A 520,479-nucleotide genomic window follows, 5' to 3' on the forward strand; every position below is an offset into this window, starting at 1 on the left:
CATACGCTCTAGCTGCTGTTTTGCCCTTTGTATCGCACTTATATTATATTATACTTGACAAGAACTCATTCTTATTTAATCCTTTACCCAAGTGCAAGTCAAAAAAAGTTTTCATGTGAAGTATTTTATTTTCACGACTAGTCTAATTGTATATAGCGATTGCTGACACAAAGCAATCAATGATATCAATAGGCGTCTGGGTAATAGAGTATGGGATACAACCGCCATCTTGTGGTCCCTATCGCTCATTATACACCCCCTGTCCAAAAAGAAACCGAACTTTTCGAAAATAGAAGAAACTAGTAGCCCCACCTGTTGTATCTTTTTGTTGTTGAAAGCGGCAGCCTTCATTAGTGTTGTGCCAACCGTTTATGACATTAGTTTCATTAGAAGCCGAGTTATAGCGCCAAGAGCGACAATGTTTTGACGAACGGTCGGAAAATGAGTTTCAAACAGAGAGCTGCGATTGACTTGTGTTAACCTTGGTAGACGTTTTACCGAAACGCATCAAATGCTTCAAAAAGCATACGGTGATGAATGCATATCCCGTACTCAAGTTTACGAGTGGTTTAAGCGATTTCAAAGTGGTCGTGAGACGCTTGAGAACGACGAAAAGCTGGACCATCCAAAAACTGGACTGAACGGAGTCAACATCCAAGCAGTGCGCTATTTGAAAACCTCAAATCGTCCGTGAGATTGAAGATGAATTGGAGATTCCAAATTCAGCTGTGCACAACATTTTGACCGAGAGTTTGGGTCTTCGTAAATTGAATTCGCAATTTGTTCCCCACAAGTTGACCGACGACCAAAAAATGTATCGAATTGAACACTTCAAGGACCTTATTAAAACTGCTCGTAAGGACTCACTTCCTTGAAACGTGATGTCTTGAGTACGAGCCCGAAACAAAACACCAGTGTGCTGACACTGGTGCTTTGTTTCGAGCATCCGAAAAAAGTCGCTTGGAGAAGTCAAAAGTAAAGACAATGCTGATTTGTTTCTACGATTCGAAGAGCATTATTCACAAAGAATTCGTTCCGCTTAGCCAAACGGTCAATGGCGAGTTTTATCTAGAAGTTTTGAAGTGATTGATAGCGAGAATTCGTCGCGTACGGCATGAATATCGTGACGACCGACCGTTCGTGAAAAAAGACACTGCCACTATAACTCGGCTTCTAATGAAATAAATGTCATAAACAGTTGACAAAACACTAATGAAAGGTTGCCGCTTTCGACAACAAAAAAAGATACAACAGGTGGCACCACTAGTTTCTTCTATTTCGAAAAGTTCGGTTTCTTTTTGGACAGAGGGTGTATATGACTGTGTGAAATAGTGCACGTTTTGTGGTCAAATTTTGTGAGTTGAGATTAAAACCTTGAATTGCTGGCCAAAAAAAATCTCTACTTGCTTTTGCCAGAGATCAACTAACTTGGAAACTGGTTGAAGAAAAAAAAAAAGCTTAAAAACTTCTCTAGTTGATGACTAGACTCAAACTTATGCTCTTTCTTTGGGCAGCCTACATACTATGGATGCACATGCAATTTCCATAAGGCTATTCAAATCTTCATTACAATTACAATCAACAATAAATTCATTATTTCATAAAAAAAACATTTCATATGTACTGAGTCAAGTATACTAAGGAAACAGATGACATGTAATTTAGAATACTTTACTTGTAGAGGTTTTTGTGGATATTATTTTTTAAAATTAGTGGAAATGATGTTGCTATAATTATGGCATTGCTGATCAGAAAGCAATGATTGTGCTCAGAGGTGGTATAGCATCCAGGGTAGTCCTGGATGCTATACCAGCACCACAGCAAGCCTCGAGTCCCAATCACATAATATAGGGCAAGAGACTCACTGCAATATGTTGACCTTGCAGACAAGCCCACTAGTTGATTGATCCTGTCTGATGATGCAAAGTTGGGTAGGGTAATAGTTAATCAAACTAATGTAGAGAGTTTGCATAACATACATCAATACAATTTGTATTTTGGTGTAATTTTGGTGAAAGATTAAAAGCTGTGTACCACACAGAGGGAACTGTAGACCAGAAATTGATGAAGCTAGAGATTTAGTGGTTAATGGTAGACAGAGAATTAAAGTTTATAGGACATATTGCTAAGGTAGTCAGCATCACAGGATTACTTGGTTATTTGAAGAACACACTAACAAGCAGAGATAAGAGAGTTTTCATTCCACTTTACAAAGGCCTGATAAGACCACATCTGGATTACTGTGCTCAGATTTTGTCACCTGGATTTCTTGGGGATGCAGAAGTGGTGGAGAGAATCAAGAGGTGAGTAACCAAGAGTGAATGGTCTGTGGAATGTTCCCTATGAGATTGAGGATTTGGGGGTTGCAAAATTTGGTTGATAGGTGAAAATGGGAGAGGGGAAGATATGAAACATTTAAGTTACTTAAAGGATTTTACATGATTAACACAAAGAAAATAATTCAGCACTTGGCGAGAGGGGAGGACAGAACAAGATTCATCCCTGGAAGTTGGTAACAGTGTGGTTACCAAGGGTGAGAGGACTCGATTTTTCACTTGGAGAGTGGTGAATGAATGGAATGCCTGAGTAAGTTGTGAGTGCTTTGCCTGTTAATGGTTTCAAGAAGAGGTAAGATAGATATTGTGTTAATAGTTTGGGTCTCCCACGATGAGTCTTAGGACTCATGAAGGTGCCGTGCAATAACAACAACACTCAGACTATGAAATAAACTATTTTTCAGTTAATTTCATAATCTTCTGGAAGGTCATCTTAATTTGGATGACAGCATATTTACATGTTTTTACTATTGTATATAGTAAAAACATATTTACAATATGTTTTTGATTTCCAAAGACTAATAAATGTTCATTGGCATTTCATAAACTGACCCCCCCCCCAAATGAGTTGTAAGTGCAGTAGAGAGAATTATTATACATGTAAAGTGCAGTTACAATTTTATTTCAAGCATCACAAAATAGCCAGATTTATAGATGGCTCTTTTTATTTATACAAGGACAAAATCACACATGTAATTTTTTTTTATTTTAAAAGCTAGTACACAGTCATCTAAGTAATTTTAAGCAGGGCTGGTGGACCGTAAGTGAAATAACTAAAGATTAATACTTTAGTTATTTCACTTTTAGTTATCTATATTTCTCACTTTTCTAGGCTCATTTTCTTTACTGGTAATCTGGATAATCAAGATTATTGTATATTCAGATTCCGTTTTGATTATTTATAAAGTTACAGAATTGCAGTTTAACTACAGATAACAAAATTAAACATTTAATACATGACATAAAAAGATTCTTTTTTAGATTTTAAAGGTCATATTTCAATAACTATTCATAATACTGACTTGTGTATGTTGTACTACATTGTTTATAATATTCTGAAAAAAAACAGGTACATGCAAATATATACTCACCTCAATGAACTATGTTTGCATATTTTTTAAGTGTAAATTAACTGTAACAACCAAGTGTGCATTTTCTAAAAATGTTTAACCTTCCACTACTTTACAACACTCAGCATGTTTTAGTATTTTGGAGGATATGATTTAACATATCACAGCTTTCAGGTATAGATTTTATGGGTCATTTTGCATAACATTGAAATCTCTCAATAACAAACTTTTGTGATTGCTTCAATCAAATGTTGTCATGTTCTGGGTTGCTTTTGAGTTCATCTGATTCCAAGCAGATGCCTATGGTTTTCAATTGGGCTTTAGGTCAGACAAATCGATAGGTCATGACATCCTTTTCACATGATGATGTTCTTGACATCATTTGACAGCAATGTTACTACATAAATATATATTATCATGGTGATAAAGTTACATGATGGAAGTAACCTTTAGAAGACAAAAGGAGGCATTTTTACAGGCTACACTTGTACTTTTTTTTTTTGCACTGAGAGAGCCTTTGGTAATATGGATTCAACTCATGCCTTCGTAAAAAAAGACTACTAGTGCAATCCCATATTATAATAATCACATGAAATTTAATACAACTCTGCACTATGGTCTTAGTGATTCATAAATAGATTACTAACCAAAATGCTTCAAATCAGCACATATATATATATATGTATTTATATTTTGGTGAGCCTCTGTAGTTCAGTCAGTATAGATGAAGCTCTCTGGTCAGAAAGACCTGGATTCGATTCTCATCAGCAACATGAGGAATCTTTATCTGATCTCTTTCAATGAAAGATGAGTTAGCCAGTCTCACATGGAAGTGGGGGTTTTTTTCACCTGGAAACTTGGGTCTTTCATCCCCCCCCCCCATAACAGGCAAACCGACTCTGTGAATACACGCATCTATAGACACCGGAATAGGATACACCGGAAGGCATAGGGCTAACCAACTTATCCTTGAGTACAGTTGCAAGAATACATACCTTGCCACTGTAAAAAGGTAGAAATGGGAAGGATTAAGAAAGAAAGAAAGGAATATCTTGGTCTTCTAAGGCATAAGACAACACTTCTAACTATACAGTCCACCTAGATTTTGGTCTTCTTTGGGTCGTTTTCCTCCATCCTGGCACTAATCGCCTGTACTGCTAACCTTTCCTCTCCCATTCTATTTAATTGACCATACCATCTCAGATTAGCTCTGCTCACATACTCCTGAATGCTAACAATATCAAGATCCTTCCTCATATCTTCATTTTTAATATGATTCTGCATTGATGAATCTGTTCACTCCCACAATTTTTCTCAGAATTTTCATATCTGTGTTTTCTAATCTCTGATAAGTTTTATTTTTAACCCAACTCTCAGATCCATAAGTTAAAATTGGGTTGAACACTCTCCTATACAGCTACTTTGACTAATTTCCCTATTATTCTATATAAATTTATTCAACTGACTCCCAAACTATACCAGTAGTTCTGTTGTCTTGTCTATTTCAATATCTAATTTACCATTGTCACTAAAAATTGTGCCTAAACAGTTGAAATATTTTACTTGTTTTATACATTCTACATCCAGGATGCAGCTGATATTTATGTTCCTGCTCTTTCATATTTTTTGGCTTTTTTTTTTTTATTACTGATTTTCACTTGTTACATCAGTTATTCAATTTAGGTAAGGAATTCTGAAGATGTAGGATATTTATTTAAGAGTATAAGCATGATCTGCATGAAATAAAAAGCTGAGATCAATATCTCAAATTTTGATATGAGGTTCAATGTCTGCTTTCCTTCATAATGCGATCCATACAGATGATGAATAACAGTGAGACAGTGTGCATGAACCCTTGTCTTATGCCTGATTTTACATAAACCCTTAACTTTCTGTATCTCCTTCAGTTCTTCCTGCTTATAACTCAAATATAGACAATGTATTGTTCTATATAATATCCCATTTACACCCATACAGTTGTAGTGTTTTGAACAGTTTTTCTATTGGCAACTTGGTTTTTTTTTTGAGCAATAAACCTTAAATAAAGATCCTTGTTATATTCCCATGACTTCAAATACTTGTCAAAGTGAAAGGCTGATCCTGATAACCTCTATTTAGCCTGAAACTAGGTTGTTCTTTCTGTCTGAACATGCTGAGTTCAGGACAAATGAGCTTCAGGAAAACTCAGTAGAGAAATGCCTCTGTAATTATCACATTCAGTTTTATTTCCCTTTGGCAGATGACATTATAATCTAATCACTACTCCAGTCATCCAGCATCTGACCATGCCTTCTGAATTGCACAATGCAGCCACTGTAGAACTTTTATACCTTGAGCATTTCTGGTCAAATGTTATTTACTCCAGCAGCTTTTCTACATTTCAGGTTTCTAGTGGCCTTTTCTATCTCAAATATTGATATATACTCCTGACTTCATTATTCTTTGATATTTGAAATCACTGTTTTGTCATTGCATATTTCATTTTTAAATTTTTCAAATTAATTACTCAAAACACTTGGACCACCATTAACATTGTTTTATCTTAATCTTCTTGTGAGCACACAGTATATGATAGCCACTATTAATCTTATTTAATTCTTCCAAGATTTCTTAACAAGTGTGCATGCTTTAAGGTGCATTTTTAATAGATATCTCAAACTGTACCTGAGGAGTCCTGCCTGATATAGATCTATTTTTTCCATAATATTTGCATAATACTGCATCTATTTTACATGTAGACATTCTCTTTCTATCGTAGGTACTTATTTCTCTTCTGGCTGAATGCTTAAGATGCCTCTCCATCTTGCCGCTAAGTATGATGTACTGGATTTGTGTAAGTCTTATGAATTATTTCAGAATAGTGAATGAGGTTGTATTCATTTTCAACATAGTATCTTTGATTTTACAGTGTTAATATCAGAACAATTTGCAAAAGAACAGAATGTCCAGGACAAATCAAATACACACTGAGATAATTTTCACATGAGCAAAAGAAATAGATGTATGATCTATAGTTTCTAAAATCTGTAGTGAACAAGCAAAAAATGTATACGCCTTCAGAAAAAAACAATACATACTTTGAAAAAGTATTATGTAGTTTATGGAAATTACGATATATGTGCAATTTTGCCTCTGAATACTACAAACATGTTATACAGTGATACTGAGTTGCCATTTATTACAATAAATTGCAAGTTAGTATTATGGCAACTTATTGGAATATGAGTTTTCACGTTTAACATTCACTTGAATACATATACTGTATATATGTGAGTCTAGCAATCAATTTTCACAGTGCAGTATTACAAAACTTACATATAAATACATTTTCTTAACTTCTATATTGGTATTTAAACCAAGCCTTCCAAATATGCAATCCATTACATGTGGAAGACATTTATTCACATAGTTTACATTAACTTATGTAAGCATTTATTTTGTAATTATTTTATTTAAATTAACAAATGTAAAACAGCATCATATCATATATGATTCCAATTCTGTTCTTTAGAGAATTTTATTAACGGACAAAACTTTAACCTGAAAGTGCAAATGATAATAATTCAAATGACATTTATTTAAAAACTTTACATGCAGAATTGCACACATATTTAATAAATTGCAAATTTTAGTGAAAATCATAGATGTGGCAGCTTATGGAGCATATCTGCAAGGCTGATATGCTCCATAAATATGAAAACATATGAAAGTTTATTATTTTCAAGATTTTCTCTGATTGATTGCGATCAAGAATGGTAGACATTTCCCAAGAGTAGAGTATAACTCCAACTTAAGTGATTGTTTATTAACTGATTCTCTCTCTTCTCTCTCTCCTCCTTCATATTAAATACCAAGCAAGATAAACATACTTCTAAACTGAATCATTTACCTAAAACAGCTGCAACAGAAAGATGATTAAATTTATATTTAACCCCAAATAGAACAAGAGGCTGAAAAAAAGCCCACTCTTCAATTTTCTTTAAAAAAATTGAAAAGTCACAAAAAGCAAGATTTATTGTATAACTTGGGCAGAAAAAAAAAAGTGTAATGGGAAACTTGGGAGTCTCGCATTTAAATTAGGACTGGCAGATATGTTCTTATGTTGCAGTGAAATGCAATATTATCTAATCTGATAATATCGATATAGACTATATTCAAACCCAAATAGCCATCATATGACCTTTATTTACAATATACAAAATGCTTGACATAATCAGGGAAAAATTATGGGAAACTCAACATAAAAAACAACTATATAATATATACAAACTGAGTTTCCAAATAAATATTCATTATATTACATTATGATTTGAAGTTATAAAATAAATAACATTGTGTAGGGAATCCATGTAGGATATTAAATAACTCTTGTCACATGCTAGTAGTTTTTTTTAATGAAGAGTATTTAGTATTATGTTATAAGAATTGAAACTATCACCGGAATTTACTGGCATTATAAAACTGATATAAAGCCATTGATTTCTGTGGTGGAGGACCTGGACCAACTTGACCCCTCTGAACATAGGCCTTATAGATATCTTTGTCTATTTTATTCACTGAAGGAAGACACACATGGTATGATGTGTTATAAGGAAAGGCACTTTTCCTAATTCTGAAAGCATAATAATTTATATTACTAATTACAGATATGGGTTTCTAATATGAGATAAGTTTAAAAGACTTTTCAGAAGAATACTCTTCATGGTTTTTCAACAATAATTGCTAACAGCACCATAACAGACAAAATATTTATATAATAATGCTAAACTAAATAACTATATTAAAGACATATTTAGTCATCTGATATTTCAATGAATTGAAATCAATCTCTTCAGAGTACAATACACTTGTTCGAAATATGAATAATATTTTGGATAATATTGAATAATATTCTGGTGTCAAGGCTAGCAGGTGAAAAGATGTACTGTCAGAGAGCTCCTGAAAGATTTGTGATTTTTGTTGATTTATTATGTGTTTTCTTAGATTTAATTGTGTATTTTTAGTATATTATTGTAGTTTTATTAGTGTAGTTATTGTACTAAAGTATTTTATAACATAATTTCAGAAAAATTATTAGTTTTTACTACTCTTAAAAATGGCGCCAAAAACTCATCGTAACAAGGCAGTGACTAAAGCTAAAGTTCCTACTGAGGAAAATGTTTGTCCTGAACAAAAACACTGCTGTAGTGATGATAATAATTTATCTGAGGATACGCTGACATTAGAAATAGCTCGGTTAAAAGAAATTATTAGGAAATCGACCAGGGATTGGAAAAGGTGGAAAAACGTTTGTTTAAACTTCGACAGGATAATAAAAAGGGTGAGAACAAGAACAGGGGCAGGAAAATACTGAACTTCTTAATCAAAATATTAATAACAACAAAGTAAGTCAGTTAATCATCATCATCATCAAATTCCTGCTATGTACCCTCAAGGGGTGTACAGGATATGATAGTACTACATGAAAAATTTACATTGTTATTAATTTCCTCCAAATCAGTCTGTTACTTGTCAAGACTCCAACATTATCAGATCTTATATTTCTATCGTCTAAGGCACATTGTACCGTATCAATCCACCTATAACTTGGTCTTCCTCTGGGTTGTTTTGCTGCCAACCTGGCAGAGAACACTTGTTTTGCTAATCTTTCCTCGCCCATTCTGTTTAAGTGACCATAACACCTGAGATTAGCTCTGCTAACACATTCCTGGATGCTGACAATGTCAAGTTCTTTCCTAATATCCTCGTTTTTAATATGATATTGCCATTGATGCCATCTGTTCACGCCTCTAATCTTTCTCAGGACTCTCATATCTGTGGTCTCTAGTCTTTGGTCAAGTGTTTTACTTCTGACCCAGCTCTCAGATCCATAAGTTAAAACTGGTTTAAACACTGTCTTGTATACAGCTAATTTAGTGTTCCGACTAATTTCTCTCTTATTCCATATGGATTTATTCAATTGACTTCCCACCATACCAGCTTTGCTGATTCTGTTGTCTATTTCTATATTTAATTTACCATCTTCAGTAAAAATCGTGCCTAAATAGCTGAAATGTTTTACTTGTTCCACAGGTTCTCCATTCACAACACAGTTGACATTTTCAATGATTCTGCCTATTTTCATTGTCTTTGTCTTTTTATTGCTGAGCTTCATACCATATCTATTACAACAGCTATTCAATTTAGTCAGAGAATCTTGCAGACTTGTAGCGGATTTATTTAGAAGTATAACATCATCCACATAAAGCAAAGAGCTGACATTAACATCTCCAATTTTGATATCATGTTTAATACCAGTTTCCTTCATAATGTGATCCATATAGATAATGAATAACAGAGGGGATAATGTACATCCTTGTCTCACACCAGATTTAACATTAAACCATCTTCCTGTACTTCCTTCAATTCTAACTGCTGACTTACAACTCAAATAAAGACTAAGTATTGCTTGATATAATGCCCCATTGAAACCATATAACTGCAGCGTATTGAATAGCTGCTCTCTTGGCACCTTGTCATATGCCTTTTCCAAATCGACAAAACTTAAATACAGATCTTTGTTACATTCCCATGCTTTCTTGACTATTTGTCGTAAAGTGAAAATCTGATCCTGACAGCCTCTATTTGGCCTGAATCCAGCTTGTTCTTCACCAAGCTTTTCTTCCACAATTCTTCTCAACCGTTTCTCAAGTATACTTGCATAGATCTTGCCAGGAACACTCAGTAGGGAAATACCGCAATAATTCTCACATGCAGTTTTATTTCCCTTTTTATATATGGGTACTATGAGAGCTCTACTCCAATCATCAGGAATTCGTCCCTCTGTCCAGGCCTTCTGAACTATGCAGTGGAACCACTGTAAGACTCTTATACCACCATACTTCAGCATTTCTGGTCGAATATCATCTACTCCTGCTGCCTTTCCACATTTCAAGCCTTTGATGGCTTTTTCTACTTCAAGTATGGATATGTATTCCTGACTGCATGCCTGTTGAGTGTTTTTTTACCACTGTGCTATCACTGCTTGTTTCATTTAGCAATTTTTCGAAGTAATTACCCCATACTTCAAGGATATCTTTTTCTCCCGTTTTCATGTCACCTTTATCATCTCTAACTCCTTTTACAGCACACTTTCCTCCATTCCTAAGCTTCTTCAACAACCTCCAGAATATTTTGCCACCTTCTTGATATTTATTTTCTATATTCTTGCCAAAGTCCTCCCATGACTTTTGTTTAGTTAGTTTTACACAGTGTTTAGCTTTCTTACATTTGTCTCTATATTCTCTAAGAGCACAAGCTGACTTATTTGACAGGAACCTTTGATATGCTTTCTTCTTTTCCTTCACTGCCTCTTTAACTTCCTGTGTCCACCAGGGAGTTCTGATTTTTTTATCCTTACAGACAACCTCACCACATGCCTCTCTGGCAGAATCAATCAATGTTTTCTTCAGAGTTTGCCACTGAATCTCCAAGGTTTGATTCCTGTTCTCAAACTCTTTCATTTTTTCTTCAATAATCTTTGTGTATTTATGTCTACAGTTCACATCTGAGAGCTGCTCAACTTTTATTTGCTTTAAAACTTTCTTACATGTTATTCTTTTCAATATGAAATTCAATTTTATCTTGCTCAAGACTAGATAGTGATCACTTCCAATTTCAAATCCTCTGTACACTCTGGTGTCCTGCACCAGGGAGAAAACATCACTATCAACAATAACATAGTCAATGAAACTTCTTATTCCTAGCCTCTTCTCTCCATGTGAATTTGTGCACATTTTTATGTTGGAACATGGTGTTAGTAATAACCAGTCCATGTCCTGAGCAGAAATCCAACAGATATTTGCCATTATTATTAGCTTTGCACTTTTCTCCAAATTTTCCCAAAATATTTTTGTATGTCTCACAATCATTTCCTACTCTGCTATTTAGATCCCCAACAAGGACCAACTTTTCATTTTTCCTTGTGTCAGTGGCTTTTTCTAAAGCCTCAAAAAATTCCTCCACTTCTACCGTAGTAGAACCTTCTGTGGGACCATAGGCACAAATAAGTCTCATTGTCCAGTTCCCCATTCTCATATTTGCCCACATTACTCTACTTGAGACTGACTGCCATTCAAGAAGATTAGACTCGTATTTTGTGTTGAATACTATGGCTACTCCTTCTTTTCCTTGATTGTCATTGCCTGAATATAACATTTTGTATTTATTGCTCAGAAAGATCTCACCAGTTTTGGTCTTTTTTGTTTCAGTCACCCCGATTATGTCGATCTGGTACTTATCTAATTCCTCAGCTAGCTCCATTTCTTTGCCATTCAGGCTTCTTACGTTGATAGTACCGATCTTTAACTCTGGTGATGTTGAGCTGGGGTTTTTTAAGTCAGTTAATATCTAAGAAAAAAGAGGTAATATGGTATTTTGACTCAATTTTAAAATTTGCTCTTGCCGAGGGAGTCACCACTTCTAGTTTCCCGGGAGCGAAAATTAAAAATATGACAAACGTAATTGAAAACCAAAAAAGAAATGTAAAAGAAATGGTAGTGCTGGTAAGTACTAATAATTTAAGTGGTGACAAACATAGTATGAGAGAAGACATGAAAGGTCTGCTGGAAGAAGCAAGAAAGAAACGTGAAAGAGTAAAAATTGTAGGATTACTACCTAGATATGATAGTACCGAGTTAAGAAGGAGTGCAATGACAGCAAACGATTTCATGCGCATTCTATGTAGAAGATATGTATGTGAGTTTTTAGATTTGTGGGGTGTGTTTGATAGCAGAAAAGATTTGTATAAGAATGATGGCCTGCACTTGAATTCATTTGGCATCAGAAGTCTGGAGAAATTACTTCTTGGTATGAGACTTAATGCAGAGAGTCAGGAAAACTACATCATCGAGGGAGGAATGGGAAAAATGTGTGTGAAAGTTCAGCATACAAACGGTATTCAAATGTAATAAAGATATAAATGCCTTTGAACATGGTTATGTATGTGGTGAAGGAGTGGAAAAATATGCTTTGGGTTCGGACCTTTTAAGTATGTCTGAAATATGGGGAGAAAAGGGAAAATTCTAGAACAAGACCAAATACACTGCATATCTAATTATAATAGGCTAGGTCGTAATTTATTATGTCTATACACAAATGCCAGGAGCATTAGAAACAAAGGGGTTGAGTTTGTTGCTTTATTGAATATGATGTGGCCTAAGATTGTCGGCATTAGTGAAACCTGACTATCAGATATGGTAAGTGGGATTGAGTGTAACGGATATACTATTTTTAGGAATGAGAGAAGAGATAGGAGAGGAGGAGGAGGAGTGCTACTAATAATATCAGATAACTTAAGTCCAGTTAGGGTAGAAATACAAGAAAACAATGATGGTAATAATGTCCAATGTAGCGATGAGTTTGAGTGTATTTGGTGTGAAGTGGAGGTTAACAGAATGAAATATATGGTGGGGTGTTGCTATAGACCTGACCGCTCAGTTGTAGGGGACGAAGAAATGCATCACCAATTTAGTCTTATGAGTACCAAGCGAATGATCATTATGGGTGACTTTAATTTTCCAAACATTGATTGGGTAGAAGAAAAATCTCATGATCAGAAAGAACAGGAATTTATTGAATTGTTGCGAGATAACTTTCTTAAGTAGCATGTGAAAGAAGGAACTCGAGGTCAAAGATTGTTGGATTTGCTCATAGCATCAGAAGGGATCTCTGTCAAGAATATGGCTGTTTTACCACCAAAATGGAATCTCATCCATTTTCTGAAGAATAGCTCCACCAATACAGTACATAGCCTTATATCTTTGTATCCCAAAGTGTAACACCTTGCATTTATTAATATTATAACTGCAACCTAACTAAAATTCTACCTAATTTTGCATCATTGCAAACATTTGAAGATCTCCAGTCAATCCATATGAAATATCATTAACAAATAAGTAACAGCAGGGGCATAAGAACAAAATCTTGAGGCACACCACTGGTCACCTTCCTTTTCTGAGACACTGCCCCATCATACACAACTTGCTGATATCTTTCAAGAAGCCAATCTTCAATTTAATTCCATCTTCTGCAGCTTATATACCAATCTGTCATACGGTAATTATCAAATGCCTTTTCAAAGTCCAAAAAAATCACTATATATGAAATGAAAGCAGACTGAAACAAGACCTGCCCTTTACAAACCCATGTTGATCACCATAGAAAATCCTATGCCCAATCTAATCCTGTATTCTATTTCTTATGTTCTACCACATGTTAGTTAATATAGTTAAAGTATCTACATGTGCCTTAAAATTTGTACATGTTTCTGATGGGTGTGTTATATTTCAAAGATGATCATTTGAAATCTAGCAAAATATCAACTGATTTAATAATTTTTTACTTTGTCTTACTGAAGTATTTTCAGTAATTAAATTTAAAAGTCACAATGAATAAGATAAAACATTTAAGTCTTTTTATCCATTTCAGGAAAATATGATTTATAAAACTAAGGTCAAACATTCGCAACATATGAGTACATATAGTGCACTTTTGATTATCTGGCATGGATTATTTTGTTTGCAGATAACCTGTGCATGATTCTTTATTTAATTTGCTGAGTATTTGAGTCATAAAACATATGCATGAATGTACAAGCACACAGGGAATGGGAAGTGTGAGAAAGGCATGTTTCTCAATTAGCGTTTAGTTTTAACTTTTAGTATGATGATATTTTAACTTTTAGTATGATGATAGTATGATATTTTAACTTTTAATATGATGATTTAGTATGATTAACTTTTAGTATGATGATAATTTAGTGACAATTTCTTATTATACACAAATTTTTTAGCATGCATACCTACAGGAAATCTCAAAAGCAAGCAAATATTACAGATTATATGATTAGATAATATGTACAAATATACAGTAAGAGCTACTATAGTTAGAATAATTTGTTATATTTGTAAAACAAATAAAATACAAGGTTTAGATTATCCATGTTTTTCAATTATCTGTTCATCTCCTGCCTCTTCCATTAATCTCCAGATAACTGAAAGTATGAAAAACCAACCTTCACATGATTTTTATGTTTTCAAAATGCATATATGATGCATGAATTATGCAATAAATCAGCACGTTTTAAACAGAATTTCTGTTTAAGATGTAGCAGGTTTCCTATTTGGTCTTGAAGTCTCTGTTTATACATTAAGACTAAACAGGAAATTTGTTTCTTTAATCCACCCCCCCCCACACACACGCATGCACCAGGTAAAAATGTAAATATGTTGCATATGCTACATATATGCAAAGTGAACATTTGTAAGCAGTCCTCTGAGGTAAATGACCTTGTACATATATAAAAAAGGCTGCCACAAGTGATGTTAAGCATAAATAGTTCACAAATTTAAACATTAAGAAATTGTCTATTGTGCACATCATAAGAAAGGGATAACAATTAGTCTAAAAATGGGTGTTTAAGTGCACATTTTGATATTCAAATTTCTGTACTTATATTCACTCCTGTTGAAATTTTCTGGAAGAATTACTATGTGAAACAGGAATGAAATAATATATACAGCTGATGTTTTGTCAGCTCAAGTCAGCATTATATGAAATGTGATAATTTAATTCCCAGAATGCACCTGTAAAAAAACTATGTTTGGAACTATACATTAGTGGCTACTGTTGCCTTTGAAATAGTTTCCTTGTGCATTTATACATTGGTTTAGATGGTGTTCTCATTTTTGGAAACAGGCCTGGAACTCTTTATCTGGAATACTTGAGTTCCTTTATCACATTATCCTGGATATCAGCGATGTCAGAAAATCTTCGTCCTTTTAGCAAAGTCTTCAATTTTGGAAACAGCCAGAAATCACAAGGAGCTAAGTTGGGCGAATAAGCAGGATAACCTAATTCAGTAATCGATTGTTGTGATGGATGATCCACTTGTTAGGCCACAATGCAGGTCTTTTTCTCCAAACAGAATCTCGTAATCTTTTCCGTACCTCTAAATAGCATTGTTGGTTGAGCGTTTGTCCCTGTTCAATGAATTCATAGTGGACTATCCCCTTGTGATCAAAGAAACACACCAGCATGGTCTTGAACTATGAATGTGATATGTGTGCTTTTTTCGGATGTGGCAAACTCAGGGGTTTTCCACTGCATGCTCTGGCATTTTGTTTCGGGATCGTACTGGAAGCACCAGTTTTTGTTTTGTCACCTGTAATTACTCTTGGAAACGTGCTTATTTACAGAAAGATCAGTCACAACTTGAAGCCGCTGCTGCTTCTGTTTGTCTGTCAAGATCCAAGGCACAAATTTCTCAGAAATCGTTTGCATACCCAATTCTTCAGTTAAAATTACTCTGACTGTTTCTTGATTTATTTGCAATTCATCAGCCATTAAATCACACACTTAATTATCTGTCAGACCGCACCAAATCTCAATCTCACACTCTTTCCACATTTGCATCCATCATTTTTGTTTTTGGCTGCCCATTTTTGGGGTTGTCATTCACACCTTCTTGCCCCACCTTTGAATCTCTTATGCCATTCAAAGCAATTGACTTTTTCATAACATCCACATCATATGCCACTTTCAACAGCTCCAATGTTTCAGTGGCAGTTTTGCCAATTTTCACACAAAATTTGATGTTAAAATGCTGCTCCAAATTTCGATCACACATTTTTACACCAAAGTTTACACATAGATCTCTCTATTGTTTTTGCAATAGCCAAACCTCTATTGGCTTGAGGTTTATGCACACATTAGTTAAAACATGTACAAAGACAATTACTCACATGACTCCAACCAAATCACCACACGGGTGACACCATGCAGCTGTTCCGGGAATTAAATTGTCACACCTCATATAGTGCTAACAAAAATGTAGTCAAGAAGTTTGACAACTTCTGCTAAAGAAAGAGCTAATGCAACTTAACAGGTTATGTACCATTAGACAATCAAAAAAAAACAAAATGTTAAGCAAAAGTTTCATTTTTGCTGTTGCCTCTAAAAATACCCTTCTACTCATGGTAAACAAAAAAAAAAAAAAAAACTACTATCAGAGGAAGAAGAAGAAGCAATGTATCTAGAGAAGAAAAAACAGCCTTAGAAATCCTAAGTCAAACTAATACATAGTAATAGTCAAGGCAGACAAAGGAAATATCCCTGTGATCCTGAACAAAGTGGACTACAATAATAAAATAATTATATCAGCTATGTCAGCACACAGGCCAATAATTAGCAATCCTACAGTCAATAAAAAAATCAAACCTCTAGTTTGTGAGGTAATACTACAAGTTGGCCTACTGAAAAATATCTAAAGATTTTCCCCCCCCTGCACATGCCAAGCCTATTTGAACTATTTAAAGCTACTCCAGTTCATAGACCTAAGCCATATTTGTGTTCAAGCATGTATAAGCTCACTAAAAACACGTTTTATAGGTAGGGAAATTTAACTCCGTCTCCCATTGCTTACTATACATGGACAATTAAGCTGAATTTGGGTCTCCCAAACCCAAAGTATGGCTGAGATATATAGACAGTCTTTGCCATTTATCCTCATGGCCCACAGGCTTTTTTCAAACTTACTACCATTCCTTAACAACACTCACTCTTGAATTAATAAAAGAAGGAGCTTGACTCTTCTTGGATACTTTTATTACAAGGTAATCAGACAGTTCTCTCTCTCTCTCATGTTCAGTTGACCATAAGGCCACAATATGGACAGCTATCTACATATTTTGCATCACTATCCTGCTCCTAAACTTGGAATCCCAGGCAGAGTGAATTTTATCCTTAGGACCAGCACTGCATCTAGAATAATAAGATTTGCTAACAACATTTGAATAAAACAGATACAAAAGTGTTTCAAACTCATTAAAAAGAACAAGCCCCACCCAACAAAACAGATTTTATATATATATATATATATATACACCATATTCCTAACTTGCATCCAAAGCAAATAGATTGGACCATCTTCTAAAATGACACTTCACAAACAACTAAACAAAGCTTCTATTCTTCTGAGGCAGAACAAACACTGCCCAGATCTTCTCCTCCAACTAGGTGTCTTCCTTCTATCAACATTACTCAGTATCTGACAGACAAAATAGATTACTTTAGTCTGAGAGGAAAATAAAAAGGACAAAAATACACATGGTACTGACAACCAAAGAGTGAATTATTATTATTATTACATGACACCTCCAAGGAGTCCAATGATTCATCAAGGGAGGGAACCAACTTCTACAACTTTCTGTCTCTACCATGATTATCAACCATACTGAACTACTCCTATCATCATCATCTGCACCAATGCCATCTACTGCCCACTACCACCACTACTAGTATTTTTTTTTGTGTGTTAATTGCATGTGTTCTCAAGGCTGATTTGTCTGTATGCAGGATGAAAAACCCGAATTTCCATGAAAAAGACCCTGCTACTTCCATATGAGATTGGCTCACTTACCTTCAACTGAAAACATCCATATAAAGATTCCTCTCATCACAACATTTGCCCTGGATCTCACCTGGAAATCAGAAACTGTAAGCAACTTGTAAGCAGCTCAAGTTGTACAGAACTCTAGTACAGAATTGTACAGAATTTCAAGAGAAGTGAGAAACTGATATTGTGAATCTAAATAATAAAGATAAGTAAAAACCACAGTGATATCTTTAATTAATAAACGGACAGATATTTCATACTAAAATTAATAGTACATCTTCAGTGTCTGTAACAGTAATAGGAATGGTTACAATAGGAACAAGCAAAACGTGGATCAGCTATTAAAATACAATTGTTACCATGTGCTAGGAAATAGTAGAAATAACAAATTTAATCTATTAAGATAAATGGTTTTTTACATAAGATAAAGTCTCCCAGATCTTTGAGAAAGACATACAGTGATTTCTATTTAAATTTGGTCAGTGTAAGATAGTTTCACAACTTTCTATGGAGGAGAACTGCTTTATCCCACTGGACACTATGAGTCAATACTGTGCTGCGCCAGACCAGACTTCAGAGGTTTGTTATAATCAATATAATATTGATGTTTTTTATTCTTTTTTTCGAAGAACAGCCAGTTTGTCCAAAATAAGAGACATCGCATTCGCAAGGTATTTGGTAAGCGCCAGCCAAAGATAGAGAAGACAGTTTATCCTTTGTAGAAGGTAATAAAGAAGAAATTTTGTTGATAGGAATATATGTTGGAATCAATTGATACTTTTTCAGAATTCTACCTATAGGTTCTGAGATTCCTGGAATGTACGGAATAGGAACTCTGCGGACTGTTGAAGAAACTGTAGGTGTATCAAGTATCTGTTGGATTTGATTGGAGTTGTAATCATTTGATTCCATTAACTTTTTAATGATGGAAAGTCGTTGTAAGATTATTGGGGAAGAGCAAACTTTATGTGCTCTATGAATTAGAGATTTAAAAATGACAAATTTTTGAGACATGTGGTGTGCAGACATTTTGCGAATGTATCTGCCAGTAAATGTGGGTTTTCGAAAGACGCTTGTAGATAAGGTACCAGAAGACGTTCTAGTAAGGAAGATGTCCAAAAAATTTCAAAATCTTATGCAAAAATACAACTCTTTATATAACAAGCAAAAGAAAAACCTTACCTCTGACAGTACGTCTACAAATAAATGGATTGTAAACATTTCCGATTGCCCATTATCCACCGCTGAAACCAGTGCTTTAGCAAAGGGCCTTGATTTTGCTGTTATTCCTTCACACATTCCTTATCTTGATTTCTTACATAATATAGAATGCAATCTATCAGGACTTCCTACTGAAGATGCCAACAAACTACATTTTGAAGTTGTGACTTCGTTATTCAAAAGCAAATTACCTCCATGCAATTTATCAAATGCTGAAATTAAAGGTCTAACTTCTTTAAGAAAAGATAATAATATCCATTTCTAAGGCCGATAAAGGAAAAGCTATTGTAATCATGAATAAGACTGACTATGAGCCTATTAGAAGACACCACGACCTAATAAGAGATCGTACATAATCCTACTAATTCACAAATTAAACAACTAAATAAATTACTTGATGAGGTTATAAGTTGGGATCCTAACTACATAGATAAAATATGCACCTACTTTGGAAGAACTCTATGTCTTTATGGACTCCCAAAAATCCATAAAGAAGGCTGTCCTGTATGAACTATCGTAAATTGCATTGATTCTCCAACTTATCGGATTACAAAAGTATTATCACGTTCCTTAAGTGCTCTCACTAGTTATTCCAGATCCTATATAAAAAACTCAACAGATTTTCTTGAAAAAATCAAGGATATTAAAATTACAGATTCTGAAATATTAGTCAGTTTTGACATAATTTCTCTATTCAACAATATCCCATTAACCGACACAATCAATTCTTTATATGAAGATTACCCTCCAGATATTGCAAGGATATCCAAATATGTCATCCACTCAGGTAATTTCAGTTGGAAAAACAAAATCTACAAACAAATTGAAGGTACTGCCATGGGTAGTCCTCTGTCTCCACCTTTGGCAAACTACTATTTGAAACAATTCGAAGATACTATGTTCTCATCCATTCATCCTCAACCATCTCTTTGGTACCGTTACGTCGATGATGTTTTTGCTGTTTGGCCACACACTGAAGATGAATTTTCCACTTTTCTTCAATGGATAAATAATCTTCATCCACGCATCCAATTCACTATGGAAAAAGAAAACTCTGGTACTTTACCATTTTTGGACATTTCCTTACTAGAACGTCTTCTGGTACCTTATCTACAAGTGTCTTTCGAAAACCCACATTTACTGGCATATACATTCAAAAAAGTCGGCGCACCATTATGTCTCAAAAAAATTAAATCTCTACTTCATAGAGCACATAAAGTTTGCTCTTCCCCAATAATCTTACAATCTTCCGATCAAATCCAACAGATACTTGACTCTTATGTTCCAACACCTACAGTTTCTTCAACAGTCCACAGAGTTCCTATTCTGTACATTCCAGGAATCTCAGAACCTATAGGTAGAATTCTGAAAAAGTATCAATTGATTCCAACATATATTCCTATCAACAAAATTTCTTCTTTATTACTTTCTACAAAGGATAAACTGTCTTCTCTATCTTTGGCTGGTGTTTACCAAATACCTTGTGAATGCGATGTCTCTTATTTTGGACAAACTGGCCGTTCTTTGAAAAAAAAAGAATAAAAAACATCAATATTATATTGATTATAACAAACCTCTGAAGTCTGGTCTGGTGCAGCACAGTATTGACTCTACTCATAGTGTCCAGTGGGATAAAGCAGTTCTCCTCCAGAGATGCAGATTCAAATATGAACACTTATTCAAAGAAAGTTGTGAAACTATCTTACACCAACCAAATTTATATAGAAATGACCGTATGTCTCTCTCAAAGATCTGGGAGACTTTTATCTTATGTAAAAAATCATTTATCTTAATAGATTAAATTTGTTATTTCTATTATTTCCTAGCACGCGGTAACAATTGTATTTTAATATGTGATCCACCGAACGTTTTGCTTGTTCCTATTGTAACCATTCCTATTACTGTTACAGACACTGAAGATGTACTATTAATTTTAGTACGACATATCTGTCTTTTACTAATTAAATATATCACTGTGGTTTTTACTTGTTGCTTTATTATTTAATTACTATGCCACAGGTTCCACTAAAAATCATTGTGAATCTAAAGAAATTTTGACACATCACCTAATCTTCCCATGAATGACATCACAGAAATTCACCATGAGGAGTGAGTGTTCTTTCATTTGCTAGATAATGCTAGTTTGAGATGGCAAAATGTCAGTATATAAATTTAGCATATTTAATTTAATGATTAAATTATTTATTTTCATTCCTGTTCCACTTATTATTATCTCCAAGATAACAAGTTAACAAGAATGGGTGTTATTTAGTAATTACTAAATAATGCTACTCATGCTCTTTATTACATAAAATAAACATTCTTCTTCTTTATACAGAAAAATGCAAACCAGCATACAAACTGAGCAGCAGGCATCCTGAAAAAGTACTCTTTGGGGGATGCTGCTGAGTAAATATCACTTTTTCAAACCCTTCCAAGCTCATTACTGTTTCTCTAATAATATCTGTATACAGTCATCCGTCGACTTACGTCCGTTTGAGTTACATCCTTTCAAAGATACGTCCGCGATCCCATAAGGGAATAAATAACATTTTCAGCTATACTTTCGAACAAGACGCAAGCGAGCTTAAGGTAAACCATGCACAGTGGCAACAGCGCTTTCAGCGGCAACCTCTCTCGGCAGTCGGCATGTGTCTTCAACAGTTCCTCTGTTGATTTTGTGTTTGAAAAATGGGTTATTGTGTATTAATTGTTAACTATTTTGCAATGTTTTGTGCAAACATGGCCCCTACACGCAAAATCAAAAAACCTAGTGAAGAATCACAGAAAAAAAGGAAAGCAATTGATCTTGAAACGAAGTTGCAAGTTATAAAGCAACATGAAGCTGATAAGCCCGTCAATGTGATCGCACATGACTTCAGATAGTCTTATTCTACAGTGACGACCATTTTGAAAAATAAGGATAAAATCGTAGAGGCTGTGAAAGGATCTGCTTCCCTTAAATCGACGACAAGATCCTATCGGTGATATGTAAAAACTACTTGCATCATGGATAGAGGACCCGAACCAAAAGCGAATACCCCTTATCATTATGATCATAACTGCTAAGGCACTAAGTCTCTTCAACATGTTGAAGAAGAAGAAAGCAGGACCCGATTACGACTACAAATTCAACGCTTTTTCCAGTTGGTTCATGATATTCAAGCAGCGTTTTGTGCTGCATAATGTGAAAATGTATGGGAATCTGCAAGTGCTGAGAAGGCTGCCAAGGAGTTTGTGGAAAAATTGGATAAAATTATTATGGAGGAAAATTATTTGCCACAGCAATTATTAAATATGGATGAGATGTCCTTCTTTCGGAAAAAAATGCCCAAGCGGGCATTCATCCACAAAAAAACTAAAATCTATACCTAGTTGCAAAGCTCTTAATGCCTGTATTACGATTCTGTTACAGGTAATGTGTCTGGATATAAACTGAAACCATGTGTGATATAGCACATTGAAAATCTACGAATCTTCAAAAACATTAGGAAGCATACTTCCAATTCATTATCGGAGCAATGAGAAGTCGTGGATGACTCAAAAATTGTTTGAGAATGCTTTAATCAACTGTTATGCGAGTGAAATAAAAAGCTATTGTGTGAAAGAAAATGTAGAATTGAAAATTTTATTAGTTCTAGATACTGCTTCAGGTCATCCGTCTTATACTTCTTAGAGTGGTGATCTTCACCAAGTTCAAGGTCATGTTTCTCCCTCCAAACACTACTTCATTGATCCAACCGATGGATCAGGAAGTTCTTGCAGAGTTTTAGGCTTATTATCTATGGAGAGTTTTTTCACAAATCATTTCTGTTACTGAAGGAAATGACCAGACTCTCATGCAATTCTGGAAAACATTCAATATTTATCATGCTATTAAAAATATTGCTGGCTTGGGACGAAGTGACTTCTCAATGTATGAATGGCATATGGAAAAGACATTATAAAGGTTTGTGCATGATTTTGGAAGTTTGTAATAGTGGGCCCAGCAAACAATCTGAATCTCGAAGTGAATGATGACGACATAATTAACTCATAGAAAGTTCCCCTGAGGAGTTGACCAACGAAGAATTGGTCGAACTGGAGGAACAACTGTTGCAGAAGAGGAAAAACGAGAAAAGGAAGAGGTAGTTAAATAATTTACAGTGAAGGGTCTTGCAGAGATGTTCTTTGCAGTTCTTTATCCGTGCTGCACCAAGTAATGGATTGGTACAAAATAAGAGGATGATTAGACACAATCCAGTTATGTAACTTTGATCCTTAGTGGTGTTCTCAAAATGGCTGAAGACATGGACCTGAATGTTGGGGTACATGTCTTCAGCCATTAATTTTAATAATAGAAAAGAAAGTATATGATGCATTTGCTTGCTATGAAAAAATTTATGATGAAAAGAAGAATCAGGATTAAACAAAGTACATTGGACATTTTCATCCAAAAAAAAAAAGTTACACCAGAGGAGTCACAGCCTGATTGTTCACACAGGGAAGGTAATGAAGATGTGATTGTAGAGGGAGATTTGAGTGATTATTCTCCTGTTTTATAGTGGCAGTAACACAGAGTACAGTTCTATAGTAAGGTTTAAAAATTAAAATGACAGTATAATTATTACGGTTAAGTCCCTAACCCCTATAACTCTGTTGATTTAATGTATCGACTTACGTCCTGCCGAATGGAATGGAACCTGGACGTAAGTCGAGGGATGACTGTATTTTAATCTACCAGAATAATAATGCTGGTTTTATCTATAGGAAAACCAGCATTACTGCCTTAGTCTGAGATTAACTAATGCAGTTTTGTGGACAGGTTTAGGTTCAGGTTTTAACAGTATTGAACAACACCAAAGTAATAAATAAGACACTTGGCAACTGAGTGATATTTTGTTGGATTTTAAACCAGTATGTTCAGAATACAAGTTACTTGTCTTTCTGAGGTTTATCACTTGTGAAGAGGTGTACAAAACAGCTAGTCTGCTTTGAAGACCTCTTCACTACCAGTCTTGAGTCGGCATAATGATAGTAATCGATGTAATCTCATGTTCTATGAAGCGGATGTTAACAGATTTGGCAGTCTGTTTGTAGAAGGCCAAATCAAAATCACAGGACATTTTATACTCTCCAGGAAAATACAAAGGTAAATTTCTGTCCTTTTGGTAAGTAGATGAGGGCTGCTAGTTTGAACATAGTATATGAAGGTTATATTTGTTACTTTAGCTATTTTTTGAGATGTACCCAGATAGATAAAGGAATGATAGTGCTTTGGACATGTGTATTGCATGGTGGGAGAAGATAAAGAAGGCATGTAGAATGCACAATTTTATCTATTTTATAGGAGTTGTAGCCATTGGCTAAAAATGTCATGCAAAGTGGCAAGGGCTGCATTGTTAGAACAAATAGCCCTGGCTCTATGAGTCAATGTTTGGATGATTCCATATTTATGAGACCCCAAATATCACCGATTTAATATCTTTCTATGCTTCCCCCCCCAACCCCCCACTTCCTCCAACTTATCAAGCAATTTCAAAGTCACTTGTTCCACTCACAGGCAACTCTCCCACATTTAAAAAATATCTGTTAATTTCAAATCTATAGTAAAAAATGAAATCCTTAAAAATTTAGAGATCATGATTGGTTTTAATAACACTTCGATGTATACTAAAATAACTAACAGACCGAATCTCATAGTCTCATTTCCCCAGACATATCTGAATTATCTCAATTTACAGTATATTAGGCAGGTTAATTTACATGGAAAGGGAAAATACAAATAATTTGATAGTACTGCAATGCGTTCCCCCTTCCCCTACCTTCTCTTCTTTGCTAATTACTGTATGGAACATTTAGAGATCAATGCCCTCAATACAGCAACTGAGTTTATCAGTTTGACTATTCTACAAAGATGATACATCTGCCTTTTGGCCTTATGGATAAGATACTTTTTAACCCATCTAAGCAGCTAACATCATAAAATACACTTCTCATCAGAAAAAAGTATCAAATAACTGTCTGATCTATGCACACATCTTTCAAATAGCTTGCTACCTTTTCTATTTATAGAAAGTCAATACACATACACACACTGGGAAGTACATAAATAAACACACACTATCTAGCTAAACAATATGGAATCCTCAAAACACTGACAGAGTAAGCTGCTTGTTCTAATGATATAGCTCTTCTCAGAGAACTCAACTACCTTTGAAACACTTTTTTTAACCAGTTAGAACACCTATAAAGTTGATAAAATACTATATGCTCCATTATCTCTCCCTCCCTCCCAAACACAAAAGACCAGAGTACTACTATTCAGATATGATAAGTGATGAGTTGTGTCCTCTCAAAGAGGAGGATTTGGAGGGAAATGGCACTAATGGTTTTGAGAACATATGGTGGGGGTGGGATAGGATATTTAGTAGGGTGTTGCTATAAGACAGGAAGCATAGAGGATGAAGAGCTGATATTTAGGCAGTTGAGCTTGGTGAGTGCAAAAAAAAAAAGGAAAAAAAAAGATCATTATGGAAGATTTTTACTACAGCAATATAAATTGAAAAGAGGAAACTGCATGTAGTTTTAAGGGAATTCTTGAGGGATAAATGTTTTAGGCAACATGCAGTAGAAGAAACATGAGGTTCAAAAGTTTTGGATTTGGTCATAGCATCTCAAGATGCTATATTAGGTTGGAGAGAGCAACCATGTGGTTTTAACTTGGAAGATGAAGAGACATGCAGGAGCATCAAAGAGAAAGAAACATACAGGTAACCCTCATATAACGCGGATGTTAGGTTCCATAGAAATGGCGCGTTATATAAATCACAATATGCGAGACTCGGATCATCACACAGAAAAAGTAGTTATGTTCCGAAATCTTTTTTTTTTTTAATTATATAAACAACGACATTCCCAACAAAAATATTTTTTTATTTAAATCTGATAATTTATGTAAGTTAAGAAAACATATAAACTATGAAATATGTTTTAGACAAAAAACGAGTGACCGGACCTCGTCATCACTTGAAATCTCTTGGACATAATTTCTATAATTCTCATTGCATACTTCGGCTGGTTCAGTTATCAAGAAGTCAGTAATAAGATCTTGCTTACCACTATGCTGCAATTTTTTATTACATTCATAATATGGAGCTAAACAAATATCCAACTGCCTTGTGAATTTTCCGGAGCGCTGCACTGAGGGGACATTATCCAAAAAATAATTTCCTAACTTTCTTACCAAGTCCAATCCTTCTGCTAATTTCTTTAAACTGAATTCTTTAATAGATTCATCACAATCAGAATCTTCAGCAGAACTTTCCTTGCCATTTGGTCTGACATCATCTATTAACTGTACCAATTCCTCCTCATTTAAATCTATTTCCCCATCAATTAATTCCCTAATTTCATTTTCAACCATATTGCAAACGCCCTCTAAGTGGCCATTACTATAAAAATAAATTTTTTACATAATAAAAAAGCATTACATATTGGAACTCACCAGAAAATAAAGTGCTCAGCTTGAGATTAACACACTTATGATTTTTAATACGCTTTCCTGGCAGAAAATAAAGACAATTTTCAACAATAAACACTTTATACGGTAAACAATTGATGTTAATGCATGCTAAAGGGTATTTCCCCTAATTTACACATATAGTTATAAGTAGCAAACTTATAACTACATGTAACTATATGTGTAATACGGGCAGACGCAAATTTAATGAAGATAAAATTGATTTTTAAGTCGCGCGGTGAAAAATATATGAAAAGATAAAGAGTTACAACAATTTGTTGACCATGTTATACGAGGGTTACCTGTATTTGAAGTTATAAGGCAGATGATTATAATAATCTTAGAAATCAGTTCAGGCAGTTCCATGGGTGGAGGAATTCGAAGGACAAGATATCATCAGTGCTTGGGAACTGGTGAAGAAATATTTATTAGCAGCAATGGCAAGTTGTATACTGCAAATGAAAAAAGAGAACACAATTTTGTGTGAAGTGGTTGGCAAACACTATCAAATGCAGGTGACAAAGAGATTATGAAAGAGATATAAGGAGAGGGATGAGGAGCAGATGCATGAAGAATATAAAACTCAGGCCAGGAGAGTGACTAGTATGGTAAGGAAGGTAAAACTAGAATATCAGAAGAGACTTGAGATCCAAAGAATTCTAAGAAATTCTTTTGTTATATGGTCAGTAGGAGGAGGAGGAATGATTGTGGAAGAATGACATTGTTGGATAAAAAATGGGAGTAGAATGACTGATACACAAAGGACATAGTGGAGTTGTTCAATGAACACTTTATTGGGGTATTTCATCCTGGAAGTGGGTTTTAATATTAGAGGGATGGGGGAGGTTTGAGGGTGAGAAGAGCAAGAAGAGTGTGCGTTTCAAATAGTGAGTGTTCTGGATGCCAATAAAACAACGGGACTAGATGGAATTTTACCATAGGTTTTGAATGAATGTGTTAAAGAACTGACAGCTCTATTGACCAACCTTTTCAATGAGAGTCTGACCATGGAAAAGGTGCTCAAGGAGTGGAAGGAGGGTAAAATAGTACCATTGTTAAATCTTGAATGAAGATATTTCAATAAGAACTATCTCATTCCGGATTTAACAAGTTTAAAACACAAAGGGAACATGCTTGTATCTGGATAAAAATTTGAATAATTTAAAAATCTGTAAAGTAATGTATATGCAATTACTACCTAACCTTGTATATTAGCAGTGGAAGAAATTACTATAGGTATATGAACTTACTACCTAACTTTGTATATTAGCAATGGAAGAAAGTTTTTGTAAATTATGTATAGCCAAGCAGTAATACAAGTTCAAAGTTCGCCAGCCAGACACTGGGATTAGTGAAATAGACTAAAGCAATCACGTACGCATGTAGCACGCGCGGGGTTCTCAGAAGATGCTACGGGAGAAGGCAAGGCCCGAGCACAGAGGAATTCAGTACCGTGTGGAAATGTGTGACGCAAAAAGGGTGCCGTTAGGGGTAGATATATAAGAGCTGGGACCACCCAGCAAAGCTTGCTTGCTCTCGGGTTTGACATAGGCACCCGTCATTCAAGGGTTGCCACCTGAGTTATTCACAATGACGAGCAGATGAAAGGTTCAACGTATCGGTGTACAGACGGAGAAGTAGCAGCCAGGTAGTGAGCTAAATAAGTGCAGTTTCATCAGCATGCCGAGGAAGCCTGCATAAGCTGATTGATGTGCAATACCATGTGGACCAACCTAGGCTGAACTATTCCCATCTACACCAGAGAGGAAAGACTGTTATACCAAGATCCAAGCCAGGCCCAGGAGAATCAATAGTCCGGACAAAGAGTTAATATACGGAAGACAAGAAATTAAAGATTGAGAGAAAAAGCTTGATGAAATCATGGATCTGGTAATGTACAAACCTTTAGTTATTTTTGTATAGAAAGAAGAATTGTGTGCTAGAGAACAAGGACACTCATAAATAGAACTCTAGTTAATTTATAGGCAGGACTGTAATATATATTCAAATAGATGAGTGTTTCAGATCTAGTATTGTGTTTCAGTGTATGTTGTGAATGTTAATTAAGTTTGATATGTTATAGCATATCCTTAAGCACAGATAGTTAAACTAATGCCTGAGGGAAATTGTAGATAAAGGAATTGAAAGGGCATACCACTAAAGTTTGATAGTAATGTTTCTTGTTAAGGTCTTACAGTATAGATTTCAGTTTATTACAGTTTATTAAGTCGGGGAGGTTTTGCACAGAATGGGTGAGGATAGCAGGAGAACAAGAGGTCATTCCTGGAAGCTGTATAAGGAGGGTGTGAGCAAGGGAGTGAGGAGCAGGTTTTTTGCATGGAGAGTGGTGAGTGATTGGAATGCTTTGCCCGAGAGTGTGGTGTGTGCAGAGACAGTGAATATATTTAAGGCACAGTATGATAAACTGTGTGTATAACAGTGAACCTCCCACGATGAGTCTTTGACTCCATGGAGGTTTTATAATAATAATAATAATAATAATAATAATTTCTCTAATCTCAGAATACGTTAGCTTAATAGTTAAGATCACGACTGCAAACAGGGCTAAATACAGAAGGTTTTGATATTTGGAAACAAGGTATATATGTAGAATGATTGATCAAGTGCCTGTCTGAGAGTTCACTCCTTGACTGAGAATTTTTCCAATCTAAGGGCTCTGGGTGGCGCAGCAGAACAAATAAATTTTCCCAGGAACTAAGATTAATTTAATTTAATTCATACACATGACAATCTAAGTGGCAGAAGTACACATAGACCTCTATATAAATAAAATATAATAAAGTAAAAATAAGAACGATAAAAGGGAGTATAACACCATTGCATGAAGATGGTAATAGAATGGAAGTGTCAAACTATAGACCAATTTGTATTTCATCAATAGTTGTTAAGATATCGGAGAAATTAATGAATGCTTTTGTTTTAGTAATCTGATTGCCTTTTATAATAAAGTGACAAAAGAAAGATTGACGAGGAAAAGGCATATTCTGCCATTTTTTTGGATTTTACAAAGGCATTTGACAAGGTGCCACATGATAAGCTGATATTTTACAGCACATGGGTTTAGATGTCAGGTTAGTGAACTGTATTGGCTGTGGAACATTATCAAGGAAGTAGAACTTTACAAGTGGGGTCCCACAGGGCTCTTTACTGGGATCCATATTGTTTAACCTTTATATCAATGATATTTGTCAAGGATTGCAAGGGGATATTCAGTTGTTTGCAAATGATGTAAAGCTGGGAATGGTGATTAGTAATAGTGCAGATGTGGTAGCCCTTCAATGATTTGAATAAACTGGACAGATGGGCTACTGAATGGAGGTCAATTTAATTCAGCTAAATGTAAAGTCTTGAAGTTTGGGATACATTGATGGGAGGCTGCATACTCTGTTGGAGAAACTGTACTGAAGGAAGTTGGGGTGATGACTGATAAAAAATTAAAATTCAGGGAACATATTGTAAAGGTGATGAAGGTGCTGCAATACTGAGAAGGATGCTGACCAGTAGAGATAAAAGAGTTGTCATTCCATTGTATAAAGTCCTGATCAGACCACAGAATAGGCTTGGACTATTGTGCTCAAATTTGGTCCCCAGGATTTGGAGGAAATAAATTATCCTTGGAAAGAGTACAGAGGCAGATAACAAAAATGATATCAGGTCTGTATAATGTTAGTTATAAGGATAGGGTGAGGGAATGTGGGCTGCAAACTTTGGTAAATAGAAGTAAAGGTGATATGACACTTCATATGAAAGGATAGTGGTGTACTTCAGGGATTAACATCTGGACCATTATTGTTCAATCTATATATATTAACGACATTAGGAAGGATCTAACAGGAGATATTCAATTGTTTGCTGATGATGCAAAGGTGGGCAGGGCAATCAGGGATACTGCTGATATCCAGCAGTTACAGAATGATTTGAATAGGCTGAAAATTTGAGCAAATGATAACTATTAGTTCAATGTTATCAAGTGTAAAGTCATGCACTTTGGTGTGATGAGATTTCTAATAGAATATTATATTAGCAGGGTTATGCTACAAGAAATTAATGAGAATAGGGATGTTGGTGTTATGGTAGATAGGAATTATTTGTAGCTTTTGGGTTAACAGAAGATGATATAGTTAGTGGGATAGAATGCGAAGGGTATAGTATGTTCAGGAAGGATAAAGAGAAAAGAATTGGGGGAAGAGTGTTATTGATGATAGCCAATGAACTGCAGCCAAATAGAATAGAAGTTGAACTGACAGCAAAAATAGTACATTCGAGGCTATCTGGTGTGAGATTGAGGCCAGCAGAACAAAATGTACAGTTAGGTGCTGCTATAGACCAGGGGATGGAATAGATGATGGAGATAGTATGCATCGACAAATAGACTCAATGAGTGGAGGACAGGTAATTATTATGGAGGGATTTCAACTCTGGTAACATTTATTGGAAGGAAATGGAGTTATGCAGTTACTAAGGGATAATTACCTGAGATGGCATGTAATGGAATATACTAGGGGTTCGAGAGTGCTCGATCTAGTAATTGCGTCTCTGAGAATTTATCTATAACAAACATGACCACGTTGCCACCAATTAGTGAGAATGACCATATGGTCTTGACCTGGAAGGTGACTAAATGTGTGGAATTTTCAGTTAAGACAGGGTGTATGTGGAATTACCAGGCTGGTAATTTTGATAAGCTAAGGAGAATGCCTGGATCAGTGACATGGCATGTAAAAAAGCAAAGGCTGGATGTTGATAGTGCATGGGAAATGGTAAAGGAGTGTTTGAGGGAGGTAATGGCCGAATGCATACCTAGAGTCAGGAGAGTAATCGAGTGGGAGTTAAATGGATGAATAACACCATTAAGCTAAAGCTGCAAAAAAAGAAACAATTGTGGAGGGAATTTAAGGAGAAAGATGCAGGTTGCAGCCACATGAACAGTAGAAAAGGGTAACTAGTGTGGTAAGAAAAGCAAAAGCAGATTATGAAAAGAAGTTGTCAATGCATGCTAAAGAGAATCCCAAATAGTTCTTTCATTTTGCTGCAAGTAAAAGAAAAATGTATATGGCAGAATGATTTTAAGGAATGCTGATGGTAGGAACGTAACTAAATCAATCGAAATAGTAAAAGTACTAAGTGAACACTTTGCAATATCATCCAGGCAGTGATATTGCAGGAAAGAGGGAACCAATGGCTTATACAGGAACTGAGGTGAACGAAATGGAGGTGAATAGCATATTACAGAACCTTAATGTGAATACAACTGTGGGATTATTATTATTATTATTATTGTTGTTGTTCCGGGCAACTCCAAGGAATCGACAAATTCATCGAGGGAGGCCCTAACATCATGTCAAGAACAACTATTCGACATTCACACAGTATCTATCATACCTTGCCTTGAACTCATTCACGGTCGTAGCACCCACAACAGACTCTGGAAGCTTATTCCACTCATTCACTAGTCTCCAAGTAAAAAACCTAGCTCTAACACCCTTGTCAACCACACTCTTCCCCAGCTTCCATTCATGGCCCCTAGTCCTCCCACCACCAGTCATATTTTCAAAAATATCTTCTGGATCAATCTTATACAAACCCTTCAGTAATTTGAATGTCTCAATCATATCACCCTTCCTTCGCCTATCGACCAATTTCTGCAACCCACAAATCTTCAACCTATTCTCATAAGGTTCATTCCACAGACCTGCTATCATCTTAGTCACTCGTCTCTGGATCCTCTCCACTTACTCCCCATCACGAAGAAACCCTGGTGCCCATAACTGGGCACAGTAGTCCAGATGAGGTCTTATTAAGGCTCGATAAAGAGGAACAACAACTTGTTTGTCTCTGCATGTTAAAGTATTTTTCAGAAGCCAAGTGATTTGGTGAGCTGTTTTAGTCACTTTTGCAATGTTCCCCCTAAACTTCAATTCCCTATCCACCAACACTCCCAAATCCCTGGCATCATCAATCTCCTGGAGTACGGTTCCACCAATGCGATATACTGCTGCTATTCTTTTCACCCCAAAGTGCATAACCTTACACTTTGCCACATTAAATTGACATCCATTTTTCCTAGCCCAGTCCTCCAAACTATCCAAATCATCCTGTAAAATTTTGACATCCAGTGCACTCATAATTGCTCTACCCAACTTTGCATCATCAGCAAACAAGTGAACACTTCCTCTCAAATCCTTTCCTATATCACTGATGAACAAATTGAAAAGCAGTGGTCCAAGAACCGAGCCCTGTGGCACTCCACTAGTCACAAGAGGTCTTTTAGACTCCACTCCTGAATAAACCACTCTCTGGTATCTCTCCTTCAACCACCCTTCTATCCATCTCACCAACCCTACATCTATCCCCATCTGCTCCAGTTTACTGATTAGCGTTTCATGTGGTATCCTGTCAAAGGCCTTTGGCAAGGTCCAGTAGTATCACTGTAAACCCATTACCCCTATCCAGTTCAGCCATCACTGTGTTATAAAACGTGAGCAAGTTACTGAGGCATGAGCTACCCTTCACAAAACCATGTTGTCCCCCATACAATATCCCATTTTCATCTATCCAATCCTGTATTCTTTTCTTGACTAATTTCTCTAAGACCTTGACAATGATTCCTGATATGCTAATCGGTCGGTAATTTACAACAGCAGTCTTGGAACCACCTTTATGCAGTGGAACTATTTTCCCCTCTTTCCACCCCCTTGGAACTAACCCAGACCCGAGACTCAAATTAAACAAAATGGTCAAGGGTACTGTCAATTCTTTAGCTGCTTCTCGTACAACACGAGCTGGTATACCATCCAATCCCACAGATGTATTGACATTGAGGTTATGCAATAGGCTACTCACCTCCACTTCATTCACTACAATTCCCGTATAATCTACTAGTACATTCGTTTCTGCAATGTCACCACCTGGATGATATATTATTGCAAAGTGCTCACTGAGTAACTCAACTATATCAACTGATTCAGTTACCTCCCTACCATCGGCATTCTTTAAAATCATTCTGCCATGTACATTTTTCCTTTTACTTGCTACATATCTAAAAAACTGTTTAGTATTCTCTTTAGCCTGCATGGCCATGTTCTTTCGTAATCCTTTTTTGCTTTTCTTACCACACTCGTTACCCTTCTGGCCTGCGCTTTATACTGTTCGTGTGTCTGCCTGTCACCTTTCTCCTTAAATTCCCTCCATAGTTGTTTCGTTTTTTGCAGCTCAAGCTTAATGGTGTTATTCATCCATTTAACCCCTAGTTGATTTATTATTCGGACTCTAGGTATACAGTCAGCCATTGCTTCATGCAAACACTTCTTAACTACCTCCCATGCACTATCGACTTCTAGTCCTTGCAGTTGTACATGCCATGCACTGAACCAATCAAACTCCTAAGCTTGTCATACTTTCCAGCCTGATAATTCCACATCATATACCCTGTCTTAATTGAAAATTCTACACCTTTAGCTACCTCCCAAGTCAAGACCCTATGATCACTCTCACCGATTGGTGGCAATGTGGTCATATTTGTTACAGCCAAATCCTCAGATGTAATTACTAGGTCAAGCACTCTCTGACCCCTAGTATTTTCCATTACATGCTGTCGCAGATAGTTATCCCTTAATAACCGCATAAAATCCAATTCCTTCCTCCTGTGTGTCCTCTCCTCACTCCAATCAATGCGACCATAGTTGAAATCTCCCATAATAATCACCCTCCTTCCACTCATTTCTTCTATTTGCTTGTGCATACTGTCACCACCATCTTTTCCACCACCTGGTCTATAGCAGCACCCAATTGTATATTTAGTTCTGCTAGCCACAATCTCACACCAAATGGCTCAAATGTGCTCTTTTCTCTATCCTGCAATTCAACTTCTATTCTCCTTGGCTGCAGCTCATCAGCTATCATCAACAATACTCCTCCCCCCATTTTATTCTCCCTGTCATTCCTGAACACACTATATCCATCACATTCAATCCCACTAGCTATATCATCTACAGTCAGCCATGTTTCACTAATACCAATAACCTGTGGTCTGGAAGTGCCAACCATGGCCAAAAACTCTTCCTTCTTGTTCCTAATACTCCTAGTATTAGTGTACATGAATTTAAGACCCCATTAGCCCCAACCCTACCTTGATGCCTTATATTAACTATCCCACTCTGATTTGTTGTCCTTATTTGCTCGGGCATATTATATTCATTCTTACATTCAACTGCCTCCCTAAGGACTGTATATCTGCTCCCCCCCCCCTTAATAAATCTAGTTTCCCTGAATTTGCACATCCACCACATTCAGCAACACTTTCTCAAGTCTTCTTACACTGTAACCATTCAGATGCAAGCCATCCATCTTATATAGATCCTTTCGCCCATCGAACTCACTCCACATGTCCAAAATTCCACACCACTCGTCATACAAAACCCACGCATAAAGTCATTCGCAATTATGGCCCTCCTTTTAAACATTTCACTGTCATACCGTGGCAAAAGACTAATCATTCTAACTCTCTCACTCTTTTCTTTTGCTACCTGAAATAATTCATTCAGGTCTTCTATCATTTCCATTTTGTCTCCTTTCAAATCATTTGTACCTGCCACAACAATCATTTCTTTCACCCTTTCCTTTTGCTCTCTAATAGACTCACTTACATCCTTTATGGTCGCACCAGGTTGGTACGATTTTGTCAAATCCTCTAATATCACACCTCGTACTAACAAGTCTCCATACAGCACTCTATCCTTCATTTTGTTCATGTTCACACTCATATGTCTATTTTTCCTGTCATACTTTTTATTATTGGCTGGTTCATTCAGTCGACTTTTGCTCATACGCTCTACCTGCTGTTTTGCCCTTTGTATCGCACCATTCAACAACGCGATCTCACGCATTGCATCTATCTCATCTTTTTTATTCTCAGTAAAACCATTAATACTATCATTCACACTCTCCACATTCATACTCTCACAATTCTCTGGTACAACCTCGCCATTTCTTGTCATATCCCTATTTTCTTCATTCTGAAGTTTGACAAAAATATCACACTCACGATCCGAAATACTCTTCAATTTCTCATTCTCCCTATATTTTCTACACACATTCACTCCTTTATTATCATCTAACCACACTCCGACCGCACTCCGCAAAGCGTACATTTCCCAGCTAGTATACTGAATCATCTCTTTTATACTACTGTTCTTTGATAAAGATGGCGAACCATCGTTACTGGCTGCCATTTTCCTTCGTACTGGAGCCATACTTACTTGCAACGTATTTTATCAAATTATAACACACCAAAAACACACAAAAATATGCACTAAGAGACGCCAGGCAAACTACACAATATTAAATAAATTTATGAACGATAACTGAAAATAATACTTATCTTATCCGGAGCTTTCATGAACACTACACACTACGAATCCCTCTAGATTGGATGGTATACCAGCTCGAGTCTTATGTGAAGCAACCAAGGAATTGTCAGTGCCCTTAACCATATTGTTTAATCTAGTCTCAGCTCTGGGTTAGTCCCAAAGGTGTGGAAATTGGAGAAAATAGTTCCATTGCATAAAGGAGACTCCAAGACTGATGCATCAAATTATCAACCGATCAGCATATCAGGAGTCATTGGAGAAGTTGGTCAAGAGTAAAATACAAAAATGGACAGATGGAAATGGGATACTATATGGGGGGGGGTGGCAGCATGGTTTTGTGAAGGGTAGATCATGCCTCAGTAACTTGCTCATGTTTTATAATACAGTGACAGCTGAGTTGATACAGCTAATGGGTTTATAGTGATACTGCTGGACTTTGCAAAGGCCTTTGACAAAATACCAAATGGAATTCTAATTAGTAAACTGCAGCACATGGGGAAGGATAGGAGGGTGGTTGATGGAGAGATATCAGAGAGTGGTTTATTCAGGAGTAGAGTCCAAAAGAAGGTCTGTGACTAGTGGTGTGCTGCAGGGTTCTGTTCTTGGACCATCACTGCTATTTAATTTGTTCATTAATAATATAGGAAAGGATCTGAGAGGAACTGATCAGTTATTTGTGATGATGCAAAGTTGGATAGAGCAATAGTGAATACACATGATATCAAAATTTTGTAGGATGATTTGGATAGATTGGCAATCTGGCTAAGGAGAATGGATGTCAATTTAATGTGGCAAAGTGTAAAGTTATGCATTTTGAGGATGAAAAGATTATCAACAGTATATCACATTGGTGGAACTCCAGGAAATTGATGAAGCCAGAGACTTGGGTGTGTTAGTGGATAGGGAGTTAAAGTTTACGGGGCACATAGGCAAAAGTGGCTAAAGCAGCTCATCAGATCACTTGGCTACTGAAGAATACTTTGACAAGCTGGTTATTGTTTCTCTTTATCAAGCCTTGATAAGACCCCATCTTGAATACTGTGCACAGATCTGGGCACCAGGGTTTCTTGGTGATGGGGAGGAGGTAGAGAAAATTCAAAGCGAGTGACCAAGATGGTAGTTGGTCTATGGAATGAACTTTACGAGAACAGGTTGAAAATTTGTGGGTTACAGAAACTGGTTGATAGGCAGAAAAGGGGTGATATGATTGAGACATTCAAATTACTTATGGGTTTTTACAAGATTAATTCAGAGGAAATTTCAGAACAGGTGTGGTGGTAGGAGAATTAGGGGCCATCCATGGAAACTGAGCAAGAGTGTTAGAATTAGGGTTTTTTACTTGCATAGTGATGAATGAGTGGAATAAACTGCCAGAGTCTGCTGTCGGTGCCATGATTGTGAATAAGTTCAAAGCCACATATGACAGATACTGTGCAAATACTGAATAGTTCTTGACATGACGTTTAGGGTCTCCCTTGATGAGTCTAAAGACTCCTTGAGAGTTGTCTGTAATAATAATAATAATTTTGCATAACAAAAGCTATAATTACAAATCGGAAGATATTTGCAATGCTGAAATGAACCTTGACATGTAAGGATTGAGGAAGTCATTATGCATCTTTCCAATGCTTTGATAAAACCATACCTGGACTACTGTGTGCAGATTTGGTCGCCTGGATTCCAAGGGAGATAAAGAAGATGTCGAAAGTGTGCAAAGAAGGGTAACAAAGATTGCATTGGGATTATGGAATGTAGATTATGTGAACTACAGACTCTGGTTAATAGTAGAAAGAGGGGGTGATATGATATGAAGTCTATAAACTACTGAATGGGTGTTAGACGATATTGTCTAATGAAATTTTTTATTATATGGAAGGTGGGAAGAGAACATGAGATATCCATGGGAGTTAAGTTTGTTTGCAATAAAGAAAGGGGAAAGAGCTGGAATTTTCTTTCCCAGAACAGTCACTAAGTAAGTGGAATGAGAACGTATGGCAATGGTTTGAGTGAAGTATAGCTTCTCTCTTGAGTCACTGGAAGTTTCAGATAATAATAATAATCGACCAGAAATGCTCAAATACGGAGGTATAAAAGTTTTTCAATGGCTATACTGAATCATTCAGAGGGCCTGGTCAGAAGGACAAATTCCAGATTATTAGAGTAGAGCTTTGATAGCTCCCAGCTATAAAAAAGGGAATAAAGTTCATCATCATCATCTTCAAATTCCTGCCAAGGGGTGTACAGGATATGATAATACTATATGAAACATTTACATCATTACTAACTTCCTATCTACAATTTTCCTCCAAGTCAGTCTGTTACTTGTCAAGACTCCAACATTATCAGATCTTATATTTCTATTGTCTAAGGCACTTTGTACAGCATCAATTCACCTACATCTTGGTGTTCCTATGGGTCGTTTTCCTGCCAACCTGGCAGAGAACACTTGTTTTGCTAATCTTTCCTCGCCCATTCTGTTCAAGTGACCATACCACCTGAGATTAGTTCTGCTAACGCATTCCTGGATGCTGACAATGTCAAGTTCGTTCCTAATATCCTCGTTTTTAATATGATATTGCCATTGATGCCATCTGTTCACGCCTCTAATCTTTCTCAGGACTCTCATATCTGTGGTCTCTAGTCTTTGGTCAAGTGTTTTACTTCTGACCCAGCTCTCAGATCCATAAGTTAAAACTGGTTTGAACACTGTCTTGTATACAGCTAATTTAGTGTTCCGATTAATTTCTCTCTTATTCCATATGAATTTATTCAACTGACTTCCTACCATACCAGCTTTGTTGATTCTATTGTCTATTTCCATATTTAATTTACCATCTTCACTAAAAATCGTGCCTAAGTAGCTGAAATGTTTTATTTGTTCCACAGGTTCTCCATTCACAACACAGTTGATATTTTCAATGATTCTGCCTATTTTAATTGTCTTTGTCTTTTTATTGCTGACCTTTATCATATCTATTACAACAGTTATTCAATTTAGTCAGGGAATCTTGCAGACTTGTAGCAGATTTATTTAAAAGTATAACATCAACCGCATAAAGCAAAGAGCTGACATTAACATCTCCAATTTTGATATCATGTTTAATACCACTTTCCTTCATAATGTGATCCATATAGATAATGAATAACAGAGGGGATAATGTACATCCTTGTCTCACACCAGGTTTAACATTAATCCATCTTCCTGTACTTCCTTCAATTCTAATTGCTGACTTACAACTCAAATAAAGTCCAAGTATTGCTTGATATAATGTCTCATTGACACCATATAACTGTAGAATATTTAGAATATTGAATAGCTTCTCTCTTGGCACCTTGTCATATGCCTTTTCCAAATCGACAAAACTTAAATACAGATCTCTGTTATATTCCCATGCTTTCTCGACTATTTGTCGTAAAGTGAAAATCTGATCCTGACAGCCTCTATTTGGCCTGAATCCAGCTTGTTCTTCACCAAGCTTTTCTTCCACAATTCTTCTCAACCATTTCTCAAGTATACTTGCATATATCTTACCAGGAACACTCAGTAGGGATATACCTTTGTAATTCTTGCATTCAGTTTTTTTCCCCTTTTTATATATGGGTACTATGAGAGCTCTGTTCCACTCATTGGGAATTCGTCCCTGTGACCAGGCATTCTGAACTATGCAGTGCAGCCACTGTAAGACTTTTATACCACCATACTTCAGCATTTCTGGTCGAATATCATCTACTCCTGCTGCCTTTCCACATTTCAAGCCTTTGATGGCATTTTCTACTTCAAGTATGGATATGTATTCCTGACTGCATGCTTGGTCAGTGTTTTTTTTACCACTGTGCTATCATCACTGCTTGTTTCATTTAGCAGTTTTTCAAAGTAATTACTCCATACTTCAAGGATATCTTTTTCTCCCATTTTCATGTCACCTTTATCATCTCTAGCTCCTTTTACAGCACACTTTTCTCCATTTCTAAGCTTCTTCAACAACTTCCAGAATATTTTGCCACCTTTTTGATATTTATTTTCTATGTTCTTGCCAAAGTCCTCCCATGACTTTTGTTTAGCTAGTTTTATACAATGTTTAGCTTTCTTACATTTGAGCACCAGCTGACTTATTTGCCAGGAACATTTGATATGCTTTCTTCTTTTTCTTTACTGCCTGGTTAACTTCTTGGGTCCACCATGGATTTCTGATTTTTCTATCCTTGCAGACAACCTCACAACATGCCTCTCTGGCTGAATCAATCTGGGTTTTCTTCAACACTTGCCACTGAATCTCCAAGGTTTGGTTCCTGTTCTCAAACTCTTTCATTTTTTCTTAAATAATCTTTGTGTATTTTAGACTATAGTTCACATCTGAGAGCTGCTCAACTATTATTCACTTTAAAACTTTCTTACATGTTATTCTTTTCAATATGAAATTCAATTTTATCCAGCTCAAGACTAAATAGTGATCACTTCCAATTTCAAATCCTCCATGCACTCTGGTGTCCTGCACCAGGGAAAAAACATCACTATCAACAATAACATAATCAATTAGACTTTTCTTATTCCTTGCCTCTTCTCTCCATGTGAATTTGTAAACATTTTTATGTTGGAACATGGTGTTAGTAATAACCAGTCCAAGTCTTGAGCAGAAATCCAACAGATATTTGCCATTATTATTAGTTTTGCTCTTTTCTCCAAATTTTCCCAAAATATTTTTGTATGTCTCACAATCATTTCCTACTCTGCTATTTAGATCCCCAACAAGGACCAACTTTTCCTTTTTCATTGTGTCAATTGCTTTTTCTAAAGCCTCAAAAAATTTCTCCACCTTCTACCTTAGTAGAACCTTCTGTGGGACCATAGGCACAAATAAGTCTCATTGTCCAGTTTCCCATTCTCATATTTGCCCACATTACTCTACTTGAGACTGACTGCCATTCAAGAAGATTAGCCTCGTATTTTGTGTTGAATACGATGGCTACTCCTTCTTTTCCTTGATTGTCATTGCCTGAATATAACATTTTGTATTTATTGCTCAGAAAGATCTCACCAGTTTTGGTCTTTTTTGTTTCAGTCACCCCTATTATGTCAATTCGTACTTATCTAATTCCTCAGCTAGCTCCATTTCTTTGCCATTCAGGGTTCTTACGTTGATAGTACCGATCTTTAACTCTGGTGATGTTGAATTGGGGTGTGTTTTCAGATTTGTTCCAGTAGCTGACGTTTCGCTTCGTTCTGGTTCCCTGGCGAAAACAATTGGTGCCTTGTTTAACCGGCGACACCCCAGCTGGAATGAAATTTTGTCATGTTGTACCATCATTTGTATTTTGGTTTAAGTCAATAAGAATACAATTTGATCGGATAAATCCCAAATTGTCATTCCATCCTGATTCGTTCAGTATCCAGTAGATACCCAACAGGGTGCACCATAAGAAGGTGAGGATTGGACATTAGGTCAGAAGCCCTGGTCGGTTCTCCGCATTCCTTTAAATGCTATGTGGAGGTCTCCTCTCAGTTATACAGCTTTGACCCTTAAGCACCGCAAAAATAGTATCTCATTTCTCAATATACTAATTATAAAAAATTGTAACACATATGCTGGGAATAAAGTTGAATGTGAGAATTACAGAGGCATTTCTCTACTAAGTGTTCCAGAAACTTGGAAAAGAGCAAGCTGAGAAATCTTGGAAATAAGATAAGGATCTGTACTTAAGTTTTATATATATATATATATATATGGAAAAGCATATAAGGTGCCCAGAAGAAAGCTTTTCAAAATACTACAGTTATATGGGATAAATAGAACATCATGCAGAGCCATACATAATCCATATTTAAGACATAAGTCAGCAGTTAGAATTGAAGGAAATAAGGGAAATGGTTTGATGTAAAATCAGGCATAAGAGAAAGGGGTACCCATTCATCATCTATATGGATTGCATTATGAAAGAAAGTATTATTAAACCTGATATTAGAATCAAAGATATCAAACTTAGCTCTTTGCTTTATGCAGGTAAGGTACTCCTAAACACAGCTAGTGTAAGTCTCCAGGATTCTCTAACTAAATTGAATAACAGCTGTAACAAATTTGGCATCAAAATCAGCAATGAAAACACCAAAGCTATGAAAATAAACAGGAACAATGAAGAATCTATAGAACAAATAAAATATGGAAATATAACAACAGAATAAATAAAGCTAGCATGGTAGGGAGCCAAGTGAATAAATTTATATGGAATAAGACTGAAATTAGCCAGTACACTAAACTAGCAATATATAAACAATGTTCAAACCATTTTTAAGTTATGGATTTGAGAGTTGGATTTAGAAAGAAATAAAGCATTCAATCAAACATCAGAGATCTCAGATATGTGAGTGTTCTGAGAGAAATCAAGAGCCTGAAGAGGAAGCATCAATTGCAGAATCATATTAAAAATGAAAATATTAAGAAGGAACTTGATATTGATAACATCAAAGAATGTGTGAGCAGGGCTAATCTAATCTGGTGATCACTTAGACAAAATGAGAAAGGAAAGGTCAGAAAAATATGCCAAGATGGCAGTATCTAGGTAGATTGATTCAGTCAGGAGTGCCTTAAAAGATCAAAATGTTAGATGCAACAATATTAGACATGACAGGTATGGCAAGTAATAGACCAATTTGAGTTAAACTATTGACAGGAGATTACTGATAATGTATACTTAATTATATAGTACTGTGGTAGCAGTGAGTACACCCATGAATGTACATATCAAGAAACTGATGATGATGATGATGGTTATAATACTCTGATTTATATTTGCCAATTCTCAACCAACTAGCCAGCTTGGTTAGCCTAATGGTTAATGTCTCTGTTCTCCAACTAAAGGCTGTCAGTTCAATATCTCACTATAGCATATACATGTTTGTGAAAGCGTTTAGGTAGTAGACAATTTTTTTTTTCACCTGATGTAAGACTGTGGCATATTTGCTCTCTCTCAGAGCTGGTTTATTTAAACATTACTCTACCCACAGTACTAAATGGAGGTTCCTAATCTATCCCACAAGCGATAACAAGTAAACGGTTGAGTGATATCAAAATTTTCTCTTCTTGTATTATATCATTTGACAGTTCTTGCCTCTTGAGCAGCGTTTCCTCTTTTAACTGATCGGTGTTTATACATGCACTTGAAAATATTAACTGAATTCTTCAACATCTCCATTAGATTATTCCAGTTACCTAGCTATGATGAATCCATTTCTATTTTCCTTACATCTTCTTACATATGTATGGTCAACTCTCATTAGAACAAATGTTCATTACAACAAGTACCAAAATGTACCAGCAAAAAACAAAGCACAGTGGTATTCTAAAAGAAATTCTTTTAGAATACCACTCTAAGACTATCCACTATAACAAACTATTCCTGTGTTCACATGAAATTGCTATAGCAGGAATTAACTGTAAAGCTTTTCAGATTTAATCTTAATATTTATAGCTTGTTGTAATTAAAATTTTGAATTACAATAGCATGCTTAATATCTGATTTTGCATCTTAATTTAGTGTCCATTCAATTAAATTGTCACCAATTTAATCTTAATTCTCCTTCTAAGGTCAAATGATGTTCTAACTAGTTAATATGGTACATCACTAATTCCGCTAATATCATGAATCAATACAACCTATATTAAATTTCTCCACCATGATAATTACATTACTATGATTACATCAAACTGTATAGAGCTAATTTTTATTAAGCACCACACAGTCTCTAACTTCTCTCCCAAATGGGGATTCAATGTATCAGTCTTACAGTCTAAATCTCCTCTGATAAGCAATATAATCTCTGCCCATTCTATTTGGTCTCTTCTGAAAACATTGCCCATGTTAACACATGACTCAGAAGAATATTTAACCGGGTGGAAAGGCTTGTGTGTTTATCACACATGTTGAAATGGATTTTAATGGTATTGATACGAACACAGATTGATAAGAAAATAACTATTTATTAAATTAAAAGCTAATATTTCACTGGTATTATAACTAGCATCTTCAGTGCACACAAACAAAGCTTGTTATAAATGCGAGACAACCACGATACGGCATAACAGCGGGGCTAGTATAAGTAATTGCAGTGTGCAACACAAGACTAAAGTCCTAATAAGGCACCATCTAAGTTAAAATTAATACTCACAATGTGAATCCTTTGTTTGTGTGCTCTGAAGATGCTGGATATAATATCAGCCAAATATTAGCTTTTAAGTTAATAAATGGTTATTTTCTTATCTGTGTTCGTATCAATACCGTTAAAATCCAATTCAATGTGACTCAGAAATCCACATGACAACTTAATTTCTCCAGTTAATAATGTAAACAATGAACTTATTTTTAAAGCATTGTGTACTAGCATACAAAAGTGTGATACTATTACACTGATACATCATCAGTGGAAAACAGTAGTTTGATACAAAATAGAGTGTGAACAATGGATTGATTTGAAACAGTGAGAGTCAAGTGATGTTATACATCATGGGTGGCCAAACTTTTAGACGTTGGGAGCTACTTACCTAGTGAAAATATCTCTACCGACGACTATAGATGCGATCGAAAATTGTGGAATATTTTCGAGATTTTTAAAAGTTTATAAGGCAATAAATATAACAAAAAAAAAAGAAAATTTATTGTTCATAACTTTATTAAAAAATAATAACAATAAAAAATACAAAAAACTAAATAAAATTATACAAACAAAATTGAATATTTTAATTTAATTGGACGATACCTGACATTACATAGATGCAGCTAAACGATCATAATCTGGATCGTACAAACTTTATACAAAGAAATAAAGTACAAAGAAATTCGTAAACACGATTCCAGATGTTGATCACTTAGCTGTGATCTATGCTTTGTCTTAATAGCATTCATATGTGAGAATGCCGATTCACACAAATAAGTTGATCCAAAAAATGCATTAAAATAAGCGGCGATTCTCTAAATATTTGGATATTTACTTTTGTGGATCAACTTCCAAAAACTATTATTCGAGGCAATTGATTTGAGGTGGATATCGCATTTCATATTTCTAATTCCTTCTTCCAAATCTACTCTATTTGTATCGAGAAATTCATTCAATTTTGAAGCTGTATTTTCAACATAAATATTTTCATTGCAGGGATATGATAAAAAAGTAGCGATATCATCGAGCTTACTGATTCCTACAAATCCTACCTCATATTCATTTAATTTGCTACATTCAGTTGCCTTGTGGTCGGTTCTTGGTCACCCGTTATACATGAAACAATGCAAAGGTATAACTCAGAAAACATTGTATTATTAGTCATTAATTAACTGTATTATTAATTAAAACTTTAATGATATGTAATTAAAATAAGACTCTCCCGTATCTTTGATAGTGAGAGGCAGTCATTCTGATTCAAGTTCAGATGATGAAGTAGAGCTTTGGCTGTTATACTAAATAAATGTTCAAATTTATAATGATAAGGATGGAGTAAGTGTGTTTCAGACCATTGGCTATTGTGGTCTGTATGTATTACATGTTTTGCAATGCCAGATTTCTTGGATTTCCTACTGATGATATAAGACTCGTGTTCTCTGTTAGTCGAAGTCATCCTCTCTTCCATCTGCTTGGTAGTGGCCAAATCATCACTCTCTTGGGACATCCCATGTAGCTTTTCAATTATATGAATGTGTTGTGCTAACTGCGCTAGCACCATTTCCATAATTCTTGTCTTAGCGTTTGATAACTGGTTAGGTGTTTTAAGTTGTGTGGAAGACTGTTGATCAGAGTAGGAAGTATAGTGTAGTAGTAGGCTACTTCATTATTGAAGTAGCTGTTAATATGATTACGTAGTGTCTCAGGTTTGATATGCTTAAAAATTTTATGTGAGCTCAGTAAAGTTTTTTTTTTTTAAGTGTTTCATGTGTACTGATTCTCCAAAGCACCACGAAAATGATTCTTTTGTGAAACATTTCTAATTTGCACAGGTAACTGTTTTCTGTATTACAGTATTGTTTCACAGATGCTATGGTAGGTAATTTTCTTAGTGTTGATTGGTATCATATTCTTTACTTGGAAAAATTTAGCTGTAATAATGCAAAGTTGCTTATTAAGGTATCCAATGTGCTTGGTCAATTTAAGGTGACAGTCAATATAAAGGCCTAGGTTATTCATTATTATAATTATTTTTATATGCTATACTATATTTTTTTAAATATTATATAATATTATTATTACTAGTATTATATGATAAGAACAATGACAATAATAATTAATCTTATTCATTAATAATTATTATCAATAATTAATGATGTAATATTTTCATATAATACTTTTATATAGTAATGATGTAATATTTTCATAATAGTATTTCATATAGACTACAAGATATGATATGAAAATGAATATTTTCATATCATATCTTGTAGTCCCCCCCCCAAGAGGACATATCAGGAATTCGACGATAATTAATAGTGATAATAGTATATCTCATCTTCAGTAAATACTCATATGCATTAAATTTTCATTTTTAATGTATTTTTTATTTAGTCTATACACACATGCATTATTTAAGATTTTAAGAATTAAGCTTTAAACCTTTACAATAATTTTACAACTTCTGCATAAAAAATCTGTTTTCCTTATTATTCCTGTCTTGAGACTTCAGCATTTTATGTTAATTAAGCAACAGGAGTGAAATAAACAGAAACATTACGTAGTTATATAATTATAACAATAATAAAATTAATACTCACAATGTGAATCCCTTGTTTGGTGATTTTGAATTTTCTGACTTATGACTTCCTGTCATACCTGCTAGTTTTGCGATATTTACAAACCTAAGTAATCAAAATACTACTTTCATTAACAAGTCACTATAGCATACTCTCTACTGTATCAAAATTATTTGGACATTCTGATTGCTTTGCAACATCTACAAACCTAAGTAAACAACAATACTGCTTTAATAAGTCACAACATCATCATAACTTATCAAAATTATTATTAATTAGGCATCTCATAGAGTCTGAAGACTCATCTTGAGAGTCTCATACAAACCACAATGTCCATCATACCTTTCCATAAACTCGTTTACTGAAAAAATAGTAATGACTATATGGGCTGGCAATTTGGGATTTAGCCGACCAAATTGTATTCTTATTGGTTAAACCAAAATAAAAAATGATGGTACGACATGACAAAATTTCATGCCGGCTGGGGCGTTGCCCGGTTAAACAAGTCTCCCGTTGTTTTCGCCAGGGAACCAGGGCGAACAGCGAAAAGTCAGCTACTGGAACAAATCTGAAAACAAACCCCAACTCAACATCACCAGATTTAAAGATCGGTACTATCAACATAAGAAGCCTGAATAGCAAAGAAATGGAGCTAGCTGAGGAATTAGATAAGTACCAGATCGACATAATAGGAGTGACTGAAACAAAAAAGACAAAAACTGGTGAGATCTTTCTGAGCAATAAATACAAAACGTTATATTCAGGCAATGACAATCAAGGAAAAGAAGGAGTAGCCATAGTATTCAACACAAAATATGAGGCTAATCTTCTTGAATGGCAGTCAGTCTCAAGTAGAGTAATGTGGACAAATATGAGAATGGGGAACTGGACAATGAGACTTATTTGTGCCTATGGTCCCACAGAAGGCCCTACTAAGGTAGAAGTGGAGGAATTTTTTGAGACTTTAGAAAAAGCAACTGACACAATGAAAAAGGAAAAGTTGGTCCTTGTTGGGGATCTAAATAGCAGAGTAGGAAATGATTGTGAGACATACAAAATATTTTGGGAAAATTTGGAGAAAAGAGCAAAGCTAATAATAATGGCAAATATCTGTTGGATTTCTGCTCAGGACATGGACTGGTTATTACTAACACCATGTTCCAACATAAAAATGTGCACAAATTCACATGGAGAGAAGAGGCTAGGAATAAGAAAAGTCTCATTGACTATGTTATTGTTGATAGTGATGTTTTCTCCCTGGTGTAGGACACCAGAGTGCACAGAGGATTTGAAATTAGTCTTCTTGAGCTGGATAAAATTGAATTTCATATTGAAAAGAATAACATATAAGAAAGTTTTAAAGCGAATAATAGTTGAGCAGCTCTCAGATGTGAACTATAGTCTAAAATACACAAAGATTATTTAAGAAAAAATGAAAGAGTTTGAGAACAGGAACCAAACCTTGGAGATTCAGTGGCAAGCCTTGAAGAAAACCCAGATTGATTCAGCCAGAGAGGCATGTGGTGAGGTTGTCTGCAAGGATAAAAAAATCAGAACTCCCTGGTGGACACAGGAAGTTGAAGAGGCAGTGAAGGAAAAGAAGAAAGCATATCAAAAGTTCCTGTCAAATAAGTCAGCTTGTTCTCTTAGAGAATACAGAGACAAATGCAAAAATGCTAAACACTGTGTAAAACCAGCTAAACAAAAGTCATGGGAGGACTTTGGCAAGAATATAGAAAATAAATATCAAGAAGGTGGCAAAATATTCTGGAGGTTGTTGAAGAAGCTTAGGAATGGAGGAAAGAGTGCTGTAAAAGGAGTTAGAGATGATAAAGGTGACATGAAAACCGGAGAAAAAGATATCCTTGAAGTATGGAGTAATTACTTTGAAAAACTGCTAAATGAAACAAGCAGTGATGATAGCACAGTGGTAAAAAAAACACTGACAAGGCATGCAGTCAGGAATACATATCCATACTTAAAGTAGAAAAAGCCATCAAAGGCTTGAAATGTGGAAAGGCAGCAGGAGTAGATGATATTCAACCAGAAATGCTGAAGTATGGTGGTATAAAAGTCTTACAGTGACTGCACTGCATAGTTCAGAAAGCCTGGACAGAGGGACGAATTACCGATGATTGGAGTAGAGCTCTCATAGTACCCATATATAAAAAGGGAAATAAAACTGAATGTGAGAATTATAGAGGTATTTCCCTACTGAGTGTTCCTGGCAAGATCTATGCAAGTATACTTGAGAAACGGTTGAGAATAATTGTGGAAGAAAAGCTTGGTGAAGAACAAGCTGGATTCAGGCCAAATAGAGGCTGTCAGGATCAGATTTTCACTTTACGACAAATAGTCGAGAAAGCATGGGAATATAACAGAGATCTGTATTTAAGTTTTGTCGATTTGGAAAAGGAATATGACAAGGTGCCAAGAGAGAAGCTGTTCAATATGCTACAGTTATATGGTGTAAATGGGGGCATTATATCAAGCAATACGTAGTCTTTATTTGAGTTGTAAGTCAGCAGTTAGAATTGAAGGAAGTACAGGAAGATGGTTTAATGTTAAATCTGGTGTGAGACAAGGATGTACATTATCCCCTCTGTTATTCATTATCTATATGGATCACATTATGAAGGAAAGTGGTATTAAACATGATATCAAAATTGGAGATGTTAATGTCAGCTCTTTGCTTTATGCAGATGATGTTATACTTCTAAATAAATCCACTACAAGTCTGCAAGATGACTAAATTGAATAGGTGTTGTAATAGATATGGCATGAAGGTCAGCAATAAAAAGACAAAGACAATGAAAATAGGCAGAATCATTGAAAATGTCAACTGTGTTGTGAATGGAGAACCTGTGGAACAAGTGAAACATTTCAGCTACTTAGGCACGATTTTTACTGAAGATGGTAAATTAAATATAGAAATAGACAACAGAATCAGCAAAGCTGGTATGGTAGGAAGTCAACTGAATAAATCCATATGGAATAAGAGAGAAATTAGTCGGAACACTAAATTATCTGTATACAAGCCTGTGTTCAAACCAGTTTTAACTTATGGATCTGAGAGCTGGGTCAGAAGTAAAACACTTGACCAAAGACTAGAGACCACAGATATGAGAGTCCTGAGAAAGATTATAGGCGTGAACAGATGGCATCAATGGCAATATCATATTAAAAACGAGGATATTAGGAACGAACTTGACATTGTCAACATCCAAGAATGCGTTAGGAGAGCTAATCTCAGGTGGTATGGTCACTTGAACAGAATGGGCGAAGAAAGATTAGCAAAACAAGTATTCTCTGCCAGGTTGGCAGGAAAATGACCCAGAGGAAGACCAAGATATAGGTGGATTGATACGGTACAAAGTGCCTTAGATGATAGAAATATAAGATCTGATAATGTTGAAGCCTTGAAAAGTAACAGACTGATTTGGAGGAAAATTGTAGATAGGAAGTTAGTAATGATGTAATTTTTTTCATGTAGTACTATCATATCCTGTAGCAGGAATTTGATGATGATGATGATGTATCCAGCAATCCCTTCCACACATTAATTTGCTGTAACAAAATTATTTGATCTTCATTTGCTCTCTCCATACAAAAGCTATCTAGTCTTCATGCTTTTGCTCAAACTATTTTGTACCCTTTTGCAATATGTTCATTGTTTTATCTAATAGAACGATACAGGTAGTTCTAGATAATGATATGAGCAAGCCAAGAACACTTAATGGACTCCCACAAGGGTCAGTTCTGGCTCCTCTTCTTTTCAATTTGTATATTTCTGACCTTCCAAGGACAATGTCTAGAAAATTCGCATATGCTGATGATTTATGTATCACATTCAAACACCAATACTTCTGTACTATAGAGCACGTACTAACTAGTGACCTAGAGGAGCTAAACCACTTCTTTGAGAAGTGGCGTCTTATTCCAGTACTATCAAGACTAAAATATGTTGTTTCCATTTGAACAATAGTATGGCACGAGACATCATATGAGTGTCACTAAATGGAAACATACTACCGCACATTAATCCAAAGTATCTGGGCATAACCTGGACAGAACCTTCTCCTTTAATAGACATCTCTCCAATATTGCTGCCAAACTCATAACTAGAAATAACATACTGTGCTGGAACAACCTGGGGGGGGCTTGTGCTCCCACATTAAGGACATCTACACTGGGCATCGTCTACTCAACTGCTGAATACTGCTCAGCTGTCTGGCTGAACAGTGCACACGTTAAATTAATTGATACTGTGCTGAATCAGACAATGCATATCATTTCTGGAACAATAAAGCCTACTCCATCATATTGGTTGCCAGTTCTGAGCCACATACAACTGCCACAACTACGAAGCCAAGACAACCTGATTTGCGAATATAAAAAAATTTGCCAGAATCCACTGCTTCCTATACACTCTGATTTTGACAGCTTTACATCACAGAGGCTTATGTCAAGACACCTGCCTATTATAACGGCACAACAACTTGTCACTGAGGGCTATGATGCAACAATAGCATGGCAGACGGAATGGACTGCCAAAGCCCCAGTAATCTGGCAGACTGTCTTTAACACAAACAGCCCTCCATCAGGGTTCGCACCAATCATGGTAAGTGCAGAGCTTCCTTATTTACTTGGGGAATAAGACCAAACTCATCTTGTGACTGTGGTGAGGATAACCAAACTATACAACATATCCCATTTGACTGTCCTCACAGAGCCTTCATGGGACCAGTAACTGACTTTAAAACAGTTTCTACCAATGCTGTTGACTGGTTGTCTAACTTAGACATTCAATTTTAATTTTATGCTTATTTGTATATTTTTATATGTATTTATGACTATAGTGTCAAATCACACTATTGTATTCTTTTATGCATTTTGTTGTCTTGTACATGGTTTTTTTTTTTTTGTGTGTGGTAGCATATGCATGTATTCTTCTTAGCCAAACTAACTAATAAATAAATATAATGCACTGCATGCAGTCCGTTCAGTCAAAAATGTATAATCATACACTTTACTATGCTAAATTGGAAACAATTATTCTTTGTTACACTGCCAATCTATTTAAATCAACCTGCACAACATCTATATTGTCTTTAATAACTACTGGCTTCTCCCCACTTTAGCATCACTGGCAAACTGGATATTTCATTTCAAATCATTCCCATTATCAATGATGTACAAAGTGAAGAGCAGAGGTTCAATACAGGGCCCCTGAGGCAGATCATTGGTTATTTACAGGTCTTCTCTTTCATTTAACTTATACTACTCTCTGATCACTGTCCATTAGCCATTCTCTTATCCATGTCCCAATCTTCATATCCATCCTCCTCATTTTCCCCAGGGTCCCACATAGCAATATCAGGATATAGCCATTTTCCCTATCCAACTGAACACAGTTGAGTAAATCACTAAGACACAACCTTTTTTTGTTCATACTCAGTAGTGAAACAGTCCATCACTAAAATTATCAAGGGATATTAATAAATCTGAAATACTAGTTGTTGTTGTTTTTTTTTTATTCCAACACATGTGCCACTCTATTAAACACATGAATTCATTTGCCTTGTTAGATTTTCTGTCATATATTCTCGAGTTTTGTTCCAATTTTTTTTATATACTGAAGCGATATTCAGTATAAAAAAAAAATTGGTGGTGATAGTGTGCTACCACCCAAATGGTAGCACTGTATCACCATCAAAAGATAAGTCTGACTATCTGGCATCATTCTTCTCATCTGAATTATGTAGATGATCATGACAAATCAGCTTTTTCTTTACCTGGAATATTGCATAGTGAGAGAAAAACATCAGAAGAATCTTGAACAACCTGGACACCAAAAAGGTTTCTGGTCCTGATGTAATCCCATCAGATGCACTCATGTCCTAACAGCTGTTTTCATAATTTATACACTATATTATACTCAGATGGTAACAATCCTTTAAGAATGCAAAAAAAAAAAAAAAAAAAAAAAAATTTGTTAGCCCTCCAACAGTACTAATGTGCTATAGATTTATAACTTTTCACAGGAGAGAGTTACATTAAAAAAAAAGAAAGGTGTGTATATATATATATATATATATATATATGGCTGTATGTGTGTGTGTGTGTTACGGATAATGTAAGACATCCGGTTGTTATTATTAACACAAACCAAATAATGAGGTTAAAGTAAATAATTTACAAGAATTAATCACATGAACTGGTAATTATTAATAATTCCTAGAGGAGTCTGGTAAATGTAATAAAATCATGTTTTATAAAAAATATTTTATTTAATAGCAGAAAAAATAGGAGATAAATACAGCAATCCCTCGATTAATGCATCATTTTTTTTTCGATACCCAAATTTGATTAGTGCGTCTCTATATATCTTAAAAATAAATGTTACAGATTTTAAAAATTTTCGATCTATACATTTTTATGGCTAACTATTTTAAAAAATCACTCACCAGGATGAAATAATTTAGTTACCGATTTGAAACATTTTACAAATTATTTTTTAATGGCATACTACACTATTTTCATGTACACTATGTTCCAAATTTACCAGCAAAATTTATGTCTGCTTTACATAGCATTTTGCTAATCATATTCTCATGCAATTGTTTTCCTCCTTTTTTATTTTAACTTATTTTCCTAACCTTTAATCATGAGTAAAAGAATTAGTGAACAAAAAATAGAAGTGTGAAAATGATTCGAAAAGTAATCTGATTGGAAGAAAAACTTTAAATAATAAAGAAAAATGAACAAGGCGAGTCCAGAGCAAAGATAGGATAAGAACACAAAAGCGGGTGAATCAACTGCTGAATACAAAGAGAAAGGTAAGGCTACTTCAAGTTCATGCATGCATGCACTCGAAATCAAAGTATTATAATGATTGAATTAGAGAGACTTCTTTTTACATGGATCGAAGATTGTAACCAAAAATGGATCCTGCTAAACACTGGCCTTATTAAAGCAAAAGCAATGTCTCTTTGTAACCTGGAAAGAAAAGGCAATCAATGATGGAAAAAAAGAATTCCACGTTAGTGTTGAGGGTGATTTGAGCTTTTCAAAAAGAGAAACAGCCTACATAATGTTCTAATCACAGGCGAAGCTGCAAGTGCAGATAAGGAGATATCCAGAGATTTTGAAGAAAATTGTGTAAGAAGGGGACTACTGTGATCAACAAATATTTAATGTCGATAAAACCGGCCTTATTTTTGGAAGTGAATGCTTTCCAAGAATTTTCTAGTTAAATCAGAGAAATCTCAGCCTGGTTATAAAGTTGCAAAGTCGAATGAAATTACTGCTAGCAATATGCGAGCTGCTTGGAAGCACATTCTTTCACATTGTACAAATGATTTTAGAGGCTTTTCAAATGAATCTAGGTTAATTAAATCTCATTCTGAGAAGTTGAGTGATTCTGACCTGCTAAATTTAGATGCACAGTGGGAAGATCCTGAAGAAAATTTAATTACTGACAAGTCCAAAGAAGTTTCACAGAAACAATTTGAAAATAGTTTACGTACAATCAAAGTTTTTAAGCAGCAATGCTTAGAGATTGACCCTGGTGAAAAGAGAACCAGTAAAATTTGCAGAAGAGGCAATAGGGCCATACCGTTAGTTGTATGAAAAAAAGAAATAGAACATGCCAAACTAAGTTAACCCAATTCTTTGTTAAGAAGCAGAATAATAAATTTATATTCTGAATATGTTTTATTGTCTTTCAGCTTCATGGTTTTCCTTTAACTAGGCCCTGAGACATACCCCAATTCTTTTATAAAAAAAATTAAGTGTCAAAAAAGAAATAATCTGAGGAATGAATTATACATTTTCCCATAGGTTATTACATTCAATTAGTGCGTTTTCGATTAATGTGCCTTTTTAAGGAACGCACATTAGATGCATTAATCGAGGGATTGCTGTACCTTATATGATTATATTGTTGTCCGATTAAAAACAAATTACAGTACTTATTTTTGCAGGAAAGACCCCTGTGACACTTGGAATTACAAAGGATTTCTGACTTTTTTTTACATTTGCAGCGATTTGAGTTGCAATGGGCTGTACAATTGCAATATTGGAAACCTTGAATACCTAAATTAGAATTCTTGCGGGCACAATCTCTTAGACTTATCTCAATATCAGGAACTTCATTAAATGAAATAAAAGTTTCCTTACAAACGGTAAATTCGTTCCTCGAATAGAGTTGGTTTAAAATACCATATTTTGTACCTAATTTATATATGTTTCATTCTCAATAGAATTATAACAGCTATAATATTCAGGTTGTCGGTCTTAGCCCTATCTACGTCTGGAATTCTTATCCGAACATTTTCTCGTACATTTGCAATTGGAAATTTAGTCATTGAAAGCCGTAACATTTTTTCAGCTTGCTTTTAAGCGACTGCTTAGCAGAGTTTCGAGATTCTTGAATTTTTTCCTATGATTTCATTGACTGCAGAAGAAGTACTTTCCTTACTTTTTTCATTATTTTCTAATTCAACATTAGTTATATTTTGTTATCTTCCTTGTCAATCCTTCCTGTTTCAGAAGAATGTTGTTTTCCTTCGATTTGGCTAACACTCTTGTTGTTTTGTTTTTTTTTTGTTTTGTTTTTGGATCTCCAACAGATAAGTCTTCACTCCCCTTCCACATTGTCACCGTTCTCTGTCCTAATACCGCTTTCCCTGTCTGAGATTATCTTCTGACATTCAACATCATTATCAGTTTGATATTTTAATATCATCTCATGATCGTCTTCACTCGTGATTTCTGACAAGGTATCGACTCGTAAGTATGTTTTCAAACCTACCTTTTTTAGCTTTACAGCCAAACATAGCTTCATAGGGACTGCGATCTATTCCAGAGTGATGTGCTCTGTTTTTCATAAATTGAGTAAATTTTATCCCTTCCGACCATTTTGTTGTTTTATTTGTTTCAAGACATGTGGATAACATTTTTTCAATGTCTTGGTTTGCTCTTTCAACCGAGCCTGATTGACTTTGCCGTGGTTTTCCATGAACTTAAGCACATTTCACAAACTTCTTCAATAATTTTATTCGCGAATTCCCGGCCATTGTCACTTTGCAAGATGCATGGGGCTCCAAATATTGTGAATACATCCAATAGATGATATGCAACTTCTTCAGCTAGTTTTTGTTTTAAAAGCTCTAAGTTGGACAAATTTCGTAAGATGGTCTTGATAAACCATTATAAATTTATAATCGTCATCAGATTGTGACTGCATATCAATTAAATCAATCTGACATCTAGAATTAAATTTGCTGCTTTTAAATGGTTTAACAAAGCCCTTTTTTTTTTTTTTTTTTTTTTTTTTTTTTTTTTTTTTTTTGGAATGCTCAATTTCTTTTGGCAGGGTTCACAAAGATTCAAATATATCATAACAATTTCAACTGATGTTCTTATACTTCTCTTTAAGCTCTTTCATCATTCTGTTTCGTCCTCCATGGCCGATGGCAATATGAGTGTCATGCATTAACTGAAAATTTTCCTCCAAGAAAGTATAATACATAATCGGCTCTCTTTCATTTTTAACAGGCACGACGAGTTTTTCAACTGTTCCAATTTTTACAATGTCATATCTTGATAATCTTCGGGTGTTTTGCCGGAAACCTTCTCTTTGTTCTTTTTGACTTTCGCTAAAAACGAATAATACTCTTCTCTTGTGAATAACTGATTTATTTTTCCCCTTTTTCGATCTCAACATATTAACTTGGTCGTTAAATCGTGTTCTCATTATTTCTAAATCTCCCATTTATGCTTACGGGTACGTAAAATAAATGAAAATGTGGAGAAATGGACGCACTTACTAGCGACTGACGTAAATAAGAAAAAAGCAACCTCTTCCATTAACGTAGTAATCAGTACTAAGCTTCTTCTATGGCAGGAGATGAAGCCGGAAGTCGCGTGTAATTTTCTCTGAAAACCATACGCAGAATTTCATAATGAAATTCTGCGTATTCAGCCAATCGATAGAGCGGGCTCACAAAATTATGAACACGTGCCCAGCTGACAATTAACGAACTTGTCAATTATGGTTATCTACCTAAAAAAAAAAAAAAAAAAGCCATTATGAAGAAGTATCTGTAACGCTTCTTCTTTTAGCGCTTTCAACAAAAAAAAAAAAATAAATAAATAAATAAAAAGAAAGAAACGTGTTACGTGAAATTGCACGAGTTTTCACTTAACGCATAATTAGATTAATTGCTCACAATGTTCAATGTGAGCAATTACAATGAACATCAAAAAAAACAATAGAAATAAATTTCCAATGCCGGGAGTCGCGTGGTACTTCCCAACCCTCCCCCAAACTTAGCGTATTGAAAATTATTGCATGTACCATCAATAGTTGGGAAGTATTAATAATTGCCGATTCATGTGATTAATTGTCGTAAATTATTTACTTTAACTTTGTTATTTAGTTTGAATTAATAATAGCCGGTAATTATTAATATAAACCGGTTAATTACTTGGACCGTAACATATATATATACATATTCCAAAAAAAAGAGATTATTGTTTATCAATCAATTATCGACCTACTGCCCTCATCTCAGTGTTGTCTGAAGTAATGGAAAAGTCATCAACGGTCAGTGTGTTCAACATCTGGAGAACTGTGAACTAATCAATATAGATTTTGGCAACCAAGATCCATAGCAAATCTCTAAGTACATCAGTCACCTCTGAAAAGCAATGGAAAAACTGTGCTGTTGTATTTGACATTTCCGAGGCATTTGATAGTGTCTGGCATTGAGGACTTCCCAGAATATTGGCACCTTATGGTCTGCCTTCTTTCATAACTGGATTGCCAGTTTTCTCTCAGGTCATTCGCTATGGTTGAAGGTATTTTCAGTTCAGATTTTCCTGTTAATGCAGGTGTTCCTTGGAGTTCTTATTTCACCCACCTTCTTCCTATATATAAACGAACTGATCTGAATGACTTCAAACTCTATTCACAGTTTTGCTCATGATAGCACTTCCCACTCACCCTACTTATATGATAAACCTGGCAGTGCTCAAATATTTGGCACATCTCCCTAGTCAACTGCCTTCGGTTCTTCCAAAACACAGTTTTGTCTGTTTTTTTGCAACCACTTACTCTTCACAATGCTCAAGTTAACAGTCACAGACCAACTCTTCCTCCTATTTCCTGGCATAATCACATCACTTCTATAGCATTTTCAGCTTGCAATAAACTTGTCATTCCATTCTTTATTTGCTCAAAAACATTACTTTTCTTCTTCTACCCAGGCTGCTTACTCTGTACTAATCTGAAATCCATTTCAAAATACTGCTCTCATATTTGGAGTAGTGCACCTAAAACCTCTCTAAAATTCTTGATCCAGTTCAAAAGAGGCAGTTTGGTTGAATAATGAATCCTCTCTCTCACAGACTCTCTTCAGCCACTATTTCTTAGATTCTGCATTGTGTCACTTATACAGATATTTCTGGGTGCTGCTCAATAGAACTAGCATCCATTATGCCCCTATTTCTGCTAAACCTATAGAAATATGAGCAACAGATGCCCAGCATCCTTTTACAGATGAACTGCATACTCACCAAACCTGCTAATCCCACTCTCTTTTATTCCATCTACTTCAGTTCTGTGGAACAACCTTCTCTATGAAGTATTCCCCAAGGTCAACAACTTCCAGTACTTTGCAAAGAATATTAACACGATTGTTTTTGGTAGATTGGGTCCAGAAAAAACCGTCTAAAAAAGAATACAGTGCATATGAAAAAACAGAAAAATGTGATGTGAAAACCCGATACGAACAATAAATTATTTTCAAACAAAACATATGAAAATCATTGAATAAAACTCTATTTAATTTTAATGGAATATTTTTTTATTTTAAATACTTATTTAAAATATATACATATGTATCTTTCTTAAAGAAAATAGTGTCACTAATAAAACAGAAATTTGAAAAGGCCCAAATACACTCCGTGCATATGTTATTAGTTAAATTTTATTTGGCGTCATTTTCTGACAGTATCAGCATTTTTTTGTGTGAGACTGTAAATAACTTCCATCACTTGAAACACTTTGGCCACCCTGTTCATACTTCAATGGCGAAACGTTTTCTTCAGTAAAAGGAACTAAATTAGAACTAATTTCCAATAATTCTGAAAGTTGATTTTTTTTTTTTACCAAAAATTCTGTAATTAATCGTTGAGATCCTGTTTTGACTAGATCTTTGTATAATTCTTCATATCGCACCATACATGACTTCAGTTCATGTTTAAATTGTTCAGTATTTGAGACATGTGTAAAAAAAATGACTTTGCAATTTACTAGTCATTTGAAGCCCTTCTTTAATTAATCTTCTTAAATAAGTGAGTAGAATCTCTTCATCATCATCATCACTTTTTTCTTTTTCATCAAGACTCTCAAGGAGCTTCTATTATTTTGTCATCACTAACAGCCTTGTCAACCATCAATTCTTCAATATCTGTGAAAATCCTTCTCTGCCAACTGCATGTGCTAATCGATGATACTGGGATATTCAGTTGTATGCAAAGGTACAGGGTTTTTCTTTTTCACGCATTCTGGTCAAGTAGCTTTCCAGCATTCATTTAAAGTTGATGGTTTCAATTCTGATAATGTCAACTTAGCAAGTTTGATGCAATCCAAAATAGAAAATTTCTTCCACACATCAATAACTGTCAGTAAATTATCCTTATCCAGTTTATCCAAAATGTATTGTTATGTTCTTCTTATGTATCACACCCTGGCCTAGTGTATTAAGGATGTTGTATCAGGTGGCAGAAAACAAAATTCCATATTCGGGTATTCTAAAACAGGATACCCAGGTGCATTGTCTATAATGAATAAAACTTGATGGAACCATTCATTAAAAATTTCTTTTGTAACCCACCCTTTTTTGTTTGCCTTCCAATGCACTGGTAATGTGCTAAAATCCACACCTTTCATTGCTCTCGGGTCATAGGGATCGATTAATGAGTAATGGTTTTAATATATGATCTCCTGAAGCATTGCTGCAAAATAACAGAGGCACACAATCCTTAGCTGCTTTAAAGCCACCAACATTTTTTTGTGATTTTGCTATATAAGTTCTACTTGGCATTTTTTTCCAAAAAAAGGCCAGCCTCATATGTGTTCCAAACTTGATCAGGAGTGTAGCCACAATTTTCAATAATTTTGAAAGAAATTCCCTAGCTACTGGCTCACCTGCAATGCAGCCTCTCCTTTTATTTTTACATTATGAAGCATGTATCTTTTAAGAAATTTTGTAAGCCAACCTGTTCTTGCAGAAAAATCACAATTGTTGTTTGATGCTGTTGGCTCCTTTTCCTGAATCTGTTTGTACAAATGTAATGCTTTCTGCTTGATGACATTTCTGTCTAAAGGTATTCCTTTTTGTGAGCAATCTTCTATCCACATCACTAGGGCTTTTTCCATCTTCACTTTTACAATGTCTCTCATATATGATGATGACCTGGCACCTAATTTTGTTCCATAAAGAACAGATTTTCTAATGGCCACTTCATTTTTCTTAATCATTCTCATGGTAGCTTCATTCAATCCAAAATATTTTCCTAAGGATGTTGAACCTTCTCCAGCTGCTAAACAATCTAAAATATGGATCTCAGTTTCTAAAGAAATAGCCTTTTCTTTTCTTCTTCTAACTGAATCATCTGAAATCATGATTAATGGGGTAATGTTACAAAAGTATCTGAAATAATCAATAATCATTTTTATTAATTTGATATTATGCATACAAAACTTCAAAATTTAATACACTGATGTATAACTCTATTGCACGAACAAAACACAAGATGTGTAGACATTTTGAATTTGAACCATGTTAAATCAAAATATACTGTGCAAAAATAGAATTGCTTTTGTTTTTTAAATCATGTACAAAAAAGCTGTGTAAAAAGAGAATTAGCTGTACACACACACACACACACACACACACACACACACACACACACACACACACACACACACACACACACACACACACAATTCTCCCCCCATATTGTTCTAATAGCAATTTTTTAACACTTACACAAATTCAGGAAAATAAATGACATATACATGTAAAACATCTGTGGAAAGGCTAATGGACAGTCATCAGAGAGTAGTATATGGTAGAGTTAAATGAAAGAGAAGACTTGCAAATAATCAATGGTCTGCCACAGGACCCATGTAAAAAAAGGGCACAGTTATCAAATTTTTGATGCACAGCAATGCGAGTACTTTTGAAATTTGCCATTATGAGGTTTTATGGTGAAATAAATGAATGTTATGAAGCACGTCAGGTGCCTCTGCAGCACAACTGAAAGAACAATGGTACATTGTGCCATTCGTTGAAGATTTGTGGGTTACAGAAATTGGTTGATAGGTAGAAAAGGAGAGATACATTTAAGTTACTTAAAGGCTTTTATGGGATTAATACCGAAGAAATTCTTCAGTACATGACTAATGGGGCGGGGAAAAGAGTTATGGGTCAATGCAGAAAAGTGACCAAAAGTGTGGGAATAGTTTTTTTTTGCTTAGAAAGTGGTGAATGATTAGGATGAGTTGCCAGTCATTTGTGTGTGAACTCTCAGAGAATGAGTTCAAAACAAAATGTGACAAATATTGTATATTCCACAACTTGATAAATGTTGTGCGAATGTTGGTTAATGCTTAATGAAATATTTAGCCCCCCCCCCCCTTGATGATTCCACACACTCCATGAGATGTTTGTATAGTAATAATATGCATGTTTTTTTGTGTGTGTGTGTGTTTTATCCCCCCAAAAAATTAAAAAAATTTTACTCCTGCATATGCGGGCATAATACAGTCTTTCTGTTTCCTTACCTCTTATACAGTTTTGTGTCTGACTCCTGTGGACTCTGAAGCTCAGTACCATATGTCTGCTTCATGGTAGAAAATATGGACTGTAAAAGAAAATAACAAACTAATTCAGGAAATAATTTCAAGTGCACATTTCACTTTGTTTATCAAACTGACATTTTATATGAAATTTCTTATGAGGTGGTTATATGAAAGAAGTGAGGAACAACCTAAAATCTTTGTTCTAATGCATTACAATGTTTCTTCTGCATAATTTTTTTATAATTTCCTTTTTTAAAATAAAGTTAAAACATATTTATTACCAATTCTATATTAAACTGTATTTACAACAGAAATAACATAACTCATGATTATCCAGGAAATTAAAAAAAATTGCAATTCAAAAATTATAAATTTTAATTTTCATTCTACATGTAAGCGAGTTACCTTCTTTTGTTACAATTAAACATATAATATTGTATTAACATATAATATTTGAAGGCAATTTATGAAATTTCAAAAGCAATGTAAATCAGCAAAAGTATGGCATACAAAAATTGTTTAGAAAAATAACAGTTGGCCTGGTTGGCTAGCGTATCCGCTCTCCAGCCAAAAGGCTGCGGGTTCGAATCCTGCTGTGGGCATGGGTGTTTGTCTCTGAAAATATTAGTGGTGGTGGTCGGCGGTAGATAGCATTGGTGTAGATGATGAAGGTAGTTGCGGTTGGTGGATTGGTGGAGACGGAGAATAGGTATCCTCCCTCGATGAGTCTTTGGACTCCCTGGAGGTGTTATATAATAATAATAATAACAAAAATACTATCCACAGACAAATGAGGAAATGGATTATTCAAGATGAAGGAGTAAATGATGTAGGAATATGTAAAGTCATAAATTATGATAGATTACAGGCTCTGAAATTTTAGATGAAGAAACAACTGCTGAATGGCTTTAATTCAGATAATCATTTTGAATGGAAATATTAAGTGATGATAAAACAGGGTGCAAATTATGAACAAAGATAAATCAAGTCAAAATTATGAGGCTGAAATAGAAGAATTATTGTTGACAAAGAAAAATACTGCACAGCGCTGCTTTGTTCCATAAGGATGTCTACTTAATTATGCAGAGCAAGAAGACATCAAACGTTGAAATAAATTCTACTCCAAAATTTCTGTTCTATGTGATGGAAGAGAGTCATGGTATAGTACTACTGTATAATCTGTTATAATATACTGCAAAATTAATTTAAATCTTTTACCATTAGTCTAACAGCATTTGCAATCACTTAATTTGTTCATCATCATCATCAAATTATCTGCCATGTACCCTCAAGAGGTGTACAGGATATGATAGCACTACATGAAAAATTTACATCATTACTAACTTCCTATCTACAATTTTCCTCCAAATCAGTCTGTTACTTGTCAAGACTCCAACATTATCAGATCTTATATTTCTATCGTCTAAGGCACTTTGTACCATATCAATCCACCTATATCTTGGTCTTCCTCTCAGTTGTTTTCCTGCCAACCTAGCAGAGAACACTTGTTTTGCTAATCTTTCTTCGCCCATTCTGTTTAAGTGACCATACCACCTGAGATTAGCTCTGCTAATGCATTCCTAGATGCCGACAATGCCAAGTTCTTTCCAAATATCCTCGTTTTTAATATGATATTGCGATTGATGCCATCTGTTCACGCCTCTAATCTTTCTCAGGACTCTCATATCTGCAGTCTCTAGTCTTTGGTCAAGTGTTTTACTTCTGCCCCCAGCTCTCAGATCCATAAGTTAAAACTGGTTTGAACACTGTCGTGAATACAGCTAATTTAGTGTTCCGCCTAATTTCTCTCTTATTCCATATGAATTTATTCAATTGACTTTCTACCATACCAGCTCTGTTGATTCTGTTGTCTATTTCTATATTTAATTTACCATCTTCACTAAAAATCGTGCCTAAGTAGCCGAAATGTTTTACTTGTTCCACAGGTTCTCCGTTCACAACACAGTTAATATTTTCAATGATTCTGCCTATTGTCTTTGTCTTTTTATTGCTGACCTTCATACAGTGGCGACTGGTGACAATAGAAACAGGTGGGACCAGGGGCCCAAAACAACTTAATTTTTTTATATTTATATAGTGGTTTCTATTATTGATTTATAGTTATTATTTCTATTACAATAATGTTTAGTCAGAATCCACTGATGCATTGAGCTATTAATTTTTTAAAATTGTTAGGACGTAACATATACGGGCTCAACGTATTAATAACATGAAAACTCGAAAGATTTGCAGTTGCGGGCACAGCTCAATGGACTAGAGAGAAAAAACAAATAAAGCTAAACGTACTAGAGCAATGAACAGGAAATCCAAATACGCTGGTTTGACGCTAAAGCTGGCCGCCCTACAAAATGTTTTAATTTTTCAAGTGTTAAAACAAAAAAGTTATTACTTCTATTATTTATTTCATAAATCAATGTCGAAACTTCCGAGATTCCGAGAAACATTTTTCCAATAAAGTGTCGATTTTGTTCATAGTTAAAATGTAATATTTATGAACGTAATAAAAATTTAAACTTTAAAATAAATTATAACAAAAAATGACAACAATAATTAAACACACTAAAAACAAATAAAAATAAAACAGATCAACAACGAGAAAAAACAATAAGACAATGAAAGAATTGCCAGCTATTTATGTACAAATGCAGTGACAGGGACAGACTAAACTGGCCCCAAGATAAGCGTTGCACCCGGTAAACAAACACGATCGCTAGTGCACGTGCTCACAATCCAAGAATCAGGTGCCATGTAGGCACGTGAAAATACAGTGACTGGGCCAGACTAAACTGCCCCCAAGATAAGTGTTGCACCTGATAAACAAACACGATCGCTAATGCTCTTGCCTCATACATGCCCTGTGTTCTACACGTATAAAATAGGGCCAGCTGTGGCTGGACCAGAGACCGTACTAAGTCGCATTATACTATATTGTCACAAAATACTACAGTAATTTTTTTATTAAACAATAAAACGTGTTGGAAATAGATCAAAAAATAATAATTACGAGAAACATATATTTTAAAACTACAATTATTGGGCTAGTTATACAAATATAAGTGGGGCCCAGCACCTATGGTCCCTATAGACGAGATGCCCCCTGCCTTCATACCATATCTATTACAACAGTTATTCAATTTAGTCAGAAAATCTTGTAGACTTGTAGGGGATTGATTTAGAAGTATAACATTGTCCGCATAAAGCAAAGAGCTGACATTAACATCTCCAATTTTGATATCATGTTTAATACCACTTTCCTTCATAATGTGATCCATATATTATTATTATTTCGGGCTACTCCAGGGAGTCCTAAGACTCATCGAGGGAGGCCCTAAACATCATGTCCACACAACTATTCGACATTCTCACAGTATCTATCATACCTTGCCTTGAACTCGCTCACCGTCATAGCACCCACAACAGACTCTGGCAGCTTATTCCACTCATTTACCACTCTAAAAGTAAAGAACCAAGCTCTAACACCCCTGCTAACCACACTCTTGCTCAGCTTCCACAGGTGTCCCCTAGTGCTCCCACCACCAGTCCTGATCTCAAAAATATCCTCTGAATTAATCCTATAGAATCCTTTTAGCAATTTGAATGTCTCAATCATATCTCCCCTTTTACGCCTATCAACTAGTTTCTGCAACCCACAAATCTTAAACCTGTTCTCATATGGTTCATTCCATAGACCTGCTATCATCTTAGTCACTCGCCTCTGGATCCTCTCCACCTCCTCCCCATCAAGAAGGAACCGAGGTGATATAGATAATGAATAACAGAGGGGATAATGTACATCCTTGTCTCACACCAGATTTAACATTAAACCATCTTCCTATACTTCCTTCAATTCTAATTGCTGACTTATAACTCAAATAAAGTCTAAATATTGCTTGATATAATGTCCCATTGACACCATATAACTGTAGCATATTGAATAGCTTCTCTCTTGGCACCTTGTCATATACCTTTTCCAAATCAACAAAACTTAAATACAGATCTTTGTTATATTCCCAAGGTTTATCAACTATTTGTAGTAAAGTGAAGATCTGATCCTGACTGCCTCTATTTGGCCTGAATCCAGCTTGTTCTCACCAAGCTTTTCTTCCACAGTTCTTCTCAACCGTTTCTCAAGTATACTTGCATAAATCTTACCAGGAACACTCAGTAGGGAAATACCTCTGTAATTCTCACATTCAGTTTTATTTCCCTTTTTATATATGGGTACTATGAGAGCTCTACTCCAATCATCAGGAATTCGTCCCTCTGTCCAGGCATTCTGAACTATGCAGTGCAGCCACTGTAAGACTCTTATACCACCATACTTCAGCATTTCTGGTCGAATATCATCTACTCCTGCTGCCTTTCCACATTTCAAGCCTTTGATGGCTTTTTCTACTTCAAGTATGGATATGTATTCCTGACTGCATGCCTGGTCAGTGTTTTTTTATCACTGTGCTGTTCATCACTGCTTGTTTCATTTAGCAGTTTTTCAAAGTAATTACTCCATATTTCAAGGATATCTTTTTCTCCCATTTTCATGTCACCTTTATCACCTCTAATGCCATTTACAGCACTCTTTCCTCCATTCCTAAGCTTCTTCAACAACCTCCAGAATATTTTGCCACCTTCTTGATATTTATTTTCTATGTTCTTGCCAAAGTTCTCCCATGACTTTTGTTTAGGTCGTTTTACACACTGTTTAGTTTTCTTACATTTGTCTCTGTGTTCTCTAAGAGCACAAGCTGACTTATTTGTCAGGAACTTTTGATATGCTTTTTTTTTTCCTTCACTGCCTCTTTAACTTCCTGTGTTCACCATGGAGTTCTAATTTTTCTATCCTTGCAGACAACTTCACCACATGCCTCTCTAGCTGAATCAATCAGGGTTTTCTTCAAGGCTTGCCACTGAATCTCCAAGGTTTGGTTCCTGTTCTCAAACTCTTACATTTTTTCTTCAATAATCTTTGTGTATTTTAGTCTACACTTCACAACTGAGAGCTGATCAACTTTTTATTCGGTTTAAAACTTGCTCACATGTTATTCTTTTCAATATGAAATTCAATTTTATCCTGCTCAAGATTAAATAGTGATCAATTCCAATTTCAAATCCTCTGTACACTCTGGTGTCCTGCAGAAGGGAGAAAACATCACTATCAACAATAACATAATCAATTAGACTTTTCTTATTCCTTGCCTCTTCTCTCCATGTCCTTAGCAGAAATCCAACAGATATTTGCCATTGCTATTGGCTTTGCTCTTTTCTCCAAATTTTCCCAAAATATTTTTGTATGTCTGACAATCATTTCCTACTCGGCTATTTAGATCCCCAGCAAGGAACAACTTTTCCTTTTTCATCGTGTCAGTAGCTTTCTCTAAAGCCTCAAAAAATTCCTCCACTTCTACCATAGTAGAACCTTCTGTGGGACATGACCCAAGATATGACCCAAGTGGGAGCCAGACCCAATAAGTCTCATTGTCCAGTTCCCCATTCTGATATTTTCCCACATCACTGTACTTGAGACTGCCTTCCATTCAAGAAGATTAGCCTCATATTTAGTGTTGAATACTATGGCTACTCCTTCTTTTCCTTGATTGTCATTGCCTGAATATAACATTTTGTATTTATTGCTCAGAAATATCTCACCAGTTTTTGTCTTTTTTGTTTCAGTCACCCCTATTATGTCGATCTGGTATTTATCTAATTCCTCAGCTAGCTAGAATTCTTTGCCATTCAGGATTCTTATGTTGATAGTACTGATCCTTAACTCTGGTGATATTGAATTGGGGTGTGTTTTCAGATTTGTTCCAGTAGCTGACTTTTCGATTCACCCTCTTTCGCTGGCGAAAACAACGGGGCTTTGTTTAACTGGTGACACCCCAGCCGGCATGAAATTTTGTCATGTTGTACCTTGCTATAAAGTGCTATTTTGTTTTTGGATAATGCTCGTTATCTTTTTTAAATAGATGCCATGTAACGACCTTGAGCGAACTGATGGATCAAGGAGTCATTCAAAAAAGGAAAAAAACCTTCTTTGCTTTTTTTGAAATAAATAATATATGTATTTTATTCATAATTTCTTAATACATATATTAATGTCATATTACAGATTTTTTTTATTTTACTTATTTTTTTTATTTTTTTAAGCAGAGTAATGAAGGATTTGATTTTCTTGGGGAAGTTTATTCATTGATATTCCCAGATAATCGCAAGTCTACTGTATTCAAACTTTGAGCATGTGTGATTGAGCTAATACAGAATACAATATACTCAGCTAAGCTTAAAATTGTTAACTCATTCTAATTTTTTTTAATATCCAGGATGAGATATGACCCAAGTGGGAGCCAGACCCAAAAGTGATACCGAGGTTTAAGTAATTAAGAAGTCATATTTCTATATACAAGTAGCAAAAGGTGTCAAACCTTATTACTAAAATACTATGGATTAGAGATAGACGTTGAAAGTATTTTCACTTGTTTATACTATAAATTAAAGATGCCAAAGAATTAGATTCTTGGTTTCATCCTTTATCCAAGTGCAAGCATACAAGGTTTGCATGTGAAGTCACATCACTGCTCCCTCTGATGAGATCTCAATAAAGGTCAAAACTGGTGTGGGTAGTGGCTCTTCCCACAATGCACAGCATTACACATATTCGTAAGGATATGTGCATTACATTATGGAATACTAAGGCAACTGATGTGAAGTCATTAGATTAGCCTCTTTATACAAGTAGCCCAGCCATGAAGTGACTTCATGCGCAAACTTTGCTTGCTTGCACTTGGATAAAGGATGAAACTAAGAATATAATTTCTTCACATCTTTAATTTATAGTATAACCAAGTGAAAATACTTTCAATATGGAGCAACTGAAGGATGTAAGATGGTTTGATGTCTTCAGGTGGTAGCTGAAAGTTTTTTTAGCTTGGGTTTGTTATATGCTAAAGATACCAAGAAATTTTATACTTGGTTTTAATCCTTTTCTCAAGTAAGCAAAACAAAGTTTTGCACGTGAAATATATTCACATCTGAGCTACTTGTATATAGAGGCTAATGACTCCATATCACTTGCCTTAGTAGTATCCCATAATGCAAAGCACCCCCCCCCTCTTTTTTTTTTGGACGTGTATGATGCAATGCATAATGAGAAGGGTCACTACCCAGACCGGTTTCGACCTTTATTGAGGTCTCACCACTGGGAGCCAGACCCGAGATAACAGAGTGCATAATGCAACTCCACTTCCTCAGATTTACAACAATAACTTCTAGCTATCAAAACTTTAATGGAATTAAATGGTTACAATCCTTATCAATTCCAACAGATAATTTGAAGAACTTTTGCCTTCCTATCAACAAAGTTTCTCATCTGTTGCCATCTACAAAAGGCAAAGTGTTACCTCTATCTTTAGCTGGTATTTACGAGATCCTTTGTGAATGTAATATGACATATTACATTCTTTGGGTATGCAGGCCATTCTGTGGAAAAAAAAAAAGAATCAATGAACATTAGTACTACACTGAATACCTGAAACTTCAAAAATCTGGTCTGTCACAGTATAGTATTGATACTAAATACAGTATCCTGTAGAACGAAGCCAGTCCTCTCCATAGAAGCAGGTTTAAATATGAATGCTTTTCAAAGAAAGGTTGTAAAACTCTTTTATATTGGCCAAACCTGAATTGGCCTTTGATATGCTTGTTATTTACATGCACTGATGATATACTGTTATTTTCAGTATGAAATATTTGTACTGTTGATTACTGATTATTACTATGGTTATTGTGTAATTTTTTTGCTGTTTTATAGTTATGTCACACGTACCTTTAAAGATTAGGCCTAACCAGATATATGTATAATGGCATTACAGCATCCTCTCTGATGTTAGTCGCAGCTGGTGTTTTGCTGCCATATCAATATGATTCCAAGAACTAAACTCCCTACCAATCAAAATGGCCAATTGCATTCATTAACTCATTCTTATTAAAGCCTGCCTATTCAAAAATTTGTAACCATTCATTTTTAACATTTATATTGCTGTTAAAGAAAGAGAAATTGTGCATGTGCACTTACAGTTCTCCAAACCAGATCTGTTATTCCTAAAAGAGTGTCAGCCTGGAGATGTCAATAACTACCATATACCTCAGCTGGCCAAACTATAACCTACAATTTTTATTAATGATTATTACTATTACTATTATTACGGGCAACTCCAGGGAGTCATTAGACTCATCGAGGGAGGCCCCAAATCATATTCATCACAACTATCTGACATTCATGCAGTATCTATCATACCTCGCCTTAAACTCATTCACTGTCACAGCATCCACTACAGACTCAGGGAGCGCATTCCACTCATTCACTACTCTAAAAGTAAAGAACCCAGCTCTAACACCTTTACTAACCACACTTTTGCCCAGTTTCCATGGATGTCCCCTAGTCCTCCCACAACCAGCCCTGTTCTCAAAAATATCTTCTGAATTAATTTTATAGAAACCTTTCAGTAATTTGAATGTCTCAATCATATCTCCCCTCCTCCGCCTATCAACCAATTTTTGCATCCCACATATCCTCAACCTGTTCTCATACGGTTCATTCCACAGACCTGCTATCATCTTGGTCACTCGCCTCTGGATCCTCTCCACCTCCTCCCCATCAAGAAGAAACCTAGGTGACCAAATCTGAGCACAGTAGTCTAGATGAGGTCTTATCAAGGCTCGATAGAGAGGAACAATAACCTGCTTGTCTCTGCTTGTCAACATATTCTTCAGCAACCAAGTGATTTGATGAGCTGTTTTGGTCACTTTTGCAATGTGTCCCCTAAATTTCAATTCCTTATCCACCAACACTCCTAAATCTCGTGCCTCATCAATTTCCTGGAGCACAGTGCCACCAATGCAGTAAACTGCCGCCAATCTTTTCACCCCAAAATGCATAACCTTACATTTTGCCACATTAAATTGACATCCATTCTCCTTAGCCCAGACCTCCAATCTATCCAAATCATCCTGCAAAATTTTGACGTCATCTGCATTCACTATTGCCCTACCCAACTTCGCATCATCCGCAAACAAATGAACTGTTCCTCTCAGATCATTTCCTATATCATTTATGAACAAATTAAACAGCAGTGGTCCAAGAACAGATCCTTGTGGCACACCACTAGTCACAGGCCGTCTTGTGGACTCTACTCCCGAGTAAACCACTCTCTGATATCTCTCCGTCAACCACCCTCTTATCCATCTCACCAACCCTATGTCCATTCCCATATGCTGCAATTTACTGATTAGAATTCCATGTGGAATCCTGTCAAAGGCCTTGGCAAGGTCCAGTAGAATCACCGTAAACCCATTACCCTTATCCAGTTCAGCCGTCACTGTGTTATAATACGTGAGCAAGTTACTGAGGCATGACCTACCCTTCACAAAACCATGCTGTCCCCGATACAGTATCCCATTTTCTTCTATCCAATCTTGTATTTTCCTCTTGACTATTTTCTCTAAGACCTTGACAATGATTCCTGATATGCTAATCAGTCGGTAATTTACAACAGCAGTCTTGGAACCACCTTTATGCAGTTGAACTATTTTCCCCTCTTTCCACCCGCTCGGGACTAACCCAGACCCGAGACTCAAATTAAACAAAATGGTCAAGGGTACTGACAATTCTTTAGCTGCTTCTCGTACAACACGAGCTGGTATACCATCCAATCCCACAGATGTATTGACATTGAGGTTATGCAATAGACTACTCACCTCCACTTCATTAACCACAATTCCCGTATAATCTACTGGTTTATTCGTTTCTGCAATGTCACCACCTGGATGATATACTTTTGCAAAGTGCTCACTCAGTAACTCAACTATCTCAACTGATTCAGTTACCTCCCTACCATCGGCATTCTTTAAAATCAATCTGCCATGTACATTTTTCCTTTTACTTGCTACATATCTAAAAAACTGTTTAGGATTCTCTTTAGCCTGCATGGCCAATGTTCTTTCGTAATCCTTTTTTGCTTTTCTTACCACACTCGTCACCCTTCTGGCCTGCGCTTTATACCGTTCATGTGCCTGCCGGTCACCCTTCTCCTTAAATTCCCTCCATAGTTGTTTCTTTTTTTGCAACTCAAGCTTAATGATGTTATTCATCCATTTAACCCCTACTTGATTTATTATTCGGACTCTAGGTATACAGTCAGCCATTGCTTCATGCAAGCACTTCTTAACTACCTCCCATGCACTATCAACTTCTAGTCCTTGCAGTTGTACATGCCATGGCACTGAACCAACCAAACTCCTAAGCTTGTCGTACTTTCCCGCCCGATAATTCCACATGTACCCTGTCTTAATTGAAAATTCTACACCTTTAGCCACCTCCCAAGTTAAGACCCTATGATCACTCTCACCGATTGGTGGCAATGTGGTCATATTTGTTACAGCCAAATCCTCAGATGTAATTACTAGGTCAAGCACTCTCTGACCCCTAGTATTTTCCATTACATGCTGTCGCAGATAGTTATCCCTTAATAACCGCATAAAATCCAGTTCCTTCCTCCCGTGTGTCCTCTCCTCACTCCAATCAATGCGACCATAGTTGAAATTTCCCATAATAATCACCCTCCTTCCACCCATTTCTTCTATTTGCTTGTGCATACTGTCACCACCATCTTTTCCATCACCTGGTCTATAGCAGCACCCAATTGTATATTTAGTTCTGCTAGCCACAATCTCACACCAAATGGCCTCAAATGTGCTCTTTTCTCTATCCTGCAATTCAACTTCTATTCTCCTTGGCTGGAGCTCATCAGTTATCATCAACAATACTCCTCCCCCCATTTTATTCTCTCTGTCATTCCTGAACACACTATACCCATCACATTCAATCCCACTAGTTATATCATCTAGTCAGCCATGTTTCACTAATACCTATAACCTGTGGTCTGGAAGTGCCAACCATGGCCAAAAACTCTTCCTTCTTGTTCCTAATACTCCTAGTATTAGTGTACATGAATTTAAGACCCCCATTAGCCCCAACCCTACCTTGATGCCTTATATTAACTATCCCACTCTGATTTGTTGTCCTTATTTGCTCTGGCATATTATATTCATTCTTACATTCAACTGCCTCCTTAAGGACTGTAACTCTACCCCCCCCCCCTAACAAATCTAGTTTCCCTGAATTTGCACATCCACTACATTCAGCAACACTTTCTCAAGCCTTCTTACACCGTAACCATTCAAATGCAAGCCATCCATCTTATATAGATCCTTTCGCCCATCAAACTCACTCCACACATCCACAAATTCCACACCACTCGTCATACATAACCCACGCATAAAGTCATTTGCAATTATAGCCCTCCTTTTAAACATTTCACTGTCATACCGTGGCAAAAGACTAATCATTCTAACTCTCTCACTCTTTTCTTTTGCTACCTCAAACAATTCATTCAGGTCTTCTATCATTTCCATTTTATCTCCTTTCAAATCATTCGTACCTGCCACAACAATCATTTCTTTCACCCTTTCCTTTTGCTCTCTAATAGACGCAGTTACGTCCTTTATGGTCGCACCAGGTTGGTACGATTTTGTCAAGTCCTCTACTAACACACCTCGTACTAACGAGTCTCCATACAGCACTCTATCCTTCATTTTGTTCATGTTCACATTCATACGTCTATTTTTCCTGTCATACCTTTTATTATTGGTTGGTTCATTCAGTCTACTTTTATTCATGCACTCTAGCTGCTGTTTTGCTCTTTCTATCGCACTATTCAACAACGCGATCTCACTCAATGCATCTATCTCATCTTTTTTGTTCTCTGAGAAACCATTTATACTATCATTCACACTTTCTACATTCACACTCTCACAATTTTCATGTACAACCTTGCCGTTTCTTGTCATATCCCTATTTCCTTCATTTTGAAGGTTGACAAAAATATCACACTCACGATCCGAAATACACTTCAATTCCGCATTCTCCCTACATTTTCTACACACATTCAATCCTTTATCATCATCTAACCACACTCCGCCCGCACTCCGCAAAGCGTACATTTCACAGCTAGTACACTGACTCATTTCTTTTATGCTACCGTTCTTAGATAACGATGGCGAACCTTCATTACTGACCGCCATTTTCCTACGCACAGGTGCCATATTTATCTGTAACGTGTTTTGTCAAATTAAACGTTATAACACACCAAAAATAGACGCACTAAAATACGCAAGGCAAACAAAACAAAACTACACAATATTAAGTAATTTGTATCGATAACTGAAAATGATACTTATCTTATCTGGAGCTTGCACGAACACTACTCATTACGAATTCATCTAGCGGCGACTTCCGACATAGATTATGTTATAAAACACTTAGTACACTAACCACGTTAATAAAGCTCTAATAATATACCAAAATTATTGAATCCAAAACACCAAAACAAAAAAAATTGAATCCAAAACACCAATAAATCAACAAAAAACACAAATCTCTCAGGAGCTCTCCGATAGCACGACCGTTCACCAGCTAGCCTCGACACCAAAAAATGATGGTGATGTGTTCATTCATTTAGTCAGATATTCCATGTAAGAGAATGGAAAATTTGATTCTCTCCAGTTTCATCTGCTGTAGCTCAAATGTCCTTGCTACATATTGGTGAATTCATTTGTTGTCCCTATCATTTTCTAAACTCTAATAACCACTCTGACCTTTTCTTTAATTACCTCTAAAGGTTGATTATATGCAGTCCAAATACTCTAGCAGTGAGGTTGACATCCTTGGGGACTTTCATGTTCATAATTCCAACCAGCTTTCCTTCTCTACTTCTATAGATCAAGCTGGTAGGGATGGTAAGGTATTTGCTATTAGCACTGACTTAACACAAACATTCCATTACTTACACATTACATCTAGCGCTACATAAATCTCATCTAACCAACCATGAAATACTGCTTACACGTTGGAGGTGGTGGTGCACCTAAAACTTTCTCATTTTTTGATTTGATTAATTTGCATAATTGGATAATTTAATTAATTGATGACCCCCCCACACACATACACATTCTCTCACAGGCATTAAGTTTCTTTCCTATTTTTCTTTTATGGGTTCTATTTTCTCAAAAACTATAATCTTCATCTGTTGAAGTATTCCAAATATGCATCTTGCAGGGTTGCCTTGAACAACAGGCATAAATAATCTAGGTTTTTATACATCTATCATCTTGCCCCAATTTGGCCTTATGTGTGTTAGGCCAAATGGTCTTTCATGGCTAAGTGACTTGGTTCATAAAAACCTTGATTCATAGAATCCTGGTTTGTCTTGTAGACAAAAAAACCTGATGTAAACCTGAGTTTCTGGGAAGAAAAATCTGCCACCTCCATATAAGCATGGCTAATTTACCTTTTTCGTTGAAATGTCCAAACATAAAGGTTCTCTGTATCTAAAATGGGATTAGGACCCAGATCTTTCTAGCAAAGGGCACCAACTGAACTATGGAGATGCTCTCGCTCTCTCTCACACACACACACACACACACATATATTAATCATACACCGGAGACATTACGGTAACTGTAATCAATGTTGCAATTAGGCAAATGACACAGTTAATTAGTAACTTCCAGGATAGGATCAAACCCTTTCCAACCAAAGAGCATAATTTTTATGGAAGGAGAGTGAAACAGTTCGTGATGAGCTGACTTTTTTTCCCTTTTACTTCATCTCTTCACAAAAAATAGGTGGTGTATTTAATTAGTTACTCATAGAACAAATACTGAAAATTATAAGATTCTGAACTTATTCATAATAAACAACATTCATTTCCTACATTTCTTGAGCTAGAGAATGCCAGTTCTCTTACCTCAAAAGTTACAGTTTTATATGTTGAATAAGATGATGAAGATTCCTCACTATCAAATAAACTGAAATTTTCTTCTTCACTTGAGTCCCCACTGTCTGTTTCACTTGTGCCACTAGATGTTGAGGTTGTTGAGGAAATGCCACTAACAGAAGGATTTGGTAATTTTTCTCCTTGTGATTCACGTGTTTTGCCAGGTCGTACACGAACAGCAAAAGGACTGTAGTCAGTTGAAAAATTAGGCATGAAATCCCTGAAAAGAGCATAATCTTATACTATCTGGTAATTGGATGACAATCATATTTTGATAATAACAGCACATTTCTAATTATTTATGTACAATTTTCACAACCTGCCCATCTACAATGCCTATTATTTATTAAATAATTATGATTATTACTATGTAACACTTCCAGGGAATTCAAGGACTCATCACAGGAGGGCACTCTATTCTACTTCGCTAAATACATCTCATCCTCTCCACTACTACTTAATTATCATACTACGACACTATCATCATCAACTGCCCATCATAACTGACAATAGTATATTTTTTTGTCTGTAAATTGTGTTCTGAAGGCCGATTTGTCTGTATGTGGGATAAAAAAAAAACCGCCCAAGTTTCCAGGGGAAAAACCCTGCTACCACTGTATGAGATCGACTAACTTGCCTTCAATTGAAAAAGCCCATATAAGAATTGCCTTCATCAAGATGAGAATCAAACCTAGGTCTTTTCCAATTGAAGAGCGCAATGCTTCACTGTTCTTCCAACTGCATTACAGGGGCATACAATGAGTTTTCTTAAGGTAAAGAGATGTTAAGAAATAATGTTAAATAATAAAATGACAAGAATGTTAAGTTTAAGAAAAGTTTTAAAAAAGTTTACAAAGCAATGAATAAGGAAGTTTATTCACAGCTGTTATGTTAGAGATAGTCATAAAATAGTTGCCTCCCAAATTTTTGGTACATTAATGCAACCATATTTATGGAGATTAAGAGAGTGCTCATAGCTGATGCTGACACTAAAAATAGTATCTCACAGTAGAAGCAACTACTATATAGCAATGAAGCCTTCCATCTAATCTTGTGAAAGGGTACCCAAAGCACAAATATACTTTGTACTTTTTTTGTTTTTCAAGGCAAGCATCTTTGTCTGTCCATATAAGGAAAGTTATAGGCAATGAATACATACATACATACATACATACATACATATATATATATATATATATATATATATATATACACACACACACAATGTTGCCAAAAGTGTCCAGACAGCAACTGTTTGTATTTCCCATTACTATAGCATTGCTATCAATACAAGGTCGACCCCCTTTCACTGCTATTACAGCCATTACTCTTCAGGGATAGGTTCTCCACTAGGTTCTGGTGCTGGAATTCATTTTCATTCCTCTTGTAATGTGGCAAACAGCTGATAGGTGTTAGTTGGATAAGTCTAGCATGCAACGTTCGCTTCAGCTCGGCCCAAAGATGTTCAATAGGGCAGCTCAGTTTGAGCTGCCAAGTTTAGCTCTTCCACCTCCATGTCTTCAAACCAAAGAGCTCAGACCCTTGCTTTGTTAGCAGATGCATTATCGTGTTGACACAAGAACAGGCCTATTCCAAACTGTTGCCACAGTGTGTGGAACAGAATTGTCCAAAATGTCATGGTAGGCATCAGCATTTAAAGATCCAGACACAGAAACCAATGGGCCCAGTCCCAATCAGAAAAAACAGTCCATATCATTATGCCACCACCTCTAAATTTCATGGTTGATACAAGACATTCATTCAAAGAAAGACTCTTATTATTTTTAAATAAAATCTACTCGACTGATTTTCCCCCAATAGAATGGAAAAAAGCAATTGTGATTCCTATCTTTAAGAAATGTAATAGAGATGACCCTAAAAACTATAGAGGTATTCAGTATACTAAATTCCTGTTACAAAATATATAGCAGAATCTTAAATAACAAACTAATGAAATATCCCGAAAACTTTATTCTAGAAGTACAGAATCGATTTAGAAAAGGACGATCGTGTATAGACCCAGCCTTTTGCCTAAAATTAATAATAGAGAAAAGAAGAGAATATAATTTATAAACACATATTGCATTTATTGACTTTGAAAAAGCATTTGACAAAGTTAAAAGAAACATATTATTTAACATATTAAAAGAAAGACAAATACCAAATAATATCCTAAAAGTTATCACAAGTATATATGAAAATAATCAAATACAAATAAGATTAAATCACGAGCTATCATATACAAGAGAGATAAACCAAGGGGTCCGACAGGGATGTCCCCTCTCAGCAACTCTTTTTCATATCTACTTAAACGAAATAATAATAAAATGGAGTAAAAATTTACATCAAGGAATTAAACTTTCACCTACAGTTAACTTAAACCCTCTCCTCTTTGCCGACGACCAAATAATAATTACAAATTCTGAAGATAACTTACAGAAAGCTATTTTAAATCTAAATGAGATATCCAAAGATTATGGTATGATAATATCAACGGAAAAATCAAAAACCATGGCCTTTAAAGGACAAGATCCAGCAACAACTAAAACAGTAATAGATAACAAGATCTTAGAATAGGTGAATTCATTTAACTACCTAGGATGTATGATCACATATGAAAATGAAAAAGATATAAATGTAAAAATTGCAAAATATTTAAAAATAACAGGTGTAATTAACTCTATATTTAAACCAAACCTAGTTCAAAAACAAACCAGGCTAAAAGTATACAATATATTAGCCCTACTGGTCTTAATGTATGGAAGCGAAATCTGGACAATAAAACAAAAAGACAAACAAAGATTAACAACAGCAGAAATGAAGTTTATGAGAAAAACTGCAAAGTATACCCTATTTGATCACAAAAGAAACGAATATATTATGAAAGAATTAAACCAAGAACCAGTAATAGAAAAAATTAAAAAATATAAATATAAATGGATGGAACACGTTCAAAGAATGAAAACAGAAAGATTACCAAAACAAGCCTTAAAGTACAAGCCATTAGGAAAAAGAAAACCAGGACGTCCTCTTAAACGATTCAACGATGACTTCTAAGGCTGGAACAGACCATGCTAGGCCTAAATCCTTGATACGTATGATGATGATGATGATAATACAAGACATTCCTGTAAATATCATTCACCAGACATCTGCCAGGTACAGACATGTCCATCAGATTTCCAGATCATGTTTTGCTATTCATTACTCCACAGGACCCTCCTCCACTGATCCACAGTCCAATGATGGTGTTGTTTGTATCATTCCAGATGATGCTGAGCATTGGCATGATCTGGAATGGTGTAATCAAGGGCTTGTAAACTGCATGATCACGAAACTTGAGGACAAACACCTACAGGTGAATAGTTCTGTCACTGGCATCCATTCTAGAGTTCATGTAGAAGTCATCTGCAATGGTTGCTATGGCTGACTGACAATTTACTGACAACACGCTTGGGAGTTCGCTGGTCCTGATTTGTCAGTTTTTGGGCCTACCAGTTCGAGGGAGGGGTTTGGTGGTTCCATCATGTTTCCACTTCATGCTGAACACAACCTTGCTGACAGTGGACCGGAGCATGTGCAATGTGGCAGAAATCTCTTGTACCAAATAACCGAATTTGTGGACTCTATTATACTACATTCGAATGGACTTAACTCTTTTCTTCCACTCATCTTGATGGCAAAGATTGTCTACACTGCTAATGACTGCATGCCTATGCTTATATAGCATTGCAGACATGTATTTGTATTACATGGGCAAGGCAACATAGAGCTATGGGAGTGTTCAGATTGGCATGCTTATAACACTATGCATTAGTGTTATAAGCATGCCATACAGAATGATAATATAATTACGCTACATATGTATTTTTCTGAGCATGTGTGTGTGTAGGTTTTCTACAAACCAAACAAATAAACAAACAAACAAAAATAATAATTAATCATTTGAAAGACATGTGCCTCATGTGTCAAGGAAAGGTAGAGGGTTAACTTTCTTGTGAGGTAAATTTTTGTAATATACCTGATGTGTCTAATGTGCAAACACATTATATATATTTTTAGTGCATTTAATGCACTAATAGCTCATGGGGCCAAATAAAAACATACCTATATAGCATAGCCAGACTAGTGGTTTAAGTGTGGTAGCATCAAATGCACTGTTCTCTAACATGTTTGCCACCCTCCCACCCAAGAAATTGGCTTGGGGAGGGAATACTACTACAGATGTGATATCAAAGCCAATTTATTTATTTATTCATATGGAGTTTCCTCCCTTTTCTCCCCCATCCCTATTGGGGCGAGTTGAGCCCCCTCATGGGGGATTAAGTATTTATGGCTGTAGATCCGTGTGTTCACGGGGCCGGTTTGCCTGCTTGCGGGATGAAAAACCCTGCTGTCCATGCCCAAGACCGGCTAACTTGGCTATGGCTGAGGAAGATCCTTAAGCTCCTCATGTCGGCGATGGGAATCGAACCCAGGACACTCCTTCCCCAGGCATATGGTTGCGAAGCGCATAGCCACTAGGCTAACTGCATGGAGCATCAAAGCCAATCAATGTGTTTAATGTCTTTGATGTAAATATAATCTTTCTCATGAAGGAACTGCTGTTATGTGTTGTGGGACTAGTAATTTTTCTAGCTGTCTGGCAAGTTTTTTTTTTTTTTTGGAAGGGGGGGGGGGGACATATACTAGAGTTGGTTTATGATGCAGTTTTGACCTTATGAATAATTTCTTTGAGCCAAGAGATAACTTTAAAATAATTATAAACTTTTCTTTTTCATTTATGTATTAGTAGGATTCTGATAAATATTTGTTAAGTTAAACAATTTTCAGATTTTAAGAATGCAACAGTACTCTAATGGTACTGGCTTGAAATTCAGCAAGATATTAGTTGCTTAATACTTCATAAATCATTTGATTTATTTTTGCTCATTTGGTGTCATGCTTTATTGTCGGCCAGGTTGGCCGAGTGGTTAGTGTATCCGCTCTCCAGCCAAAAGGCTGTGGGTTCGAATCCCGCCGTGAGCATGGATAAGTTTGTGATTGTCTGTGAAAATACTAGTGGCGGGCGGTAGATAGTGTTGGTGTAGTTGTGGTTCGTTGTAGTTGGTGGATTGAGTGGTGGAGACAGAGTTGTAGAGTAGGTGCTCTCCCTCAATGAGTCTTTGGACTTCCTGGAGGTGTCACATAATAGTAATAATAATAATAATTATTATTATTTTTGTATATCATTTTGTACTTTGTGTATTATTATGGAGTATATTATTTTGGTTAAGTATAAAATAAAAATTTCCCAACATCTAAACCTTTCAAAACATCCGAATTAGGATTAATTTGTTGCTGCATGGTACTGTTTGAATTTCAGAGGAATTTACATCCTTAATAATTTAAAAACAATCATGTCAGTCATGAAGCTGCTTCTAAATTACAGCAGACCTCTTTTTTTTTCCTTTTTTTTTGGAAATGAAATAATATTATTTTTAGCTGAAACAGGCAGAACAATCTACTCCTGCCTTTGCAACTCACCCTTCATTTTTGTCCATTCTGCTGGAATGAAATTATCAGGAGAGTATAAACAGCATCAAATCACAACTATATTCTAAATCTGGTCAAAACTGGTTGACTGATCCTTTTTGAGGTCGTGGCAGAGGAACCACCCTTCCCCTTCATTTCATTCTGATTGGGCTGAATTTTCTACAAAATATTATAGAAAATTAACAACATCTATTCCAAATAGAGTCAAAAAAGTGGGTGATGCAACCTGTAGAGATGCTTATGGAGAAAACTACTCTCTTCCAACATGCATCATTATTGTCTAACTTGATGAATTTCACAAATGACTTGAAGGAATGTAACAAATGAGTATATTACAGATTTAGTCAAAACCAGTTAAAAGACTCATCTGTAGAGATCAATCCAATTAATCTGTTTCTTTTCTGCAAAGAAGCATCTTCCCTCATTTGTGCTTGATGAGTTGAATTTTTCAGAGGCTTTTAAATAACATCAGAAATAGCTGTATTTCAAATTCAGTCGACCGATGTAACCTACAGATATTACTTACTTATTCCTCTTTGCTCCATTGGGAGCATAGGGCCTCTATAGATATGCTTGCTTAAAAAATCACTTACATCTCCATTTTATTTTAGTCTAACAGACTTGAAATTTTACTGTTTCTAACACTAAACAATGTTAGAAACAGTAATATTCCACACTTACTTAAAAATTAGCTGAAAAATGCAACCTGTAGAGAATGATAGGACCTGCAATCTGCAGGTTCTATCATGCATGTGATATGGGCTGAAATTCTCAGGAAATTTAAAACAGTGCTCTCAGATCAATGGAACCCTTAAAGTAAAACATAAGTGAATTTTAAGTGTGCTCATGAAACAACTAAGCACAAGAAAATTTATTAGTATACAAAAGCAAAAAAAAAAAAAAAAAATGAAAATAATAACAAAGGAATATTTTTTCTAGGTTAATAAAAATGGAAAATTCTGCACAAATTGAGATTTAAAAAATCTTGCCTGTCAGTTCTCATTCAATTGCATGGTGAATTTTCAGTATAACTGAGTGCACTGTTACAACTAGGATTTGTATTATTATAAGCAAATTAAACTTTGGTGCATAATAAATTGTGCCTAAGGTGTGCATAAAGTTAATAATTATAATAAAAAATAAAGCAGTGAAATTATAACTTTTCTCATTCAAAAAAAGTTAAAATAGCAAGTGGCAATGAAAGCCCTGGTGAACATGGAGACAAAAAAAGGAAGTTAAAAGAAAAACAGAGGCTGATGAAGGGAGACCTAATATGTGTATGTGGAGTAATGAACTTGGACTAATCAACTGCTAATAACATGAATAACATGATGAAGCATTCTGGAACCAAAAGAAAAAATTCTGTGAATCATTTCATCTTATTACCTCTAAGATGGCATAATTGCATAGGGGACACATGGAGAAGATGACAAAATCACTTGTATTATGAGTTAATGACATAGATCAACAAAATATCCCATAACATAGGTGTTAATTATGGTAAAGGCCATAAATTCAGGTTATTCACTGTATTAAATGAAAAAGAAAGCAGAAATGAGTATTTTACTATGAGTAGGTGATAGTCCTTTAGGTTCAAAAAGAAAGCTACAAGCATTTATGCAAGGCTTTCAAGAATTTGTGGTGCATTTCAAATGCACTGTGTATGAAGGTATATGTGAAAATATTCCAAGTATTTTATATTTAATATATTAGACTAAAACAGATGGAAAAAGAAAGGCGGCATGGGAGAGATATGATTTTTGTGGTTAAGGAATGTATCTCATTGACTTCCATTACATTTTTTTTTAACACTACTTGTTTATGCTAGTGCCTCCAGAAATCTAACCCATATCCCCCATATTCCAAATTTGGGTGAATTGTACAACTGTACTACCTAAAGACATTCATAAACATCCAATGTCAATAGCGAGAATCAAATCTACAGCCTATTAGTTGGAGATCAAAATACTAAATTGTGTCCACTAAATAATTTCTCACTGCAATGTGACATTACAGCGCATAGTAATGATTCATTATATCCCAACTATTTTTACTTTAATATTACTAATATTTTTTTAGATGGAAATACAAGCATCAATTAGAACTATATACAAGGTGGCCATAATTAGAGAAGTGTTCAGAGCCCTGTAGTGAAAAATGTATTGGACAAAATTAACCAAACTTGATGTAAGTACACTTTGGAACATGAGGGTTTTTATTTACAGATGATAAAAAAATAGTAAAAAATTCTGCCACCAGGGGGAAATTTGATGCTATAAGTACATGGTTTGGGATTAATTAAACAGTAATGGCTAGAAGAGACACAACAAATCAATTTTTAACATCCATATAACTTACAGATCTGGTTCAATATGTCCTCCTTTCTGATGTTCTATGAACTGCATTCTGTGAATGACATTTTCTACAACAGAACACAACATATCAGCATTGATTTGCCTCACATGCTGCGTTATTTTGTCTTTCAAGGCTGCTAAATCAGGAACATGTTCTTCATTCACCAAGCATTTCAAATGGCCTGATAACCAAAAGTCTCAGAGGTTGAAATCAGGTAAACAAGGTGGCCATGCTATGGGAAATGAATGACTAATCACTCTGTGTTCTGTGAAGTGTTGTAACATTTGCTGTACTGGCAATCCAATATGAGGTGGTGCTCCATCCTGCACAAATATGGTGGAGTCAAGGCATCTTTGCTGCTGCAGTTGTAGAACAACAAAGTTGTACAGTATCTCTCGATATCTAACAGCAGAGATGGTTATGAAAACACTTCACAGAACACAGAGTAATTAGTCATGCATTTCCCACAGCATGGCCACCTCGTTTGCCTAATCATCAAGTGGAAAAGAAACCTCCATCAAACTGCAAAGAAACATATCCAATCTGCTATTATTGAAAAACAAACAGCAGATACACACGAAAGAGAAATTTTGAAGATACCTAGAGAAAGGAGATGTAAAAAAATGGGAAAGGATAAAAGAATATATGGGAGTATTGGAAATAATTCCCTTTAAGAAATAAGGAATGAATGGCTGTATTTCATGGATTCCTTATATGTTCAAGCTCCTATTGTGAAGTTTATACATCTTTACTGTTGTGAGTTTTGGATCTTTGAGTGAAGATTATATGAAAAGCTATTCTTTGTTTATTATTATTAAACAAGACCTCATGGAGTCAAAGACTTATCTAGGAGGTCCTTTTATCTCACACACACACATCTCATCATACCGTGTCTTAAACACATTCAAACTACTTGCAGAGACCACGCTCTCAGGCAAGGCATTCCAATCACTCACAACTCTGTACGAAAAAAACCTGCCTCTCACTCCCTTACTCACACCCTCCTTATACAGTTTCCAGGGATGACCTCTGGTTCTCCCCCGATCTCCCACTATTCTCTGCAGAACTTCTCCACCATTGATCCTATAACAACCCCTTACCAACTTGTAGGTCTCTATCATATCTCCCCTCTTCCTTCTCTCCACGAGACTCTGCAAATTACATTTTTTCAATCTTTCCTCACACTCAACATTCCAGAGGTCAGAAACTACCTTAGTCAGTCGCCTTTGGACCCTCTCCAACATCTCTTCATCCTTCTGAAAACCCGGTGACCAAATCTGGGCACAATAGTCCATGTGTGGCCTAATCAAAGCCTTATACAATGGAACAAGTATCTCCCTACTTCTACACGTCAGTGTCCTCCGCATCATTCCCAGAAGTCTTTGTGTTATCTTCACAATTTTGGTGGTGTCCCCTAAATTTCAGATCCCTATCCACCATCATCCCCAGATCTCTTATTTCCTCCACTTTCAACAATATATTCTCACCGAGCATAAATTCTGCATCCCATCTTTGTTTTCAAATTTTAAAACCTTACATTTTGCAACATTGAACTCCCATCCCCATTTTCTTGCCCAATCACTCAATTTATTCAAGTCTTCTTGCAAGGCCACAACATCTTCACTACTCTTTATGGTTCGTCCCAACTTTGCATCATCTGCAAACAACTGAATATCTCCATCCAAATCTTCACCAATATCATTAATATACAAGTTAAATAGTAATGGCCCTAAAACAGACCCCTGAGGCACTCCACTAGTGACCTTCCTCTTCCTGGATATTGCACCCCCATACACAACTTGTTGATACCTATCAGACAGCCAGTCTCCAATCTTCTTCTTCTTCTTCTTCTTCTGCAGCTTCTCCCACTTAAGTGGGGTCACTGTTTATTATGAGTCTCCTCCACACCTTCCTGTCTTGGGCTGTCACCACATCTAAGTTCTTCATCTTCAAGTCCTCTTCTACCAGCTCCCTCCATCTCTTCTTTGGCCGCCCATGCTTCCGCCTTCCTTGCACATCCATCTGCATGACCCTTCTTCCCACATATTCGTCCTCTCTCCTCATCACATGACCAAACCATCTCAACCTTGCCTCCTGTATTTTCGCTCCTAAGTTCGTAACTTTCACTGTTCCCCTGACATAGTCATTTCTCAGATGATCCTTTCTGGTCACACCGCACATCCACCTAAGCATTCTCATCTCTGCTACTTCCATCCTGCTAATGTTATTTTTCCTCAGGGCCACAGTTTCTATAGCATATGTCATAGCTCAGCCAGTCTCCAATCCAATGCACTAATCTAATATCCAACCCCATCTGCTCTAGTTTGACTGTCAACTTATCATGAGGTACTCTATTAAAAGCTTTTGCGAAATCTAAGTATATTACTGTGTATCCTTCTCCTCTGTCCAAGGAAGCAGTCACTTTATTGTAATAAGTAAGTAGATTACTAAAACATGACCTCCCTTTAGCAAATCCATGCTGTCCATCAAAGATAATACCATTGTTGTCAACCCAACTCTGGATCCTAATACTAAATTATGTGCAACTGATAGTTGTCAAGGAAAAATGCTGGAATTTTTCTAATTTCTAATTTTAAGAAAGTTTTAATTTCCATAGGCTCATGTGACTATGTGCAAGAAAATGTGTTGCTGTTGTTTTTCTTAGTGAACTTAAGTATTGATAAGAAATTTTTGTTTTGATGTTTCAGAGCATATTTGCCAAGTTTTTTGTGAATGTCTATTTGAGTCTCTGACCAAGATATGTTAACTTCTGCCTTTGCAATTATCTTGTATTTAATGCCAGAAGACTCAATGCTTTAAGGTTTTAAATGTGTGTGAGAATTAGTAGAAGGGTCATTCATATAAATTAGATAAATTTATTTTATATGCTGTGTTGCTGCTGTTTATATATGTATACTTTGTTAATAAAATATATAAAAAGAAATCTTAGTTTTTCATGTATGTAGCATTAGTGAAACATCTAATATATAGGCCTGGGGAAGAACCTGTAAAAAGTGTAAGGGGAATATATGTAAAATTCTAGGGGGGGGGGAAATATATATATATATGTAGAAAGTATTTTACCTTGAGTATAATAAATGTTAAGAATACTAAGCTATTTTAATATTCCAATATGTGCAGGTGCAAACTTGACTTGTTTGTCTGTTTGCTTACTTGGGAAATGGAGTAAAAACAGGTTTAAAATAGCTTGGTATTCTTAACATATATATATATATAAACTTAGAGAAAATTAATACTACAGACTCCACGGAAGTATCCATAATAATAATGATGATTAACACAACAGATATTTGGATTATAAGACCATAGGTTTAATACATATATGTACAAATTCGTCGACTAGTTTCACTAGCAAAACTGACTAGCTTTGTCAAGACTAAATGGTGAAAAAAAACTAATAAATGCAAAAAAAATGAAGGAATGCAGTAACAGTTTACAACGGTTAGACAACAAAATTGGAAGGCACCACGTGACATGGTATGCGTGAAGCGATATACTTCAGTCATTATTATAAATACGCGTTACATAGTTTTTGGTGTACTGTAGTTCCACTAAACTTAATGAGTTAATAAGATTTTTCCATATATCCTTTAATATTACTCCTTGGTTTCTATTAAGGTTGTTTCCTATTCGTAGGACCACTGCAGCTTCTTTAAATATTCGACATCTGTAATCTTCCTCCATGGCATTGAGCTGTTATCCCAATCTTTTATTTATTTCTATAATTTTAGAGGGGGGGGGGGGTTCCTTAGTGCAGGAGAAGCTGTGTGTAGATTTTTATTTTAAGCAACTCTAAACAGTAAATCATGTAAAATTTTCACTTTCTGTGTAATTAAATAAATGTGTTTCTTTATCATCATCATTATTCATGTTGAAAAGTTATATTTGGTCTTTATTAACTTTATTTACAACAGATATTTGGATTATAAGACTATAGGTTTAATACATATATGTACAAATTCGTCGACTAGTTTTGCTAGCAAAACTGACTAGCTTTGTCAAGACTAAATGGTGAAAAAACTAATAAATGCAAAAAAAACCCCGAAGGAATGCAGTAACAGTTTACAAAATTGGTAGACAACAAAATTGGAAGGCACCACGTGACATGGTATGCATGAGCGATATACTTTAGTCATTATTATAAATACCCTATATGTTGGTTTAGTCTCCCATAAAATAGCTAGAATTTTAAAATCTTATAACATCAGAGTGGTGTTTAAACAGACCGCTAACACTAGACAGTTTTTAAGATCCCCTAAAGAGTGTACCTTTTTTCAAATATGCAGGTGTTTACAGCATACCTTGTACATGTGGACTATCATACATAGGCCAAACTTCGAGAAGCTTAGAAATTAGACAGAAGGAACATGTCGGAGACATTAATCATAACAGAACAGACACCTCAGGTTTGGCGCATCACTTCTCAACCTCAAAACCACGCTATAGATTGGGATAACAGCTCAATGCCATGGAGGAAGATTACAGATGTCGAATATTTAAAGAAGCTGCAGTGGTCCTACGAACAGGAAACAACTTAATAGAAACCAAGGAGTAATATTAAAGGATATATGGAAAAATCTTATTAACTCATTAAGTTTAGTGGAACTACAGTATGCCAAAAATTATGTAATGAGTATTTATAATAATGACTGAAGTATATCGCTTCACGCATACCATGTCACATGGTGCCTTCCAATTTTGTTGTCTAACCATTGTAAATCATTACTGTATTCCTTCGTTTTTTTTTTTTTTTTGCATTTATTAGTTTTTTCACCGTTTAGTCTTGACAAAGCTAGTCAGTTTTGCTAGTGAAACTAGTCGACGAATTTGTACATATATGTATTAAGCCTATGGTCTTATAATCCAAATATCTGTTGTGTTAATTATAGTTAATAAAGACCAAATATAACCTTTCAACATGAATAATGATGATGATAAAGAAACACATTTATTTAATCACACAGAAAGTGAAAATTTTACATGATTTACTGTTTAGAGTTGCTTAAAATAAAAATCTACACACAGCTTCTCTTGCACTAAGGAGCCCCTGCTCCCCTCTAAAATTATAGAAATAAATAAAAATTGATGTAGCATTAAAGGAAACCTGATTGTGGCTAATGTCTTTGTGTTCTGTTTTACTCAACATTTGTTTTATTCAAAACTAGATTATCAGTTTCCAAATTTTTCTGACGAGTCAAATTTTTCAAAAGCCTCTGTAATGCAAAAATAGGGATAGGATTAGAGTTTTTTCCGATAACATCTTCTTGGGCAGTTCCTTGCTGCCATTTCAATAAATTCCTCCTCAATGGTAAGCTAATTTTCATGAAGGTTCACCAAATCATTTACATCTTCAGTAGACATCTAGATACAATCAATTTGTCTCGACCATAGTTGTTTACTTTTATTAATAAGGATTCAAAGCCTTCAAGGTCTTCAAGTTTCTTTCAAATTCTCTTTGAATTGGATTTGGAATGTTCATTCTAAGCATCACTAATGGTTTTTATAGCATCCATTGCCGAATTTTTGTCAGAGCTCTTGGATTGTTAGGTTACCTTCCTGGTTAACTGCCTTCATTCAGGCATGATGAATCACAGCAAGCTAAAAAAAAAAATGCAGATACATATATGCAATATTTTGCAAGATAAAACTCAGTAATTGGATACAAAAAAATAAACCATGCTGATTCAGTTATTAGAAATCATTCATACTAGTTAAAAAACATTTTATTTTCAATTGTACATGGTGCTCTCAGTCAGCAACCTACTGTTGAAGAATACACATACTGTTCACCTTACTACCGTGACCTGGCTTTTCATATGGTCATAATAAAAAATTTATACTAGTTGTAAAAGTCGGGGGGGGGGGGGGATGAGAGTTGTAAAGCAAGGGTCTGCAGTATATGAGCCTCCTACACACACACACACACACACACACACACACACACACACACACACACACACACACACACACACACACACACACACTTAAGAGCCTACACTTAACAGGTATCAATAACATACTTGTGTTGGAAACATTTGGGCTTGAATTCCAAATGGGATGCAAGGTAGGATTTAAATCTTTATAAAGGTTTTCCAACATAGTCTTATGGCAGGGTTGTTTCTCTCTAGACAGTTAAGTCTTTCTGTAGAAAGTGTTTTACCTTGGGTATATATTATGTTAAAGATACCATTGTCTGTTTGCTTACTTTGGAAAAATGATTAAAAAACCTAGCTTATAAAATTGCTTGGTATCTTTAAGTTAAGTCTTTCATTCTTGAAAACAGAAAAACCAGCAATAAAATACACACTTTGACAGACACAGCAGAATGTAGGAAGGATTAACTATCCAGTATAAACTTATATATTCATATATAAGTTATATATATTCATAAAACATACATATTCATATAATATATATACCTATATATTCATATAAAGATATGATTCATATAAAAATTATAGCATTCAGAACAGGTTAACTATCCTATATAAAAATAGGATTTGTATAAAAAATATACCATTCAGAGAGGATTAACTACCCTATATAAACCTATATACTGATACAGTCCTAATTAATTTCATATCATAATGTTAGGTTCATATGAAGCCAAGATACTTGTCCATGACAGACCACTAAACTTGCCATGCAAGATGATGCTGAATATATATGTGCTAATTCTTGATAAATGTTTTTATTTTACTTTTTAAGAATAAAAAAAAACATAATTTATTTACTTTTAAAAGTTGGCTGACGTACAGTCCAAAAGAGTTAAACAATAATTAAAAAAATAGACAGGAAAAATGTGATTGATATAAAAAAAAGTAGCTGGGAAAAATTGTGGATTGCCCTAGTGCCATAATAACAAAAAAGAATTACATTAAGGTCATTTCATATAAAAAATCATACTCTTCTAGAAATTTTTGATACCATTATTATGTTAATATACTTACCTAACTGAATGAAGCATGGTATAAACAAAGAAATCAGTAAGATTAGTGAATTCAAAAGGCCTATAGCGATCAAAGAAACCATCAATCCTTTCATCCAATGGATGGGTTTTAATAATATCAACAATTGAATCTTCAAGACCTTTCTTCACTATCAAAGAGAAAGAAAGAATACTTAATAACTTTTAAAAGACCACTAGATTATCATGATTCATGATAAAAGAATGGCACAAATCTACTAAAAAAAATCAGTTAGAATTCAACCAGATATAATTTAAAAAATTCACCCTGAAAACATTATGTCGTATAATAACACTTAATTCAACACTAAACATCCAATCATATTTATTAAAAAAATAAACAATTCCAATAAAAGAACATAAGGAACATCAATACTACATGCAAATAAAAATTAATAAATAAATAAAATTATCTACTATAAAAATAATCTACTAAAAAAAATCAGAATTCAACCAGATATAATTTAAAAAATTCACCCTGAAAACATTATGTCGTATAATAACACTTAATTCAACACTAAACATCCAACCAAAGTTATTAAAAAAATAAACAATTCCAATAAAAGAACATAAGGAACATCAATACTACATGCAAATAAAAATTAATAAATAAATAAAATAGCAGCTTTCACATCTACACCAATATTTAAAGCCATAACATAAACAATGTGTATAGCTACATAGTCATCAAAATCCAATGTGTTATTTCTAATGGAACTTCAACAAGTTAAATACATTTTACATAACACCTTCCATCATCACAAGAGTGGTATATGTTTGTGTATTTATCAGATCTGACATCTCATTTCACAAAATGCTCTATTCTTTTGATCTGCTAAAAATTTCTTTACTCACTGCATTTTGTTACACTTATTTGATGTTTTAATTACTCAAATTTGAATAACAACTCCATTCTGTTTAAATATTTATTTTTAAAGCTCAATTTTTTGCATGAAGCCATCTTTCTGGGGAACCCTGATGTTTAAAACTCAAACTATCTTTCCTAATCTAGTTTCACTAGTAAAGCAGAAAAGGGGATACCAATATGTTTACTATTCCGAATGAAACTATTTACCTATATTTCAGCTAATCATTACTGTTCTACCAACATGATTAACCATTTTCCTTTGACAGTTCTCCTTTCAAATATACAAGATGTCAGTTCTTTTGGTAACTCAGACAACCACAACCTCATCTCAGTTACTAGGTAATTCCCAGTGGTCTCCTATGATCTTGATGTAAAGGTTAAAACAGCAAATATTATTTTATCTTACCACTAAAGTAATTGTTCTCACATGGGAGTTTTTCTCTAAAATTTCTACATGATGAAGGTTTATATATTTGGATAGAGGATTGGACTAGCTGACAAATATCACAGAGCTATGTACGAGAGAGAAGTGTCCAAGAGAAGGAACATGACAAGTGGGGATTCTGCCTGAGCTCTGTCCCTTGAGCCATTATTCTTCACTCATTATGTTAATGATACTGGAAGTGAAATGAACATAAATATTGTTGTCTGCAGTGGATGCTAACTGGAATGACAGTTTAATATACTAAATGTGTCAGGTTTTAATCTTAGGAATTTAATTCAGTGGAAGCCTGTTTATTCTATCTGACAAATGTACTGGAGTTGGAGGATTAGAACAAGAGTTATGGTGAAGATTATTACCAATGGCGAGAAGGATGTTGACCAACATAGATAAGAAATGGGAGGGGGGGGAGCTTCATAGTATAAGGTTTTGATCAACTACCTCTTGTAAGTGTAAGATTGATATTAAAAAACTGGTCATCTGTATTCCTAAAAAAATAAAGAAACTTTACAAAAGGTACAGAGGCAGATAACACAGGTAATGGTAATATAAATTTCTCTGTTAGGTGATCACTTTAGCAAAGTATAAATTTTATAAATTTCATGAGCACATTAGCTCTCTGGATGCCAGGGATGAACTGAATGAAAGAATCAAAGTAAATGAGCTAGAAGTATTAAAGCTGCTATTATAAGAGCTTGGCTCAAATACAGCAGCTGGACTGGATGGGATGCTGGCATAGATGCTAAAGGAATGTGAAAAAATGCTTATCAATGTCACTCACATGACTGTTTAACTTGAGTCTCAGCACACACACACACGCACAAGATTCCTAATAAGTGGGAGGTGAAGATAATTTCCTCGTACAAGGGTGGAGCTAAGATTGATTTAGTAATTATAGAACAATTAATATCTCTGGTGTAGTCATATTGGAAAGGCTAGTTAGGAATTGCATTCAAAGGAGGACAGAAAACAGAGAGCTCTTCTAAAGAGGACATCATGATTAAGAACAGATCTTGCTTTAACAGTCTGCTCATGTTCTATAATAGCGACAGAAGATTTGGATAAGGGGAAATGGGTGTACCACAAAACGTCTGGATTTTTGCTAAAGAATTTGACAGGATTCTACAATGCAGGTTGTTACACAAACTGAAAGTAATGGGTTTGCAAAATAATCTTGTGACATGGATTGGAGAGAGAGTGGCTGATTGACAGGTATCAGTAAGTGAAGTATTGCAGTGCTGAGTCTATGAGGAGGAGGGTGACCAGCAGTATTTTTGCAAGTGAGCTATTGTTATCTAACATGTATATTAATAATATTGTGTGTGTGTGTGTGTGTGTGTGTGTGTGTGTGTGTGTGTGTGTGTGTGTGTGTGTGTGTGTGTGTGTGTGTGTGTGTGTGTGTGTGTGAGGGGGGGGGGCTTGATGTCATCTTCAGTTATTTGATGATAATGATGATGCTAAGTTTAGGAAGAGTGATAAGGAATGTAGCTGATAGGAAATTTCTTGAGGCTTATTTGAATAGATGGGCTGTAGGGGGCAAATAATGAGTATCAGTTCACTGCTGCATTTTGGATGGAGGAGATTCCATTGCAGGCTGAGTATTAATGGGAATTTGAGCAGGAGCACAGAGGAAGCCATAGATGAGGTTATTGTGGACAGTAAGTTAAAGTTTACAGGTCATATTGCTAAGATGGTTAAGTCATTGCATCAGATAACATCAGTGTTAATGAGAACACTAACTGATAGGAATAAGGACGTTATTCTCTCACTTTACAAGGCTTTTTGATAGACCCAATGTTGATTAAAACTCTGCCATGGGATCCTTAAGGGGGGGGGTCTCAATGCCAGTCCCAATCCTGGATAAAGGAGGAGGATCAGTCAGATCAGTGTCAATGCTCTGACCTTAAAGAAAAAACACGATTGTTATCTGATGCCTATACAATCAACAGCTAAAACATGCCAGCTCAGATGTCACTTGGATGAACAAGGTCTGCAATACCAATTGAGTGATTGGGGTTGGATCGAAAAGTGGGATACCGAAAGGAAACAGAAACTGAAGCTAACAGAACTATTATCAGTAGAAACATGGAATGTATGGACACTTTGGATGTCAGGAAAACTAGAATTACTTCGCGAGGAAATGAAGAGATATCGGTGTGATATACCAGGATTGGTGGATATGCAATGGACATCATGAGGATAAATGGATGCGAAGTCATATGGTCAGGGTATGACACCAAGCATGAAGCAGGAGTTGGTTTCCTTCTTAACAAAAAAGCTAGAAAGGCACTGTTAGATTACAAACCAGTCAATGAACGAATTATAGTAGCAAGATTTCAAGCAAAACCATTTAATATATCAATAGTCCAGATATATGTACTATTAAAAGATGTACTAATTATTGAAGGAGATTGGAATGCCAAAGTCGAAATTGATAATGATGGTTGGGAAAGCGTCATGGGAAAATATGAAGAAAGGAATGAACAAGGTGAAAAAATGTTAGAATTTGCTGTGGACCATGAGATGATGATCTGTAACACAAGATTTCAACAAAAGGCGTGTAGAAAATGGACATGACAATCAAATGATGGGAAACCACATGATCGATATGATTAAAAGAAGATGGATAACATCAGTATAGCAGTGTGTCAAACTTTTTAAGGTGTGAATATAGACTCGGATCATAGCTTAGTGATTGCAAACATTAAGTTGAAACTAAAAAGAAAATATAAGCCCCCATCATCAGAAATGAAAATACACAGCAAGAATAAGTGAGGCAGATATAGGAAGAAGGTACAGAACAGTGTTAGAAGAGAAACTTAAAAGTGTGAACAAAGAAAAAAAATTGAATCTAAGAGTGAAAGGATAATGAAGGCAATAGAAGATGCAATTGAAGAAACAATACCAGAAGAAGAGAAGATCAAGAAGTGGATTAGACAAGAAACACTGAAGTTAGTACAGGAGAAGAGAATGTTGAAGATAAGAAAGGATATATCAGAACAAATAGAAAAGCAATATGGAAAAAAAAGTGTCATGAGGTGAAAAAAGCAGTCAGAATGGATAAGATGAAATGGTTAGAAGCCCAATGCAATAATATAGAACAACAGCACTATGGAGAGCATAAAACTGGGGAGGTGTGCAAAATGATTAGAACTATTAATAGAAGGCGGCAACCAAAACAGATCACGATTAAAGATAAAAAAGGCAACGTATTGATGAATAAAGATAAAATTGTACAGCAGTAGACAAGATACTGTAGTGAGTTATATGAAGAAAAACTACATTTAGTTTTTGGTGGCAAAAGGATGGTTACAGAAATGCACCAACTATGTAATATGGTATGGAAAGAAGGGAAAATGCCAGAGGAGTGGGTGAAATTGATATTAGTGATATTATACAAGAAAGGAAATAAGCTAGAACGTAAAAATTATAGAACAATTGCTTAGACAAGTCACCTTGGTACGGTGATGATGATGATACTGACAGAAAGATTGAGAACACAATTGGAAGCATACCTTGCAGATGAGCAAGGTCAGGATTTAGAAACAATGGAAGTACAATTTAACAGATTTTGACAATGCAGTTAATAGCAGAGAAAGCTAGGAGAAAAAATAAAAACATATACATTTGTTTTGTTGATTTTCAGAAGGTATTTGACAGTATCGACCAGAAAGTGACATTAGCAGTGCTAGAATCCTGTGGAACTGATAGAAAACTAATAGCTATATTAAAAGATTGCAGCAGTTAGAATAGGTGATGATTTGGGGAAATGGTTTAGAACAAGCAGAGGTACTAGACAGGGGGACCCAATATCACCAATCATTTTCATCGCACATTTAGAAAGAGCAATGGATAAAATGAAGGAAGATGCAAAAGGAATGAATATCAGTACATGGGATGAGAGTTAACAATCTGAGATTTGCAGGTGACATTGTTATTATTGAAGAAGATGAAAGAGAACTACAAAAAACATTGAAACTGTTAAATGAGGAAGGAAAGAGATTTGGACTTGTTATGAACTTGGAAAAAACAAAGACAATGGTATTTGGTGAGAAGAACATGAAACAAAAGATACAAGTGGATGGAATTGATATAGAAAATGAAGAACAAGTCACATATTTGGGAAGTAAAATGACATATGATTTGGACTGTAAAAAAGAAATAAAGATCAGGCTTGCAAAGGGAAGAACAAATCTGAAGGCCATGGATAACATCTGGAAAAGTAAAGTGGCCAGCCTGCAAACAAAACTAAGAATGCTGGAAACATGCATCTTTAGTGGTGTACTGTATGGATCTGAAACATGGGTTATAAATAAGGAATCAAGAAAAAGAATTTTGGCATTTGAAAGAACTTGTTACAAGAAGATTCTAAGAATAGGATGGGTACAGAAAATTACAAATGAAGAGCTCTATCAGAAGATACAACCAAAGAAGAATCTAATGCAGAAGATTATAAAATGAAAGTTGCAATTATTTGGATACATCTGCAGAATGAGTGAGGACTGGAAGATAAAGACGTCATGTTTGGTATTATGGTGTAAACAGAAGAGGTAGACCATACAGAGAATGGATAGACGATATTAAGAACTGGTGTGGAATGGGTGTACAGAAACTGCGACACTGTGCACTGGAGAAAGAAAGGTGGAAGAAGATAGCGAAGGAGGCATCAGACCACCAACGGGCAGTGAGCCCATAGTTCGTGATGATGATGTTGATTAATGTGCATGCATAAATATGGTCACTTTATTCCCAAGGAGATAGGGAGATAGTTTAAAAAATTCACTAGCAAGCAGCCGAGATCACAACTAGCTTTTGGGATCATGCATATGAGGCCAGATTGTGGGAATGTGATCTTCAATGTTTGAGGAATGGATGGAGCAGAGCAGATATGACAGAAACACACAAATTAGTAAGGGGATTCTTACAGTACAGACAAGAGTGAATTTATGGATAGCAGAGGTAGAACTCAGGGTCATTCTGGAAGCTAGCTAGGGATGTTGTAAGGAAGCACTTGAGGTTAAGATTTTCTCATGGCAGGTGATGAGTGTCAAATGGGATACCATTAGATGTCGTGAATCTTCAGTAAATATTTTTAGGGAGAGAGAGAGAGAGAGAGATGCAACAGCTATTTAAGTATGACTGTCTAAATGGACCCTTTCTCAATGAGTCTTTGTACTCCTTGGAAATGCATTCTTAATAATACTGGGAAGCAGAACCTTGCTTAGAGGAATGACAGAAAGAATGAAAACTGAAAATTTTCATAAATAGGAGAAGATGATATGACATATATAAAAGTTTTAAAGAGATATTTAATATAATGAACATTGATGAAAGATATTTGAAAGAGTGAAACAAAGAGAGAGAAGACAAATGGCATTTCTAGCAGTTGCACAAGGGAATGAAAAATTTGTGGATGAAGAATTGCGCGCGCGTGTGTGTGTGTGTGTGTGGAATGCATTTTAGAGGGAGAGGCGAGAGTACAACATGGTAAATGAATTTAAAAATCTTTTAACTCTATGAAGATCATGTGGTAATATGTATTTCATAATACAGAATATAAAAATCAAACTTTTTTCCTAAAAACATTTCAGAATATTTTCTTACAAGTGCAAATCCTCCACTTGACAAGTATTGTTCAATGATTATTAAAAAAAAAAAAAAAAAAAAAATTCAAGCACTTGCCAGGCAATATCTAGTACAATGATGTGGACAAATATCAGAATGGGGAACTTGACAATGAGACTTATTTGTACTTATGGTCCCACATAAGGTTCTGCAAAGAATAAATCGAGGAATTTTTTGAGACATTAGTGAAAGCATCTGGCTCCATGAAAAAGGAAAAGTTGGTCCTTGTTAGAGATCTAAACAGCAGAGTAGGAAATGAATAGACATATAGAAATGGATTGGGAAACCTCTGAGAAAATTGCAAAACTAACAATAATGTCTGGTGGATTTCTGTTCAGGACATGGATTAGTTATTAATAATACCATGTTTCAATATTAAAATATGCACAAATGCACACAGAGGAAGATGCAAGAAATAAGGAACAGTCTCATTGATTATGTTATAGTTGATAGAGATGTTTTCCCACTGGTACAGTACACAAGAGTATAGAGAGGATTTGAAATAGGAAGTAATCACGATTTAGTTTTGAGCAGGATAAAATTGAATTTCATATTGAAAAGAAGAGTGTGTAAGAAAGTTTTAAAGCAAATAAAGGTTGAGCAGCTTACAAAGGTGAACTGTAGACTGAAGTACACAAACATCATTGGAGAAAAAAATGAGAGTTTGAAAACAAGAATCAAACCTTAGAGACTCAGTAGCAAATCCTGAAGAAAACATCAATTGATTCAGCCAGAGAGAGGCATGTGGTGAGGTGAGTGTAGTAAGTAGAGAAAAAAAAATCAAAACTCCATGGTGGACTCAGGAAGTTAAAGAGGCAGTGAATGTAAAAAAAGCATATTGTAAGTTCTGGCAAGTAAGTCAGCTTGTGCTCTTGGAGAATACAGAGCAAAATGTAAGAAAGTGAAACACTGTGCAAAACTAGATAAACAAAAATAATGGGAAGACTTTGGTAAGAACATAGAAAATAAATATCAGGAAGGTGGCAAAATATTAAGGAGGCTATTGAAAAAAGTTTAGAAATGGAAGAAAAAGTACTGTAAAAGGAATCAGAGATGATAAAGGTGACATGAAAACTAAAGATATTCTAGATGTCTGGAGTAAATACTTTGAAAGACTGCTAAATGAAACAAGCAGTATCAGCATGATGGTAGAAAACTCCCAACAGGAATGCAGTCAGGAATACATATCTATACTTGAAGCAGAAAAATTCATCAAAAACACGAAACGTGGAAAGGCAGCTGGAGAAGATGAAATTCAACCAGAACTGCTCAAATATGGAGGTATAAAAGTTTTATAGTGGCTGCACTGCATAATTCACAAGGCCCTGGTTAGAGGGTGAAATTTTTTAGACATTTCTCAAGTATACTTGCATAAATCTTACAAGGAAACTCAATAGGGAAATACCTCTGCAATTCTCATATTCAGTTTTATTTCCCTTTTTATAGATGGGTACTAACTATAAGAGCTCTACCCCAAAGTTAGTACCTATCTATAAAAAGGGAAATAAAACTGAATGTGAAAAATTTTCCTATTGAGTGTTCCTTGTAAGATTTATGCAATTATACTTGAGAAACGGCTTGTCAGGATCAGATTTTCACTTTAAGACAAATAGTTGAGAAATCTTGGGAATATAATAAGGATTTGTATTTATGTATTGTTGATCTGGAAAAGGCATGTGCCAAGGTGCTTTTCAAAACTCTACAATTATATGGTGTAAATGGGACATTATATTAAGAAAATATATAGTCAGCAGTTGGACTTGAAGTACAGGAAGATGGTTTGACACAAAATCAGGTGCGTGACAAGGGTGCCATTAACTCTACTGTTATTCATTATCTATTATGGATCACATTATGAAGGAAAGTGGCATTAAATCTGATATCAAAATTGGTGATGTTAATCTTAGATCTTTACTTTATGCAGATGATGTTATACTTCTGAATAAATTCATTACAAGTCTGCAAAATTTCCTGACTAAATTGAATAATTGTTATAATAAATTTGGTATGAAAATCGGCAATAAAAAGACAAAGACAATGAAAATAGGCAGAAACATTGAAAATATCAACTGTATCCTGAATGGTGTATTCTATAGAACAAGTAAAACATTTCAGCTATTTTACAAAATTTTTAATGAAGATGGTAAATTAAATATGGAAATAGACAACAGAATTAGTAAAGGTGGTATGGAAGGAAGTCAGCTGAATAAATTTATATGGAATAAGAAAGAAATTAGTCAAAACATTAAATTAGCTGTATACAAGAAGATGTTCAAACCAATTTTAACTTATGGATCTGAGAGCTGGGTTGGAAATAAAATGCTTGATCAAAGACTGCAGATCTCTGAAATGAGAGTTCTGAGAAAGATTACTGGAGTGAAACAGATGGAATCAATATTAGTATCACATTAACAATAAGGATATTAGGAAAGAACTTCAGGAATGTGTTAGTAGAGCTAATCTCAGGTGGCATGGTCACTTAAACAGAATGGGAGAGGAAAGATTAGCAAAACAAGTGTTCTTTGCCAGGTTAGCACTGAAAAGACACAGAGAAAGACCAAGATGGAGATGGATTGATATATTAAAAAGTGTCTTAAAAGAGAGAAATATATGCTCTGATAATATAAGAATCTTGACAGATAACAGATTAATTTGGAGGAAAATTGTTGATTGGAAGTTAGTAATGGTGTAAATTTTTTATGTAGTACTATCATAATTATCCTATACACCCTCTGAGGATATATATCAGGAATTTGATGATGATGAAAATTATAATAACAGTTAACAACTCTAGTGAAAATATTTGAACATAAATAACAAGGGAAAGTGTGCATTTGCTATTATGTTGGCTGCTCATTTGTGGATTGTTGTATACTACTGGGAGATACAAGTATGTTGCGATGAATTAGTGACGACCAAAGTTAATGTTAAATCATCCCTTATTTTTACTGCACTGTAGAGGATGTTTCATCACTTCAGCTGATTCTTTGAATGTGCTTGAGAAAAAAACAGTAATCTACTTGGAGCATTTTTGTTTCAGTTGCATGTGCTGCTAGTCCTGGTTTGTGTATCTCTCCATATCTGCCTACATATAATATAAACCACAACTACAACTGAACTTATAGACACCTGATTTTTTAAGTGATGGATGGGGGGGTTAGAAGGTTTCAGGTGATTAGATACCATGTTGATTGGGTAGAAAGCTACCTTTATATTTTGTTAACAAAGCAACTTTGCTATTTTGTCTGATTGAATGTATGTATGTATGGGAGAATCACTGCTCTTGCTTGGTTTTCCTGTTCGTCCAGTTGCTTTGGAGGTTGATGAAGTAGGATTTTTTTTATTAATGTTCTATTGTAGTCATTTTTCTGTATGATTGAACTCAAGTATTCTAGCATTTGATTCCTTTTTGCAATGTTAGTGGAAATTCTGTAAGCCCTATCACATAAGGTATGGACGATGCCTATTTTTTTGTGCCAGGTGGTGATTGGATGTGGTATATATTTCCTGTGTTTGTTGGCTTGCTATAGACTGAGAAGTTGAGTGTGTTTTGTTCGGATACCTCAATTAGCGTATCGAAAAACAGTAAAGATCTGTTTTTTTTTTCTAACTCAATGGAAAATTTAATTCAAGGATGAAGATTGTTCAGGTAGGTGACAAAATCCTCTTAATTGAATGAATATTTTGAACAGAAGGAAGGACTACCAATGTGTTCTCCCCTCTCTCCCTTGTTAGCAAATCTATTCATGAACTGGTTTAAAAAAAAAAAAAGCCTTTCAGTATCAAGGAACATAACCTAAAATTTTACAAAGATATGTCAATGATATTTTCATCATCTGGCTCAGCACTATTATCCAATTACAAGATTTTGACACCTACCTCAACAACTTTCATCCTTTGAATTAAATTCACCACTGAATTAGAAACAAACAGATCTTTACCGTTTTGGATACACTAGTTGGTAACCAAATAAAATGCACTCAACTTCTCAGTCTATAGGAAGCCAACAAACACAGGATGTTACCCACATACAACATCCCATCACCACTCAGTGCAAAAAATAGGCATGAATCTATTCCTTAGATGATAGGGCTAACGTAGAAAAAAGGAACGAAGGGCTACAATACCAAAGTTTAATTCTACCAAAAGAAATGGATATAATAGAACATTAATAAAAAAAAAAAATGCCACACCCACCTCCAAAACAATCAGAGGAAAGAAAACGAAGAATTTAGGGGAACAGTGATTCTCCTATGCACTACAATCAGTCACAAACAAAATAGCACGGTTGCTTTAAACCACCACATCTGCCACTTAAAAAAAACCAGACATCTAAAGATCAGCTGTAGTTGTGGTTTACACTACAGGCAGGCCTGGAGAAGTACACCAATCAGGAATGGCAGTACATACAACAGAGACAAAACGTTAAATGGTATGGCAACAAACAAAATGCTCCAAGTAGAATACTGTTTTTTTCTCAGAAGCATTCAAAGAATCAGCTGAAATGATGAAACATTCTCTAAAGTGCAACAAAAAACAAGAGATGATTTTACATCAGTTTGATCTTCACTAATTCATAATGACACACTTGTATCTACCAGTAGTATGCAGCAATCCATGAATGAGTAGCCAGCATAATAGCAAATACGTGCTTTCCCTTGTTATTCATGTTCAAATATTTTCACTACAGTTATTAACTATTACTTGTTTTTTATTTTTTAGTTTATTCATATAATTAACCTCTTGTCCACACATGGCACTGATGTGCTACAGGTTTGGCAACCTTTCATGTGTGGCAATACTATGTGTGTGTGTGTGTGTGTGTATAAGTTATTTGCATTATCATTACCAACTCTCATTATATAACAAACTCACTCCCTCAAAAAGTCCTGATCAAAGCTTCAGAGATGCTATGTTATTCTAAAGAAAATCAGCAAAATATTTATTATTATTATTATTATGGGCAACTCCAAGGAGTCCTTAGACTCACTGAGGGAAGCTAAACATCATGTTAAGAACTATTCAGCATTTGTACAGTATCTATCATACTTTGCTTTGAACTAATTAACAGCCATGGCATCCAGAACAGACTCTGGCAGCTTATTCCACTCATTCACCACTCTCCAAGTAAAAAAGGAGTTTTAACATTCTTGCTAACTACACTCTTGCTCCATTTCCATGAATGGCCCCTAGTTCTCCCACCACCAGACCTGTTCCTCTGAATTAATCTTGTAAAACCCCTCAGTAATTCGAATGTCTCAATCATATCACCCCCTATTCCGCCTATCAACCAATTTCTGTAACCCACAGATCTTCAACTTGTTCTCATAAGGTTCATTCCATAGACCAGCTACCATCTTGGTCACTCGCCTCTGGATCCTCTCTACTTCCTCCCCATCAAGAAAAAAATCCCTGGTACCCAGATCTGGGCACAGTAGTCTAGATAGGGTCTTATCAAGGCTCAATAAAGAGGAACAATAACCTGCTTGTCTCAGCTTGTCAAAGTATTCTTCAGTAACCAAGTGATCTGATGAGCTGATTTAACTGATTCAGTTACCTTCCTACCATCAGCATTCCTTAAAGTCATTCTGCCGTATACATTTTTTCTTTTACTTGCAGCACAACAAAAGAACTATTTGGGATTCTCTTTAGCATGCATTGCCAACTTCCTTTCATAATCTGCTTTTGCTTTTCTTACCACAGTAGTTACCTTTCTGGCCTGTGCTTTGTACTATCCGTGTACCTGCAGGTCACCTTTCTCCTTAAATTCCCTCCACAATTATTTCTTTTTTTTTTTTTGCAGGTCCAGCTTAATGGTGTTATTCATCCATTTAACTCCCACTTGATTTACTATCTTGACTCTAGGTATGCAGTCAGCCATTACCTCCCTCAAACACTCCTTTACCACTTCCCATGCACTATCAACATCCAGCCCTTGCAGTTTTACATGCCATGGCAATGATCCAAGCAATCTCCTAAGTTTGTCATATTTACCAGACAGTAATTCCACATAATACCTTGTCTTAATTGAAAATACCATACATTTAGCCACCTCCCAGGTCAAGACCTTATGACCATTCTTACCAATTGGTGACAACGTGGTCATATTCGTTATAGTCAAAGTCTCAGATGCAATTACTAGATTGAGCACTTTAGAACTCCTAGTATATTCCATTACATGCTGTCTCAGGTAGTTATCCCTTAGTAACTGCATAAACTCCATTTCTTTCCTCCCATGTGTCCTCTCCTCCTTCCAATTTATCGTAGTTGAGAGCTGTATAAAACAAACTACTTGATAGAATGACTTGCAATTTCACATGGATGCTTATGACAGCCAACTTAGAAAAAAAAAAATCTTGCCGATAGTGTTGCCATCTATGGTCGAGGCCGAAAACTTTTCAGACCACCCCTCGTATGAAAGTAGTATAAGCCTGTTATACTACTTTCATATATAAAGAAATTAAACATTTATTATCTGGCTTGAAGAGACACAAACTACAGTTGTTGTTGGGGAAAATTCTGCCATCACTGGAAGTCATACCCAAAAAGTATGGCTGTTTCTTCCAGTTGAAGGAAGCACTTAGTAATTTCAGTTTCTATATATAAAACAGTTAAGTCCATAATACAGCTGACTCTCACCACAATAAATTCATAGGGATGGACTTTTCAAAATTTTGTTACAATGAATGAGTAAGTTGGAGTTAGTCACCTATATGATAGTCAACTATGAAATGCTATATTCCATTTGTGCAAACAGGCCTTGTGAATACACACATTCAGACATAAATACTTATTACTGGTAAGAAATGCAAAGTTAACCCACCTTGTTCTTAATTATTATTCCACTAGTAAAGCTGCATTGTTATCTACCAACCATTATGTTGAAGAGACAAGAAGAAATGAAAGGGTAATAAAACTCTGCTTTGATATTAAATTAAATTGCAGAATTTATTTTAGTGAACATTCCTTGTTATTTATAAATCAATAATGATACCTTCATCATAGCTACGTGGTAAATATTCTGCCACTTCTGGATCCCACCAGCATGTATATCTGCAAGTAAAAAAAGAAGAAACATGAATCAAATTTATGTACATCCATTCTGGAAAGTCTGATATGAAAATAAAGCAAATAATAAAAGAAAATAATAATAAAATACCGCCACTGCCATCATCACCAGAGTCGTTTCCTAGCATGTTCTGTCAAGAAGTATAGAATTACTATGACATCCAGAAAAATTACGGTTCGTTAATAATTTCCTGAAATTAAACTTGATCCAAATTGGTCTATTAATTTGTCTGATCTTATATTGTTTCAAGTTTTGCTAATGTTTTACCTCCCATTCAGTTCAAATGATGGGACAACAAGCCTCTGATTTTCTCAAGAACTTAAAAAAAAATAGTGATTAGAGATTAAAAGCCACATTTCATATGGCCTTTGATCTTTAATCAACTGTTTATTTTTTTTCTAAATCATTTCTCAGATCCATATGTTAAAGGTGAACTGACACTGTTTTGTCTCCTTCTAGTTTGTTTGCTTGATTTCTCTCTTGTTCCATATGATTTTATTTAACTGGCTGCCACCATAAAATATCAAATTTTATATCCATGTAACAACTACTATTATCTATAAAAATTATACATAAAGAGTTAAATTATTTGATTTGTTCTAAGAATATAGATGCTTTCTGACCTATTTGTATCACCATTTTAATGCCGATTTTCATACCTAATTTTTACAGCATTATTTAGTTAGTCTTGACAAAGACATTGTAGAAGTATATTAAAAAGACAATATCCGTAGAGAGAGAGAAAAGAACTGAGCGAGAATGATTTATTTTAATATTCCCTAACTTAAAGATGTGATCCACATAGATTAAAAACCAATGACAATAGCATATAACTTTGCCTTATGCTTTAAATATTCATCCATCTTCTATAAATTCTGCACTTTCCTTGGACTGACTTACGACTTTAGCCACTCCTGGCATAAACACATCGTATTCATAGCCTCCTCTGCATCCAAAAAAACTAGGTATGCTTTTTCACTGAGGACATTTCTCACCTGACAACTCTTAATACTATACAAATCACAATTGGCCCTAGGTTAGAATACTATTCTTATATATGAGATGGTGCACCAAAAAACTACTTTAAAAAAATGTTTTGTCCAGAAGAGGATGATTCAGTTAACTCGTGACTCTTCTTTTAGAAGGATAACCTAACCACGATTTTCTAGTATATTCTATCAAGGAGTGCAGAATTACTACAATATCCAACAAAATTAAGATTTTTTTGTTAATAGTTTCAACAATTTTGTACCAAATTGGTCTATTAATTGTGTCTATTTATTATTATTATTTCATGACACCTCCAAGGAGTCCAAAGACTCATCGAGGGAGAGCACCTACTCTATGGATCTCCACCACTTAATTCACCAACTTCATTAACTGCCACTACCATCAGCATCTACACCAATGCCATCCACTGCTGCCCACCACCACTAGTATTTTTTGTCTGTAAATTGCATGTATTCTGAAGGCCGATTTGTCTGTATGCGGGATGAAAAACTTGAGTTTCCAGGAGGAAAAAACCCTGCTATCTCCATATGAGTTAGTAAGGGGGTATTTACAATATAGACAAGTGAGATTTTGCAGCTTATAGATGATGGAGGCAGAACTCATGGGTCATTTCTGGACCAGGCAGAAACCTTAAGAGAGCAAAAACTCTTGTTTTCAGTACTAAGGAACTCGAAGTGTCAGAGAAAAGTATTTTTTGTAAGCAAACTCTCAGTTGGTGCATAAAGTATTTACTAAAATAAAGAGCCAAACGACTTCGTTTCAGCGATGCACAATTTTATAAATCATCGAAGTGTCGGAGAGGTAATAAATAAATAAAATAAAATAAATAGTTAAGTATATTCATTATCTAAATCATAGGTGGCCAACAACAGGCCCAAGGGCCGCATGCGGCCTGTAATGTGATTTTGTGCGGCCCGCGGCAGGATAAAAACTATATTAAATTACATGTATTATTAATTTAGCTATTGGTTTCGACCGCAGATTTTCTGATTGATATACTAGTTATATTCATTATTTCTGATGATGGAAACAATTTATATTCTCAACACGGAATCAAAATAGCTTTAAAAGATTACTCAATTTATAAAATCTACTGCTTCTCTGTGCGAGTTGTGGTAGTGGGCGTGGTAGATTTCTATGCGCTCCAGAGTAATGCATCATTGAAAGTCACTTGCTCTGCTCTGGTTACAGAAATATGTGATTAAATTTAATTTAACAACTTATATTTAAATCAATCAAGTATTTTATATTGTTCTCCCAGTAGTAAAATGATTTAACAAATATAGTAATTCAATACATATAACTATTGCCTTGAAAAAATGCAGAGTTTATTTTTATTTAAGTTCTGTCTAAAAGTGTGTGGCCCGTGACGCTACCACTCATCATATATTGGCCCTCGTATAGAATGAAGTTGGCCACGCCTAATCTAAATCATACTTGACAAAAAAATTATATTCTTGTTTTCATCTTTTAGTTTTCCATGTGAAGTCATGTGAAACAAAAGTTTTCATGTGAAGTATCTTCATGACTAAGCTACATGCGTATAGACAGTAGTTAATCTTACAAGTTGCTTGCGTATTCCATAATGCAGAACACATTCCTTTCTCATGCATATATAATAACAATATACTTCTTCAAGTAGTCCAAGGATTCATTGAATGAGGTTATCTAATGGTAGTTTATTGCACACACAGTCACCACTTACTGAAAAGAATCTGGACCTCATATACTTCCTAATCACACCCTTATGCAGTTCGTAATAGCTGTTAGGCCAGTGAAACTTTATCGAAATGGACCAATAAAAGGCAAATATAAAGATGCTTAGGCGGTGCCTATGTCTTCTATATGATCCATGCTAGGGCAACTCGTAAATGTCAGCGAGCGTATTCCTGTAAGCTCTCTGGTCAACTTCTTTATGAAACTTTCAAAGTTTCTATGTTCGGCTTTGAAATATTGCTGGATTTAATATCCACTTGATTTATAGAATATATTTAACATATGAATGGACAGAACTGAATTTCAAGGAATATACATACAAATTTCTGTGACAGACAAGTTGTCCTGCTGCTACAGGATTGTGAAGATAGTAGTCAGTTGGAAGATCCCAAAGAGGACAAGTATGCTCCCCTGCTTTGTATACTCCAAGAAACAGATTAATAGCATTCTGCTTGTCAGCATCTAAAATAAATAAAGAAAATTTTGTTCTCATATTTAGTACATTAAAAAACATCCCAATGAATTATGATCAGCAAAGTTTATATTAACATGAGCTATCTACACAAATCACTTGGTGTAAAGTTTGTTAGCCAAAGACAAAATTAATGCAAATAAAATGTTCTATTGTAGTTTTTATTTACCCCCTTCCCCATTTTATTTACTTTATATTGGAATTTGGTAGTGTTTGCATTAGTATTAGTGATAAAAAAGTTTACAATTGTTCTTAATTCTTAATCTTCAAATTTTTCCTTAATGCTTGAGTCACATATTCACATGAAATCAAAATGAGAAAATCTTTACTACCCCAATCAGTGTTACTCATGCAATGTAATGACTAGTTACATTGCATGAACTCTCAGTAAGCTAATAAATGAAATCAAAGTGGTCTTCAAAACTAGAATTCCAGATTATTACTACACCATTTTCTTTTTTAATAGCCTTGAAATAAATCCATAATATGATGTTATTCATAACAGATCATAGAATATCTAACAGAACCAAATTTTACAAAATCTTTAAGTGATTTCCAATGAGCAGCTCATGCTGAGATATGCTTTGATGACTAAGATTCAAGATATAGTTCTTGTTACTATATCGTGAATCTTCTTGAATTTTCGCTGTGAATTCTACAATGAATTCACAGCAAAATTAAATCACATTTTATATTATTATATCCAAAATATTTGTCCCTTTCTATGTTTTTCATTTTTTTACCTTTTTTTAAAAAAATATAAATCAAAGTTTCTTTCCACTTTTTTTTTTTTTTTTTTGGTATCAAGAATCACTACTATGACATTTGATTGCAGTGAATTGCTAACTACTCTTATTATATCAATCATTAGGATCAAATCAAATGAACCAAAACTTGACTGGCAATAAGTGATTAAAATCTAAGAGTTAAATATTATAAATTTGTAAATTTCATTCAATAAAGATATTCAACAGTTTGTAGTTTGCTAAAGTTGAAGAATTAAATTCAGTTAATGAAACAACCAGAACCTTTAAAATTTCTTTTCATACCAGAACCTTTAAAATTTCTTTTCATAAAAATGCCCAAAAAAGAAAATTGTCTTTTCTTCCTGAGAATACAGGTCACATCATTCAACCAAATCTGAATACAGTTATTTATATTGCTATCTTGAAAATTTCAGTCAATCAGACATAATTAAACAGAAGTTGTAAGTGGGAGTTATATCCTTTGCAGGTCAACATTGTTCATCCAATTTCAACAAAATCTGGAATACAGCCATTCTGAGATTGAGGTCCTCTGAAAAATTAGATCTGAATGGGCTATAATTAAGTGAGGAATATGTGAGTAATAACACCTTTTTTTTATAGACATCTCTTTAAATTGCATCGACTTTGAATATAGTTGTTTTGTTTGTTGCTTCATCTTTTTTGTAATTTCAACTGAATTCCTCAAGCTAAAATGAGGGAATTTTTTGTGTGTGTTGTGTGTGCGAAGGGAGGGGAAGAGACAGAGAGTATGAAGATAAATTGCTTTTCTGCAGACCTCCAAAGGTCATATGATTGTTTTCAACTAAATTTGGAATACTGCTGTTTTGTAAATTGCCTAATGTCTTCTGGGAAATTCAATCCAACTGGACTAAATGAGAAATTCATTTGAGGATGGCTTCTTCCACAGGTTTTATAAAGTAAAACCTGTGGAAGAAGTGTGGTTAGTGTAGCTGCTCTCCAGCCAAAAGGCTGCGGGTTTGAAACCTGCCATGGGCATGGATGTTTGTGATTGTCTGTGAAAACATTAGTGGTGGTAGACAGTAGATGGCATTGGTGTAGTTGGTGGAGATGGAGAATTGTGGAGTAGATGCCCTACCTCGATGAGTCTTGGGACTCCCTGGAGGTGTCACGTAATACTACTACTACTACTACTAATAATAATAATAACATACTCCATAACATAACAAACTTCATCTCAACATCTCGAAGGATTTAGAGCAATCCCAAAGTCAGAAGGACCGAAGATAGGAACCATCAATATAAGGAGTATTAATGGAAAAGAAATTTAACTCGCAGAAGAACTAGAAAAGTATCATGTGGACATAACTGAGACATTGGCATCATTGAGATAAAGAAGATCAATACAGGTGAAATCTTAATAAACAATAAGTATAGAATGTTATATTCATGCAATAACAATCAAGGAAAGGAAGGAATAGCAACAGCATTCAATAGCAAACATGATGATAAACTTCTTGATTGGAAGACAGTTTATATAGAGTTATGCGAGCAAACTTCAAAATCAGAAAATGGACAGTGAAACTTCTCTGCCCCTATAGGTCCCACAGAAGGTTCTCCTAAGGAAGAAGTGGAGGAATTTTTAGAACAGGCATCTGGCATAAAGAAAATGTAAAAAAGTAGTCCTTGCTAGAGATGTAAACAGCAGAGTAGGAAATGAATTTCATCAGGCATATAGGAATGTTTTGGGAAAATTTGGAGAAAAGGGCAAGGCTAACTAATAATAATTGTATCTGCTGGACTTCTATTCAGGACACATAGACTAGTCATTATTAAAACCATGTTGTAACATAAAGATGTGTACAAATTCAAAAAGAAAAGCTTCAATGACTAGGTCATTGTTCATAGTCATAGCTTCATATTGGTTCAAGACACAAGAGGATACAGATACAGAGGATTTGAAATGGGAAGCGACTATTACTACTGCTAAGCAGGATAAAAATGATTAGCAAGATTCAAGAGAACAAATTGTAAAATAGTTTTAAAAAGAATTAAAGTTGACAGCTTTTACAGATAATCTGTAGTCTAAACCAGTGATGGTGAACCTATGACAGGCATGTCAACAGTGACACAGCACAACGTTTTGACGTTGTGCTGTGTCACTGTTGGTGAACACGGCAGCGTTCACCAACAAACAAAAAATTTTGAATGCTGGAAACTTGTATCACCCTTAAAAATCTAGCAATGGCTTTACAATTTTTCCCTCTGCATATTCTTGCATGACTTTATTCTCGGCATTAAAAAACATTAAAATGGACAAAAGAAACCAATCGACTGACAGATGAAGTCAGTGCTGCTTTCTTGGGCTTGACATGCACGAAGTACCTACCTTCAATTTCAGACTTATTCATTAAGACTCAGCAACAGAAAAGTCATTAAAATCAAATCAAATGCAATGTGTTCCATTTTTTTTTTAGTTCAATTCAAAATTACTATTAAAAGTAGGGTAATTTTTAGTGCACTATTTTAAAGCACAATTATCAAGTGTGCATATCATTTTCTCTATTGTAAATCACTGTTTTTTCTTTTGTATGAAATTGTTTTTAATAACGAAACTATTTTTTCATTATTATTATTTTACATGTGTCTGAATGTTTTACTCGTATTTCATTTTTGTAATTATTTGACGTTTTAATATATAATGCATAATACCACACATTCTTGGATTGTGTGTACTTTTAAAATAAACGAATATGTAAAGAATTGCTTCTCTGTTTTTTTGGGGGGGAGGGGGGGCACACCCAAACAGAGTCAAGTTAGGCATTTTCCAAATTTTTGACACACCGAGCTTAAAAGGTTTGCTATCACTGGTCTAAACTATACAAATATTATTGAAGAAAAAATAAAACAGTTTGAAAATAAGAATCAAACCTTGGAGTCTCAGTGGCAAACTCAGAAGAAAAATTGATTGATTTAGCTTGGGAAGTATATAGTGAAGTTGTCTGTAAGAATAGAAAAATAAGAAAACCATGGTGGACACAACATGTTAAAGAAGCATTCTGGAAAAGAAAAGGGCATACCAAAAGTTCCTAGCAAATAAGTAAGCAGATGCCCTAAAAAATACAGGGAAAAATGTAAGGATGCTCAGCAATGTTGAAAAGTAACTAAAAAAAAGCCATGGGAAAACTGCAGTAAGAATATGAAACATAATTACCAGGATGGAGACAAAATGTTCTGGAGGCTATTGAAAAAGCTTTGAAATGGAGGAAATAGTACAGTAAAAAGAATCAAAGACAATAACAGTCACATGAGAGCTGAAAATAAGGGTATCCTAGATGTCTGGAGAAATAACTTTGAAAGACTGTTAAACAAAACAAGGAGTGAGAGAACAGTAACAGAAAGCTTTCAAGAGGAATTCAAACAGGGGCATTTCGGTACTTGAGGTAGAAAAAGGGCATCAAAAACCTGAAATTTGGAAAGGCAGCTAAGTGAATATCATCTTAGTAGATGATATTCAACTAGAAATACTCAAATATGGACCTTTCCTGCTGATGGAAATGACAACGTTTAAACTCAGCAGGCCGTTTCTTAATTGTCGAAAACAAAGGAGAAGCGTGCCCATAAACTTTTATGAACTTTGAATAAATTTCTTTTTGTGTTAAACCTTCTTTTACAAAGAATTTTATAATCACACGATACTCAATTTTATCCATTTCAAGGGATGCAAACAACAGTTTGCTTCAGACAGCTGTATAAAAAAACTACTTTATAGAATGACTTGTAATTTCACATGGATGCTTATGACAGATGTACCAACTTAGAAAAAAAAATCTTGCTGATAGTGTTGCCATCTATGGTCGAGGCTGAGAACTTTTCAGACCACCCTCATATATATATAAATCTTATTTTTCATAATTAAAAAACTTTACTCTTATGAAGCATACCACCTGGAGCTTTAATGGTCATACTACTCTAATACATATTAATGTACTATCAGTATATAATATGTATATACACTGCTTGGAAAGAAGTCAATGAACACCATAGTGTGAGGAACAAACAGCCATGGTGCCCACCTAAGATGTAGGACCACTTTTTTGCTGCAATGACTGCAGCAATCCTACAGGACATATTTTCCACGTTTATGATAGCAGTCAATGGAAATTTTGGACCATTCTACGTGTGTAGAGGCTTAAGTGCTGTGAGGACATCATGTTTGAGGCTTAATGGATTTTTTACAACACTCAAAAAGAATTAAAATAGAATTTAATACTTCCTATATTTCGTCCTGGTCACTGGGACATCTACAGGGATTACAAAAACAATTAATGTAACATATACACAAATAACAAACAATACTAAGCCCAACCACGTGGGTGACACTAAAGTCCTATCTAGGTAGAGCGCCCTCTAAGGGCAGTAGGAGGTGGCCTGGAATGTAAGGTTGGAACTCTGGTGATGAGTGTTTCCTAAATCTTCGGAAGCTTAATGCAACCGTATTTATTGAGATTTGGTTGGTTTTTGAGAGCTGCTGCTGCTTCTAAGAAAAGTCTCTCTTTCTTGAATTTGCTGTGGTTTAGCATGGTGGTTTTCTTTCATAATACCCTGTGGGTGGTGTCCAAAACATGGTCAACCAAGCCTGATGGCCATAGTTGTGTTTGAAGATGTAAGACTTGTGTTCCTCTAGACGGATGGATGCTGATCTGCCTGTCTGTCCAAAGTACGCCAGCTTACAGGAACAGGGTACTTTGTAAACTCCAGGCAGAGAGAGAGGAGGGAGCTGATCTTTCGTAGAACGGATAAGGGTAGCAAGTTTGCGGTGGGGCTTATATGCTGTGTATAGGTTGTACTGTTTTAGTATCTTGGCTATTTTTTCTGATGTGCCACGGATGTAGGGTATGGTGATGGCATTTTTAAAATCTTGTTGACGAGAAGGACGGGGAATGGGGGAGGAGTTGATTATTTTTTTGATACTGTGATCGCTGTAGCCATTGGAGAGGAAAGTGCTGTGTATGTGGTTAAGCTCAGTAGTGAGGGCAGATCCACTGGAACAAAGATTGTGGGCTCTCTTGGTAAGAGTTTTAATGATGCCATATTGTTGAGAGGGGTGGTGGTGGGAGAGTCTGTGAATGTATCTGCCTGTGTGTGTGGGTTTTCTGTATACAGTGAAGGTAAGTGTATCATTAGGCAGGCGTGTGACTAAGGTGTCTAGGAAGGGTAAACAATTGTTCTTTTCCTTTTCCATAGTGAATTGGATTCTTGGATGTAGACTATTGAGATGACTGAGGAAGGAGTCTAACGTGTCTGAGCCATGAGGCCAAATAGAGAACACATCATCTACATATCTTAGCCAGATAGAAGGTTTGAGTGGGTCTGAGTCTATGGCTCGTATTTCGAAATCTTCCATATAGAAATTGGCAAGGGGGTGGGTGAGAGGGGGGAACCCATGGCAGTTCCCTCTATCTGCTTGTAGATTTTGTTGTTCCAAGAGAAATACCCAGAGTTAATGGCAAAGGAAAAGAGATCTAAGATGTCAGAGGGAAAAACGTTTTCTAAGAGAGATAAGGTGTCAATTAAGGGAATATTGGTAAACAAAGAGGAGATATCAAAGCTTACCAATATGTCTGTCTTATTCAAGATTACATTTTCTGTGAGGGCTTTAAAGTGGGTCGAGTTTTTTATATAGGAAGGGGACCTTCCGGTGAGGGGGATCAGAGAGTTGCCAATTTCTATATGGAAGATTTCGAAAAACGAGCCATAGACTCAGCCCCACTCAAACCTTCTATCTGGCTAAGATATGTAGATGATGTGTTCTCTATTTGGCCTCATGGCCCAGACATGTTAGACTCCTTCCTCAGTCATCTCAATAGTCTACATCCAAGAATCCAGTTCACTATGGAAAAGGAAAAGAACAATTGTTTACCCTTCCTAGACACCTTAGTCACACGCCTGCCTAATGATACACTTACCTTCACCGTATACAGAAAACCCACACATACACAGGCAGATACATTCACAAACTCTCCCACCACCACTCCTCTCAACAATATGGCATCATTAAAACTCTTACCAAGAGAGCCCACAATCTCTGTTCCAGTGGAACTGCCCTCACTACTGAGCTTAACCACATGCACAGCACTTTCCTCTCTAATGGCTACAGCGATCACAGTATCAAAAAAATAATCAACTCCTCCCCCATTCCCCGTCCTTCTCGTCAACAAGATTTTAAAAATGCCATCACCATACCCTACATCCATGGCACATCCGAAAAAATAGCCAAGATACTAAAACAGTACAACCTACACACAGCATATAAGCCCCACCGCAAACTTGCTACCCTTATCCATTCTACGAAAGATCAGTTCCCTCCTCTCTCTCTGCCTGGAGTTTACAAAGTACCCTGTTCCTGTAAGCTGGTGTACTTTGGACAGACAGGCAGATCAGCATCCATCCGTCTAGAGGAACACAAGTCTTACATCTTCAAACACAACTATGGCCATTCAGGCTTGGCTGACCATGTTTTGGACACCACCCACAGGGTATCATGGAAGAAAACCACCATGCTCCACCACAGCAAATTCAAGAAAGAGAGACTTTTCTTAGAAGCAGCAGCAGCTCTCAAAAACCAACCAAATCTCAATAAATACGGTTGCATTAAGCTTCCGAAGATTTGGGAAACACTCATCACTAGAGTTCCAACCTTACATTCCAGGCCGCCTACTACTGCCCTCAGAGGGCGCTCTACCTAGATAGGACTTTAGTGTCACCCACGTGGTTGGGCTTAGTATTGTTTGTTATTTGTGTATATGTTACATTAATTGTTTTTGTAATTCCCGTAGATGTCCTAGTGACTAGGACAAAATATAGGAAGTATTAAATTCTATTTTAATTCATTTGGACCATTCTTTATGTAGGCATGTAATGAGGTCCTGGACTGTTGTGGGGTGGGGGATGTGGACATCCCTTGACTTCACCCAACCCAGTTCATCACACAGATGTTCAAATATGGTTCAGATCAGGGCTCTGTGGAGGCCACTCAAGTGTAGCGTTGTTCATGTTAACAAATCAGCAGCAGTCTTATAACACAGTGCATTGTCTTACTTATTGAAAGACACAATGGTCAGTTGCAGAGAAACACCACAAAGTAGGAAGAATTGCACTGTGTCTAGGAAAGTTTGGAAATTTGTGTTATAGAGGTAGAGAATGTGCTCAGTAAAGGGTGTAGCATGATTCATTGCTTTCCTAGCACACAGATTTCCAAGCTTCCACATCCCACTGTACACACTCTTTACACCACTGAAGATGATGCTGTATGTTGGTTCGGGTAATGTGGGGCATGCATATTGCAGTCCTACTATGGCATCCCATGTTGCGAGCCTCGGTTCTGAATATTTTTGTGCAGATTTGCATTTTGGTTGATATCCACATATATGACATGTGTCAGACCAATGAATAGTGTTTTTTTACATATTTTCCTTTGTAGTCACCCAGTGCAGGTTACATTCGTGGTTGACTATCTTAGTATGTGGATAGGCTTATATGTTCGTCAGACATGTCGTAATAGATTTCACGGTATGATATGAACACAGATGGATAAAAAAATAACTATTTATTAACTTAAAAGCTAATATTTTACTGGTAGTATATCCAGCATCTTCAGATGCATGCAACACAAAGTTCGCTACAAATGCAAGACAACCACAATCCGGTGTAACAGTGGGGCTAGTATAAGTAATTGCAGCACGCAACACAAGACTAAAGTCCTAATATGGCGCCATAGAGGTTACAAAAAAAAAAAAAAAATAACCTAGATGGCACCATATTAGGACTTTAGTCTTGTGTTGCACGCTGTAATTACTTATACTAGCCCCACTGTTACACCAGATTGTGGTTGTCTTGCATTTGTAACAAACTTTGTGTTGTGTACTCTGAAGATGCTGGATATAATACCAGCGAAATATTAGCTTTTAAGTTAATAAATAGTTATTTTCTTATCCATCTGTGTTCATATCATACCATGAAATCTATTACAACATATCTCAGTATGTATCACTGATTGTTGACCTGGGATCGTCAGATTTGTTAACAGTTTGCTGAATAGATCATCATCATCATCAAATTCCTGCCATGTACCTTCAAGGGGTGTACGGGATATGATAGTACTACATGAAAAAAATTACATCATTACTAACTTCTTATCTACAATTTTCCTCAAAATCAGTCTGTTAACTTGTCAAGACTCCAACATTATCAGATCTTATATTTCTGTTGTCTAAGGCACTTTGTACCGCATCAATCCACCTATATCTTGGTCTTCCTCTGGGTCGTTTTGCTGCCAACCTGGCAGAGAACACTTATTTTGCTAATCTTTCCTCGCCCATTCTGTTTAAGTGACCATATCACCTGAGATTAACTCTGCTAACGCATTCCTGGATGCTGACAATATCAAGTTCTTTCCTAATATCCTGGTTTTTTATATGATATTGCCATTGATGCTATCTGCTCACACCTATAATCTTTCTCAGTACTCTCATATCTGCAGTCTCTAGTCTTTGGTCAAGTGTTTTAATTCTGACCCAGCTCTCAGATCCATAAGTTAAAACTGGTTTGAACACAGGCTTGTATACAGATAATTTAGTGTTCCGACTAATTTCTCTCTTATTCCATATGAATTTATTCAGTTGACTTCCTACCATACCAGCTTTGTTGATTCTGTTGTCTAATTTCCATATTTAATTTACCATTTTCAGTAAAAATCGTGCCTAAGTAGCTGAAATGTTTTACTTGTTTCACACGTTCCCCGTTCACAACACAATTGACATTTTCAACAATTCTACCTATTTTCATTGTCTTTGTCTTTTTAATGCTGACCTTCATACCATATCTATTACAACAGTTATTCAATTTAGTCAGGAACTCTTGCAACCTTGTAGCAGATTTATTTAGAAGTATAACATCATCCGCATAAAGCAAACAGCTGACATTAACATCTCCAATTTTGATATCATGTTTAATACCACTTTCCTTCATAATATGATCCATATAGATAATGAATAACAGAGGGGATAATGTACATCCTTTTCTCACACCAGATTTAACATTAAACCATCTTCCTGTACTTCCTTCAATTCTAACTGCTGACTTACAACTCAAAGACTAAGTATTGCTTGATATAATGCCCCACTGACACCATATAACTGCAGCATAGTGAATAGCTTCTCTCTCTTGGCCTTGTCATATGCCTTTTCCAAACCAACAAAACTTAAATACAGATCTTTGTTATATTCCCATGCTTTCTCAACTATTTGTCGTAAAGTGTAGATCTGATCCTGACAGCCTCTATTTGGCCTGAATCCAGCTTGTTCTTCACCAAGCTTTTCTTCTACAATTCTTCTCAACCGTTTCTCAAGTATACTTGCATAGATCTTGCCAGGAACACTCAGTAGGGAAATACCTCTGTAATTCTCACATTCAGTTTTATTTTCCTTTTTATATATTGATACTATGAGAGCTCTACTCCAATCATCAGGAATTCGTCTCTCTGTCCAGGCTTTTTGAACTATGCAGTGCAGCCACTGTAAGACTCTTATACCACCATAATTAGAAGAAACACACGTATAAACCACAATGAAAATTATTTAATTGTAAATATTTCATCCTAAGTATCTTAGGACATCATCAGTACAGTATTTAAACAAAAATTAGGAATAACATACAATAGAATCTCATTAAAAAAATTATACCACCATACTTCAGCATTTCTGGTCGAATATCATCTACTCCTGCTGCCTTTCCACATTTCAAGCCTTTGATAGCTTTTTCCACTTCAAGTATGGATATGTATTCCTGACTGCATGCCTAGTCAGTGTTTTTTACCACTGTGCTAACATCACTGCTTGTTTCATTTAGCAGTTTTTTCAAAGTAATTACTCCATACTTCAAGGATATCTTTTTCTCCTGTTTTCATGTTACCTTTATCATCTCTAACTCCTTTTACAGCACTCTTTCCTCCATTCCTAAGCTTCTTCAACAACCTCCAGAATATTTTGCCACCTTCTTGATATTTATTTTCTATATTCTTGCCAAAGTCCTCCCATTACTTTTGTTTAGCTAGTTTTACACAGTGTTTAGCATTGTTACATTTGTCTCTATATTCTCTAAGAGCACAAGCTGACTTATTTGACAGGAATGTTTGATATGCTTTCTTCTTTTCCTTCACTGCCTCTTTAACTTCCTGTGTCCACCAGGGAGTTCTGATTTTTTTATCCTTGCAAACAACCTCACCACATTCCTCTCTCTGGCAGAATCAATCAATGTTTTCTTCAGAGTTTGCCACTGAATCTCCAAGGTTTGATTCCTGTTCTCAAACTCTTTCATTTTTTCTTAAACGATCTTTGTGTATTTTAGTCTACAGTTCACATCTGAGAGCTGCTCAACTTTTATTCGCTTTAAAACTTTCTTACATGTCATTCTTTTCAATATGAAATTCAATTTTATCCTGCTCAAGACTAAATAGTGATCACTTCCAATTTCAAATCCTCTGCACACTCTGGTGTCCTGCACCAGTGAAAACATCACTATCAACAATAACATACTCAATGAGACTTTTTTTATTCCTAGCCTCTTCTCTCTATGTGAATTTGTGCACATTTTTATGTTGGAACATGGTGTTAGTAATAACCAGTCCATGTCCTGAGCAGAAATCCAACAGATATTTGCTATTATTATTAGCTTTGCTCTTTTCTCCAAATTTTCCCAAAACATTTTTGTATGTCTCACAATCATTTCCTACTCTGCTATTTAGATCCCCAACAAGGAACAACTTTTCCTTTTTCATTGTGTCAGTTGCTTTTTCTAAAGCCTCAAAAAATTCCTCCACTTCTACCTTAGCAGAACCTTCTGTGGGACCATAGGCACAAATAAGTCTCATTGTCCAGTTCCCCATTCTCATATTTGCCCACATTACTCTATTTGAGACTGACCGCCATTCAAGAAGATTAGCTTCGTATTTTGTGTTGAATACTATGGCCACTCCTTCTTTTCCTTGATTGTCATTGCCTGAATATAACATTTTGTATTTATTGCTAGAAAGATCTCACCAGTTTTTGTCTTTTTTGTTTCAATCACCCCTATTATGTCGATCTGGTACTTATCTAATTCCTCAGCTAGCTCCATTTCTTTGCCAGTCAGGCTTCTTACGTTGATAGTACCGATCTTTAACTCTGGTGATGTTGAGTTGGGGTTTGTTTTCAGATTTGTTCTAGTAGCTGACTTTTCGCTGTTCGCCCTGGTTCCCTGGCGAAAACAACGGGGGCCTTGTTTAACCGGGCGACGCCCCAGCCGGCATGAAATTCTGTTATGTTGTACCATCATTTTTTATTTTGGTTTAACCAATAAGAATACAATTTGGTCGGCTAAATCCCAAATTGCCAGCCCATCCTCGTCCGTTCAGTATCCAAGCAGATACCAAACAGGGTGCACCACGAGAAGGTGAGGATTGGACATTAGGCCAAAAGCCCTGGTCGATTCTCCGCATTCCTTTAAAGGCCATGTGGAGGTCTGCTCTCAGTTATACAGCTTTGACCCTTAGCAGCTGAATAGATAAGCCTGAAATATGGCATCCTATCGTCACACCTCTTTCAAACTCTGTCAGTTCCCTTCTCACAGCTATTTCACACCTGAACACAGTTGCATTGACTTGGGAGCATCATATTTCTCCAATTTATACTAGCAACAAACACATGATTTGGTACATGGAATGATGCACCTTGCCCATAGGGGGGGGGGTCAACTTTTTCAAAGCAGTGCATGTACCTGTATATCTTTGTGTTTCAATTTTCTAGCTAGAGCAAATAAACATATTCATCTGCCATTCAGTGACTTGCTCACTTAGCAGTGTGCATGTCTATATAATTATGTCAAGAATTAAAATAATATAATAACTTACCTGAAAATGTGTTGCTGTAATAACGTGAAACAGTTTGCACAATATCTCTAGAGTGAGAAGACAAGGGAGCAATTTTACGATATGTTTTTATGCGATGAACTAGTTGAGAACCACCATACTGGAGAGCAAGAGTGTCACCATGATCTTCATATAGCTCTTCTAGCATTCTAAATTGAAGAGGAAGGAAAATATAATATACACATAATGTTGAATTAAATCTTCAACATACAGGAAATACTGTCTTGAGATAGTAACTAAGCTACACTGACCAGAGATCTAAATAGCTGATGGAAATAAATATCAGGTGAATATTTTTGAGCATGGCACATTTTAGTAAAGTCTGGTCTGTCTAAAGCAACAAACCTACATGTTCATGTTGGTTTAATGCATATTCCAACCAATATGCATTTAACTAAGAGTGAACTAATATGGGCAGGGATTGTTGGGTCCACAATTCCCAAAGCAAAAGCCAAGACTCTTTAGTACTTGACACTAAGTGGAAGTGAATTTCTTTCCATGATATAACACTGCTACTTTACTGCCTGGGAGCTTTACATTGCAAAACAGTATTTGAAATTCAAAGTTATAGCTTACATTTTACTCATTTTTTTCAAGCATGTAATATTTTCAGAGTTGTATTAGATGTTATGAAGAGATCCAGCATTTCTTCTTATCAGGAGTAGAGCTTTAAAACAATAATTCCACAGGCTGACTACTAGATAATATAATGGACCAAATCCTAAGGTATCAACAGTAGAGTTTATTATTATTATTACGTGATACCTCCAGGGATTCCAAAGACTTATTGAGGGAGGGCACCTACATTTTAAAGCAGTTACCTACGTTTTTTAAAGCAGTAATTCCACAAGCTGCCTAGATAACATAATGGACCAAATCCAAAGTTAGCTGATGATTAATCTTACTACCACTATTTTTCCAGGTATATCTTAGGGAGTAGCATGTGGGAGTCAAATTTGTTAACCAGTACTGAATATTTCATATCTCTCCCAATGTCAACTTATATTAACCAACTGTGCAACAATATAAAGTAAACACCAGTCTGGTTGGTTGGCAGAGTGGATAGCACTGCCATTCTCTAGCCATGAGTTCGAGTTCCATTGTGGCACACAATTGTGAATGTGTTGGTAGATGATTTCATTACTAAGTATGAGAATATCACTCTACTTACTGAAAGCCTGAAGTAAAAGTTCAATTATTTGACTCAGGAAGAGGATTTACAGATTATCTAATCCTTGCTCACCTGGGTAGGGACTAATCTGTTCTATGTTTACAATTCTTTGTGGGACTAACATAAAAAAAGGAGGAACAGGATATATATGTGGGGGGGGATGCAAACCTCCCAAAATATCTGAAACTCCATTTTACAAATAAATGTGCTCTTATATGAAACCTCAATGATATCCATTTGCAGTATATGCAAAAAATAATACTTTTCCTAAAAGAAATAATTATCAGCTTCAATTATTATTAATCTATTTTTTCCAATAATACAGCCAAAGCAACTAAGGTTGGTGGTATATGTGTTTGATGGTATACAAGGACAGTATATTATGTTTGTTAACTGTGCGTTTTCCAGCTAATTTGTTTTGCTGGATGAAAAATCCAAAAATTCTGCCACCTTCATATATTATCATCACAAAGATGCATCTGCATATATCTTCATTATATCCTGTGTCAAAGACTGCAAAGCTTAGAATCTCTTCTATTAGATCTTTCTGACTAAAAATCATATTTCCTCTTTCAATCAAATTTGTTTGTTGTAATCCTAATGCTACAAATCTGTCTGAACTTTTTTGATATCTGTTTTTTAAATCTTGATTTTCATGAGTCTGAATTGTGAAATCGATGTCCTCAGTGATTTAATGTTCAGCTGGCTTCCCATTTCCCAACTATAATGATGCAGTATCATACTGGCTGAATCCATGGTATTATTACATGAAAGAATCGAATTTATTGTATTACTTTTCACATCTACTTTCTATCATCATAAATGGTGTTTATAAAAACATTAATATGATGACAGGAAGGAGAAAGATGCTAAGGACTGGAGCAATCAAGAATGAAAGAGGTGAAATTCTGATAGAAAAAGAGAAGATATTACAGAGATGGGAAGAATATGTAAGTAAACTTTATGAAGACAGGGAAAGAGGAGAAAATCAAAGGAAAGAACATAGTGAACAGAGACTGTGCATCATGAGGGAGGAATTGAATCTAGCAATTCAAAAGATGAAAGAAGGAAAATCGCCTGGAATAGATGGTATACAGATAGAACTTATAAGGAATATAGGTGAAAAAGGTATGGAAGTGTTATGGCAAATTATTAACAGAATTTATAAAGGACAAGAATTACCAGAGGAGTTTAGAAGATCAATTTTTATCCCCATTCCAAAAAAAGATGGGGGTTTTAGACTGTAACAATTTTAGAATGATGTCTTATAACTCACACAGCAAAAATTGTGGTGCAAATAATTATAGAGAGAATTAGGAATAAAATAGAAAAAGAAATGAATGAGGAACAGTTTGGATTCAGAACTAACAGAGGAACTAGAGAGGCTATAACTTGTCTAAGAATTATTGGGGAGAAAACACTAAACCATGGTGGAAAGTTGTTTTTGGGATTTCTAGATTTTGAAAAGGCATTTGATACAGTGAAACATGAAAGGCTTTTTGACATTCTAGAAAATACTGATATTGACTCTTATGACTTGGAAATTTTAAAGAGATTATATTGGTCACAAATAGTGTCAGTATGTGTAAATGGAGAGGAAACAGGAGAATTCCCGGTGGAGAGAGGAGTCAGACAAGGATGCAAGTTATCACCATTATTGTTTAACTTTTATAGTGAACAAATGTTTAGAGAGGCACTTGAAGATGTAGAAGAAGAAGGAATAAAAATAAACGGAAGAATCATTAATAACTTACGATATGCGGATGATGTAGTAGTGATGGCAGAAAGTGAAAATGGGTTACAACAAATTATTCAAAGAATTGAAAACTCTTGTAAAGAGTATGGACTAAGAATTAACACAAAAAAGACCAAGATAATGATAATGGGTAGAAAAATAGGAGATAATGTAAAAATAAGATGTGGAGGAAAGATTTTAGAAGAAGTGGAAAGATTTCAATATTTAGGTAGCTGGATCTCAGAGAAAGGAACTTCAGAGTTGGACATTAGAAATAGAATAGGCAAAGCTAAATCGGCATTTATGGAAATGAAGAGAATTTTAATAAACAAGAACACTAAAATAGGCATTAGAATTGGAATAGTTAAAAGCAACAGTTTGGAGTATTGCAAGTTATGGAAGTGAGTCATGGATACTCAGAAAGAGAGATATGGAAAGAATTAATGCATTGGAAATGTGGTGTTATAGAAAGATGGAAAAGATTAGCTATACAAAAAGAATATCAAATCAAGAAGTTTTAAGACGAGTTGGGATGGAAAGAACACTGCTAGAGAATATTATGCAAAGAAAGACCAGATTTGCAGGACATCTTCTGAGAGGTTCTTCAGAACACCTGACAAAGACTATACTACAAGGGAAAGTTGAGGGGAAGAGAAGACGTGGAAGACCAACTAGAGAGTGGTTTAATGACATCGTGGAATGGACTGGTTTAAGAATGATGGAAGTGACAGACAGAGAGAAACGGAGAAGAGCTGCTCATCTGCTGCAACCCTCTTGCTAGAGGATGCTACCGGATGACGACGACTTTTCACATAATATGGTTTGCTTCTTCAGGAATAACTGAAAGGGTATAACACAAGAACAGTTACATGCAAACTATATACTACAGAGGAAACTACATCTTGCCTCTGTAGTGCAATTGGAAGAATGGAAGAACAGCAGAACATTGCGCCCTTTGATTGGAAAAGACCTGGGTTCGATTCTCGTCTTGATGAAGGGAATCCTTATATGGGCTTTTTCAACTGAAGTGAGTTAGCTGATCTCATATGGAGGTAGCAGGGTTTTTTTCTCCCAGAAACTGTCATAGTACGAGAATTAAGTAGTAGTGGAGAGGGTGAGATGTATTTAGTGAAGTAAAGTAGAGTGCCCTTCCACAATGAGTCCTTGGACTCCTGGAGGTGTCACATAATAATAATAAAGCAAAAAAGATATTAACAGAATAACATTAAATCACAATAACGGATGTGTGTTCTGTATCACGTTTGTTTCACTGTTGAGTTAGTTTATATGCATCATACAGTTAAATGAATTTTAGATGTTTTATATGTATGTGTGAGAAGATGTTGCAGATCTTAATGTGGAGAGGTTAAATAAGAGAGCTGAGCAAGTGTGACATGCTGATGGTCTATGACACTTGCTTGAATCAGAGCAGGGAATATGGCACAGTAAGTGAAATGGAAGATTGCAAGGAAGAGTGTGCAACTGTTAAGCAAGCATGCAAAACTGATGGTGAAGAAAAGAGCAGACTGATGGCAAAGAAAAGAGTGTGAGTGATCAGAAAGCACATGAGACTAACAGTTAAAATCAGAGTGCAATTAATAGCAAGATAAACAAGTAGGGGGATGATTGTGAAAAACTCTATGTGGCACAGTGATATAGCAAGAATGAATGATAGCAAAAACGTAATGCAAAATATGAAATCAGAGTTGATGAAGATCAGGCAAGAGATGGAGCATATACAGAATGAAGAGAACCATAGACGTGTATGGAAGAATGAGGAAGACTGGAATGAATGATGGCCTCATTAATGAATGAATGAATGAGTTGAAAGTAGTGTCGAATTGGGATTCAATTATTAGAAGTATAGTGAACAAGAGGATAGACAAGGTTTGTTTGCTTTGTGGGAGATAGAAAGAGTAACATGATTGAGGCACTGGATATGAGGAGCATGCAAGAAAAAAAGTTGGCAGTGGTAACTAGAATGAATGAGTTTGCTGGAAACAAGAGAATATAAGAATGGATATCAGGAGAACAAAAGATAACAGTGTGGTAGGAAAGGGAGTCGGTTTGTTTTGACAGGTATGATAGTGATGAGCTGTATCAAAAAGCAAAGATCATGAATGGTATGTTAGCAGAAATGTATGAAGAGAAAGGAGTGTAGTTTGTGATGAGTCTGAGAAACGAATGGAAGTGTATAAAAGTGATGGGTTGCATTTAAATGGTTTTGGTGGGAGTCATCCGGAGAAGCTGCTGCTGGAAGGTACAGTAAAGACTGCAGAGAATGGATATGAGCAAGTAAGAAGCAATGCAGAAGAGCAGAAAAATAAAGAAGGAGGACTGAAGCAATGAATGCTTATGAATGAATGGAAAGTGAGTAACATGGCTATAATAAATTTAGTTTACTGAAGAGAATGAGAGAGCTAGAATGCAAGACAGACAGAGAAACGGAGTTCACAGTGGAGAGGTAGGGAACACAGATGAGAAAGATTGATACTAGAAGAGGAACTGTTAATTTTAAGGAAAGAACAACATATATTATTATATTAACTAAATAACTTTAATTAATACTTCCAATATTTTGGTAATGTTACGTTACCATCTTCAGGGAACATAAAAATTAATGAAATGTGCATGCAGGCACTAACACTGAGCAAAAATAGCTGAAGAAACAACTGAAGTCAGTCCTAGAGTCCTAAAGGATGCCACCTAGTGGACCAAATTGGGTATTAATCTTGGCTGTTTGGGCTGATGTTCTAAGAATGCAAGCCTCCCATATTTGGGGTAGTCTCATGCTTTCAAATTTATTGAGGTTTGGGGAGTTTTTTAAGGCTGAGACTGATTCTAAGAATAATCTCTTATATTTAAACTTGCTGTGGTGTAATAAAGAAGCTTTCTTCCAACGTATTTTATGGCAGGTGTTCAAGGCATGATCAGCAAGTCCTGAGTAGCTATAATGGTGGAAACAGATATAATTCTTATGTTCAGATATCCTGATATTAGCAGTCCTGCCAATTTGGCCATAGTAAGACAGTTTACAACTACAAGGGACCTAGTAAACTCCAGGTAGGTCTAGAGCATAGGTTCCCAAAGTGGGCGGTACCGCCCCTCCAGTGGGCGCTGAAGCCTTCTAGGGGGCATTCAGGCGGTCTAGGGGTCGGTGGCTCTTTATAGAAGAAAATAATATATATTTAAAAATTAATTATTTTCATGATTTCGTGAAAATCATTTAGATTTTATTAGATAATATATTAGATAATCATTTAAAATTTAAATATTGCATTTTAATTCATCTTATGCCCGTCTTACACGATCAATTTTTTTTATCAATTTTCTATTTCAATTATTTAATCATGTGAAAATTTACCATGTCAGATAGAAATAGATGTCAATTTTCTATGTCAATGAGAAAATAGAGCATGTATATATGTGTATAATAGGTTATGTTTACAGTAGCAAATATATTCATTATATTTCATTTCAAAATATATATATAAAATATATAAAACCACTTTTCTAATTGATTTGTACAAAAATAAACCCAATTTTATATAATTTGATATTACAAGTAAAAATAATAATGGCAAGAAAGAAATAAAATCGTAAATTTTAGTTAGCACTACTAACTTATATTGCTAACTAGAGGGAAAAACAAAGCAAATATTATTCGAAACTTATTATACTGTTTTCTGTCGTTATGTTTTGTAGGCTTGTTGTTTATATCTTGTGTAAATTATTTTATTTATTAATTATTATTTATAAATATTCGGACAATGTTGTGGTCGGACGAACAATATGCGCTTGCGTGCAAAATAAAAAATTGAACATGTCATACAGGATATTTTAACTTCTATTTTTTATATACTTCAAAAATTTATTCATTTTTTGCTATTGTAAAAATGGGGGGCATTACAAAATTTATATCTTGCAAAGTGGGCGGTGGCCCGAAAAAGTTTGGCAACCTATGGTCTAGAGGAAGTGGCTGGTCATTGGGAGAGAGGATAAGAGATGCCAATTTTTGATATAGTTTGTAACAAGTTGTCAAGTCATATTTTTTTAAGATTTTTGTTAACTTTTCAGAAGTACCACGAATATAAGGAACAGTGACAGATTTAGAGTAGTCCTTGTTGTGGAGGGGAGTTGGGGTTAACTGGTTTTAATATTTTTTGGATTTTATGGGGGTTGTATCCATTGGCTACAAAGGTGTTAAGAATATGAATAAGTTCAGTAGTAAGGGCATCGTTATCTGAACTGATTAATTTTGCCCTGTTATATAGGGTTTTTATAATCCCATATTGGTGGGAGGGGGGATGTTGTGAACGCTGGTGAATGTATCTACCTGTCTATGTAGGTTTTCTGTAAACTGAGAAAGCCAGGGATCCATTATGCTGGCGTGTAATCAGATTATCTAGGAAAGCGAGATTGTTATTGTTTTCTTTTTCTAAGGTAAACTGGATCCTGGGGTGTTGATTGTTTAGGTGTGAAAGGAAGTTTTCGAGTGTGTCTAGGCCATGTGGCCAAATAGCAAACACATCATCTACATAGCGTAGCCAAACAATAGGTTTAAGTGGGGCCGAGTTTAAGGCTTTTTCTTCGAAGGCCTCCATAAAGAAGTTTGCCAGAGGTGGGGAGAGTGGAGAACCCATGGCAGTCCCCTCTATTTGTTTGTAGAATTTTCCTTGCCAAATGAAATAGCCTGAGTTCATGGTGAACTGAAATAGGGCTGAGATATCAGGAGGAAATTTGGCTTGGATGAGGTCCAAAGTATCTTTGAGTGGAACATTGGTGAATAAGGAGGAGACATCAAAACTGACCATTGTGTCAGTGTGTTGGAGTGAGAGGTTTTCTATACTGGGTTTAAAGTGGGCTGAATTTTTAATGTGTGAAGGTGTGTTGTTGCCAGTTATTGTGTGAGCACTTTGGCTCAATGTTTGGCTAGTTTGTATGTGGGGAATTGATGCCATCCACAATGGGACGTAATGGCATTCTGTGTATGGATTTTTGGAAGTCCATATATTCTAGGGGGGGGGGGTCTAGAGTTAAAAGGTTTTAGTTTATTAGTAATTTCCACAAGCCAAGAAGTAACCTTCTTAAGGAGCCTATAGACTGTTTTGATTTGGGAGCTGGTAGGATTATATTCTACAGGGAGGTAAGTAAACCTATCTAATAGCAAGGAGGAAAGCTTACCTGTGTAGTCAGTTTTGTTTAGAACTACAGTGGCATTTCCCTTATCTGATTTAGTAATAATTATTTTACTGTTATTTTTTAATTCCTGTAGAGCTTTGAATTCTTCTTTAGAAAGATTGCATTTTGGAGGCTTAGCTTTAGTGAGAACACTGGCTGCATCTAGTCTGATATTGTTTGCGGTTGCGGATATTACATTCTAATTGAATCATTATTTCTTCAGAAGGGATTTTTTTCGGTATTATAGCAAAGTTGTAGCCTAGGGAGAGAGCGCTGATAGTTTCAGGCTTCAAGGTTAGGGATGACAGGTTTACTACTGTGTTGAGAGGCCGTTGAGGTTTGCTAGTTGAGTTCTTTTTCTAACTTTTTTTTTTTTTTTTTTTTTTGATGTGCAGATAACGTACTTTTTGGAATTCCTTATTTGCTGAATAATTAGAGATGTCGGAGAGGATCATCCAAAGATCATTTAGCGTGCGGTAAGCTCTTCGTCTAGCATACAAATAGCCTCATTAGTGTTGGCCAAGAGAAAGCGAGGCTAGTACGTCTATACATGCAGAGAGCTTTAGGAGAAGTGAATCGGTGTTTCAATTTTGCACAATTAGGGATCACATTATTATTTCAGCAGCATTTTAGAAAGGCTAATCGATTCAGTTGTCTAGTGATCTTCAGTTTTAATTTGCCGTATTGACGAACCTTGCGTGCGAAGGAATCTCCATGGATTATACTTATTCTTGTAGATAAGCTTATACGTCGGTGATACATAACTGTTAATTTTAAGGAAAGAACAACGAATATTAATATATTAACTAAATAACTTTAATTAATACTTCCAATATTTCGGTAATGTTACGTTACCATCTTCAGGGAACATAAAAATTAATGAAATGTGCACGCGGGCACTAACACTGAGCAAAAATGGCTGAAGAAATGGCCAAACAGGCAGTATGCTAATATCAGGATATCTGAACATAAGAATTATATCCGTTTCCACTGTCATAGCCACTCAGGACTTGCTGACCATGCCTTGGATACCTGCGATAAAATATGTTGGAAGAAAGCTTCTTTACTACGCCACAGCAAGTTTAAATATGAGAGATTATTCTTAGAATCAGTCTCAGCCTTAAAAACTCTCCAAACCTCAATAAATTTGGATGCATGAGACTACCCCAAATATGGGAGGCTTGCATTCTTAGAACATCAGCCCAAACAGCTAAGATTAATACCCAATTTGGTCCACTAGGTGGCACCCTTTAGGACTCTAGGAATGACTTCAGTTGTTTTCTTCAGTGTTAGTGGCTGCATGCACATTTCATTAATTTTTATGTTCAGTGAAGATGATAATGTAACATTACCAAAATATCATCATCAAATTCCTGACATGTACCCTCAAGGGGTGTACAGAATATGATAGCACTACATGAAAAATTTACATCATTACTAACTTCCTATCTACAATTTTCCTCCAAATCAGTCTGTTACTTGTCAAGACTCCAATATTATCAGATCTTATATTTCTATCATCTAAGGCACATTGTACCGTATCAATCCACCCATATCTTGGTCTTCCTCTGGGTCATTTTCCTGCCACCCTGGCAGAGAACACTTGTTTTCTTTCCAAATATCCTCGTTTTTAATATGATATTGCGATTGATGCCATCTGTTCATGCCTCTAATCTTTCTCAGTACTCTCATATCTGCGGTCTCTAGTCTTTGGTCATGTGTTTTACTTCTGACCCAGCTCTCAGATCCATAAGTTAAAACTGGTTTGAACACTGTCTTGTATACAGCTAATTTAGTGTTCTGACTAATTTCTCTCTTATTCCATATACATTTATTCAGTTGACTTTCTACCATACCAGCTTTATTGATTCTGTTGTCTATTTCCATATTTAATTTACCATCTTCACTAAAAATCGTGCCTAAGTACCTGAAATGTTTTACTTATTCCACAGGTTCTCTGTTCACAACAATTGACATTTTCAACAATTCTACCTATTTTCATTGTCTTTGTCTTTTTAATGCTGACCTTCATACCATATCTATTACAACAGTTATTCAATTCAGTCAGGAACTCTTGCAACCTTGTAGCGGATTTATTTAGAAGTATAACATCATCCGCATAAAGCAAAGAGCTGACATTAACATCTCCAATTCTGATATCATGTTTAATACCACTTTCCCTCATAATGTGATCCATATAGATAATGAATAACAGAGAAGATAATGTACATCCTTGTCTCACACCAGATTTAACATTAAACCATCTTCCTGTACTTCAATTCTAACTGCTGACTTACAACTCAAATCAGACTAAGTATTGCTTGATATAATGCCCCATTGACACAACATAACTGTAGAGTTTTATGTTGGAGGTTTAATGGATTTTTTACAACACTCAGAAAGAATTAAATTAGAATTTAATACTCCTATATTTCGTCCTAGTCACTAGGACATCTACGGGGATTACAAAAACAATTAATGTAACATGCACACAAAAACTTACAATACTATGCCCAACCACATGGGTGACACTAAAGTCCTATCTAGGTGGAGCGCCCTCTAACGGCGGTAGTAGGTGGCCTGGAATGTATGGTGGGACCTCTGGTGATGAGTGTTTCCCAAATCTTCGGAAGCTTAATGCAACCGTATTTGTTAAGATTTGGTTGGTTTCTGAGAGCTACTGCTGCTTCTAAGAAAAGTCTCTCTTTCTTGAATTTGCTGTGGTTTAGCATGGTGGTTTTCTTCCATGATACTCTGTGGGTAGTGTCCAAAACATGGTCAGCCAAGCCTGAATGGCCATAGTTGTGTTTAACGATGTACGACTTGTGTTCCTCCAGGCGGATGGATGCTGATCAGCCTGTCTGTCCAAAGTACGCAAGCTTACAGGAACAGGGTACTTTGTAAACTCCAGGCAGAGAGAGAGGGGGGAGCTGATCTTTCGTAGAACGGATAAGGGTAGCAAGTTTGCGGTAGGGCTTATATGCTGTGTGTAGGTTATACTTTTTTAGTATCTTGGCTATTTTTTCCGAAGTGGCTCGGATGTAGGGTATGGTGATGGCATTTTTAAATTCTTGTTGACGAGAGGGACGGGGAATGGGGGAGGAGTTGATTATTTTTTTGATACCGTGTTCACTGTAGCCATTGGAGAGGAAAGTTCTGTTTATGTGGTTAAGCTCAGTAGTGAGGGCGGTTCCACTGGAACAAAGATTGTGGGCTCTCTTGGTAAGGGTTTTAATGATGCCATATTGTTGTGAGGGGTGGTGGTGGGAGAGTTTGTGAATGTATCTGCCTGTGTGTGTGGGTTTTCTGTATACAGTGAAGGCAAGTGTATCATTGGGCAGGCACGTGACTAAGGTGTCTAGGAAGGGTAAACAATTGTTCTTTTCCTTTTCCATAGTAAACTGGATTCTTGGATGTAGGCTATTGAGATGACCGAGGAAGGAGTCTAACGTGTCTGGGCCATGAGGCCAAATGGAGAACACATCATCTACATATCTTAGCCAGATAGAAGGTTTGAGTGGGGCTGAGTCTATGGCTCGTTTTTCGAAATCTTCATATAGAAATTGGCAAGGGGGGATGAGAGGGGGGGAACCCATGGAGGTTCCTTCTATCTGCTTGTAGATTTTGTTATTCCAAGAGAAATACCCAGAGTTGATGGCAAAGGAAAAGAGATCTAAGATGTCAGAAGGGAAAACGTTTTCTAAGAGAGATAAAGAGTCAGTTAAGGGAATATTGGTAAACAAAGATGAGATATCAAAGCTTACCAATATGTCTGTATTGTTCAAGGTTAAATTTTCTGTGAGGGCTTTAAAGTGGGTCGAGTTTTTTATATAGGAAGCTGAATTTCCAGTGAGGGGGGACAGAGAGTTGGCCAGCTGTTTAGACAGTCTGTAACAGCTTCCTATATAAAAAACTCGACCCACTTTAAAGCCCTCACAGAAAATTTAACCTTGAACAATACAGACATATTGGTAAGCTTTGATATCTCCTCTTTGTTTACCAATATTCCCTTAACCGACACTTTATCTCTTTCTTAGAAAACGTTTTCCCCTCTGACATCTTAGATCTCTTTTCCTTTGCCATGAACTCTGGGTATTTCTCTTGGAATAACAAAATCTACAAGCAGATAGAAGGAACCGCCATGGGTTCCCCCATCTCACCCCCCTTGGCAATTTCTATATGGAAGATTTCGAAAAACGAGCCATAGACTCAGACCCACTCAAACCTTCTATCTGGCTAAGATATGTAGATGATGTGTTCTCTATTTGGCCTCATGGCTCAGACACGTTAGACTCCTTCCTCAGTCATCTCAATAGTCTACATCCAAGAATCCAATTCACTATGGAAAAGGAAAAGAACAATTGTTTACCCTTCCTAGACACCTTAGTCACACGCCTGCCCAATGATACACTTGCCTTCACTGTATACAGAAAACCCACACACACAGGCAGATACATTCACAAACTCTCCCACCACCACCCCTCACAACAATATGGCATCATTAAAACCCTTACCAAGAGAGCCCACAATCTTTGTTCCAGTGGAACCGCCCTCACTACTGAGCTTAACCACATACACAGAACTTTCCTCTCCGATGGCTACAGTGAACACAGTATCAAAAAAATAATCAACTCCTCCCCCATTCCCCATCCCTCTCGTCAACAAGAATTTAAAAATGCCATCACCATACCCTACATCCGAGGCACTTCGGAAAAAATAGCCAAGATACTAAAAAAGTATAACCTACACACACAGCATATAAGCCCTACCGCAAACTTGCTACCCTTATCCGTTCTACGAAAGATCAGCTCCCCCCTCTCTCTCTGCTGGAGTTTACAAAGTACCCTGTTCCTGTAAGCTTGCGTACTTTGGACAGACAGGCAGATCAGCATCCATCCGCCTGGAGGAACACAAGTCGTACATCGTTAAACACAACTATGGCCATTCAGGCTTGGCTGACCATGTTTTGGACACCACCCACAGAGTATCATGGAAGAAAACCACCATGCTAAACCACAGCAAATTCAAGAAAGAGAGACTTTTCTTAGAAGCAGCAGCAGCTCTCAGAAACCAACCAAATCTTAACAAATACGGTTGCATTAAGCTTCCGAAGATTTGGGAAACACTCATCACCAGAGGTCCCACCTTACATTCCAGGCCACCTACTACCGCCCTTACAGGGCGCTCCACCTAGATAGGACTTTAGTGTCACCCATGTGGTTGGGCATAGTATTGTAAGTTTTTGTGTGCATGTTACATTAATTGTTTTTGTAATCCCCGTAGATGTCCTAGTGACTAGGACGAAATATAGGAGTATTAAATTCTAATTTAATTCTTTCTGAGTGTTAAAAAATCCATTAAACCTCCAACATAATGTCCTCACAGCACTTAAGCCTCTACACAAGAATAACTGTAGAGTATTGAATAGCTTCTCTCTTGGCACCTTGTCATATTCCTTTTCCACATCGACAAAACTTAAATACAGATCTTTGTTATATTCCCATGCTTTCTCAACTATTTGTCGTAAAGTGAAGATCTGATCCTGACAGCCTCTATTTGGCCTGAATCCAGCTTGTTCTTCACCAAGCTTTTCTTCCACAATTCTTCTCAACCGTTTCTCCAGTATGCTTGCATAGATCTTGCCAGGAATACTCAGTAGGGAAATACCTCTGTAATTCTCACATTCAGTTTTATTTCCCTTTTTATATATGGGTACAATTAGAGCTCTACTCCAATCATCGGGAATTCATCCCTCTGTCCAGGCTTTCTGAACTATGCAGTGCAGCCACTGTAAGACTTTTATATACCCATACTTCAGCATTTCTGGTCGAATATCATCTACTTCTGCTGCCTTTCCACATTTCAAGCCTTTGATGGCTTTTTCTACTTCAAGTATGGATATGTATTCCTGACTGTATGCCTGTTGAGTGTTTTTTTACCACTGTGCTATCACTGCTTGTTTCATTTAGCAATTTTTCGAAGTAATTACCCCATACTTCAAGGATATCTTTTTCTCCTGTTTTCATGTCACCATTATCATATCTAACTCCTTTTACAGCATTCTTTCCTCAATTTCTAAGCTTCTTCAACAACCTCCAGAATATCTTACCACCATCTTGATATTTATTTTCTATGTTCTTGCCAAAGTCCTCCCATGACTTTTGTTTAGCTAGTTTTACACACTGTTTAGCTTTCTTACATTTGTCTCTGTATTCTCTAAGAGCACAAGCTGACTTATTTGTCAGGAATGTTTGATATGCTTTCTTATTTTCCTTCACTGCCTCTTTAACTTCCTGTGTCCACCATGGAGTTCTGATTTTTTTATCATTGCGGACAATCATCACATGCCTCTCTGGCTGAATCAATCAAGGTTTTCTTCAAGGCTTGCCACTGAATCTCCAAGGTTTGGTTCCTGTTCTCAAACTCTTTCATTTTTTCTTAAATAATCTTTGTGTATTTTAATCTACAGTTCACATCTGAGAGCTGCTCAACTTTTATTCGCTTTAAAACTTTCTTACATGTTATTCTTTTCAGTATGAAATTCAATTTTATCCTGCTCAAGACTAAATAGTGATCGCTACCAATTTCAAATCCTCTGCACACTCTGTTGTTCTGCACCAGGGAGAAAACATCACTATCAACAATAACATAGTCAATGAGACTTTTCTTATTCCTTGCCTCTTCTCTCTATGTGAATTTATGCACATTTTTATGTTGGAACATGGTGTTAGTAATAACCAGTCAATATCATGAGCCAAAATCCAACAGATATTTGCCATTATTATTGGCTTTGCTCTTTTCTCCAAATTTTCCCAAAACATTTTTGTATGTCTGACAATCATTTCCAACTCTGCTATTTAGATCCCCAACAAGGAACAACTTTTCCTTTTTCATTGTGTCAGTAGCTTTCTCTAAAGCCTCAAAAAAATTCCTCTACTTCTACCTTAGTAGAACCTTCTGTGGGACCATAGGCACAAATAAGTCTCATTGTCCAGTTCCCCATTCTGATATTTGCCCAAATCACTCTACTTGACACTGCCTGCCATTCAAGAAGATGACCCTCATATTTTGTGTTGAATACTATCGCTACTGCTTCTTTTCCTTGATTGTCATTGCCTGAATATAACATTTTGTATTTATTGCTCAAAAAGATCTCACCAGTTTTTGTCTTTTTTGTTTCAGTCACCCCTATTATATTGATCTGGTACTTATTTAATTTCTCTGCTAGTTCCATTTCTTAGGTATTTCAGACTTCTTATGTTGATAGTACCGATCTCTAACTCTGGAGATGTTGAGTTGGGGGTGTGCTTTCAGATTTGTTCCAGTAGCTGACTTTTCGCTGTTCGCGCTGGTTCCCTGGCGAAAACAACGGGGGCCTTGTTTAATCAGGCGACACCCCAGCTGGCATGAAATTTTATCATGTTGTACCATCATTTTCTATATTGGTTTAAGCCAATAAGAATACAATTTGGTCGGCTAAATCCCAAATTGCCAGTCCATCCTCATTCGTTCAGTATCCAGGTAGATAACCAACAGTGTGCACCACGAGAAGGTGAGGATTGGACATTAGGTCAAAAGCCCTGATCGGTTCTCCGCATTCCTTTAAAGTCTATGTGGAGGTCTCCTCTCAGTTATACAGCTCTGACCCTTAAGCACCCCATTATCGAAATACTGGAAGTATTAATTAAAGTTATTTAGTTAATATAATAATATGCGTTGTTCTTTCCTTAAAATTAACAGTTATGTATCACCAACGTATAAGCTTATCTATAAGAATAGAAACTAGAAGAGGAAGGGAATGTGTGAGTACACAAGAAGGGAATGGAATTGCTTGGGATGTGGGGGAAGAAAGATTTGGGACCAGAGAGGATTCTGGGATGGGTAATTAGAGAGGAATGGCTGGGGAAAGACATGAATAAGTCACACGAATGCTAAAGGTATCAGAAATAAGGGGAACAAAATTGTTGCATTGATGGAGTTTGTTCACTCAAAAATTGTTGGAATAAATGCGATGGTTGGATGAGGAGAACATCCTGATAGGAACAGAGATAAGAGGGTATAATGTTTTCTATAAAACTAGAAAAGACAAAAAGGGAGGTGGAGTGCCATTGATTATGGAAAACAATTGGGCCGATTCAAGGAGAAAATAGTGGCAGTATGGCATGAGGTAGAGGTGGATAGAATGAAATACTTAGTTGGATGATGATATAGACTGTGTAATGTGGAGGACAGTGACAATCAAATGTAGAAGCATATTAGCCAAGCAAACAGGAAAAGAGTGGTTATCATGGGTAATTTTAAGTATGGTAATAAAGATTGGGATAATGAAATAGCATCCAGAAGTAAAGAAAACAATTTTCTTGCGTTTCTGAGGATCAAACTTCAAATTATAGGCAAATATGTATCTGTCAAGTGATGTAAGGATTAGTTTGGAATCTCATGTTGAAGAGGTTAATGAAAACCAGGATCTGGAACTGGATTGACAACGGTGGCATTCTCTTTGATGGACAGCATGTTCTTGCTAAAAGAAACCATGTTTTAGTTATCTGAAATGCTTTCCAGAGCCTGGAAACAACACGAGATTCCAAACTCTCTGGCAATATCAGCAATTCTGTGGCCTTCTTCAATAACTTTTCCTTGCGTGAAGTCATCTAGATGATGACTTTGAGACATTACAAGACATCCAAAGTTTACAACTTTATTCCATCACAAAAAGAGCTTCCTTCGAACACAATTTGTTTAGTGCAGATTCCCTTTTTCCAGCACTTGTAGCTTGATGTTTCCTTTTATTTTGTTGAGTGCTACAATGTGACCCCTTTGTGTGTGATTTGAAAATCTTAATGTGTACTCTCTTTCTACTCGAAATTATCAGTGATACAAATTACCACAAGCTGATTCATCTGAATTTGCAGTTGTAATCTTCAGTGTAGGTTAGTGTGTTGGATTAGAGAGAATGGCAATCTCATATGTATCAGCAAGATGCATATGGGGGAGCAATATCACAAAAGAGGAAAGTCACTAGTGACTTGCCTCAAGGATCTGTTTTAGGGCCATTTAACTTGTTTAAGTTGTATATTAATAATACTGGGAAAGGTTTGAATGCCCTTCATATTCGGGATATTCAGCTGTTTGCAGATGATGCAAAGTTGGGAAGGACTATGAGCAGCAGAACAGATGCTGTAGCTTTACAAGAGGACAGAATAAGTGAATGGGCAAGAGAATGGTGTTTACAGTCCAATATTTCAAAGTGCAGATTCAAAGCGCATTTTCAAAATTTTGGATATTTTACAATTTAGTAGGAAAAAATAAGGTGCAGAGTATACAAATAGTGGGATACTGGAGGAGGTGAGGAAATAAGAGATCTGGGATGGTGGATTGGAACTAAAATTTAGAGGACATACTGCTAAAATTGTGAGGACAGCACAACGAATTCTGACAATGATGCAGAGGACACTGACTTGCAGAAGTAAGTGGATTATGGTTCCATTGTATAAGGTCTTGATTAGTCCACATATGAAATACTAGATTTGGTTGCCTGGTTTTCAAAAGGATGAAAAGATACTGGAAATGGTCCAGAGGTGATTGGCTATGATGATTTCTGGTCTTTGGAATGCTGAGTATGAAGAAAAGTTGGGAAAATGTAATTTGCAAAGTCTGGTGGATAGTAGGAGGAGGGTAGCGGTATGATACAGACATTTAAGTTGATAAGGGATTTTTATCAGATTAACACTGAAGGGTTGATGAATGGAAAACTGTGTGTTATTCATTATAACAGTGTTGGATCTTGAATGAAAAGATTTCCTTAAAGAAATAATTTATTCAGGATTCAACAAGTTTTAGCTAAACAACAACAGAAATGCTTGTACATAGGTAAAGATACAAATTGTTTAATGAATCATATGCTAGTACTATTTTATGTAATATTACTTAAAGATAAATGATGTCATAATTTTTTGTAAGAATTTATATTGGAAAAGGTATTCTTTGTAAGATATATGTTGAGGCATGTAACAGAAGTTCAAAGTCCACTAACGAAAACCTCGGGTGAATTGCATAGCCTACAGCAAATTGTTTACGTGTGGAACGGCATGCGCACGGAGTTCTCCAGGAAGACGCGAATAGAATATATGACACGTGCGCAAAAGAGGGTGTCGAGGGTAGAAGGTATAAAAGGGGTTTGCCCCCTTTCAAGGGGCTTTTTCTTCTTGAGGTCTGTAGTCTACTAAGGATTTTCTTGTGGAGTCGGAATGAGTTTGAGTTCAGGATCTTATCAATAGTGTGTAGCTATTCACTACCATCGTTTCGCGATGTCGTACAGAAGGATTCGATGGGGAGATAATCGGCAGCATTTCGAGCAAGCTTGAAGGAACTGATCGCCATATACATCCACGTGGATTGATCCAAGCCATGCTGTTTCTAGTCCGCGATGAGAAAGAAAGGCAGAACAATGAAGTCCAAGCCTAGCCTGTGAGACAATCGTCTAGAAGAAGACCGGACATTGCATGGGATGAAGTAAGGATAAGATGACAGAATGAATATACTTCCAGAAATATGGTAATGTTAAAACCTTTTGTAATTCTCTGTTAAGAAAGAGAGGAATATTGTAATATAGAAGAAAAGAGATGTTATGTTTCAGAACTCTATACTTGTAGGAAAAGGACTTTAGCGAATATTGGATAGCAGTGTTTTAAGTCTTAGGGCTATTTCTCAAGTAATTAATTGAACGAATTGTAGTTTGAATTGTTGTGAGTAATGATCTATAAAGTTATCGATGTGATTGTTTTGAGAGTATGTGTAGACTAGTAAGGATGTTTAGAAGATGCTAACAAAATTTTGTGCTGTGAAATTAACCTATGATTGGATATGTTGTGTGAATTACAGTTGCTATGTTTAATTTTATAACTTAGGATACCTCTATTCCAATTGTGTAATCTTAGGAATTTAGAATTGTGTAATCTTAGGAATCTTAGGAATTATAATTAGTAAATGTGTAATCTTAGGAATTTAATAAATATATCTTGAATATCTCAACCTGTTTTGTGCCTTGAAATGAATCCAATGCACCGCTTGCTAATATATGAATCTGAGCGGGAAAGAATTATATGACAGAGACCACGACTGCAAACTAAAGTAATTTTAAGAGAGATAGATAAAATTGAGATAAAGAGTAATTAATAGATTGATTTTGCTTAGTATATTTTCTGAAGGTCACTCCTTGGTTAAGAGGAATTTCTAACCTAGGGATCTGGCTGGCACAGTTTGAACAAATAAACATTGCCAGAACCTGATTAGGAGGTAACTCCAGACCATTATTGCTGACGATCGAACTCTATTCAGAAGTCTACCCTTTGTTAATTTATTTAATATACTTAATCATTCTAAGAATCGGCCAATTGTGTAGATAGATTTAACTGTAGATAAGAGAGTACAGAGTTCCGATAGTCTCGTGTGTATAGACCATAGAAATATATAGTTAAAGTAATAACACTACACAGTGACAATCTAAGACAAGAGATTGAAAGTTTATTTTTCACTTGGTTAGACTATAATAAATTTAGTTTAATCCTTTATCCAAGTGTGAGCAAACAAAGTTTGCGCCTGAAAATATCTTCAGGACTGGGGTCAGGTGGTACAACACCGGGAAACTCATTGCAAAGGTGGAGCAAGCTAACATTACTCCTATCTCAGTATCTCCCATAATGCAAAACACATCTCCTTGCGGATATGTATAATGTTATGCATTAAGGGAAGGACCACTACCCATACTAGTTTTGACCTTAATTGAGGTCTCTTCAGCGGGAGCCAGGCCCAAGTGGAGATACCAGGCAGAAGCATTAGCAAGGTCATCTCTACCTATACGAGTTGCCAAACGGTGTGCCAACTTTTTTATTAAATTACTCTGGATTTAGAGAAAGATGTTGAAAGTTTATTTTTCACTTGGTTAGGCTATAATAAATTTAGTTTAATCCTTTATCCAAGTGTGAGCAAACAAAATTTGCACCTGAAAGTATCTTCAGGACTGGGGTAAGGTGGTACAACCTTACCACAACTTTGGTACAACTTTGTACCACCTTACCCCAGTCCTGAAGATACTTTCAGGTGCAAACTTTGTTTGCTCACACTTGGATAAAGGATTAAACTAAATTTATTATAAGTGATATAAGTAGGCAAGCACAATAAAGTATAAATTAAGGAAATGTCACGACATAGCACCTCCGTAGCACAATTGGAAGAACGACAGTACGTTGCGTCCTTCGATTAGAAAAGGCCTAAGTTCGATTCTCATCATGAAGGGAGGAATTTTTATATGGACTTTTTCAATCGAAGGTGAGTCATCCGATCTCATACGGAGGTAACAGGGTTTTTTCTCCCAGAAACTCGGGTTTTTCATCCCACATACAGAAAAATCGGCCCTTCAGAACACACACAATTTACAGACAAAACAAATTACTAGCTGTGGTGTTAGTGGTTGTGGGCAGTAGATGGCGTTGATGTAGGTGATTGGTAGTATAGGTTCTGTGTAGTAGTGGAGACGGAGAGTTGTACAGTAGGTGTCCTCCCGCGATGAGTCTTCAGACTCCTTGGAGGTGTCACAAAAAATAATAATAATAATAACAGTAAGGTCAACACATCGACACTGTGTCTACATGTAACCTTGGTATTATAACATTGAAAAGGATTTTCATAGAATGGTGGGAGATGGGAGGAAACAAGAGGTCATCACCAGAAGTTGTATAAGGAGGTAGTGAGTGAAAAGCAGATAAGGCAAAGCATGATCAACTAGTTTTTAATGACACTTGTAACATAAAAAAGTTTATTAAATACATACATTCACAAGAAAATAATTTTTATTGTAAATATTTCAACCAGAAACTAACTGGTCACCATAAGTGCATCAGCATAATCAAAAGGTGAAGCTAGAACAAAGAATGTTAATCTTATTTAGAGAGCTGAGCCACATGCCAAAATGCTGTGGTTACAGATAAAATAAGATTACAATCCAAACCAAAATGAAAATTAACTGATCGAAATAAAATTAAATGAAGGGGACTGAGCCAAAAGAAATAGTTGAGTTGCTGAGTGATCGTTTTGCAAAGGTGTATCATCCCGATGGAGATTTTACAGTTGCTGATGTTACAGAGACATATATCAAAATTGAGGTACATGAACATCTACCTCAATTTTGGAGGTGTTCAGCATATTAAAAAATATGAATGTGATAATAGCAGTGGGATTGGATGGCATATCAGATTGTGTACTATGTGAATGTGCAAAAGAACTGGCATTGCCTCTATCTCCATTGCATAAAGGTGGCTCCAAGACAGACATAACAAACTACAGACCAATTAATATATCAGGAGTGGTTGTTAAAGTATCGGAAAAGTTGGTGAAAGGTAAAACACAACATTGGGTGAATAGGGATGCGATACTATATAGTGGGCAGCATGGCTTTGTAAAAGGTAGGTCCTGTCTTAGTAACTTATTTACATTTCAAAGTGACAGCAGAACTGGATAAAGGTAATGGCTACACCATGATATTGCTCGATTTTGCCAAGGCATTTGACAGAATATGTCAAATACCACATGGAAAGCTATTACAAAAGCTGGAACAAATGGAAATGGATATGGGGGAGGGCTGACAGACAGACACCAGAGAATAGTATATGGTGGATTTTTTTATTTGATTTTTATGGTGCAAAGACATCAAAGGTCATACTTCACCAGGACACAGGTCACAACAGCACATATGGTAAGTGGTTAGTAGGACAATCACAAACATCCATGCCCTTGGTGGGATTTGAACCAGCAGCCTCTTGGCAAGAGAGTGGATACGCTAGCCTCTTGGCCAACCAGGCTGGCATATATGGTGGAGTGGAATCTAGGAGAATGAGGGCGATTAGTGGAGTAACTCAGGGTTCTGTACTAATAGCACTATTTAATTCATATATCAATGATATAGGAGAAAGATTTCATAGAGGGTATTCCGTTGTTTGCTGATAATGCAAAACTGAGGAGAACAATAATTGATAAATGTGATGTAGATATCCTGTAGGACAATTTAAATAAATTGGCATTGTAGATAAAGGATAATGATCATCAATTTAATGTTGCTAAATGTAAGTTTATGCACTTCGGGCTGAAAAGGTTGCATACGGTGTATCATATTGATGGTATTGGACTGCAGGAAATTGATTAGGCTAAGGACTTGAGGATAATGGTGGACAAAGAGTTAAAGTTCAGACGGCATATTGCAAAAGCTGGTAAAATAGTCTGAAGTATTACTTGGATGTTGAAAAACATGCTAACGAGTAAAGATAGGGAAGTTATTATCCCTTTTTATAAGACTGTGATTTGGCCACACAAATTTGCTCACATGGATTTCTTGGGGACTAGGAAGTGGTGAAGAGGATTCAGAATTGAGTGATAAAGATGGTGACAGGTCTGTGGAATACTCCTTAGGAGGATAGGTTAAGGTTTATAGGTTACAAAGTTTAGTTGATAGGAAGAAAAGAGGAGACATGATAGAAACTTTTAAGATATTAAAGGGGATTTATAAAATTGATGCAAGTGACAGAAGGTAGTGAATCATCAAATTCAAATGAAAAATTTACATCATAAATTTTTCAACATATGACAAACAGAGGACCAAGGGCCATCAATGGAGGGTGGGCATGAGTGTGGTTAGTAGGGATGTGAGATTTTTGCATGGAGAGTGGCGAGAGAGTGGAATGGATCACCAGTATTGGTTGTGAGTTCCCGGATGGTGAATGCATTCAAGGAGAAATATGATAGGATTTGTGTGTATAATGGTTAATTTGGGTCTTCCACGATGAGTCTCCGGACTCCATGGAGATGCCATAAAATAATAATAAATAATAATTAGACTCTATAGATTTTGTTTTATAAACTTTCTGAATTAACATCCATAGTTTAATTTATATCCTTAAAATCTTTAACATTTCTCTCTCCTTTTTAATTAAAGTAGGTTTTTGACCATCTTTCTGACTATTATATGCTACATTACTTGTAATGGAACTTTTTTGTTTCAAAGAATGTACTTGTTTGGAATTAGAGGATTGGTATATATATCTCTAAACCTTTCCTCCCTTTCCCTAACTTTATAACATTCTTCTAAATTTTTAATTTTTTTTCTTATAAACTATTTCCTTTAATTGATCTACTGTAAACTGATGATATACAGACCATTCAATCAGTTAAGACACTTAACTGACAAATTATTATAATATTCAGAAACCGTTTCCTGTTTCCTTATTACCCTGGATGCATTGATATAACTTTCCACAGATTTGGGCTTACATCTCTAACATTTGAAAATTCTGAGATTAATAAACTCTTAAATGTACTACAATCTATAGTGTCACAGGTGAAGAGACACTATTATTATAATATAATTATTAGGATATACAGTTTACAGTTATAAATCAGTATACAGAATTTTCAGTAATAACCACATTCAAACACCATGGCATAAGGAATCCACTGAAATAAACTTAATCCCACAAAATACATGGCAAGAAAGTTGAATTTATGATAAATTCCTTTTCTTTCAGCAATATTAATTTTGCAATATCAACATAAATGCACAGACTATATTACATTTTTGGAATCTGACAAGAACGGCATTGTTTTCATGCTATTGACACTAATCACAGAGTTCTTTGAAACCAAACAAAACTTCTTCATTCCAGCAAGTTCAAATTCAGTGGTCTTTTACCTTGAAACATGAAGTGCTATGAAATTGGTGGAACCTGAACTTATCAGACTGCATGTAAATATCCAAGTTTTGGGAAGTGATTACTAACTGAAGTTATTAACTGTTCATAAGTTATTAATTAATAATTATTATTTTTTTATCTATGCAACTTTCTACAATTATTCCTTTGAACTCTAATAGTGTAATATCATACACTACAACTGCAAATGAAACATGAGCTAATATATGCATGATTTATGACTCATTATGTTGGTGCTAGAGTTGCTGAAGAATGAGGTGGTGGATTTGAGCTGTGGTAAAAAAAAAGTGTTTTGAAAGGTGTATAGTGTGACTTTCGTCGCAAATTGTGCTACATTTCCCTCAGTAATACAAGTGTTCTTTAGTGGTGCTGCTTTTGGAATTTAGTTGTTGTTTATACTGTGTTATTTTTGGGTTACTGAGAACGCGAGGTCAGAGTCAGACATCTGCGGTGGAAGAAAAGATAAGTTTTCATTATTTGCTATTTAGTATAGTTAAATATAGTTTATACTTATAGTATCGAGTAAGTAAATTAGCCTACAGTAGAGCATATAACATAGTATTTAGTGTTTAGGTTTAGTTGTAGTAGTTCCTCGGCACAATTGGAATGATGGCGGCTGCCACTGCTGCAATTACAAATGGCATGTCACCAAGTCCTCCCCCATTCAAGGACTCTATTTTGCATAACATAATAAAGGATTTTGTGGCATGCAGGACTTGTGGTATGTATGTGTTCCAGGAGTTGGATATGTGGCAGGTGAGAGAGGGGAAGTGCGTATATATGCTTAAAATGTAGGCAATGGGAGGAATACAGTGAGTTAGATGTTACGATATCTGACTTCATTGCGTCAGGAGGGTGGAGATTTTAGAGAGACTAGTGAGATAGGTGAAAATAATGAGCAGCGGAATATGAATGAAAAAAAGAAGAGTGGGAAATGTGAAAGGCTTGAACGATTGTGAAGTTTTTGGAAATGATCATGATTGGGAGGATGAATGGCGAGTAAGAGTGGCTACCTTGCAGAGAGAGATAGATGAGCTGAAAGAGATGGTGGAATGTCTCGGGAATGAGATGAGAAGTATGAAAGATGAGATTAGGTGAATTGAAGAGATGAATGCAAGGCGAATCAGAGTAGGAGTGAGAGAGAGAGAGAGAGAGTTATGGGAATGATAGAAGAGGAGAGAATAGAAACAGTAGAAGAGAGGGAATGAGAGAGAGAGGTATGGGAATGATAGAAGAAGAGAGAATGGAAACAGTCAGAGAAAGAGAATGAGAAGAATATGAGGGAGTGATGCCAGGACAGCAGGTAAGTAGGGGAACACAGAGTGAAAGAGTTAGAGGAAAGAGAATGATGGATGCAGGTGAGCAATCAAGGAACAGAGTGGTAAGGGCTGTGATATATTGAGACTCGAAGATCCGAGGTGTGCAAGATAGGATGTCAGAGGAGTGTTTACCTGGAGGAATGATAGAGAGTGTGGCTATGGCAATTAAGCAGGATGAAAGGGTGGATGAGATGATTGTCATGGTGGGCACAAATGACTTGAGAGGCAATGTAAATCGGGTGGTGAGAGATCTGAGATTCTTGCTTGAGGTTGTACGAAAGAAAATGCAGAGAGGAAAGATTGTGTGTGTGTTGCCCAGGTATGATAGTGATGAGCTAAGCAGAAGAGCAGTAATAATGAATAGCATAAAGCCAGAATGTGTCAGAAGGGAGTATTGGAATATGTGGATGCTTGGAGGGCATTTGAGTACAGAAAGGAACTGTATGCAAGAGACAGCCTGCATTTGAATGAGAAAGGATGTAGGCATCTGGAGAGAGAGATTGCTGTTTTCTGAACAAGTTGTTGTGTCAATGCAGAAAAACTAGAATTCCCAGGGTGGATGGTAGGCAGAGGTAGCCTCTTGTGGGAATGAGTGCTTGGGGGAATGGGGAGGGGGGGCAACATCAGGTAACACTGAGTCCAGTGGGGTCTGGAGGAAGATAATAATAGGTATAGAAGCAGTGATGTATTCATGTTTTATACTAATGCCAAGTGTATCCGGAATAAAGGAGATGAATTGGTGACACTGATAGTGTCAGCCTGGCCAAAGATTATTGGGATCTCTGAGATGTGGTTGATGGAAAATGATATAACAACAGGAATAGAAGTAGCAGGGTACAGCATTTTTTGGCAGGATAGGAAGGGAAAATGCAGTGGTGGAGTACTGTTAATGATAAGTGATGACTTATGTACTCTAAGGGTGGAGGCTGTGGAAGGCAGTGACACTAATGGTTTTGAAAGCATATAGTGTGAGGCAGAGGTGGGCAAGGCAGGATATTTAGTGGGGTGCTGCTACAAGCCAAGGAGCACAGAGGGTGGAGAGCAGGAGATGTTTAGGCAGTTGAGTTTGGCAAGTGCAAGAAGAATGATTGTTATGGGAGATTTTAACTACAGCAGTATAAGCTGGGAAGAGGAAAATGCATGTAGTAATAAGGGAATGGTTCTAGAATTCTTGAGGGACAAATGTCTTAGGCAACATGTAATGGGGGGGGGGACAAGAGGTTCGAGAGTTTTGGATTTGGTCATAGCATCAGAAGACCTGATAATAACTCCAAGCATCCACATATTGGAATATGTGGATGCTTGGAGGGCATTTGAGGACAGAAAGGAACTGTATGCGAGAGACCGCTTGCATTTGAATGATTATTTGGATTATTTGGAGCTGACATTTCCCCCCCCCCCCCCCAGTTGGAAAGAGAGTGACCATGTGGTTTTGACTTGGAAGATGAATAGACATGCAGGAGTATCAAAGAAAAGGGAATGTATGTGGAGTTATAAGACAGGTGATTATAATAGTCTTAGATATTACCTTGGGACAGTTCCATGGGAGGAATTAGAAGGGAAAGATATCATTAGTGCTTGGGAAATTGTGAAGGAATATTTGTTAGCAGCAACAGTAAGCAATATGAGAGGAGATTGGCCCTAAGATCCAAAGAAAATCCTAGGGAATTTTTTAGCTATGTGGCCAGTAGGAGGAGAAATGACTGTGGAAGAATGACATTGTGGGATGAAAATGGGAATAGAGTGACTGATGCAGAGGACATAGTGGAGTTATTCAATGAACACTTTATTGGAGTATTTCATCCTAGAGAAATAGGTTTTGATACTAGAGGGATAAGGCAAGTTCGAGGTTTAGAGATGCAAGAGGAGAGTGTATTCCAAATACTGAGTACTCTGGGTGTCAGTAAAGCTGTGGGACTGGATGGTATTTCACCAGAGGTTTTGAGAGAATGTGTTAAAGAACTGACAGCTCCGTTGACCTGGCTTTTCAATGAAAGTCTGGCTAAGGGGAAGGTACCGAGGGAATGAAAGGTAAGATAAGATAGTGCCATTACATAAGGGCAGTAGCAGACTGGAAGAGTCTAATTATAGACCAGTTTGTGTGTGTCATCAGTAGTTGTTAAGATCTTGGAAAAATTAGTGAGGAACCATATACAACGTTGGGCAGATGAGGGTAACGTTATCTGTGAGAATCAAGATGGATTTATTAAGGGGGTGCTCTTGCTTTAGTAATATGATTGCCTTTTATAATAAAGTGACAACAGCAGTTGATCAGGGAAATGCATATACTGCCATTTTTTGGATTTTGCAAAGGCATTTAATAGGGTACCACATGATAAGCTGATACTTACGTTGCAGCACATGGATTTAGATGTCAGGTAAGTCAACTGGATTCAGAATTGGATGCCTGATAGGTATCAGAGAGTTGTGTATGGTGGGGCAATATCAAGGAGGCAGAAGGTTACAAGTGGGGTTTACACAGGGCTCAATATTGGGACCTGTATTGTTTAACCTTTATATCAATGACAATGTCAATGGATTGCAAGGGGGTATTCAGTTGTATGCAGATGATGCGTAGCTGGGCAGGATTATTAGTAATAGTGCAGATGTGGAAGCTCTGCAAGAGAATTTGAATAAACTGAACAGATGGACAAATGAATGGGGGTCGGTTTAATGCAGCAAAATGTAAGGTCTTGAAGTTTGGGATACATCGATGAGAGGCTGCATACTCAATTGGAGGAGCTGTATTGGAGGAAGTAGGGGAGACAAGAGATCTGGGGGTGATGATTGATAGAAAACTGAAATTCAGGGAGCATATTGCAAAGGTGGTGAAGGTAACCCAGAGGATTGCTGCAATACCGAGAAGGACACTGACCTGCAGAGATAAAAGAGTTATAATTCCAATGCATAAGACTCTGATCAGACCACATTTAGACTATTGTTCTCAAATTTGGTCCCCAGGACTTGAAGGGGATAAATTAACTGTGATAAAGGTACAGAGGCGGATAACAAAGATGGTTTCAGGACTGTACAATGTTAATTATGAGGATCAGCTGAAGAAATGTAGAGTTTGGTGGATAGAAGAAAGGGGGAGTGTGATATGATCAAGACTTAAACTGTTGAGAGACAGTTACAGGTTTGACACTGGGGAGTTGTTTCACTTGCAGGAAGGAGAGATGACAAGGGGCCATCCCTGGAAGTTTCAAAAGGAAGCTGTGAGTAAGAGGGTGAGAAGTAGTTTCTTTGCATGGAGGGTGGTTGAATCGTGGAATGCATTGCCTGATAGAGTGGTGAGAGCAAGAATAGTCAATGAGTTCAAGGAGTGGTATGAAAGACTGTTTCCTAGGAAGGTCCTTCCGCGATGAGTCTCTTGACTCCATGGAGGCCTGAATAACAATAATAATAATAATTATTATTATTATTATTGTGATCCATGTTTTGAATATAGTTAACAGTTTCTCTCTCTCTCTCTGATGATATTCATGTAACACTGGATCAAAAATATATTGGAATATTTGAACAAAATTCTATATAATATTTGTTACATGTGCAAGATGTGAAAGTTATTTTAATAAATGCAAAGAGTTCTTTCGTTAGGAAACACTTTATAACTTCTATCAATATACAGAACAAATTTTCTTTCAAGACCAACATATTTCTATAAATATTTTGTTTCTCAAAGAACACTTTTGTTGATTTATTTCAAAATGATATTAAGTAAAAAAAGCATTTCCATATCATAAACCGTTTTCATGATTTTTTTTTACTGTGCTCAATGCAACCATATCTCTCATTAAGGTAAGCATTTCTCCCCACTATATTAAGATATTCATTCAATTATTCATTTGAATTTCTCTTTTGCTTAGAGTTTCATTCTATATTTATAAACAGTAAACATCAAACTGAATAATATAGAGAAATTATCTAAATCAAATATTATAATAAAATCCAAATAATGATCTTTAAAGCAATGAAGGCCATATTAATATATGGATCAGAGACCTGGAAGTTGACAGTTACATAAACAGACAGAGCAAAAAAAAGTATCAAAATGGAAATGAACTGGACAAGTACTAAAAATGAAAAAAGGAGAAGATTCCATGTTGATTTGATATGGCTAAAAAAAAAAGGGCGGCTGACAAGAAGCAGGATTAGTTGCAAAAGACAGAAAGAGGCTAGTCTGTGGAAATACTAGTGGCGGTGGTTGGCGGTAGATGGCGTTGGTGTAGTTGCTGTCAGTTGGTGGATTGAGTGGTTGAGACAGAGTTGTAGAGCAGGTGCCCTCTCTCGATAAGTCTTTGGACTCTCTGGAGGTGCCAAATAATAATAATAATAATAATAAATATAAAAATAAGTGTCTTTTGTTTGTGGGATCAATATTAAAAAAAAAATACAAAAATACAAAACAATACTGCCAAATTGAAGCCTTCTAGCTCTACAATAATGAAATAACACAATTGAAGATGTTGTTTTCATAGAGTTAGAAAGAAATCAAATATCACATTTTCTGATTTCAGTTAAACAGATTACTATCTTTATAATTTCAGATTTTTTTGGCTTTCTGATAAGAAACCACCTTACAGTTTCTGAAATATACATACATTCCGATATTCTCCCCAGCCCCTTAAAGATGTTGAAAATCATCTTTGGGGGTGGCTATAGCACTATGGATGAAAACATCATTTCCACAGGGTTACATATTTGAGAAAATAAATTATTTCTAAACACTTTTAACAAAAAAGTTTCATAGTGTACCTGTGTGTTCGGCAATGGCAAGGTGGTTTTTGATGGCTGCATAAAAATGTTTAAATGAAACAGAAAAAAAGTACAAAATAAACAAAGAAATATATATGATCCCCCCCCCCCCTCCAAAAAAAAAACAAACAGTTTCTGATTGTGTTTCAAGTTTCAGCATGAAACATTTTAGCAATGTTTCAAGCTAAAATTAGACTGGAATATAATTTCCGTAACTTCAAGAAAAGATGTTTTTTTTTGTTTTTAAATTTTCAAAACATCTAAAAAGGATTTTAAGATTTCAAGAGGGTGAGAAGTGCTTTCTTTGCTTGGAGGGTGGTTGAACCATGGAATGCATTGCCTGATAGAGTGGTGAGAGCAAGAACGGTCATTTTTTCAAAGTTTAAAAGCTTTTTTCATATGTGCATTTTATAAACACTGAAAACTTTAGGAGTATGCAAGTGTGATTACTTGGGTTTTAGTAATGGACGATTATTTTATGTGATTACTCGTTTATGGGTTAGCTGATAGTAATGGATCGTAATCGCTGTACGAATGTATCGCAAAAGGTACCAAACAGATGTGTACCTCATCACCAAATGTTTGTGCATTTGCATCAGAATTTGTGTGATTATGGATCATTCAGGGATCATAGGCATGATAGCGGGCAGCCACGATCGACGTGAAATCCCGCCATGGAAGAGGAGGTGTTGCATGTGATGGACAATAATCCAGAGACAAGCACATATGCCATTGCCTCTGTTATAGGAGCATCTTGATCCACCTTATTGCGTGTTTTGCACTCTGAGTCCTTACATCCATTTCATCTGCAATGGGTCCGGTTACTGATGGTCGAAGATTATCCTCGACATGTGGAATTCGTGCAGTGGTTTCTGCAGAAAAGTGCCATAGACCCTGATTTTCCAACTTGTGTTTTGTTCATGGATCAAGCTTCATTTACCTGTAAAGGGGATCTTCAATCACCACAATGCTCATGTGTGGGCCCATGAGAACCCACACGCTGTGCGATCACATGCTGCACAACAACGCTTCACCATTAATGCATGGGCAGGTATTGTTGCTAACTGTTTAGTCAGCCCATACCAGTTACCACCCTGACTGGACTCCTAGAAGTATCGGATTTTTCTGGAAGAAGTTCTGCCGGATTTACTGAACAATGTTCCAATGACTGTGCATTGGCAGATGTGGTTCCAACGCGACGGGGCTCCAGCCCATTTTGGCATTTCTGTGCATCAGTATTTGGACAGGTCCTTTGGTGCACGATGGATTGGGCGTGGTGGACCCGTCACATGGCCCCAATGCTCACCTGATTTATCGAGCATTGATTTCTTTCTGTGGGGAACCCTTAAAGTCATGGTGTACAAAACGCCTGTTGCCTCTGACATGGACCTCGTGGCAAGAATCGCAATTGCCGCTGCTAATATCTGGGAAACTCCAGGTATTTTCGAAAATGTATGGCAATCAATGCATCGTCGGTGTCAGGCATGCATCACTGCTAATGGTCGTAACTTTGAGCACCTGATGTGAAACCATATTATGTATCCAACTACTACTGAACTGTTCAGTTATGCCTAATAAAGTTTTTTACACTACTTACTGCCTTGTGTTATTTCTGTATCTTTGTGTTCCTGTTAGTACCTTCCGGTGGTGTTTCCGGTCATGCTGGAATTTTGAACCACCCTGTATATATGTATATATATACACACACATACATATATATATATACACATATATATATATATATATATATATATATATACATACACATACATATATATAAAGTATGATTAAAAACATGCAATATTTTGAAAAGATGTTGACTTACCTTACACTGTCTGTATCAAATTCCAGTGTTGGACTTTCTAAAATTCCAAGTGCATACAGCTAAACAAATAAATAAAATAACATATTAAGATTGTAAAAAATAATGGATATGTTTTATTTTAAATATTATCATCATCACAGGACTTCCACATAAATCATGACTCATCATGGAAGGGCTGCTGTAGAAAGTTTTCAGCTGGGTTTTAAAATATATTATACTTCACAAGAAATTATATTCTTGATTAAAATTAAAACAAGACAGAATTTCTTGTGAAGTGTAATATGTGTGGAAATGATGCTTCAGACACACTATTTCTTAAAATTCATTTTCTGTCAGCATTCTTTGCTCTTCTACACATTTTTAGAAAAATGGATATTTGTTAATTCTGCACAGATTATAGTGAAGAAGTTGCAGGATTATATAGTGCATAGGAATTTAAAGTTCAAAAGTAACATAGCAAAAGTTGCAAATACAACTCAGAGGATAACTGCGATGCTGAAGTAAAACTTGACATGTAAAGATAAGGGAGTCATTCTGCTTCTTTATAAGGCTTTGATAAGACCACACCTGGATTATTGTGGCAGATTTGGTCTCCTGGGTTCCAAGGTGATAAAGCTGTGGAAAGGATGCAAAGGAGAGTTACAAAGATTATATCCAGATAATGGGATTTAGATTACGAGGATAGATTGGGAGTATGTGGATTACAGACTCTGGTTAACAGGAGAAAGAGGAGTGATATGTTAGAGGTCTACAAAGTTGGTCTGAAAAGTTCTCGGCCTAACAATGAAAAAACGAATTTATAACTTCAAAATTATTTTTATTTTTCAACATAAGCTCCCTTAAGATTAATACATTTATTCCAGCAATGCTCTAGCACCATTATCCCATCCCTGTAGTGGTTCTCAGTAAGATCTGCAAAACACCCCTCTACAGTTGCAATCACCTCTTGATTCGAAGATAAAAGTTGACCAGCGAGGAAGAGTTTTGGTTCTGGGAAGAGATAGAAATCAGAGGGAACCAAATCTGGGAAATAGGGTGGATGTTCCAACAATTCATAGTGCAGATCCCTTAATTTTCCCATTGCCAAAACACCTTTGTGGGCAGGTGCATTGTCCTGATGAAAGATGATTTTTTTTCTTATGCAAAATGGGTCTTTTCTGACGAATTTTTTCATCTAGTCTGGTTAAAAGATCAGAATAATATTCCCTGGTTATTCTTTTACCTTTTACAAGATAATTAATAAACAACATGCCTTAAGCATTCCAAAACACTGATGCCATGACCTTTCCTGCTGATGGAACCGACTTTGTCTTCCTTGGCACCGAACAACCAGATTCTGTCCACTGTTTTGACTGCTGTTTGGATTCTGGTGTGTAATGGTGAATCCAAGTCTCATCCATAGAAATAAATCAATGCACAAAATCAGTTTTATTCTTGTTAAAACACTCCAAGCACTGTTCAGAGATTTTCATGCAAGTGCGTTTTTTATCTGCTGTGAGCAAGTATTGCACCCATCTTGTGTAAAGCTTTTCATTTGCAATTCTTCGTGCAAAAAATATCCTACACGTTCTTTTAAAATGCCTATAGTCTCAGCAATTTCACGCACTTTGACTTGCTGGTCATCCAATACTATATCGTGCACTTGATATGGTATTGGATGACTGGTGTTGTTACACTTTTTGGACGCTCTTCATGTCCATCATCTTCAAGGTTGGTACAGTCACGTTTAAACTTGGCAGCTCATTTCTTAATTGTCAAAAACAAAGGATAAGAGTGCCCATAAACTTTTATGAACTTCGAATGAATTTCTTTTCGCATTAAACCTTCTTTTACAAAGAATTTTATAACTGCACAATACTCAATTTTATCCATTTCAAGGGATACACTTTTGCTTCAGGCAGCCGTATAAAACAAACGACTTGATAGAATGATTTGCAATTTCACATGGATGCTTATGACAGATGTACCAACTTAGAAAAAAAAAAATTGCCAAAAGTGTTGCCATCTATGGTCGAGGCCAAGAACTTTTCAGACCACCCTCGTATAAACTTTTGAACAGGTGTTACAGGATATCAACTGATGAAATTTTTCGTTATATGAAAGGTGGGGAGAGAACACATGTGCATCCTAGGAAGTTGTTTCTTCACAGTCAAGAAAAGGGTAAGAACTAGGTTTTGCTCCCAGAGAGCAGTGAGTGAGTGGAATATTTGCCCTTAGGGGTAGCGAGTGCATCTAGTGTAATGAATTTAAGGAAAGGTATGATAGCTGGTTTGGGTGATTAATAGCCTCCCTTGAGGTCTCAGATAATAATAATAATAATAATTATAATTATATACATATCACAAGGTATAAAGGTTTATCATTACTGACATGCGACATTGTAGCAATATCAGCTTGATGATTTGAATTACAAATTAACTTATTATATTTTGAGCTGAAATATCTATAGGTAAGTATGTTTTTACTAATACTATATTTGAATCATTTTCATTCCAACATTTTAATTCATCTTATCTTTAAATTTATTCCCTCTGGAATTAAACTTATTCCTACTAAAACAGTTTAGATATGTGTCCTAACTTGTTACAATTATAACATCGGGGGATAAACTTTTCCTGCATTACTTGTTTATAATAAGATTGTATTAATAGAAAACTTATCTGATTTACCAGGAGAGTTACTACCTATCTTAAATTCCACTAACATTTTTAATAGCCTTCCTTGACTTTCTAATGGTTTTTGCTGTATGTCTATTTCCTTTTTAATAAAGGCTTTAAGGCAGTATTTCTCAACCTTCTTTCATGTGTGCCCTATTTTTTAATATTAATTTTTGTGGCAACAGCACCCCCCCCCCCCGTTTGCAATTCTTGTGTTGAGACACTGACAAAATCCATAAAAGTTAGCAAAACAAAACAACAACAAAAACAACAACAACTAGAAATTAATTAAAATTTTTAAATATTCATACAAATTTAAATATATCATCAAATCCTTTGAAAATTGTACAGATATAGCATTACTGCACAGACTGTTGAATCATATCGGCCTTTTGGAAACATTCGCGACTTCATCACGGGAAGTCTCGAATGTTCTGAAAATGTTTCTGCGAGAATAAATAAAGCTTGAAATGGCAAGACGGCAGTAATACTGACTGCAACAGTGACCAACAGTGAGAAGTCGACTGTCGGTGTTATTTTACTCCTATTCACAACAACTGTGATACACAGTATAAAAACAATCTTTTCTAGTGTAGTAAAATGGATAAATTTTTAATTGGACATAAGTGGGCATCCGACGACTGTGGAGTGTCAACGTCAACAAATTCAGGTTGCATATAATACTGTTGCTCAGTGAATTGGTGATATGAATGTGAATACATGCAGCAATAACTTTTGTCGAAGCTTTGTGACCAATTATTCTCAATTCAGCTCGACGAGGTAACAGATAGCAACATCATTGTCATCAAATTCCTGCCATGTACCCTCAAGGGGGGGGGGGTGTACAGGATATGATAGTACTACATGAAAAATTTACATCATTACTAACTTTCTATCTACAATTTTTCTCCAAATCAGTTTGTTACCTGTCAAGACTTCAACATTATCAGAAATTATATTTCTATCTTCTAAGGCACTTTTTACCATATCAATCCACCTATATCTTGGTCTTCCTCTGGGTCTTTTTCCTGCCAACCTGGCAGAGAACACTTGCTTTGCTAATCTTTCCTCGCCCATTCTGTTTAAGTGACCATACCACCTGAGATTAGCTCTGCTAATGTATTCCCAGATGCTGACAATGTCAAGTTCTTTCCTAATATCCTCGTTTAATATGATATTGACATTGATGCCATCTGTTCATGTCCCTAATCTTTCTCAGAACTCTCATATCTACAGTCTCTAGTCTTTGGTCAAGTGTTTTACTTCTGACCCAGTTCTCAGATCCATAAGTTAAAATTGGTTTGAACACTGTCTTGTATACAGTTAGTCAGTGTTTTGACTAATTTCTCTCTTATTCCATATAAATTTATTCAGTTGACTTCCTACTGTAAAATTTTTATTACAATTGTATTTATTCTTTAATTCAATTATTCAAAACTTATACTGAGTATTTTTTTTCTTTACTTTTCCTAACTTTGCTCTAATTTATTTATTATACAGTCGTAACTCTGAGCTCTTAATACGTTGCTTGATTTAGTCTCCTTTCTTTATTCCTCTTATTCAACTTTAATCCCCCCTTTGTCTCAAGGCCGCAATTTTGCTTCTTCACATACATGAAACTTTTAGAACTAAGAAATTGCCTCTGGCTGGAGCCAATTTCTTTGTCTGAACTACTGGCGTTTTTCTACATAGAATTCTGAAAATTTATTTTGTTTATATCGACTGTGCCATCAGGATTCGTGGATAGGAGTTGAATATCCTTCCAAAGAAAAACATTCAGCAAAACACGGAACTTTCCTCTCTTACACTTATTGCTAAATCTAGCCACGAGAATTTTACCAAATTTCAGCCGTGGCTACTTAACTCTCTCTCTAGGTCACACAGATTCGATTTTTATGAGCAGTGCATTGGTATGCAGGAATCAGGCAAATTATTTGACAACCAAAACAATTTATTCATGCTAATTGAATGTACAATGAAAGTTAACACTAAGTATACAAGTTGATTCAGACTCTATAATTCTACAGCAAAATATGCTTGAAATTATAAGTATTTCTCCTAAGTTAACAATTCTCTCTTAAATAACGTGTCTAAGGTACTAATTTTCACAGAGCAAACTTACACAATGCTAAACAACAGACAGGCTTAGCTAATAAACAATATTAAGCATATTGTTTATTATTTTAACGGTATAATAGAACACAGAAACTAAGTAAATAATTAATTTATTAACTTGATGCTGATATTTCGCTGGTATTATAACCAGCATCTTCAGAGCACAAAAACACTGTTTGTCACAATACAATTTTTTTTTTTTCAGATAGAGGGTGCCAAAATCAGGAGACTCTAGTCTTTGTGTTGCTGCTACAATTTTGTTGAAATACACCATGTTGTTTTAGTCTCACGTATTGTGACAAACAGTGTTTTTGTGCTCTGAAGATGCTGGTTATAATACCAGTGAAATATCAGCATCAAGTTAATAAATTAATTATTTACTTAGTTTCTGTGTTCTATTATACCGTTAAAATAATAAACAACATGTTCGACGAACACATAAGTCTGTCCACAATATTAAGCATATTAAATTTTCACCTTACACTAATTCTATCCTGTCTCTACAACTAAACAAGTTAATTCAATGATTAGCTAAATGCCTTCAGTCCTCAAACAATATTAACATAAAAACTTTAGAGTAATCTCTGTCACAATTTACGCCTCTAGTAAATTACAATATATTAGACCTAACTTTGTATATAGTCGTCTGGTCCACACTAAACTAATAGATTCTTAAAATCACTATCCTCCGTTATATTATGATCTTGGCTACACATACGGACACCTTTTTCAGAGATTGATGAGGTCACTTCTTATTTCCAAGATCGTCAGAAAACTTGGCGCTGTAAATCCAGAACTGACTTTCTTTAAAACTGAAATGAGTTATCTCGCACTTCGGGCGTCTGTTGGTCGGAACGCACTTCACCAACCTTGAATCAGTATGACATAATCAAACATCGATATGACCTTTGTTTCTATGTGGCCATCTACCAGAAGATGATTGACCTCTACTACGGCTTACGAAAATCCGACGACAATGAACCAAGGCAAGAACCACCTTCCGACGATGAGTACCAAGACTCCTGTTGTGAGTCCTCTTTTGCCTTCGATGTCCCCCCCTTTTAAACCTCTCCATCGACCTTGGGTCCTGCTATGATTTTATTCCCTTAGATATTTCATAGGTCTTCAAACGGCACCCTTTTTGGTCGCGGCGTTCAGGTGGGAAACCCGGTACATACTTGACCTTCGCAATAGTGATTGCCTTAGGTCATATCTTAATCTGTCTGGGATATATCTTTGTTCTAACAATCCTTTGTTACAATTTAATTTTTTCTTAACTTCCTTTGTTCTTTGTCGTTATACAATAAATTGGCAGTTACATGACTTAACAATTCACTCTAAAATATTTCCATATTACATAAACATAAGAAAAAATGCTAATTAACTACAAGTATGTTGTATTATATTTCGATCTCCAGTAAAATCGGTATATAAGGATTTTTTTTGTACAAAAATCCTTCTACACAAGAATTTACACTACCATACCAACTTTTGTTGATTCTGTTGTCTATTTCCATATTTAATTTACCATCTTCACTACTTGTTCTATAGGTTCTGCATTCACAATGCAGTTGATATTTTCAATGCTTCTGCCTATTTTCATTGTCTTTGTCTTGTTATTGCTGACCTTCATACCATATCTTTTACAATAGTTATTCAATTTAGTCAGGGAATCTTGCAGACTTGCAGCAGACTTATTTAAAAGTATAACATTGTCCGCATAAAGCAAACAGCTGACATTAACATCTCCAATTTTGATATCATGTTTAATACCATTTTCCTTCATACTGTGATCCATATAGATAATGAATAACAGAGGGGATAATGTACATCCTTGTCTCACACCAGATTTAACATTAAACCATCTTCCTGTACTTCCTTCAATTCTAATTGCTGACTTACAACTCAAATAAAGACCAAGTATTGCTTGATATAATGTCCCGTTGACACAACATAACTGTAGCATATTGAATAGCTTCTCTCTTGGCACCTTGTCATATGTCTTTTCCACATCAACAAAACTTAAATACAGATCTTTGTTATATTCCCAAGGTTTATCAACTATTTTGTCGTAAAGTGAAGATCTGATCCTGACAGTCTCTATTTGGCCTGAATCCAGCTTGTTCTTCACCAAGCTTTTCTTCCATAATCCTTCTCAACCATTTCTCAAATATATTTGCGTAAATCTTACCAGGAACACTCAGTAGAGAAATATCTCTATAATTCTCACATTCAGTCTTTTATATATATATATATATATATATATATATATATATATGGCTTTCGAAGATATGGAAGATATGGCTTTCGTTTCAAAGCCATATCTTCCTTCTCATTTAAACCAAAAGTTTGGAAACGATATGTTGATGATATTTTTATTATTTGGAATCATGGGCACACATCTCTCATAGATTTTCTTCATCATCTAAACATCCCACATCCTAATATAAAATTTACTGCTGATCTAGAAAATAATAACTCCTTACCTTTCCTGGATGTCATGCTTATATGATGCTCTGAAAGATTAAAAATCTCTATATACAGAAAACCTACTCATACCAGTAGATATCTGCATAATCTTTCTCATCATTTTCCACCACAAAAACTTGGAACTATATCTACCTTAGGACACAGAGCACACTCTCTCTTGAATGAACCAGATGAACTACAAAAAGAAATAAATCAGCTCACTCTTATCTTTAAACAAAATGGATACTCTGAAAAAACGATTAAGAAATTTCTTCTGGATCCTCCTAGGCAGTGCACAACAGAAACTATTAAATTTAAAGGTAGTATCTCCATTCCATACATTAGCACAGTCTCTAAAAAATTAGCTAAAGTCCTTAAAAAATATAATATCAGGACATTCTTCACCACACTTCCTAAAATCCGTTCTCTAATCAGTCATCCAAAGCCTATCATCACTACCTAAAATATCCAGGTGTATATAAATTATGGTGCGATTGCAATATCCCTTATTTTGGACAAACTAACAAATCTATTGAACAACATATAGAAGAGCATAAGAGAGACATCTCTTACAAAAGATCTCATGCAACTGCGTTATCCAGTCATGTTTTTTTTTTTTTTCAAATAATCCTAATGATGATCAACAAAGCCACTCCATTTGCAGGGATAGATCAGAAAATATTTTTCGCTTTGATGATGAGTTTGAGAGAAAAATTGTAGAATCAAGGGAAATCCTGCTGAACCCTGTCCACTTAAACAACAATTTGAGTTATAACATCCCAGATAGCCATGCTGCAGTTATTCAATATTGGCGTTCACGTGAGCCTGCATGCACACTTGCAATAAACAATGGCACGCCTGTTAGAACAACTTGAAAAAATATGTTTTTTATGTATCAATTATGTGTGGCAATTTTTACCTGTAATTTCCAGTTGTTTTAGATACTTCAATGTTTATTACTATTATTTTCCTTTATGAATACCTGAGGAAGGTGTTATAAGCCGAAACTAGTTGTATTATTCTCATTAAAATCTTTATAAATTATCTCGGTTTTTTAAGTAATTAAATCTATGTTTTAAAATGTATCACAACAACCGAGTAAAAGCCTATGATCACATATATATATATATATATATATATATATATATATATATTAACAATTAATTCAACACAAGAATTAATTCATGTGTTGAATTAATTCTTCCAGGGTAACTTGAAATGGGTTAGAAACCCATTTCAAATTACCCTGAAGGTTTCTCAATCGAAGAAGAGGAACAGTTTATAGACTTCACATCATCAATAAATCACAATCACTCAATTGTGATTTCATTGAGTGCAAAAGAAGTACTTTCCTTACTTTTTTTCATTATAAACTAACCTAACCTGTTATAATCTCTATTGAGAATGAAAAACCTATATACAAAACCCATAAACATGTTTTTATTACGTTGAGAGTTTATTTTTCACTTGGTTAGACTATAATAAGTTTAGTTTAATCCTTTATCCAAGTGTGAGCAAACAAAGTTTGTGCCTGAAAGTATCTTCAGGACTGGGGTAAGGTAGTGCAACACCAGGCGACTCGTTGCAAAGGTGGAGAAAGCTCTCATTACTCCTATCTCAGTATCTCCCATAATGCAAAGCACATCTCCTTGCGGATATGTGTAATGCTATGCATTAAGACAAGGGCCACTACCCATAGTCTTAAGACAAGGGCCACTACCCACTTTAACCAGTAATTATTAATAATAACTGGATTTATCACTTTAACCGTAACACATATATGACTGAATGTGAGAATTACAGAAGTATTTCTCTACCGAGTGTTACAGATAGCAACATGGATTACACAGTCCAACACAATTTTTGCTGACTTTTATGAGACTTGTTTTTTTACTAATTTGGGTGCGCTGATTTCAAATATTAAACCCATTTTTCTCTATCACGTCAGGATTTTCCTCTATGGCATTTTCTTTTTACTAATTTGTAAGTTTTTGATAGTTTTAAGGAGGCAGTACTATTTAGAGGATCAAAAAAATCGATTTTCTAATATTATTTTCTGAAAGTACGTACTTTTAAAAATCTGTTCCTAACTTTTTATCAAGAAATTCGAAAAATTCCGAAGATAAGCCTATTATTCAAAGGTGTGCGCAGATCAGATTCGGAGCTCTCGCTTGTTAGTAAACGAATAAATGCGTAAGAACCTGCAACGGCATGTACTGGCACTTTGAATGCGAGAGAGGCTGATAATTAGATACATAACTACTTAACAATATTCATTAAAAACTACAAGAATATTTATAAAAAAATAACAATTTTACTTACACATGAGTTTCCCTGAAACTCATGTGTAAGTAAAATTTGTTTGTAGCAATTTCTGCTGTGTGTTCTGTTTTGGCAATCCCTTTGAATACTCCAACAGTAGTTGGCCATCATGTGAGAATCCCATCTTCCTTGGTACCGATCTTCCATAGTTTTTAAGTCTCGATGAAATCTTTTGCCTTGTTCATCGCTTACAGCACCTCAATTCTCGGGAAATCTATCAAGATGACTGTATAGGAAATGAAGCTTTATGCTCATGTTGCAACCTAAGCGCTGGAAATTTGCAAGCATTGTTTCCACTAGATCTTTGTAATTGCACACTTTTTTGTTTCCAAGAAAATTATTCGCAACCATCGTAAATGAAGTCCAGGCCTCTTTCTCAATTTCCTTCATAGAGTTGATGAAATTTGGGTCTCTCATTAAAGTTCTAATTTGCAGTCCATCAAATATACCGGCTTTAATTTTTTCATAACTAAGTCATGGAAATTTTTCACATATGTATTGGAAACAATCACCTTTTAAATCTAAAGCTTTAACATACTGCTTCATAAGACCTAGTTTGATGTGTAGAGGTGGAAAAATGATTTTTTCTCTGTCAATTAAAGGTTGATTTATAACATTCTCTTCTCCAACATTTAAGGATATTCTAAGAGGCCAATGTTTCTGACTCCAGTGTTGGTTTCTAGCTCGACTATTCCAGAAACATAGAAAACATGGAAACTTTGTATATCCTCTTTGAAAGCCAAGTAAAAAGTTTACCATTTTAAGATCAACACAGATGATCCAGTTATGGTCTGTATATTTTAATAACTTCAGAACCTTTTAATGTCCTCATATATTTCCTTTAAGTGGACTGAATAGCCAATAGGAATTGAGCCATTTACATTCCCATTGTGTAGTAAGACACACTTGAGACTTCTGCTTGAACTGTCGATAAATAAACGCCACTCATTTGGATGATATTGTACAACTCATTTCAGTTAGTAAACCTGACACATTGTTAGAGTAAACAAACCCACACTCGTGTTTAAAATATTGTACAAGATTACTTTCCCTGCTACGATAAAAAGTTATCTTCGTATCTTGCTCCAGTAAGTTTTTTCATTTAATCTTGAAGCTAACAATTCCGATGATTCCTTTGATAGGCCCAAATCTCTTACTAAGTCATTCAATTCCGCTTGAGTAAAACGTTGTGGTCCAGAACTAGAAATTAAATTTTCATTGTCAAATCAACATCCGGGTCTTGCTCATAAAGAACATCTGGTATATCCCGATCATGTTCGTTCTCAAGTAAAGGAAGCCCTTTATAAATTGGCACGGCTATTTCATTGGATTGAGCAACTGGCCGAATTGCTGAGTTGAGATTTGGATACACAATTTTTTTCTTATTCTTCTTATTATAACCAGAAGTCTCAACTAAACAAAAATAGCAATCATTTATGTGATTTTTCGGTTCACGCCAAATCATTGGAATGCCAAAAGCTAATTTTTGGTGTTTTCCCTTGCTCCACTGTCGTAAATTTTCTACACGACTTACACACTTTATTTGGAGCCCATGAATTGTCCTGATCTGCAAGTTTTATGTCAAAGTATGCAAAGTACACTTTCTTAACGAAATCAGTGATATTTGTCCTTTGACTGGGAACAGTAAAGCTGCCACAAATGTAAGCAGAAGGAATCTACACTATTGACACATTTTCGAGTAGTAGACATGATGTATTTTCTTCACTACCGACTAACATGCAATTAACAAGACAAAAAAACCAGAGACTTTATTGAAACGTTATAAGGGCTCATCATACTTTCACGATCGATTAACGATTGACTGATTTCAATCGTTCTTTGTCTGCTATGACACATATAGCATACATTTGTTTTAGGCAGCTGTCATCACCTACTTTTCATCACCTAAATGTATTAGGTCGGTTATCGGCCTCTCTCGCATTCAAAGCGCCAGTACGTACCATTGCAGATTCTTACGCATTTATTCGTTTACTAACAAGCGAGAGCAGTGAGCGCTCCAATTCTGATCTGTGCACCGCTTTGAATAATAGGCTTATCTTCGGGTATTGTTCGAATTTCTTGATAAAAAGGTAGGAACGGATTTTTAAAAGTACATACTTTCAGAAAATAATATTAAAAAATCGATTTTTTTGATCCTCTAAATAGTACTGCCTTCTTAAAACTATCAAAAACTTACAAATTAGCAAAAAGAAAATGCCATAGAGGAAAAACATGACGTGATAGAGAAAAATGGGTTTGATATTTGAAATCAGCGCACCCAAATTAGTAAAAAACAAGTGTTAGATCATAATCAGCAGAAAAAAAATTTTTTTTTGTTGGCCAGTATTATCATTTAATTGCTTATGTTCAATTTTGCAATGGATTATCAATAGTTGAAGAGTTAGTGTTTTGTAAACCAATCCACAGCACCTAAAATGCTCAAAATACTGGATGATTTTATATGCAAGGCAAACATACAGTGGAAAAATTGTGTTGGAATTTGCACTGATGGTGCTCGAGTTAAGTCTGGAAGGTTTAAAAGTTTACAAACCCTTGTGAGGGAAAAATCCCCACAATGTATTTGGACACATTGCATGATTCATAGAGAAGCTCTTGCTGAAAAGGAAATGAGTTCTGGTCTAAACATTGTATTAACAACAGTTAAAACTGTGTTGAATTATATAAAAATGAGATCCTTAAAATCACGACTGTTTTCTGAACTTTGCAAAGACATGGCTGGAATGATACATTCAGAATTATTATTTTACTGTGGAACAAGAAGGCTATCACAGGGTAAATGTTTACGACGTGTTTACGAATTAAGAGATGCAATAGCAATCTTCTTGGAAGAGGAAAATCACAAAGAAGCAGAGAAGTTTAGAGATCACTTATTTGTTATGAAATTGAGCTACTTGGTGGATATATTTGAGAAACTAAATATATAATCTGCAACTCTAAGGAAAAAAATACACATATCTAAGAGATGAGTGACAAAGTTAATGCTTTTTTTGTAAAAAACTAGAGTTATGGAACAAAAAGGTAAAGCAACAAAAATTAGAAATGTTTGCAAATGTGGATGAATTTATCCAAATGGGTTAGAAACCCATTTCAAATTACCCTGGAAGGTTTCTCAATCGAAGAAGAGGAACAATTTATAGACTTCACATCAAGAGGCTAAATCAAAAGACAATTTGCATCTAAATCGCTGTTTGAATTGTGGGCCAGTGTTGATGATGAATTTTCTAGAAAGTCAAGAGCTTTTAGTGTACTTTTGCCATTTCCATCATCTTATCTTTGTGAAATCTGGTTTTCTGCAGTGGCTGCCTTGAAAACAAAATATATCTTAGTTAACATAGAAAGAGAACTAAGAGTGTCAATTTTCAATGTATCACCATCATATGAAAAGCTTTGCTCCACAATACAGGTCCAAGGAAGCCATTAATTTTTAAATTCATTGTTATTGTTTAGTTTTAATTAGTTGCTCAGTATATTTTGCAATATTGATATGTTCCTGTAGGCATAACTAGTTTATTCAATACAGTGAATTTTATACATTTTATTATTTTATTTTCCGAGCGTATTTTATGTTTTTGTTTTTATATTGTTGTGTCAATAAATAATTTCATTAAATGCTTTTGTTTCTCCTTTAATTAAGTTAATTAAAAAGGAGATAAGATGACTATCGTAATAACATTACTACTTGCAACAGAACTTTTTTTTGTTCAAAAGGATGTACTTGCTAGGGGTTCGAAGACTGGTATATATCTGAGTCGTTCCTCTCCTTCCCTAACCACTTTATAACATTCTTCTAAATTTTTTTCTTTTTTTCTTGTAAGCAACTTCCTTTAATTCATCTTTTAGCCCTGCTCTAAACTGATGAAATACTGACCATTCTAAATGTGAATTTTCATCATTTGAGACACTTAACTTATGAGCTATACTTAACAAGTTATTATAATATTCAGAAACCTTTTCTTTACTACCTTGAATACATTGATGTAACTTCCATAAGTCTGGACTTACATTCCTAACCTTTGAAAATTCTGAGATTAATAAACTCTTAAATGAACTATAATCTATAGTATCTCTTAATACAGGTGAAGTATTCAAGAAAGTTTTTGCCTTCCCTGCTAACTTATTTCTCAGAATAATTAACAAGTGAAATTCAGACCATTCCCCTCTATCATTAAGTTTCTCTGCATATTTAAAATATGATTCAACATTTTCATTATCATCTCCTGAAAATGCAGGAATAACAAGGTTATGATTAACTGCTTTCAAAAATTCACTATCTTCAATTACATTTAACCTACTTGCATTAAAAACAGCTTCATAGTCACTTTCAGTATCCATTTTCTATTTATCAAAATGGACAAACTTTAATTATTATTATTGTTGTTCCGGGCAACTCCAAGGAGTCGACAGACTCATCGAGGGAGGCCTTAACATCATGTCAAGAACAACTATTCGACATTGACACAGTATCTATCATACCTTGCCTTGAACTCATTCACGGTCATAGCATCCACAACAGACTCTGGAAGCTTATTCCACTTATTCACCACTCTCCAAGTAAAAAACCTAGCTCTAACACCCTTGTCAACCATGCTCTTGCCCAGCTTCCATGCATGGCCCCTAGTCCTCCCACCACCAGTCATATTTTCAAAAATATCTTCTGGATCAATCTCATAGAAACCCTTCAGTAATTTGAATGTCTCAATCATATCACCGCAGATTCGCCTATCATCCAATCTCTGCAACCAACAAATCTTCAACCTATTCTCATAAGATTCATTCCACAGACCTGCTATCATCTTGGTCACTCGTCTCTGGTTCCTCTCCACTTCCTCCCTATCACGAAGAAACCCTGGTGCCCATAACTGGGCACAGTAGTCCAGATGGGGTCTTATCAAGGCTCGATACAGAGGAACAACAACTTGTTTGTCTCTGCATGTTAAAGTATTTTTCAGAAGCCAAGTGATTTGATGAGCTGATTTAGTCACTTTTGCAATGTGCCCCCTAAACTTCAATTCCCTATCCACCAACACTCCCAAATCCCTGGCTCATCAATCTCTTGGAGTATGGTTCCACCAATGCGATATACTGCTGCTATTCTTTTCACCCCAAAGTGCATAACCTTACAATTTGCCACATTAAATTGACATCCATTTTTCCTAGCCCAGTCCTCCAAACTATCCAAATCATCCTGTAAAATTTTGACATCCTGTGCACTTACAACTGCTCTACCCAACTTTGCATCATCAGCAAACAAGTGAACACTTCCTCTCAAATCCTTTCCTATATCACTGATGAACAAATTGAAAAGCAGTGGTCCAAGAACAGAGCCCTGCGGCACACCACTAGTCACAAGCCGTTTTTTAGACTCCACTCCTGCATAAACCACTCTCTGGTATCTCTCCTTCAACCAACCTCCTATCCATCTCACCAACCCTATATCTATCCCCATCTGCCCCAGTTTACTGATTAGGGTTCCATGTGGTATCCTGTCAAAGGCCTTTGGCAAGGTCCAGTAGTATCACTGTAAATCAATTACCCCTATCCAGTTCAGCCGTCACTGTGCTATAAAATGAGCAAGTTACTGAGGCATGATCTACCCTTCACAAAACTATGTTGTCCCCCATACAATATCCCATTTTCATCTATCCAATCCTGTATTCTTCTCTTGACTAATTTCTCTAAGACCTTGACAATGATTCCTGATATGCTAATCAGTTGGTAATTTACAACAGCAGTCTTGGAACTACCTTTATGCAGTGGAACTATTTTCCCCTTTCCACCCCCTCGGGACTAACCCAGACCCGAGACTCAAATTAAACAAAATGGCCAAGGGTACTGACAATTCTTTAGCTGCTTCTCGTATGACACGAGCTGGTATACCATCCAATCCCACAGATGTATTGACATTGAGGTTATGCAATAGACTACTCACCTCCACTTCATTCACCACAATTCCCGTATAATCTACTGGTACATTCATTTCTGCAATGTTACCACCTGGATGATATATACTTGCAAAGTGCTCACTCAGTAACTCAACTATATCAACTGATTCAGTTACCTCCCTACCATCGGTATTCTTTAAAATCATTCTGCTATGTACATTTTTCCTTTTACTTGCTACATATCTAAAAAACTGTTTAGGATTCTCTTTAGCCTGCATGGCCAATGTTCTTTCGTAATCATTTTTTGCTTTTCTTACCACACTCCTTACCCTTCTGGCCTGTGCTTTATACCGTTCATGTGCCTGCCGGTCACCTTTCTCCTTAAATTACCTCCATAGTTGTTTCTTTTTTTGCAGCTCAAGCTTAATGGTGTTATTCATTCATTTAACCCCTACTTGATTTATTATTCGGACTTTAGGTATACAGTCAGCCATTGCTTCATGCAAACACTTCTTAACTGCTTCCCATGCACTATCAACTTCTAGTCCTTGCAGTTGTACTTGCCATAGCACTGAACCAATCAAACTCCTAAGCTTGTCATACTTTCCAGCCTGATAATTCCACATGTACCCTGTCTTAATTGAAAATTCCACACCTTTAGCCACCTCCCAAGTCAAGACCCTATGATCACTCTCACCAATTGGTGGTAATGTGGTCATATTTGTTACAGCCAAATCTTCAGATGCAATTACTAGGTCAAGCACTCTCTGACCCCTAGTATTTTCCATTACATGCTGTCGCAGATAGTTATCCCTTAATAACCGCATAAAATCCAATTCCTTCCTCCTGTGTGTCCTCTCCTCACTCCAATCAATGCGACCATAGTTGAAATCTCCCATAATAATTACCCTTCTTCCACTCATTTCTTCTATTTGCTTGTGCATACTGTCACCACCATCTTTTCCATCACCTGGTCTATAGCAGCACCCAATTGTATATTTAGTTCTGCTAGCCACAATCTCACACCAAATGGCCTCAAATGTGCTCTTTTCTCTATCCTGCAATTCAACTTCTATTCTCCTTGGCTGTAGCTCATCAGCTATCATCAACAATACTCCTCCCCCCATTAATTTAACATTAATTAAACTTTAATACAACATATAGACGTTGAAGTCAAAACTAATCCAATTCTGTCCTATTGGATCTTATGTTGACTGTGCCATTTGCTATTATTTTTTAAAATTACTTTGCTTTCTGGCACCTATTGGCTGTACCCATTGGTGTAGCTAGAGCTTTTGCTGGTCGGGGTGTCCCTGAGTTTCCCGCCCCTCTCAATACACACCAAAAATACTACAAAAAGTCAAAACGACATATAGGGAAATAAATTAAAACACTATGTTTATTTTTGAAGTAAAACATTAATTTCAACATTCTAAAATGTTATTTTTCTCACTTTTCTATTAGCAAACTTGTCGATGACATTGGCGAAGTCTATTTAGTAATGTAGGTAATTCTTAATCAATTTTATTTAGAAAAACTCCTCTTACAACTAGCAACACTTACAGCAATTGTGAGGAAAATTCACTGTAGTATTACAATAGTTGGAACTGAGTTCTCGAGATTGTATTTTAGAATTAACTGCAAAAGTTCAAAAATGTTCAAATTGCCGCCCAGGGTGGACAACCCCCTCTAGCTACGCCTCTGGCTGTGCCATTTGTTACATTTTTTTTTTTTTTATTATGTTATAGCAGTAGCATAAATTAATGAAGCTCAATAAAATTTCATAATATTCACTTTTTACCAGAAATTTATGTACAAGAGATTATTAATCACAAGAAACATTTCATAACCAATTTAAAAATTTAACATTAATGAACTCAAACAAATCTCCCTCATATGCTATTCAGTGCTTAAAACAAATACAAATTAATTCTACCAATAAGTTTTAACATTCATTTCAGCATGTATGTATCCTCACTTACCATATCTGTCTTTAGATTTATCCAAAATAGATATTGAAAAAGAAGGTCTCATAAACAATAGGAATATATTAACAAAAAAAAAAAAGAGAACATATTACTTGAGTAGTCCAAATGCAATTTTGATTTCCTGAGCTTTCACAGTGGATTCCATTTTACTTCATAGATATGTTTATCACTAAGGCATACTTTTGCTGTACAGTTCCTTATCCTTGGAAAGCGATTCAAGAAAGTTCTCTGACATTTTACTCTCCTGCCGATTCTCTTCACCATCTTGCTGATGATAGCGCTTATACTTTCCCTCTGACTTCTTTACTTTGCCACCAACATGTCTTTTCGATGATAACAACAACCTTTTTACTTTACACTGTCTCTCCTTTTTCTTACCAATGACAACGACCTTCCCATCGACTTCCATCTTAATGATGACTACGACGGCTACTCTCTCTCTCTTTCCTGCCATCTCTCCTTTTTTTTTTTTTTTATCTACAATGACTTTTATGCCTACTTTCCTGTCAGCTTCCATTTTACTGACAACAATGACTATCTTACAAAAAGCTCTTATACAAAAGTTTTACAACCTATGTGCATACCCATTCCAAAGATTCACAGCAAAACTCCACATCACACACATATCTACCGTTACTACAATTCTTACATCAGATGACAATTTAAATAATGCAAAGTACATGATTACAATATTGAATAACATTTTACACAACGGATTCATAATTCATATAAACAATAAATTCTCACCAAACAAAATTTGTAAAAATGAACATATTAAACAAGACTAACTACTATAGAAAAGGAAAAAACTTGCTTTTACTGCAGGTGGCATTCATCAAGAATACCAGCTTCATACTCAGCAGATGCTGAAGGATCTAATAAAATGTAAAACAATCAACAAATCTCAATCTAACTTCATAAAGGCCAACAGCAGAGAACTTGTGTCCTATCCAAATGGAAGCTATGGCTTTGGGTCCCTTGCTAAGGCAATCTGACTCAACTTCTACTCAACCGTCTCATCCAAATGGCACCACTGTTACAGTATCCAAAGATAAAATTAACCTGGCATCACTCTTTTCTTCCAACTTCTGCACAGATGATCAAGGAAAACTCTCTCCCACTACATCAGACTCTGATCACTGTATGCTTCCTGTTGTTTTTTTTTGGCAAAAAGGAATCTGAAGAACTGAAGAAACCAGACACTAAGGGTGTTCTGATTCTGATGGCATCTCTCCAATTGTGCTTAAACAATGTGCTGTAGAGCGAGCATCTGTCTGTCTTGTTTCATCTCTTAAACTTCTATACTTAGATAGACCTTATCGTAATAGGTGGAAGCAATCGTATATCCAGCTTATTCCAAAAAAAGGAAGACAGAAGTCTACCATCAAACTACTGACCAATCACCTCACTCCTCTCCAAAATAAAATGTTCAATATATTAGATAAATTAGACATAGAAGATCATATACTTAAGATTATAAAAATGATTTACACCAAACAGAAAATGCAGCAGTTTAACTCTGAGACTTCTACAGTGAAAATAAAAAGAGGAGTTAGACAAGGTTGTATCCTTTCACCAAATCTATTTAATATCTAGTGAGACAGTGATGAAAAAGACTGAACAAAAAAATAGGAATTAGTATCAATGCTATAAATTACAACAATCTTAGATATGCTGATGATACCATTCTAACAGCAGAAAACAGAAACAAATTAATCAAAATACTGCAGCTACTAATTGAAGAAGGTAAAGAATTTGGATTAGATATAAATGCAAAAAAGACCAAATTTATGAAAATCTCAAAAGAAAACAGATCCGAGCCAGAAATATTCATAAAGAATATGAAAATTGAACATACAACAGAATACAAATATTTAGGTACCTACTTTACTGCAGATGGAAAGCAATACAAAGAAATAAAAATAAGAACAGCCATAGCTAAAGATGCCTTCTGGAAAAATAAAGATCTGCTCAGAAATTCTGTGGGTATCGAGACAAAGAAAAGAATGATAAGAACATTAGTGTGGCCAGTTTTCACATGGAAGTGAGACCAGGATATTCAAGAAGAGAGTAAGACAACAGATAATGGCCTTTGAAATGTGGTGTTATAGGAGAGCTCTGAAAATCTCATGGACAGGACATGTGACAAATACAGATGTCCTGAAGAGGATGAGAACACAGAGATCTTTACTACAGGAAATGATCCAGAGAAAGATGAGATTGGCAGGACATGTAGTGAGAGGTTTAGCAGGACAGAGGATACTAACAGTTTTAGAAGGAAAAATTATGTCAAAAGGATCAAGAGGCAAAAAAACGAAGGACGTGGCTTGAAGATATAAGATCATGGACAGGATCACATGGCTATGCAGACACAAAAAGGAAAGCCACCAACAGAGAGAACTAGAAGGACACGGTGCTGCACCATCTCACTGAGGAAGCTACATGAAGAAGTAGTTACAAATTCTGATAGCAAAAATTGTGTATGTAGTTACTAGACATGTGGATTCCCTTTTTGATATCAGTGTGTGCTCACACATGCTCACAGCTAAGAGTGAATATTGATTATGACCAAAGCAGCATGGCTACAAGGCCAGCATATTTATGTTTGTTATTTGTGTGTTTGTTCTGACCAATTTGTCTGCTTTGAAAGATGAAAAATCTGGGTTTCTGGAAGAAAAACCCTGTCATTTCCATGTGGGATTGACTAACTCATCTTCAACTGAAAAGCCCTTATAAAGGTTCTCACATACTAGACAGGATCTGAACTCTAGAATGAATCCTTTCACTCAGTTTCCAATGGTTGACTATATAATATTATGCTTTTCATCAACACAGACTCTACGTGACAACATTTGTATTTGTTCCTTAGGCATCAGATTAACTACAGACTAAAGAATACTGTGAGCTTTAAAAGAGAGTAGTTTTCCAACTAAAATAAATGTAGATTACACAGGATTTTTTTATATAATCATTGCAATTTAAAAAGTTGTACAAACTATCTATTTTTATATACAAAAAGTACATAAAAATAGATAACTAAAGAGTTCTTCGATGAAAATATTGCTAAAGTAGAAATAAATAAATTCATTCTAAAAAGAATGCTAAGTTGTGTGACATGTATCAGCTGTCACCCAGTAAAGATAGAAGATAACTGTTAAAAAACTTGAAATCTAATGTGTTTTTAAAAGATCTAATGAGAGATTTCCAGATGTCATTTAATACAAGTCCCTGGTTTCTGTTAGGAAAAAAAAAATTCTTTCAGATATGGCATAGTGGAAGTATGATGGACCAGATCTTTCCTTTCTTCTGTGTTCTACATCTCCAACATGTTCCTTCTTTCTCACCTCAAAAACACGGTTTGTCTGTCCTATATAGGGCAATTCACATTGAGTATGGTGGGGGGGGGGGGATGCTGTCCTTAAGAGATTTGATCAGCTTGGAAGTTAACCTGATGTTATGATCCTTGAAAAGATCAGTGATACTAATAGTTGGTTTGCAAAAGTATGGAATGATGATCAAATCTCTGTACTGAATATTCTGAATATGAAGAGAGTGGTTTGAAAACAAAATCTTGTTTTTCTGGCATATCCAGAACAAAGAAATCAGAAAGGGCTTGGAATTCTGTCATAAGCCAATCTTCATTTTGTAAAATAGAAATTATTTGATTCTTCATGGTATGGATGGTGAGATGATGAAGTATGAAGATAGTGTAAATGTATAATGTTATTTATTTAATTTTTTTTTTTTTGTCTTAACTTTAAATTTACTTTATTCTGCTTCACTAAGTTAGGACTAGAAACCTCTTTAACATAAACTTCTCAAGGTTAGGCTTATGTTTGCTCAACCTGTACCACAAAAGTTAATATCACTGTAACCAATTTCTGTCCCCCACCTCTTCTCTGCAGTTAGTTAGCCTATTTAACATAAGCAGTCCCTAAACACTTGCGCAATATCAATTAAGAAATTTATATTTTTTTATCGACTGTGCCACCTAATTGACTTTCTATTGCTTGAAAGTTACAGTGAGAAGAAAACAGAAATAAATCAATACATTTACACAATTTCCTTATATGCAAGTCATGGTTAGTCATTTCTTACTATGCCTTCAGGTTCGCTAATTTTTTCGAGTAGTGCATTGCCTAAGGAATAAAACCAGGTAATTACAAAACAAAACATTTATTTTTGATCTAGTGGAATAGGTACACAGCACATAATAATTACTGAGAGATTACTTCACTCAAAAGATTTAACACACAAAAAAAATGCTATTTTAGCAACAGAACATACTGTGCATTCACTACCAGAAAAATTATTATATTTTAACATAAAGATGTCTCTTGTTACACAACTATGCACATATACGCTTACAAGCTAACATAATCCTTCCTATCACATAAGCTTACAAGTAATCATTATTCTTCCTATAAGGATTGTAACAAAAATTTTCTTTCTTTCAGCCACATGACATAATCTTCCCTCAACTTATAACCAAGTTACCGCCTGTTTTACAAATAATATCTCACAATCCCATACGATTCCGAGGTTCACTCTCTTAACAAAATACAGTAAAATAGTTGCTTACTTGCTAACTATCACGAGTGGAAAGTCCAATTTACACACAGCAAACTACATCGAGACTGGAGCGTCTTCCGTCTGATCAGTCTTCGAGAGTTTTCCTCCATTGAACTAGCTGGGTTCTGCCATAGCTATCTGGAGCCTAGAGAGAGAGGGCTGGCAGTGGACAAACATCTGCCATCAGTGGCGAGAAGAACAATCCTCCTGGACCAAGGGAAGGAGCCCCGAGGAAGTCGAAGGTAAAAAGCCAAAAAAAGTCTTGAGCCGAGACTTTTTTTGGCTTTTTTCGCTGCATTCCCTTTTATGCAGATTTTCAGCCCTTTGTTCTTAATGATGAACTTGCCAGGATTAGCCAGTAGCAAAAATGATCATCATTGCTGGCCGTTCGACCATACAATCTTTGGATGGTACTTATCAGCACTAATCTGGCTTAATTCCTACTAAGCTTTACTAACAGGTTAAATGTATGTGCATTCTTATAGCATATTTTTTTAACATCTTATTTAGCACATTTTTCTTTCATAATTTCAAACAAAAAAACTGGAAAATCTATAGCGAAAAATTTACGAAATTTAATTTCTCGCGAGATTTTACAATAGCATCCAGTGTGAGTAGGCTTATGATATACCTCCTCACACTGGATGCTATCTTCATAATGAGGATATCTAGGAAAGGGAATTTGCCTTCCTTTTCTAGTGCTAATATGAAAGTAATTGTAGGTTTAAATGAATTGAGAGAGTGAAGAAACAGTTGTAGACTTGGGAGGTCACGTTCCCATAATAAAGACATCACATAAAAAACATCACTGATTAATCACTTAATCTTCCTAAAAATATGTAAGGTGATTCGTAATTTTTTTGTGCATTAAAGAGCATGTGTTTTCAAGAAGATCGTGCTACCCAATAATGAAAATATATGATCTACATATCAACACCAAATGGCTGACAGGTAGGTAAGTAGAGCCAGACAACATTTTTCATAATTGTTTGTGAAGAAGTTAGCTGACAGATATGTACCCACTGCTAACTCACTGAAAGAAATTGGATTTGTGGCAGAGTTCAAATTGGTTTGGTGATATCTTCTGGAAAGAGATTGATAAGGTTCCAAAGCATCATCAACAGGAACATTAGTAAGAGCAATACTATATCCAAACTAATGAGGATGTCAGAAGATGAATGTCTATATTCAACAATTTCTGCTGTGTTCTATAATAAGAGTCTGAGGATCTGATGATGTCCTAAAAGATCAGCAAGTTGTTTAGACAAAGTATAAGTCAGAGAGCTTAAGCCATCAATGATTGGTCTCAAAGGGATGCTAGCTTTCATTTTAGAAATTATGGACTTTACAACCATGTTATAAATAACTCTTTTAATATCCCTATTGTAAAGTCCATAATTTCTAAAATGAATACTGATCACCGTGTAACACCAAAAGAAAAGATGCTAGCTTTATGTAATTTTGGCAGTCCATACAGTCATGAAGAAATGGGATGTGAAGACGTGAATTTTCTTAAGTCCAGTCACTAGGATCATGATCTAGGATTGAGCAGGTAGAGGAGTCAGAGAATAAAAGGAACATTTTCTCACTATAATCAATGGTGTTCATAATAAAAGTGGTGTTTCTCCTTATCAAAACTGTAATATAAATAACATGCCTTAAATTACAATTATTTACTATTTATAAAACAACAAGATTCTAGAATGTCACTTCTACTTCTTAATTTTTTTTTTTTTTATCCACGAGGCATCAAGGCAAGTCAGCAGTACATATATAGCAACCAGACATCTTTTATAGTTTAACTCCAAACTCAGGAAACAATTTTTCCCCCTTTGTTCATTTTCTTTGCTTGATGCCCTTAGGAACAACCTTCTTCCTTATGTGCTTCATATTGTGTCTTCCTTATGTGTTAATATTGAGTTTCAAAATCTGAAGAAAAACATCTTCAGGTTTTGAAACCCAATATTAATACATTTCTTCTTTATTCTTCTCAATGTTTAGGGCATTCACAGTATTAGTCTCACTACAGTTAGTTCACTACAGGGTGAATGTTTAGGATTATCATAAAACATCAGTAATTGAATAAATATATGCAAGAACAAAGTTATTACACTTAAATAATAATAATAAAATTAATAATAATTCAATTTAATATCTAATACCTGAAAAGCAAGAGCACATTTTCCAAGGGCAAATTGTGCCGTATTTGTCCTATCAAGACAATCAACACAGTTAACTCTTACAACACCTGTTTGCAGAGTCATTCCATTTTCAGCTTTTATCCCTCCAACTGTACAGTGCCTTTTATTATGTGGTCGTATTTCCTGACAATAATAATTTGACCAATTCTGAAATAGACCAATTCGGCTAACTACATAGTATGCAATCTGAGCTAGACGATGCATTACATTTGCTTCTTTCCTACAAAATTCATTTTCAAAACAAGAAAGGATTTTAATTATTACTGATTTCTGCAACAATTCGAAAAAAAAAGTAGCATTAAATAAAAAGCATCCTAATATAATTAAACATGTTACACATTTATTCCTTAAATGATATTAACTGACCTATCAAGTGAAGTGGATCAAATACAGGACCCAGCTTACTATTTTGAAAGTTAAAAACACAAACAACTTTCTATTTTTTATTGTGTAATTATAATTACCCTACTCTGCCATTACAGTAAAATTAATCGTAAGAATGAAATACATAAATTGCATGTTATACAGAGAGCTTAGATAATACATGACAATGTTTCATAACTGTTAATTTCAATTCATAATGAATGAATGAATCCGGGAAATGGGAGAGGAGAACTGCAACTCAACATATAACAATTTATGTTTTGTTTTATGCAAGGAAAAACTGTGCAAGCATGGAAAGTATGCATTCTGTCAAGTGATTTCTAACTAGACTAAACAAACACACGTAATAACCACAGTAATAAGTTTTAATAAGTAAATATTTCATCCTAAGTATCATAGGACATCGTCAGTACAGTTAATTCAAACAATACTAGGAATAACATACAATTAGGGTGCATGATTACAATGGAATCCTAATATGCATGCAGTAGCAGGTTATAGAATTAAATTAAAATATATCTAGAGGATTGTAATCATGCACCCTAACTATATGTTATTCCTAGTATTGTTTGAATTAACTGTACTGACAATGTCCTATGATACTTAGGATGAAATATTTACTTATTAAAACTTATTACTGTGGTTATTATGTGTGTTTGTTTAGTCATGAATTCTCCACAGGCTTCATTGTACAATAAAGATTTCTAAGTAGGATTATTTGTATTAGAATTTGCTGTCCTGGTTAGCCGAGTGGTTAGTGTATTCACTCTCCAACCAACAAGCTGTAGGTTAATATTCTGCCTTGGACATGAATGTTTTTGATTGGCTTTAGGCAGGAAATGAATTTCATCTTCTAGTGTCAAGCAACAGTCCCACTTACTGGAGACCAAATGGATTGAAAAAATTCCATGTTTGGTATCTAGAGCAGTGTTTCAGAATTGCATTTAAAAAATGCAAAAAACACATAAAATTAATAAAAAAAAAATAGAAATAAAACTGTTAGTCCACCAACAATCAAAGGTACTATAACTATAGGTTTACAACCTTTCATAGGTAGAAGCTACATAACAATTAATTTAGAACAAACAGAAGACTTTTGCAAACTTAGAGGCATACGATTAATTTATATACTAACTATTTCACAAAGGTAATTAACTAGAATAAAATTTTCAAAAAAAAAAAAATGCACTGTCAGATAAGAGTAATTAAGAACAATTAACAAAACATTCTTTTCTAGGCTGATACATATTTAAAAGAAGTAAAAGATTTTAACTCGATGATATTTTTTTTCAAAGATTAAATAAAAATCAACCATATATTACAATTTGAAAGTTTGTTATTTTGTACAGACATTACCAGCCTGGTCGGCCAAGTAGTTAGCATATCTGCTCTCTAGCCAAAAGGCTGTGGATTCGAATCCCACAAAATGTTTGTAATTGTCTGAAAATACTAGAAGGAGAGTCTTGGACCAGAGGATGTTTTGGCTTGTCTCTATCCCGTGCTGAGTCAATCCAGACTTATCGGATTTGTTGTGCAGAATGTTGTGCAGGACGCTCTATAGAAAAAAGAATTCAAGAACATCAATCATAGATTCTGCACAACAAATCCGATAAGTCTGAATTGGCTCAGCATGGGATAGAGACAAGCCACAACATCCTCTGGTCCAAGACTCGCCTTCTACACAGATGTCGCTATAAATTTGAATGCCTATTCAAAGAGAGTACTGAGGCCTTGCTTCAATGCCCTAACTTGAATTGAAATGACTATACATCCTTATCAAAAATATGGGAAAATTTAATCAGGATAACACATTATTTTTTTTTTTTAATTGTGACTTTTAATTCCTACATTAGTCTAATGTAATTTATAAATTAAAATTATTATATGAAACTGGAATTAATACCTATAATTTAATCATTACTCTGATGAAATTTTTTCCTCTCTTTAATGCTTAGCAATATAACATCATGAAACTAATTCTACTTTTGAATGATCAATTGTTGGTATTCCACCTTGTTAAAAACTGTTCCTATGTAGCCACTGAAAATAGTCTGTTAGTTTCAGACTGAAATATTTGGCAAATATTAAAATATTCTTGTGTTAACGTGTCTATAATTCCTAATTAAGAGTTTAGTATTTCAGGGATTGGGGGATGGGTACTGGTGATGATAGCCGATGAATTGCAGCCAAAAAGAATAGGAGACAGGTGGCAGAGTGGCTGTTCATTTGAAGCAATTTGGAATGAGATTAAGGCCAGTAAGACAAAATATTATTATTATTATTCAGGCCTCCATGGAGTCAAAAGACTCATCATGGGAGGTCCTTCCTAAGAACATAAAGTCTGTCAAGACTCATCGAGGGGAGGTCCCCCCCCTAAGAAACACAAAGTCTATCATACCACTCCTTAAACTCATTGACCGTTCTCACTCTCACCACTCCATCAGGCAATGCATTCCACGGTTCAACCACCCTCCATGCAAAGAAACCACTCCTCATCCTCTTGCTCACAGTTTCCTTTCGTAACTTCCAGGGATGGCCTCTTGTCATCACTCCTTCCCACTGTTCAACCAAGCGAAAGAACTCCCCAGTGTCAACCCTGTAACCACCTCTCAACAGTTTAAAAGTCTCAATCATATCACCTCTCCTTCTTCTATCCACCAAATTCTACAATCCACATTCCCTCAGCCGATCCTCATAACTATCCTTGTACAGTCCTGAAACCATCTTTGTCATCCATCTTTGTATCCTTTCCACAGTTAATTTATCCCCTTCAAATCCTGGGGACCAAATCTGAGAACAATAGTCTAAGTGTGGTCTGATCAGAGACTTATACAATGGAATGATAACCCTTTTACCTCTGCAGGTCAGTGTCCTGCTCATAATTGCAGCAATCCTCCGTGTTACCTTCACCATCTTTGCAATATGTCCCCTAAATTTCAGGTTTCTATCAATCATCAACCCCAGATCTCTTGTCTCCCCTACTTCCTCCAGTACAGCTCCTCCAATTGAGTATGCAGCATCCCATCAATGTTTCCCAAACCTCAAGACCTTAAATTTTGCTGCATTAAACTGATACCCCCATTCATTTGCCCATCTATCTAGCTTATTCAAATCCTCTTGCAGGGCTACCACATCTGTACTATTACTAATAATCCTTCCCAGCTTCGCATCATCCACAAACAACTGAATATCTCATTGCAATGTCATTGATATAAAGGTTAAACAATATAGGTCCGAGTACTGAGCCCTGTGGGACCCCACTTGTAACCTTCTGCCTCCTTGAAACTGCTCCACCATACACAACTCCCTGATACCTATCAGACAGCCAATCCTGAATCCAGTTGACCAAGTTGACATCCAGACCCATGTGCTGCAACTTAAATATCAGCTTATCATGTGGAACCCTGTCAAATGCCTTCGCTAAGGCTAAGAAAATTGCAGTATATACCTTTCCCTCATCTAATGTTTTTGTAACTTTATTATAAAAGGCTAGCATATTGCTAAAACAAGAGTGCCCTTTCACAAATCCATGTTGACTCTCACAGATAACATTACCCTCATCTGCCCAATGCTGTATACGGTCCCTCACTACTTTCTCCAAGATCTTAACAACTACTGATGACACACAAACTGGCCTATAATTAGACACTTCCAGTCTGTTACCACCCTTATGCAATGGCACTATCTTACCTTCCTTCCATTCCCTGGGCACCTTTCCCGCAGCCAGACTTTCATTGAAAAGCCAGGTTAAAGGAACTGTCAGTTCCCTAACACATTCTCTCAAAAATCGTGGTGAAATACCATCCAGTCCCAAAGCTTTACTGACATCCAGAGTACTCAGTATCTGAAACACACTCTCCTCCTGTACCTCTAAACCTCGAACCTGCCCTATTCCTCTAGCATTAAAACCGACTCTTCTAGGATGAAATACTCCAATAAAGTGTTCATTGAACAATTCCACTATGTCCTCTGCATCAGTCACTCTATTCCCATTTTTATCCCACAATATCATTCTTCCACAGTCATTTCTCCTCCTACTGGCCACATAGCTAAAAAATTCCCTAGGATTTTCTTTGGATCTTAGGGCCAATCTCCTCTCATATTCCAGTTTTGCTTTCCTTACCACACTAGTCACTCTTCTGGCATGTGTCTTATATTCTTCATGCATCTTCTCTTCACCTGTCTCCTTATATCTCTTCCATAGCCTCTTTTTCGCATGTAATTCCTGTTTAATATTGTTTGTCATCCACTTTACTCCAAATTGTGTCCTCTTCTTCACTCGTGGTATACAACTTACCATTGCTGTTAACAAATATTCTTTCACAATTTCCGACGCACTAATGATATCCCGGCCTTCCAATTCCTCCCTCCATGAAACTTCCCGAAGTTGACGTCTAAGACTATTATAATCACCTGCTTTATATTTCCATATAAGTTCCCGTCTCTTTGATACCCCTGCATGTCTATTCATCTTCCAAGTCAAAACCATATGGTCACTCTCTCCAACTGGTGGGAGAGATGTCATCTCAGTTATTATCAACTCTTCTGATGCTATAACCAAATCGAAAACTCTTGAACCTCTTGTTCCCTCTGTTACATGTTGCCTAAGACATTTGTCCCTCAAGAATTCTAGAAATTCCATTCCCCTATTGTTACATGCATCTTCCTCTCTCCAATTTATACTACTGTAGTTAAAATCTCCCATAACAATCATTCTTCCTGCACTTGCCAAACTCAACTGCCTAAACATCTCCTGCTCTCCACCCTCTGTGCTCCTTGGCTTGTAGCAGCACCCCACTAAATATCCTGCCTTGCCCACCTCTGCCTCACACCATATGCTTTCAAAACCATTAGTGTCACTGCCTTCCAAAGCCTCCACTCTTAGAGGACATAGGTCGTCACTTATCATAAGCAGTACCCCACCACCACGCTTTCCCCTCCTATCCTGCCGTTGGTTGTTGCTATAGGCCAGGGAGTTCCACAGATGATCTGGAAGATATGCATTACCAGATTAGTACAATGAGTACAGATTGAGTGATTATTATGAGGGACTTCAACTAGGGAGATATAGACTGGAAAGAAGAAAGATCACATGGCAGGAAGGAAAAAGAATTGATACACCTGCTAAGAGATAATTACTTAAGGTAGCATGTGATGGAGGGGATTAGGGATGGGAGAGTATGGGACCTGGTCATAGGATCAGAAGAGCTATCCATAACCAAGGTGACAACATTTCCTCCAATTAAACTTGGGGAAAAAAGCAAAGTTGATAATGATGGTAATTACCTGGTGTGTTAGTAATAACAAGTCTTGTTCAGGACATGGACTAATTAAAATGACCATGCAGTCTTCATTTGGGAGATTGTAAAACATAAGGAATATTCTATCAAGAAGGGGTTATTTGTGGAACTACAAGGTAGGTGATTATGACATGCTTAGGAAGAAGCTTAAATGTGTACCATGGCATAACACATTGCAGGGTAAGGATGTTAGTAGTGCATGGAATATAGTTAAGGATCATCTAGGGAAAGCAGTATTAAATTGTATACCTAGGGTAATGAATGAGTACTATCATTAAGCATGAGCTGCAGAAGAAGAAAATGCTGTGGGGGGGGGGGGGGGTTAAAAAGAGAAAGGTGACCAGCATGGCAAGGAAGGCAAAATCAGATTATGAGAAGAATTTAGCTAAGCAGGCCAAAGGAAATCCCAAAGAGTTCTTTCATTACATGGCAAGTAAGAGGAAGAATGACTATGGAAGATTAACCTTAATGAGTGATGATGGTCACTATGAGATAGAAGTCGATAAAATAGCTGAGTTACTGAGTGACCACTTTTCAGGGTATATTATCCTGGTGACAGACACTAATGTGAGAACAGAGGGTGGATGAATTGGAGGTTATTAGGATATTGCAGAATCTTAATGTAAATACAGCTGTGGGATTAGATGGGATATCAATTAGGGTTTTGTGAGAATGTTAAAGGGAACTGGCAATGACAATGACCAAGCTGTTTATTTTAAATCTCAGCTCTGGTAGAGTTCCAAGGGAGTGGAAAGAGGGAAAAATTATTCCTTTGCATAAGGGAGGTTCTAAGACTACAATAGCAAATTATAGACCAATAAGTATCTTAGGTGTGGTGGTAAAAGTACTAGAAAACTTGGTAAAAAAGAGAATTCAAGAATGGGGAGATAAAAATACGATATTGTATGAGGGTCAACATGGCTTTGTGAAGGAGTAATTTACTAATTTTTTATAATAGAGTAACAGCTGAGTTGGATCCTCATGACTTATTTTTAATGGTGTTAACAATACCAAACAAACTATTTTATCAAAAGATGATTTATTAACTGCTTACATTTTGCTGAATTTCAAATTAGCATCATCAGAGCACAACACAGTTTGTATATGTGACATTGTTTCACTTACTCACTGTCACATATACAAGCTGTGTTGTGTGCTCTAATAATGCTGATTTGAAATTCAGCAAAATACAAGAATTAACAAAACATCTTTTGATAAAATAGTCTGTTTGGTGTTGTTAATACCATTAAAAATAAGTCATGAATAACTGTCAACACCTAAGCTTATCTGTTCGATTAGCTGAGTTGGATAAAGGAAATGGTTACAGGATGATTTTGCAGATGCATTTGACAGAATACCACATGGAAGTCTGTTATGTAAATTAGAACAAATGGGGATAGATGACACTGGCTAAGTGGATAAGAGGGTGGCTGCTGGACCGATGTCAAAAAGTGGTATATGGAGGGGCAGATTCGAGGCAAAAACAGGTGACTAGTGGTGTGCCACAAGGTTCAGTGCTGGGACCATTGATGTTTTTGTACATAGGAAATGATATAGGAAATAACCTGAAAGGAAATATTCAGGGATAAATAGATTACAAGCCTTGTATCACATTGATGGCACTGCACTCCAAGAAATAGATGAAGCTACAGACTTAGGGGTGATGGTAGAAAAGAGTTAAAGTTTAGAGGACATATTGCTAAGGTAGCCTATAAGATTACTTGGCTATTGAAGAACACATTAACAAGTAGAGATAAGGAAGTTGTTATTCCTCTTTATAAGGCCCTGATATGTCCATATCTGAATTATTGTGCTTAGGTTCTGTCTCCTGGGTTCTTGGGAATGAGGAAGTGGTGGAGAGGATTCAGATTCAAGTGACCAAGACCTATGAGGATAGATTGAGGGTGTGTGTGTGTGTGTGTGTGTGTGTGTGGATTGCAGCAGTTGGTTGAGAGGAATAAAAAGAGGAGATATGATAGAGACATTTAAGTTGCTTAAAGGGTTTTATAGGATAGATGCAGGGGAAATATTTCAGCACTTGGCTAGAGGGACCAGAACAAAGAGTCATTCCTGGAAGTTGAATAAAGGTGTGGTTAGGAGGGGTGTGAGGACTAGATTTTTTTTTTTTTTTTTTGCTTGGAGAGTTGTCAACGAATGGAATGGGTTGTCAGAGTCAGTTGTGAGGTGCTTTGTCTGTTAACGAGTTCAAGGAGAGGTATGATAGATTGTATGGATAGACTGGATCTCTTGCAATGAGTCTTCGGACTCCATGGAGGTGCCCGTATAATAATAATAATAATAATACAATATGACAGAATTTTATGCCAGCTGAAGTGTTGCCCAGTTAAATAAAATCCAAAGCATTTAGCAGTTATCACAAAATTAGGCAAATAGTGAAAAGTCAGTTACTGAAACAAATTCCAACCCAACATCAGCATAGTTCAAGATTGGCACCATCAACATGAGAAGCATCGATGGAAAATAAAATGGAATTAGAACTGAATAAGTACTAGATGATCAAAATAACAGATGTTATGTTGCACACAAAGAGGATAAAACAGGTGAGATTTTTCTAAGCAACAAGTAGAAGCTGTTATATTAAGGCAATAATAATCATAGAAAAGGTGTTGCTACAGTATTCAACACTAAAAAAAAGAAGATAATCTTCATGAATGGAAGGTAACTTCAAGTACAATGATGTGTGGAAATAGAATGAGAAACTAGACAATGAGACTTCTTTGGCCTGTAGTCCCACAGAAAGTTCTTCTAAGGAAGAAGTGGAGACATTTTTTCAGACATTTTAGAAGACAGCTGATGCAAAGAAAGAGTTGGACCTTGTTGGAGATCTAAACAGCAGAGTAGGAAATGAATACCAAAAAAAGGTATTAATTTCCTAGGGGAAAAAAGCAAAATTGATAATGATGGTAATTACCTGGTGTGTTAGTAATAACAAGTCTCATTCAGGACATGGACTAGTAATTACTAACACCATATTCCAACATAAAGATGTCCACAAAATTACATGGAGAGAAGACACAAGAAATGAAATTCTCATTGATTATGTTATTGTTGCTAGCAATATCTTCATTGATCCAAGGCATAACAGTATATACACAGGATTTGAAATCGGAAGTGATGGCCATTTAGTTTTCAGCAGGATGAAATTGAACATCATACTGATCTTACAGGTATCTATATTTGTTTTGAAGATCTGAAAAAAGGCATACGTCAAGATGCCAAGAGAAAAGAAGTGTGTAAGAAAATTTTAAAATGAATCAAAGTTAAGCAACTTTTAGAGATGAACAGTGGCCTCAAAGTATTCTTTAAAAAAATGAAAAATTGAAAACAAGTACCCAATGTTGAAGATGCAGTGGCAGATGCTGAAGAAAAAACTGACTGATTCATCAAAAGAGACATGTGCTGAGGTTGTCTGCAAATACAGAACTCTATGGCAGACTCAAGAAGTTCTAATCTATTTATTCTTACCGACAACCTGGAATTAAGACAGCTTTACTATGAGAGACTAGAGATAAATGTAAGGAAGTGATGCACTGTATCAAAAACAAAAGTCATGAAAAGACTTAACACTACAGTTTAAGGATGTAAAATAGGATGTTATATTAAGCAATATGTATAGCCTATATAGTAGTTGATTTGAAGAAGGTACAGGAAGATGTTTTGATGTTAAATCAAGTGCTGCACATTATCACCTCTCTTAGTCATAATCTAAATGGATCACTTATGAAGGAAAGTGGGATTAAACCTGATAAATATCAAAATTTGAGATGCTAATCTCAGCTCTCTACTTTATGCAGATGATTTGCAGGATTCGCAGACTAAATTGAATACTACTATAATAAATTTAATATGAAAATCAACAATAAAAAGACACAGACAATGAAAATAGGTGGAAATTCTGAAAAAACACCACCTGCATCATGAATGAAGAATCTATAGAAAAAATAAAATATTTAAACTATTTAGGCATAATTTTTAGTGCATATGGCAAATAATTATGGAAATAGCAAATTTGGTATGGTATAGGAAATCAACTGAATAAATTCATATGGAATATGAACGAAATTAGTTAAAACACTAAACTAGCTATATACAAGAGAATGTTCAAAGCAATTTTAATTTATGGTTCTCAGAGTTGGGTTAGAAATGATAAAACACTTGATCAAAGACTGCAGACTACGGATATGGCAGTTCTGAGAAAGATTAGGTGAGTGAACAGATCACATCAATGGCAGTATCATAAATTAAAAATGAGGATGTTAGATAAGAATATGACAGTGTTCAAAGGAATTTTAGTTTATGGATCTGAGAGCTGGATTAGAAATAAAATATTTCTAATGAGAAAAACGATGAGAGAGAGATTTGTGTGGGAAAGGTTAGCAAAACATGTGTCTTTTGCCAAGATGGCAAGAAAAAGAGCCACTTCCCCTTGAGAGTACATATCAATCATTATTTTGATGATGATTACCAATAAACTTTTCCTTTTATTATGTATTTATATAATAAAAGGAAAATAAATATAAAAATATACTGCATATGTTTAATTTGTCAAATACAGGAAAACCTTGCTTAAAGCGATTAATTAATCCATCAATTAATGCACACTAAACGAAATCACGTTACTCAAATACAATATGCAATAGGAATAATTATAATTCATCCATCAGTTAGTGTAAATTTTGAAAAAAAAATTACAGTATAAGCTATATTAGAGGATAAATTAATCAAAGTTAATAAAATTTATTTTTCTTAAATTTTTACTTAATGTCTAAACATTTGCTTGAGCTACTTTTTTACAAAAAAAAATTAAGTAAAGATGTTTGAATCATGCTCAACTTTTTCATCTTGTCATGCAATTTGCAATAGTTGGCAATGGCTTTATCAAGAATTTGGTGGACTTCGAAGCTTCGTTCCATATCAGTATCAGCATCAAACAAAATTTCATTAGCATACTCAATGTGATTGAAAACTAGCTCAAGTTCTTTTGCAGTTAGCGTCTTAGTCGTAATATTCTCTTCTTGTTCACACTCCTTATCTTCTTCATATGCATGCTGTTCTTCTAGTTGAAGGAGATCATTCTCGTTTAACTGTTCTGAATAGGAATCAAGCAAGTGTCTCGCATCTTCATTATCCAGTTCATTAAATCCAAGTTCTTTTCCAATTGTGTCAATTTCTTCAATAATGTTAGATCTTAAATTTTGCACACGATAAACTAATACAGGCTCGAGTTTAAAGTTGCCTTCTGCACTGCCTCCTAATAAAAGCATAAGACGATCTTTAGATACTCTGTATCCTGGTTGAGATGCTTGAGTTTTAGCTAGGAAAGTTTTTGTTGGCATTCACTTCCAAAAGAAAACCAATTTGTCGACGTTGAATATTTGCCGATCGTCATAATCACCCTCCTGAATTATGCTTTGCAATTCTTCAAGAAACTTGGCCACAGAATCTTTATCAGCACTAGCAGATTACCCAGTTATTCTTGCGTTATGCAGTCCAGTTCGATTTTTAAAATGGTCAAACCATCCTCAACTCGCAGTAAAGCTTTCACATTCCTCTTGAAATTTGGTCTCTTTCAATGAGTTAAAATATTGAGAGCTTTTGCCTAAATATTCCCTGTACTAAAAGGTATTATTATTTAATTCAAGCAATTCAAGAATCAAGCAAGTGTCTCACATCTTCATTATCCAGTTCATTAAATCCAAGTTCTTTTCCAATTGTGTCAATTTCTTCAATAATGTTAGATCTTAAATTTTGCACACGATAAACTAATACAGGCTCGAGTTTAAAGTTGCCTTCTGCACTGCCTCCTAATAAAAGCATAAGACGATCTTTAGATACTCTGTATCCTGGTTGAGATGCTTGAGTTTTAGCTAGGAAAGTTTTTGTTGGCTCGCTTCCAAAAGAAAACCAATTTGTCGACGTTGAATATTTGCCGATCGTCATAATCACCCTCCTGAATTATGCTTTGCAATTCTTCAAGAAACTTGGCCACAGAATCTTTATCAGCACTAGCAGATTACCCAGTTATTCTTGCGTTATGCAGTCCAGTTCGATTTTTAAAATGGTCAAACCATCCTCAACTCGCAGTAAAGCTTTCACATTCCTCTTGAAATTTGGTCTCTTTCAATGAGTTAAAATATTGAGAGCTTTTGCCTAAATATTCCCTGTACTAAAAGGTATTATTATTTAATTATAATCCTCAATCCAGAGTGATAGAAGACGCTCCATCTTGATCATTAAATGGGTTCTATTTTGGGTGATCTGCATGCTTAAAGAAGCAGTAGCAACTTTTCCTTGTTCTTTGTATTTCTTTGCTCTTATTTATTATATAGTCCCAACTGTAGACTCACTATATCTTAGGTCTTGCACAATCATTATATTACTAGCACCACTTTCATGTCTCTTAATGACTTCCAGCTTTTCTGCTTGCTGCATATTGGTGACAAAAAATTTCGCATAACGTAAAAAAATTGTGTTAACTGATTAATCACTCGCTTAAAGTGGGAAATAGTATCATTTCACTCAATCATGCTAACTGATTATTGTGCATATCGAATTCGCATTAAGTAAGGTTTTCCTGTAGTTATATTTAAAATTAGAGCTTTCATTGCTTTCATTAACATCAGCTCTGAGATGTAACTATGAATGCAAGTTAATCTGGTTAAGTGTTCTCCTGAATGTCAGAGATTATTACATCTCATAACAGAGTTAACTGAATACTTGTACCGCTTATCTATATTACTTTAATACTGTCATATGTATTAATATTTTGGTGAATGTGATAATATGTGTAGTTTGTAAGAGATTTATCCTCGGTGTGTTTGTTTTGTGACATTCCTTAACCAATGCAGTATGTTCACAATTTGTGTGTGCATATTTAGAGCAGGGAGAAAAGTGTTTTTTGTCAGCTAATGCTCACCAGTTCTTATCCTGTAGATCTATTGCTTCAAATAGTGGATTGCAAGGGGATATTCAGTCGTTTGCGGATGATGCGAAGCTGGGAAGGATTATTAGTAATAGTGCAGATGTGGTAGCCCTGCAAGAGGATTTAAATAAGCTAGATAGATGGGCAAACGAATGGGGGTATCAGTTTAATGCAGCAAAATTTAAGGTCTTGAGGTTTGGGAAACATTGATGGGATGCTGCATACTCAATTGGAGGAGCTGTACTGGAGGAAGTAGGGGAGACAAGAGATCTGGGGTTGATGATTGATAGAAACCTGAAATTTAGGGGACATATTGCAAAGATGGTGAAGGTAACACAGAGGATTGCTGCAATTATGAGCAGGACACTGACCTGCAGAGGTAAAATGGTTATCATTCCATTGTATAAGTCTCTGATCAGACCACACTTAGACTATTGTTCTCAGATTTGGTCCCCAGGATTTGAAGGGGATAAATTAACTGTGGAAAGGATACAAAGACGGATGACAAAGATGGTTTCAGGACTGTACAAGGATAGTTATGAGGATCGGCTGAGGGAATGTGGATTGTAGAGTTTGGTGGATAGATGAAGGAGAGGTGATATGATTGAGACTTTTAAACTGTTGAGAGGTGGTTACAGGGTTGACACTGGGGAGTTCTTTCGCTTGGTTGAACAGTGGGAAGGAGTGATGACAAGAGGCCATCCCTGGAAGTTACGAAAGGAAACTGTGAGCAAGAGGGTGAGGAGTGGTTTCTTTGCGTGGAGGGTGGTTGAACCGTGGAATGCATTGCCTGATGGAGTGGTGGGAGCGAGAACGGTCAATGAGTTTAAAGAGTGGTATGATAGACATTGTGTTTCTTAGGGGTGGACCTCCCCTCGATGAGTCTTGACAGACTTTATGTTCTTAGGAAAGACCTCCCAGGATGAATCTTTTGACTCCATGGAGGCCTGAATAATAATAATAATAAATACAGCTAGGTTCATTACAAAAGTCATATAGTGTAGTATCTATAACACGAATGCAAAACAGCTGTCATATTAATTGAAATAATATTTCAAGCTATGTTAGTTTCCTAATTGAATTAAAAACCAGAAATATGAATCTTTACGTTAGATGGATAATAACATCAAAAGTGAGTCAGATCTTGACCTATACATACTTAACAAGTGTTAAACAATGGTTTCTATTGATTAACATAAAGGCAACATGAATCAAAAGTTGACTGATGAGATTCTTACTGACAGCTAATGCAAATGCTAATCTAATGAGAAAATTGCTTACACTTTAGTATAAATCGCATTTTGTAATCCTCTTTTGTGTTAAGACATATTCTAAGTATAGTTCACTATTTTCTGGTTTAATCTCCTCCATACAATTGAACAAAAATTCTTATTCTTTTCATCTATTTATCAAGTTTCATTGCAGACGTTGTCAATAATACAGATTTTTTAATAAGCAAATATAGCATAACAATGGTATTTGAATTAAATGGTATAATTAATAAACAAAATGGTAAATTAATAAAAGAACAAAAGAATCTAGTGTCATATTTTTTTTCCTCACTTGTGCGATTGTTTTTAGGCAGTGCATCAACTATTATGTCAATCATATTGTGTGATGATCATATGTACACACAATATGATTGACTATTTAGCACTAATATTCTAGTTCCGTTTTATTTCTTATCATACACCCTCTGTCCAAAAAGAAACCAAACTTTTGATAGAAAATAAAACACAGGCCAATTATAATTATTCAAATCATTTATTTTAATCAATATACTCTCCCTCAGCTTTGATACAGTGTTTGGCACGGTCATTTAATTCGTTAAATGAGTTTTTTATATCGGTTTTTGGGATACTGTTGAGGGTCATGGTTACTGCTGCTTGAATGTTTTCAATGGTGTGTCGTATCACTTTCCTTTCATCGGTAAATGAAGTTGGGGGAAGAGAAAGAAGTCACACGAGGAAAACTTTTGCTAAATCAGGTGAATACGGTGAGTGATCCAACACACAAACTTGGTTTTTGCTCAAAAACTGTCTCACAATGTTCGAACGATAAGATGGTGCATTATCGTGCAAAAGTGATATTCATGCAGTTCGAGATGAATTCTCGCTATCAATCGCTTCAGAAATTCGAGATAAAACTCATCACTGACCGTTTGGCCAGGCAGAACGAATTCTTTGTGGATAATGCCCTTGGAATCGTAGAAACAAATCAGCATTGTTTTACTTTTGACTTCTCCAAGCGACTCTATTTCGGATGCCCCTCTTCTGGTGGTCTCCACTCAACACTCTGGCACTTTGTTTCAGGCTCATACTCAAAACACCAAGTTTTGTCACCAGTAATGATCGTTTCAAGGCAATTTGAGTCCTTACAAGCAGTTTTAATGAGGTCCTTGCAGTGTTCAATTCGATACATTTTTTGGTCTTCAGTCAACTTGTGGGGAACAAATCGCGATTTCAATTTACGAAGGCCCAAACTCTCAGTCAAAATGTTGTGCACAGTTGATTTTGGAATCCCCAATTCATCTTCAATCAATCTCATGGACGATTTCTTGTTTTCTTTGATGAAATTACGTGCTTTTTGGATGTTAACTTTGCTCAGTCCAGTTTTTGAATGGCCTGGCTTTTCATCGTCCTCAAGCATCTCACGACCACTTTGAAATCACTTAAACCACTCATAAACTTGAGTACGGGATAAGTATTCTTCACCGTATGCTTTTTGAAGCATTTGATGCATTTCGGTAAAACTTTTACCAAATTTAACACAAAAGTCAATTGCAGCTCTCTGCTTGAAACTCATTTTTCGACCATTCATCAAAACACACTGCCACTCTTGGCACATAACTCGGCTTCTAATGAAACAAATGTCATAAACAGTTGACAACAGTAATGAAGGTTGCCGCTTTCGACAACAAAAAAGATACAACAGGTGGTGCTATTAGTTTCTTCTATTTTCGAAAAGTTCGGTTTTTTTTGGACAGAGGGCGTTTTTGGGATTATGTATTTTTGGGATTATGTTCAAAATCATCTTACTAGCAAGCATTCTGCTGTGACACCAGAATTATATTTTATAGCTAATCTGGCTAAACTAAAACAAATAAGAGAGTCTTTTCAGGCTTACAAATGCCATACATGTTATATAAATGGGTATGTGGGTATGCATGGAATCTAGATCTACCAATTTTTTTTCTTTTAATATTAAATTTCATTAAATTAAATATTAAATGCATTTAAATATTCATTTTCTTTCTACTGCAGTTAAGACAAATTATACAGGTCTAATTTGTTTTTAATGTATGAAAATATATTTTACTAGTTATTATTTTACTTATTATCTGGCATCTCCATGGAGCCCTAGGATTCACTGCAGAATCCTTACAGTTAGATCACACAGCCTATCATAACTTCATCTTAACTCATTCATTGACAATGCACTCACAACTCTCTGTGGCAACCCATTCCACTTGTTTCCCACTCTCCAAGCAAAAAATTGAGCAAAACATTCTTGCCAACAAAACTCATGAAGTCTGCCAATGTCTCTGATGGCAGACTTCAAGAACTGCCCATGTATTCTTACAATACACGGGCAGTTCTTCCATCTAATCATAGATAGTGTTTGTTCTGACATCAGTCAATGCATTATCTTCCAGACAAAATGATCCCTAAGCAGTTCAACTATTTCTTTTGTGATTTTGTGACTATTGCCTTCCTATTTTCTACATTTATTAACGTTATCAAGAGCCTCTGTAGGTCAGTCAGTTGAGACAAAGCCCTTTGGTCGGAAAGACGTGGGTTCGATTCCATCCATGATGTGAGGAACATTTATCTGGTCATTTTTGACTAAAGGTGAGTTAGCTGGTCTCTTTTTTGTCCCTCAGAACAGGCAAACCAGTCCCGTGAACACACAGATCTACAGTCATAAATACTTACCCCCCCCCGTGAGGAGCTCAACTCATCCCAAAAGGGATGGGGGAGAAAAGGGGGAACTCCATACGAATAAATAAAATTAAAGTTATCCTTCCATTATAATTATTGTTTTTTACTTGCTACATAGCAAAAGAACTTTATGGAATTCCCTTTGGTCTCTGCTTAACTAATTTCTTCTCATAATTTGATTCTGCCTTCCTTGCCATGACAGCTCTTCCATCCTATACTGTGTAGGTGTAATGCTCATAAGAATGATCATGTTTGAACTAACATTCTTTCCACAACATTTTTTTTATACAGCTCCTGATTAAAGATATTACTCATCCATTTAACATCCACCTGATATATCATCCTAACTGTTGGAATGCAGTCTGATACTTTCCAATACTTATTTCAACATGCTGTAAAAATGAGTGACTTGCTGACTGAAAGATGAAAATGTTTACCTACTTTTCATAACTAGGGAAACTGAAATTTTGGACAAAGGAAGCCAATGTGTAGCTAATGAGAAAAATCCAAAAACCAAAAATATCTGAGGTGTCACAAATTTCACGTACAAACTTTGCTTACACATAAAGGATTAAACAAAAATATAATTTCTTGGCATTGTTAATATAATTTTTAACCAAGTGAAAAAAATTTTCTGCAAATGGATCAGCAAGTTAGAACAATGAGCACAGAAGAAACAGCTATTGTGGGAGATCAACTATGAGGATATAGACTGGAGGAGCAAAGAACACATGGGAGGGAGGGAAGAAAATGGAATTTATTGATAGATAAGTACATAAAACAGCAGCGGGGGACTTGGAGAAAGAGGATGCTGAATTTGATGACACCATCAGAAGATTTATCCACAACCAAGGTAATAACACATTTGTCTGATTGCACATGAGTGATCGTGCAGTGACTTAGAAGAAGGCTAAGCATGTGGAAAGTTTCAGTTAAGAGGGATATATAAAAGTATAGAGCCAGTGATTATGAAAAACAAACAAACTCAAGAGGCAGTACACAGTAAAAGGCCAAGGTGTTTGAGAAAAGCAGTATCAGACTGCATATTCAGAAGGATAAATCAAGTTGAAGTTAAATGGGTGAACAGCACTGTCAATGAAGAAATTGTAAACAAAAAGAAATCATTGGGGAGAGTATATAAGGAGAACTGTGATTAGCAAGCTCAAGTATGATAAAAAAAAAAGCACAGGCAAGAAGAGTAAACTAGCACATATGGTATATATACCACATGGAGCTCAATTATATAAGTCAGAGTAAATTGGGATGGACATAAAGCTGGTGACATGGACAAGAGGGTAGCTGATAGAGACCACAGCAAGGAGTATACTGTGGGGATAAATGAAAGAGAAGACAAGTAAATAACCAGTGGTGTGGCACAGGATTCTGCACTGAAGCTTCTACTGTTCACAGTTTGTACATCAATGACATCGGGAGATCCTCAATGTTGTTTTAAACAGACTGACAGTGGGACAGAGATAATGGTGTTTCAGTTTGGCAAATTGTATGGTTATGCATTTTGGACATCACTATAATACACTGCAAGCAGTGTATTATAGTGATGCATTGCACTGCAAGAAACTGATGAGGCTAGGAATTTAAGGGTGATAGTTAACTGGAAGTTGAAGAGGATATATCTTAATAATCAGCAAAATAGCTACAAGGATCATTTGGATATTAAGAAACGCACTGATAAACAGACATAAGGAAGTTATCATTCCTCTTTATAAGACTGTTATATGCCTATGGACTAATGTGCACAGATTTGGCTGCCTGAATTTCTATCTGAATCCTGTCCATAAGTGATGGATAGGATTCAGAGGAAAGTGATCAAAATGATGACTGATCTGTGAAGTGGATCTTCAATCTCTCTGAAGATAGATTGAAGATCCATGGGTTACAAAGTTTAGTTAATAAGTTGAAAAGAGGAGATAGGATGTAAACATGTAAGTTACTAATAACATCACTATACAAAACTGCTGCTACAGTGTTTATGGATTTAATGAAAAACCAAACTGATCAATCAGATCAAACAATGATGTAACAGCTATAGTAATCTTTAGACTGGTGGTATTAATGATGCTTCAAGATAGATTTTTTTTTTTATGTGACTGCCACCCACAAAATGTATATTAATACTGTGGGTGGGCTAAGAATTTTTTTTTCTTCAATTTTTATTATTTATTTATTTTTTACATAATCCAGAAACTCTGTTCTAGAGACCAAAGATGGAACTTTTTCAAGCCCTTTCAGGCTCTTGCATTGGGTGACAAAATTCATCTCCTATCTAAATTTACACTAATCGAATGAAATGAAGGAAAACAGTTTTATTTGCTAGATATTTTAATTAATACCTTTCTTATAAATCTTTCCTATATGTTTTAATTACCAAAAAAGGTGAAGGAGCTTCTCACTTGATGTATATTGCAAGCATGCTCACACAGATGCACTTATCCTCATTATACCATATAGCACAAAAACTAGGTATTATGCATATGCTCAAAAAAAAAAGGACAGTCTGTCATAATAAATGAAGAACAAACTGAAGGAAGATTTGCAACAGATATTCAAAGAAATTCGTACAAAAATTACTATTCTCTACCCCTGCTCCACACATTAAAATCCCAGCATTCATCACAGGATTTCAATTTCCATCTCTTACATTGGTAGACTTTCTGCTCACATTTGCAAAGTTTCCTTAAATCTCATGACATAAGAGTGGCTTTCAAGCCCATTTTGACTATATGAGCATTTGCCTAAAGACCACAACCCTTTCTACAAACATCCTGAGATTTGTAATATTCTGTGATCTTGCAGCTTTTTTTTTTTTATATAGGGCAGACATATAGAGGTTTGAAAACAAGACAGAAAGAACAAGTTGGAGACATCAATATCAACAGAAAAGACAACTCAGGCATGGCTTTTCATTTTTCCTACACACATCATAACAATGAATGGAATAAGAGCTACATGCCTTACACAGAAGACAACTTTGCTGCTTGTAACATAAAATAATCTACTATGGTCATCCATTCAAAAAAGCACACTCAATAAGAATCAAGGATTGATCCTGTGTGATATTTGGAAATCGCTCATTAGATCTTTCTGAATGTTGGACTTCAACTTTTCAGCCAACACTGCACACAATACTGAACAATAGCTAACTTGTACCAGCTCCTATGTTTCACATGGTTTCATTTCAACTTATACTGTAGCGATTCTTACATTTTTTATATATTTTAGTAATATTATAGTTCATTTCAGCCTTTTATTATATTTTATGTCATTTTAACCCAGAAGAAGCCACAAGTATGGCAAAACTAGTTGGTTTTCACTTTATATATTGTTTACACCAAATAAATCCAGTGTATTTTTTGTTTATAAAGAACTTAAAATATTTTATAACTGTTACTACAGCATCTGCTGAACAAAATTTCTTTGCTAACAAGGAACTGAAATCCCAGCTATACTGTGTAAACTCATAAGAAATAGTGGTTAAATTAAATTTAATGCTTAGGTACAGTTTATGTGAATCCCACAAATTAAATTTAATGCTTAGGTACAGTTTATGTGAATCCCACATATGAAACATCTTGGTTTATAGCACATTGGTGAGGATACTTATTGAATCCTGCTCTAGAGACTAAACATGGAACTTTAGAAGCCACTACAGGTCTTCCATGCTCAGGACATGGACTGGGTAGTGGTCTCAAATCAGGTGATGAAATGCATCTCGCCTAAAGACATTAACAAAATATTCATGTCTGCAGTAGATTTGAACCCACAGCCTCACATATAGAGTCAATACAATGACCACTCAGTCAAATATGTTAACCAAATTATCTGTAAAATTGGTGTTGTTAATGCTTCCAATCAATTCTCACTATAATAATGCTATAATGAATTAACTTACTATAACAAACACCAAAAAAAATTGCTAAAAGCAATATATCAATGCCACACTAAATTAAACTTGCATACTAACCACTAAACAAGCTATTTCTCTAGTCTCTATGAGTACCCTACAGTGCGAGTGAACTGTAAAATGTTATTAATAAATTTGGATAGTCCATCTATGGACAAATCTGAAAACACACCCCAACTCAACGTCACCAGAGTTAAAGATCGGTACTATCAACATAAGAAGCCTGACTACCTAAGAAATGGAGCTAGCGGAGGAATTAGATAAGTACCAGATCGCCATAAGAGGGGTGACTGAAACAAAAAAAATAAAAACTGGTGAGATCTTTCTGAGCAATAAATACAAAATGTTATATTCAGGCAATGACAATCAAGGAAAATAAACAGTAGCCATAGTATTCAACACAAAATACAAGGCTCATCTTCTTGAATGGCAGGCAGTGTCAAGTAGAGTGATTTGGGCAAATATCAGAATGGGGAACTGGACAATGAGACTTATTTGTGCTTATGGTCCCACAAAAGGTTCTACTAAGGTAGAAGTGGAGGAATTTTTTGAGGTTTTAGAAAAAGCAACTGACACAATGAAAAAGGAAAAGTTGGTCCTTGTTGGGGATCTAAATAGCAGAGTAGGAAGTGATTGTCAGACATACAAAAATGTTTTTGGAAAATTTGGAGAAAAGAGCAGAGCTAATAATAATGGCAAATACCTGTTGCTCAGGACATGGACTGGTTATTACTAACACCATGTTCCAACATAAAAATGTGCACAAATTCACATGGAGAGAACAGGCAAGGAATAAGAAAAGTCTCATTGACTATGTTATTGTTGATAGTAATGTTTTCTTCCTGGTGAAGGACACCAGAGTGTATAGAGGATTTGAAATTGGAAGTGATCACTATTTAGTCTTGAGCAGGATAAAATTGAGTTTCATATTGAAAATAATGACATGTAAGAAAGTTTTAAAGCGAATAAAAGTTGAGCAGCTCTCAGATGTGAACTGTAGACTAAAATACACAAAGATTATTGAAGGAAAAATGAAAGAGTTTGAGAACAGGAACCAAACCTTGGAGAACTCCATGTTAGAACTCCATGGTGGACAAATGGAAGTTAAAGAGGCAGTGAAGGAAAACAAGAAAGCATAACAAACATTCCTGGCAAATAAGTCAGCTTTTGCTCTTAGAGAATTCAGAGACAAATGTAAGAAAGCTAAACAGTGTGTAAAACTAGCTAAACAAAAGTCATGGGAGGACTTTGGCAAGAACATAGATTGGCAAGAACATAGAAAATAAATATCAAGAAGGTGGCAAAATATTCTGGAGGTTGTTGAAGACGCTTAGGAATGGAGGAAAGAGTGCTGTAAAAGGAGTTAGAGATGATAAAGATGAAATGAAAATGGGAGAAAAAGATATCCTTGAAGTATGGAGTAATTACTTTGAAAATTTGCTAAATGAAACAAGCAGCGATGACAGCACAGTGATAAAAAACACTGACCAGGCATATAGTCAGGAATACATATCCATACTTGAAGTAGAAAAAGCCATCAAAGGCTTGAAATGTGGAAAGGCAGCAGGAGTAGATGATATTCAACCAGAAATATTGAAGTATGGTGGTATAAAAGTCTTACAGTGGCTGCACTGCATAGTTCAAAATGCCTGGACAGAGGGACGAATTCCCTATATATAAAAAGGGAAATAAAACTGAATGTGAGAATTACAGAGGTATATCCCTATTGAGTGTTCCTGGTAAGATATATGCAAGTGTACTTTAGAAACGGTTGAGAAGAATTGTGGAAGAAAAAGCTTGGTGAAGAACATGCTGGATTCAGGTCAAATAGAGGCTGTCAGGATCAGATCTTCACTTTACGACAAAATAGTTGATAAATCTTGGGAATATATCAAAGATCTGTATTTAAGTTTTGTCGATGTGGAAAAGACATATGACAAGGTGCCAAGAGAGAAGCTATTCAATATGCTACAGTTATGTTGTGTCAATGGGACATTATATCAAGCAATACTTGGACTTTATTTGAGTTGTAAGTCAGCAATTAGAATTGAAGGAAGTACAGGAAGATGGTTTAATGTTAAACCTGGTGTGAGACAAGGATGTACATTATCCCCTCTGTTATTCATTATCTATATGGATCACAGTATGAAGGAAAATGGTATTAAACATGATATCAAAATTGGAGATGTTAATGTCAGCTGTTTGCTTTATGCGGACAATGTTACACTTCTAAATAAATCTGCTACAAGTCTGCAAGATTCTCTGACTAAATTGAATAACTGTTGTAATAGATATGGTATGAAGGTCAGCAATAAAAAGACAAAGACAATGAAAATAGGCAGAATCATTGAAAATGTCAACTGTGTTGTGAATGGAGAACCTGTGGAACAAATAAAACATTTCAGCTACTTAGGCATGATTTTTAGTGAAGATGGTAAATTAAATATGGAAATAGACAACAGAATCAACAAGGCTGGTATAGAAGGAATTCAACTGAATAAATTCATGTGGAATAAGAGAGAAATTAATTGGAACACTAAATTAGCTGTATACAAGACAGTGTTCAAACCAGTTTTAACTTATGGATCTGAGAGCTGGGACAGAAGTAAAACACTTGACCAAAGACTAGAGATTGCAGATATGAGAGTCCTGAGAAAGATTAGAAGCGTGAACAGATGGCATCAATGGCAATATCATATTAAAAATGAGAATATTTGGAAAGAACTTGACATTGTCAGCATCGAGGAATGCATTAGCAGAGCTAATCTCTGGTGGTATGGTCACTGAAATAGAATGGGCGAGGAAAGATTAGTAAAACAAGTGTTCTCTGCCAAGTTGGGAGGAAAACGACCCAGAGGAAGACCAAGATATAGGTGGATTGATACTGTACAAACTGCCTTAGACGATAGAAATATAAGATCTGGTAATGATGGAGTCTTGACAAATAACAGACTGATTTGGAGGAAAATTGTACATAGGAAGTTAGTAATGATGTAAATTTTTGATGTAGTACTATCATATCCTGTACACTCCTTGAGGGTACATAGCAGGAATTTTATGATGATGGGATAGTCAAAAAAAAAAAAAAAAAGAGTTCATTATTTAATTTCTCAGATTATTTTTACTTCTTTATATGTTGTTTTAATTTTATTTTATGTTATATAGAGAGCATTTTTAATACATTTATAGATATTTTATCATTATGTACTGTTATATCACTTCCCCTCATTATTACAGCATTCTATGTACTTCTGACATAGAATGCTGTAAAGTTTTATAGGAAATTAACATTCAATTCTTCATGAAAGACTGTATTTAGTTCTGTCTGCAATATTTGCTTCCAAATAATGTTTCCCTTGACACATTATTCCAGTCTATCACATGCACTTCACAAGAATAGGTCCTTCATCACAGAATTCAAATTCCATAAGTAGCATCTCATGACAAGAAAATGCCCTTTTTCATTCATCGTAGTTCAATAAAAAAAACAGTCTAAAAAAACAAAACTATTCTGTACCACTAAAACACTCCTTACACCATCACGCACATATCACTATATTTTACACTCATATTTGTAAATTTAGGGACACAAAAACATGTGTTGAACAGATTATTTTATTAATTACTAATAAAAGAAAACTTGACGTTTCGACTCCTATATCGAGGTCATCATCGGAAGAATACAACTGTATAAGGAACCAAGCTACATGCTCACGCCCTGTATACCGGTAAACTAAATCTATGTAGTTAATAAATCCTTTTTCCTAGCCTGACCTCTAGTGATAAAAAAAAAAATAAAATAAAATAAATTAATTAAAAAATATATATATAAATATATATATATATTATAAATAAATAAATACAACTACAATAAACTTCTAAAGTCTTCATGTATTAATATTCTTCTGGATAGTTCTGATTGTTATAAAATGATTTCTTTCAGTTGCTGTTGAATGTTCCAAACACTTCACCAGGTTGTCTTCTTGTAGTGGGATTTTTCTAGCTAGTTTAGGTTGTTATACAGGTTGTAGATGGGTCTTCCACATTCTTGAAATCGTTAGGCTGTCATTTTTGTTGAGATTTGGGTTGTGTTTGAGCATTTCACATGACTCTTTAAATTTTATCTCACCAGGTTTAGGTGCAGTGTAGGAATGTGGTATTTTTCCAGTCAATTCTGTGGTATGTTTGGAGTGCGTGGTCAGAAAGGATGGTTTTACCAAAATGGAGGTATTTAATGTGTCGTTTGTGTTCATCTTGTCTGATTGGGATAGTTCGCCCTGTTTCCCCTATGTATGGTATGTTACATGTGCATTGTATTTTGTATACTCCTGGGTGTGCTAGGTGTGGAAGAGGATCTTTAGAAGAACTGAGTAGGTGTCTTAACTTATTTGGGGGTTTAAAGGTGGTTTTGTATTTGCGAAGTGTTCTGTCTATTTTTTCCGAAATGCCTCTAACATAAGGAATGGCAATAACATTCTTGAAATCTTTTTTGTTCTTACTGGTATCTTTATGGAGGATCTTGTGAATAGTTTTTTTTATTGTATCCATTTTTGATAAATGTTTGGTTGATGATCTTGTATTCCTGGTTTAGAGCCTGTTCATTAGAACAAATAGTTAGGGCTCTGTGTTTAAGGGTGCTTATGACACCTAGTTTTTGTGTTGGGTAGTGGTAAGAATTTTTGTGTATGTATTGGCCTGTGTGTGTAGGTTTGCAGTAAACTGAAACGGAGAGACAGCCAGAGGGAAGATGTGTGACAAGTGTGTCTAGGAAAGGAAGAGAGTTGTTTTTTTCCATTTCAATATTGAATTGAATACGTTTGTGTTGTTTGTTTAGGTGGCTAAGGAATGTATTTAGAGCTTCATGGCCATGGGGCCAAATGGCGAAAATATTGTCGACATATCTGAGCCAAATTTTGGGCTTTAGACATGCTGTCTCTAGAGCACGTTGTTCAAAGTCTTCCATATAAAAGTTAGCTATTGGGGGAGAAAGTGGTGAGCCCATGGCTGTACCTTCTTTTTGAAGGTAAAAATTGTTTTGCCACACGAAATATCCGGAGTGGAGTACGTGGGCAAAGAGGGCCATGATGTCTGTGGAAATATGTTCTGTAGGAGCAAGATTGTGTCATTGATCGGGACATTGGTGAAAAGGGAAGTTATGTCAAAGCTGACTAATAAATCTTGGTCGTTGAGTGTAATGTTTTTAATTTTATTAATGAAATGTTGTGTATTTTTTATGTAGGAAGGGGACTGACCTACCAATTCCTTGAGTGTGGCAGCTAATTTTATGGCTAAGTGATAATTTGGGCTGTCAATTCCTTCAACAATCAGACGAAGCGGTGTGCTTGGTTTGTGTATTTTTGGCAGGCCATAAATTCTGGGTGCACGGGCATACTGAGGTATTAATTTTTTTGTTGTTTCTTCGGGCCATGTGTGGACGGATTTGATTAATTCAGTTGTTTTCTTTTTGTTATGTTTTGTGGGGTTGTAGTTCCATTTGGTAGGTGTTGTGGTCTGATATTAATTGGTTCATTTTTTCAATGTATGTTGTACGGTCTAAAAGGACATACATTGAAAACGTATCCAACTCACCACTGAAATGGAAAAAAACAACTCTCTTCCTAGACACACTTGCCACACGTCTTCCCTCTGGCTGTGGCTGTCTCTCCTTCTCAGTTTACCGCAAACCTACACACACAGGCCAATATATACACAAAAATTCTTACCACCACCCAACACAAAAACTAGGTGTCATAAGCACCCTTAAACACAGAGCCCTAACTATTTGTTCTAATGAACAGGCTCTAAACCAGGAATACAAGATCATCAACCAAACATTTATCAAAAATGGATACAGTAAAAAAACTATTCACAAGATCCTCCATAAAGATACCAGTAAGAACAAAAAAGATTTCAAGAATGCTATTGCCATTCCTTATGTTAGAGGCATTTTGGAAAAAGTAGACAGAACACTTCGCAAATACAACATTAAAACCACCTTTAAACCCCCAAATAAGTTAAGACACCTACTCAGTTCTTCTAGAGATCCTCTTCCACACCTAGCACATCCAGGGGTATACAAAATACAATGCACATGTAACATACCATATACATAGGGGAAACAGGGCGAACCATCCCAATCAGACAAAACGAACACAAATGACACATTAAATACCTCCATTTTGGAAAAACTGGCCTTTCTGACCACACACTCCAAACATACCACAGAATTGACTGGAAAAATACCACATCCCTACACCGCACCAAAACCTGGTTTGAGAGAAAATTTAAAGAGTCATGTGAAATGCTCAAACACAACCCAAATTTCAACAAAAATGATGGCCTAACGATTTCAAGAATGTGGAGGACCCATCTACAACCTGTATAACAACCTAAACTAGCCTTTGAAAAATCCCACTACAAGAAGACAACCTGGTGAAGTGTTTGGAACATTCAACAGCAACTGAAAGAAATCATTTTATAACAATCAGAACTATCCAGAAGAATATTAATACATGAGGACTTTAGCAGTTTATTGTAGTTGTATTTATTTATTTATAATATATATATATATTTATATATATATTTTTTAATTAATTTATTTTATTTTATTTTTATTTTTTTTAATTTTTTTTTTATCACTAGAGGTCAGGCTAGAAAAAGGATTTATTAACTATGTAGATTTAGTTTACTGGTATACAGGGCATGAGCATGTAGCTTGGTTCCTTATACAGTTGTATTCTGATGATGACCTCGATATAGGGGTCAAAACATCAAGTTTTATTTTATTAGTAATTAATAAAATAATCTGTTCAACACGTGTGTTTTTGTGTCCCTAAATTTACAAATATGAGTGCTGATCACCGTGTAACCTTAAAAGAAAGAACTATATTTTACATTTATGAAAACAGATAGTGATATTGAAGTTTTTATTATTATTATTCTAAAACCTCATGGAGTCAAAGATTCGAGGAGGTCCCTTTGTCATACACACAGCTCATCATACCTTGCCTTAAACACATTCAACTTCTCTGCAGGTACCACACTCTCAGGGAATGCATTCCAATCATTCACAACTCTCCATGCAAAAAAACCTGCTTCCAAATTGCTTGCTCACATCCTCCTTACACAACTTCTAACAATGACTTCTGCACCCCCCCCCAAATTCTCACCATTTTATGAAAATCGCTTCAGTGTTAATCCTATAACAACCCCTTACCAACTTGGTAAGGGGTTGTTATAGGATTATATCGCTCCTCTTCCTCCTATCCAGACTCTGTAATCTGCATCTGCTCAACTTTTCCTCATATTCAACACATTCCAGAGATCAGGAACTACTTTAGTCAATTGCCTCTGGATCCTTTCCAACATCTGTTCATCCGTTTATAAACCAGGTGACCAACTCTGTGCACAGTAGTCCATATGTGGCCTTATACAGTGGAACAAGAATCTCCTTACTTCTACAAGTCGGTGTCCTCCGCATTATTCCCAGAATTCGTTGTGTTGTCCTACAATTTTGGCAATGTGTTCTCTAAATTTTAGAACCTTATCCACCACACCCCAAGATCTCTTCCATCTCCAACAATATATCATCACCAGCAATAAATTCTACATCCCATCTTTGTTTCCCAAATTTTAAAATCTTACATTTTGCAACATTGATCCCCACTCCCATGGCCATTCACTCAATCTATTCAAGTCTTCTTGTGAGGACAGAACATCTGCTCTACTTCTCATAGTTTGTCCCAACTTTGCATCATCTGCAAACAACTGAATATCTCCATCCAAATCTTCCCCAATATCATTAGCATACAGGTTAAACATCAGTGGCCCCTAAAACAGACCCCTGAGGCACACCACTAGTGACTTTCCTCTTCTGGAATATTGCTCCCCCCCTATATAACTTAAATGCTTTCCGAAAATCCTCATTGCCAGTTGTCACCATACAGGCCACTTTTAATAGCTTAAGCACCACTGGATTAAAAACCAGCTTAGCAGGAATCTTCAATACAAAGCACAGCTTTAATTTTAGCACAGACAGAGATAAGCACAGCTTTATTTTTTATAGAGCACCCTTGGATCAGAACATGTTTTCTGACTATAGCTCTTTTTAAATTAAGAAAGTACTAAAAATATGAATGAAATGATCATATATCAGTATTATTGCCTACCTTTGCTGTATTTGACAATTACAATACTCAGAAGCCGAAAATGTAGATGTTAATGAATGATATTAATGAAAAGCAAAACAGTGAGATAAAACTTCATTGAAACTTTAAAAAATTTAAAATCTAAAATATAAGTAAGAGAATCTAAAAGCATAAAAATATGATAAAAGATACAATATGAGCATAAAATAAATTCAGTAATGAATGATATAATGTTAATAATAAACAGAAATATAAAAAGATTAAGAGTCAAAATTCATTAAAAGCCTAAAAATCTAAAACTTAAGAACCATGAAGTATGAAAATAAGAATTAATGTAAAGACTTCTTTACTAAAAATATAAAAATATGATTAAAGATGAAATCCATTTACTGGGTGAAATAAAGCCAAAATGGCTGTCATAAGAATAAAGAAACAAACTTTTGTAGTGCATGTTATAGACTGTCAATTATCTGAAAACATTTTGATTGGTGGGTTTTTTTGTTAGAGAACCATAGCATCAGCCTTAATTCCAAAATAACTGTGACCAGCTAAAATCATTCTCTCTGTGAAAATATAATGTGGAATATCAACATGTCATACTTTAATTAAAAGACACTGATTTAGATCAGTTTTAATATGTCTAAAACAACAAAATTAAGAAAGAAAGGGGGGAAACTCACATTTTATTAATATGTGCCATATCAAGACCAATGTTAATGATCTGATGTTCAGAAGCAAGAAACTGATTAAGGTAGACCAAATCATTTGAAAATTCTTCACTCAAAATGCTTTCATGCTTTTTCTGTTCTCTTCGTTTTACTAAATTCAGTACCACAGTTGGAGATCCATATCGTTTCAGCAATTGGTTGAAATGTCGTCCAGCTCCAAAGCAATATGGATCAGACACACCCACTGTAGGAAAAAAATTATACATGTTCACACCACACTCCAAAATAATTGTGTTAAAAAAACCCAAAAAACTTCATTTATAATACTGTATAATCATAATATATGGAAGCTTTCAATTATTAAAAAAATTCCAAAACATGAAAATAAAGGTTTATAAAAAACTTAAATTTAGTTCTTAAAAAAAAAAAAAAAAAACAATAATAATATAAAAACAGCTGATTTTATAGAACTTAAATACTTATGTAACCTACAGGATGACATTCCCACACCTGAAATGGTGTCCATAAAAATTCCAAATTCTGCTCAGAGATCACTGATTAGGTTAGTTGATGCCACAACCATATTATAGCATCAAAGTTTAATAAAAAAATTAAAAAAAGTCAAATTACTTGATTGTTATCAGGACATTCAGCCTAACATTTGTGATAAAATTTCTATAACTGATCATCAAAGATCTGGAATTCCTCTGCTTTCCTCTAAATATGTTAAAACATACAACACTCAGATGCCAACAATTCCAGCCAACTTCAAATGCAGAAAACTTTGTCACTTATCCATTCACCCATTCTCTCTAATCACATTCTGCTAAGCAATCTCTCTTTACTTAAAAATTATGATCTACAGATGTTCAAATCCTGTGTTAATGGATTTCTTCTCTCTTTCTTTTCCAATCTTCTACCTATTCTGGTATAGCAGTGTAGTGTAGACTATTTCTTAAACGAATCATTTGAGATGGATAATTTAAGAAATTTAAGTAAAGTGTCTGAACAATAACTAATATTATTCTTGGATTAATATTAGAATATTCAAAGCTCTGATTTGAAAACTTGGAATAGTTCAGTAATATAACAACAGGCAGACAGCAAAACTGAAAGCCTACAAATATAATCAGATATCAAGTCAAGTTTTCAAAGATTCCAAATTTGAGTGGTAAAAATTGAAAAAAAAAAAAAAAGGAATTTTGTGGTCAGATGTGGTGTGTGTGTGTGCTGGAGGATGTCCGCCCACTCCCAATGCCAGTTGGGCACTTAATCCAACGTATGCACTATCAAATGACAGTAGTTATTTGTTCTGATCTGACTGATTTAATATATTTACTATGTTATATAAATATGCTAGGTCACAAATACAAATGTCAAGTCCTATTTGTTAGTTAGCATGCCGATTAACTTTCGAGAGTTAGAAACTAGGTGATTTTCTTCCGCTCTTATCATGTAATGTGGCTATATATATATATATATATATATATATCATCATCATCAATTTATTGATATGTACCCACAAGGGGTGTTCAGGTCTAAGCTAATAAGAATATAATTTATTTGACTAAATCTAAAACTATCAGCTCATTCTCATTCCTTCTGTATCCGTTAGCTACCTACTAATGAGGTGCATCATGAGAAGGCAAGGACTGGACATTAGGTTAGAATCTGCCTTTCCCCATTTATTAAAATGGCACATTGTAGAGGTTTCCTCCCAGTTATCTAGCTTTTCTCCTTAAGTAATCTCAGATGGGTAGTTAAAGACGTTAAAGTTATAACTAATATTTATTATGTTCTTCACTGAAAAAAGAAAAGGATGTGTTGGTCTGATAAGAAATTCTGTGGTGAGGCCTAAGGTTCCACTAACAAGTAAAGGCATTGAGACCAAACTTTGTTTTGCATGCAGTACTTGTGAAAGAAAGAATTCAACATTTAGAAGAAGGCTAGTGTCCACAAAAAGAAAGACAATTCTATATGGTAGTAGTAGTAGTACCTGCAAAGGTAAAACTGGATAAATAGGCAGTGCACTAAGATAGAAGAATTACAAAATAAGAACAAAACCAGAGCATTCCTGAAAGTGAAAGAACTTAATGGAAAAACAAAATGTACATATGCTAAAACATCAAGGACAAAGATGGGAACATAATCATTGATAAGGAAAAGATAAATGGGAGATGGGTGGAGTACTTATCAGATCTCTATGATGATGATAACATGATAGATGATTCACGACACCTTAAGTTAAATGTAGCAACAGATACCACTCTACTGACAAGAAAGGAGATACACCACATAATTAAGAATCTTTCTAATAATAAATCCCCTGGGTGAGATAATATCCCGGCTGAGCTATTGAAAGCTTTGACTGACTATAATAACAACTAATTAGTGGAATCCATTCAGGAAATCTATAAAACAATAGAATTACCTGAAGTTTTTACAACATCTATCTGCATACCAATTCCAAAGAAAAATAATGCACAAAATTGTGAGGATTACAGAACTGTGAGCCTAATATCCCATGCATCTAAAATTATTTTAACCATTGTTAACAAAGAAATTGAAAGAGAGTTAATCGGTGAATTGAGTGAACAACAGAAAGGCTTCAGAAGAGGAATGGGAACTTTTTTTTTTTCTGCATAGCCATATGATCCTGTCCATGATCTCATATCTTCAAACCATGTCCTTCATCTTTTACCTCTTGATCCTTTCCCATAATTTTTCCTTCTAAAACTGTTAATATCCTCTGTCCTGCAAAACCTCTCAGCACATGTCCTGCCAATCTCATCTTGCTCTGGTTCATTTCCTGTAATAAAGATCTCTGTGTTCTCATTCTCTGTGTCATTTATTTGTTGTGTAATCTGTCCATGATATTTTCAGAGCTCTCCTTTACAGGAAATGATCCAGAGCAAGATGAGATTGGCAGGACATGTACTGAGAGGTTTTGCAGGACAGAGGATACTAACAGTTTTAGAAGGAAAAATTATGGGAAAAGGATCAAGAGGTAAAAAACGAAGGACATTGTTCGAAGATATAAGATCATGGACAGGATCACATGGATATGCAGAAACAAAAAAAGAAAGCCATCAACAGAGAAAACTGGAAGGACATGGTGCTGTACCCTCTCACTGAGGAAGCTACATGAAGAAGAAGACCCTAACTTAATGGAAAAATAGTGCATTAGTGCTCGCAGAAGAAGAAGAGGGGGGGGGGGATTACTACTTGTCTGTGAAGCAGTACGTAAATCTAATCCTGCTCAAAGACTGTGTATAGTAGATAGAAAGTGAAGAATGAGAATTTAATGCTGACAGAATGTCAACCCCCCCCCTTTTTTTTTCATATTGCCTAATTACGGTTAGATGACCATTCAGTTTTTATATTCTTTTAAAGTTTTTATATTCTTTTATATTTGTTTTCAAAAATAAAGATTTTTGAAAACAAAATTACTTCCATGAAACAATTATTTCATAAAATAACTGTTTCATGATAAGTTAGTGCTACTAAGCAGCCTAAAGCACATAGTTCCTTACTGTATATGCTGTGAGACTGTAATTTTAAATAGAGATGTACAATAAACACATAGCATATATTTTTATAGTTCAAGTCTTTTTATAATATAATTATAGTTTATTATTAATGCCAGGACAAAATAAGACTTCTATTCTAAAATATATGTTCTTTTTATGTGAGGAAAAAAATGGCATCAATGTATATAGAAAATGGGTGCTATCAATTGTCCCATGTAAATCTTGTATCAACCTAGAAAAAGAAATGCTAGAAAATATATATATGTTTTTTTTGGTAATGTTGCCTAATTATGATTAGATGACTATTCAGTTTTTTTTTGTTCACAAAAATCTTTATAAGAGATAATTATTTTCTTGAAATAATTATTTAAATGAGTTATGCAAGGTCCAAGTTTATTTACTATCTTGAAGAAATATGCAAATCCACAGCTGAAGAACCTGGTATACAAATAAATAGCACAAATATCAAACACATTAAATACGCACGATATTATTATTCTTGTGGAATCTAATTTTTAGAGGTACCTGTGGCATAATATAATTATTAAAAGAACACGTGAGACCACAGTAATAACTTTTAATTAATAAGGTACAGATATTTCATACTAAAACTAATATTACATTAGTTTATAATAGTACTTCAGTATTACAAACAGTTATAGGAATTGAATACAAGTAACGAACATTTGGTAGATCACCTACTAAAATGCATTGTTGCCACGTGCTAGGAAATGATAGAAAATAATAATTAATTAATCTTTAAGATAATTGGTTTTATAATGATTACATAAAATAAAATTCTCCCAGATCTTTGAGAGAGAAAGACAGTCATTTTGATTTAAATTTGGTCGGTGTAAAATAGCTTCATAACTTTCTTTAAAAAGGCGTTCATGTTTGAACCTGCATCTATGGAGGAGATTATCAGTTGGGACCCAAATTACATGGATAAATTATGCACCTACTTTGGAAAACTCCCTGTCTATATGGTCTCCCAAAAATCCATAAAGAAGGCTATCCAGTACGACCTATCATGAATTGCATTGATTCTCCTACTTATCGAATTGCAAAAGTCTTGTCATGTTCTTTAAGTGCGCTCACTGGACATTCCAGATCCTACATAAAAAATACAACAGATTTACTTGAAAAAATCAAGGATATAAAAATCAAAGAGTCTAAAAGTTGCTAGTCAGTTTCGACACTGTGTCTGTTTACCAATATTCCATTAACCGACACAGTCAAATTATTATATGAAGATTACCCTCCAGATATCACAAAGATTTTCGAATTTGTTATCCATTCAGATTATTTTAGTTGGAAAAACAAGATCTACAAACAAGTTGAAGGTACTGCCATGGGTAGCCCTCTGTCTCCACCTTTGGCTAACTATTTTTTGAAACAATTCGAAGACACTATGTTTTCATCCATTCATCCTCAACCATGTCTTTGGTATCGTTATGTTCAAGATGTTTTTGCCATTTGGTCACATACTGAAGATGAGCTTTCTACAACAGATAAATAGCCTTCACCCTTGTATCCAATTCACCATGGAAAAAGAAAATTCTGGTACTTTATACCATTTTTGGACATCCTCCTTACTCGAACTTCTTCTGGTACCTTATCTACAAGCATCTTTCGAAAGCCCATATTTACTGGCAGATACATTCATAAAATGTCTGCTCACCACACATCTCAAAAATTTGGCAATCTTAAATCTCTAATTAATAGAGCACATAAAGTTTGCTCTTCTCCAGAAATCTTACCACAAGAACTTTCAATCATTAAAAAGTTAATGGAATCGAATAATTACCACCCTAATCAAATCCAACAGATAATTGAACCTTATGTTCCAATACCTAAGGTTTCTTCAACAGTCCGCAGAGTTCCAATCCCTTACATTCCAGGAATCTCAGAACCTATATGTAGAATTTTAAAAAATACCAATTGATTCCCACATATATTCCTATCAACAAAATTTCTTCCTTATTGCCTTCTACAAAAGATAAACTGTCATCTCTATCTTTGTCTGGCATTTACCAAATACCATGTGAATGCGATGTTTCTTATTTTGGACAGACTGGCCGTTCTGTGGAAAAAAGAATTAAAGAACATTATATTGAATACAACAAACCTCAGAATTCTGATCTAGCACAACACAGTATTAACACTACCCATAATATCCAGTGGGATAAAGCTATTCTCCTCCATAGATGCAAGTTCAAATATGAACGCCTTTTTAAAGAAAGTTGTGAAGCTATTTTACACCGACCAAATTTAAATTGAAATGACTGTCTCTCTCTCGAAGATCTGGGAGATTTTCATTTTATGTAATCATTAAAAAAATCAATTATCTTAAATATTAATTAATTATTATTTTCTATCATTTCCTAGCTCACGGCAACAATGTATTTTAATAGGTGATCCACTGAATGTTCGTTACTTGTATTCCATTCCTATAACTGTTTGTAACACTGAAGATGTACTATTAGTTTTGGTATGAAATATCTGTACCTTATTAATTAAAAGTTATTACTGTGGTCTTATGTGTTCTTTTAATAATTGAGGAATCTAAAGCACTAAAAATTTTAAATGAAGAATGCAAAACTTTTGGAATGTAAATCAGTCTAAGCAAAATTAAAACAATGAAAATAGGAAGAGATGAGGAAAACATTTCAATAAACTTAGAAAATCATATACTTGAGCAAGTAAAGCAGTTTATATATCTTGGCATCTCATTACTAACAACTTCAACAACACAGACTTAAAGGATGGTCTAATATAAATAAATTAAACAACATATGGAGGCTATTGAGACTATTAGGTGAAAAGGCATGCTGTTAGAGAGCTCCTGAAAGATTTGTGATTTTTGTTGATTTATTAATAATTCAATAATACACTACAGTTATATGGTGTCAATGGGGCATTATATCAAGCAATACTTAGTCTTTATTTGAGTTATAAATCAGCAGTTAGGATTGAAGGAAGTACAGGAAGATGGTTTAATGTTAAATCTGGTGTGAGACAAGGATGTAAATTACCTCCTCTTTTATTCATTATCTATATGGATCATATTATGAAGAAAAGTGGTATTAAACCTGATATCAAAATTGGAGATGTTAATGTCAGCTCTTTGCTTTATGCAGATGATGTTATACTTTTAAATAAATCTGCTACAAATCTGCAAGATTCTCTGACTAAATTGAATAACTGTTGTAATAGACATGGTATGAAGGTCAGCAATAACAAGATAAAGACAATAAAAATAGGCAGAATCATTGAAAATGTCAACTGCGTTGTGAATGGAGAACCTGTGGAACAAGTAAAAAATTTCAGCTATTTAGGCACGATTTTTAGTGAAGATGGTAAATTAAATATGGAAATAGACAACACAATCAACAAAGCTGGTATGGTAGGAAGTCAATTGAATAAATTCATATGGAATAAGAGAGAAATTAGTCGGAACACACTAAAAAATTAGCTGTATACAAGACCGTGTTCAAACCAGTTTTAACGTATGGATCTGAGAGCTGGATCAGAAGTAAAACACTTGACCAAAGACTAGAGACCACAGATATGAGAGTCCTGAGAAAGATTAGAGGCGTGAACAGATGGCATCAATGGCAATATCATAATAAAAACGAGGATATTAGGAAAGACCTTGACATTGTCAGCATCCAGGAATGTGTTATCTCAGCTAATCTAAGATGGTATGGACACTTAAACAGAATGGGAGAGGAAAAATTAGCAAAACAAGTGTTCTCCACCAGGCTGGCAGGAAAACGACCCAGAGGAAGACCAAGATATAGATGGATTGATACGATACAAAGTGCCTTAGATGATAGAAATATAAGATCTAATAATGTTGGAGTCTTGACAAGTTATAGACTGATTTGGAGGAAAATTGTAGACAGGAAGTTAGTAATGATGATAATTTATCTGAGGATAAGTTGATGTTAGAAATATCTCGATTAAAAGAAATTATTAGAAAATCGACCAGGGAATTGGAAAAGATGGAAAAACGTTTGACTAAAATTAGAGAGGATAAGAAAAAGGATCAGAACAAGAACAGGAAGGAAAATACTGAACTTGGCAATAAAAATATTAATAACAACAAGGTAAGTCAATTTTAAAATCTAAGAAAAGAGAGGTGATATGGTATGGTGACTCAATTTTAAAATTTACGCTTGCCAAGGGAGCCACCAGTAGTGACAAATATAGTATGAGAGAATACATGAAAGGTCTGTTGGAAGGAGCGAGAAAGAAATGTGAGAGAGTAAAAATTGTAGGATTACTACCCAGATATGACAGTACTGAGTTAAGAAGGAGGGCGATGAAGCAAATGATTTCATGCACACACACTGTATAGAAGATATGGATGTGAGTTTTTAGATGTGTGGGATGTGTTTGATGACAGAAAAGACTTGTATAAATGGCTTATACTTGAATTCATTTGGCATCAGAAGCCTGGAGAAATTACTTCTTGGTATGAGACCTAATGCAGAGAGTCAGGAAACTAGATCATCAAAGGTGACCAGTGGTGTACCTCATGGTTCAGTCCTTGGTCATTATAGTTCAATCTAAACATTAGCGACATCAGGTAGGATATAACATCAGATGTGAAATTATTTGCTGATGATGCAAAGATAGGCAGGGCAATCAGGGATGCTACTGATATTCCGCAATTACAAAATAATTTGAATAGACTGGAAATTTGGACAAACGAAAATGGCTGTCAGTTTAATGTTAGTAAGTGTAAAATTATGCACTTTGTCATGATTAGAGTTCCAGCGGCATATTATATTAGCAGGGTTATGCTACAAGAAAGTGAAGAGACAAGGGATCTTGGCGTATTAGTGGATAGGAATTAAAAGTTCAAAGGTCACAGAGCAAAAGTTGCAAATACAACTCAGATTATAATTGCGATGTTGAAGCGAACCTTGACATGTAAGGATAAGGAAGTCATTTTGCTTCTTTATAAGGCTTTGATAAGACCACACCTGGATTACTGTGCACAGATTTGGTCTCCCAGGTTCCAAAGGGATAAAGAAGCTGTGGAAAGGGTGCAAAGAAGAGTTACACAGATTATATATGGATTATGGGATTTAGATTATGAGGACAGATCGCGAGTATATGGATTGCAGACTTTGGTTAACAGGAGAAAGAGGAGTGATATGATAGAGGTCTATAAACTTTTGAATGGGTGTTATAGGATATCAACTGATGAAATTTTTCATTATATGGAAGGTGGGGAGAGAATATGGGGGCATCCACGGAAGTTAAGGTTGTTCTCAGTCAAGAAACGATTAAGAGCTAGGTTTTTCTCCCAGAGAGCAGTGAGTGAGTGAGTGGAATAATTTGCCCTTAGGGGTAGCCAGTGCATCTAGTGTGAATGAACTTAACAGAAGGTACGATAGTTGGTTTGGGAGATTTATAGTCTCCCTCGATGAGTCCTTGACTCCCTGGAGGTCTCAGATGATGATGATAATAATAATAATTTCAAAAAGCGTCAAACTAAAACTCTATAAAACCATCATTATACCTACTGCAATGTATGGAGCTGAGATGTAGACACTCAATCAGAAAGAAATGCAAAAAATCAGAGCATTCGAAATGAAATGCTTAAAAAATAAATAATACCATAAATAAGATATCATAGCTGAAATTCTTATAACTATGTTATCTTCACTGCCTTTCTGCCTTTTATCATGCCAATTACCCTCCTCTGTTGTTAAAGTCAACAGTTATTGTGGACCCTATAGAGAAGATATCATAGCTATAAAAATTATTATTATTATTATTATTTGACACCTCCAGGGAGTCCATAGACTCATCGAGGGAGGGCACCTGCTCTATGACTCTGTCTTCACCAACTCAAATCACCAACTGACCGCAACTACACCAACACTATCTACCGCTAATCACCACCACTAGCATTTCCACAGACAATCACAAACATACATGCCCACGGTGGGATTTGAACCCGCAGCCTTTTGGAGGGAGAGCGGATACGCTAACCACTCGGCCAGCAAGGCTGGCGGAGCTATGATATCATCTCTATAAGCTCCACAATCACTGTTAAGTTTAACAACAAACAAACAAGGGTAACTGGCATGATAAAAGGCAGAATGCCACTCATGCTTTGAATGATGAAAAATCCTTATCCTAAGGTGGTCTGAGTATTTCATCCACTTCAGCCAGTGTAGGGAGGTTAAAGATATATATTGTAGGAAATGCTGAGTGTTCATAAGATACACTGTGACAGTGGGATACATAATATCCTATTAATGTTATTGTCTACTGTGAAACGGTCATTAGAGCAGGGTTTCTGGCAGGAAATGGTACTAATGTGTTATAAGTTTTGAACCTTTCGAATGTGATTCTCAGAGGATGGAGGAGGAAATTCTATTATGCTTAATTACAATCTTGCTAATTCTATTTACATATTTAATTTTGTCTTTCCCTACTGCACCTAGTTAGCTAAAATGGTTGTATTAGTTCATTAAATGTACTGCTCTTGCTTAGTTCATAACATATTATTATTATTATGTGACACCTCCAGGGAGTCCAAAGACTCATAGAGGGAGGGCACCTACTTTACAACTCTCTGTCTCCACCACACTAGTATTTTCACAGACAATCACAACCATCCATGCCCATGGCAGGATTCGAACCTTCAGCCTTTTGACTGAATATGCTAACTTGGCTAACCATCCTCCATGGATTCAGCACTCATCATGGAAGGTTAATTCAACTAACAATACATTTTTCATGCTCAATTTTAAAATTCTTAATGCTCCCTACATTAACAACATATTCTAGTAATGTTTTCCATTCACCCACAATTCTCTATATAAAAAATATATTATTCGCACCCTTCTTCACTGCACTTTTATATTACTTCTAGGGATGGCCTCTGGTTCTTTCCCTCCCACCTTCTACTCTTTTTATATATTTATATATTTTTATACAATTCCCTTTGTAATAATCTAATAAAATCCCCTCACTAATTTAAACGTCTATCATATCACCTCTTTTCTTCTTATCCACCAAACTCTGTAATAGACATTCCTTCAAGCTTTCTCCATAGCAACATTACAGAGTCTTGATATTATTTTTAAAAATGAATTAAATTTTTTTTTTATATACAAGGGTGGTCTGCAAAGTTCTTGGCCTCGACCATAGATGACAACACTATTGGCAAGATTATTTTTTTTCCAGTTCGTACATATGTCATAAGCCGTGTGAAATTGCAAGTCATTCTATCAAGTAGTTTTTTTTTATACAGCTGTCTGAAGCAAAAGTGTTGTCTGTATCCCTTGAAATGGATAAAATTGAGTATTGTGCAGTTCTAAATTTCTTTGTAAAAGAAGGTTTAATGCCAAAAGAAATTCATTCGAAGTTCGTAAAAGTTTATGGGCACTCTTCTCCTTTGTTTTTGACAATTAAGAAATGGGCTGCTGAGTTTAAACATGGCCGTAGCAGCCTTGAAGTTGATCCATGTGAAGAATATCCAAAAAGTGTAACAACACCAGAAATCACTGATCAAGTGCATGATATGGTATTGGATGATCGGTGAGTCAAAGTGCGTGAAACTGCTAAGTCCATACACATTCCAAAAGAACATATAAGATATATTTTACACGAAGAATTGCAAATGAAAAAGCTTGGTGCAAGATGGGTGCCTTGCTTGCTCACAGCAGATCAAAAACGTACTCAAATTTTCATTCGAGTACATTTCTGAACAGTGCTTGGAGCGTTTTAAGAGCTAGGTTTTGCTCTTTGTTATGAACAAAGAATAAAACTGATTTTGTGCATCAATTTATTACTATGGCTGAGACTTGGATTCACCATTACCCACCAGAATCCAAATAGTAGTGAAAACAGTGGACAGAAGCCGGTTGTTCAGCGTCAAAGAAGACAAAGTTGGTTCTATCAAGCAGGAAAGGTCATGGCATCGGTGTTTTGGGATACTAAACCCATTTTGTTTATTAATTATCTTGAAAAGGGTAAAACAATAATCGGGGAATATTATTCCGATCTTTTAACCAGATTAGATTAAAAAATTCGTGAGAAAAGACCCGGTTTGCAGAAGAAAAAAATCATCTTTCATCAGGACAAAGCACCTGCCCACAAAGGTGTTTTGGCAATGGGAAAATTAAGGGATCTGCGCTACGAATTGTTGGACCATCCACCATATTCCCCAGATTTGGCTCCTTCTGACTTCTATCTTTTCCCAAAACTAAAACTCTTCCTCGCTGGTCAGTATTTTTCTTCGAATCAAGAGATGATTGCAGCTGTAGAGGGGTATTTTGCAGATCTTACTGAGAACCACTACAGGGACGGGATAATTGCACTGGAGCATCGCTGGAATAAATGTCTTAATGGAGATTATGTTGAAAAATAAAAATAATTTTGAAATCATAAATTTGTATTTTGATAAGGCTGAGAACTTTTCAAGACTACCCTCATAGTATTGTTAAATTCTGAATGAAACAGAAATTAATTCCATTTATGCTTCATTCAGATTTAACATGCAATAACATTCCCGGGACCAATATTGGTATATCAGAAGAAATAAAGCTAATTGTAATTTATAAGCAACATTAGTAATTTATGTAAAACTTGTCTGTGCATCATGTTGTCAATAATTATTGTAAATTTTCTAATGTTTAAACTATGTGGATTTTGTGCAAATACTTGTGTACTGCCGGGAGAAAAATAATCGGATTAGATAGTGAGGGCCTGAAACTAAACACGTGCACCAAGTAGGAAGTGCAAGCGGGTTCCCTCTGTAAAGCACGCTAGGGGAGAGTGTGGCACTAGGTGCTGGAAAAAGTAAGGTGTCGTGGGAAAAGTGAGAGAGCAGGATGACATAGGGAGAAAACATCGCGTGCATGATTTAAAAAGCGTATCGGCGCTAGTTCGTGGCTTTTTTTCCCTTCCCCCTGAATTGGAGCGGTCATCGAGATAGAGGTCGTTGGAGCACGCTGAAGTGTCTATGGCAAATTCGCCGGTAAATGAGTAGCCCAGCGGAGCGGAGTTCCTGATCACCATGGAGATTGATACGCCATGCAGAGCAAGTCAACCTGAGAGCGGCAAGTCAGATTTACCTTGTGGCGGAGATGTGTCTAGTCCGAGTCCATCAGTCGAATAGTGCAGATGAAATCAATTAAGAGAAGGATCAAGGAAACGAAGTTCTGTCAAGATGTATGTGAAGGTCGAATAATTCCCCAGCCTTTGGTAATGTAGAATTTTATTTTGATCTGTTATATAATTGTGTTGAGGAGAACAACCTGTAACTGTGAAAAGGACTTTAGGTTTATAATGTTTCGATTAATAAAAGGACTTTAGAGATTATGCTAAAGGAAAGAGAGGAACTTTAAGTTTTAGATGAAGGAATTGTGTGGAAGCTCATTGAGATAATTTTATTATTGTTAAATGAATGACCTTTAGCATTGTTATGTGTAAAATGTATAATTGACCTTTGATAGAATTTCCTACTTGAAATAATGTTTTAACATATTACGGAAGAATTAGAAATTTTAGTTGAGTATACTCATTCCATAAAGTTAGTACAATTCTATGTCAGAGTTTGTTCATAAAGTGTAAATTTTCTGATTTTGTAATTAAATGTTTTTCTTTAGTATTAATTGATGTCTTGCCTGATTTCCTTTCTAATGCACCGCTCATTAAGTTAGAACCAAGGCGGGGAGGTAAAATATAAGGGAGGCTACGACTGTGAAATGAATCTTAGTTATTTGATGAATTTAGAATTTAACGAAAGTGTTTAAGAGATATTAGACAGTGTACTAAACTGAGTTCTAGTTCCTTGATTTTGCATTGTTCAATAGTCTAGGATTTAGGGTGATGCAGTATAATAGAAATTTTCTGAGTCTGAAAAAGAACTGGCACCAGTACTGAAACAAAGGAATTGCGGTATCCAATGGCAATCCCTTTGTCTTCAATCCACATGCACTAATCTTAAGAAAGTTTAACAGCCCAGATTAAATATTGAGACTGCATAGGAATTATAGTATATTAACTTGATGCATCGAGCAAAGAACTTTTATTGAAATTAGGCTAAGGAAATTATATGAGGGAATAAGTCAAGATTAAGATCATAAACCACAACGTTAGGAGGGAAAAGAATAAATATTACAGTATAATAATTTACAAAGTTGTAAAAAATTAAGTTTTAAGCTATATTCTGTTTATCTGCGGGTCAACACCTGCACCACAGAAATTATAACAAATAATTACTGAACAATGTTATGTTAAAAGACATTCCTTCTACTGGGTTGTTATACAACCCATTTCTATGATAACTAGCTATATTATGTACTATTCACTTTACATATCCTGAAATATTAAAAACAAACTTACGTATTATGGATGGTTTAGGAACCATTTTAGAAATATCTTGAGACCACTGAGAAGGGATGGAGCCTCTTAATTGCACAAAAGATGTATAATGTCCATCAGTAAAAGAAGATACAGAAGAATCAAACACAATCTGCTCTGTTTCCACTTCATTTGCTACATTACCCTAGAGAAGAAAGTCTCAATTTTTAAAACCACACTATGATGTAATATGCCAATACTATTTTACACAACTAAGATTAATCCAGATATCTAAACCACTACAAATTCAGTCTGATCATATTTCAATACCCACCTTCTAACCCCCCTCCAATTGATTACTGAATATAGTTGCATTTGTGATTACTCTTTAATTTCTCAATGATACAATGCATCAGTTTGCTCAAATCATAGGCTATTTAAAGAGGCAAAAAGCACATAATGAAATGAAAAATCCATTTTATTACTGTACTAAGTTGATTTATGATATATTATTATTATTACATGACACTTCCAGGGAATCCACCTACTCGATTGCTCTCTGACCCCACCACTCATTATGTACTGTTTAAATAATGCTGCTTAGAGCAATGTTTCTCAATCCACTATAATGACAAGTATTATACACTTAAGTAATTTTGAAAGACCAGCAAGATTCGTGTTGACAAACTGATTTAGAGGATGTAGAAAGTATTTTACCTTGGGTATAATAAATAGAGACTTGGGTGAGACTTGGGTTCTGAGAGGCTCTGCTTGGGAACAGGTTTTTGCCTATCTCTGAGTGGGATCACCGCTGAGATTATGGCTCTGCTTGGTGGTGGGGTGAGCCTGCCACTGGGTAGAGCCAATGCTGAGAAGTTCTTCTCGGTGACAGGGTGAGCTTGTCATTGAGTGGAACAATGTGGAGTTGGGTGATCTCTCGAGATAGTCTTATTTTTAGAGCCGTTTCACTTATTCAAAAGGTCAAAAGCAGTCTAGGTAGTAGCCCCTTGCCTTTAATACATAGCATCATACATCTCCAGGATATATGCTTTGCATTAGGGGTAAATATTAAGAATAGTGATCAGAGCTTATCCACCTTTACCACGAGTTGCACTACATGTAGGGTCACCTAGACTTGCAATACTTGCAGATGCTTACTTGACTGTTTGCTTACTTGGGAAATGGAGTAAAACCAGGTTTAAAATAGCTTGGTTTAGAGGATGCTCCACATGGATGTTAGAGATAGTTTTTGTCCACATCACAGATTTTTGGAGATGCATCTGCTCATATGGTACAAAAGAGATGTTATCCATCAAAAGATTTCATCAAGACATATTTCAACAATTTTTATTTACACCAGATAATTTAAGGTAAAATTTATGATATATTATTATTATGACGTTACACCCAAGGAGTCCACCTACTCTACAGCTCTCTGTTTCCACCACTCAATCCACCAACTACAACTAACTGTAACTACACCAACACCATCTACAATCCACCACTACCACTAGTATTTCCACAGACAATCACAAACATCCATGCCTGCGGCAGGATTCGCACCCACAGCCTTTTGGCTGGAGAGCAGATATGCTAACCACTTGGACCAACTGTCCTATAATAGCATTAATTAGGTTTACATGAAACCAAGTTACCTTGCTGATGTAGGACATTGACACAAACAAGAAAAAAAGGAAGATGAAGAGAAATTTAATAGTGCTTGGATTTTGTGTTCTTTATTCAAGTTCTTCTGTTCAAGGAATTGTAATATCTTCATCAGAGATGGAAGAAGAATCACAACTAAAAAAATTCTTCATTTACTGATTGCAATTACATGCAGACATGTATCTGTTATATCAATAAACAAGGATCAATCTGTTGCACCTTCAATAAAGATGACAAAAGTAGACTGAAAGTGATTGTATCCTATAGAACAAGTAAAACATTTCAGCTATTTAGCCATGGTATTTAGTGAAGATGGTAAATTAAATATGGATAGACAACCGAATTAGTAAGCTGATATAGTAAGAAGTCAGCTGAGTAAATTTATATGGAATAAGAAAGAAATGAGTCAAAACACTAAATTAAGCTGTATACAAGAGTGTTCAAACTAATTTTAACTTATGGATTCGAGAGCCAAGTTAGGAAAAAAAAAACACTTGATCAAAGACTAGAGACCTCTGATATGAGAGTTCCAAGAAAGATTAGTGGAGTGAACAGATGGCATTAATGGGTATCACATTAAAAATTAGGATATTAGGAAAGAACTCATCATTGTTAGCATTCTGGAATGTGTTAGTAGAGCTAATCTTAGGTGGTATGGGAGAGGAAAGATTAGTAAAACAAGTGTTGTTTGCAAGGTTGGCAAGTAAAAGACCCAGAGAAAGGCCAAGATACAGATAGATACAGTAAAAAGTGTCTTAAAAGACAGAATATAAGATCTTGTATTTCTGTCTTTTAAGGCACTTTTGATGCTAGTCTTGACATAATACTGGAGTCTTGACAGATAACAGATTAATTTGGAGGAAAGTTTTTGATCGGAAGTTAGTAATGGTGTAACTTCATCATGTTGTACTATCATAATTATCCTTAGTATGCCCCTACCATAGTAAGCCCCTGAGCGTATGTGTGTGTGTATATATATATATATCAGGAATTTGATGACAAAGAGGTATGTATATGTCAGGCTGATATGTGTGTGTGTGTGTGTGTGTGTGTGTGTTATACAAATTTTCTTAATGGGGACAAGAAATACTCGTCTGCATAGGATGGGATCTGATAGGGATTTTAACTGCATACTCAAAGACAGTTGCTGACATTGAAAATTGAAATGAGAGTGATGGTTTATTACTGCAGTGAGCTCTATTCACCCATGCAACATGGCACTCCAATAAAGTTAGCTGAGTATAAAGAAGCATCAAAAATAATGCCAGAAAATGTAGAATATGCAGTTAATCAGATGGAGATAGATAGAGCACCAGAGACAGATGAAATAAGAATAGAAAATGTCAAGGCAAAAGGAAATATTCTTTATAAAGCTCTGGTAAAAAGATTCACTTGGTACATAAATGAAAGTAGATATTTGAGGAATGGAAATCATCTAAATCCATTCTCATTCATAAAAGGAGGAAAGAGAATACTGACAACTATAGACCAATCCTGCCCCATCTCTATAAAATATTCACAAGAACCAAACTAAATAGAATCAAAACCACTCTATATGAAAATAGCAGCAAAGAGGAAGTAGGATTTTGAAGGCTTCTCCACAATAGATCACATAACTACAATAAACCAACAAACTGAAAATACAGAGAATATCATCTTCCACTTTGTCTGCTATTTATCAATTTAAAAAAAAAAAAGCATCTGACATAATAGAACATAATGCAGTTTTTCAGGCAAGCAAAATCCAGATTACTCATTTTAATAAACCTAGGGAGAGGAGTAAGACAAGGAGACATAATCGCCCCAATCTCTTTATAGCCAACTCTAGAAAACACTCACACTCAAAAACGCAAACCTGGATGAAAGTTTTTATATAGATGGAAAGAATCTCAAAATATTCTGCTTTGATACGGTTCTGATATCTCATCAACCATCTGAACTAATGTTGAATGAAATAGATTTGCAGTCTAAAAAGGCAGGATTTACAAATATACCCTGACAAGACGAAGTGGATGAAAAATTTATACTGCCATGACCACCAAATCAAATTGCAAAATAAAGTCATATACAGAGTGGTGAGTTATATTTATTTAGGCCCAGTGATCAAAATGGACAATAATATATCATATGAAATAAATAGGCAAAAAGGCTGCTTGGGAAGCTTTTATCCAGATAAAAGATACTATCACAAACCAAAAAATAGACATCAAAATAAAATGAAATCTTTGTTAACATTCTATCAGTAATGACCTATGGCTGTGAGACACAGAACACAAAGAAAAAAATAAAAAAGCCTAATATCAACCTAATGTCAATAAAAGAGTCTGTAATATAAGCAAGAAAGATCATATAAGACACTGAAATAATGAGAAAATCTGGATTTAAGGATGTGGTACTCATAACAACAAAAAAGGTGGACAGGACATACAGCATGCATAAAAGATAATAGATGGACTTTGAAGAATAACAGGCTGACACATAAAAAAAAAATCCTGTAGAATGGAATCAATTTTTTAAAAATCATACAAGAACTATATATCTAACACAATAATTTTAGCCATGTGCCACTTTAACATTAAAAACATCTTTACAAAGACCCATGAGCCAAATGATAAATCAGTGTTTACATGTCTCAAAATAAAAAAAACTGTAGGAAATATGGTTTATATTAACAAGTATGGTACCCTCCAAAACAGAGTAAAATCATGAAATTCTTGCTGTTTTTTTATCAGTTAAAAACCAGATGATGTAAATAATGAAGTAAATAAAAAAAAAGGTGTTGACTGGCCATTAATCCTATGGAAGGGCACGTAATTAGGTCTATATTTTTTTACAAGGGGATAGGTATACATTTGGACATGCATATTTTCTAATTGCACCTTACTTCTAAATTCCTACCCATTGCATAGCCTCTTGCAAAAGAATACAGAATAAACTGCACGCTTACTACTATTTACTTCTAAATGCCTATCATCATGCCCTTGTAAACAAACTATGGCACTAATTGGATGTTTTCTAGTTTCATTTACTCTGAATGTCCATCCTTATCCCCTTGTAAAAAAATACAGAACTAATTGCCCGTTTTCTAGTTGCACTTACCTCTACTGTATTAACTGCATGTTCCAATTTCCCATGAAGCTATTTCAATCTCCACACTGTGTGATTTCTAGAGTCAAGCTTGTAAATATTTATCAAAAATACAATCACATACTCTTATAGCTTGAGAATATTGATTAATACCCTTATTGTGCAAAGACACAAGAACCTGTAGTACTGCTACCCAGTGATGATAGCTTCTACTGATGTATGAGGTGCATCGAGAAAGTAATGTCCAGTAAAGAATTAAAAAAAACTGGTAAAGAAGAAAAAAAAATTTATATGCTGAAATATCTACATATATACTTTATTTTTCCACATAGTCACCATTGACTTTAGGCATTTTTGGTATCATGGCACCAGCTTCTTCATACCCATGTCAAGAATGTCTGCCACCAGTGAGTTTCAACCACTTAGTCAAGCTGGTCTTGAGCTCCTCATCTTTTCAAACTGCTGAGATGGGAGCCACTGTTTCATATGCAGGAACAAGAGGTAGCCACTGGGCACAAGATCAAAGCTGTAGGGTAATTGGTTGAAAAGTTCCCACCGAAACTTCTGAATTTACTGTTCGAGCTGCAGTGTGAACTTGTGTGTTGTCATGATCCTTGATGACAGCATTCATCTTTTGTTCTGAATTACTCATATGGGTTTCTTCAGCATTTCACAATATGTCAGCATTAATTGTGGTTCCTCGCTGAAGAAAACTGACAAGCAAGATACTTTTTTCGGTCCCAGAAGACAGTGGCCATAATTTTTTAGTGCCATTCATCATCTCTGTTTGAATTTTTTTTTTTTTTCAGACAGAGATGATGAATGGCACTACTGCATTGATTTTTGACTCAATATTTGTGTACAAAATCCAAGTTTTGTCAACAGTCATGATATCAACAAGAAAAAAGTTCATCTACTTCATTTTCGTAATGCTCTAAAATTTTTGTGCTGATTCCACTCATTGCTGTTTATGCACACAGATCAGCATTTTTGGGACCCATCTGGCACACAATTTCTTATACCACAGCTTTTCTGTCATGATTTCATGAATGACTGGGTGTGAAACTTCTGGGATTTCAAAAGAAAGTTCTGTAATTGTGAAACCACAATTCTCACGAATTTTCATGTTTACTCTTTCCACCAAATCGTCTGTCACTACACTTGACCAGCCACTGTGCTCTTCATCATCAACACTGTTGTGCTCTTCTTTAAACAAATGACACCATTGCCTAACCTTATTGTCACTCATTACATTAAGCACATAAACCTTACATAGTTGTTGGTGAATTTCTACAGCACTATTGTTTTCTGCCAGCAAAAACTGTATCACACCATGAACTTCACACTGACAGGATTTTTTTTTTTATCACAGCACTCATCTGAAGTTCTTCGTAGAAGACAACAAATGATAATGTGACGAAAGTAAAATGGTCAATAACTATCAAATGAGTCATTCTATGCTACCACACATGCGCAACCCCTCTCCCATATCTTATTTGGTGATAAATTCTGAACAAATGGACCTTACTTTCTGGATGTGTTGAAAGTTTATTTTTCACTTGGTTAGACTATAATAAATTTAGTTTAATCCTTTATCCAAGTGTGAGCAAACAAAGTTTGCGCCTGAAAATATCTTCAGGACTGAGGTAAGGTAGTACAACACAGGGCAACTCGCAGCAAAGGTGGATCAAGCTCTCAACTCCTTCTCTCAGTATCTCCCATAATGCACAGCACATCTCCTTGCAGACATGTATACTGCTATGCATTAAGGGGGGGGGGCACTGCCCATACCGATTTCGACCTTTATTCAGGTCTCGTCAGTGGGAGCCAGGCCCAGAGTGGAGATACTAAGGCAGAAGCAATAGGAGAGGTCATCCTTACTTATAGGAGTTGCCAAAAGGGGAGCCACCTTATTATTAAATTACTCTGGATTTAGAGAAAGATGTTAAAAGTTTATTTTTCACTTGGTTAGACTATAATAAATTTAGTTTAATCCTTTATCCAAGTGTGAGCAAACAAAGTTTGCACCTGAAAATATCTTCAGGACTGAAGTAAGATAGTACAACACCAGGCCACTCACAGCAAAGGTGGATCAAGCTCTCAACTCCTTGTCTTAGTATCTCCCATAATGCACAGCACATCTCCTTGCAGACAAGTATACTGCTATGCATTAAGGGGGGGGGTACTACCCACTCCTATAAGTAAGGATGACCTCTCCTATTGCTTCTGCCTTAGTATCTCCACTCTGGGCCTGGTTCCCACTGACAAGACCTCAATAAAGGTCGAAACCGGTATGGCTAGTGCCCCCCCCCCAATGCATAGCAGTATACATGTCTGCAAGGAGATGTGCTGTGCATTATGGGAGATACTGAGACAAGGAGTTGAAAGCTTGATCCACCTTTGCTGTGAGTGGCCTGGTGTTGTACTACCATACCTCAGTCCTGAAGATATTTTCAGACGCAAACTTTGTTTGCTCACACTTGGATAAAGGATTAAACTAAATTTATTATAGTCTAACCAAGTGAAAAATAAACTTTCAACATCTTTCTCTAAATCCAGAGTAATTTAATAATAAGGTGGCTCACCTTTTGGCAACTCCTATAAGTAAGGATGACCTCTCCTATTGCTGCTGCCTTAGTATATCTCCACTCTGGGCCTGGCTCCCACTGACGAGACCTGAATAAAGGGTGAAATCGGTATGGGCAGTGCCCCCCCCCCCCTTAATGCATAGCAGTATACATGTCTGCAAGGAGATGTGCTGTGCATTATGGGAGATACTGAGACAAGGAATTGAGAGCTTGATCCACCTTTGCTGCGAGTTGCCCAGTGTTGTACTACCTTTCCTCAGGCCTGAAGATATTTTCAGGTGCAAACTTTGTTTGCTCACACTTGGATAAAGGATTAAACTAAATTTATTATATTTCTGGATGTGTCTTGTAATGTGTTTCTTCAAAAAAAAAAAAAAAAAAGACTCAGTACAAGATAAAAAAGAGAGAGAAGCAACAATGCACAAAAAAGTACCTTGCAATTAGCACCCCTCTTCAAAAATCTTGTTCCAGCAAATTTCTGAGATCTTCGAGCAATAAGGGTAAGATATAATGGCCTTCCATAAACACTTATGTCTAATAACCTTAAGGAATAACCATATATAATTTAATTAGAAGTACACATCTTATTAACTGATATGTTTTTCACCAGGAATGAATCAATCAAGATCAGCAGGCAGTACTTTAGATGTATTCAGTCGGAATGGAGCAACTGATAATAAGCTCATATTTACAATATTTAAAGTATAATTCTCAGTGAATCTTAAAAAAATATTTTTTACTGCCTCAGATTCAAGACAATTCATATTTTCAGTAACTGTTTCTTAACAATATGTGATATAGTATAATAGCATTCATATCATAGACAGACTCTCACTATACAGTAATACAACATTTATCAACCTACAAAACAACAATCCTTCAATTAAACCTGTCAACTGACACAGTGTCATGTAATTGTACCTACACTTATTTGACTCTTCAAGTATGAAAACTGCAAACTGCCTAACTGCTGAGGTTGGATAAAAAGCAGATTAAGATGAGTGTAGTTACAAATGACTCAATCATAGCCAATGTAACACCACCAGAATTCTCAAAGTCCTGACCAAAGCCCCATAGGTATAGTATAGCACACACACGAAAAAAAAAAAAAAAGTAGTCAACTTCGACATCCCCTTCAGCACACATGCTATGAGATATGCCATTTGACTGCATGAACATGAACATTAATAGATGAGCACATGTAAAGCCTATACCATTACATTTAGCTGAGCAGTGGTATTGACATTGGAAGAAAAGACGTTTATTACTGAGAATTATTTTCGCTCATATGCTCATATGTTGATAGAGCAAATGGTCCAAGCCTATGACATGTTTGTGAGCAGTTTGTTCATTTCCATAAGTGTAACCCAAGCAATAGTGTCATCATTGCCTTAATCGAGAGGTTCCGATGTACCAAGAGCATTCTGCCATAAAGCAAAGGGTATTCGGGGAGATCATGAACCGTTAACACAAATGAGAATCATGGGTGTGTGCTGGAGCAAGTATTACAGTCTCCGAAATACAGTCAACACCGAACAGCGATAAAACTTGGGATATCACTACAGAGAATCCTTAAGAAGCTGGGTGCCTTTTCATATGTCATTCAGGTGGATCAGTGCTTAACAGCAACGGATTATGCTGCACGGTAGGAATATTGTGCACGCGTGCTGGCAATGTCTATGAAGATCTGTCCTTCCTCCATAATGTCTGGTTCCTGGACGAAGTGCATTTCCATCAAAGTGGTCACATAAACAGACAAACCTACAGGTTTTTTGGTTTCTCAAGACATGAATTTGTCTAAGAGAAACCTCTTCACAGCAAGAAGGTCACCACATGATGTACAGTTTCTGGCCATGGCATAATTGGGTTCTACTTCATTGAAGAGGGTGGTATAACCATGACCTTTAACAGCGAACACTACATCGAGAATATGTTGGTTCCGTTCATCCAGGATTTGCATAGGACGTATCATGCAAAAAACATTCCATTTCATGCACAGGTATTCCAACAGGACAGAGCAACCTGTCACATATTTGGTGGTTCTAGAGCCTATTTATCAGAACACTTCCCTTGGAGACTCACAGAAAATTCTTGTACCCTTAATGTTCTCCTGATCTCGCATCATTTGGTGTTTAGGATATGTTGAAGGAATGGGTATTCCACCTTCAAAACCTTGAACTAAGGAATAAAATTACACAATATGACCAGCAGATGTCCCAACCCTTGTTCTCCAAGATGACAGACAACCTTCGCATGTGCTACAAAACCTGTCTTGAAAGACAAGGTGCCCACATTTTGAGTACATAATCTGCTGTTGTTAATGCTTTATTCAATCAAGATTCCACTGATAGTTGTGAATGTACATATCATTATATGTAAACATATTTCTTTGTTAATAAACCCATTTACTCCATATCATATATCACTGTAGTTATTCAATACTGTTTTTTTGCACCATATAGTACAATCCTATACTACAAGAAATTCACTACAGCAAACTATTCATATGCATTTGCTATATTGAGAGTTGACTGTGCTTAGCTGACTGATTAGGGTTGGTGAGATGGATAGGAGGGTGGTTGATGGAGAGATACCAGAGAGTGGTTTATTCAGGAGTGGAGTCCAAAAAAAGGCTTGTGATTAGTGGTGTGCCGCAGGGTTCAATTCTTGTAGGGCTGTATATTCGTTTTTGGATAAGTTGGATTTTGGAGGTTTGGCTTTAGTGAGAACACCGACTACATCCAGTCTCACGTTGTTGGCGATATGGTTAGGCAGGTTGCGAATTCCACGCTCTATTTGGATCATGATTTCTTCAGCAGGTATCCTTTTTGGAGCTAGGGCGAAATTGTGACCACGTGAAAGTGGTCACAATTTCATTGAAAAACAACAAAAAAATAGTAATCACCAAAGCTGATAAGGGAAGCACCACTGTGGTACTCAATCAAAAAGACTACAAAGGTAAGCTAAATTCTTTAGTACGAGACCGTACTACTTACCTCCCCATTGAATATAATCTGACCAGCTCTCAGATTAGAACTATCCACAGACTCCTTAAGAAAGCCACTTCTTGGTCTGTGGAAGTCACCAACAAACTTAAACCTTATAACTCTAGACCCCTCCGATTATATGGACGCCCAAAAATACATAAACAAAATGTGCCATTGCGTCCCATAGTGGATGGCATTGATTCCCCCACATATAAATTAGCCAAACATTTAGCCAAAACGCTCACACACTACACTGGCAACACACCATCACACATAAAAAACTCGGCCCACTTTAAAGCCAGTATAGAAAACCTCACACTCCAACACACTGACATAATGGTCAGTTTTGACGTCTCCTCCCTATTCACTAATGTCCCACTCAAAGAAACCCTTTAGCTCATCCAAGCCAAGTTTCCTCCCGATATCTCAGCCCTATTTCAGTTCACAATGAACTCAGGCTATTTTGTTTGGCAAGGAAAGTTCTACAAACAGATAGAGGGGACAGCCATGGGTTCACCACTTTCCCCACCCTTGGCCAATTTCTTTATGGAGACATTTGAAGAGAAAGCCTTAAACTCCGCCCCACAAAAACCCACTATTTGGCTTCGTTAGGTGGATGATGTGTTTGCTATTTGGCCACATGGCTCAGACACACTCCACTCCTTCCTAACACACTTAAACAACCAACATCCCAGAGTCCAGTTCACCTTAGAAAAAGAGGAAAACAACACCCTCCCCTTCCTAGACACTTTAATCACCCGCCAGCTTGATGGATCTTTGGTTTTCTCTGTTTACAGAAAACCCACCCACACTGGCAGATACATTCACCAACAATCCCCCCCCCCCTCATAACAATATGGGGTGATAAAAACACTATATAACAGGGCAAAATTAATCTGCTCAGATGACAAGGCCCTGACTATTGAACTAAACCACATCCTAAACACTTTCTTAGCCAATGGCTATAACCCCAAAAAAATCCAAAAAATACTAAAACCTGTAAACCACAACCCCCCTCCACAATAAAGATTACACCAAGTCTATCACCATCTCCTACATCCAGGGCACCTCTGAAAAAATAATCAATATCCTCAAAAAATATATGACCTTACTTCCTGTTACAGACCATATAAAAAGTTGGCATCCCTTATCCGCTCTACCAAAGACCAACCACTTCCCCTAGACCTACCTGGTGTATACCAGGTCCCTTGCAGCTGCAAATTGTCCTACTTTGGCCAAACAGGCAGAACAACAAATATCAGGATTTCAGAACACCAAGACTACATCCGGTTTCACCAGTACAGCCGCTCTGGGCTGGCAGACCATGCCTTAGATACCCACCATAAAATTCGTTGGAAGAAAACAAAAATAATCCATCGCAGCAAGTTTAAATACGAAAGATTATTCAAAGAATCTTCAGCAGCTCTAAAAAACATTCCTAACCTCAAAAAATTTGGGTGCATGTAACTGCCCCAAATTTGGGAGACTTTCGTTATGAGAACTTCAGCCCAACTGCCAAGACTACCAAATTAGCCCGCAAGAGGGCACCATGAGGACTTTAGGAACAATATTAGTTTCTTGCTTTCTTCCTCATTTGCCTTGTGTTAGTTCCTGAGTGCACATACCATATCTTTATGTTCCTGAAGATGGCAATGTGACATTGCCGAAATATAGAAGTTATTCATTAAAGTTACCTTTAATTAATATACTTTATATGCGTTGTTAATTCCGTAAACTAATTACCAGTTACATTTATTTCTAAGTCTAATGCATACAGTCTATTACCTTAAGAATGAAAAATCTTCCTTGAAGATTTCAATATCCATAATTCAGACTGGCTGCCCTTCTCCAATTTCACAAAACAAGAGCTGGAAAAGAAGTTGAACCATTTCCTTTCAGTAATAATTTAAAACAAACTGTTCACCAATCCACCATCCCTTTGATTTCCCCCACAGTTTTCCCTTCAAATACAATGCTTATATTCAACTCTGACCATAACCTTGTGCATGTTTTTCCTTTCTACAGATAGTCCTTCCACTCAACCTTGTATTCTATGGCACGATAACAGTATCCAACAGGATGACTGTTGGGATTTCCATGCCTTGTTTCAATAGCCTGATTATTGCTTCCACTTTTCTGAACATTTGCTCTGAATTAATAACTAAAATTATTCTTGCTGAGATGAGTGTCATTATTCCCCACTCCACTCAAAACCCTTGACCCTTATTTAAGCCCTGATTCTCAATTGTGCCAAAGCAGTCCAACCCAAAAATCCAGCATTCTGATAGCTCAAGTCAAAATTACAGCCTCTCACTCAGCTTATACTACAACAAATAACAACGGGGGATGAGGGAGGAGATAGCAAGCAAGCAAGCAACAGTGTGTAATCTTTTTTTTTTTTAATACAATGCTGTATCATTCAATCATTTTATTTATTTAAATTATTTTACTTTTGCATTTCAAATCGATTTAATTTTAGCTTTAATTGTAATCTCATTTTATTTTTTAATTGTAATCTCATTCCGACACATGGCTGAGCTCCGTAAATAGGATCAACATTCTTTGTTCTATCAACTTCATCTTATGATTATGATGATACACTGATTATCGCCTGTTGATTTCTGGCTGAAATATATGCAATAATAAAAATGATCATCCTTTAAAGAGAAAGAAAAGATAAGCTATTTATGGCAATGGAGCAGCCCCTTTGTAATGACTACGCTTAAAAGATAGATTTAATGAGGTTACAACAGAAGGATATTAATTTACACAAATTTTGGATTTGAAATAACCAAGAATAAAGTCCAGTGGCATTGTGTGCTTATTTCAGTGTGCTGTTGTGTGTCTTATGCAACTCATGCTACAAAATTCACATCAATTTGACTGTATGATTGCAACTTTATTGATGTATGAAAGTTTTAAGAGTACATAGTGCATCAGCATTCATCTTAATTTGTACCAATGCAATTAATTGTAGGATAACTCTGAATACTTTAATTTATCAATTCATTGTCACCAAATCTGTGTAGAGTGGAGGACAAGATGTTTGTTTTAAGATATATTAGAAAACAATAATGGTACAAATTAAGATGAATGCTGATGCACTATGTACTCTTAAAACTTTCATACATCAATAAAGTTGCAATCATACAGTCAAATTGATGTGAATTTTGTAGCATGAGTTGCATAAGACACACAACAGCACACTGAAATAAGCACACAATGCCACTGGACTTTATTCTTGGTTATTTCAAATCCAAAATTTGTGTAATTCATCTGTTTTGGTGTTAATATGATGATACACTGATTATCGCCTGTTGATTTCTGGCTGAAATATATGCAATAATAAAAATGATCATCCTTTAAAGAGAAAGAAAAGATAAGCTATTTATGGCAATGGAGCAGCCCCTTTGTAATGACTACGCTTAAAAGATAGATTTAATGAGGTTACAACAGAAGGATATTAATTTACATACCTGTGTAAAAATGTTGAAGGTAAAGATGATAAAAACTCAGCAAAAGACATGATCATAGCTGAGATGTTATGCAATTAAAAGTGGTGAGCACAGGATAGCAACTGAGTGCAGAAAGTACATTCTGATAAATGAAAAATGTAAAACCTATGAGAAAAAAAAAATTTAACACGAAAACAGATGAATTACACAAATTTTGGATTTGAAATAACCAAGAATAAAGTCCAGTGGCATTGTGTGCTTATTTCAGTGTGCTGTTGTGTGTCTTATGCAACTCATGCTACAAAATTCACATCAATTTGACTGTATGATTGCAACTTTATTGATGTATGAAAGTTTTAAGAGTACATAGTGCATCAGCATTCATCTTAATTTGTACCAATGCAATTAATTGTAGGATAACTCTGAATACTTTAATTTATCAATTCATTGTCACCAAATCTGTGTAGAGTGGAGGACAAGATGTTTGTTTTAAGATATATTAGAAAACAATAATGAAGGAGAATGATATATTTGGCTGTTATATTTGAATTACTCAAAGGTGTAAATATAATAGTAAATTTGGAAGAGGAGGATGAGGCTTATCTCCTTCAAGTACAATCATATAATCCACAAAAGTTCTGGCAGAAAACAGGACATCAGTAGATCTTCAGCACTGTTTCTCATTGTAAATATAGGCAAAAAAGTTATAAATTATTTATAGAAAATAATATATTAAAAACTTATCTATATTAGTGTCCTAAACATGTCAGTTCACACTTCATGCATACAAAACAGATGAAACTCAGAAAAAAAAAACAAAAAAAAAAACAGCTATTCATGACAAATGACAATGTTCAATTGGATTGGTTGACACAATAATCAATCACAGGCACTGATTTCTGGGTGCTATTGTCTGAACACACACACACCCTGCCTCACCTTCTGCATGGTTTAAAACCACTGGAATGCTAAGAATTTGACCTGCTGCACCATCTGTACATCTGTTGAAAGGGTACAAAGGTGTCCATATTTGTGACTGCACACCCGGGCAATGTTTACATGTGAAAAGTATCCTCTTCATGAAGCATTAGTATATTGTGTTTAATTTTAGGAATCACATGAAGCCAGGAAACAATTAGGGGTATTTAACAGTAATAAATGCAAAAATATTATATCGGTGATATTGCTATTCCATGGGTGGGCACTGCACACCCTGAATATACAAAAATTTTTTGTTGTTGACTAACTATGTATATAATGGGGTTTTATTCTCAGTTCTTTCAAATCCAAAATTTCTGTAATTCATCCTTTCAGTGTTAATTTCTTTTTTTTTTTTTTTTTTTTGTCATTGGTTTTTAAGTTTTTCATTTATCTGAATGTATTTCCTTCACTTAGTTGTTAATATTTTATATTCACCACTTTTAATTGAATACCATCTCAGCTCTGATCAAGTCTTTCATCAAGTTTTTACCATCTCTACCTTCAAAAATTTTATACAGGTATGTAAATTACTATCCTTCAATTAAAACTTGATTAAATTTAACTTTTAAGTCTAGTTGTTATGAGACTGCTCCATTGCCATAAATAGCTTGGCTTTTTCTTTCCTACTTTAAACAATCATGTGCTCCACTCCTGATATTTCCAAGGCATTTCATCAAGTCTGGCATTGTAGTCTTCTTACCAAGCTACCATTTTATGGTTTTTCCTTCTTCAAGCTTCTTCTCTGGTCATTAATTGAGGGTCATGGTGGATATTTTCTTATCAGATTTTTTTCAATCAGTGTTAGAGTATCCCCAGTGTTCTGTGCTTTCATCTATGCTCTTCCTACTATATGTCATATATCCAATCTTATTCATAGCTTTGCTGATGCCAGTATTATCCATTCCTTTTCTTCACTTACAAAACCTTATAGCACACACTTAATTCAGGCTTCAAGAACAATGGCCTTGCCATTCTCAAGTGAGGTGATAAAGTTTTGAGTTTTAACGCAACCATGTCTCATTTCATGAAATAAAAGATCACGCTTCACTCTCGCCAACCTGTATTATTAATTTTCTCTTCTTGGTTTTGACTTTCAAATCTAGCTTATCAAGCCACAAACACATCACATCCATATCCTCTTCAGCCTCCAAAAAAATCTTAGTATTCTTTTTTTTTTTGTTCTAAACAATACTTTTCTATAACTTCTGACTGACAATTTATATGTCTCAAATCTTTTAACCTTAGAATACTGTTCTCACATCTAGAATGGTGTACCTAAAACGTCTTTCAGAAAGCTTGATCGATTCAGAAGAAAGCTATTTGCTTAATGAATAACCCTTTTTGCACTGACTCTCTCTCTCTCTCTCCGGTCACTTTCTATAAATGATATGTTGCTGCATTACATATTTTCTATAAGTATTTCCATAAATGCTGCTTGACAGAACTTAACATCCATATACAATTCAACTCCTAACTTAGTACTGTACACCCACAGATGCGAGACCCTTCGACACTTCTGCACATGTCAAAAGAAGGAGAATCCATTCCGATATTAGGATAATCATTGCATTTCATGGCATGATTGTTTATTATTATAGATTAGAAAATTGGCTTTTCTTTTATGAAAATTCTAGTTCTTCAAGTGGTAACTATTTTGCTTGTTGCCAAGGTTGGCTCTACGAAGTGTGGGCATACAATAACAGCTTCTAACCTCATTCTCTGGAAAAGCGCTCTCCATACTGCTTTGTCCAACAATTACAACCTCTAGCTTCACGAAATATATTAACAAATTCCTTTCTTCTCAAAAACTACTTCTCTGCACACATACATGACAATGTCATATCACAGGTCTTGTGAAGGGCTAATATATATATATATATGTTTTTTAAAAATTAAATGACTGGATACTGAGGGATAAAAAGTAAAATATAGTTTATTAGCACAACTAGTTTCATCTTTTAACATACTTCTTCAGGTGCATAAAAAAGAGAAAACCAAGGCAAAAAAAACTTGAAGGAATAAACTCTAAAGAAACAAAGTGTTAGCATACATAGTTCAGTATTAAAGCATTGCCGTTTGGACATTTAAAACTGTTCTCTGGATAACCTCATTGTTGGGTGTGCGTATGCATTCAGAATCTCGTGAATGGCAAAGTTGGATAGCAGCACAATGACAGTCTGATAGGTTATAACTAAGATGTCCAGGATTAAGGATGATTTCTTTAGATTCCATTATCCTTCTTTCTAGTTCGTCATAGCAACGAAAGATATTATTTGATCTGTCCCATAGAACTGAATGGATGAGGTTTTCTTCATTAGTGTTAGCAGAAAACAGAATGTGGTTTGACAGAGCACTAGTCCATGTTCTACCATATGTAACGTCCCTCTTGTGTTCTTCAATACGTAACTCAGTGGACTTCTCAGTCTGGCCAAAATATAGTTTATCACAGTTACACCAGATCTGGTAGACACCGGGATATTTAAAGTTGTCGTGCCTTGGTTTGGGTCGGCTCAGTAAGGAACGAAGTTTAGGAAGGGGAGTGAATAACGTCTTGATGTTGTATTTCTTAAGAACTTTGGCCAATTTGGGTGAAACAGAGCTAATATATGGTAGAGAAATATGACCCTTTATACTATTTGTGTTTTCACTATGGTGTGGGAGAAGATTTAAAAGTAATTTATTAATTGTTTTCTTGGAATAACCATTCTGTTGGAAAGTAGCACGAAGAAATTTAAGCTCTTTGTTAATCTCCTCCTCTTCACAAAGAAGGGAGCGAGCACGATTTCCTAGTGTCAAGATGATTCCAAGTTTTTGAGGTAGATAATGGTGGGACTGAGCATGGAGATATGTGTTAGTAGGTTTCCTGTAAATCGAGATTTTTAATTTTTCAGAGAAGCGAGTGAGTTTAACATCTAAAAAAAAAGAGAACCATTAACTTCTAATGCAACAGTGAACTTTATGTTTAGAGAGGAATTTCTCTACTAAATGTACCAGGTAAGATTTATGCAAGCATACTTGAAAAGAGGTTGAGAAACATTGTGGCAGAGAAACTTAGAGAACAAGCTAATACAGGTTGTCAAGATTAGATTTTCATTTTAAGACAAATAGTTGATAAATTGTGAGAATATGACAAGGACCTGTACTTAAGTAGATCTAGAAAAGACATATGACAAGGTTACCAGAGAAAAGCTTTTCAAAACATTACAATTATATGGGGTGAATGAAACATTATACAGAACAATACATAGTCTATATTTAAGCTGTTAGAAATGAAGGAAGTACAGGAAGATGGTTTCATGTAAAATCAGGGGTAGCACAAGGATGCACATTAAGAAAGAAAGTGGCATTAGTCAGCTGTATAAATTTATACAGCTGACTAATGAGAGAGAAGTTAAGAGAGTTAAGAGGAATAAGAGAGAAGTTAGCCAAAATACCAAACTAGCAGTATACAAGACAGTGTTGAAACCAGTTTTATGTTATACATCTGAGAGTTGAGTTAGAAATAAAGCACTCGATCAAAGCCTAGAGACCACAGATATGAGGGTTCTGAAAAAAATTAGTGGAGTGAACTAATGAAATCAATGGCAGAATCATATTAAAAATGAAGATATTAGAAAGGAACTTGACACTATTAATATTCAAGAATGTGTAAGCAGAGCTAATCTAAGGTGGTATGGCCACTTAATTTGAATGGGTGAGGAAAGTTAGCAAAACAGGTGTTTGATGCCAAGATGGCAGGAAAAAAACCCAGATGAAGACCAAGTCTGAGTGGGATTGATTCAGTCTGAACTGCCTTAGAAGAACAAAATGTTAGATATGACAATATTGGAGTATTTAAATGACAATATTGGAGTAATAAACTAATTTGGAGGAAAATTGTAGATAGGAGATTAATAATAATGTAAACTTAATCATGTAGTGCTGTCATAGTAAGTAATCTGAGCATCCCTTGGGGGTACATATCAGGAAAATTGATGATGATAATAAGGATACAAAGTAAAAAAAAAAAAAAAGAAATCTATAGAGTTTGGGAGATAGCAGGAATGATATGATTGACATATAAGGTGTTAGGAGGTATGTATTTTGACAGAAAGTACTGTGATGGGAGTCAGACACACATACCTAATCTTATAAGGAGGTGATAGGATTTTTAAAATTAATTATATATATATATATATATCAACCACAAAACATGCAAACAGTCTAGAACAGTGGTGTTCATCGTTTTTTACTACGCGAGCTACTTTTCTATAAAAAGTTATTCGGCGATCTACTCTCTTATATAGATCATATTCCTCAAACCTGATATTTGATTACGCACAAATAAACAATTAAAAAAAACCACACAATTAAAACTTTATTTGTGTATTTAAAAATTTATTTATCACTTTTAATTATTTTAATAGAACAAATGTTTTAATACAACAAAAAAAAAAACAAATATATTGGAAAAAAGTATTTATTTCTCTATTTTGGAAAACCAAAGTTAGAAAAAACAACAGACTGATTACAAACTCACAAGTTACAGGAAATGCTGGTTGATTAAAAAAAAAAAAAAAAAGTTAATGTGAAATTTGGCATTGTTTGGACCTCGCAATATTTTCACAGTCAAGTTGATATGAAGTGGTCAATCACAGACAATCATCCAAATGATCATTTGTAATTTGGTTTCTTAATTGATTTTTTATGACTATCATATTTGAAAAAGCGGATTCTGACAAGTATGTCGATCCGAAACATGACAGAATTTTTTGCACAATATCAGTGAAGATTGGGAATTTTTCATGTGCATACTTCCAAATGATTTCATTGTTTATTGATTTTAAATGAAACCTGTTCTGAATGTTTATTATCTCCAAGTTCTACTTCAGCTTGATTTATATCAAACAGCCCACTAATTTTATTTGAAATTTCTGTGATGTTCAAGTTTTCTTGAAATGGATTATTGATAAAAGATACAATCATTTCAGTTTTATTAAAATCTTTAAATCTTGAATTTATTTCTTCCTCAACTAATTCTTTTTCACGAATAATTCTTTTAAATCATAGCGAAGCATTTCTTGAATTGGTTAAAAATTTTTTAATAAATATGGGAGATGTTTAAATTCGTGGTCATTTATATTTTTCTTTAATAAAAGTAAGTATTGTTGGAAAGTTTTTATTGAACTTAACATGTCAATTAAATTTTTATCTCTACCTTGTAACTCTAAATTTAAATTGCTTAATTTCATACAGAAATCTACTAAAATTGATAAGTGTAACAACCATCTTTCATCACTCAATTGTGGATAAATATCTCCTTTTTCATCAAGAAAATTTTTTATATCGTTAATTAATAAGAACTCTTTCTAAAAATTGACTTCTGCTGAACCAGCGACATTATTGTACAACAGAAGTTCCCTATCATCATCTGCCTGTAATTTAAATAACCGCAGTTGCAGAGCTTTTCCTCGAACAGCATTTAAAATTTTAAATGTAATATCCAAAACATCTTTTGTGTTTAATCTTTTACTACACAGTAGTTGTTGGTGAATAATACAGTGATATGTTAAAAAATCTGGATATTTGTCATCATTTTTACATAATGAAATTAAGCCTGATTTGTTACCTATCATTGCAGAAGCACCTTCAGTAGTAATAGACAGAAGTTTAAAAAGCGGAAGTTTGTGTTGTTTCACAAATTCATCAAATGCCGAAAAAAATGTCTTTTCACCTAGTCCTTCCCAATAATGGTATAATTTTCAAAAGTTCTTTACTTGAATAATCTTGAAATACCATGCGAATAAATACCATTAACTGAGCAATATCAGTGAAGTCGTTTGATTCATCAAATTGTAATGAAAATGCAACACACTGGTTAATCTCTGACATTAACCTAGCCTGGAAACTTTTCTCCGGCAATTGGAACTCTTCCTTTTGGCAATTTGAAACCTTGTCTGTGGCCTAGAAGTAGTGTCTTTCTAGCGACATCTCGAACCGAGAAGCTCCTTTCTGGAAGCGGGAAACTCCTCTCTCAAGCAACGTGGATCCGGCAGCCTCTCTGACGGTGACTCTGGGCCAGGCGGCCTCCTCTCTGACAGCAATTGTGGAACCAGGATCCCTTCTGCTTGCTTCAGTCCCTTTTTATTAGGCCTCCTCTGAGACCTCGCATGAAGTTTGGCAACCTCCAAAGAATCAGTATGAGTCTCTCATCTTAAGTTTGGCACGCCTTTGGTTCTCCTGCTTTCTTTTGATTGTAAGTTGCCGGCCATCGGAAAATTGTCTGAACTCTTTCTGACTGACTTCGGAGATGTTTACACTTAGAGCCTGCAAGCCTTTCTCATATATACAAGTTTCAATAACAATCTTTCTAATGCCGCCATGTACAGCTTCGGCGACAAAAACATTGCCTTTGTTTTTAACACTCTAACATATTCTTATTAAAGCAGTATATACAGTTAGCTTCAAAAGAGTTATTTACAAAAACATCTAATACAAACTATAGTTTGTATTAGATGTTTTTGTAACTTCGAGACAAACAAAGTTTATTTTTTTACAATATTCACATGGGACTTAACCTAAGTAAAAAAATCAATGTAATGTGCTTTGGAATATTTAATATTTAAGCTACAATCGAGTTTTTACACTTTGCTTATAATTGTATTCACTCGGCTCACTGTTTGACTTCCACTGATCCAAATTAATTCATTTACTCGGACTTATAAGAAAATTACTGATTTGACAATTTTAATGAAACATAAATAAACAATAGCAATACACTTAAAGCGAATTAAAAGTAATACAAAATAATGATAAATAAAATATTATGTTTTCAGTTTTAATTAAATTTGTAAGTAAGGAGGAACACACAAGAGATCGACCAAAAATCGCTCCATGATCGACGGGTTGAACACCCCTGGTCTAGAAGAACATACACAATTTACAGATATAACACTGGCCTTGTAGCCTTAGTTGCTTTGGAAGTAAATCCAAACAACAACTAGGCAGACACTAAGTGGGATATTTTTAAGTGCAAGTGACTATTCCTGGAAGTTGTGCAAGGGAATAAAAAGGTTTTTTTTTTTTTTTTTTTTTGAGAGAGATGATTCAGGGGATCGTAGGAGTGAAAACAGTGTCAATGTCTGGAATATGAGTATGAACTTCATTGAGGTTCAGCAGTACTAGTAATTATAAGTCTAGGGCTATCAAAAGGGTGAAACTTATCAGATTTTTCATGAACCATGGAGATCATTTGCAACTCAATAAAAAATAAAATAAAAAACTGTACATAAGGTAATTATTTTAGTTTTGCGCTTTGCTAGTACTTGTATTTTATCATATAATTGAAAAAGGTGATTTCATATTCTCATTTCTATGCATCAATTGGCAATGTACAAACACTGAATATAAATTTGATTCCATATTTTGAAGGTGGGGATTACTGCCAGAAAAGTTTATATTTCTTGTTTTGATGTTTGAATTAGAGTATAATTCAGTATATCTGTAATTATTCTTTAAATGCCGATATGTTTAAGGAAAATGTTTTGAAATGATATTGATTTGACATTTTATTAATTTTCTACCACAAAGGTTTTCAAATCTGAACTATTACATCTCTGATAATACAGACAGTTAAGAATAATTATTAATGAACCATGTGATTAGCATAAGTGATATTTTAACATCTTCTGATCTCTTCACTTTAGTTTTATCCTTTGGATCCAGACAAGCAATAATGCATGTTTATCCAACTACATCTCCATGGTTGGTGGAAATGGGCATTCTGTAAACATGCTCTTATACTTTTGTGGTTTCAAACTACATTTGCAGTGTCCATACTTATAAAATGACAACATTACAGGTTAGATTATATATGATTTCAGAGATGCGATATCGTGCCAGTTAATTAACTTATATTTAGTTTTCAAAGTGTACAAACTGACAGTTGTCACATTTTTTAAGAATAACGAATTTTGCAACTTTCTGATTGCAAAACAAATGCATTTTATTATTTCCTTTATAGTGATTAGGAAAATAATTTATCAAAGCAATATGAAAATGACGATAATGGTTTTGTTATGTCATTTTTTTTTAGCTACTACTACTATTACTACTACTGGCATCCTTGGGTCATAAATGAACTTGATATATGTTTTGTCAAAATGCATAATGCAATCAAGCAGACAAAATTTGTCTCTTTAAGGATACTTTTAAAACTGACTAATCATTCTAAAATACTTTTCACGGTTTACAGTGGCTATAGTATTTTGTAATTCAGTACTGGGAAAGTTAATATAAGTTGTACAAAATTGAAAATTAAAACTGTAACCAGTTGCAGAAATTTTAATATATTCATGTTAATCATTCTTATGAACATTTTTTCTACAATAAGGAAGAGATATTGCAAGGCTTAAGATTTCAATATTATTTCAATAGGAATAATAAATATTAATTATCTCTCCTCTTTTCTGCACTTTCAGCAGAATAATACTCATAATTTCTGGATAAGTAGAATTTTTATGCTGTTTTTTTAAATACCACCATGTAATTTAATTTGTTCAGTTGATAAAAGTTCATAAAAAGAAGAATAAACATACTTCTTAACCAAATAGGAGCAAATGATAATTGGCACTTAAAAAATAAGTTTATATTGCAGAAATGAACACTGAAATAAATACATTAATTTGTATATATTTCACAAAAAACTGGTGAAATTACACCTATTTTGGGATTGGAGACCATACATGCACCCAGTTCTGAAGAAAGAGCAAGAAAAAATTCCTTTTCCCAAATGCTATGGCCATAAGTTTCTTTAATTTTTTTTTTATATGTTTATTCCCTTTATGCTGTACTGCACGCTAGAATATTACCACTAGTAATAACAACAATAATCAATACAAAAAATATAAAAATTAATCGATTTTTTAAAAATAAAATATGTGATGTAGCCAAGAGCACTTGTATTCTGATAAGAAAATTCACATATCCAATACACAGTGATATCACTTTAGCATCATGGAAAAGTGCCATTCCAGAAAATCAACTATTCAAAGACTATAATCATGCAGAGGTTTCTGTGGTTAAGAAGTACAATTGAATTACTTCGGATTTGTGACCATATTTGTATTAAAAAAGACTTTTTTAAAACTAAACAAGCCCGACAAGTTTCGTTAGACGTCAGACTAACATCTTCAGGGGTAAAGAGAACTAACAGTTTAAACACAAACTATAAGAAATTACGAAAAAACAAGTTCATTTGTTGGTATTATGATCATCAAAAAAGTTCGTTAAAAAATGGAATAACAGATCTATACAACCATTAATATGTGTTAGCTGGAAACAATGCTATTTGATGTTGCGTTCTGTGGTTCACTTTCACTCTATCCGAGGTCTGAACTGGGTAAATTTTTAATAAATGCTGACCAAACTTGATTTAAAATCAAACCTTGATTTTTGTTGCATTGCGGAGGAATTTTAATCATATTTGCTGCCTCTTTGAATTTTCTTGTGAAACAGTTTTTATCACTGTAGGACATGTTTGTTCTGTCCCAGAGTACATCATGATCAGTAGAAGTTGCATGAAATGCCAAACCAGACTTATGTTCTCTCTTTTTTTGTACGTCCTCTTGATGTTCGCTCATGCGGATTTCTCTCGATCTCCCTGTCTGGCCTACGTAGCAGATGCCACAGGAACAGTGAATTCCTGGTTTTTTCATTGGGTGATGTGGAGGTTTCGGAGGATGAAGAGATTTTGATATTTTGTCAAGTGGTAGGAAAGTCACTTTTATGTTGTACTTGTAGAGAAGTTTGGCTAATTTATCTGTTACATTCTTGATATAAGGAAGGGTGACTGTGTTCTTGAAGTCTTGTTTAAATTTCTTGTAGGTGCTGTATTGAGAATTTTCTTAATTATCTTAGTTTTGAAACCATTCAGTTGTAGATCTGTGTTAAGTATTGTATTTCTTCTTTCAGCTTTTCTTCTGTACTGGGGATGCTGTATGCTTTATCCCTTAAGGTTTTTATGAGGCCTAATTTTTGCTTGGGGTGATGGTGTGAGGTAGCATGAAAGAATCTTCCTGTGTTTGTCAGCTTTCTATAAATGGAAAACGATAATCTGTTTTTCCTTTCATTTATTTCTATAAGGATGTCTAGGAAAGGAGTTTTTTTATTTTCTTCTAGTTCCAGAGTAAATTTTATGTTAGGATGTAAGTTATTAAGATAGTCTTTAAATGCAGTCAGTTCTAGTGCTGTTCCTGGCTAAATAATGAAGATATCGTCCACATAGCGGAGCCAAATTTTTGGTTTGATGTGCCAGTTTTGTAGAGCATTATTTTCAAAATTTTCCATATAGAGGTTTGCTAGAGCTGGTGAGAGGGGGGGGGAGTGAACCCATTGCTAGTCCTTTTTGTTCCCAGAGTTTGTCTTGGTAAAGGAAGAACGTGTTTTTTATGCAATGTTCGGAGCTATACAATGTCTGGTGGGAAGAGATTTTCTAGGATGTTTACTGTTTCATTTCTTGGCATCTGTGTGAAAAGGCTGACCACATCTAAACTCGCTAATGTCTGAAAGATCTATGTGTATATCTTTACTTTCTCTATGAAGTCTGTGCTCTTCTTAATGAATGATGGTGTTTTCCCTATATATATGGTAAAATCAAGTTTGTAAGGTGCTTTGCCAGATTTGAGGTAGGAGAGTCCCTTCTGTCTACTATCGGTCTTAGTGTTATATCTCGTTTATGAATTTTGGGAACTCCATATATTCTAGGAACTAGTGGGTGTTTTGATTGTAAATTTCTTTTTAGTTCCTCAGACCAATTTGGTATATTCTTGATAAGTTCATTGGTTTTGTTGTGAGTTCGCCAAGTGGGGTATCTGTCTAATGCTGTGTAGGTGTTGGAATCTTCAAGAAGTCTTTTGATTTTTTTGTTATAATTTTCTGAGTTTAAAATCACTGTTGCATTTCCTTTGTCTGCTTTTATTATGACTATGTTTTTGTCTGATTTGAGTTTATTAAGAGCTTCAAATTCTGTTTTTTGTAGGTTTTTTGGTGGTAATTTGCAATTTAATAGTAATGCTGTGCTTTGAATGCGGATCAGATCTGCTATATTCAAAGACTGTTTCCAAGCTATCTGGATATTACAGAAACACTCGTATTAACACGTGCAATCTTATTATTTTGCTGACTGCTGCAGTCATTACCAGGTAAATAGATGTAAACGTGTGTGCATGTGTGTGTTTGTGCTCTCTTTCTCACAGACAGAAGGAATAACATCTCTATGATGGTCTCAAAAGTAGAATTTCAGAAGACTGCAAATTGTTACCCTTCCTTCCTCCCTTCCTGTAAAAAAGTTGACATGCTTATCATTATGAGTAAAAATTAAATTTTATCAATATGCATTTAATATTGCTTAGAAGAGACATCTATTTACAAACTGATGTTTAAAAAAAGGATACTCGATTGACCAATAAAACCATGTGTAATATACAGCACCCAATCAGGATGTAGATCAACAGGTTTTAACAAATATGAGTTCCAAACAAACTTCCAATAAGGTTTTGTTCGAATTCCATAATGGACATCATCTGAAAATAAAATCATTAAATTGTTTGACAATGCATTAAGACTCACTTATACAAGCATTATTATCATTATTTTTTTTTTTTTTTGAGATTTCAATGGAGTCAAAGAATCACTGAAGATGCATACTAACCAATATTCACACAATACCTATCATACCTCTCCTTGAATTCATTTACTGCTGAAGCACTCACACCACTTCCGCTAACCCATTCCAGCTATTCATCATCCTCCAAACAAAAAATCTAGTCCACATACCCTTGACAACAATACCCTTATATAATTTCCAGGGATGACTCCTTGTTCTGTTACTTCTGCCCTGTATTGAAAAAAAAAAGCAGTCTTGTGCCAAATCCTATAAAACCCCTTTAATAACACATTTTTATCATATCCACTCTTTTCTACTTGTCAACTAGCCTTTTTAACTCAAAGATTTTTTCGATCTATTCTAATAGGGAACATTCCACAGACCTGTCACAATCTTAGTCACTATCTCTGGATCCTCTCCACCATTCTTCTCACCCATTATGTCTTTCAGAAATAATGTGAGTTTCCTTAACTTATGGCATTCTTCAGGAAGTCTGCTAATAATGCTATTCTATTCTTATAGAAACTTGTTCCATAACATTCTGATTTCATTTTTAAGGAGAATGCAATGAGATATCACTTGTACATCCTCTATCCAAAAATAAACTTTTCGAAAATAGAAGAAACTAGTGGTTCCACCTGTTCTATCTTTTTGTTGTTGAAAGCAGCAACCTTCATCAGTGTTGTGTCAACTGTTTATGACATTTGTTTCAATAGAAGCTGAGTTATAGTGCCAAGAGTGACAGTATGTTTTGACAAACAATCAGAAAATGAATTTCAAACAGAGAGCTGCGATTGACTTTTGTGTTAAACTTGGTAAAAGTTTACCGAAACGCATCAAATGCTTCAAAAACCACATGGTGATGAATGCTTATCCTGTATTCAAGTTTACGAGTACAGGATAAGCATTCATCACCGTATGAAAAAGAATTTGACAAAGTTAAAAGAAGCATTTTATTTAACATATTAAAAGAAAGACAAACACCAAATAATATCCTAAAAGCTATCATAAGTATATATGAAAATAATCAAATACAAATAAGATTAAATCATGAGCTATCATATACGAGAGAGATCAACCAAGGGGCCCGACAGGAATGCCCCCACTCAGCAACTCTCTTTAATATTTACCTAAATGAAACAATAATAAAATGGAATATAAATTTCCATCAAGGTATTAAACTTTCTCCTACTGTGAACTTAAACACTCTCCTTTTTTCCCTTTTGCCGACGACCAAATAATAATTACAAATTCTGAAGATAACTTACAGAAAGCTATTTTAGATCTAAGTGAGATAGCCAAAGACTGTGGTATGATAATATCAACAGAAAAATCAAAAACTATGGCCTTCAAAGGACAAGATTCTGTAAGAACTAAAATAGTAATAGATAACAAGATCTTAGAACAGGTGAATTCATTTAACTACCTAGGATGTATGATCACATATGAAAATGAAAAAGATATAAACCTAAAAATTGCAAAATATTTAAAATTAACAGGTGTAATTAACTCTATATTTAAACCAAGCCTAGTTTCAAAAACAAACCAGACTAAAAGTATACAATACATTAGCCCTACCGGTTATGGAAGTGAAATCTGGACAATAAAATAAAAAGACAAACAAAGATTAATAACAGCAGAAATGAAGTTTATGAGAAAAACTGTAAAGTATACTCTATTTGATCACAAAAGAAACGAAGAAATTATGAAAGAATTAAACCAAGAATCAGTAATAGAAAAAATTTAAAAATATAAACATAAATGAATGGAACACGTTCAAAGAATGAAAATAGAAAGATGACCAAAACAAGCCTTAAAGTACAAGCCATTAGAAAAAAGAAAACTAGGACATCCTCTTAAAAAGATTCAATGATGACTTCTAAAGCAGGAACAGGCCACGCTAGGCTTAAATCCTTGATAAGCATGATGAAGTTTTTAAGTGTTTTAAGCGATTTCAAAGTGGTCATGAGACGCTTGAGGATGACTAAAAGCAGGGCCATCCAAAACCTGGACTGAGCAAAGTTAACATCCAAAAAGTGCGTGATTTCATCAAACAAAACCCGAAATCATCCATGAGATTTATTGAAGATGAATCGGGGATTCCAAAATCAACTGTGCACAACATTTTGACCGAGAGTTTGAGCCTTCATAAATTGAATTCGCGATTTGTTTCCCCACAAGATGACCGAAGACCAAAAAATGTATCGAATTGAACACTGCAAGAGCTTCATTAAAACCGCTCGTAAGGACTCAAACTTCCTTGAAACGATCGTTACTGGTGTTTTGAGTATGAGCCCAAAACAAAGCACCAGAGTGCTGAGTGGAGACCACCAGAAGAGGGGCATCCAAAAAAAAGTTGCTCGGAGAAGTCAAAAGTAAAGACAATGATGATTTGTTTCTACGATTCCAAGGGCATTATCCACAAAGAATTCATTCCGCCTGGCCAAACAGTCAATGATGAGTTTTATCTCGAAGTTTTGAAGCAATTGATAGCGAGAATTCGTCGCATATGGCATGAATATAGTGATGCAGGAAGCTGGTCACTTTTGCACGATAATGCACCATCTCATCGTTCGAACATTGAGAGACGGTTTTTGAGCAAAAACCAAGTTAGTGTGTTGGATCACTCACTGTATTCACATGATTTAGCACCCTGTGACATCTTTTTCTTCCTCCAACTTCATTTGCTGATGAAAGGAAAGCAATACGACACCACTGAAAATGTTCAGCGGCAGTAACCACGACCCTCAACAGTATCCCAAAAACCGATATAAAAAACTCATTTAATGAATTAATTGACCATGCCAAATGCTGTATCGAAGCTGAGGGAGAGTATATTGATTGAAATAAATGATTTGAATAATTATAATTGGCACATGTTTTATTTTCTATCAAAAGTTCGGTTTCTTTTTGGACAGAGGGTGTACATGGTGGGTATAATGAACAATAGTATACTGACAGAATAAGAACATAAAAATTTAATTTAAACAACTTGTCTTGTTTTAAGCTTTCACAAACCATTAAGGTTCTTAGCTGTGGACTTCACAACTGTGACCATCTTGAGAATAAGGTGGTTGGCCCTATGCCTCCCGGTGCGTACTATGTCTGTAGATGCATGTGTTTACGGGGCCGGCTTGTCTGTTCTGGGGAACGAAAAACCCAGTTTCCAGGTGAAAAAATCTCACTACCTCCATATGAGACTGGCTAATTCACCTTTGTTGAAAGCGACCAGATAAAGGTTCCTCACGTCTTGGACGGGAATTGAACCCAAGTCTTTCTGACCAAAGGACTTCATCTATATTGACTGAGCTACGGAGGCTCAATTTAAAAAATTTAATCTAAAAAATTTTTCTCTAACTGCAACTTTGATCCGATCATCCTCTCGTGCATTCAGAATGGTTCTATGGTTCTATGATGCAACATTATCTCTAAAGATGATACTAGCTTCTTATTTTTTTATTTTTTGAAACACACCAACCTGTTTTACAAAAAAAAAGTAATCTTCTTCTACCTTCATGTAAATACAACATTCAATGCTTCCTTTTATTTATTTTCTTTTTTTTATCAGAAAATACACACACACACACACACACAAAAAAAAAAAAAAAACTAGTTATGCTGTTATTCTGCTGACTGTTCTTGTACATGGTGTACCAGTCTCTACTTTGCATCATCACTTTTTTTCACATTCTCCTATTTCACTGTCATCCTGCAGAATGAGCTTGACTGTTAGTCAATATTCAATTTATTCCTAAGAATGACTTTCAAATTACCATCCTATTGCAATCAACTCAATAATTTTCTAAAATAATTTAAAGAATTATCAACAGCTGACTTTTTCACCACCTGAGAACCTCTCAAGTTATAAATGATTGCTAGCAAGGATTTTGCAACTCATCAATCTAAACATTTTTCTCCTTACATTGTCTACTGTTGAACAAATGTCATGAAAAAGTTTAGAGAAACTCAAAAGGTAGCTACTGTTGATATCTGTAAGATATTTAGTCAGCTTTGGTATAAAAACCTCTTAAGTAAGTCCTTATCTTTTAATCTTATCATCATCAAATTCCTGACATATCTCTCAGGAGGTGTAGAGGATATTATGACAGTACTACATGAAAAATGTTGATAGGAATTACATTACTAAATTCCTATCAACATTTTTCCTCCAAATTCCAATATTATCAGATCTTATATTTCTGTTTTTTAAGGCAGTATTTACTGTATCAATCCACCTACATCTTGGTCATTTTCTGAGTCTTTTTCTACACTCCTCGCAAAGAACATATTTTGCTAACCTTTCTGTTTAAGTGACCCAAGATTAGCTTTGCAAACAATTTCTGAATGCTAACAATGTCAAATTCTTCCATAATATTCTCATTTTTAATACAATACTGACATTGATACTGTTGATCACCCCTAATTTTTCTCAGAACTCTCATATTGGTGATATCTGGTCTTTGATTAATAGTTATATTTCAAACCCAGCTCTCATCTATCTTATGATCTGTAACAGTAAAATATGGATGACAGTGAAAAAATCTTTACTGTCAAATCTGCAATGTTCAGGTAAGCATGAACATTGCAAATAATAGGAATGAGTTTTTCTAAATAATATTAATGAACTACACATTACATTTGGACTAAACTTCAATGTTTTGAGGCTCTTTTGTATAAAAAAGCCATGAAACTACATTTTGTCATTCACTCTAGTAGGTAATACTTTACACTTGAATACAACTATTAATCCTGCATTAATAACAATGGCATCTAGCTGTCCCTGTTTCAGAGTTAGCTGTAATCAACATGCAGCATTCATGCAGAATACAAAACCTTATTGTAATTAAGAGTAACTAGTAGAAATGATTCAAGCAACTAAACTTAATTTGGAACAAGGTTTATTTAAATGCAACTTCAAATAGTGGTAAGTAAAATAATATGAAATAATATGCAATGTGAATTATAGTAACCAACAAAAAACAATGACTCATTGGATTACATAACATATCTGATTGGCAATCACATTAATAGTAATTGAATACATTGATAGTTGAATCTGAATACTGGATTCTCCAGTATTATTCTTAAGTGAGGAAAATGAAATCAATGTGCTTGATCGTTTTTCTTCAGAAAAACAATAAAAAAAATATAAAAAAAAGATTCTATCTTTAGTGAATAAGAAAACAACAGAATTAGTCTGGTGAAAAGCTGTGTTACATAAAGTACGCTTGCATCCAAAAAAAAACTGGAATATAGTGGACCTAATTTGATTTTGAGACAGCAGTAGATGGTAACATATACCAGGATATCGTCATCATCCAGTTCATTTCATTCCTTGAAGAAGTTCATCATCATCAAATTCTGACAGGTACCCTCAAGGGGTGTACAGGATATGATAGTACTACATGAAAAATTTACATCATTACTAACTTCCTGTCTACAATTTTCCTCCAAATCAGTCTGTTACTTGTCAAAACTCCAACATTATCAGATCTTATATTTCTATCGTCTAAGGCATTTTGTACCGTATCAATCCACCTATATCTTGGTCTATCTCTGGGTTGTTTTCCTGCCAACCTGGCAGAGAAAACTAGTTTTGCTAATCTTTCCTCGCCCATTCTGTTTAAGTGACCATACCACCTGAGATTAGATCTGCTAAAGCATTCCTGGATGCTGACAATGTCAAGTTCTTTCTAATATCCTCATTTTTTATATGATATTGCCATTGATGTCATCTGTTCATGCCTCTAATCTTTCTCAGGGCTGTCATATCTGCGGTCTCTAGTCTTTGGTCAAGTATTTAACTTCTGACCCAGCTCTCAGATCCATAAGTTAAAACTGGTTTGAACACTGTCTTGTATACAGCTAATTTAGTGTTCCGACTAATTTCACTCTTATTCCACATTCTATATGAATTTATTCAATTGACTTCCTACCATACCAGGTTTGATGATTCTGTTATCTATTTCCGTATTTAATTTACCATCTTCACTAAAAATCGTGCCTAAGTAGTTGAAATGTTTTACTTGTTTCACAGGTTCTATGTTCACAACACAGTTGACATTTTCAATGATTCTACTATTTTCATTGTTTTTGTCTTTTTATTGCTGACCTTCCTACCATATCTATTACAACAGTTATTCAATTTAGTCAAGGAATCTTGCAAACCTGTAGCGGATTTATTTAGAAGTATAAGATCGTCCGCATAAAGCAAAGTGCTGACATTAACATCTCTAATTCTGATATCATTTTTAATACCACTTTCCTTCATAATGTGATCCATATAGATAATGAATAACAGAGGGGATAATGTACATCCTTGTCTGACTCCAGATTTAACATTAAACCATCTTCCTGTACTTCCTTCAATTCTAACTGCTGACTTACAACTCAAATAAAGACCAAGTATTGCTTGATATAATGGCCCATTGACACCATATAACTATAGCGTTTTGAATAGCTTCTCCCTTGGCACCTTGTCATATACCTTTTCCAGATCTACCAAACTGAAATACAAATCTTTGTTATATTCACAAGATTTCTTAACTATTTTTCATAAAATGAAAATCTGATCCTGACAGTCTCTATTTGGCCTGAATCCAGCTTGTTCCTCACCAAGCTTTTCTTCCACAATTCTTCTCAACCGTTTCTCAAGTATGCTTGCATAAATCCTGGAAGGAACACTCAGAAGGGAAATACCTCTGTAATTCTCACATTCAGTTTTATTTCCCTTTTTATATATGGGTACTATGAGAGCTTTACTCCACTCATCGGGAATTCGCTCCTCTGTCCAGGCCTTTTGAACTATGCAGTGCAGCCACTGTAAGACTTTTATACCACCATACTTCAGAATTTCTGGTCGAATATCATCTACTCCTGCTGCACATTTCAAGCCTTTGATGGATTTTTCTACTTCAAGTATAGATATGTGTGCCTGTTGAGTGTTTTTTACCACTATGCTATCACTGCTTGTTTCATTTAGCAATTTTTCAAAGTAATTACTCCATACTTCAAGGATATCTTTTTCTCCCGTTTTCATGTCACCTTTATCATCTCTAACTCCTTTTACAGCAATCTTTCCTCCATATCTAAGCTTCTTCAACAACCTCCAGAATATTTTGCCACCTTCTTGATATTTATTTGTTCTTGTCCTCCCATGACTTTTGTTTAGCTAGTTTTACACAGTGTTTCGCTTTCTTACATTTGTCTCTGTATTCTCTAAGAGCAAAAGCTGACTTATTTGCCAGGAATTTTTGATATGCTTTCTTCTTTTCCTTCACTGCCTCTTTAACTTCCTATGTCCACCATGGAGTTCTGATTTTTCTATACTTGCAAACAACCTCACCACATGCCTCTCTGGCTGAATCAATGAGGGTTTTCTTCAAGGCTTGCCACTGAGTCTCCAAGGTTTGGTTTGTGTTTTCAAACGCTTTCATTTTTTCTTCAATAATCATTGTGTATTTTAGTCAACAGTTCACATCTGAGAGCTGCTCAACTTTTATTCACTTTAAAACTTTCTCACATGTTATTCTTTTCAGTATGAAATTCAATTTTATCCTGCTCAAGACTTAATGGTGATCGCTTCCAATTTCAAATCCTCTGTATACTCTGGTGTCTTGCACCAGGAAGAAAACATCACTATCAACAATAACATAGTCAATGAGACTTTTCTTATTCCTTGCCTCTTCTCTCCATGTGAATTTGTGCACCTTTTTATGTTGGAACATGGTGTTGGTAATAACCAGTCCATGTCCTGAGCAGAAATCCAACAGGTATTTGCCATTATTATTAGCTTTGCTCTTTCCTCCAAATTTTCCAAAATATTTTTGTATCTCTGACAATCATTTCCTACTCTGCTATTTAGATCCCCAACAAGAACCATCTTTTCCTTTTTCATTTGGTCAGTTGCTTTTTCTAAAGACTAAAAAAATTCCTCCACTTCTACCTTAGCAGAACCTTCTGTGGGACCATAGGCACAAATAAGTCTCATTGTTCAGTTCCCCATTCTCATCTTTGCCCACATTACTCTACTTGAGACTGACTGCCATTCAAGAAGATTAGCCTCATATTTTGTGTTGAATACTATGACTACTCCTTCTTTTCCTTGATTGTCATTGCCTGAATATAACATTTTGTATTTATTGCTCAGAAAGATCTCACCGGTTTTGGTCTTTTTTGTTTCAGTCACCCCTATTATGTCGATTTGGTACTTATCTAATTCCTCAGCTAGCTCCATTTCTTTGCCATTCAGGCTTCTTATGTTGATAGTACCGATCTTTAACTCTGGTGATGTTGAGTTGGGGTGTGCTTTCAGATTTGTTCCAGTAACTGACTTTTTGCTGTTCGTCCTGGTTCCCTGGCGAAAACAATTGTGTAACCAGGCGACGCCCTAGCCGGCATGAAATTTTGTCATGTTGTACCATCATTTTGTATATTGGTTTAAGCCAATAAGAATAGAATTTGGTTGGCTAAATCCCAAATTGCCAGAAGAAATTGCCTCCTTGAAGAAGTTGGAATGAAGAAATACAGAAAGAGGCATCATAAGCCATACAACTAATGAAACTATAATTTTTTGGACAAGTTTTTCAGCATCCTGTTTCATTTTCAAAGGCTTATAGCCCCAAAATCTCTCAATTTCTTTCTGGATCTACAGAATGGTTTATAGCATAAATAATCGCCCTCCCTTTCCTCCCATACAATACAGGAACTCCACACCACAATCAAAGCTACAATTGTCAAGACTGTAGTTACAACACTCTACAAAAAAATATGATCAAAAGAGTACAAATAGTAATTTGTACTCTTTTCGGCTTGTAAATTTGTACAAACCTGTGTTCATGCAATACAAGTCATATTTTGAATATTAGTTATAAACTTGAGCTAGTGTTGTACTGTTATATAATGTAGGTATGTTTGTGTGTGTGTTCTGTAATATTAAATTACACATACGCAAGAGGGAGGGGAGTCTGGAAATTTCTGATAAAATGTTCTAGGAAATTTCCTAGAACAAAATGATATTAAAGCAGCTGATATAACCAGAAGAAAGAACATACTTGTAGAATTATGAAGGTAACTTATGTTCTTATATTCTCGTATCTCTCTCTTGTGGCTATATGTGTTGCTTTAATATCATTTTTGTTCTAGATGCTTATCAGAACTTTCCAGCCCCCCCCCCCCCCCCCACCAATATATATACACCTCTAATACCCTGCCTTTTAGTGCTTCACTTTACAATGTTCTGCTCATATAACACTTTTCAATTATTATCAATGTTTATATATACAATGCAACATTTACCCATACAACGGTTTAGTGATATGATGTTCTCTTGAATTAACCAATGTGTATGCAGTTTTTGAGAATTGTTTGTTTATAGCATTGTTACTTGCCATCTTTCTGTTCGGTGTTTTGTTGTGAATTATAAACGGCTTAAAATTATTTTATTTTACTATTGTTAATAATGGCAGATAAAATTCAAAGTCAAAATGCTATCACTTCCATTGAAAACAAGAAGATGTGTAAACCTATTGCATTATATACTACAATTAAAATGATTAAATTTAGTGATGATGATGTAACAAACACTAACACATGAATACAGGCTAATCTTACCTTGCACTGATATTGTTACAATTGTTAAAAACAATAATAAATTTCTTAGTGTGAGGTAAAAGGTACTACACCAGTTAATACTACATTCATCTGTAAATGTGGAAATCTTATTGCTGAAATGGAAAAACCTTTAATGTGTGGATAGATGACCAAACAAATTGCATGTTCCCTGAAGTTAAACTATTCAGAATAACTATTTTGTTTGAGAAAATTACTATGAATATTCGACTGCTTTATTTACAAAATTTAAACACATATGTAACTGATTAAAAACTTTTGTAAACATTACATGCATCTACATTGATGTCCAAAAGCTAAGGACAAACTACGTTTTTGCTTGTATATGAAAAAAATTTACAACTACAGCCAACTGTGGACATAAATTTATTGCCAGCATACTAATAAATTATACTGCACAAAAAATGTGTTATAAATTTTGTTCAAATTAAATTGCAATACATTTTTGGAAAAAGCCACAAATTTTCCAAGGACACAGTTAAGGAATTAACGTACAGTGCTTACAGAAAACTATGAGGAAAAACATTTCAGTATGAAATATATCCATACCAAACTGAGATAGAGCTCTCACAACGTAGTACCTTGATTAGCACCACGTGATTCAGGAGTTCTTGAGGCAAGCTGGCCCTCTTTCAGAGCAAGGATAAGGCCTTGTTTATTTTCTGGAGGGGAATTTTGAGCAGCAATGCATCTCTCCATTGTATCCCAAACATGTTCTATGGGGTTAAGATCTGGGGAGCATGCTGGCCACTCGAATCGATTAATATCCTCAGTCTCCAGAAGTATCTGCACTGCTCGTGTACGATGTGGTGTGGCATTGTCATCCATAAAAATTAATTCTTTGCCCTACAGTACCATGAACATTCAAATGTGACATTGAAGAACTTAGTTGCAATATACTTCACCAGGAAGCATATTACACCAGCACCATTGTATCTATCCCTTTCAAGAACATTCTCATGATGGTAAGCAGTACCACTTTCATGGCAGATCAAGTGTCATCTAGAATCAGAGGAAAAATTAAAATGATTCTCAGCTGTAAAGAGTACATTATCACACTGGTGTCTTGTCTAATTTTTATGGATACAACAGCAGTGAAAACATGCTCTACGATGAGCTGGAGATAAAAGGATGCAGACCTCTACCACATTGGCCTACTTGTTGCAGACGTCTTGCCACAGTTTGTCAATATATTCACGTACCTGTGCTTGAATGGAGTTGACTTGCAAGCTGACAATGTCGATTACATTTTGCTGTTATAACCATAAATCTGTCTTCATGCTCCATGGTAGAGTGAGGGCAACCTCTTAGCAAACATCTAGAACACATTCCATTGGTTTGAAATGCTGCACAGAGCCTGGATACAATGCTATATGAGATTCCAAACTCTCTCTGGCAATATCAGTAATTCTGCAGCCTTCTTCAAGCTTTCCAATAATTCTTCCCCTTGTAAAATCACCTAGATGATGATGTCTTTGAGACATTATAAGGCATCAAAGTTTGCAACTTTATTCCTTCACAAAAAGAGCTTCCTTCAAACACAATTTGCTCAGTGCAGTCTTTTGCCTTTTATCCTGTTGAATACTACCACATGACCCCTTTGTGCACAATTTTAAAATTCCAATGTGTACTCGCTTTCTATTTGAAATCATCAGTTATACAAATTGCCACAAGCTGATTCATTTGAATTTGCAGTTTTAATTCTCAGAAATAGTGTTCGTCCTTAAGTTTCGGACACCAGTGTAGTACTGATTTGCTATACAATGAAATTTGCTGTACAGCAGTGGTCTAGCACCTAACATGTGTATGATTGAGGTATGCCTGTATATATAATGAAATTTACTATACAACAATGGTCTAGAACCTAACATGTTGTATGACTGGGGTATGCCCGTATGTATATATTTATATATTTTTTTTTCCTTCTTTTTTTTTTCTTTTCTTTGACTTCACATCTTCTCCTACATCTCCTCTCTGAGTTTGGGTAATGAATTAGTAACTTTATTCATGCTGCCTTATCTCAAGTGACACTAGTCACATAAATTAAATGAAAACATACTGAAAAATTGATAATGATTACAATTACTTACTATTATTGACTGCTGATGGTGTATATTCATCATTGCTTCTAAGTTCTGACCACATGCCACTGTCACTTTGAGATGAAGAGTTTGTTGCTGTACTTAATGATTCTTGACCAAATGAAAAATTCTTTGATTGATCCTGAACTCCTACCTATAATCAAGAATTTGTTAATTCAGAATACAGTATAATGGGCAAAGAGTAGTGAAAAAGCACCTCAAACGCGCTTCAAGTAGGAAAATAAATTGCAAATTAAAGACTGGAAAAAAAACATTTATAAATAACTAACAAAAACATGACCATCCACAAAAGATATTCTTGCCCTCTACTGAATTTAGACGAGAAGCATAAATGAAAAAAAAATGGCTAAATTAACCTCTTAAAACACCATAAAGAGTGAATCATTATGTACTAAATTTATTTAAAAGGAAAATCTCTGTGTACTTTGAAGGATATCTTAATATAAATTTATTCATCTCATATACATTGTCCAAATAGTGTTGATAAAACTTGTTAAAACTGTTGATAAAATAGTGTTGATAAAATTGGCCAACAACAATGTAACACTAATTGCTGGAGATATCCTACTTTGGAATTGCATGCCTTAATAAGAACTTAAGTATTGAAAAAAGAAAAAGAAAACAAAAATGAAAAAATCGTCATTATTCACTGTTACTGACAAATTATGATATATAACTGATAGATTACAAGATTATTAGTAATCTATGTTTGTTTTTTCAGTAATGAAGGTAGCAAGCTCTGAACACCATGCTCTACTACATACTGCAGATTCTTGACTAAGTCAAGATCTGAAGAATGAGGTAATTATGGAAGACGATTTCACAATAATTCATTTTTCTGTCTAAATGATATTCGTACAACATTGGATAGCATCTTAAAATAGGTATCATCTTTAGGATAGAAACATAATGTTGTAGACTAAATGTATTATGAATTATTGTTTAAATAAATGTAGCATCAGAGATAAAAGAGGTTGAGTATTACATCACATCATATGATCATCCCCATATGATGACAACATGATGTGATGTCGTGCATCCAAACAGTGTGCACCTCAATTCATCTGACCACAGTACCATTCTGAAATCTCAACACCACTTGGGTTTTTCCTGATATCCACTACAAAAAAAATTAGCTTATGAACTGGATTGTGACTTCCAAAATCTACATTTTATACATCTCTCTACAGTTCAAGTCATTATGAATTATTAATCATAGACTAAGTTAAAGGAATTAGTTTGCATTTTTTTAATTATTTATTTATTTCACAGAGAACCCATCCACAAGAGATTAGTCAACTTCTAATACACTAGTACAGTGGATGGGCAATAAGCAACTTGACTTGAAAAGCTGTGGATTTGGGAAACACATGATGGAAGACTGTTCCAGAGGTCAGCAGTGAAAGAGATGAACGAAGAAGAGGAAAAATTTGTTCTATGGGTTTGGAGCTGAACCTGTGAGGAGGTGTTGATTAGCTGCTGTATGCATTTGGGCAGGTTTGAAAGAGGGTGAGAAAATTATTGATGCAAATTCTGATGAACAGCATCCATAGAAGTATTTATAGATGATGCAGGCTGTCAAGACTGAATGCTTGTGCAAAAGTGAGTGGAGTGTATTAGTGAGAGGAGGGGTCGTCAATCAATCTAACTGCTCTTTTCTATATAGAATCCAGTATTTTTAGGGAGCTTGTAGGGACACCACCCCAGATGTGAGAGCATTATTCAATGGTCATGCAGATTTGTGATTTGTGTTGGGTTAGGGCCTGTTTGGAGTTCAAGTAAGTAACACCTCAAGCGAAAGCCTCATTTTTTAGATGCAGAAAAGGTTATATTTGTGATATGTTAGTGCCAAAAGAGATTTAAGTATTGTCAAGGGTTAGATTGGAAGAACAGAGTTCTTTTTTGTGGGAAATAATGAACCTGTGCTTTGCTAACATTGAAGTTGGCAAGGTTATCCAAATCCCATTGATGTTTTGAAAATCATAATTTAAAGTAGTAGAGGTTAAAATTCTGCAGGTTGTGATGATTTGTGCTTTGCAAAGTTTGTCAAATGAAAAGGAGTAGTGCAATGTGCTGTCATCAGCAACACTGAGTATTAGAGTGACAGTCAGATGGGGTAGATCGTTATGTATAAAAGGAAGAGGGTGCGTGGATGAAAGAACAGAACATTGTGGACCCTAGCATTAGTTGTACAGATATAAAATAAGGAGCCATCCACCATCCTCAAAATGAGCATCCAGTCAGACAGCTGGCTACCCAATTGCAGAAGTTGAGGGCAGACTGATGATGATGGGAGTTTACCTAATAGACCTTTGTGCCAAACTCGGTCAAAAGTCTTGGAGATATCGACGGCACTTGAGAATCACCAAACCTTTCCATTATTTGGCGAATGTCCAGAGATGAGTGAAATAAGTTAGTAGATCCCTTGTTGATCAGCAGTGACAGAATCCATACTGTCTGTCATTTATTACATGAGTCTACAAGGGGGGGGGGGGTGCTTAAGGGTCAAAGCTGTATAACTGAGAGGAGAACTCCACATAGCCTTTAAAGCAAGTATGTCAAACACGCGGGCCGCATGAGGCCCGTGGACAAGTAACATGCGGCCTGCCAAACTTTGTAATATGGTTATTTAACTTCTGATACCGAATTAAATAGACATATTTAAAAAATTAACATTTCCACTTAAAATTTTTTATACGCCAAACTACTCTGCAATTTCTAAAGAAAATAACGTTCTAAACATGTGGATAGACTTACGTGTTCGTCACACATGTTGAATTGGATTTAAATGGTATTGATGCGAACACAGATTGATAAGAAAATAACTATTTATTAACTTAAAAGCTAATATTTTGCTGGTATTATATCCAGCATCTTCAGAGCACACAAACAAAGTTTGTTACAAAAGTGAGACAACCACAATCCGGCGTAACAGTGGGGCTAGTATAAGTAATTGCAGCATACAATACAAGACTAAAGTCCTAATACGGCGGCATCTAAGTTATATATAAAAAAAAAAATAAATAAATAAATAAAAACTCCAGTAGTCCAGTTTTGAAAAAAATAAAATTAAATTAAAATAAATAAATATTAATTTGGTCTTAAGATGACTGTCTCCCAAATCTTTGGTAGATTTATACAGCCATACTTGTTAAGGTTTGGAGTATGTTTTAAGGCTTCTGTTGATTCCAGGAACAACCTCTCTGACTTGTAGAAGCTTCTGTGCAGTACTTTTGTTTTTTTTCCAATTGATCCTGTATGTCGGGGTATCCAAAGCATGGTCTGCCAGACCCGACTTGCCATAGCGAAAGTGCCAGATATATTTTTTGTGTTCACTGAGGCGGATGTCCACAGTTCTTCCTGTCTGTCCGTAGTAGGCTCGATAACAAGAACAGGGCACTTCATAGACTCCTGGATATGATAAAGGAGTGAATCTGTCCTTAGGTGAACGGATGAGAGTTGCCAATTTCACATAAGGTTTAAATACGGTGTGCAGTTGGTGTTTGTTAAGCACCCTAGATACCTTTTCAGATGTGCCTTTAATGTATGGATGGTGATAGTTTTGTTGTAGTCTTCTGTGGTAGACAGTGGGGAGAATTTCTGGATAGCATTTAGTATTTTATCTATCTTATGGGGATTATAGCCATTGGTTAGGAAGGTGTGACGCAGGTAAGAAAGTTCAACAGTAAGAGCAATGTCATTGGAACAGATTGCTCTTGCTCTATGGGTTAGTGTTTTTAAGATACCATATTGTTGAGAAGGGTGTTGGTGTGATTGTTTGTGCAAATATCTCCCGGTATGTGTGGGTTTTCTATAAACTGAAAATGATAAGGAACCTTCTGGAAGATGTGTGATCAGTGTGTCCAGGAAGGGCAGGCAGTCATTCGCTTCTAGTTCCATTGTAAAGTGGATTTTAGGGTGCTGGCTATTTAGATACACTAAAAATATATTCAATGTGTTTGGGCCATGTGGCCAAATAGCAAACACATCATCAACATAGTGTAGCCTTTGTTTGTGTGCTCTGAAGATGCTGGATATAATACCAGCAAAATATTAGCTTTTAAGTTAATAGTTATTTTCTTATCAATCTGTGTTTGCATCAATACAGTTTAAATCCAATTCAACATGAAATAATGTTCTATTTGTCATTTCAAAAAATCTTGTTACACCACTGCATAAATATCGAATTTTAATGAGCAAGTCTGTGTACACGGCTACATCCACTGACCACAGCAATCGGAAGCTAGCCGTTAGCAATTTTAAAGTCGTAAGAATGTGTAGTGTTGTCTTTATAATTAATAAAGAATTTATAAAAATAATGTCGAAACCTTCAACCAGTATGAGTAAAAAGCGATTAATTGAAGAACATTGTAGTTTTCAAGAAAAACGGGAGTTATTACAATATTTTTGTATTCAAGGAAAAGAAAATTTATGTCCAATATGTAGAAACTATTGCAAGTTTGCAAAGAATATAATATTAAACGGCATTACGTTAAAAATCATAAAGAAAACTATGACAAATATGTTGCGAAACTTAATGAAGATAAATTGTCAGAATTAAAGTTGACACTTCAAAATCAACAAAGTGTATTTACCAAACCTATTGAAGATAATAGTGGCATGGTAAAAACCTGTTATTTGTTATCACATTTAATTGCAAGCAAGTCAAAACCATTCACTGAAGAGGAATTTATTCGCGAATGTATTATTAAAGCAGTTGAAGTGTTGTGTCCTGATCGATTAAAGAAATTTAAAAATATAAGCTTATCTCAAAATACCATTGCTAGCAGAATTGATGATATAGCTGGGAACTTAAGGAATCAACTAAAATCAATAATTCCAACATTTCAGACCTATTCCCTTGCAATTAACGAAAGTAAAGATGTACAGAATATCGCTCAGTTGGCTGTTTTTATTCGTGGATGTGATATGAACTTGTTTTGAATGAATACAATTTACCGTTAAAAAAGCTAGCTTGTCTTGCAACTGATGGTGCTCCTGCCATGACTGATGTTGTTAAAGGAGTTATTAGAAATTTAAAAGAAAAATGCAAAGAACAAGGCAATAATAATTTTCAAGTTTCATTGCATTATTCATCAGCAAACACTATGCTCCAAAGTTTTAAATATTGGACATATCCTAAAAAATGACAGTAAAATTGTAAATTATATTCGTGCATGTGGGCTTAATCATTGCCAATTTAGTAACTTTCTAGAAGATATAGAAAGTGAATAAAACGATCTACCTTCTTATACGGAATTAGACGGTTTTCCAGTCATAAAGTTTTAAAGCAATTCTTCGAATTGCTGGATGAAATTACCATATTTTTAGAATCGAAAAATTATGAATGTGAAATATTAAAAAACAATCAATGGATAAAGGACCTGGCCTTTTCAGTTGACATTACAAGTCACCTTAATCTTAAGCTACAAGGCAAACATCAAGTAGTTACCATGTTATTTGACAATATTAATATTTTCAAACAGAAATTATTACTTTGACAAAAACAAATTCAAAAAGAAAATTTATCCCATTCTGAATGTTGTTAATCATTATTATAAAAATCACCGAAATTGAAATTTTCAGAACATGCAAAGCAAATTAAATTATTAGAAAATGAACTCGAAAGAAGATTTTTAGATTTTAAGAAATATGAAAATCTATTTACTTCTCCTCTATCGATTGATGTTGAAACTGTTGATGATAATTTATAGTTGGAATTAATCAGAATTCAGTGCAATTGCGTATTGAAACAAAAATATATGGATGTTGGAATTCCAAAGTTCTATAATTATTTATCGATACCCCAATGTGTTATGTGCAATTAGGCATATGTTATCTATGTTCGGTAGCACATATATATGCGAACAACTATTTTCAACTTTAAAGAATAATTAAAACTGCAGAAAGATCAAGATTAACAGACCAGCATGTGTAAGCAATATTGAAAATAACTACAACGCAACAAATTCAACCAAATTTTGAAGATTCCGTTAATGAAAAAATTTGTCAAGTTTCTTCAAAAAAAAATTATACATATCAAAATATGTATAATTTTATTTAAATATGTAAACTATACATTTTATATGTATTTTTGTAACATGGTTGTATTTTGTACTTATATACTCTAATTGTTAATATTAAAAAATCTGTTTCCTCTTTATTTCGAGATTTTTTTTTCTGTTGCGGCCCATGGTTTGATGTATAATTCTTAATTTGTCCCTTGCAGGTAAACGAGTTTGACATACCTGCTTTAAAGGAATGCGAAAAACCGACCAGGGCTTCTGACCTAATGTCCAATCCTAACCATCTCTTGGTACACCCTATTGGGTATCTACATGGATACTGAACAAACAACGATGGGCTGGCAATTTGGGATTTAGCCGACCAAATTGTATTCTTATTGGCTTAAACCAAAATACAAAATGATGGTACAACATGACAAAATTTCATGCCGGCTGGGGCGTTGCCCAGTTAAACAAGGTCCCTGTTGTTTTCGCCAGAGAACCAGGGCGAACAGCAAAAAGTCGGCTACTAGAACAAATCTGAAAGCACACTCCAATTCAATACCACCAGAGTTAAAGATCGGTACCATCAACTTAAGAAGCCTGAATGGCAAAGAAATGGAGCTAGCTGAGGAATTAGATAAGTACCATGTCCACATAATAGGGGTGACTGAAACAAAAAAGACCAAAACTGGTGAGATCTTTATTAGCATCAAATACAAAATGTTATATTCAAGCAATGACAATAAGAAAATAAGGAGTGGCCATAGTATTCAACACAAAATACGAGGCTAATCTTCTTGAATGGCAGGCAGTCTCAAGTAGAGTAATGTGGGCAAAGATGAGAATGGGGAACTGAACAATGAGACTTATTTGTGCTATGGTCCCGTAGAAGTGGAGGAATTTTTTTAGTCTTTAGAAAAAGAAACTGACCAAATGAAAAAGGAAAAGATGGTTCTTGTTGGGGATCTAAATAGCAGAGTAGGAAATGATTGTCAGAGATACAAAAATATTTTGGAAAATTTGGAGGAAAGAGCAAAGCTAATAATAATGGCAAATACATGTTGGATTTCTGCTCAGGACATGGAATGGTTATTACTAACACCATGTTCCAACATAAAAAGGTGCACAAATTCACATGGAGAGAAGAGGCAAGGAATAAGAAAAGTCTCATTGACTATGTTATTGTTGATAGTGATGTTTTCTCCCTGGTGCAGGATAACAGAGTGTACAGAGGATTTGAAATTGGAAGTGATCACTATTTAGTCTTGAGCAGGATAAAATTGAATTTCATACTGAAAAGAATAACATGTGAGAAAGTTTTAAAGTGAATAAAAGTTGAGCAGCTCTCAGATGTGAACTGTAGACTAAAATATATAAACATTATTGAAGAAAAAATGAAAGAGTTTGAGAACACGAACCAAACCTTGGAGATTCAGTGGCAAGCCTTAAAGAAAAACCCTGATTGATTCAGCAAGAAAGGCATGTGGTGAAGTTATCTGCAAGGATAGAAAAATTAGAACTCCATGGTGGACACAGGAAGTTAAAGAGGCAGTGAAGGAAAAGAAAAAAGCATATCAAAAGTTCCAATTAAGTCAGTTTCTGCTTTTAGAGAATACAGAGACAAATGTAAGAAAGCTAACACTGTCTAAAACTAGTTAAACAAAAGTCATGGAAAGACATTGGCAAGAACATAGAAAATAAATATCAAGAAGGTGGAAAGATATTCTGGAGGTTGTTGAAGAAGCTCAGAAATGGAGGAAAGAGTGCTGTAAAAGGAATTAGAGATGATAAAGGGGACATGGAAACTGGAGAAAAAAGATATCCTTGAAGTATGGAGTAATTACTTTGAAAAATTGCTAAATGAAACAATCAGTGACAGCAGAGTGGTAAAAAAACACTCAACGGGCATGCAACCTGGAATACATATCCATACTTGAAGTGGAAAAAGCCATCAAAAGGCTGAAATGTAGAAAGGCAGCTGGAATAGATGATATTCGACCAGAAATGCTCAAGTATGGATTTATAAAAGTCTTACGGTGGCTGAACTGCATAGTTCAGAAGGCCTGGACTGGAGTATGGAGTAATTACTTTGAAAAATTGCTAAATGAAACAATCAGTGACAGCAGAGTGGTAAAAAAACCTCAACGGGCATGCAACCTGGAATACATATCCATACTTGAAGTGGAAAAAGCCATCAAAAGGCTGAAATGTAGAAAGGCAGCTGGAATAGATGATATTCGACCAGAAATGCTCAAGTATGGATTTATAAAAGTCTTACGGTGGCTGAACTGCATAGTTCAGAAGGCCTGGACAGAGGGACGAATTCCAGATGATTGGAGTAGAGCTTTCATAATACCCATATATAAAAAGGGAAATAAAACTGAATGTGAGAATTACAGAAGCATTTCCCTACTGGTCATTTCCTGAGTGTTCCTGGTAAGATTTATGCAAGCATACTTGAGAAATGGTTGAGAAGAATTGTGGAAGAAAAGCTTGGTGAAGAACAAGCTGGATTCAGGTCAAATAGAGGCTGTCAGGATCAGATCTTCACTTTACGACAAATAGTGGAGAAATCATGGGAATATAAAGATCTGTATTTAAGTTTTGTTGATTAGGAAAAGGCATATGACAAGGTGCCAAGAGAGAAGCTATTCAATACGCTATAGTTATATGGTGTCGATGGGGCATTACATCAAGCAATACTTAGTCTTTATTTAAGTTGTAAGTTAGCAGTTAGAATTGAAGGAAGTACAGGAAGATGGTTTAATATTAAATCTGGTGTGAAACAAGGATGTACATTATCCCCTCTGTTATTCATTATCTACATGGATCACATTATGAAGGAAAGTCGTATTAAACATGATATCAAAATTGGAGATGTTAATGTCAGCTCTTTGCTTTATGCGAATGATGTTATATTTCTAAATAAATCTGCAAGATTCTCTGACTAAATTGAATAACTGTTATAATAGATATGATATGAAGGTCAGCAATAAAAAGACAAAGATAATGAAAATAGGCAGGATCGTTGAAAATGTCAACTGTGTTGTGAACAGAGAACCTGTGGAATAAGTAAAACATTTCAGCTACTTAGGCACAATTTTTAGTGAAGATGGTAAATTAAATATGGAAATAGACAACAGAATCAACAAAGCTGGCATGGAAGGAAGTTAATTGAATAAATTCATATGGAATAAGAGAGAAATTAGTCAGAACATTAAATTAGCTATATACAAGAGAGTGTTCAAACCAGTTTTAACTTATGGATCTGAGACAGAAGTAAAACACTTTACCAAAGACTAAAGACCGCAGATATGAGAGTCTTGAGAAAGATCAGAGGCATGAACAGATGGCATCAATGGCAATATATTAAAAACGAGGATATTAGGAAAGAACTTGACATTGTCAGCATCCAGGAATGCGTTAGCAGAGATAATCTCAGGTGGTATGGTCACTTAAACAGAATGGGCGAGGAAAGATTAGCAAAACAAGTGTTCTCTGCCAGGTTGGCAGGAAAACGACCCAGAGGAAGACCAAGATATAGGTGGATTGATATGGTACAAAGTGTCTTAGACGATAGAAATATAAGATCTGTTAATTTTGTAGTCTTGACAAGTAACAGACTGATTTGGAGGAAAATTGTAGATAGGAAGTTAGTGATTATGTAAATTTTCATGTAGTACTATCATATCCTGTACACCCTTTGAGGGTACATGGCAGGAATTTGATGATGAGTCTTCAATGTAGCATAGGAGTTGGGTGTTGATGATTTCTTCCATTACTTTAGAAAGAATTCGAGTGAGAGAAACTGGATGGTAGTTTAAAGGTAATCCTTCTTAGGAATAGGTGGTATATGGACTAGTTTCCAAACTGCAGGATAGATACCAGTGGAGTAACAAAGTGTAAATAGATAGCATAGAGTGAGCACAGACCTTTAGAACAACTGGAGAAATACCATCAAGATCAGGAGACTTTTTGGTATTCAATTTGAACAAAATTTTTCTGTTCTCTTTCTGGTGCATGGCAATGAATGTAGAAAGTTTGGGAGGACATTTACCATGATCAGCTATGCAAGAATTGGAGAAGTAGGAAAGCAGGAGGTTGGCTTTTCTGTGGCTGATGATCATTGGCAGTTCATCCATAAGGGCTGCATTGAATGTAGCTCCAGCATTGAATATACTAGACAGTACTACTTGCTAGTATACTCAACGTTGGAGCTGCATTCGATGCAGCCCTTATGGATGAGCTACCACTGGTGATGATGCAATAGTACCATCTGGGTGTAATAATGGTGGGAGTAGTGTTGGACAGAATGCAAGTTTCCTGCTTTTAGCTCTGTCAAAATCAGTTTTCAATGTTGTGATAATTTTTGCAGCTCTTCCAGGCTTTGGTGTAGGCAGTATAGAAAGATGGAGTTTCGGATGTATGCCTGACTCTTCTTTTGTACAGCCTTAGCACACCTGTGGGAAAACCAAGGCTTAGATAGGGAATGGGAATTTAGAGTGGAGTGCGGAATAAATGTTTCTATGCCAATTAGAATTATTTCGGTGATACTTTCTGTACTTAGGTTTGGCTCAGGTAGCTGAAAACAGTAATCTGACTAAAGAAATGAGGCATAGCAGTTGTGATGATTGTCCCACTTGGTGCTTTGGTAATGTCATATAATGTCTAGATGCAAGTGGTTGTGTGTATGTGTTGCTCCATGGGGGGAAGAGATCTGCACTGTGTTGTGGTCTGAGCTGCCTAGAGGGCAGATAACATTCACAGCATACTTAAAAGAATCACTAGTGCTTGTCAGTAGCATGTTAATTCAACCTCAAAAAACTCTTTAAAAACTCTGTGACTCCTTTCCTGTAGCATTTTCTTTCTCTCACAGTTATTACATTTGCTGGAAGCAGATGTTCCAGTTTCCATGTTTTATATGCTTTTGATATGGTAGCATTTGAAAGTGTGTTGATTTTTAAACCCTTGAATGGTTATATTTGCTTGACTGTTAAAATAAAAATAAGAAAGCCTTTCTGAACATAAATCAATATTCTGGAGATGCAACTGAAATGTTCAATTCCTTCAACAGAAAGGAACTGCATCCCAAAACAGAGTATTGTTTTTAGTTTGTGTTGGCTATATTAAGATCTTAGGATAATATATGCAATTCCAGTCACTGTTTTTAAACTTCTATTGATAAAGATAAATCTCATTCACTTTTATAAACAATGGTTTTAAGTAAAGTATCACCAAGTTCACTGAAAATACTATGTTGTTATTATGCATATATTTTGCAAACTACAGAATGATTGAAAAGATCCTCTTCAGTTTGACAATTAACAGTTGCCATAGTAAAAAATTCATATTACTCAATCAAGACCACTGAACATTTGCATTAAGCAACCAAAAATTCCAACATCATTTGGCAAACATTCTCTTCCCTTCACCTTTATCACAGTTGTCTCTGAATCACATTGTATATAAATTACATCTGATTTGATCCTGTGGCTTCCTCTCTTTGAGAGGATTGCAGTTGATTACTAAGGAGATAATGATGCAAGGTGGTTTCCATTGCCTTCCTTGCCGTATTTCTATAACTGTAGCCTGTGTGTTCACGGATCCGGTTTGCCTGCTTGTGGGATGACCCCCAGATAAACTGGCAGAAAAAATCCTGCTGTCCATGTCCAAGACCGGCTAACTTAGCTATGGCTGAGGAAGATCCTTAAGCTCCTCACGTCATTGACGGGAATCGAACCTAGGACACTCCTACCCCAGGCATATGGTTGCAAAGCACAAAGCCACTAAGCTAACTGCGTGGACATAAATTACGTATATCCTACTAAAAAACAAGTATATCTCCTTTCATTAAGTTATAAATGCTAAGCCTTACAGTATTTTGTGATATTTTCTAATCCACAGCATACTTTTTGAAAATTCAAGACTGCCATAGCATATCATCAGAAACATGCAAATTTTTTTTTAATGCGAATTCCCACTCATGAAAGATTATATTATTTTCCTAACTTTGTACGGAAAACACTATTACATACTAGTCTCACACTGCAGGACCAGAAGAAGCCTAAGCCCCCAACAATAACCTGTGTTGTCCAACTCCAGACTTGAGGATTCAAGAAGTCATTCTCTAGTTCTTCATGCCATCAGTGTGCACTGCAAAGCATACAAAGAGAGTATCTTTACTTAAATATAAAGAGTCAATAGGCTTCATTTCGGTGATGTAATATTATTTAAATTAAGGGGATATTAAATCCCACATTGTTTCAAAACCGGATAAGAAACTCAAAGATCGGAATCAAAGAGTTTCATGCCGAATATAGTAAACTATAAAAGTATCGGTGAATACTAGCGTAAGCTAAAGCATGTAGTACAAACTAGGGCAACTCATAGCAAAGGTGGGTAAAGATCTGATCACTATTCTTAGTATTTCCCATAATGTAAAACACATATCCTAGGAGATGTATGATGTTATACATCATGGTGGGAAGTCACTACCCAGACCGGTTTCAACCTTTATTGAGGTCTCATCAGTGAGTAGGTAGATCAAATTAATACCAAGGGTACAGCGAAAAGAAATTATATACTTTGCTATATGAGTTGTCAAAAAGGTGCATCCATTAAATTACTTAAATATAAAGAGCCAATAGGCTTCACTTTGGCGATGTAACATTATTTAAATTAAGGGGATATTAAATCCCACATTGTTTCAAAACCATGACTAAGATCCCCTTAATTTAAATAATGTTAAGCATCGCCGAAGTGAAGCCTATTGGCTCTTTATATTTAAGTAATTTAATGAGTGCACCTTTTTGACAACTCTTATAGCAAAGTATATAAGTTCTTTTCGCTATACCCTTGGTATTAATTTGGTCTACCTACTCATCGATGAGACCTCAATAAAGGTCGAAACCGGTCTGAGTAGTGACTTCACACAATGAAACATAAGTAAATAATATGTGATAATTTAACATCTTCAGCAACTGTCTGTATTCTCTCATCAAATATTAATACCAGATATTAACTCAACTCTGAAAATAATGTTACATTATTAAGATTGAAATAATTCAATCTTAATAATGTAACATTGTAACAAAAGAGTAACTTTTCATAAAAGTTACTCTTTATTTTACAAAAATAAAGTGATGTCCATTAATATTACCAATTAATAAATCTGCATTCTGTACATTGGAATCTTTGAGCAATGTCAACTTTTTTTTAGTGATTAGTTTTATAAAAATTCTTATTCTTGTTAAAAATACAATGAAATCAGTACCATCTATGATTAAATGGCTAAAATTCTTATTTTATACAAACCTGCAAGCTTTCAAGAAAGTTATCAGCAATTTCAATGGAGGAACTTTCAATGTTATGCAACTGGGGATTCCAGAAAGGCCTGGCCTGTGCAGTTTCATCAGGTTCTTCAACCGAAGACAACTTCTGAAGTGATGCCATATTATATTGAAGAGTATGAGTAATGTCATAACTATAGCTGAAATATTTAAACAATTATGAACTCCATAAAAAAGTATAACTAATTCAATTAATACAAAAACGGCATAATTTATAATTAAACTTTGGAAAATTCTAATTTACGACATTACTGAACTGAAACAGCAATTTCAATTCAGTAACCTCATGCCTGCCAGGCTGGTTGCCTGAGTAGTTAGTGTATCCGCTCTCCAGTCAAGAGGCTGCAGGTTCGAATCCTACCTAGAGTTCGAACCTGCAATGGGAGAGGCCTTTACCCCAGCAGTGGTGAAAAGTTACAGGTTGAAAAAAAAAAAAAAAAAGAAAAAAGAAAAAAAAATCATGCCTAGAGCTGAAAGGTATAAAAAAAAAAATGAACTCTATAAAATAATAAAACTGGATCAATTAACATAAATTCATTTTCATATGTGACTGCTTGGAGTGCATTTGAAGACAGAAGAGAGTTCTATGTGAGAGATGGACTTTATTTGAATATGGAGGAAACAGGCATCTGGAGAGAGACTGTTGTTCTCTGGGTGAGTGGGAGTTTTGCAACAGAGAAACTAGAGTTGCCAGGGTGGCCTCATGCGAGAGACAGTTGATTGGAAGATGGGAGAAGGTATTACAGAAAAAACTTTCTCCAACTGTCTCTGATTTAGAATATTTAAATTCAGAATGGTGATACACCATTTTAATAATTTTATAAAATGTATGACTTCTTCACTGATTCAACATCAGTATCTTCCTAGGTCTAGCTCCTACTGATGAGACCTTAACCCTTTGACACATAAATTATTTTTAAAGTTGGAACAGATAAAACTACTATTTATTTAATTCATGTGATTTATTTCATTAATTGTTTCCTTATTATAAAGAATATTAATAATTTTGTAAGGTATGATACTATTCGAAGCACTTAGGTAAATGTAACGGTATCAAACATTTTTTACGTTGCCATGTAGTCTCATGTAGTCAGTAAGGGGTATATGTTCAGGGAAATGTGCCCAATTTTCTGCCTGCAGTCTAATTGGGCAGTCCTTTTGCAATGTATGTCCATGGGTACTATAATAAATTTAGTTTAATCCTTTATCCCAGTGAGAGCAAACAAAGGTTGCGCCTGAAGTACAACACTATATTCAGTCCTGAAGATATTTTCAGGCGCAAACTTTGTTTGCTCTCACTGGGATAAAGGATTATCTAAATTTGTTATAGTCTAACCTAGTGAAAAATAAACTTTCAACATCTTTCTCTAAATCCAGAGTAATGTAATAAAAAAAAGGTGGCAAACCTTTTGGCAACTCCTATAGGTAAAGATGACCTTGCTACTGCTTCTGCCTGGTATCTCCAACTCTGGGCCTGGCTCCCGCTGAAGAGACCTCAATAAAGGTCGAAACTAGTCTGGGTAGTGGCCAATCCCTTAATGCATAACAGTATACATATCCACAAGGAGATGTGTTTTGCATTATGGGAGATATTGGGATAGGAGTGTTGGAAGCTTGCTCCACCTTTGCTACGAGTTGCCTGGTGTACTACTTACCAAGGTAAGATAGTACAACACTATATTCAGTCCTGAAGATATTTTCAGGTGCAAACTTTGTTTGCTCTCACTGGGATAAAGGATTAAACTAAATTTATTATATTACATTTCCAATTCCAACTAGACCTTTTCAGGCTGTTGCTATTGATATGGTAGGTCCATATCAATAGCAATAGGTACATTCTAATAGTCATAGATATGCTAACTAGATTTCTTGAAGTAGTGTCGATGAAGGATCAAACTGCAAAGACTATTGCAAGAAAGTTTTTGAATATGATAATTTGTAGATATGGAACTCCTCAGACCTTACTTTCAGATCAAGGAGCAAATTTCACATCTGAACTGTTGTTACAATTATGTAAATTACTTAATGTTAGGAAGATTTTTTTTACTACACCTTACCACCCACAGTGTAATGGCATGTGTGAAAGGCTGAATAAAAATATAAAGCAAATACTTTCCAATCTGGCAAATACTAAAATGAATGATTGGGATACATATATTTCTCAAACATTATTTGCATGCAGATCTGCTTTTCATTCTGCTATCAAAGAAAAACCATCTTTTGCTTTATATGGCTTTGATCCAATCTTTCCAAATGAACTTGTTTCAGTCATTCCTAATACAGGATACAATGACATAAATGAGTATCTTGAAACAGAGTAGTAGATAAATTTTCCACTACTCACAGATTAGTAAGTGAAATAAGTAAATTAAGTTCTCAGAAAACTAGGCAATATATAAATCGTTTTAGAAAGTATAAGTCATTTGCACCAGGATATTTAGTATTATTAGATGATAGATTTAGTATAAAACGGATTGGAAAATTAGGAAGGAAAGCTTTAGGTCCATATAGAATTTTAGAGAAATTTTCTCCTGTGAATTTTAGGATTCAAGATGTCAAAAATCCTAGTAAAATTATAAATGTACACTCTGATAGGTTAAAAAGGTACTTTTTGGGGAGTAGAAATTTAGTTATATTAGGAGACAATATGAATAGAATATTGAAAGATAAGAGTTGTTTTCCTGATACTAATTGTGCATCTCATTCACAATCAGTTAGTAGGGACGGAAATAGTTTTAAAGCTCGTAATTCAAACACTCAGCAAAGGAGAAAATTAAATTTGAGTAAAACAAAACCTAATGCAGGAAAGTTTAGAAATCACAAGGTACATAATTCAGATAATGTACAATGTAAATGTGATGATAATCAAACTGACTCTAACATGAATGAAATAGTAGCAGAATATCATAGGTTAGTTAACTTAAAGTTAAATAAACCAGAAAAATGTGAAAATACCTCTAAGTTGGTTAATAAGGATAAAGAATCTCAGAAACCTGTAGAATTTGATTCTAATAGTGATAATTCTGTAAATTTAGGGCATAATTCAAATAGTTTAAATGAAATATTTGAAAAGTATAGAAATGAGATTTGTAAGCATAGTAAATTAGAAGATGTAAATTCTGAATCATCTCTAGCATCAGATGTTTCTGAAATCAGTGATTCAGAGAGTGTAAATAATGATCAGCAGGAATCACGTTATTTTTTAAGATCTAGGAATAAGCATTAAAGATTTCTTAAATATAGGTTAAATATTTAAAATTTTTTTTTTTTTTAATTTTCCGAGAAAGATGAAACTGATGTAAAAATAATCATAATTTAAAATTCTGAATATTTGAATGAATTGTTTATGTTAGAATGTTTATTAGTTTTAGTTTCATAACACGCATTGTTGGCACTTGCGATGTGCCCGTTATTGAAATTGTTTTGTCAAAAATGATATGTAAAGCAGTTAAAAAAATTATTGTACTTACCGGATTTGAATAGTTGTGTTTAAACAATTTTATTGTAGTTTAAAATTATCGAGTTGTGTTTTGAAGAGACATCCTCGTTACGCTAACGTAATATACATGTCTGCCATTGTATTTCGTTTCTCGCTTGCCACTTTCATGGAGTGCACATGCTCGCCAAGAAGTTTGATGTGTGATTGACAGCTGACAGAAAGCGTTCGGTATCATAGTAAGGAAGAGAAAAACAAGAGAGCATTCGGGAAGGAAATTAGAACACAGGCCTGCAGATATTTAGATTCAGAGGAATCTGAGTTTTTTTATGTGACAGTCAGAAGAAAATTAATAGTATATTCCGAAAAAGGAATCTTGGAACTATGAAGTTTAAAGTGGAATAAGTATTGATAAATAAAAGGAAAATATTGCTATAGGTGTTTTAAAATGAATATTGGAGGAAACGCTAATTGGAAGATTTATAGTAGGTTCCGAAAAGGGAATCATAGAACTGTGAATTCTTTTAAAGTGGAAGAGTTCAGACTGTCAATAAGCATTAGTGAATAAAAGAAGAAATTGCTATTTACATTCTAAAGGAATGTTCGAGAAAACTCTGACTAGGAAGTTTCATCTGTATTAAGGATGCCGAATCTAACTATTATTTCTATTGGAAAGGAGACAGAATTGAGTCAGGAAGAATTAATGTGTGCTACTTAAGTGATGAGAAAGGATCCTATGAAAATGAAGAACAAAGTCATATATCTTCAGAAAAGGGACATAACAGAGAAAGAAACTGGCTATGAACATTTTGTCCTTGTAAAAACAAAGTGTTTAGTCTAGTCTTAAGTGTAAGTTTATTTTAAAAGGCCTTGGATCCAATTAATTTGTAGTTAGTTATGTAATATTATTTGAAGTGTATATATATTGTTTTTGTTTTATTAAATGTGTTTATTTTGTATTTTGGTCTTGAGTCAGTGATTATTTGGATTCTGAAAGAAATAGTAAAAAAGAAGTCATTGCACCAATTGGAGTGAACCCTTGTACAATAAATAAATATATAGGTACACTCGGAATTTAAAAAAAAATTGTTGAACAGAGATCATTTCTATAGACAGGATAATATTAAATAATTAAAAATACTATATTTAAACAATGGCACAGCCAGTAGTATTAATATTATGATAATATCCTCTATATAAAAATCTCAAATTATTTAGGTATCTATCTACTGGATACTGAACGAACAGGAATGGTCTGCAATTTGGGATTTAGCTGACCAAATTGTATTCTTATTGGCTTAAACCACAATATAAAATGATGGTACAACATGACAGAATTTCATGTTGTAATTTCGGCTAGGGCTTCGCCTGGATAATCAAGGCCCCCAGTTGTTTTCACCAGGGAACCAGGGTGAACAGCGAAAAGTCAGCTACTGGAACAAATCCTAAAAACACACTCTAACTCAAAATCACCAGAGTTCAAGATACTCTGGTGATGTTGAGTTGGTATTATCAACATAAGAAGCCTTAATGGCAAAGAAATGTAGCTAGCTGAGGAATTGGATAAGTATCAGATCGACATAATAGGGGTGACCGAAACAATAAAGACAAAAACTGATGAGATCTTTCTGAGCAATAAATACAAAATGTTATATTCAGGTAATGAAAATCAAGGAAAAGAAGGAGTGGTCATAGTATTCAGCACTAAATATGAGATTAATCTTTGTGAATGGCAGTCAGTTTCAAGTAGAGTGATGTGGGCAAATATCAGAATGAGAAACTGAACAATGAGATTATTTGTGCCTATGGTCAAACAGAAAGTTCTATTAAGGTAGAAGTGGAAGAATTTTATGAGGCTTTAGAGAAAGCAACTGGCACAATGGGAAAAAAAAAAAAAAAAAAAAAGTTGGTCCTTGTTGAGGATCTAAATAGCAGAGTAGGAAATGATTGTTAGACATACAAAAATATTTTTGGGGTGCTTAACGGTCAAAGTCGTATAACTGAGAGGAAACCTCCACATAGCCTTTAAAGGAATGAAAAGAACCGACCAGGGCTTCTGACCTAATGTCCAATCCTCACCATCTCGTGGTGCACCCTGTTGGATATCTACCTGGATACTGAACAAACGAGGATGGGCTGGCAATTTATGATTTAGCTGACCAAATTGTATTCTTATTGGCTTAAACCAATATAGAAAATGATGGTACAACATGACAAAATTTCATGCCGGTTGGGGAGTGGCCAGGTTAAACAAGGCCCCCATTGTTTTCGCCAGGGAACCAGATTGAACAGCGAAAAGTCAGCTACTGGAACAAATCTGAAAGCACGCCCCCAAATCAACATCGCCAGAGTTAAAGATCAGTACTATCAACATAAGAAGCCTGAATGGTAAAGAAATGGAGCTACCTGAAGAATTAGATAAGTACCAGATCGACATAATAGGGGTGATCGAAACAAAAAAAACAAAAACTGGTAAGATCTTTCTGAGTAATAAATACAAAATGTTATATTCAGGCAATGACAATCAAGGAAAAGAAGGAGTAGCCATAGTATTCAACATAAAATATGAGGCTAATCTTCTTGAATGACAGGCTGTCTCAAGTAGAGTGATGTGGGCAAATATGAGAATGGGGAACTAGACAATGAGACTTATTTGTGCCTATGGTCCCACAGAAGGTTCTACTAAGATAGAAGTGGAGGAATGTTTTGATGCTTTAGAAAAAACAACTGACATAATTAAAAAGGAAAAGTTGTTCCTTGTTGGGGATCTAAATAGCAGAGTAGGAAATGATTGTCAGACATACAAAAATATTTTGGGAAAATTTGGAAAAAAGAGCAAAGCTAATAATAATGGCAAATACCTGTTGGATTTCTGCTCAGGACATGGACTGGTTATTACTAACACCATGTTCCAACATAAAAAGGTGCACAAATTCACATGGAGAGAAGAGGCAAGGAATAAGAAAAGTCTCATTGACTATGTTATTGTTGATAGTGATGTTTTCTTCCTGGTGCAAGACATTAGAGTATACAGAGGATTTGAAATTGGAAGCGATCACCATTAAGTCTTGAGCAGGATAAAATTGAATTTCATACTGAAAAGAATAACATGTGAGAAAGTTTTAAAGTGAATAAAAGTTGAGCAGCTCTCAGATGTGAACTGTAGACTAAAATACACAATGATTATTGAAGAAAAAATGAAAGAGTTTGAGAACACGAACCAAACCTTGGAGACTCAGTGGCAAGCCTTGAAGAAAATCCTCATTGATTCAGCCAGAGAGGCATGTGGTGAGGTTGTTTGCAAGTATAGAAAAATCAGAACTCCATGGTGGACATAGGAAGTTAAAGAGGCAGTGAAGGAAAAGAAGAAAGCATATCAAAAGTTCCTGGCAAATAAGTCAGCTTTTGCTCTTAGAGAATACAGAGACAAATGTAAGAAAGTGAAACACTGTGTAAAACTAGCTAAACAAAAGTCATGAAAGGACTTTGGTTAGAACACAGAAAATAAATATCAAGAAGGTGGTAAGATATTCTGAAGGTTGTTGAAGAAGGTTAGAAATAGAGGAAAGAGTGCTGTAAAAGGAGTTAGAGATGATAAAGGTGATATGAAAAAAGGAGAAAAAGATATCCTTGAAGTAGCGGGTAATTACTTCGAAAAATTGCTAAATGAAACAAGCAGTGATAGCACAGTGGTAAAAAAACTCAACAGGCATGCAGTCAGGAATACATATCTATACTTGAAGTAGAAAAATCCATCAAAGGCTTGAAATGTGCAGCAGGAGTAGATGAATATTCGACCAGAAATGCTGAATATGGTGGTATAAAGTCTTACAGTGGCTGCACTGCATAGTTCAGAAAGCCTGGACAGAGGGATGAATTCCTCATGATTGGAGTATAGCTCTAATAGTACCCATATATAAAAAAGGAAATAAAACCGAATGTGAGAATTACAGAGGTATTTCCCTACTGAGTGTTCCTGGCAAGATCTATTCAAGTATACTTGAGAAAGGGTTGAGAAGAATTGTGGAAGAAAAGCTTGGTGAAGAACAAGTTGGATTCAGGCCAAATAGAGACTTTCAGGATCAGATCTTAACTTTACGACAAATAGTTGAGAAAGCATGGGAATATAACAAAGATCTGTATTTAAGTTTTGTCGATCTGGAAAAGGCATATGACAAGGTGCCAAGAGAGAAGTTATTCAATACGCTACCGTAATATGGTGTCAATGGGGCATTATATCAAGCAATACTTAGTCTTTATTTGAGTTGTAAGTCAGCAGTTAGAATTGAAGGAAGTACAGGAAGATGGTTTAATGTTAAATCTGGAGTGAGACAAGGATGTACATTATCCCCTCTGGTATTCATTATCTATATGGATCACATTATGAAGGAAAGTGGTATTAAAAATGATATCAGAATTGGAGATGTTAATGTCAGCTCTTTGCTTTATGCGGACGATATTGTATATGATAGAGGTCAATAAATTTTTGAATGGGTGTTATAGGATATCATTGATGAAATTTTTCATTATATGGAAAGTAGGAGGGAGAGAGAGAAAGAACATGGGGGGGGGGAATCCATGGAAATTAAGTTTATTCACAGTCAAAAAGGAGGAAAGATAGAGATTTTTCTCTCACAGAGTAGTGAGTGAGTGAAATAGTTTGCCTACTGAAGTAGTAAGTAAATCTAGTTTGAATGAGTTTAATTTAATAGGGAGCTATGATAGCTAGTTTCGGTGATGTATATCTACCCTCGATAAGTCCTCGCCTTCCTGGAGGTTTCAGATAATAATATCTGCTGTCACTGATGGTGCCTGAGTAAGGTGGTGTTGTAAGATATTGATAGGAAGTAGTATCTGTGATTTATTACAAGACCCACTGCAGTTACTGTCAATAATAGAGGCATATTTGTTTTTAATTAAAGAAATAAGTCTAACAAGGTGGTGTGTTATAAAAAATGTGGGTTTGAGAAAAAATCATCAGGTAACCTTTTTGTGTAAATACAGATTTGAGGATTTCTTAAATCAGTTCTTCTGACTTTAGGAAAAATTGACAAGGAATTTATTAAATTCAAAGATAATAATTTCCCTTCCTTTCAGCTCTGAATAAACTTATACAGTAAATCTTATCTGACAATATGATTTACTGTATTGTCAAAGGTCAAATGATTTAATTACTCAGCATTATTACCAATATTCCCACTACTGCTACTGGTGGACCTGCTACTGCTTCATGTAGAAAAATTTTACACTAACCTGACAATTGTACAGTGCTTGAAAAGTTTTTTTTTGTAATGACATCATTACAAAATGACATTTAATGATGTCACCTTCATATAGGACTTCAGTCTATTTCAGATAACTTCAGGTTTCTGCTGCTAGATGACTCTAATAAAGCAATCACTGCAGCTATTCATTGCTTTCCCATCCATTGGAAAATAGGAAGGTCACCTGTTTCATTCCTAATGGGGCCTGCAGGTGAGCCAAGTTCCATGTTCTAGTTGGACCAATCCAACAGTTGATAAAACAATTAGATATGTAGAGCATCCAGAAAAGAAAGAAAAAACAGCCATATAAATATTAACTTAGAACCAGCAGTATTTTTAAAAGAAAATTTTAGCTGTACAGCAACAATTCAGTGCATGCAGGAACATCTCAATCACTGTGCAGCCATGCACTTGCGCAGCTCAGAGAGAACAATGATTAATACATTATTTTGATTATTCTTTTTTAGTTGTAATTTATCATGGAATAATAAATACACATTATAATAATAAGAAATGGAATACCTTTTATATTTAATGCACACTGCAGAAAATGTTATTTTTATAATAATTAAAGTTTGAGGATATGTAGTTTTTTTTGGTTTCGTTCCAAGTGATAAAATGCTCCATGGTGGTTCTCATTTAAATTAAATCGGTTTCTGCTTTTGCTAACAATATGACTACAATTAAAAAAAATAAATATAAAATTTTTAAAAATGTCCATTTGTTCCTCATTAAATATAACAGAAAACATTCAGTCCCACACATTCACATCAGTTTCATATCTGCTATATTCAACACACAATCATATTTTGAATTTGCTACTTTACCTAAAATAAAAATTACTTGACAAATCAATATTCTGGAAGATCTTTACATATCTGAAAAAAAATAGCAAATACTTAATTTAGTCTTTGTGTAAAACACATATATTACAATGTTCAATCTTCCATGATAACAAATAACATTTATTTTACATTAAAAAAGAAATTATAACTTAATAACAATTATATTATGCATATTTTTATTACAACAGAATTTCTATCTGGAGTTTTGAGATTCATTACAGGAGGTCTGTTTTATAAGTCACAAAGTCTATGGTACCACCCTTTAGAGTCATTCACTCTTTGCACTCGTACTACTCTCTTGGGCATGCAAAAAAAAACTGACTAACTCACTACTTCCTTCCACAACTTCCAGAGATGGAACATTTATCCCTTCCTCATGTTCTACCCTTTGAAAAATTCCCCTAATGCCCATCATTTAGTAAATAACTGAAAATCTAATGTCTCAATCATATCACCACTCCATTTTTGATATAGCAAAAATCACAGATTAAATGCTCTCAGACTGTCTTCAAAGCCAACGTTCTATGGACTTGATATAATTTTTGTTCCGTATCAAATTGTACTCTCTCTCTCTCTCTCTCTAAAGTTTCTTCATCTCATTTAAATTGAAGTACTAGACCTGAACACAGTAATCCAATTGAATCTGATCAGGATCTTACACAACAGAACCATCACATCCGTTTTTCTGTTGTTTAATGTTTTCACTATTGCAAGTCTCCACTACCTTTGCAATGCACCCCTCGACTCTACCTGTTATTATCCACAACACAGTTCAATCAATAGAACAGAGTCTGATCTACAAAAAAATAAATAAATAAATAAAACTGAAGGGAGAACAATTTCTGCTATCCCAGTCATAAAGTTTTGAAAATTTAACTTTATTTTTTAAAGTGTATTATTTATTTCAGCTGAATCTATCTACAAAACAGTTATTTCCATAACTATTTTGTAGATATCCATAACTTTTTTTTAATAAAAGGCATCAATAAAAATAATTTTTATTATTTTTTATTAATGACTTTTACCAAGAAATCAATGACACAGCTAAATGTAATTTCTTTCTAAATCATATAAATTAATAACTTATCCTTTGTAATTAGTTGTCTCAGGAAATGATATGTTGAAAATTTTTTTCACCTGGGTTCTACTATACATAAAAGATATCAAGAAATTATATACTTGGTTTTAATCCCATACCCAAGGAAGCAAAACTATGTTTTGCACGTGAAATATATTCAAGTCTAAAATACTTGCATAGAGAGGCTAATGACTTCACATCACTTGCCTTAGTATGAATCCCATAATGCAAAGTACATACCCTTTCGGACATGTGAAATGCTATGCATAATGGGAAGGGTCACTACCCAGACCAGTTTCGAACTTTATGAGGTCTCATCAGTGGGAGCCAGACCCAGGAGAGATACCAAGGTTGAAGTAATACAGAAATCATGTATGTCTCATATAAAAGGTTCTAGACCTTATTAATAAAAATCTCTGGATGTGAGAAAGATGTTTGAAGCTTTTTTTTTTTTTTTTTACCTTGGTTTTACTATTGTTGGATTCTGATTATGTAGATATTAGAGTAATTATTATTTGCTTCAGAATCCAACATGATCTTCCATCACAAAGGCTACATTTGTAAATATTATTTAATGTAAATAACTTAAATTATAATTTGATATCATGTAATTACCTTAATTATATCTAATATTTAATTGTTTAATCAAAGATATGTGTTAATAGTAATAAGATTCTGTATTAAATATTATTAAGCTATTTTATTTATTGTTATGTCAATATTACAAGAACTTGTATTTGTAATTTAACTACGCATTTATTGAAATGCAAATATTCTATTTATTCTTGTTTGTGAAAGTTTAACGATATGTAATAACTGAATGTAGTGGTATAACCTTATGTAATGTTAGCGAAAATGTTTACGTTTGTTTGTTGTCATGGAAACGCGTGAAATAAACGAGCGCGAGTGGAACAGAGCGAGGGCTGGAAAAAGAATAATAAAAAAATATAAGAGGTAACAACAGAGAGTTGGGACAGAAACTTGGAAGTGAAAGGAAGCAAGGGCATAAACTAGAGAAGTAGAAGTAAATGAAAGGTTCTTAAGGGCAGGAGTTAAGAGGATAATTTTTATAAGTGAGCAAGGATGAAGTGAAATTTATAGTTAGCTGAAAGTGAAGCCAGCAGTAATAATAAAAGGGAAATTGATGCTGTAATCGGATAATATAAAAAGCTGGACGTTCACGAAAGAATTCTGAACAAACCCAGTTGGTCTAGAATTGCGGCTTATTTCCGATTTGCCCTAAGGAGAACCACACAGTGTTTTAATTAGTTTATGAGTGGTAACAAGGATAGTTGCAGTACCCTGCAGTCGATGTCTGGATTTCTGAAGCGTGATTGATAGTGTTTTAATTATAACTGTGGATAAGTCTTGTAGATGTGTTCTTATGTGAAATAAAAATAATTTAAAAGTTTGCTCACAACGTATTTGATGTACTAGGAACTATTTCTGGTAAGGACTATCTTAGTGTATTATTTCAATGCTTGAAGGATTGAGTGTTAATTACGCTATGCTTAACCTAACCTCAACTGTGGAAACTCTTCGTGATTGAGAGTTGAAGTTAAGAATTGTTAGAGAGATATTTTCAACTATTAGTGCCTGCGATATTTTGAACTTATAGCATGACTGAGAAGTGTGTGAAAACTGATTAGATAGGAAGTTCTATTATATTTATATATGTGTAGGAACTTTGTAACTCAGAAGCTGAGAAAGTGTATGTGAAGGCTTGGAAGGTTGAACTAATGTGATTGACTTGGCTTAATGTTTGACTTATTTTTATTGTTTAAATTAGAAGTAGAATTTATGTATGTGTTATATAGCTTATATTAAATGTTTGTTTTTGTTAATCAAAAGTTGTATTTTGCCTGAATCTCTTTTACTGCACCATTCATAAAATATTCGAACCAAAGCGGGTAAATTAAGTAAGTCAAATATACTCGGCCAGTATATATATTAAGGAGAAATAGTTGAGGGTTGATTTTTCTTCAATTCTTGAACTAATTCAGATATAGAGTGGCGCAGTCTTTAAATATAAATTTTCTCTATATTTGAATTAGAAACCAACTAGCAACTATTTTTAGGTTAAGAACATCGTAGTAAATAACATGTCGGATCCAAGGTACGGATTAAGATGAAATAGGATCACGACAAATGGCGCAGTCGACAGGATGTGATTTAATCGATAAGAAGTAATTTAACAACTATAAGTTAAGAGATTGAATTTAGCTTTGTAATAATAATCGCGGAATTACTCCTTGAAAATTTTAGAAAGTAAATTAAATAAATCACAATGAACTGGTTATAATCTGGAATCAGGCAAAGATAAAAGTTTGTTTTAAAATAGAAAGATTGTATTATTGAAATTTGTAATTCATTAATCACTATGGTTGTTACATCAAGTTCTGAAATGAATGATAGTGAATTCTTTCGTACGGTGAACCCACAGCAGGTCTTTCCCCAATTTTCAGGTGAAGAATCGGATGATGTACTATTTTTTTTTACCTATGCTGAAAAACTTAGAGAAATAGCAAACTGGACTGATTTTTAACTACTAGTTTTAATCAGAAGTAAATTGATAGGTAAAGCAAAAACATTCTTATATTCTTCTCCAATACTTCGGGAAACGTTTGAGTATTCTAAATTTAAAGAAACTTTGTCTCAATTTTGTAAACTTAAAAGTGTAGGCCCTAACTTATGGAAGTTACAGAGAGTCGTTCAAAAGGATAAGGAGACTATTACTGATTTTCACAACCGTTTATTGACATTAGCTAACAGTTTGAATGTTACTAATGAAGATAAACCTCACTTAGATTGGGCTTATTCCAACAGTTCCGGCAAGGTCTTAGGCAAGAATTGAGAGAAACAGCATATAAGAAAAAAATTTCTACTTTAGAAGAGTGTCTCAAAAGTGTTAAGGAAAAAGAACAAATATTGGGAGACCTTTATCCCTCAACCAATGTAAGTCTTGTGAATGTTGTGAATAAGACTGATAGTTCCTTCAACCAATCAGAAATTGAAAAGAGAAATAAGGATGAAAAAGGAAAAGCAAAGAATATTGAAGAAAACTCAAGTAATGTTAACTGCATAACTGAAAGTAAGGAGCAATTTGACAATAAACTGATGACAGAAGTAAAAACTTTAATTCACCAGGAGGTGAATAAATTGAATCAGCCAATAATAGATAGTCTTAACTTCCCAACCGGCCGGTGTGGATGAAATATTCAACAATCCCTAGCTTTTTTCATGGATCAAAACTTCGTCGGCATTCTACCTTTTATCATGCCATTACCTCCCTCCGCCGTTAATCTCGTTACGGCTATTCTATAGCATTAGTGGATTAACTGTTGCTGAGTGACCTTTGTGTCCCCTCTCCCTGTTTTTACATCTATTGTGTTGCCTAGAATTTCATTTACTGTCCTAAGTTATTTGACCTTTCTTGCCTCTAAAATGATTTATTGTCTCTCTTCCCAAAAATTGAAACCAATTTCACATATGCGAAAAAAAAATCAATCCTGAAATGCCCACTGATCAGCTTTTGCAATGAATCTATTTAGTGATAGTGAATTTGGTGTATTTTATTCTAAAAATCAGTGCACTGGAAGAGATGCACTGATTGTTCTTTCACTTTACGTATAATAATTGAATAATTTTTGTTCGAATTTTCAAATTTTTGCTTTGAAAATATTATGTCAAATATTTATATTTTTAAATAATATTTATTGAAATAAATATGTCCTTTTTCTTTCGTTTCTAGCGAAATAGCATTATATGGATCATCACATTTCAGATTTAGAAACGATTTTTTGTTATTCATAAAGACAAAATAAAAAAAAATGTTAAAATGCTAAATTGCCTTACTCGGTTTCCAATTGTGTCTTTTTGGTATCAAAAATTTATATCCAATGATATTTTAGCAGTGATTCTTCCCCTTCGTCATTTATTTATTTATTTGTATTATGCATATTACGATAATATCTAGTGCATAACCTCGTAGATATGTTGAAAATATAATGTGAAAAATATCATATATGGAATGATTCAACATTTTTGCTCATTTTGAAGATTTTCTAATGCTTCCCCCCTCCTCCTTATTCTCTCCTGGAACTGAATTGCATAACTACTCTAAATTTCTATACATGTTTGAAAGCTTTTCTAGACAGCATTCAAAATCAATTACTTAATTTTACCATTTTGACAAAAGATATACGGCAATCAGATTGTATCGGGAAGCTTCTAAATCTGTTCTATTTATTTGCAATCTAAAACCAGCTGTTCTACTGCCCGCTGAAATTATGTGAAATTTTAGAAATAATAAGCTATATTTTCACCATGCAAAATTGTTTACATGCATACCACACAAAAGAAAGTTCAGTAATATTATTTGTATTTGTTTTTCTTTAAAAAAAAATCTAAATATTACTTCTTCTGCTGCTGGAAGCTATTTCTGAAATAATCTACGTCTTCTGAATACTTGGTAATATCCTCTTAGCTGGAGGAAAAGTTGAAGGCTTATTACTCTCAGTGCTATTGAGAAGAAAGGGGAGAACACTAAAGTGCCCCAGGCTGTAGTGCAGAATATGTCAAGAATGTCTTGTTTCCTTTTCGATTGTTGATTACCTATATTCTAAGAGAAATACTGATATTTCGTTTACATGCTTATACATTATTTATGCCAAAATAATTGCTTAATTTATAATGATCAGTTTCACTTTTATTATCAAAAATTAGAAATTAAATCATACAATTATCTTGAAAAAGAGGATTTGAATTATTTTCAAAGAAAAGGTGCATATGTTTCATAATCTTCTTTTTTTTGGGGGGGGGATATAGACCTAAGCAATCTGCGGATATTTCAGATAATTTATTTCATAAATCGTTCGCAAGACAGCTGTTACAAACGTAAATCACTTGGGGAACATACCCATTCATTTTAGTGTAAAATAGTAGCAAAGGTTCAGTTACTTTAGATATCTAATCTAGAAGAAAATGTTATGTCTGCTGCGATTAGAATCATACGTGAATAATTTTTCTGACATGATTTCTCTATTCGTTATAATATAACCAATTTCCAGATTTTTTTCCCTCCTGCAGACTTCATGTTATATGCAGTGATTTCTTCTTTGAACTATAAGCAAAAAAATCAGATAACAGGAGAAAAATATGTAGTATTTTCTTTTCCACTGGCTGAATTTACAATGTTCTTTCTTTGTGTTTTGAAGAGAAAGTGCAAATGACTTTTTTCTTACTATTTTTGCCATTATAACATCTCATATAATTATAAGAGTGACATTTTACCGTTTTTCTCCCACACGAGAAACAGAAATAAGGTGGTAATAATATTGTTGATTCTGCCAAACTTCATCGTAGCAGAAATTTTTATTACAAAACTTTGTAATATATATATATATATCTCCGAAACAAGAAATTTGGAACCCATATCACATCAATGTTGAGTGTTGGCAAGGTGAAAATGTTCCCGTTATTATTTATATATTTCATTTATTAACTAGGGGGGCTATGCCCAACCCCCCGTGTTCCGGTATGGTAGACCAGTTCTCCTTCAATTGTGATAATTCGAAAGGGGGTTCAGCCCCTGAATTCTGATGACTCGAATTTTGAAGACTCGACACTCAGGGTAGCCCCTGAGTTTCAAAACGTTTCGATAAACATGACATAAAAAAGCTTATCATTTTATATATATATATAGGGTAGATTTTATTTCATTATTTTTTATTGTTCTGATGAAATACTTTACCTGGAATACTCTTTCCAGTTTCTCTGTGTCATAAAAAGAACTTAAAAATTAGCCTTCAAGAAGAAAAAGAAACAGTGCATTCGGGTATCCCTCTGTCAATATTTGTAGTCCTCAAAAGGACTGTTTTGATGGCCTTGAAAACAAACATTTTTTATTTCATACTGTTCAGAATTTAAAATTCTTGAACAGCGTGGAACACCTTGAAGCAAGGGTAAACACACAAAGCAGTTTTACACTCAGGGCACCAGATTTTTTTTCCTTTCTGATATTTTTTTTATTACATACATAATATTTGCGTGGAGGTTTTTTTTTTATTAGCCGTTGATGGTAGATTTTCGGGATAATGGTTGGAGTTAGCAGCGTTCAACCTCAGATGTCTGGCAAGATTTCCTGTTTTTCTGCTTGCTGAAGAAGGTGCATGTGCATGCAGCAATGCTTTCGCAATTTCTATTCTGTATTCTAGATATGTTATGGTAGACAAACATTTTTTCTTGTACAGGAGGAAACTGTTCCAAATAACAAAATTCAAACACTTCAAAATTCAAATAACATGTCCAAACACTTTTTTGTAATATTTTTTATGCTGTTTCCTCATTACAGAGTAGAATGATAGCTGCTGCTCGCACCTGTCGACTCAACCCATAGTGTCGTTGTATGCACACACAGCAATGGGTTTTGCTTTCTTCAAACCATGCTTCTCCACGGATTCCGCTGAAGGATTGTGCAGGGAAGATAGCAGAAAAACATCTTTTTTGTCTTTCCAACGTAGTGCAAAGACTTTCCCTCGCTGATAAGTTCGGATTTCCCCCTTCGATAGCTTTCCTGAAGCCAGATCTGGAGGCATATCTCGCCTTTTTGCATTTACAGTACCATAACTATCTGTACGATGCTGTAAAAGCAAATCAGCGAGTTCAGGACACATATATAGTAATTATCCATTATAATGCAGTAACCTTTCCCCAGTAAAGGGTCTAGTAACTGCATTACTGCACGCATCGACAAGGGGAGATCCGAATATTTATCGTGCTCGATTACAGTTTGCTTTCCCGTATAAGGTTTCAAATCCCAAAGATATCCACTTTCCGATTCGCAAAGCATAAAACATTTTACTCCATACTTCGCTTTCTTTTTGGGAATATACTACTTACATTTCAGTCCACCTTTGAATGGCATAAGGCTTTCATCGATACTCAAGTCTCTCTCAGGAATATAGAGTGATCTACATTTTTGACGGATTTTCATCAGAAAATCATAAATTTTGTTGAGGACCAGGCAAGGATGTGTTGCCTGATCGTATTCTTCATTATTCTGAAAATGCAAATACTTCATGATGAGACTGAATTGTTTTTCCGTCATAACATCACGAAGCATTGGCGTGTTCAGAATCGAGTCTGTAGACCAATACATTTCGAGAGCGGGCTTTCGAAATGTATTTCGAAACTTCGGGTTTTTCACTTTCTTTATTCTGATATTGCATTTGAAGGATGACAGTGATTTTAAATATTAATTTCACCTATATCCGAATATCACATAATTTCCTGATTTATAATAATCAGGAAATATGTATATTGTCTGATTTATAATTTGCTAATTTATAATAATCACCACATAGTTTCAGTATCGAAAAATTAAAGTTATGTGGAACAATTACTAGAGAAAAATAACGAATTAAATAAAAACTGTACCTATGTTTCATAACAGTTTTCGGGTGTGTGATAGTAATGCAACAGGGGGGGGGGGGGGTTTAAACTATCAGAGGCGAAATAAAGTTCAATTCTATTGTAAAAATATGGAAATGAAATTTCACATTTGATATACATATTTTGAATGATAAAAATAAGCAAATGTATCGCTTACTTTAAAAATTGGAGAAGAAAATATTTGAATTATGCAGAAAATATAAATTTAAATTAACTGTTAATTTCATTTTGTAATGACCAATTATACAAGGAAACCAAGAAAGTGAAAGTACAGATTACTATACAACATGAAGAAAATATTTAGTAATATGATTAAAGAATTTCATGTTATTCTCTATAAAGCAAAGTTGCTCAAGTGTGTCCTAAAGGAAATCTGTTAATATTATTCGATTTCGATGGTTTTGTACAAAAATAAAATTAATATAACCTGGAACGTTGGCAGCCGGTTTTCTTTTCTTTTTTTAAAAGAATATTCCAAATAATTATCGTGAATTAATTTCTTCTAGAACAAAGAAAAATCTTTTGTCTAGTAGCGATTAGAAAAAAATTAGTGCAAAAAAATAAAAAATTAAATTGGTTAAGTGAAGAAATTATGCAAGACCTTTATTTTGTCCAGAAATTAAAATTGTATTGTACAATAAAAAGAGAAAACAAAAATATAAATAATTTCTCTATTTTTAGTCTATCATATATAACTAAAATCCAGTTCACCAGCATGGAACAAGAAAGTCCGTATCTTGTTATAGGCAACTGAGAGGCAGCTACGAACGGGAGATAATCCGATTAACCTTTCTCTTCAGCGTGAGGGTTTATCACACCTTCTAATGGATATGACAGTCAAATTGCACTTCTTATCCAGGTTCTTTAAACAGGTGGGCTGAATCTTATCCAGATTTAGTTGGACGTCTATAGACGTCCTAGCCGGTAGGAAGGTTAATGAAGTTGTGAAACAATTATCAGCTAATACCTTGAAGTCTCAAGAAAATCAAAACCCCACCACTGGTAAAATTAATGAGATGATTAAACAGGAAGTGGAAAAACAAAGTCAACCTATTTTAACTAGTCTAAGTAAGGTAATTCAAGGACTAGATAACGTTAGACAACAGATGTCTGCTATTCCTCAATCTAAGACAGAGACAAAACAAAGAAATCCTCTTAAGTGTTATAATTGCAACAAAGTTGGACATTATGCCTGGAATTGTTTCCATAACAAGGAAAAACTATTATAACAGCAGATGGAACTCAAAATTTGGATACGTAACCCATAGAAGAAATAACAGAATTCTGAAGTATCAAACATCTAATGAAAGAATGATGAGAATTAGAGGAGATATCCTGGGCTCTAAATGTGACATCTTATTGGACACAGGATGCAATGCCTCTACCATCAAAATGGATTATTTCTTAACCTTAAAGAACAAATTATGGAAAAGCACTGCCAAGTTGAGACAACCTGTAAGGATTACTTCTCTCTCAGATTCAAACTCTGTAGCATATGAGAAACTTCGAGCAAGGATATACCTACCAGAATTTGGAGTGTATGTGTGGCAAGACTTACTTATTGTTCCCTCTACTTCCAATTTGAGCTCCCACATTATCTTAGGAACAAACTTCTTAGCAAAATATCAATTCTCTTGTGATTTTTCTAAGAAGGAAATATCCCTGATGAATAAGAGGAGATATACCAAAAGAAATGAAATTCTTGATTATGATAAGACTAGGCATCAGACAAAGCAGTCTAGATTACTATATGAATTGGGACCATCTACTAAAGGAGAGTCATCTGTAAATCAATTATCTAAGAAGAATAGTGATGATAACTCTGATGTGCACTATCAAACTGACACACCACTTGTCACTGATAAACAACAAAAGATTGTGACCAAGCCTGAATCGGAAATTGTCAATAATAATAATCTAACAGTTGAAGTCAATTTTGCGAAAGTGACCAATCTATTTAATGGAGCAAAACACCATATTGTGAAACAACTAAAACTTGATTCTGGTAATGGAGAACATCAGATTAATTCGGAAGAGACAATCCCATACTACAGACATAGAAGATGCATGGAATTTGATAATGGAGGTAACAAGAAATTTAATGAGAAAAAGAATGAGAATAAATGCACAAGTCATAATAAGGAACCAAGTTTTATTCAAACTAGGTACTACTTGAGAAATCGAAAAAGAAATATGTAACCTAATTCCTCCATGAAGGAGCCTAATGTAAAAAAAAAAAAAAAAATTTTTTTTAAAACAAAAATTTTTTTTTCAAAGAAAAGGTGAGCCTATGTTAAACTGTGAATGAAACTATGTTGTGTATTTTGTTTTTTTTCATTCACATCTAACATTGCTTATTATATATTAATCATGATTTGTATAAAAGTTATTTATTACTCCTTATTTAAGAATTATTATTTAAGTATTTATTCTGAATTCAATCAGCTATTAATTAATTAAACAATTATATGTGTATAATTCATTGTAACTTATATATATATATTGTAACGTGAATTTTATTATAGTTATCTGTATGCGAAATGAAAGAGTTGATTAAGTAGCTCTAATATTCTATTTATTGTGTTTTTATTAACTCAATGTAGTGGTATAGCCTTATGTAACATTAACGAAAATGTTTACGTTTATTTGTTGTCGTGGAAACGCATGAAGTAAACGAGCGTGAGTGGAACAGAGCGTGAGCTTCGAGAAGGATAATAAGAAATATATGGAAGGTAACAAGTAGAGAAGGGAGTTGAGACGGAATTTTGGAAGTGAGGGAAGCAAGGGTATAAACTAGAGAAGTGGAAGTAAATGAAAGGTTCTCAAGGGCAGAAGTTAAAAGGGATAATATCTATAAGCAAGCAAAGACGAAGTGAATCTTATAGTCTGCTGAAAGTGAAGTCTGCAATAATAAAAAAAAACGAAATTAACGCCGTGATCGGATAATATAAAAAGCTAGACGTTCAATGAAGAATTCTGAATAAACCCAGCTAATCTAGAATTGCGACTTAATTCTAAATTGCCCTAAGGAGAACTGCACAGTGTTTAATTGGTTAATGAGTGATAACAAGGATAATTAAAGTAACCTACAGTTGATGTCTAGAGTTGTGAAGCGCAATTAATAGTGTTTTAGTTATAACTGTGGATAAGTCTTATAGATGTGTTCTTAAGTGAATTAAAATATTTTGAAAGTATACTCACAACGTAATAGATGTACTAGGAACTATTTCTGGTAAGGACAATCATATTGAATTATTTCAATGCATAAAGAATTAAGTGTTAATTACGCTACGCTTAACCTAACTTTAACTGTGGAAATTCTTCGAAACTGAGAATCGAAGATAAGAATTGTTTGAGAGATATTTACAGCTATTAGTGCCTGCGATGTTCTTTAAGTGTATGGCATGGCTGAGAATTGCGTGAAAATTATGTGTGGAAACTGGTTAGATAAAAAGTTCTATTATGTTTAATTAAGTGTAGGAACTTTGTGACTCAGAAACTGAGAAAGTTATGTGAAGGTTTGGAAAATTGAACTAATGTGATTGACTTTAATGTTTAACTTCATTCTATTGTTTGAAATTAGAAGTAGAATTTATGTATGTGTTATATAGCTTATATTAAATGTTTTATTTTGTTAATCTAATTATTGTGTTTGCCTGAATTCCTTTTTATTGCACCGTTCACAAAAATTCGAATCTTGCGGGAATCCCAAGTGGAAAACAAATACTTCGGCCAAAATGAATAAGGGGACTGCTAACTAACTATGAATTGATACTGCTATTTTATATAGACTAATCTAAGGATAGAGTGGCGCAGTATAATAGAAATTTCTCTACCCTTGGATTGGTGATCAATTTACAATTAGTTGTTTTTTTTTATATGAAAGTGACTTATAACAAGATGGCGAATTCGAACTTGAAGAAAAGAACATCATGACAAATTTGTTGGATCCTACTTCGTCTTAATCTGTACCTTGGATCCGACATGTTATTTACTACAATGTTCTTAATCTAAAAATAGTTGCTAGTTGGTTTCTAATTCAAATATAGAGAAAATTTATATTTAAAGACTGCGCCACTCTATATCTGAATTAGTTCAAGAATTGAAGAAAAATCAACCCTCAACTATTTCTTCTTAATATATATACTGGCCGAGTATATTTGACTTACTTAATTTACCCGCTTTGGTTCGAATATTTTATGAATGGTGCAGTAAAAGAGATTCAGGCAAAATACAACTTTTGATTAACAAAAACAAATATTTAATATAAGCTATATAACACATACATAAATTCTACTTCTAATTTAAACAATAAAAACAAGTCAAACATTAAGCCAAGTCAATCACATTAGTTCAACCTTCCAAGCCTTCACATACACTTTCTCAGCTTCTGAGTTACAAAGTTCCTACACATATATAAATATAATAGAACTTCCTATCTAATCAGTTTTCACACACTTCTCAGTCATGCTATAAGTTCAAAATATCGCAGGCACTAATAGTTGAAAATATCTCTCTAACAATTCTTAACTTCAACTCTCAATCACGAAGAGTTTCCACAGTTGAGGTTAGGTTAAGCATAACGTAATTAACACTCAATTCTTCAAGCATTGGAATAATACACTAAGATAGTCCTTACCAGAAATAGTTCCTAGTACATCAAATACGTTGTGAGCAAACTTTTAAATTATTTTTATTTCACATAAGAACACATCTACAAGACTTATCCACAGTTATAATTAAAACACTATCAATCGCGCTTCAGAAATCCAGACATCGACTGCAGGGTACTGCAACTATCCTTGTTACCACTCATAAACTAATTAAAACACTGTGCGGTTCTCCTTAGGGCAAATCGGAAATAAATCAGATCCTCTCCTATATTGTTAATGAACAAATTAAATAGTAGTGGTCCAAGAACAGAACCCTGTGGCACACCACTAGTCACAGGCTGTCTTTTGGACTCTACTCCTGAATAAACTACTCTTTGATATCTCTCCATCAGCCACCCTCCTATCCATCTCACCAACCCTATATCAATCCCTATATGCTGCAGTTTACTGATTAGAATTCCATGTGGTATCCTGTCAAAGGCCTTAGCAAGGTCCAAGGTCCAGCAGTATCACTGTAAACCAATTACCCTCATCCAGTTCAGCTGTCACTGTGTTATAAAATGTGAGCAAGTTACTGAGGCATGATCTACTCTTCACAAAACAAACCATGCTGTCCCCCATACAGTATCCTATCCCATTTTCATCTATCCATTCCTGTTTTTTTTTGTCTTGACTACTTTCTCCAAAACTTTGACAATGACTCTTGATATACTGATCGGTCGGCAATTTGCAACAGCAGTCTTGGAACCTCCTTTATGCAGTGAAACTATTTTCCCCTCTTTCCACCCCCTTGGAACTAACCCAGACCTGAGACTCAAATTAAACAAAATGGTCAAGGGCACTGACAAGTCTTTAGCCACTTCACGTAAGACCCGAGCTGATATACCATCCAATCCCACAGATGTATTCACATTAGGGTTTTATATAATTGAGGTTTTAATATAATATAATATAATATAATATAATTTAATAATATATTTAATTTAATAATATAATATAATATAATTCAGGATTATATAAGATTTTATATAACAAAAATTATATAATTGATTTTTTCCAGAGATTTTTATTAATAAGGTCTAGCACCTTTTACAAGTAGCCTAAGTTGTGACATCACTTCATGAGCAAACTTTGTTTGCTTACACTTGGATCAAGGATGAAACCAAGAATATAATTTCTTGACATCTTTAATTTACACTGATACTAGGAATGATTTGAGAGGGAATATCCAGTTACTTGCTGATGCTGCTAAACTGTGGTAGATTATACAAGATGATCTCTATAGCTAGTATTTTGGGTAAGGGATAATGCCAGTTCAATTTGTTCAAGTATAAAGTTATGCATTTTGAGATGAAAGAACTACAAGTTTTATGTTGCACAGATGGAAATGCACTGCAGGAGAATGTGTGTGTGTGTGTGGGGGGGAATTTAGGGGTAAGGGTGTATCGTAAAAGTGAGCAAAATATTGCAAAGGATTGCTTGGTTGTTAAAAAAGATACTAACAAGCAGGAATAGAGAAGTTATTATCCTTCTTTCCACATTACTGGAGAAATGTGGAAAGAAGGATAATTACTACATAGAATACAATAAAGTAATGTTTTATAATTTTATTGATCTACAGAAAGGCTTTGACTCTAATTGGCATATTGTCCCTTGGAAAATTCTACAACATTATGGAATAGATAGCCAAATAACATGAATGATATGGTCAAATCCCTGTACTAACCTTCTGAAATGATGGCTGAAATCAAGAGGAAACTATAGTACTCTTTTTCTAATGAAGCATAAAGGGAGGGGGGGGTTAAAGTTATCACTAATGTTATTTAACTGCTTCCTCTAAAATATTGTAAAGAAACACTAGAGAATTGTAATAACGGAGTGACAGTAGGAGGATGAAGAATCAACCACATAAAGTTTAATAATGATACTGTTCTCCTAGCAGAAAGCAAATCAAGTCTTTAGGAAATCACCACAAAGTTATATCATATTCTCAAAAAATACAGCCTAACATTAAGTGCCCCAAAATCAAAAACCAATGACAAATATCTGTGCTTCTGACCAAGAAGGAAATGCTATAGCAAAAACTTAAAATTCTACTCAAGGGTAAATTTATAGAAGTTAATCAGTTCAAACACCTAGGCAAAATTACAAAAGCAACAACAATAATACTCCAAAAACTAAAACCACTATGATCAGATAACAAACTTACAATTACAAATAGATTTATCTGTTATTGACACACTAGTTTTATGCCATGGCATAAAAGTGGGAGTTTTGGAATGGTTTTCATGACAGTAAAAAATTTTGATAACAAAATTCTTGGACATGGCTGCATTTAGGTGGTGAGCATTTTAAGACTGATAACCAGCCAGAGTCAGGCAAACGTAGCCAGATGGTTGCATATGAGTTGTTCTGTGATTCACAGACTGTGAAACTAATTCCAACAGTCACAAAGAGCATCCTGAAGATACAGTGAAAGAACCACAAGGCTACAACTGTAGTAGGTGACCAATATCTCCAATTATCTGCTTGCCAAAACAGGAGTGCTATCTTAAATCAGCTATGATCTCTGCCCTTGCATAAGCTACAGGAGCATCGGTATCTGCTTCCACTGTGCACAGAGGGCTTGACGAAGGTGGTCCATATGCTTGGCAGTCAGTAGTCTATGTGTCACAGGAAAGAAAGTTTGAAATCAGCCAGGCTCCGTTTTAAATGGACCCACAATTAATGGGGGGGGAGGGTTGGTATTGTTTACATACAAGTTCCAATTTGCTCTAGACACAATATCAGGTTTACTCTGATCCAGAGAGAACTTGAGATGCATTATAATAACTAATAACCATGAAAGGGACACTTATGATGGAAGTAGTGTGATGGTTTGGGGAGGAATCTTGTTGGGCAGATGAATCAGCCTATATGTGCTTCCTAGTGGAACCATGAATGAACTTACAGAGATGAGGTCCTGGACCCCTATGCAGATATGTGTCTGTACACAGGTGTGATATAGGAGGCATTTATCCTACAAGACAATAATGCTCATAATCATTGAGCAAAGCTCACAGGCCAATATCATCAAGAAGAGACTATCATGTGTATGCACTGGCCAGCCAAGTCTGGGATGCTCTAGGTAGACATGTTGCTGCCCTTGACCCATCCTCAAAACCTTAAGGGACTTAGGTGAGCTTTGCAGGAGCAATGGTTCTTATTACCAACTGAGTCCCTGGACACAATTATAAATAGTATGAAACATGATTGTGAGTGATGTATTGCTGTGAGGATGACTACATTCCTTACTGAGGCACTTTGACAATCTCATTCTGACCTCTTGTATTTGACCATTGTCTTCATGTACCATTTGTAACTGAATTAAACATTTATTTACCAATTTTTGGTGTTTCTTTCACATCTCACATCACATCACTGAATTGTACAAAAATTCATTAAAATTCAGTTCTGAGGTTATCATGATTTTTTTTCTTTTGTTGTTTAATTCTTATTAAGCATTAAGTAATCCAATGTAAATTTGTAATATATTTCTTATGATTCTCAACTATCTATTTTGAACTGAACTAGTTTTTGCCCAAGGTTCTATTTAACAATTCTTTTTTTTTCTTAACCTTTTCTCAAAATGTTACCTGAAACTTCATGCAACAGAAAAATTCTTCTATAATTCATGTTGATTCTATTCCTTTTTTTTTTTCCAGAGTATAACAAGAGCTCTTTTCCAATAATTTATACTTCATTCTTTTAATCAGGCTATCTGAATTATGCAGGTAACCAGTATAAAACTTTTATCGACCATATTTGAATGTATATGACTAATATTTTTTTTTCTACCTACAATACTGAAATGTACTCAGGATGATATTTCTGAAAATTTTCTGTCATTGCTTATCATCACTGAATTTTGATACATACTTGCAAGGGGTGTAGATAGTATAATAGTACTACATGAAAGTTTACATCATTACTAACTTCTTATCAACAATCTCATCCCCAAATTAGTCTGATCTGCATAATTCAGATAATTAAAAATGCCTTCTTCTAAACCATTTTTAACTGCATGAAACTACCAAGATCTTGATCTTCTTCTTCTGGGAAGCAAATACCTGATTTACAAAGCTTTCCTCTTCCAATCAGTTTAAATGACTACTATGACTTGAGATAAGTTCTGCACACATATGCCTGAATGTCTCTGCCATTGCATTACCATTTTACCCTCCCTAATTTTTCTCATCTCTCTCATATCTGTTGTCTCTGGTCTTTCATCAACAGTTTTATTTCTGACTCATCTCTCAGATCCATATATTAAAATTGGTTTGAACACTCTTGTATACTGCTATGTTGTTTATTATTTTAACGGTATAATAGAACACAGAAACTAAGTAAATAATTAATTTATTAACTTGATGCTGATATTTCGCTGGTATTATAACCAGCATCTTCAGAGCACAAAAACACTGTTTGTCACAATACGCGAGACTAAAACAACATGGTGTACTTAAACAAAATTGTAGCAGCAACACAAAGACTAGAGTCCTGATTTTGGCACCCTCTATCTGGGAAAAAAAAAAAAAAAAAAAAAAAAAAGGCTATCATATATTACTAGAGTCCTAGAAAAGTGCTAGTTTTTTCTTAATATGACTGTCTCCCAGATCTTCGGCAAGTTAATACAGCCATATTTGTTGAGATTTGGAGTGTGTTTTAGGGCTTCTGTCGCCTCTAAGAACAATCTCTCTGATTTATATGGGTTTCTATGTAGTACTTTTGTGTTTTTCCAGTTGATCCTGTGTGCAGGGGTATCCAGAGCATGGTCTGCTAGGCCCAACTTCCCATAATGATAATTCCGGACATATCGTTTATGTACATCCGGAATTATCATGTGACAAACAGTGTTTTTGTGCTCTGAAGATGCTGGTTATAATACCAGCGAAATATCAGCATCAAGTTAATAAATTAATTATTTACTTAGTTTCTGTGTTCTATTATACCATTAAAATAATAAACAACATGTTCGACGAACACATAAGTCTGTCCACACGTTGTATACTGCTAGTTTAGCGTTTTAACAAATTTCTCTTATCTATATTCATTATATAAATTATCATTATATAAACTAACAACTGCAAATGCATTATATTTACATTTGATGTATTCATATAAAATGGCTTATCATGATATTCCAAAAACTCAATGGAAGTTGGTGGAATTTTTTCATTCAAAAACTCCATCATCAGCATGGTTGGTTGAGCAGATAGTATATCTAATCTCCAATCAGCAAAGTGCAGGTTTTAATTTCACCATGTGCATAGATGCCTGTGAATGTCTTTCAGTGGAAGATGTATTTCATGGCCATGTGAGACCATCACTTTGCTTATTGGAGGCCTGAATTCCATCTGTAGAAAAAGTTGCCTAATGTATTATAGAGCATGGCTTCTAGATTATTCCGAATTATCTCAGCCCTTCCCTTTACAATACTAATGTACTACAGATCAGTAATACTAATGTACTACAGTTGTTGATCTGTAGTACATTAGTATTACTGATCTGTAGTACATTAGTATTACTGATCTGTAGTACATTTGTTGATCTGTAATACTAATGTACTACAGATCAACAACCTTTTCTGGGAGGGATTCACAAAAAAAAAAAAAGTTCATACAAAACTCATAACTTTTAAGAGTAAGTGAAAGCTAAAGAAATTTTTTCTAAAGGGGTATAAAATGAATTCCTAATTAGTTCTAAAATTTATGTTTCACCTTGCTTCATCAGGATGCGAATACTTGTCTCCTTCACTTGGAATGTAGATCATACTAGAATCTTCAATTTTATATATGGTGTGATAACCAATCACTGCTACTTGTCGTCTCTTTGTAATCAATATCAAATAATATCCTTCTAGAAATCTCACAAAACCTAAGCACATAATAAAATGTTTAAGATTAGTAATCTGCAGAAATATTTCTTAGTCCAAATATTAATTATTTATTGAACCATTAAAACTTGAAAAATTTAATACCAAAGACAGTATTATCCTCATCATAATGGTACAATATACCCCCATAATAATCACTGTGGGGAATATTCATCACAATTTGTAACATCACAGAAGATATGTGATGAAAGTTCATTAATGCAGAATGTCTCAGAAGTACCTTCTATAGCAGCAGTTCTCAAACTGGGTTTGCAAACTCTCTAGAAGTAGATAAACCATTGGGGGGGGGGTATTGAGAAAATTTCTGCATGCTAAATATTTTTCAGCATCAACATATCAGTTTGAAGAGAAAAAAAATTGTTAACTAGCTACTATATGTCTGTGTGCACATTTATAGTACTGTTTTGAAATATTTCTTTTCATACATTGCTGATAACTTGTATGTTCATTAAATATTCTGGAAGAAAAGGTACTATTAATATTTGTTTAATAATTACACATCTTAAAAACTAGAATTTTTTCAATAACAAAAGAAGAAACTACCAAACATGCAGCAGTGATTCATCAAACAAATCACCAGATTATTATAGCTGAGTTTTTCCTAAGAAAATAAAACATAATGATTAAAATTAGAATTTCTAGGTACTGATTGTTCCAGAGATTGAGAATTTGATAAAGCAAATCAAGCACACCCATCACATTAATTAGAAAAAAATAGTAAACCAGCTGCTGCACCACAGCATCAAAGTATTGTTTTGCGCAAGTGTCTTCTTTAAAGAAATTTGAAATGATACTGTCTACAATGAAGAAAAAAACAAACTAACTGTACTAACACTTTTTAATGAACATAATGCAGATTTTGGTTGCAGAAATTTTGTTTTGAATTTTCTGTGATATTTTGTGAACATTTTATTGAACATAATTATTGTTATTAAGGTTAAAATAGATTTTTAATAATAAATTTATCACTTAAAAGCATTTTACCTACAGTCCTTTAATATACATAAATGGAATATGAGGTTTGCAAGATTCATAAATTTATTCATAAAGGCGATTTTCAAACTGAGAAATTTTAGGAACTGATAATCTACAGGTTTCAAACACATAATAGAGTAGTCAAAATTAATCCAGTTTTTGACATTAAACACTTGTTTTTTTTTTTAATAATTTCTTAAGGTTTTAAAATGATGTCATATTTTTATATCAGCAAATATCAGTGGCAGTTCATCACAGATCTCAAGGAAACTATTAAACACTAAATCTGATTTGAAAAATGATTTTTTTTAGTTGAAGTGTACATATTTCTTTGCTGCTTTCACTTTCTTTGGTACCCTAATTTAAACTGGCAAAAGTCTAATTCTGATAAAAATATAATGTGAAGTATTAAGAAACCAAAGTACCATAATTAGAATGCCAGCATCTGAGAAATGAGAGCCATACCCACCTCCACCTCAAACTTTCAGCATTTCATTACAAAGTTTTCAATTACATTTCAGAAATTAGAATTTTATCAGAAGACAGATGGAAAAGACCTTTCCAGATATTCTTGACAAGCAGCAAACTGATTTCTTGATAATGATTTTAAGTGTATAAGTTAAGCATGCTATTTTAAGGAATACGTTAATGCTGGTGTAAATACTATATAAAATGTAACACATTAAGAAATCAAAATTTTGTTATTCAAATGCATCTCTCAGAAAGCAAAGCAAGTCTCAAAGTGCAAAAATATTAACACACAAGATATAATAACATAAGTTTTCACATTTACACCAGCAAAGATATCCTTCACCCCTGATATCTTCCATGAGATCAGCACTAAAAAGAATATTAAATATTATAGGTTTAATTTTAGTCACCAATAGATAAGTTTTTTTGTAGACTTTTTTTTTTTCCAGGTGGTTCTCACGTTAGTTAATCTTTGGGCAGAAAAGTAGAGTTTGTTTCTCCAAGAAACTCCATCTTTAACCCTGCAAGTCAGAAAAAGTGACCATAGATCTCGTACTATTCCATACAATAATACCAGTTAGGCTTAGAGTCATGAGATGGTGGAAGGTATCTACTGTACTCTCATCACTCATTATCAATAGAATGAACTCAACTATTGATGATGGAGGAAGAGACTGGTTGCCTGCCAATTTCCAAAAGAAAAGGCTAAACAGTTTGGCTTACTCTTTTGAGAGATTTAAAAGTGATAAATATATTTTTAAATTTATTTATCACCTTTAAATATTTATCACCTTAGTAAGTTTATAGAGCAGGGGCTCTATAAACTTACTAATGCTTCACTCACTACCATGAAAGACAACATAAAAAAGTACAGTTGATGTGGCTAAAAAAAACTCAAAAACCACCAAAAAAAAATGCAGGCAACGAATGCTATTCTCTCACTATGTAAGAAATTCTTACATAAATCGATTAGAAAGTTTTGCTTGAAGCCTCAGCACTCCATGTGTGGGAGTAGTGACACAAGTCTTTCATATCTGCTGCAAGCCCCTGCTCTATAAACTTACTAATGCTCCACTCACTGCTACGAAAGACAACATAAAAAATTTTAGTCAATGTAGTTAAAAAAAATCTCAAAACCACCAGCCCCCCCCCCTCAAAGAATACCAAAAAATGTATTTAAAAAACATGCCAAAATTGTATCAAAAAAACAACAAAAAATATTCAAAAAAATTTCATGTAAAAAAAAATTCAGATTGACTCATAATCTGAGACAATTCTAACATCACCTCTGCTTACAGACATGCATCGCCACTTGCATCACTTTCCCACAGATGCTCTGTTGTTGCATTATGTCTGTTCTATAAGTATTTCCATGGACACTACTACAGTGCGCTGGTCACCTTCATTCTTCCACTTACCTTTAATCATGTATGAACCACAACAGCAACATGTATATAATCATATACAGTAAAACTCCAAACTTATCAAATCAAATTTTCGTCTTCTTTCCTTCATTCTATATATCTGTGTTCTTTAGTATAGTCTTTCCCCTATTGTTTTGCCCGATGATTATAACTATCAGCTTTTCAAGAAATGCATCAACAAATTGTTTTCCCCCCCCCCCCCTCTAACTACTTACCCACTCATACAGTACTGTTGTGTCAATCTTGGGACCTCTTGTGTGTGTGTGGAGCTGAGCAATTTAAAAAAAAAAAAAAAAAAGTAAGAATGATAAAAGGAAGCATAATAATCATAAAATTAAACTCAACTTCTGAGTAAAACGATTGCTATACTTCCAACTCACCAAATGGAAGAAAAGAGTCAGATAACTACCTCTTAATGCATGATGAACTGAAGATGAACAAAAAACATTGCTTAAGATAAAAAGTGTGTATATCATTCATAGTACATATTTAGGATACAACTGTTCTATGAGTAAACAAATTTAATTAGTCCTCAATATTTAACTTGTGTGTATCGAGGTCATTCTCAATTGCATAATTTAGTTCCATGATTGCCAAATCATTAATACTTTCCTTAGTCATCTAAACTACCAATGCAAGCATATTCTGTTCACGTTCCTCTGTCTTCTTCCCTTTCTTAATATGCCAGATACTCATCTTCCACAGGACTCCCTATTCTCCCACAGCTATTTAAAATTCCATACATACTGAATGGGACATGCATCAAGGTTCATACTACTCTTCCAACAAACTCCATGTTAGTAATGTCCTCAAGAACAAAGCAATTACTATTTACTCCAATTGTAATCTGTCTAAAACTGATTCCAAATTAAACATCTAGAGATACCATAAAAGAAAGCAGTATTTTTTTTTTCAATTCTAATCCTGAAAAACCAAATAATACAGATTATTAATATGCAACATAATTCAAGATATATAAGCTATTCATGCAGAAGTTACTGTTATATCCTCAAAAACTCAGACAGATATTCAGCTTTTTTAAGGATCACCTCCCCAGCTCCCACAAAATCACATTCTGCATGTTAATCATACAGTTTTATCTCCCTTTTTATAGATGAGTACTAGGAGAGTTCTATCCCAATCATCCAGAATTTCACAATTTAACCAGGCCTTCTGAATTATGCAGTGCAGCCATAATTCAGAAGGCCTGAATTATAGCTGCACTGTATAATTTTGTAAAATTTTTATACCTCCATATTTCAGCATTTCTGGTTGAATATCATCTACTCCCATTGCCTTTCCACATTTTAGCCTTTTGATGGCTTTTTCTACTTCAAGTATGGATAAGTATTCATGATTGTATTTTGGTTGAATGTTTTCTACTACCCTGCTGACACTGCTTGTTTCATTTAGCAATCTTTCAAAGTAATTACTCCAGCCATCTAGAATATCTTTATCTTCAGTTTTCATGTCCCCTTTATCATCTCTAATTCCTTTTACAGCACTCTTCCCTCCATTTGTAAGCTTTTTCAATAGCCTAGAATATTTTTGCCACCTTCCTGATATTTATTTTCTATGTTCTTACCAAAATCTTCCCATAACTTTTGTTTAGCACAAGCTGACTTACTTGCCAAGAACTTTCAATGTGCTTTCTTCTTTTTCTTGACTACCTTTTTAATTTCCTGAGTCCACCATGGAGTTCTGATTTTTCAATCCTAGCATATTACCTCATCACATGCCTTTCTAGCTGAATTAACATTTTTTTCAGAGTTTTCTATTGAATATCCAAGATTTGGTTCTTGTTTTCAATCTCTTTCATTTTTTCTTGAATAATGGATGTTTGGGTTGACAGTTCACTTGCAGACCCAAATACAACCCAAATAGTTGCTCAACTTTCTTATACACCTATCTTTTCAATATGAAATTCAATTTTATTCTGCTCAACACTAAATGGCGATCACTTTCAATTTCAAATCTGTGTATACTCTAGTGTCCTGAACCAGTAGAAAACCAGCTGCCAACAAAAATATAGTCAATAAGACTATTTAAATTATACATTTTTGGTCGTTTTATAATAGAAATACAATTTTATTAATACAGACCAGTTTACAATAAAAACATTTATTAAAACCTACCAGTTTCACCAGCAAACTGTCTGGCTTTTTCAAGGCATTACGGAGATATGAAAGCTAGTAAATGCAAATTAAAAGGAACATAAAAAACGTTGTAAACCAAACTAGTAGCTATGGTTACACGTTTCGCGTGACAGAGATGACTTATTGTTCTTATTCATTATCACGCATGCGTGTTTGTTGTAGACTTGTAATGTGATTACTGGCTAGCTGTAGTTCAGATTGATTGAGAGAGAGAGAGGATCAAGTTTTTCCACGAACTGTTTAGAATTGCACCTTATTTCTGTTGAGGTTTCTGCCGGTTATTAATACAATTGTGGCTTCCTTAAATACACGATGCCTGTAGTCGTCATCGGGATATGGCATGGAGCTGTTTTGCCAATCTATCGTGTGGTTAGACGTGCAGAAATGATGTGCTAAGCCGGAAGAGATGCTTCTATTGTGGTTTACATCACCAACATGTTCTTTTTGTCTAATTTCTAAACTTCGTGAAGTTTGTCCGATGTAGGCAAGACCACAGGAGCAGGGAATGTAATATACTCCAGGATATTTGTAGAACGGAACTTTATCTTTTGGATCCTAAAACTTGTCTGATGTTGGTGGTTGGTTTGAAGACCACTCTGATGTTGTGGGCTCTTAGTATTCTTGCTATTTGATAAGAAATTGACTTGATGAAAAGTATCATAAGGAGACGTGTTGAGAACAGGTTGTTTGACTTTGGCTAGGATTATTGTACTTTTGAATCTAATAGTGTCGGCCCCGTTTTTTGGTAGTGGATATAGGCCTTTTTCTTAAAATCATAGCCTCACAAAAATGAATCTGGTATTCTCAAAAAAGGTTTTAATTTCGCGATTACGCTCAAACACATTCCTAAAATGGATTTTATGTGTGGAATTGAAAAAGGCCTATATCCACTACCAAAAAATGTGGCTGACACTATTAGATTCAAAAGTACAATAATCCTAGCCAAAGTCAAACAACCTGTTCTCAACACGTCTCCTTATGATAGAAAGGCAATTCTCAACTTGAAGAAAAATAAAGATATCATTATTACAAAAGCTGATAAAGGAAATTCTACAGTCATCCTCAACTCTAAAGATTATTATGATAAGTTAAACGTATTACTATCAGACACCTCAACTTATAAAATCCTAGACAGAGACCCCACAATAAAAAAATCATAATGAAACAAACCAACTAATCAGAAATTGTAACAATTGGCCAGAAGAAGTGAAGAGAACACTAAAATCCTCACATCCTATCACTCCAAGACTATGGGACACCTAAAATGGGACACCTAAAATACATAAACAGGATATACCTCTCCGTCCAATAGTTGATGGAAGATCATCACCAACCTACCTTTTGGCAAAGCATCTTGCAAACTTATTAAATAATAAAATAAGATCAACAGAATCCTATATAAAGAGTAATCAACATTTTGTAAATAAACTCCAAACCATTAAGACTGCACCAACAGACATGCTAGCCAGTCTAGATGTTGTATCCCTTTTCACCAATGTTCCAGTAGAAGAGGTAATAAACATCATCCAAGACCTCTTTCCTCTAGACATCACACAGATGTTTAGACACTGACTTCAATCTAATTTCTTCAAGGTTAACAACACCATATACCAACAATTAGAAGGCCTAGCAATGGGAAGCCCACTATCACCATCTTGTGTAGACCTTTTCATGGAAAAACTTGAAAAAGAAATTCTCTCTGCAATCTCTCCGAGACCATCTACATGGTGGAGATATGTGGATGATATATTCATCATATGGCAAGACAGCTTAGACAACCTAAAATCGTTTGTGGATAAAATCAACTCAATACATAGCAAGACAAATTTCACTCTGGAAGTAGAAAACAACAACCAACTGCATTTTTTAGATATCTTGATAAAAAAAACAACCTAACAGTGTCAAATTATCCATTTACAGAAAACCCACAGATACTGGAAGATATCTTCATTATACTTCAAACCATCACAAGACACACAAACTGAGTATTATCCACATGTTGAAACATAGAGCCAAAAAGTTTATATCAGAAGAGGAGGATACACAGAATAAACTCTCACTAATAGCCAACACATTATCACAAAATGGATATCCTCAAAACATCACCAAAAAATATCTATACAATGACAACCCCAGACAAGAAGAATCCCACTGTCAGCACATTTCTACAGTAGTGATACCTTTCATCAAGTCAATTTCTTATCAAATAGCAAGAATACTAAGAGCCCACAACATCAGAGTGGTCTTCAAACCAACCACCAACATCAGACAAGTTTTAGGATCCAAAAGATAAAGTTCCATTCTACAAATATCCTGGAGTATATTACATTCCCTGCTCCTGTGGTCTTGCCTACATCGGACAAACTTCACGAAGTTTAGAAATTAGACAAAAAGAACATGTTGGTGATGTAAACCACAATAGAAGCATCTCTTCCGGCTTAGCACATCATTTCTGCACGTCTAACCACACGATAGATTGGCAAAACAGCTCCATGCCATATCTCGATGACGACTACAGGCATCGTGTATTTAAGGAAGCCACAATAGTATTAATAACCGGCAGAAACCTCAACAGGAATAAGGTGCAATTCTAAACAGTTCGTGGAAAAACTTGATCCTCTCTCTCTCTCTCTCTCTCAATCAATCTGAACTACAGCTAGCCAGTAATCACATTACAAGTCTACAACAAACACGCATGCGTGATAATGAATAAGAACAATAAGTCATCTCTGTCACGCGAAACGTGTAACCATAGCTACTAGTTTGGTTTACAACGTTTTTTATGTTCCTTTTAATTTGCATTTACTACCTTTCATATCTCCATAACGCCTTGAAAAAGCCAGACAGTTTGCTGGCGAAACTGGTAGGTTTTACTAAATGTTTTTATTGTAAACTGGTCTGTATTAATAAAATTGTATTTCTATAGTCAATAAGACTTTTATTTCCTGCATCTTCTCTACATGTGAATTTGTGCATATTTTTATGTTGGAATTTGGTGTTAGTAATAGCAAATCTATGTCCTGAGACAAAAATCTAGCAGGTACTTACTATTGTTATTATAAGCTTTGCTCTTTTCTCCAAAATTTCTCAAAACATTCTTATATGTCTGGTAGTCATTTCCTGCTCTGCTTTGTAGATCTCCACCAATAATCAACTTTTCCTTTTTCATTGTGTCAGCTGCCTTCTCTAATGCCTCAAAAATTTCCATTGTTTTTTTTCCTCAGTATAACCTTCTGTGTGACCATAGACATAAATAAGTCTTATTGTACAGTCCATCATTTTGATATTTGCCCACATCACTCTACCCGATATTGCCTGCCATTTAAGATCATCCTCATATGCAGTGTTAAATACTATAGCTACTCCTTTTCCTTTAGTGTTATTTCCTAAATATAACATTTTGTATCTGTTGCTTAAAAAAAAAGTTCTCACCTGTTTTTGTCTTCTTTGTTTCAATCACACCTATTATGTCCACCTGATGCTTATCCAGTTCATCTGCTAGGTCTTTCTTTTCCATTGATGCTTTTTATGGTAATAATACCAATCTTGAGCTCTAGCGACATTGAGTTGGTATGTGTTCCAGAAGTTAACTTTTTTGTGTGTGCATGAACATGCACCATGGTTCCCTGACAAAAATCAACAGGGACCTTGTTTAACCATATGAGAAAGAAACTTTGAAAAGAATGAGTTCAGGAGAACCAGAGGTTGTGAAGATCAGATTTTTACTTTAAGAACAATAGTTCATATCAGGCAGAGAGTGAACTCGAAGTCATCCCTGGAAACTTAGTAAAAGATTGGTCTAGCTAGGATGCATGTGAGGTCCAAGTTCTTCTCAGTGCATATAGTAAGTGTGTTGGATGGCCTGCCTCAGTGAATGTTTTCAAACAAGTATAGCAGGTATTTAGTCATTCTTTATGTAACCTAAAAAAGTCTCTCTCAATGAGTTCTTGACTCCCTGAAGAGCATGTATTATAATAATAATGAGGTACTGTATCCGTATTGAAAAAAAAATTTAATCATAAGTAATAGCTCACTTAGAATTAAGAATCAGAAAGCATAAAGGAAATGAAGTGAATGTTTTATAATAAAAATAAGAAAATGATGATTAAAATCACTATTCATTTTATCACTATTAACATTTAATTGTTTCTAATCAATTTTAGTATATTCTAAAAAAAAATGTTTAGAAGACTCTTATTTTATATTACTTTATTTCATTATATGCATTGCTTCAAAATATTCTGTATGCAAAGGAAAGAGAGCATTATTTCAAACAGACCCGTTCAAAAATCAAATTATAGTTCAATTAGTAATGATAGGGGACAAAAATTGAGACCAAGTAACATTTTAAAATAATGATCAAATACCAAGTTTCATATACAACTGAAATTTAAATAAAAAAAATAAAGTAAAAATAAATAACTATAAAGAAAAATAATAAATTAAGATTATTAATAAAAATAAATCTAATAAATTATAATAAATTCATCACTCATAGTTTATTCAAGTATGAATAGAGAAACAAACAGAAATAGACATCATCATCATCAATATTCTGTAGATAGAATATTATAATATTCTGTGTACAGAATATTATAATAATACTACATGAAAAAGTGATATCTTGATTAACTTCCTTTCAATAATTTTCCTCCAAATCAATCCACCTAGTTCTTGGTCCTCCTCTGAGTCTTTTTTTCTACCATCCTTGCAAAGAGCAGTTGTTTTGCTAACCGTTCCTCCCCTATTTGTTTAAGTGGCCATACCACCTGAGATTAGCTCTGCTGATACATTTCTGAATGTTAACAATGTGAAGCACTTTCCTAATACCCTCCTTTTTAACATGATACTGCCACTGATACCATCTGTTCACTCTCCTTTCTTAGAACTCTCATATCTGTGGTCTCCAGTTTTTAATCAAGTGTTTTATTTCTAACCAAGCACATCGATCCATAAGTTAAAACTGATCTGAACACAGTATTGCATACAGCTAGTTTGGTGTTTTGAATAATTTCTCTCTCATTTCATATTGCACTTCTCTATTCCACTGCACAGATTTGGTCACCTGGTTTTCATAGTGACAAGGATATGTTGGAAAGAGTCCAGAGAAGATTCACAAAGGTGGTCGGTGGTCTTTGGAATGTGGAGTACATGGACAGATTGAGAGAATGCAAGTTGCAGAGCCTCATGAATAGGAGGAAGAGGGGGAATATGATTGAGACATATAAGCTAGTCAGTGGTTGTTAGTGAGTCGACATGGAAGAGATTTTTCATAGAACAGGAGAGGCGAGTAGAACAAGAGGCTATCACTGGAAACTGTATAGGGAGGATATGAGGAATAGGTTCTTTGCATGGAGAGTGGTTGGTAAGTGGAATGCATTGCCTGAGTGTGTTGTGGGTGTAGACACATTGAATCAGTTTATAGCACAGTTTGACAAGCATTGTGTGCAATAGTGTGTGCCTCCCATGACAAATCTCTGACTCCATGGAGGTCAAATGTTAATAATAATAATATAAATTTATTCATATTGAATTTCATATTGAAAAAAAAATAACATGTAAGAAAGTTTTAAAGTGAATAAAAGTTGAGTAGCTCTCAGATGTGAACTGTAGACTAAAATACACAAAGATTATTGAAGAAAAAATGAAAGAGTTTGAGAACACGAACCAAACCTTGGAGATTCAGTGGCAAGCCTTGAAGCAAACACTGATTGATTCAGCCAGAGAGGCTTGTGGTGAGGTTGTCTGTAAGGATAGAAAAATCCAAACTCCATGGTGGATGCAGGAAGTTAAGAGGCAGTGAAGGAAAAGAAGAAAGCATATCAAAAGTTCCTGGCAAATAAGTCAGCTTGTGCATTTAGAGAATACAGAGACAAATGTAAGAAAGCTAAACACTGTGTAAAATTAGCTAAACAAAAGTCATGGGAGGACATTGGCAAGAACATAGAAAATAAATATCAAGAAGGTGGTAAGATATTCTGGAGTTGTTCAAGAAGCTTAGAAATGGAGGAGAGATTGCTGTAAAAGCAATCTTTCCTCCATTTCTAAGTTAGAGATGATAAAGGTGACATGAAAATGAGAGAAAAAGATATCCTTGAAGTATGGAGTAATTACTATGAAAAATTGCTAAATGAAACAAGCAGTGATAGCACAGTGGTAAAAAACACTCAACAGGCATACAGTCAGGAATACATATCCATACTTGAAGTAGAAAAAGCCATTAAAGGCTTGAAATGTGGAAAGGGAGCAGGAATAGATGATATTCGACCAGAAATGCTGAAGTACGGTGGTATAAAAGTCTTACAGTGGCTGCACTGCATAGTTCAGAAAGCCTGGACAGAGGGACGAATTCCCGATGATTGGAGTAGCGCTCTCATAGTACCCATATATAAAAAGGGAAATAAAACTGAATGTGATAATTACAGAAGTATTTCCCTACTGAGTGTTCCTGGCAAGATTTATGCAAGTATACTTGAGAAATGGTTGAGAAGAATTGTGGAAGAAAAGCTTGGTGAAGAACAAGCTGGATTCAGGCCAAATAGAAGATGTCAGGATCAGATCTTCACTTTACAACAAATAGTTGAGAAAGCATGGGAATATAACAAAGATCTGTATTTAGGTTTTGTCGATTTGGAAAAAGCATATGACAAGGTGCCAAGAGAGAAGCTATTCACTATGCTGCAGTTATATGGTGTCAGTGGGGCATTATATCAAGCAATACTTAGTCTTTATTTGAGTTGTAAGTCAGCAGTTAGAATTGAAGGAAGTACAGGAAGATGGTTTAATGTTAAATCTGGTGTGAGACAAGGATGTACATTATCCCCTCTGTTATTCATTATCTATATGGATCACATTATGAAGGAAAGTGGTATTAAACATGATATCAAAATTGGAGATGTTAATGTCAGCTCTTTGCTTTATGCAGATGATGTTATACTTCTAAATAAATCCGCTACAAGTCTGCAAGATTCTCTGACTAAATTGAATAACTGTTATAATAGATATGGTATGAAGGTCAGCAATAAAAAGACAAAGATAATGAAAATAGGCAGGATCATTAAAAATGTCAACTGTGTTGTGAATGGAGAACCTGTGGAATAAGTAAAACATTTCAGCTACTTAGGCATGATTTTTAGTGAAGATGGTAAATTAAATATAGAAATAGACAACAGAATCAGCAAAGCTGGTATGGTAAGAAGTCAACTGAATAAATTCATATGGAATAAGAGAGAAATTAGTCAGAACACTAAATTAGTTATAGTTTTAAGCAGTTTTAACTTATGGATCTGAGAGCTGGGTCAGAAGCAAAACACTTGATCAAAGACTAGAGACTGCAGATATGAGAGTCCTGAGAAAGATTAGAGGTGTGAACAGATGGCATCAATGGCAATATCATATTAAAAACGAGGATATTGGGAATGCGTTAGCAGAGCTAATCTCAGGTGGGATGGTCATTTAAACAGAATGGGCGAGGAAAGATTAGCAAAACAAGTGTTCTCTGCCAGGTTGGCAGGAAAACGACCCAGAGGAAGACCAAGATATAGGTGGATTGATATGGTACAATGTGCCTTAGATGATAGAAATATAAGATCTGATAATGATAATATTGGAGTCTTGACAAGTAACAGACTGATTTGGAAGAAAACTGTAGATAGGAAGTTAGTGATGATGTAAATTTTTCATGTAGTGCTATCATATCCTGTTCAACCCTTGAGGATACATGGCAGGAATTTGATGATGATGATAGATTTATTCAGTTGAATTCCTACCATACCAATTTTCATAATTTTGCTATTGCCAAATTTTATTTGCAACCTACACTAAAAATTATGCCTAAATAGCTGAAATGTTTTAATTGTTCTATAGACTCTCCATTCATAATGCAGTTGATGGTTCCAATGTTTTTGCCTATTTTCATTGTCTTTGTCTTTTTATTACAGATTTTCATACAAAATTTATTACATCACATATTCAATTTAATCAGTGAATCCTTCAGACTTGCTGGATTTATTTAGAAATATAATATCAGATATCTGCATAAAGTAAAGCAGTGTTTTTCAAAACTGTAGGTTGTGATTTGCTAGTGGGCCATAAAATTAGTTTAGCAGGTTGAGATTAGCATTTTTTTTTAAGTGAAATATAATAGAAAATATCAGTGTTCTCTCATAGATTTCATTGCTTTAAAATGTTCACACTGGGCTGTGTCACATCTCATCTCACATTTCTCTACAAGATGGTTTTCACTTAACAGTATATTATGTCCCTTTTGCATTGAGAGGATGCATTTTTACAGAGTTTTAAATATACACAGTATGCTAATTTGAATGATTTTGATTATATTTTAATAGTAAAATTTGCATTCTTTTAATGATTATGAATGTCTGTAGGAGGAGTCCTACAGACATACAGAATTGTTAATCATAATGCAGTGTCGGGGTCATTTTTATTCCATATATCTCCAATTTACACTAATTGTTGCTACATATAGTACGTTACTATGTTTGTAAAGTGGGCAAAATTGTTTAATTCTATGAATAAAATTAATCCTACTATATTTTCTGGCAAGCCCACCTGTGGTATTAAATTAAATATTTCCTAATTCCTATTTTGTTTTTTTATTGCTTGAGTTTTATTTTCTATATGCTGTATTTAAATGCTAATAAAATTCATGTTCGATATTAACTGTTACTTTTTTTGCTTTTACTTTATTACATGTAGTAAGGACACATATTATTTTAATACCACAGGTGGGCTTGCCAGAAAATATAGTAGGATTAATTTTATTCATAGAATTAAACAATTTTGCCCACTTTTGTGAAACTTTTGTTTTAGTTTAGTGTGTGTGTGTGTGTAGGCTTTTCATTTCTCCACAATGGAGAGAACTGACTACAGGTAGTGCAACACTATGACAACTGATGGCGAAGTGGTAAGGAGACATATTATTTTGTAAAACTTTTGTTTTAATTTAGTGTGTGTGTGTGTGTGTATGTATATATATATGTGTGTATATATATATATATATATATAGGCTTTTCATTTCTCCACAATGGAGAGAACTGACTACAGGTAGTGCAACACTACGACAACTGATAGCGAAGGTGGAGTAAGCAACATGCATTTGCCACCTTCCAAAAATCAGTTTATCATGGGGATCGATAGGACTTGTATTACATTTAAACTAATAACAGACACTACACTTTTGCTTCTCGGCTTTATGGCTAAGATAAGAGTATATTACTGTTTTTATCAGCTTAATATCTGATACTGGCTACAAAATAAACTGATTTTTGGAATGCTTGGAGCTTGCTCCACTTTTTGCCTGAGTTGCTTGGTATTGCATGACCTCATTCCCACCGGGGAATAACTTGTGCATGTGTGTGTGTATATGCTGAATCAAGATATAAATTGTACCTTTTATTGTGATGGCAGTCAGAAAAGTTTAAAAAACACTGAAGTAAAGTAAAATTGAATTTCCAATTTTCATATCAGGTTTAATACTACTTTCCTTCATACTATGATCCATATAGATGATGATTAACAGTGGAGATATACCTGATTTAACATCACACAATCTTCTTGTACCTCCAATTCTAACTGCTGATTTACAACTCAAATACAGACTAAGTATTGCTTAATGTAAGTCCTATTTACACCATATATATTATTATGGGCAACTCCAAGGAGTCCTTAGACTCATCAAGGTAGACCCTAAACATCATGTCAAGAACTATTCAGCATATGGACAGTATCTATCATATTTTGCTTTGAACTCATTCACAGTCATGGCACCTACAACAGACTCTGGCAAACTAATCCACTCAGTCACCACTCTCCAAGCAAAAATCCTAGTTCTAACACCATTGCTGACTATACTCTTACTCTGTCCATGAATGGTCCCCTAGTTCTCCCACCACCACAACTGTTCTGAAAAATTTCCTCTGAATTAATCTTGTAAAAACTCCTCAATAATTTGAATGTCTCAATCATATAACCCCTTTTCTGCCTATCAACCAATTTCTGTAACCCACAAATTTTCAACCTGTTCTCGTAAGGTTCATTCCATAGACCTGCTACAATCTTGATCACTCGCATCTGGATCCTCTCCACCTGATTCCCATCACCAAAAAACCCTGGCACTCGGATCTGCACACAGTAGTCAAGATGGGGGTCTTATCGAGGCTCAATAAAGAGGAACAACAAATTGCTTGTCTCTGCTAGTCAAAGTATTCTTCAGTAACCAAGTGATCTGATGAGCTACTTTAGCCACTTTCGCTATGTGCCCCCTAAACTTTAACTCCCTATCCACTAACACTACCAAGTCTCTGGCCTCGTCAATTTCCTGGACTGTTCCACCAATGTGATATACTGCTGATAATCTTTTCACCCCAAAATACATAACCTTACACTTTGCCACATTAAACTGACATCCATTCTCCTTTGTCCAGTCTGCCAATCTATCCAAATCATCCTGCAGAATTTTGACATCATTCATGTGTATTAACTACTTTGCATCATCGGCAAATAACTGAACAGTTCCTCTCAGATCCTTTCCTATATCGTTAATGAACAAATTAAATAGCAGTAGTCCAAGAACAGAACCCTGTGGTACACCACTAATCACATGCCTTCTTTTGGACTCTACTCCTGAATAAACTTCTTAATTATGCAGTGTAGTCACTGTAAAACTTTTGTACCTAAATATTTGAGCATTTCTGGATGAATATCATCTACTCCAGTTGCTTTTCTATATTTTAGGTTTTTGATGGCTTTTTCTACCCTGACTACATTCCTGCTGACGGTTTTCTGCCACCATGCTGACACTGCTTGTTTCATTTGGCAATATTTCAAAGTAATTACCCAGACATCTAAAATATCTTAGGTTTTCATGTCACCATTATCATTTGATTCCTTTTACAGTACTCTTTACTCCTTTATTTCTTTACCTTTATCACTTTACTCTTTATTTCTGATCTTTTTCAATAAGCCTCCAAAATATTTTACCACCTTCCTGATATTCATTTTCTATGTTCTTACTGTTCTTATCAAAGTTTTCCCATGATTTTTGTTTAGCTAGTTTTACACATTGCTTTGCTCTCTTACATTTTTCTCTATATTATTTCTCTAAGTGCACAAGCTGTGATGGAATGTTGGATGCAGCTAGAGCTGTACTGCAAAATTTAGTTCCTAAATCTCCTTTCTGGCATGTTTTAATAGCCTCTACTGTTATATCATCCAATCCAGATGTTTTCTCATTCTTTTTTTTAGTGCAGTTTTGTTATACAACTGTTACATATAATAGGAAGTTCTTTTTGGATTATTATTCTGGAAAAGCATCTATAGTGGGAAGTCTGTGATGAACTTCACTGCAGTTAATAATTATTAATTAAAAAACAGAATTCATACTATTAATAATACAGAATACATACAATAACACAACCTCCATAGCTCAGTTGATACAGATGAAGTCCTCTGGTTGGAAAGACCGAGGTTTGAATCCTGTTTAGGAGGTTAAGAATCTTCATTTGGACTTTTCAATTTAAAATGAGTTAGTCAGTCCCATATGGAGGTGGCAGGATTTTTCCTTCCAGAAACTCGGATTTTTCATCCTGCAAAACAGGCAAACCAGCTGGTAGAACACACAATTTATAAGCATACCACAAAAGTGAAGATGAGATCAAATAACACAGAATTATTAATTAAAAATACAGAATACATCAAATTAATTAAAATAAGAAATAAATAATACAAAATTATAAATAAAATAAATTCAGTGATAATATAAAAATAAATTTAAAATATCTCCATTTCCAGTTTCTTGGTTTTTTGCTGGAAATCAGATTTCACCTTACATGGACAGGAACAAAGATATATAACAAGTTGAGATGCAAACAAAGAAATATAATAAGAATACAATAAATTAAGAAGAATGAAATAAGAAATTATAAATTAAAAAAAAAAAAAAGGAGCCAAAGAGAATCATAGTGTGCACCATTATCCACACCATCCAGTCTCTTGGAATTCAATTATTCATTTTAAAATATCTATCTATTCTGACTTCTTATTTTCTTCTCCTCCTTTCTGTCGTGGCCAATTTAACTATATTATGGAGCTGATAATTTAATTTACTGGAGAAATTCAAGAGTTCCATTGCTTTCAATTACTGAAATCAAGGTCATCAAAATATTTTCATGTCAAAATATTTTCTGAAAGAAAAACACTCTTAAAAGTCATGAGTCAAAAAAAAAAAAAAAAAGTAAATTTCATAATTATGACTGATATATCAAATAATGACATATACTAATATCATTCTCTGAATTGCAACCTAAGTAATAATTGCTCTTATGTGTCTGAACTTTTACAATAAAGAATAATGACTATAAACAGGTTGGAATTTCTGCTATTAATGTTAAATGTTGAATTGTAGATTCAAATAATTTCTAATCTTGATATGCTACTAATTAGACCAAACAAAAATGCAATAAAATAGTGACTTACCAACAATTCCAAATGCTGAAACAGTGCGATTTAACCCAGAATTAGCTTTCTGACCTTGACGTGGTCTATTTCCCATATCGATCATATTCAAGAGATCTCTTATCTCTTTGTGGTTGTATTCAACCTTATAATTTAAACAATTAAATATATAATACCTAAACTGCAAATCAACTTGAAAACATATCTGATAAATATTAAACAGGACAATCAATTTTATAAAAGGAAAAATAACATTATACATATAACTGAACTTCTATATTCTATAAGAGCATGAATAAACACTGAGTTTTCCAAAGAGCCCAGGAAGCTCGGTCAGTTTTGCTGATGCATTTTGGTTTGAAAGACATGGATTTGAATTCTGTTTAGGTTGTGAAGAAACCATCATCAAGGCTTTGTTATCTCAGCTGTAGGTGAGATAGCCAGCCTTACATGGGGTGACACGTCATCAAATGTAAGGTGACAAGGATTTTGTATCCAGCAAAACCAGACAGAAGAACACATGCAACAGCCAGCCATAACACACTATGCAGATAAGATTAACTATCCTATGAGAGCATTAATTAGGATTCAAAGAAGCCAAGTCACTTAGCAGAGACAGACCACTGAACTTAAAACACAAGAGAAAATGGGGATGGGAATTTTCCAAAGCAGCTCTTCATTTAATAAGTAAGGAATGTTCTAAAAATCATATACACCCAATTCTCCATTTATACAGCAGATTGTTTCCAGAAAAAAATCATGTAAATGAAAACCATGTAAAAAAGAACAGTGCATATGAAAAAAATAGCAGAATGGTTCCAGATGTGAAAACCCGATACAAACAATAACTTATTTTCAAACAAAACATATATTATATGTATATGCATCTCTTAAAGAAAATAGTGTGTCACTAATAAAACAGAAATTCAAAAAGGTCCAAATACACCCACGCATATGGTTATTAGCTAAATTTTATTCGCCGCCACTTTCTGACAGTAGCCGCATTCTTTTGTGTGAGACTGGAATTAAATAACTTCCATCACTTGAGACACGTTGGCCATCCTGTTCATACTGCAATGGCAAAATGTTTTCTTCAGTAAAAGAAACTAAATTTTCAACAATTCTGAAAGCTGATTTTTTTTTTTGCCACGAACTCTGTATTTAATCGTTGAAATCCTGCTTTGACTAGATCTTTGTATAATTCTTCATATCACACCATACATGACTTCAGTTCATGTTTAAACTGTTCAGCTCATTCAGTATTTGGATCATGCGTAAGGAAATGACTTTACAATTTACTAGCAATTCGAAGCCCTTCTTTAATTAATTCTTTAACCACTCGGCCAGCCAGGACGGCTGGCCAAGTGGTTAGCGTATCCACTCTCCCGCCAAGAGGCTGTGAATTCGAATCCTGCCATGAGCATAGATGTCTGTGATTGTATGTGGAAAAACTAGTGGAGGTCGGCAGTAGATGGCGTTGGTGTAATTGCAGTCAGTTGGTGGATTGAGTGGTGGAGACAGAGTTGTAGAGCAGGTGCCCCCCCCCTTCGATTAGTCTTTGGACTCCCTGGAGGTGTCAAATAATAATAATAATCCTGCAGTGAGTAGAATCTCTTCGTCATCATCACTTTTTCTTTTTGATCGAGATTCTCAAGGACACTTTCTATTATTTCGTCATCACTAACAGCCTTGCCAACCATCAATTCTTCAATATCTGCAGACAAAAAATCATCAAATCCTTCTTCACCAACTGCACGTGCTAATTGAACCCATCAACTTTAAATGCATGCTGGAAAGCTGCTTGGCCAGAATGTGTGAAAAAGAAAAACCCTGCACCTTTGCATACAACTGAATATAAAGTTGATGGTTTCAATTCTGATAACGCCAACTCAGCAAGTTTGATGCAATCCAAAATAGAAAATTTCTTCCTCACATCAGTAACTGTCAGTAAATTATCCTTATCTAGTTTATCCAAAATGTATTGGAATGTTCTTCTTATGTAGTAAGTTTTGAAGGAAGCAATCACACCCTGGTCTAGTGGTTGTATTAAAGATGTTATATTAGGTGGCAGAAAACAAAATTCCACATTCAGGTGTTCTAAAACAGGATGAACATGCACATTGTCTATAATCAATAAAACTTTAAAGTCCAGATTTTTTTCCATCAAATGTTCAACCTCTGGAACAAAACATTGATGGAACAATTATAAAAAATTTCTTTTGTAACCCAATCTTTTTTATTTGCCTTCTAGCACACTGGTAACATGTTAAAATCCACACCTTTCACTGCCCGCAGTCTTATGGATCGATTAACGAGTAATAGCTTTAATATACAATCTCCTGAAGTATTGCTGCAAAATAATAGTCACACAATCCTTAGCTGCTTTAAAGCCATGAACACTTTTTTGTGATATCCCTATATAAGTTTTACTTGGCATTTGTCTATATTTTGTAGCATAGAGTAATCCCTAATATTTAAAACATTGAGGGGATTTCCCAAAATTCAAGTTTAAGTACATATGTACCGTACTAGGAAATGATAATTACTATGGAGGTACCCTTTTTAATAGAACTGAATTCAACCAGAAATTTTAAAAATAAGTGGCATTTGAACCATATGTTTAAATCAAAACAGTAAGTAGTGTAAAAATAGAATTGCTTTTGTTTTCTAAACTGTGTTATTTCAAAATCGTGTAAAAAAAAGTCATATAAAAAGAGAATTGACTGTATAGTTCCATTTGGGCCTACATAAGTACACATATTATACAGGGTGGTTCAAAATTCCAAACTTTGATAGAGAACATCAAAATCAACCATATTCATATAGGAAAGCATGACTGGAAAGAAACGCCACCGGAAGGTACTAACAGGGACACAAAGATACAGAAATAACAGAAGGCAGTAAGTAGTGTAAAAAACTTTATTAGGCATAACTGAACAGTAGTTGGATACATAATATGGTAAACGAGGTGCATGTCTGCCATCTCAGCGTTTGTAAAACGACACATGTTCTTTGTACAACATCGAAAGCTTGAATGAAGAAGCCCCAATTGCTCACCTGGAGTGCTGGTGAACAGTGCCACCTATCACTTTCAGGTGGGATTTCCGGTCATGCTTTCCTATGTGAATATGGTTGATTTTGATTTTCTCTATCTCCCCCTCAAAGTTTGTAAGTGGAATTTTGAACCACCCTGTATATATTCAGGACAGATCATTATGATCATGCAAAGAATAATGCAAATAATGCAATCAATGCTAAACACAAGAATAATCTTCTTGAAAGGTAGGCAATATCAAATAGAATGATATGGGCAATGCCAAAATGGGAAATTGGACCATGATACATATCTGTATCTATGGTCCCACAGAAGGTTAAGGAAGAAATGAAGGAAATTCTCATATCATTAGAGAAGGCATGTGACAAAGAAAAGTTGGCCGATGTTGAAGATCTTAAACAGCAGAGTAGGAAATGAATACCAGACATGTAGAAATATCAGGAAAAATTTAGAGAAAAGAACAAACGAATATAATAATAAGTACCTAAATAAAAGAAAATAAATAATACAAGTCTCATTGACTTTGTTATTATTGATAATTATTTACTTCCTTACTCTTCATTTTCACTTCATTCAACAACTGTTTCATATCCTCTCTCATTGCATATTTCTTCCCTTTCAAATCATTTGTTCATGCCAAAACAATGAACTTGTTCACTTCTCCCTTCTGTAAAAACTAATAGCTTCACTAACATCCTTGATTTTCACACCTGGGAAACACGCTTTTGTCATTTGCTCATTAAGTATCATCAAGGGAGATGGCATGGCTCGGAAAAGAAAAGGTCTTACCTCAGCAATTTACTCACTTTCTAAAACAATTAAGAGAAAAATGGCTACACAATGATACAACTGTATTTTGCAAATGCATTTAACAGAATGGAATGCCAATGAAAATCTACTATGTGAACTGAAGTAAATGGATATGAAGTTAGTGACATGAAAACAGGGTGCTATAGACACAAAGAATCGTTTACAGCAGAGCAGAGTTTATTCATTTTGGATTAAAGAGAATGCAAATGATGAGTGGCATACCACAGAGCTCTATGCTTGGACTACTGCTGTTTAATTTGTACATTTATTATATTCAGCATAATTTAAAGTTGCCTGTTGATGTTAAACTGGGGACAACAGTTAATAAATATGATTAATTATGTAGAAATTCTGCAAGATAATTTAACCAGACTAATAGTACAGGTAAAGGATAATGGTTGGCAACTCAATATTGAAAACTGTGAGGCTATGCATTTGGGCTCTAGAGATCAAAAGCTATTATCTCTTAATCAAAAAAATGTATATATCATGTTAATGAGAATGCACTACAATAAACTGCTCAGGGCCGCATTTACCATTAGGCGCATGAGGCGCAAGATGGGGCCTCACTCTCTAGGGGGGGGGGCCTCATTTTAAAACCTCACTCCTCGCAAAGAACAATAAAAAAACAGCGTAGTTATAGTTGCAAAATAAAATACTTGTTTTTAAATATTAAATTCATAATATAAAAACTAGAAGCTGCTGAAAAATTTGTGAGGCTTCCTGCTTCCATTTGAAATACATTGTTCTTTCCTTAGAATATAAAACTAACAGGAACTCCTGAATTCCATAAAATTCATGTATGTAAGCGTACCATTTCTTTGCTGGACGTATATACGCGTCCAGCAAACCTGAATAATATTCTGTCCACCTGCTGAAAGAACATGGATAAGAAGTGTAGTTTGACCGTCATGTCCATTAGAAAGTGCGATAATCCTTCATGCTGAAAAGAACACTTAACTACATTACCTGGCATACGTAGTAGCTATGTTCTGTGGCCTACCAGCAAGAAACGCTTGCCGTTTGCTCGGTAACTGGAATCTTAAGTTATCAGACTAAATACCTAGGAGTTATATTCATTTTGCTGCTTGTTTTTATCGTATAATTATAGTTTTTAATGCTAGCATAAAATAAGAAATCCCTTCATACTTTCTTCATTTCATATTGTAATTGGAGATAGCAGGAGAAAGAGGGGTGCCCCACTTACAAAATCTCAAAATTTTTATCTAATTTACTCTCCTCTTCAACTAGAAGAACTGATACTTATATAAAAAATACTTTGGATTTCAAAAATAAAATTTCAGATCTTCATTTGGACGTTTCTGATATCATGATCAGTTTAGATGTTGTTTCTTTATTTACAAATGTGCCTCTTTCGGAAAGTATTGAATTACTACAACAGGAATTTCCTTCGGACATTGTAAACGTATTTGATTTTGTAATAAATTCTGGTTATTTTTCCTTTAAAAATAAGTTGTATCAACAACTTATTTTTAAAGGAAATTTCTTTATGGAAATTTCTCCAATTTCTTTATGGAACATTTTGAACAACGTATCTTTGACAATATTTCTCCCAGACCTACGCATTGGTTCAGATATGTCGATGACATTTTTGCTGTATGGAATGGCTCTTCTGATGAACTTCAACAATTTCTCACTAAGTTAAACGCATTTCATCCTAGGATTAAGTTTACCCTAGAAATAGAATCGAATAAGCAGTTAGCCTTTTTAGATCTTCTAATTCTTCGCCAACCAGATGGTAACCTACATTTCTCAGTTTATAGAAAGAAGACTCATACAGGCCATTATATCCATGTGGAATCTCATCACCATCCCAGTCAAAAGGCAGGAACTATTAAAACACTGGTTCATCAGGCCCACTCCTTTTGTTCTACAGACGATCTTTTACAGAAAGAACTACAATACATAACTTCTTCCTTTCTATCTAATGGTTATAAGAATTGCTTCATTGAAAGAACTTTGAGTAGTTTTAATATGTCTTCCTCTTCAAACACAGAGGAAATAACGTGCATTACTATCCCTTATGTACAAGGCATCAGTGAACGTATAGCAAAAGTTTTAAAACCACTGAATATTTTTGTTGCCTTTCGACCGTTTAGAAAAATCTCCACCTTTCTCACTTCTCCTAAGGACAAGCTTCCACATCTTAATCATCCAGGTGTCTACCAGATTCCGTGCTCTTGTGGATTATCTTATTTCGGACAAACGGGAAGATCTGCCTCTATTCGGCTAGAAGAACACCAATCTTATATTGAATACTTTAAACCTGAAAAGTCTGGACTTTCTGAACATGCCATCTTCACTAGACACAGAGTTCATTGGAGAAAGACAAGAGTTCTTCACAAAAGTCAGTTTCTCATGGAATGCCTTTATAAAGAAACATGTGAAACTCTACTTCATTCTCCTAACTTAAACAGATCCGACGGCTTACGTCTGTCCCCTTTATGGGAGATAGTACTTTACAAATCAGCTAATCTTTCCTAACTTTTTATTATATTAATTTTTTTTTTTTTTTTTTTTAGGAAAGTTATTGACCTTTTTAGTTATCTTACACCAGCTACTTAGGTGGCGCTTTTTGGAATTGTCAGTTAGTGTTTAATTTTGAGCTTAATGTACTGAGGATGCCTGTGACACACAGGCGAAAATTATACTAATAAATAATCTTTCTATGTGAGTTTTTTCCATTATTTATTGTGTACCGATATGTCTACTCACGGTTTACCTCTTTTAAAACTTAAGTATACTGTTGCAGTTTTAAGCAAAAGACAAAGGCGTAGAATCTCTGATAAAATACCATATAAATTAATATATGGTATTTTATCAGATATAAATTAAATATCTGATTATTTTATCTGGATATAAATTAAAGACTCACTGTTGCAGTTTTAAGCAAAAGACAAAGGCGTAGAATCTCTGATAAAATACCATATAAATTAATATATGGTATTTTATCAGATATAAATTAAATATCTGATTATTTTATCTGGATATAAATTAAAGACTCACAATCGGAAACCCAGAGTAATGCAGTTTAACTCCATTTGTTGTTCATAAAAAAAATTAAAAAAATCGTTCCTAAAATTGAAATGTGCGACCCATATAATCTTATTTTGCAAGGAAAGGAAGCAAAATGTCATATTTATTTCATTAAATGTTATTTAAAAAATATAAATGTTTGTCATAATATTTCCAATGCAAACAAACATTTTGATCATCTATTTTCGCACATGTAAAATTCGTTTTTATTTGGGAAGAGACACAATAAGTAAATTGTGCAGCAAAAAAAAGGTCAATCCAAGAAATACAGTGCACATAATTACAATAATCCGTTAACTGCGGGGAGAGGAGGGTAATTGCATTTTAACAGATAGAATGCTGATGAAGTTTCATCAGCATTCTTCCTTTTTATAAGGTCAAAGGGATTTTGAGTATATTTGCGAACAGATATATTCAACATAACTTAGCCAGTTTTGTTGTAAAAAGCTGCATTTGAAGAAATATTAGCGGCATAATAATAAAATAGCAAAATTCATAATGCTTCAGAATAACTTGATAATTTTGATAATACCAAAACAAGATGAGACACATCTGTAGAAATCTATTATAATTATTATTATTATTAGAGTCCTTTTAATTATGAACTCTATAAAGATATACTTAATAAATTTGTATTTTTGTGGTTTTAAATAAATAAACTAGTTTCATTTTGTCACAGATGGTTTCCGCTGAACTACCTGGATTTTTAGACTATTATTCTTATTAATATTGTAAAAACTCAATTGCAGCTTAAATATTCCAAAGCACATTACATCGATTTTTTTACTTAGGTCAAGTCCCATAAGAATGTTGTAAAAAATAGCCTTGTTTGTCTCTGTATATTTTGTATTAGATATTTTTGTAAATAGCCTTTTGGAAATTAACTGTTTATACTTCTTTAATGTTTATCGAAAATATTATGTCAAATATTTATATTTTTAAATAATATTTATTGAAATAAATATATCCTTTTGCTTTCGTTTCTAACCAAATAGCATTATATGGATCACCGCATTTCAGTTTTAGAAACGATTTTTTGTTATTCATAAAGACAAAATTAAAAAAAAATTTTAAAATGCTAAATTGCATTACTCGGTTTCCGATTGTTAGTCTTTTTGGTATCAAAAATTTATATCCAATGATATTTTAGCAGTGATTCTTTGCCTTCATCTTTTATTTATTTGTATTATGCATATTACGATAATATCCAGTGCATATCCTCGTAGATATGTTGAAAATATAATATGAAAAATATCATATACGGAATGATTCAAATTTTTTGCTCATTTTGAAGACTTTCTAATGCCTCCCCCCCCCTTATCCTCTCCTGGAACTCATTTGCATAACTACTGTAAATTTCTACAGGTTTGTAAGCTTTTCTAGACAGTATTCAAAATCTATGGCAATCAGATTGTACCGTGAAGCTTCTAATTCTGTACTATTTATTTGCAATCTAAAACCAGCTGTTCTATTGTCTGCTGAAATTATGTGAAATTTTAGAAATAATATGCTATATTTTCCATGCAAAATTGTTTATATGCATACCACACAAAAGAAAGTTCAATAGTATTATTTTTGTTTGTTTTTCTTTAAAAAAATCTAAATATTACTTCTTCTGCTGCTGGAAGCTATTTCTGAAATAATCTACGTCTTATAAATACTTGGTAATATCATCTTAGCTGGAGGAAAAGCTGAAGGATTATTACTCTCAGCTATTGAGAAAGAAAGGGGAGAACACTAAAGTCGCACTAAATTGCCTCAAGCTATAGTGCAGAATACATCAAGAATGTCTTGTTTTCTTTTTGATTGTTGATTACAGATATCCTAACAGAAATACTGACATTTCATTTACATGCTTATACATTATTTATGCCAAAATAATTTCTTAATTTATAATAATCAATTTCACTTTTATTATCGAAAAATTAGAAATTATTTCATACAATTATCTTGAAAAAGAGGTTTTGAATTATTTTCAAAGAAAAGGTGCATATGCGTTTCATAATCTTCTTTTTTTTGGGGGGGGGGGGGTATAGACCTAATCAATCTGCAGATATTTCAGAGAATTTATTTCATAAATCGTTCGCAAGACAACTGTTACAAATGTAAATCACTTGGGGAACATACCCATTCATTTTAGTGTAAAATAGTAGCAAAGGTTCAGTTACTTTAGATATCTAATCTAGAAGAAAATGTTATGTCAGCTGATATTAGAATCTTGGTGAATAATTTTTCTGACGTGATTTCTCTATTTGTTATAATGTGCGTTTCTTGTTATAGGCAAGTGAGAGGCAGCTACGAAAGTGAGATAATCCGATTAACTGTTCTCTTCGGCGTGAGGGTTTATCACACCTTCTAATGGACATGACGGTCAAATTGCACTTTTTATCTCGGTTCTTTCAACAGGTGGGCTGAATCATATCCAGATTTAGCTGGACGTCTATAGACGTCCTGGCCATTTGGAAGGCATTTGGAAACACGTTCCAGTGACAACAGAGGATTTTTTTGTGTGCTGTTGATATTTGTATTAATTATTTGGGTAAGAGCAGTTTCTATATCACATAAATTTTAAGAATATATTAATATAAAGGTAAGAATATATTATTAAATTAATTATTAATCTTATTTTACTGATACTCGTTTATTTTAACAAAACCAAGATACTAGTGTTTCTATTTTTGTATTTTTTAAGCTTTTAACATAATTATTTATTTTATTTATAGTTTATTTTGGATTTAATAAATATTTATTTCGCTTTTGATAGATTAATTCACATAATGATGCCAAGAAAATTTGAATCCGGAGCTAGTAAAAGAAAACGACTTAGAGAAAATGAAAAACAGCTAAATAGTCAAAAGGGGACAATTTTGTCTTTCTTTCGTTCTGAAAATGAAGAATTTCGTAGAACTGAAGATGTACTTCACAGTTCTCGGAATGAAATCGAAACATTGGTATCATTATCAGGAGGAGGTGAAAATAAAGAACATCAAAATGATGTAGAAAACATAGGAGAGAAAGAAGTAAATGAAACAAATCAAGAGGATTCTAAAGAAAATTTTCAATCGGAGTCTGTACTTACCAGCAAGCCAGCTATCTCTTATCCTACCGATATAGCAGTGTGGCCACTTACTATTAATGAACAGTTTATCGAGCATATTTTAATAAATATGCCCCAGAATGTTGGTAAAATCGAAAATTTAAAAAAAGAATACACAGAATGCAATAGAATATATGTCAGAAATGTAAATGAATCACATTTTTACTGTAAAAAGGTGAATGGAACAAAGGAGAAACGAGAGTGGCTAATTTTTTCAGAAACCAGCAAAGCAATTTACTGTTTTGTTTGCAGATTGTTTTCTAAATCAAATAATAGCTTAATGAAGGGTTTTAATGACTGGGAAAATATAACACGAACCTTATGTGAACATGAGCATTCTACTGAGCATATGCGAGTGATGTGCACATATCGCAAAAGAAAATCAAGTTCTGTAAATAGTCGAATTGATTCTGAATTGATCAAACAAATACAATCTGAAGAAAATTATTGGAAAGAGGTTTAAAAAAGAATAATAGCTACCATTAAGTTACTGAGTAAACTAGGGCTAGCATTTAGAGAAAATACAAATGATATTTTTTCTGATTCTTGCGGAAATTATTTATCGTGTGTACATTATTTAAGTGAATTTGATGATTTTTTAAAACATCACATGAAAATGTACGCCAACCGTGGTTCTGGCAGATCAAATTATCTTTCGTACCATACTTGTGATGAATTCATAGTGTTAATAGCTAAAAAAACAAGAGAAATATTAATATCAGAAATTAAGGAAGCTGCTTATTTTGCAATAATACTCGATTCAACGCCAGACATTGCCCATAATGACCAACTAGCTATGATATTTAGGTATGTTGCCGCAAATTCTGACATTAGAGAAACATTTATCAGGTTCATCAGAATTACACAACACAATTCCTTATATTTAGAAGAGGTAGTATTAAAAAAATTAGAAGAATTATCTTTGGATATAAAAATGTGCAGAGGGCAAAGCTATGATAACGCTGCCAATATGAAAGGTATCTATACAGGTTTACAAGCTAGGCTAAAAAAACGTAGTCCTTCTGCAATTATATACCGTGCTCTAGTCATTCCTTAAATTTAATTGGCAACTATGCTGCGGAATCTTGTCCGGAAGCAGTGCAATATTTTTGTTTTATTCAAAATGTATATAATTACTTTTCATCTTCAACAAGAAGATGGGGTATACTCCTTAAACATTCAGAAAAAAAATCTTTAACAGTTAAAAGACTAAGTGAAACGAGGTGGTCCGCAAGAGCTGATGCTATATTGGCTTTGAAACGTGGATATAAACAAATTAAAGACGCATTACTTGAACTATCAATTTCTCCTCATGAAAAACCTATTTCTAAATTAGAGAGCTCATCATTGGCTGAACATTTTGACAAAACAGCAATTTTAACAGTTATGTGGGACAAAATTTTACAACGAATAAATGCTACTAGTAAATCTCTACAAGATCCTGATATGGATTTGTTTTTAGCTAATAATTTGTTACACTCTTTAGTTGGTTTTATTTTAGATATAAGAAATAGTTTTGCTGCTGTAAATGAAGAAGCGAATTTATTAACAGATGAGACAAAATTTAAAGATGAAAAGGAAAGAGTTAAAAAACGAAAAAAAATGAGTGACGAAGTTTCACAATCTAACAATGAGATTATATTACATGGGAAACAAAATTTTGTTGTGAACACTTTTAATGTCATTTGCGATAAACTAATTTTGGATATTAATGAAAGAACAAAAAGCTATTTCGATATATTAGATATGTTTGTCATTTTTTTGAAGGAAGATATAGATCAAGACAAGTACAAGACTAGTATTGATAAAATTTTACAAACTTATGGGGCTGATATTGATCCAGAAAAATTTACTGATGAAGTTAAGCAATTTTTAATAATGATAAAGGAAGAAAATTGTTCAATTAAAAATATGTACAAATTTATAAACGATGGGTTAAGGTCTACTTTTCCGAATGTAGAAACAATTTTAAAAATATTTTTGACGATGCCTATTTCAAATGCAAGTGCTGAACGCTCATTTTCAGTTGAAATGAATAAAAAATTATTTAAGAAGCAACTTGCACCAAAATAAAACAAGTGACCTGTCGTTATTATGCATTGAATCAGATGTAATGGACTCGATCAATTATGATGAAATTATAGATATATTTGCTAAAACAAAAGCCAGAAAAAAAACCTTTTAGTTATTAATTTTTTTATTTAAATTTAACTGGTAATTAGTTTACGGAATTAACAACGCATATAAAGTATATTAATTAAAGGTAACTTTAATGAATAACTTCTATATTTCGGCAACGTCACATTGCCATCTTCAGGAACATAAAGATATGGTATGTGCACGCAGGCACTAACACAAAGCAAATGAGGAAGAAAGCAAGAAACTAATATTGTTCCTAAAGTCCTAATGGTGCCCTCTTGCGGGCTAATTTGGTAGTCTTGGCAGTTGGGCTGAAGTTCTCATAATGTAAGTCTCCCAAATTTGGGGTAGTTTCATGCACCCAAATTTGTTGAGGTTAGGAACGTTTTTTAGAGCTGCTGAAGATTCTTTGAATAATCTTTCGTATTTAAACTTGCTGCGATGAATTATTTTTGTTTTCTTCCAACGAATTTTATGGTGGGTATCTAAGGCATGGTCTGCCAGCGCGGAGCGGCTGTACTGGTGAAACCGGATGTAGTCTTGGTGTTCTGAAATCCTGATATTTGTTGTTCTGCCTGTTTGGCCAAAGTAGGACAATTTGCAGCTGCAAGGGACCTGCTGGTATACACCAGGTAGGTCTAGGGGAAGTGGTTGGTCTTTGGTAGAGCGGATAAGGGATGCCAACTTTTTATATGGTCTGTAACAGGAAGTAAGGTCATTTTTTGAGGATGTTGGTTATTTTCTCAGAGGTGCCCTGGATGTAGGGAATGGTGAACTGCTTTAGTACTAGACCGTACGACTTACCTCCCCATTGAATATAATCCGACCAGCTCTCAGATTAGAACTCTCCACAGACTCCTTAAGAAGGTCACTTCTGGCCTGTGGAAGTCACCAACAAACTAAAACCTTATAACTCTAGACCCCCACCCCCATTATATGGACTCCCAAAAATACATAAACAAAATGTGCCATTGCATCCCATAGTGGATGGCATTGATTCCCCCACATATAAATTAGTCAAACATTTAGCCAAAACGCTCACACACTATGCTGGCAACACACCATCACACATAAAAAACTCAACCCACTTTAAAGCCAGTATAGAAAACCTCGCACTCCAACACACTGACATAATGGTCAGTTTTGACATCTCCTCCCTATTCACTAATGTCCCACTCAAAGAAACCCTAGAGCTCATCCAAGCCAAGTTTTCTCCCGATATCTCAGCCCTATTTCAGTTCACAATGAACTCAGGCTATTTCGTTTGGCAAGGAAAGTTCTACAAACAGATAGAGGGGACAGCCATGGGTTCACCGCTTTCCCCACCCTTGGCCAATTTCTTTATGGAGACATTTGAAGAGAAAGCCTTTAACTCTGCCCCACAAAAACCCACTATTTGGCTTCATTATGTGGATGATGTATTTGCTATTTGGCCACATGGCTCAGACACACTCCATTCCTTCCTAACACACTTAAACAACCAACACCCCAGAGTCCAGTTCACCTTAGAAAAAGAGGAGAACAACACCCTCCCCTTCCTAGACACTTTAATCACCCGCCAGCTTGATGGATCTTTGGTTTTCTCTGTTCACAGAAAACCCACCCATACTGGCAGATACATTCACCAGCAGTTCCCCCCCCCCTCACAACAATATGGGGTTATAAAAACACTATATAACAGGGCAAAATTAATCTGCTCAGATGACAAGGCCCTAACTACTGAACTAAACCACATCCTCAACACTTTCTTAGCCAATGGCTATAACCCCAAAAAAAATCCAAAAAATACTAAAACCAGTAAACCACAACCCCCCTCCACAATAAAGATTACGCCAAGTCTATCACCATCCCCTACATCCAGGGCATCTCTGAGAAAATAACCAATATCCTCAAAAAATCTGACCTTACTTCCTGTTACAGACCATATAAAAAGTTGGCATCCCTTATCCGCTCTACCAAAGACCAACCACTTCCCCTAGACCTACCTGGTGTATACCAGGTCCCTTGCAGCTGCAAATTGTCCTACTTTGGCCAAACAGGCAGAACAACAAATATCAGGATTTCAGAACACCAAGACTACATCCGGTTTCACCAGTACAGCCGCTCCAGGCTGGCAGACCATGCCTTAGATACCCACCATAAAATTCGTTGGAAGAAAACAAAAATAATTCATCGCAGCAAGTTTAAATACGAAAGATTATTCAAAGAATCTTCAGCAGCTCTAAAAAACATTCCTAACCTCAACAAATTTGGGTGCATGAAACTACCCCAAATTTGGGAGACTTACATTATGAGAACTTCAGCCCAATTTGGTAGTCTTGGCAGAACTTCTGCCAAGACTACCAAATTAGCCCACAAGAGGGCACCATTAGGACTTTAGGAACAAAATTAGTTTCTTACTTTCTTCCTCATTTGCTTTGTTAGTTCCTTAGTGCACATACCATATCTTTATGTTCCTGAAGATGGCAATGTGACGTTGCCGAAATATAGAAGTTATTCATTAAAGTTACCTTTAATTAATATACTTTATATGCGTTGTTAATTCCGTAAACTAATTACCAGTTATGTCTGACCAACGTATAAGCCTTGCTACTTTATTTAAATTTGAAATGATTTATTTTTATACTTTTTTTTAAAATGCAAATATATGTATACCAATTGTATTGTGCTATTAAAATGAGTTATTATGGAAATGTTGACTTTTATTTTCAATAAACTAAAAAAAATGCTAATTTTTGAGGGCCTCATAATGATGTTGGGCCTCGGGCCTCCAAGAGTATAAATGTGGCCCTGAAACTGCTGATAGGATCTGGAAATGACAGTGGATAGGGAGTTAAGTTCAAGGAGACATATCTCAAAGTGAGCAAAATAGCATTGAAGATCACCTGGATGTTGAAAGTGCAGTGATGAGTAAGGATAAGTTATTGTTCTTCTTTCTAAGTTGCCAACAGAACTGAATCTGGACTAATGTTTTCATTTGGTAGGCTAGGTTTCAAGAGGATTTTCAAGGACAGATAAGCAATTATTAACAAGTATGGTATGCTCAACATGAGGACAGATTAAAGATTATAGGATAAATGTAGAAGAAAATTTTGACATCATAGTACAAAGATAAGAGAACAAGAGATCATCCTTAAAAATTTGGATTAGCAAGCATGTGAAAACTAGTTAGTTTTTTTTTTTCCTTGAAGAGTGATGAATAAGTGGAAAAGATTTAACAGAGGGAGTTAATGCACCGTCAGTGAATGAAACTTAAAAGAAGTATGGCAGGCATTGTGTGAATTAGTGTTGGCATCTTGTAATGAGTACTAGAATATGAGGATGACTGAATTTGCAGATATGTTCCTAAAGATGACTTGACATGAAGTTAGCCTTCATGTCAAGTCATTCAGGGCAGTGGTTCTGAAACTTTTTAGACCGTGGTACATTTGGCAATAGAAATTTCTGTCATGGCACACCTGTGTTTTTAATGCTGGACTCTTGTGTAATTAATTATAATTAAATCAAATAGCCCATGGTACTGGATGATGTAATCATTGTTGTATTGCTGGTGGTCGATTGGTGGCTCTTTAGTTTAGCATTTGCAGCAAAAAAACCAATTTTACATAAATATTAGGCTAGCAAAAGTTTTTATATGAATATAATTGTATGAATATCAGGATTTAAATAAAGTAGTGGCAACTTGTGCACAAAATGTAAAATTATTTATTTATTAAGTCTATACAATTACATCCCTTCAATGTAATCTCCTGCCATATTCTGGACCTGTTTTTAAATTTGTGAGAGCTGCTGGATACCATTAGTGTAATGTTGCCTGTTTATATCAGTGACAGTACAACTTACTCTCAAATAGCCTCTTGCATATCGCAAAACTGCAGACCTCTGAGAGGTTCTTTCATTTTGGGGAACAAGCCAAAATCATGAGGACTCACATCCAGTGAATATGGAGGATGTTCCAATACTTCCCATTGACATCTGTCAATATCTTGTGCAACAAACATGGTGGAGAACCCCATGAAAAAATGTGATCACTTTCTCCTTAAAGTTGGACAAAAATGGTGCTCCAGAAATCGTCGATAGTAATGTGCATTAACAGTTTGCCCTTGGGGCACAGAATGATGATGAAGAATGATACCTTGAATGTCATAAGCGACTATCAGCATGACTTCAACTTTGAGGATTCCTGACAAGTTTTTTTAAAAGGGGTGATTCTGAATGGCACCATTTATTGGATTATCTTTTCAGTTAAGGCTCATAAGCCCTTGCTCATGTTTCATCAATGGCTACGACAAGATTCACCCTTTCATTTTCATATCGTTCCAGATGGAGGCCAGCAATTGCATACCTGTGCCATCTTTGCATCTCAGTCAAGTGATGTGGAACCCAACGAGCTGAAATTTATTATTTATTACATAGGATGTGCCAAACACTTCGGTGGTTTATCCCAGTTTCCTGGGCCATATGGCATATGGTCCATCAAGATGTTCAATCAACCACAAGGCATCTCCTGAACAAGCTCAACATGTTCATCTGAAATGGCAAGTCATCCTGCACATGATTATCATCCAGGTAATCTTGTCCCGCACAAAATGCATTGACCCCCATCTTGTGACAGTCTCGAATGACAGGGCACTGTTGCCACAGGCTTCCCTAAAACAGTTGCACAAGGAAAAATTTTACCTTGTGCAATCTGAACCCTGATCCAGGATCATTGTCCTAATCTTGTGAACATACCTTACCTTAGAGTGCTGCACACTGAGATGTTGACTTGAAGCACTTCTCCACACAAGGACACTTGTTAGAATGGGCTGTGTTACCTGGTGTGCATGTACAGTACATACCACAAGAAAGAACATACTAGTAGCAGAGTTATGAAGGTAACTTATGTTCTTTCTTGTGGTTATATCAGTTGCTCTAATATCATTTTTATTCTAGGTGTTTATCAGAGCTTTCCAGTTCCCCCCACCCCCAGTACATATCTGTGTTGTCGCAACATCCCTATATACAGCACTAGGTTTATCCTCAAGGAACTGTGGAAGTAACTTTAGTGTTTATTTACAACATGCTTTAACATTTTGTAAATAAACACTTCTGGTTAGTTTTCTTCCAAGAGAAAAGAAGGGTCCATAGAGTTTGTCAAATTAGGACTCAATGTTAACTATTAGACTTTCCTTTAAGTTCACAACTGCAACATGTGGATTTTCAAAACCCAATGTACAGATTCATCTTTCCTGTTAAAAGATGAAACACACTGTTGACAAAAATGTTACATCCTTCCTCAATGCAGACTATCATGTCCATGCAAAATGAGAGCAGGTCACTGTGTCATTTGATGTAATGAACTGTAGTAAGCATGCATGATACAACCAAGGTGCAAGATATTTTCATAGAATTTGCCACACAGTTTACTGTGGTACATTCTCCTCATGGCTACATTGTTATGTTGAATTTGGTGAGCATTGTATAAACAAATGTTGAATGTCATCATCTTGGTCCTCTCATGTGGTCAGCCAGGACTTTTCCCTATACATATGCAACCAGTCTTCTGAAATTTGTGATATCAATTACAAATGAAATCTACAGCTGCAGAATTGTTTTTGAACTTCCTTATAAATACTTGTTGAAAAGAGACAACAGAATTTGTGGAATGAAACTCCAAAACACAAAAAGCACAATCCCATACACATGCCATTTTTCTCTGCACTAAATCAGCAGTGCAGAAGGTTGTATGCTATAACAGTAACCATCAGAAACTAATTCTATTTGCTAATAATAATAATAATAAGCAATAAAAAATAATTTTACCTTATCATCAATTACCACAAGTTCTTTTGGTTCCATTCTGTCAATTTTGAGAACTCTAAATTTGGTTTGAGTATTATTGGAGCTAACAAGATAAAATCTCTGTAATGTAAAACATCATAAGACATTAATGAGTATTTGTTTTACATGCTTATCTTAGAATAAAATGAAGTATATATTTCTATTGTTATAACTTATTTTACAATATATTGTAGATTATTTTAATAAGAGTGTATCCTCTAAGTGATATAACAGTACAGACTTTTCTATTATTATTATTAACAAGCTTCCATGGAGTAGCTTGCTTCTTTAAGTACATTTCACAATATATATTTGACGGCTATGAATATTTGGTCCACACACACATACACATAGATGAGAGAGAATATGTGTAAACTCCAGTTTAGTGGATAGATGGAAAGTGACTGAAATGTTTAAGCTGATATAGGAATTTTACAAGATCAATATGGTAGAGATTATACAGAAGTGTTGAGCAAGAAGAATGAGAGGCCCTGTATAAGGATGTGAGAAAGAAGGGGAGTAAGGAGTAGTTTTTATATGGAGAATGGCAGGCAAGCGAAATGCACTTCAGATTGTGTTGTAAAAGAGTTTAATGTTCAATATAATAGACATGCTACAGGTTGCATGAGATTTCCCACAATGTCCACTGTTGAATCCAAAGAAGTTTGTTATTAATAATAATTCTGTGTAAGCACACAAAAAGAAATGCCATGCTAACAGTAAAACTGGTTTTATTGTTGTATGTGTAGATGTAAGGTCATAAATGCCTGCATATAAAGATACTAGTTGAAAAATATAACAACAATCAAAAACTATTCAGCACAGACTAGCATCAAGTTTCTTCCAAAGTTTATTCCAAACGAAATTCAATTTCCAAATGAAACTTCGATCTCATAAGTAACTTTGATAATATAAAGATGCTTTTAAATATTTCCCTTTCCTACATGAAGAAGTCTACTGGCATAAAGTAAGGAGACATCAAAGACTAAGGAATTGATCCTGTTTGCCTAATCCAATGTTCTGAGAACTGGTCATCAAGGAAATGTTATACAATCATTGGAACATGGTAGTGTGATGAAATGGAGTCCCTTTCCATCTTGCTGAAATCGCAACCCCTTACACAATATCTCATAGTAGCAGAAGCAGCAAGCCACCACTAGTTCTTCAGAATATCTAAATAGATATGTCTGTAATGGTGGAGTTGCAAACAAGCATAGTCCACACATTTTTTTGTTGTGATATGACACAACATTTTGTGTCACTCCATCCCAACAGGCGTCTTTGGGTTCTTCACCTAAATGTAAGACCTGTATTTACTGATCTTGTTTAGTAGGTGTAAAATTGCTTCATCACAACACACACTCAGAAATGAGAGTTTTTCTTAAAATCTATACAAAAGGAACTTCTTTATCACTGTCACAAAGCTTGAAAAATCTGCAATAAGTAGAGTCAATATTTCTTTAGAACAAACCATATCATGGTAACTGATAACCGGCTTAGCAAATGAACTTTTACAATGCATGCAAAAGCTTCTCTCATTGTTTCCCATTTACATATATTTTTCTGTTTCCTCAGTTTACATTTGAAGGAGCAATCTGTATGGCCATTCTTTTCCTCTTTTTTTTATTGCTTTTTTTTTTTCCTTTCCAAATACTTCAGAGGCTGCTTTATGAATTAATTCTTTTTTTTTTTTTTTATTAAAGTTTTCCATTATTCTTCTCTATCTCATTAATTTTGATGTCTTTTATTTATGCTGTTAACCTCCTAGATGAGTCTGTGACTCCATGGGGGTCTTGGGATAATAATAATAATAATATTCTACTTCTTTCTTCTTGTAATGGATATGCTTCGTATATTTGTCCTATTTATTCTTTTCCTTATTTATTTCCTCCATTATTTTTACTATTTCTATTTAGTAGTAGTATGGTTGGCCAAGTGGTTAGCATATCCCCTCTACAGTCAAAAGGCTGCAAGTTCGAATCCTGCCATAGGCATGGATGTTTGTGATTGTCTGTGAAAATAATAGTAGTGATGGTGGCCAGTAGATGGCATTAGTGTAGATGAGGTTAAGTGGTGGAGACGGAGAGTTGTAGAGTAGGTGCCCTCCCTCGATGAGTCTTAGGACTCCCCGGAGGTGTCAAATAATAATAATAATATTTAGAAATACCAAGTAATATCTGAAAAGATTTTATTTACTCTGTAAAGAAGCACATCTCTTAGACATGGAGATAATTTATGATTAGTAATGATATAGTCAATTATAAATCTTGCCCATACCCCAGAATTCCAAGCATCAAATTCCTGATATGCACGGCACACTGCACTAATATTACAAAAGTTCAAGTTATTGCTACTTTCCTATTGACAATTTTATTTCAAATTAATGTGTTATTTGTCTGGATTCCTACATTGTCAGATCTTATAGTCTAATACAGTTCTAACTGCATCAATTATCCAAGATATTGGTCTTCCTCTAGGTCTTTTTCCTTACACCATGGCATCAAGCATCTGTTTTGCTAACCTTTCGTTTCCAATTTTGTTTAACTGACCAAATCACCTTAGATTAGATCTGTTCCACATTCCTGAACACTAACAATATCAGGTTCCTTCCTAATATCTTCATTTTTAATATGATTCTGTCATTTCCTCCCCTAATTTTTCTCAGAAATTTCATATCAATGGTCTCCAGCCTTTAATTAAATATGTTTAACTACTTTCAGATCCATAAGTTAAAACTATTTTGAATACAGTCTTGTATACAGCTATTATAGAGTTTTGACTTTTCTCTCTTATTCCATATAAATTCATTCAGTTGACTTCCTACCACACCAGCTTTTATACTGGTTATTTAAATTAAAGAATTTGGCAGTCTTGTACTGGATTTATTTAGAAGTCTAATATCATCTGTATAAAGTAAAGAGCTAAGTTGAATATTTCCAATTTTGATATCTGACCTAATGATACTTTCCTTCATAATGTGACCCAGAGAGAGGGATGAGAGATGGATGCACATTATGGAGATAATTTGTCTCACACATAATTTAACCATTAAACCATTTTCCAGTAGCTCCTTCAATTCTAACTGCTGACTTACAACTGAAATACAAGCTCTCCACATGCCATTCTGGCTGCATCATCAATAACTTCACGGTCTACCACTGAATCCACAAGGTATGATTCTTGTTTTCTAACTCTTTCATTTCTTCTTGAATTACATTTGTGTATCTGAATCTACAATTCACCTCCAAAACCTAATATCTTCGTTTTAATATGATTCTATGATTCACTTCCCTATTTTTCTCAGAAATTTCATCTCAATTGTAGAGAATTAGTCAATCAAATCGTATTCCTGTTGGCTTAAACCAAAATAAAATGATAGGTATAACATAATGAAATCTACTGTCGAATGGGAATCACCTGGTTGAACAAGGCCCCTTGCTGTTTTTGTCAGGGAACAAACCCTAATTCAGCATGAAGTATCAATGGGAAAAAAAGTAGAACTAGCAGATGAATTGGAGAAATATCAGATCAACATAATGAAACAGAGAAGACAAAAAAACAATGAGATTCTTCTACATAAAAAATGCCAGATGCTATATTCAGGCAATAGTGAGTGGGGAAAAGTAGGGCAGCTATAGTATTCAACACTAAATATAAAGGTAATCTTGAATGGCAGGCAAAATCAAGTAAAGTGATTAGTCCTTGTTCGAGATCTAAACAGCAGAGTAGGAAATGATTACCAGACATATAGAGATGTTTGGGGAAAATTTGGAGAAAAGAACAAATCTAACAATAAACAAATACTAATAATGAGTAGATATGTTAATCACTCAGCCACCCGATGAGTAAAACAACCAACCAACTAAAAAATGTATGAGGTATTCTGTAGACCTGATACTAATAACCCTTTATATGCGTTGTTAATTCCGTAAGCTAATTATCAGTTATATATGACCAACGTATAAGCCTTGCTACTAGAATTAATAACCCTGTTAAGCAAAATAACATATTGCCACACATTTTAAATGAATGTGCAAAAGAGTTAACTGTATCCTTGATCCTTAACAAAAGTCCTCAAACAGGGAAGGTTCCAAAGGCATGGAAAAAAGTAAAATGTGCTACTGAATAACTGGTACTAAGCCAGAGGTCTGTATATGTGGATACCAAGACAGGTCTGCAAATATAAAGACTAGTCTGTATTTGTAGTTGTGGGTCTTGTAGAGATTAAGATTAGAATATAAGATTCAGTCGACAGGCATAGGATTTTCTATGAGGGAAACAATTTTTAGCAATGTGCTTGTATTTTATAGTAAAGAATCAAATGTACTGGTAGAAAGAGACTCATATAAAGTGATATTTTTGGACTACACAAAGGTAATTGAGAGGTTGTTTTAAGGAAGATGGGAATGGAAAACAAACTGGAGAGAGATTGTTAAGAGCCTGGCTGTCTGGACAGTCTCTTAACCAACTAGCTAGTTGTATATTGGGATGGAATGAATGCAACATCTCAGAAAAGGAAGGTAAATATTGCTGTCATAGGGTACTGTTCAATTTTTTTTTGTTAATGATATATTGTGGCTTGACAACAGAAATTCAGTTTTTTTGTTTTCTGTTATATGAATCCCACACACAAAACACATTGCAAACCTATTGCCCATTAGTACTGTAAGCAAGCAAAGGATTAGATATAATCTGGAAATCCTGTCCTAGAAGTCAAACATGGAACTTTTTTCCAAGCTGCTTAGGTTAGTTCATCACCCATGGGTTTAAAGGCTCATGACCTATTAATTGTGGGGTGAAGCACTACACACTCAGCAAGCCAAGCCATTTTATATTAATATAAAATTGGAAGATTTAAGTAGACTTTTAGTTTAGATGGACAGATAACTGGGGTTGCTGCTTTTGTTTAAAGGTTAATTAAGTGCAAGTTAGCCTTTGTAGCTCAGTCAGTAATGAGGGTATCCACAGGTTGGAAAGACTTGTGTTAGAATGCCAGCAGGATGTAAGGATTCTTTATAAAGGCTTTTCAGCCAAATGTGAGTTAGCTAGTCCTATAACAGGAGTGGAAGGTTTTTTCCCTCCAGGAAACTCAGATTTTTCATCCTGCAAACAGATAAACAAACCAAAGAATACATGCAATTGACACAGCAAGACAATGAAGATAAGATTAACCACTCTGGTTTTAATTAGGTTTCTACAAAACCAAGTTATTCGGATGTGATAGGGAATTAGGGCTTAACACATTCTGAAGCAAAAGTTCTTTAATTTGAAGTGTGGAATTTTAAATGTGTTCCAGATAATGGATGAGATTTCAGATCTGAGGATGATGATGACTGACAGAGACCTAAGTTTTGTAAGAGTTGTGAAGGTCATATAGTGTATTTCAGCTATTATTATTATTATTATTATAATTTTCGGGCTACTCCAGGGAGTCCTTAGACTCATCGAGGGAGGCCCTAAATATCATGTCCACACAACTATACGACATTCTCACAGTATCTATCATACCTTGCCTTGAACTCGTTCACTGTCATAGCACTCACAACAGACTCTGGCAGCTTATTCCTCATTTACCACTCTAAAAGTAAAGAACCCAGCTCTAACACCACTGCTAACCACACTCTTGCCCAGCTTCCATAGGTGTCCCCTAGTTCTCCCACCACCAGTCCTGATCTCAAAAATATCCTCTGAATTAATCTTATAGAATCCTTTTAGCAATTTGAATGTCTCAATCATATCTCCCCTTTTCTGCCTATCAACCAGTTTCTGCAACCCACAAATCTTCAACCTGTTCTCATATGGTTCATTCCATAGACCTGCTATCATCTTAGTCACTCGCCTCTGGATCCTCTCCACCTCCTCCCCATCAAGAAGGAACCGAGGTGACCAAATCTGGGCGCAGTAGTCAAGATGAGGTCTTATCAAGGCTCGGTACAGAGGTACAATAACTTGCTTGTCTCTGCTCGTTAAGGTATTTTTCAACAACCAAGTGAGTTGATGAGCTGATTTAGCTACTTTCGCAATGTGCCCCCTAAACTTCATCTCCCTATCCACCAACACTCCCAAGTCCCTGGCCTCATCAATCTCTTGGAGTACAGTTCCACCCATGTGGTATACTGCTGCTAATCTTTTCACCCCAAAATGCATAATCTTACATTTTGTCACATTAAATTGACATCCATTCTCCTTAGCCCAGAACTCCAATCTATCTAAGTCATCCTGCAAGACTTTGACATCTTCTGCATTCACTATCACCCTCCCCAACTTTGCATCATCAGCGAACAAATGAACTGTTCCACTTAGATCCTTCCCTATATCGTTAATGAACAGATTAAACAGCAGTGGTCCAAGAACAGAACCCTGCGGCACCCCACTAGTCACAGGCCGTCTTTTGGACTCCACTCCTGAATAAACCACTCTTTGATATCTCTCCATCAACCACCCACCTATCCATCTCACCAACCCTATATCCATTCCCATATGTTGTAGTTTAGGGATTAAAATTCCATGTGGTATCCTGTCAAACGCCTTTGCCAGGTCCAGCAGTATCACTGTAAACCCATTTCCCTTATCCAGTTCAGCCGTCACCTTGTTATAAAACTTGAGCAAGTTACTCAGGCATGATCTACCCTTTACAAAGCCATGCTGTCCTCTGTACAGTATCTCATTTTCATCAATCCATTCCTGTATTTTTCTCTTGACTACTTTCTCCAAGACCTTGACAACAACTCCTGATATGCTGATCGGTCGGTAATTTGCAACCATAGTCTTGGATCCTCCTTTATGCAATGAAACTATTTTCCCCTCATTCCACGCCTTCGGAACTAAACCAGACCCGAGACTCAGATTAAAAAACATGGTCAAGGGCACTGATAATTCCTTAGCCGCTTCACGCAAGACCCGTGTCGGTATACCATCCAATCCCACAGATGTATTCACATTAAGGTTCTGTAATAGACTATTCACCTCCACTTCATTCATCACAATTCCCATATAAACTAATCGCTCCTTCATTTTTTCAATGTCTCCACCTGGATGATATACTTTTGCAAAGTGCGCGCTCAGTAACTCCACTATATCGACTGGTTCAGTGACCTCCTTACCATCGTCATTCCTTAAAATCATTTTGCCATGTACAGTTTTTTTCTTGCTTGCAGCATTTTGAAAGAACTGTTTGGGATTCTCTTTTGCTTGCATAGCTAGTTTCCTTTCATAATCGGCTTTTGCTGTTTTTACCATACTCGTTACCCTTCTGGCCTGTACTTATACCGTTCATGTGCCTGCAGGTCACCTTTTTCTTTAAATTCCCTCCACAGTTGTTTCTTTTTTTTGCAGCTCAAGCTTAATGGTGTTATTCATCCATTTAACCCCTACTTGTTTTACTATTCGGACCCTAGGTATACAATCAGCCATAACTTCCTGTAAATGCTCCTTGAACACTTCCCATGCTCTATCGACGTCCAGCCCTTGCAGTTGTACATGCCATGGCACTGATCCAAGCAATCTCCTAAGCTTGTCATACTTGCCAGCATGGTAATTCCACATATACCCTGTCTTAATCAAAAATTCCACACCTTTAGCCACCTCCCAGGTCAAGACCTTATGATCACTCTCACCAATAGGTGGCAACATGGTCATATTCATTACAGTCAAATTATGAGATGCTATTACCAGGTCAAGCACTCTCACACCCCTAGTATTTTCAATTACATACTGTCTCAGATAGTTATCCCTTAATAATTGAATAAAATCCATTTCCTTCCTCACATGTGTCCTCTCCTCCTTCCAATCAATGTTACCATAGTTGAAATCCCCCATAATAATTAACCTCCTTCCACTCATTTCATCAATTTGTTTATGCATACTATCTCCACCATCTATTCCATCACCTGATCTATAGCAGCACCCAACTGTATATTTTGTTCTGCCAGTCTCAATCTCACACCAAACAGCCTCAAATGAGCTCTTTTCACTATCCTGCAATACAACTTCAATTCTCCTTTGCTGCAGTTCATCAGCTATCATCAATAACACTCCTCTCCCCATTTTATTCTCTTTGTCCCTCCTAAACACACTATAACCTACACATTCTATCCCACTAACTATATCATCTTTTGTCAGCCATGTTTCACTAATGCCAATAACCTGTGGTCAGGAAGAGCCAATCAAGGCCAAAAATTCTTCCTTCTTGTTCCTAATACTCCTGGCTTTAGTATACAGGAAATGCAGTGATCCCTTTGTTCCACCCCTATCTTGATGCATTATTCTAAATGTCCCATTCCCATTTTTTGTCCTTAGTGCTGGCTCGGGTACATTATATACATTTTTACACTCAACTGTCTCACTGATGTCTGCATATCCACTCCCCCCCCCCCATCCGTAGCAGTTCTAGTTTCCCTGGTTCTGCACATCCATTTTCACTTCATTCAGCAACACTTTTTCCAGTCTTCGCACACCAGTCCATTCAAATGCAGGTCATCCATCTTGTATAAGTCCTTTCGCCCATCAAACTCATTCCACATGTCCACGAATTCCACACCACACCATTTGCATAACCTGCGCATAATGTCATTTGCGATTATGGCCCTCCTTCTAAACTCCTCTCTGTCATACCGCGGCAACAGACTCACCATTCTAACTCTGTCACTCTTTTCTTTTGCTACCTTTAACAATACTTTCAAGTCCTGTCTCATAAAAAATTTATCACCTTTCAATTCATTCGTACCCGCCACAATTATTAATTCTTTCACCCTCTGTTTTTGCACTCTAATACTCTCACTTACATCCTTACATTTCGCACCCGGTAAGTACGATTTAGTTACACTCCCATCTATCACTCCTCTTAATAACGAGTCACCATACAACACTCTTTCCTTCATTTCAGAAACTCGCCCACTCTTATGCTGGTTATTTACGTTAGCTGAATCACACTGGAAAGCATTTTGCAGGTGCTCTAATTGCTGCTGCGCATTTTGTATCACTGCGCGCAACCTAGCGATCTCACTTCCTACAAATAATTCCTCATTTTTTTTTATCATTCAAACCACTTTCTCTCTCTGTATAGTTGCTCTCACTCTTTCTTAGATCACCGCTCTCATTGCCATCTTGTATATCGCAATTCCCTATCAAGCCACTATTTTCACTCACATTCTGGCTTTCTTCAACCATAGCTGTCTCACAACCTGACACATAATTCAACTCCTCACTTTGCTTACACTTTCTGCACATTCTCCCACTACTATCACTTTCAATCCAAACTCATTCGGGAATGCATACATTCCACACACATCACATTGGACAAATTCTCTCACGTTATAGTTTTTGAACAATGCCGTCGTATTTTTGGATGCCATTATCTTACGTCGCATTGGCGCCATATTCAAATCTATGAAACGTATCGTTAAATACTAAATTAAATAACGGAATTTACACCAAAATCACACTGACACCACAAGCTACCAAAATTAGACAATATTACGTTATGATTTTAACCTATATTCTAATTTTCATTCAAAATTATACTTAGCTTTCGGGAGCTCCCTGAAAACACGACCAACCGCCTGGCCCTCTAGCGGCCAATATACTATGATAAGAAAGAGTGAAAAGCAAAGAAGAGGAAGTTGTAACACTGAACAACCTTTCAGATTGAACCTGAGCTACTGTCCAGAGATTTGGTCATCTAGTTTCCACTATGATGAGGAATCTGGAGAGGAAACAATAGGGAAAATAATATTTCGACTGTGGAATATCAGTTATGGAAAAGGCTGAATGATACAAACCGCCAGGTTTGATCAACAGATAGATATGAATGCGACATGACAAACACTGAAGATGGTAAAAGGATTTATTAGTTTAATATATAAAGAATTATTCATAGACCAGAAGGAGAGGCGGGGAAAATGAAAGGTTATCTCCAAAATGTTATACAAGAGTGTGGTGAGCAAAGGAATAAGGAGTAAATTTTTAAAACAGTTGGGGTGAATAGAATGAGTTACCAGCAGTTGTGTGTAAAAAGTTCAAATGAATATACTGTATGTATACGTGTGTGTGTGTGTGTGTGCATGCATATATATATATGCTGCTATATATACTTATGTAGAAAGTTTTTTACCTTGGGTGTATTATACATTAAAGATACCAAGAAATTTTATACTTGGTTTTAATCCTTTTCACAAGTAAGCACAATAGCATGAAATATATTCATGTCTAATCTACTTGTATATAGAGGATAATGACTTCACATCACTTGCCTTAGTATGTATCCAATAATGCAAAGCACACCTCCTTTTGGACATGTATAATGCAATGCATAATGGGAAGGGTCACTAACCCAGACCGGTTTTGACCTCTGATGTCTCATCAGTGGGAGCCAGACCTGGGAGAGATACCAAAGTTGAAGTAATGCAGAAGTCATATATATCTCATATACAAGCAGACAAAAGGTGCTTGACCTTATTAATAAAAATCTCTGGATGAGAGAATGATGTAGAAAGTTTTTTACCTTGGGTTTATTATATGTTAAAGATACCAAGAAATTTTATACTTGGTTTTAATCCTTAAAAGGATTAAAACCAAGTATAAAATGATGAGACCTCAATAAAGGTCTCAATAAATGAGAACTTTCTTAGACGTGAATATATTTCACGTGCAAAACTTTGTTTTGCTTACTTGGGAAAAGGATTAAAACCAAGTATACAATTTCTTGTTATCTTTAACATTATATATACAGTATTATCTCGCTAATCCGAACCTCTTTAGTCCGAACCCTCCAGTAATCCGCGCTGTGGTTTGAAAGGAAAAAAAAAGTTTTATTTATTAAGTATTATTATTTTGTGCACAATTCTTTTTATTTAATAATTATTATTTTAACTATTATTATTTATATGAATTCTTATTCAATATGAATAAATTCATATTGAATAAGAAAGAAATTAGTCGGAACACTAAATTAGCTGTATACAAGACTGTGTTCAAACCAATTTTAACTTATGGATCTGAGAGCTGGGTCAGAAGTAAAACACTTGACCAAAGACTAGAAACCGCAGATATGAGAGTCCTGAGAAAGATTAGAGGCGTGAACAGATGGCATCAATGGCAATATCATATTAAAAATAAGGATATTAGGAAAGAACTTGACATTGTCAGCATCCAGGAATGCGTTAGCAGAGCTAATCTCAGATGGTATGGTCACTTAAATAGAATGGGAGAGGAAAGATTAGCAAAACAAGTGTTCTCTGCCAGGTTGGCAGGAAAACGACCCAGAGGAAGACCAAGATATAGGTGGATTGATACGGTACAAAGTGCCTTAGACGATAGAAATATAAGATCTGATAATGTTGGAGTCTTGACAAGTGACAGACTGAATTGGAGGAAAATTGCAGATAGGAAGTTAGTAATGATGTAATTTTTTCATGTAGTACTGTCATATCCTGTACACCCCTTGAGGGTACATGGCAGGAATTTGATGATGATGATGATGATGATGATTTATATTATTATATTATTACAGTACAGTATTTTTTTTTTCATACTGTCGATTGTACGGTTATAATGGAGGCCTATTTTGATTTATTGTGTGTTCACCTTTGCTTTTTTATACTGTACAGTACATACTGTATTGTCGGCATGAATCGCCGCTGTCGCGCGTCATGAAAAAACTGTGGCCTTCTAGAATTTATGAACATAACTACGGTGATACACAAAAAGCAGAAATTCAAAATGTACATAATTTGGTTAGAATTATAAATCCAAATGTTACGGAATGGATCAGAGGTAGAACCGAAAGTGAATTCGAAATCAAATTAGATGCTGAACTTATAAATATGATGCTACAGAATGAATTAGCAGACGATGATGATGATAAAGAATTCGAAGAAAAAAAAAGTAAAACATGAAGAAGCAGTTGACATATAGTAAGCAGAATGATACGCCATTCTCCAAAATTTTATTGCTAATGCAGCTCCGAGAAGAAGCATTCGAAAAAAGTTTAGCTTCCAAGAAGTAAAAAGAAAATCAGTAATTTTTTTTACAAAGAAATAAAAAAAAATATTTTTTTTGTGTTATTTTGTGAAACATTTTTTTTTTTGGTGTGTGTGTACAAGAAAGTGATATTTTTTATGCAAATTAAGTTATGCACTGAACTATGCAATTTTATTAAATCAGAATCCTCAACAATCCAGATACATACAAACTAAATTTTTTATTAAAATAAACTTGTGTACTGTATTATTTTTTAAGTTTCATATTACAGGACAGTAGCATTTTTTCTATTCAGTTAATTCATTTATTTACAGAATTAAATTGATGTATCATTAGAATCTGATTATTTTTGTCTTAAACGGTAGTTATTGTTGCCTCTTGGGAGACAATTCGCTAATCCGAACGAGCTCGGTTTTTATTAGTTCAGATTAGTGAGATACCACTGTGTGTGTGTATATATATATATATAATCTGGCACTACCTTAGGGATCAGTTGCCTTAGACTTGCAGTACTTGCAGACACAAACTTGACTTTCTTGTTTACTTTCTTGGGAAACAGGATTAAAAACCAAGTTCATATAAAATCACTTGGTATCCTGAATACATAATAATACCCAAGTTAAAACATTCTACATATATATATATATATATATACAGGGTGTTCGGGATAAATTTGACATATTTATAATTAATTATATTTTTCCGTAAGTTACATGTATTAACACACACTTCTCTTCATTTAAAAGTTTGGACCCTTCTTCATTCATATACAAGATGTCAGAAAGGATGGATAGCTGGAACCCACCTGAATCATGGAAGAGAATAACTTGTATCATGATGATTCGTGCCCGCCATCAAAATAAGGATATTACGACTGCTGCCCAATGCTCCCTGAATACAGTAAAAACAATCAGGCATGAACTAGAGACTTGCAATGGTGACTACGAGGATGTAGCAAGAAGAAAGATCCCTAGCAGACGATCTGATTGCGTTCGTACAGCAGAATTCCTCGCAAATCTGCAGGAACAGGTGTTGAAGAACCCTGGCATTGGAATTCGGGCTTTGTTCGTGGAGTTGCTAACTGTAGTCAAGCCCTGGATAACAAGGGTAGCCAATGGTAGGCCGTATGTATGGCAGCAGGATTCGGCCCCTTGCCACACCTCTGGGAAAAGTCAAAAATGGTTGTCTGAAAATTTCTACGACTTCACCAGTCCAAATGTTTGGCCTCCAAACTCCCCAGACCTTAACCCCATGGATTATTTTGTATGGGGCGCAGTTGAAAAAGACACCAATCGCACTTCCAGTAATACAAAAGCCCAGTTAATGGATAAAATTAAAACAGTTTTTGCGGCCCTTCCCAGGGAGACTGTAGCATCAGCTTGTTCGAGGTTCCGAAGCAGAATTGAAGCTGTGATCGATGCTAATGGTGGTTATTTTGAGTAAATCTTGTTGATAGTATTGTAATTAACTCTGCCTGTAATGTTTTTTTGTCAATTCATTAAATTTAATAGATACAAAGAAGATTTTCTTTTTCCTTACGAAACTGTCAAATTTATCCCGAACACCCTGTATATTGATATATAGCTGTGAAACATGGACACTAAATGCAAAGGAAATTCAAAAATTAAGAACAACACAATTTAGTATGGAAAGAGGTATGCTTGGTATCACAAGACTGGATCACAAAAGGAATATGTGGATAAGAAATCAAACCAAAGTCTCTGACATCATAGGAAGAGTAAAACATCTGAAGTGGCAATGGGCTGAGCATACTGTTCGAAGATAAGATCAACGATGGACAAAAGAAGTACTGGATTGGATTCCACAAGATGAAAACTAACCACGATGCTGACCTAAACCATGGTGGATTGATGATATCATCAGATTTGCAGGAGTGGCACGGGAAAGGAGAACCATGGACAGATAGTTTTGGAGTAATCTTGGAAAGGCCTTCATCCAGCAGTGGATCAACAATGGCTGATGATGAGGTCTTGGGGTAATAATAATAAATCCAGTACTTGTATGGTTCTCTGTGATATTTTTATGTCCTATTTTGCTTACACATGAAGTCTGTTCTCAGATGAAACTAGTCATATGTATTAATAAAGTTTTTACTGAAAACTTCGGTTTTTAGTCAAATAATTTTAGCATGTTATCAAACTGAGTTAGCATTCAATTTAATAATATATATATTATTGGTTGAGGGTGAAACCTAGAGTGAGTTGACTAATTCTATGGAGATTTGTTAATAATAGCGATAATAAAAATATGTATGATATATTGGGTTGGCAAAGAAGTTCGTTCGGTTTTTCAGAGTGGAATGAAACACAGTTTATTTAATATATATAATACATACTAATCAGTTATATATTGATCCTCTTGCCATCTGTCCACCAACTTCATTATGCCGGGTTCATAAAACTCCTGAGGTTTACTGGCGAAAAACTGATCCAGGTGTCTTTTGACAGCCTCCTCATTAGCGAAGGTTTTCCCATTCAGAGAATTCTGCAACAATCAGAATAAGTGGTAATCGGAAGGTGCCAGGTCCGGTGAATACAGAGAATGCGGCAAAACATCCCAGCCAAGACGTAACAATTTACTCCGGGTTGTTAACGATGTGTGGGGTCTGGCATTGTCGTGGTGAAAGACAACTCCTTTCCGATTTGCCAATTCAGGACATTTTGTGCTAATTGCACGGGCCAGTCGCATTAAATGTGAGCAATAGATAGTTGAATCACTCGTTCTGCCTGACAGTAACACCTTATAGTGGACAACACCTTTATAATCTAATCACACAGAGAGCATGATCTTCTTTGGGTGCAATCCCACATTTGAGGTTGTTTGAGGCGGTTCGCTCTTGTGCCCCCATGATCTTTTACATACCACGTTATTGTACATGACCCATTTTTCATCTCCCATAATCATCCGCTTTGAAAATGGGTCATTTTCTTGGCGATGACACAGCAAATCACAGATGAATATGCGAGCAGTCATATTGGCCACAGTCAATTCATGTGGCACCCAAACATTGAGTTTTGAAACATATCCCAGCTTGTGCAAATGGTTTTCAACGCTTGTATGGGATATGTTCAGTACTGCAGCAATCTCCCGCACTGTGACGGATTTTTGTCGACGATATCCTTCACAACACTCGAATCAACCTCGGTCAGGCGACCGGCGAATCACTGACGTCGAAACCTCCAGAACGGAATTTGGCAAACCACTTTTGGCATACGCATTCTGTTAAGGCACCATCCCCATATATGCTGCATATTTTTTTATGGGCCTCTGCAGCTTGTTTGCCCTTTTTTGAAATAAAAAAGCAAAATATGTCAGTAATGTATGTTATTTCCTTCCATTTCTAAAAATATGTTACACACACACACAACTGAAGTAGGCCAAACGAAAATTCAACAAAAGGTTATGTGAAATGTCACCTTTCAACTGCACAATAGCATTGCATGGTAGCACAACAATAGAAACAGGCGAAGCGGCGTAAACTTGTACTAACGCATAAACCGAATGAACTTATTTGCCAACCCAATAATATGAATAGTGAGCTGAATAAGTAATTCAGTTAACAAAAGTTACCAACTTACTGCTTTTGTTTCATAAAGTACAATTTTTTGCATGGGATTAATAAAAGGATGCAAGTAAATTCTTCTGTTTGACATAATTTTATTTCTTTGTTCTCAGCTTCTATCCTATAGAAATTCAGTTCTCACCTACAAGAAATAAAGTTATGTGTGTGTGTGTATATATATATATATATATATATAAATAAAATACAATATTAAACTAAAGTACACCTCTAAGATTCATATGACTAATATTTATTCATATAGGCAGATAAAACTATTCAAAGAGTTTTATTATATATACATACATTATACAGGGTGTTCGGGATAAATTTGACAGTTTCGTAAGGAAAAAGAAAATCTTCTTTGTATCTATTAAATTTAATGAATTGACAAAAAAAACATTACAGGCAGAGTTAATTACAATACTATCAACAAGATTTCCAACAAAATAACCACCATTAGCATCGATCACAGCTTCAATTCTGCTTCGGAACCTCGAACAAGCTGATGCTACAGTCTCCCTGGGAAGGGCCGCAAAAACTGTTTTAATTTTATCCATTAACTGGGCTTTTGTATTACTGGAAGTGCGATTGGTGTCTTTTTCAACTGCGCCCCATACAAAATAATCCATGAGGTTAAGGTCTGGGGAGTTTGGAGGCCAAACATTTGGACTGGTGAAGTCGTAGAAATTTTCAGACAACCATTTTTGACTTTTCCCAGAGGTGTGGCAAGGGGCCGAATCCTGCTGCCATACATACGGCCTACCATTGCCTACCCTTGTTATCTAGGGCTTGACTACAGTTAGCAACTCCACGAACAAAGCCCGAATTCCAATGCCAGGGTTCTTCAACACCTGTTCCTGCAGATTTGCGAGGAATTCTGCTGTACGAACGCAATCAGATCATCTGCTAGGGATCTTTCTTCTTGCTACATCCTCGTAGTCACCATTGCAAGTCTCTAGTTCATGCCTGATTGTTTTTACTGTATTCAGGGAGCATTGGGCAGCAGTCGTAATATCCTTATTTTGATGGCGGGCACGAATCATCATGATACAAGTTATTCTCTTCCATGATTCAGGTGAGTTCCAGCTATCCATCCTTTCTGACATCTTGTATGTGAATGAAGAAGGGTCCAAACTTTTAAATGAAGAGAAGTGTGTGTTAATACATGTAACTTACGGAAAAATATAATTAATTATAAATATGTCAAATTTATCCCGAACACCCTGTATATAGTACATATATACATGTACATTTTTATATATACATATTTTATTAACTACAAATTACTCAGAACAGCATACATTGCAAAATTACTCAAAATAAGAAAAACTAAATGGCAATAAAGTACAGTATCGTCATTGTATGTCTCTATGGAATAACTGTCTCTCCCTCCTTTTCAAAAACTAACTAATGTATCACAAGTTTACAATCTGTCATGGGTGAAATCATCAATTTCCTGATATGTACCATCCAAGGGTGTTCAGGCTGCTATAACAACACTACATGATTAAGTTTACATTATTAATAATTTCCTATCAACAATTTTCCTCCAAATTAGTCTCTTACTTGTCAGAACTCCAATATTGTTGGAAGTTTATCCTCTTGGTTACACTATAAATTAAAGATACCAAGAAATTATATATTTGGTTTAATCCTTGATCCAAGTGTAAGCAAACAAAGTTTCCTCCTGAAGTATTTTCAGGATTTGGGCAACTCGTATATAGAAGCTAATAACTTCACATCACTTACCCTAGTATCCTATAATGCAAAGCACATCTCCTTACAGACATGTATAATGCTGTGCATTATGGAAAGTGTCAACCCAGACCAGTTTCACTATATAAGTGAAGGGAAGTCTCCAAAACTCAGATAATCCGCCAGATAACTCTAAACAGCAAGTGCAAGTAATCCGAGGGATCATTTTACTCAGTGGTGGTTCCACTCAGTGACAGGTCCCACCCTGCCAAGGAGAGAATCCTCAGCAGTGGCAGGCTCACTCCCACCACGGAGCAGAACCATAACTCAGCAGTGGCTCCACTCAGAGACAGGCAAAAACCTACCCCCAAGCAGAGCTACTTATATCTCACAGAAAGGGGCCCCTTCTGCATAAAGGCACATCAGTAGGAACCAGACCTAGAGGTGATTCTAAGGTTGAAATAATGCAGAAGTCATATTTTCATATATGAGTAACCAAAAGGTCTCACCTTATTATTAAAATACTCTTGATTAGAGACAGTTGTTGGAAGTTTTTCCACTTGGTTATATTATAAATTAAAAACACCAAGAAATTATATACTTGGTTTAATCCTTTATTTAAGTGTAACAAACAAAGTTTGTGACTGAAGTATTTTCAGGACTGGGGCAACTCGGATACAGAAGCTAATGACTTCTAAGACTACTAAGGCAAGTGATGTGAAGTCATTAGCTTCTATATACGGTTGCCCTAGTTCTGAAAATACTTCAGGTGCAAACTTTGTTTGCTTACACTTGGATAAAGGATTAAACCAAGTATATAATTTCTTGGTATTTTTAATTTATACTCCAATATTGTCATATCTAACATTTTGTTCTTCTAAGGCACTTCTGACTAAATCAATCTACCTAGACCTTGTCTTCCTCTGGGTCTCTAAATCTTGACATCAAACAACTGTTTTGCTAACCGTTCCTCTCCCATTCTATTTAAGTGAACATAACACCTTAGATTAGTCCTTGCATTCAAGAATGTCATTATGTCACTGTTTGCATTCTTGAATGCAAACAGTGTCAAGTTCCTTCCTAATGTCTTCATTTTTAATATAATCCTGCCACTGATGCCATCTGTTCAGGTCCCTAGTTTTTCTAAGAACCTAAATATTCGTAGTCTTTAATCTCTGATCAAGTGCTTTATTTCTAACCTAACTCTCTATTCCATAACTTAGAACTGGTTTGAACACTGTCTTGTATACTACTAATTTAGTGTTTTGATTTATCTCTCTTATTCCTTATAAATTTATTCAACTAGCTCTCTACCATACCAGTTCTGGTTATTATGTTATCTATTTCTAGATTTAACTTACCCTCTTCACTAAAAACTGTGCCTAAATAGATGAAATATTTTACTAGTTCTATAGGCTCTCCATTCAGAATGTAGCTGAAGTTTTCTACGTTCCTGCCTATTTTCATACACTTGGTGTCTTTTTATTGCTGATTTTCATGCCAAATTTGTTAAGCTGTTATTCAATTTGGTTAGAGAATTTTGGAGACTCCTGAACAATGGATGTATTTAGGAGTACATCAGCTGCAAAAAGCTAATTAGTTTGATATCTCCAACTCTAATATCAGGTTTAATGCCACTTTCTTTCATAATACGATCCACATAATGACAAATAAGAGTGGATATAATGCACATCTTGAAAAGCAGATGTCTATAATGTAAAACATGTTTCCTAAGAAGCAACACTGTGTTGAAAAACTTCATAGACATGTTTTGACTTTTACTGAGATCTCCTAAATAGGCAGCGTATTGGAAATATTATGAACTTAGTGGCAGAAATTACTTTTCAATAGAGTCAAAGCAAAATAATGTATTACTGCATTTGAACTGCATCTGGAGTATACATATAATGTATACTCCTGATTTGACATAATTGTAACTAAGCTTTTTCTCGTGGAAAGGCTTAGACGTTGGTTATGCATTTTCACTATATTATTTCAGGAAATTACAACGTACTAGGATATACATTAAAATAAATTTTAATATATTTCGGCAACGTCATCAAATTTGGCTGCATGAGACTTCCTCAAATTTGGGAAACCTACATCAGAAGACCTTCAGCCCAATCGCCCAAGAATACCAACATTGCCCGCTAGAGGGCACCATCAGGACTTTAGGAGAAATAATAACTTCATACTTCTTGCTCATTTATTGTTTTGCTGTGCCTGTGTGCGCGTATCTTGTACCTAAGTTCTTGAAATGGCAGCGTGACGTTGCCGAAATATAGAAATATATCAAAATTTATTTTAATGTATATCCTAGTACGTTGTAATTTCCTGAAATAATATAGTGAAAATGTAACTAAGCTTTGTTGCTAGGTTGCATAGTATGTTATACATGAAAGAAATTATATTTTTTTTATCTTAAAGTCAACTGCTCTCAGTATACAAAAGTGAAATTATGAATATAAGAATAATTAATTTATGAAGTATAACATATCACTCAACCTAGACCTAGGATGGCTGATATGTTATATTAAAAAAAGCTTGCTACAAATAGCAGCCAAATATTTTATGAATAGAGTCTACTTACTTTCTAAATAGCATACAAAAATCTGTGGGCTGCAGTTATTATTCTCATCATCACATGGGTATCGGCATATGAAGTCTGAAAACTCATTGCAAGAGGGCCAGGCTAACTCTATTCACAAAATGCCTATAACAGCTCTTCTTGAACTCATTTACTGACAAAGCACTGATGACAAACTCTGGCAATTCAATTCAATCTTGCACCTTTCTCCAAGTGTAAAATATAGTCCTGACATCACTACTAACCACACTTTTACTGAATTTTCATGCATCGCTCTCATTTTCTCTCTTATTCTTGCCCTTCCCCCTCCAAATCATGCACTGAAAAATTTCCTCAGCACCAAGTTTTATAAAACACTTTCAGTAACTCATACTATCAACACTTTCCTTCCTATCAATCAAATTCCAACTCACAAACCTTCAATCTATTCTCATATGAATCATTCCACAGATTAGTCACCATCTTGGCCATTCACATGTGGATCTTCTTCAATCATTTATTTGCTCATACTTAAGAAAACCTGGTGACCAATATGTGCACAAAGTTATTATTATTATCTCCATGGAGTCCAGAGACTCACTGTGAGAGACCAAAATAACAATTATATACACAAGGCCTATATCATATTAATCAAATTCCAATTTGCAAACCCTCAATCTATTATCAAAGGAATCATTCCCCAGATATGTTGTCATTTGAATGAACCTCTCACAATGAGTCAGCCAACTCCATGGAGGATGCAATAATAATAATAATAATACCTGTTAATTTATTTTCACGATATTCATTACAACACAGAATGATAAGAAAATAATTAATTTTTATTAACTTATTAACTGATATTATATCCAGCATGAATTAGTTTGAAAAATTATAATGGACAACACAAGTAACTAAAGTTGCAATTATGTACCATCTATGCTGGAAAAAGAGAAAACAAATATTAATAAAAATGATTGTCTCCAAGATTTTTGGTAAATTTATAGGGCCATATTTGTTGAGGTTTGGAGTATGTTTTAAAGTTGCTGTTGAATCCAAAAACAATGTAGCACTTTTGTTTTCTTCCATTTGATCCTGTGTGAAGGGGTATCCAAGGAATGGTCTGTTAGACCAGACTTTGCCTTAACAATAGTGCCAGATGTATTTTTGTGTTCACCAAGGTAGATGTCAACAGTTTTTCCTGTCTGTCCATAATAAGCCAGGTCACAAGAACAGGACACTTCATAAACTCCTGGATGTAATAAAGAAGAGAGTTTGTCCTTTGGTGAATGGATGAGAGTTTCTCCCCATCTAGCCAATTTCTACATAGAACACTTGGAAAAGCTAGCTATGAATATAGCTATTCTCAAACCAGCGGTTTGGCTACACTATGATGATGATGTGTTTGCTATTTGGCCACATGGTCCAGACACATTGGATACATTTTTAGTGTATTTAAATATACAACACCCTAAAATCCACTTCACAATGGAACAGGAAGCTAATGACTGTCAGCCCTTCCTGGATACACTAATCACACAACTTCCAGATGGTTCCTTATCTTTTTCTGTTTACAGAAAACACACATATAGGGAGATATTTACACACAGTCACACCATCATTCATCTCAACAGTATGGTATCCTAAAAACACTAATTCCAATTGTCATTGGGACAGAGAGCTAGAGCTATCTGTTCCAATGACAATACTCTTACTGCTGAACTCATCATTTGCATCATACTTTCTTAGGCAATGGCTATAATCCCTATAGGATAGAACAAAAAAAAAAAAATCTAAATGCTTCCCAGAAATTCCCTCCATTGCCTATCACACAAGACTAAAGCAAAACTGTTACCATCCCATACATTCCAGGCACATCTGAGAAGATATCTAGAGCGCTTAATAAATATTAGCTACACACCATATTTAAACCATAATAAATTTAGTTTAATCCTTTATCCAAGTGTGAGCAAACAAAGTTTGCACCTGAAAGTATCTTCAGGACTGGGGTAAGGTGGTACAACACCAGGCAACTCATTGCAAAGGTGGAGCAAGTTAACATCACTCCTATCTCAGTATCTCCCATAATGCAAAACACATCTCCTTGCAGATATGTATATATAATATTATGCATTAAGGGAAGGGCCACTACCCAGACTAATTTCGACCTTTATTGAGGTCTCTTCAGTGGGAGCCAGGCCCAAGTGGAGATACCAGGAAGTAGGACATATATGACACAGAGGGTAAAACTTGATGCTTTTCATATTCCCTGTTGTCTGTTTCGGGAGCAGTGATGGGAGAGATATGTGAGCTATTTTAGTTCGCCCTGAGTAGACAGAAGTGGTTGTCGTTGAGTGTTAGGATGGTTTTCAGTCTTTTATGTTTCCAGTGGTCATTACTGTCATATTTTCTGGCTTGTTATATTAGTTGGTTTGGATGTGTAGATATCTTCATAAAGAATTTTTCTATTAGTAGTGCAGAGATGTAGGGGATATTTATGTCCCGGTGGATCTGGGCATTCCTGATGAACCACGAGGCATCCAGTAACATTCACAGGCACTTGTTCTGTAGTCTTTGTAGCATGAGGATGTTTGTCTTGGAGGTAAGGCTCCAGGCTGGGGAGGTGTATATAATTGTAGGATGGATCACTGTCTTGTACAGTAGAATTTTGTTTCTTGAGCTTAGTTCACTGTGTCTGTTGATCAGGGGGTATAGCTGGGTGATAACTTTTGAAGTTTTGGTGCATGTGCTCTTGATGTGGCTGTTGAAGCATAATCGCTTATCGAGAAGTATTCTGAGGTATTTAGCTTCAGTTTTCCAAGGAATTTTACAGTTGAACAGGGTGATGTCTCCTTTGGGGGATGCTTGTCTTCTTGTGAAGAGTATCGTTGTGCTTTTCTGGGGGTTTAATTGTAGTCGCCAGTCTGAAAACCATTTTTCTAGATTCAGGATGGTGTCTTGTAGTTTTTTGGTAACGAGATGTGGTTGGCAGGATCTGGCTAGTATAGCCGTGTCATCTGCATAAAGGGCGATGGTGGATGTGAGAGGATTTTGAGGGATGTCTGCCATATAGATGTTGAACAGGATCGGGGATAGCAGTGATCCTTGAGGAACTCCAGCAAGGATTTTCTGTTGGGTTGAGACTGTTTGATTGATTTTGACTTGCATCCTCCTGTTTGAGAGGTATGATTTGATCAGGTGTATCATGTTTAGTGGAAGGTTAGCGATGATAAGTTTGTAGAGGAGTAGAGGTGCCAGATCTTATCAAAGGCCTTTGAGATGTCTAGGAAGATGGTGTGTTGATTCCAATTAAATCCTGTGGTGATGTATTCTACCAATCTATGGATCTGTTGGGTGGTGCTGTGATTTTGACGGAAGTCAAATTGTTCTTGTGGAATGATATTTAGTTGGTTGACATGATTTTGGAGTCTGATGAGGATGATTTTCTCTGCTGTTTTCCCTAAGTTGGATAGCAGGCTGATGGGACGGTAATTTTCAGGTAGGTGTGGGTCTTTGCCTGGTTTGTGAATTGGGACGATGTCAGCTATTTTCCATGACTGGGGGAAGTGCTGCCATTTGAGGGTGGAGTTTATGATGTTTGCGAGATGTGCAACGGCTTTGTGTGGTAGTGCCTTGATGACTTTGTTAGTGATGCCATCAGGACATGGGGCTTTTTTGATCTTGAGATGGTTGATGATGCCGATTATTTTGGTAGGTGAGGTAGGCATTATAGGGCTTGGATTGACATCAGGATGATTTACTGTGAACCTGACTTTACGATAGATCTTGTATACATGGCTGATATTTAGGTTCTCATATGCAGGACTGCATTGTTTCTCTAGGTTTCTTGCTATGCCTTCGGCTTTGTCAGCATCTGTGTATGCAAGGTGCTATTCTGCTTGCAGAGGGGGGGGGGGGGAATTTGCGCTTGTTCCTGAGATTGTTTAGGAATTTCCATATGGAATGATCTGCTGTGGAGATGGAGGTGAGCTTGTTGTCCCGTTGTTGATTCCTGTGGTTCTGGAGAGCTTCTCGGACAGATTTGTTTAATCTGTTGAGGGCTGTTTTGTCCTGGGGAGCATGAGGGTTGTGATATCTTTTTCTTTATCTGTTTTTTTCCCTTATTAGGTCCATGATTTCTTCCAGGAGACGGTTTTGTTTGTGGGTAATCGTGGATACTGTGGCTTTATTGATTTGATTAGTGAGGTTCTTTATTGCCGTATCTATTTCTTCCTTGGCTTTTATATGGGGAACTGGACTAATGTGTTCTGGTAGCACTTTCCTAAGTTTCTCCTAGACAATGGAGGTTTGGGGGGGGGAGGTGACTGGTCTTTGTTCCCTAAGTGAAGTAGGATTGGGTTGTGGCCTGATGATAATTCGTTCAGTGCTTGAATGCTGTGCTGGTATTTGATGTTGTGTAGGATGGCGATGTCTAGGATGTCGGCTGTGCCAATTGGGCTGTGGTGGGTTGGTTTGGTGGGTCCTGTTACGACAGCGTTGTTTAATCCTGTGTAGCTGAAGAGGATACGGCCATTTTTATTTGTGGTTCTGCTGTTCCAGGAGGGATGTTTGGAGTTTAAGTCTCCAGCGACGATGATGGATTCATTTATGCCTAGTACAGCATCCAAGTCAGAAAATAGCAGGGTCTTAGAAGGGGAGTTGTAGGCGGCGTAGATTTTAAGTCTTCTAGTTGAGTTTGTGTGAACTTCGACACCAGTGAGTTCTAGGTTAGAGGTTGGGGGGGGGGAGTATTCCATTGTGCCTGATAAATATGGCTGTACCACCGCCTCTGTAGTCCAGTCGGTCATTTCTATATAGTGTGTAGCCTCTCAGTTTTGGATTGTCTGCAGGTCTTAGATTAGTTTCATTAATTAGGATGATATCAGGGTTGTATCTGTGAGAGAATTCTTGAAGCTCCAGTGTCATATTTTTTAGGCCATTCGCGTTCCAAGCGGCGATCTGTAGTGAGTCTGGGAGTAATCTAGTTTTATTCATTAACAAGCATTAATATGGTTTGAGTTTCTTTTAGAAATCTTTTTGTGGAGTTTAGTGAAGGGTTTGACTTACTGAAGTCTTGAAGCATGTTTGCCAATGAGGCTGTGATGACTGTTGTCATGTTTGGAAGAATTTGGTCCTGCTGGATATTTTTAGATGAGCAGGCTACTTCGGCGTATGTCCTGCTTCGATGGTGGCTTTCCAGACTGTTGGTATTTTCCATTTGTGAGAGATGGTATTTTGTTGGGTATCAGGCAACTGGGGAGCCATCAACTCTGGTGCCTGTGGGCAGGGTTGAGAGATGTTTCCTTTTGTTGTCTGTTTTATTCTTAGGGTAATGACTGCAGCCTCTGTAGTTTGCCGGGTGGGGGCCCCCACAGTTCGCGCATTTGGCTGGTGAGGTCCTGGGTTTTGAGCAGGTTGCTGTGGGGGTGGTTTTGCCCACATTTGAGGCATTTGTAGTCTGCTCTGCAGAGTTTCTGTGCGTGTCCATACTTCTGACATCTGTGGCACTAGCCTGATGGGGCACTTTTCGTTAGTGGCTCAGTTGTGATTTTCAGCCCACAGATCGTTATGTTGTTGTGTGTGTTGGGTATCTCTACGAGTACTAGGGGCATTGGACTCTTGTTGGCCCATAACATTCTGCTGACTTTGACAGGTGGGAGATCGTGGAGGCGGAGGTCTTCAGTTATTTCATCTGTGCAGATGTTTTCTGTTACTCCCCTGAGTACAACTTTTAGGTTTTTCTCTGACTTCAGTGAGTAAGTATGATATTTAATATCTAACGCATCCATGGTTTTTGTGAGGTGTCTGTAGTCGCCTACTGTGGCAGGCTGGATTTAACTCCGTCGTCTATGTTTTTTGCCCATGAATATGCAATTTGGTGGTTTTGCATAATAGGCCTGAGGGCTGTCCATCGTTCTTTTTCCAGTAGCACAATTCGAGGAACTTTTTCATTATTGAGTGTGGGGAGGTCAGTGTTGGGGGCATCTTCTTCCATCCCCTCATTTATCTGAGTCTCTGCTGTTTTTCGCTTTTTTCGAGCGTGACTTTCAGTATCGTCTTTTGGTGTGGGAGCAGAGATTATCAGGTTCATCTTCCCTTCTTTCACTGGTGTTGAGTTGTCCCCTTCTGTGGAGTTATCTGTCACTGAATATAGGTTTAGAAGCCCTGGCCACTTTACCTTAAATTTCTTCAACAGTTTTTTGAGAAGGTTGAGCACCAGCTTCTTATCCAGAGATTGGACAAAGTCGTCAGGACTTAAACTGTTCATGTTTAAAAGTATTCAAATATGCTTACCTGAGAAATATTTATAATGACGAAGAGAACGGGAAAAGGCCGGAAAATTGCATAAAAGTCAAAGTCTTACCTTGTATTCCGCTATCAAAGAACATTCACAAAATCTAAAACTCACTAATCACCAGTGAAATCAAAAACATTCTTCGCAACAACAACCATCATGCAGTTATTCATCTTCCGCCATCTTGAATGTCTGGAGATACCAGGCAGAAGCATTAGGAAGGTCATCTCTACCTGTAGGAGTTGCCAAACGGTGTGCCACCTTTTTATTAAATTACTCTGGATTTAGAGAAAGATGTTGAAAGTTTATTTTTCACTTGGTTAGACTATAATAAATTTAGTTTAATCCTTTATCCAAGTGTGAGCAAACAAAGTTTGCACCTGAAAGTATCTTCAGGACTGGGGTAAGGTGGTACAACACCGGGAAACTCATTGCAAAGGTGGAGCAAGCTAACATCACTCCTATCTCAGTATCTCCCATAATGCAAAACACATCTCCTTGCAGATATGTATAATGTTATGCATTAAGGGAAGGGCCACTACCCAGACTAGTTTCGACCTTTATTGAGGTCTCTTCAGTGGGAGCCATGGTGATGGATTTAGAGTAATCTTTGTTGTGAAGGGAGGGAGGGAGAAAGGGAGGGGGGGGTTTACTGGTTTCAGTATTTTTTTGGATTTTTTTTGGTGGGTGACTAGTGTGTCTAGGAATGGGAGTCTATTGTTTTCCTCTTTTTCCAGGGTGAACTTGATTCTGGGGTGTTGGTTGTTTAAGTGTGTTAAGGAGAGGAGTGTATCAGAGACATGAGGCCAAATAGCCATTGGCTGATAAAGTGTTAAGGATGTGATTTAGTTCGATGGTTAGGGCATTGTCATTTGAACAGATTAGATTAGACCTGTTGTATAGTGTCTTGATAAGTCCATATTGTTGTGAGGATGGGGGGGAGGTCGAAACTAGTCTGGGTAGTGGCCCTTCCCTTAATGCATACCATTATACATATCCACAAGATGTGTTTTGCATTATGGGAGATACTGAGATATGAGTGATGTTACATTGCTCCACCTTTGCAACGAGTTTCCCGGTGTTGTACCACCTTACCCCAGTCCTGAAAGTACTTTCAGGCACAAACTTTGTTTGCTCACACTTGGATAAAGGATTAAACTAAATTTATTATAGTCTAACCTAGTGAAAAATAAACTTTCAACATCTTTCTCTAAATCCAGAGTAATTTAATAAAAAGGTGGCACACCGTTTGGCAACTCCTATAGGTAGAGATGACCTTGCTAATGCTTCTGCCTGGTATCTCCACTTGGGCCTGGCTCCCACTGAAGAGACCTCAATAAAGGTCGAAACTACTCCGAGTGGCCCTCCCTTAATGCATATCATTATACATATCTGCAAGATGTGTTTTGCAATATGGCAGATACTGAGATAGGAGTGATGTTAGCTTGCTCCACCTTTGCACCGAGTTTCCCAGTGTTGTACCACCTTACCCCAGTCCTGAAGATACTTTCAGGCGCAAACTTTGTTTGCTCACACTTGGATAAAGGATTAAACTAAATTTATTATAGTCTAACCAAATGAAAAATAAACTTTCAACATATTTAAACCATATGTCAAATGGGCAATAAATTAGAAGTTAAAGAGGATTTTAGGTCTGAGGGAGATGGTTCATTTGAGGCTGTCTGGTGTGAAATAGCGACAAACAGACAAAATATGTTACTGGGTGCTGCTATAGCCTGGGGGGGGGGAACAGGAAGATGTAGATGCCATGTATCAGTAGATTAGATCAATGAGTGTAATCTGAAAATTATTATGGGAGGCTTTAACTAATGGGACATCGATTGGAGGGAGGAAAGGGAGCATGGCAAAATGGAAGTGGGATTTATACAGTTGCTATGGGATAATTACATGAAACATGTTATAGAGGGGTTTGAGGGTGTTGGATCTGATAATAACATCAGAAGATGTGTCCATAACCAAGGCAGACACTCAGCCTTCAACTGGGGATCCAACACCCTCAACATACCAGTCCGAAGGCTCATTGTGGGTCTCCCACAATGAGCCTTCGGACTGCATGCCTAAGGATTTCTCTCATTGCTATGGCTTACATATTCAAACTAGCAACTTCAATTCTTTCTCTCCTCCACTATTATTACCTTTGTATTTTTTTTTTTCATTTTTTTAACATTTTTCCATTCCTATTCCATTGTTTTTCATAAATTCATTGTGTATACAAGTGCATGTGTATATCTCACTAAAAGCAACATGCTAGTTCTTCAAAGAATAAAAATTTTCCACTTTATCATTACTCATCATGGGAGGCCCACTCAACCAGCAACATGTGTATCATAATGACCTTAGAAGTTATTTACACTCCCTGCATTCACAATGCACTACAGCAATTTATTCCACTCACCAACAACTCTCCATGTTAAAAATCTACTCCTCACACCCATCTTCACCACATCTTTATACAACTTCTGGATATGGCCTCTCATTCTTCCAATCTTAGCACCCACTCTTTTTTATAATTCCTTCTGTATTAATCTGATAGAATCCTTTAACTAACTTGAAGTTCTCTATCGTATTTACTATTTTATCATATCCTCCAACCTCTGTAATCCACATTCCCTCAAACACTCTCTTCACATTATTACAGAAATAACATGAATACAACATATATATTTTGATATATTTTATCCATGTAGCTGTTGGGGTTGTTAAGATGCAAAAAAAACATCATCAAATTCCTGACATGTACCCTCAAGTAATTATGATAGTACCACATAAAAAATTTACACCATTACTAACTCCAATCAACAATTTTCCTAAAAATCAATCTGTTATCTGTCAAGACTCCAACATTATCAGATCTTATTTCCATCTTCTATGGCACTTTTTAATGTATCGATCCATCTACATCTTGGTCTTCCTCTCGGTCTTTTCCCTGCCAAACTGCAAAGAACACTTGTTTTGCTAACTTTTCCTCTCCCATTCTGTTTGAGTGACCATACCACCTGAGATTAGCTCTACTAGTACATTCCTGAATGCTAACAATGGCAAGTTCTTTCCAAATAACCTCATTTTTTATGTGATACTGATATTGATTCCATCTGCTTCACTATACTAATCTTTCTCAGAACTCTCTCATATCTGTCTCTAATCTTTGGTCAAGTGTTTTATTTCTAAACCAGTTCTCAGATCCATAAGTTAAAACTGGTTTGAACACTGTTTTGTATACAGCTAATTTAGTGTTCTGACTAATCTCTCTCTCTTATTCCATATAAATTTATTCAGTTGACTTCCTACCATACTACCAGCTTGGTTGATTCTGTTGTCTATTTCCATATTTCCACCGGCCTGGTCGGCCGAGTGGTTAGCATGTCCGCTCTCCAGCAAAAGGCTGTGGGTTCGAATCCCACTGTGGGCATAGATGTTTGTAATTGTCTGTGAAAATACAAGTACTGGTCAGTAGATGGCATGGGTGTAGTTGCGGTTCGTTGTAATTGGTGAATTGAGACAGTTGTAGAACGGGTGCCCTCTCTCGATGAGTCTTTAGACTCCCTGGAGGTGTCAGGTTTTTTTTTTTTTTTGCTGGCCTGGTTGGCCGAACGGTTAGCGTATACGCTCTCCAGCAAAAAAAAAAAATGTAGGTTCGAATCCCGCCATGGGCATGGATGTTTGTGATTGTCTGTGGAAATATTAGTGGTGGTGGCAGGAGGTAGATGCCGTTGGCGTAGTTGCGGTTAGTTGTAGGTGGTGGAGACAGAGAGATGTAGAGTAGGTGTCCTTCCTCGATGAGTCTCTAGACTCCCTGAAGTGTCAGTAATAATAATATCTAATTTACCATCTTCACTAAAAATTGTGCCTAGATAGACGAAATGTTTTATACTTGTTCTATAAGTTCTCCATTCACAACGTAGTTGATGTTTTCAATGCTGCTACCTATTTTCATTGTCTTTGTCTTGTTATTGCTGACCTTCATACCAAATTTATTACAACAGTTATTCGATTTAGTCAGGGAATCTTGCAGACTTGTAGCGGATTTATTTAAAAGTATAACATTATCTGCATAAAGTAGAACTGAGATTAACATTCTCCAATTTTGATGTGAGGTTTAATCTCAGTTCTACTTTATGCAGATGATGTTATACTTTTAAATAAATCCACTACAAGTCTGCTTCAAAATGTTCTACCATTTTCCTTCATAATGTGATCCATATAGATAATTAATAACAGAGGGGAGAAAGTACATCCTTGTCTGACACCAGATTTAACATTACACCATCTTCCTGTACTTTCTTCAATTCCAACTGCTGACTTTTTTCTAAATATAGTTCTGCTTGTTATGATAGAGTTTTACTGAAACCTGAATGTTTTCTTGATTACTATTCACGGGCATCTCAATAACGCAGAAACATAATAATCACTATTCAGCCATCCTGTCATGCATAAATATACATCAAATCGAGCACAAACCAGGAACATACAGGCAAAGGCAGGATTGCTAAAAAGCACTATATTTCTATAATAAAAAAATCACTTCTTTTTTTTTTGTATTAAACAGTATTACTGTTTAGAATAACAAAAGGATTTATTGTTCTGTCATGTTATCCGTACGTTCAGAAAAAGATCGCTAACATATTACCTGCAGAACGCATATCAAAATAACACAGAAATCGTATTTCCCGAGTAAAGTGTACATAAAACATAAACTGGACTTAAAGCTCCCTCTAGTTGTTAACTTGTAGATGATGAAAAGTAATATTCAAGTAGATAAGCAAAGTGGATATTAGATCCAGCATTATTTCCAAGCCGAATGTAGAAACTGTGAAAGTTTCGTAAGTTGACCAGAGAGCTTGAAGAAATACATTCCTCTGGCATCACCGAGTTGCCTTTGTGTGGACTACTTAAAAGACATAGGCGTTGCCCAAGCTTCAATATATTCGCCTTTTATTAGTTCATTTTGATAATGTTTCACTGGCCTGACAGCTGTTCAAACTGGTTGGTTCTCTATGGAGACCAGGCCTGTTTATGGACAGAGGTCATCTTTCCAAAAATTCGTGCGATCCCTGAGATTGCCCAAATTAGCGGTGGCTCTGCTCATTGACAGGATCACCCTACCACTGAGCAGAACGGCTCATATTCCAGAAAAAGCATCCATAGAGGCAACTCTAATATAGTTAATGTTATTTAATGTTGTTTTTATTGTTTAAGTAGTTTAAGTAGTTAATAAGTAGTTAATGTTGTTTAAGTAGCTACCGCTCCAAAAACTCGTATGAGCCCTCAGACCACCAAACAAGAGCGACCTCAAGGATCTTTTAACTCAGCAGTGACTCTGCTCAGTTATAGGCTCGCCCTGCCACTGAACTGAACCGCTCATATTCCAGGGAAAAGCATTATTATTATTATTATTATTATTATTATTATTATTATTATTATTATTATTATTATTATTATTATTATTATTATTAACGGTGTCTCCATGGAGTCAAAAGACTCATCGCGGGAGACCCGACATTGACACACTAACCATTATTTACACAATACCTGTCATAACTCTCCTTAAATTCATTCACAGTTGAAGCATTCACAACCAGTTCTGGCAAAGCATTCCACCCATTCACAACCCTCCAAGTAAAAAATCTAGTCCTAACACCCTTGTTAACCACACTCTTACACAATCTCCAGGGATGGCCCCTCGTTCTCTCACATCCTGCATTGGTCTTAAGAATATCATCAGTATCAATCCTGTAAAATCCCTTTAACAATTTAAATAACTCTATCATATCTCCTCTCCTACGTCTATCAGCTAGTTTTTGGAGCCCACAGATCATCAATCTATCCTCATAGGGAACATCCCACAGACCTGCAACAATCTTTGTAACCCGCCTCTGAATCCTCTCTACCACTTCCTCATCACCAAGAAATCCTGGTGACCAGATCTGTGCACAATAGTCCAAATGCGGCCTTATTAATGCCTTATAGAGTGGAACAATAACTTCCCTATCCCTGCTTGTTAGTGTGTTCCTCAACAACCATGTAATTTGATGTGATGTTTTGGCAATCTTAGCAATATGCCCTTTAAACTTAAGTTCTCTGTCCACAATAACTCCCAAGTCTCTTGTCTCGTCAACTTCCTGCAGTTCAGTTCCGTTAATATAGTAAACAGCATGTGATGTCATCCTCCCGAAGTGCATCACCTTACACTTAGCCACGTTGAACTGACAGCCATTTACCTCAGTCCATAGCGTCAGCCTATTTAAGTCATCCTGTAAAATATCCACATCATTTGAATTGATTATCGCTCTTCCCAATTTTGCATCATCAGCAAACAAGTGGATATTTCCATTCAAGGTATTTCCAATATCATTGATGTACAAATTAAACAATAGAGGACCAAGAACTGAGCCCTGAGGTACACCACTAGTCACTTGCCTTTTCCTGGACTCAGCTCCTCCGTAAACCACTCTTTGATATCTGTCCACCAGCCATCCTTTAATCCAAATCACCATCTTCGGATCCAAATCCATTTGCTCTAATTTATCTAACAGAGTTCCATGTGGAATCCTGTCAAAAGCCTTTGCAAAGTCAAGCAGTATCACTGAGTAAGGATTTCCTTTATCCAACCCCACTGTTACTTTATTATAGAACGTAAGCAAATTACTTAGGCAAGACCTACCCTTCACAAAACCATGTTGCCCCTTATAAAGTATCATATTGCTGTCCACCCAGTCCTGAATTCTAATTTTAACTAATTTCTCCAAAATCTTAACCACTACTCCAGATATATTGATTGGTCTATAATTTGCAACATCAGTCTTAGAGCCTCCCTTGTGCAATGGAACTATTTTCCCCTCTTTCCACTCTATTGGCACTTTACCAGAACTGAGGCTTAAATTAAACATCCTGGTTAGAGAAGTTGCTAATTCTCTTGCACATTCTCGTAACACATGGGCCGATATGCCATCTAACCCAATGGCAGTGTTAGCATTAAGGTTCTTTAATATATTAAGCACCTCAATTTCATCTATCTCTATACTCTCATCAGTCAATGGCACATCTGACACTGCACTATCACTACGAAGATGGTACACTTTTGCGAAATGATCACTAAGCAACTCAACTATTTGATTAGCTTCAGTAATTTCCTTACCATCAATACTTTATAAAGTAATCTTTCCATGGATATTCTTCCTTTTACTAGCCACATAGCGAAAAAACTCTTTAGGGTTTCTTTTGGATTCATCAGCTAGCTTCCTCTCATAGTTAGCTTTGGCTTTCCTTACCATACAGGTTACTCTGTTTGCCTGTACCTTATATTGCTCATTGGAACGCTCATCACCTTTTTCTTTATATGTCTTCCACAACCTTTTCTTTATCTGCAACTCTTGTTTAATAGTATTAGTCATCCATTTTACTCCTACTTGATTTCTCCTTCTGACTCTGGGAATACATTCTGATACAGCTTTCTTCAAATACTTCTTGAGAATCTCCCACGCACCATCAACATCTCTCCCCTTGAATTTCTCATGCCATAATACAGCTGAAAGCTGACTTCTCAGCTTGCCATAATCATCAGCCTTGTAATTCCACATATACCCATTCTTAATAGAATATTCAGTACGTCTTTCAATCTCCCAGGTCAAGACCACATGATCGCTTTCCCCAAGTGGAGACATTGTAACTAAATTACTTATTGATATGTTCTCCGATGTTATGACCAGATCTAACACTCTAGAATCTCTTGTCCCTTCCATCACATGCTGTCTCAGGTAATTATCTCTTAACAATTGTATAAACTCCATTTCCTTTGTTCTTGTGACCATTCCTTCCCGCAATCTATGTCCCCAAAGTTAAAATCCCCCCATAATAATTACTTGACCTTTACTCATCGTGCTAATTTGCCAATACATGCTATCTACATTCTCCCTTGTTCCCCTTGGATTATAGCAACAACCAATTACATATTTCGCCTTGTTAATCTCTATCTCACACCAAACAGCCTCTAATGAACTGCCCTCTACATACCTGTCACAGTGGGGTACTTCTATCTTTTTTAGCTTTAATGTTTCTTCTATTATTAATAAAACCCCTCTCCCCATTCTGTCATCTCTGTCCTGCCTGAAAATGCTGTACCCCTTACATTCAATCCCAATAACTATATCATTCTTGGTTAACCAAGTTTCGCTAATTCCTATAATTTTTGGCCATGTTGTACTAAGTAATGACAAAAATTCTTCACACTTATTCCTAATACTTCGAGCATTGGTATACATAAACTGCAATACTCCCTTCCTCCCATAATATCCCTATGTGCGAATTACTCCACTCTGTATACTGTTAACATTCTGCGAATGTTAACAGTATACAGAGTATACTGTTAACATTATATCCCTATGTGCGAATATCCCTCTCATAATATCCCTATGTGCGAATTACTCCACTCTGTATATCCCTATGTGCGAACATTATATCCCTATGTGCGAATCTTCCTCCCATAATATCCCTATGTGCGAATTACTCCACTCTGTATACTGTTAACATTCTGCGAATGTTAACAGTATACAGAGTATACTGTTAACATTCGCAGGAGGCTCAAACGATTAATACTGTTAACATTCTGCGAATGTTAACAGTATTAATCGTTTCCCAGTTTCAATTAATCCCAGTTTCACAACGATTAATGACCTTAGTACTACTTACAGCTAACTCTATCACCTGCCTCGCTAGCAAATCCCATTTCCCTGTTTATGATCCTTTACTCTGTCCTTTATCAATAAATGTTCTAAATGCCAAGCTCCTAATCATTTAAGTGCAAACCATCTCTCTTAAAATACTCCTTCCTTTTATCAAACTCATCCCAGACATTCATAAAATGAATATTCAGTTTCATTTCTTTGCAAAACCTTTATGACCCTTTACTCTATCCTCTATCAATAAATGTTCTAAATGCCAAGCTCCTAATCATTTAAGTGCAAACCATCTCTCTTAAAATACTCCTTCCTTTTATCAAACTCATCCCAGACATTCATAAAATGAATATTCAGTTTCATTTCTTTGCAAAACCTTTTACACAATCTGGACACCATTCCATTTACTATAATTGCTCTTCTGTTCATTTCATAACAATCAAATCGTGGTAGCACATTCGTGGCTTAACATTCACCGATACCGTCCCGATAGAAGCCATCCGGAAAACACTAATCCCCTGGACACTCGAATTGCCCTCTTAAGAGAATAATATAAGTAAAGCCCTCTCCAAAAATTAGACGATTCCCCAAACCACTCCCTACGAGTGACCGAAAGACCATGTCCAATTGAGCGTTTGTTAAACTCAGTGACAGGCTCACCCTACCACTGAGCGGAACCGCTCATATTCCAGGAGATAAGCACTCACCAATTCCAAACAGGCCACACCGGAAAACACTAACCCTGGAGGCTCAAAGCAAAAGCCTTAAGAGAGCAGAAACTCTCGTTCAACACTAAAGAACTTGAAATATCAGAGAAATGTCAGAGAACTCTCGATCGGTGAGTAAAAGTAATTACTAAAATAAAGAGACACAAGGTTCGACGATGCAAAATTACATAATCAAAGTGGATATTAGATCCAGCATTATTTTAAAATCGAATGTAGAAACTAAAAGTTTCCTAAGTACATTTCTCTGACATTTCAAGTTCCTCAGTATTGAAGAGAGTTTTTATCTCTTAAGAAAACCGACCAGTTCGAAAAAGTCGTCAGGCCAGTGAAACCTTATCAAAATAGAATAATAAAAGGCGAATATATAGACGCTTGGGTAGCTCCTATATCTTTTAAGAAGTCCACATTAAGGCAACTCTGGGATGCAGATGAACGTATTCCCACAAGCTCTCTGGTCAAACTTCAAAACTTTCATAGTTTCTACATTCAGCTTTGAAATAATGCTGAATCTAATATGCACTTTGCGTGTGTAATTTTCGATCAGCGAGGAGGACATCGACTTCCGTGATCTTTCCTGGCCACCACAAAGTTCAGATCTGAACCTCTTTTGACTCTTTATTTTAATACATTTTAAGATTATAAATTACACCAAGTTTTTATGAAATTCTTCTTCCTCTTCCTGTTATGGTTTTATACTAAGTGGCCTGTTCAGATCTCATGACATCGCTTTCTTAGTCTTCCTTTTCTTCGTTTTCAATTATTTTATATCGTTATAGAATTTTTGGCAGTCTGCTATTCTCCATTCTGTTTAAACGTTCTAGCCATTATATATACTTATACGAATATAGTAGATAATTGGTTTTATATTCAGGGATTAGAAAATTTGTTGATCTGTTTTATGGTCTCACCTAGAATGTCTAGCTTTTTTCCTGGAAATTTCATTCCTACTGTTTGAATCCGTTTTTCGTTTCTTCTTTTTTATGGTCCATGTTAATTTTCACATAATAAAGTTGGTATAGACAGGCCATTATATAGTGGCTAGATAAAATATATTATTTATAATGTCATTTACTTGAGCTTGTGTAGTTCAGTTGAATTAGCGTTTGCACTCTACAGCGCTTGACGGCACGACAAAAGGCGTTCTAATCTAGTTGCCGACTAGATCAACTTTTTCTAAGCCTTTTCTCGACCGGTTCCAGAGTTAGTTGATCTCTGGCACGGGCTAGCGGGTTTTTCCTCCCGGAAACTCGGGTTTTTCGTTTCATAAACTCAAGAAAATCGACCGTCGAACCCACACAATTTTCAGACATTAAATATATTGTGTTAGGGACCACCAGATGGCGGCACTTACTAGCCACCTTCTTCACTGCGTGCTGATTAATTAGTGATAGCCTTGGGCCAGCTATCTCTGATTAGCTACTAGTGGAGATTGAACTGCCCACTCAGTCTGCAAAAGTTAGTTAGGGCTTAAAAACGGCCTTGCCGACTCCCTATATGGGAACAAAAAAGGCTTCAGCTGATTTTTTATTTTTTTGTCATTTACTTTAATGAAATTTTATATTTTAATGTATATATTTATAATGTATATATATTCTGTAGTCAATTACGCACCAGTGAAATGGCGGTTGCCAAGTGTTTATATATGTGATCAGTGATTTAAATAGTTGTTATGAATAATTCGGAGTGTTGATTCATATTTTAGATATAAGCGGAAAGCGAAGGTAATCAACTAGCTGATGATTGTGTTGTTAATTAGTGATTGCGGTCTCGCGATAGTTTTTATATTTTGGTATTTGGTATCAGATTGTATGATCAGGCATCGTTGCAGCTAAGCCTAATCTCGCTATTGTGACAGCTAAATCTTCTTTGTAGCTACGTATGTAAATCCTTGTGTTAGATATTTTTGGTTATTCATATAATACGTGTTTGATGAAACATTTTGAGAATGATATGTTATAGTGATCGCGTTTTTGTTGTTAAGCCTAATACTGCCATTCTCTGAACATATATACTGGATGTTAAATGAAATCTATTGATTATAAGTGTATAATACTGAGATAATTATTTCAAGCAATGTATGTAAATTTTGTTAGGTATTATTTAATGTTGTTTAATATGAGTATTTTATTTTAAACTTAGTTCAGAACTCAATATGATAACAAGATCACAGACAATTTGTTTGAAAGGGCACAATCACACACCTAATATATTATCTGTTTTTAATAAATTACTTGCTAGTGAAAGTTTGGTGGATGTAACATTATTGTGTGAAGGAATGACCCTTAAGGCTCACAAAATAGTACTATCTGCAAGCAGCACTCTTCTATACAGCTTATTTTTAGAGAACCCAAGTAGTCATCCTGTTGTGACATTAAATGACATGAAGTTCAGCGACTTAAGGTTGATGATCCAATATATGTACCATGGTGAAATTAATATTTCATGGGATATGATTCCATCATTGTTAAAATCTGCAGAGTTCCTAAAAATGAAAGATTTTTTGGAAGTTGCTAATAAGTACAATGATTCTGTGGAAGGCATACAGCAGAGCGCTTTAGATTGTGATCGTCACGAAGCAGGAAAACCGATCATTGTTCACTTGGTTGCTGAGGGTCAACTGTCAGGTGAAAGTGTGCATACGGGTGTATTGTCTTGTTCAGTGTCTGATGCTACAGTTGATTCTCACCTAACAGTCACAACCTTGGGTAGTGATGACAATAGTCCTTTCATCAATTCAGGTGAATATGTGCATAACGGTGTGTTGTCGGTTTCTGATGCTGCATTCACGGTTATTAGCGGTGATGATGGTCCTTTCATCAATTCAGGTGAATGTGTGCATGGCAGTGTGTTGTCGGTTTCTGATGCTACGGTTGATTCTCACCTGTCAGTCACAAACTTGGGTATGTCATCTGAGTCAGCCATTTCTTCTGTGGTTGCTGGTGATGTCAATCCAGATTACTTTACATCTTGTGTTTCTATAGTATCCCCTCTTGAATCTGATGTCAAAGTAGAAACGAAAGACTGTGCAGTCCATTCCACATCTAATATATCAAATGTTTTGCCTGTATTAAGTGACTCGTATGATCGCAGAAGTTTTAATGTAATATATGATGATACATCTGGTTTGACTAATATCCCAAGTTTAAGTGATCATCAAGACTTCGCAGTTAGCTACCATCAGTCACATAGGGAACATACATGTTTTATACAGCCATATCCCAATGTATCGGATAGAAGCATGTGGAGTAGACTGTGTTGTGCAAGTTCTCCTGAAACAAATGAACGGACATTTTTAAATGACTGTAATATATTTTATAATTTTGATCAGACCAAATTGTATAATCTATCTTTTAGATTTCCAATATGTTCTAATATTTTTTATGGAATAGGAAGTATGGGGGGATTAAGAATGACAAAGTATGAGAATGACAGAAGTGAATATGTGCATGGAATAAATAGTGCAGAAATAGATACACACATATTGCTGAGTGATATACTAAAGAATGTGAGAGAGGTTCAGGAACAAAAACAAGCATTAGTGGGAGTAAACGATGTCAAGTTAAGAAGAAGCAAAAAAGATGTTGTGCTATATGGGAATTCTATAATTAAGGGTGTGAAGGATGGTAGAGTAATTAAAGCGTGTTATCCAGGGTCAAAGATTAAGGATATAACTAGGGCTGTGAAATTGCAGAAAGATAGAGTGAGTGAGATTATTGCAGTTATAGGGACGAATGATCTACGTAGCGAAAGATTTTCTGTAAGACGGGATTTGAAGAATTTAATGATTGAAATGAATGCAAAAAGTGAGAGTGGAAAGATCATGAGTGTGCTACCACGATTTGATTGTGATGAAATGAACAGAAGAGCAATTATAGTAAATGGAATGGTGTCCAGATTGTGTAAAAGGTTTTGCAAAGAAATGAAACTGAATATTTATTTTATGGATGTCTGGGATGAGTTTGATAAAAGGAAGGAGTATTTTAAGAGAGATGGTTTGCACTTAAATGGATTAGGAGCTTGGCATTTAGAACATTTATTGATAAAGGACAGAGTAAAGGGTCATAAACAGGGAAATGGGATTTGCTAGGGAGGCAGGTGATAGAGTTAGCTGTAAATAGTACAAAGGTCATTAATCGTTGTGAAACTGGGATTAATTGTTCGCAGAATGTTAACAGTAGACAGAGTGGGGTAATTTATTATGGGAGGAAGGGTGTATTGCAGTTTATGTATACCAATGCTCGAAGTATTAGGAATAAGTGTGAAGAATTTTTGTCATTACTTAGTACAACATGGCCAAAAATTATAGGAATTAGCGAAACTTGGTTAACCAAGAATGATATAGTTATTGGGATTGAATATAAGGGGTACAGTATTTTCAGGCAGGACAGAGATGACAGAATGGGGGGAGGGGTTTTATTAATGTTAGACGAAACATTAAAGCCAAAAAAGATAGAAGTACCTCACTGTGACAGGTATGTAGAGGGCAGTTCATTAGAGGCTGTTTGGTGTGAGATAGAGATTAACAAGGCGAAATATGTAATTGGTTGTTGCTATAATCCAAGGGGAATAAGGGAGAATATAGATAGCATGTATTGGCAAATTAGCACGATGAGTAAAGGTCAAGTAATTATTATGGGGGATTTTAACTTTGGGGACATAGATTGGGGGAAGGAATGGTCACAAGGAACAAAGGAAATGGAGTTTATACAATTGTTAAGAGATAATTACCTGAGACAGCATGTGATGGAAGGGACAAGAGATTCTAGAGTGTTAGATCTGGTCATAACATCGGAGAACATATCAATAAGTAATTTAGTTACAATGTCTCCACTTGGGGAAAGCGATCATGTGGTCTTGACCTGGGAGATTGAAAGACGAACTGAATATTCTATTAAGAATGGGTATATGTGGAATTACAAGGCTGGTGATTATGGCAAGCTGAGAAGTCAGCTTTCAGCTGTATTATGGCATGAGAAATTCAAGGGGAGAGATGTTGATGATGCGTGGGAGATTCTCAAGGAGTATTTGAAGAAAGCTGTATCAGACTGTATTCCCAGAGTCAGAAGGAGAAATCAAGTAGGAGTAAAATGGATGACTAATACTATTAAACAAGAGTTGCATATAAAGAAAAGGTTGTGGAAGACATATAAAGAAAAAGGTGATGAGCGTTCCAATGAGCAATATAAGGTACAGGCAAAGAGAGTAACCTGTGTGGTAAGGAAAGCCAAAGCTAATTATGAGAGGAAGCTAGCTGATGAATCCAAAAGAAACCCTAAAGAGTTCTTTCGCTATGTGGCTAGTAAAAGGAAGAATATCCATGGAAAGATTACTTTAAAAAGTGTTGATGGTAAGGAAATTACTGAAGCTAGTCAAATAGTTGAGTTGCTTAGTGATCATTTCGCAAAAGTGTACCATCTTAGTAGTGATAGTGCAGTGTCAGATGTGACATTGACTGATGAGAGTATAGAGATAGATGAAATCGAGGTGCTTAATATATTAAAGAACCTTAATGCTAACACTGCCATTGGGTTAGATGGCATATCGGCCCATGTGTTACGAGAATGTGCAAGAGAATTAGCAACTCCTCTAACCAGGATATTTAATTTAAGCCTCAGTTCTGGTAAAGTGCCAATAGAGTGGAAAGAGGGGAAAATAGTTCCATTGCACAAGGGAGGCTCTAAGACTGATGTTGCAAATTATAGACCAATCAATATATCTGGAGTGGTGGTTAAGATTTTGGAGAAATTAGTTAAAATTAGAATTCAGGACTGGGTGGACAGCAATATGATACTTTATAAGGGGCAACATGGTTTTGTGAAAGGTAGGTCTTGCCTAAGTAATTTGCTTACGTTCTATAATAAAGTAACAGTGGAGTTGGATAAAGGAAATCCTTACTCAGTGATACTGCTTGACTTTGCAAAGGCTTTTGACAGGATTCCACATGGAACTCTGTTACATAAATTAGAGCAAATGGGTTTGGATCCGAAGATGGTGATTTGGATTAAAGGATGGCTGGCGGACAGATATCAAAGAGTGGTTTACGGAGGAGCTGAGTCCAGGAAAAGGCAAGTGACTAGTGGTGTACCTCAGGGCTCAGTTCTTGGTCCTCTATTGTTTAATTTGTACATCAATGATATTGGAAATACCTTGAATGGAAATATCCACTTGTTTGCTGATGATGCAAAATTGGGAAGAGCGATAATCAATTCAAATGATGTGGATATTTTACAGGATGACTTAAATAGGCTGACGCTATGGACTGAGGTAAATGGCTGTCAGTTCAACGTGGCTAAGTGTAAGGTGATGCACTTCGGGAGGATGACATCGCATGCTGTTTACTATATTAACGGAACTGAACTGCAGGAAGTTGATGAGACAAGAGACTTGGGAGTTATTGTGGACAGAGAACTTAAGTTTAAAGGGCATATTGCTAAGATTGCCAAAACATCACATCAAATTACATGGTTGTTGAGGAACACACTAACTAGCAGGGATAGGGAAGTTATTATTCCACTCTATAAGGCATTAATAAGGCCGCATTTGGACTATTGTGCACAGATCTGGTCGCCAGGATTTCTTGGTGATGCGGAAGTGGTAGAGAGGATTCAGAGGCGGGTTACAAAGATTGTTGCAGGTCTGTGGGATGTTCCCTATGAGGATAGATTGATGATCTGTGGGCTCCAAAAACTAGCTGATAGACGTAGGAGAGGAGATATGATAGAGGTATTTAAATTGTTAAAGGGATTTTACAGGATTGATACTGATGATATTCTTAAGACCAATGCAGGATGTGAGAGAACGAGGGGCCATCCCTGGAGATTGTGTAAGAGTGTGGTTAACAAGGGTGTTAGGACTAGATTTTTTACTTGGAGGGTTGTGAATGGGTGGAATGCTTTGCCAGAACTGGTTGTGAATGCTTTAACCGTGAATGAATTTAAGGAGAGGTATGACAGGTATTGTGTAAATAATGGTTAGTGTGTCAATGTCGGGTCTCCCGCGATGAGTCTTTTGACTCCATGGAGACACCGTTAAATAATAATAATAATAATAATAATAATATCTTTTTTTTCGTCAAATTATCAATCGCATCTCACATTTGAAAGTATTTACTTGTTTTAATTAAATTCAAGATTAATTTAATGATAACCTTTGGCCTATCTCTGAATGGCTACCAGTGGAGATTGAACTGCCCACTCAGTTTTCAAAGGTTAGAAAGGGCTGAAACGGCCTCCCCTATCCCTATACGGGATTAAAAGGGGTTAGATGATTTTTTTTATTTGTTCTAATATTTTATTATCTACTACTATTTTATTTGTTATTGGGTATTTTCTTTAAAAGCCATTATTCTTACCTTTACCTTTGATATCCTCGTATTATATTATTCTGAAAGACCATTTAATAATTTCACTGATCTCTGTATATCACCTTCTGATCTAGTGAATAAAATTTGACCAATTGCAAATAATAGTGATATATCTATATTTATGCATTTATTTGTATAGAATTTGATTATACTGTCTTAATTTTTAAAAAAATCAGCTAAAGTCTTTAATTCCCTTAGAGGGAGTAGGTGAGGTCTTGTTTTATCCATATCTAGCTTTTGGAGACAGTGGGCAGTTCAATTTCCATCGGTAGCCAATAACAGATAACTAACCTAAGACTATCACTAATTATAAGAGTAACCGACGAAAAAATGGACAAATAAGTGCTCCCATCTCTTGGTACCTAATTTTAATTGGATTTGTTCTTGTCTGCAATAGTATGGATTCGACAGTCGATTTTCTGATCGACTGTAGAAAATTTTACAGAACGGAACAAGTTCTGTAGAACGGATCAGAATCTCTGTTCTGCCTATGCCAGAGATCCTCGGGATCCAGTCGAAGAAAGAGAAAAAGTTCCTCCAGTTCACAACTAGATTTAAACTTAGTCAATCTTCGGGCTACCTAACGCAGAGAATGCAACCAACACTTCCACTGAGCTACATAGGACATTTATGCTGTTTCTTTCTCATTTACACTCACGTGTGGGCCCACACTTTATCGTGTAGGCATTCGAAACAAATCCTACGGAAAAGGTTGGTTACTCCATATACCAGGAGTGTCTTATGTCTATATGCAAAGTGTGTTCACGAGACGGTTTTGCCTGTTCTGAAGGAAGAATAACCGGCGTTTCCAGGTGAAAAAATCGCTTACCTCCATATGAGACCGGCAAACTCACCGGAAGTTGAAAGAGACCAAATAAAGATCCTCACGTCATGGACGGGAATCGAACCTCTTTCGGAGCTTCGTCTCTTCAGACTAAAATTCAGAGGCTCCATTCTGTTTCTAGATTGTTAAATTTTATTTTATATAAGATTTACAATGAACCTGTATAGCTCAGTGAATGTGACGTTTGCACACCACAGCACGAAGGAAGACTTGCTTTCGAATCTAGTAGGCGACTAGAGGAAATTTCTCTAAGCCTTTTTTTCGACCGGTTCCTGAGTTAGTCGATCTCTGGCAAGGGCAAGCGGATTTTTTCTCCCGGAGACACGGGTTTCTCGTCCGGTAAACTGAGGAAAATCGACCGTAGAACCCACATTATTTCAGACATTAAATATATTGTTAGGGTTAGGGATCACGCGATGCGGCATTTGTTGAGCCGTCTCTCTTTACTGCATGCCGCATAATTAGTGACAGCCTTGGGCCAGCTATCTCTGATTGGGTACCAGTGGAGATTAAACTGCCCACTCAGTCTCCAAAAGTTAGATAGGGCTAAAACGACTTGCCTACTCCCTATACAGGAATAAAAAGGCGTTACCTGATTTTTTTTTAATTTACAGGTGATAGGGTACATGCTTCATATCATACTCCTCTTGATATGTCTTACAATTCTGATATTTGTTCTAAATTGACTGATATTTTATTTCCTGTGCATGTTTGCATATTTCTTCAATATATTGTAAGAGCTAATCTGATGTATTTAGATGTTAATATTTAAAATAACATTTGTCTATTAATTTTATACAAGGCTTTTTTTCATAATCAATGAGGGCTCCATGTGTGCCTTTTTGAAAATCTCTTCTCTTTTCGATCAATATTTTAGAGTGAGAATTAAATATATGCAAATCAGCTTTCGAATCCATTTTGTTCTCCAGGAATTTGTTTTTAGCAATTATGATTAGATTACTTTCTTTTAATATTCCCGTATATATTCTGTGCCCCCTGTACCCTGCATTTAGCAAACGCATTCCCCTAGAGTTATTGCAATTGTCGTTATTTCCTTTTTAATAAATTGGAATGAACAGTCTTTTTTTATCTCATTAGACTGGCGTTTTTTCAGAAATCCAGACAATAGTGAAGAAATTCATTAGTCCTTCATTAAATTTTTTACCTGTACTTTCTTCTCTAGGTGTTTTCCTATTACTCATCTTATTTATTTTATTTTTTACTTCTGACATCATTAACAAGTAGAGATAAAGAAGTTGATATTCCTCTTTATAAGGCCCTGATACTTTTACATCTGGATTATTGTGTTTAGGTTAGGTACGTCCATAACTAATCTTATGGGCTTACCTTAGCAATATGTCCTCTAAACTTTAATTCTGTCTACAACCACCTCTAAAATCTCTACTTTCATCTATTTCCTGGAGAACAGTGCCATCCATGTGATACACGGCTTGTTATCTATTTTTCCCAAAATGTATACATGTCTCCACATTGAATTGACACCCATTAACTCTTGTCTATACTGACAGCCTATTTAAATCTTTCTGCAAGATCTCCTCATCGCTTTGATTACCTAATACTCTACATAATTTCTTATTATCAGAAACAACTGAAGATTTCCTTTCAGGTTATTTCCTATATCATTTATGTACAAATTAAACAGCAATGGTCTCGGTGTTGAACCTTGTGACTAGTGAAAACAAGTGACTTTTGAGGTGGTCTCTTGTTTTCATCTCCACATACCACTTGTTGATATCTGTCTAGCAGTCAAACTGTTATCTAATTAACCCGTGTCCTATCCGTCCCCATTTGTTCTAATTTGTATTTATGAGGTAAATGCGGAATTCTGTGAAATGCCTCTGCAAAATCATTGTGTAGCCATTTCCTTTATCCAACTCACCTGTTATTGTATCATAAAAAGTTACTAAATTACTAAGGCATGACCTACTCTTTAGAACTCCATGTTGAACCTCGTACAGTATCATATTATTATCTATTCATTCTTGAATTCTCTTTTTGACCAATGTTTCTAGTGTTTTTAATACCATGCTTGAGATACTGATTGGTCTATAATTTATACTGCCATATTAGAACCTGCCTAAACATGGAAGTCAGATGCCGAATGCTGAAATGCTACGTGTGGTCTATTCTGCTCTATGGAGTTGAAACATGGACATTGAAGGCGACAACCATCAAGAAAATCGAAGCCTTTGAGATATGGCTATACAGAAGAATGCTAAAGATATCATGGACAGAAAAAATTACCAATGAAGATGTCTTAAAATCCATTGGCAAAGCTAAACATCTTGTACAAACAATCATGAAACGAAAAACATCATATCTTGGCCACATCATGAGAAATAGCAAATACCAACTTCTATAAACTATTTTGATAGGAAGAATTGGTGGCAAAGGAACTAGAGGAAGAAATAGAATATCATGGTTTGACAACATCAAGACGTGGACAGGAAAGAGCAGTGCACAACTGCTCAGATTAGCACAAGAGCGCAGTTTGTTCACCAAGATGGTCGCTGACCTTCGATAGAAGATAGCACAATAATAAGAAGAAGAGAACCTGCCTTATATAAGAGATATTTTGGCCTCTTTTTACTCACTTGGAACTCTACTAGTGTGGAGACTTCAAGAGCCTAGTCAAAGGCATTGCCAATTTCCTTGCAAGTTATCGCAATACCCTGATATCCCATCTATTCACAGCTGTATTTACATTCAGATTTTACAATATCTTAAGAAACTCAATTCATCCACCTCTGTTCCCACATTAGCGTCTGTTTGTCACATAAGTTGAAGCAGTAACCTCATTAGAATGATATACCATGAAAGTGGTCACTCAGTAACTGAACTATTTTAACGGCTTCTGTCTCCTCGTGACCATCATTACTATTAAGGTTAATCTTCTATAGTCATTGTTCCTTGTACTTGACACATAACGAAAGAATTCTTTGGGATTTCCCTTGGCCTTCTTGGCTATATTCCTCTCATAATGTAATTTTGCCTTCTTTGCCATGCTGGTCATCTTTCTTTCATGAGCCTTGTACTGTTCATGAGTTTCCTGGACACCTTTCTCTTCATATACCCTCTGAAGCATTTTCTTCTGTAACTTGTGCTTAATGATATTACTCGTCCATCTAACTTCTATCTGATTAAATTAGCCTTCTTTACCGTCTGTATACTATTTACCAGGGCCGAATCAACATCTTTTTGGGCCCCCGGCGGGAAGAGAATTGTGAGGCACCTATCATATTTTCCAATGTTCAGTAATAATAGTTAGCTGATTTTTTTTTATTTTAATAAGATACTCATCGATTTTGATGTTATATTAGGGTTATCTAATATTTTCACCGACCCATGTCGAGCATTGAAAATTTGTTTGGTTTTTCTATCTTAAAAAAATAAGAGAATGGGGTTCCCGGCGACTGCCGGGTTCGCCGTTACCTCAAAACGACCCTGCTGTTTATTATTGTTTTATTTGGATGACCCTTAACTATATCTCATGCACTGTTAACATCTTTACCCTGCAGTGTTTTATGCTGTGCCAATGATTTCAGTTACTTCCTAAGCTTGTCATATTCAACTACCTTGTAGTTCCACAAATGTCCCTTCTTGACAAAATATTCCTCATATTTTACAATCTCTTAAATCAAGACCGCATGGTCACTTTCACGAATCTGATGCAATGTAGTTATTTTGGTTATGGATAGTTTTTCTGATCCTGTGACAAGGTCCAATACTCTTCCACCCCTAGTCCTCTCCACACATTTGCATAAAGTATTTATCTCTTGGTAGGTGTATAAATTCTATTTCCTTGCTGCCATGTGTTCTTCCTTCCTTTCAGTCTATATCTCCACAGTTGAAGTCCTCCATAATAATTCTACTCGTTGTACTAATTTGGAGATGCATGTCTTCCAGTTCATCTGTGGAACTCCCCGGCCTATACCAAAACACCAACTGTATATTTTATGTTACTGGTCTTAATCTCACACTAGATTGCTTGTAAAGAATAGCCACCCTCCCACCTATATCCTATTCTTTTTGGTTGCAATTCATACGCTATCATCAGCAACACCGCTCCCCCCCCCCCATCCTATCTCCCCTGAAAATACTAAACCTTTCACATTCTATCCCTCAAATATGAAGAAATAAGTAAAAAAAAAACTAATAAAATAGTTTTAAATTTAAATAATTAATATACTACAATTTCTCAAACATGTCAATGGTACGTGTTAGTTGGGACAACTTTCCAAAATGCTGAAAGACTAAGACAATTGTGTTTATTAAGCTTGGGATTGGAAATGTGTGCTTCACAGCTTTCTTTGTACAGTCTTCCCAGAAGTAAGTAGCTTTTGTGTAAAACTTTGGCATTGTTCTACTTAATTCTGTATTTTGTAGATAAGGCATAGCTTGCTAGACCAGATTCATTGGGTTCCTTAAGTGAAACATATTTGTGATGTCCTTCAAGAGAAATTTGTCTAGAACGACCAGTCTATCCATAATAACATAGCCGCTTTAGCACTGGATTCTATAAACTCCATTTTAAGCAAAAGAAGGATATTTGTCTTTAGGCGAAATAAAAAAAAACGTTCAGTTTACAAACTGGACAGAAAGAGACTTGTAGCTCAAGCTGCGGAACAAGTCTTGAAATACTATCTAAAATTCCTTTAACATATGGAAGACAAATCCTGGAAACTTCGTTTTGAGGAGGTTTATGATGAAGGCCATAATTATTTGTTATTTTATCGTTAATGTTTGTGTCATAACCACTAGAGATAAAGGTGGCTATGAGGTGTAGATCGTTCTTTGTTTAGAAGAGAATCTGTTGAACATACGTGTATTTTATAAAGTCTGCCTGCTAGAGATCTGATTGCATCATATATCTGAAAAGAGTGATGATATCAGGTAGAATCAATGTATTTGCCAGTATGAGTTGGTTTTCTATATTTTAAGAACTGCAGAGTGCTATGTGGTTGTCGTGGAATGAGAACATCCATAAAATGATGAAAGTTCTTAAGTTCTACTTGTAGGGTAAATTTGATTCTTTGGTTTACTGAATTTATTTACTGAGAAAATTCACGAAGTTTGGATAAAGTGGATTTCATACAACAAAAACAGTATCAGCTGTTCTGTCGACTAAAGTATCTTGAATGAATGATAGTGTCTGCCAAATTTCCAATAACAGAAAAAAAAGTATGAAAAAATCGAATTGTATCAGTCACAGGAATGTTTGTAAAGCATGATACTACATCAACATTTGCTAATTCTGTAGGTTCTAAGGATAATTCTGAAATTTTGTTCTTAAAATCTATTGACGTTTTTTTTTATGAAAGAAGCAGTTTCCTGTTAACGCAGAGAGATTAGTTAGGTACGCCTATCTTCAGAGTTAATGTCTTTGATCTTTTTTTTCTTTTAAAAAAGTCTTGGAGGAAAAGCATGATTAACTTTAAGCCTTTTTATTATTTCTTCATAAATTTTACCGTGCTGGCAAGTATGACAAGCTTAGGAGATTTCTTGGATCAGTGCCATGGCATGTACAACTGCAAGGGCTGGACGTCGATAGAGCATGGGAAGTGGTCAAAGAGCATTTACAGGAGGTTATGGCTGATTGTATACCTAAGGTCCGAATAGTGAAACAAGGAGGGGTTAAATGGATGAATAACACCATTAAGTTTGAGCTGCAAAAAAAGAAACAACCATGGAGGGAATTTAAAGAAAGGGGTGACCTGCAGGCACACGAACGGTATAAAGTGCAGGCCAGAAGGGTAACGAGTGTGGTAAAAACAGCAAAAGCCGATTATGAAAGAAAACTAGCTATGCAAGCAAAAGAGAATCCCAAACAGTTCTTTCAATATGCTGCAAGCAAGAAAAAATTTGTACATGGCAAAATGATTTTAAGGAATGACGATGGTAAAGAGTTCACTGAACCAGTCGATATAGTGGAGTTACTGAGCGCGCACTTTGCAAAAGTATATCATCCAGGTGGTGACGTTGAAAAAATGAAGGAACCATTAGTTTATACGGGAATTGTGATGAATGAAGTGGAGGTGAATAGTCTATTACAGAACCTTAATGTGAATACATCTGTGGGATTGGATATACCGGCACGGGTCTTGCACGAAGCGGCTAAGGAATTATCAGTGCCCTTGACCATGTTGTTTAATCTGAGTCTCGGGTCAGCTTAGTCCCGAAGCCGTGGAAAGAGGGGAAAATAGTTTCACTGCATAAAGGAGGATCCAAGACTATGGTTGCAAATTACCGACCGATCGGCATATCAGGAGTCGTTCTCAAGGTCTTGGAGAAAGTAGTCAAGGGAAAAATACAGGAATGGATTGATGAAAATGAGATACTGTACAGAGGACAGCATGGCTTTGTGAAGGGTAGATCATGCCTCAGTAACTTGCTCAAGTTTTATAACAAGGTGACGGCTGAACTGGATAAGGGAAATGGGTTTACAGTGATACTGCTGGACCTGGCAAAGGCGTTTGACAGGATACCACATGGAATTCTAATCCGTAAACTACAACATATGGGAATGGATATAGGGTTGGTGAGATGGATAGCTGGGAGGTTGATGGAGAGATATCAAAGAGTAATTTATTCAGGAATAGAGTGCAAAAGACGGCCTGTGACTAGTGATGTGCCACAGGGTTCTGTTCTTGGACCACTGCTGTTTAATCTGTTCATTAACGATATAAGGAAGGGTCTAAGTGGGACAGTTCATTTGTTCGCTGATGATGCAAAGTTGGGTAGGGCGATAGTGAACGCAGAAGATGTCAACGTCTTGCATGATGACTTTGATAGATTGGAGTTCTGGACTAAGGAGAATGGATGTCAATTTAATGTGAAAAAATGTAAGGTTATGCATTTCGGAGTGAAAAGATTAGAAGCAGTATACCACATGGGTGTAACTGTACTCCAAGAGATTGATGAGGCCAGGGATTTGGGAGTGTTGGTGGATAGGGAGATGAAGTTTAGGGGGCACATTGCGAAAGTAGCTAAATCAGCTCATCAACTCACTTGGTTGTTGAAAAATACCTTGACGAACAGAGACAAGCAAGTTATTGTACCTCTGTACCGAGCTCTGATAAGACCTCATCTCGACTGCTGTGCCCAGGTTTGGTCACCTCGGTTCCTTCTTGATGGGGAGGAGGTGGAGAGGATCCAGAGGCGAGTGACTAAGATGATAGCAGGTCTATGGAATGAACCATGTGAGAACAGGTTGAAGATTTCTGGCTTGCAGAAACTAGTTGATAGGTGGAAAAGGGGAGATATGATTGGGACATTCAAATTGCTAAAAGGATTCTATAGGATTAATTCAGATGATATTTTTGAGATCAGGACTGGTGGTGGGAGAACTAGGGGACACCAATGGAAGCTTGGCAAGAGCGTGGTTAGCAGGGGTGTTAGAGCTGGGTTCTTTACTTTTAGAGTGGTAAATGAGTGGAATAAGCTGCCAGAGTCTGTTGTGGGTTCTATGACAGTGAGCGAGTTCAAGGCAAGGTATGATAGATACTGTGAGAATGTTGAACAGTTGTGTGAACATGATGTTTAGGGCCTCCCTCGATGAGTCTAAGGACTCCTGGTGTAGCCCGTAGTAGTAGTAGTAGTAGTAATAATAATAATAATAATAATAATAATAATAATAATAATAATAATAATAATAATAATAATAATAATAATAATAATAACATTTGCTAATTCTGTAGGTTCTAAGGATAATTCTGAAATTTTGTTCTTAAAATCTATTGACTTTTTTTTTATGAAAGAAGCAGTTTCCTGTTAATGCAGAGAGATTGGTTAGGTACGCCTATCTTCAGAGTTTATGTCTTTGATCTTATGCAGTTCATTGGTCTTAATGAAACATTTTCTTTATATAATTTAGGAAGGCCAAAAATTCTTAGAAGAAATAAGCTTAACAGTCTCTTAGACGAACTTCACTCCTTGGATGAAGAAATAATAAAAAGGCTTAAAATTCATCATGCTTTTCCTCCAAGACTTTTTTACTACATCTGAAAGCTGGTTGCCTAGACTTCAGAGAGATGTGGAAATGAGAAATATTAGACAGGAGTATTGCTGAAATATTATCAGAACTATGGTAAGTCGATTACAAGGGATTGCAGATCTCAAACGTTGTACAGAAGGATATAATATAGGCAAAAGGTTTGTGTAGAGATTTTACAGTCGTGATGTTACATGAAAGGAAGGAAAAGAACTTGGGGTGATATCTGAAATTTTAGGACTATATATGTCCGATGTGAAATGGAGTATTTCAGGTTTATCAGAGACACATTGGTGCGGAGATGGATTCATGGATTTACCAGAAGGAAGACTGTACTTCTCAGGAAGAAAAGATAACATACACAGAGAAGGAGTTGCATTACTAATTGAAAAGAAACTTACACTCATTAATTGAAATAAACCCAGTGTCTCCTAGAATAATAATAGCCAAACCTCAAGCAAAAGAAAAAGGTCAAACAATTAAAATAATCCAAATATATGCACCAGACAGTAACCATTCAGAGGAAGAAATAGAAAATTTCTATGAAGAACTACAACAGGAAATAGATAATCCCAAAAATAGAGAACTCATGATAGTGATGGGAGATTTTAATGCTAAAATAGGACAGTTCACAGCAGACAAAAAAGATGTGATGGGGAAATTTGGATACGGAGAGCTTAACGACTGAGGAGAACAATTACTCCACTTCCGTAAAGCAAACGATCTAATGTTTACAAATACATTGTTCTATCAACGACCTAATAATAAATATACATGGACATCCCCAGATGGCAATATAAAGAACTGCATAGACTATATCATCCTAAACAAACAATGGAAAAGATCAGTAATTAATGTACGAACATTAAGTAGTTTTGATTTTGACACTGACCACAAAATATTAACTGCCAAAGTGAAGATAAAATTGAACAAGAAAAATAATATCAGAAAAGAAGAAAACATCAATCTATCAAAACTAAAAGATAGCTCAAGCAGAAGTCGATTTTTAGAACAGATATGATTGAAATTAAAATCCTCCATCTTCCAGAACAGTGGAAAATACTGGGAAGAAGGAAAAGAAACACTGTTATCAATTGCAAAAGACACTCTAGGTTCCAAACCCAAAATAAACAAACAGTGGATAACCCAAGAAATCATAGCTACCATAGAAGAGAAAAGAGAAGCCAAGATACTTTTAAACCAACAAAACAATGACCAGAATGAAGAAAAATACAGAGCACTAAAAAATAATGTTGATAACCTATGCAAAAAAGCCAAAGAAAAATGGTTAGAAGAAAAAGCTAAGAAATGCCAAGAAGCATACCAACAAAACAACCTAAAAGTCTTCCATGATACTGTAAGAGAAATTACGAAGGAATTCTCAGCAAAAGCAGTAACAATGATAAACAACAAGATGACTGAAACCGGGAATATTGAATATATAAGAAAAATCTGGTCAAACCATTTTAAGACTATCTTCCACCAAGGAAACAAATCTGCAATGCCAACAATAGAAGAAAATAATGATCACCCAAAAATTTTACAAGAAGAAGTTAGATACGCAATAAAACAGATGAAAAATAATAAAGCACCAGGCATTGATACTATCCCTACTGAACTGTGGTCATATGGAGACAGCATATCAATAGAATATTTAACAACCCTATTCAATAAAATACTACAAACAGGAGAGATCCCAGATGACTGGAGAACTGGAAAGATCATCCCAATATACAAGAAAGGAGACAAAAGAGACTGCAGAAATTACAGACCAATCAATTTACTCCCTCACACCTATAAAATATTCATAAGAATTATACAAAATAGATTAAAAAAACACCTACGAAGAAATGATAGGCATAGAACAAGCTGGTTTCCGAGGAAATTATTCAACAATAGACCAAATTTTCACATTGCACCAACTAGCAGAGCTCAGCTGGGAAGACCATAAAGAACTATATTATTGTTTTGTGGACTTTAAACAAGCTTTCGATAACATTAACAGAGAAATCCTTCTTAAAATTCTACTAGAAAAAGCAATAGACAAATATATAATACAGTTTCTGATAAAATATTACTCTAAGACAAATGTAATTATTAAAAAGGACACACTCACAACAGAACCCATAAAGATCCAAAAAGGAGTAATGCAGGGATGCCCATTAACCCCATGCTTATTTCATCATATATCTAGAAGTTGTAAAGAAGGCAATAGACAGTGAGCCTGGTATCAATATCAATGGTTTAAACATAAATAATATAAAATATGCAGATGATCGCGTCCTTCTTGCAAGAACCCCAAATGAACTACAAAAGTTGATCAACAAGCTAAATGAAACCTGTAAAACATATGACATGATAATAAATATACAAAAGACAAAAGTGATGAAAATATGGAGGAACAGAACTACCATCTCAGCCACCCTAAACGGAGAACAAGTAGAACAAGTAGACAACTTCATATACCTTGGATCAAAACTAACAGAAACAATCGATGAACTCAAAACAATCAAACACAGAATAGCGATAGGATGGACCACCATGGGAAAATTACAGAAAATCTGGAAAACAAACAAGATATCTATGCAAGCCAAAATCAAATTATATGAAGCAATAATTATATCAACAGTCATCTATGGAGCAGAAGCGTGGACAGTTAAAAAAAGAGAGGAGAAAAAACTGCTGGCATTTGAAATGAAATGCTTAAGAAAAATAAATAGAACAAGTTGGATAGAAAAGAAAACAAACATCACAGTCAGACAAGAACTATTGTATAAAAAGACAATAATAGAAATAATTAGAAAACAACAACTGAGATGGTTTGGACACACTGTACGCACGGACGCACAGACTTCCTAACGTCCTAATCAATACTTTTCCAACTGAAAAAAGAAGACCTGGAAGACCAAGAATTACCTGGCTGAAATTAATAAAGAACATCTCGGGATGCAGAACATATAAGGAACTTTTTCGAACAGCAAGGAATAGAGAAGACTGGAAGATCCTGCTCAAGAGAAGACTCAACCCGTCTTAGACGGAAGAGAAGAAGAGTATGTCCGATAACACCTTCGAAGTTGTGTTATCTTAATTATAATAAATCTAATGCCTTTTTGAAAAATAAATTGAATTAACCTGCATAACATTTATGCATGACTAATTAGTTACATGACGACATGAGTGCACCCGTACTCACGATATACCATTAGAAAAAGGTAGGTATAGCTTAATGGATGTTATTGTTGGGAAGCAGAAGAAGAAAATATTAACTGATCTCATTACTTCTCATCGAAAAAAAAAATCAATGCTAATAATTATAATTGACGATGATGCTGTTGTCGTGATCACAGTGCAATGCTCGATTGCCCACTTAAAAATATGCACATAGCGAAATCAGTTCATAACTAACGAAAAACATTTTAACATTATGGAACTGTACTAGCAATTATAGTGAATTTAAAATTTTAATTAACCTTCTTTTCCATTTGGTCTCTAAGCTGAAACGGTTGCACCGCCCTCTAGTTAAAACTCAATAATCGGAAAAATGCTGGGCTAGTGTTGTTTGGTTCTGATGTAAGTTGCCTTGTATTCATCCGTTCCATTGTAATGGTCGTTGTTTTAATTTCAGTGCATACACACGCTCACGTAGTGCATTTTATTGTAGAACTAGAGCCGATATGTAAAATGTGCAAAATAGCAATGAGAACGTTCTTCTAAGAATACTTAAATATTTTGGAGTAATACCTTTCCACCTTTTCCATAGTAAGTGCAACCTGTTCTTCACTTAGTGAGAGTATATGCTGTCTGCTGTTAAATGTCATTGGCCCATTCCCATCATTGTTTGTAGGGGAGGAGTGAAATAGACAATGAGCTGAACATAAATATATATGCAATGTATATACACATGTAGATATATATGTTTAGCTGACTTATTATTATTATTTTTTTCACTTTTCCTTTTTTCATGCGAACCGCAGTATTGAAATTCGTAAAATGCTTATCATATTCGGTTGTGTACGAACAACAACACAAAATATGTTGCGTTCAACAAGTAATTGCGAGACTTAATTTTCTCTTTTATGGCATTAAATTATTACTATTAATTTGTGTTTCATTTTTTAAATGATGATGGGAAGTGAAGTTTACGAACTAAATTATAACGTTATTAATTACACGTGTATTTGTGTTTTCACTCTTATTAATTCAACAATTTGTAAATAGGAGTGTTTTTTTTAATAAGGCGTTTGTTGTCAACTGTATATTCATTGGAAAAACAAATCCCATATATAATAATTTATGTGCATATATACTACTTAATTATTTTTCAATGCTAAATAACTGCACAACTATTAGTAACCCATAGTTTGAAGGAATAGCAGCTTGCACCATTATCGCATCGTAAATACTTTGGCAGAAATCCCAGGATGAGTCTTAGGACTCCATGGAGATGTCCGTGCAATAATAATAATAAATGGTGAAACTTTGACAACACACGCACACGTACGTTATAGAGTTGAATCACACTACTATACAGTATTATTGTCTGTTAATGGTGCGAGTTCTCTGGCTGATTTACCTGTTTTCCTATTCGATGAGCCCTGCTATCTCTGTATTAGACCTGCTAACTCACCTTCGCATGAAAAACGCCGATATAAAGCCGGTAGCTCGTTATGATGAGAATCAAGAAGGGTGTATGTCCCATGTGGAGACCATTATTAAATTAGTTATGACGACCTAGTTAACTAAAATAATTAATAAATTATTCTATTAAACTTTATTTTATCCTGGTTTCCCAAAAATTTTTAAATTTTAAGCAACTAAACTAAAATTTATTTTCTAAACTTATTTTAGGAAATAAATAATAAGTTCATTAATTTCATACGAAATTTCCTGTTGAAACAGTACTGTTGCTATTGATGTATACAATCAATAGTGCACACACACACACAAACATATATATATACACACACATATATACACACATGCACACATTGATTTTATAGCCAGATTAAAATTTTCCTGTGGCTTATAGGAATATAATCTTCAACCTAAAAGACTTCACACTATAAAATGGTAGCCGCCCCCTCTGGGTGCGCCACTGTACCCCAAAGGGGGTGTTCAGGTTAGCATGACAGCACTATAGATTAAGTTTACATTATTAATCTCCTATAAACTGTTTGCCTCCAAATCAGTCTATTACTTGAGAGAACTCCAATATTGTCATATCTAACATTTCGTGCTTCTAAGTCACTTCTGACCGAATCAATCCACCTAGACCTTAATCTTTGTCTGGGTCTCTTTCCTGCCATCTTGACATCAAATACCTATTTTGCTAACCTTTCCTCACCCATTCTATTTAAGTGGCCATACCACCTTAGATTAGCTCTGCTGACATGTTCTTGAATGCTAATAATGTCAAGTTCCTTTCTAATATCTTTATTTTTAATATCATTCTGCCATTGATGCCATCGGTTCACTCCCCTAATTTTTCTCAGAACCCTCATATCTATGGTCTCTAGTCTTCGATCAATTGCTTTATTTCTAACCCAACTCTCAGATCCATAATTTAAAACTGGTTTAAACACTGTTTTATATACTGCTAGTTTGGTGTTTTGGCTAATTTCTCTCTTATAAATTTATTCAGCTGGTTACCCACCATACCAACTTTGCTTATTCTGTTGTCTATTTTTAGATTTAACCTGCCATCTTCACTAAAAACTGTGCCTACATAGCTGCAATCAACCTGAAATATTTTACTTGTTATATAGGATTGCCATTCAGAATGCAGCTGAAGTTTTCTATATTCTTGCCTATTTTCATAGTTTTGGTCTTTTTATTGGTGATTTTCATGCCTAATTTGTTACAGCTGTTATTCAATTTAGTTAGTGAATCCTGGAGACTTGCACTAGATGTGTTTAGGAGTACATTATCTTCATAAAGCAAAGAGCTAAATTGGACATCTCCAATCTAACATCAGGCTTGATGTCACTTTCTTTCATAATGTGATCCATATAGATGAATAGGAATGGAGGTAATGTGCATCCTTGTCTTATCCCTGATTTTACATCAAACCATCCTCCGGATTTTCCTTCAATTCTAACTGCTGACTGACAACTTAAATATAGACTATGTATTGCTCTGTATAATGTTCCATTCACCCCATATAATTGTAGTGTTTTGAAAAGTTTTTCCTTGGGTACCTTGTCATATGCTTTTTTTCCAGATCTACATGACACCTCCAAGTATTCCAAAGACTCATTGAGTTAGGGCATCTACTCTACAACTCTGTCTCCACCACCACTCCATTCATGAACTACGACAAATGGCTACTACCATCGTCACCTACACCAACAGCATCTACTGCCCACCACACCACTAGTTGGTAAATTGCGTGTGTTCTCAAGGCCGATTTGTCTGTATGCGGGATGAAAGATACTTGACATATTCCCACAATTTCTCAACTATTTGTCTTAAAGTGAAAATCTGCTCTTGACAACCTCTACTTGGTCCAAACCCAGCTTGTTCTTCTCCATGTTTCCCTCCCACAATCCTTCTCAACCTTTGTTAAGTTGCATAAATCTTACCTGGAACACTTAGTAGAGAAATTTCTCTGTAATTCTCACATTCAGTTTTATTCATTTTTTTTTATAGATGATGAAATGCATAATTTATTTAATTATTTATTTAAAACCTATCCAGTTGTAGATTCTGATTCTTGGTGTACAGAACTTACCAGGAATGAGTTGATTGTTGTATGAGTTATTCCTTTTATAATTTAATTCTTGTTTTGGTGTTGGTTCTGGAGATGGAATGAGTTATTCATTCTGAAATAGCTGTGGTTTCAGTTTTATAAAAAAATTTAGTTTTCTTTTTTATTATGATTATCACAAGGCTTAACAAATATGCTTGCCCATGTGAGTGTATTTAGTCAGTTGGAAAGTAGCTGCAGATTGAACAAAACACAATATTTTTTATTTAATTAAAAATAACTTTTTAAATAAGATTATTTTTTAACTTTAAGAAAATACAGAAGAATATGCATAATATAGGGAACCATTCTAGTCATGGTTTCACAAATATTCTCATCCTCTCATGAATAGATTTTTACTAGCTGGCTGGTTGCTGAAGAATATACAATAGAATATTTTGTTAAAATTACAGACCAATCACCATCTCAGGAGTGGTGGTAAAAATATTGAAAAAGTTGGTTAAAGACAGATTTCAGGAATGGGTAGATGATTATTAATTGTGTGAGATTAGCCGGCCTGGTTGGCCGAGTGGTTAGTGTATCTGCTCTCCTGCCAAAAGGCTACGGGTTCGAATCCCACCTTGGGCATGGATGTTTGTGATTGTCTGTGAAAATACTATAGTAGTGGGCAGTAGATGGTGTTGGTGTAGGTGGATTGAGTGGTGGAGGTGAAGAGTTGTAGAGTAGGTGCACTCCCTTGATGAGTCCTTGGACTCTTTGGAGGTGTCACGTAATAATAATAATAAATGATAGTGTACTGAGGGGAGTGGGCAAGATGGTTTTGTGAAAGGTTGAGCTTGCCATAGTAATTATTAACTTTTTATAATAGAGTGACAACTGAATTGGACGATACACAGTGATACTGCTGGATTTTGCTAAGGCATTTGGCAGGTTGTCCTATGGAATACTCTTATGCAGATCAGAACAAATGGGAATGACTATTAAACTGGTGATGCGGATACAAGAATGGCTCATGGATAAATACCAAAAAATAGTTTATGGAGGAGCCGTGTCCAGAATGAAGCAAGTGACCAGTGGTGTGCCACAAGGTTCTGTGTTTGCACAGAACCTTGTGGCACATATTGTTTAATTTGTACGTAAATGATATAGGAAATTATTAGAGGGTAGATATTCAGTTGTTTGCTAATGTAGAGTTTGCAGGATGATTTAAATAAGCTGGCAGTATGGGCAAAAGAATAATGGATATCAGTTTAATGTGGAAAAGTGTAAAGTTGTGCATTTTGGGATTAAATGATTACAAGCTGTAATCATTTAATCCCAAATCATTTCCTGGGATACAGTTCCACATTGATGGAACTGTATCCCAGGAAATTGATGAGGACTTGGGGATGTTGGTGGATAGGGAGTTGAAGTTCAGAGGGCATATTGCTAAGTTGTCTAGGGTATCTCATACAATTACTTGGTTATTGAAGAACACAGTAACATGCAAAGATAAAGAAGTTATTATTCCTCTTTATAAGTCATTGATGCATCCACATCTGGATTGCTGTGCTCAGGGCTGGTCGTCTGGATTTCTTGGAGATAAGAAAGCGGTGGAAAAGATTCAGAGGCGAGTGAACAAGTTAGTGAGTGCTCTGAGGAATGCCTCCTACATTGATAGATTGAGAATTTGTGTGTTGCAGAAGTTGGTTGATAGGCAGAGAAGAGTGGATATGATAGAAACATTTAGGTTACTAAAAAGGTTTTATCGGATTGATGCATGGGATATATTTTAGCAGTTGGGAACAAGAGGTCATCCCTGGAAATTAAGTAAGAGTGTGGTTAACAAGGATATGAGGACTAGATTTTTTGGTTAGAGAGTGGTGAATGAGTGGAATGCATTGCCTAATGCAGTTGTGAGTGCTTCATCTGTCAGTGAGTTCAAGGAGTGGTATAACAGATATTGTGTGGATAGTTTGGGTCTTCCACGGTGAGTCACTGGACTCTATGAAGATGCCAGTATAATAATAATAATAACAGCAGCAGTAATAATAATAAAAATTAACTTCTCAACCATGATACAGGCACTATTGATTATTTTGTGGAACTCCTATTGACTTATTGGGACATGTCATTAAAATACTGAGTGATCTTGGTCGAGTAAATGTTTTGCATGACAAGTAGTGTTTAGAATAATTGGTCAACCCCTGATTCTCATAACAGAAATTAATGTAACATATTATATTTTCTAAAAAAATCAATGTTGTTTTTACCGTTCATCCTGCTCTCCTTATTTATTGACTTTCCCTTCTTTGAATGGTTCTCACACAATTAAAATGTTTTCTAAACAATGATAAGCAACATTAATAACTCTTATTGACTATCATTAAAAAATGATGGGGGAGGGGTCATTTTTTTTGTGCCGAGTACGATTTTGCATAATTTGTTGAGTCCTGATTATCAATATAGATAATACCGAAATCATAAGTATCATTTAAAGATGGAAGTTTAGTAATAAAATTTGACAACACTGATTGCAGCAACAGTTTGATGGTGATAGGCAAATTAAGTTGCAATATTGTAGTGTGACATGGTATCCAACAGTTACATCAACTCATAAAATGACTCTGAGTATCCAGGAAAGAGTTTTAATTGTTAATCTTTAGGTCAGTTCTGAATTTTTTTAGTGAACAGGAGTTTTATTAGACTTAACAGGAGTCTAATAAAAATTCACCAGCAGAGGGAACAGTACATTGCTATTGAAAAATACCAAGTGAGATTTAACCAATTTTGTCACAATGTAAACATTATTGGAAGAAAGAAATTAGTCTCCACAAATAATGCACATCTGTTTATGTACTTGCAAGTGCCACATGACCTCTCTAGACAACTATGAGGTTACCAGTTCAATTCTCATTTTAAATTGTCATATTTGGTTACACTTGATACTGAAGTAAAAGGTATTATTTACACTTAACTTCGAAAGAATTTAAATTTTTTACCCAAATAAATTGAAGCTTTCAAATATATGTAAACACATTGTATAACAAAAGTAATGAGAATTATGACATTATGTAAATAGTGACACTGTGTCTGTTTAATGCATACAAATGAGTGTTGCTGTCAGCAGTATATGCAAATGAGCCATGGCATAAAAGCAGAAGTTTTTGAGTTTGAGTGAGAATAAGACATTTCATGATGGCAAACTTTTTGGATATAGCTGCCTGATGTGATAAGACTAGAGGTAGGCCAAAGTCAGGCAAAGATATTCAGATAGTTGCATGTGAGTTGTTATTATTATTATTATTATTATTATTAACATTTGACCTTCATGGAGTCAGAGACTCATCGTAGGAGGTACACACTGTTGCACACAATGCTTATCCAACTGTGCCTTACTGATTCAGTGTGCCTACATTCACAACACACGCACTCAGGCAATGCATTCCACTCACCAACCATTCTCCATGCAAAGAACATGCTCCGCATTCCTCTGCTCACATCCTCCTTATACAGTTTCCAGGGATGGCCTTTTGTTCTACCTCTCCCATTATGAAAAATCTCTTCCCTGTTAACCTGATAACAACCCCTGACTAGCTTATATGTCTCAATCATATCCCCCCCCCCCCCTTCCTTACTTCCTTTCTCCTATTCACGAGGCTTTGTAACTTACATTCTCTCAATCTGTCCTCGTTCTCCACTGACCACTTTTGCAAATTTTCCATGAACCTTTTCCAACATATCCTCATCACCACCATAAAAACCTGGCAACCAAATCTGTGCACAACAATCCATATGAGCCCTGATCAAGGCCTTATTCAATGTAACATAGTTCATACAGTGAAGGAAGGCCATGGGCTACAATCACGGTGGCTGGCTGATCTCTCCAATTATCTGATTACCGAAACAGGAGTTCTACCCTGAATCAGCTGTGATCTGACGTCTGTGTACAGGAACATTGGTATTTGCTTCCTCTGTGCACAGAAGGCTTCACAAAGGTTGTTTGTATGCTAGGTGACCAGTAGTTTGTGTGTTCCTATCCCCACATTATAGTAGAGAACATTTGAAATGGGTCAGGCTCCACATCAGCTGGATCTACAGCTAATCGGGGGTGGTTTGGTATTGTTTACAGATGAATCCTGATTTGCTGTACAAAATAGCAGTCATGCTCTGATCTGGACAGAATCAGTAGATTGTATTAACCTGTACTATATGTTCTCTACTATATGTGCTTCCTAATGGAACTATGAATGCTGCATCTTATAGAGACGAGGTCCTGGACCCCTATGTTCATCCGTTTGTGGGTACAATAGGGGAGACATATATCTTACAAGACAATAATGCTCATCTTCATTTAGCGAAACTTGTGGACTGATATCTTCAAGAAGAGACTATTGTACATCTGGATTGGCCAGCCAGGTCTCCTGACTGTAATCCTATTCAGCATGTCTGGGATGCTCTAGGTCAGTGTTTCTCAAACTTCAGATATCCACGTACCCCTTTATCAAAATAATAAATAAATAAAGTATATTTCACTGTAAATATCTATTTTATTTGAATTTATATGTTCATGTAAAAAAAATATGATTTATTTTTAATAGAACAAAATTTGGAATAGATTCCTCTTCATTTCCTGTCTATGAAAATCCACATTTCAAGTAATTCATATCATACTTACGAAGATTTTTCATCTTCTTCCTAGTTGGTTTTCTAGAGATGTCAGATGACACACCCTTATCAATTTCATTTGATTCAAATACAATATCAACATTTTCTTGTTGCTTACAGCTACTTGTATTTGCATATTGCTCTCTTTTTTGCTTTTTATAAATCCAGTAGGAGAATTGAGACATAATATATAATTTATTGAGAAATATATACGTTTAAAATAATTATTTTTTTCTTAATAATGATTCCATGCGTTAATGATGCATAGCCGAAAATTGGCATGTACCCCTCTTAAAAACCTTTTGCGTACCCCCCCCCCCCCCCGGGGGGGGTATGCTTACCACACGTTGAGAAACACTGCTCTAGGTCATGGATGACGAACCTATGGCACATGCCAGAGGTGGGACGTCTGAGAATTTTGCTGGCACGTCAACGATTTACAGGTGATATCCTTTTATACGCTTATCAATTATTCAGCCTTTTTTTTTAGTTGTTACAATATGTACAAGTTAAATTTTGTTTTACATGAGAGAGCAGCTATGAAGACGTGCATATGATTGGTGCAGTATTAACAAAAGATCACACGACCCAAAGACAACCGACTATTGTTGTGTTGAAATACTAATTCTCTTCAACCGAATTCTATAACATCTGAAACTCTCATAACAACATTCACCATATATTTCTTAGTTTTAACACATTAACGAAGGGGTGTTGTTTGTCGTTCCGACGTAACTTCTCATTACCAACTCGCAACTCGCACAAAGTTTCAACCCTTGGTTGAATTTTATTGCTGCTTATTTGAACTGGCAGATGAACTCACACACACATTATATGGCATGTTTCAATTCGTGGTAGAATTTTATTTAAAGTTAGTCTTTGTGATCTGTCATAATGACATCGAGAATTTCAAATGCAATAAAACAAACACTTATTTCATGTAATTGAAAAATTGGACAGTAGTTTTTAGTTAGATATTGTGTTTCTGATGAAGCATATGGTTTTGTTTGAGTCTACACAGCATAGTTTCTGTGAGAGAAGACATGTGATTCATTAGTTAGCGCCATTTTTTTTTCAGCTGTCTGTAATTGCACTGTTTCTCACACTTGGATAAAGGATTAAACTAAATTTATTATAGTCTAACCAAGTGAAAAATAAACTTTCAACATCTTTCTCTAAATCCAGAGTAATTTAATAAAAAAGGTGGCACACCTTTTGGCAACTCCTATAGGTAAAGATCACCTCGCTATTGCTTCTGCCTGGTATCTCCACCTCTGGGCCTGGCTCCCACTGAAGTCACCTCAATAAAGGTCGAAACTAGTCTGGGTAGTGGCCAATCCCTTAATGCATAACATTATACATATCCGCAAGCAGATGTGTTTTGCATTATGGGAGATACGGGGATAGGAGTGTTATTAGCTTGGTCCACCTTTGCTACGAGTTGCTCGGTGTTGTACTACCTTACCGGGGTAAGGTAGTACAACACCATATTCAATCCTGAAGATATTTTCAGGTGCAAACTTTGTTTGCTCTCACTGGGATAAAGGATTAAACTAAATTTATTATAATTGCAATGTTTGTTGAGAAATATATTACACAGACTGTAAAAGCCTCTGTACCTTATTCAGGGATACAATAAAACTACTTGTTTTTCTTGCACCTGCAGTATAATGGCTGCAAGTTATCGCCTCGACTTGAACATGTTCAAACATTAAATTAGATATTTAGTTTAATCCTTTATCCAAGTGTAAGCTAGCAAAGTTTGCACCTGAAGTATCTTCAGGACTGGGGCAACTCGTGGCAATGGTAGACTGACTTCACATCACTTGCCTTAGTATCCTATAATGCAAAGCACATCTCCTTGCAGACATGTATAATGCTATTCATAATGGAAAGGGTCACTACCCAGACCGGTTTCGACCTTTCATGAGGTCTCTTCAGTGGGAACCAGACCCAGAGGTGATACCAAAGTTGAAGTAAAGGAGAAGTCATATTTTCCTATACCAGTTGCCAAAAGGTGTCACACTTCCAACATCTTTCTCTGATCCAGAGTAATTTAATAATAAGGTGTGAAAATATGACTTCTGCATTACTTCAACCTTGGTATCACCTCTGGCTCCCATGAAGAGACCTCAATAAAGGGTCATTTCTTCAGATCGGTTAATAGAAGGGTCATTTCTATTAACACAGAAATGACCCTTCCCATACTGCATAGTATTATACATGTCCACAAGGAGATGTGCTTTGCATTATGGGATACTAAGGCATGTGATGTGAAGTCAGTTCACTTTTGCCACGAGCTGCCCCAGACCTGAAGATACTTCAGGCGCAAACTTTGTTTGCTTACACTTGGATAAAGGATTAAACTAAATATATAATTTATAGTCTAACCAAGTGAAAAAGTTCCAATGTTCAAGCATTTTTCGTGTGCGAGATATATGCAAAACATTTTAATGTCTTTTTTCATAAAGTAAAATCAGCAGTGCGAGTTATACTCAAGGACAAATTATATTCAAGTAAATATAGTAAGCGTTTCGCCGACAAGTTGACATCCTTCTGCTGCTTCCCCTGCTCAGCTGACTTCTGTGGTGAGTTACAATGCATAAATATTTTTCTCATTACCGTTTTTTTTTCCTTCAAACCAACATCATTAAAATCAATTTAATAATACAATAATGAATTTTACACTGAATAATATAAATTTATATATCAAAAATATTATAAATAAAATAAAATATTATTTATAAAATTATAAATAATTATAAAATATTATAAATAAATATATATATATATTATAAATAAATATATATATATTATAAATTTATAAATAAATTAAGTTAGATTAATTTTCTATTAATTTTTCTCCTATTAAAAACTGCCTGGCATGTCAGCAACTTGATTGGTAAATTTTTGGCATATGCTGCCATGTCAGCGATTTGTAAATTTTTGGCACTTGCACATAAAAAGGTTCACCACCACTGCTCTAGGTGGACTTGTTGCCACTCTCAATTTCCCCCTCCTCAAAACCTTGAGTGACCTAAGAGAACTTTGCAATTGCAATGATTGTTTTTATCAACCAAGCTGCTGGATACCATTGTAAACAGTATGAAACATCTTTATAAGACTGCTGTAGTAAATTACCGACCGATTAGCATATCAGGAATCATTGTCAAGGTCTTAGAGAAAATAGTCAAGAGGAAAATACAAGATTGGATAGAAGAAAATGGGATACTGTATCGGGGACAGCATGGTTTTGTGAAGGGTAGGTCATGCCTCAGTAACTTGCTCACGTATTATAACACAGTGACGGCTGAACTGGATAAGGGTAATGGGTTTACGGTGATTCTACTGGACCTTGCCAAGGCCTTTGATAGGATTCCACATGGAATTCTAATCAGTAAATTGCAGCATATGGGAATGGACATAGGGTTGGTGAGATGGATAGGAGGGTGGTTGACGGAGAGATATCAGAGAGTGGTTTACTCGGGAGTAGAGTCCACAAGACGGCCTGTGACTAGTGGTGTGCCACAAGGATCTGTTCTTGGACCACTGCTGTTTAATTTGTTCATAAATGATATAGGAAATGATCTGAGAGGAACAGTTCATTTGTTTGCGGATGATGCGAAGTTGGGTAGGGCAATAGTGAATGCAGATGACGTCAAAATTTTGCAGGATGATTTGGATAGATTGGAGGTCTGAGCTAAGGAGAATGGATGTCAGTTTAATGTGGCAAAATGTAAGGTTATGCATTTTGGGGTGAAAAGATTGGCGGCAGTTTACTGCATTGGTGGAACCGTGCTCCAGGAAATTGATGAGGCACGAGATTTAGGAGTGTTGGTAGATAAGGAATTGAAATTTAGGGGACACATTGCAAAAGTGACCAAAACAGCTCATCAAATCACTTGGTTGCTGAAGAATACGATGACAAGCAGAGACAAGCAGGTTATTGTTCCTCTGTATCGAGCCTTGATAAGACCCCATCTAGACTACTGTGCTCAGATTTGGTCACCTAGGTTTCTTCTTGATGGGGAGGAGGTGGAGAGGATCCAGAGGCGAGTGACCAAGATGATAGCAGGTCTGTGGAATGAACCGTATGAGAACAGGTTGAGGATTTGTGGGTTGCAAAAATTGGTTGATAGGCGGAGGAGGGGAGATATGATTGAGACATTCAAATTACTGAAGGGTTTCTATAAAATTAATTCAGAAGATATTTTTGAGTACAGGGCTGGTTGTGGGAGGACTAGGGGACATCCATGGAAACTGGGCAAAAGTGTGGTTAGTAAAGGTGTTAGAGCTGGGTTCTTTACTTTTAGAGTAGTGAATGAGTGGAATGCGCTCCCTGAGTCTGTGGTGGATGCTGTGACAGTGAATGAGTTTAAGGCGAGGTATGATAGATACTGTATGAATGTCAAATAGTTGTGATGAATATGATTTGGGGCCTCCCTCGATGAGTCCAATGACTCCCTGGAGTTGCCCGTAATAATAGTAATAAGTATTGTATTGCTCTGAAGGGGAGGGGGGGACACATTCTTTTTTGACTGTTGAAAGTTTTTTACCTTGGGTTTATTATATGCTAAAGTTACCAAGAAATTATATACTTAGTTATTATTATATTTATGGCTATTTTGCCTGCTTCTGTTTAGGAGTGCCCTTGTTTAAATGTCATTGGCTTTTTACTCACGGATTCTTAGGGCATTGTAGATGTATATTTACCAATAAATATATGTAGCATAAAGGAAGAGAAATTTACACATACCTTTTTTTTGGGTGTTGTGGCTTTTCTTCTTTCTACGATGTTCAAACTACTGTGTGTGTGTGTGGTGGTGGTGGTGGGGGGGGAATTAGGCAATGTGGGAGAATTAAATAGAAAGGGAAAAAAACTGGATTTTTTTAATAATATATATATATATCATCATCATCATCATCATGCATATCAAGGATTTAAGCCTAGCGTGGCCTGTTCTGGCCTTAAAAGGCATCGTTTAAGAGCACGTCTCCTGGTTTTCTTTTTCCTAATGGCTTGTACTTTAAGGCTTGTTTTGGTAATCTTTCTGTTTTCATTCTTTGAACGTGTTCCATCCATTTATGTTTATATTTTTTAATTTTTTCTATTACTGGTTCTTGGTATAATATATATACATTTATATTATTAGGGATGGGCAGAGCATTTTTTATATTTATATAGGGTGGGAAAGGGTGAAGGGGTTGAAAACAGCAACTGATTTTTAGAGGGGGGGGAAGCGGGTTGACGGGGTGTGGTCCATTTCGACTATGCTTGGTCGTCGTCTGAACACATGGAGAAAGTGGATGCTATGTTGTGTAGGATAGTTGCGATTTTTGAAGATTTTGAAGAAACTAACACAGATCTTCAAAAATCGGAACTATCCTACACAACTAATAAATTATGCAAACAGGACGGCCAAAAACTGCCAAAACAACCCAAGTACCAAAACAAACTTCCCAACACAAAAAAAAAATTATCAAACTACCAGACACCCAAAACACATACAAAGCCTATAAATACATCTTCAAACATACTGACTACAAACTGGTATTCGGCACAAACCAAAAATTGGCAAATCTCCTAAACCCCTAAATCTCACACACAAAAAGAAATATTTGAACACCACAACGTAGTCTATAAATTTCCCTGCCAAAAAGACAGTGATATCACCTACATGGGTTCCGCCATCAGGTCGTTATGGGCAAGACTACGAGAACACTTCCACGATTGTAACATCCCTATTCTAGAACATTTAAACACTAAAAAATGCAACATCAAAAGAAAAATTGAATACAAAGCACAGGAAAAATGGAAATAGCTGTTCACACCCTTGAACAAAAAACATCCTCTGCAGATCGACAAGGCCATCATAGTAGACAGAAAAGACAATGAAACAATGCTTAGAATATCAGAAACAATAGCCATAAAATGTGATGCAAACTCTATCAACGTCCACAGGCCCTACATAATCTCCGAGGTTTGGAAGCTTCACAACATAAAATTGAAGTCACAACCCCGACTAATAGGCGGTAACACAAACACTTCAAAAGCAGAAGCACCTACCCGACCTGACATAGCATCCACTTCCTCCATGTGTTCAGACAATGACCAAGCATAGTTGAAATGGACCACACCCCGTCAACCCGCTTTCCCCCCCTCTAAAAATCAGTTGCTGTTTTCAACCCCTTCACCCTTTCCCACCCTATATAAATATAAAAAATGCTCTGCCCATCCCAAATGATATAATATATATGTGTATATATATATTATTAAAAAAAAACAGATTTTTTCTCCATTTCTATTTTAATTCTCCCCACATTGCCTACCACCCCCCCCCCCCCCCACACACACACAGTAATTTGGACATCGCAGAAAGAAGAAAAGCCACAACACCCAAAAAAAGGCATGTGTAAATTTCTCTTCCTTTATGCTACATATATTTATTGATAAATATACATCTACAATGCCCTATAGAATCCCTGAGTAAAAAGCCAATGACATTTAAACAGGGGCACTCCTAAACAGAAGCAGGCAAAATAGCCATAAATATAATAGGTTGTTAAGAGGAGTAACATGGGAGTTTTCCCAGAAATAATAACCATTATATACTTGGTTTTAATCCTTTTACCCAAGGAAGCAAAAACTGTTTTGCGTATGAAATATATTCACATCTGAGCTACTTGTATATAGAGGCTAATGACTTCACATCACTTGCCTTAGTATGTATCCCATAATGCAAAGCACACCCCCCTTCGGATGTGTTAAAAATGCTGTGCATAATGGGAAGGGCCACTATCCACACCAGTTTTGACCTTTATTGATATCTCATCAGTGGGACAGACCAGGGAGAGATACCAAGGTTGAAGTAATGCGGAAGTTATATGTATCCAGAAGGGGTCGACCTTATTAATAAAAATATCTGGATGAGAGAAAAATGTTGAAAGTTTTTTGACATGGCTTTATTATACGTCAAAGTTACCAAGACATTATATACTTGGTTTTAATCCTTCACTCATGAAGAGAGTTGTATACCTAAGAAAGCAAAACAATGTTTTGCGCATGAAATATATTCATGTCTGAGCTACTTGTGTATAGAGGCTAATGACTTTACATCACTTGCTTTAGTATGTATCCCATAATGCAAAGCATCCCCCTTTCAGACAAAAATGCTATGCATAATGGGAAGGGCCAAACCAGTTTCGGCCTTTATTCTCATCAGTGGGAGCCAGAACCGGTCTAGGTAGTGACCCTTCCCATTATGCATAGCATTTTCACACGTCCGAAAGGGCGGGGTGCTTTGCATTATGGGATACATACTAGGGCAATTGATGTGAAGTCATTAGCCTCTATATACAAGTAGCTCAGACATGAATATATTTCATGTGCAAAACATTGTTCTGCTTCCTTGGGTAAAGGATTAAAACCAAGTATATAATTTCTTGGTAACTTTAATGTTGAATCTTTTTTTTTGACCATTATTTGCATGTACCCAAATGTTACTGAAACTATTTACAATTTTTTCAGATGTTTATTTCACATCGCATATCATACTGCTTTTCACCGAATTGCATAGAACTTCATCATACAGATTTTGATGTATCATGATTTATCTTGATTTTTCTCTTTTTTCCTTAATATATGGAAACCAATGTATATAAGGCAAACAACACTGACTGGCAAACAAGCTCAAAAAACCTAGTGCTTTGATGAAGTGGGAGGTGGGCCTCTTCTTCAATAAGAGTATTTTCAATCATAATATGTTAATATTTCTTTTCCATCACAATATCTTAAACACAAAATTTTTAAGATGTTCTCAGAAGAAAAAAAGTTGAAGGGGTCAAGATCTAAAAATTATCGTTAGCCAACTACAGTTGTTCAGCTTCTTTCATGTTGTCATTTTGCTGCCTACATGTCATGTGAATGTTAGTCATTTCCTGAGATGTATTCCATTTCATGATTGTAGGATCCTGCTAAACCACACCTGTTTTGCAATACATGTGTGTATTACATTTTTCACACAGAAACTGTGTAACAAAAGCTCATATACATTTTTCTTATTTTCAGTATAAGGAGTTCATCTTGAAAAATTGTCAATAGTTTTGTTACATTCTGTTATACTGTTAGATCTTGAATGAAGTTAGACCTGCTAAACCACACCTGTTTTGCAATACATGTGTGTATTACATTTTTCACACAGAAACTGTGTAAGGTAGAACAAAAGCTCATATACATTTTTCTTGTTTTCAGTATAAGGAGTTCATCTTGAAAAATTGTCAATAGTTTTGTTACATTCTGTTATACTGTTAGATCTTGAATGAAGAGTTTTCTTCTTTTTTTTATTATTATTTAGAAATACTTCATTCAGGATTTAACAAGTTTAACAAATCAACCAGATATACTTTTACATAAGTAAAGATGCAGATTGTTCATGGATTTATAAATGAATACCTTTAATGTAGAATTACTCTATAGAAAATAAAAATAATCTGTTTTGTAAAGTTTAACAATGAAAGAAATATTCTATGAAAAATGTTTATTACGATGTAAGAATAAGAGTTCAAAGTTCACTGGTGAAACTTTTGGATAAATGTTTGGCCTGCGGCAATCGAGTATGTATTGGGAGTGGCATTAGCAAGGTCATCTCTACCTATAGGAGTTGCCAAATGGTGTGCCAGCTTTTTATTAAATTACTCTGGATTTAGAGAAAGATGTTGAAAGTTTATTTTTCACTTGGTTAGACTATGATAAATTTAGTTTAATCCTTTATCCAAGTGTGAGCAAACAGAGTTTGCGCCTGAAAGTGTCTTCAGGACTGGGGTAAGGTAGTACAATACCAGGCAACTCGTTGCAAAGGTGGAGCAAGAAAACATCACTCCTATCTCAGTATCTCTCATAATGCAAAACACATCTTGCGGATATGTATAATGTTATGCATTAAGGGAAGAGCCACTACCCAGACTAGTTTCGACCTTTATTGAGGTCTCTTCAGTGGGAGCCAGGCCCAAGTGGAAATACCAGGCAGAAGTATTAGCAAGGTCATCTCTACCTATAAGAGTTGCCAAATGGTGTGCCACCTTTTTATTAAATTACTCTGGATTTAGAGAAAGATGTTGAAAGTTTATTTTTCACTTGATGACCTTGCTAATGCTTCTGCCTGGTATCTCCACTGAAGAGACCTCAATAAAGGTCGAAACTAGTCAGGGTGGTGGCCCTTCCCTTAATGCATAACATTATACATATCTACAAGGAGATGTGTTTTGCATTATGGGAGATACTAAGATAAGAGTGATGTTAGCTTGCTCCACCTTTGCAACGAGTTGCCTGGTGTTGTACTACCTTACCGCAGTCCTGAAGACACTTTCAGGCGCAAACTTTGTTTGCTCACACTTGGATAAAGGATTAAACTAAATTTATTATGATCTCAAGCATAAAAACCTTTATGTTATAAGATACTTTATGCTTGAGATTACAAAAAAAAATTCACGATCTCTTTGGTTTTCTGACAAATAGTATCATATTTAAAATAGTTGATTTCAAGATTATGCTTGTGGTCTGTGTTTGGTTTTCCTACCAACTAGTATCATGCTCTGCTAACATTTCCAGCCATTTAAGTTGTCTACACATTTGAAAATCACCAGGATAATTATGATATCTCACGTAAATTATTTCCTTTCTCTCATAATATGAATAATATACTTCATAATATGAATATTATTCATATATTCATATTTCCTTTAAATATGAATATGAATAATGTTTCCTTATAAGTGTTTCCTTTAAATTAAACTCGTTTTATAGTATGACGGTATGTGTTGATGAGACTGCCACAGTTGTGAATGATTTTGTGTGCAGGCATGTTATAGTCATCTTATTGGTGACATAATAATTTTTTGTTGACATCAATAATAAAATGTGTTGAGAAGATATTATTCTTTATTATATTATAATAATTTATAATATTATTTATTATTTTATTGGTGGAATATGGTATATCCATTCAAACAGTTACTAACCCATGCTCCTAGAATCTAATAGATGATACAGATGAAGTTGCTCTCATACTATCAGTGAGAATTTGCACTGAGAATGGGTAGTTACTGATTGTTCTGATATTAATGGATATTATGAGGGAGGAGTTAAATTGTAGACAGACAAAGATGAATTCCCATAGAAATGGCTAGAATTGTAGACTGCTCAAAGCACAACCACATTAATTAATGATTACTTTATTGCTGATTTAATCTGCTCCTTGATGCTGATATTCATTTTCTTCTCTGTGCCAGAAAGCAGATTAAACCTTCAAGAACATGATCATTAATCAATCTGATTGCACTTTGAACAGAAACTATATTTTTAAGGTGGGTTTGGTTATCTCTCCCTCCTGCTCCTCAAACACAATAACAGTATTCCATCACTGAATAGACTTTGGATTTATAGAGAGTAAGCAATTCACAGGAGTAGCAGCATTTGAAACAGGAGGTAAGCCAGCTTTTAAAATTCAGAGGCAGTATATACTCAGAGAAGATTTATTCATGAGAGGAATATCTTGACTGGGGACTTGAATGCTTTCTAGAAGTAAGATTATCCATAATGAATTATTTCACTGAGAAATAACAGGATTGAATTTTGGAGGGAATGTATGAATTATGTTTCCTTCATTGGTTATGAATTTGGGCATGGATGTTTGTGGTTATCTGCAGCAGAGGAGGTGAATTTCATCACCTGGTGTGAGACCACTGCCCTGCTTATTGGAGGCCTGAAGTGGCTTGAAAACATTCCATGTTTGGTTGCTAGAGACTAAATGTGGAATGCTTTCGAGCAGGGCTTTTGAATTTGTAAAAAAAAAAAGAATATAAAAACTCCTTCCTCCACCCATGATGCTAATGTATTATAGGTTTATAACTTTTTTTTTGGATGGAAGGCACATAAAAGCTTTTTAAAAAATCAACATTTAAGGAATTAGTTGTTATTGTTGTGATCTGTTTCTGCCACAACTTCTGCAGTAATTTCTATAGTACTCTGCATTCAGGTATTGTTATCGGGGAATTGTAAATGGTATTTCATTTGCAATCATGAAGAAATGATTGAAAACAAGCATTGAATATTTGGTATAGTCTGAAGAGATTTTCCTTAGTTATTGATTCTGGAGTTGAAGAATTATGATTATTATTACATGACACCTCCAAGGAGTCCAAAGACTCATTGAGGGAGGGCACCTACTCTACAACTCTCCATCTCCACAACTTAATCCAACAACTACAGCGAACTGCCACTACTGATCACCTACACCAGTGCCATCTACTGCCCACCGCCATCACTAGTAATTTTTGTCTATAAATTGCATGTGTTCTCAAGATTATGACCAACAGAAGTCAGTTTTGTTTTTTGACAAATGCAAGCATTCTGAACGGAGGAGGTGTGGAAGTAAGAATGGGTAAAAGTTGCAGCCAATAGCAAATCCATTCCCAAACCAACCAAGGATTTGGTGTTAAGAAGAAAGCTAGTTCTGAGAAGGACAGTTCCTATGAAATAATTATTGAATCTACTCATATTAGTAAAATTAATTTCTGCAAACTGTTTAGAGATAGTTTTAGGTCCAAAGAAAGAAAAGCAGGAAGTACACAGATCATTGTAGAAGATCTGTTCCATAGAAAGTAGTTTTTTCAGTGAAATTTGCATACAATTGTTATCGCAACAAGGCTCAACATAGTTAAAAGTAATATTTGATTGCTTTAATCCTCTGTCCTGTCAGGTGTCTTCTCCCTCTATGAGATTGCTATTTGTTTTACTAATGAATATTAATAAAGGTATTAATTATATCATTGAGTTCTCCTGTATAAAGGACTACAGTACATCTCACTCGTGGGCACTTTTCCAAGAAACTATATAACTAATAATCGCTATTTGTTTTACTAATGAATCTTAATAAAGGTATTAATTATATCATTGAGTTCTCCTGTATAAAGAATTACAGTACATCTCACTCATGGGACTTTTCCAAGAAACTATATAACAAGCATGACATAAGAGGGAGATTGTTCTGCAAACAAGGTGGCTGAATAAATGTAATCTCCAACACCTAATTGTTGTTGTCCTTTGAGACAGTGCTGTGATGGCCATATATATATATTTAAATTGTATCACAACACTTATCCAGTTATTACTGTCCCAAAATCTGAGTGGGGGCCAACATGCTGCAAACACCTCTTTCTTCGATGCTGTTGTTTGTGTCATACAAATGGTGAATTGTATAAATTTGTTATATAACATTGGTATGTTATTCATCTATTAAATATAACAATATCACTTGTTACTCATCCATTAAATATAAAAACATCCATTTTAAGTTATTTTTTAAAGTCTTATACAGGCCTTACTACAAGTTACTGTGGTGGTTCCAGTAAATGATTTTATTATAGTTTTGGTTATTTGTGTGGTATTTCTAAAGATTTCTAAAATATGATGATTTTATTTAGTGTTTATTTGCAGCTTCTATCGAAGAATATCACATTGTTAGAAAAGTTTTACCACCTCATCTAACAATATTTCAAGGTAATGTACATTGTTAATTTAGCAGTGAACTTTAATATTGGCAATGATTATCATCAATTCTTCATGAAATGCTACAGCATCCGATACTCGAAGGATAACGGCTATTTTCAGTTTGAGAAAAATATGTTTGGAAAGATATTATAACCATTCATCAGAAATATCCAGCAGCAAAAATAAAATAATTAAAAATATATATATATAATTGATATAAACGAAAAAAAAATCTTTAGCCCAACCATGGTACAAAATGTACTATAGGTTTATAATAACCTTCCATGTGTGGGAACCATAGCAACAACAACAAAAAAAGTAGAATAGAAAACTATGGCTGGTGAACAAGTTTATGAACTGTCTTCTTTGATTACAGATGCTTTGTAGATTTTAGTTAATGTTTGTTGCTTTTTATAAATATAAATATGAATATCATATTCCAAAATAAGAAATCTTTGGTTTATTGTGTATATAACAAGAACTGGAGCTGTTCTTAGTCACAGTAATGTTAGGTAACAATATGTAGTCAGAAATATGAAGGCGGTTTTTCTGTTTTTTCTCTCTTTATTATTTTAATTTTTTGTTTTAGATGTGATCCTAGAGAATACAGAAAAAAATACAAGAAAAATATATATTATGTGCAAAAGTAGCTAAACAAAAATCATGGGAAGAATGTAGAAGATACTGTAGATATAAAGGTAGCAAAATGTTCTAGAGGCTATTTTAAAAAAATCAGAAATGGAGGAAAGAATACTATAAAAGGAATTGGTTATGATAAAGATGATATAAAAACTGAAGATAAGAATATTCTGAATATCTGAAGTAATTACTTTGTATAATTATTCCATGAGACCCGCAGCAGAACAGTGATGAAAAATATCCATGAGTTCATTTCTGAGTATATTTTATTGTTGAAGGCATTAAAAATTATTAGAACTATTACAAAATGTGAAAATACAGCTGCAGTGGTCAATATTTAACTAGAATCTCTTTAAATGTTATTGTCATCAGATTCCTGACATGTAACATGTACCCTCGTGGGGATATTAAGATAGTGCTACATGAAAAAGTTACATCATTACTAATTTCCTATTTTCCTCCAGATTAATCTCTGAAGGTATAAAATTTTTCAGTTGTTGCACTGCATAATTTAGGCAGTAAAATTCCAGATGATTAGAATAGAGCCGGTTCTCATAGTATCCACCAGAATTGTAGAAAGATTTCCCTTCTGAGCATTCTAGTAAGATTTATGCAAATATAATTGAGAGGAGGCTGAGAAAAACTGAAGAGAAACTTAGGAAGAATAAGCAGAGTTCAGCCCAAATAGGGATTTTTAAAAATAGATTTATTGTAAAACAAATTAGTTAAGAAATCATTAGAATGTAGTTATGATTTGTATTTTGAGTTTTTAGATCTTAAAATGCTGTGATAAGCCTTTGAGCCTAATATGAAGATGGGAGATCTGGAAATGTCATATGATAACCTGTCAAACGAACAAACATGTGTTCAAAATGTTAGAGTTTCGTACTGTAAATGGGACATTATATTGCCTGTACTTAAATTTAAGTGAATAGTTAGGATTAGTCAAAAACAGTTGTACAGGAAGATGGTTAGATGTATCAGGTGTAATTAATTCTCATTGTTATTCATTATGTAGATGAATCACATTATGTAGGAAACTGGCATTAAATCTGATATCAAAATTAGATGTAGTAAATTTATTGTTTTAGTTTATGCACATCTCCTAAATAAATGAACTTCACAACACTCTAACTACATTAAATAATTACTATTGTAACAAATTTAATATCTGAAAATGAGCAATTATTCAAGCTATGAAAACATGCAGAATGTGGAAAACACAAGAAAAACATTAAACATGGAAAACATCTGCATTCTCAGTTGATGAATCTGTAAGAACAAAACATCTTAACTATTAGAACACAATTTTTAGTGAAGATTGCAAATTAAATATTGATTTGAATAGTGGAATAAGCAAATCGATAAATTTTTATATGGAGAGAGAGTACCCGTATAATGCCAAACAAGCAATATACATAACTGTTGCCACAAATTTTAATTTATAAATCTGAGAGTTTGAATAGAACTAAATCAATATGTGAGTATGCTAGGAATATGCTTTTTTGGTATTTGTCCACACAGAAATAAATATCACATAGAGTAAGAAACATAGAATAAAAAATGGGGTGTTCAATGGTCAAAGCTGTATAACTGACAGAACACCTCCACATAGCGTTTAAAGGAATGCATAGAACCAACCAGAGCTTCTGACCTAATGTCCAGTCCTCACCTTCTTGCAGGTGCACCCTGTTAGGTATCTACCTGGATACTGAACAAGCGAGGATGGGCTAGCAATTGATATAGCCGATCAAATTGTATTCTTATTGGCTTAAACCACAATATAATATGATGGTATTACATGATAGAATTTCGTGCAGGCTGGGGCATCGCCTAGTTAAACAAGGCCCCCCGTTTTTTTTTTTTTTCACCAGGGAATCAGGGTGAATAGCAAAAAATCAGTTCCAGTCTACTGGAGTCAACATCACCAGAGTTCAAGATCACAGGCCTGAATGGTAAAGAAATGGGGCTAGTTGAGGAATTGGATAAGTACTAGATTGACATAATAGGGGTGACTGAAACAAAAAAAGACAAAAACTGGTGAGATCTTTCTGAACAATAAACAGGGCTGCCGAGAGGGGGGGTGACATCTGGGACTTTTGTCATGGGCCCGGCATTGAAAAGGGCCCGACGTGTCACATAACTGTGTTTATAATGCATGGTTTTAATTCTCGTAATAATACAACAATGATAAATAATAATGGCATATCGAGAATGATACTGTGTTTCGTTTTGGACAGGCGGCTATGCTCTTTAGCTCGCCGTGAGTGTCTGGAAGACACTTATTCTCTCAGTGCAGATCGCTGTAGTTATAGCGGGTGATGACGTCAATGGGCGGTGCAAAGTTGTTTTGCAGTTGGCTGCGCTAGCTAGTAATTGCATTCACAGTAATGTTCCCTACCAGAATGCTTCGTTCTTGTCATTTTTTGATAGATGAAGGTTTTGTTATTTTTTGTAAAGTGTACAACTGTATAGTGTAGGCCGTGCACTAAATAATGAAATTACGTATTCTTATTAATTTGATTTTTTTAATTATTAAAATTATATTTTTAATAATAAAAATTTGACCAACAGAAATGTATCATCATAAATCTGGAAATCAAAAACGAAAGGAGAAAAGCGATTGTGAGAAGGCAAAAGAAGATTTAAAAAACAAGCATTTACTACTGAAATATTTGAAGACGGAAGAACACCAAGATATTGAAATTTCAAGTAAACAATGTGCTAATAGTTTAACTATTGACAAAAGTAATAAAGAATCTTCTTCACCTGGACCTGCAGCAGCTAACACTGAAATAGACACTAGGGACAATTTAAACCTTCAAGATAAAGAAAAAAGTTGCTTGGACCTGGAATTGAAGCAACAATCAGCACTACAACCTATGCAGTTGGTAACAACGATTTAATATATGAAGAATTTACTTCAACTGGAGGTGAAGCTGAAGCGACTACCAACTTAGAAGCTACCGAAGTTATAAATTACGAAGATCCAGGTACTTGGCTAGATTTCTTTTAGTGATGTAAATCAGCAATTAATAGTTGTTAAAGGACTAAAATCAGAATCTGAGTTAAATGATATGGTCAAGTTAATGCCAAAAGATTGTAAAGGTAGAAAATTTTCTTCATATTTACTTTATTCTCAGTTATCAAATGGCCATGATCAGTTAATTCGAGACTGGTTACACTGGAGTTCAAGCAAACAAGCCTTATATTGTGTTACCTGCCTATTATTTAGCAATGATACAAAAAGTAAACTTGTCAGTGATTTAAGTAAATCAGAAGGGTTTTGTCCTCTAAAACAAAAGTGGCAAATGTTATATACATGTTTGCCTGATCATGAAAGATTGCGATCTCATAAAGAGTGCTACTTATCCTGGAGGCAGTTAGAATGATCTCTAACTGGTAACGGAAACAAAATGGAAAATTTAGTTATTAACGAAACAAAAAAATTTTATGAATTGCTTAAAAGGTTGCTTCACGTAATTTTATTTTTAGCGTCCAGAAATTTATCATTTCGTGGTGCTAATCAACAAATTGGTAATCCACATAATGGGAACTTTCTGGGGATATTAGAATTAGTTGTGCATTTTGATCCCATACTAAAAGAACATTTACAAAAGGTAAAAGAATCTAAAAAAACCGGCCAACAACTTCAGGCCCATTATTTATCGTGGCAAACTCAAAATGAATTCATTGACATTTGCAGTAATTTTGTATTAAACAAAATTTTAAGCGAAAGAAAGAAGTCCATTTATTATTCAATAATTTGTGACTCAACTCCAGATTTGTCACATATCGAACAAAATGTTTTAATATTACGATATGTTTTCAGCGATTCTTTAACTCAAAATTGGATAATTCTTGAAAGATTTATAGAATTTCTTGATTTTTATCATAAAACTGATAAAAATCAAGAAATAGCAAAAAAATTATTAGAACGCTTCAATCAACTAGAAATTGACATACAAGACTGCAGAGGTCAGGGATATGACAATGCTGCAAATATGAGTGGAAAAATAAAAGGTGTTCGGTCTTTTATTGAAAAAGAAAATGAAACTTCTTTTTATTCCCCATGTGCAGCACATTCACTGAATGTAGTGGGCGTAAATGCAGCTAAATGTTGTTCGGAAAGTACAATATATTTTGGAAACTTGGAGCGTTTATTTGCATTTTTTAGCTCAAGCCCAATGAGATGGCAAATTTTATTAGAAAAAACTGGCTGTTCTCTTTATGGTCTATCTCAAACTCACTGGAGTTATAGAATCGATGCGGTTAGACTGGTTGCTCAGAAGCTTCCAAGTGTTTTAAAAGCTTTAGAGGATGTAATTTTGACTGGGAAATTATCAAATGAAGGTCATTCTGAAGCTGTTGCCCTAAAACAATATTTTTCAAGTTTCAAAGCAATACTTTTTGCAACAATTTGGTTTAAATTTTAGCTTCCATTGACGAACGAAAAAAAATATTGCAATCTAGTACCATATCGATTGATATTGCAACAGCAAATGTTGAGTCTCTTCTGAAAGAACTTGAACATTTTAGAAATAAGTGGCAAGATGTTCTCTCTGAAGTTACACTTGTTGCAATTCAGTTGGGTATAACCCCAAATGTTGAAAAACAGTCGAAAGCGAAGAGAATAAAGCTAGCAGATGAAGAAAGTGCAGATGGGGATGATACACAAGGACATTTTAAAAGAACTGTATATTTTGTTATACTGGATACAATTATTTCACAACTTCACATGCGTTTCACATCTTTAAAAAACATTCAGAATTTATTTTCAAACAATGAATCATCAAGAAATTCCTGACTTGTGCAGTAATTTAATAAATAAATATTCGAAAGACTTAACATCATCTCTGAAAGACGAAATCTATCACATAAAAAAAGATTTATAACTCCATGTTTAAAGATGTTATACCAGGACTAGATTTATTAAAAAATACCATTTATAAATTTCAACTTCACGGTGTTTTTCCCGAAATATGTACTTCAATCAGAATTTTTTTGCACAATACCAGTAACAGTTGCCGAAGGTGAAAAAGTGTTAATAAACTCTCAGCAATAAAGAGCTTCTGTAGATCATCAATGCTCCAGGAAAAGATTAAACGGCTTAGCTTTGCTATCAATAGAATATAACCTGGCAATGAAAATTGATTATGATGAGATGATTAAAGATTTCGCTAACCATAAAGTGAGGAAGTGGATGAGGCAATAAAAATTTAAAAATTCTCTTTTTATTTAATGTTTGTATTTTGTATGGTATGTAATGTATCGAATTTTGAATTTATTGTACACTTTTTTAAATAAATGTTTAATGTTTTATATGACTTTTTTTATTAAACAAAAGTGATGCACTTTTTTAAGTGGGGCCTGGACCACAGACTTGTCACGGGCCCGAAGGTTTCTCTCAGCGGCCCTGACAATAAATACAAAATGTTATATTCAGGCAATGACAGTCAAGGAAAAGAAGTAGTAGCCATAGTTCAACACTAAATATGAGGCTAATCTTCTTGAATAGCAGGCAGTATCAATTAGAGTGATGTGGGCAAATATCAGAATGGGGAACTGGACAATGAGACTTATTTGTGCCTATGCTCCCACAGAAGGTTCTACTAAGGTAGAAGTGGAGAAATTTTTTGAGGCTTTAGAGAAAGCAAATGACACAATGAAAAAAGGAAAACTTGGTCCTTGTTGGGAATCTAAATAGCAGAGTAGGAAATGATTGTCAGACATACAAAAATATTTTGGGAAAATTTGGAGAAAAGAGCAAAGCTAATAATAATGGCAAATACCTGTTGGATTTCTGCCCAAGACATGGACAGGTTATTACCAACACAATGTTCCAACATAAAAATGTGCACAAATTCACATGGAGAGAAGAGGCAAGGAATAAGAAAAGTCTCATTGATTATGTTATTGTTGATAGTGATGTTTTCTCACTGGTGCAGGACACTAGAGTGTACAGAGGATTTGAAATTGGAAGTGATCACTATTTAGTCTTGAGCATGATAAAATTGGATTTTATATTGAAAAGAAAAACATGTAAGAAAGTTTTAAAGCAAATAAAAGTTGAGCAGCTCTCAGCTGTGAACTGTAGACTAAAATACACAAAGAGTATTGAGGAAAAAATGAAAGAGTTTGAGAACAGGAACCAAACCTTGGAGATTCAGTGGTAATCCTGAAGAAAGCATTGATTGATTGATTCAGCCAGAGAGGCATGTGGTGAGGTTGTCTGCAAGGATAGAAAAATCAGAACTCCATGGTGGACACAGGAAGTTAAAGAGGTAGTGAAGGAAAAGAAGAAAGCTTATCAAGTGGCAAATAAGTCAGACTGTGCTCTTAGAGAATACAGAGACAAATGTAAGAAAGCTAAACACTGTAAAACTAGCGAAACAAAAGTTATGGGAAGGTTTTGGTAAGAACATAGAAAATACATATCAAGAAGGTGGCAAGATATTCTGGAGGTTGTTGAAAAAGCTCAGATATGGAGAAAAGAGTGCTGTAAAAGAAATTAGAGATGATAAAGGTGACCTGAAAACTGGAGAAAAAGATATCCTTGAAGTATGGAGTAATTACTTTGAAAAATTGCTAAATGAAAAACAATCAGTGACAGCACAGTGGTAAAAAACACTCAACAGGCATGCAATCAGGAATACATATTCATACTTGAATTAGAAAAAGCCATCAAAAGCCTGAAATGTGGAAAAGCAGCTTCTGATATTTGACCAGAAATGCTGAAGTATGGAGGTATAAAAATCTTTCAGTGGCCGCACTGCATAGTTCAGGAGACCTTGACAGAGGGACGAATTCCAGGTGATGGGAGTAGAGCTCCCACAGTACCCATATATGAAAAGGAAATTAAAACTGAATGTGAGAATTACAGAGGTATTTCCCTACTGAGTGTTCCTGTTAAGATTTATTCAAGTATACTTGAAAAACAGTTGAGAATAATTGTGAAAGAAAAGCTTGAAGAACAAGCTGAATTCAGTCCAAATAGAGGCTGTCAGGATCAGATTTTCACTTTATGACAAATGTTTGAGAAATCATGGGAATATAACAAAGATCTGTATTTGAGCTTTGTAGATCTGGAAAAGGTATATGACAAGGTTCTAAGAGCTAAGCTAATCAAAATGTTGCAGTTGTATGGTGTCAATGGGGCATTATATCAAGCAATACTTAGTCTTTATTTGAGTTGTAAGTCAGTAGTTAGAATTGAAGGACATGCAGGAAGATGGTTTAATCTGGTTGCAGGCAAGGATGTACATTTATCCCCTCTGTTATTATCTGTATAGATAACATTATGAAGGAAAGTGGTATTAAACCTGATATCAAAATTGGAGATGTTTATCTCAGCTCTTTACTTTATGTGGATAATTCTTTCTTTTAATGTTACACGGTGATCAGCACTCATATTTGTAAATTTAGGGACACAAAAACACACGCGTTGAACAGATTATTTTATTAATTACTAATAAATGGGAGAGGAAAGATGAACAAATGTATGTTTTCTGTCAAATTGGCAGGAAAAAGACCCAGAGGAAGACATAGGTGGATTGATACAGTAAAAAGTGCCTTAGAATATAGAAATATAAGATCTGGAAAGGGTTGGAATCTTGACAGATAACAGATTGCTTTGGAGGAAAACTGTAGATGGGAAGTTACCAATTGTGTAAGTTTTTCATGTTTTTCTGTCATATCCTGTACACCCCTTGAGGGTACATGACAGGAATTTGATGATGATGAGAATAAGAAACAATTTTTTTATTTTCTTGCTGAGTTTCATTAAAATTCTTTTGTTTCACTTCATCAGGATAATTACATGAATAAACTAAAAAACTAGAAAAAAGTGAAAAATTTTTAGGAAATTCTTTTCTAAGAAACTCGAAAATAATTTTTATGAAACTACTCGAGAAAATAAAATGTGTTTCTTATTCTATGCAGTATTTACTTTTTTGTCAAAAAATACAGGAAAGCATATTCCTACCGCATCCTTTCTCCTCAGAAGCCTAGAACAGACAAGAAATCCATTGACATTCTTTTTATATAAAAGTGCTGTGGTGTGGGTAAAGAGAGGAGAAAAGCTGGTTTGGTGGTACACAGTGGCATAGCTGGGGGGGGGGGCGGCCCTGGGCTGCACTTTGAACCTTACACTTTATGTTGTTTTCACTTTTTGTAGTTTTGGTGTGTATTGAGACGGGCTGCAAACTCAGGAACTGCCCCGGGCAGCAAAAGCTCTAGCAATGCAACTGGTGGTACAAACTATGTGCCAATATATTGATGATTGCTGCAAATATTTTTATAGGTTTAAAAGAAATTGGAGTAATTATTGAAACCATTTCTTTTGAATGCAATCTATGGAATGGAATGAATCTGTAAGAGAGGGCTTATAAATTAGTAACTGTTTCTCTGCTTTCTTAACAATTGACTGTTTAGACTTACGTGCTGGTGTGAACTCATTATAGGGTTTAATGGAATAAATATAGCACATATAAATAATTAAACAACATGTTTAATTATTCCTATATTTTATCTTAGTCACTGAGACATCATCAGGAAAACTATTAAAATTGCAAACACATGCACAAATTTCCACAAACACTAAGTGGAAAAAATTAAACTGAAAGCTTAGTCTTATGAGGGTTGCCCTCTATGGACGATGTTGGCTAACCTTAGCTGTGTTAGGTGGGAGCCCTAAGAATTAGTTTCCCAAATCTTGGGAAGTTTAATACAACCATATAAGATTAGGTCAGTGTTTTAATTCTGCTGCTGATTCTGAAAAAAAGTCTTTCAAGTGTATTTTTTCAGGAAGCATAGTAGTTTTTTCCCTGATTCTGTGCAAAGTATCCATGGCATGGTCAGCAATCCCTGATTGACCATACTTATGACAACATTTTTATTTTTTATGTTTTTCTAGGTGAATGTTAGCAGATCTCCCAGTTTGACCATAATAAGATAAGTTGCAGGAACAAGGAACTTTTGATGACACCATATTGTTGAGAGGGGGATGATGGAAAAGTTTGTGTGTGTGTTTATCTACCTCTTTGGGTGGGTTTTCTGTAAACTGAGAAAGAAAAGTTGCTATCAGAAAGACGTAATTAGAGTATCTAGAAAAAGCAAGCTATTTTTATTTTCTTTTTCTAGAAAAATCTTTTCTGTTGAAATGGAGGAAAAAGGAGTGGTGTGTGTGTGTGAGCCTTGTGGCCATATAGAGAACACATCATTAAGAAGGGTTGAAAATATCAAGTGCATGTTTTTCAAAATTACTGTATAGAAATTGGCTTGAGGAGGGGGGGACAGAGAGGGGTACCCTCATGTCTGTACCCTCAATCTGTTTATAAACAGTATCTTTCCAAGTAAAGTATCAAGAATGAATGGTAAAATTAAAAAGATCAGTGATATCTAGAGGGAAACATATTTTAGTTTCAGAAGGAGGAATATCAGTAAAAAGGGAGGTGACATCAAAGCTAATCATGATATTGTCTAAAACTAAATTTTGGATTAAAGATTTGAAATGAGTAGAATTTTTAATATAGGAAGAAGAAGAATGACCTGTAAACTGGGTTAAGGGTTTGGCTAACTTAAAAGAGGGAGTTCAGAAGCATCTATACTATGGGATGGAGAGGATTATTGTGTTTATGGCATATTTTTGGCAATCCATATATACAGATTACCAAAAATTCATCTGCTTACATTTGCTTAGAATAACATAAAAAATACATCTCTTGCCATAAGTATGGTCAGGACTTGATGACCATTCCTTGGATACTTTGCACAAATGAAATGGAAAAAAAATACTCTGCTTCACCATAAAAAATACAAATTGAAAAATTTTTTTAGAATCAGTGGCAGAATTAAAAAAACCAACTTAATCTTCGTAAATAAGGGTGTATTAAATTTCCCAAGATTTGGGAAACTCTAATTCATAGGCCTCGCCACCCAACACAGCGAAAGCCAGCCAATATCGCCCATAGAGGGTGCCCCTTATAGAGCTTTAAGTTTTCGGTCTAATCTTTTCCACTTAATGTTTGTGACTAGAGAGAAGAATGGAATCCATTAAATGTGTTTCTTGAAGAGTTTGGTGTTGTATTTATTGGAGAAAATGGTATGGGGGGAAGATTGCTCCAAAGGACTAGAGATTTGGAACGAAGTGAATGAGAAATTGGTTTACCGAGTTTGGATCTGAACCATATATGGATGTTGACCAATATCGGTCCACATTCATACATGATTAGAGGAAAGTGGAGAAATATTATTAGCCATTTTAGTGGAATGGTATGGAAATATTTATACAAAAGATTTAATGCTGAAACAGTATTAATGGAAAAACAGTTAGAAAGAGAGGGAGTCAGTGAGAGAGGGATAATCTGTTAAGCAAATAGCTTTCTGCTGGATACTGTCGAGCATTTTTTGAGGGAGATCTTTGATGCACCATCCCATATGTGAGAACACTATTCTAAGGTTGGGTGGATTTGGGATATATAAAGTGTTAGGAGTTGAGCAGAAGAACAGCATTGTTTATCATGAGAAAAGAGTACCAAGATTTTTGGAGACTGAAGAGACTATGGATGCAGTGACGTAGCTACAGGGTTGGGGGAGTGGGCGGCACTTTTTTGGGGAGTTCACTTGAGACACATTTGTCGATGATTCTTTTATTTATGTTAAATTAGTAATTTTTATTACTTGATTAATAATTAGTTTTTAATAACTATACTTACAACTAAAATAAATAAAATATAAATATAACAAAACCGTTACATATCCCTATCATACTATAATTCAAATTCTTAAAAATAAAACAATAAAACGCATGGTAAGGTGATTGCTTTATTGGCTGTTGCTTGTACCGTGACAGCTGCGTCTCAGCAGCAGGCACCGCACAGGCAGTACATTTGCGAAAAAATTTTTTTTTCTTCTAATTTTGTGTATAACTAAGGCCATCGACAGGGCTTTAGATGGTCCTGGTAATAATAATATTTCTGCGGTCCCCTATTATATTAGGGTTTTTACTTAATCCTTTTGATGCGTGTATAAAAATTAACAAGCATGATTCTGTTTTTACCCTAAAAAATGCTAAAATGCCTGATTCATCATTATTTTTTAATCTGTTACACATTTATATCATTTAGGTCGTTATCGAAACCATTGAAAAAATATTTATTGTATTCTTTATCTATGGTTAGTCTGGAGCAGGGGTGGGCAACCCTTGGCATACATGCCAAGCGTGGCATGGCAACGACTTTTTTCTGGCACGCAACCCAGGGCTTGCCTTAACAAATAATTAAATAAATAAATACATTTCAAACATCTTCGCTGACTTGTATATTTTAACTTAATATAATGTAATTTTATGAAGTATAGCGATACCAAATAAAAATGCAATAAAGAAGCAAACCCTACCAACTGTTTTAGTAATAATAAGTAATAAGAAACGAAGATCCTATTTCCAAGCCATCTACTCCGTGATATACTGATGTACAAGTTTTACAAATCATTCTCATCCAGTTCATTTTCATCCGGTTCAGTTGTTGCATCATTCGTCAGGCAGCTAGACGTGGCGTGACTCCTTTACCATCATTTGATGTAATCTTTTTGTGTTATGTAAAGAACATATCCGTTTTGTAAAGTGTGTGTATATATGTGGATTTTATTAAATTGTAAGTCATTAAAATATGGATTGGAATTATTTATTGTCAATTAATATGTTTAACTTATTAGATATAAAAGCAAATTTCCTTTACATTGCCATAAACATACCATATTTACTTGAATATAACTTGCACTTTTTTTCCCCAAAAATTAAAGTTAAAATCGTGGTGCGAGATATATGTGGGGATTTTTGGAAACTAAAGTTTTCAGGTTTTTTTTTGTAAAATCCTCACATGTATCTCACACCAAGATTGCTATTTCTTGCCTAGAGAGCAGTTTCCTTGTACCCAAATAGCGGTAGGATGCACACAAGGACATCTTGTGTGCAAGAAGATTTCCTTGTGTGCATCTTCTTTCCCATTATTTCAAGCAAAAATTACCAGTAATTTACAAGACTTGAGATACTTAATGAACAATCCTTCACGAATGACTAATGAACAGACAGCTATGTTACTAGGCCAGTAAAGATAAAGTAGTTATGAAGACATGCATATGATTGGTGTGGTATTAAAAGATCGTGCAAGTTAAACATAAAAGCAAGCCAACAATTTTTGAATTGAAATGCTAATTCTCTTCAACCTAATTCAATATCTGAAACTGCCATAAAAATATTCACTATATATGAATTTTAACACTTTCCGTTTATTTTTATTGCTGCCTTGCGTTTGAACTGGGGGGACAGACTCCCACACATCTAGTTTTTAGTTAGATACCATGTTTGCCGGTGCAACATGGTTTTGCTCGAGTCAAAATAGCATAATTTCTGTGGGAAGTGGACGTGATTCATTAGTTAGTGCCATTTTTATCCCAGTTTTCTCTAATTGCACTGTTTGTTGAGAAATATATTACGCAGACTGCAAATGTCTCTGTATCTTATTCAGGGATACAATAAAACAACCTGTTTTTACTTGTGTCTGCAGTCACTATTGTCTACTGGGGAGGGTGTGTGGTTTGCCACGGGAAGCGAGTTACTATCGCCCTGAAACTTGTTTAAACTTTTTTTTTTCCCTGTGCGAGGTATACGCGAAATTTTCAATTTCTTTTTTCATAAAATTAAATCAAGGCCGCGAGTTACATGCAAAGGTGAGTCATATTTGAGTAAATACAGTAAGTTATTTTTAAAGCTATGTGAAATATATTATCAATATTTATTATCAATATTCAGGATTATGAAGTGTTATCTGCACGCGATTAGATTGCATGCATACCCTTCTCTTTCATTTGCATGTGTGTAGGCCAGCTATAATTGTACTAATTTTTGGTTTGCTTAAACTTGGTTGGTATATGCAGAGAGCGATTATGATGAGATTTTCCGAGTCGAAATTTTGATATATCTTTATATATATATATATATATTTATTTATTTATTTATTTGCTTTTTGCTCTCTACAGATTGAGCAGAATTTCACAACCACCAGCAAAGAAACATAGACATTCAAATGAAAAGGATATTAGACAATTTAAAGAATACTGGACTGAAAAATTTGGCATGATTAAGAAAGATAATAAAGCATTATGCATTTTATGTTCCAAATCAGTTGTTTGTAAGACTACTTCTGCATTTTGAAACTGTTCATAAGAAATTAAGTAATAAAAGTGAGCAAGAAACAAAGAGAATTAATTTCTCGTGAACTGAGCAAGACAAAAAAACATTCCGATATGTTGATGAAATTTATTTCAGGTAGGCCTAGTTCCAACTTAGTTGCTACTAGTTTTGAGGTTTTCAAAAGTTATTGTCCAACATGGAAAACCACTCAGCGATGGGGAGTATGTTAAAGAAGCACGGCTGGAATGTGCTCCTTTCCTTTTTGACAATCTTTTAGAAAAGGTAAAAATTATTCAGTGCATAAAAGATTATCTGTGAGTAGAAAAACAATTAACCAATCTACCAACCAAGACGTCTATAGACATCAAGGTTATCATGGATGCAAAGTGCATATTAAAATGGTAATACCATTGATATTACATTGAAATATATGATGGATACGAAGCGTATGAGGATGCATATTTGATCCATAATGGCTGGTAAAGTGGTTAGGTTAAGTTGGAAAGGAATACAGCAGAACAATTAACAAAAGATTTGGCTTCATGTAAGTTCTTTTCTATTTGTGTTGATGAGAGCACAGACATTACATCATCAGCTAGGCTTGCAATCTTTGCTCGATTTTGTAGGGATGACGAAGTATGCGAAGACGGGATTAACCTTTAACACTATGAGCGTACCAGTGGGGTTGAAATATGTAAAACGAATTATCTGTTCGACAAATTGATATTTCAAAAGTGGTAGCCGTCACAACAGATGGTGTGCCCAGCATGATTGGTAAGGAAGCAGGATTTTTAAATATGTTGGTCATCCAGTGATAGATTTTCATTGCATCCTGCATGAGGAGAATTTATGTGCAGACGCTGGCCTAAAGGAACTTCAAGATGATGCAAACAGTAACCAGGGTTGTTAATTACATTTCTGCACGTGCTTTGAATAAAAGACAATTTCAGAATCTATTGAATGAGGTGGATTCGGTGTTCAGAGGACTAATAATGTACAACAATCTTCTTTGGCTTAGTCGAAGTCTTGTTCAGAAACGATTTGTTGAATGCCTGGATGAGATAAATCTCTTTTTGACTAATCAACAAATATGTTATAAAGAAATGTATGACATTGTGTGGGTTTGTAAACTGATGTTTTTTTGCAGATTTTTGTGAACATTTAAATGCCCTGAACCTCAAACTACAGGACATGAGAACATCTTCAAATAAACTTGCAGATGTTTTCGTGGATAAATATGGATGATTTTGAAATGCAGTTGATTGATTTTCAAAGTAGCTGAATTTGGAGGCAGAAATTTGTTGACTTCAGAGTTGACTTGGAAAATATTGAAAAAGGAGCAATTAGAGACGGGAGAAACAGAGAGAAGTGCAGAAAAAGAGGTACTAAGAACTTGGAATGCTATTCTCGAAACTTTTGTATGTTTAAAAACCCTTGCAACAACATTATTATCCATTTTTGCATCTACATATTCTTGTGAATCATTGTTCTCAGTGATGAATTTTGTTAAGTCAGGAGTAACCTTACAGATGAAACTAGTAGCACATGCATATCTCTAAAGGTTACAAAATATAAACCTGATATAAATTATCTGTCATTAGTGAAGCAGCAGCAGAAGTCCATTGATGCTAAATAAATAAAATGTCCACTATTTTTCTTTCTCTAGTTTTGATTTGATGTTTTCTGCTAAAAATGATAAAGATTAATTTCTGTTTAATATATTATGTAGGTAAAATAACCATTTATTTTGTTCTGTAAGTTTTATGTATTGCTCGTAAGGGATTAAGAAGTAATAAAATTATATCTTTAATTTTATTTTCTTTTATTGTGTTTTAGTCAAGTAAAACGATTATGAGATTGTGCACTAATATATTGGAAAAACTTGAAAAATCTTATGTGTGATTGATCTTTATAAAAAAAAAATTCAGAATTATTGTTTACTCTTGCTGATGTTAAAAATTGGGTCTTTAAATTGTGCAGCTTTATATGCCAGCTAGAATTGCACTTAAATGCAAATAAAAAATATTCACGCTATCAACAGGGTAGAAGGACTTTTAAGTAAAAATTCCGTCACTAATTTTTACATTCATTCATCTTACATGACTTACAATAATCACTCTTACGATATTCTTTGATTTTACCATTCTAGTGTGATTTTTGATTAATTGAAAAGGTCTTCCCAATACTAAACACCAAATAATAGTGTTCCCCAAAATTTGAGAAAATTTTGCATGAAAGATTTGGCGATTTTGGCACACACACACACTTATAAAAGTTGCCCATCCCTGGTCCAGAGTCTAGATTTGAACAAATCTATCATACTGCTGCACATTTGGGAGTTTATGGTGATCAGGGAGTTGCAGCGAAAATGCCCACCAGTCTGACCAGTGGTGACAGTGACTAAGCCTCAGATTGTCAGAAATGCTATATGTCTTTTTGACTTTTTTGTAGTATTTTTGGTGTGTATTGAGAAGGGTGGCAAACTCAGGGACTGCCCTGGGTGGCAAAAGCTCTATCTACGGCCTGTATGGATGTGATGTGTTTATGTTAGGATGGGTTTGTTAAAGTCAAGCCAGGATAAGAAAATCTTGAATGCTGAGCAAAATGTTCAAAAGTAAGGGAGAGTGAAGCATGGTATTTCTTCTGGGAAATAAGACAGGTTGTGTTTTAGCAACAATAAAATTCACTAGATTATCTTCACCCCACTTGAGAATTGCAATCAGACTGGTTTAAGGCATTGGCCTTAAAAGATCATGAAGCTCGAGTTATCTGAGCACTACAAGGTTTTGTAAATGAAGAAGAGGAATGAAGTCTGCTCTCATCAGCAAGCTATGAATACAAGGGTGGTCTGAAAGGTTTTCGGCCTCGATCATTGATGGCGACACTATCGGCAAGATTTTTTTTTTCTAAGTTGGTACATCTGTTGTAAACATCCATGTGAAATTGCAAGTCATTCTATCAAGTAGTTTGTTTTATACAGCTGTCTGAAGCAAAAGTGTTGTCTGTATCCCTTGAAATGGATAATATTGAGTATCGTATAAAATTCTTTGGAAAAGAAGTTTAACGGCAAAGGAAATTCATTTCAAGTTCATAAAAGTTTATGGGTACTCGTTTCCTTCGTTTTCGACAATTAAGAAATGGGTTGCCGAGTTTAAACGTGACCATACCAGCCTTGAAGATGATCCACATGAAGGACGTCCAAAAAGTGTAACACCAGAAATCATTGATCAAGTGCACGATATGGTATTGGATGACCAGCAACTCAAAGTACTTGAAATTGCTGAGACTATAAGCATTTCAAAAGAACATGTAGGCTATATTTTGCATGAAGAATTGCAAATGAAAAAGCTTTGTGCAAGATGGATTCCATGCTTGCTCACAGCAGATCAAAAACGCACATTCATGAATCTCTGAACAGTGCTTGGAGTGTTTTAACAAGAATATAACTGATTTTGTGCAAGACTTGAATTCACCATTACCACCAGAATCCAAACAGCAGTCAAAACAATGGACAGAAGCCAGTTGTTCAGCACCAATGAAGACAAAGTCGGTTCCATCAGCAGGAAAGGTCATGGCATCAGTGTTTTGGGATGCTACATTTTGTTTATTAATTATCTTGAAAAGGGTAAAACAATAACTAGGGATTATTATTCCGATCTTTTAACTACACTAGATGAAAAAATTTGTCACCAAGCAGATATTGTGGCCTTATAGGACTTGAATAGATGGTATGAGTGGGCAATGGTATGGAACTGTCAGTTCAGTGTTGCAAAGTGTAACCTGAAATTTGGTAGCCAACAATGGGATGCAAAGTATACACTTGGTGGGGCAATTTTGGAAGAAGTTGAGGAGACGAGACCTTAGGGCAGTGATTTACAAGGATCAGAAGTTCAGAGGTCACATTGGACAAGTTGTGAAGTCATCATTACGTTATTTGAAATGAAGCACAGGATCTTAGCATGTAGAGGTTCTGGTTCCACCATATATGGTTGATCAGGTCTCATATGGATTATTGTGCATAGATTTGGTCCTCCTGGTTTTCATTGATGAGTATATATTGGAAAGGGTCTAGAGAGGATTGACTAGGGTAGTAGCTGGTCTTTGGGATGTAGGATATGAAGGTAGATTGAGGGGAATTCAATTTACAAAGTCTTGTGAATAGGAAGAAGAGAGGGGATGTGATTGAGACATTTAAGTTGGTAGAGGGTTGTTACCAGGTTAATGTGCAAGAAATTTTTCATAGAATGGGGAAAGTGGGTAGAACAAGGGAGACATCCCTGAAAGTTGTATTTGCATTCTCCATTTACATGGAGAGTGGTTGGTGAGTGGAATGCATTGCCTGACAGTGTGGTGAGAGCAAGATACATTGAATGAGTTTAAAGCACGGTATGATAGGCTTTGTGTGTTAAAGTGTGTACCTCCTGTGATGAGTGTTTGACTACATGGATGTCTGATGTTAATAATAATGATATTGGGGGGGGGGGGCTCTGAATGATGAGATAGTTGTTTTTGCAGATGATGCGAAGTTGGGGAAACTATGAGGAATAGAGCAGATGTTATGGCATTGCAAGAGGACTTGAATGCACTTGCTAAATGGGCAAATGAGGGTTGCCATTTCAATGTTGTAAAGTTGTTTTAAATTTTGGGAAGCAAAGATGGATGCAGAATATACAGTTGGTAGGATTATCTTAGAGGAAATGGAGGAGATTAGAAATCTGGAATGATTATGGATAAGGATCAAACTTTTGGGGACACTGCAAAAATTGTGAGGACTACATAGTGGATTATGGCAATGATGTGGAGGACACTGATTGTGGAAGTAAGGATGTTATGGTTCCATTATATAAGGCTTTGATCAAGCTACATATGGATTACTGTGCACAGATTTGGTCACCTGGTTTTCAAAATGATGAAGAGATATTGAAAAGCATACAAATTACTTCACTAAGAGTGGTTTCTGGTCTCTGGAATGCTGAATATGAAGCCATTGGGGAAATCCAATTTTCAGAGCATATAGAGGGGAGATATGATTGAGGCATATAAGTTGCTAAGGTGTCATTACCAGATTAATGTGGAATAGGTTTTACATAGAATGTGGGAAAAACAAGAGGTCATCACTGGAAGGTGTGAGTTGGTCAGGAGCAGTTTTTTTTTTTTTTTAGTAGGTAATTGGAATGCATTGAGTGCAGAGTTGGTGAATGTATTTAAGGAATGGTATGATGAACAGTATTGTGTGTGTGTGTGTGTGACAGTCGGTCCTCCTTTAACAAAGAGATCTACATGGCCCTACATGTATGCCTGATAATAATAAATAATATATACAAGCCAATGGCAGAATTGCCCCTACTGTATGGACTGGTGAATCTCATGTTTATACATATTGTTTTGTACATGGCATGATTGCTTGGCATATCGTTCACCTGCTATTTTTTTTTTTTTTTTTTTTTTTTTTTTTTTTTCAGCATCTATTACTTGGTTTTTGCATATGGCTGTGGAATTGATATTCTTCTGGTATTTCAATTCCCCCCCCCCCCCCAAAAAAAAAGATTGACCTCAAGTACATCTGGTAGTTATTACACATATCATAAGGAACAGGCTGCTATTATAGTACATAAGTTTACATAATTACCAAATTTCTATTGACCATTTTCCTCCAAATTAATCCAGTGTTTGTCAGATCTTATATTTCAGTCTTCTAAGTCACTTTGAACTTCATCACTCCACCTTTGGTCTTCCTCTGAGTCTTTTTCCTGTCATCACACTTATTTTGCTAACCTTTCCTCTCCCATTCTGTTTAAGTAGAATATCATCCTGGATCACTCTGTTGACATATATTCTTCAATGTTAACAATATCAGTTTCCTTTCTAATATCTTCATTTTTAATATGATTCTTCCATTGCTGCCATTTGTTCACTCTCTAAATTTTCTTAGAACTCTTATATCTGTTTTCCAGTTTTTCTTTGATCAGCTTTTTATTTTATTTTTATTTTTATTTATTTTTTATTTCTAACCTAACTAGTTCCTAATTTAGTGTCTTAACTGATTTTTCTTGTATATCACACAAATTTATCTTGTGTCATACAAGATAAATTTGTTGAAGGTTTATTTTTCACTTGGTTAGAGTATAATAAATTTAGTTTAATCCTTTATCCAAGTGTGAGCAAACAAAGTTTGTGCCTGAAAGTATCTTCAGGACTGGGTTAAGGTGGTACAACACCAGGGCAACTCGTTGCAAAGGTGGAGCAAGATACCAACACTCCTATCTCAGTATCTCTTATAATGCAAAACACATCTCCTTGCGGATATGTCTAATGTTATGCATTAAGGGAAGGGCCACTACCCAGACTAGTTTCGACCTTTATTGAGGTCTCTTCAGTGGGAGCCAGGCCCAAGTGGAGATATCAGGCAGAAGCATTAGCAGGTCATCTCTACCTATAGGAATTGCCAATTGGTGTGCCACCGTTTTTTAATAATTTACTCTGGATTTAGAGAAAGATGTTGAAGGTTTATTTTTCACTTGGTTAGAGTATAATAAATTTAGTTTAATCCTTTATCCAAGTGTGAGCAAACAAAGTTTGCGCCTGAAAGTATCTTCAGGACTGGGTTAAGGTGGTACAACACCAGGGCAACTCGTTGCAAAGGTCTGAGCCTGGCTCCCACTGAAGAGACCTCAATAAAGGTCGAAACTAGTCTGGGTAGTGGCCCTTCCCTTAATGCATAACATTAGACATATCTGCAAGGAGATGTGTTTTGCATTATAGGAGATACTGAGATAGGAGTGGTGGTAGCTTGCTCCACCTTTGCAACGAGTTGCCCTGGTGTTGTACCACCTTAACCCAGTCCTGAAGATACTTTCAGGTGCAAACTTTGTTTGCTCACACTTGGATAAAGGATTAAACTAAATTTAAGATAAATTTGTATGACACAAATTTAATTTGTATGATCATACTTAATCACCATACTAGCTTTGATTATTCTGTTGCATATTTAATTTGCTGCCATTTTCATTAAAAGTTATGCTCTAAATACCTGAAATATTTGACTTGTTCTATAGGTTCTCCATATAGTCTTTCTCCAGTTGTTTCTGTCCTAGATCTCCTTAACAGGGTGGAAAATTAGTCAATTTTCTAATATTATCTATCCAAATGATTTTAGGTTATCCCCTAGTGTTTTTTTTTTTTTTTTTTTTTTTTTTTTTTTTTTTTTTTTACCAGAAGAGACACTCTCTAGTGCTATTTTAGCTAAACTATTAGATCTAATCATCATCATGTGGCCGAACCACTGGAACTGTTTTTGAGAAGATATTTTACTATTACTATTATTACGGGCAACTCCAGGGAGTCATTAGACTCATTGAGGGAGGCCCCAAATCATATTCATCACAACTATCTGACATTCATACAGTATCTATCATACCTCGCCTTAAACTCATTCACTGTCACAGCATCCACTACAGACTCAGGGAGCGCATTCCACTCATTCACTACTCTAAAAGTAAAGAACCCAGCTCTAACACCTTTACTAACCACACTTTTGCCCAGTTTCCATGGATGTCCCCTAGTCCTCCCACAACCAGCCCTGTTCTCAAAAATATCTTCTGAATTAATTTTATAGAAACCCTTCAGTAATTTGAATGTCTCAATCATATTTTCTTGTGTTTTGACAGTGGAGCAGATTTTCCTCCTAGCCTCATCATTTTCATGTGTGCAGTGTATGTTATCTTCAGATGTTTTCTGCAGCACTTCATGTCAAAGTCCAATAGTGACTTTTCTCATCTTCCTTTAGCAATGTCCAATTTTCCTATCCATTTAGTAAGTCAGAGTTAACAAGGGTGTTGATGAGGTAGAGTCTTGTAGTTAGCTGCATTTTATTGTCTTTTCGGAGTGGTTATAACTTCTGAAGGGCAACATTTGTTTTAGCAATGTATGTTTTAATATCATGTTTATACCAGCCATCTCTGTGTTTTACACTCCCCAGGTAAGTGAATTGAATGACTTACTGCTTCAAATTTCTTATAATTTTGGATTTGTGAATGCTGATCTTTAATCCATAATCACCAAATACCTTAGAAACTGTCTGTTAATCCTCGTAACTGATGTTCAATTACTGCTACTAGGTCCATGTCATTGGCAAATCTAAGGTTATTGATTTTTTGCCACCAACTGTAATTCCAATACTTTTATTTTCTAAGACTAGATTTGTTGTGTATTCCAAATATAGGTTAAAAGATATCAGCAAAAGTATGCAGCCTTGCTGCACATTTCTCCATTTTTAAAGGCTTGCTATAGTTGCCATTAATTTCTATTAGTATTTCTGAGGAACTGTAAAGATAGACATATTATTTTATTATTATTATTATTATTCAGGCCTTCAAGGAGTCGAAAGACTCATCGAGGGAGGTCCTTCCTAAGACATAAAGTCTGTCAAGACTCATCGAGGGGAGGTCCCCCCCTGAGAAACACAAAGTCTATCATACCACTCTTTAAACTCACTGACCATTCTCGCTCCCACCACTTCATCAGGCAATGCATTCCACGGCTCAAAGTCCTGAAGATACTTTCAGACGCAAACCTTGTTTGCTCACACTTGGATAAAGGATTAAACTAAATTTATTATATTCTAACCAAGTGAAAAATAAACTTTCAACATCTACCTCTAAATCCAGAGTAATTTATTAAAAAGGTGGCACACCAATTGGCAACTCCTATAGGTAGAGATGACCTTGCTAATGCTTCTGACTGGTATCTCCACTTGGGCCTGGCTCCCACTGAAGAGACCTCAATAAAGGTCGAAGCTAGTCTGGGTAGTTGCCTGTCCCTTAATGCATAACATTAGACATATCCGCAAGGAGATGTGTTTTGCATTATGGGAGATACTGAGATAGGAGTGTTGGTAGCTTGCTCCACCTTACCCCAGTCCTGAAGATACTTTCAGCCACAAACTTTGTTTGCTCACACTTGGATAAAGGATTAAACTGAATTTATTATTTATGGATTGGTAGAGAATCTGTATTTTGCAATGAACAGCATAAGTTTATTAGGTCATGTTTGAGCAACTTGCTCAAACATGTAATAATATTACTGTTGAGTTAGACAAGGGGAATAGATACACCATGATACTTTTGGATTTTGCTAAGGCTTTTGACAGAATACAGCATGGAAGACTGTCATAAACTGGAAAATATGGGATTGGATTATTAAATATTGGCATGTATAACAGAATAGCTGACTGATATATATCAAAACGTGGTAGATGGAGGATGTATGTCTGTGAAATTTAATTTAATTTTGTTGCTGAGACTAAGATGGGTCTTCAGGAGTTGTTAGACCATGTTACTTAGTGTCCTTGCTATTAATAAAGACAAGTATTTTTCCATCACCCTAATACCATCAGGTCAGGACAGGAAAATGAAAGTCCAAGATTACATATTTAATGTTTCCAACTGCTCTCTTAAACCTATCAGTATTTTGGATGAGTGGTGATACTTGGGATTAATGTTTTTGGCTGCTGGGTGATGATGACCTTGATCGAGTCAACTTTCAACATTTCTGGATAAGCTTCATAAAGCACCATTCAAGCTTCAGCAATGTATTGCATTATTAAATCAATCTGTGTTATCTATATTATTCCATTCTTTAGTATTAAAACACCAACTTTGACTATATTGAATAGGCTAGATAAACAAATACATCAGTCTGCTAGATCTTGCCTGAGTGGTTAGCGTATCCACTCTCCAAGCAAGAGGCTGCAGATATGAATCCTGCCAAGGGCATGGATAAACTATGCCTACTAATTGTTTATCATATGTACTGTAACCTGTGTCCTGATGCAGTATCACCTTTGATGTCTTTGCACCATAAAAATCAAATCAAACAAACAAACTATCTTCATGTAGCCATTAAATCCAGTGGATTAGGAATTCCTGCAATGTGATGGGTGGCTCCTCGCTTAAAATATCTAAGGTTAAATAAACTCCAACATTCATCTTCACCTTTTATCATAGCTGCCTTTAGAACTCCTTTGATTCAAAGGGAATTAACTAAAACACTGTCAGACCTTTGATAACGGAATGTATGTTGTTTCTGATTCTCTTGAAAGGAATAGATGGGAAAGATTTCTGTATCTCACAGTCAATGAGAAGCCCTTCTGTAGCTCAGAGAGGGTTCTGTCACATCTTTGGATTTGTAAAGGAACAAGAATGGTGCCTGGATGAGAGTATATGAGAGAGTGGTCTGAAAAGTTCTTGGCCTAACAATAAAAAAACGAATTTATAATTTAAAAATAATTTTTATTTTTCAACATAATCTCCCTTAAGAGTAATACATTTATTCCAGTGCCATTATCCTATCCCTGTAGTGGTTCTCAGTAAGATCTGCAAAATACCCCTCCACAACTGCAATCACCTCTTGATTCAAAGAAAAACACTGACCAGCAAGGAAAAGTTTTAGTTTTGGGAAGAGATAGAAGTCAGATGGAGCCAAATCTGGGGAATAGGGTGGCTGTTCCAACAATTCATAGTGCAGATCCCTTAATTTTCCCATTGCTAAAACACCTTTGTGGGCAGGTGCACTGTCCTGATGAAAGATGATTTTTTTCTTTTGCAAACCAGGTCTTTTCTTACAAATTTTTTCATCTAGTCTGGTTAAAAAGATTGGAACAATAATCCCTGGTTATTGTTTTACCCTTTTCAAGATAATTAATAAACAAAATGCCTTTAGCATCCCAAAACACCGATGCCATGACCTTTCTTGCTGATGGAACCGCCTTTGTCTTCTTTGGCTGTGAACAACTGGCTTCTGTCCACTGTTTTGACTGCTGTTTGGATTCTGGTGTGTAATGGTGAATCCAAGTCTCATCCATAGTAATAAATTGATGCACAAAATTAGTTTTATTGTTAAAATGTTCCAAGCACTGTTCAGAGATTTTCATTCGAGTGTGTTTTTGATCTGCTGTGAGCAAGCGTGGCAACCATCTTGTGCAAAGCTCTTTCATTTTCAATTCTTCATGCAAAATATATCCTACACGTTCTTTTGAAATGCCTATAGTCTCAGCAATTTCATGCAATTTGACTCGCTGGTCATCCAGTACCATATCGTGCACTTGATCAATGATTTCTGGTGTTATACTTTTTGGACATCCTTCACATGGATCATCTTCAAGGCTGGTATGGTCACGTTTAAGCTTGGCAGCCCATTTCTTAATTGTCGAAAACGAAGGAGAAGAGTGCCCATAAATGTTTATGAACTTCAAATGAATTTCTTTGGCATTAAACATTCTTTTACAAAGAATTTTATAACTGCATGATACTCAATTTTATCCATTTCAAGGGCTATAGATACACTTTTGCTTCAGACAGCTATAGAAAGCAAACTACTTGATAGAATGACTTGCAGTTTCACATGAATGCTTATGACAGATGTACCAACTTGGAAAAAAAAAATCTTGCAGATAGTATTGCCATCTATGGTGGAGGCCGAGAACTTTTCAGACCACTCTCATAGATCTGGTCAAGGCTATGATAAATGCCCATGCCACCAAGGCTTATATAACCTGCAGTAAGCATAATATGGATACTACATGTGAGGCTGAATGTGGATTCAGAAAGACTATGACACATATATCTCATTGTTGTTTTAGAACCCTCAACATTAAAGTTAAAAGACATGATACAATATATGCCATCATAAAGAACTGACTAGAATGGAAGTATGGTTAGTCAAAAAGGAGCCAAATATCAGGACTAAGGTATGCATAAGAAAGCCTGATCTTTTGGTATCAAGAGATGGCAGTGTTGTTGTCCTGGATATTCAAGTCTGTGGATCGAACTGTGACCTTGATTGGGCAAATGAAGATAAGATAGATTGTTATGCTTCTAATTGTTTAGAAGAATATAGCTCTCTGCTGCCTTTTTTTGCTTTAACTGTCTCTAAATAGAAGCGTGTGGTATATAAAGTCCTATAAGAATGCAGAGGTGTTAGGTCTTACTGCCCAAGTACTAAAATACTAGGCTGAGAAATCCTATCCTAATTTTCCTTCGACTTGGTTTTCCTGTGTAGAATATTAAAGTTACATGTTTTGACAACTGACTCACAATTCTGCACTTAGTTTTCAGCATTTAGAAGCTCATCTCTTGTGGTAAAATATGACCTCATTAAAGGTTAGTGGTTATAGGGACAAGTGAGAAGCTGAGTTATATTCTTTATTGAAGTGGGCTATGGAGTTATATACTTTGTTCTATTGGGCTGCAGCCAGAAAGGTTCGAGAATTACTGTCTAATTATTTTATATACTTTATATACACAGTATATATATACAGGCTAGAAATACCAAGATTTTAGTAATACAGAGCTTATAAGTATTTTACCAGAACAAGTTACCATAAGGTGAAAATCTTGGTATTTCTAGCCTGGCTCCCACTGATGAGACCTCAATAAAGGTCGAAACCGGTCTGGATAGTGGCCCCTTGCCTTTAATACAAATCATCATACATCTCCTCCAGGAGATGTGCTTTGCATTAAGGGTAAATATTAAGATTAGTGATCAGAGCTTATTCTACTTTTACCATGAGTTGCCTTGGCCTTACACTACATGCAGGATCAGCTAGACTTGCAACACTTGCAGGTGCAAACTTGACTTGTTTGTCTGTTTGCTTACTTGGGAAATGGAGTAAAACCAGGTTTAAAATAGCTTGGTATTTTTTAACATTTATTATACCCAAGGTAAAATACTTTCTATATATATATATAGTGCATTTGCCAAATATTGTAATTTTATTATGCAATTTGTCTTCCCATTTATATGTGGTTGTAAAAATGCTGAATTTTCCACATTGTATAACTTTTTAAATGAAAGAGTTATCAATCTGATGTGCACATAATATTAAAAGAAATATGTTTCCAGAGATCTGCTGAAAACAAAGCTTAATGAATTGAAGGCACAGTATGAGAATAAGAGTGCCTTATGCAAGTTAGAATAGACTTTCTGCAGTGTTTTGTGGCTCTGTGATGTCTGATAACGATAATGTTCAGTTCTGTATATCTAATGGGATATTCAGAACTGAACTTTTTCCTAATTATTATTTCCTAAATAATAATTAGGAAAATAATAAATCATATAACTATAATGGAAAGCTATTCACCTTCAAGATGAACCAACTTTATAAAAATTAATAAGTTATGTCAAATTAAGTTGTGTTTTAGAATAACTGTTAATTTTAGACTAAATACATATTTTTTCTTTTAAATGTAATAGTTTAATTAATATTTAAATGAAAATGTATTTTAAAGGTATTTTAAACAAAGGTCTTTGTTTAAAATTTAAACGTTTAAAATCAATATTAATAATAATAATCAATGCATGAAAATGCATTGATTTCATTAGTTACTTTAGAAGCATATATGCAGCAGCCTTGAATTCAATTTGCAGTATGCTCTTATCTATACAAATAATAGTTATTTTTAACTGGAGGTATCTTGGCAACCAGTAAGAAAATATCACACCATATTATATGAATTGCTGTGTTCAGAACTTATTGATTAGTTTCTTATGGGGTTATTTATACAGTGTATACATCTCTGTATTATGTTTACTTGACAGATGAATTTTATGATTATCAGTGGTATAACATATATTTTACAGTCTGTTCATTTTTTTAAATATTTTATATAATATTGGTACTACTATTTATATACAAAAAAAAAAAAAAATCTTGAAGGTTGTCATCAATTGTTATAACAGATTGTAATTATAACAATTACAATCTGTTTAACTATACACAATGTAAATAGTTAAACAGATTGTAATTGTTATAATTTGCAAGACTTGGATTTTTCAATCAAGCATATATATCCTGCTTTTTATTGTGATTGACTATATTCCATTTTATATATATATATTTTAAGGGAAGTGTAATTATAGGAAAACACTTTTAAACAAATTTAGTGTGTGTGTGTGGGGGGGGGGATCATCTCTGAAATTTGTTTAATGCTGTGGTATCAGGGAAGTGAGTAATATATTTTTTGATTGAAGAGTAGCAAATGAAAGAAAGGCAGTTCCAGAAAAATGGTGAGTGAATTTAAGGTCCAGTATATAACACATGGATTATGTATATGACACATGAAAGTATTTAGAATTGACCTCTACGATGAGTTTTTGAGCAACTATAATTAAGAGATCATTACTAATTCATATACTATCTCTCCGTTGCTGTTTATAATTATTTAGAATGAATGATTAAGGAAAGTGATATTAAACCTTTTGTTAAAAGGGAGATACTCAGTTTGAGATATTCTGAAATACTCAGGTGCAAAGATGAAGGATGCCATTATTAGAATGCAGCAAGGAAAAGTGAAAAAGCTCATTGTTTTGGTGGGTGAATGATTTGAAGTGTGACAAGTATGGAATGAGAGAAGATGTAAAAGAGTTACTGGAATAAGTAGAAAAGAGTGAGTGTTTGTTGCTATGGTATATCATAGGTGTAAATTGAGAGAGGCAATGATTTGTTCCTTGAATTCATCTGAAGTGCATTCATTGAATGATTGCACTTCTTAAATGAATTTAGAGTTGATTTCTGGAGAAATTGTTGTGTATTGAGAGATTAGAAATAGAGAATTGGGAGAACACTAGAGCTGTCAACAGAGATGTGGGCAGTAGGTGTGCTGGAGATGGTTTGCACCTGCTTGCACGGTGTGGTTCAAGCAACATTAAGCAAATATTAGCTGATAATTGAATTTGTTTATACTTTTGGACAGTTGTAATTCTTAAAGGAGAACGTGTCGTGTTTCATTTATTTTAGCAAGCCGGATAAAAATTTACCAGCATGCCCTGGATGCAGTAAAAGTTGAAAGACATCCTTAAGGCAAAGAATTTTTTTTTATGAGACTCCCATCCACAAAAGGTGTTTTCATTCCATCCAGGAGTGTACACTTTCTTAACTCCTCTAGAGTAGTTAAATGTAATAGACTTTATCATGCAAAGTAAATCAATTTAGATTACTAGACAAAGCACTATTTGAGTTACATTAGCTTTGATGTATTTTTTATAATTTTTTCCAGATTGCTTTCCTATCATTGAGGTATCATAGGCATATATGTAGGAAATATATATCTATCTTAGTTAATATAAGCTGTTTACTATTTAGAAAGTCGTTGAGAACTCTTTTGGCCTGGTAATGAGTGTTAGGTCTGGATTATCTCTTCATCCATCATTCTGACCAAAAGGTGTAGGGGCTTTTCAGATTGGTAACTCTTTTTGCACATTCTTTAAAAATACTTGCTGGTATGTTATCCATTCCCACAGCCTTATTAACATCTAACCCAAGCAACACTTGATACACTTCTGATTCTTTCATTTCTTTAATTCTCCTAATTCTTGCCTCCTTTCTACATGTTGCACAGCATCATTCACACCATTATGATATGCACTGATGAAGTGTTCATTAAATAATGCCAATATATCATTTACTATAGTAACTCTGCTAACATAACTATCCACCAGTGTCAACCTGTCATAATTATTTTTCCTATTGCTTGTATTATATAGTTCAAACTGTATTTCTAGAAACATAGTCCAAATTTATAACATTGAGCCTATAAGAAATTAGGTTTGATTTACAACTGCTTTCTTAATGAGTTTTTAGGAACCATTTAGATCTTAAATGCAGGAATCTACTGTATATCCATTTCCTGATGCACTATTGTGTATGATCAGAAAAAGAATTCCATAAATCAATATTTAAAAAATGAAAGAGTTATGTTTTAAATATCAATGGGAAATGAAATTGTTATGATTTCCAATTTAAATCATAATGATTTGATACAAATTAACAGTTATAATTTATCTTATAACATTAAAGCTTAGAGCTTTCTTTTTAACATGACTTTTTTTTTTTGTCACATGAGTACTGCCTTTTCATATGTTGTATGCTCTGAAATGTAGTTTCCTTTTTTTTATACTTTAGTGATGTTAATAAAAAAAGTTCTATTGAAATGTAATTTAGTGTCATTTTACTTATTAAAATCATTTCCAGAAACTTTTATATCTTCTAACTGAGATGCAAGTTTGAATCAAAGAGCCTGTTTGGTTTCATTTTGCTTTAATGATATATTTAATGATACAGTGGTAATTTTTGTAATTTTCTGTTTGGAATTTTTCCCCTTTTAGATGTTTTGCTGCTAAAAAGAAGAAGGAAAAGAAGACAGTAAAGCTGTTCAATGCCACAAATAAACAGTATGTTTTAAGAATTGTAAGAATTAATTTGAAAAAAAAAAAATTGAAGAAAATTTATGCAGTGAACAACAAATGAATTTTGATTCTGCTGAACATTGGAGTAGACTTAGCTTAAAATTTGTTGGAATGTTCTTATTTTCTAGGAACACTTAGTGACTAATTTCTGCAAATATTTTTCTGATAATCCTGACGCCTTAGTTTTTTCCCATTTAGCTTGAAAGCCAACTTGTTGAATAGAAAAATGCACTTTTTGCAAGATTTTTACATTACTTGTTTTTAATAAACAGTGCATTTTATAGCAATGCTTAGTCTGAAAACATAACAGCAGGAAATTAATAATTAACTTCTTTCTGTTACTGCTTGAACCTTGGAGCACAGGAGGAGAGAGGAAGAAAGCTGCTGCACCCCAGGACTGATTAGAAGAATGGGGGCTATGATCAGCAGCTTTTTCCAGACAGGTGGTCATCTGTTGTCATCTGGAACTTCAGAAACGACTCGTGGCATTGTGCTGGCTCTGTTAGAGAAGATGAGAGAGAGTGAAGATACATCAATTCATTGGTCAGCAATTGAAAGTTACCTGATCCACATACCCAAGGTATTATTATACTATATATTATTTTTTGTCTGTTAAGTTTTAAATTATATGCACAAGATATAGGATTCCCAGAAGTCCCATCCCAAGTTGTTACTGTGAACATCAAGATGTCCTCACTTGATGTTCATAGTAACTTGAAAAAAAATTTTATTCTCTATGGCTATAGTTAACCTGTAAGGGCTTTATTATAACTGTTAAGTGTTGTAATCATTAAGTGCATTGAGAGAAAATCAAAGTAAGTATTTTCTTCTGATGATTTTTATTTAATATTTAAAGCATATAACATGGGAAATTCAACTTGCTGTTTTGTCACTCACTCATATAGGATACTTCGTATGATGCAAATTATGTAGTTATAGAGCTACATAACTTACAGCAATATATAGCCTCTGGCAATATGTGTGACTGTTAAATGAAATATGGATTCACTGGCAAATGGTCTTTCATTACCAGTTTGATATTATTCCCTTTCTATTATAGTAGCCTGATTGGATATTTTCTTGTGTTGTGTTTCCTTCCAGTAATCATTCTTTTTTCTTTTTGGAAGTACATTATTCAGCACAGTCTAATTTCTGTTTCTCCTTTTGTTTTATTCAGAACAGTCTAATTTCTGTTTGTCTTTTTGTTGATAGAAGTACGTGGGTGGTCTGAAAAGTTCTCAGCCTCAACCAATAAATGGCATCACTATCGGCAAGATTTTTTTTTTTCTCTAAATTGGTACATCTGTCATAAGCATCCATGTGAAATTGCAAGTCATTCTATCAATTTCAGTTTTTTTATACAGCTGTAGGAAGCCAAAGTGTTGTCTGTATCCCTTAAAATGGATAAAATTGAGTATTGTGTGGTTATAAAATTCTTTGTAAAAGAAGGTTTAATGCCAAAAGAGATTCATTCAAAGTTCATAAAAGTTTATGGGCACTCTTCTCCTTCGTTTTCGACAATGAAGAAATGGGCTGCCAAGTTTAAATGTGGCCGTACCAGCCTTGAAGATGATCCACATGAGATCTAAAAAGTGTAACAACACCAGAAATCATTGATCAAGTGCACGATATGGTATTGGATGATCGGCAAGTCAAAGTGCGTGAAATTGCTTAGTCTATACGCATTTCAAAAGAACGTGTAGGATATATTTTGCACAAAGAATTGCAAATTAAAAAGCTTTGCGCAACATGGGTGCTGCGCAGATTAAAAAACGCACTCACATGAAAATCTCTGAACAGTGCTTGGAGCATTTTAACAAGAATAAAATGATTTTGTGTGTCGATTTATTAATATGGATGAGACTTGGATTTACCAGTACACACCAGAATCCAAACAGCAGTCAAAACAGTAGACAGAAGCCTGTTTTTCGGCACCAAAGAAGACAAGGTCATGGCATTGTTGTTTTGGGATGCTACAGGCATTTTGTTTATTAATTATCTTGAAAAGGGTAAAACAATAACCAGGGAATATTATTCCGATCTTTTAACCAGATTAGACGAAAAAAATTATCTTTCATCAGGACAATGCACTTGCCCACAAAGGTGTTTCAGCAATGGGAAAATTAAGGGATCTGCACTATGAATAGTTGGAACATTCACTCTATACTCCAGATTTGTCTCCCTCTGACTTCTGTCTCTTCCCAAAACTAAAAATCTTCCTTGCTGGTCAGTGTTTTTCTTCTAATCAAGAGGTGATTGCAGCTGTAGAGGGTTATTTTGCAGATCTTACTGAGAACCACTACAGGGATGGAATAATGGCACTGGAATAAATGTATTAGCCTTAAGGAAGATTATGCTAAAAAATAAAAATAATATTTAAAATTATAAATTCGTTTTTTCATTGTTTGGCCGAAAACTTTTCAGACCACCCACATATGTTTTAAAGCTAATGGTCATGTTACTTATTCCCAAATTGTATTATCTGAAATATCCTCTTAAGCCTCTCTAGCTTTGTCAGTGATGACAGTGGCATTTGGTTTGAAAGATCTGAATTAAAATCTCTCTTGATCATAAAGACCTAAAGGCTTTTCAAACTGAGGGTTAACTAGTTTCATGAGTTACCAAGAGTTTTCCTACTATAAAATTGGGTTTTTTCATCCCACACAACATGCAAAGCAGCCAGAGGTTACATGTAAATTGACAGGCATTACAGACTGTATAAGATATCACTGACTGAACTTTCATAGCATTAATTAGATTTTAATAAATCATTAATTATTTGGGCCATGATACACCAAGTCTGATCATATTAAGGAGAATAGGAAATATTCACATAGGAGTGACAATGTATATCTCATTCTTCATGATTTTTCCCTTTATTTTTAAGCAATGGTTTTTCAACAAATGAGAGGGGCACCACTTAGATAAAATCCTTTTTTTATATCAGCATGTTCTATTTTTCTTCCAGTTGTTTTAAAAAAAACCCATGCAGAAAGTACATGAATTAATTCATGGAGTTCATGCTTTCTACCTAGACTTAAAATCTTCAGGTGGAAGGTCGGTAGTAATAGTAAGCAGACTTAAGCTTCTCACTTCTCTTTGATTCCTCTGTTGACTATCTGAACACATTTGTTCCTGCCAGATTAGGCATTTAGTCCAATACTTTTTTTAAAAAAAAATTATTTGACAAATAAAAGTGAATAGTTTAATCAGTAACAAGACCAAAGAAGATTCTAGTCCTGATGAAATTTTTCCAGTTATTTTTATATCTTATTTCTTCATTTCTATGGAAATTTATCACATGAATCATGCATCCATCCATCCTGAAACACACACACACACACACACACACACACACACACACACACACACACACACACACACACACGTCTGTGCCATTTACTGTGACCTTATCTAAATATGGAGATATTAACAGCTAATTTGTACACCGCCATCTTTCTGTTTTATTTTTTTAAATTATTTTTTTTATAGATTCTGAGTAATTCAATTCAATCCTAATGATTACATAAAAAAATGAATAACTTCACAGTTATCCCTTGATATTTCAGAGGATTTATTGGATTTGACTTGCTGACCTGGTTGGCTGGAAAGAGGGCATGCCCTCTTTCCAGCCAACAGGCTAGAGGTTTGAATCGCTGTGTGATCCCTCCCCTCTGCTTATTGGAGGCCTGAAATGGATGAAAAAGTTCCATGTTGGATCTCTAGAGCAGGACTTCTGCACCATGTAAAAATTAAATTAAAAAAGTACAAAAATATATAAAATGAATAAGAAATAAATAAAACATCCTTAGCCCACCCATGGTACAAATGTGCTATAGGTTCATATATCACCTTTTGTGAGCGGGAGCCATATAGATGCAATATATTGAAACCAATATATGCATCTTCATGATTATTCACTGTATATATGTACAAAATGTTGAAAGTTTATTTTTCACTTGGTTAGACTATAATAAATTTAGTTTAATCCTTAATCCAAGTGTGAGCAAACAAAGTTTGCACCTGAAAGTATCTTCAGGACTGGGGTAAGGTGGTACAACACTGGGCAACTCGTTGCAAAGGTGGAGCAAGCTTACATCACTCCTATCTCAGTATCTGCCATAATGCAAAACACATCTCCTTGCAGATGTCTAATGTTATGCATTAAGGGAAGGGCCACTACCCAGACCAGTTTTGACCTTTATTGAGGTCTCTTCAGTGGGAGCCAGGCCCAAGTGGAGATACCAGGCAGAAGCATTAGCAAGGTCATCTCTACCTATAGGGGTAGCCAAATGGTGTGCTACCTTTTTATTAAATTACTCTGGATTTAGAGAAAAATGTTAAACCCAGACTAGTTTTGGTAGAAGGGTGGTGGCCCTTCGCTTAATGCATAACATTATATATACATATCTGCAAGGAGATGTGTTTTGCGCATTATGGGAGATACTGAGATAGGAGTTATGTTAGCTTGCTCCACCTTTGCAATGAGTTGCCCAGTGTTGTACCACCTTACCTCAGTCCTGAAGATACTTTCAGGTGCAAACTTTGTTTGCTCACACTTGGATTAAGGATTAAACTAAATTTATTATAGTCTAACCAAGTGAAAAATAAACTTTCAACATCTTTCTCTAAATCCAGAGTAATTTAATAAAAAGGTGGCACACCATTTGGCAATAGGTAGAGATGACCTTGCTAATGCTTCTGCCTGGTATCTCCACTTGGGCCTGGCTCCCACTGAAGAGACCTCAATAAAGGTCGAAACTAGTCTGGGTAGTGGCCCTTCCCTTAATGCATAACATTATACATATCTGCAAGGAGATGTGTTTTGCATTATGACAGATACTGAGATAGGAGTGATGTTAGCTTGCTCCACCTTTGCAAAGAGTTGCCTGGTGTTGTATCACCTTATCCCAGTCCTAAAGATACTTTCAGGTGCAAACTTTGTTTGCTAACACTTTGATTAAGGATTAAACTAAATTTATTATATGTATATATATAAAGTATATACACACACATTATATTGAATTACAGACATCCTCATTCAGAGTGGGATACATCCAATCTACCATACTGTAAAGGTGCATGTAGCACTGTAAACTAGCATAGCATAGTTGCATATGGGGTTGTGCAAAACAGAATGTTAAAGTTGCAGTCTTGGGAAGAAAAAAATGATATCACAGAGTTTAATAAAGAGTGTGATCATCAGATTTTGGATACCTTCATGGATGAGGTACACTGTGAGCAACTACGGTACAGTTCCAACTGGTTGAGATGTTTACAGCAGATGAAACTAACAAAATTGTAAAGTGGATAATTATGGTGAACCAAGAGTGAGGTGCCTTTTCAAGGTTAATTGATAGAAATTGCCATAGTTGACATTGAAGTTTGCAGGAACAATATCTCAGATAGTGATATACTGCACTTTTGCATATACAGGGTTTCCAGAGCTAAAAGCTCCCAAGACACCCTCTCTTCAATGAAAGTCATTGTCAAAAGTAACTGTTTTGGTGTTAGCAACATACTATTTATACAAAAGAGTATTAGAAAGATGTGCTGGCCTAAAAGGTGTAGCTCTTGCTGCACTATGCTAATGGGGAAACTATATGATACAAACAACATAATTTGATAAATCTTGCATGATTTCCTGTCAGTGCCTGTTGAGGTGGTATCATGATATGTAATAGAAGGTTCCCATACCATTTATTGGTTGGGATTCCCCCCCCCCCCCAATTGTATTGACTGATGTAGCCCTGACATCTCATAGCAGCTCACACACTTTTCAAGAATTTAATGCACTGTATCAGTGGATCAGTGCTGTAAGGAATTGGTTTGAGAATGATACAGATGACATTACCCATTTTTAGTGGCTGACAAATTCAGTGGAGCATAACTATACCTCTAGGAAGATGTTCTGAAATATGTTGTTGAAATATTCAAACACTGCACCCTTCTTCATTCAGGGATTGGATTGTGGGGAGGCTTGCAGATATCATTCTTCCACATTCTGACATTAGTTGGATGTCTGGTGTAATCAGTGCAGTAAGTACAGATGAGTATCCATGCAACTGCTCAACATGATTATTAGGAATATGGTCATAATTCATTGTTGTGTGTTGTTCATCTCCTTCAGGACACTTAATTGGTTAAGACTCTGCAACTCATCTCCCCCCCCCTCTTCTCCTTTGGTATATCATTGACTGGAAATTCTTTTTTCAAGCTTGCTGATAGTAGTTTACACTCTTACACCAAAACTTCTAAACTATCCAGTGCCATTATTTCAGTAGTGAACATTAGACTGCTCTCTATGGAGTTGGAAGGGTGAGGATGAAGATGATTTTATTAACTTCAATTAGTACAACTTGATTTTGTTTTATACTTTGCATGCACAAACATATACACAGATGTGTACCTGCTTACCTTCATACAGATCTATCTTCTTGGAATGACTTTAATCTTTAACCTACCTTTGTATAAACACATCACATCACATCTTCAGAATTTACTAAACAGGTAAATGAGGTGGTGTCAAGCTTTCTTGCACTTCCATGTACAAAAATGTAATATCACAATGTTAGAAAGTGTTTCATCTCTTAGTAACCTCAAGGCATCTTTATATTTTCTTTCAGACTTGAGGCCAGTCAAGAGACGATACCTAAATTCTTGACTTAGAGTACATGAGATACATGAGAGTACATTTGAAAGTCATTGTAATAATTGTGAATGCAGCTTCTTAGAACTTTATTCAGAATTGCTTGAATGTCATCAGGTGCTATTGCACTAGGTTGAGACAGTAAAAGAGCTCTTTTTTAGTTCCTCCTTAATGTCTGATTGTATAGCTCAAGCCCTTTGAGAAAAATTTAGCCTTTGTTTCTCTTGCTGCTCTTTCAGTATTAAAAATTCAGGAGGATATGAAGCTGTTGCTGAGATTCTGGCAAACTGTTCCCCCAAAGTGTCTGCAATAGTTTTGGGATCAATTGTTTCATCTCTTAGTAACCACCTGAAGACATCTTTATGCCTTGAGGTTACTAAGAGATTACACTTCCATTATGATCTAAGGTAGACAAACAGTGTGTTCTATATCTACCTGTCATTTTTTGGATTTTATCTCATACAATTTTTGCACTGGTCATTCGATTAATTAATGAGATAAATTGGATCCATGATTGTTTTTGATTCTGACATCTCACATAACATGCTTTGACCTGAGCACACTTAAAAGCTATTAAGTTTGATGTGGTGGGTTATCTATGAAATATACCCCATGCTCTGTGTTGATCTTTTGGCTGTTTGGCATTCTGAGTTCCACTAATGCTTTGGATAGAGTGGAAATTGAGATGACATTTTTGGAATGGTGGCTTCTAATGCCTGAACATCTGTTATATACTTTACTGCTTCCTTGATTGTCTGCATCAGCATTAAATTTTGCAAGATGGGAAAAAATATTCCTGTTAGCCTGGTCCATTTTTGATATGGACATGCATCTGTATAGGTAGGAAAACATGGTTCCTGCAAAGACATTGTGCAAAGAACAGGAAAGTGATTGCTTCCATATATGTTTTCTTTACCCCATGTGAGCAGTGGAAGAATGGAAGGGAAGCAGATTGTAAGACTGGTTTCAGAATATGAATGGGTAGCATATAGAAAGAAGTATTGAGTCTCTTATTCAAAGGGCAGGGGGCATTATTGTCAAGGATTTGTTCAATGATATGGCCTCGTCTTTTTCTGTTGGTACTACCCACAGAGTATTGTGACCATTAAAGTCACGCATAAGAAGTATTGGTTCAGACAGTTGCAAGATAAGATTATCAGGATCAATTTCATTTAACTCAGCACTCGGTGGTAAATAAATTGAACATACTGTAATAAGAAATTCCACAGATAGGTGAATCACTATTCCTTCCAGAGCAGTATTAAAGATGGACATGATGGACAGGAGTGTAACTGCCCACTAGGAGAGCTCTCTCCTTGTGTGCAACAGTGAAATTCCTGTAGAGTCCTCATTGGGTCTTCTGTATACAGAAAGCTCTGTTTCTGCAGCAAAATGTTGATGCCCTCGATATTCTGATGAAACCATGATTATCCCATTATAAAAATTTTCCCATTGTTTTGGCTTTATGTACTTGTTTGGTTTTTGGGAGGTTGAGGGCTTACCTTTGTTAGATTTATATTTATGAACTGATTTTGGGAAGTATGCATGGCCAGTGTCCATCTCTTCCTCTCGTAAATTATTCAATACATCTGATGTGACAGGGTCAGTTAGCAAGTTTAATTTACTTTCAGTGGATACCAAAGTATACATTTGTGGGGGTGTCTGGTGATTTATCTTTAAGTGATATCTTTGCCATAATTTTTTTGACAAGTGGGTTCTCATCAAATGAAACAATTTTTGGTGTTGTCTCTGGAGTAAGACCATAACTCATGCAATTGATGCACTCAACAGAGAAATACATGTGATCATAAAGTTCAGATATGGTGAAATTATCATATTATTATTATTATTATTATACAGGCACTTCCATGGAGTTCGAAAACTCATCTTGGGAGACCCAATCTATCCACACAGTCTATCATACCTCTCCTTGAACCCATTAACAGACAAAATACTCACACCTGACTCTGGCAATCCATTCCACTCATTCACAACTCTCCAAGCAAAAAATCTAGTTCTCACACCCCTACTAACCACACCTTTATTCAACCTTCCGGGGATGATCCCTTATTCTGGCATCTCTAGCAAAGTGCTGAAACATTTTCCCTGCATTTATCCTATAAAACCCTTTAAGCAACTTAAATGTCTCTATCATATCCACTCTCCCCCCCCCCCATGCATCAACCAACTTTTGCAATCCACACACACACACACACATACATTCAATCTATCTTGATAGGGAACATTCTATAGGCCACTCACCATCTTGGTCACTCACTTCCACCACTTCCTCATCACCAAGAAACCCTGGGGACTTGAGCACAATCCAGATGTGGGAGATATCAAGGCCTTATAAAGAGGAATAACAACTTCCTTATTTCTACATGTTAATGTGTTCTTCAATAGCAATATGTCCTCTAAACTTTAACTCTCTGTCTACCACCACCACCACCACCACTAAATCTCTAGCTTCATCTATTTCCTGGAGTATGGTGCCATTAATGTGATACATGGCTTGTAATCTGTTTATCCCAAAATGCATAACTTTACATTTCTCACCATTAAACTGACACTCATTAACTGTTGTCCATACTGACAGCCTATTTAAATCCTCCTGCAAGCTCTCAACATCACCTTAATTAATTATTACTCTACCTAATTTCACATTATCAGCAAACAACTGAATATTTCCTTTAAGGTTATTTCCTATATCATTTATGTACAACTTAAACAGGAACAGTCCTAGCGTTGAACCTTGTGGCACACCACTAGGCACCTCTTTTCACCTCGATTCTGCACCTCCATATACCACTTTTTTGATATCTGTCCAGCAGCTACCCTCTTTTCCACTTAACCAGTGTCATATCCATCCCCATTTGTTTGCATAAGATTTCCATGTGATATTCTGTCAAATGCCTTTGCAAAATCATTGTATAGCCATTTTCTTTAACCAGCTGAGCTGTTACTCTTATTATAAATAGTAAATTACTAAGGAATGACTGAACCTTCACAAAGCTATGTTAACCCTCATACAGTATCATACTTTTATATACCCATTCTTGAATTCTCTTTTTTGACCAATTTTTCTAGTACTTTTAACACTCGCTATGCCTGAGATACTGATTGGTCTATAATTTGCTACTGTAATCTTAGAACCTCCCTTATGCAAGCAGATTATTTTGCCCTTTTTCCATTCACTTGGAACTGTGCCAGAGTGGAGACTTAAATTAAAGAGCCTAGTCAAAAGCATTAACAGTTTCCTTGCACATTCTTGTAAAACCCCATCTGATATCCCATCTAATCCCACAACTATATTTACATTGAGATTTAATGTAGTAAGAACCTCCAATTCCTCCACCTCTGTTCCCACATTAGTGTCTGTCACATAAGTTGAAGCAGTATTTTATTCTTCAAGCAGTACAAGTTATTCTTCCTTGTACTTGCCGCATAACAAAAGAACTCTTTCGGATTTCCTTAGGCCTTCTTGACGACTAGATTCTTCTCATAATGTGATTTTGCCTTCCTTTCCATGCTGGTCCTTTCTTTGTACTGTTCATGAGTTTACTGGTCACTACCTGATTTACTGGTTACTACCTGATTAACCCTCCTTACCCTAGCTATGCAATTTAATATTGTTTCTCATAGATGACCCTTAACTATATTGCATGCACTATTAACATCCTTACTGGGCAGTGTTTTATGCCATGGCAAAGATTTAAGCTTCTTCCCTTGTCATGAACACCTCCTTGTAGTTCCACATATACTCTTCTTGACAGAATATTCCTCATGTTTTATAATCGCCCAAGTCAGGACCGCATGGTCATTTTTACCAATCGGAGGCAATGTGGTCACCTTGGTGGATAGCTCTTCTGATCCTGTGACCAGGTGAAATACTCTCCCACCTTTAGTCTCCTTCATCACATGCTGCCTTGAGTAATTACCTCTTAGTAGGTGTATAAATGCTATTTCCTTCCTGCCATGTTCTTTCTTCCTTCCGTTTATATATATCCATAGTTGAAGTCCCCCATAATAATCACTATTTACATCCTTACCATGCAGCGTTTTTATGCCATGGCAAGGATTTAAGCTTTTAAGCTTTTTCTTAAGGAGTTCCACAGATGATACGGAAGACATGCATTGCCAAATTAGTACAACGAGTACAGGTCATCTGTGGAACTCTCTGCCCTATAGCAACAATCAACTGTATATTTTGTCTTACTGGCCTTAATCTCACACCAGATTGTTTTAAATGAACAGCCACTCTCCCACCTGTCTCCTATTCTTTTTGACTGCAATTCATCTGCTATCAGTACTCTTTCCCCATCCTATCTTCTCTATCTTCCCTGAAAATACTGAACTCTTCACATTCAATCCTTGTAACTACATCATCTGCTGTTAGCCAAATCTCACTAATGCCTATAACTTTTGGTGAGGTTGCACTAACCAATGCTAAAAACTCCTCTGTCTTGTTCTTGATACTTCTGGCATTAATATATAGAAACTGCAGCATCCCCTTTCTGAATTGGCTACTCTATTCAATATTTTTGCTTGAGAGGCTAAATTCCACACTTTGTCATTCTCATATTCCCTCGCTTCATAGGTGCCTTCACACAATCTCACTTGCTTCCATCCTAATTGCTTAAGTTTTCTTGAATTTGCATTTCAGCATTCAGTGAACAAAGCTCTCTCCAGACACCTAATACCAAAACCAAAAAATTAATGCCAGCAGCATCCTGAGTTCCCAGGTGCTTACCTTCCTAAGTACTTGCTGGGCTCAGGTTTGCTTAACTTCAGTGATCAGACGAGAACTGGTGCTTTCAAACCGATCTGGCTGTAGATGGTGGAATAGACGTGTTTGAGATGCTGTTGACGTTTTCTTAGCTGCCACTTTCTCAGCATAAGAGGATCTCAGAACAGGTGTAGTGGTGATTAACTTTGTTTTTACATCCTGATATGATATAATTTGTTTTGTTTTAATTGTTGTATTTCTTTCTCATCTTTCCACTTCTGACATGCAGGAGAGTAGGCTAGATGATCTCCCTGACAGTTGACACATTTAGCTTTTTTTGCAGAGCAAGAGTTGTTATCATGCTCTTTACTACCACATTAGGTGCAGGCCATAGAGCCATGACAGGCAGTTTTGGACATGCCCATATTTCTGACATTTAAAGCATCTTAGTGGTTTAGGGATGTATGCTCTAATAGTTAAGATATCCTGCTTTTACAGATGTTGGAGGCTTAGGTGTATCGAAAGTAACAATGATGTTACTAGTTGGAACCAGGTGACTGTCCCTACATATCAGAATGTGTCTCACACCTGTCACTCCCTGATCTTTAAGTTCTGAACATATCTCCTCATCAGGAACATCAAGGAGATTCCATTCTGTAACTCCTCCGAGTGTTTTATGAGGTGTTACTGTGATTGGTATTCCACCCATTGATGTTGCTCCCAGTAGTTTCTCAGATTGTTGTTGACTTGACATTTCCACAAGGATATCACCAGAATGTAATTTCTTTACAGTTTTGGAAGATTTTGCCAGTCCTAAATCCTTTTCAATAAAGAAGGGTGACATTTTCCCTATTGGCTTTTCAGCTATTGATCAAGAACACTGATACCAAAACCACTGATTCCTGATATCTATCAGAAAGCCAGTTACCAATCCAACAACCTGATCTCCAAACTCACATGTTACTTAAAAATGAATCCATCATGCTCAAATGTCCCTGCAATATCCAAAAAAAATGACAGTGCATGCCTCACCCACATCCACTGCAAAAAAGCACCTAGCCAAATAAAACAAGCGCATACCCCCCAACAAAACCAACCTGGCCTGCATAAATATCACTCTCATCTACCCAATTCTGCATGTGAGCTCCCATCGATCCCTCCAAAATCAACTAGCCTACAGCCCAATACCTTCATGCTGTGGTACCATCCACCCTCTCCCCTCCAGGAACTTGTGCGAATGCAAGCCCTTCATTAAACAGCCAGGCCAATGGCATGGTCAGTTCCAAAGCACACACTCTCCCAAAAACATGTGGTAACCCCCCCATCCAGTCCCCCTGACCTACTGGCATCTAGCATACTAAGTATTCAGAATACTGAGTACTCTTCATTCACTTCTAACACCTCACTACTCCCCATACCTCCAGGAATAAAACCTGCTATAACATTTATACTAGTATCATATATCTTTTGTTTCTTACATCTGTGACCAAATGATTTATCTACAGTATCAGTACTTGGTTGGGACTTTGTTCGAGCCCCTGAAATGTTTGAGGATGAACAATTCATGCTCAAAGGATTTTTGGTTTGATGTGAAAGCTTCCCATCCACTACAGAGTCATACATGGACACTCACTGACCAACAAGCAATGACTGTGCTTGATAGTGGAACACCAGGGCTACCCTGGATACTGTAACAGCATCACAGCAAGTCCTGGATCCCAACCCCAGACCATGGAGTGAGAGACTTACTCCAACACCATTGACCCTTGCAGGCAAGTTCACTAGCTGATCAATCCTGACCGTGCCATCCAGGACCCCTTGTCTTACCAAAGCAAGACTTTGGGATTCCCCCTTTCCAGATGTCCATGGGTTGCACCGCATGGCAGCAGGGCATTGGATTGCAGTGATCCTGGTCTGGAAGAAAGGATAGTAAAGAAGACTCAGGAGAAGTAGTGCAAAGAATACAGGAAGAAAAGCACAGAAAAAAAGAGGAAGAATGAAAAGGGTCAGTACAATCACTGAGAGGTCCCCTCCACCATGAACAGATACCCCACAGGGAGGGGGCCAGTCAAGGATTGGGGGGGCAAATATTGAGGGAGTTTTTTCCCCACCATCTGGCCTGCAGGAGGAAAAATTATTTTGGACAGATTATCTTGCTGGATGGAGACGGGACTAGGGTGACCAGTGCAGATGGCATGATGGAGTTATAGCAGGCTTTATTTCTGGAGATATGGGGAGTAGTGAGGTGTTAGAAGTGAATGAAGAGTGATATTATTTATGCAGGCCAGGTTGGTTTTGTTGGGGGGGGGGGGTATGCACTCGTTTTATTTGGCTAGGTGCTTTTTTGCAGTGGATGTGGGTGAGGCATGCACTGTCATTTTTTTTGGATATTGCAGGGACATTTGAGCATGATGGGTTCATTTTTAAGTTGCAACATGTGAGTTTGGAGATCAGGTTGTTGGATTGGTAACTGGCTTTCTGATAGATATCAGGAAGGTTGCTTGTAGGAAAGCAGGAGGGCTATGGGTAGTGTTCTCTGCTGGGGCCATTACTGTTCAGTCTAGCCTCTGTAGTCCAGTCAGTATAGATGAAGCCCTTTGGTCAGAAAGACCTGGGTTCGATTCCCGTCTATGACATTAGGAACCTTTATCTGGTTTCTTTCAGTTAAAGATGAGTTAGCCAGTCTCATACAGAGGTAGAGGATTTTTCTCCTGGCAACTCAGGTTTTTCGTCCCTCAGAACAGGCACACTGGCCCCATGAACACATGCTGCTATAGTAAAAAAAAAATACATACTTAATCCCTCATTAGGAGGGCTCAACCAGTCCTAAGGGATGCTTGAGGAACGGGGGAACTCCACACGAATAAAATAAAAACTGTTCAGGCTTTATGTCAGTTGTGTTGCCACTGGATTGCGGGGAGAAGTTCAGTTGTTTGCAGATGATGTGGAGCTCTGGATTGTTGTTGGCAGTTCTGATGTTTTGGCTCTTCAGGGGCATTTGACTGGGATGGAGGAGCAGGCAGGTGGATGGGGATATCAGTTTAATGCAGAATAGGGGATTTTGAAGTCTCAGTGGAGTTGTGCTGGAGGGGAGGACAATTGTAGTAGAGATTTGAGATTCCGAGGACATCTCAGAGAGTTGCAGAGTTGCTGCAGTATATGGAGTGAGGAAGACATTAACCACAGGAGATTGGAGAGTCTCATTGTGTTAGCTTTGATCAGACCCATCTGGATTTCTGTGCTCAGATCTGGTTGCTGGGACTTGAAGGGGATACAGAGACATATGGCTAGGGTGATATCAGGACTTTGCAGCATAGATAATGGAGGATGGACTGCAGAGTTTGGAAGATGGGAGGGGATATGATTGAGCCATTTGGCTGTTGAAAGGTTATTATCTGATTGATGTGAGAGTTTTTCATATGGTAGAATAAGAGAAAGAAGTAAGGACAAGAGGCCATCCCTAGTAGTTGAAAGTGAAGTAGTGAGGGGATAAGAAGTAAATTTTTTGCATTTAAAGTGGTGGGATCACGGAATGCATTACCTGAGGTGGTGGTGGTGAAAATGCGAACAGTGGATAAGTTTAAGAAGTGATATGATAGACTTTGTATTGACTAGCATTGACCTCACACAATATATATATATCATGAAATATAAGAAGTGATATGATAGACTTTGTATTGACTAGCATTGACCTCACACAATATATATCATGAAATATATTATTACTTGAAATGACTGTAAAAGTTGGTTTGGTATAATAATAGACAAAAAGCTAAGGTGTTTATGGTAAATTCTAAATATTCATTTGGTATGTTTAAATTTGCTAATATTTTAAAACGATTTTTTGTCTGTTAATTTTATCAAAGGCTTTTTTTTTTTGTATTCATTAAAACATTAAATATCTTTAAGAATAGAAATATCACTTGTAATAAGTAATTTATTTTTTATTTATTTTTTTGCAGGGAGAAAATATTCTTTCAGTGACTGCTCCTGATGGATATAACCTTTTACAGAGAGCTGTAGGTTTCAATTGTGCAGAATTAGTGCGATGGATTTTGAACAGAGGTTGTGATGTTAATAGAGGAGCTTGTAGTTTGCCTCTTCATATAGCAGCACTACATGGAACAGAAGAAATTGTAGAACTGTTATTGAAAAATGGAGCAAGGGTAGATCTTGAAGCTCGTATGTGTTTTCCCGGGCTTCACAATCAGAATTGCGAGTTAAGAAATGCCTTAACTCATGGAACTGGTGTTGCTGATAGATCTTCTGACAGACTGCAGTCTGCTGAGTATTATGCTATTGATGGAGACCAGGCTGAAATCCTTGAGCTGCTGCTTGCTCAAGGAGAAGATAATTGGTTACCTTGGCAACAGAAGCGACCACTGCTTCATTTAGCTTGTGAAAGGGGTGCTTGGAATTGTGTAAAATATTTAGTTTCTGAGAGAGCAGATGAAATTAATCAGTGTTATGATGAATATTATCCCATTCATCAGGCTGCACTTCAGGATTTGAAATTTTTGGAATTTTTAATTCAGTGTGGTGCTGATGTTACTGTTAGAACTGCTACTCAGCAGATGACAGTACTGCATATAGTTTTACTCTTAGGAAAAAAGTCCGCTGATGAAACTCTTTCCACTATCAAAATGTTGTTAGATCATGGATGCCGAGATTTAATTAATGAACCTGACAGTCTTAGAAATACACCTTTACATGCTCTTATTGTTCGATATGCTTTGGAGGAATCAAGATATGGATATGATCATGAACCACAACCATGGAATAAATGGGATATGCTACATATGGTAAGATACCTTATTCAAAATGGAGCAAGTCCTAGTATCAACCATCAGGGTAATAGTGCCCTTGCTTGTGTTCTTCGTCATGTCCGTGATTGGGAGTTTCGTTATGAATTGTTAGATATGCTTTTACAAAATGGTGGTAATCCTAATTGTGTTGGTCGTGATGGCTCAGTGCCATTAATGGTATGTTTGGTACCATTAATTAACAAAGATCCTCTTCATTGTCTTACTCATACAAAAAAAGTCTTCTATTTAAATTCTGTACGACTGCTGTGCAAGTATGGTGCTAATCCCAACTGCTTTTCTCGAAGTAATCTGACTCCACTTCATGTTTTAGTTTTCACTGCCAGTGAATATATTACACTGAACCGTGAAGAAGAAAAGAACAATGCTTTTGCTTTCATTCGCCAGCTTCTAGTCATACTTCTTCAGCATGGACTGGATCCTAATGTACGTTTTTCTCAGAGGACTCAGCATATACTTCTTGCCCTGATGGATATGGTTCAAAATGCACGTATGCCAAGCGATTTAGATTATGTTTATGATCTTTCTTTAGCACTTGTGCAATATGGGGCAAATCCAAATACTAGTATTAGTACTACTGAGCCAATGATTTGCCATTCGCAAAGTTCAGTCTTCCTCAAAAAGTCTTCAAATCAGGTATGCTGTATTATTTTTAATTTTTTAAATTTAATTTAATCTTGTGTAGCACAGTGGTTGACAAAACAGTTAAGATGTCACTGCTGTGTATAAAAGCAGTTTTTAAGTTTTATTTTTCAGCATAGCCTCATTAGTAATCCAAAAGTTATGAAAAATATTAAAGGTGTTAAAATTATCTCCCATATTTTGAGCATTATGTAATAATGCATAACTTTGTCCATCCAACTATACATTTATAAGTATATAATGGCACTCTGGCTTGATGAATTTTCATAAATTTTTTTTGTTTGGAATCTTGACTAAAATTTGTCGAGGCATAATCATCATCTTCCTGATGTGTGCCCCCAAGGGGCGTACTGGCTATTATGACTGTACTACATGATTAAGTTTACATTATTACCAACCTCCTATCAACAATTTTCCTGTATATTGTTACACCTGATATCTTAAGAATGTAAAATTCTCAGTTATCATGGTGTAACATGAAGAGCAAATTAAAAAAAAAAAAAACCTGCATTAAAGCTAATTTAAAATTATTTAAAAGAAAAAGGAAATATTCTTGCATCCAATAAAATATATATAAAATAAAGGTGTTTGGATAAACTAACTAACAAAAAAGAAAGAATATGTTAATGTTGTAATATGGTATAAATGAGAAAATTTAACTAAGTAAGACAGAAAATGATTAGTCATAAGAAATGGTATGTGAGAGGCTAGAGATTAAAATATTAAATGAATTCATAGAAAAATTTTGGAAAGGGGATTAAGTTAGAGGCTAGCGGAAGAAAAACAACAGACTATCGCTCAGGGCCGATTCCCGGATTGAGACATCGTTTGGGGGTCGCCGACCAAAGGATGTTTGGCAGAAAAAAAAAACGCCACCTTAATTGGTCGGTGAAGTAAAAACAAGTAGGGGGCAGAGAAAAGAAGTTAAAGAGGGTGCCGTTAGGAGAGCAAGTATAAAAGGGTTGGAACCCCCCCCAAGGGGCTTTTTGTTTTGGTTCTGTTCCTGAGGAGTTCTCTACGAGCTCCATGGCATAGGTTTCACGCAGTTTTCCTGAGTGGAGATTGGGGTTATATCTCCGTCGTCACAACATGGAAACAAATGTGAGCGGGATTTCGATTCCGGATGTAAGAAGCGAAGAATGCCTTAGAGTCAAAGAAAAGAAAACATATTCTTTGTGTTTCAACTCCAGCGATAGCTACGAAAAAGGGAGAGCTGTAAAGAAATAGATGTCCACGTCACGAGTTGCACAGCCGATATACAGATGATTCAAAGTGTGTCTGGAGTTACGAGAAGTTAAGACCGCGTAAGCCTAGTTCAATTCCAAAAGGAACGTAGGAGAAAGGTACTGTAAATTATATCTAATGTTAACTAAAATTTGTCTGTAATAGGTATCATTATTCTAATACGGAACTGTTGAAGTGACCAAGGAAAAATTATACTAGGACTTTAGTATCTGACAGAATATAATGAAAGTAAGCTTGCTAATGAATGTTATATGAATGATTAAGTGTCCTGAGAATTTTGCATGTCTATTATATTGTATAAGAAAGTTTAAATGTCATAGTTATGTGTTAGTGCAGTAAATGGTTTAGTTAATCTACTCATGTTTGGATAGTTGAATAGTATGAATTAAGTAATTACGTGTCCTGAGAAATTTTGCATGTTTATTATAATGTATAGGAAAGTTAAATGTCATAGTTATGTGTTAGTGCAGTTAAAGGCTTAGTTAATCTACTTAAGTTCGGATAGTTAAATAGTGTGAATTAATCTTATATGTCCGTGTCAAATGAATTTATGTGTTGAATGTGTATGGCGGCATGATCGTAATACCCATTATAGGATCATAGCTTAATTACTTATGATAAGCTAATGTCAGTTTGTAAATATTTAGTTTAGCATTGAATTGAGTAATAACAAAAATTGAATTGTACCATGTTAAAGTTTTTAATAAACCTTTGTTCAATGATAAGAAAAGTTGTCTGAAATTGCTGTCCAATGCACCACTTGAAAATTTACGAACCTAATCACACGGGAAAATTAATGTGTTAAGAAACGAGATAAAGTGCCACGACTGCAACATAGTTACACTTTCTGACATATTTGAGTTCTTTCTCCTTGTTTTTGTATATAATATCTCAAACTAAATATCCCAAAAGGCGCAGTATAAATACAAGTATTAGGGGTACTACCGGGAGAAATAACTTAAGTATTCGTAAAAATTTTGGTGATATCTCGTGCGTAGATAATAGTTGAACATAGCTAAGCAGAATTTCTCTAATTGGAATAAAAAATTATAAACTCATTCATAGATTCACTCGCTACTTCAACAGAGTTAATTCAATCTAGATCACATCCCCCTTTCTTAACCACACACAAACTTAACTTCCACGGATGCCCCCCCCCCGGTCCCTCTTCGCCTTCCATATCACGAAAAATTTCATCAACCATTATCACATAATGTCCTCTCAGAAGTTTATAGAACTCTATCATATCACTTACCCTTCTTTCTAGTGTCTGCAGTCCACATACTCTCGGTCTATCTGGTATCGAGTGTCAAGGGTACAGTATTTTTAGGAAGGATAAGAGAGGAGGAGGTGTCCTGCTAATGATATCGGATGACTTGAATCCAGTTAGAGTTGAGACCTATGATTGTAGTACTACTACTAACAATATTTCATGTGGCAGTGCATTTGAAGCCATCTGGTGTGAGGTGGAATCTAACAAGATCAGTTATATGGTAGGGTGTTGTTACAGACCTAGTGGATCGGTTGTTAGTGATGAAGAAATGCATCACCAAATAGAAAAGATGAGCGTGAAAAGAGTAATAAGAATGAAAATGCATTTATTGAGCTGTTGAAGGACAATTTCCTCAAGCAGCATGTCACAGAAGGAACTCTAGTGCAAAGAGTGTTAGATTTGATTATTGTGTCAGAGGGCGTTTCAGTCAAATATGTAACTATTCTGCTTCTGGTTGGTGACAGTGATCATGCGGTATTCACTTGGGAAGTGACTAAGTTTATGAATGTTCCATTCAGAAAAGGTTACATACTGAACTACAAAGCAGGAAATTATGACCAACTGAGGAGTATACTGAGTTCAGTGGGAAGCATTTAAACAATACTTAAATGATGCGATATTGGAATGTGTCCCAAGAGTTCGAAGAATAAATAGAGTAGGAGTCAAATGGATGTGTCATCTTATGAAGCAAGAGATTCGTAACAAAAGGACGATGCGGAAGGAATACCATGTGCATAAGAATGATGTCCGTTAGGAACGTTATAAGCAGCTAGCTAGAATAGTCACAGCTGTTATATGGAAAGCAAATTCTAAGTATGAAAAGAAACTGGCTCTGTGTGCTAAAGACAACCCACAAGAATTCTATCGATATTCTGCAAGTAAAAGAAAGAATGATTATGAAAGAATAACTCTTCCAAATCATGATGGCGTGAGGGTTACAGATGCAGAAGTTGTTCACTTGACGAGTGTCCATTTTGTTAAAAGCCATGCCATCAACCTGGTGTATGCAACATTGAGCTCACTGTTGCCTCTTCACTAGATTAAGAAATGCAGGTATATGAGGAAGAGGTATTAGAGCTGTTCCACAAATCGAATAAGAATTCAAAAATAGGGACTGATGGAATATCAGTACGTGTGCTAAGAGTGTTCAGCTGAACGTCATTCCTTTGACCAGGCTGTTTAATATGAGTCTCAGAACAGGCAAGATTCTGCAGGAATGGAAGGAATGTATGATAATTCCATTGCACGAGGATGGTGCAAAGACCAATGTATCCAACTATCGACCAATTAGTATCTCAAGAGGGGTGGTGAAGATTTTGGAAAAATTGGTTAGGGCTCGCATTCAGAAATGGGTTGACTATGAATCTCTACAATGAACAACATGGGTTTACAACGGTGGTCTGAAAAGTTCTTGGCCTCAACCATAGATGGTAACACTATCGGTAAGATTTTTTTTTCTAAGTTGGTATATCTGTCATAAGCATCCATGTGAAATTGCAAGTCATTCTATCAATTTCAGTTTTTTTTATACAGCTGTCAGAAGCCAAAGTGTTGTCTGTATCCCTTGAAATGGATAAAATTGAGTATTGTGCGGTTATAAAATTCTTTTTAAAGAAATTCATTCGAAGTGCATAAAAGTTTATGGGCACTCTTCTCCTTCGTTTTTGACGATGAAGAAATGGGCTGCCAAGTTTAAACGCGGCCGTACCAGCCTTGAAGATGATCCACGTAAAGGACGTCCAAAAAGTGTAACAACACCAGAAATCATTGATCAAGTGCACGATATGGTATTGGATGACTGGCAACTCAAAGTGCTTGAAATTGCTGAGACTATAGGCATTTCAAAAGGACGTGTAGGATATATTTTGCATGAAGAATTGCAAATGAAAAAGCTTTGTTCAAGATGGGTTGCTGGCTTGCTCACAGCAGATCAAAAACACACTCGCATGAAAATCTGTGAACAGGGCTTGGAGTGTTTTAAGACTAAAATTGATTTTTTTCATCGATTTATTACTATGGATGAGACTTGGATTAACCATTACACACCAGAATCCAAACAGTAGTCAAAACAGTGAACAGAAGCCAGTTGTTCAGTGCCAAAGAAGACAAAGTCGGTTCCATCAGCAGAAAAGGTCATGGCATCAGTGTTTTGGGATGCTAAAGGCATTTTGTTTATTAATTATCTTGAAAAGGGTAAAACAATAACCGGGGAATATTATTCCAATATTTTAACTTGACTAGATGAAAAAATTGTGAGAAAAGACCTGGTTTGCAAAAGAAAAAAAAATCATCTTTCATCAGGACAATGCACCTGCCCACAAAGGTGTTTTCGCAATGGGAAAATTAAGGGATCTGTACTATGAAAATTGTTGGAACATCCACCCTATTCCCCAGATTTGGCTCCCTCTGAATTTTATCTCTTTCGAAAACTAAAACTCTTCCTTGCTGGTCAGTGTTTTTCTTTGAATCAAGAGGTGATTTCAACTGTAGAGTAGAGGGGTATTTTGCAAATGTTACTGAGAACCACTACAGGGACGGGATAATTGCACTGGAGCATCTCTGGAATAATTGTATTAGTCTTAAGTGAGATTATGTTAAAAAATAAAAATAATTTTGAAATTATAAATTCGTTTTTTCATTGATAGGTCGAGAACCTTTCAGGCCACCCTTGTATTAAGGGAAAGTCATGTTTTTTAGCAACTTGCTCACATTCTATAACAAAGTTACCATTAGACAAGGGGGATAGATACACCATGATACTTTTGGATTTTTTTTTAGGCTTTTAAAAGAATACAGCATGGTAGACTGTTGCATAAATTGGAGAAAATTGGTTTTTGTTATAGCATATTAGCATGGATAAGAGGATGGCTGACTGACAGATATCAAAAGGTGGTATATGGGAGATTCTGCAAGATTTAAGGTAACAAGTGTACCACATGGATGAGTGGCTTGGTCTACTGTTATTCACTCTGTACATTAATGATATTGGGAAGGATTTGACATGCGACATAGAGCTATTTGCTGATGATGCAAAGATAGGTAGGATAATCAGGAATGCTGCTGATATGCAGTACTTGCAGAATGATTTGAATAGGCTGGAACTGAGGGCATGTGAAAATGGGTGTCAGTTCGATGTCAGTAAATGGAAAGTCATTCACTTTGGCATGATTAGATATCCACAATGTCGTATTATATTGATGGAATTAGGCTAGAAGAAACTGATGAGACTAGCGATCGTGGAGTGTTAACAGATAGGAAGTTGAAGTTCAGAGGCCATGTGGCAATGATTGCAAATATAACTCAAAAGATAATTGCAATGCTGAAACGAATGTTCACATGTAAAGATAAGGATGTTATTTTGCCTCTTTACAAGGCTTTGATAAGACTTCACTTCGACTATTGTGCGCAGGTCTGGTCTCCTGCTTTCCGTTGTGATTCTGATATATTGGAGAGAGTACAAAGGAGAGTGTTAAATATCAGGATTGTGGAATACTGATTTTGGAGACAGATTGAGAATTTGTAGACTGCAGACACTAGCAAACAGGAGAAAGAGGGGTGATATGATTGAGACTTACAGGATTTCAATTGATGGAAATTTTTCAATTTATGGAGGGTGGGGAAAGGACGAGAGGGCATATCCTTGGAAGCTGAGAATGAAGGTTACTAATGATATTGGGATGAGGATGAGAGCTAAATTTTTCTCCCAGAGGGTGGTGCATGATTGAAATGGATTGCCTTTAGATGTTATGAGTGCAAGCAGTGTTAATGAATTCAAGAATAAGTATGATAGCTGGGTGTGTAGTATGCGGCCTCCCTCGATGAGTTTCTGACTTCCTGGAGGTCTCTCTTAATAATAATAATAATAATCCCAACATCGTCTTTGTAACTCTTCTTTGCAGCCTTTCCACAGCTTCTTTATCCCTTCAATAGTCCAGTTGTAATCGTATCAAGGCCTTGTAAAGAGACATAATCGCTTCCATATTCTTACATGTCAAGGTTCGCTTCAACATCATAATTATTCTCTGAGTTGTATTTGCAATTTGGATAAATGACCCCTGAACTTCAACTTTCTATCCATTATAACTCCAAGATCCCTAGCCGTGTCAGGTACTCACAAGCAATACAAGTATGGTATTGCTTTTGAACAAATACCAATATGATATTTGTTCAAACTGATGGCTTCATCAGGATTTAATTAACATAAGAAATATGTAAAAATAGATCACAAAGTTATGTTAAGCCCTGGTGATGCCACCAGTTTGTTATGGGTCAGCAAAGCTAGTAGGTTTTAAGTTTCAATTTTAATGGCTAATTAAATGTCCTTGTTGTTACTGAAGCAAAAGGTTACAAGTGGAGTTCCACAGGGCTTGGTACTGGGACCTGTATATCAATGGATTGCAAGCGGATAGTCAATTATTTGCAGATGATGTAAAGTTGAGAAGAGTTGTCAGGGATAGTCCAGATGTGGTAGCCCTTCAGGAGGATTTGAATAAGCTGGACAGATGAGCAAATGAATGGGATGTCAGTTTAATCCAGCTAAATGGTCTTGACGTTTGGGATACATGATTGTGAGGCTGTATACTCTGTTGATGGAACTGTACTAGAAGAAGTGGAAGAAGCAAGGGACCTTGAGTGAAGGTAACTCAGAAGATTGCTGCAATATTGAGAACTATTCTGACCAGCAGATATAGAAGAGTGGTGATTCCATTGTATAAAGCCCCCTGATAACACCACATCTGGGTTATTGTGCTCAGATTTGGTCACCTGGATTTGAAGAGGATAAATTAACCTTGGAAAGGGTGCAGAGGTGGATAACAAAAAAAGATATCAGGACTGCACAATGTTAGGTATGAGGATAGGCTGAGGACATGTGGACCACAAAGTAAGATGATGTAATTATGACATTTAAATTGTTCAGAGGGAGTTACAGGGGAGTTCTTTCTTTCATATTGTGAAACACGAGGAAGGGGTGAGAACAAGGGGGCCATCCCTGGAAGTTGAATGGAAGTGGTGAGTAAGAGGATATGAAGCGACTTTTTGCATGAAGGATGTTTGGACCGTGGAATGCATTGCTGTAGAGAGCATGAACAGTGAACGGGTTTTAGGAATGGCATGATAGACTTTGTATGGTATAGACTGGGCCTCCCACAACGAGTCTTTTGACTCCATGAAGTTCCTGAATAATGATAATAATACTAATAATCTCATGTCAGTCTCTTTCTAATATCATTAATATATAGACTAAACAATAATGACCCAAGGACTGATCCCTGAGGGTGAGGAGACAACAACTCTTGTGTCAATTTAACTTCATCTGTATTTTCACGAGATTCTAAATCTGCAAAGAATTTTTTTTGTAGTTGGAAAATATTTGAAGGTACTAGAAATAACGTCACGATTGAAAATTTATAATTTAGCTTCAAATGCTTTGATTAAATCAAACATGACAATAACTAAGTTTAACACACGTGAACCACAGTAGTAGGATTTTTTATTACGTAAATGTTTCGTCCTAGGTATCTTAGGACATCATCAGTACAGTAAGGCAATACTAGGAATGACAAAAGAAAGGACAATGTCTTACTGTGCTGATGATGTCCTAAGATACCTAGGACGAAATATTTACGTAATAAAAAATCCTACTACTGTGGTTCACGTGTGTTAAACTTAGTCATGAATTCTCCACAGGTTTCTCTATATAATCATGACAATAACTGTCTTGTTAACATCTTGCAGTTTAACATTTAATTCATCTAAATGTAAGCTCACATCAGTAAAAAAAAAAAGACATTAATTTCAAAAGCTGTTCAACATCCATTAATTGATTATATTTTTCAATGATTTTCTCATTATGTAAAAAAAGTCTAACTTCATCTAAACCATAGGTTCACAAACTTTTTGGGCCACCGCCCACTTTGCAAGACATAAATTTTGTAACATCCCCCAAAATTGGGTTTATTTTTGTACAAATCAATTAGAAAAGTGGTTTTATATATTTTATATATATTTTGAAATGAAATATAACGAATATATTTGCTACTGTAAACATAACCTATTATACACACATATACATGCTCTATTTTCTCATTGACATAGAAAATTGATAAAAAAAAAAAAAATAATCGTGTAAGACGGGCATAAGATGAATTAAAATGCAATATTTAAATTTTAAATGATTATCTAATCGCAAAATCATGAAAATAATTAATTTTTAAATATATATTATTAATTTCTTCTATAAAGAGCCACCGAACGCTTCTGATCCCACTATAGCTCCCCCCCCCCCCCCCCAGAAGGCTTCAGCACCCACTGGAGGGTGGTACCACCCACTTTGAGAACCTATGATCTAAACACTCAACAAATCTTTGAAGAACTTTTCCACGACTTAACCATCAGACATTGTTGTACATAAGTAAACCACTGTACACTGAGTTTACTTCATTTAATAATTCTAGAAATTTTCATTTATTTAAAGCATGTGCAGATATAAAATTGACCAATTTTGTTACAAGGCTCATAATATCTTCCAATGGCTTGAAACCAGCCTTTGCTCATAAAACCTGCTGATGTATAATGCAATAAAAACCCAGAACTGAATGTCCAATACGTTCAATAAATAAATTGACAAAACCATTCTCCTCTCCAGTCCTACTGAGAGCACCATCAGTAGTTACTGATACAATTTTGGAAAGATCTATTTCTCTTTCAGCAAGTGTGTTTGCAAATATCAGTTCCTTTTGTTGTTGTTCCTAATGATGTTAAACTGATTAGTTCTTCTTTGATATTAATCCCAACACAATAACCAATAAAAATCGCTAAACAAGCTGATCCAGTTATGTCAGTACTCTCATCAAGACAAAGAGAAATTAAACCAGATTTTATATCTATTTTTTGCTGATGAGTTATATTTTTGCCATTTCCAAGATTGTATCTTTCACCGTGTTTCTAGCCAGAGGCATATCTTTTATTCTTTGAATAATTTTTTCCTTGTTTTCAAAATCTTTAAAGAGAACTGGTGCCCATTTTAACTATGCTTCTTTCATATATTCCCCATCATTAAAAGGTTTCCCTTGTTTGGCAATTACGTTTGAGGCAAGAAAACTAGCAGCAGTTATATTTGAACGACTGCCGATAAATTTCATAGGCTGAATATTTCTATTTTTCATTGCCCAAGCAATAAATTCTTTCTGTTCGTCCTTGCTTTTCTCAAGGAGTGATTTATGGTTTGTCTCGTAATGCCGTTTTTACTGACAGTGTTCTGCTTACGACTGTCCTGGAACATAAAACACATACTGCTTTATTGTCTTTGTTAATCATGTCATACTCTTCAGTCCACAAACTTTGGAACTCTCTGCTGCGTGATTCTGATAATTTTTTATTTTTATTTTCACTAGCCATGTTAAGTAGAACTTTAACAAATTTATTCAAAACTAAAATTAAATGCATTTTTTATAGTTTCAAAAAATCAACATTTTATTATATGCCTAAATTAAATTACCTTTATAATTCGCACTGACAACAAAAACAAAACACAGTGCACATATGCAATAATAATACACTTGCTGCTGTTTATTTCTGCCTGCTGACGAATGTGCAAATATCATGTTTTGGCAAAGTTGCAGCTGGTGACTTTTAATATGCTAAAAATATTAAAGATCATAAACTTAAGATAATGAATAAGTTTTTAAATAATGAAAAATTTTTATATCAGTGATGGAAAAGTTTTGGCGACTAAACACAGTTGTTTTCTATTAGCTGAGCAATGTCATTATGCCCCTTCTCCATTAGCTAGAGCAGTGATGTTCAACCTTTTTTACTACGCAAGCTACTTTTCTATAAAAAGTAGCTCGGTGATCTACTCTCTTATATATAAGTTATTCGGCGATCTACTCTCTTATGTAGATCACGTTCCCCCAACCTGATATCTGATTACGCACAAATAAACCAATAAAAAAAAATACACAACTAAAAACTTTATTTGTGTATTTAAAAATTTATCACTTAATTATTTTAATACAACAAAAAAAAAAAAATATATTGGAATAAAATATTTATTTCTCTATTCCGGAAAACCAAAGTTAGAAAAAACAACAGACTGATTACAAACTCACAAGTTACAGGAAATGCTGATTTAAAGAAAAAGTTAATGTGAAATTTGGCATTGTTTGGACCTCGCAATATTTTCATAGTCAAGTTGATATGAAGAAATGGCCAATCGCAGACAATCATCCAAATGATCATTTGTAATTTGGTTTCTTAATTGATTTTTTATGACGGTCATATTTGAAAAAGATTATTCTGACAAGTATGTCATTCCGAAACATGACAGAATTTTTCGCGCAATATCAGTTAATATTTGGAATTTTTCATCTGCATACTTCCAAATGACTTCATTGTTTATTGATTTTAAATGTAAACTATTCTGAATGTTTATTATCTCAAGTTCTACTTCAGCTTGGTTTATATCAAACAGCCCACTAATTTTATTTGAATAATTTTATTTTATTTTATTTCTGTGATGTTCAAGTTTTCTTGAAATGGATTACTGATGAAAGATACAATCATTTCAGTTTTATTCTTCTTCTGCAGCTTCTCCCACTTAAGTGGGGGTCACTGTTGATTTCAGTTTTATTAAAATCTGTAAATCTTGAATTTATTTCTTCCTCAACTAATTCTATTTCACCAATAAATTCTTTTAAATCATAGCGAAGCATTTCTTGATTTTATTCAAAAAAAGTTTAATAAATATGGGAGATGTCTAAATTCGCGGTCATTTATATTTTCTTTAATAAAAGTAAGTATTGTTGGAAAGTTTTTATTGAACTTAACATGTCAATTAAATTTTTATCTCCACCTTGTAACTCTAAATTTAAATTGGTTAATTTCATACAGAAATCTACTAAAAACGATAAGTGTAACAACCATCTTTTATCACTCAATTGTGGATAAATATCTCCTTTTTCATCAAGAAAATTTTTTATATCGTTAATTACAACAAAAACAAAAGTTAGAAAGAAATCTTTCTAAAAATTGACTTGTGCTGAGCCAGTGAACATTATTGTACAACAGAAGTTCCCTATCATCTTCTGCCTGTAATTTAAATATCTGCCGTTGCGGGGCTTTTCCTCGAACAGAATTTACAATTTTGAATGTAATATCCAAAACATCTTTTGTGTTTAATCTTTTACTACACAGTACTTGTTGGTGAATAATACAGTGGTACGTTAAAAAATCTGGATATTTGTCATAGTTTTTACATAATGAAATGAAGCCTGATTTATTACCTATCATTGCAGGAGCACCATCAGTAGTAATAGACACGTTTAAAAAGCGGAAGTTTGTGTTGTTTCACAAATTCATCAAATGCCGAAAAAAATGTCTTCTCCCCTAGTCCTTTCCAATAATGGTATAATTTTCAAAAGTTCTTCTTTACTTGAATAATCTTGAAATACCATGCGAATAAATACAATTAACTGAGCAATATCAGTGAAGTTGTTTGATTCATCAAATTGTAATGAAAACGCAACACACTAGTGAATGTCTGACATTAACCTGGCCTGGAAACCTTTCTCCGGCAATTGGAACTCTTCCTTTCGGCAATTTGAAACCTTGTCTGTGGCCTAGAAGTAGTGTCTCTCTAGCGACGTCTCGAACCGAGAAGCTCCTTTCTGGAAGCAGGAAACTCCTCTCTCAAGCAACGTGGATCCGGGCAGTCTCTCTCTGATGGCGACTCTGGAACCGGGACCCCTTCTGCTTGCTTCAGTCCCGTTTTATTAGGCCTTCTCTGAGACCTTGCATGAAGTTTGGCAACCCCTAAAGAATCGGTATGAGTCTTTCATCTTAAGTTTCAAGTTCAGCACTCCTTTTGTTCTCCTCTGCTTTCTTTTGATTGTAAATTGCCGGCCATTGGAAAGTTGTTTGAACTCTTTCTGACTGACTTCGGAGATGTTTACACTTAGGGTCTGCAAGCCTTTCTCATACATACAAGTTTCAATAACAATTTCTAATGCCGCCATATACAGCTTCGGCGACAAAAACATTGCCTTTGTTTTTAACACTCTAACATATTCTTATTAAAGCAGTATATACTACAGTTAGCTTCAAAAGAGTTATTTACAAAAACATCTAATACAAACTATACTGAGACGAACAAAGTTTATTTTTTTACAATATTCACATGGGACTTAACCTAAGTAAAAAATCGATGTAATGTGCTTTGGAATATTTAATATTTAAGCTACAATCGAGTTTTTACACTTTGCTTATAATCGTATTCACTCGGCTCGCTGTTTGACTTCCACTGATCCAAATTAATTCATTTACCCGGACTTATAAGAAAATTACTGACAATTTTAACGAAAAATAAATAAACAATAGCAATACACTTAAAGCGAATTAAAAATAATACAAAATAATGATAAATAAAATATTATGTTTTCAGTTTTAATTAAATTTGTAAGTAAGGAGGAATACACAAGAGATCGACCAAAAATCGCTCCATGATCGACGGGTTGAACACCCCTGGGCTAGTGTTCTTAACATCAGCTCTAGTTTTCAGCTGCTGAGCCTTGTTCCTACAGTAGGCTATGTATTTGTTGGTTAGTTTCTTTTGCGTAAAACAAAATTTAACTTGGACATACTGTAACAATTAAAAAAAAAATGTTGAATAATTTATAAGCATATAAAATGATATCATACAAAATTTTCGTACATGTCACCTTTGCCATGCATGCCATAGGTTCGCCATGCCAGGTGTAGACGATCCCACTTATAAACTTGCTCAACAGTTATCTAAGTCGCTTGTCCCTCCCCCCCCAATTTACTTTATAAAAAAATTCTGTCCATTTCAAATCACTGATTAAAAATTCAGACATTATGGTTAGTTTTGATGTCATTTCCTTGAATTATTCAAATTTACTATGTATCAGTTACTTTACTTGGAAAGGAAAAATCTTCAAACAGATTGATAGATTTCAAACAGCAGTGGGTTTCCTCCCATCCCCCCCCCCTCTTAGCTAACCTGTACATGAAATGCTTTGAGAACAAAATATTTACCATAGCTACTTACATCCTCTTATTTTGGTTATGCTTTGTTGCTTTTATAACTTACCTTAACAGCTAAAACCCAAAATTCACTTCACGCATCACAGTAGAAAAAGAATCAAATAACTATTTGCCTTTTCTTGACACTTGCCTTTCAGATGTTCGCTATCGTTTTCTTTATAGAAAGTCAGCATGCACTGGAAGATATGTACATGGACAATCACGTCACCATCCAGCCCAACAGTACGGAATTCTAAAAACCATACATGGAGCTAAGGCTGTTTGTTCTAATCATGCAGATCTTTCTACCGAACTCAACTATCTTTGCCATACTTTCTTGGCCAATACTACAGCTCCTATAGAATAGATAAAATATTACATGGTTCTCCTATTTCTCCCTTCTAACACCTTCACATCACATGTCAAATTAGCAATTTTGAACCACAAACTCCATCTTCTAGCATATCCTGGGTTGTATGAAGTTCCCTGTGACTTAGCCTATTATGGACAGACAGGAAGATCTGTTAACATCACTGATAGCAGCACATGGGTTTAGATGTCAGGTAAGTGAATTGGATTTTGGATTAGCTATTTAATAGGTATCAGAGAGTTGTGTATGAGGGAGCAGTATCAAGGAAGCAGAAGGTTACAAGTGGAGTCCCACAGGATGCAGGACTGAGACCTATATTGTTGTATTGTTTAACCTTTCTATCAATGTATTTGTCAATTGGATTGCAGGGGATAATTCAGTTGTTTGCAAATGATGTGAAACTGGGAAGGGTTATTAGTAATATACTGCAGATGCGGTAGCCCTTCAAGAGGATTTGAATAAACTGGACAGATGAGGATGTCAATTTAATCCAGCTAAATGCAAAGTCTTGAAGTTTGGGATCAATATGATGCTGCATACTCTGTTGGAGGAAGTAGGGGGAGGCAAGGATCTGAGGGTGATGATTGACAGAAACCTGAAATTCAGAGAACATATTGCAAAGGTAACCCAAAGGATTGCTGCAATACCGAGAAGGACGCTGACTTGCAAAGATAAAAGAATTGTCATTCCATTGTATAAAGCCCTGATCAGTCCACACCTGGACTATTGTTCTCAAATTTGGTCCCCAGGATGAATAGGATAAATTAACTGTGGACAGAGTTCAGAGGCAGATAACAAAGATGATATCAGGACTGTACAATGTTAGTTATGAGAATAGACTGAGAGAATGTAGACTGCAGAGTTTGGTAGATAGAAGAAGGAGAGGTGATATGATTAAGACTTTTAAACCATTGAGAGGTAGTTACAGAATTGACACTGGGGAGTTCTTTCGTTTGTTGGAACGGAGGAAGAAGCAACGACAAGGGGCCATCTCTGGAAATTACAAAAAGAAGTTGTGAGCAAGAGGGTAAGGAGTGGCTTCTTTGCATGGAGGGTGGTTGAACCATGGAATGCATTGCCTGATAGAGTGGTGAGAGCACGAATGGTCAATGGTTTCAAGGAGTAGTATGATAGACTTTGTGTTTTCTAGAGTGGCCCCTCCCACGATGTATCTTGTGACTCCATGGAGGCATGAATCATAGTAATAATAATAATTTGCCTCTGAGAATAAGGAATGCATTCGCTACCATTATTATGGCAAGTCTGGACCCTGGCAGGCCATGCTTTGATACCCCTTCACACAGATTAGATGGAAGAAAAGGAATGTGCTTTATAGAAGTTGTTACAGGTCAGAAAGATTATTTTTCGAGTCAGCCATGGCTATGAAGCATTCTCCTAATCTGAACAAGTATGGCTGCATGAATTTGCCAAAAATTTGGGAGACTTATTTTAAGATCAACTCCTACATAGCTATAACTGGTAATTAATTTACGGAATTAACAATGCATATGAAGTATTTAATTAAAGATAACTTTAATGAATCACTTCTATATTTCGGCAATGTCACATTGCCATCTTCAGGAACATAAAGATATGGTATGTGCACTAAGGAACTAACAAAGCAAATGAGGAAGAAAGTAAGAAACTAATTTTATTCCTAAAGTCCTAATGGTGCCCTCTTGCGGGCTAATTTGGTAGTCTTGGCAGTTGGGCTGAAGTTCTCATAATGAAAGTCTCCCAAATTTGGGGCAGTTTCATGCACCCAAATTTGTTGAGGTTAGGAACGTTTTTTAGAGCTGCTTAAGATTCTTTGAATAATCTTTCGTATTTAAACTTGCTGCGATGGATTATTTTTGTTTTCTTCCAACGAATTTTATGGTGGGTATCTAAGGCATGGTCTGCCAACCCAGAGCGGCTGTACTGGTGAAACCGGATGTAGTCTTGGTGTTCTGAAATCCTGATATTTGTTGTTCTGCCTGTTTGGCCAAAGTAGGACAATTTGCAGCTGCAAGGGACCTAGTATACACCAGGGGTCTAGGGGAAGTGGTCGGTCTTTGGTAGAGCGGATAAGGGATGCAACTTTTTATGTGGTCTGTAACAGGAGGTAAGGTCATATTTTTTGAGGATATTAGTTATTTTTTCAGAGGTGCCCTGGATGTAGGGGATAGTGATAGACTTGGTGTAGTCTTTATTGTGGAGGGGGGGAGGGGGGTTGTGGTTTACAGGTTTTAGTATTTTTTGGATTTTTTTGGGGTTATAGCCATTGGCTAAGAAAGTGTTGAGAATGTGGTTTAGTTCCATAGTCAGGGCCTTGTCATCTGAGCAGATTACCTGGTGTATACCAGGTCCCTTGCAGCTGCAAATTGTCCTACTTTGGCCAAACAAGCAGAACAACAAATATCAGGATTTCAGAACACCAAGACTACATCCGGTTTCACCAGTACAGCCGCTCTGGGTTGGCAGACCATGCCTTAGATACCCACCATAAAATTCGTTGGAAGAAAACAAAAATAATCCATCGCAGCAAGTTTAAATACGAAAGATTATTCAAAGAATCTTCAGCAGCTCTAAAAAACGTTCCTAACCTCAACAAATTTGGGTGCATGAAACTGCCCCAAATTTGGGAGACTTTCATTAGGGCAAAATTAATCTGCTCAGATGACAAGGCCCTGACTATGGAACTAAACCACATCCTCAACACTTTCTTAGCCAATGGCTATAACCCCAAAAAAAATCCAAAAAATACTAAAACCTGTAAACCACAATCCCCCTCCCCCCCTCCACAATAAAGACTACACCAAGTCTATCACTATCCCCTACATCCAGGGCACCTCTGAAAAAATAACTAATATCCTCAAAAAATATGACCTTACCTCCTGTTACAGACCATATGAAAAGTTGGCATCCCTTATCCGCTCTACCAAAGACCAACCACTTCCCCTAGACCTACCTGGTGTATACCAGGTCCCTTGCAGCTGCAAATTGTCCTACTTTGGCCAAACAGGCAGAACAACAAATATCAGGATTTCAGAACACCAAGACTACATCCGGTTTCACCAGTACAGCCGCTCTGGGTTGGCAGACCATGCCTTAGATACCCACCATAAAATTCGTTGGAAGAAAACAAAAATAATCCATCGCAGCAAGTTTAAATACGAAAGATTATTCAAAGAATCTTCAGCAGCTCTAAAAAACGTTCCTAACCTCAACAAATTTGGGTGCATGAAACTGCCCCAAATTTGGGAGACTTTCATTATGAGAACTTCAGCCCAACTGCCAAGACTACCAAATTAGCCCACAAGAGGACACCATTAGGACTTTAGGAACAAAATTAGTTTCTTACTTTCTTCCTCATTTGCTTTGTTAGTTCCTTAGTGCACATACCATATCTTTATGTTCCTGAAGATGGCAATGTGACATTGCCGAAATATAGAAGTGATTCATTAAAGTTATCTTTAATTAAATACTTCATATGCGTTGTTAATTCCGTAAATTAATTACCAGTTATGTCTAACCAACGTATAAGTCTTACTACATAGCTATAATACTTCTTTTTTACAACATTAGAGGTGCCACATTAGGACTTTAGATCTTGTCTGTGACAATTTGAACTGGTTCACTTATTCATTGTCATGTGTAAACTGTAATGCATTTGCTCTGAAGATACTGGTTTGAAATCGGTGAATAAGCTGATTAATAAACATTTTTTTATAATTTAAATTGTTTGGTGTTATAATACATTAAAATAAGTTATGAATAACATCCAACACCTAAGCATGCAATTAGATGAAAAAGGATCAAAGTCAAACAGCTTTTAGAGATGAACTGTATATTCACATATGCAAATATTGAAGTAACAGTGAAATTAGTTTGAAAACAAGAAGCAAACCTTAGAGATTTGGTGATAAAATTTGAAGAAAATATTGATTAATTCATCTATAGAAGCATGTGAATTTGTCTATGTATAAAAAGATCAGATCTCTAAGGTGGACTTGAAGTAAAGAGGCCATCTTGGAAAAGAATAAATCATATCCAGAGTTCCTTGTAAGTTGATCAGCATGTGCCCTTAAAGAATAGAATAAAAATGTAAAAAAAGCCTGTGTGTAAACGTAGCTAAACAAAAGTCATGGGAAGACTTGAGGAAGAATATATGCAATAAATATAATATTCTGATGGCAGCAAAATGTTTTGGAGGCTCTTGGAGAAGATTAGAAATGGAAGAATGAGGATCACAAAAAAAAAGAATCATTAATGATGGCATAAAACTGAAAATGGGATAATTGAATTTCTGTCCTAATTACTTTGAAAATTTATTAAATGAGATAAGCAGCAACAAAGCTTAACATAGCAGAAAATAACCAGACCAATGTAGTCATATCTAAATTTCCATATTTCAAGTAGAAAATGCTGTTAGAAATCTGAAAGTGGGAAGTCAGCTGGATTTGATATTTTGAAGAGTATATGTTCAAATATGGAAGCATAAACATTTTAAAGTAGCTATTGGAGACCATTATTTTATTTTTTTCTGCGAGTTATGATACAGTAGAATCATTCGAGCGTAAAAGAGGTGAAAGCAGGATTGGATGAAAGTTACAACCAGTAGTTATGGCAAATGACCAGGAGATCTGAGAGAGTAAGACTGCCATTTAGACATTTTTCATTTAGCAAGTTTCCTGCATTTGACTCTTTCATATTCATTGCTTGGATATGTGATAATTTGTGTGCAACTATTTTGGGCTTTGATGAAAGCTACTTTTGGCATACTTGTTTTTATTTTTATTATTATTATTGTTTTTTTTTTGGAATGGAAATTATTGGTTTATGTAACTAAGTCAATACAAGAAAGAAGAGAGGGATATCCAGAAATATATATCGTATTTTTTGGATGATAAGATGCACCCAATTTTTAGAAAAAATAAATTATTATATAAAAATATTCACAAACCTTAAATTTCATTTATTATTACCATAACTTGTACCAGCAGCATTCAGTTCGTCTTCACTCATCTCATTACTCTCACTTTTTGTATTGTCTGAACTATTGTTAGCACTCTCTTCAAAAACTAAGTCATTATTATTATTATTATTTGACACCTCCAGGGAGTCCAAAGACATCGAGGGAGAGTGTGCCAACAGCATCTAACGATTGGGCCCCTTCCAACTACTAACCGCACTCAAACTTACTTAACTGAGCCATTAGTAGCAGAGGCTCTACCAATCGACCAACCTTTGCTGGCTTGTTCAGTACCATCCATTGCGTTACTTAAAAGACGTAATAATAGTCTCTTTTTTTTTACAGCTTCCCATGATTTTTCACCCAGGTACACACTTCTGAAATCATTGGGGATTCCAACGTATGCAGCGAGACACATGTTTGACTCGCATCGAAAACGTGGGAATCCAGGACTTACCCGATATCACCTACCTTCGGACCATAAGGTGCACCCCAATTCTAAGTTGATTTCTCTACGTAAAAAAGGTGTGTCTTATGGTCCGAAGAATACGGTAACTAAATTTGTCCCTTTTTTTTTTTTTTAAATGTTAAGGATTATATAATCAGGACTATCATCTAACTAATGTGTCTGATTAATTTAAATGCTTGGAATTCTTGTGTTACAGATGTTTTGAAATTGCATATAAAAAAATAAATACACACAGCAACTCAAGAGTTACATGCTGTTTTATTCAATATTCTATTTTCATCTGCTGTGCAGTGGTAATTTAATTAGTGAATAAATGTCACAAAAGTTAATAGCTATCTCATATTTTCAAATGCAGTCTATAATATACAAATATATCAACTATACTGACTGATGTTTAGGTTATCACATTTTTTTGTGTTTGTTTCTTTGTAGGTTCTTTATTATTATATCCAGCTGGTTATTCGTAAAGAAGAACTTCTTGTTGATGCCGAACAAAGCTTTGCACGTTTGATATGGTTATATTACTATGCTATGAATCACAGAGAATTGTATAGTTGTCTAAAGATACTGAACACCCAAACAACTTTAGTGCCAATGCGTCGCATAGTTGCTAATCTCCTAAGACAAATGTACGTGCATCCTCGCTCTCTGAAACAAATAGCTCGTGTTGCTATTTATAATGCTATGAATCATCGAGTGGCACCTAATGTCAATAAGTTGCCTCTGCCTGGTCCTTTAAAAGAATATATATTGGAGTGGATGTCTTAGTGTCAAGAGAATGATTGGAAATTTCTTGTGCATCTTTAAGAAGCGTTATTACTTGACTTCCCTCCAGGAGAGGTGCTGTATTTTTTTTTTTTTTTTTTTTTTTTGTTAATGTTTTTATTTTACATGTTTAAGTTACATTTTAGTTAAAATGAAGTCTGTAATTGAATTTTTTTCCCTTATGCAATGCTTTACATATTTTGTGCTTAAGAAATGTATTTTATGAACCTCTATGGAGATTCATATTTAGTCTACAAAAATGTTTAAATCCAGAAATCATTAAACTGCTTCATATACATTCATATTTATGCAGCTAGCACAACAAATATTTGCCTGATAAATGTGCATTTCCTTCATTTAATCCTGTGGAGGTTGCGTTGATCTTGACAGATGCATGCAAATTGTTTAATATAAATATTCTTACACATATTCAGTATATAGCTTGGAGGTCATGACTAGCTGCGGATGCATATGTTAGAGTGATATTCCGCACCGTTTTTTGCTGTCAGTTTGGTTTAACACGTGTTATGTAAAGGTTTGTGATATTTGACAGTAAATTGTATCTGAGAGATACTGCGTCCTCCGGTGTCAATATAGTATTGATTTAGTTTTTTTTATTTATTTATTTACCATTGAAAATGGTTTGAAAAATATATCGATTGGATAATCTATCAGATGTTGAAGAGATTCAGCGAATGTTACTCGGGTCCGATGATGAGAATGATAAGAGTTGAATGCGAAAGTGATATTTGATAGTAAATTGTATCTGAGAGATACCGCAAACTCCGATGTCAGTATAGTATTGATTTAGTTGTTGTTGTTTTTTCTTTGTTTCTTTGTTCAATAATTTCTAGATTATAACTGAAAATAAATAAACCATCATGTATGATATTTGCAGTGTTTTTTTTTTTTTTTTTTTTTTTTAAGTTTATTGCATTTTAGCACATACTAGTAATGAATGTATCTCTTGGATACACACAACCTACGCTACAATTTTTTCGACCGTGACCTCTGCAGGGTTAAGAAAAAGATATATTGCTGATTCTTGTATGATGCTGTTTCATCATATTTATTCAGGCAGGTGGAAATGTAGGAAAAATTGGAAAAGACTTTTCTTTTTGTTGTGATATTAAATATTCACAACTTTAAAAAGCAGCATTTGAACATAGTGAAAATTTAAACACTGCCAAATGGGATTTCAGTAAATTTTTCAGTGTTTCAGTAACAGTATGATATGTGGTATTGTCTCTTGTATTATAATAATATGCTGCATTTTAAATATTCTTGAGATTAATGGTATAGTTCAAAGTTTGAAATTTATAAAGTAGCTCTAAAGTCTAGTCTTGCTTTTCTTAAGGATTTTTCATGCATTTTCTTTTTTAATTATTGAGTTTATGCTTCATAGAAATTTTATGTCCTTTTAATAGCAAATTGATCAAAATATAAAAGATATTTGTTCAATTTGTTAGTTTTAATTTTCTTATATAAAAATTTATCACAAAATAACCTTATTAGCCTTTGTCAATTTTAAAAAGATTGACCCACACAAATTTCTCTAAGGATGCTTGGATTTTTTTGAATGTACATAAAATATTAATTATAGTAATGCACAATGATGGAAAAGGCATATCATATCACTTGTGTGAATGTTTTTTTTTCTCTTTTTACATTATTATAATAGTAACAGTGTGTTAACATTTTTTATCCATTAGATTTTTTTCAAGAAATAATGTAGTATCAATTCATATTTAATTACTACCTAAAATAACTCAACATTTCATTTTTGTGCATTAGAAACTTTCTCAAAGAGAACCACAACCAGAAAGAATAAGATTGTTTTTAAGTATCTAGTGCTGTAATGTCAGCCATGATCTAAATTTTCTCCAGTGCACCTTGAACTATGCAACTGGCCTTGACATGTATATGTATACATGTACATATACATATCAAGGCCAGTTGCATATATATATATCAGGGTTGCTATGAATGCAAAATGCATATTAAAATTGCATTACTGTAAAATTTTAATCTTGGTATCAAAGGCATCTTCAGCACAACTGAATCATGGAGCATAATAAAATTACAGGTAACAGAAGAATCTTTACTACAAGTGCCACCACATATAAAAAAATTAGGAATATTAGGAGAGTGAAACAATATCTTCCCTATAGTAGTTAACCAGAGGCTGTCACTTAAGTTAGGAAAGTGTAATATGATTTTGCAGCAATTTCCTTGTAAAAATGTTCCATAAGGAATTTTCTTTTATGTAGGAGTTTTATTTTCTTCTACAAGACTGTGCTTAGTAGTGATAGCATATTCATTCAGGCCTGATTGCTCAGGTTTACTTGATATAAGATAAATCTTAAATCCACAGCAGCATATCTGTCACTTGATATAACATTGGCAAACCTTAAAACCACAGCAGCATATCTATCAAACTGCCTAAAATTAAAGTAGCCACAAGAGCAAGGAATCTGATAGACTCCTGGAATGCCAAGTGGAGGAAACCTTTCCTGGTGAAGGAAGACGGAAACTTTCTGGACAAAATGAAAGGATACGATGATGTTGGGAGGCCTCAGAACTTGCACAGTATGTTCAGATATTCCTTTAATATAAGGAAGAGGACTTGCTTTTTAAGATTGAGGCAGAAGCCTAAAACTCCAGAAAGGCTAACTAGTTATTTTTTTTTCTCCCTTCTCTAAAGTGAACTAAAATCTAGGATGAACCACATTTGTTTTAGAGATGAAAAGTCCTAAATCAAATGGAGAACCATTCCACATGATAAATATGTCATCCATGTATGGGCTTAAGAGAAATATTGATAAGGAGATGATCTTCAAAGTGCTTCATAAATAGTTAACAGATGTAGGAGAAAGAGGAAGGATTTCCCATGGTTTACCTTCAATTTGTTAAATATAATTTATCTTGAAGTAAAATAGCTAGAATGAATAATGAAATCCAAAAGCTTAATGATTTCAGAAGGAAAATCTTGTCAGAGCAAATGAATGGTATCTGTTAAAGGGATATTTTCACTCACCTCTAACTGAAATTTAGCAGTACTACCTGTGGCTTTGTCTCCAGTAGAAATCAGATATTTTCATATTACATTAAAGTCGCTACAGATATCTCAAAATGTCGTTTACACTCGTCACTACTTCAAAATTATGGTAATTATTAGATCTGCTACTAATCTCAGATGATCAGTCTTCCTGTCTACAAACACTTGCATAGACATTCTTGTAGCCATCAAAACAAAAAATCAAAATCAACTGGATGTCCAGCATGACATGACATGCATATTGTCTTATCGAAGTCCACCCCACAGTTTAATGTTTTCTTATTCAAGCCAAGCAACAAACAACCTTCACACTGATTTATCTTTAAAAATTAAAGTTAACTTTAATTTTCCTGTATTTTAAATGTATGGTCTTATTTGATGTGTTAATAAAGACACATATATTGCTATATCACAAATTTGCTTTTTTAATATTTTGATAACTTTTAAGTGTTTAAAAACATTATTCTGAGAAGGGATCCATATGCTTCAAGCATGATTCTGCCTTAAGGATCCATGACATAAAAAAAGTTAAGAACCCCTGGCCTAAATGAAGAATGCAAATTTTGCTTTTTTTCAAGTTTAAAGACTTCTTAATATGAGAAGCAGATTTCCCTGTGAAGGTAGAAAATAAAGTTGACAGAGCTTAGAAACTTTATAAGTGGGACAACCAATACAAAGGTCTTAAAGGAAGGCCACATTTGTGGATCTTCGAATGACCATATAATTTTGGAGGATGAGCATAAAAGATCTTGAGTGTCTTCATCCCAACTGGACACATTGTCATTCAGATTATGAAGTTTACTATTCTGGCTAAAAGTGGGAGGGTCTGATAAATAGAAAAGTCACTTAATATAAGAAAATCTTTAATCACTTAATAATAAAAAGTTTTAAGTGATTTCTGTTCAAGTAAGGAACAAGGTATTTTGCTTTGAAAAGTATCATGTTAGCCTCTGGCAAATTCAGTTGGCATTCTCAGAATGTAGGTCTCTATGTATAAGCTTTAAAAAAAATGTTTATTAATGACAGGTTTCTTAGAAAAACAGCATAAGCACGATCTTTAGATAATACTAAAATTTCATGCTATTTTGGACAGAAAGAATAGGTCATACACAAAAAATGAGAACCTGAAAAAAAAAAAAAAAAATTCTTTTCAATTCTCAGTGGAGTTGCAATATTCGATGTTGAAATATCCTGAAAATCTTTGCACACTTGTCCAAAAGAGAGATGCATTTAGGATTATATATATACAGTATAAGTTAAATGCAGCCTATAGTTTAATCATAATTCCTTATCTGCTGTGCCCTTCATAATAACCCAAATAGTTCTTTTTTTATAATCCTAGGCTATTTCCCTGTAACCAACTTAATATGAAAGATTGATTCTATAACGCCTCATCATCCAGCCTCTTCACTACTGAGGACTCGTGGCTTCCCTCCTGGATACACCTTAAAGTTTACATACCCTTATTTTCATATATTTTTTTTTTTTTTTTTTAAATGTGATTTCACAATTCATACCCGCAAACTGTTATTATTTATTGACTCACAATAAGTATTAATTTCAGTTGGAACAAAGCATTAAAACAACTTGAATCTTCAACCCATGAGTTTTAAACTCCAGCTGTTTAATAATTATTATTTATTAAATAGTTTAGTATTGTAATTAAAATATAATTTTGTAATAAATGCAATTCTTGGTGAAATGATTTTGGAAGAAGAAAGAAAAGTCTTAAGAAACTGATGGTAACCCACATCAAGGAAAGTTACTCCTCTTCATTTTCATCATGGGTAAAAACAAAGCTGATCTGTGCCAAAGTTACAGCTCCTTGATTAAAGTCATTAGGTATATTAATATGAAATGCATAGATTGCCACTGTTTATTTACACTAACATGAACGAAACCATTTCTTATAGGAAACCATTCCTTATTGAATGTTCTTCTAGGGAAGAGAACTGATGGTATCATCAGTATCCCATTTTATGAGTCTTCTATCTTTCTCTTGTTAGTTGACTTCATTCTTTTATTTTTTGATTTCTTTGTCATTCTTCCTTGAAGGTTACCATTATTATTTCATTAAGATTGTCATTATCATTTTGGTAAGTTATGATCTTGCTGCTCAACTTAGCAAAATTTTCTCATTCTTTTTCCATATCATTTCTCTCATTGTTTAGAATAAACATTTATCCTTTAGCTGTGATAGTATAGGGTACTTTTGACAACAGTAATTCTTTTCTTGTTTAATTCCTTTCTCGTTTTACTAGAAAGTTCCCATTTTTCTAACTTCAGCTAATTGTTGCAATGTGAGAAAAATCATTCTTAACATATAATCTTAGCAACATTTCCTCATCTTCCATTGCTCTATTTTTTTTTTTTTTCTTAATAAGCAACTTTTCGTTTGACTGTGGTAAACAATAGCACCAAGGCATCTTCCTATTTTTTTGAATGATATGCATACTGTTTTATGTTATTTGGAAAAAAAATGCACACATTTTTATTGTCACTCCTACTCATAAGAGTTGGTAATTTATAGCACATTTAATGCATAGATGGACAGATAAGCTAGAAGTTATCCAGTCCAAGAACCCTGCTAAGGTGATCAAAAATAACACTTTTTCAAGCCACTTTGTGCTTCCAGTAGGTAGGATGGTTATCTTACATCAGGTGAAAAAATTTATCTGTCACCTAATGACATTCAGAAACCTCCCTGTCACAGAATATTGAAATCCATTGCCTGTGGGTGGAGGGCATAGATTTCTCTCCACTTACCCAACTAGGCTGGTGAAATATACACGCTGCATATATTCAGCTGCTGTTACTGCTCTAATCGTTTCATAATACAGTAAAACTTGTTCCAAGCGGAATCGCAAGGGACCGAATATATTTTCCACATTGGCCAAGTTTCTGTAAAAAATTTTAAAATCCATTAAAATCATATTACTTGGTACATTACTTGTTTATGACTGAAAATTGGTGGTGCTGGCTCTTGTAAGTAGGTGATACTTGTAGACCTATGTTATTAAAATAATAGTAATAATAACACATTATTAAAGTACTATATTAATGCTCTATTGCACTGCACATTACACGTTTCCAATATACAACCCATTGAGATTTCTTCCACAGATCCAACAAAGAAACTTGTTTCCACTTTTTTGTGATTGTCTTTTTGAACGCAGTCCTTAACTGTATACAATAGTTCAAGAACGCTGGAAGAGTTTGAATCAATTACAAACTGCATTACTTCACTGATGCAATGAAGGGCCTGTTCATGTGTATGAATTTTCGTTGAAATGTCCTGTTCTCTAGCTGCTTCCTCTCCTCCTCCTTCCTCCACATCTTCGTTTTGTGTATTTCTTACTGCTAGTAGAGTAGTAGCAAATTCAAAGCTGTAATGTGTGGCTAGATGGTCATCACTCCGAACAAAGTTCTCTGTCTCACAGGAAAGTTCTTTTCCTTGGCAGAGATTGGATATTGCAGCAATGTTTTTCACTCGCCTCATCCATATTATCTGCCACATCACTTTCCCCAAACCCAGCTTTAGCAAAACACTTGTTTACTGTTTCTGCTTTAATTTTCTTCACTACCAACCCGATCCAATTCACAGCATCCAGAACTGATACAGATCTTGCTAATGCATAAGACCTATCGGCTTCTACATTCAAAATCAAAGATTGCATCAGAAATCGTCTGTAGTGCAATTTGAATGTGTAAATAAATATCCATCTGCTGTAATACACTTGTCATTTTCTGGGAACCAGGCGATTTTCACGTTTGAAAGTGTTACCTTCGGGTGGCAGGTAGCATTGTCAAGTAAATAGATGACATTTCTATTTTCCTTCTTCATTTTTGCATTAAACATGTTTAACCACTCTTCCATTGTAGCTACAGCGATCCAAACTTTTTTATTGTTTCTAGAAATCACTGGTAAATTATTAATTTTCAGGTTCTTGAAACATCTTGGTTTTGCTACTTTTCCATTTCTCCCACCGTATTCCCACACAATAACACTGTAAGTCATGGGTGTCAAACTCATGGCCCACGACGAATATTTTTGCAGCCCAGCCAAGCGTTTGCCAATGACAGTGATTACTACATATAGCCATGTTGCATGCATTTCCTTTACACGCAGGCGAACCATTTCCCCCCCACTATTTCTACCAGCTGATTATATACCTACTATCACGTGGGCGTGATAGTTGGTATATCATGAAATAGTAGGTATAAAGCGAAATATTTCCTGCGTAACAGGAAATATTTCGCTTTCGGTGAACAAGAAAAATAAGTTTATTTACGTTACGCTTATTAATTTGTGCAGTTATTTAGTGTCTGGTAAATTGATGTTCGAGAAAAAATATCAGTTTTTATTAAAATATTCTATTATTTTATGTTAACGATTATAAATTTTTATCATTCCTTTGTATTTAGCATGTCTCTATCGAAACCAAGTGATAGTAATAAACGAAAAATTGCTGATGAACATCGAAATTTCCAAGAAAAGTGGGAATTGGAGTATTTTTGATAAGATTTGGCTACTACGAGAGCTTCACTTTGGACCACTGGACCGGATTTGTGAATGTTTTTTGATCCTGCATTCGTGGAACCACTCCCACACTATAGTTCGCCCACCGATTAGAGGTCCCTCGACACTTCTGCGCATCTCAGAAAAAGGAGAACCCATTCCGATAATAGGGTAATCAGTCCGTATTGTGGGATGAGTTGTTTATTATTACCGGTCGGAAAATTAACTTCTCTTTTATGATTATTGTAGTTAACTATGTTGCTTGTATAACAGTTGGAAAATTTTACCTATAAAGCACGTAATTTCGCGTGTTGGCGACCAATTCAGACCTCCTTCATTTCTTTCTCCCCTTCAGCATGAATCGACTATTCTTGGAAAGACGCGAAGCAGGGACCTACAAACGTGGGCGAACTATACCTCGTTGATTTCCTTGTTGCCTGTTACTTTTGCCTTCCTCTTCATTCGACCATTTCCTTGCAGCCACTCGTTCGTTATTTTATTCTTTTGTTTAAGTGTGTTGTATACTTGCGTTTTGCCACACTTAAACCGCATCATTATTTCCCATACCGAGAGTTTATCCTTTTCTTTAGCTTCAATGACTTTGACTTTTCCATTTTTTAGCGACAATGGCACATATGATTTAGCCATGATGCAAAAAATGAACTGATCGGTTTGTTGAAATTCAGGTTACTGAAATGTTTAGACTTACCGGAAACTGACCAACATTAATTCTCAAACGAAACAGTAAAAGCAACACAAGTGCCAAAATCTAATAAATATAGGTGTATTTTTAAAACACTCCACTTTATACAAGTAATTTTTAATAAATTCTTAAAATATTGCTTTCCATTTCCGCTTTGAGCAGATTCCACATTATACAAAATAAATAACACTGTAATGCCTATTCTTCTGGCCAGGACTATATAATTTGTTCACATTGAGCAAGTTTCTACCTTATTCACGTTCCGCCTTGGACAAGTTTTACTGTATCATTTTTTCCATAATATTTTTTCAAACTTACATGTTTTCATTGACATTGGCAGCAACTTTAGTTAAATTTTACAAGTGATTTATTTTTATCATTCATTGCTGAAATCATTCTGTGTACATGAGAAAACATAATTCCAGAGAGGTGCATACAAACCAGTTAACATATTTACACTGAGATTGTCTCACACGGACTAAATAAGGCATGAGACACAGCCTAGCATGAACATGCTAGTATCATTTTGTTTCTTCATAATTTCCTCCATTGATATATTTTGACACTGTTCTGGAGTAAGTAAGTACTAAAAAATTAATATCTCAAAATATTAAAGCCAAAGCCTGTATCTGCTGAGAGTTTCTGTCCAATTATAGAAGTAAACAGCTGAAAATAAATTTACTTGTATTTTTATATTCAAGGTATTAATTAATTAATACTTCAGAAATCATGTTTTTGATTTTTGAATCAAAATCATTAGAAAAACATGATTTTTGAAAATCTGACAATCACAATTCTATAAGAATGGTAAAGGGGGAGATTATTAAACTAACAGTTTCATGATGTGAAATCAATAGTAAATAACTTATGTTAGCATCTATTTGGCTGGCAGTGCATTTTCAGGAAGACACCTAAAAAAATAATCTGGGTAATCTGTATTTACTGTTATTATACACTGTTCCAATCAATGTAAAACAAGTAAAAAATAAAAGTGGGGTATTTTTTTATTTTGTCATTGCCTGCTCATTTTCATGCCATTTCTGCTCTATGCTAAATATTTTAAGCAAATCAGATAAAAATGCAAGTTAATTATTATTATCAATAATAAAGAAGAAATATCATGTCAAAGTGCCTGCAAACATCACATCTACAAAAAACAAATTTTCTCTTTTTTAAGGGGGGGGGGAGACCAATTTCTGCTACAATATCATAGTTTCAAAAATTTTTGAAACTATGATTTGGATAATCTTTGAACAAAGATTTGGAAATGCATCCTGCAAAAATGTTTATGAATTTTCTGCAGAAGACGGAAAGCCCTTTAGCTCTTCTATATACTGCCAGATACAAGTGGAGCTTGTTCTTGAATATATTTTCATGCTACGTCTTTTCCATGGTTTTGTAAACCCTAGATTGCCATTTTTGTTATATCAGGCCCATTAAGAAATGCAAAGTTGATATTTAGGTTTCTTGCACTTCTAGTCTCTAATTATTCTATCAAAAACAAGGTTAGTTGCATGTGCAAAAAAACTGTTCAGGTGACAGTATTTTAGTTTCTTCTAAAGACAATTCATCAAGTTTCTTTTTGCCTAAGAACTTGCTTCTCGAGAAAAACTTCCATGCCATTCTTGTGTTTTTTTGCTTTTTTCTGTCCAATCCTCCTTGAAAGGTAGCTGTCTCATTCTTTAGAAGGTGGTCAACTGATTGTCTTCTTTCTGAATTTTGTTCTTCACTTGATTAATTTCTCAAAGGATGTTGTTCCAGATGATCAAATTAAGAATGAAGCAAAAATCCATTATCACAAGTAAGAGACTATTTGACTCTCAAGATTTCGTTTCTAGGATCATATTTAGTATATTAATTATAGTGTATTTCATTTTATATGAAATAAATAAAAAATAAAGATATTTCACTTTAAGATCCTGGATTTCTTAATTATAAATAGTTATTGCATTTATTGTAAATTTCATTATATTTAGACAAAAGTCTCAGGATGATTTTGGTAAACTTAATATATTTCATTTGATATCCTGAAGTCCATGAATATAATCAGCTTTTACTTTAAACATGAAAGTATAAAACAGAGTAACTGATATAGCTCTGCAATCTTACTGTTAATTATCTGTTTATGAACTATGTTCTAGTGGAAAGGCTTGGACGTTGGTTATGCATTATTACTAAATAGCTTAGGGAAATAACAACGTAGACTAGGATATACATTAAAATCAATTTTTAATTCCAAATCCAATATTTCGGCAACGTCACGTTACCATTTTCAACAGGAACTTGTGAGCAAGACACGTGCACGCAGGCACAGCAAACAGTAAATGAGGACGAAGCACGAAGCTAGTCTTTCTTCTAAAGTCCTGCTGGTGCCCCCTAGCAGGCAATGTTGGTATTCAAATGTTGGTATCTCTACTGGAATTAAAGATAAACAAGGAAATAATAATTACCAAAGCAGATAAAGGGAACATATTGCTTAACCAAAAGGATTATACAGGTAAGCTGAAAGCTCTATTGTTAGATCGGGCTACTTACCTCTCTATCGAGTACAATCCCACCAACTCACAAATTAGAAAACTCCACAGGCTCCTTAAGAAGGTCACTTCTTGGCCTGTGGAAGTCACTAACAAAATTAAAACCATTTAACTCCATATCCCCCCCTCCCCCGTAGTTATGGACTCCCAAAAATACATAAGGAAAATGTGCCATTACATCCCATAGTGGATGGCATTGATTCCCCCACATACAAACTAGCTAAACATTTGGCCAAAGCTCTCACACACTATACTGGCAACACACCTTTATACATAAAGAACTCAGCCCACTTCAAAGCCAGCATAGAAAATCTTGCACTCAAACACACTGACGTAATGGTCAGCTTTGATGTCTCCTCCTTATTCACAAATGTCCCACTCAAAGAATCCTTAGAGCTAATCCAAGCTAAATTTCCTCCTGATATCACAGCCCTATTTCAGTTCACAATGAACTCAGGCTATTTTGTTTGGCAAGAAAAATTCTACAAACAAATAGAGGGGACAGCCATGGGTTCTCCACTCTCCCCACCCTTGGCCAACTTTTATATGGAGACTTTTGAAGAGAAAGCCTTAAACTCTGCCCCACAAAAACCAACCATTTGGCTTCAATATGTAGATGATGTGTTCGCTATTTGGCCACATGGCTCCGATGCACTCCTCTCCTTCCTAACACACTTAAACAACCAACACCCCAGAATCAAATTCACCCTGGAAGAAGAAAAAAACAACTGCCTTCCTTTCTTAGACACACTAGTCACCCACCAGCCTGATGGAACCTTGGTTTTCTCGGTCTATAGAAAACCCACCCATACAGGCAGATACATTCACCAACAATCCCACCACCCTTCCTCACAACAATATGGAGTCATTAAGACACTATACAACAGGGCTAAATTTATCTGTTCAAATGACAATGCCCTAACCACAGAACTAAACCACATTCTCAACACTTTCTCAGCCAGTGGCTACCCTCCCAAAACAATCCAAAAAATAATGAAACCAATAAACCACAACCCCCCTACCACCCCCTCACAACAAGGATTACTCTAAATCCATCACCATACCCTATATCAGAGGCACCTCAGAAAAAATTACAAAAATCCTAAAAAAACACAGCTTAACTTCTTGTTACAGACCATATAAAAAATTGGCATCCCTTATCCGCTCCACTAAAGACCAACCTCCCCCTCTAGATCTACCTGGTATATACCAGGTCCCTTGCAGCTGTAAGCTGTCCTACTTTGGCCAATATCAGAATTACAGAACACAAGGACTACATCCGGTTCCACCAATACAGCCACTCTGGTCTTGCAGATCATGCTCTGGATACCCACCATAGAATACAGTGGAAAAAAGCCACGATCATCCACCGTAGTAAATACAAGTTTAAAAGGCTTTTCATGGAATCAGCCTCAGCCCTAAGAAACAATCCAAACCTCAACAAATTTGGCTGCATGAGACTGCCTCAAATTTGGGAAACCTACATCAGAAGACCTCAGCCCATTTGCCCAAGAATACCAACATTCCCCGCTAGGGGGCACCAGTAGGGCTTTAGGAGAAAGAATAGCTTCCTGCTTTGTCCTCATTTACTGTTTGCTGTGCCTGCGTGCACGTGTCTTGCTCACAAGTTCCTGTTGAAAATGGTAACGTGACGTTGCCGAAATATTGGATTTGGAATTAAAAATTGATTTTAATGTATATCCTAGTCTACGTTGTTATTTCTCTAAGCTATTTAGTAATATGAACTATGTAGTATGAAAACTATATAAAAAACTTCAAGGATTCTTTTATTTAAAGTAAAGAGCCAATAGGCTTCATTTCGGCGATGTAAAACATTATTTAAATTAAGGGGATATTAAATCCCACATTGTTTTAAAACCGATCTTTATTCGGTTTTAAAACAATGTGGGATTTAATATCCCCTTAATTTAAATAATCTTCAAGGATTCTATATATTCAAGTTTTTCCCATATACATCTTTTTCTTTTTTTAGTCCTACTTTCAGACAGCACTGTTTCAGAACATTACATTTCTTTCGTGTGAAGTTGAAAAGCCTGAAATATTACCTCAACTTTTTAGAGAAACATGCATTTTCAGACATACCGAAAACATGAATAATGGTTTAGCATATGTAGAAATATCTCCTCATATTTCTCACTTGTTACAAAGTCATCTTCAGAAAGAGAGAGAGAGAAAATGCTAAGAAACAGTAACACATTTTACTATTTGTATACGCTATTTGTAAACGCATAGTGTTTACAAATAGTACAATGTATTTCACCTTTTAAATGGACTAGACATGATTGTTTCTACTAAGCATGCAACGTGCTTAGTGGAGTGCTCACCTGGAGACATGAATACACTGCATCGTAGTGGATTCTTATTAACTATTTATAAACATTGTGCTAACAGAGAAGGCTATAATATCTGGTATGGATGCTTGGATGTTGGTTATTCATGTTGATGTTTAGTGAAATAAAACAGATATCTAAAGCTAATAATAAATTAACTAGAATTTAGTTAATTTAATAAATTCTAGTTAATTTTAGAGTAATTTAATGAGCTAAATAAATTTAGCTAGTTTTAGCTCTAGGCTGTATACATCAACACCATTGTTGATGTATACAACATACACGAATGGTCAAAAGTCACTTGACAGTTAAATTTAATGAGTTTATTCATTAATAAATCTTGAAAATTTACATCAAATTTATCAAACAAAAAATTTACTAAACTTGAAATTGTCTAGCCTGTTAAAGATGTTCATAATGAGCCTTCTTCCTCATTTTTCCAATCTCTTTATTACTGAAAGTCAAACCTCTTGGTAAAATGTAAAGCAAGTTGCATACTTTGGCAACACAGTGAGGTGGTTCTCTGTTTTTCCTAAGGATTGATAGTTATTATATAGTTATAATCTTGTTAACTTGTCACTGTTGGGAAAAGATGAATGTCCCTTTTATAGGACACCTTTTACAAGAGAAAAGGTACTTTTCTCCTGTACCTGCCTTCAAGAAAATTACATTTCAGTTGCTTTTGCACATTGTGAGTCTTGGTTGCATAATCTTCTAGTAGACCATAGAACAAGCAAAGCTGATAAGGTTTAAATCTGTATATCTATCATTCTTCTTAAAGAGCTACTAGAGATGTCCAGTTTTGCACCCAGAAAATCAGATAGAACATTGATTTTCAGTGTTTCTGACATACACATGGAGTTTGTGTGGTGCATTTTTTCCATTTTTTTCTTTCCACACTTTGCTTACTCTTTTAGCATTTCTTGTTTTCCAGTAATTCTCGATAATGAAAAATCTTTGAGATGTTGTATGCTTATTTGATATTTATTTTTGTATCTGAAGATGTAAATAAATATATTAGATAACTCTAGCCACAACCTAGACCTAACATATCAGCACAGTTGTTTAACTTTTAGACAACCCTGTATATGTCTACTGGATTGTGCTATTTTTCACATCATTCTGGATTAATACATTATTTGTTTGATAATTTTATATTAATTTACAACAAACTGTAAAGATCGCCTTAGGTGCTGATGTTCATTCATGATCAGAGCCATAACTAGCCTTTCATGCCCTGTGCAAGGTTTTCTTTTTGGGGTCCCTTAATTTTTTTTTATAGAAATAAATAATAATGAAAATAAATATGCGGGTGGTCTGAAAAATTCTCAGCCTCGACCATAGATGGCAACACTATCGGCAATATTTTTTTTTCCCTAAGTTGGTACATCTGTCATAAGCATCCATGTGAAATTGCAAGTCATTCTATCAAGTAATTTGTTTTATACAGCTGTCTGAAGCAAAAGTGTTATCTGTATCCCTTGAAATGGATAAAATTGAGTATCATGGGGTTATAAAATTCTTTGTAAAAGAAGGTTTAACACCAAAAGAAATTCATTCGAAGTTCATAAAAGTTTATGGGCACTTTTCTCCTTCATTTTCGACAATTAAGAAATGGGCTGCTTTGAAGATGATAAACGTGAAGGACGTCCAAAAAGTGTAAAAACACCAGAAATCATTGATCAAGTGCATGATAAGGTATTGGATGACTGTGAGTCAAAGTGCATGAAATTGCTGAGACTATAGACATTTCAAAAGAACGTGTAGGATATATTTTGCATGAAGATTTGCAAATGAAAAAGCTGTGCACAAGATGGGTGCCACCACGCTTGCTCACAGCAGATCAAAAACGCACTCACATGAAAATCTCTGAACAGTGCTTGGAGCGTTTTAACAAAATAAAACTGATTTTGTGCATCAATTTATTACTATGGATGAGACTTGGATTCACCATTACACACCAGAATCCAAACAGCAGTCAAAACAGTGGACAGAAGCCAGTTGTTCACAGCCATAGAAGACAAAGTTGGTTCCATCAGCAGGAAGGGTCATGGCATCAGTGTTTTGGAATGCTAAAGACATTTTGTTTATTAATTATCTTGAAAAGGGTAAAACAATAACGGGGGAATATTATTCCGATCTTTTAACAAGACTAGACGAAAAAATTTGTGAGAAAAAAACCCTGTTTTCAGAAGAAAAAAATCATCTTTCATCAGGACAATGCACCTGCCCACAAAGGTGTTTTGCAATGGAAAAATTAAGGGATGTGCACTATGAATTGTTGGAACATCCACCCCCTATTCCCCAGATTTGGCTCCCTCTGACTTCTATCTCTTTCCAAAACTAAAACTCTTCCTTGCTGGTCAGTGTTTTTCTTTGAATCAAGAGGTGATTGCAGATGTTACTGAGAACCACTACAGGGACTGGATAATGGTGCTGGAGCATCGCTGGAATAAATGTATTAGTCTTAAGGGAGGTTATGTTGAAAAATAAAAATAATTTTGTAATTATAAATTCATTGTTAGGATGGAAACTTTTCAGACCACCCTCATATAGTATAATAGTAAAGTTTTATTAATAAATTTTATGTATTTTAATATTTTTATATTATCATCATCATGCATATCAAGGATTTAGACCTAGCATGGCCTGTTCCAGCCTTAGAAATCATCATTGAATCTTTTAAGAGGCCATCCTGTTTTTCTTTTTCCTAATGGCTTGTACTTTAAGGCTTGTTTTGGTAATCTCTCTATTTTCATTCTTTGAATGTGTTCCATCCATTTATGTTTATATTTTTTAATGTTTTCTGATTCTTGGTTTAATTCTTTCATAATTTCTTCGTTTCTTTTGTGATCAAATGGAGTAATACTTTGCAGTTTTTCTCGTAAATTTCATTTCTGGATGACTGTTATTAATCTTCGTTTGTCTTTTTGTTTTATTGTCCAGATTTCAATATTTTTATATATTTATTAATATTGCAGATGTGAAATATTTTTAAACAAAAATAATTATTCTAATTCATTTTTCTTGCTTTCATTTCAACAGAGTCATTAATGTTATCATAATAAATGTTGTGATTTCATATTTTATTAAAATTATGGAAAGTTTGGCTAATCTTTCTTTTCCAATAATGAAGTTTAAATAATTTTTAATTAATTTTAATTTACTGAAGCAATAGAGTCCAGTAAAATGATGAATATTTGTAAGGCAACATTAAGATTTGGATATGATTCAGTTAGTCTAAAGTTATAAAGACCTTTCAGTATGTTAATTTCAGTTGCAGTTTTAATGTTCAGTATTAGGGGGGCAGTTCAATCTCCACCGGTAGCCATTCGGAGATTTCACTGGAAATTTGAAAATATTACAGTATAATATTCTACAGTAGAATTTTTTTAAGTTCGGGGATCAGAGTGAACAATTTTAATATGACCATTGACAATTTATTTTATTTTATTTTTTCTAATTATGTAGTTCAGTGCCTCCTTACTGTCCTGGGACCTGCCTATGCACATGTCTAGTTATGGCTCTCTTCATGACAGTGCTTTACAGTCTAAACAACAAGAACAAATTTGTTGAGTTACTAATATTACACTGGATTTCAAGCCAGCATCTTCAGAATGCTGACTTTTTATGTGGTTCTCACCCATGGGTGGATGAAGGAATTTTTTTTCTCCTATTTTTATCAAATTTATATTTTTTTTGTAATTTATTTATTTTTAGATAGTCCTGAAATCCTGCTCTACAGGCCAAACATTGAACTTTTTTTTCAGGCTCCCAGTAAGCAGGACAGTGGTCTCAAACCAGGTGATGAAATTCATCTCCCACCTAAAGACAATCACAAGCATCCGTGTCCATGGTGAGATTTGAACCTACAACATATTGGTTTGAGAGCAGGTATGCTAGCCACTCAGCCGACCAGGCCGGAAACTTATCACAATTACGCTCTGTGATACACAGCATTCAGTTAGAGACAAATTGCAGAAACAATTCAGATTGTAAAGAACTGAAAAGGAACTAATGTCCTGTTAAGGTGTCTCTAGGAACTAGATAAATTAAGTTGATTCATAGAGGTCAAGCTAAATGTGGTCTCAAAATAACTGTCTCCCAAATCTTAGACAGATTAATATAACTATTCTTATTGAGGCTAGGGAAGTGTTTAATAGATGATGCTGATTCTAAAAAAAAACTGTGCTGTGACTTCTATGTAGAAGAGTTGTTTCATTTAATCCTCTGTGAACATCCACAGCATGGTTCACCTGTTGCCATATAGATGGTCACAGATATATGTACTTCTTCAAGGCAGATGTTAAAGTGATCTATCATTTTCCAAAGTAGGCTAAGTTGCAGACACAAGGAATCTTATATACTTCAGGATAAGAATGATCCTTCATAGAACAGATCAAGGTTGCTAGTTAGATGTCTGATTTGAAAGTGGCATGAAGATGATATTTATGAATAAATTTCCTATATTTTCTGATATTCCCTGAATGTAGAGGGTGAATTAGTTGTGTTGTGATCTTGTGTATTTAAGTGTGGAAAGAGTATGGGGGGGGGTGGCATGTAGTATTGTGTCTGTTTTATAGCAGTGTTGCCATTGGCTAAAAAAAGTGTAAAAAAAAAAAGATAAATGAGTTCTATAGTAAAGGCTATGTTATTAGAACAAATAGTCCAGGCTCTGTGTGTAAGACCTTTGAGGATACTGTACTGTTGGAATGGAGGGTGGTTTGACTGCTTATGTAAGTACCTTCCAGTATGTGTATAAGCTTCCTGTAAACAGAAAGGATGACTATCAAATGAACCATTTGATAGTCGAGTTGTTAGTTTCTTTTTTTTGTAGTGAAGTATATTTTTGAATGTTAGTTGTTTAAATCCTCTAAAATGTATATAATGCATCCAAGCCACAAGACCAAATAGCAAACCCATCATCTGCATAAAGTAATCAATCCGATGATGTAATCAGGTTGCGTGGAAAATGGGGGCATTGAAGTTTCTATCTGACTATTTATATATTATTACATGACACCTCCAAAGAGTTCAAAGACTCGTCGAGGAAGGGCACCTACTCTACAACAATTCTACTACTATACACTACTCAATCTATTAACTACAGCAAACCACAACTACCATCATCATCTACACCAACTACTGCCACCACCACCAGTAGTATTTTTGTCTGTAAATTGCATGTTTTCTCAAGGCCGATTTGTCTGTATGCAGGTTGAAAAACCGAGTTTCTGGGAGAAAAAAACCCTGCTACCTCCATATGAGATTGGCTAACTCACCTTCAATTGAAAAACCCATATAAAGATTCTTCTTGTCATGACAAGAATTGAACTTAGGCCTTTTCCAATCAAAGGGCACAACATACCATCGTTCTTCCAATTGTGCTACAGAGGCACTTATATTATTCCTTTCCATGATGAATCTAAATAATTCAAATATGTCATGAAGGAAAGATAAGTCTGGTGTTAAGGATTATATGTTGACTATTCATGACTATAGTTTTTTAAAAGAAATTACAATATACACTGATATTAGTTACAATAAATTTAATTAATATTTCCACTATTAATTTGGCAAAGTCAAACTGCCATCATCATCAGGGAACACAGTACAATGTGATACAGACACACAGGCACTACACTGAGTAATGATAACCAAAGGCAAGCATAAAGTCCTAAAATAGTTAGCGCCCCCCCCAGTTAGCTGAAATGGGTGCCCTTGGCTATTGAGTTGAAGTATGCAGGATGAGAGCTGGAGCAGTTTCATGCAACAAATTTGTTGAGGATTGGGTAGCTTCTTTAAAATGCTCTCAGCATTTTAAAGAAGCTACATTTTGTAATGCATCTCAACAAGCTGTAGGTTCAAATCCCACCTTGGGCATTGATGTTTGTGATAGTATTTATGTGAGATGTGAATTTTGTCCAGTGTGAGATCACTGCCCTGCTTATTGCAGGCCTCAAATGGCTAGAAAAACTACCATGTTTGGTCTCTAGAGCAGGGTTTACAGGCTATGTAAAAGGAAATAAAATTTCAAAAAAATATAAAAATCAATAAAAATCCTTAGCCTATCCACGGTGACTGTACTATAGATTTAATTAATGAACCTTTTGTGGGTGGGTGCCACATTAAAAAGACACATCAAAGACTGTCCCTCCAAACAGTATGGGATTATTAAAACCCTATATAACAGAAAAAAAAATTGATTACTTCTGATAACAGTACCCTCTCCATATTTGCAAAACCTTTTTGGCGAATTGCTACAATCCCCACCATATCCAAAAAAATATTAATCCTCAAACCATCCCCTTCCCTCCAGGACAGAGATTATACTAAGGCTATCACCATTCCATATATACAGGCACATCTAAAAAACTAGCTAAAATCCTAAAACAAATACAACCACTTGTGGACCAGATAAAAAAAAAATTGGCATATCTTATCTGTTCCACCAAAGACTAGCCATAGTCCCTAGACTTGGTAAACACCTAGGTGTTCAGGTCTCTTGCAGTTGTAACTATCCTGCTATTGTGAATGGGTAGGACAGCTAACATCAGAAATGCTGATATAAGGATTATATCCATTTCCACCACTTCCACTACAGCAACTCAGGACTTGTCAACCATGCTTTGGACAACTGCCACAGGATATGTTGGAAGAAGGCCACTTTACTCCACCGCAGCAAATATAAATATGAGAGACTGTTCTTCGAATCTGCTTCATGCTTTAAGAAACTATCAAAACCTCAACAAATTTGGTTGCATGAAACTCCCCCAAACTTGGGAAGCCCTCATCCTCTGTACTTCAGCCCATCGGCCAAGAATCCATTTCAGCCCACTAAGAGGCACTATTTAGGACTTTACGCTTAATGTTGGTTGCCATTCTTCAGCCTCATTACTCAGAGTAGTGCCTGTGAGCATGTATCATATTGTGCTGTGTTCCTTGATAATAGCAATTCAAATTAATATTGGAAATATTAATTAAATTTGTTGTAGTTGTAATTTCCTTAAAAAACTACAGTTATTGGGGGTAGCTTAATAAGATCAAGGATTTCTGGCAGTGGTAAATAATGAAGTAATATCAAAGCTAATCATGATGTCTCCGAATTCTTTAGGTTAAGAGTGTTTTTTTATTTTATTTTATTTTTAATTTATTTATTATGGTTGTAATAAGAGTAGAATTTTTAATAAAGGAGGTTGAGTTGCCCAATGAGGGAGGAAAAATGATTTTGCTGTTTGGCAAACTTGTAGGTGGAGATGTCTGTGCCATTAACTATAGGATGGGGGGGGGGGGAATATTGGATTTGTGAATGTTTGGTACACCATGTATCCAGGATGGTTTAATATGATAAGGTTTTATTGTTTTGGTAATTTCTTTAGGCCGAGATAACTTTTTTTTTTTTAATAAGAAAGTTATCTTAGTCACTTTTTTTACTGAGATTTAGTGGATACCTGGTTCTGTTGTACCATATATATCTCTCACCATGGCAGTTTGTTCCATATATAATGAAATAATTAGCCTTCTGTCTTTCCAATTTATACCAATCTTTTCCATTACTTCCACCATCTTATCCCATTTTACAAAGTCAAAAGCTTTTTCAAAATCTATATAACATATATTAATTTCTTTATTCACTTACTATTCTGAACAATCCAATCGCATCTCTTGTTCCCCTACCCTTCCTGAAACCAAATTGATCTTCTCCAAGAAATTCTTCCACCTTAGATGCAATTCTTCATGTTAAGATTCTCATAAGTATTTTTGATGTATGGGAAATGAGGCTTATTGTTCTAAAATCCTTGCAGTTCACTGCATTACTTTTCTTTGGTATAGGTATAAATATTGAGGTCATAAAATCTTTTGGTAATTCTCCTTTGTTATAAATTAAATTTATTATTTTGGTTATTTCTTCAGTTCCTTTCTTCTGAAGTTGTTTCAGGAATTCCAGGTATTTCATCTATTCCTTCTGCCTTTCCACATTTTAGTTCTTTAATTGCCATATCTACTTCTGTCTTCAAAATCTCTAGGCCTAGATCATCTTCAATGTATTCCTTCCATCTCATTAGGATTTTATCTTCTTCAGTTATGATTTCTCCATTCTTATTTTCTCGAATTCCATTTCTCTTATGATTCATGCTTCTTGCTTTTTCATACAAAAGATCATACCTTCCCACTCTCTCATAATTTTCCATTTCTTCACATTGTTTTTTAAGCCAATCTTCTCTACTTCTTTCTGCTTCTCAGTTTGTCATTCAGGGTTCTATATTGTATTTTCCCTTCTGGGGTGTCTTTATTTTTCCATTTTCTTCTTTCTTCCATTAGAGAAATCATCTCATTAGTTATCCAAGGTTTTTTAATTCTTTTAGCTCTTACATATCCAATTTCTTCTTCTGCAATCTTCTTTATTTTCTCTAACTTGTTCCCATTTCATTTCTGGATCTTCAGTTTTGCTTCTCAGTTTGTCATTCAGGGTTCTATATTGTCCCTTCTGGGGTGTCTTTATTTTTCCATTTTCTTCTTTCTTCCATTAGAGAAATCATCTCATTAGTTATCCAAGGTTTTTTTATTCTTTTAGCTCTTACATATCCAATTTCTTCTTCTGCAATCTTCTTTATTTTCTCTAACTTGTTCCCATTTCATTTCTGGATCTTCAGTTTTGACAAAACTTGTTTCCTCTAATTCTTTCTCCAATCTATTTCTAAATTTCTTGGTATTTTTTAAATTTCTCTAAGTTCCATTTTTTCCTTTTCATAGCTTCTTTTATTTTCTTTAGTTTCACATTTATTTCTATGAATAGTAGATTGTGGTCAGAGTAAATATCAGCTCCAGGATACACGCATGCATTATTTACACTATTCTTGTATCTTTGTTTTACTATAATGTAATCCATTTGATACCTTTCCTTATCGCCTGGTTTTTTCCATGTGTATAGTCTTCTCTTAGATTTTTTAAACCAAGTGTTCGTATTATTAGCTTATTTTCTTTACAGAATTCCACTAACCTTTCCCTCTCTCAAAGTCCATATCTTCCTACCACACTCCCAACCTCTTTTTTTCTTCCTTAATTAATTCTTGTAATTGTGTGTACATTTCTTCATCTGAATGGTCACTTGTTGGCATATATACCTGCATTATTGTATTTTATAAGTACTACAGTACTTATAAAAATCAACTTTTTACTCTCACTTTAGTAAATACTTTAGTAAATACACTAGAACAGACTCTGAAAAGTCTCATCCAAAGTTCTACAGTCACACTATGATAAATTCTATAAATTACTGTAAATTTCTTCAGAGTGCATTTGGATTTTGCATTTGTTTACAATTGTTCATTCATAGCAAATCATCAATCATAAGAAATCAAAAACAGAGTATTTTAAGTTTGTCAGCATTTTATGCTGCTTAGTTTGTTGAGTGGATAACATCTCTACTGACAAGCATTTTGGTTTGAATCCCACTGTAGCATGAATGTTTTGTCAATATCTTTATGTGTAGATGAATTTCATTCCCACTCTATGACCACCATCATGCTTATTGCATGTCTGAATTAGCTTGAAAAAATTTCATGATCCTTAGTCCACCCACTAAACTGATATTCTGTACTGCAGATTTATAACCTTTTATGGGTGAGATGAAAGCATTTTAATGTGAAGTTAAATGAAATTATTAAAAAAACATCCCACAGTCCTGATATTATCTTTTGTTTCCCCTTATGTATCTTTTCTATTCTTTCTCTGTCCCACTCAATAAAAATAAAATAAATAAAAATAAAAATCTGGAGACAGCCAAATAGTAAATAACTAATTATGATTTGCTCATTTGTTAAAAACATTTTTGTTTTGATAATAGCAATAGTCAGTAATAAAAAATAAAAAATGGAAATTTTTTAAAAAAGAAGCATTCATTTCTATTAATGGTTACACATAAAATGGCACAATAAATCCAGAGATAAATTGCAGAAATTAAATTATTTTCCTGACACACTTCATCCATAACTGTAGAGTAAGAAGAGAACTAAAACAACTCATAACTTACTGTTGTCCTGTAAGCATTGGGTATTACTCTTGAAGATTGCCTATATGAAATATTAAACCTGATATTTGCATAATAAATTTTACCAAGTTTTAATCACCCCTATATCAAATTTTACAAAATGTATCAAAAGTTGAATACCAAAAGAAATCTGGTTACATCATATGATGTATTTAAAATAGTCTCTCTTTGTGACAGAATATTTTGAACATTTTGTTTATGTATAACTCGTTTAATAATTGTAACTATCCTAACAGCATGAATGCCATGTCTGCTAAAACAAGTTTTATTGAGTTGGTTCTTTTTCATTAGGGCCTCTGAAATCAATAGATTTGCCTGTCTAAACAAGTAGATTTGAAATTTTCAAATGGAATTAAGTCTTTAACATTGAGACATTAGATCCTTTCTTTTAGTGTTGCACGGTGAACAGCATTCATTTTAGAAATTATGGACTTGACAGCTGTGTTATAAATAACTATTTTAATTTCCCGACGTTTTGACCTTCATATTAAGTACAAATATACAAATCCCAAGCATATGGAAGGCACATATTCTACCCATGGAACGTTTCTCCCTAAGAGTTAACTATAAACAGGACTGTAGATAATTCAGAATCCTAAATCTAATATAACAATTGTAATGTTAAAAATAGGAAATCATTGTTATTGTAAGAAAACTATATGAAAGAATGTTTCTCTCATGTTATCTTAAATAGAATTTAGCTTTGATGTAGTAGTTTCTAAATAATTAAATTTTAATTTTATCTGTATTTTTTTTTTTTCACTAGAGGTCATGCCAGTAGAATAACCAATGATCAAATCATTGTTTCTTTATCTTACTGTGTGAAATGTAACTCAGCTTGTCCTTGTATATTTGTATATATTCCAGATACTCCGACCTTAATATGAAGGTCGAAACGTCAGTAAATTAAAATAGTTATTTATAACATGGCTACTTATTAAATAATTTAAGGAATATACAACTTACACAGGATATAAATTAATTTAAACTTTAACCTATATTTCCAAAATTTCGGCAATGTCATGTTGCCATCGTTACAGGAACTTAAAATAAGGAGTAGTGCATGCAGGCACTACACACAGTAAATGAGGACGAGGCAGGAAGCTGTTGTTTCTCCTAAAAGTCCTGATGGTTCCCTCTAGCGGGCTATGTAGTTATACTTGGCTGTTGGGCTGAAGGTCTTCTGATGTAAGTCTCCCAAATTTGGGGCAGTCTCGTGCAACCAAATTCATTGAGGTTTGAACTGTTTCTTAGGGCTGAGGCTGATTCTATGAATAGCCTTTCAAATTTGAATTTACTACGGTGTATTATCGTGGCTTTCTTCCACCGTATTCTGTGGCGTGTATCCAGAGTATGGTCTGCAAGACTAGAGTGGCTGTACTGGTGAAACTGGATGTAGTTCCTTGTGTTCTGATATTTGCTGTCCTGCCTGTTTGGCCAAAATAGGACAGCTAATATATATATAAATATAGGTTAGTTTAATTTAATTTATATCCTGTGTACGTTGTATATTCTTTAAATTATTTAATAGGCATGTTTAACCAACGTCTAAGCCTTTCTATGAGAATTATTATAACATGGCTGTGAAGTCCATAATTTCTAAAATGAATTGAGACACTATACATTAACACTTGTCGAAATAATATTTGGACAAAAGTTATTTTGTGTTAAAAGTAGAATAATTAGCTAGGATGGTATTGCTTATCATTCCTGAACTGATTGCCACATTTTCACACACACACTGCTTTAGAATGACTGTTTATTATTATTATTTTAACTGGATTACATTATGTATATTCATATTTGTTTAGTAGGCTTCAGCAGGATGCTCCTGTTTATTTTATGAGCTTACAAATCATCGACTCCTGGAAGTGTAAATTTTTTAAAATGTATTTTAAAATAACATTTTGATTATTTTGACACTGAAAAGTCAAGGTGTACTTACGAAATTCTCATTTATGTTCCTTGCTCTTGATTTTCATCCTAAAAATAACATACCATTAAACCTAAGAGTACTAACTACTTTTGAAATTACTTTAATCTTTACAATACAAAGCTTATAAAGTATTTAGTTTACATTGAAATTAATGCAAAGGTGTCTCAGCCTGAGCCTAATTAGGATGCAGAATGGAATAGCTTTGGTATATTAATATTATAAATTCTCGAGTAATGCATCAAAAGCTGCATTACTTGAGTATTCATGATAGTAGTCACACTGAATGCCCTGTGATGTCAAAGGTGTGAAATGTCACACACCAGATGTATAAGAAGCCAGTGTTTATTTTAAGAACTTGTTAGCTCACAAAAATCCCCATGCAGTCAGTATTACCTATTCCCTGTTATAATGTGTAAATTGCTAGTGTCCTTTCTTCTACTTCATGAGGACTCTTTCAGATATTGAACATTCAAGAGTCTGAAATCAAAACCAAATGCATAAGGCTATAGCAACATAAAATTTCTACTATTATCTTGCTGTTTTGCAAATACATGTATTAGCTTCATTAGCTGAATTACATTGTATCCATAACAGATCTCTTCCCTCGATACTAACATTATTCACCTATCTTATATACATTAATGGGTAACACCATTCTTAATAGGCACATTTATTTGATTGAATTTGCAGCACATGGGCATACAGACAGCTAACTTACATGATATACTTATAACTTTTTTTTAAATTGATAAAAAGTGATTGGTGTGAAATTTGGTTTACAGTATTTCTTAATTGTCTTCTCTTCCACCAAATGCAGTTTAGAAATATATTTTTTTAATTTTTTTTTTAATGACAAGTAATTAATATCTTTGTAAAGTGTGAATAGAGCCCTGTGGATTCTCAGGAAAATTAAACAGCATTTTAGCTTAGTTTTATCATATGGATTACAAAATGATATTTTGAATACCATGAAATCCTGTCAATCTTGACAGTTTCAGTAATGAATGAACTATATTTCCTCTCTTTAACCACTTTTGCTAGCTATTAAAGAGGAAGGATATATCACCAGTCTCCCCAGAAGAGGGCATAAGTACTGCAAATGCTCCATAATTATAAAAAAAAAAAAAAGGGCAAATAAACTGTTTTCTCATTTGAATTCTAATTTTTTTTTATTGAACAGCTTAATCAAGAGAATTATGTATCATGAACTTCTCTTTTAGCAGAAGGTTAATGACTAATACAAGTATATGTCACAGAATACGTCTTGTAATATTTTTTCCCTTTTTGACAGCAGCATATAGATTTTTATTTTATCATTTAAAATTGCAGAATATAGTTACTATTGTGCCAGAATATTTGAAATATTTTGACAATATTCAAGTTGCTCACTGCAAATTTATCTGGATTTGTAAATCAGAGCAACTTATTGTTACCACATAATGTGGAAAATGTGAACAATATATTTTTTTGTTTTCTATTCATTGAGTCTCAGAAATGCAGTATTTGTCATGTAATCTCGTTATTTGCATTTCAAATTTGCAACATCTTATTTGTACAGTCAGCTTTTTTGGAAGAAGGAATTGTTTCATAATTTTGAAGAATGTTTAACTTGCATATTTGCTAAGACATTGTATGTACTATGTACTCTTTCATGATGATCTATTAAAATGGTATTACTGTATAAGTATTTTTTTATTCACTTATTTACACAAGCATAACAGTTTCATAATAATTATAGTGATATTTTTTCAATGTACAAGTAGAAAAATGTGTATATCACTATTTATTAAAATATTCTGAATGAGAGATAGTTGTAAAAAGGTTTTTCCACTTGGTGAAAATATGACTTCTGCATTGACTCAGCTTTTAGCACTTTCATGGGTCTAACCCTTACTAATGATACTGCAATAGTAAGGGTTAGACCCATGAAAGTGCTAAAAGCTGAGTCAATGCAGAAGTCATATTTTCACCAAGTGGAAAAATATTGCTATGTATAATGCATAGCAATATATATATATATGAATGAATGATCATTAACTCGGTTAACATACATATTTTTTTTAAAGAATTGAATGACTAGAACCGAGATTTAAGTAAAAAGGTTTTAATATTAAAACACTACTAGTTTCGGCTTGTAACAGCCTTCATCAGGTGACATTATAAAAGAAAGAAAAAAAGAAAAAACACTAAAACACTGAAGCTTAAATAAACTAAGAACATCATAAAGAGTCTCTATACATAATTAACATTAAAACGTTGTGGTTGTATTTAAAGCTGTTCTTTCGTTTGTGGTATTGTTGGGAAAGTACGTGCTAGTAGCATCTCGTGAATGCCAGTACATGATTACAGCTGAATGACTATCTGGGAGGTTGTAGCTCAAGTTATTATTTAGATGAACAGGATTGAAGATGATTTCTCTAGATTCTACAATTTTTCTCTCTAGTTCATCATTGCAATGGAAGATGTTAGTAGATTTTTCGCAGACTTTGTGACTTTGGCATTCATCATTAGGATTAGCCAATAAAAGGATATGACTTAATGCACTGGCTTGTATACACACACACACAGACATATATATATATATATGTGCCCAAATGGAACTGTGCTGTATGTTCTGGCAATTAATATGAAGTCAACAGCCTCTGTATACAGTAGCATAGTCATGAAGACATTTCATGCACAAACTTTGTTTGCTTGGTAAAGGATTAAAGTAAGAATATAATTTCTTGTTTAGTATAATTTAATAAATTATACTAAATTAAAGTTATTCCACTTGGTTAAAAACCAAATGGAACAACTTACTACAGTTGATGCAGAGAAACAAATTACAGATGTACTGTTTGTTTACTAGTTATCAAATCGTGATATCTGCTTAATGTAATAAAAATTTATTGTTATGATTGGTTTATGCTTGACTGTCTTTTCGGCTGCTGTTACACATGTGATAAAAGTGATGCAAACATTGCATTTCCTTAAATATATATATATATATATAATGAAAAAACACCAAGATATGCTTATTTATGTTGTCAGTGGAGAATGTTCTAATGCTACTTTAGCACATGATACACTATTTACTGGGACATATACAGGACATACCGTATATGTCACATATGAGCATCTGTATCTGCAACAGGCATCTGCCAAACTTCAAGAGTTGATTTCTTAATTGATTTTAAGTTAAAAGCATAATTTTGACATGAGTAGTTACTAACTAGAGATGTGGCACTTGTATAAAAATGCTACATTTATTTTAGAATTCATCTTATAAAATGGTTTAATACCACCTTAAAACTATTTTTAAGTTTCAAATCAGTTGATTGGCCTGATTGTCCAAATGGATAGGGCTTCCACTCTTCAGCCCATGTGGCTTTGAACTGCACTGTGACAGAGATATTTGTGAATGTCTTTAGGTAGAGATGAATTTCATCACTTGGTGTGAGACCACCACCCTGCTTGTTTCTGACTGAAAAGTGGCTTGAGAAATTTTCATGTCTCAAAAGAGCATAGGTTGTGGATTATCTGATCCATAGCCCACTCACTAATTATTCTGTAGGTTCCCAAAACCTTTCATGGATGGGATTCACTTTAAGAAAAATATATAAAGTAGTGTGTTAAATCAATGTCTACATGGACCAGGTGGCGTTTTATTCTATTTTATTTATGTAGTTAAAAAATAATTAATGATATTCCCATACACAAGATGCCATGAGGCCTATATTATGCTATATGTGGGCAGGGATGCACTCTGAGAACTTTTGTAAGTGTTCTCAGAGATTGCAAACATTTTCTGTTGTCTATTACTGGGTTGATATGTTTTACTGAAAAGGGACATTAACTGACATAGTTAAACTACACAGTGGATGTCAGCATACTTCTCATTTGAAATATGCTGACTTCATCTGTGTAGTTTAATTGTGTCAGTTAACATCCCTTTTCAGTAAAACACAACAGAAAATGTGTGCAATCTTTGAGAACACTTTTACCAGTGTTCTTAGAGATTGTAAACTTGTAACTAGACCACAAGTTTTGCATAAGTCAGGCAACACCATAATTGGGAAAGTTGAGACTGAGCAGATATATGTGGTAAGTAGTGATAAAGGTGATTGAGCAAGTGTGGTGGAGAAATCACAACAAACAAGTGGCTTGGATAGGACTGGTTATAGACTTGAAAATGAATTGCTATGTTTGTTTACAAATGCCAGAAGTATCAGAAATATGGGAGGGTTTCACTGATTGAGTTTATTTGTCCCAAAATCATTGGAATAAGTGAAACATGGCTGAATGAGGATGATATCATAACTGGAATAGAAATGGAAGGATACAGTAACTGACGTAGCTAAACTATGTCAGTTACTATATCATATTAGCAAATCACATAAAGGTAGACATGAAAGAGGGAAATAGGGTTATGAGGCAGAGTGGTGTAACATGGAAGTTGACAGGAAGACATATTTAGTTGAATGTTGTTATAGGCCAAGAAATGTATAAACAACTTGGATTAGTGAACAAAGGAAGGGTAATTATTATGGGTGATTTTAATTATGGCAGCATAAATTGGAATGAAGAAATAGCATTTGGGAATAACGAAAATGAATTTTTTGAGTTCTTGAGAGAGAACTATCTCAAGCAGCATGTAAAAGAGGACACATGAGGATCTAGAGTTTTAGATCTGATCATATCATCAAAGGATGTAATTGGGAGTGGAGTTTCACACTATCCTCCATTGGTGAGAGAGTGATCACCTGAGTTGTGGCTAGCCATATGCAGACTTTTGTGAGGAAAGGACTTATGTGGAATTATAAGGCTGGTAATTATGACAAGCTCAGGAGACAGCTTGGAGCTATAACATGGAACAAAGGAGTTGAGTGGTAAGGAAATAAATGCTGCTTGGGAAAAAAGACATACATAACAGCATCAATGTGTGAATGTATTCCAAAAGGCTGAATAAGGTAGGTTTAAAATGAATGAATGAGGAGCTTGAAAGCATGTAATCTCTGGAAGAAGAAAATACTTTGGAGTCAGTACAAGATGAATGGTAATAATCAGTTACATGAAGAGTATGAAGAACAAGCCAGGAGGGTAACTCAGTAAGGAAAACACGTGTAGTATGAGCAGAAATTGTCAAATCAGGCGAAGAAAAACCCAACAGAGTTTTTTAGATATGTGGCAAGTAGAAAGAAGAATGATCATTGTGAGGTGATGTTAATGGATGAAAATGACAGAATGGTAACTGCTGCAGAAGATATTGAGGTATTCAGTGATCAATTTATAAGACTGTTTAATCCTGATCAAGGTGGAATCATGAGGAACTTAAGAGTAGAGGACATAGGAGAGGATGGCTTAATTGTGAGTGAGCAGGAGGTATTTGAGGAAATAAATATCCTTGAGGTGGAATTGTTAGTTCAATGTTGCAAAGTGTAAGGTTTTGAGATTTCGTAAGCAACGATGGGATATAGAGTATACACTTGGTGGGGAAGCTTTAAAGTAGAAGAGATGAGAGATCTAGGAGTGATGATGAACAAGGACCTGAAATTCAGGGGCCACATTGCACAAGTTGTGAAGATGTCATATCGGATAATGGCAATGATGCAGAGGACTCTGACTAGCAGAAATAGAGAGGTTATGATGCCATTGCATAAGGCCCTGATCAGGCTCATATGGATTATTGTGCACGATTTGGTCTCCGAGTTTTCATTGTGATGAGAATATACTGGAAAGGGTCCAGAGAAGATTCACAAGGGTGGTCAGTGGTATGTGGAGTACAAGGACAGATTGAGAGAATGCAAGTTGCAAAGCCTTGTGAATAGGATCAAAAGGGGGGGGGGGTATGATTGAGACATTTAACTTAGTCAGGGGTTATTAAGTTGACATGGAACGGATTTTTCATAGAATGGGAGAAGGTGGATAGAACAAGAGGCCATTGCTGGAAACTGTATAAGGAGGGTGTGAGCAGAGGAATGATGAGCAGGTTCTTTGCATTGCCTGAGTGTGTTTGTAGACACTTGAATCAGTTTAAGGCACAGTTGGATGAGCATTCTATGCAATAGTGTGTACCTCCCATGATGAGTCTGACTCCATAGAGGCCAGATGATGATAAGAAGAAATAATAAATTATGAAATGACTATAACTCTCCACCAATCTTTTTTTTTTTTTTATGCTTAAAAATTAATCATGAAATAAACCCATTAAGTTAGCTTCTCTCAGTAGTTTCTGTATAGAAAAGCTCAACTCTTTCTTTTGTGTGTGTGTGTTAGGAAAATATCTGTAGAAGAGACACAATCTGAGACAAGTGAAGAAAACATGTGACAGAGGTGTCGTTAATTAGCTGAACTGTGCCAAAAGTGAGAACAGTATTTTAAGGTTGGGTGGATTTGAGATTTGTAGAGTAAGCTGGACACATGAAAAGTAGACAAAAAAAGGGATACCAAGTTTCTTTGAAGCCAAATATTGCTCATCACTCCATATAGGAGTGATACATTCGATTTAGGAGTAAGACTATCGACATCAGGTAAGCAAGCAGGTAGTTTTATGTTTGCTAAATCCTGTATTATGAAAAAGCTTGTGTTCCTATAAACAGAGTTCTTGGGAGTAGTTATCAAAACTTAATTTTCAAGATCCAAGCATTATTTTGCATCTTAGCTATGGATATTTATGCATATTTATTTACATTTCTTTTAGATACCACAATAAAGCATTTCAGGCTGTTTCTGCAAATAGTTATACTAGTCAAGAGCTTACTTATGAAGATGGCAATTTTCAAACACATTCGATAGCATTGAAGTTTAATACAATAATGGATATTCGTTATTCATAAATACAGTGGTCTTTTGATCATTCAGACTAGTGAGGGAGGGAAGGTGCATGAATAATCGAGGATTTTTTTTTTTTTACAAATACGGTATAATATCTCATTCTAACTATAGTGGCTCTTCCTATATATCCACGTTATTTAATCATGTAATCTGTAATTTTTGCTTATTTTGATGTTTCCTAATGTCAGTACAAATTTTCCTCACAGGTATGACATCATTATATTCCAAGTATCATTGACTCGTGTGCAATAATCAAAGTACCAATCCAGAACAGTGCTGTACTGTGATTGATGTGTTACTTTTTTCTTCACTTTCTTCCACCTAGTGTTCGTTTGCAACAGAGATAATGAAATTTGTGCTATTCACATATTGTAATTCTAGTTCATATGAATCACTTTGCAGACAATTCAAGTTTTTCTCTGTCAACAATTTCAAAACCTAAGTTTGTCATTGAATCCATTATTATTAAGAGGGACCCCCCCCCCCATGGAATCAAGGATTCATCGAGGAAGGCTATACATTATCACACCAGCTGTTATAACTTCTAAACTCGTTCACACTAGATGTACTGATTACTTCAACAAGCAAACTGTTCCACTCACTCATGGCTCTATGAGACAAAAATCTAGTGCTTACCCCTTTCGTAACTGCACACAAACTTAACTTCCACTGATACCCCTTATCCTCTCCCCACCTTCCATATATTGAAAAATCTTACCAATATCCTATAATGCCCTCTCAAAAGTTTTAGACTATCATATCACCCCTTTCTTCTGTCTACCAGTATCTATCTACAGTTCTCATACTCTCAGTTTATCTTTGTAACTATGTTCCAGAATCTTGATATCTATGTAACTCTTCCTGCAGCATCTCCATAGCTTCATCTCCTCTTGGAACTCAGGAAACCAAATCTGCACAGTCCAGGGTGGTTATATTAAGGCCTTGTAAAGAAAAGCAAAATGACACAGGTCCTCTGGGCTGTATTTGTAATATTAGCTGTGTGATCTTTGAATATTAACTTCTTATCACCATAACTTCAATCTTTAAAGGCACCTGTGGCATGACTATGAACAACAAATTACACAATAACCACGGTAATTAACTTTAATGAATCAAACCAATATAATAGGATGATTGAAATCTCACCACGCCAAAGTGCATAACTACATTACACTGAATTGATAACCGTTATTTCAACAACATTATTTGCTCATTGTTCCAGTCTATTCAGGTCAGGTCCTCAATATCCTTTATTTATAGAAATGAACAACAGCAGTCCTACAACAGGCCCCTGGTGACACTACTATTCACCTTAAATCTGGTAGATTTACACTGCATATACCACTTTCTGATACTTGTTATCAGCCACCCTATTATTGAAGTCAATAGTTTATATTTCAATCCATTTGTGCAACAGCCTTTCATGTAGTATCCTACTAAATGCTTTAGCAAAGTCTAAGAGTATAATAGTGTATTCATTTCTCTTGTCCAACTCGTCTGTAACATGCAGGACTGATGTTAGGGTATATTATTTACTTATCCTTTTTATGCTTCATGGCACATAAGGCTAAGATCCATTACTTCCGCATACCTTATCTTGAACCACCAGTTCGGTTTCTCTCCAGCTTTGCCAGCCAGCCAGCCATTCTTTTCTTTTCTGTTATTCTCTGCCAAGTTAATTTAGAACTTTCCTGTTTTCCTTATGGGATCTATGTCAAAGACACTAGGAATCTCTCTGCTGTCCATTCTCAATGTTCAATCCATTTCCATCTGCATTTTTTTCTTTCATTGGTGATACTTTTTAGCTCAGTCAGCATACATAAGTCATTATATGTTGGGATCAAAATATTTTAGTATTTTATGCAGATATTTTGCTTGAAAACTGTTTAGCTTCCTGTTTTTGGTTCCATTTCCATGTCTCTGATTCATATAATAATATGGCCTTTACATTGCTATTAAAGATCTTGATTTAGGGTGTATGCCACCTCTAAATTCAAGAAAATATGTAAAAGAAAAATAAACTTTTTATTGTGGTTGAGATGCAGTTTTGCTGCTCTTCGCCACTCTTAAGTATTGCCTTAGTTGCTTAGTGGATTACAATGGCCTAGAAAATATTAGCAAATTATTAAAACATGACTCCCCCTTAGTAGCCTTTGGCAAAGTATAGTTTCTCTGTCAACGCATTTCAGTATGTGAGCTTTCACTAACTTCTCTAAAATATTCACAATTTTAGAGATTCTGATAGGTTGATAGTTGGGCACATCAGTTTTTCACTACCCTTGTGCAGGACTATCATACATTCTTTCCTTTCCTGCGCTAAGATACAAATTATATAATCAGGTCATAGAGCCTCCATAGCTCAGTCGGTATAGATGAAGCCCTTTGGTCGGAAAAACCTGGGTTCAATTCCCGTCTGTGACATGAGGAACTTATCTGGTCTCTTTCAACGAAAGGTGAGTTAGCCAGTCTCATACAGTGGTTGGGGGATTTTTTCACCCAGAAAACTTGGGTTTTTTGTACCCCATGAACACACACGGAATAGTCAGAATACTTAAGACCCAGCCGTAGGCCTGAGCCCAGATACAAAAAATTTAAATGGCGAAGGGGATTTAGATGGTGCCATGCCTCCCTGTAAAAGGGGGCTCATGACCATTGTATCATCAATACGAAAGAAATAAACCAGGTCGTGGGCCCAACCAGTTCAGCTAAACATTCCTTTGGACATATGTGCTATATATCATCTGTCCCTACTGCTAAATTTTTGTCTGGGTAATGCAATAGGCTGTAGAACGTCCTCGTTCTTCTCTCATCATCCAATGTAGTGGAAGCACTGTGCTCATTCCGTGTTGTGTACACTAGGTTGATATATCTTAGCAAAGTGAGAGCTTATTATTTAAACAAACGATGATCAAATTCTTTTAAGTTATCCTTAGCCTATTTGGCCAGTTTCTTTTCATACTCCGATATTTTGCAATCTGCACAATACTCAACTTTCCTTGTGTGCTCCTTATATATTTCGTAACTCCTTCCATCCTTATTCCCAGGATATCCCTTCTACACAGGGCCAGCTCTAGGCTTAGACACAAGCGGCACCATCCTAGGGGCGCAATAGCTTTGGGGCACCAACATCGTAAAAAAAAGTAATAGTATTAAAGAGGAACAGAGTCGAAGCGTTGGTAGTACGAGCAATGCTCTGTATGCACTTTTTTGGCAATAACTGTAAACTGCTTTTAACCATAAAGAATTTTATTATGCCTGTCTTGTCTTACAATGAGTTGATAAAACGCCTAGGGGCGCTACATATCCTCGTGCTGGCACTGCTTCTACATTATCTTCTCTTAATGATTTTTTTTTTTTTTAATAATGTACTTTCATTTCATTTTCGCCTTATTTGTTTATCTAACTCTAGAATACATGCATATACATTTAAGCATATTTTCACAAACTTCCATTCACTACATATCCCACTAGGTGGCGGCTAGTCTAAACTTGTGTTGCTTTATTGTAATTAAAAGTGTTTTCCTTCCACTATAAACAAAAATCGCAACAGCAGATACTAAGGAATTTTTACACAACCCGTAAGTACTCCGAGTGTCTCAGGGCAGCTTATTCGCTCAATTAAATATCGGCCACGTACAATTGCTCGTTACGCCTATGGCAACAAAGGCCAGCTTTTGGTCTTGCCAGCACAGCGCAGTTGATCTCACCCACAAAACCAAAAACAATGATACGAAGTGCTGCAGTTGCAAACTAGATATTACGAAGAAGAGAAAAAGGTCTTACGTGTGATTTCCGTTGCCACTGGCTGCATGCTTACTGCAAAAAAAAATAGAGGAATCGCATGTAAAGTAGTTCCTGAACTTGTGAAAATGCATCGAAAGCCTTGAACAGAGCCTTAACAATAATAATATGGATGAAACTTTTGCAAAATTAGAACACTGGAAATCAAGCTCTAACTGCTCGACGACTAGCATTGCAATACAAATATACCCTCTCTCGACAATAAAAACGTCATCGCATGAATAGTACACAACTCGATCAAGGCCGAAAACAAAAACTTCAACACCGTCATTCTGAAATTTCAAACAGAAACTGATGAATCTCTAAAGGATGATAGTATTAAGTTAGAGAGAGAGAGAATGCATCTTCGATCCCAGAAAAATCTTCAGGTGCCATCATTTTGGACCCACAAATGAGAAAGGACGAACTTCCCAGGCCTCCTGAAAGTGACTTGCAAAACACATCAAAACTAATAGCGAATAAGAACAAATTCAAATACACTTACCCCCAATCGCGCATATGAGTCGGCCCCAACCTTTGCATGGAGAGAATAAGGACGTCAACTACGAAAACAACCAGAAGAAAAACGCCAAAATGGTGACGACAGTTAAATCATTGACTATATAAAAAAAGAAAGTTAGTGCAGAAATCAATATATGCCTCACAGAGTCTACCCCCCAAAACAATTACTACTACTCATCTCACCTTATATAATTACGCATTACACACTCGGACTCCTTTCTACCCAATGGTTCTGTCTGTACATACATTCCCTGTGACATGCGGCCAGAAAGCATCCCACCTAGAATCACTTGTATAACTTTTGGCTGCAAATCTCCCTTCCCCACTCAGCTATATATTTGCTCTCTATTGCTTTACCAACACTGCCAACCACTCTATACTCTTTAACTTTATCTCCTTAAACAATGGTTTCCTCCAGTTCTGCTTTCCTTTCATTACAGCAAAATCATATTCCTAGGACATTTTAATATTCTCAATGCCAACAAGCTCTCCTCCAGTTTTTTATTTTTTATGTAATTCCCACCCAAAAAAGGTTGTTGGAAAACCTAAAGTACATTTATTCCATGAGTAAGCTAATAAATAAATAAATATATATATATTACATAGTCTGAAAATATATATATTTATTTTTACATAGTCTGGAAATATATATTATTTATTTTTACATAGTCTGGAAACCCAGCTCTAGAGACCAAACATTGAAATTTTTCAAGCCACTTCAGGCCTCCAGTAAACTGGGTGGTGGTCTCCCACCTAAAGACAATCAGAAACATCCATATCCACAGCAGGATTCGAACCATGATCTGTTGGTTAGACAGTGAGTATGCTAACCATTTGGCCAACCAGGTTAGCAGGTTAGTAACAGACTAAGCAAGCAGATATGCTGAGGCATTTGCAATCACTATACACAAATTGTTCATAGGCCTACCAGAATGTCAGATAACCCTAAGCATTCCCCAAACTCCCTAGATCTCTTAATCACAGCATTTTCAAGCATATCATGAATATTATTGCCAGCCTGGTTGGCCGAGTGGTTAATGTATCCGCTCTCCAGCCAAAAGGCTGCGGGTTCGAATCCTGCCGTGGGCATGGATGTTTGTGATTGTCTGTGGAATTACTAGTGGTGGTGGTGGTGGTCATCGGTAGATGGCGTTGGCGTAGTTAATGGATTGAGTGGTGGAGACAGAGTTGTACAGCAGGTGCCCTCCCTCGATGAGTCTTTGAACTCCCTGGAGGTGTCAAATAATAATAATAGTAATAATAATTATGGATTCCTTGGGTAATTCAGATCACAACATACTGCTTTATCTTCTCCCATGGAACAATGTTCACACAGCCACTCCCAAACAAGTAGTCTGGCATTATAACAGTGCCGAGTGGGAAGAGCTGCATGAATATTTTGCTTCACTCTCATTGTTGGACTATTGTTTTGGTCTTTCAACCCAAATATGTACACCTAATGTATCATTGAAGTCAGTGCCACGCCGTGGGTAGGATTTCAGCGCTCCCATAAAATAAGTTTCCATGAAAAATTTTACTTTATTAAAAGTACAAAACAGTTTATACGCATATAAATAAAAATAAATTTTATTTAACAGTAGTAGAACATTGTAATCACTGAAATTCATTAATAAGGAATTTTTAATAATAAAAATTTTCCAAAATGTTTATTCCTTAATATATAAATACAACAGAATATATATATGTATATATATATATATATATATAAACAAAAATTACTTTTATTTTAATATAAAAAGAAATATTACATAACAAAGATAATTTGGAGATATGCTTTTAATTATATAACAATTAGTATAAATGTAGATTTATTTTACATATTTATCCGTCTTGCTTTAGACGGCACAAAAATTTTTAATATCTTTAATGTCTAATGAATCAATAATATTCTTTTCAATTGATATAATTGATAAATCCGTTAGACGGTCTCCAAACATTGTTGACCGCAAATAATTTTTTATTAGTTTCAGTTTTGAAAAACTTCTTTTCCCTGATGCTACGGATATTGGTAATGTTAAATAAATGCGCATCACAATCACAGTATTCTCTGTGGTATCTTCTACAGATTGAAAACCCAAAAAATGTTCATGAATTTCTGCTATATTTGTATCTTTATTTTGATTAACAAATCACAGAACAATAGATAATTGTTCTGTGTGGCTTATATCCGGAGTAGTGTCAAGAATTAATGAATAATATTTCGCTTCTTTAACCATTTCTAAATTTTTTTTGTTTTATAGCTTCAGAAATTATACGGATGATTTCATTTTGTATTTTATCACCTAAATAATGAGCAATGTTCCTTTTTTGTGATGTTTGGATGCGATGCAAGTGTTCTGCCATTATCGAATCAAATTTAACGACAGTTTCTACTAACTTTAAAAAATTGCCGTTATCATTTTCAAAACGTTTTTGTGAAGAACCTCTAAAAGCTGTACACTGTCTTGATAAATATTGTATTATGTAGATTAACCGTTCTATGACAGATTGCCAATATTTTTTCTCAGTTTCGTATTTATATATATTTGCAATCAATAATTCATTTCTTAATCGACGACATTTTAAGTTCGCTGTATTTTAAATAGTCTTTAATGTGCGCGGAACTTGTCTCGTGTATTTTTAGATATGACTCAAATGTTGCCAATCGTTACAACCGTATTCGCTAGTAAGCTGGGAATTTTGGCTACCAAATATTTTGCAATAATAACAGAAATCCGAATTTCGCGATTCTGAATAAATTAAATAACTTCGTAAACGTTTTTCTCCATTTGCTAAAGTTCGATAATAAAGTTCGTGGTCCTGAAGTTAAAAATTTATTCAGCGATCCAGCCAATTTATGGTCCAGTCGTACTCGTTGCAATTGTCTTTTCCTGTTTTGTGCACCAGATAACTTCTTTGGCTTTTTTTCCGATATCTATGAGTTAACACACTTGGTTAGACTTTAAAATAAGAAGAGCGTTAAAAGTTGACCACCAAAATAAATAATAATTTCTGAAATTTTCCCTTAAACTTATTTTTTAACCCCTTAACCGACTATTATTTTTAAGATGAATGGCCTAAGGCTGACTATTTTTTTTTATTATTACATAATTTGATTTTTCAGATGTTTTGAATAATAAATATGCTTACATTTTAGGTATTTTTTTGAAAATTAACATGTAGAGATATTAGCCACTGATTGATTTCTCAGTGATATTTATTTAATATTTTTTGCATTCTGGTAATTGTTTAATAATTAAGAAATTTCTAGAATATTAAAATTATTTATTAAAGAAATTACTAAAAGGACCCCAACCCCAATGTCTTCCAACCAGAACAAAAACAAATATATAAATAAATCTCTTATTGAAAATTATTTATTTTCTAGACGTCTACCCAACATAACATAAAAATCTTTTACTACGACAATAAGCCAAAAGGCTATTTTACCGGCGACATAAATTAAGTTAAAGGGAGATGGTAAATCCCGTTTTATTTTATAGCTGGGTACGAAACTCGGATCGAAATCCATCGAATCCATAGAGTTTCAACATTTTTTCGGCATGAAACTCTATGGATTCGATGGATTTCGATCCGAGTTTCGTACCCGACTATAAAATAAAACGGGATTTACCATCTCCCTTTAACATAAAAATTTTTGTTTTTAAAATAAGATAATTAACTAAAATGAAATAATTTAACTGATTTTCAAACTTAGCAAAAATACACTAGATGTACTTTGCGTGAATAATAATCCAAATTCACAAAAAATTTACTAAACAACAATAAATATATTTTATAAAACAAAAGGCAACTGCATAGTAACACTGTTACTGTAACCCACAAAATGAAATTATGCAAAAATACACCAAAAAGTATCAAGAAAGGACCAATTGCAGTATAAAAACTTAGATCATCTAAAGAGTTTTATAGCTCATAAATTACCTATTTATTAATTTAATTCGGAGCCGCGTTAGCCTGACGCGCCGATAGTCTACCCCGCATATATACGGGATTTTAGTTATGGTCCCTCAGCTGATTAATATGTTTATAATTTATAAACTATTATCTTTAAAATTTTATTTGCCTATCAAAAATCCAAAAATAAGTACACAATTAAAATCAAAGTCAAAAATTGTCCAAAGTCACTTAAACACAGAATACACAATACACTCAATATGTTTTACATTCAAAATTGAAATGACGCTGAAAAAAATGTAAGAAGTACATATTTGGATAGACGCTATTTTCTATCCAAATTCGAAGCGGAATTTAAGAAAACTAATATATTTCAGACTAAATATTTTTGGATAGATCAGTGTTTCTGAAACTTCATATATCCCTATTTAATTTTCATTATTACCAAGTACTTTTTCAAAATACCTTTATCAAAATAATAATAATAATAATAATAATAATAATAATAATAATAATAATAATAATAATAATAATAATAATAATAATAAATAAATAAATAAAAATATATTTCATTGTAAATGTCTGTTTCATTTGAATTCAGATGTACATTTAAACAAAAAAATATGATTTATTTTTAATAGAACAAAATTTATAAAGATACTATACATTTTTACTTAATATAAATGATTTATCAATAATGAGAGGAGTGAAATTGCTTATTTCTATATCTGCTGTATTGCTCTCATTTGTGCGTTTTATAAATTCAATCTTTAACCAATGATCCATACTTAACAATTTGAAAGCTAAAAAAATTACCGTATTTACTCGACTATAACTCGCACTTTTTTCCCAAAATTAAAGCTAGAAAATCGTGCTGCAAGATATACGCGGGGATTTTCGCAAACTAAAGTTTTCAGGGGAAAAAACAACTGAAAATGGGTATGACTTACCAAGAAGCTTCTATTTTCCATCACTTCTTCTGTCCTCGAGAGCGGTTTCCTTGTGTGCAATCAAAATTATCTACCAAAATAGAGTCATCTTCTTTCCCATTATATCAAACAAAAATTACCAGTAATTTAAGATTTGAGATACGTAATGAACAATCCTTGATAAATTACTAATGAGAAGTGAAAGATGTGCGCGATTGTAGGCCAGTAGAGAAAAAAAGCAACTATTAAGAAGTGCATATGATTGGTGCAATATTAACAAAAGATCGCGCCACCCAAACAAAACAAGCTGTCAATTGAATTGAAATGCTAATTCTCTTAAACCGATTTCCATAATATCTGAAATGCATTCACTATATATTTCTTAGTTTTAACATGTTCATGACGGGGGAAGCGGGTAGTGTCAAGCAAAACCATATGTTGCACCTGCAACATGTGGTTTGCTTGAGTGTATATAGCAGTTTCTGTTGGAGGGAAGATGTGATTCATTAGTTAGTGTTTATATTCTCAGTTGTCTGTAATTGCACAATTTGTTGAGAAATATATTACACAGTCTTCAAATGTCTGTGAACCTTATCCAGTGGCTTAATAAAACTAATTGGTTTTTGTGTTTCTGCAGTACAATGACTGTTGGGGATGGCATATTGTTAAATGCAGGGAGCGAGTTATCGCTCCAATGTGAAATTCGGGGCGATAGAGACTCGCAATTTGAGTAGGAGAATTCATACATAATATAATTTAAAATATGTAGACTATAAAAGTTTATGAAATTCACATCATATGATACTTTATGAGTTGTTTCCTTAAGTATCTAATAAGTGCATAGTGCGCTGAGGGCATCGTCGTTGAGCCTTTTGGAAGAAAGGTTTACTACTGTCTGGAGTGGTTGATTTTGCAGTTGTGGTTTGTTTTTAACCAGGTTGTTATATTTCTTGACGTGTTTATTTTTTATTTTTTGAAATTCTTTCTGTGCGGAAGTTTTCGAAATGCCAGAGAGAATCGACCAAAGTTCAGGGTTAAGAACGGTGGAGAGCTCTGAATGTAAGGAGCCAATGGCGGCGTTCGTCACTGAGAGGGTGGAACGAGTAGAGGTGATTTACTCGCATAGTAATGCCAGGCTGGCACAGTTTTATATATGCGTGGAGGGCTTTTTTGGAATGGAAATTGGCCTTTAGTTTAACGCAGCTCGGTATCACTTTTGTATCCCGACATCTTTTTAAAAAGGCCAGCCCATTTAGTTGGCTAGATAGTCGAAGTTTTGACTTACCGTATTGCTTGGATTTGCTTGCTAAATCTTCTCCATGAATAATTAGAATGCATATGTAGAGGCTTAAGTGCTGTGAGGACATCATGTTGGAGGCTTAATGGAATGTATACAGCACTCAGAAAGGATTAACATAGGTTTAATACTTCCTATATTTCGTCCTAGTCACTAGGACATCTTCCGGGATTACAAAAACAACTAACATAACATGAACACAAATATTATACAATACTAAGCCCAACCACGTGGGTGACACTAAAGTCCTATCCAGGTGGAACACCCTCTAAGGGCGGTTGTAGGTGACCTGGAATGTCAGGTGGGACCTCTGGTGATGAGTGTTTCCCAAGTCTTTGGAAGCTTAATGCAACTGTATTTATTGAGATTTGGTTGATTTCTTAGAGCTGCTGATGCTTCT

At 35.2% G+C, this 520,479-nt stretch overlaps 2 protein-coding genes and 1 pseudogene across 2 annotated transcripts; 2 read left to right on the forward strand and 1 right to left on the reverse strand.

The window, feature by feature from the left end:
• Nucleotides 1-2,987: 2,987 nt before the first annotated feature.
• Nucleotides 2,988-365,801, reverse strand: FIG4 (polyphosphoinositide phosphatase FIG4). The gene is made up of 22 exons (XM_090408874.1): nt 365,740-365,801; nt 350,552-350,677; nt 334,956-335,054; nt 317,014-317,137; nt 299,317-299,473; nt 280,397-280,447; nt 270,835-271,009; nt 257,501-257,645; nt 245,569-245,697; nt 227,147-227,247; nt 219,416-219,578; nt 205,518-205,749; nt 176,162-176,420; nt 151,974-152,032; nt 120,215-120,381; nt 107,391-107,532; nt 104,269-104,327; nt 90,323-90,470; nt 75,432-75,681; nt 61,534-61,613; nt 46,695-46,778; nt 2,988-8,018 (listed from the first exon to the last, which is right to left on the reverse strand). The coding sequence occupies exons 2-22, from the start codon at nt 350,624-350,626 to the stop codon at nt 7,841-7,843; spliced, it is 2,877 nt and encodes a 958-aa protein (XP_090265000.1). The 5' UTR covers nt 350,627-350,677; nt 365,740-365,801; the 3' UTR covers nt 2,988-7,840.
• Nucleotides 313,717-313,865, forward strand: LOC150096058 (U2 spliceosomal RNA; annotated as a pseudogene).
• Nucleotides 365,802-390,300: 24,499 nt separating the features above from the next.
• On the forward strand, nt 390,301-482,154 carry LOC150096059 (uncharacterized). The gene is made up of 6 exons (XM_090409139.1): nt 390,301-390,489; nt 440,623-440,688; nt 441,067-441,283; nt 456,044-457,540; nt 477,333-477,740; nt 482,066-482,154. Exons 3-5 carry the CDS (start codon nt 441,113-441,115, stop codon nt 477,666-477,668), a joined length of 2,004 nt encoding a protein of 667 aa, XP_090265265.1. The 5' UTR covers nt 390,301-390,489; nt 440,623-440,688; nt 441,067-441,112; the 3' UTR covers nt 477,669-477,740; nt 482,066-482,154.
• The last annotated feature ends 38,325 nt before the right edge of the window (nt 482,155-520,479 follow it).

Source organism: Typopeltis vanoorti, chromosome 19 (genome assembly GCF_054136105.1).
Source record: "Typopeltis vanoorti isolate ZY-2024b chromosome 19, IOZ_Tvanoo_1.0, whole genome shotgun sequence".
NCBI classification, from domain to species: domain Eukaryota; kingdom Metazoa; phylum Arthropoda; class Arachnida; order Uropygi; family Thelyphonidae; genus Typopeltis; species Typopeltis vanoorti.

Excerpts from the sequence above, each read along its gene's own strand:
- FIG4 (XM_090408874.1), bottom strand. The coding sequence starts at position 350,626 with ATGTCAAACAGAAGAATTTACTTGCATCCTTTTATTAATCCCATGCAA. Across the intron at positions 280,448-299,316 it reads TCGCATCCTGATGAAGCAAG|ATATGTAAAGATCTTCCAGA; the intron begins GTGAAACATAAA and ends ATTTTTTTTCAG. Across the intron at positions 152,033-176,161 it reads AATGTGCTCTTGCTTTTCAG|CTGTATGCACTTGGAATTTT; the intron begins GTATTAGATATT and ends TTATTTGTTTAG.
- LOC150096059 (XM_090409139.1), top strand. The coding sequence starts at position 441,113 with ATGGGGGCTATGATCAGCAGCTTTTTCCAGACAGGTGGTCATCTGTTG. Across the intron at positions 441,284-456,043 it reads ACCTGATCCACATACCCAAG|GGAGAAAATATTCTTTCAGT; the intron begins GTATTATTATAC and ends ATTTTTTTGCAG. Across the intron at positions 457,541-477,332 it reads TCAAAAAGTCTTCAAATCAG|GTTCTTTATTATTATATCCA; the intron begins GTATGCTGTATT and ends GTTTCTTTGTAG.